The sequence below is a fragment of the Thunnus albacares genome, chromosome 22, assembly GCF_914725855.1.
Source record: "Thunnus albacares chromosome 22, fThuAlb1.1, whole genome shotgun sequence".
Taxonomy (NCBI): Eukaryota; Metazoa; Chordata; class Actinopteri; order Scombriformes; family Scombridae; genus Thunnus; species Thunnus albacares.
In genome coordinates, this window is record NC_058127.1 from 13451592 (window position 1) to 14028307 (window position 576716).

Sequence of the window (576716 nt, forward strand, 5' to 3'; positions counted from 1 at the left end):
CACTTGTAGAAAAACCTTAAAGCTTGCTTTCAAAATGAATAGAGAGAAAAGCCCTACTAAAAAAAAAAAAAAGCAATTTCAGGCAGCAAAACTGATAGATCTTTATTTTGGTGGATATATAGAAACGGTGTATAAAAACACAGACTACATGAATATGTACCAACATCATTTCTTCAGCAGTGCTCATTTGTCTTATTTTTTACAGGCAAGGCAGTAGATGACTGCACAAGATTTATATTGACCATACTTATTATGGTGAATTATGAATAGAATCCTATAAAATGTGGTAAAAACACAATCCTGGTTTTATAAAGATCTTGTATATTTAGTTGTAGTTTTTTGTTTGTTTGTTTCACAGAAATGTGCCCAAAGGTTTTAGTGGTACCACTAAAAATTCTGGGTCTCCATACAACATCTCAATATTAGCTCTGACACAATACATATTGATAATGCCTGGAATATTACAGATCCAGCTACCCTGATGCGTACGCAAAATTATTCTCTTTAATGGAAAAATTGGAACTACTTTCTATTGAATCTTCTGACATTTTGTACTGAGAATAATCTAGAATAAAGTATCAGGGAGATTACCTCTGGAGATGTTGCTGTTGAATTTTTTTAAATGTCATTTTTCAATGATATGAGTGCCAAAACAAAATGCCATTCACTTCCATTGTATTGGGTTGGAGGCAAAAACTAATCAAAACCAAAGCTATCATGGATAGATACCAAAATAGCTTTTTTGGCAATTTCAGCCAATCGTAACCTTTAACTAACATATCTGGTCTGCCTATTAGAAGTTCAGCTGTGTCGGTAAGTTTTAAATAAAGTAAAACTCACAAAATCAAATGTATACTATATGTTGCCATGGAAAATTCTCACATTTCTACAACATTCCCTCTCTCCATTTGGCTTCAAAGTCACACACCCCCGTCATGGAACCCTACATGCATGCATACCCACACCATCACATGCCCATACTCAGGGGAAAGCTCCTCATTATGGCCGGGGTGACATCTCCCCGCTGTGATGTCTGCAGATATTATCGACCTTCTCTATCTCATGGTAAAAACCTCTGTGCGGGGTAGTGACATGGGTCAGTGTCATGAGAGAGGGTGAATGTATAAGTGGATGGGATAGATTGAAGGATAGAAGGGGTGACTCCAAAGGCTACTAGCTGTCAAGACGGCGTTGCGTGGCCAACATTGTAATATCACATGTTTACACATGCCATACATACTATGCAGAACTTCACACTAGGCTTGCTGGAAAACGACTTCAGTTGCGGATTAGTTGTGACCACGCTCCTCACATCCCACTGTAGCTCTTACAAGAGTAATTACAGTTTTTTCAGTGCAACATCCTCTCTTAAGAAGATAAAAATTTAACAATCCATCTCATCCCAATCCTGTGCTTGACTTTGGACTGATACAAAAACATAAATCAAAGTGTATTACAGATGGGAGGGGTTTGGCAAACTTCACATCCAGACTTTTGTTGGTTAATAGGTTGCATTAAGCCCATCAAGTGGTGTGGTGCGTGATAAGCAGTCTCGTGGGCCCAGTAGGGGCCTGAAGAAGCTCTTGTAATGAATGGTTGGAGCACTGCTGATGCACGGCAATCATTAACAGCCTGATAATTACTCTGGATACCTCAGTGGATTGTGTATATGTGTGTGTGCGTGACGCAGATAGAGCCATTACGATGTGTGAGGCCTCAGAGAGAAAAAGATAAGCGCTAGGTTTGTGTGTATTTTGCTTTGCTGGTTAACATATTGAGTATGTGTGTGTGTGTGTGGCCTAGAAACGTCCTACTCTGGCTTGGTATTCATATTCATGCTTACAATTGCAAATATGAGCATATTCTCTGCTGCTTACTGCAGAAGTATTTGAGACTGTCTCTGGTAATGCTGCTGTTAAAACAAAACAACACTGGCCTGATTATGGAAGCATGATGGATGCTGGGTGTTTAGGGCTTCTGTAAGGAATGATAAAACGACCGGCAAACTCTTCATTTTCCCTTCATCTGACACAAAAAATGACATCAAAACAATACGGTGTCCACACTTTTAGCGGAAATTAAAGACGCTCAGTGGAATCTAATTTTGACAAAGTTGCGTAACGTGTATGAGCAAGACAAATGTTTGGATCACCTCATGCGTTGGTATTTGAATACTGACTCGATTACTCAGTGGGTTCATTATTGTTCACTTGCTTTTTTATATCACTGACCGAGTGATGTCTCTATGGAAACTCACCCATCACCCAGCATTAGTGACAGCACAGCATAATTGATAAATAAGAAAAAAAAAACCACACACACCCTGTTGATGCTCTCATGTAGCCTTCAAACAATTCTAAATGATGCAACAGACACCTTTCTCAGAGAAAACAAAACATTAAGCCCCTTAAGTACTCGACTGAAAACCCCTCTTTATTTATAGATGTATATTTAGAAAGCAAGTCATTCAGTCAGGTGTTTGTGTGTTTTCATGCTTTAAAGTTGAACTGAAATTTGAATTCTCCTCACTTTTTGTGTAATAAAATACAAACTATAATTATGACATATTTCTGGTGGCAGTGTCTAAGCTTCAAGCCTCTGGGTGGGCGTTTCCTGTCACAGCTGTCACACAGTTGACTGACATTTGAGGGCCAGTGTTGCTAGGTGACGCGCTGTCAACGTATGTGGTGCGCTCCTGACGGAAGTACGTCGTAACTCTATATATAAACATTGATATGGGACTGTTTCCCCCCCTTTTGTGAACAAGCACACACCAACCAAATTACCAGTATCAACACTCAACTCGACACTCATTCTATAAGTAACTGGGTATAGTTGGCTTTCTCCAGTAAGCTGATTTCTTAAATGTCATGTAAACAAGAAACCTGATTTCCCAAGCTACATTTCTCTTGAAGAATGCCGATTTCTCTGCCATGTATACAGGTAACCGGGTTTCTTGACTTTTTACAAGTAGGCATTTGCATAACAAAAGACTGCAGATCTATTCTGGTTTTGGGAGACACATTAACTAAGATCTGGCTTTGTATATTTTATCTCAGTCCAAGAAGCATAAACAATAGATTATAATATTGCACAGAACTCCATTCTCAATCACCTCAAGTTCATAACAACAATGCTGCAGTGCTTTTGTTTTATCATTTGAAGCGCCGATGTTTGGCCACTATCCAGAGTGGTGTTTCAGTGATTGAGAGCCCAAACAGTCCCGGCCTGCCCTGCCTAGTTTAGCCTACCAAGGGGTAATTGAATAGCGCAAGGCTGCAATAGCATTGGACTGGAGGAATGCTGAGCTGCAGGGGAATATGGAGAAGGTTTCAGCCAGCAGCAATTAAACAGAGAAATGATGCGTGAAATAGCAGGGAGGAGGGTTGGAGGGTGGGGGGTGTTAGTGAAGTGAGTGTAAAAGCGCAGAGACTGTCAAGCAAGAAATGTCTAAAATTTTGGAGAAACAGCAGAGGTGGAGAAAGAGAGAGATGATTAAAAAGATTAAAGTAGTGTAAGACAAAAGAAAGAGAAAGGGGAAGAAGTGACGGCTGAGACTTTAAAAGTAGCCACGCTGAGATGCCAACTCATGCAGAGTAAGCTCATTCTGTAGACAGTATATATCATGGATGACAGCACTTCTAAACATTGCGTCAAGATGTAAGATTTGAGACAATATCTGAAATCTGCTATCCCACAAGACCTTATAGTGAAATGGAAAAGTCAGCAAATGCCTTTCCTAAATGTCTGACAGAACCAAAAACTGCTTGAAGAACATTTCAGTTTAAAGGTTTTGAAGCTTTTAGTTTCTTACTAATCAACATTTCCTCAAAAGCTGACCTGCCTAGTTGCTGAGTACTGTACTTTTGTTGACCAGGGAAAATAATCCTCATAGAAACATGAACCAGCTTGCTCAGGTGATGTACAGCATTGTTTGCTTCTGTCCTTGCATCTCCATTTTCTACAGAAATCCTGAAATTAGTTTTGATGATCTGACATCAAACTCGATGTTTGAAACTTGATGTTTACAAATCATCCTCACTATTCTCATATGTGGACAAATGAGTTGAGGTGTAGTCATGCAGGATGTCATGAGGGAGGAAATGATCAGAAGAGATGCTATCGTATCAAGGAGGAGACATACAAGAGCATCCTGGATAACAGGTAATTGTTTCATGTGTTGTTTTGTTGTTTCGGTTTCTGACAGACGTTATATTTCGGGTTAGAATATGACAACCATCCATGCAGTCTGTCGGTTGACAGGTCCATCCTGGTTGGCTGCAACAGCACATGCAAATTTCATAGTAGAGTACAGGCAACCCTACATGATTATTGTCCATTAGAGGCTATATTCAGATGTTACAACAGCTGTGTGACTACTGTAGCCATGCGGTAATTAAATAAAAGCCATTAAATATACTTTTTTATATTCTGAATGACCAAATTAGAGGAATGTGCCAGTTTTTGAGTGGGCGTATTTGCAAAATAAATTTTCTGAAAGCCACTAAAAACTTCAAATATTTAGTAGTTCTCTATAATGTTAAATGTTCATGCCTAATTAATCAAAGTTAAAGTTTCCAAAAACAAAAAAACATGTTTTCAGAAAATGTGGCTAATCTGTGTGATCAGAACTGTGTGGGTGTGGTTTGATCAAACTTCACCGACAGTGCTAGCAACATAAGCCAACAACCCCACAACTGTCAATATATTTTGTTTCAAAACGGTGCATGGAAATCACATAAACCAAAAAAATCCAAAGATCTCTCATGTGAAATGACCAAAACTATTCCTGTTGGACCCCACAGCTCATAGCAAGAAGCTGATTTCAAAAATAACTTTTGAGGGCTTTTAATACTTGACACACACTACAGTAGCTTTTGTCTGGATGTCAGACTGTCGTGTTTAGAAAAAAATAAAATAATAATAAAAAAATAAAATAACGTCTTTTAACGACATCACATGGAAACTGAAATCTTACACCACATCACCCCTATATTTTTAAATTTCACACTCAAATACATGTCTGTACAGTAAAACGCAATGAATAAAGCAGACAAAATACACATTTTATTTGATAGGAAGGCAATTTTCTGTAATCAGAAAAAACACTTATCCTCCCTAAGATGGCGCTAAAGCGAGTGATTGCCATAGCAATTATTTCTGAGCCATGTTTATCAAAATCAAGTACCTGATTATGGATAGTGCTATTCTTTGTGTTCTGAAGAGCATCCGTCCTCCTTCGATGCTATTTTATAGTTTATAATGGCATCTGCATGAGTAGTCTAAAAAGAGAATGCTTCAGAGCTGAACTAAAATTTTATTTCATTTTGCATTGGAGACTTATTGTTTGCTAGAAGGTAATGTATTTACATGCATAATAACAGCCTCTTAGTCTAGTGTAGCTGACCTTGTGATTGAATCTTTTGTATTCCTATACAACCCAACACATGTACTTATTACAGGCCTTAATAGCAATTAAGCCCCCATTCAGCTTTTATCCCTCATTATGGAAGTTTTTCAAAAGTAGCTTAACCAAATTTTACGTTAAAGGCTCTTAAAAGTGGATTAATAGTGCAGGCTCTATTCAAAATACCATAGTTTCATGTGTCAGAATAAGACAAAAAGTACTCACTTCAGTCTGGTTGAGATTTTTGGAGTAGTCCGTTGCTCAGCTTTTGAGGCTTGAAGGTTGAGTGGTTGTGTTGTCAACTTTCAACTGACACCAGAGGTGCAAGGAAAGCCTAAGAGATGAGGAGCTTTTTTTGAAAGCAGGATGAAGTGATTTCTCACCTTTCCTGCATCTTTACACGCAAGCTTGTTAAGAGTTCATCCAAGCTCCTATCAGCAGCCACAGCTGGATATCTACTGAGAGTTTTCTCCACACACACACACACACTCACTCACACACACACACACACACACACATACACAAGGGCCAGGGATTCAGGGATTTGGGGCTTGATAGAGGAGAAGGTTTTAAAAGGCATAGTGTGGAGACTCTTGAAGTACACTCAAATGTCAGTGACCAGAGTGATGTTAAGGCCCTAGATGACTTCTGCATGGACTCACTGGCATACATGCTGTTGCTGAGCTGCCACCCATAAACGTGGCCTAATGAGAGGAGCTCCGAGCACCTGCAGTGTGAAGAATCATCCTAAAATTGCTCTTCCCCTTTCAAAATGTTACACGAGCGAGAGGTAACTTTAGCTCTAAATCATCTTCACACTTTTTTTCCACAAAGCTAAACCCAAAGGTTCAGTTTATGTGCATGTTTTCTGTCCACGCATGATCTTTCACACATACATTAATCCAATTTATGGACATTTCACTGTATGTGCCCACTGCATTTGATTGGACGCTGTTTGAATTTTATGTCACAGCTCCCCTTTCGGCGATTGTTTCAAAGAGAAATAAAACATGCAATAAAATAGAATAAAGGCTGAAACGGAGAGGTGTGGGATTACAGCAGATCCATGACCTCTGTGAGCAAGAGCTCTCCAGCTGCGCCACATACTCATCCAGCTACCCTCCTTCTCCCCCTCCATCTAATCCTGCCAGAGGAGTTTAATTTACTGCCCAGAGTTCCCTCACACAATTTCTTTAAAAGTACGTTTTATGAGACTGCAATTCCATTTCATAGGGGGCCCTGTACAGTAAATCCTATTTGCGAAGCGTCATATGCGGTCACATTAACATGACAAAAGTGCCAGTCTGCAGTCCTGTGCTTTGCTCTTGCCCATATTATCGCCTGCTGAAGCATTTTATAGGATACCAGAGTGCCAAGTCGTGTCCATCAGGAAAGTTGTAGTGGCTACTGCTGAGGCATTAGTGTCGATGGAATGGGAGATAAAAGTGCCTCAGCTACACAAACAGCAGCAGACACCTAATATGAATCAATAATATCTCAGCTCTCTCTTCCTTAAAACTATCTACAGCTTAAATGTTTTTTAAGCAAAGTTCAGTGGGATCAAGGCATCAAAGCACTGAAGAGATTGAAGAAAGTGCACATTTATACAGTGCTTTTGAAGTAAGTAACCTTAAGAAAAAGGTGGGCGTGTGTTGCAGACAGGTTCCTGCTATTTTCAATCAACGCAAATCTATAGTGCTTTGACATGGAGTGCGTTCTTTTGGTGTCAAATTTATTGTAAATGCACATTTTTCAACTTGTAAATTCATATTCACATCTTGCTTCTGCAAGTAACTGAAAGGAAATAATTATCTTGGACACTTGGACACTCCACACACAGGCAGACTTACAGTAACCAAGTAACAAGATGTCATGTCTCAACCAAATCTTTTGATACCACTCTCTGTTATTACCTTTAAACAGAATCCAGAAATTCTTTGTTGCAAAAGCTGCTTCACTGCTGATACAATCTCTACTTTTTCAATGGTTAACTCAGAGTTCAACCTTTCTCAGTGTAACTAACAAAGACTTATAAACTTTTTTCTTAAAGACACACAGTTTCAAAAGGGATTAACTATATAATCATAACTATTTGGGGAAAAGACATGCACAGCTTTTTTTTCCTTTTTTTCCTCCAGGTTCCAGACGGTGAGATGGGGAGTTGTGAGCCGGAGCCATATGGTCCTGTTTCAGCAGCTCATTTCTTGTCATTAATGAGCTGTGATTGATTGTTGGATCTTCAGTGCTGCTGTGTGTGGCACAGGTACTGGATGGAAGCTAAACAAAAGGTTTGAGAGTTAAGTGACCTCTGACCTTTTCATCAATATCGGATTTTTATCGTCCAATCCTCAAACTTAGACTATTACAGCAAATTGTTCTAAGATTAATCTAAAATTAAAAGATAAATACTTGGCTGATCATTTTGCTGTGTTCTTACACTTGTTTTTACATACTGTTTAAATCCTAAACAATAATTTTTGGCTGGACACACTTGTCTAGCAGGAGAACTATCTAAATGTGAATATCTATATTTATGCTCAAAATGATGCACAAAAGAAGACACTTTGTCAACAACTGTCTGGTGCATTTTATTACATTTTCTGCTATTGGCAGCCAGGAAGCACCATCAGCTCCAACTCTGATTTGTCTGACTACGCATTTGGTCAGTGCATTAGATACTGTGTGGACAGCAAACTATCCAATATAAATTGGAAGACATTTCTCTGCTGGCCACAAAGAAACACAGGTGGTTTTAACAGACACCTGCTATCCTTGTGAAAGTTTTACATAAAGTCCATTATGAATGATATTGAAAACTTGTCACATGTAGTGTGAAGAAATATTTGTATAAGTAATCAATCAGTAATAAACATGTACACCGATTCACAAAGTTCATATGTCATTCAATTTACTCTTGCATGCCATTACTTTGCACTCATTTAGCGGCTTAGTTAAAAAGAATGAAGAGACAAACACCGTACCTTAAGCCAGCAATCAAAAGTTCAAAAACTGCTGTCGATGCAAGTTTACAATGGTAACCTTCCAATGTGTGACAGTATTTACATAAAGGATTCAGGCTTGGTTGGAATATTAATTATTGATGTGAAGTGTAATGAATGATTTATAACCAAAGCAAATCAGAAGCTGCTGTCTCCCAGTGCCACCTGAGGGATATTATATATTTATAACTCAAGGACATGCTGTCATTGTTTAGGCCTACCTACTTACTCCTGGGTTACAGTGCAGCAAAGCTTTTGTTTCCCTCTCCATTGTAGTTTGCCTTCAAAGACCGTTGCTATTGGCTGTTCAGCAGAAAATGTACTCAGGAGACAACTTGTGGCCTTCCTTTTAAAGTGTGCTCTTGTAGGGTGCACACATACAAACTATAATGTCATCGCTCCTTTCCTGAGGCTGCACGTGACACCCGCTTTTCCTGAACCCTTTTATTCCGCAAAGAAATACAATTTGATGTTCACACATTCACTGATGACCTTTACTACTGAGAAGTGTGGAGTATATTTTTAAAAATTTATTTTCGTTTTCTCAACTCTCTCTACACATGCTTTAATGAGAAATTATTCTATTTTATCAGACAGGGAGTCAAGGACACATTTTGCTAGAGTTAATTTGCAGTGGAGGACAACATTCAAACCCAGCAAGGATAAACAGCCACACTGGTGAATAAAAAGATTCAACAGATAACAACAACACAGAATAAAGTGCCAGTCATAGTCCATTTGTATTAATCTCAATGAGAATGCTGCTGTGCTCGAGTATGCATTCAGCATAGTACCATTAATGCTGCATTTAGAAGCATAGCAATATGCAAAGTGGTTTCAATGAATGTGTTCTATTAACAGAGACAGTAAAACAAGGTAATATGTTGATGTGGACTGGCTGGAAATACATTTGCTTGCTTCAAAGTGACTCAGTCACCCATGGGAGTGGACTAAAATGATTGGGCCAAATTGATCGTCGCTCGGAATTAACCCCACTCTGATTGGTGCTATTGTAATTGGGGGTCAGGCAGGTTACTGTAATACATGACGTACAATTGATAATTAGGAGCCTTCCAATATGCAGAGTAAATTAATTCCTATGAATGAATTCCCACAATGAGCAGGTTCATAGGTTGTTAATCAGAATAGCCTCTTCCCATATGAGGCAAATGGCTGAAGTACACTTTCCACAGATGATTAACTCTAAACATAATTGTGTGTAAATCAAAAGAATCCACATTACTAAACTGTCATTCTCTATGTAAAGATTCCCAGCTTGTCTGATGAAAGATTTGTGTTGAATTATTCTTATTGGAATATGCCTTCTTTTGTTATTTTTAAGTTTATTTTAGACCCTGCACCCCATTGCACACTTTTGCTACTTTAACTCACTAATCAATACTACAGCAAGCAGCTCCATGAGCAGCTACTTTGTCAGAAATACAACAGAAGAACCTGAATCTGATTTCATGCTGCACACAGCTCAAGAAGTTTTCCACACAACAGCAGGGCACAGTGAAAGAAGTCGGTTACCTTGCTGAGGTGTGCAGTTGTGTGCAGCTGTCCCCTGCAGCTCCTCATTTAACAGTTTGCTGTGGCTGGTGCTCCCTGTTCCATTACACCCTTACAAAAATTAAATCTGATTGGCTGCTGAAAAATGTCAAAAATGGCCTTAGTGACAAATACAATATATATTTCCCATCCCTGCTTCACAATAAAAACCAGCCGGTGTTTCAGGCACTTGGATGCTTTTAATGTGAAGCAACAGCAGAAGAAAATGTTGGGTTCACATTAGTGGTAACTTAATATAGCTCTGATATAGCATTAAGAGAGTGATATAAATGAGATATCATTTAAATCAGAAACATAGGGTAACTTGCATGCCTGGTTTGAATGCCTCTGAATCCAGCATCGGAATGATCAACACTGCCACTACCAATGAGAACAGCAGAGAGGTTATTACTCAATGTAATGGGTTAAATGGCTAGACCCAAAATAGTATCAAAAACTAGGCCTGATTTTATGAAAATGTTAAAGATTATAACTATAAGTCTATGAATATTCCAAGCAGTAGCATGGCCCCATACAACAATTAGTCTCTGGGAATTTCCTCCCTCGCCTATTCAACAAGCTTGACTTTACTGTGAAGATTTGCCCGAATGATCTCTACCTCTGCCGTCTTAACAAAAGGATGCTGTACATTATCATACATATATTGGTTAAACTATGGCATGCTGTATGTTGAAAAGATGCCCACTTCACTTAGGCTATTCCACAAAGGCCCACTCATGCACTGCTGCCTGTGTATTATCCTCCTACTCCCTCACACCCACACATACAGCAGCCTATTGTCGAGTGCCATATTTTTTTTTCTTTTTTTTAAGGGTCCAGTTCTTAGTAAAGTTCAAGAAGAAAATCAACAGCTTTAGAGAGGAGTGGCATCGCTCCATCTCCACTACAATGCTTGTTTTGTGTATTTTTACCACTTGCATCTCTTAGCATACTGTACATTGAGGGTTTGTGCAACATCCATGTGCTGCAGCAAGTTGTTCTTCAATATTACACACCAGATGGCGTTAGCTTCTGGTGAGAAGAAAGCATGAAGATGACGCATCCAGAAATCAACCCATCAATCTCTTTCAGTAGATTTCTCTCCCATTCAAAAATTAATAATATTCCACCCTCACATAGTTACACAGTCAACTGTAATATTGCATGATTTTCAGCATACAGTGGAGTTCAAAGGCTTTGCATATTCGTGAGAATTATGCAAGCTAGTCCCTCTCATGGCTAAGCCTCTGTCTCATGATGGTGCTCGAACCTATTCTAAAGGATCCTGTCTGAAGTGGGGGCCATTTGAAGTGGCTTTGGCAGCTGCTGCAGCGAGGTACTCATTGCAGGAGATAGGCGGACCCATTGTTGAAGAGCTGGCCAACTGTTCTTGCTCCGTTTGTTTGGACATGCTGCGGACATGATTTGGCCCTTCACTCGGCTTCTCATTTCAGTCAGCTAACAGCATTTGTGTCTGTGGCAAAATGACAAGCCATTAAAGTGGATATGACAAAGAGATGTGTGAAGTGTGCACAAATAAAGTTTTAGGGGAAGAGTAACTGATGTGAGATGGTTACATCAAACTACATGTATATACCATTTATGCAAATAAATTGATGATCAAACAGGAATTATAATGGGGAGAGCTATGACTACAGCCTGTATGGTAACACCAGTTGTTGGACATTTATGAGCATATAAGAACTACAGTACAGTGTAGTTCCATGGTGGGGATCAACGTCTACTTAAACATACCGTATTGGTCCAGATATGGCTTTTTTCTGGAAATTAAATTTGAATAGGTGGGGATCGTATTATAATCGAGGACTAGACCTTTATGTATTCAGCACATATTCTTTATGCATAGAAAGAACACCTGTGTAACATTGACCCCCACAGGGAGTGTTGAATTATGGGTTGTTTATAGCCTTCATGTTGCTAGGCTAGGAAAAATTTTTAAGTCTGTTTATAGCACTGATAGTGTTAAAGGATAGGTTCACAATTTTTCAAGGCTGTCTTAAAACAATACTCAGGTGCCCATATGAACATTTAAACAAGATTTAAAAGATATTGACTTGATTTGACTCATTTGGACGATTGAAGTGTCATAAGCTTCAAATAACGTTTTAAATACATTTTTGCACAGAAGGAAGGCTTCTGGATTTTGTCCCTCATCACTTACATTGAAAGTGCATTATGAAGGGATCTCTTAAGAACAGAGGGAATGATTACAGCAAGAAAAATGTGTCAGTGTTCATTTAGACACCTGACTATCATTTAATGACAGACTTGAAAAATTGTGAACCAACCTTTTGTCCCGTTAAAAGTACAACCTGTGGGAGATTAGGTGGCTCATGTAATGGAAATAAGTTCCTGACAAGTGAAAATGAACTCAAAACAAAGTTTTTCAATTCTCGTGACACCTTTCACTCTCAACAATTGCACAAATTTACATCTACATTGAAAACGCACATTTATGTAATCTGATTATAGCAACGTCTGTATTCAATTCAAGATTAATGGTTGATTCTTTCTCCCGTCTTGTCATCCACAACTTCTTTCAGACATCAGTATGCGTCATTGGCTCCTTTCCGCCTTGCCCGCAGTTTCGTTTTTAATCTTAAAATGCAGTTTTAATTGCGATATGATGTGGTGCAGTAGACTGTAATTTTTTTGGTTAAATTTAATTTGGCAAGTCGATAAACAAATCCCGGACTGTCTCTGGATAGTCATGTCAGCAGGATTATTATGAGGAATTGTCAATTGATGCAATCAGAGAAATGGTTTTGGCCGCAACGTCATTATTGTCACATGTAAATATAACAAAATAAACACATTTGCATTGTAATGTGTCCAATACCTTTGATAATGTTCAACTGAAGTACCATTAGGCTTAGTATTGGCCTTCCTTTAGAAAACATTGTTTGGATTATCATGGTTTACAGAGCCTCTGTCTGCCCCCTTTCCCTGGCATATGTTATCTGCAGTCGCAGCTGCATGGCACCAAATACAGAATATCCCCCATCTGCTGATCCAGTCATGCACTCCTTTATTTCCATCCCTCTCATTCTCCAAAGCCCACCTGACGGACCCAGCAGAGGGGCTAACCTGCTATGAACATGGCTGCTTCACCGATTTGGCAAGAAACAAACCCTTTCCATTCCTGGAAGGGGATGCGCTGCACTGATGTGCCATGCAATCTGCGTGGACTGGCTGATGGTTGCACTTAGTTCCACTCTTTTTTGCCAACATGAACAGCCCCTACTGGAACTGCTTTAGATTATGTGCCAGTGTTTCCCACTATCCTTTCAATGGCCGTGAGGCTGTTTTGCCAAAATTGCAGTGCCTCTCTATGCCAATTAGTTGTTCTATTGTTGAGGTTGATTCTGTTGGAAGAGAGTGACACTTTGAAAGTATAAGTTACTGGCTGGATATTTCAAATATTTGCTTCTTTACATTAGCAACCGAGTCCTCTCAACTATAGTGTGAATACAAGCTGAGTGGGAGACACAGACAGATGGACAGACAGCAGCAAGAGACTCATTATCAATCAAAATCCTATGAAAGCCTCACACAAATATGCCATATCTTGTGCCATTTCTGAGATTGTTCTGAATATTTTTGCATTCACTTTCTCATCATTATGCCATAATTGTCTGAATATGCAAAACCCCCTTTATTTACTAATTGGTGAACACACAGCAACTGCTACCAAAAGGGGGATTTCGACACAATATCACTGATTAGCGGAGCTGCTGAGGTTTTACTTTTTGAAAATCATAATTTGCAATTATGCTGTATTGAAAAATTATAGTAGCTGTAAATATACACTCATCTTTGTGCAACACTTGAGTCATAAAACATATCAGATTTATTTGTTTGCTTTTGCATATGTTAAAAATAGAGCGCAACGGCAATTGTCCCATTTCATTTCTTAAAAATGAACTGTACAGCAAAATGTTACAACTTAAGCAAGATAAAAGAGCTGCTATTCCTGTTTGATTTAGTAACTTTGTTTCCCAGAAATAAATGCACAGCGTAGACAAAAAAAACTTGCTACACATGAAACTAAGGGAACACAGGGGACCTGTGGGGAAGAGGAAGTCATTGTGTTTTTGCCTGATTAATCAAGCCTGTATTCAGACTCTGTAACCAGCAAGACACTGTTCTATTAGCATTGTTTAAAAGGAAATAATGTACTCGGGGAGGAAGCGGGCACAAGGGTCAGAGGGGGGAAAGATAGAAAGGAGTGAGTGAGGAAGAAGAGCAAGAAGATAGTTAAAGGAGGAAGGTCCTGCATGTCTGCAGAGAAGCCAGAGCCTTTGGGGACCCAGTGTGTACAAGGCAGCAATTATACTTGATGAAGTGCCTCCCTCCGCAGCCCCCTTCAGCAGTCATTTCCCACTAGTGCGCACCACGCCAGAGCCACATACATCTTCCTGTTGCAAGAGATCTCATTAACGACCAGTAGATGGGACGTCACTTATCTTTATCAAACATATGCATAAGTGCCACCGTATGATTCTCTTCTTCCACTTTCCTCTCTCTCACTCTCTCTCTCCCACAGACTTAAGACGCATTGTCTTACAGGCAAATCAGTTTCATTTAGTAGCATAAAGGCAGATGGGAGGTTAGTCCACTGAAATGGAACAACTTTCTTCATTACTAAGCAAATGGCAGGGTTTTCTATTTCTCTGGTGAAGACGGGTGGTGGGGGGATCAATGACACTGTAATGGGCATAATTAGCACTATAAAGTCGAAGCGAGAGCCATGAGAATATGGAAATGAATGCTGATTTCAGTGTCATAAATTACTCCTTGAAGCACATTCCTATTACATATCCCAACAAACCTGTTAAGTAGGTTAAGTGTCCTTTATTCTGGAGACTGGGTTTTAGGTAGAGATGGATAAGTAATTCAGAATAGTGAATGGACTCTGATTGATGAACTTGAAACTGCGCCTTTTTCACTAAATAATAAGGGCCCCGCTGTGAGGTCGAGTCACTTACACTCACACACAAAATGCCTGTAAGACCACACGAGCAGGTGAAAGATAGTGAGACTGTATCTAACTGATGGCCAAATCAAATGAAACTTTTTTTTCCTTCCCTCAAAAACTACGTATGCAGAGAATTTTTAAAGTGGGCGACCTGCTTAAATTAAATTTCCATCCTCAAAAACGATCTACATCCTCATAAAAAGGTTATTCAACATGTTTGGAATAGTAATTAACATAAGCCAAAAGAGAAATGTCTGCCACGGCTTGCTCAGAAAGCCAAATGAAAGGAAGTGTGATGAGATGAGAGCTCGCCTCTACTTCCACGGATGGCAAGGTTCTTCGAAACACCTTTACACTCTTTTGATACCATTTTGCTTCTTTGGTTCGTACAATAAGGATATTTTCCCTCATTTACAAGATGTGGGCTCCTGCAGGCCATTAGTTTTTGCTGCCATTTTGAGCAGATTGTGAGCAGTTGTCCTGGATGATAAGAGTCTCAACTAGTATGTATCTACAATCTGCCATTACAAAGATCAACGCTGCTCAAAAGTAATTACACTTTGCTCACCTTTGCTCTTATTCAAGCATTGTGCAGTTGGTTTAACATTGCTAGGACAGAACTATTCAGAAGTCAGGAGGAACTAGCAACCAGATAGCATGTCCACATGCTATCTGCTTGTCAAGGAAGACATACTTAACTGTGAGATTATTAAAGCAACATTTCAACATTTTGGAAAACATGCTTTTTCATTTTGTGTTGGAGAGTTAGATGAGAAGATTGATACCACTCTCTTCTCTATCCATTAATATAAAGCTACAGTCAGCAGCCTTTAGCTTACTTTAGCACAAAGACTGGAAACAGATGGAAATCACTAGCATAGTTCTGTTTGAAGGTAACAAAATACGCCTACCAGTACCTTTGTTTTTGAATAGCTTCAATAAATGAGATATAATGTGTTACTTGTGAACTTGTGAGTTACTTGTGAGTTAGGCTAGCTGTTTCCCTTTGTTTCCAGTCCTTGTTCTAAACTAAGCTAACTGGCTGCTTGCTGGCTGTAGCCTAATATCTAACAGACACATGTCTGTCTGTTGTATTTCCCCCCCCCCAAAAACAGTACATTTTTCAACAGTGTAACGCAATGAATAATAAAGTTTCTTTTTGCAATATATTTCATTACATGTATCATTCTTAGCTCATTTATATTCAGATGCTCTGAAATAGTCTAGAATGGCATGACACAGGCCTCATGAAACGCTAGCAGGCTGTTTTTTTCCCCCACCAAACACCTCTATTCCCTGAGCAAACTAATCATACATCCTTCATCTCATCCTGTTACTACTCAGACCTTTTCTCCATCTGCCTGTCTCTCCTCTCCAGTTTTCATTCCGTCCACCTCTCTTCTCCTCTCTTGTCACTCACATGCTCCTACTACAAAGGTGCCTAGATGCCTCAAATCTCCAGCACTGATCTCCTCCAGCAAAAGGGTGACCCACGTGGGATCCGCCTCACTAATCATTGCCTGAAACCACTCTGGGCTCACAGGCCGAGAGATAAAGACAGCCGCAAGCTTTACTCGGCTTTAGCAGGCCTCAGCGGCTGTCTCTATCGGGACTGACAAGCAAGACTGTTTCTGAGGTGAAAAATTGCCGTCGGCCAGTCTACTGCGAGCTACCTTTCCATCTCACTATCCGAAAAGTTCCACCGCAATCTGTGGGACAAGCACAAAGGAATGTCACCTCTGAGCGGGTGTGACGCATGCTGCACAGCAGGTTAACATGGCACCGGGTTGTGTGCATAATAATTGTAGTTTCATGGTTTTTTAATGTTTATTATCATTATTATTTTTTCTTTTTTTTTCCTCCCCTGAAACTCTCAAGAGGTGTTTGTGTGATAAACGATGAACAGCAAGGCCTAGAGAGTGAGCTTCGCATGGTTGCACCGAATCCACAATTAGCCATTTCATTAGCATCCATTAACATTTCATTTTATTGTGTATATGGGAGCAACAGTAAAGGAGGTGAGGGCAGATGCTGCATTTTCTCAGTGACCCGTGAATACACATGAATGCACTCTGGTGGCACACTAATAGCAACTCCTGTTTATGCATATGATCACTTAACATAGCGAAGTGGGGTCTTTAACTGTTGACTAAGTTTCAGAAAAAGTTTAGAACATTGGGACAGGTAAACATGCACTGCGAGATGACTAGAAGCATACATGTGGGTGTGGCTGCATTTCAGCTTTCAATATATGAAGAATTATGCTCAAAAACTTTTAAATAAAACAAATAAACCCTATTCTTGACTAATGAACGACAGTGAAACAGTCACAGGTTTACTGAAACGAAATGAATCAACATTTTTGTCCTTTTTGCTTCGCTATGTCTAAATTGTAGACATCAACATCAAGTCATGTGTAAAATATTAAGATGGTATGCCACACAATCCTTTCAGTAGTTCCTGTGCCACCATTATTTTGCCGAAAAGTCAGCACTCCATGGTATCTTTTCAGTCCAGCATCAAACCTGATTTACATGAGTCTATCAAATCAAAACTATAAATGTATATGAAGTTATAGTATGTTTCACTGACCTTCACTACTAGGAAGTTGCCATGCAGTAACTATGCATAAAGTTGCATATTTTTGCAGGAATACAGAGATGTGTGTTTATGTGTGTGTTGCTGGTTTCAGGGTCTCTGCCTCTGACAGTCTGAAGACATTCAGCTACAGAGACGAGCATGAGGATCTATTAAAATCAGTGGAAGCTTGGTCATTACAAAGGTAAACGCTGACATTTCAGGCAGCGTGTTATTTTGACTGACTGCCTATTAGAGGGTGTAATGCGGCGCGCAAATGTATACTTCAAGCCTCAGTGCTTCAGCAATGGACAGGGAGAGCGGATGGCTCAATCTACTGGTCTTTATTTAGCAAGGTCGCTCAGGACATTAGTAGGTTCGGACACAGGCAATGCAACACCCCTCTGCCACACACACACACATACACACAGACACTATCAATGACAGTGTTGTCAGCAGAACTCTTTACCTCTGAAGAGGCAGGCACTATTAAGAGCCTGTCTCCATTTACAGTATATTGGTCCTCTTTATGGAAGATAGGAGTTATAAATCCGTTGTTATGGCTGTTGTCAGCCTCTACCTTAGGGAAAAGCTTTGCAGTCACAATTTCTGATCAGTGGTCCTTCCTTGCCACCTGACAGCATCTGTAGATCATGTGTTTTGAGAGTCAAAACCACCAAGTGTAAAACTTAAAATCATCACTACACCAGTGGAGGAAACATAAACTTTAATGTTTCAAACAGACAAATTTATTGGCTTCTCTGACCCATGATAAAACCAATCAGTTCGCTTGAAATGATACATCACTTGCAGTGAAGGATTACCATCAAATAATTGGCCTATCACCAGCCCCTGTAATTTTGAAAATGGGAGCTCTGCGTTTTTCAGTATCCATGTTTTGATAAACCTGCCAGTCGCCACCGAGTCCAAGCAATGGGTTCATGAGTTTCATAGCCTCTGAGGTTGAACTTTGTCTTTTTGAGTCACTGTAGCTTGCCGAGCAAACAGTTACCACTTTGTTTCCCACTGGGAGGAGAGGGCTATGTTTGTTCCTCACAAGTGTCACCCCTCGGGGGTGTCTTATAATTCTGGCCTGTTTCCCTATCCTGTCTTGCTTTTATAGCCGCGTTGTTCTATCGAGTGGTCGGTGGGTCACGGAGGGCTGGGCACACCCCTCATAAAGGTCCCTGTTCAGGAAAAATGGAGGACTTTTTTATGGATCTAATTGGAACTTGGCAGTGCGACCATGTGGGCTGCTGGTAGGGATTAGACTGGTGGCTCAGTTGGCTGACTCCTGATGGAACACTATGGACCCAACGCAGACGCTTCCCTTGTTACCCTGGAGGGAGAGGGACAGTGTGTGTATGTGTGTTGAGAGCATGGGGATGGGGAGGTGGTGGGAGGCTACAGCCCTGCTCCAAAGCGATTTGTCTCGGCCAAAAGGTTCCCTTGTCCTTCACAGATGGCTGGGCATGCACCCCCATTAGTGGTAGAGAAAGAAGAGCAAAAGGAACACTGAGGCAGAAGAGACACCTGTGTGTCTGCTTAACAAATAAACTCTTGCTGTGATCTATGTATGCGCTGGATTGGTTTTATACAGAATGTAATTTACACTCTATCACAGACAAAAACACATCATGGAATATATCCAATGCAGGATCTGGAGAGAAAACTTACTGAGGCAAGCAGAATCCCATGACTCCTTAGGAAGAATTAGCATTTTCAACCCATGGGGGGGAAATGACAGAGTAAAACAGACAGGAAAAGGAAGCTGGACAAGAAAGGGGAGATGCCAGAGAGTTGGGTGGGTGGAGTGGGGGGGATAGGGGGGTGATTTCTTCAGACTGCATTAGGCATTTTTGAAGTTCAATGTTACAGAAGGTTATGGAAGCCTTAAAATCCATCTTTCTCAGACTAAAAGAAAACGAAATGTAGTTTGGCAGTCATCAAAGTGTTTTATTTTCTCCCCTCTTTCTTTCTTTTTGCAGACACCGCAGGGTGGGTATTGAAGGGTTGAAGCATGTCAGTTTGGCACAGTTTCAATGATGTGTTATGTATTGGGGGAGCATTAGCTCATTGGGGTAAAGAGTTCAGAGTGTGTGAGGGGAGGCTGCAAGCAATTTCATGTGCATCTCTCCTCTTTCTCACCCACCAGCATTTATTTCAAAGTTGCCCTTAACCCCCACGGATGGATCTCTCCCTACAGCTCAGATGCTCTATACTTGTATCAGTATAGCTTTGCTGACTCTCTTGGCTAACATTTAAAGCAACTAACCTCAAAAACTCTGAATTGAGAAGCTGAAACAGCAAATAATTTTGCCTTTTCTCTAAATGGTTAAATCACTGGGAGGACCTCAACAATGAGCAAATGCATTGCTTTGTCAGATTAATGTAGAAACAAGATTGTGATAATGCTCGCTAATCATATCTTGTTTAATAATATGTAGGCTGAAGTCATTTAAATCACAAGCGCAGTATTAGCTAGAAATAATGCAATTAGACATTTTACTCTAATTATTCAGCCCTAACATTATAATTTTATCATTTCTCTATAATTTGACTGCATTTTACTTATGTCACTGTAAAATAAAAGTGGTAAAGTTGCTGAGGAGAAACTTCCCTCATGTCTATTTTTGCAATCTAAAAAGGGCTGGTGAACATTAACATCAGAATTGTGCACTTTGATGATAACCCTAATTCCTATTCACAGGCTGAAGAAAAATGTGCAATTTTAAAGACAAGGCGTCTTTTCTAAAGAATCCACGATTTAGCACTCAGGAGTTCACTATCTAGGGGAGCAACCAGGGTGCTGATTGGCTAAGAGTTGACAATTCTTGCACCTCAGGAAGTATAATTGGCATGGCACAAAGGCAATAAGACAGCATAATCATCACCATGCTGACCAGGGTAATTTGAACTGTCTCATGCTCTTGGATACAGACAGTCTTTGACACAACACTTCTCCTTAGCGATAATAATACATGTGGGATCATTCTCTATTATTTCCTTAAGAGGGAGTCTGGAAAAGGTGGTATCTAGAATGATTATATAGCCTCTAATATCCCAGGGTAGCAATGACAACAAGAATGTCAAGAGAGTCAGGTCAAATGTGATATACATTTGACCTGCTGCAGCACAAAGTACCATGATTATGACGCATTACAAAGGCTTTGGCAATCAAGTTATGACCTTAGCAAATGTGAAGTATTATCAATAACTGCCAGCTGCTGGTTAATTAGCCATGTAGTGACAAAACATCAGCTGGCTATATTAACTCCAAGACTCCTTTTTGTGGACTTGTGAGATAGGTTTACCACAGGTTGCCTCGGATACAGGCCCGAGAAGGGTAGAGCATGCTGTAAATGTCAACTGGTGTAATATTTGCTTTTTTTTAAGAATCAACAGGTAGAAATGTGAAAAATACTTGCTTATTGCTTGATATACTGGGTGCTGGTGTGTTGTAGTGCTGTCAAAGCTACTCACTAACATTATGACTACTGAGTGCATAAAAAGGAAACACATAGACAAAGAGAAAGTACACCGCTGACTGAAGGCCAGCAGCAGCACCTCTCATTCAAGAATCTGCGTGACATCAAAACCAGGAAGTGAGCAGGAAAGATCGCCAATGACCCCGCTTACACATCCAACTACCTCTTCCAGAAAATCCCCTTTGGGAAAATGGGACAGTTCTATCAGAAACTGTGCCACCCGTCACTTGGACAGTTTCTGCCTGAAAGCAGTCTCTGCTCAACAAGCCATCTACTTTAGTTCGCTGCATGAATTGGGAAACTGCTCCATATGCTTGACCTTATATCTAAAGAAGTGAATGACAGAGAGCCATGGGCAGTGATGGTCCTTAAGTAGATGATAATCGAGAGCTCCCCAGTGGGGCTTTTAAAGACCATCAGCACTGAACCATAGAGACCAAAGATGTACAATAGCAAATCACGGTTGACACCTCTTAACTGCACAGGTCAGAGCGGCTAATGGCCTTCCCAGAGAGCACTGCAACCACAAACAACCCATATAGCTAAGTTCACATTCTATCTTTGGAGCGCTTCAGCATGTGAGCATGGTTCGCTTTTTAGAATTGAGTGGGCCATTCCACTATTTACCGGTCAAGTCAAACAAATTTAATTGTGTTCTCTGAGCAGAGTGCTGTGACAGAAAGAGTACAAAGAAATACAATGTTGTGCAAAGAGAAAGCATGAAAAGAGAGAGTTTGGGGGGGTAAAGGGCAAAACATGGCAGCTTTTAAAAGGCAATTGGAAAGCCATTAGGCACTGACATGGGGAGAAAAGTGGGGTGCAGTAAAAGTTGCGTTGAGTGAGATGAAAGGTGGTGTGTACCTTTTATCCACAATTACTGTGCTTATCATGAAAGAGGCACAGTCACAGTTGCCCATAGTGGCAGTGACTCTTAGAAGTGAAGAAGTAAACAAGTGTGTCATTTGAGATGATACCGGTGAAATTCCATTTCAGACTAAATTTTCCTTGAAAACAATGAGATTAATTAGCTTCATAACTCAGACGGTGAAGGGAAAAGTAATGCTCACAGTGTATCATGATGTCAACAAATGTCATTACAGCAATGCTGAATGCTACTAAAAGTTATTAAAAGACTGGGGTTTCTATCAGATATCAATCCTGACCTCCTCCTGGCAGGTTTAAGAATGCCAAAGTGGTGGAAGAATAAAGACCAGAACAGATGGCGTGAGCATTGGCTGTGGGGACAAACTCACCACAGAAGAAAAAACACCAGTTGTAGAGATTGACTGTATTAACAATGCATTGCAGTCTGAATTAGCAATCACAAATGCTGATGTTGGAAGACTGGATTGTTTCCAATTGACACCTGGAAATGGTAATTGTGAGAGGAAGCCTGACACATCTAAAACAATAAATTAAGATTGGAATACAGTATACCTGATCAGTTTACCAAATCAAAGCAAATCAAATTGTTCATGAGATGGAAATCAGATTTACGTATTTGGTGTCAGCAGATATCTGTGGCCGTGTACACTGAACCTGATGCTTGTCAGGGCTTAAGATGATGAAAAAACAACTTTATACAGTACTAGTGATTTAACATCATTATTTTATTAAAGACACAAAGAAATACATGTAAACATATGTTTGATTACTCACTACAGACACCTCGACTGTTACTTCAACAAAGCTAGTTAAAGCATTCCTCATTCCAAGACCATTCTGTCATACATACTGTATATGTCCTCATCCATATATTTCTAGACCGTGCTAGAGTTGAGGGTGGCTACACTGCATGTCCTTGGAATATAAGATGAGCCTAGTGCACTTGTAGGAAACACACAGTAACATGGGAAGAGCATGTTTTTCCATCTCAGTAAGCTATGCAGCCTATAGACACCAGTAGGCCAAGAGAATCTACAAAATGTCTTCAATAATGCAACCTCAGACAGGACTGGGCTTAAAGCCAGATTCTTCTAGTGGCAAGGCAACAACAAATCACCTGTCTGAGTTGTCTGCTGTAAAATTTTGGTGTGTTTCAAACAGGTCTTCATGGATTTAAATATAAAAATCCTATGAAATGAATGAATCATTTTTATTTGAAGCAGCACCACAGTTTTTTGGGGGGTTTTTTTAGACATCCAGCAGAAATGTACAGTTAGTAACATTAGCATTTATGTGAAGTCATGTCTTTGGCTGCCTGATGAATAGTGCATGACTCACTCTACTTACAGCTCTGTTTTGGTCTTCAATAAAAATAGCATTTTTTTTGTCTTGCCTATTGTGTTAACTCAAACTACACATTCAGTAAACACTGCACTGTAATTCTAATAAAGTTTATTCACATTCTGGTAGTCATTTTTTTATTTGTGCAGCTTTAAATCAAACACCTTATTTTCAAGTTGGTACCTGCAAGATTGTTGCTGGAGGTCATCACCTCCATCTGACACTGCTGTAAGCAAAGCTCTGAGCCTCTAATGCATGCTTTCCCTGCAATTATCATTAGATTGCAGCCTCTGATACAATACTACCTCCATGAACATTACAATTTTTTCTATGTCTTGATGGATTATCCCCCAATGAAGTCTCAACCCTACCGCTCTAACGTGATCCCTACTGGTCAATACTGCTGCTATACAGAAATGTGTCTCAATTAACTTGGAGCTGGACTTACGATTCACCATCAGTGGACCTTCTAGCATCATTTATTTTATGTCTTTAATTACCATTTCACAAAGACCTATTAATTGAAACTACATCAGAACTGTAATCTAGTGTTCAATACTTTTAAGTAGGACAAAAATATCCACCTGAAACCAGTATTACTTTTAACGATTGACCCAACACATTCAGTTCTTTAACTTCAGCCCTACTGCTCAACACCCTGCTGTTATTAAGTCCACAAATCAGTGAAACACATTTGCAATTCCTCTACAACTGCTGTGTGTATGTGTGTGTATCTGGAGATGCTCCATGGCTGCACCACTTCTTCCTTTAGAAGTTAATTCAAATTAAGCAGAACTGCACCAAACCTTAAAGGCTGCTCAGCTGGCGGAAAAGGTTAGACAGTGGAAGAAATATCCCCACTGCAGTGACATTATGCTTAGAGAGAACACCCTGTATGTCCCTGGAGGTTTATCAGAACATTCAGAATGTACAGTATATATTTTGTGTGAGTGTTTGTTGGATTGTACCTTAATTTTTTTAATTTTTTTTTTTAGCTGCAAAAAAAGTCTTAGCTTATTCTGGTAATATTTTTCATATTTGTATATTTAACACATGCTGGAATAGAGATGCATTCTGTTTTATTTACAATTTAAGACAAACCAAAGCATGGATATATTATTAGTAATGATAGTTAATTAATTTCCTTCATTAATTCCATTACATGTATATTAGTTTGATCTGCATTTTTTTCAATTATCTTTGGGTGTGTGCTTCATTAATTTAATGTTACACCAAAATTTAATCAGAATTTATAACAGACGTAATGAAGTGTCTCCATTTCATTTAGGGCAAAAATTATGTTACATGTTTATTTGTCACAGGGACAGCGTGATCACTTCTTTTGTGACCCTTCAGATGATACAATGCTGTGTGGAGAAACACTGCACATTTCCTTGTTACAAAATACTGACATGAAGTCAGTAAATTAATAGCTCTCCAACACTAATTTCCTCAGCATTTCATATTCTCCTTTCAGACGAACTCCAATTAACAACTGCATAAAGGAATAATTGCCATTCTTTCTTTTTCTTTTTTTTTTTGTTTCCTTTAGTTAATTAACCAGCTCCTTGGGGCAACACAGAAGAATGTATTTGAAACTATTGCAAGTGTAGAGTTTTGAAAAGTTGCTTATACTTTCATGATGATGATATTAAATCTTGTCGTTAAGCTCCTTTTGGTGGATTTTTATTTGATCAGCTGGTCGTAATGAATCTAGGATTTCTGGTTTGCTGCTTCTCTTGATGTGAGTATGACTAGAGGCCTGGACCAGGGACACATCTGTGTAATATATCACTAAACTTTGAGCTTTTTTCTCAGGGTGTTTTCTTGAGTTTGCTTTCTTTTAAGCCTTTTTCAGACATGGAATACATAAAATTACTGGCTTCTACTGGTTAAAACTTTATTCAGGTATGACAGGATATTTATGAAAATATTGAATGAAAAAGTAACATATATGGAGGAAGAAAGCTGTCTGATTATTATTGTGGTTTTACTCAGTGTGTCATTAAACTGATTTTATTTTATTCGTGCATAACGGGTGATAATTAAGTGATAAATTCATTACAGTGCTGCCAGTACAAGACGTGCTTTTAATTTCTCTCTGTGCATGTTTAAACTTGCGCTGCTACAGCCTTTACAGTTCAGACTTGTGCCATGTTGGAAGTGTTGCAGAAATGTTACCAGTTCCAACCTTGTAATAAGTCATGAATCTAGAATGTGAAACCACACCAGACCACTTTCCCAAAAGAAGGTGGTGGTGGTTTATAGAAGGTCCGTGAACCTTGCTTGAAGAATTGTTTTCTAGGTTTGCTGCACGTTGAAGGTAGAGGAGTGTAGCTGATCAGTACATATTTTATCAGTGAGGACAAAAGGGAGATGCTAGGGGCAGGCTCGGACTGGCAATCTGGTAATTCTGGCAAATGCCAGATTGGTTGCCAGCAATATAGGGAAAAAAATTCAACCTGCTGGATGCAGCCCGCTTGATGTGGGAACTCTGATTGGAGGTTACATGGTCCCAATTGTCAATAGGCTACCAATACTGTAAAGCAGGTGCAGGAGGTGCTACCGTCATCCTCCCCCTACCCCTTCAAGTGGATGCATCCATCATTGTGGAAATGAGCGGGAAATAATCAAATCAAGACAGGAAGAGTGGAGTTTGAACTGACAATAACGCTAGCCTATACAAATAGATAAAGGTCCCAAACAGCGAAAAGGTGGAGTGGAGTCACACAAAATCCTGTTAGCATAAGCATGCCTAGCTGCAGTGATAACATTAACTGCTCACTGCCAAATGAAGAGGAGGAGGAAAGAGTCTGGACAGATGAGCAGGCTGATTCCAGTGGAGAGCAGGGGCAAGAAGAGGAGGTCGCTGCCAAGGATGAGCGAAAGGTGCATGACAACCTCCAGCAGGTGTCACTGCTAACGCTAGCTCATGTAGTGACAGTGGAGCTCCAGACCTGACCCTCTCCATTACGCAATTGGCATGTGAGCACAGGTTTTCAATTTTAAAATTCATCAAGAATAGATTATGGAGCACTACATCTTGAAGGATTCATGTTTATGGCTACAGAAAAAGACATTCTTATGGTTTTGGACACTAATGGAATAATCGACAGGGTGGCAGAGAAGAATGTACTGATGAGATGTCTTCTCACTGCCTAAGTTAAGATATGCTATTCTATTCTATTCGCTGCTTAAAGTCACGATGCAATGCTGATTTTTTTAAAATAATGTCAGCTGATAAGTCACAATTGGTCCTCTCCAATAGGGTACAGACATGCTGCTTGTCACAGCCTGACAATATCAGTGAACGAATGTTCAAATAGTTTTAGTAGCATGAAATCCTTACGTGTCCTGATGTGTGAATTGTATCAGATCAGCTGCAAACACATTGTTGGATGACTGACTATAAATAGCTCTCACATTTCCAGATCATCATAGGAAAGCTTTTGTCCAGTGTGAAAATTAGGTTTTGGCTTAAGATGACAGCATTGCATTTTTTCAAAGACTTCATTCATGATATATGATTATGTCATATTTGTTTTATTTGTGAAGTTATGGATAGTAGCATATGTGCGCTGAGGGTTGGGTTGCCCATATCAATTGTCAAATGTATAAAATCCTAAGTGAGCCACTTGTGGTAACAACTTTTCCTCAAGGCTATTCCTTGATTATTTATTTATTTATGACATTATTTTATGATGCCCTGTAAGTAGACCTGTTGTTAGGGTGTCAACTTGATATTGATTGCTTACCCCATATGTTATAAATAGCCTGATATTGCTTTGTGCAACTCATAAGTCTGTGTGTTGGGGAAAAGTGGGGCTGGTCCAGACAAAAATTGCTGGGCTCCGAATTTTGTTCCCAGTCCGACCCTGGCTAGGGGGCTTAACCCTCTATAGCAAATAATCTTGAGATGGCCAGAACCCAAGCCAGTCAGGTCAGACTGACATGAGAATGCCTTGAGAGACCAGATTACCAGCCTCCGATCCAGCATTTTGAAGAAAGAGCTGCAGCAGCAGGTGCGTAAAATCCCACGCCTGACCTTTATCTGACCTTTAACAATCGCTAAAGGAGACCAAGGAGCTGGGGAGAAAAGGATGGAGTGATGACTCTTAAGACCTGTTTCACCAAGTTGTCACTGTAACCCCCTGCTGACACATTGTCCCAAAGGAAAAGGCCAGACACGCACTGATCTAATAAAGTTGGCCACAGTGCTCGAGCGAGCCTTGCAGGAGGGATTAAAGGGGGTAAACATACAACTTGCCGGCCTCGTCCGCCTGCTGAGCAGACCTGCCTCTGACGCCCTGACTCCATCCACACTGGGATGATCAGGCCTGACTGCCTCCAGTGTGAATAGCCGGGGCAATTTTGACAGGATTACCTCCAGCATCAACAAAGCCTGCCTTCTTTAACCCAAAAGCCTTGCTACTGTTTACTGCACAAGTGGAGGGAATGACAAAGTGTGGACACTTAGGGTGGAGGACAGACCAGTCCCAACCTGCTTCATAAAACATTACAGTAAAGGGCTTGTTAAATATAACTTAGAGCCAGAAAGTTGCTAAAATTGTAAGCAGCACAGTTCGGTCACTCTTATATGCACTTTGTAATGTTTTTCTTTCTTTTGTTAGATTTTTTAGGATTTTACTATTGCAATATCCTAAGCACTGCCAAGAACTTTTGTAAAACTTCAGTAAATACTGTATACTGATGTGTGTTTAGAGGGTTTGAGTGTGAAGGATAGCCGAGAGCAAGTAAGAGCTTAAGAAAAATGAATCCTGCGCCCAAATGAGCAGAACGATAAGAACTATAGCTCCTTCATGTTGCAACTTAAAGACTACCTCTGGTGATGCAAGGAACCCGTCTAGACAGATAATACGTCTTTGCTTCTGCAAATCTTGAGTATACAAGCAACAGAGTGCTGGATAGCTCCCAAACTATGTTTTTTTTTTTTTTTTTACATATCGCCCAAGAAAAACAGCCAGAAAATGGATGCTGTGTTCCACTTCAGGTGAAGCCTCTATCTAATTTGGCAGCCAAAGCTGATAATGTAACCCCCCAGGAGAGGCCACGGGGATGGGTAAAATGGCAAGGAGACTCCATATTAATGGTTTTGGTGGGGATTAGATGGTAAGCATATGACAACAAGCAAAGAGAGAGTCTAAATGTTGACATACAACAAATAAATGACTTTTAGATATTTTGCTCAGGGTAAAGAAATAAAGCCACTATGTGTACAGAATTTTTATGTGATTAAATTTCAAATTATTCTGATGGTTTACAGTAAGTTGTTGTTTGTATTTACCAACTGTTCATGTCAAAGACCCCGAGTTGTATCCATGGAAGCTTTGGATAGTATTCAAGCATACACAGTCTGCCACAGTCTAACCTAGAAGTACATAAACTGATCAATGACATACCATAAATGAAGCCCAGTATACATGACATGTTGGATGTGTTGTCAACAACATCCCTGCTGTACATTTAACTTAAATCTTTGACTTTTGTGGTAAATGCTTAAGGACCTGCCATTTCAGTGCCACATGTTGGATAATTTTCCAAATATGGCCTATTACTCCTTCATGGGCATTGCCTTTTGTGATTGACAAGTTTATTAATTAGCTAGTTAGACTTGAGAGAAAAGTTGCTGATGGAGTTGTAGTGTTAAAAGAGTGCGACTGGAGTATGCCCAATGTCAACAAAACTTTTTTAAAAAGTACATTCCAAGCCTTTTATGAGAATAAAACTAATAATTATACGCAGGGCTCACATTCAAGATCTTACAGTGTGGGATGCTGCTCTGTCCTTGGCATCATTGTGAAATTCAGCATTAGGTTTTTCCAAATGTGTTGTGAATTGGCAGATATACAAATTTTTATGTTAAATAAACCAGGGAACACCTTCACACAGAGCTGTTATTACTGTAGCTTCAGGACGACAGATAACCAATAACAGCCTTTTGGGATTGCCAGATTACAAAGTAACACACACACTCTATTCACACAGACCAACATACAGGCCAGTAATTGTTGTGCCCATTGCAACCAAGGATCTAGGTTTGCCTCAAAATCTAAACTGTGGCAATTTTTATAGATAAGCTATCTGATATTTACTGTAACTTTAAATGTTTTGCATGGTTCCTTTAAATCGACACTTTATGTAGCATTTATATATTTACAATAATCTCCTCACTGAAGCTCCTGCAATTCTGTGCACCGGTTTGTCTTTACTTTACTGCAGCAATATGGATTATTCTGCCTCACTTCTCTTCAAAAGCAAGGCAACAGTGGCTCGGTGGTGCGGTGTGTCTTGAAAATCTGAACATGACCAAGAAGATGTCAAGTAATCCAGGGTTAACGTGCGCGGTCAGATGGAAATCCTGCTCAGATTGCAAAGCAGCATGGGTGTCCGTCCTCTTACTACACTGCCTGTCTGTAACATGAGACAAGCTGCCAAACACTGTAAGAGCACAGGTATACCAGGTCCATTATACCAACACAGCGGAGTCTGATTATAGATGACAGCTGGGTACAGGTAAGCGCACACTCTGCTGCACAGCTGTGGCTCTTAACCCTGTCTTACCATTTATTAGTTTGGAAATATCACGTGAAAGACACTGGTTACTTCAGGTCCATAGCAACTACACCTGGCAGCAGTTGTGAAGGATTAAAAAGCTTTTTTAAAGCTCTTAATATTTTCTAAAGAGTGAGAGGGAAAAAAACACCCTAGTCTCATATCAAAATGTTAAATAGCTAGGTTGGTCCACAGTGTAAAACCTATTAGTTTCACAATAACGGCTCTAAAATTGTTAAAATACCTACATTTTTTTGGCCTATTCCCTTCTATTGGCCTGCGTCCTGTGGCTGTACTAGATATTTGATATATCCAGTAGACATATCTTTTCATGACCTTATTTTACAACCCTACTTTGCAAACCGGAAAAACTACAACTGTGGTGCTAATTTGTATCAAGACGCTTGGTGCGACTCTAGGAGACTGTAGTCTTTCAAAAGTATTAGTTTGAGGAGTTTAAGGGGATGGTAAACATATTTGTGTAATCAGATTTTAAATATCTAATTGTTAAATGGGTGAAAATTAATTTTAACCATATTTTACCCATATTTGACAGTTGTTGACTATAATCACATGGTAGCTGAGGTCAAGAGCTCTCTAACAGTTGGTCCCATGTCTTTATCCCCTTTTGTTGCTGAATTATAAGCCTTCAAACACGCACCAAAGTCAAGGTTCAAAGGTCAGTATTTCAAAGTCGGAGCCATGTAGAATCTTCATACTGACATATGTTACTCTCCAAGTCGAGACCTTTTCAATGGTGTATTTCATTTATCTCTACAACGAAGTTTTAATTTTCTCATTTCATGGACACAAGCCATCCCAGGCCTAGTTTCAGAGAGCATTTTGAAGGCCAAATATATAAAGTTAAGCCTTTTGTTTTTTTCTTTTTTAGTGGAAATTGTGACCAAAATGAGTCACCTTCAGAGGTTACAATGCTGCTGACAATCTAGATCATTACTACAGGCTTGGAGGAAGGCCTGAAGTGTTTGGGTTAGGGTTAGGGTTAGGGCTGAAAAGACCAACCTGTTCTCTCCCAGGTTGTCAACCACCAATGCATACATAGGTTACTATTTACACAACCCTGAAGATTTTTCATATCTTTATGATTCTTGGTTTTGGGATTTTATGTCAGCATAACATACAGTAGCCCATTCAATCAGAATCTGTTTTATTTGCTAATGCAAGCATACAAAGAATGTGTCCTGGTGTTTGCTCCCAAAAAACGCAACACAGAAGAATAAAAATAGACAAAAGGTAATAATAATAATAATAATAATAATAATAATAATAATAATAATAATAATAATAATAATGAAAGAAAACAAAGTAATAATAAAATTAAACTGAAATTTTAAGATCTATTTACAAAATGGAATAGTAATAGTTTTGAAATGGGATATAAATGAAATATTGACTGTACAAAGGAAACATGGACTGTTCTATGGACAAAGAAATGAAGTGTATGAAATATATGAAGGTGCAGAGAGCAAATATTAAATGTGACAAATTTAATGTGGAACATGTGATGAAATATATGAAAGTGACTAGTACAGGGATTAAATGAGGGATGTGAAATGTAAAGTCCAGATTCTTAACTCCGTCTTTATCCCGTTTATATGGCCATGGTACAAGATTTGATGCGCGCTCACACACATACATACACATACACACACAACATTAGATGACGTGGCTCAATATTATTTGAGGAAGACTTGTATTCTTAGAAATATAAAATTAAATGAGCAACTTCACATTTTACAATGACAGGCTAAAAAAACGCCTTTTCTTAACAGAGATAGTGGCGTTTGGATTCAGGTTGCGGTGGATCGACAGCAATTTGAAAGAAGCCCGCTGACAGCAGACAATCCAAAACAGTAGCTGAACGCGCCACATCCACCCACTTCCTTAGCCCTCCACTATCAAAAACTGAAAGAAAACCATTTATTTCTCAGAATCAAAGGAGAAATAATGCAAACTGATGGCCAACAGAAAAGAACAGGCCAAAAAAAACCAGACATCATTGTGAAACTAATACATTTTGTGCTGTGGACCAACGTAGTTATTACACATTTTGATGTGAGACTGGGTTGGAAAAAAAGTCAATGACAGTTAATTACAATTAAGGGAATGAGTCTCCTCAATCTTCGCCAAACCTTTCTTTAGCCTTGGGGTGCTTCAGGGCTGTGACTCCATCACTGGAATGAGACACAAATAGGAGAATTGGGACAATAAAAAATCTCACAAAAGGCATCTGGATGCCTTCAGCACTGTTGTTTTACCTGAGCTCTGTGTGAACATTCATTCTTTTAAATGACCAGTTGTGTAACTGTGTTAAGCATGATGAATCATTCGCTGGGCAACTGCTTTGAGGCCTCTGAAAATGCATTTGCATCTCTCCTTACAACAAGAGAACATGTGCAGGCTCGCTGTTTTTTGTCAAGGACACACAGAGAAAACCAAATCCTGTTGCGGGTCTCAGACCTGTGAGATTTGTGGGCATCTCTGGACAGCAGGCCAAAATAACTGAAATATTTCTGGCTCGGGTGCTTAATAAATCTTTATGTGCTAGTTTTTATTAAGAGGCATCAAAGTAGGAGAAGAGGCAAACCTAAAGGGAATCCGAGCTGCCTTGGCCTGGGCTTCTGTTGGGATTTCCTTAGGTGGCTGGAACTCGCCGGAGGCATACACCTACATCCGCTGAAGCAAAGTCATAGGGAACAGCAGCGAGCGCTTGATGTTCCGAATGACTGGAGAGAACAAGAGCAACACAGAGTCGGCTATGCCAATACATCCATCATACTCCGGTACCCCCCTCTCCCCCAACCCGGACCAGGTTCATTGTTTACAGCCTCCCACAGTACTTGTGGAGTGTACTGATGTGAATTTGATGCAGAACTGCAGCCACTGTAGCAGAGCGAGCATATTAACTTAAATGCCTTTTTGCTGTTGCTAGTGTCACTAAATTTGCCAATTTAGCCTCTACTCTCTTTTTTGGGGGGAAAAAAATGCAAATAAGGGTTTAATTAATTAACAAACACGCCGCATATTTTATAACGTATTTTCAGACAGCTGCCCACCCCTTTTCCCTCCCATTGTATTTATCCTAGCAGAGATATTACTAGTTAATGAATATCTATTTTAGTCATACACACTTATATTGTCCCCATTACAGTGGTATTATTTCAAACTGCTCCAGTTGCCTATATGGGGCGTAAAAAAGAATGTCTAAGCCAATTTTCCATGGAAGAGGAGCCTCAAGAATGTGTCTCTGTTAGATAAGTTAATTACCTCATATCCTACGGCAACACACCAGCTTCCCCCTCCCCATACAGGAAGAATGAAAACAACACTCCTACATGATCAAGATGTACTATATGCTAATGCTAATTAACTCACCGCTATTATCTTCATCATGTTACATGCACCTGGTATGGGCTAATCACGGAGCCATCGCGTATATATGTTTCACCTTGGCGACATACATCACAGGCCTAATTTATTTCACAGCAGAGAGGATTGCGGATGGAGTTTTGTGTGAGGTAGGGTGTCTGTCTTTTTAAGCAGGAAGGCAGGTGTGTGTGTGTGTAAGTGTGTGTGCAAGGGGAGCGTTGTCAGCATTGTGTGTTCCACTAGTTCAAAAATAGAAACGAATTCCAGTATTTTCACATCCAAGTTAAGGAGTTTTCTTTTTGACTTATGAGCTTCGCTTGGCAGGGGTACAATAGGAGAGTGGAATAATTACAGTGATTGCATGAATAATTGTCATTTTCAAAATAACGTCTATTCTTCACACCGCTTAATGAATCGACTGGTTACCATGTCACATCGCATGTTAACTGCTGTTTGTTGTCTTCCACATGCTTAATGAAAACATTTACATGGCAACGATCGCGCATGCAGGAATAATGGATTAATAGGCATGTTTTGTGTTGCTGTTTTCCTGCAATAAGGGTTCATCTGAAAGCACTGAGTCATATTTTTTTTATTTGGAATAATTGATTCTTGAGTCATTGTGTCCCATGCAGAAAATAGTTTCATTGAAGACATCACGACTGGCTGCTTCTTGTATAGTGCCACTTTATGCATACCTTTCACAATGCCATGAATAGCGGATGTACTCTCAGCAGAAATGGGCGGTTTTGTCCACGAGGAGCACATATTTCTTCATGAGTGTGTTCTGAGTAAGTGAATGCCCCTTTCATGTCTTATATGTCATTGTGAATAGATTCTATGTTGTTTAGTCTGTAGCTACAATTTGTGTACAAAAAAAGCTTCCTGGGCAGGCTGAGTGGTTCCTTGGCTGCTGTACGAGGATGTACAGGATTATTAGTTTTATTTCATTCATCATGATGGGAAATTAAATAATGACTATTCACAGGTTTTACCCCTCTCACTTTTGAATGAAGACTGCTCTCTTGGACAAACCATTTATCAAATAAAATAACTTTCCTAGCAGGATCTTTATTTTGAATGGAGCCCAGGAGGCCCACAGAGAAAAAAAAATAATAATTTGAGCTCTTGATTTAATCATTCCTGCTCTAAAATTAATAATTGTGCCTCACTTTAATAAGTCATGCACATGGATTAATTCATTTGTGGCAAAACTAAGAAAAAGTTATCCTGTAGAGTACGTTTAAAGGTGCAGTGCATAGAATTTAGTGGCATCTAGCGGAATGGACTTGGCAGAAATTGAATATAATATTCATAATGTTGCTTTAATTCGTGTAAAATGACCTGAAAATAAGAATCGCTGTGTTTTTGTTAGCTTAGAATGAGCCCTTTATGTCTACATAGGGAGCAGATCCTCCTCCATGGAGCGTGCCATGTTGCACCGCCATGTTTCTACAGTAGCCCAGAACGGACAAACCAAACACTGGCTCTAGAAAGGTTGGGTTTTTTTGCATTTTTCCAGAGTTTCGCAGCCCCTATAGGTTCTCCTACACACTTGTAAGAGGGGGGATGGCGCTTACAAGCCAAAACCCAAGGTATAGCCTATGTGGCTATGTGGATTTTAGTCCAAAATGAAACCTAATTAAATCCAAGTGATTCATAGTGAGGGTGTACTCAGGACAAGAAAACAGCATGAGGTTGAATTCCCTTAAAATGAAATTATTAAATCAAGAACACAAATTACAAAATTGAACACAATTTTTTTTTCTCCAAATGCATCATTTAATACTTTTGAGCAACATTTGTTGAAAAAACAAGGACATTGCTGAGCCTTTTTAAAAATAAAACTTTATTTGTGACTCATTTTTAAAGATTTACATCTTAATAGAAGAATAATGGGCTTGTGGCTGAGTGCCACAGACAGGTAGGCAGTCAAAAAGTACTGAGAGACAGACTTAATGTCGGCTTTTGTGTTTTCATGGGATTTGTTGACAATAAGAGAAATGTGGCATAATGCCAAACTTATCCTTTACATATGGCAGCCTTTAACAGCACCAACCAAAGTGAAAAGAATGCATAAAATGTTTAAAAAATATATATATTAGAGATACTTGTTACTGATCATTAGGAAACACCTTGGCTGTGTTGTGGGAGTCTCTGTCATAAGTGTCTGAGTGTTGGACATAAGTACTGGGTGCAGATAGTGGCCCCTGGTTGTTATGGAAACAACCCTTTTTTTCATCATGATAAAATGTGGCCTCAACAGTGCTTTTTCAATTAAAAAAAAAAAAAAGAGAGGAGGAAAAAAGCTGAATAAAATAAATTAGTCCTTGACATGAAAAAGTTTGGCAACCCCTGGTCTGTGTTTGGACCAATTTTTTCACTGCAGCTTTCTATCAGCCTGTTTTATCACCAGAGAATCGGGCAGCACTACAGTAGCAGCACACAGACAAAATAAAAGGGTAGACTGACTTTCCGCTAGATACACTTTTGAAAATATAAGATAATCCTAATTCTATTTATTGAGTATTAGACTTATTTCTTAAGACATTACATTTAGAGTAGTTGCAAAGGCTGCAGTTAAAATGTCCCCGATTTGATGTTGATTTGTTTATGGATGCAGCGTGAGCTTGAGTAGCACATAATCCTGCATGTCAGCGCTGCTTTGCTTGAAGCTGTCTCACATGTTGTCAGTGTTATGCACTCCAGTCGCTCTGCAAATACACTAAGAACCCCCTCCACACACATACACACAAACACACGCACACATTCGTATACATGTTTACTTAAGTTACTTTTGGGGACATTACATAGACTTACATTCACTTCCTGGAGACTTACCCAAACCATAACCACTACTCGCCTAACCCTAACCCTAACATTAACCTAACCCTAACCCTAATCCCTAACCCCTAACCTTAACCACTGACCCAAAAATCAGCTTTTTCCCAGTTGGGGACATGGATTTTATCCCCAGTTGGACAAGCCGTCCCCAATTAACTGGTCTTTAGTCTGAAAGGTGTCCCTGAAAGTAGGCTAAGTCAGACCTCTCTCTCTCACACACACACACACACACACCTTTTCACACAAACAAGCTGCACACATAGCCTTCTGAGGTGAAAGTCAGCATGAGCCCCTGTACGAGGCGTGTTTTTTACTGGATTATCCCAACTCCACCTCGCCTCTAAAAAGCTTTAAATTGGGGGAAATGCTCCTCCTTTGCTTGATATCATGCTGGCTTAATGACTAATAAACCCTCTTGTTGGCGCTCAAAGTCAAAGGAGCGGCAACACAAGCAAACAAACAGCTCTAATAAACACCACTAAATGCAACCTTAAAAGTCACAAGTGCAAAAGCTTGAAGAACACAAAGGGCGCATGTTCATTTTTCTCTTAATTCCAAAAATGCTTCTCTATGAGGTCTTTCTGGAGTGAGACAGCTGTAAAGCAGCCTCTGCCTCTTTAATGTATCATTACCCCCCTCTGCTGGTTCAACAAGGAAACAAACCCAGTCAGATCCACGAGGGAAGTATATTTAAAACATCTTTGCCACCTCATTGTTATGACCCAACACATTCTGCCTTGGTGTTAAACAAGGAGAAACAGTATAACACTTGCTGTGGATTTTATTAGTCGAGCAGAGTACTGTGACTCATTTCCAAGTCAGGGGCTAGAGGAGTTGCTTCAGTATGCGATGTGCTCCTCTCACAGGATGAGTCCCCCTCTCGCTCTCTCTCTCTCTCTCTCTCCTCGCTCCCTCTCACTCTTTCATTCACATTTGAATTCATTAGCTCTGCTGCCATGTTGCCAAATGTGGTGAGGAATGTAAATTAATGTGACAGAACAGATATTAACAGACGTCTACTAATAACGTCAACTGATGTTATCAGGCAGAGCACAGTATTCAAAAACTCCCTTCTATTCCAGATGTCTCCCTCATCTCTTCCTGACTTACAGTTATTCTCTCCATCCACCATCTTCCCTCCATTGCCCCTTCCCCGTGGCTTCTCTATACCCTGTCACACATGGCCTCCTCCAGCCCATTACGCTTTGTTTTGTGTCATGCCCGTGGACGCCGGGGCGAGTGGTGTATGGATGATTTCAATCCATCTCAGGAACCCCATTCCTCCTCCATCCTTCCCTCTGTCTTTCTGTCAGACAGACACATCCTCTGTTTATCTCTATCTCCCCCTCAGTGCTCAATTCTCCACCTGTGCCAGTGCACCAGTGCTGATGGATGTAAAGTGAAATTGCTAACTTACTTTCCTCCACCCCTTTCTCACACAGAGCTTGACTAAAATATGCGATCTGTATCTGGATATCTTGTCTGAAGAATGAAAAACATTATAATGCAAGGTGTAAATGAATGCAGAGCGCTGCGTCTGGGGGTGGCCTGGCTTGCAATGTGATTGGATCCTCGCCAGGGCCTCATTTACACCTGGTATTAGCATGTGATCTGTATCTGGACAATGACACTTGAGCCACAGGCCTTTGCATTTACACATGGTATTAATACACACTCTCGCTATTAGCATTATCTCAAACATGCCTGCATCGTGATCAGATCTGAATATGCAGAATAGTTAGGTGGGACTGGCAGACTTCAGTCCCAGGTCAAGGGAAGCAATACCAAAATATTTGCAAAGGGACCTCCTCCAAATGTGGTCTGGCCAATCCATTTGCATTCCAATCAATCTGTGTGCATTTACACCTTATGTGTTTTTCCTCATCCGGATAGGGTATCCAGATAGTAATCACATGTTAATGCAAGGTGTAAATGTGATAAATAAGCTGATTCAAAGTCAACAAACTACACCTTTTCCTGCTATCTCAAGAGAGGCTGTCAAAAAGCTACAAACCCTTCTTTGGCAAATAAAATATAAGTTGAGCCCACACAGCAGCACCTTTTTCCTTTGACTTGGGGCAAACCGTGTTTGTTGACAAGTCTGCAAGCTCTCTCACAATGTGGGCAGATTTGACAGAACAAGCTTATTATAATAATCCAAAGGTCTGCCATCACATGTCATTATCCAGTTTAAGACCTCTTGTCAATTCCAGCTTTAAATGGAGTCTGAAAGATTCAGGTCCTTTTTCATGTAGCTTATATTTCACATGGTGAAAGGTCATGACGTTAAGGCGTGACGCGTACAGATACAGGAGCCTTGAATAGGAACTTGCTCACCTGCAGTCGCTGGGGAATGTTGTTAAATAATGAACAAGCTTGTGACTAATGAGTGACTCATGAATCTTCTCTGTGGAGGAACCTCATGGCCATTCGTCAGCACGATTCACATATGTACACCTCCACCTTCTCTTCCCTGTATCTTTCTCCTGCTTTTGTCATTGCACCCTGGCTGCTTTCAGCTGCATGTGTTAGCCATCTCCCGAGGGCTTTAACTTTATTCCTCTCCTCTTCTCTCAGCACCCTGCCTCTCCCCTGTCTCAGGAATCAGACACAGGTTTGCCACTGCTGAGGAAGCAACCGTGGTAATCCTCGGGCTCAACTTCAAAAAGAGCCTCTAAAGACTACACTCTCTACGGTTCTGGCAACTCAGCTTGCTACCTCTGCTTGGGGAGGGGGAGGAAAAAAAGAACGCCTCCCCTCTCACCTGCCTGTTTCTCCTCTTCCCAGATACTTTACTTCACTCAACTTGCTTCTTTATCAGCACTAAATGTTCCTCAGCTCAACTCCTCAACTCCCCTCGCAACAAATGCTCTCTTTCTCCCCTCCCTGCCCTTAACATATCTCTGCAAGGCAGGGAAGAGTGGGAGAGAAATGAAAACTGAAAGCAGGAATGAAATAATAGGATGGAGGGTGGAGTGGAGGACAATGTAAAGGAGAGGGATAGCGGAGGAAAAGACAGCTGGTGAATAGAGGAGAGAAAGAGAAAGAAGATGGAGAGTTCCCAATTCTACACTCTGTCTCGGAGGGGTAGCTGGCACATTGTCAGCAGATCTTTATACAGCTCTGCTATGCAGGAACAGCAGTAGAGCAAAGGAGACGATGGAGTTGCTTACAGCTGAAGTGGCTGTAAGCAATGGGTGTAACCATGCATTCTCAATACTGAGAAAACTCCAATCTGTCTCCCCAATACACAGTAGAAAATATGTTAAATATGTCCTCCTTTTATGAACCCTGTCAACAGATCTGTCTCTTGTTATTTCCTATTTATTTTCAAATTATTTCCAACATAAGCATAAGTGTGTGACCCCCCCCCCCCCCCCTCCCAAATGTACACTTGGTTGCACCCCTTGGTTAGCTAGCACACACAACTCCATTGTCTGATTTAGCTCATTGGTTGTTGCAATTAATGTTCAGTAAAGAAGCTCAGAATCTGATCTCCTGACGTTCAAAACCACCTCACGTCATTCTGTGCTGTGATGGTAATCTGATGGGTTGAGTGAAGGTGAACAAATGGAAGAAGTAATGTTACCTACAAAGCGGAGAAAGCAGGACTGAGAGCTGGACATGAGTTTTTTTTTGACAGTAAGTAACCAGATACCTAAATAGATAACGTTAGCTTAGTAAATAATAGGAATGTGCAGAGAGCCCAGTATTTGTATTTGTATCTGTATTTGTTGAGGCAGCAAAATGATTTATATTTAAATAAAAGTGGAAATAGGTGTTATTACACTTCTAATTTTAGGATATTAAAGTGTTAAAATAAATGTTCTTCAATAAACTATTTTCCAAAGTAGGGTTCCCGCAACAGGTCTCAAACCCCGATCTCCTAAACCACAGACAACTATGCTGACCACTCAACCAAAGCTCAGACACATAGACCTGCTGCTATTTTTACATCAATGACACAAAAATAGACAACAGAGCAGAACAGAGGAGAGACGGAGACAGCAAAATAATCTCACTACGCTACGAGTGCACGCTGTTATTTGATATGTTTTTTTTTTCATGAAAACAAATAATTTTTAAAATATTTGTACAAAATAAATATTCATTAAAACCCATTATTCGTACTTTTCCAAATACCATATTTGTATTAGGCTCTACCCCTAGTACATAAGGAAATAGCTAATGTTTCAGATAACTGTTACTACTGTACATTGTACACTGTTCTTTATACACTTACTATATAGCTAGCTAAATGGCATGATAACATTAAAGCAAATAAAACTAGTGATACAAGCAGAATATTCAATGTATCAAATTAAAATGATCAAGGTCAGTCATTTTTCTTCTGGTAAAATAATGATATCTCTGTGCAGGAAGCACAGAGAGACGGGAAGAGGGAGAGACATACTGAAAGCAGTGACCAGACAACCACATGCTCTGGAGATGCAGATGATCAGGTGAGAATTTGGAATGCGAGACTAAACAGCTTGATAACCTTAGTTTTAACCTAGGCCTACGTGTCAGCAGTAAATAAAAGTAGTAATGTCTATACCATGGTTATGCCCTTGCATTGTCCACCAATCCTTCCTGATTACAGATTTACATATTTGCTTCCACTTTTCAGGTGGTGCATGTTTACAGACGATTGTTTGAGTGCATAAAGAATTTGGTATTAGCAGTTGAACTTAAAACAAACATTGTTAAACAACACAAGGACACAGTTAGTCTCAAAATCCACTATAATTAAATTCAGTACACTTCCATATGTTGGCCTGAGCATATGTGGCAACCTTTTTTGGCTTGTTACACCTTAAAATGTAGTAATGTCTACTTGTGACCAGATTACTTGAGTGCAAAGTTGCAAGTGGAAGCTAAAAGAAGCAAATTCACTCTGGGCAGCATGAATTGAGGTATAGACATGTTCATGGAAGTTGAGCCAAAGATATCCCTTATCCTGAGTCTGCCACTGCATGAACGTAAAGAGACAAGTGGGGGAAAAAACAGAAAAATTGGAGTCCCTGTTGAGTTCTGAGACTAGTCAGAGTCTATGCTGACAAGCTTACGATGCCAGCTAGCTACAGATAAATCTGTGCAGTCGGTACATTGGCTGTTTGGGATGAATAAACATGACTTGCAAAAACACTCTCAAAGCTCTCAAATTCTGGTGAATGAGTTCGACTAGTACTACTACTACTAGAACTTGAACTGTAAACCCTGTATTGCTGTTTGTGAATGTGACAAAAGGATTAAGCACACAGACGAAGCAGATGAAGGTTGGACACTTAAAGTACCTTGATTCTGATAGCCACTTCTGTGGAGAAAACAGAACTCTTATTTGTTTAGAGGAAAACTCCACAAGGCACCTTTAACTCTAATAGATAGTCAAAAAAACAAACTTACAAATAGGTAACAGGAGAGTAGCCAGAGCAGGCAGTGCCATGTTTTGAACAGGATAACTAGAACAAGTAGAGGCAGGCTGGAACAAGGGAAACAGGAACAGGGATACAAAGCAGCTTGAACGTGATGTTAACACTGGTAACATTTGACATCTGGCAGAGGACTGGTGTTAGTGGGCTGGTATATATACTTGGTGGCTGATTAGGGGGAAATGAGAGGCAGGTGTGCTGATGAGTGTGGACGATCGGGTGACTGGAAAGGCAGGAAAGTCCATCTGGTGGACAGGTGGAGAATAGCAGGGACAGGAAAGCCCCATAGAAATGCAGGGGCCTGGGGGAAATGAGAATGTCTGAGGCTGAAGGCACAGACAGTGAGAGAGAATACCTTCTGGTGACAACAACAGGCTTTAGCAATAACTTTCTTAATTAAAGTCATAAAGGAAAATTTGAATTTGGCTTTGAATTTAGCGACCTTATGTGTTAACACAATCCACTCTACACAAAAAGCAACAATCAGAATGTCATTATGAAGTCAGTGTGATTTTCGGAAAGTTACACAAATTGATATAGCATCCTCAATCCCCAGACATAGAAATGTGTTGAAATTATGGTGACAATCAAGAAACTGTCATTTCCAAATAATGAAGTGTATTCCCAAATGATGTGACAATCACAAAAATGCCTGTCCATAAAGAGTACAATAATAAATACTGTAAAATGGCACCATGGAATCATGAACTGAATGAAAAGATCCATAAGTTCATCACACACTGCACATATTTACTGTTCATTTATGGGGAGCTATAAGAGCCTCCTGATCTCTGACATGTGATAGCTAATTTACTCTAGATCCTTCCATACCGCACAGCCTTCATGTTACTATTTTGTTGCTATTCTCTCATTCTCTGTGCTCATTTTGTGGATTTTACCCAGAGGTGCTGTATTGCTACGCCCGACTGCCAGAAAGTAAGTGCAACCCCACCCCTTCCCCCATCTCACAATAACCCATTGCCTACATGTCATTAACTAAATCTGTCCCCATAGATGGCATGCTCCAACAATATGTATTATGAATTATTTATGTCACTACACCCATCTTGCTTGCCTTTCTAAATAAAAAATAAAAAAAACATGAATTAAGTTGTTTCATTCTCTTGATGCCACAAAGCAGAGAGCCCTCTCTGAGTAGCCAGCTAGGTGTTTCTGCTCTTATTGTGAGACGGCAGCAACTTTAGAGGCGGAAGGACTCAGACAGGCGCTACTTAAACATTTAAAATGGAGGAGGCCCACTTCAAAGAAATGGCCTCGCACAATCAGTGTAGCCCTTTCCTTTTCAATTAGCACACAGTCTGCCAGGCTGGCATGCTCACCTAAGGGCTGGGCTAAGGCCGTGAAATATTGATGGCCCCTTCTCGGGAGTGAGTGGAACGCTTTGTGCTTCATTCCCCTGGGTAAATTTATGTGTTTAAGATTTTTGACGGCAGACAGCCAAGTGGGTGAAATGTTTGTGTAATCCGAGTAGGCGTTCAGTAACGCACTAGTAGTGGATTGCACAGAATTCAATCAAAAAAAACGCCTTAGCAAATACTAGTCTATTCTAACTCAGCAGCACATTAATCATTTACAACCACAACACAACAAATAACTCTTTGTTCAAATGAACTCCATGTCTCTCTATCGTTCTTTCCGGGCCTGAGAGTGATGCTTACTTATCTTACTTACTATTAGTGTTTTACAAATCCATCTACAGTATTTCACCTTTGGCTCTGGTGGTAAACTCAGAAAGGGCAACTTTTGCAGGAATCAAAGCCTTTTGCATGCAACTGCTAGTAAACAAGACCTCATTATTTTCAACTGTGTGATTCTGCAATCATCTGCATTTGTAATTGCACTGGTTCACGTGTTCAACAAATGAACAGCAGGTAACATCTGAAGGTGATAAACCTTAACACTTCTACAAAACTTAAAAACCTTTCGATTTTTATCTTCATTTTAGCAGGAAGGACAAAGTGCCATATTAGTTTGGGGTTGTGTTTTAGGGCTTTGTAATTAATTTTCCAAGATGATGTGCTCTGTAATTTATTTTGCTCCTCGCTAACAAATGAGTAAAGCTGGGTGTTTATTCATCTAGATGACAACCATGGAGCTTTTTCAGAGTTTGGGGCTTAAAGGAGAGGTAGGATGTAAATTAATTACCCAGAAAGAATCTCATGTACATCTTCAAACCACTTTGAATGAAAAATGTTTTGGCAAAACTAGTTTTGACTTGCTTTATGTCTCAAACTTCTCTCTCACTCTGTTTTACTAAAAACAGATACCTAACACATCCAGACCTATGACTTACGGTCTCAAAGAAGATTTCCCAAATAGACAAGGTGTGAACTTTGACATGCATGACATATCCGTGAAGACATCCTCACGTGGTGTGCGAGGGTGTGAAGCCAAAGACAGAGAGCGAGAAGAGTAGATTGGATTTGATATTAGCAAGGGCTCAGGTGAGTAGAAGGGTTATATACTTAGTCATACGATGACACAGGCCCTAATGGGGCAGAGAAGCGATGCGCTGATATCCTTAATTGATGGATTAGAAGCATATAATTCCCTGCAGAGAGGGGATGATCAAGACAACGGTGGAGAGGAAGAGAGAGCTCGAGTAAGCAGAGGGAGCGAGAGCTAGAACATGACCTGAGTGGTTAATTGAATAGGGAAATTCCCAGAATATTTTATTTAAATGAGGTTGGAGGAATAAATGAAGAGGAGAAGAAGGGAAGGGGAGATATATAGAAGAGGAGGATAGCGGTTTGGAACATGGATGTATTAAGGAGAACTGGATTCCTCTTTCAAAGGTGTTGCCCCCTTCATTCCTATGAAAGGTGCTAATTGAGCGTAGAAAAAGTCTTCGGTTTCCTTGCATTTACAAATTTTTGTGGGTTGGGTTGCTCTGAAAAATGTATTCAGTGTTAAACAGCCGCTCCTTTTCCAGTGATTGCATATGAGAAAAATGCTTTTTGGGCCAGTGGGTGTCACATGATGCAACCTGAAGTTCTACAATACACCAAAATCACCTAACAGCCCAGTGGTGTTCTTGGGGTCCGAGTTTGGAAGAGGAAACTAGCACCAAACGAGACTGTTTTAATGACACTGTTAATGACTATAAAGCAAATCAGTAGCTCAAGAGAGGTGGCTTGTCGTGAATGGATGGCTATATTGATGGATGATGGATGGGGTAAGGCAATGAAGAGAGGGCCTGGGAGAGGATAAACTCCAGCACACCGTTTATACATCAAGAGTGAAAGGTAGATCCACAGCAGAGACGTGGATGGATGGGTGGAGGAGAGAGGAGAGACCTCTAGAGGAAAGCAGCAGATCCCTGTCTAAAACTCCCCTTTCATCTGGCCCACACAGTGCCAGATCAATCCAAACGCCCGCCCATCATTAGGCATCAAAGGGTGGTAGGAGGAGGATCCTGTCTGCACACAACTAATCCCCTTTAAATGTGCCTTCTCAAGGAACAAAGCCGCCATTACATCCACAATGCATTTCTGGATGATCTCCACTTTTCTTGTGATGCTCCACGATCATCAAAGCAAGCGAGGTGGCAGAAAAGTTACAAAGGAAGACTTTGAAATTCAGACGTGATTTCCATGGCGACCACCTGGTAACTCAGGATAAGTAGTAGCGTCTTTCAACATGTTCGTTTACTGTAATTGTTCGCAAGTGAGCAGTGGCAGTGGTGGACTAAAGTTTAGAAAAGCAAGCTTGTGACCAGAAGGTCATTGGTTCAATCCCCAGACTGACAGGATAATTCTGGGTGGGGAAAGTGAAAAAGCAGCAATTTCCCCTCCCTCATTACCACCACTTAGGTGCTCTTGAGCAAGTCCCTGACCCCAACTGGTCGATCAGACTGTGGTTGTACTGGATAGCTTCCAGGTGTGAATATGTGCAACTGTGTGACTGTGATCAGGGTGTTCCTGTAAAAGAGGGGATTCCTCTCAGTGAAACTTCCCTGAATAAATAAAGGTTAAAAAAAAGTGAGCATCTCCAGAGAGACAAGTTCTGTGTTTGAATGTCTCCATTTTTAGCCCAGAACTATGGTTCACATTGATAAATGTTCTGACACCGACCTAGGGGACATGTAAAACAAAGGTCAGCTGCGTTCACTACGAGTAAAGTCATTTCCATTGCAACAGATGACAAATGGAGTAGGTTTCTTGCGTTATTGTCAAGAGATTCTGCTCTTCCCTTCAGTCCTTTCACTCTCTTTTCTGTACTCTGTGTGTGTCTCTTACTGTTCCTCCCTGAAATCCATGAATAAATAATTCAAGCCACAGATTTTTCATTTTACGACTGAATATGATATTTATCCCTTACCCGATCTTGCCACCCACCCACCTCTCTGAAGGAGCACATAAAACTGTCTCTTCACCTGAGACTCAAACAAGACTTTGTAAAAGCCCTCAACATTTTTTCTTCTTTCTTTCTCCAGGATCATCTCTTGAGTCCCCAAATGTTGTCTCAGCACCACTTGAGTTGCTTTGTTTTCTCTTAAGTATCCATCCTCTATTCCCCTCCTTCTTATCCCACCCTCTCATTCCTCCATTGCCCTCCTCTTCTGCATCGTGCTGTGAATCTGAGACAGTGACAAACTCCGACAAGAAAGCCAGCGATCTTGATACCTCTCTGCATCTCAATAATGGAGCAACTTGATATGAAACCCTTGTTATCAGGGCCCTCTTGGCTCACTGCGTGTTGCATCCCATCCGTCAATAGGGAAACAGAGGGAAAGAAGTAGGGAGACACAAGGCGGGAGGGGGCCATGGTTCTGTTATCACAGCAATGGGATTAATGGATATGTGGGGTTTAAATTAGCTTTCGATGACAGCAGAGGCCTCATCGTGTTTCTATCAGTTATCGACAGGTATCCCCCATTACTCAGTCTCTTTCTCTACGTCTCTCCCCTCCTTTACTTTCTCTCCCTCTCCCTGTAGCTGCAATTTATTCCTAAACCTCTTACCATTTCTGTCTGAACCCCCAACACATCAATCTTCTCCCCCTTCCTCACTCTTTGAATCCAATACTCCAGACAGCATGATGTCCAAATTAAATAATGTGATGGAATTCAATAAAAGTGCATAGCTTGGTGCAGTAAGTCAACTGCATAAATGGACTAAATGAGCATTTTCAGTGTTTGATAACTGAATAGGCAGTGCCTTTGAAGAGTCAGGGAAAACATACTAGGGCAGTGGTTCCCAACCTATTTTGTCTGACGTCACCCACATTCCTATCGGATGAGCTCAAGTACCCTAGTAGTAACTACTTTAACTGTTTATCCATTACTTTTAGCTAGCCACTTCAACTGTTCATCATTTACTTTAAACTCTTTATCAGTAACTTTCAGGTAACTATTTCAACTGTTTATCTATACCTTTTAGTCAAATATTTCAACAGCTTTTAGCTAACTAATTAGACTGGTCTGCTCACTTGCTAATAACCTTTCCATGTGTTGTACTAGGGCATAGCCAACAGTAAATGGCTTCCACAACAACTGCATAGACATACACCATCAGGTGCAGCACCATATTATTCAATTTTAAACTTTTTTACTAAAGATGGTCTAACAGTTCTAAGAGTGCTAGCTGTATCTTTTAGCAAAAGAGACTTTGTCAGAGATGTTTATTCACTACTCAATTTGGTTCAAAAGGCTTATTCATCTGAAAGGCTCATGGCAGCAGATGGGCTCGGAAGGAAGAAACACCACTATCAAAAAACTCTAGCAACACCCTAATTACTTCTCACTCTTGTCACTGTCAGTGTTTTACACTGAGAAACGGAGGAAGAGGCTTTAACATGGTAAAACCAAACTCCATTCAAGGGGAAAATAAAGACCCAAATACAGCCATTTTGCTGCTACAGACTTGGCTCTCAGTCACAGAGACTGCAAACTATGAGACATCCTCAGTCTTCATGGTGGGCCTGTGTTGATCAGCTCACTCCTGCTTTTGTGTGCTCTTTTCTTTATGCCCCACATCCTCTCTGTTGCGAAAGTCCCCTGTAGGTCTCTTATCCCTTGCGAATCCTATCAGTTCCAAAACACACGCGGGGTATTGCAATGCGTTTGGAAGTGGTTGATTCAATTTGCTTGTTTTGTGGAAAATAATGTGAGTAGGGTACAGCATTCAGACATCCATGTGGATTCACAGACATCTGCTGCTGATGAATAAGATACCCAAAAGCTTGACAGAATATGGAGAAAAAGTTACCTGTTGTGAGTAATTTACCGCTGTCGGTTACAATGTCAGCTTCGAGGACAAATAGCCTAATATTACAGAATAAAAAACATCTATATACATATTTAAATTATAGGAGGTGTTTATGAAAGTCTTTCACAGTAGAATGATACTTTAGCTTCCCACAGGATAGTCTGCTAAAGTAAAGACTAAATCAGAGTCACAGGGCTCCTATCTGACAACAGTGGATTCCTAGAAACAATATGTGTCATATCTTCATTGAAGAGTGTTTGCAGGCTTTCATGACTGCGCCACGGTTTGACATGTAATAGAGCTGAGTGCATGGCAGTGGAAGCCAGTGTTTGCTCTTTGTGATGTGTGTCTTGTTGTGGGAGCGGGGTGAGCTGCATCTTTACACATGGCTTCCCCTCAGTGAAGGCGAAATGAAGGGGAGCCCTCGGGGCAAACACAAAGACAGGAGGATCTGGAAGAGTCTTAGATGAGCATAAACACACAGAGACACACACACGTAAACAATGAGAATTTGAGGAAATGGCAAATTCTTATGCACACCCAGATGCACAATGATATACATTTTCAGCCCAAACACATGGGTAGCTAACCTGGATATACTGCATGTATGTATTTTTACCACAATTAATCTTTCAGTGTCAGTGTGTGCTTCAAGAAAAAAACTCATTCATCTTAATCTTGTTGCAGAGCATTCTGTAATGTAGATTATTTGATTATATATTTGTTTAATCGATCATAAATGAAAAAATCATTCACTATATTATATTTGTCAATATTAGCCATGTCTTAGAATTACAGTATTAGACACATTAGCACTTTGCATTGTGATGCCCAATCACAAAAAGCAATTAACAACTTGAAGTTTATGATACCTAATAAAGCAGTTACAAAGGCCAGTGAGTTTAATGCATCATTAAATCTCCAAATTAAATATAAAAAAACCCCAAATAGATTCTACCATTAAAGTAACAGATGGAATGACACTCATATACAGTGTATACATACATAAAAGTGGCCACACATAAGCAAGTAGCTCACTAACTGACTCAAAAACCTAAATGTCAGCTGATTAGAGTTGTCTGCATTGGTGTATCCTGCCATTTTAGAGAAAGAACACAGACTACATCAGACATAGATCCCTCCCTTTGTTATCTATTGTCCTCCAAGCAGAAAGTTGCAAGTAAATTATCCAAACTTTCTCCCATAGCAAACAGCAGAAAATGTATTTTATCACCTCCATCATTATTTTTGTTTGTGGATTTATTTCTCTCTGTCACCCCTTCATCCCCCTCTGCTGATGATTTGCTGCGATTTCAAGAGACAAAACATGGAAATTGCACCGAGGGGATCAGGAATTTACTTCTTGATAACATCTGTTACTAACTATTCCGCTCAGCATGCAGAATCAGTTGCCCCTGTAGACCCGTTTTCCCCCTTTATCTTATTTATTTAGAGAAAGGCTTATATTGTCTCATACACCACAAGGTGCACCTAGGAACCTCTGTGCATGGCTAAACGGGAACTTTTATAGCCGTCCCTACCCAGAATGGCAATTAGCTGCGGTAGACTGGGGAAAAACACAGAGCAGAGTTGGTATGCAGAGAGCTCTGCAAAGTTAATGGACTTTTAAATCGACACTGTGCGCCAAATTCCCTCATTAATGCCATCCCTGGTCCCTGCCTACGCGACTGTTTGATTTCAAAGGTCAACTTTCAAATATCAACATAGGAACGGTAAATAGAGTACAATTTTATGATGCATGCTCTGTGTGTTGAAAGTATGTGAAGTAAAGGAGTGGCAAAGTGAAGAGGCATCCTGCTGACAGGTTTTTATTCTCTATTTTACAACAGGGTGTGCATGCTAGTCATCAGCACTGCACTGCTTTACATTTGGAGGGTCCACACACACACTTTCATTATTGCTACTACAAAAATAAGGAGTGAGGTCCTTGCGTAAAGACATGCTGATAGTATTTTATGTCATCACTTTTTCAAATCCCCTTGCCAGATTCTTCTAGCTGATTTAAGGAGTTAGATTGGGTTGCCCTAACCCAAGTGTCAAACTAGTAACTTAAAGGTATTATTAAATGTGATTTAAAATCTTGCTAATTTACATAATTATTAACCAGCATTTTGATCAAGTTTAAGGTCAGATGTGTTGATCATTTCCCATTGGTTCCTTAACAATCTATATGGGTCATATATTAGCATTAACGTTGTTTCTGACGGTTGGTTCAGTTAGCTACTCACAAGTTACACCTTGCAGCTACTGGGAGGGAATATTTAGTAACGATTTACCTCTATGTAAGAACTAATTTGTGTGGTGCAACTTATTTTCATTTTGTAAAGCATACATCTGCACTTATTAACATTCATATTATAAGTGGGTTCAGTTTTAAATTAAACAGCTCTTGCAACCGGCACCAGAACTGTATTAAGTCCCAATTGTCTTCTCTAAATATTTGTGTCCAACTTTGATCTGTGTGGATCTATGTACCCACAAAAAGGCGTATTCTCAAACTACCTTAGGAATATCCTCTCAGCTTTGCTAAGGCAGCACGACCTCTATCCCCCAATACTGTGCATTTTTCTGGGATTGATAAGTATATATTGCTAAAACCTAAGTGGTAGAAAACATGTTTTCATACCATTATTTCATGTAACTTATTCATGAGCACAGTTTTTGTCTGTGAAAATTTAAAACATCTGCTCCTCTGAAAAGCTAAATTTTAGCATTCACAAGCCACAATGGTCCCAAACCAAATGATTTAGATATCCCACACGAGCCCCCAATTTGTCACTACCTGGCTCAAGGCTGGACAAAGGAGGGGAGACTACTCATGAGTTGTAACTAAAACATAGATTTACTCTGCATAACTAAAATATAAAGGAAACAAAACACAACCAGAACCAGACAGGGTGGAATCCAGAGGAGAGAGGGCAAGTGACTGACTGCCACCAGTGTGTATAGAGGCCAATCTGCCCAGGTGAGCTGAATTTCCCTGACATCCCAACTGCGCCCACCAGGCTCCTGCAGGGAGAGAAGGTCCCAGAGAAGGTCGTCACCCTGTGGTTCCACCACAAACTCTGAAACGAGAACAAAGTTAAAACTGGCATTCCACACTGGGTCATTAGGTTTTTAGTCCCTTTTATCCAAACAGTTGAAATATACACAATACCATAAACAAAGTACACTTCCCACCAATCTTTGACACAGAAAGACCATCTATACCACAAGTTTCACCATCTTGTCCAGCCTTAGACGTCTGCAACCTTGGTACTAGAGGAAGCATCTTTGAGACTAATGAGGAGACAATCAAGTTACAGTTGGCATAAGCAGGGGTAAAAGAAAGTTTCCCACCGCTATGCTCATGAATACAAGTAACTACATAAACTCAACCCTGATCTTCAGGCAGATACTGATGGGGCATATTTATTCACTGTAAACCAGTGGGTCCAGTAAGTACCTGCTATGCAGTTACTCCCAGCAGGCCATGGATGTTATCCCAAGCATATAGCCCTACCCACTTTCACTGCCACTTTAAGGGGTCAAGCTGAAACAAACTCACTACTAGAGCTTTTTACCAAAACCTGTTGGGAAAAGCTCCAGTAACACAACAGACAACTTAAACCAAAATGCACAATAGACAAGCACTTCAACCTAACACAAAACAAAAAAAGGGACAAATGACTAGAAATCTGCTCTCCCCCAAAAGAAAACAAAGCTCATGTATGATGCTCCCAAATTTGGTAACCAAGTTGGCCAAGTCTTAAGTCTTAAGAATTTCCAAAATCCACATGCCTACAAAAATTGCCAAACTCCCATCATCACATGAGGTAGCAAAACAAAAAGGAGGCCAAATTACCACAAAGGCTGAATTTCTTACCGAAATGGTTCATTTGATCCCAGACGAGCCCCTAGTTTGTCACATACTGGCTCAGGAATGTGAATGGGAGGCCATGCAAGAATTTGCTTAAAACAATAATGATGTTTGGAACAAAGTGAAAAAACCAAAAGAAGATGATACAGGGTGGATGTTGGCAGGAGGAGGGGGAAAAAGAGTGACCACATGGGCCAACTTTCATAGCTTGGCAGGCCCAGATGAACCTTATTACACTGACGATCCTCCATTGTCAGACAATATCCAGAGTGCAGCCTCTGAGACAGTGGGAGGGGCATTACAAGTTCAATATAAGATATCAAGCTGTGATGTGATGTCACTCAAAGGTAATTAAATGGTTGTTGAAACATAATTGCACAGAAACATATAGCAAAGTATCTGACACACATATCAATAGTGCCTTAAAGTGAGGCAAATTGTAAAATGATCTATGGAAGATCTAAGCCACCATGTCATTAGTACAAAATACAACAAATACTCTTTCTTTACAATGATGTTCATTTATAACCAAGAAATTTAAGGTAAGAAATGACAACCAGACCCAGGAGAAAGGTGTTTTTAAAGGCCCTGAAAGGTTAGCATCTTAATTTCACAGTTATTTCACACAAGAGATTTCTGTATTTGTGAGTTTATCTGTGCTACTTTAACTGGTTTAAAGTAGGAAGGAATCTTGTGTCCATGCATCAATCAGGTTTTATCCATATTTGAATTAAAATCTGATGACTGTTGATAGGTTGTTTGCTTATGTTGCCAGGCCACTGGCAATCAAATCTGATTTGATTGTGTTATAAACTCTTATTAAGTAGCTAATTTGGATGTGATAATTTAATTTTATAGCTAAATACTTTTGAAACCAGAAGTTTTCCAGGGCTTTGTTTTTTAATGAAAGCCCGGGACTGTTGATTTTGTATGAACAGTGTTTCCTAGATTTTTTAGATCTTATTTTACAACTGCCAGTTTATGAATATAAAGTGCAGTACAGAGGTGTTGCATTGAAGAACAAAGATTGAGTAATTTTTCTGTGGATTGAACTAGATCAAGAGGAAGCATAATCAGTAGTGAATATGAACAGATAGCTACTGGAAATGGGTTTATGTCTTTATCTTAATTCAGTCAATGTGGATGTAAAAAGCATACTGTGCTCGAAAGAAAAAGGAGAAATACATCAGTTACAGAGATTACATGAATGGTGCTGGTACAATAACAGAAAAGCTTGCCATGGAAGGCATCAAAGAGAAACAGTAGGAAAATGTCATGATGATGGATATCATGATGAGGACTGATCAGAGGTAGGGGCGAGTCACATGACTTGACTCAAGTCAGACTCGAGTCGCAAATTGGAGGACTTGAGACTTGCTTGACTAACAATGATAAAAGACTCGACTTGACTTAGATTTGGGAGAGATGACTCGAAAGGACTTAATTCTTTTTATTAAATATTTGCATTTTTCTAGATATTGAGAAGTTACATTTTTCATTTTTTCAGCTATCATGGAGGGGGCTAGTCCAAAAATAATCAAATTTGGATACAAGGATTATGTTGTTGACAGTGGTGTACAGGCCATTGGGCATACTGGTACAAGTCCCAGTGGGCTGCCGCATCTGCAGGCCGGTGTGCCATCAAAAATCTGTTTTTGGGGTGGTGGACCGTCAAAAAATACGAATTTACTGGTCCTCACTTTCTACCTGAAAGTCCCCCCCCGATTCAGTACACCCCTGGTTGTGCATGATGGTGGTAAGAAGAGTCAGTGACACGACCACCACAACATCCAACTTCATCCGTCACTACAAAACCCACAAAGAAAGGAACATAAATATGAAATGGGATGACTCTCCTGAAGGGGCTTAACATTGCGATATAAATTTTTTGTGTTGTACTTCTGTTTTCACTTTAGAGCTATAGGGCTATTTTATAATGTATAACTTCAGAGCCCCACTCTCCACTGTTGTTCATTTAGGAGGCTTGTTATTGATTGCCACAAAATGTCAAAGATCAGTAAGATTTATAAGGTGTAAACAGGCTGCATCAGTTTTTGTTAATGTTGAAAATAAAACAACTTTTCATAACCACTGTCTTTTAACTGATTTCAATGTAGAAACTGGGGTAGTTCATCAGAATTTGACTTGTGACTTGCTTGACCTGAGCAATGTCTTGACTCGTCTTGCTTGACTTATACCAGGGACTTGACTTGCTTGATTCTCATCCAAGTAGGTAGCTCCGGGTCTGAAAAGTGAAGCCAATGCGGAAGTGACTTAAACCTGCATCTTCTCTAGTGGCCAGCAGGGGGCAACTCCACTGGCTCCAAAAAAAAGTCTGATTGAGAAATGACCCTATTTCTCACTTGATTTATTACCTCAGTAAACTTTTTCCTAATGAATTTATGGCCTCAATCTCTAGTTGCAAATCTTCCTCAATACATCATGATGTTCATTTTGTAAATTATGGTCCTATTCAGAGTAAAATAGACAATAAAGCAGGGTATGTTTAAGGGTGTGGATATGCTGTGATTGACAAGTTGCTACCACGGTGACAACGTTGGTTAGGTAATGTAACTATGGTGTAACTTCAGATTCAGAGTATAGGCATAGCTGTAGCTGTTGCTACTTCAGTGTGTTTTCAGTTCATGAAGGTTAATTGTAACATTTTGGTCGCCTAAAAAGGTCTTGTTCAGCATTTGGTTGTACCGAAAGACACCTCTAAGGAGTCGGATGCTCAGTTTTTCTGGTAAGTACATATTGTTTTAATGGTTTTAAGCCTGTTTTTCGCAAGGGAAAATCAGCATTATCACAGTTGTCCATAGACTGTAAACGCATCATGCTAACCAAACTAGCAGCAAGCATTAGGGTCAGCTCCACCCTCTCGTCCAAATATGGTCACTTCTGACTCCAAAAATCTAAGATGATGAAGGTCAAAATGCAAACTCGAGGCTTCAAAACAGGAGTCCACAAACCAATTGGTGATGTCACGGTGGTTATGTCCATTATGATTTTTTACAGGCTATGTTCTCTCCACAGTAACTTGGGACTTGCTTGAAAGTTGAAGGTTAAGAGTTGAGATTTGCTTGTGACTTGCACATGTATGACTTACCCCCACCTCTGGGACTTATATACGGTCCCGGGTTTGCTCCACTGAGTATGGAGCTAGAAGGGAGAGTATGCTATAGTGAAAATCTTAACATCCAGCCTGATGTAAAGAGCTATGAGTTTTGACCCCATAACTTTGACAGACCAGGGAGCAAATAATGCCAGCAGCCATGGCAGCTAGACAAAGACGTGTATAGTATAATGGAAACACCACATAATTTTGGTGAGTGCACATAAAAAAAAATCCACACAGACACAGATCCATTAATCTGTCAGAGTGAAGATGTGCTATGGAAACATACCTCAGTATTGATTGCACTGATGTAGCTCGAGGTGCAGAGGGACACAAGAACAGAGTTAGCACAGTAAAAAGAATAAGAAATAGAGGAAGAGAGGGAAAAAAAGGCAAAGAATTTAAACATAGCCTCCAGCAAGCAGACTGTATCTGTCTATTTTAATTTGCTTTCCTAATTATCTGATTACTGCCTGTGCCCGTGGATTCATTCCCTCCTCTAAATATAGGCCCAGATTGTGCCAAAGCTCTGCTCACAAATTCTCTTTGATTGTTTGGTGGTGTCAACCTTCTACACAGTGAAGAGCCCCCTCCTCAATAAAAAATGGGTTTCTCCAAGATGTTTTTTAAAGCATTTGTTAATATGCCCGGAAGGCGGAAGAGTTTTCATCTCCTGTCCCACTTGAAAGGCCCTCATCAGACTTTCCAGATGTTTCCCTCTGCCCTTCCATCTACCCGCTTTGTTGTCAACAAAACAGCGAAAGTTTTGTCTCATTAATTATTGTTTGCTCTCCGCCTTTGTGTTGATGTGTCTCAAATGCCATGTTTGGTGCCCGTAATAGGGGTTGTGTTGTGCATTCGTCTGGGATGTGGGGACGTTAACGTGGAGGGAGAGTTAAATAAAAGAATGGAGATAGAGGGAGGAGGGAAGTGTCAGGGTGTGGTGAGAGAAGGAAATAAGGAGAGACAGAAAAAGAAAAAAGGGGGATATTAGGGATGCAACCTGCTGGTTATCGGGTTTAGGGTGACAGGGTGAGTGTGTAAGTGGCAGCTGTGAACGCTTGTCAAAGGAAATTTGGGTCAACATGCAGCCATCTCCCTGAGACATCACTGTGTCCATGAAAGGGAAATCCACACAGCTTAGATTATACGTTATGTGTCACATTCCTCTAAATGTTTGCCCTCGCTTATTGATTTCCTGTTCCTCACGCTTGATTGATAAGCCGCGCACATTCATCTATTAGTTTTGCTCCTTCGAAGCAACTACTCAAGATGAAAGGGACAGAATGCTTTTTTGCGTTGAGAGTCTGCATGTATGTGTGTGTGTGTGTGTGTGTGTGTGTCTGTGTGCTTGGAGGCAGCTGTCTGTCTACCATTGTCTAGACAGAATCATGTGCCTGCATACTGAGAGAGGAGGTGACATGCTGAAAGCTGCCTGGGTTGATAATTCTCACCGACACTCATTTGCTGCGACAGAGACCTAAAAGTTAGTTGCAGCAGAACTTAAAAAAAAAAAAAGAAAAAAAGAAAGTGGTTCAGGGATTTGAAGTGAAGATCAGCTTTTCAGCATAGAACACTCAACAAACATAACAGCAACGAGTTAAGGGGATTATGATTATAAGGCTTGCAAAGTATTCAATACAATACTATCAACTGTATGCATACCCTACTGTGTCTTCTTTGGATGTTTTCCACCATGCAAGGCAGAACTGATGTCATAAACTGCTCATTATTGACTGTATATAAAACCAGATACAGTAGAAAAACACTTTCAATGTTTCTGCATAAAAAGTCTGGCACACTTTTCCCACTGTAACTTCTCAATCCTCTGCATCTCCTCTTCCATCTTTAATGGAATCACCACACACATCATCCCCAATCAGCCCCCATAATGCCTTGCTGTCTGTATGCCCTCTGGTTATGGCTGTGCCACGCTATAATGGTTCCCCCCCTTATCTGACACACAGTTATGCAAATATTAGGTTCCACCCGAATATCTGGTGACAGGAGTTTCTCTCGCTCTCTCCCTTTTCCCCTGATTATGCAGTGATATGCAGGCTCGCTAGGCCTGGAATAGACTACTCGCGTATAATCATGATTAGTCATATCTCGTGTTCGCAGCGATGTAAAACCCATCACTGCCTGGTCTTTATTGTCGACGTGCGTGTTTCCATTTGTGTGCGAGATATACTGATGGACAGTAGCAGACAGACAGAAAATCCCTTTCATGCCGCTGGTTCAGATATTGAACATAACAGGCAATGCACTATGTTTGCTAATGATGACTTGTTGATGCTAATAAGCTCAACAGGCAGTCAGACATTTCTTCATTCTCCAGCTGATCAACCTCTCAACCAGAAAACTGAGATCACATTCAGGTAAAGTGATGAAAATTAAAGACACTGAACCAGAGCAGCACACACACACAACACACACTTGCAAATATAGATTGCCATGATGAGGGAAAACTAATCCTCAATCTTAACCCGTGGCTCAGTAGACTTTAACACAGTAAGCACAGTGTTTAAGCACAGTGACATGTCATGTCATGTCATGTCATAGAGACTGACAGAGATCCACATGAAAATTGAAGATAATGCCCCAAAAAAAGAAAATTCGCTCAAGATGTTGCAGCCAGCCTGTCAGAAGTGACATCAGTAACATCTAGATATAGTAACTGTAAATTACCTTGATTTCTAGTGCAAATTCCTGTATTATAAAATCATATATTTTACGAGGGGGCACAGTTTCACCGTGTTAATGTTCACACCAAACCAAGTTGTTACCAGTAATTATCTGCTTTGGCTTCTATGTTTATGAACAACCCCCCCCCATCTAGAACTATAATGAATGACACTTATTAACACTATACTGCATTTAACAGCAATACTCACTCTGATTTAGCTCTGAGTGTAGCAGGCAGAGAAATACGAATAAAAACATACAAAAAAAGCAACTTGTTAAAAAAATATACTATATTATTAAGGTTAATTAAACACATTTCTTGTGAAAATAGAATTTCACAATTTCTAAAGCCATCTATTTTGATTTGGTTATCATCATGAGATGACATTAATGAATGTGCCAGAAAACAGTGAGCTAAAACAGGCTAAAATATGCAGAGTCAGGTGAATATTCTATATGGTTTCATCACTACAAGCAAAACCTTTTACATTACTTTTCACTTACTTGATCAATGGTTAATATGAAAATATGAACTAGAAGAGTGCACTTAGTAGAGTGCAGATCTCCACCAGATGTGTCTGGGGGCATGTATAGTCTCAGTTTTCTTTAAGATGCATAGAATAGTGTAATGGTATCGTAACCCAGCGTCCTCCTGGGTTCGCCTAACCATATAAACTTAATAAGGTAACAATAAACGGCACAATAAGTCCAAACTTCTCAATTTAAACACTGTTATTTATTTAGAACATTTTGTAAATAAAACCCTTCTCTACCTGCATCTCCCCTCCCAAACAAAGAGTTGAATCTCACTCAATTTTCCCTCCTGGCTCCCTTACAGTCAAGATGGCAGCAAAGCTAACAAAAACAAAGATTTATTCATCTTGTATCATGATTAACTTTAGTGGATCATAACATATCAGGTATGGAATTAATTTTTAGGAGCTCCAGTTCAAAATGAGACCAAACTTTTCTATGGATGTCAGTTTTTGAGCTACGCCAAAGGCCAAAAATGTGGCCTACAACAGCCTTGATTTTAGCCTTTTGCTGCAGTTGTTGATCACTTGTGGCCCCTACCAGCTGGTTAAGAGGAGTGAGGAGTCAGCAGAATGTAACGTGTTATAAAATAGGTTTTTCAACAATTATGAATCACTGCCACCACAAGAGGTCCTTGAGCAAACAGTCAGAAATGTGTACAAAAAATATGAGGCTGATGGGTCCAGTAGTATGTGAGATTAGCTGCAGACAGAAACACGCACACACACACAACCAAACACATAATCTCCCCCAGGCTTATGCCTGGCAGATATAATTAGTGCAGGCTAGTATTCTTCTCAGAAGCCCTAACAAAAGTGGTTGTGTCTTGCTGACTGTAATCTTCCCTTAACTATGTTTTAAGAGTGAATACTTGAAAACACTGCTATTGAAAGTCATCCGAGTTTGACAGAAATCTACAGTTTTAGCTATTTAGATTGGAACATTAGGAGGCAGGCACAAGAGGTTCATGGCGAGATCAATAAGGAAACAAGATTGAAGCGATAGTCAACCTTTTAAAATAAGCAATCTGTGTTATGTTGCAGCCTTCCAGCCTATAACTGGATTTAGATGGTCAGGTAATGTGCTCATGCGACTTTGAGTTGGTCAGGTGAAGCGAAGATGTGGCTCGAGTCGGTCAGGTAATGGTGCCAAGCGAGGCTGTCGACAGCAAGGCTGAAGTGGGTAGGGGGAGAAGTACGTGAGAAGTAAAATAACAAGCAGCCTTTCTCTCTCTCTCACATACTTGCCCTGCTCTCTCTCCCTCACACACACACACACAAACTCCATCTCCCCGAGGGGTAGTGATCTGTGACTCCTCAATGTTCTGCGCACATCTGAAATGACAGTACACACAACACGGCAAGCGCTCCAGTCTGGGTTCCACATGATCACCCACAGCAGTACTGTACAGCAAACAAGATACAACTGCGCTGTGTACAGACAAGGAAACAGGCCAGGACTTCCACTGAATCCAGCTGTGTCAGACTGGGCCACACAGTATGTACAAATACATTTTGGGGTTTGTCGTAGGCCTGCTTTCAACGCAGATGCATGAACTTTCGCCTCAAAGAGCAATAAAATGCTCGTTAGAAAGATTATTCCTTTATTAGTTTACTTCTTTTCAGACGACATTCACGGCTCTACCTGAACTCTCCAAGATCCTTTTGACCGAAATATGACCCTAATTTCATGAATAAATTGGAAAAACAGACTCAGTTAAGTAAGTAGAGAATTGGGACATTTTGTTTTTAAACTGTCGTAGACATTTAAAGACGTACATGCTGGTAGATATACTGCAAGTATTTAATGATCAAGGGGGTTCATTTAAAAAGAATATGATTCTATCATATCATTATTTTAAAGAATGCAATAAATATATCTGTAGCATTTGGATCTTGGATAAAAACTGTAATTTATGTCAGGCATTTTATTTATCAGAGAAAATCAGTGTAATCCAAGGATTCTGGCATTGAGATCAATTTTTCATGGATCGCAACTTTGGCTTGGATCTGATGGTAAGCATAAATTTGTGTCAGAATGCTTTTATAAATGAGTCCCCATGATACTCATTACAATGTAACAGAAACACTGTGATGCCGAATGCTAAAGAGGGTGCGAATTTACTCTCCATTCTTGCTGATTATACGGAAGCTGCGGGGGGAAATTATTCTCCACAGATACGATCAAGTGTTTCATGAAACATGTGTTCTGTCTGCAGTTTCCCAATGTGTGTCCCAGATGTAAATGTGTACATTTATATCTCTATAATTCAGAACCTGAGACACCCCCCCCCCCCAACACTTATTATCAGCAGAGGAAGGAGCCGACCAGATTCAATTTGAGGAGAGGTGTTGGATCATGAAGGCATTTCAACCATTCTGGAAGAAATTTGATATCCGTCTGGAAGTCAGAACCCAGAACGGTGTTGTCAGAAAAAGTAAAATGTTACTTTATTTGCCATTCCAACTCCAATTTCATATCATTGCACAAACTTTTTTTTTTGATTCATTTTTTCTTATATATTTTTTTTTGCTTCATGCAAGTCTTACCTCCATTCACCACTTACCGCTAAATTCTCATGGATCTACTAAATTTCATCTTATGAAACTTAGACCAATTACAGTTTCAGAACATTTCCAGTGAAAGAAAAGGGCAAACGCAATACTTTCCTGTTGATATTTCATTGCTTTTTTTTCACTGCAGCTTCACTGGGTATCATTGTCTCTGTGAGCTGAACAGTGCATAGATGAAAGTGAATAATATTGACAGGGGTCTGTTTCATCTTGGTCATCAATAACGGAATTGTGTTATTCGATGTCCGGCTTGCATGCTGATAATAATTGCTGCCAATGCTTGTGCTGCTGCAATAAAGACAATATTGAATTTCCCCCACAAGTTTTTCCAAATTGATTTTTTCCCCATATCCAGAAGTAAGGGAAATGAAATAAAATCTCCCATACTTTCACCAGAAGTGGACTTCAGTTCTTTGTTTAATGTTTCCCCAGCTTTAGTTGCAAAGTTGACTTTACTTTTTCTTATCCAGGCTTTTCCCTCTTCACTTTTTTCCCTCCATTTACAAAGAATCAGCTATTACATGCTGGCTCTATAATTTATAGTCTGTCTCAGTTGTGCAGTTTTGCCAAAGCTCTTTTGTTAAAAAGCCAAAAAATTAATACATAAAAGGCTACCTTTGACCTGTGGGTTGTCTAAACAATGTGAGGTGCTTACTGGGCACAATTTTTATTTGACAGTTGCAATGGTGTAATTACAGGCCACAACTTGGAATGAAAAGAAAAAGAAGAAGGAAAAAGAGAAAAGCCCCCATTGCTCTTAAAGACATGCCTTTGTTCTTTTATTCCACTGATATTTTCCTCCAAGACTTTTTTTTTGCTCTGCCATATAATGAACAAGTTACCTCCTTCTGTAGACCTGTGACTAGACTCTCAGACTCCTAGACTCTGTGTTCTCTTGCACAGCTTTTTCTTAACACGCCATAACAATTATACAATGTATTAAAGGGCTGGTTTGATGTTTTGGAAAATACATGTACACGCTACCTCTTTCTGACTGAGAGTTGAGATGAGAAGATCAATACCACAATCATGTCTGTCTGTTAAATAAAAGCCTACCAGGAGTTGGTTAGCTAAGCATGAAGGCTGAAAACAGGAGGAAACGGCTAACCTGGCTGTGTCCAAAGGCAACAAACTCGGCCTACCAGCACATGTAAAGCTTGTTTAATCTGTAGAAAACAGTACAAAAGCAAAAGTGTAAAAAAGGGGGACTATTTTAAAATCTGTGTAAGTGTAAAAGCCGGTGCAGTGACTTCCTGGAGTCACTGTGCTCAGCCAAGAAACAGTCCTGCACGTAACCCCCCTTAAAATACACAAATTGTGGTTTTTGAATTTCAGGTTTTGTGCAGATTTAATAAACATGTTAATTAGTAAGCTTTAGAGGTGCTGGTAGGTGGATTTTGTTAGCTTTGGACAGAGCCAGACTAGCTGTTCCCCCCCTGAGTCTTTACGCTAAGCTAAACTAACCGGCTACTAGCTTTAGCATCATAGTTAGCATATAGATAGGAGTGGTTTATCTCTTGGCAAAAAAGGTGAATAAGCATTTTTTCAAGCGCTCATTTCCCAAAAATGTCAAACTATTCCTTTAAGCACTTGATGATTTTCTGTTATGGTGGAACTGTGTGGCTAGTTTTTTCTATTTTCATCCGATATCAGGCCTTTTAAATCACTCCTTTTACCTGCCTGCCTGTATTCTTTCTGTCAAAGTTTGCAAAAGGAATGGGTGGCAGGAGTTGGAGTGAAGCATCAGGTTGGCACCATGCCCGGGAAACAGCAAGAGGGAAACAGAGTAGCACACACAAACACACAAAAAAAATGGAGTGAGAAGAGAGGAGAACGAGTGAAAAATGTGATAGCAGTGAAGGTGCCGGGGGAGTCCGCTCATGCAAAATGAAAGCATAACAACAGGACAGAAAGCGAGGAAAGAAAGAAAGAGCGAGTGAGTGAGATGTGTTAAACTGCAGGAGTTTGTGTAGGAGTGATGGGAGACCCCGCGGGGGCCCGAGGTAATCTGCAGGTTTTGCGCGCTAGCTCTCCAGGACCTCGCAGGTGCGCTGCTGCGGAGATGTCACAGTTGTTGTTGTTTTTTTTTTTACACACACGCGCACACGCACACACACACACAAGCTCAAAAAGATGTACAGGCACACTGAGAATAAACATGTGGGAACAAAGTTTCACAACAGACTGTGACCCTGCGGTCAGCGCCTCATGCTGTCATATTAAAATTTACCTATTTCAATAAAGCCGAGCTACAAAAGCTTTTTTCCCTCCTTTCCTCCTCTGCTCCTCACATCCATTTTTTGTCTCTGGCTGTGTTGGCTAGTAATATTAATGAAATATCTTTGTAGCAATGTGGTGAGCAGAGACCTGTAAACACCATCTCTCATTAAGATAAAGAATACTGTACAGCCAGCATGCAGCAGCCAAATGTCCTTGGCTGTCTGTCTGTATGCAGGTTTCATCAGACGCTGCTATGTGAACTGTCTGTCTGTCTGTTTTTGTTTACCCCCATAGTCACACACACACACACACACACTTCACTTGCAATGTCTGACAAACTTAGATAGAAAAGACTAAAAATTTTATATAGTTTCCTGCACCTTGATGGGTCCCTCTTCCCTTTTTTTCTCTTGTCTCTTTCTATTGCTCTGAGAGAGATGAAAAACAATGAGATTTAATCATCCCATTCTCCTTTTGCAAACAATTAGATTATGGCTTTGTTTTCTTTCAATTTGATAAGGGAATCTGACACCATTCTTCCCCGCAATCCGCAGTCATACATTATGGAGACGGCGGAGCGTGCTTCTGTTAATAGGAATTGACAGGAGCTACTGCAGAAATAACAAGAGCAGACTTCTCCGTCGTCTCGGGCCCCACCCAAAACACTGCGCTTCCACACACACACACACACACACAGACATACACATGCACGCACACCACCGTCAATGCACTACAGCAGTGGGACATCCACAAGACATCCTCATCAATTATGAAGGAGCTCTGAGTACCATCCATTACACCCAATCAGCTGGAGAAATCACTGTTTTACCACCATTAGCATTCCTCTATTCATTAGGAAATCACATGCACACGCGCACAAACACACATCTGCACACACATGCAGACAGTACGCCCGATAAGCCAGGATGAATATGGAGGAACTAAACAGTTCTCAGAATGCAAGAGAAACCAGTTCCGGTCCCTAGTTTATTCATGACCTGAATAGCATGCCTGCACAAACAAGCCCCGACTAATGTTAATTAAGCAGAAAAGAGGCTCGTTAGAGAGGGAGAGAGAGAAAATGGATTAATCCAAGGACGGCTAGAAGGAAACCTTCGATTGGAGTCAGACGTTGGCGAACTTTGATGCGTCGATGAAAAGGCGAGGTTTGAAGAAACAAAAAGCTGAAATCGGATGACAGGAGGATTTAGTCTCAATAAACCACGGTGAGGGCAGCCAGATGAGCCACGCTAGACTCGCTACTATAAGTTTACTATAAGCTAAAGCTTCTCAAGCTAGGGCTCTGGACACCTGAATGGTGTTGCAAGACAAATCTGAGAAGATGGGATAGAAGCATTTACATAAAACATTTCTGCTACAAAAACCTCAGTCTAATTCATTTTCTTGTATAATACTGGTTAGTTTAACATTTTAGGGCTCTAAAAATAACAATTTTAACTTTGGTTGAACTGCTAACGACACGTTGACGTGGCTTTGTTTCATTTCAAGGTAACATTTTGAGTCTAAGTGTAAGCAAGACATGCTAAGGGGATATGGTCATATCTGGCTTGGGGCCCTTGGTTTCTTGAGTCTTGGTGAAATATGACTCTTGTCTAACATACATGTGCATGTAAATGTATTATCTCATGGCTGTTTGCCATTGGCTGTAATTCATAAGATAATATACATTGACCAATCACAGATCATTTCTTTGTTCCTTCTCGAACTATAAAAAGATTAGGTTTGCTTTTTGTTCGCTGAGACAAACGGATTCAAATCTTTGTGTGTTCTGATGCAGAAAAACTAGTCCACGCATTTGTTACTTCTAGGCTGGATTATTGCAATTCCTTATTATCAGGCTGCCCTAACAAGTCACTAAAGACTCTCCAGCTGGTCCAGCTGCACGTGTACTAACAAAAACTAGAAAAAGAGACCACATTTCTCCCATTTTAGCTTCGCGACATTGGCTTCCCATAAAATCTAGAATAGAATTTAAAATCTGTCTCCTAATTTACAAAGGCCTTAATGGTCAGGCACCATCATATCTTGAAGAGCTCATAGTACCGTATTATCCCACTAGAACACTGTGCTCCCAGAATGCAGGCTTACTGGTGGTTCCTACAGTCTTCAAAAGTAGAATGGGAAGCAGAGCCTTCAGCTATCAGGCTCCTCTCCTGTGGAACCATCTTTCAGATCGGTCAGTGCAGACACCCTCTCTACGTTTAAGAGTAGGCTTAAAACTTTCCTTTTTGATAAAGCTTCTAGTTGGGGCCAACCAGGCTCGCCTCGGATCAGCTCTTAGTTATGCTGCTATAGGCCTAGACTGCCAAGGGACTTCCCATGATGCACTGAGCTCCTCTCTCCTCCTCCTCCTCCTCCTCTCCATCTGTATGCATCCATGTACCATCAATGCATGTCACTAACTTGGCTTCTTCCCCGGAGTTTTTTGTGCTTTCTCATCTCGCAGGGAACCCTGGGATGCAGGCCGAGCCTTCGCAGTCCTGTTGGTGTCCTTCCCTGGCTATTGCTGCTGTTATTGTTATTATTATGATTGTTGTTATTCTGTCCCCCCTCCGTCCCCCCTCTTTCTTTCTCTCTCAACCCAACCAGTCAAAGCAGATGACCGCCCACCAAGAGCTGGGTTCTGCTTGAGGTTTCTACCCGTTAAAGGGGAGTTTATCCTTACCGCTGTCACCAAGTGCTTGCTCATGGGGGAATTGTTGGGTCTCCGTAAATTAAAGAGTACAGTCTAGACCTGCTCTATGTGAAAAGTGCCCTGAGATGAATTTTGTTGTGATTTGGCGCTATATAAATAAAAACTGATTGATTGATTGATTGATTGATTACTGTACAATAAGTTTTTTTTAATCTTCAACCCAGCAGTGTTTTGTGTATTATTTCATATGTGTGTTTAGTGTTTTCAGACAATTTCCATGACAAGACGGACTATGCTTTAGGTGAACTTTAGCCCCTGTACCAAACAGGTATGGTACACTGAATTAACCAACATTAGCCACCACTGACTACTGGTCATACCAGACCAAGTAAGTTTATATGTGTACTGTGTACTGAATTGAAAAAAGGTGTATATCATGTTGTTTATGGTTCAAGTATTCACTTGTAAGAGGAAGATTATGTCATTTCTTTTTTCAAAAGTTACATAGTCTCGCTTTAAGGAATAGGAACTGAAATGGGAACCACCTTAATAAAGCTTAAACAAGAGCAAGAGGAGATCAGTTTGGTGGTCTGAGAACACGAGCTCTGACCATTACCATTTTCCACTGTCTAATCCAATTCCCTCCAAGGCATCCTCATCAGATACCCGCTTGTAACTTGGTTAGGAAAACGGACGATCAATTAAAGAGGTGAGATCGACCTGAAGGTACAGCATCAATGGGGGAACAAAGACGGAAAGATACTGGACAGAGTTCATTCTGTTGCTGTTCTTGGAGCACAATTGAAGGTCCATCCACAGGTTTGCATGAACTCCTTCGGCGAGCTGTCGGGCTGCATTTTTGATGCGGCTGCATTTCGCTTCATTATGCATGCCATATTGAACCAAACCAATAGGTAATCAAGGTGAATCAAATATTCATTGGGACACATTTCGCTGGAGGCCACAGACCGACCCCAGACAGAGAAACAGGGACACATGAAAGCCAACAAATCTTGTCAGTGTATGGGAAGCAGTGCGTAGATTGAAGATATAGTTTAGCCTGGAAAACATGCTCTTAGAGGGCAATAGGCTCAGCAGGTGTAGAAACACATGGTATAGTTACACCGCAGTGCAAAAAGCAGTGATTTTAAAAAAGGTTTTTATAACTGCACTCAAGAGCAAAAGGAAAAAAAATAATTTACTATAACTACCTTTTCATCTGAGATACTGTTGTACTCATACTCTTTTTTTAGCAACTCTTTGCATCTCCTAGCAACAGTGAATATAACACTTTATGTTGCTCTGTCATGCTAGCCTCTGACAATGTGGCTGCTGTGAAGCCAGGTGTGCTTTCTTTTGCCAGAGCAAGATCTTTAATACAGATGTCCACCGGTCAGACAAGTCAAGGAAAGTGTCTTTCTGCTTAATGAGTCTGTGGTGGGTTGAAATAAAAAAAATAAAAAAAAACACAGTTGATGTCTATGAGCTGGAACAACTCTATCATCACTGCCTTTCTTTTCACCCATCCCTTTTGTCTCTATCCCTCTCAAACTATGTCTCACTAGAGCACTTGCCCCTAGACCCTTGGTCTATCTCGATCTCTTTTATATCCTCTAGTGGGAAATCAGCTGCACGCACGTAAACATGAGCCACACACTCATACACACGAGTGCCCGCGCATGCACACACACCATTTTGCAGCACCAATGGGCTGAAAGAAACTTCTATCAGCACAGCTTTGTCTTTCAGGTGATAATTAGCACTCATTGTTGTTGTTCTGCTAATCAGAAATCTCACACACCAATGAGGGTCATTATCTCGCCATCAGGAAAAAAAAGACCAGACCGGCTCAGAGAAGATGCAGAAAGATGTGTGTGTGTGTGTGTGTGTGTGTGATATGATACGAATTATGATAGAGTTCTCAGCCTTATCAAATAAAATGGGGAGATTGGATCTTTTTCAATCATTTGCATATAGACAGGCTTAATATCAATTATGAGATTGGATTCTGTGATTGTTTCATCCTCTGGCTAATTGCACCTTCAGACTTATTTCAGACACATTACTCGGAAATAGCTTTGAGCCTAGATACAGTGTGAAGAAAAAAAACAACAAGAAAATGTTCTGAAAATGGTGTAGTTCAAAGGGTTAAACAAGGTTTTATATACTCAGAAATACATTGAAAAGTTTAAAAGAAACCCAGCACCCTCCAACAGCCAAAATTAACACGTTTATTTTAAGTGACGAACTGCAATTTCAGATAATTAATTTTTAAGAAGTGAAATAAGAAGCTGGTTTTAAAGGCCCAATATGTAACTTTTCTGCATTAAAATATCTAAAGACGACTAGACAATGTTCAAACCAAGATAAATCTGTAATTTTAATATGTTTCATTTGGTCTCCCAACATCATATCCCCTTTGTGCATGCATAAGCGTTGCGGTTGTCACCAAAAGCTTCATAAATTAACTATTTATCCAGTTTTTAGCCACATTTTTACAACACTGTTATGTGGAGCAGAGCAGGTGGACACAAATGCAGGAGACTGTTGGCAGAGAAAAGCTTAAGAATAATGTCTTTATTCTAGGCTTGGGTACAGGCAAAGTAAAACTGAACAAATAGAGCAGAACAAGCAGAGCGAACCGAACGCAGGACCCAACAAAACCAAACTGAAAACCAGGACTTAAATACAAATTGAACTAATGAAACAACAAGGAACAGGTGGCAAGAAACAAGGGCAGACTGGGAGCTGATTGGCTGGGAAGGCACAGGGAGCAGGGCAGGGCTAATGAGACTGATGCAAGGCAGGTGTGGAGCACAGGAACACAGAAGGGAAATGCAGAGCAAACAGAAAACCAAAAACCCTAGAAAACACAATATAACCATGCACAAACCATCCCAGAACTCACATGAACACAAGTAAAATAAGTGCACAACGAGCACACAACAAAATAAAGTTCAGCATATACTGCTGTTGACAAAAACATGAATAATCAGTCTGCAAAAGAAGAGTGGCTTGCATATTAAGGCTGCATGAAACAACATAGATCGAACTAAAAGACAGCTGCAGCTCTGAATAACATAACTAGTGTTATAGTTCACTTGGGTATTTAGTTCCAACAAGAGTCAATATGGAAAGCAACAGTTTCTCAAGTGGTCCTTAAAAATAATCTGCAACCTCTTATCTATCCTTCTTCCCACTCAGTCAAGTCTTAAACAGGCAAAAAGCCTGAGGGCAGAACCGGACTGGATCCAGCCAGACTGGTGCAGTACCATAACAAATGCACTATTTATTTTAACTGAATGAAGGATTTTAGTCATCGGATGTCTGGCTCTTAATCTTTATGAGAGAAACAAGCTGAGTAAACGTTTGCGGCAGCTTGGCTTGCAGCCCCTCTGGATGTCCTGTGTCGGCCAAGCAGTACGGGAGAAACACTGATTTTAGACACCAAACTACTTTATTCAGTATTTTTACTCACCAGGTCTGTTTTGGAAAGGGGGATAATTCAGATCCCGGCAAAAACCTCCTGAGCGCTGAACACTGAAGGAATTCTAACCGGGAGAAGCTGACTGCAATTATGAAGACAACATTTCCCATGATCCCACGCTACTTCACGACATCATCAAAATCTGTCTTTTGTTATTGTTTTGAATGAGAGACCCCTAGCAGTAGAGAATTATATATTGTGCATTTAAAGCCATTATGTGAGATGAATTGGGCTAAAAGCAACATAGAGACAGCACTAATGTTCACCTGGATTTTATCATTTCTCTATAAACAAAAACACAAATAATTTAAAGGAATAATCACATTCTACACAATGGATAAAATTAATGTGTGAAGTGACAGTTCCCTCTGCCCTTCAGAATTTTGTAACATTTTTCATCTATTTTGTTTTTTTTTTAGCTAAGCTAACAGATAAAACCTAACTGATGAACATAGTGGAGCATTTAGCAACTAGAGTCAGATATTTAGGAGTTGGTGAAGATGAGACCACAGCTAAAAGTGGGTGAATATGGATGTATATTTATCAAGTGGCTAGAAACATGACTCCAAATGAATGCTAATGTCGCTCCGTGTATGCTGGATATGTAAATAGGCCACTGTTTGCTAACACAACAACTTTATAAGGTAATGTTATTTCAGTTTTGTGTTAATCCCCTTCCCCAAGTGGCCAAAAATCAATAATTACCCTTTCAGTCTCGCATTAAGAGATTTTTTTTAAATCACTTCAGCGCAGCAGAACAAGCTGTAAACACAAACATGGCGGTGTTAGCAAACAATTGTCCATACAGACTGTAAAATAAGCATTCATTTGTAGTCATGTTTTTGTTCACCCAGAGAATGTAAATCCAATATTGACTCTTTTTAGCTAATTTTTAGTCTTTACCAACATCCAGTGTCCAGGGAAATATCCAGCTCTTTAGTTGCTCTTTACTGCTCCACTGTGTTCACCATACTACTTATTGCTAGCTTTGTCAGTCTGGTACTGGGCAGGTAGCATACAGTGAGTTAAAGAAGCTAATAAGAGCAGTGAATCAAAACGATAAAGTAGCGGACAGTAAAAACAATGAGCTGAAAAATACTAAAATTCTCCGTAGTGAAATGCTTTGATAGGTTTGATTGATTTGTTCCATTTTTCATATAAAGATATTCATTTGCACAGTTTTAAGTAAGTAATCAAGAAAAATATATATTATCATACTGCTGAAAATGTTTAACACTGAAAATTGAAAATCAAAAATAGCTTACAGACAGCTATCTCATCTAAGCTGGTGTTCATGTGGACTCACTGATACCACCTAATTACTTTACTGAAATAATAATGAGATATCTGAACTCTGTGATTGGTGGCTTAGTGTGCATATAGGCAGTATGTCAAACATTAGGGATACCAAACACCAGCCAAGGACAGCTAAACTTCAGAGGACGACTACTCTGCCACTCTGTGGAAACTCTATGTATGCAAATGTTTAAACCCTTTCCATTTTGCAACTTCTGTACCCCCCTGTGTTGATAACCTAATTTAAACCAAACAATCTTGAGATGAAGGTTACTGTGGATGGACTGGCATTCTAGATTAGAAGGGGATAAATAAATAATGGACTCAGAATGAGGCAACAAATTATGCTAGTCTCCCCAATTCAAATCAATGGTGTCCAATCTATATCTGCGTCCTTGGGATGGTGTGGTTTGAAGAGCTGGGGGGCATGATGGTGCACAACAAATTGCTGACTGTCTTGTGTGGTTTGCTGCTGGTCACTCCAGAGAGCTGGCCGCTTGCTTTAATAGGGTGGTCAAGGTCCCACACATGAACAGAAAGCCAATACAAGGAATCTGGACACTGGGGTCAGGAGATCGTCCGGCATTATCCCGCTCTCGCTAAGGCACTTTCTTTTCTTTCTTGCTGCTACGTTAAACTCTCAAGTATGCAAGCTTGCTGTGTCCATTAGCCACATTTTTCTTACTTATTTCCATCTACCTTGTTCTCCTGCTTACACCTGCCCATTCCTGTGCTTGCTCCCTCAGTAGTGAGATACAGCAGCCCATTGGACGGCAGTACGCAGAGGTCGGCTCGGCCTCGCTTCTCATTCCACCTCTGGAGTGGATTACTAAATGGAAATGACCGCATGGTTCGCAGGTCCACCCTGATCAGCTCACAGCTCCTTCACTCTCTCTCTCCGGCTGTCTCAAACAGTCTGTTTTTCTTGAGGTGCTGAACCCTCACCGAGTCCCAAAGAACCTCATATGCAGCTTGTCAGCCTCTGGTTGTTTGAATCCACCAGCTGTGGTTTTATCAATATTAGAATCATTCTCCTATACTGCAGTGCACAATGTTCACAGTGGAGAGACAGGAGTTCTATGTGTGGAGATGAAACCTTAGGATTTTATCTTAAAGGGATACTCCGGAGATTTAGTATTGGACTTCCATGAAGTTGGGGGCCTTGCAAGAGAAAGATTTTAAAAAGAATGGTTGACAGCAATATAGTGGAGGACAAGATATCCTGACTTGTGGAATTTGATCAATGCATTGTTAAGTCAGCTGCTCCAACTGCTACCTGCTCCTGTGTCAAATGAAAACTGCATAGACGTGCATAGACATAGGATGGATACTTGATTGGTTAGGAAAACCTTCTCAAACAGAAAATGTCTAATAAGGAATAGTTTTTCGCTTTCTTGATAAGAGTAAGAAAAGAAGATTGATACCACTCTCATGTATGTACAGTAAATATGAAGCTATCGCCGGCAACAGGTTAGCTTAGCTTAGCACAAAGGCTGGAAACAGGAGGAAACAGGTAGTCTGACTCTGTCCAAAGGTAACAAATCCACCTACTAGCCCCTCTAAAACTCACTTATTACCACCTTATATTTAAATCACACACACAAAAAAACCAAAGTGTAAGGACAAACCCTTGGAGTGGTATGGAGGGTTATGTGTTTCTTGGCTGGGCGCAGTAACTTCCTGGAGTCTTGCTGCCGCTGTAAGGTTGCCAGGCAACCAGCAGAGACAGACATGAGAGTGGTATCAATCTTCTCATGTAACTCTTGGCAAGAAAACACATTTCCCAAAATGTCCCAAGAAATTTAACACAGTGATTCATAGGCTATAAAATAGGTGGAGTACCCCTTTAATACATATTTTTTTTGCAGAGTCGCACCTCTCTGTAAAAACATTTGTGCCTTGCTTCTTAATATTTTCAGTCTGTAAGACTGGAGCCACAAGTGATGTGTTATCACTTCATTTCCATGAGCAGGAACACTGCAGAAGCAGAGTGTGTTCATGTGTGTTTGGTGCACAGTCACTGAATTAGTCAGAGATATGCCTACAGTCATATGCAAAAAAAAAAAAAACGTTTGTCAATGTGAATATACTTCAGTTACAGGTCAGTTAAGTGACCACCCAAACAAATACAGTGTTATCACTACGGTGACCTCCTCCATCTAGCAAAATTCCTACAATTCCAATCATGCAAAAATATGAAAATGATCTACAGCCTTATTCTCTCACATGTTTAATTGGAATGTTTAACATTCCCTTCTTTATTAGCTCTGCAGTGACTTGCTCCCTCCCTCAACCAGGGGGGGAAAAAACTGATTGAGGTTTTAAAGACTCAATCCCAGTTGAATTGCAATTGCAGAGGCTTTTAATTAGATAAAGCTTGGCTGGTTTGAACATATACTTTACAGTCGTGTCAGGCTAAAAGGGTCCATGTGTCGTAAATATCACCCGAGACATTAATAGAATTGAGATTAGAGGGCAGAATGTGTGGATCAGCGCAAAAAGGCAGCCGGCAGTGGGACGACTTCATGCAGAGAGCTATTTATAGCTGTTAAAATGGACGGCTCCATTAATATAAGGCTTACCCTTTCTGGAAATGTAAATCATGAGGGCCATGGCTCGACGTGCATGTTATACAGCTGCAGTATGTCAGAGTTAACAGTATCGCGTCTCTGATTTACAGTGGCCTGGGATAAAGCAAAGAAGATTGCTTCATTTTTGTGCACTATCCTCATGGACATCTGGTGTGTTTAAAGTTAATGTGGCATCTTCAGTTTTTTCTTCCTACCCCTAAAAATGAGTAAGCATCTGAGATAAGGCATATGGCTGCAAAGGATATATATTTTAACTACACGCCTGTTTCAGAAAGTTAGTGTGAGGACGAGCTACTGCTTCTCGGCTGACTAGAATGTAGATGTCTAAAATGGTATTAGAGCCATGTTGAGACCTGTCACTTATCTGCTGTCTTTCATTTCTGCCCTTGATGTTTGTATTATTCACAGACAGGAGACAAAGCGAGCGAACACGAAAGACAGAGAGCGAGGGGGGGGGGGGGGATCGGATCGCAGTCTCAGTGGACACTTCCACAAGGCCAAGAGCTGATCAATAACCTCCACATTTCAAAACTGCATCGGATTAAGTCCAACATGCCTTGTTTTTAAAAACCACAGGCTCCGGGTTTAATTGAGAGGCATCTCACGTCGAATCAGAGGGCTCATGTCTGTTCTTTTGAAATAACTTGTCATTTTCTCTCTCTTTCTCAAGCATATCAGCTTGCTCCTTTTCTCTATAATCCCCCTCCGCTCTCTCTCTCTCTCACTGTCATCACTGACTGTGTGAACACTGCAGGTACTCTGCTGTACACCTCTGCATGCATGTACTGTAGGACTTGAAGCACACAGCTAAACCAGTGGTGGATGAAACATTTGGATGTTTTACTTAGCTTAAGTAAAAGACAAAACAGTACTTGGGTCATACCCATTTGCTTTCAAGGTTTAGCTCCTTAACTACAAATCATGTATTCAAATGTGTGTTGTAAAGTTTTAGAGGTTTAGTTTGAGGTAGCCATTGGTTTCCATTGATTTCTGTATAGTACATCAATTAGCAGCTCCATTAAAACTTTGAGTGATTTATTCCATCATAGTGGACATCAAGTCCACAGCTGCAACAATTAGTTGATTGGTCAATCCACAGAGAATTAATCACCAACTATTTTGACAATTAATTGTTTTGAGTCATTTTTTGACAAATTCTCTAATTCCAGCTTCTCGAATGTGAATACTTTCTGGTTTATTTAGTTTTCTATGACAGTAAACTGAATATCTTTGAGTTGTGGATTGTTGCTTGGGGCAAAACAAGACATTTGTGGACATCACCTTGTGCTTTGGGAAACAGTGACTGGGATTTTTCACCATTTTCTGACATTTTATAATCCAAACAACTAACTGATTAACTGAGAATACAATTGACAGATTAATCAATAATGAAAATAATTGTTAGCTGCAGCCCTAAGCAAGTCTGCATTAAATTTGGTCACAGTTAAATTATTGCTGCCTAGTACCTCAGTTTAAGTGCCGACTGATTCAAAAAGTACCTCATGATTATAATGTAACATAAAAGAATGCCTTGATTTTAATGATCAGATCAGATTCCACAACACAAGCAAGTTTCAGTGAAGCGTTACCTCAATTTCATATTATACAGCATTGAATGGATGCTAACAGATGCCTGGATAATATGACTGTGTATTGCTGCCACCATGACCAAAAAAAGAAGAAGAAAAATTTTTTTCAAATCAAATCAAATCAACTTTTCTTGCTTTAACACAATCCTTTTCATCTTATCACAACATCCTTTTCACATCATAATAAGATAGTTTCATGTTATAATGATATACTTTTCTCATTATTACTAGATACTAAATTATTATGCATTAACATACCACTTTATCTTATTATATCGCAAAATTTGTGGATCTTTTCCTTGTTTAACATCTTAACTTAACATCTTATAATGAGAAAAGCTTGTTTTTCAATGCAATGATACATTCATTTTGTGAAACTTTTGTGACATAAGATAAAGTGATATGTTGTTAAATCAAGTTCTTGTAAAAACTGAATAATTTATCTTGTAATGACAAGAAAATATCTCAGAATAACATGAAAAATATCTTGTTATAAGTAAGTCTTGTTAAAAGTTTCTCATTGTATTTTTTTGTCATGGTGGCAGCAATAAACCTCCGTAGAATAGTATGAACAATACATACACATTTCTAAAAAATAGTAGCATAGTTTACAAAATGGTTAATTCTGATGCAGAGTTTAACTGACATGCTGTCAATACACGAAAGCATGCAAAACCACTGGTACGGTCCTTTAAGTATCCCATTATTTCAAAGAGCTATATTATTAGTATGTACGCATTAAAATAACTGAAATGTAGAGGAACAGAAATAGGAAATATACAACTGAAATACTCAGCGGAGTTATGATGTTGGCACGTAATGTTCATGACTTTGCAGGGCTTTTTCTCTTACACCATATGGTGACCTTGGTACACTATAGGCCTCAGAGGGATGGCAAAAAATGCTGGGTTATTTAGACCTTGAGGACAACAAAGGTGAATATACATACAGTACAGATGGTATGTCACCAGTGCTGGTGAATCTAGGAAACTTTAAAAGGTGGTTTTGTGCAGAGTTTTTAAAAGACATGTTATGCTTACTACTCCCAAGCGAGTAATAATGCGATTCTAAAAGGAAATATACGTTTAATGCAGAACAAATGATTCAGAGTCAAAGGTACATATAGTATATTATCACAAATAAGAACCAAGAGGCTACTGTATACTGTATGTCTCCTGCCAATGGAAGAAAGGCTCCTTGGACTGAAATTGACTCTCAATAGGCCAATTATGTAAGAGCGTATTCATTTCTACCATTGCAATGAACACAGTATTATAATTAATATAGGCGAGAGAGGAAAACACATATTTGCACGGTGCAAACAAAGCCCTCATAAGCAATGCTCAGACCATGAATGCACAAATATGGCAGCTCTATGATTAGAATATAAGGACGTGAAACAAAGGACACGCAGCTGGTGTATGAGGCCTAATGAAAATACAATGTTAATATGAATTTTTCATGGAGGAACCTGTGTGACAATTGCCTACGTGTGCATTTTCCGACTGCTATACATTATTCAACAAGAGCGCACGACTTCAGTCGGGGAGTTTATTCTTACATTTCACTTGAGAAAAAAAGCAGAATTTGATGAAATCTATGAATAAAATGATGATATAATTATATATAAATAAGTTAAATATGGTAGATGGAGTCTGTTTCACGTTGAAATCCAGAATGGAGCTTAAGTTGCTCTATCTCTTCAATCTTGCAGATTCGTTTAAATAACACAACAGAGTGTACAGACAGTCCAAAGGAATATAAAATCCCCATACACTGAACAAATTTACCTGGTGAGAAAGGCCTAAACGACTGTATTATATAAACCTGCAGAGAGCAGATGCAATATTAAAATAGACTTAAAATACAGATAATGAGCTCCTAGCAAACAATCCAATCATAATGCATAATAAACCTTCACGTGATGACTGTAATTATCAACAAACAACACTGGTGTTTATCACTTTTTGGTTCACCACATGTAGGCTCCCATATTATCTTAATACCTATACTTCCACTGTAATTATCTGTATTTGTTTTGTATTTTGCTATAAAAAGAATAAAAAAAGACAATTTCCTTAAAAACAATTTTCTGTTGTTGTTGTTGTTGTTCCCACCAACTGCCTTACTGTGTGAAACACAGGAAAGGTAATTTTTAGCCAGAGTTTTTGGCTGTGAGAGCAATTTTCAATTTGCACTGCACTAGAGATACTGAAAAAACCAGTATACAGTTTTTCTCCAAAATGTATCAGTTTTTCAGTGAAATTCAGTAATAAATACATCGCATACCATGTCATGCTCGCTTAAGTTAGGCTAAATTTTGGCGAGGGAAAAACTGGCATGGCCATTTTCAAACTGGTCTCTTCATCTCTCACCTCAAGAAATCTGAATGAAAATGTGTTCTATAGGTACCCACAAGTCTCCCCTTTACAGACATGCCTACTTTATGCTAATCCCATGCAGTTTTTGGCAAAAACCATGCTTTTTGCATGCAGTATAAATGTGTTATTTTTACCTCTTCTAAAAATGGTGTATTTGAATATTTCTGCAAACTGGGGTCCCTAAACAGTCTTGGAATTGTATAAATTTGGTATGACTGGAAAGCTGAGACTCTTGTGGATTCAAGGAGCCCAATTGTATTCATGTGTGATGATGTTAGTCCCCATAGTAGCCATTTCATTGTAGTGAGACCATTTTTTGAAACTTGACCTCACTGTATAAAATTACCTATTGTGACCTCTAGGATAATCACAGCCTCATGAAACTGTACAACCACAAACTGGAGACCGCAGGCATTCAGAGAATATATGGATTTCCTTGGTATAGTGACAATAAGGGGGTTTCTAAGCAATTTCAAGAACAAAAGTGCTTGCCATCCAATTGCCGAAAAATGAAATTCTTACAGAAATCTCCAAAGGTTTGTGATACCAAATCACAGCATGAATTTTTCTATGTTGTTCCTCAAGGTCTTATGAGACATAATTGAGCATGGGAATGGTCATCATATACTTCCATCATAATGTTCTAAGCCCTTATACACTCTAAGCTTTCAAAATTTCAATAGGAATCTAACCAAACCACAATGGTTATTACAGATTTATGACTAGAAAAACATGACACACAGTGCTGAGCTGCATCTCAAATTAATCTCCAGGTTCCAGCTTTCACATGATGTATACTATTTCTATGTGGCATATACTGTTGACCTGCTATCTCCCCCTAAAGATCCACTGTCCCTCCCCCCGCCCCCAGAAAGGGGTCTATGGTAGGGGTGGGGGAGTGGGAATGGAAGAGGTTAAAAATCTGAGATGATAATTCAACATTTTAGTATTTATTTAAAAGCAGAATATGAAAACAGGAAAGCTAAAATCATGTTTCTGTTCAGGGTGGAACCAGTCCATTTATTTCTCAATGCCTGCTTCAAATCAACTGAGACATGTCTGAGCTGGATATTTGATGGTGTTTTTACGGCGGATATTCTTAGTCTTGCTGATATATTTCATCTAATATTACATATATTGTGAAACACAGTTTCTACTGCACTACATTCAAAGTGGGTATGAGGCAGCAGAAGAATTAAATGTCTGGTAAACAGTTTTTTCTTTAAGTAATAACCCTGAAAATATCTATCTAATATCTAATAAAAATCTATTACAGTGAATCTGATGACACCTGTGGTAACTTTTAAGTCACATGAAGTCCATTTTAAAAGAGCACATTTCAAATTTTTTCTAATGTCTGAGAAATATAAACAGATGATGTGTCCCAATTCCATGCTACATACATAACTGTATACAGTATATATTATGTACTAATAATTACAGTATACTGTTTTTGCAGTTATTATACAGAAAAGCAATATACTTTACCATTTTATACTTACAAGAAATGATGTAATACTTGCACCGTTCAACATCAATCAAACTGAGAAGGCTATTGCTAACATTTTTTTTTGTTTTCTGAGGTGTCCTGGAGCTGTTTCACCACCATCCACAATTACTTTGAATTTTTTGCAGCTGTAAGCATATCATCCATTTCCTTTGTGCGTTGTGGGAAAATAGTGGTCGTCAACAGCAAAAATTACAGGGTTTTTTTTGTATGCATGCTGTTTTGAGTGTCTTTTATTTAGTAATTTTTCCTGTGTGAGCACAATACAGACTCAAAACGTGATTAGAATTACTATGTAGTCTGAATTGAGGGGAAAGCTTAAACCAAAAAAATTTGAATCTAAACCTTTGGAGTTTATCAGAAAACACTGAACATGAAGGTGCAACGTGCACCATATGCAGCCTTTTAGTTAGATTGAACTGTGCAGGAAATTACACCTTAAAGCATTTTGCAATGTTTAATGTATTTATACTGTACATTTAAAAAAACATTTAGTGGCAGCCAGTGCAAAATTTTAAGTGGTGTGCCAAAGAATTATAAGCTTAAAAAAACCCTGATAGTAGCTCTACAGTTAAAAGTTACAATGTTAACTGCTACACAAAAATAATAATTACACATATATATATATATATATATATATATATATGTGTGTGTGTGTATATATATAATAATTACACATGATATTATCTGCCACTGCCAGCTGACACTGTATTTCGTGTATATGGAAACAGGAAAGTCTATGAGCCTATATTATTGGCTTGTGGACCCTAAACCAGACTTTTGTATTTGAGATGCATCATTTTCTTTATATTCCTGTACATGTCTATCTAAAGGTTGACTAAAATTTTGTAATTAAAAGAGTGTTGACCATAGTTCTATTCCTTTTCAAATTAACTGGAAACATAAAAGCATAAAGCAAGCAAGTTTGGAGTATTTCTGGAAACTTCTGAAGTTTGACAGCTTAACATATTCTAGGGGTTTAGAAGAGTGGCATATAAATCATGTTTTGTAGTGCTTGGTTCAGTGCCATGTCAAGCTGAGGTCTACATGACCTCCGATGTCTCCTGCACCTGTTTTCCACATCCCCTAGTGCATCAGCGTCTCTTTATATATCCAAGTTCAAAGGCAGTCTTTGGGCTATGATTCCCCCTCATGAAAGCAATGTACTTTGGCTCCATCTGCATTGTGTGGTCTTTCTTTGTCAGTCTCCACATCTTTGTCTCTCCACTCAGTGCTGTAATGTTTTTCCTATCGTTCAAACAGACTATTCTATGTACGTTTCTTTCTCCTTTCTTCTCCTCCTGTCAGTCATTGTTCTTGGCAGTGCGGCCAGTCTTATTTAGCACTGAGTTCAGTTCATTCATCAGACTAGGAGGCATTAAACCTTCCCCGCCCAGAATGGGTCTCCTGCCGGTGGTCTTACAGACACTCTGAGGAGGAAGAGGCAAAGCCTTGGGCTGTAAGTGTCTGGATAGGGACGGAGATGGGAGGCATTGAGGCTGGCCAGCGTCCACAGAAGTTCTTCTGCGTGGGACTTCGGGGGCCTTGAGCATTTCATTGTGCCTTGGGCAGTTGGCTGCGGTGTTTGTCTTTTGGTGGAGACTGGCATCCTTCACGGTCCTTGGGTTGCCATCATCAAGAGAAGTCCTTCTGTCTGTCAGCTATGGGAAAAATGGTAGATGAAGATGAATTGTAGTAAATTTTCAATACAACTACAAACCAAAGGGGCCAACTCTAATGCATTTTTCATTCGTTTCAGAAGGAGAATTGGCTCATATTTACATATGCACACATTGCTACTATTCAGTACACAAACAGACAGAACAAAAACTCCCCCTATCTTAGGATACTCAGGAAAACACTGCTTTAACTAAATGCTAACACTATAATAACATGTTTACAATGACAATAATAACATGCTGATATTTAGCAGGTATTGTTTACCACATAAGCCAAAATTTGCTAATTAGCACTTAACACAAAGTACAGTTGCGACTGATGGGTATGTCATTAGTTTTGCAAGTATTTGGCCATAAACCAAAGTTTTGGGGAAATTAAAATCTTGACCTGATGATGGTCTGTATCAAATTTTAAGGCAATTCATCCAATTGTTGTTGAGATATTTCAGTCTGGACAAAAATGGTGGATTGGCAAATTGACTGACGTTGCCGTATAAGCTAAGCTACTAGTGATGCTAAACATTTTTCACATCAACCTCAACGTGGTGATTCAATAATTCACCACGTTGTGATTCATAAAATTGAAATGGTTTTGGATCTTGGTGAAATATTTTATTAAAATCTTTGAGCTGAGGCACTTCCATTGTTAAATAAATGCAGCAGAAAAAAAATGTGTGAACAAAATGAAATAAGGAAGGTTTTGAGTGTAGTGAAAAACTAACTCTGAAATTCATTATCACTACTATTTTGAGATACAAGTACAATGTGAATATAACTAAACCAATCATGATGGTAGTTACTACAATGCTGCCCATTTGGAAACTAACAAGTATTATTTTTGAACTGACTACAGTGTCTACACCAGCTTTTTACAATTTGTGAAAAAAAAAAAATTTGAAGCCAAACATTTTGGAAAATACTAGTAAAAAAAATGATTCTCACCTGTTGGCTGTAATTGTGGTTTTGTGGTAGAATCGCCCCACCTTCGCTCACAGCTCCCCCTCTGGAGGATTTGTGAACTACAGCTTCTTTTGGGTTTACGCTCTTTGAACAGAGGTCAGAACCATACTGAAGACACACAGCCAACAGAAGAAATTAGTATTAAGGTAATGAAAAAACTGTTTCATTGTGGACAACAAAGCTTCATTGTCTTTATTTTGGACTGGTAAATCATCGATAGATCTTCCTCTGTAGATGTCAAAGTAATACACATAAACACACATCTTTAGACTTATATAGACGTGGACACACAGTAGATTAGGGGAACATGTAGTATACAATACTTTGATTTTATTTTGTGTTTCTACATTTTATTATTCACAGTTTCCACAGTTATATTTATCATGACTAAAAAATGCTTGGCAAAAGACTTGGCATCAGCATACAGGATGTATACGCTGATATAAATTGCTGTTTTTTGGCCAGACTAACACAACCGTCTTCAAAAATGAGGGAAAGTCAGAAGGTGACGATCGTCTGTTCCATCACAGCTGCCCGACTGTATTCTGATCTCCGGCTAAACTTTCTCTTTAACAATGTCTCCTTTCATATCACTATGACCCCCAGACCTATAGAACTGTCTTTCTTTAACAAATCCTTATTTCATCACTGCTAGGACCTGTCCTTGAACCTTTATACCCTCCTCCAACCCTCCAACACTCACCACCACCACTACCCTTTCCACCTTCCTTCAAAATGAGGTCCTCCATCGCTAGTTGCTATGGAAACTATCGGAGCACAATGCTCACTAACATGTAAGAGAAAGGAAATCAAGAAGACTGAAGTGTTCTCTGTCTACTTTCTCATCTACACTTTCTCTCTGCCCTTCCCACAAGTCCTGTGTCCTTCCCACAAGCCCCCCTGTTGGAAGCTGACAATCCTGATATTTAGCGGATTTGGGAGGAGAATCCTAATATTTTTAGCCGGCTCCAGTCTGCTATAGATTTAGTTGTTGCAGAGCTAAGAGCTTCTCCAAAGAGCAAAGAAAAGTCACTGAGCCCACTGAAATAAACACCTTGAAACACTTAGAAACAACAGACAAAAATTGGATTCCCCTTTAGATCAATCTCTCCCTGACAGTGTTGCCCTTTTTACTTGCTAACCCAAACTAAAGCACTAAAAGGCTTTTACAGTAAGCACCTGTGATAAACAACACTTCGCTGCAGACGGGTTCCCATAAAGGAAGCCGAGCAGAGGGCTAATACTAATGAAATGTGCTGAGCATACAATACAGGGCTGTGAAATTTCAAAGCCTCTGTTAGATCTTTCGATTCGGGATGAGTGTGATGTTCCAAGTTAGATTCATTTACTCGGAAATGAGGAGAAAATGGACGTGTGTTCTCAGCCTAATGAGAATCAAGATGCAATTTCACTAAGAGGACGGCAGCAATGAATGTGAGGGTAACAAAAAAATACAAAAATATGACACATCCATAGCTGTTCTCCCTGTGTTTTTTTCCCCCCCCTTGCATTATTTATGTCATATGTGCTGTGTCAGCGACTGACAGCGACAACACTTAGCTGTATCTGGGGGCTAAGTACCACAATGTGATTGTTACAGTCGCCTTGACCTTATTCTCACAGCTTTTCCACATAAAATGATTTATGTTATTGCTGAGTGACCTCGAAAACTTTACGGTTCTCCCCCTGTTTATGTTTTTCATCTGACTAAGAGCACAATGGAAATGGATGATTGGGAGAAATATGATTTATCATATCTCCTTGTTCTGATATATGGATTGTAAAAGATGATTTATTCCGGCTGTAATCAAGTGTATTTTTTCATCCAAATAAGGAAGGAAATGTTTGTCATGTTCACTGATATTTTTGGTTTGCAACACATTAAAAGGATAAGGACGCTTTTCCTGTAATCCCAGAGTCACTGCATGCTTGAGCTTCTATTCATCAAATTACTTCATTAAGCTTTTGCATGAGTAAGCTCCTCGCTCTTGCTCTAATGTCTCTGTTTCGCGTCACATTACCTTCATCCTGATGATGTCTGTCACCCAGCTGACCTGCGCCTCCCTGTTCTCGCAGCAGAAATGCCTGAGGAGGGAAAGCAGATCAGTGTCACGCCACCTTGCTATTTTCACACTCATTTTAACCAGATGACTGGATTCAGTGATTCGCAGTCGCTGGACACAGTTTCTTCTGAGGGGAGAGTTCAAGCTAATATGCATTGATCACTGTAAATAGACTTGATGATAGGTGGGCCGGCTGCCGTTACCTATGATTACATGAATCTGCATGTCTAAAGTATCCCTTTGCAGCAGTGATTAGTGCTTTCAGTAACAATCTAGCATGATGGTTTAAATAATACCTGTCATCTATTCAGGTTTGTACAGTATACTGTTTGGTTTTGAGTAGTTTCATGTATCTGCTAATGTGATCATGTACTGTGCTGTTCTACATGTAGCAAGATATTGTGATTCACTTTGTCACACAGTGTAGCACTGAAAGCTCTTGCCAAGCGATAAAGATTCAATTTTTCATTTTTATTTTTGACAGTATTAACACTGTTAACCTGAGGATGGCGCTAACCAAAGTTATTACAGTTCAACGTAAGGAGAACATGAACGTCTGTATCAATTTGATGGCAATTAGTTCTTGATGTTTCACTCCGAACTAAAAATGTCAAGTTGATGGTGTCACTAGAGAAAAACGCAAGTGTTAACCAAAGATATAAGGGTTCATCCTCTGGGGACCCTGAGTAACTGCATTCTACACACTTTCATGATAATACATCTAATAGTTGAGAAAGTTCAATCAAAGCAGTCGACCGACTAATCGACAGCCATCCTAAAATCAGAAACAAAACAGAAGGCACCAGCATCCTCTTGCACCTTCAGCTGAGTAATGTTTCTCCTACAACAGTATTGTCTGAATTGAAATATTCCCATACCATTCCTTTCATAAATATCTGATTTAAATAACTTCAAAGTATTAGCTTACAGTAATATCAGAAAGGATATAAGATTAGCTGCTATTTTGTGTCACAGAGTTGGATTTGACAAGGCAGCTCTTTATTTGTGACAGCAGATAATGGGTGGTCAGGAAGCTTCAAATGGAGATAAAATAAAATAGACAAAAACATCGTTTATTATTTAATATCCAAACACTCGACCAGACAGCAGCCTCTCACCATGTGACTGCACTGATGCTCCCACTACTAACTCACTTAGATCATTACAAAAGTTTACACTTGATTCTTTCTGTTTCAGAGATATTTTAAGTGGAAAGAGTAAAAGTCAATCATCTATTATTGAACTGGAGAACTTCTAGCACTCACCATTGTTGTTTATCAGCGTTGACTGTGAAGCCCCAACTGTTTGAACCAAAACGACACAGGTCAGATTTTGCTCCTGCAAACTTGCCATGTCCCACACATCCAACATCATTTGAAGACAGAGGTTATAAACATGTTTTTGTCAAAGCACACGTGGAATTTTAAAGTACGCAACTCAGGAACTTGGTGAGACCGTATTGTTAAAGATAGCGGCGGGTCAAAACCTTTTTCATTAAAATGCAAAGAGAAAAAAAAAAAGTTCACTACAACTGCTAAGGTGCTAAACAGTGGAATTAATTATGTTAATCAGTGCAGTTGCAGCCCACATGTTTATGCATGGGCAGACCTCAATATGCTCTGGGCCAAAGTGTACAATACACTGAGCACATGCTGCTCACCTATAAGCCTTAAAGTACAATTTGTTAAAAGAGATGCAAGAGATACTGAATCTCTAAAAATGTAGTCTCGGAAGTGGTAGAATTCATGAACAGAGCCTGCTGTATTATAATGATCCCACATGAATACAGCTAATTGTATGACACTACAATATAAATAGAGGTACCCTCTTCCCACACTCACAAAATGTACATATACAGTATATACTGTATGTGAGTTTATATGAATTAACCTGCACTGAAGCAGTATAAGGTGGAAAGACCACCTTCCTTGAGAATATACCTTAACCTGAAACCCCACACAGTTGTGGCTGAACAGGAGCAGAGAAGTGTGGGAAGAACAAAGCGAAAGAGGGGGCAGAGACAGAGAACCCGCAGCCTGGAGCACCACTCCTGTGAGTTGAGGCAGCCGATCCAACCCCGCAGTAGGCCGCTCACAGATAGACCTCTACCTAATGAGGTACTGGAGCGCCGCCTCTCCTAACCCTCTCACTATGACTCTCTCCGTTCTCCTCAGCACTCTGGCTTTATTTCTTTATTCACCATATCACTTCTTCCCACGGCCCACTCGACAGTATATCTATGATACCTCTCTGTATCATTCTTTCCTTCTGTCCCTCTTTCCTCTTTCTCTTCATCTCCCACTCCCTCTCTCTCTTATCCAATTTTTTTTCCTCCCCTTAAGGACTGCGTAATGCAGACAATCGCTTGCTGGACTCATTTTTCACGCTTCCCCTGACTCGAATTCTGACATGGGGAAAATTATGAGGAATTATAATTGGGTAATGTGAAATATAGGGTTTGGCTTCTAAAAAATTTCCTCTTTGTTTGACCAGTAAAGAGCTGCCGCCGCTTTGGCATGTGTCATAAATTATAATAATAGAAGACCATTAAAATAAAACAGTGGCAGCAATGTTTTCAATGCATGCGAGCAGAGTTTGATAATTTGTATTTGTTAAAATGCAATTACATTTAATCAATTTCATTACAGTGAAAAATAAGATGGGGTCAGTCATGGCTTTGGTGTCCCCTTGGTGTCGCAAAAACTTTGAGGGAAGAGGAAGGGCAATATATCTTTAGGGACAATATACACAAACTGTTGCGCATATGCACACAATTAAGGGAAAGCACACTCAAAAAGACAGTGGCAATGCTAAATAAACACTAGTTCATCTTAATAACACAGAGAGGTGGAATTCCCCTAAGAATGTGCAACAGTTGATTTGGCACTAATGAGTCACTTTGTGTTTGACCGCTGGAAAAATTACAGAAAAAGTGCTTAATGCAATATTTATTGCGCCACAAAATATGCTAGGAGGGAAAGGAAATTTACACAAATGATCACTGAAAGTGACATCATGGTTACTGACTGACCGCTGCGGCAGAGGCAGCTGTGTCTGTGATTTAACGTCTGGGAGAAGCAGGTGTGAAATTTGTGGCACCGTTGTTTTATCGGCTGCACACAGGAGAGAGATATCTGACAGGTTTGGACCTTCCTGTCATAAACATTTCAGTAATTTGACAATGAAAACCACTTCAGTGATGGCAACAAAGTATTTTGAAGTAAATGAATAAAAGCAGATAAATTGCACTTTGCAGGAGCTCAAAATAAAAAATAACAAAAATACATATTACAAGCTATTAGCCAATCATATATTTTCATATTTTTTTTATCGTTTACAGCAGTAAACTTGTCAAAAGAGATACAAATATGTGTTTTAATTAAAATGTGAGCATGAAGATTTAGGATTGACTTTGGAAAGAGTAGTTTTATATAAAAACCTTCCCTCAAAGTCCACTTCCTGGCTTCATCTAACTGTCTTCCTATGCAGATGTAGTGTTCTCATCTAATCTAAGGAATTTTTTTTAGTCACCAGCACATTTTCGCCACATTTTTCTTGCTTATAGCCTTCTTTTCTCACCATATGGAGAGTAATATCTTTAAAGTTTCCAAATATATGTTTTTACAGTGTATGTGAGTGCAGTTTACCTGGTTGGAGGTTTGATCTTTTTCTTCAGGCCCAAGAAACATTTTACAGACTTGAGCTGGATCACTTTCTCTGCTTTAGCGCTCTGCAAAACACGATTCATATTTTAGAGCAATAAATGAATGAAGGAATAAAAACAGCAAGAATCACATTAAATGAAACTAAAACAAAATAAATTGCCAACAAAACTACCCGCGCCATTTCCCAGTGTCGCAACCCCGACAATCAATTTGAATCATTACAAGAAAACCTCTCGTTCCAAGCAACGGAGAACAAACAGAGAAGAACAAAGTGAGCAAAATCAGAGTTATAGCTTGCCTTTGACACCTACACATCACAGCCTGACACCCATCCCCTGTTTCATCTGACATAATTTGCGCTAAATACAGACGTGGCAATAATTGTAGAGGCCAAAGAACATCAATTAAATTTCAGTAATACTTTAATTTCCTTTGCATTTACACAGTAATTAGCCGTATTCTTGTGCAACCTGGTATTAAGAAAAACCTTTCAGTGAAAGCACGCCCATCCCTCGCCCCCCCCACCCCCAACAGACACACATACACAGACACACAACCATCCCTCACCATTTTCCCCTCACCCCCAGTGCCAGAATTACTGCACCTCCATCAATTATTAACACTTCTTCACACTCCTTTATGAATCCCATGTTTCAACTGCGGAAATGTGCTGAGAAGCAAACCCCTCCAGGGAACTCGGGCCTGCTGGTCCTCTCTGAAGCACACACTGTATTCTTCCTTTTTTCAAAAGATAGTGGGAAGTCCGCTTCCATGAATATGTTTTATTTTCTTTAATTCGAAGATTTGGAACCCTGAGATGGACACGCCGCCGGGGAGATGAAGCCGAGAGAGTTCCGGTGGAGTTCGGTCTGTTTAGTTGCAGTCTCCTTTTAACAAATTTTTGTTTTCTCGAGCACTTCTACCGTTCTAACCTTTTGAATTCCTCAGTGGCGCTTTCTGTTCATCCAAAACTGTGTTTGAATGCAAAAACTCATGATGGAAAGTGTTTACAATAGATGTGGCAGAGGATTAATCCGGAAAGAAAAGTGTACCTACTTTGATATCTCTGTAGAGCAGCAACTGCTCCGCACGCAGCACAACGTATTTGTCCTGGAATTTGTGGCCTGACAGCAGTTTGCTGGATCCATCGTTGAACTTCAGATAGTCGCCTTTTATAAACTGCCTTTGGTCTGTGGTGAGACAGAATGACATCGATTAAATGCTGTAGGAACGTTCTCTTTCACCCGAAAATGGATGGACAAGTCCTTGAAAAAGTGCTGAAAGGTTTAGCACTTTGATATTTTATCAATAGAGTTTTGATTTTTTTTATCTGAAAAAAGTGAGATGTCCCATTCACCAACATTCACTGATTTCAGCTTTTCAAACGTGAGAGTTACTGATTTTATCTGTAAATTCACTGTAAATTTAAACACCACATCAGTGTCTTTGCAGGTTTTAGCTCCTTAACTACAAAATATGTATACGTAATAATTTTCCTGACTATTTTTGATTGCATGCTGTACATTTAGATTTTTGGATGTGTTTTTCCAACAGTTCCAGGCGGTTTCCATCCATTTCTTTGCAGTCTGAAAAAAGTAGCAGACTCTGGCTTGAATTGTGTAATCCATCACAGTGAACAACAAATCTGCAATTATTTTTGTCAAAGTTACATTATCACTGTGTGTTGAGGTCGTTAAAGGGGATCTACATCAATTTTTCAAATGACGTACTTTAAGGCAACGTCTGTTTGAAGTTTGAAAAGGAAAAAAAAAAAGATGGTTTTGACAAAACGGAAGAATCCATGGAATAAAAAAAGATTGATTTTGTTACTTAAAAATAAAAACTGCGCCCTTGTGAATCCGACAGTGTTATAGCCGTGCAGTGCTAAACTGATGGAGCATTCTTTTAAAGCACTGATTGATGAGAGTCCACCAGTAATGTAACTCACACACAAAATAATTCAGACCTGATGTTCACTGGTATGGATTAAACAACTCGAGCAAGTTTAGAGAGTCTGCTAGTTTGTTTTTTATGCTGTACAGAGAAGAAAACCAACGGACGCCTGGTATAGCAGAAAAAAAAAAGTTTTTAAAACTGAAAAAAACAAAAAAAAACCCAAACTGGTTTGCAAAATGTTTAGCTGTGGTATGTGACCCACTGGTGTGGTCCTTTAATATCTTGGGTTTTGGACTATTGGTTGCACAAAACAAATTATTTTAAGGAGTCACTTGGGCTCTGGGAAGGTGTAATGGGCCTCTTTGTTTTTACTGTTTTCTGATATTTCATAGAGTTAACAAATAATAAGAAATGTAATCAACAGATTAATTGATTGTGTAAATAATCATGAGATGCAGCTGTATGATGAAATAAAAATTAATGAATTTTACAGTAACAGTGCATGTGGGAAAAAGAAGATACACTCTCTGCAAGCTCTGCAATAAAGGGAACATTTTAATGGCATCGTGCCACCGTTTGCATACTATACCTTTCCCATCAGCCACTCTTTCGGCCCCTGCAAACTTCTTCATGACAAGAAAAGCAGAGCTAGGGCATTCCAGTGTGCTCCACTCCAGCACCTGCTCAAGAATCTTCTCACTGTGGTGCAACGGTCGCTCTGTTAAAGACCGCAGGGGTCAGAAAGAAGAGCAAGATCAGCAGCTACATCTAGGAGCAACGGTTAAACAGAAACTTCCAGTCTTACATAAACTCTAAATGCCTAAAACACAATCATTATGTTGTTGTTCTCCCGGTTTTCATCAGAGAGTAGTTCAAATTATCTCTAGCATATCAGGACATGATTATAAAAACACACCCATGTGCAAAATAGACCTATTATCTCTCCCTAATTGGTGAACAGGGTACATGCTATCAACCAAAAAAAAAAAAAAAACAAGTAGATAATTTGTGTACCACCGCCCCTGCTCTGATGCCTCCATCTACATTCTACAGTTTTTCATAACCGAAGGAGGTAAAAAGAGCCACAATGGCATAACTTATTCATAACAGTGGGCTTATCTTCTCTCTGGAATCTCTGTAGACCCAGGCCATGGAATTAGTTCCTCATTTCCCAAAAAATATTAGCTCCCCTTTTCTGCCTATTGTCCTCGATAACAGTGTTTATCTGTAGCTATCCTCCAAAATGACTAATTAACACACTTTATGGTTTTATGAGCAAAACCTGTCACGCTGCCGCCTTCAAAATAGCTTGACTGTTTACTCTTCCACAGACATATTGTCTTGGCATGGAAAATATGCTGAACCGTCAGCAAATATATTCAGTATTCAACACACCTTCATTTTTAGAAGAGGACGGCGTGTCCTCTGTAACTTTGTGAGGAGGAAAACAAACATAAGAGCGCGCTGTAAACTCTCAGTGAACTGATGAAAAAAGGTGCACAGGGACCGCCAGCTAAGCAACTTTGCGACAAAGCTCAACTCTGACTTCCTCTCGCCCGCCGCTTCCTGCCTGTGATCAAATGAAGCTGTGCAAGGCATGAGGTGGCGTCAATGCATATTAATGTAAGATGAGGTGGGTCAGCTCCCTAGGTCGAGCATGCAAGGGAGATAACGGTAATTTATGACATATGATGGTAAAAAATGATTAATTAATGTGCATATCATCAAACCCGACGATGCTTGGCTAATTTCTCAGTGTGGCTTCCATGTTCACAGACACTGGTTCATTAGAGAGATAGCATACTCTTCTAATCATGAGGTCCTCGGATGAGAGGAAGTGTGATCTTGCGCTGAATCAGAATAGCCATTTAAAACGGTGATTTGACGCATCAATCACTAATTGGATATACTGTGCGTGAGAATAAAAAGTTTAGACTGAAGACTTTGACTGCAGTGAGATGTTTGATTTGACAGCAGAGTTACCTTTGATTCAAGATATGAAACAGTGGTTAGTCTAAAGCCTGATCCAAAATCCTTTAAACTGATCTACAGATGACAGTTTGGTTCAGATCAGGCAACAGGAACCTGTCAAGGTATCATCTAATGGCAGAAAAAAAAAAAATCTCCATTTCTCCAATCTGTCCATGATTACAACTAATAGCCGTCAGTAATTCAGGTAAAGACTGGAGTGAAACATACAGACTTTAATAGAAAAAACAGATATAAGAATTCACTGATTGTGCAGAAATATATTGATATTAAGACACAGCTGCAATCTAAAATAGAAAAGGCATTCGTTTTCATAAAGATCAGCATATTTATAAGGCCTTTGTGAATCTAGCATTTAAATTAAAGAATAAATGAATTCTTGACCTTACTGTCTAACAAATAGGAAGAATGATTTTTTTGTGAAGATTTACTGAAGGTTGCTGTATAATTTTATTCAACTGGCTTCCACCGAGTGATAATTAGTGAACAAGCTTTTGGTGTCAGCTTGAACTATCTGAGGTTAAGAATAGCATGTTGCCTTTTGCAAGGAACCCAGGTATTGATTAAACTGCATCGCAGTGCAGATGAGTTCAGTGGGTTTAAGTTTACTGAAGAAGCACCTGTTCACCATGTCAGGAATGAATATACTGTAGCTCTTATTGAAGAAAGACGTAACCAAACTGTAATTAGACTTTAGTTGCAATAAGAAGATATTGGAATGAAACAAAGGGACGAAAAAACTCATTTAGGGTGAACATTTTGTTCAATTACATATTTCATTTTGTAGATCAGTGTGTTGATGTAGAGACGAGTCACGGTAAACTTATTCTTGAAAAAGTTGGTACCAGCCATGCCCCTTTAAAGTGATGTTTATTTAAACTTGCATTTGACTATAATTTGCAAGCAGTATAACCAAAGACTGAAGTTCCCGTCTCTGATTGTTAATTCAAATGGTTTTCAGAGGCATGATGAGGTAAAACTAATTATCCAGTATTGGAGAAATTGCAAGCAAAAATAAACAGAATTCGCTTATGAGAAATACTTTCATTCATCCATTCAAGAATTATCTTGCAAGCCCTTGAGCGGTCACGACCCCTTAAGTTGGGTCTTCAGGCCAACTCGCACTTCTGCAAATGAAAATAAGTGCAGCTCTTCATCCCATTAACCACGACTGTGACTGGTGGAGATAATTATACCTCACTGTTTGAAATGCAGTGTTTTCAACATGCTTAGGGAACTGAATGAGCGCTACGAGCTCAATCCTGCATACCTAGTTCTCCGTTCTCAATTACTTCAAAGGTGGTCCACAAGTCATCGGCGTTAAAGGTGATGTTCCTCATACTCAGCGCGCTTTCTGCGAGCTCCGTAGACCGCATGCTGGGAGAGACCTACCACAAACACAGCAAAGAGATAAATGCATACCTGGGCAAACAACAAAACAAATAAAAAAAAGAAACAGTCAAACAAAAAGAGCTTATCCTGCATATGAAAGCTCTGTGGATCAATACCAATATGCCTTCAACCGTTTCTCCCTTTGAAAAGTCATTCAAAATCTAACATGTAACATAGCCATGTACACTGATTAAATACTTGCTTCTTTGTGGGGTTATTAGCTGTACCTGAACAGGATTGAATAAAGCAATTGTGCTACCAGGCTCCACAGAGAGAAAGTGGAGTATTAAAGTCAAACTGTGCTTCTGAGCACTCCTCTTTAACCCCATCCCTATTCTACCACTGCTGACGACCTGTGAAAGGAGTCTGTAACCTACAGCGGCCTGCGTGCCTTGTAAAATGCAATTACTCACACAATTAAATCAGACGTTTCTTTGATTAGTTCGCATTTGATTTATTTCAGTGGCGGTAATCCCATCAGGTTAAACCACAAATGTCTCGGCCCTATTCTATCAACCTCTCCACCTCTCATTCTACAAACCCTCATCCCTCATTCTTTCTCCTGCTTCACCTGCCTTCATCCTTTCCCCCCTCATCCCTCCCTCTCTCTTATTCACCCCACCACCTCAGGACATATGAGAAAGCAGGCGTACATGCAAGTGCCCACATGCCGGCTGAAATTACAGATTACACATTAACACACATACACACACACACACACACATGCGTTTAGACCTTGATTAAACAGCAGTTCTCTGGTTTTCTCTTTTCCAGGTACACCTCGAAGATCAAGTCCCCAGCTGGAGAGAACTGGGGAGGGGAGAGAGAAACGAAGAAGAAAAAAATAGAGTGAGACAGAGAGATCTGTTGAATTACAAAAACAATACAGCTGGATTAATTGGCTTTTCTTCTAAATTCCTGCTCCAGTGTGGCATGAATCTAAATGGAGAAAAGTGAGAGAAACGGTTAGAGGATTTGTGGAAACCAAAGGTCGTTTTTGGAGCTAGAGGCAAAGTAACCCGGTAGCGTTAATGGAATGCAAAAACCTGGCTAAATAAAAAGCACATGTGTGAGACAAACCTGCAAAGGTGGAGGCGCAGGGTGCATGTTTCATCTACACTAAAACTGAAATGCTCTCTTCAGGTGTTAACTTAAAGTGTGTTGTCAGTTTAAAAATGTTTTGAAGACGCACCTAGAGAAATGTTCAGGGGTGATTATGGAAATAGAAAAATACTAAAAGCAACATGCTAAAATGAACCCAGTAGAGATGCCAAGAGACATGAGAGATATGGGTTCACTATAAGTCTTCTCTCAATCTTGTTTTTAATAAAAAGCATGCCGCATTGTAGAAAAGGAAATATTTTTATCCAACTCTAGAACCTTTAGAAACTGTTGCTTTTCTATAAATCAAATGTTGCATTTTTCTACTGCAAGGGCCTTGGTTTTTGTATTCCACTGTACTTACATTCATATAAGAAAGTTACAATAGCTAATGAATGTATGCAAATGAAATGTTACAGGTTTAATGCAACATGAGTTCCTTAAATTTCGAAGCCTTTGTGGCAGTCAAACTTTGAAGAAATAGTTAAACATTTTGCAAAATACCCTTATACGCTTTCTAACTGAGAGTTAGATGCCTTATGAAGCTACAAAAAAAAAATTACAAGAAAAATTACAAAAACCTACCATAGCATGTCTAAAACTAACTAATAAAAGATGCATCATTTGTTTAATCCATACACAAACAAAAATACAAAAACTACAAGTTGTGCTTTTATGGTGAGTTACGTGCTCTTTAACCACAAACTTGTTGGTCTTACATTTCTGTTTTGTACAGTACAACAAGATACAACCTGTTAATTAATGAGCTTTAAAGGTGTTGGTCAATTTATTTTGTTGTTTTGTTTGTAGAGAGTCAGGCTAGTTAGCTGTATCCCCCTGCTTCCAGTCTTTAAACTAGGCTATGCTAGCTGTCTCCTTGCTCTAGCTAGCTTAACGCAAAAACATGAGTAGGAACAATCTCTAGGGCTGTAGTCTCTGGTCAACTAGTCGATTAATTGGTCGATATGCTCTCCTCTGACTAAATTCTCATTGGTTGAATAATCTCTGTGTTACTTTCATAAAGAAAAAAGTGCTACATCAATAGCTAGCTAATACAGGATTAATCCATTATTTCCTGCAGCGGGAGGGACAGACTATTCAAAACACCCCCATTGTTTTCACAACTTTGAACTCACCCAACCTAATGGAGACTGCTTGGTCTAACTGTATTCAACATTTACTGAATGATTACTGAAAGTACTGAACATTTACTGAATCAGTGTGTCTCCTATAATTATCACGACAAGAACCCACGCCTGGCCAAAAAAATATTTTTTAACGCCAAAAATAACACCAAATATCCATTCATTCAGAAATCAATAGTGTTTGGGAGCCTCTGTACAGCGCTGTTTGGTACTTGGGTCTATGTCTGTGTCGTTAAGTTGTCAGTCCGGCAGTAAATGTACAGTACAGACTACAGTGTGTCACTTAATAAATGCTAAAAAGTCACGTCTGTTGTTTCCCCAAGTGCTGGAAAAGTGAAGGGGGTTAGCAACAATGGGTTAGCCTAACCTGAAGACGTGAAATAGAGAACAGAGAAACCAAGATTTTCTTTGGTTGACTACAGCCCTAACAATCTCATCATCTTCCTAAAATATAGAGTTATTCCTTTAAAAGACAATCATCTGTGATATACAAACCTCATTTTACAATATTTATATATTAAATATACATAAAAATATATTAAGAAACCAATGCTCAGGTTTCAGTGAATATGAGGACAGAGGTTGATTAATGGCAGTGAAAAACTATGTTTGCTATTTGCCTTTTTCCAACAGCAGCTCAACAGGTAGAAGACAAAGGAGAAAAAAAAATTATAATTTGAGTGAAATTAAAAGGAAGACTTTTAAGTGACCTTTGTGGCTGACATTCAAGAGGTCAAATTCCAAAAGTATTGCTCTTGTCAGTACAAATCATGACACCTTTCTCCAACCGTTGGAGCTAATCCTCACTGCATCCAATTAAAAACGGATTCTATTAGTGTGAAAATCCAGAGAAGTTAAGAGAGACTGTGAAAATGTAGCTTATTTCTAAAGAGACAGGGTCACAGTTAAGGCACCAAATCCGGATTTCTGGCAGTACGAGGGGAGTGGTAATCCATCTCTAGAAAATGAACAACTAAGTGAGCACGAAAAGGTTTCTTTTCCTTTGGCTATCTGGAAATTACAGTTACTTTTCCTTTGTTATTTTAATGTGCAGGTGACTGAGGTCCATTATTGGCTTGAGCTGAGAGAACTGTTGCATGATAAGAGAAGGAAGCCACTTCCGACTCAAATAGCCCTAAAATGACATACTGTAGAAATTACAGTCATTCAAACCAATGGAGCAAAAGCTGTAATTGTGAAAATGTCATATACAGATATGGGGCCATGTTGGTTTGCTCAGTACACTTTTTCTCCTTCCTTTTCATTGTTATGTGATGGGAGGAAGACTGCAGGCACACTTTACAAACAGCATTTGTTGAGTGAAAAAGAAAGAAAGAAAATAAAGATGTTGACAACTTGTAGCAAAAAAGCAACAAAAGGAAGTCTTAGGCCCAAATCAGACAAAGCACTTTCTGCAGGTTGCGAAACGTCAGATGCACCACACTGCTTTTTTTGTTGAAGGCTACAATTTTTAAAAAAAAGCGGTTTCTTTTTTGTTGTTGTTGCTAGACAACCACCGAATCACCTGTCCTTAGCCTAACTGTTTTTTGCTGTGACGTGAACTCACTCCAGGCCTGCTGTTTTCTGTTCGGATCATGGTATCTGTGGTTGGTAAAGTCATATAGCTCCAGGTATCCAGCAATAGCCACTACTAACTTAGTCTGTCCCACACCAGTCTGGTTATCTCCACTTGTTGTCGTCACCACTGCAGAAGGCCCGTCTCTCAACTCATGCAATTGGACAATGGGAAGAAAGGCAAATGATGTTGGGCTTTTCCACTCTGTGTTGAAGTTTTTTCAACTCGAGGCCTTCAGGGCGCTCCAGCAAAAACACAAGGCGCTCAGCAACGCAAAAGCAGTGAGCAAAAACCGTCACTCATTGAAAACAATAAAACAAAAAGCCACCCCGGCCTGATAAAAAGCGCTTTGTCTGATCAAGGCCTTAAATGGTCTAACAGCTGATGGGGAGATTTCTCAGCAACGAGTAAGAAAAACAGTAACGCTTTATTCAAAATGAAGGCATTTTTAATCTTCACCAAAGTCATACTCCCTGGACTGGCTCTGACTGTTAATGCAAGTATTGATTTTAAAGTGCCACTTCCAACTTACAAGACATGACATCGCCTTGCACCTCATTATATCACTGATTTACTGACTCCCTGAGTCCAAATAGTAAATGGACTGCATGTATATAGCACCTTTCTAGTCTGAAAGTGCTTTACATTACATTGTTCCCCAATTCACACACATATTCATACACTGATGGTAGAGGCTGCCATGCAAGGTGCCCACCAGGAGGAGTTTCTAATGCTCATTCACACACACTCGCACACACTGATGGGAGCAATTTGGGGTTCAGTATCTTGTCCAAGGACACTTCCACATGCGGACTGGAGGAGCCAGGGATCAAACTGCCGATCTTCCGATTAGTGAACCACCTGCTCTACCTCTGAGCCACAGCTGCCCAAATACATACTATCTACTTGCAGGCCTGCTTGTCATTCTCTGTCTTTAAAAGGAAACAGATGAGGTCAAAATCTTAACCTGCAAGGTCCGAGCCCTCTGAGACAAGCTTCCTGCAAATGTCAAAAGCACACCTTGTATTGGTATTCAAGTGCACACCACAGAGATTTTATTCAGCAAAGCCTACATCCTATGCCCTTAAGTCCTTTAACTTTTCCCTTTGTTTGGTAAGGTTTGGTAAGGTTTATACTGTAGGCTGAATAGTTATCTTAAACTGTTTTATCTTTAAATAACCACAGTCTTGAATGTGTGTTTTTAACCAAACTAGTGAGATTTGTTAGGGAGGTGTTTGTATTTAGTGCTAATTAGCAAATGTTAGCAGGCTAACATGCTAAACTTTGAATGCTATACATCAGTATGTGAGCATGTGTTAACATCCTGATAAACTGTGCCTAACTTACAGATGCTGCTAGCATGGTTGAAGTCTCATCAGACAAAAGTTTACGTAATTTTGCCCTGTGAGGGAAACTAACACCATTTTCAGAAGAAATAGCTTTAACATTCCTGAGTTTGTCGAGTAATTCATCTCTAAGAGACAAAAATCTAAAAGACGAATGTTCCCCTTCACTCAAAAATGTGTTTTTCTTCCTGTTCCTTCCCCTGTATTTTTGAGCTTCCCTGTGCAGAATGATGTATGTGCAGAGTTATACACTAGAAAGCTGTTTTCAGATTCATCTGCTGAGAGTGGAAAGTTTCTCTTTGCTCACTGAAAATCAGTGTTTAAGTCGTGCACCTACGAGTACGATTTGTGACATCACAGCTGGTTTGGGCCAGTATTCAACTTAAACAAGTGTGATGTAGAAGCTTAAACCTCCAGTACACACACTAAGAAACTGACTTTTCAGTGAAGTTTAGGAGACATCTTGTGTTCAGCAGTTGAACTTTTGAAATGAAAAATATTTTGCATTTTCATAGATTTTGGAATTTTTAATGAGGGAGAAGGAGTAGATGTCATTATAAGGATTTTAACAGGATAATTAAACGTTTTTTTGTAGAAAAAACGTATTAGACACAAATTATTATTCAAAGTAAAGCATTTTATATACATTTTAAAACAATGTCTGGAGTCTTTTAATATTTTCACAACCATCCAACATCATTTTCACAATTGTCTGTTATTGAAAATATGACGTCTAAAAGAAAATTTTGCTCTATTTTTACCTAGATCCTAAAAGGTATAATTTAAATCCTTTCCATTGTCCATTGAATAAAAGACCACTGAGATAGCTTTTTACATGATAGCTTATATAAACCTGAGCCACATACACTATAAATAAACTTGCATACATACATAACCACCGCAATAACAGCCTTTACAATCTGTGGGTGGAAAAATTACATTATTATTACCCTTTTTTTTCACATTTCTTCAGGTTGAGAGCTACTAAAAAGCAGCTGCATGAAATGAATAAATATAACAGATATTTTCAGGGTTTCAACTTTTAACTTTCACTTTGCTTTTCACTTCCAAATAAGTGGTTCAAATGATTGGGTTCAATCGTTCTGTAGCTTGTGGTCTCCACATCCGAGCAGCGAGTGAAATGTTAAACTATGAAAATGAGGGAGTCCTAAGTAAAAAGAAGTGATTAATGTAGCATTTAAATGATTTTAAGCATTTAAATTTTAAATCACCCCTGAAATAAGCTTATCCATTATCTCGACGCAGAAATCGTATACATGCTGGTTTGTAATTACACTAAAATGACTGCCCTTAATGAAAAAAATAATAACTTTCATGTTTTTCTGCCATATCATACCCAGGTAAAACCCGACAAGTTGAGTCTATAACCAAAATGTCGTCCCAATTTTCACCTCCGACAGCTTTATAATAGCACTGGCTTTCCACTGAGTAACCCTTATGCCCCACAGTGCCAGACGTGTTGTGAAAACCTACGGACAAGGTGGAGGGAAAGGGGAAAGAGCAGAGAGGAGCGGGCATAAACAACTTATTTCAGATTTCAACAACAGCAGCAGCATGTGATTTAATTTTTTTCCCCCCCAGTTATCTGAACCAAATGTTTTTCTAGGCTGAGGCATCCAGGCATAAAGTACCTGCCGTAAAGGTTAACAGGAACAAAGCCCTTTTTTCCTCACCCGCCTGCTCCTGCCTCCTCCGCCTTCCCCTTATCCCCTCCCTCATTTTAGCTAGAAAAACAGGAAACCTGCTCAAATGAAGCCCTGATTTGAGAGACCCTGACGCATGCCGGCGAATCAATACACACACACGCGGACAAACAAACAGAACACCCGTTGGGGATTGCTATTTGGGCTCTGCAGCTTGACTTACTGTGGTGTCCTTTTTGTCGTTCCAGCGTGTGATGAAACTATTCTCTCTCTCCATCTGTTGCACCTGGTCTTCATTGACCTGTTGGAAACACACACACACACACACACACACATACACACACACACACCTTAATTCGAAATCACTTGAAGAGAAACTTTTCAAGTACACTACTTTGTGAAAAACATGAGGTTGCTTCGTTGAACCATTTTGGATGGTATTCTTAATTTCAGCACTTAAATATCAATCATGGCTGACTAGATAAAACCAAGAAAAAGGTCATACGCAAAGTGTAGAACTGGGTCGTTCAGCTAACACTTCTAAAACTAATTTTCGAAGAAGGAAGTTGGCTGGGAGTGTTTGACACAGCTCAGCACCAAGTGAATACTCTTTTCTTTCACAAAAGCTCTGGGTGGGAAATTACATTTTTTATTCCAACTTTTTTTTTTTTTTTTTTTTTAACAGCATTATCATTTTCAGAGAACAATTTGCTTTGTTAGAGTTATACGAATGGCAGAGAAGATTGCGGGGGGAGAAAAAAAACCTCACAAACGCACGCTCGTCGTGTGTGTGTTTAGGCCTGATAATGGGCCCCGTCAACGACATCCAGCACAGAACTGGTGCTTTAATTAGCGAGACGCCTCACTCGTTTTATGTCACAGCGTGTGTATTCACTGCTATTGGGCTCATGATTGGTTGAGCTTAATGGCTATTTGTCATGCGAATGATGGCGTCCCAAACCGATTTGGAGTTAATGCTCCTCCTTTAACGTCAGAACAAGAGGGATCCAGGCGTTCCGCTGGGGAATTAGCAGTCGCTCGGTGCTGCGTATCCCATAAGCCAGGCGGCTCTCCAAGGGTAACACTGATCCCACACCCCTGCTCATCCGCACATCAGCAAAGTCAAGCCTATTGTGGAGATTTGGCAACAACAGTTCTGCTTCCCAGATGGCTGAAGTAACAGAGTGTGAATAAAGTCATGCCTGCAGCATGGTTTAGATATGCAATATGGTAATACGTGGATGTTTTATTTTTTTCATCTGTCATTGATTATTGGTGGGAGTGATTCTTAATCCAGTAGGCCTGCTACTACTGCACTACACCTGGGCTACAGTTGCTATCTAGCCGGGATCCATGATAAACACATCTGACAGTGACAAAGTGAAGCATAGTCATAGAGCTATAAAGTAAGTGGTGGTAAACACAGCTGGGAAGGAGTTTAGAGAACAATATGTATATTTTTCAATTATGGATGGTCATGGTGCAATATACATAATGTATACAATGCATAATTTATTGAGAAGCACACCATCGGTCACTTGTTTGCACTTTATTTAGTAATGAAATTTTGTTCAGTAGACCTTCACCGGTAAAATTCATTTACAATTCAAAAAGTAAATCTTTTAAAAGTGCACCCTACCAACTTCACATATAAATCTAGTCATTAAGAGTATTATTCATCCTGCGGAAACAGTTGTATGTCTTCTATTACTGCTCAGTCATAGGGGAATTTGTTTTTTTTCTTCCCCCCCATCGCTGTTATATTTTTATGCTATAAATATGGTTCCTCACATATGGAACAAAGTCATTAGCCTTGCTTCTTTTTGGCTCAAGCGAAAGATGTCCATTGTTATGTTTTGTTCTAGGTGACCTGTTTTCTGGAGATGTGTACACATAAAAAATTGTAAAAAACAATTTCTGATTTGTCATGAGTTGTAACCATGTAGGCTTTAATGTAGACAGACGGAATATCTATCTGTGATATCATTTTTCTGTTTTTACTCTATGGTTATATTTTTATTAATTATATAATGTGTGTTTATGCAATGAAAACCTGATGTTATGTAACTTACAGGTTGGAAGACCTATATCATGTAACCGTGCTCAGCTCAGCCCTTTGTTAACCTCCTCATTGTCTCCCAATGACTTCCTCTCCATTATCAACACATTCAAAGGGCAAAAAACAAACAAACGAAAAAAAAAAAAACAGAACATGTTTGACTCACACTGAAGAGCGTAATGTAGTTGTTGATGAGGTCATGGACCACGTTAATTTCCTGTGGGGTTTGTCCTCCAGTCTGGAACAGGCAGGAGGAGAACACAGAGGCCAGTTTTTCACTCGGCATCTGGTTGAGGTGGGAACACTGCTGAATCCTGAATCATCACAGGGAGAAACATATTTAGAAACCCAAATGTACCTACACACATTCAACAGCGCACACACAATAGTTCCTACCACACAGTATAGCATTGTACAACACCTATTTTAACACACACACACACACGTTAATGTGTGTGTCTAGAATTGTCCTCCATCAATATGCTAAGGAAATAAATGGAGGTGGCCATCGGGTATATTGTGATACAAATGTCCAAGAGAGAATGATAATGTTTTATGTAAATTAACCTCCCTCACACATTTGTATCAGAATGTACATGATGGCTAGAAACAAGCTGTCTGCAACAGATCTTGAACGCTCACTCCGGCCTACATTCTGTGATTAATGGCAGCTGATGCCTGCTTGGCCTTTCCTTTATTTTAGATTAGATTAGATTCAACTTAATTGTCACACCTTCAAGCGGGTAGCCCTGTTGTAATGGAGATGCAAATCCCTGCCACGCTGGGCTGACATAAAATGATGAAATTTAAGCTCCGATATCAGATTTTCAAACCAATTAATAGACATTAGTCTCTATCAGTATCATCAATACAGAACAGTATTCTGTATTGCTGATTTATTGAACATTTCCAGGTTTAATAGCGGACCACTACGTGCCGGTCAACATGCCGACCATAATCAACTGACATGTCAAACTCATTCACATCACATTCCTGAAAGAATTCAAATAAAACTAAATTATTATTTTTTTCTATAATTTATCTTGTCTTGAGTTTTCGTGAGATGTCTTTGTATAACATTTTAGCTTCCTACTTGAACCAGACAGCAGCAGCAGGAGGGCTATTAACAAAACAAAATATGTGGCCAGTAACACATGGCCACACATGGGGGATGCGCAAACTATTCATTCAACTATTCAAACAAACCCCCCCCCCCCCCCCCCCCCCCCCCCCCCCTTAACCCACTTATGGAAAAAGGGGAGAGATGGCATTAAATATTGAATATTTCTCCCCCTAATCTTCAAAGATTCATATTTGGATTGAATACACGTGACGTCAGAGCAAGACGGGATCAAGTCAGACACAAATCTAACCGCCAGGCATCGTATACTTTTATCAGCCAGAGAGACAGAAAACATTCAGTAACCAAATATTACAGATAGCCTACAATATGAACATTACGTAATTATTTGATTCTTGTCAGCATTATGAACTGAAATAAGAGAAAACTTTCGGTAACGAGTGGGACATGAAGATTCTCCTCTGATCAGACGTGAAGCCCCGACAGAATATTTGATAAAAGATGAAATGTCTATTTCTGCTGCAGTCTCTTTGCATTTCGAGTATTGATTGGTGTTTTACTTTATTCCTTTATTTATTTGCACATAACAAAATACATTTTTATAATAAAATATCTGATATGTACACATTGACATATATGTTACAAAAAAAATACTTTTACCTGCATATACTCAGCTATACATCCATTTAAAGTAAATAAACACCTCTGCAGGAGAGGCAGGAAGCTAAAAGCTGATAGCAAAACCTCTCCCAAAAACTCAAAACAAGATAAACAGCGTTACACTTTCCAGATGAGACACAGCTCATCTTGAATGAGCCAAATAGTTCTCACAAGGACAGGAATTACATCACTTGACTTCGCCTTCCTCGTTGCTCTTTTACCAGACAACGCACGGCTCCACGACCCAGACAGAATAGCGACCCCGCATGGTGTCTACATTGAAACCGGTTTTATCAGTGCATATTTCGGGCTGTGTGAATTTCATACATTTCATAATGACTTAAGCTGAAATAATAGGGGATGCATAACTCAGCAGCAACAATCAGTTCTGCCGAATAATGCATGCACTGCTTAACACTCAGTAATGACACTTCAAATCAAAGTTTGATAGGAATCAAATGGTTTTATCAGCACTTACTTTATTTGATCGACTTTGACACAGTGAATTTGACACCCCGCATTCATTTTTCCGCATTTAAAAACCTCATTTTAATATAACTGAAAATCCTATGCTTAAAAACACAAATCGACAAAGAACACAGAAGAATTCGCCCTAAGAAATATTGAATATTATTATTTAACTATTAAAACTTGACAGATGGTTGTGCTGTATGGTTGTAGACGGTATTGACTACCTACAGTAGAGAGACAGAGAGAAACTGCATCTGCACTGCTCACGTGTGCCACCTGGTGGTTGTTGATGTGCACTGCGGCTACTCCTGAATACATTATTTCACCTCCCCCCCTTCACATTACCGCGGTATTACTGCAGTAATCACGTCAATTGACACGAATAACATCTGTATCTCTTACTCTCTCAATCTCGCATGCCCACACATACTGTACACGCAGACACAAACACACACAGAAATGTTGGGCCTCGGTCCAAATTCAGCAAAGGGCCAATTAAGTCTTCTCCAAACAATCTACATCATTAACATAATGCAGCTAAATCACAACTATCCACTGCAGGTTTCTGTGGGGATGTTGTGTAATGTGAGCATCAGTGAATGAGACATCAAGACAGCAAAGTGTATCTTAATGCAACTAGAGGGGAGAGAACAAACAGGTTTGCAGTGTGAGGTAGCTGCAGGGAAGGAACCAAGCTGTGAAGCTAGATTTAGTGTGTGTGTGTGTGTTTGTATTCCCACATCATGCAGAACAGTGTATTATTGTTTCCAAATATCAGAGTCGTATTCACAAAACATTCTAAGGCTAAAAGTAGCTCATAAGTGGCCGAGTTAGTAGAAACCCCTAAAAACAAGGGTCATAACTTTAGGACTCCTACATTTCGGTGTAAGTGTAAGGCAAAAGGCATTTTAGTGCTAAAAGTAGCCCATGAGTCTGAGAGAAGTTCCAGCCAGCCCAGTGGACTCCTAAAGTTTTGGTCTAAGTGTAAGTCAGAAAGCATTTTAACACTAAAAATAGCTCCTAAGTCTGAGAGAAGTTAGAGGCAGCCTCCTAAAGACACTACAACCTGCTCATGATCAGTCAGATTCTGCAGGTAATGAGCCTCGTTGTGTCAGTATGATGGAAAAATACAACAATAACGAACTTTTAAAAGCCTATTTTGATGGCAGGTGAGTTAATAAGCTCACCGGAGATGACAGTTTGCACAACTCTCCACTACTCTTGACACTGAGATTAGAAAAAATACACTTTGCAGTACTGATGAACTTGAAATATCGCTGCCGTCTGTGAGAATTAATCCTTAAATGATAAATGTACTCTTCAGATCCACATTTGTTTGACAGTTCATTCAGTGTAAAGTAAATAACTGATGTCATGCATGGCAATAACGTCGATCCCGCCCCCTCGCTTAGCTCAGGAGTTCTCTCAGTCTTTCAGTAAAAAGTTGAGCTCAGCAGCTTTGTGATTAGTTCTTAAGACAGCTTGCACATTGTAACTTATTACTATGTTTATTCTTTTTTAACTTACATTGACTCTACACTGAGCAAATGACTGACTGAGAATAAATACGTTTATGAAACATATCCGGAAACTTGTGTTTTCGACATCAGCTGTGTGATTGCTAATTGCCAGAGTTTTAATAATAAGCCACTCAATCTGTCTTACTTGGAAAATGCCAACAAACGGTACAAACAATATGGGATTGATTTATCATTTTCAACCAAAGGACACTGTTTATTCAGTGACAAAATAGCTTTTTTCCTTCCAGCTTGTACTTTGAATGATCCACTCCACAGTATGTCTAATGAAATATGACGTTGCAAATTCAGCAATAAATGTTGTTTTGTCATCTTCATGTTGTGTTTTTGATGTTTTTAGTGGTTTAGACCAATCTTTCTATTGGAAAAATAAAGTTTGCTTTGACATTGACCTTGACTAGTACAAGCTGTATGTGCTCTAACTGTGTGTGTGTGTGTGTGTGTGTTTGTGTGTGTATACCTGTAAAGATGCTGGAGCAGAGCTTCAAGGGTTGACCTGTTTATCTTAGGCAAACTCTCTATGAAAGTGGAGTACTTTTTCACTCTCTGCTTCTCGTCCTTCTCATCTACAAAACCACACAGTTGAGAGAAATGCTTTCAAATAACGCCACACAAAAATGAAATGAGGGTAATGCTACACTGTAATTACTGAGCATTTAAATATTTGTTAGTTTATCATGGTGTAATTCTATTAACACGATATCCCATTGTTTAACATCAGCATATTTTTGCTTATCACGTCACTCCAATAAACTTCCCCAACTCCACCCTCCAGACACCTCACGTACCCAGAGCTGACACCCAGTATGGATAGAGCTCCTTGGTCAGCAGTGCATCTTCCGCCTGGGATAAGAAGTCCTTCAGTGTGCCCGCGACGTCCTCCAAATGGTGTTCCTTCTCTCGCAGCTTGACGTTACGGGCGTTGCGAGTGAACTCCTCCAGGAGGAGGGCCACTCGGCCGGGGTCTCCCGGCTTCTGGTAGACCCCCTCCTGGCACAAACCTGGATACAATGACAGAAGAAGGACATTATAGATGGATGATTAAATAAGGAAATTGGCTTTTTCCAAGATTGAAGACAATGAAATTGTTCAGCTCATCACTTTATGACTTCTGCTTTTTCTATTTTCTTTTTAAATAGTCACTGTCTGATGATGAATAGCCTCTGATGGGTAGTGTCTGCAACAGCAAATGACAGCAGGTAGATTTCTATATAACTAAATACAATTATAGGGTAATAACCAACCTCATGGATACTTTCAGTTGTGGGATTTAACAACATTATATAAGCACATTTGAATCTAAATTGCAGGTAGAATAAAATTGACGGTGTAAGGTATATTAACCTTCTGTAACACTTTACAGTTTCAGTTAGAGTTAACTTTTACGCCAGTCCCTCATTACATTGCATACTAGTTATAATGATACTGTAGAAGTCTCCATTTGCATTTATTATGCATTTCCAAGGCAAAAGGCACCATGTAATATAGATTTTGTGTGTGTGTGTGTGTGTGTGTGTGTGTATGTGTGTTTATGTTTTACAAATAACTTTGGACGGAGGAATCCCGCAGTGACAGTGCAGGGAAAAAAGTTGGACTGCATTTGCTACATTTCTAAAAATACAGCGAAAACAGAGATAATGTCACAGCATTATGCTCGACAACATTAGAAAGCATGAAATTCTCAGCACGACGCAGCATGCTGGATGAATCAGTTCCTCAAGGGGAAATCATAATAATAGTCATGCAGAACTTATTTTTTAAAACTTTTCACCCCTTAAATATAATGGGACTCACCATACTGAGTGACAAAAGCGATGCAACTGTCCACTATAATGGGGACACCGTTTTTCGTCAGCTGCTGGTCGCTGAGCGCATTGCCGTCCGTGCCTGCAGCCTGTGTGATGGCAGAGTGCCACAGTGTGAAGTCCATCTTGTTGAAGCCATGGATGTAAACTGTTCTATTTAAAAAAAAAAAAAAGGAGGAAAAAGATAATTATCAATGAAGCATTCCTTGATATAATTTTAAGTAACGATATTCATATTTCAAGACCCAAAGTTGTTCACAGTATTTGGAAAAGCACAGCTAAGTCATTAAATAAACAACCAACAAGATTAAAGGAATCTAAAAGCGCTTCTACAGAACACACATCTATAAACAACCGCCGTTTCTCCCGCGAGGTTTGATCAAAAACACACAAACGAACAGCAATTAACGCAGTAAGCACAAAGTCTTGTTGCATTACTCTAAAAGGGAGCCTCAAACTGTGGGCTTGTGTGAGGACTAAGATGTGTTACGTGCCATCTCATCTCTTCTCTCTAACCGAAGCAGGCAGTCTAGCAAGGCCTTAATTACCTTGGATGCACTTGGATTACAGTAAGTAAAGTGCATTTGGACTAACAAGACAAAGGATAACTAAAGCTAACAAACACTGTATAATGCATAGTGTTGCTGTATCGCAAATAAATTACCAATTAGCAAACCTTTTTTTTCCAAAGATTGACATACCTTCCGCCCTCCACCATCAGCAGAACTTGGATCTTGTCTTCACCCTCGGTATGTGTAGAGACAGCTGTGGGGGGAGGGAAAGGGCAACAAGTTGTAGAAAACGCAGGCTCCGAAAACTTTGTGCGTTCAAAGAGCAACATTTTTCTGCGCTAATGCAAAGTAATGTGTTGGTAACAGTTTAGATTTGGCATTTGCAGTTGTCAAAAGCATGAGCACTTAGAAGCTTTTGCCATGAAACGTGGATGTCGGTGCATTCATTACCTGCCACTGAAAGGTCTCAGTATTCATTTACTTTACAGGTCGATCATGGCAAATAATACATTGTACAATATGTCTAGACACATTTTGAGTAGTCTTTTCAAATGTGCAGACATACAATAGAAGAAAAAAAGAAGAAAAGCCAAATGTATCCCATTGGAGTTAATAGTGTTTCCTTGTTGTGATAGCAAACATGATTTCAGTTTTTGTGTCACTGACTTATTGAAGGGAGTGAAGTGGGGCATCAATACTGGTATCAATGGTCATCAAGCTTCACACAAGGTTGGTTTAAATGCAACTGAATAAAATGATACCAAGTTTGTACTTTACACACTTGCATACACACACACACACACAAAAAAAAATTCTGCCAGTCTTCATCTGTACAAGCAGTCTTTTGAAATATAAATAACAGTGAAAAGATACAGAGAAACTGGGCTAAGGGACTCGAAAAGCTCTGCCGTAATCTCTTCTGTGGGTTCAAACAGCTGCTTGGATCATGGCAACAATCACAGACAACAGAAAAAGTACAAAAAAAGATATGAGACTCTCTGCAGCCGCAAATCTCATAGCAACATCTGGCACTTTTATTGTTATCAAGTTCCCATTGGTTGTGCTCAAATAATGGATATATACTGTATATGAAAGAAATTTGAAAATAGCGAAGGAACCTGGAACCTTCACCTAAACAAACAGTTGATTTTATGAGCAAGCTAACTAGCTACCTCTCACTACTACCACTCATTTAATCAGCAGATTTCCCAAAACGCAGAACTATGTCTTTCATCCTAGCATTGCCAACTAACCAAACTATGGATCATTTGAGTAATGTTAAGAAATGCTGTCTTTGGACGATATTTTCTGTGTACTGTATGGATAATTTCCTAATCGTCGCAAAAGAACAACTCCCTTTCTATTTCTTTTACCAAATACTACAATCTCTGTATCTGCTTCATTTAATTAAAATTGATTTTGTGTGGGGAAGAAGTCTGGTAAAAGAGATTTCCGTGCTGTTTCTTCCTTTGAAAATCATTGCCAATGCAAAATATTACACGTGTTATTTTGTCTAACAAAATCTCCTTTGTTAGACTCCTAACAGGAGATTGTCTCCTTTGTATGGGCCTTTGTATGTTGAGCTAAACAGCTAAAACAATTAATCCCCCAAAAGTCTCTCTTAACAAAATAATCTTTTTTTTTTATTTCTTAAGCTTTTTATTTTGTTTGGCAGATTTTCAAGGGCACAGTATTTCATTCTGATCCAAACTACAAGAGAAGAAAGGAGAAAACTTTACAGATTGATATTGACTTGTGAGAGGTTTGTTAACAGTGTTATCAGGTAAATGCAAAACCACTTATCATCACAGCAATCCTCCTTTATCCTTCTTGCAGCTCAGTGGGAAATTTTTTATTACTTAATATGTTAGTGTGATAAGGAACTAAATCTGCGGCCTTGTTTCCTCTATAATTTGTACTGGGCGTCCTGTTAAAGAGATTTCCGTGCTGTTTCTTCCTTTGAAAATCATTGCCAATGCACATTTTCAGTAGGAACATTAAGGGGGATTATTACAAAGGATTTGCGGCCGTTTTTAGGCGCTAAACAGCCAAATTGGATTTGTTCTTATTTACTTAAGGACTGCATCGAGTTTTGGCGCTGGTGAAATGAAAGAAAAGTTGCATCGCTGAAGATTATGTGTTTTGTCTTCTGCAATATGCATTTTAATGTGGGCCTTTGGAGGTGCAACATCTGGCCGCCACAGTAGATTACCACACCACATACTGACCACTGCGGCAGAGTTAACTGCGTCTGAAACTCAACATCTGGAAAAAATGATTGAAGCAGCCAGTAATGCTTGTTAAGTAGGCCGTGATATTTCTCTGTTTACAGCAATTTATTTTCACATAAATGCATAAAACAAAGAAACGATCCTGGATTTGTTTATTAAAGAATTATGACAAAGGTATGCACTGATGAGACAATTACACAGTTGGAAAAAATAAACCTGTCAGTGCTCTCTGATAGACAAATTATGTAATAGTGACACTGTTTCTAAATTACTTCAAACAGATCTTTGGCATTTCAGTATTGCAACTTCTTGTTATCTATCAGTCAACATATATCTAATAAGCTAATATTGACCAATTATAATGGTTGGCCAATTTATCACTCAGGCTCTGATGCAAACTCCTATTAACTACATATACTTTATACTAAATATTATATATGTTATCCCCCAATATGTACTGTGTGGCTACAAACCGCACACCAAATAACAGCAGCATCCCCAGTTTGACTCCAGCCAGGGTCCTTTGTTGCATGTCACTGCCCATCTCTCTCGCCTAATTTCCTGTCTGGCTCTATACAATCAACTGTCAAATAAAGAGAAAAAAGCCCAAAAATAATCTTAACAAAAAAAAAGGTTGAAAGGACTTGTAACATTCAGAGTAGTACTGCGACACTGGATTGGTTTTATTAACTTAAATGTACTTGAATTTACTGTGCAGCTGTAGATTTTAACAGTACTGGAGGTAGGAAAATATTTGTATATATTGTATCAGAACTAGGTGTTGTACCTCAGTTAACCTTAAGTAACTTCCAGTTGAACATGAATCTTCAGTACCAGTTTGCTGTGATTGCAGTATCTTAGAAAATGAATGAAAAAAAAATCTAATTCTGCCTTTAAATGAACCTCAGTGTAGACACTGAAGTTTGACTTAATTTGACTACTAAATATGCTGGACTGCAGTCTTGTGTTGATGCCTATCTTAATTTTTAGATGATTGAGCAGAGCAATGGGATTAACATTTTTTCTCTATTTATCTACTGCCTTAAGAGAAATCTACTGAGAAAATTGCAGTGAATGAGTTCATAGTTAATGTGCTTATCTTGTTTGAAAACCTTTCATTTCAGAAAGTTCTGGGTGGGAAGGCTGATTTGTGAAATGTGACAGGTTAATGATTATCCAACTGTATCTGTCATTTTCTCCTCATTTTACTTTGGCGCTAGTTATTTGTGCGGCAGACATCTTGACACAAGACATCACAAAAAGATCAATCCTCTCTCGACTACACAGCTGAGCCCCCAGGAAGCCATTTTAAGAGGTAGTGCACTCCCGCTCTTCAGGGGATATGATATTTTTTTTTCTCTCTCTTTCACTTGTGAACTTATTTATTTATATAGCACTTTTTAAAAACAAAGTTACAAAGTGCCAAGAGAAATGAATACTGAACAATTGACAAAAATCAATAAAACAGTTTGAACAGAAAGCTTAAGACTTTAAAAAAAATAGTCCAAATATAGAACAAATGACAGAAAAAGCAAAAGATAAGCATCTTCACCTTACAGTAAGAAAACCCTTTAGTAAGTTTTGAGAAGTGATTTAGAAAATGATCAGAACTCGGCCAGCCTGAGGTAAAAAAAAAAAAAAAAAAAACAGGAACAGACTGCTTGCAATGAGTTCCTGATGCAGTTTGAAGTGCAGCATATTTGAAGCATGTAGCGATTTTAATTGAAAAGTGTATTTATTTAATCCCTCGCTGCTACACAGGGGCACCTTTCATGTGGCGGTGTCACTGTAGAGAAAATAACAGTTAATCCCATGTCACAGACTGTGATTCCTAAAGGGATCCTTTCAATGCTCCAGAACCTACCATCCCCCGACAAAACACAGTCCCTTCTGGCGCTGACGGCTCCCCAGCTGTGACAAATATGGTTGGAGAAAGCCGGGAATAAAAATGAACACCGCCGCTGTTCTTTATCCCGCCCCAGGTGAGAAGATGGGGCGGCACTTTGCGCGATTTGATCCACGTCGGGCTGTAAATGGATTAAAAAGATCCATTGATTTTCCCCTCCTTCTGTTCGCACATCACACTGGCGCAATCGATTGAAATATTCCAAATTCTTTATCATCTGCCGAGTGTGTGTGTGTGAACTTCTGAGCCTTCAGCCCCTACTGGCAGCTTCCTCCACTGACTGTCCTATAAAAATAACTGGTCCATGTTAGTGGGCAGTGGATACAGTACCATTATACTGTGAATATTTCAGATTTTTATAATGACGAAAGCAAACAACTGTCACATGACAATTTCATTTGAGCCATATTTTAATTGGTGTTTGCTTGAAGATGCTTGAAGATGACTAATAATGATCTTTACTGACCTCATATTAACAGAACATCTTCTCACATACAGGCCTGTGGCACCTTGTCACAATCCTGCAGTCTTGTCAAAGCATGGTCCGATAATGGACGAGTAAGCTACAGTAGCCAATTAGAGCAGAGATCCAACCAGAAGTGTGTAATGGTGTGAGAAGCTGAAATGTGTTCTGACATTGGCCGCTTGCATGCGTCGTCCAACATTATTAAGTAGTTATAAATGCGAGTAGTAGGAGGGTGTTATGGATTGGTAGTTATTTGGGGAATTACAGAGTGTATGTGAGAGTGATGCGTGAATTTTAAAAAGCCAGAAAGTTACTGTGAAAAGAGTTACTGCAGTTGACCGCTGACACTATTAACCACAAACAGATTTGGTCATTTCATGCTGTGCGGTTATAATGATCTGATTTATTGCCTATTAAAAGCTCCACTTATGCTATTTAGCAAGGGACATATAGCTGATGTAAACAGCATTTTGGGGGAAAAAAAAATTGCTGAGTCTGAGAAAACTACCCTGATGATGTTGGCAGTGTTATCTGGGCTTGGAAACAAATTTATAACAACAATCTTTTATTACAAACTGGGGGCAAGGAGTATGGAATATCTAGACATTTACAAGGCAGAGGTGGTCAAACTAAACAAGACTAATGGTTGCATTATGGGAAATGTAGTGTTTTTGGAGCTTACTCCCATACTAGGTACTAAAGATCAGGATATCTCTGGAACTGTTGGTTTGATTTTCTTTTTGTTAATCAATCTCATGTGAGTCTTCCAACTTGATGGAAGTACAATACAAAATTTGTGGGGTACCCATTTAAATATAAGTTGAAGGTGTTTCTTTTCTGTATTTACTGATGCGAGAGGTCCATCATGTTCAGTTCAGTATGGACTCAGCCACACCAGAATATACGGTGAGACAGTAAAATTATGAGCCAAAATAAATGATTTTCACTGAAATCTGATGTGAAAGTAAATTGTGGTTTTGCATGAAATTCAATTTTGGTTGTGACAGTTGTGACCTTTAAGGGGACAGAGAGAGCTGAGGAGTTCAAAGCGGAGGAAGCTCTGTCACTCTATCCTCTCTTGAAGTATGAACTACTCAATAAACGAGATGCAGTTTGCAGTCAGTCATAAGCGAGGAAGTACAGATACATCTCTTGCAAGAGTAGTAGAGGTCAATACGTCCCCAAGCTTCCAGAAACGTCTGTTTTTCCAGGGTGCACAAATAAATTTTCCTTCTTCCTAGGCATTATTAAATAGTGAGAAACAAAAATAATAATAATAATGCACATAAGCAGCAAGCTTACTGAGCTCATGCAGTTGTTTGAGTTGAAGGACTTCCTCCTCTCCTGCCTCTTCTCCTGAACTGAAGTGCAGGGCAGAGCCTTCCAGCGCGAACCAGCCCAGTCTCCAGTGGTACAGGTCGTGGCCTTCTTTGTAGTGGAGTTTGCCAATCAGCTCGCTGTCTCTCTGCACCAGTCCCTCCACTTTAGAAGGGATGAAGCACTGCGAGTCAGGCACATAAACAAAAAAAAAAAAAAAAAAAAAAAAAAAAAAAAGAGAGAGAGAACAGGAGTTGAATTAAGAACTTTCACAATTAACTGTGAAACTTTTTACTGTGGAGTGTCACCTCAAAAAAAAAAATTACAACACAGAACAGGTACAGATTTCTTCTTGAAACGATAAACCTTTGCTCAGTTTCTGGTCTCTGGCTGAATTATTTTCCAAGTACATTTCCCTCCCTCCTGCTCCGCTCTGTCTGGCCATTGATCTGCGATTCAAATTGAAATACGGAGGTGTGAAAAGCCTATGGTACAGATGGAGAGACATACGGGCTAATGCAGCTATACCTCCCACTATCTCTGACTGGGTCGACTGGGATTAAACAGATAAAAAAAAAGGGAATAGGAGACATATTTATGTAAGGTGTTATTACAAGATCCTGTCAGCATGTGGGGGAAGAGATAGCAAGACCACTTGTCTTACTGAAAGGAGCACAGGCAGCATGGGGCTCACTGAGGACAATGTGTGCCAGTGTGTGTGTGTGAATGTTGGAAAGTAGCAGAATGAATGAAGAAGTGCTATACGGATCTGCTGTAGTTCTGCTGTGGCGCATATTCACACAAGTTCCTTCTTTGTAACTTTAAGTGGAAAAACAAACTTATAAAAAGGAGGCAATGAAAATAAGTGTGCTTTTGTGTGTGTGTGTACTGTATGTAAAGTGTGTCACCTTTGTTAGCGCCTGGATCCAGTCGTGCTGCGTTTCCTGTGTTTCAGCTCCGACAATCAGTACTCGCTCTGTCTGCAGGTACAGCTCCACGGTAAACACAGCCCTGCCAGAGACACACAGCTCACTATGAAATATGTGGAATGGAAAAAAAAAAGTCCTCACGAGCATACACACACATACAGAAAGCAGGCAAAACTATGTACAGTTGTACACATTAAATTAAAAACATACATACAATACAACAAGACTAAGCAAGCCTAGTTTTATCTATCTATAGATAGACAGACAGACAGACAGACAGACAGACAGACAGACAGACAGACAGACAGACAGACAGACAGACAGACAGACAGATAGATAGATAGATAGATAGATAGATAGATAGATAGATAGATAGATAGATAGATAGATAGATAGATAGATAGATAGATAGATAGATAGATAGATAGATAGATAGATAGATAGATAGATAGATAGATAGATAGATAGATAGATAGATATCATCTTGGGGTTTGATCTGGTATTAACCTGCATCTCTCCTTTTTCTGCAGGTGATCATTAGTGTAACCTGGAACACCTGAGGGCCCCACGGTGTTTCCGGATTATTTAAGTCTGGCTGCAGCAGGCAGTTGGCTCTCCCTTTTCCCCTCTACCGACACCTGTTTGGTTTGGTTTAGTTATGTTGCCTTAGTTTTGTTATGTTTTACTTACTTGCACCTTACACTCACACACACACACATCTTACCCCCATGCACACCATACACCACTGACGCTATTAATATCCACACCTCATGCTCCAATTATATTTAGTTACTTTGTCTCCCTTTTTGTTGTGACTTCCTGAGCCGGGTCATAACACATGTAAATTACATCTGCATAGTCGAGCACTGATAAAAATGAGGCCTTTACAATCTGCAACCTACTGCTAAAAGAGAGGAACTGCTTATTTCTAACCTAATTGAAATTTAAGCTTTTTAGTCACTTCCTCAACATGAGTTTTAAAAGATAATTTTTCATCTTACCAGATACCCAGGTACTTATAACACAGGACTTTTTTTAATTTGAGCCCCAGATATTGTACTAATATTAAAACTAATAGTAAAAGGATTTTTCATTTGGGATCTGGTGAAGAGCGTTTAATCAGTCTTATCTGGATTTAGTACAAGCTAAAGATGAATCAGGACCTTTTGAATAGCTAAAAAAAATCTGACTTTAAGTCAGACAAAGCTTTGTAAATAGAGGGCACTGATGAGTAAATTACTGTGTCATCAGCATAATAATGAATAGAGCTGTTACTTACTAATGAGCCCCGGTCATTTACATACAATATAAATAGGATAGGACCAAGTACTGAGCCCTGTGGCACTCCTTTTGTAGCGTCAAGGAAACCAGATTGATGACCGTCCGCCACTATTGCTTGAGTTCTGCCAGTAAAACAATTGTGAAACCATTTACATGCACTTATGTCAAAATCAATTGACATAAGTCAATCCAAAAGAAGAGTATGGTCCACTGTGTCAAATGCTTTTGACAAATTAATGAACAGGGCAATACAACACTCCTTCTTATCCAGAGCACAAATGATATCATTTACTACCTTACATGCTACTGTCACAGTGCAATGTCCAGGTCTGAAACCAGACTGATGGGGGTTTAAAATGCAACGCTCAGATAGAAAGTGACGCATTTGATTATTGATGAGCTTTTCTAAGATTGTGGCTAAACATGACAGTTTGGAGATTGAGTGGTAGTTATTTGGATTACTGGTGTAACTTCCTTTATGCAGAGGCGGTGCATGTGCTGCTTTCCACACTTTAGGAATATTCCCGGATATAAGAGTTAATATATATATATATATATATATATATATATATATATATATATATATATATATGTGTGTGTGTGTGTGTGTGTGTGTGTGTGTTGAAGGAAAATGAAAATCAGCTTCCAAAAGCGAATGTGTCATCGTAACTGTATATTATCTGTAAAATATGTGAGATGCCAGTGTGTAGTCTGTGCTATTTTTACATTTAAAGGTGAGAATCTGAATTTTTCAAGTCTCTCTTAAAACAAAAGTAAGAACACTGAAATAGGTTTTGCTTGCTGTAATCATTCCTCCTGTTCATACTGACAATTAGAACATTCCTTCCAAATAAGCTCACAATCTGAGTGATAAGGCACAAAATTTACAGTCCTCATTTTGAGCAAAAATGAATTTAAACGTTTTTCTGAAGATAATATGAGGCTTCAACTGCCTGAGTTAGTCAAATGAAGTGGATATCTTCCACAGTTACAGGCTTTTTAGTAAAAAAAAAAAATCCCTCTTTGTGTCTGGACAGCTGCAGTGGAAGGATCATAACAGACAGAAGGAATTTAAGGACATTTCTTATGTGTGCATCAGTTGAATTTCAAGATTAGATTTGATGCTGTAATTGTATTAATCCCCAAACGAAAAATAGCCCATGACAAATACAGTGACACAAGAGATACGAGTCAGACAGGCACATCAGTCACACCAGACAACATAACGTGACAGACATACTGCCATATTCCAAGAAGACATAGGTGTAGCTCAGGAGTACGCTTGCCAAAAATTAAAAAAACAACTTAACACATACAAATAATCAGTAAATAAATGAAAGGTTGATCATAAGTAATGCACCGAAAAACTAAATCAATAACACCAGCAATACATATAAAATGACACTTATATTAGTGTTCAGCTGTGAAAACCTACTTATTTATACTTTACTTTATTTTAGTTTGACTTTCAGTTCAATTATTTCAGATATGTGAAATCACCGAGGGGTGAAATAATGTTTTATTTTATCCTGCAACAGTGAAACCGCAGCAACACTCTTCTGTCTGAAGTGTTTGCCATAAACATGCGCACACGAAAAAAATCCCTGTTAGAAACCAGACATCAGGTTTCATCAGCTCTGTGTAAAAAGACAATAACTTTGAAAGATATTCATTTGATTTGACTAATTTGGATGTCTGAAGCTTCATAGTAGCTTCAATTAATTTTCTAAATTTCTTCTTGATCCACTTTTGCACAGAGGAAGGGCTGTGGATTTCGTCCCCTATCAATTACATTGAAAGTGCATTAATGGCCTGTATGAACAGAAGGAATGATTACAGCAAGAAAACACATGTCAATGTTCATTTGGGCACCTGAATGTTGTTTTAGGACAGACTCGAAAAACTGTGAACCTGTATAATCCAAGTTTCCAAAGAACTGATTAAACAAATTTACAATAAATCATTCAATTCTAATAGAAGCCATGGAAAGGACACAGTGACACCAATCAGATGGATCAAAAAAACATTATTGGCTTTTCAGACGCCACACACACACACACACACAGTATTAAAGTAATGATTACATATTGTCAAATTTGACATGAAATGCATTCAAATGATTAGAACTGAGTTTGTGGAAAACTCTTTCTTGAGGCAGAGACTTCAGTCACCCATTTATTTTATCAGATGTTAAGAGTTTTGTCGCCTTGAATGGCGCCACATTTTAGACAATTACCAAGACAATTAATTATTTTCCTGCACAACCATTTTTAAACTGATGAGTAGCAGGCTGTGATATAAAGTATATATATAACTGATTATTTTGAATAAAATTAATTCATTTTTTTCATTGAATGAGAAGGATGCCTTGCATTTTTCAATACATCAGTCAGTAAGATTTCAATCAAGATTCCTGCTCCACTTCAAAGCACACTTTTTATTAAGTTCACCAGTTTTCTTGATAAATGTTAAATAGAACAGCAGAGTTTTTAAACTTGGAATATGATTTAAAAAAATCTATATTTTCCAAATATGTGAAGAAACACTTTTTTTTATTGATGTGCTGAAGCTTTGCTTACAGCACGCTGAAATGTATAGTAGTTCAGATGTTAAGATTTGACCTTGAAATTGTCAAGCAGCGAGCTTTTCAAACAATGTGTGTCAGTCCATCAGTGAGGAATGTGCACGCTTCTGGCCATGAAAATGTATGTATGTGTACATACTAAATACATAATCTTTCAACAACAAAAAAAAAGGAGCATGCATGCACTCTCACACTCATTCATTCACACGCATTTACAGGCAAAACCGTAGCTGTCAGAAGCAAAAAGGCAGCTATTAATCTTTGTTGGTCTTTCACCTTATGTCGTCTCTGCCTCCACCCTGCCCCTCTCCCTCTCTCCTTCTCTTTCTTTCTCTCTCTGCCACAGAGGTCAGAGTATCACTATCTTAATGGTTTGAACACACTACCAAGCGGTAGCTCCTTTTCCAATGGTATGCCACAGCGAGGGAAGCTCTAAATGCTACAGCGATGGGTGTTTAAGTTGGCGTGTCACAGGGGTCACGGCAGCACTGAGTCGCTCTCTTCTCACATGTGTCAGGGGAACAGGCGAGACACGGGTGTTTGTGTGCCCTTGCGTGACCCCGGCACCCCTTCCCCCTCTTCCCCTTCCCCTTCCTCCTCCTCCTCCTCCTCCTCTTCGCAGACAGGTGTGCAGGTGCTTGTTAGAGGAGGTCCCAGAGGGAGAGCGAAGGAGGAAGTGGTGAAGGATTGTGGCGATGCGCCGGCCAAATGGTATCGTAAAGAAAGGACAGGAGGAGAAGACAGAGGGATAAGAGATGAACTCTGCATCATGAGCGTCCCTGAGGGAGGGAGTAGCTGGGGAGAAAAAAAGAGAGAGAGAGAGAGAAAGCGAGCAAGGAAGACAGAGAGAGAAAGAGAGAGGTGTTGAAATAATGACGTGCAGAAGAACTCGAGATAAGAGACAGAACATATGGCCATGCTCACATACAATAGGAAACTTATTTGTACTGTGTGTGCCAGCAGTTTTAAAAAGTTTGTATCTCCTATGAACAACAAGTATTGTTATAGATTCTTTAGATTTGTCTTTTTCTTCTGTTCTTGTTTTCCTTCTTCTTTTCTGTTTTCTTATTTGTTTTCAACTTCTCACTCTTGCTCTTTCTTCTAATATGTTTATGTGCAGAAGTCAAATTAAAGCAATACAATAACCTGGTTACTGTATTGTGTGACTGGTTAGTGATATGATTTCTCCCCTCCTTACTATTGCAATTTTGAACCAAACCCGGCCTTTGTTAAGTCTATTGATGATGTATCTGATTTCTTTTCTGAGTATTTGTACTGATGGTGAGATGAGAGAACAGGCTCTGTAGTGAGAGAGCACGTACAGAGCCTATGTGTGCATCGGTTGAATTTCAAGAATAGAATTGATGCTGTAATTGTATTAATCCCCAAATGAAAAATAGCCCATGACAAATACAGTGACACAAGAGACATGAGTCAGACAGTCACATCAGTCACACCAGAAGACATAACATGACAGACATACTGCCATATTCCAAGAAGACAAATTAAAAAAACAACTGAAGTACAAATAATCAGTAACCACAGCAACAGTTTTCCTGTCTGCAGTCTTTGTCATAAACATGCCTACGTGTAAAAACCCTGTTAGTAACCAGACATTGGGTTTCATCAGCAGAAATCCTGCTGTGTTAACTTGATTCCACTTAGCCTTTCCCCCCGCTTAAAGGAAAACATTTCTTGTTTATAAGACGTTTAAGTAATCTGATTAATGCCGATGCCTGGCAGTAACCCGGTTACTTCCATGCATATAAAGACACTGTCTGCTGTCTGTTACCAGGCACCCCCGCAAGTGTCTTTTTTCTGATCACAGCCTGAAGTAACACAAAGAGAAAAAAAAAAAAAAGCAGTGGGTAAGATGTAAGCTACTGTATGAGTCTGTATCCTCTGTAATTAAAACTAAAACTACTGACATGAGCAAAATATAACCTCAGTGGATTTGATATAAACTGAAACACAGACAAATGGTTTAATTCTTGCAAATGTCATGAATAAGTTTTCATTTTTATTACAGAATATACTTATTTGAGAGTCGTTTTTGTTGTTGAGTAAAAGAAGGGAAAAACACTTTTCCTTGTGGAGAAGTCTGCTGCACAAAATTCACTTGTGGTTTAAACATGCATAGATATCTATATGTATTTATGCATTCTTTTATTTTGTCCTTAGGTTTTTCTGTGCTCTGAGAATGTCTTAATTCCCAAGCCCTTATATATACAGTATATACACATATACATCCCATCTTACTGGCAAAGTTAGCACCTACTAAAAGTCTTTTAAAAACTGCTATTTTTGTTGGTGTGTGTGTGTGTGTGTGTGTGAGAACGGCAGTGAGAAAGAGAGTGACGGAGAGAGCGATATGGTGCAAAAAGCAGCCGAAAAATGAAAAACAGGAAAAGAGCAGAGAGGGTTTGTTTCCAAGGTTTTTAGTTGAATTTGAAGGTCAGAACCGACTTGAAATATTCTTGTCGAAACAGGCAGATGAGTCAAAAAAAAAAAAAAAAAAAAAGTCCCTGGAAAAACCTCAACTTATCACCAGCCAACATACCCCCTCTGCATTAATTCCTTAGGAGTGGGGTTTGTAATATTCATACAACTTTAGCAAACGTATGTGTCGGGTCGCTGCTATAATTCACGGTGTCCTCTGCCATGGTGAAATTATCCGAATGCTGTGTTTAATGGAAACGACACCTACGGCCTCCTGTAGCGCGGCGATAGGCTGCTGGTGGGAGTGTGTCATCTACATACGTTAATATTCATGACAGTCAAGAGGTGAGGCGTCCCTGCTCTCTCCGCGCGCAGGCATGCTGGGAACAGTGAAAGTTGCATAAGTGAGAAGGAGTGAAGCAGACTTTCACATCGGGCCATTATGATGGCGGAGTATTAGCGACAGAGAAATAATAGCCTTTCTGGTGTGACGCCATGACCTGTAACTAGGATATTAGCTAAAAATGCTGCACGTCATTCTGGTATTGTAGAGTTTGTGCGCACACACTATAATCAGTGGAACCTGTCATCACTGTGCGTATGTGTCCAGCTCATTAGAAATGGCATTAGTTTTAGCTGGCCAGATGTGTTTCTAATAGTTGTATAAATAACATTTACAAATAAAAGCATTGTTCCCTCTTCATAACATCTGCTGCTGTCATTAAATACCTGGCTTACGCTTTAATCATAAGCCATTACCAGACTTCTCGCTCGGGATGATAAATTGGAAGCGCACACACATGAACACGCACGCACACACACACACATGAACGCACACATGGGCCGATCCAGTGGGATCGAGGAGAGGGTGAACGGGAACGGATCGAGACATCTGTTTCCTTTTTTTGTGAGTTTGTTACACTTCCAAGAGAAATAAAGAAAAGTTTGTTGTCAGAGCAACTTTTTAATAACTGAATCATAATCTGACGGAGGAGCAAGGGTGTTTAGGGGGCGGGTGGGGGGTGAGGAGGGTTGCCTCCTTAAAGTTGAACGGAGGCAGAGCAGTTAAAGCTGCGCCGTTTGCCTGCATCAAGTAAACAGGAAATATAGCATCCATAAAGCCCTGATAGGTTCTGTTAAACTGAATAATGTTCAAGTTAAGATTATGCTAATGAGACATATGACCAGAAAGAAAAACTATGTATGTATGTGTTGTTATGTCCTTTGTTGAAGTTCTGTAATATATGAAATACACATGCAGTAACTGTGTGTGTGTGTATGTGTGTGTGCACGCTCTGAGCAGGTTTAACAATCACATATAAATTATGATTTAGCTGAGGACATGCAATAAGGTGTTCAAAATGGGTTTAGGTGTACAGTATATGTGTATGGTTGGGTGCGCATAAGTGTGACAATGAATGCCCTATAACCTGGCTGAACTGCTACTAATGTGGATTCATGTGTAAATTAACACTTAATGCAGCAGGTTTAAAGGTCATGTTAAATTTTAGATATTGATATTAATATTTTAACAACAGTACTATGTCCAATTTTTGTGATTTTCAAGGTTTAACTTCAGTTCTATCGTACAAGATTTGAGCTCTCGAGCTTTAACCAAGCTAAATACTTTCAAAACTCTTTTAACTCCAAGTTTTAAAAAGGTTTTCATCAGACAATAAAATAGGCCATATGTGTGTGTGTTCATACCCTGCTCCAGTCATTGTCTCAGTGTTGCTGACTGCCAGGCTGACCACCTCGGTGATGTCCACCCTGCCGATGGCTGATGGGTTTCTCTCACTCTCATAGTAACTCAGGAAGCCGCCCTCCAATGTGCACCAACGACGTAGCATTTCTGAAACACACACACATGCACATAACCATGTAGTCACAAAAATAGACAGATGAATGTACTATAAGTTAGACCATATTCATATATTTTGTGTGACTAGTGTTTGTTTTTTTTTGATCTGGTGCCCCCATTGGTAGGATGAAAACAAACAAAAAGAAACCACACTAAACCAAACTAAAAGTACTTGTTTAGATATGGGTCCAGAACAGCGACAGTTAAATTTTGGCATTGAAAATTGTATTTGGCATTGAAAACAAAACCTGAACTGTAAAAGGAAACATTGGCATTCAAACACTTGTATTGGAAAAAGTTGTATTGGCACTGAAATGAGTATTGGCACTGAAAAAAGTTCCACTGGAAAATAAAACACAGGCATTTAAAAAATGACAATCTTAAAGTCTTTCATGTCTGTCGTTTTTCAGTGACAGTTTTTTTTTTTCAGTGTCACTGTTTATCAGTTTCAAATAACATTTTTTCAGGTGAGAAAGTAATCATGTAAATTCCCAATATGTGGTTAGTTTATCCGAATAACACCTGTAAATCTGCTGCTGAGTTTTCAGAGATGTGAGGAGCCGGGTGAGACCAGCCGGTCATCTCGTAGGAGCAGCCTGAGTCTTGCATCGTCATCTTGGGGAGAACATGATCTGATGAACAGATCTGTGCAGCTCTTTGGTAATTTACCGCTGGCTCTAATGTCTCTGCAGCATTTTAATATATAATATAATTCCTTTTGGAAGATAAATGTTGGTCTCACAGATGAAATCTAACAATTGTTGCTGCCGCATTAGTTTGTCTGAATGTAAAGTGAAGCTTCATATTTTTACCGGACAGAACAACAGTGCTGCCTCTGGGGCTCTATATGTACAGATATCACCACATTTCAATAACTATAAATGTATTCAAATGAGCAGATCAGTCTATATTAAATTTCGTTGGATTTTATTAAGCATCCTCCCCAGAATTTGCCAAGTCCTCAACACACCTACTTGACTGTACTGTGACAAAATAATCTCAGCTCAAAGCTCCACTAACTTTTTTTTCTCACAAAAAATAACCTCATTGACAGAGAGATGCAGTAAATTATGTTATTCAGTCTGTAATGTAGCTGTGATAAAAATCCTGTTGTAGCTTAATAAAATGAAACGAGACTTTTGGTGAACAGCAGCCACTTTGGCTACATAATGTTTCCCTTAATTTCCCAGGATTTTCAGTTACTTTGAAGACATCATCATTAGGCAACCGAAATGAAAGCAAGTGGAACAGGACCAAAACATGTCTCCTCTTGGGGTGTGTTTACTTCTTGTTTTACTTTTGTAATGAACTGAAATGCTAAAACATAGTGTAAGATACAGTAACACAAATAGAGAGGGGTCATCAAGACAACAAATTGACAGCAATGTCAGTTACACAACAACATCTATCTAATGTTTGCTTATATTAGCTAAGATAAGCTACCAAAAGCTAATGGCCATACCAGACCATGTAAGGCACAGTGTATTGAATTGAGCAAAAGTATGGTTTATTGCTTATAAATTTAACTTTGCATTTGTAGTAGTTCTTTCAAAAGTTACATAATCCTACATTAAGTAAATTGTATTAAGTATTAGTATTTGAAAATGTGCAATTTTGTAAATTGATCTGATGCTAACTTGAGATAATTTGTAGCTCCTTTCCTTATGCCTCCAGGACACATTAATACGTCCACTGCCACTGTTGGATTACAACTGTAAAACCATACATGTGCATACTGATAAAATTCAACAAATTGGCTATTGTTTGTGGAGTGAGAAAAAGAGATTAATTAGACCCTGCAATGTTAATGATTGCTTTGTGAACAATTAGCACCACTCCAACCCTATTAAACACAGCTAATGACTCTCTACAAGCTAAGACAGCACTACCAAGAAATCGTTTAAATGTTTGGAGATAAGGCACTCTGTGCATTCACACATGGATAGATGCATGGAGATGTGACGGTGTCATTGGCCTATTCATCTTGTTTAGGGTGCATTGTTTTTATCCAAATAAAAAAAAACAGACAAACGTGAAGAGATCACAACACCTGAAGACCAGGAGCCAACATCCTCCCAAAATCAACACCCACAATACAAGACTAACTAAAAACTAGAAATACCGCCAGTTGTATGTCTCTGCCAACCAGTCAGGCTGCAGTTTAAATCCATTTCTGTCCAGACTCATATAATACTTGTAGACTCTGAAGGAATTTAATAAAGTGTAAGTAAGTGTAATAAGTGTTTATTGTGGCGAAATGCGGAGGTCTTCATAATATTGACATGAATGATTCCAGTGAATATTTGCACATAGAGATTATTTGGATAAAAAATGTCATGACTTCATCATTTTATTTATATTAGACATTTGTGTGAAACTTTGTCATAATCAGCAAATGAATCCTTGACTTATGGCCAAAAACATGTTTTGTGAGGTCTCAGTGACCTTGACCTTTGACCACCAATTTCAATTTCCTTGAGTCCAAGTGGACATTTGTGCCAGATGTAATGAAATTCCCTCCAGGCGTTCCTGAGATATCGCGTTCACAAGAATGTGACGGATGTGAGGTCACAGTGACCCTGACCTTTGGCCACCAAAATCTAATCAGTTCATCCTGGAGTCCAAGTGGATGTTTGTACCAGATTTGAAGAAATTCCCTCAAGGCGTTCTTGAGATACTGCGTTCACAAGAATGGGAAGGACGGATGGACCCAGGAACATAATGCCTTTAGCCGTGGCTGTAGCCGGCACGGAGGCATTAAAACATCCTCCAATTACTAATACACACACTCTGAAAAGGACTGACAGACTATGGCCTTCATTTCCAAATCAAATAGAATGGGCAATAACCAACATCTTACTGTTGAAGGCCAAAAGATTTGGTTTGTATCCAAATCTTTTAGCCTTCAATCAGAGGGCCTATGTGAGGGGACATTCCTTCATATTTTTGTCTATCAGAGGACAACTGAGTCAACCGTACTGTATTTGTGAGGGCACAAAGACACTCATAAAGGGAGTAAGGAGAGTTAAGAGACTCCAAGTACCAAGCAGATTTCAATCAACAAACATGATCTCAGTGGAAAAGCTGGAAAACACACAACATTGTCTTTCATGACTGTCTGACTGTGCGATTTACATAGCCAATGAGCATGAAGTTCATGAAAACATACCTAATTTTGGATTTTCAGTCACCGTGCCATCTGCTTTTTTGTTCCACAACAAACACACACACACAAACAGCCCCCCCACCCCACCCACCCCCTGTCGCTTGCGACTCCAAAGTTTCCACTGTATTCATCTCATGAATATGCTAATTGTGCATTCCTCTGCCAACTGTGTGTGATGTTTCTGAAGGAACAGATATAGTTCCAATAAAAAAGGAAGTGTCTACAACTGGCTGTTAAAAGAAAAAGGATGTGATAAGCATAGGAAAGGAGGATGTCAGTTTTGCTCTATTCACCCTTGCACTGCCTCTCTGTACGGCTCTTTCTGACTTTTCCTTTGTCTTTTCCTTTTCTGTGTCAAAATAAACAATTTGGACACAATTCAGCAAACAGCTTTAAAATGGCAAAATGACTAATATCTACTTGCTCACTGTGGCATTTAAAAAAATACTGTTCCTCTGACCCCACTTTGCTTCCAGAAAAAAATTATTCCAGCAGCTGAAGAATCATCATTTCTATCTGAAACCAACCATGCATGTGGCAGGATTGTGTTTGTGTGGGAGAGAGGGAGAGAGAGAGAGAGAGAGAGAAACAGAGAGGGAGACAGATTACGGTATTTAAAGTCATTACCAATCCAATCTATCTGACAGGATGCACTGTTGTCTTGGTTACGGAAAAGATTGTAATGCACTTCACTTCCGTGCACAATGTGTCCCTGGATTGCTAGGGTTTTGCAGAAAATGTCACGTCCATCATTTTCCACCGGAGGATAGTTAAGCACTTGTTTGGCTGTAATTTCGCCGTCTTTCGCTCTGTCCCTCCTCTAAAAGGGTAATAACTGGATGGTTTAATTTGTAATATCTGAAACCCTCACACAATCATCTTCTTAAGAGGCGCACTTGATTTTCTAACTAGAGTCAATTGCTATCATAAGCTGCTAGAAAGCTGTAATGACATAATCTAGACATTTTGCTTCATAATGGTTCCTCTGGTTGCGGAGTCTATTAAGGAGTTTAAGTTGTGTGAACTGATGCAATGGCAAGTATAAACAGGTATTAGCTAGGAGGGCAGACAAATAAAACATATTTCTGCCACACATAATTACTTGTGTTTTATATACTGTATGTTCCTTTAACCTTTGCTCTTTTTTACCCATGACACAGGTATGGCTTTAAGGGTGGTTATGTGGTCAGTGAGTCTGTCCGTCAATCACTTTGATCCAGACTGAAATATCTCAACAACTATTCGACGGATTGTCATGAAATTTGATAGAGATATCTGTAAGTGTGTTTCCATCCAACAGTGTTTATGCACATCTACAATTTGAGCATTAAAAAAGTCTGAGTTTAAACACCAGACACTTTTTTAGAAAAAAGTTTTTACAATAAGGTAGAAACGTTGGGGTATCTACAAAAACAAACTGCAACAAAATGTAATGGAAACAACCAATAAATCATGACATACACGAAACGTAGTTCTCCACTGAAGAGACAAACAATGGCGGCAGAGGAAGAAATCAGATCTGTGTGGATCAGTGAGGATATTGTAGTGTCCCTTTGCTTTAAATAACAAACATAAATGCCATATTTCCATCATGTTTTCTACATGGTTTTCCATAATTTGAGGTTTGACTAGTACTATTTTAATTACATCATCTCATCACACCCTCTTCTGCAATGGTCTTAATACATCGGAAGTATAAAAGCAGCATTGATTGATATTGACTTTACCCACTTAGTCTTTATATCCATATGATTATTTGTCAAAAATCTCATTGTGTAAATATTTTGTGAAAGCACCAATAGTCACCCCTACAATATTGTTGTAATATCGATATTAAGGTATTTGGTCAAAAATATCATAATATTTGATTTTTGATATCGCCCAGTCCTACATCCTCCTGAGGCTTTTTCCATTTTTTCCTCCTTAAAGGGGTTTTGGGGAGGAGTTTTTCGCTTATCTGAATCGAGAGTCTAAGATAGAGGATGCTGTCTTGCTGTACAGACTGTAAAGCCCCTTGAGGCAAATTTGTGATATCAGGGTACATAAATAAAACTTGACTTGACACGTTGGCAAAAGTGGCATCCAGATCTTGTCTTGTTGATTAGACTACATCGAACAAAATTGTTTATCTACATTGTAGAAAGTGGGAAAAAATGTGATTTATTTCCTCTCCATTTCAAGGAGAAAGACACAAAAAATCCTGATGTGAATACAGGAAACAAATTGCTGCAGGATGGTGAGTCTAGACAGGGTGAACACATAAATGGACCCAATGCCAGACTATTCAGTTTCTGAACAATTATTCTAATAATGGTTAGCACATCCCCAGATACAGATGCACACAAAAGACCTAAACAAGTTGAAGAAACAGAGGGTTAAGGGGGGAGGAGGGGCCAAAAGGTGTAGCGAGACTACAAATGTTGGACAAATGGGTTTGAATTATGAATTAATATGGGGGATACATTGTATTAAGGAGAATGAAGTAAAGGCTGTGATGGCAGAAATGTGATATCTTACATGGAGGGCCTGAAAGTTAAAGATCTCAAACCAGGAAGAAAGTTTACAATCAACGATATAACACCAGTGATGTGTGACTGCCATTTCAGCACCATCATGACTGCAAAGAGTCCATGTGAAATAGCTGCAATGAGTATAACTAAGTTGAATGTGAGTATTATTCAGCTACATCGGAATTTGTGACACAAGTTAACTTCCTACGAAAGCAATGAATGCCTTTGAATCCCTTCAACACATTCCACCAGGAAACTGGCTTTATCAAAAACCTGCGCATCACCGAATCACAAGCATCCTTCTTCCTTCTTTGTTTGTGGTTCAGTATTTCCTTAGCGGGTGGGATACCGTTAGCTTCTACACAAGCAACGGCGCAATGGGGGGAACAATAGCGCTTGATTTACAATCAAGCAGCTGCGTCCATTGCCAGCTGTTCCCCACACACAGCAATGGCCCCCGTGGCCCAGCCGTTCTCCACGGGAGTCCGCAACCAGCCGCCAGAGACAACGCAAGCGGAAGCCAACCGTGGTACATGCCTCCACCAGCTAAATTGGGCCAATTAGTTTGTACGCCAAGAGTGTTCTGCGAATAGCATTTTCCAGAGGAAGAGAGACCTCCAAATCTACAATGTGGAATCTCTCTCTCTCTTTTTCTGTTTTTTTTCCCCTCACCTCCTCTCTCACTTGGAGCATTTACTGAATTTCACAAATTGCCTAAGTATGCCAGATGAGCAGGTTGATTAGACTAATCAAGTCATCAGTGTGCCAGTTAAACCTTCTTATTGTTCATCGACTGAATAGACCAAGTTATAGAATAAACATATTTACTTAAAAGTTTTGACTCTGATTGTGTCTCAACCTTTATTTTTAACTGAACTGCTGTAGATTTACCCAAAGTCCCCTTACACTTTTTATCGACTCTGCACAGACACCCATTTCAGTATGCATCGAAACAGCAGGCTGTGCCCCAATCCACTGAATCACCCTCCTCCCTCCCCTCACTCTCTCACCTCTCCCCCTTCTGCCAATCTTCTGCCTATCTTGCCATCAGACTAAAATATCTGTGATGAAGACATCTGCTGGACAGCTTGTCAGGGGGGCTGGAAATGGAAATTGAGAAACTGAATGGATCTGAACGATCTGTCTGTGCCAGAATTATAGCCCACTTCATTACAGGGAGGAATGGACAGATATGGCATAGATAAAGAAAAAAAAAACAAATATCTGCCATGTATTTCTGGCCTAAGCAACAGCACTCCTCCCTCATAGGCAAGCAGAGCCACAGTAATACAAACAACATCCAAAAAGCATATTCAGTTAAGACAAATTGTTTAAACGGGCTTTGTGTACTTCTCATAAAATATAAAACAGAATAACATAAATGTGTCTACTTAGAAATTCCAATCATTTAACATTCTTTTAAAACTATTTTTAATATAAACCATAAAGAAGATTTGGTTTATTATCAGAAACTTGACCCCAGCTTTGTAGCTGCAAGTAATTGAACTGTTCACATGGGTTCAGATTTGTGTCCTCAATTAAACTGTTAAGATAATTCTACTTCTCTTTCTGTATCTCTCTCCTCTCTCCACACTCCCTCCCTCTTCTCTCTCCAGCAGTTGTGAGTTACTGTTGCAGGCAAAAACAGAGCGCTGCTGATGAGGAAAAGACAAAACTAATCAGAAATTAGGGGTGCCATTTCCTTGCTGCCACTCACCATTTCAGACAGTAACTGCCTACTGTCTCTCTTTTCCTTCCAAGACTTGCACAAGCGCGGCACACAGAGATGCACACAGAGCATGTACACACTCTTAAATGTGAGAGTAGCATGAGTCACTCGTCTGCCCATTTAAAGGGGGGAAACTTCATTTACGCTGGAATCAACCGCGTAAACCGGAATAGAGCACAGCTCAACAGAACAGCAAAACAAGTAAAGTGGTGCCACACTGGAGAATAAACCAGTTCAACCTTGATTTCAGCACAAACAAAACAACAAGGAATATTGTTTTTCTAATCCTTATCTATATTCCCAGTGACATCTTGAATGAACACGCTGTTGCTAAATGCTAAGCAGCACAGTATCTTATTTTATTATGGTGGACCGGCATGATGATCGCCCATGCCACCTCTATCAAGGCCATTACCAAAATTGCGTGCCAAATTAATTCATGTCGTGCTCTGAATGTAGCTCCCATCAGTGAAAGCACAAAAGCCTATTGGAGTTGTCTACAAAAAAAAAAAAAGCTGAAGTTTAAGACGCAATGCCAGAGTGCTTTTATTAAGCCCTGAGCACAGCCTATGAATTATTAAGAGCTTGGGTGTATCTATAGACCATCAAACCATTAGCCTGGGAACGAAAGGCATCCTGGAGTACATTCAAAAATACCTCATCTCTCCATGTTCACAAAGTCCTGACAGCGCTTCCTTGTGATTGAAGAAGTTGGAATGCATTGAGTTTTAAACCCAACCCCTCTGAATTTTTCAACAGCTGCAGCTGCAGTTAAAGCGCCATTAAGGCACAAAAGCCAAACTTGTACGGCTCTCCATAATAGATGAAATAACAAGGTATTTATTGGCCGAAATATTACGAGCACTTATCTGTGGTGAGACGACTTTGGAATAGTGTGTTGTCTGTAAATGGTACAAAATGCACAAGAGTAGCTAAAATGGACCTCAACAAAATGGACACCTGTAGTGTCACTCAATCTCAAGCAAGAATTCTCTGTAAGTAACATGACTAACCACATATTGTCTTACCAATGGGCTTGCATCACTCATAGTGATGAAACCCATAGAGTTTAGTACAGATTTAATATAATTCCAGTTTATTACGACTTATGTCTTACTTTCCTAGTCTTGGTCATCATTTATCAGTAATAATAACATTGTACTCTCCAAATTTTGCTATGATCGAGGAACATTGCTGAAAACAAGTCAGGTGGGGCAAAGAACAGTCAGCCAATTATACATTTTTAAACAAACCAAAAAGGTAAACCAGTTTTATCTGGAAGACACAATAAAGGTGAACATTTAAATTTCAGGCATACTTACTTTACCTTTTACCTCCAAATAAAGTTGTACATAATAATCCACTCGTCTGACTGTTTGTGTTTCTTGACCCATCAGACTTAGTTGTAGCAATGTCAACTATCTCAGTTTCAACTTTGGTAAAATATGATTGTAATTGATAGCAATGATGGCCAAAAGTCTAAATTGTAATAAAGTGGTATGCGTTAACATGAGAAATGAAATGAAAATGATGTCCATCTGTACAAATAATGAGAATTTCAAGAGACATAGGTAAGAATTTCCCCCCATCTGGTCTTAAGGGGCAATTTCCCAGACCTCAGCCCTGTTCATTAGCTGGCATGTACAACCACCAATGAGAGCAGTGTGTGGAAATGTGCGGGGGTGATGGAAATGGAGATGGATGTCTTGCTCAAGCTGTAGGAGATTCAGCTTATTCAAGTGGCAGGTAGCTGCAAGCTGTCACCCCCACCCGCATACTGTCCCCCCCCTCCGTTTCTCCCTTATCCCCCATCCAACTCCTCCACCTTCCCAATAACCCCCCTTCCCCTGGGGCAGCATCCAAAGCCGGCTCCTTCTCCTAATTACCCATGGGCCCCAGAAACGCTCCAGCTGTTTGGAGAAGTGGGACCATTCCAGAGCAGGAGGTGCAGCAGCAACAGCAGCTGAGGAGTTGGGTGTGAAATGGTGCCTGATTAAAAGTTTTAAACTGCCTTGGAAGACAAAAGAAGGAGAAGTTTTGGAGGTAGCATCTCAAGTAGATTTAGAAAGGAGATGTACCAAAATAATTTTATTCTTATTTTTTTAATCTGGCCCTAAATTTCCTAGTAGTGCATTCACTGCTGGGAACATCCTTCTCTCTGACATGAACTCCCAGAGGACTGATGCAGAATGCATTTGAAAGACAGATTCATTGATCGTTTTGACTGGACTGTTTGGTGTACGGATTAAACGATTGGCAGTTTGACAAGTGACAGACTGACACTGATTGATCGATCAGCACTTAACTGGAGCAGACCTCTGACAAACACGCAGTTTAAATTGCTTACAAATGGATTGATGGATTGATTGGCCTTGCCAGGGGTTTGCAAAACGACAGTTACACTCACCATCTCTTCCGCGGCGGTCCAGCGCCGTCTTAGCAGGGCCAGAGGAGATGTAGAGGAAGCCATCCATGAAGAGCGAAGCATCGGACAGGGAGGCGTTCTCCGACCACTGCTCTAGTATGGGAAAATCTGCAAGGGGAAGAGACACAGTAGATGAGCAAGGGAACGGTTTTCCCCATGTAATAGCGGCGATGCACCGTTCTGATCCTTCATTTCCACTTCTGTGTCACCATTTTACCTCCGCCTACAGCTGTGCTATTCTATTTCTGATTTTCAGTTTCATTTCTATTGTCCTTGACCCTTAGCAAATCCAAGCATAAGCTAAAATGTGAAGCTCCCTCACAGTGCATTCAGAAACTATTCAGTATTATGTTGCAGCTTTGCTAAAATCGTTTAAATTAATTTTTTCTTTCATCAATCCACACTCATAATGACGAAATGAAACCAGGATTTTAGGAATTTTTGCAAATTTATTAAAAAGGAAAAACTGAAATATCACATTGAAGAAGTATTCAGACCCTTTACACAGTACTTAGTTGAAGCACATCTGGCAGTGATTACAGCTTTGAGCCTTCTTGGGTATGACGCAACAAGCTTTGCACACCTGGATGTGGAGATTTTCTGCCATTCTTCTCTGTGGATCCTCTCAAGCTCTGCCAGGTTGGATGGGGACCATCGGTGGACAGCCATTTTCAGGTCTCTCCAGAGATGTTTGATTGGGTTAAAGTCAGAGCTCTGGCTGGGCTGCTGAAGGACCTTCACAGAGTTGTCCCTAAGCAACTCCTGCATTGTCTTGGCTGCTTAGGGTCATTGTCCTGTTGGAAGCTGAACCTTCGGCCCAGTCTGAGGTCTTGAGAGCTCTGAACCAGGTTTTTCATTAAGGATATCTCTGTACTTTGCTCCATTCAGCTCTCCCTCAACCCCATCCCCTGCCACTGAAAAACACCCCCACAGCATGATGCTGCCACCACCATGCTTCATCGCTGGAATGGTATTGGGCAGGTAATGAGCGGTGCCTGGTTTCCTTCTGACATTACACTTTGAATTGAGGCCAAACAGTTCAATCTTGGTTTCATCAGACCAGAGAATCTTGTTTCTCACAGTCTGAGAGTCCTTAGGTGCTTTTTTGCAAACTCCAAGTGGGCTTTCCTATGTCTTTCACTGAGGAGAGACTTCCATCTGGCCACTCTGCCATAAAACCCAGATCAATAGAGTGTTTCTCCCATCTCCACACAGGATCTCTGGAGGTCAGCCAGAGTGACCATTGGTTTCCTGGTCACCTCTCTTACCAAAGCCCTTCTCCCTCGATTGCTCAGTTTGGCAGCCAGCTCTAGGAAGAGTCCAGATTGTTCCAAATTTCTTCGATTTAAAGGGAAACTTCTCTACCTAGACCCTATTTTCCCATCATTTTAGGTCTAAGTGACAACAATTTTTGAAATTGGTCCAGTAATGAGCGAGAGCACATCAGCCGGTGGCCGCGAAACGGGCAACATAACAAAATGTGAGAAAAAGTGAAGGGGTCTGAATACTTTATGCATTGTATATATCTTCAAAGCATAATGGGTATGCTTTAAGGAATGAATGAATTAAGTTTTAATGAATGTTGAAGTTATTAATATGATGATAAACACTACTACAAACACTACTTTTTGAAGCTGTTGTGATCAATATTTTTATATGAGTATGTGAGTGGGGTTTCTTGTAGTGATGAACCCACTGATAATTACCACCCAATTCTGCAGTTCTCCTCAGCTCTACAGACCTTTGTAGCAACTATCAGCTGACTATTGTGGTTTTACAGTCAGCAACTCATTCTGGTTCACTATAACTGCTCTTATTAGTGTCGTTTCCAGATGCAGTGAGCTGTTTTCAACAAAATCTCTGATGAACCCACTGTACATTACCTGTCCAGCATCAAATGACAAAAAACAAAGTTAGCAACTAGCTGGTGAACAAATTTCCTTCAGGTGTTCAAAACAAAGCTAAAAGGAGAGTGAATATTGAGCTTAAATTCATCAGGTGGACAGAAACACAACTCCAAATGAATGCTATAAAGTTGATATGTATTGGTTAGATGTGTAAATATGCACATCATGCTAATGCTAACAAGTTTGTTGTATCAACTTAAAGGGTGATAATATGTCAGTGTTGCTCTGAAACTCATTGGTTTAGTTTAAAAGCTCAGAATGATTCAGCGATGATTCCACAATTTGCAGCATTATGCCTGTATTACTGTAGTAACAACATGTATTATCTAGATATTATCTGTCAAGATGTCTGGCTTCCATCACATGTCAATCATCGCTGATATCCCATAAAATTGCCGCAAAAAATTGATTTGGATTTGGAATGTGGGAATGTGTTGAGATTAAGATACTGCTAATCCCAGATGTGATTCTATCTTTCTATCCAACTCTTAGAGGACAGACATTGTCCTTCAACCAGAAAACATGGAGTCATTGCCCAGAGTTGGTGCACTTTAACACTGTTGAAGTGTCCTATAAGAAGAAACTGAGACCCCACCAGCTCCATGATTGTAGGTACCAATACAGAAGCACAGTGTTATCTATATTTCCACTTGCAGCATAAAAGTAAGTAACTTTATTTATATGGCACCTTTCGAGAGCAGAGACATCACAAATGCTTCACAGAAGAAATAAAGCATAAAGATACATACAGACATAAAACACAATAAAAACAGAGTTAAATAGAAGATAGAAAAAGTACACAAAGGCAAGACTAAACAAAGGGGTCTTGAGCTGCATTTTAAAAGTGTCCACAGATCTTGAGACCAAAGGGAGATAGTTCTAAAGTTTAACCAACCTCAAAAGCACAGTCTCCTTCAGTTTTAAGCCTAGATCGAGGAACAACCAGCAAACCCTGAAACCCTCAAACATGATTATACCAACTGCTATTTATTTAGTCATGACTTTCTCACATGGTCATTCTCTTGCAAAGTCAAAGATAAGGTGTTCTGAGATTATTTCAAAGCACAAACCTCCATGCTCTGTATCTCTTAAAAATGAGCAAAGAGTTTTTTGCTCTGTCCTCTCTTCATCTTTGTCCATTTAAATTAGGAGCCTTCCTCACTCATGTTTTCCCCTTTTCTTCCAAACTCCCTCTTCTCATCCTTTCTTGGTCACTTTAAGAGCTCCCCACAGTCAACCTTATCGTTCTCAAATTCAATTAGCTTCAATTCTGGGGTTCAATTTTCTACCAGAGCTTTGGCAATATCTTTGAGATTTTATCTTCACTACCTCCAGCTCTCTCATCAAGCAAGGTAAAATAACTTTAATTGAAATTGAAGCGACATTTCCACCCATTACTGGAACCACCGACGCCTCATCTCAGGCCCACATATCATTCGACAGAGAAAAACAATCAGTTAATTTAACAAGACAGCTCACTCTGAATATTTTGACTGGACTCATTGTGTCAAACTAATTAATTGTGTTCATAGGCACATTAATAATCTTTGTATTACACTAAATTATTAAAAATACATTAAAAAATGGATCTAAAAAAGTTAAACAAAATGGATGGGCCTAAATGAAATGTTGTTTGGAGCCCTATCTTACAAAATGATTTCTGACATGAAAGTAAAGACCATTATGGATTATTTTAAAGCACCTGATAACGTCATATATACAGTATGTCTCTATAAATTTAAATATTTGTGATTAAAAGCTATCGATGAACTTGACTATGTGTAATTTACCACTTTTTATTGTGATTATATTTATTATCTATTTACTTGTGGGGATATAGGGCCTGTGGGGTGGGTTGAGGGGTATAATGAATGTGCAAAGATAAACAGTCTTACAAGACATGTTTGTATTTCTGTTGTAACTGAACTCTTAATGTAACTGAATATAAATAATATATCTATTAGTAGGTAAAGAGGTAATGATTCAAGTTAAAGTTACAGTAAAAACTCAAAAACTCAGCTATATGCTAATAAAAATACTACTACCAATGATAATAATATATTTATGTGGGCTTACTGTAAGAAGCTGATTTTAAAAATTTTGTCAGGGCCTTTCAAGAATAAGTCCAAATTAGATCATATGACCTGACCTTTATGAGTTCAAAGGTATAACAGTACATTCACGCATACAAAGTAGTAAGCAGTCTCTGGCCTGTCATGAATCTGTAGTCCTGTGTGTGTGTTGTGTTGACCATATTATTTACATACTCTGCTCCTACTAGACAGTTATTTTCCAATGTAGCCGGCATATTAATGAACCAACAATGTGGGCGATTTGTTTCCACACATCATCCTTCTTTTAACTGTCTCAGCAGCTCATTAAATACACATCGTAGAGAAACCGGAGACTGCAACGATCAGCTTTTCGTCCATTTTGTTTAAAGTGATTTCATGTAGCAGGGTGGAGTAGTAAACGACTCTGAGCTTCTGTTTCCACAGGAATCAAAATGAGCTAAGAGAACTGTCCACTTACAAATGTGTTTCTCTAACCAGTAAGTCAGCCTGTTGTGGTAAATTGCCATTGTAATTTGTTGTCAATGATAAAGCCCCAAAAAATAGTAAGTGGTAGCAACACCAAAGTAGTATTTGGTGTCTGGTAACACATCCATCATCATGTTAGACATTTGCTGTGACAAAATAGATCATCTTGAAAAATATCAACATTGGCAGTGTGTGTTCATTTTGTCATTTTTTATTCTTTCGATCCCATTTTTAAAATGTTGTTTAAACGATGCCAAAAATGTTGGCTTTGACAGTGTCTGCCACACGATGACAACAAACAAAAAATCATTTAAATTTTTCTGTCATATGCAAAGTTTTACCACTTTTTTGGGTCCAGTGATGAAGACAGAACTTGAAGAAATAACTTATACTACATGCACAACTGGTACCTTGCACCTTACTACTGTGATACATGATGTTTTTCTTGTAGAAGAGACCTTTATCTCAATTAGACTTCTTGAAAAAATAACAGGACACTGGACCATCAACATGGTTATTATAAATGAGGACTGTGACAAAATGAAAAACAGCCCAACAACCCATCAGCAGGCTAGCTACTACTATGTGGCAATCAAATCATGAACAAGATCTGGCATGATACATGCATTTTTATGTCCTGCAGCCATTTCTAACAAGTGCAGTATATTTTTGATGTGATCCAAAGGATGCAGAGCCAATCAGGAAGAGGGTGACATAAAGCCTGGGTGATGTTAGCAGCATCTGTAATTTTGCTATGAATGTAACACAGAGAATGTGTCCGCCAATAGCAGCATCATAAATACATGGAAACTGACATAGAATTTAATCAGCAAACTGCAGGGAAACGACACAAACACCATTTTCCAAGCACCCAGGTTAGGAGAATGTAAATAAGCCTGTGGCTTGATGCTGTATCAGTTGTAACAAGGCTCTCTCTTTGAGCCTTCTAAATAGTCCCTCTGGGCCCCTAAAGCTGGACTCTGCTAAGATGGGACTGTGATGTCTGTGGGGGCGGCAGTTGAGAAGTCTGGCCTGTGCTGATTGGCTCAGTCCCCAGTGAAGGGAGGTGACATGACAGAGTGCTCAATTAGCCATCTGGTCGCCCACGGCAACGGTCACAAAGTGGTCCCCGACAAGCAGTGGACAGTGGGGTAATCAGAGGGGCTCGCTCACACACACACATGCACACATAAAAACACACCAGGAGATGCGGCCACACATTGTAAATGCTACCATAATTGGCTACATGAACATATGCAAGACAAGCATTGATACAATGACAAGTCAGCTCATGGTGCAAAAAAAAAAAAAAAAAAGAGGGCAGAGGACTACATTTCCAAGTGTAAAAACATACACTTATTCACATGATTAGAGAAATGAAACTAATTTATTTAGTGAGATATATAGCCAGGGGGCAACACACATACCCACACTTTTTATCCACTAACACTTCTCTTCAAAATTAAAACCATCCACATAGAGACACTCCACCATGGGAAAGCCCTTTTAGTTTCCCGAACTCTCAGCAGCTCTCTGTGAACTCTTGACCCTCTAACAGTCCTGAGTACAGTATTCGTAAAAAAAAAACATAAACGTCAACTAGCACTGAAATAAACTGTCAGTGCCTTGCAATGTTGCTAACTACAGGCTGGAATGGAGACCCAAGAGAAAACAGGGCCTCTGTAGTAAATGTGTATATGTGTGTGCGCTGGTCTTTTTATTATCCACACATATACAGCCTACTGGATACATTTTTAATGTGCCGCTTGATTCGGAAATTCGAGGCGTCAGGGATGTATGTGTGTGTGTGTGTGTGTTAGGAGGACCATCATACTCGACTTCAAATGGTCGCTGATAGGATAGGACCAATTACTTGGGGACGGCTTTTCCAATTGGGGACAAAAACTGTGTCCCCAATCGAGAAAAAGCTGATTTTTGGGTCAGGGGTTAAGGTTAGGGTAAGTCTCCAGGAAATTAACACAAGTCTATGTAATGTCCCCAAAAGTGATCATGATCTGATAGAGAGAGCAAGAGAAAGGGAGGGGGAGACAAAGTGTCAGAGATATTGAGTTGGGGTGAAAAACTGAGATTTAAAACAGACATTTTATTCATATTGAAAATCTCATAGGAATACTACATAAAATATCTCTAAGGTCTGCACAATGCCAATATAGGACCAAGAAAAAGCAACAGATTATCAATTTTCTTTTTGAATCTATATTGTTAGAGTCCAGACTATGAGTGTATCAAAACTTATGAAGATCTGAAATTCCTAACCTATTGTTCTAGAGATGTATTCATGGAAAATCAAAAACCTTGGCAACCCCTTGTGACTAACCACTAAAAAAAGGATATTAAGAAAAACTTGGCTGGTTGGTGAACATGGTGGGACATTTAACTGCTAAAGAACCACATACATCCTTCAGGAGTTGGTGGAGACCAAAACAGGGCTCGAAGGAGAATGAAACAAACAAAAAAACAAACAAAACTTCAAATGAATGCTAACGTCTGCTGGAAGCCTAAATGGGTAACTGCTTGCTAACACGTTCATCATTATAATTTTATAAAGCCACTATACGTCAGTGTTGTGTTTACAGCTTTTTCAAGATTCAAGATGCAAAACATTTATTTGTCAAAAGCATAATTGTATATGTACAACAGCAATGAAATTAAATTGCAAGAACTCTGACATAAAGCCATATGGCAGTATAAAAATTAAATAAAAGAAGCTACATACAGGGAAAAATAACGGAATATCACAGAATATATATGTACATTTTAAAAGTAAGGTAAAAATAAAATAAGTAAGAAATATGGCAAGTTATAAACAATTTGCAGTGTGTAGGTGACAGTGGACAAAATGCAATTGCAAGTGGTAAGGTATCAAAGATACTGAGCTGCAAAAAGATGCAGAGAGCAAAACAGGTGCAGTATGTTGTGTAGATTGTAAGTGTTTATGGTCTGTATGGCCTGGGGGAAGAAGCTCCTTCTCAGCCTCTCAGTCTTGGCCATGATGGAGTGAAGATGCTTGCCAGAGGGCAGCTACTGAAACAGTTTGTGGTTGGAGTGGTGAATGTCCTTTATGATCCGGTTTGTCCTGGCCTGGTGTTGATGTCCTGGAGGCAGGGCAGTGGCGTCCTGGTGATGCATTAGGTGCTATGGATCACTCTGTGAAGGGCTTTCCTATCCTGAGAGCTGCAATTGCCGTACCAGGCAGTGATGTTTCCAGAGAGCACAGACCCTACTGTGGCGATGTAGAAATCCTTCAGTGCTGCAGAAGGATTTCTGCAGCACTGTGGAGATCTTGAATTTCCTCAGCTGTCTGACAAGATACAAACACTGTCTTGCCTTCTTTTTTTCTCTTCTTTCTCCTTTCTTTTTTGCACTTCCCCCAAGTGGCCAAAAAAATCTATTAATGCAGATTTTACTGTGATAAGTGATTCATGTCACTAATATGATCCTGGACATTGGTCAGTGTATAGATTGTTGAACATCTTTGTTAATTAGTTCATTTTCACTCTTGTGTCATGTAGCCCACCCTACATGGAATTACAACACAGTTTAACGTCAAGGACTTGTAGAAGGTGATCTAAACCTGGGTACCAGATGAATGCTACTAACTGTAGATACAACTGAAAACCAGTAACATCCTAGAGTATCAAAGAGTAGGGTTGGGAAGCAGTAATTTTATGTTTTCTCATTCCCACTGTGTGAAAAGAAGTGTTAGAATGGACTGTCAGATGTGTATTTTGTTTGTATGAATCAAAGCAGTGTTTGGCAGTAAATTGGCAGGTAGGCCAAGAGGCAGGTGGCACTCAGCTGATAATGTCCCGCACCTGCACCATTTAAGAACCAATTACCAACTTGTCTTTCTGTTCGGACAAGGACAAGTGGCACAAGAACACACAGTTACAAGTCCAAGGACAGACTTCTTTTGTGTGTTAATAACTCTGTGGTGTCCATCTAAGCCACAGACATCATCGGTATGCCTGTTAAAATGTAAAGCAAGATGTGAACATAGAACTGTCCAGTTACAAATGTGTTTATCTAACCAATAGGTCAACTTGCTGCAGTAAATTGCCATTGCAATTTGTTGTCAATGATACAGCCCCAAAAAATACTAAGTGGTAGCAACACAGATCAAAGTACAGGATCCGCAGTATTTGGTGTCTGGCAACATATCCATCACCATGTTAGACATTTACTGTGCCAAAATAGATCATCTTGAAGAATATCAACATTGGCAGTGTGTTCATTTTGTCATTTTTCATTTTTTCAATCACATTTTTAAAATTTTGTCTAAACTGTGCCAAAAACGTGTTTCTGACAGTGTCTGTTTGTCGCATGTTGACACCAAATGGAAAATCACTGAAATTTTTCTGTCATCTCCAAAGTTTTACAACTTTTTTGGGTCAAGTGATGAAAACAGAACTTGAAAAAGAACTTAACTTTATGCATATTTTTGATGGTTAATTTTTATTTATATGGCATACATGGCCTCGTGAGTGTAACATGTGGGAATACACTGGACATAAGTGATAGTCCTACCTAATACAAGAAACAACCACAGTAGAAGCCTTTGACTATAAGGGATAGAGCCATCATTGAAGCTGCCCACAGGGGTTTTGAGAATGCAAAGAGACACTGCCTTAGAGAGCTGCCATTGGCTTTTTTTTAATGGAATCTGGGATGGGGATATGTAAATGAACATGCTCCTACAGTATCCCAGGGTGCTTTGGGGCGAGCAGGTGTGGGCGGAAGAACAAGGTCCGTCGAGGCCCACATGCATGCGTTCACAGATACGCGGAGAGAAGGAGCTAATGAAGTGGCAATGCTCTGCCATCAGGACACAGTGGATGTCCTGATGGCAGAGCTGGTGGGATTGGAGCTACAAATGAGCCGCTGTGGAGGGAAGGGACGGTGCACAAGTTCAGAAAGGAGCGGGCTGACAGCTTTGTTTTGATACAGTATATCCAGGGGAAATGGAGGGTTTTCCTATTTTTTTTTTTGCAGACTGGGAGTGCGATTCACACTGTGAGGAGACACAACAGCAAGGTTTTCTGCCCACTTACAGCTACTCCAATTTAGACTTTAGTTGTTAGAAGTGAGAATTGTTGAGGGTGTCTGACGATTGTTTATTACTGGTTTATACCAGTCTACCACCATGGGGATAGTGAATTTGAGAAAGAAACATGTTTGTTAATATAGGTAGTTTCTTGTTTGCAGGACCATGTGGTGGTTTAATGAGGGCCTGAAGTACACCTTTGTTGTCTGGATGTCTTTATAAGAAAAACAAAGTAGGGGAAAAAACAAGCACGCAGCCACCACAGGTATGAACATAATGGCATGAAAGCAGACATCACTAGAAATGAAATACTTATATCTGTCTTAATGTTACCATACATGTGTCCAAACAGGCTGAAGTCTTTAAAACTCTGGGACAACTCTGAACTCTGTGTTGTCCTGGATATTGGATGCTGCAGTATGTGGCTCCTTTTTATTCTTCCCTCTATATTCCCTCTGTCTACACCACGCTACACAGTAGGGATGGTGTCATATGGGTATTGAATTGTTCCCAGATTCTGCCAGACATAACACTGCGCACAACAACTGAAAAGTTCAATTTCTGTTTAATCAAAATTTTTACAAGTCTTTCTGCAGACTCGGGGGAGCCACGTGCGCAAAAAACAATGCAGGCACCGCTTTCCACAGCTTTGTGTGATGTGACAACGTGTCCAGCAGTAGAAAAATGTCAAAGAGGGAATATAGACAGTATTTTGTACGGAGCCTTAATCTTTTCAGCATGCCATTGCTGACTACCGGTTCACTGTAGTTTCACAAACTACATTTTCAGATATGCACATTTGTTTTTTCTTCTACAAACAGCTTTTCAAGCACAAAAAAAGCATAGGGCTCTAAGAATGGTAGTGTTGCTTTGCTGGTTGGTCGGTTTAAAGCACTTTGGTCATGTGAGAGCCACAAAGGCGTTTTTTACTCGTGAATAAATATTTTTCTATATTGTCACCTTAAAGTAGTGTTGAAATATCTCACAAACTGGGTCAAACCTACCTGTGCAATCACTAAATACGCTATTATGCTTCACAACACGCTGTGAGGCATAATACAATACAGTATACATAGGAGATATTTTACACCTGGTATGTACAATGGGCCTTAACGGCTGTGCATGTTTATACAGCAGTGATTTCTTAAGAGAACATTGACCATTCGTGAGGACGATAATGATAAGCAGTTATTTCCAAACCAGACTGAATAGAGTTGACTTTGTTGAGACATTTATGAACCTGTTAATCTGCAAAAATCACGTGATCCAAGTATTACACAAATACAATAGACACAATGTTGATATTAGACTATTCTGCACAACAGTGAGAATTCTATTATCGGAATTGTTGATGTCTACAATTTCCACACATGGCAGGTACAGAGTGGTTAAGTTAAGATTACAATAAGGGAAAAATAGTGTTTGTGGCATATAAACTATGGTTAAGTTATGGTTAAGGTTAGGCGGTTAAAGTTAAAAGCCAACTCTGGTATCTAGGGCTGCTTCCTACATTGGCATTGAACATTGATACTGAACATAACTCATATGTCACAGAATTATCAAATATGAAAGTAATACTTACAGGGATACTGGGCTAGTGTTTCAAGATCTAAATAAATAACTATGGTTGCATGTTGTCAGTTTCACATACAGTATAAAGATATTTTTTCTTTTTCTGAAAACAAGATATCTTTTATGTGGCATCTGTCCTTTGGTTAACATCATGTGACATTTTTAGGAGTAGCTTCCTAATGACCACAGACTTACAGTTTCAACTTGCTGCACTGACTGTTGTCCCTGAGGCGAGATCTCCACTGCAGCCGAGGAACACTGTAAATCTGTCAGAGTGGCAGTTGGATCTTTGGTAACCTTCCTGACCGAGGTCCTTTCTTGCCTGCAGTAATTGGTCAGTTTAGTTGGACATCCAGCTCTACCGGAAGAGTCTGGTTACATCCATATTTGTTTGTTTATGACAACTTCCAGGCACATAATGAGCATATAGAAACTGCCTGTGTGCTACATATCACAGATGGACAATACCACACGTGTGAATGTGAGTGTGTCTATCTGTCCGTCTGTGTGTCTTCTAGCACACCTCCAAGTAATGGCCATCACCATGGCGACCAGGTGACCCATGCTAGCAATTAGGAGTCCCTAACAGGCTCGTTGGCGGCGAGTGTGCACAGATGCAGCACATACATTATGTAAAATACAGTCTCCAAGAAAGTCTCCCCCCGGTCCCAGCCAACGGCCTCTCTCGCTCCTTTAATCTAATACATTCTTATCATCAGCCCTGTGTGGAACCACACAAATAAAAAAAAAAAAAACACCCGTCATGAGGAAGTCGCTCGACACAGCACATCTGCGCTGTGCCTCCGATGCCGGGAACATGAGGTGGGTAATACAAAGGAGAGTCGGGGGAAAGTAAGAGAGAGAGAGAAAGAAAAATAAAAATAGAGAGAAAGAGAGACAGACAGAGTTTTAACTTGCTAGTTTCAAATTTGTGGGTTTTTCTTCCTTCATTTCCTATTCATGACAGTGGGGCGAAAAAAAAAAACCTCCCACTGTGCTTTTAAATGTGGCAGCATAGCAGTTTTAAACATGATTGGCTTGTTAAAATATAAAGACAATGGGCTGAATATATGTGGCGCCGACGGTTGTAAAAGTCCAACTCACACACCTAGTTTAAAGGCCTTTTCACAGATTTATGTGAGCGTGTGACCAGGAGAATATGTGAGTTATTCTGTTTCACAGCTGCTTACTGTGGTCCAGCACCTCACCTGGGTTGAACAATGAACGTGGAAAAGTTTCCCGTATTCTAACTAGAACTCTTTTCCTCTTCATTATTTAATGAATTACTATAAATGTGAAAAAATATACACAGATTCTCTGTGCAATACTCTGTTTGGAGAGTAGCGTATGTTTTAATAAGTTCAGGACTGACAAACCCACTGTGTGGAAACCAAAATGCTTCTATATCAGAGTTTATGGTTAACGTTAGCTACTCTTTCTTGCTCTTTATTTGGTTTTGAAGAAGTTTAAGCTCGAGCAACTACAGCCAAACCTATTTCTAGATATAGCGTTACATTTCCCAAGCTTAGTTAGTCCTCATTGTCTTTGACATGGATCTTCAGCTGGTGATGATGCTAATTTTTTTTCCCTGGGACATGTTGCTTCCTGCTGTCTGAAATCAGAGACCCATTCTCTCAAAAATGTATACAAATTTTTTAGTGGTAAATCTGCCACCATAAGCACAGTAAGCAGCATATGCCATGCAAAAATGAAAAGCTTGTCAGGCGTAGCAACAGTAACTAAGGGGGGCACCCAAAGTTGCTTACCAGATAGTTTGTTCTGGTGCAGGAACTCCATCTGCAGCCTCTGTCCAGCACGTTGGGCCAAGAGGTACGGGGTGGAACAGGTTGGATCCCCAGTGGCACACATAACATCTGCCCCGCTGAACACCAGCTCCATGGTCTGCAGGACGCCAGGCAACACCACAGCTGCACACAGTGCCTGTGCACACAGAGCAACAAGACACAAGAAGAGCAAATGAAGTGTTTCTCCACGCTGTGCCTTTTATTGGTTTCAGCACCATTTAAAAAAATCTTCACTAATGCATATTTAAGATTAAACTCTTCGTCATTTCGGCACTTTTGCACATCAGATTCTTATGGCTGATTTTTTTTTTTTGTGGTCACAAATCTTATTTATGTAAGTCCACTTGTCACTTAACATTTCCTGTTGTGATAGACACATAAAAGTCTGGATACATGCAGTCAAGGCTCATTGCATTTCTAAGTAGCTTTCTACGGCTGGATTAATACCTTTAAAAAAAATTCCACACATCCCAGACAATTAACCAGTGAAAATCCCTGGAAATGAGAGTATGGTCTCACTTCCAAGCGTAGGAGGAGCAGCTTGCTGTCGCTGTGTGTGTCTATGTGTGCATGCCAGGTTGATAGAGGACAAAGAGTCTATAAAACGGCGTCAGAAAACCATATAAAGTTTGGAATTGAGTTCCGCCTGCTGATCTCGAAAGAGAAGTTAAAATAAGATCAAACTCTAATACTCCCTGTGGGAATCATTAAATCTCTAATCCCCATGAAAAAGGAATATAGCAAATAAGAGCAGGACAAATGGGCCATATTAAATATAATGAAACTAGCAATTTCCAAGAAGAGAAGTGTGGGAATAAAGGCTTGAAAAACAGTGAACTGAGGAAAATAACAACAGTTGAGCATACTGAGGCTGTGAATAAAGTGTCTGAAAACATTCCAAATGTGCCAAATATATAACAACATAAAAATGAATAACAAAACATACCACGGATATGACAATTTAAAGAAATGAAGGATGTGAATAGTCCTGTACTGTTACATACATACAGTGTTGTCCATTTTAATATTAAATGATCACTTTGCCATTTGTCAATTTAGAAAAGCTTGAGGTAAAAACAAAAATGGCTACTTTTACATTAAAGTGCCCATAATCATATGATATATTAAATACACAAACATAATATCTTCGTATTTAAAAAAAAAGAAAAAAAAAGAGTATTACTCCTCAAAAAACACTCACTAAAAGTTGACAAAACTTCTAAAAACTACAACACACACTCAGACTTAAGATATTCTTTTTAAACTTAAAGTCGGGGAACTTGTGAGAGACAGACGGTCAAAGAACGGTTAAAACTGGCTCAGCAAAGTTGAGACATTCCGACTTTTAGTTCTTAATATGAGACGAGCTTAAAAAATGCTGGACCCTACAATTTCACTCATGCAACTCTTTCGTCAGACCTTTACCGTCTGTTGAATGCCCTCATCTTTCAAACTTCATGCCCCAGTTTATAACAAAAGTTCTCTCTCAGATATTTGAAGTCTCATACCTTACTCAAGACATTTTCTTAGAAGTTAGAAAGCTCCCTACAGAGCCGCAGAAGACGTTATTCGACTGTTTTCAGCCTTGGCTTTTGACTTGCAGGGAGCATATGTTCAGTTTTGGAACATACTGTAGATATCTGACATTATAAGAGTATTACAATAGCAAAAAATGACTGGGTTGTTTTTTTTCCACAAAAATCCAAATTTAGTAAAAGAGGAAGCATCTTGGGATGATCTAAGAAACCTATAACAAGCAAACAGCACCGCTACATCAGACTGTGATAGGCTGAAACATCTGTCAATCAAGCAAACACATCTCTAATACTTCTTAAATATCTCCATAATGGAAGAATAACCCTTAAAATTACCACTGAGACACATAGGAGGAGACTTCGATACAAGCTGAATGTTCTTGAGGCCAGCGTCAAGTGGCTATTCGAGGAACTGCTATTTAAGGCACCTGCGCGCTGGCATCTGTATTTAGTCATGGAGGCAGAAACTTTTGCTTCAATGAATTCACGATGTCGGATTGCTCCTTTAAGAGAATCAGGAAAACTTATTTATGTAGCGTCTCGCCATGCAGACGTGCTTTGTTAAAATTATTCACCTGTTTCACTCTGCATGCCGGCTTAGAGGATGGGGAGACAAAAGAGATAGATAGAATACAGTCTGACCCAGGAAAATATTTTCTCTGTTTGTCTCTTTCTATCAGACCGGTCAATTGATGTGACATTGTACACGATGACCCGCAACAAAGTGGATCAACAGAGGAGTCGAGTGGCAAATGGCGGGAATTTCTACGAGCAACCTTTCCTTTCATCCGACTTGGACCGAGTCAGTAAGCTGCATCGATCTGCCACAAACAAGCAAAATCCGTCTGAAAGTGAAGCGCGGAGAGGCTGCGCATATACACAAAGGCAAAACACACACACACACACACATAAAGTATCTGTCAATATAACCTGCCCACCCACACAAAAGGACCTGCGCTGAGATAAAGATGTTTAAACACATAGATTCGTTTATTTCTGTGAAAATCATTTCTCATCAAATGAAAACATCAGAATAATAAATGTGTGGAAAAGACAGGATTAGTTTATCCATCCCACTTCACTCACTCACTATCACGCACACACACACACATAAGACGGGGTCAGATTATGGCGAAATAGTCCCATGCAACCTGGCCTTATTCTGTATCGTCCCTGGAAATGACCTTCCGTGTCATAGCAATTACTGCAGCCACTAGAGGGTTTTGTGTATGTGTGTGTGTGCGTGTGTGTGTGTGTGTGAGTAATGATATAAGAAGGTCCTTTGACACCCCCCTCTGTAGGTCATGTGGCCTGCGGAGACTCTGTGGAGGTCACTGGGATATGAGCTTCTAATGGGGAACGTGGGACTGAGAAACGGCGGGATAGAAAGAGGGCATGAAACGGAGAAACATCTTAACAGAGTAAGCGCGCGTCGGTTGAGGTTTAGCAGACATATTAGCGCAGTCAGGTATAAATCACTTCACTACCTTTTTTTAAAAATTTTTTTTATCTCATTACTTCAATTGACACATTAAACGGTGATTTACTGTTATGTGTTGAATGAGTTTCATGACCCCTGGGTCCATAAAAACCTGTTAAAATGCCATTGCATGATTTCAAAAATGCATGAATGTCAATGAGGAAATTGCTCATATTATTGCCTTTGTTCTGGAGAAGACTCCCAGAGGAATAGGTTTTATATAGCTTTTCTTTTTTCGTACTTATGTTACAGTAAGTAACTGTGACACAGAACTGGAACAACTTGTCCAATGAGATTAAGCTCAGTGTCCTTGTTTATGTTGAAAATACTTTTTTAGGTGTTTTTTTTTTTACACATTTCTTATAATTCATTGCATTATGTGAAGATCTTGGAAGTGTTTTGAAGAGTGTTTATTATTTTAGCATGCAGACACACGATATGTCGAGTCATGCTGTGTATAATGGCTCTATGACACATTGATCCCTATCAAATCCGTTCAGCCCGTTTATAAAGGCAGACTTGACAGAGAGAAAGCAAACACTGCCTACCACTCCCACTCCTCCTCTTCTCTCTTTCTTTCTCGCTTTCTCTCATGCACGCACACACACACACACACACACATTTCTCTGGCCAGACCCTTTTAAGCAAGCACCCCCACCTCCCCCCCATGCATTTCTATGTCTGTCACAGTTCCTTTCCTATACCACCCTGCAAAAAACTCCCGCTATAACAGCAAATTCACACATCTCTAGAGGAGCAGCACACATGTTCACACGTATGTACACACTACACACTCCCATACACACACACACACACGCTCGCAAGAGACAGCAAAGCCGCAATAAAACCAACCCAAGCGTTTCTGTTGTGGATCCTAATCCACTTTTCCACTTAGCTAGCTGGTATATCTCTTCCTTACTTTCCCCTCTCATTCCCTCTTTCTCTATACATCTCCATTCCCCTCTCCTTCCTCCCCTTTTTTCTAGTCAAGAAAACAATACAAGGGGGCTGATCTGCGTAACTGCTGACGCAGGTGGAAACATAGCTGTTTGGAGGCTCAGTGCAGCATGCATTTAAGACCCTCTTTTTAGAGGCAGCCAAAAACACAGGCACTTATTTTGCTGCAGCAATAAAGCCCAACCACAAACTGGCAGGAAAGGCCTTAGTGCCATCCTGCTTACACTTGAGATCGATAAGACTTTGGCATCTTCAGACTTATAGTGCAGTTTTAGTGACTGTCAAAAGGTCAGGGAGATATGGGCTTTTTCAGGTTCAGTGGATTTAGCTAATGGAGTACGCCATGTACCATGTTTCTTGGAAGTAGAGATGAAGCCATTGTAGGTGCCCACTTATAACTGCATGCTTGGTGAACCTCTGCTGCACTTTGCTCCTTCCATAACAGAAAATTAGAACTAGAGACAGAAATACACATTCAATGTCTGAAATGGAGACATTTCTTGATGTTTTTCTTGAGCGGTGAGCAGAAGATAACAATGCTAACTCTGGTGAAAACCAGCTTCTCCAGTCGTGACAGTGTTGTGACAGTTTGCTAGTAGTCTAGATAACAAATCTAACAACAATATTGTTATTTGAGACATGCATTAGTGTGAGCCTATAATACGCAGCTAAATTTCATCTCCCAGTTGCTAGCATGATAGCAGATGTTTATAGTATTTTGGCTTCTGAGCATGTGTCTTCATGAAATGTGTACCTGGTTGAGCTGCTCCAAGTCATAAAAACCCTCCAGGACCTTCCGGTACTTTCTCTCCCTGTACTTCCTGCGGACGAACGTGGCACGCTGCTCCGCCGAAGCCCCGCTGTAGAGTTCCTCCTCCAAGGGAAGATTAGAGGCCCAGAAACTGTTAGCATTCCTGTTTCCCACCTCCAGGAAGAGCTGAGGGGTTAAGGAACATGCAGAGGGAACAAATACAGGTGAAAATCATTTGTAGCCCTGTTGTGTGTAGGAACTCACTTCTATTTGGCCAAAAGTCCATATTTTGTCCTACTTTTAGGGTTAGGAGTAAAAGCATTTTATCAACTTTCTAACTTTGGAAATAGCTCCTATCTAAGCTGATATTTAGAGGGGCTCCAGAGGTGTCTGAACCTGTTATGAGTTGGCAGGAAATGGCACATTCTGTGGGAGGGGAACTTATTAAAAGATACCATTCTGGTGAAAAATGTATTATGTTTTGACTGGCCTTGTGCAGGATGCAAAAGAGAACACCTGCTCTTTCCACAAACCCGAGGACCTCGCAACATTACAGCGACAAGAAAAAATTGGCTTTGAAACGGCGCATCAGAAAATGCACAGATTGAGTCATTTCCCCACCACTCACTTGATTCATTTGTTTAAAATCATCATCATCATCATGGATCTATATTTTCATGATGTTACCGTGTAAGCTTGATAAGTCAGTTACCTATTATTTATCTATATGCATAAAGCTTGCATGTCACAATATGGTGCTAATTGCATTCCCATTACTTAATATTTCAATCCACGACTATCAGAGAACTACAACATGTCATCATATTGTCAACATAGTGGCTGAAAGTGTTATGAGACATCACTCTCTTCTAGGAGTAGAAAGTCAGACGCTTGTAAAATAAAGGCTTGCACGGTCTTATATGTATATATAACATACCTCCACTAGCTCATTGCTCCAGATACTGCTGTCCAACTTCAAGCTCCGCACTTTGGAGATACTTGGGCCGAGGGAGCGGTGCTGCCCTGGCGCACAGGAAGACACAGACATTGACATGAGTACACATATACACAAACAAACATCTTTCTCAGAACCGATTAGATATATTTAAAAATGAATGGCTGTCAGGCTTTTAGTTCCTGAAAAGTTCACATGAAAAAAAAAAAAAAACACAATTAAGATGTACATATATGCACAAAAACACACACCGAATGTCAGTGATGGAATAAACAGTTACAAGATGGAGAAACAGAGCATGACTGCGAGCTCATTCTCTCACTCACAACAGACATATTTAGTCCCCTCAGCACTCCTAATTGCAAATGAAAGCACAGAACGAGGGCCATTAATTGCTAATGAATCATGAGTAATTCATTGTGTTTGTTGGTCGGCCTGTTTATTTGGGTGAACGAGAGGCTTCTGGGGTTGCTTATGGCCAAAGACAGAGCATACATGAATAATACATTAGACAGGAACACGCTGTATGTGTGAATGTGAATTATTGTCCTGTGTGTAACGGCAGATAATTTTAGATTTAGATTTGGCATGATCTCATTACTGTCTTCTGTACTCAAGTAGAGCAGCTGTGAGGGACACTGCGGGGCCGTGAGCTGTGAAAGGCCGCCTTGACACAGATCGTTGAATTATTCGTCACCTAAGATATGAAAAAGAGAAACTTAAGGGAGTCATTTTTGATAACTAGTGATTGTGGTTACTCTGCTCTACTCACTCTACTTACTTTGGGCATGCTGGTCTATGCAGGGCAGAACCTTAACATTGAGGTCCAAGTTTAAGAGATGGATTTTCTTCCTTGTTATATACTCCATACAACTGGTGTAAACGCTAGTTCCCAAAATGAGTTGTTGAGACACCAGGAAACATTAACTGACAGGTCTAATTGCTCCCAGATCGGATTTACAATCTGATATGCTGGACCATATCCTACTGTGGTCAGGCCTGATGTGATCAAATGGTGAATACATTACAGACAGGGACAAGGACAGTTCCTGCTTTCCTGCCATAACAATTCTGTACCCATATTCTTCTTGCCATGGGCACCTAGAGATAAAGTTGAAAACCGCAGTAACATAATCTTTAGCATAATGCTGTCCATGTCAGCGATACATGTCAGGGATTCCCTCGCACCGAGCTACATTCTTTAAGGTTATTTTAAATATTTTGTAGGAAAGCTTCTCATAAAAAGTGTCAAGTGTGGATGCATTTGTGTGGTGTTTCATTCTGGTAAGCCTGATCCCAAAAGTCACAATAAAACGACAGGAGTAATCACAAACGAGTGCAGCTTGACAAATAAAGGCCAAAGAGCAAGATTCTGTTGCTTATTCTTGTGAAAAATATTTCACTCTGGGTGCCTGCTACAGTGCTCCAGCCTCTCTCCATCCACTGAGCCGTACAGCACCACAGGACCATTTTCACTTTCGTAAGGGTAATGAAGCTGAAAAAACTGTGCATGCGCACCAGGTACATGGTGAGATCTTCACATATAAATAGCCTGTTGTAAATGTCTTCATCTTTCCTGTTGAACCAAAACAACACACAAAAGGGCATTTCTATCACAGCAGCTTTCACAAAAAAAAAAAAAAAAAAAAAAAGCCAAAGCCGCCGAGGATTTCAACCCCAATTAAAAACTTACCCAGTGACTCCAGCGACAGTTCATGGAGCACTTTCCCAACCCTCCTTATACTTGTGTGGCATTTTCCCCTCGCTCAATGGCGAGTCCAGAGGAATGAAACAAAGCAAAGCAATGAGCGCTGCATTTTTGTGTTACCATGGGAACTGTTGCCAGTGTCTACATGTTGCATCCTGGTTTTAAAGAGTTTATTGCAAATATGTGTGTGGAGAGGGGCCCTCCCAGTCTGTGAAGCAATGTCATCTCCTCTGGTTGGTGGGGGAAAGGGCAAAGGGAGAAAACTAAATCAAGTGTGTAGAAAAAGGGACAGCTTCAGTTATTGGGGACGTAAAATTACTGAGGAATGTTGGTTTGAGCAGTTAAGGGGCCAAGATAAGAGCTTACTTACGTCTACAATCGGCGTCTTTAAAGCTGCACTAATCAATATTTTATTTTAACAATGATTCAAATGACTGTGTGTAATGTGAAAGGGTCGCTCAGCTACAAACTCACAGATAATTATCACCTATGGAGCCTTTTAGATTCTTTCAGCTTGTTGTTTTGGTTTTAAGGCCCGCAGCTTCTCTGTTTGGTTCACTCTCTTTGCTCTCATCAACCTGTTTCCAGACATAGCAGCAGCTATTTTTTTAGCAAAGCTCTGATAAATCCACTGTACACTACTTCAGCGGCACTAAATGGCAGACAGTCAAAGTTAGCAACTAGCAAATGAACACAGTGGAGCATTTAGCAGCTAAAAAGCCAGATATTTCCCTCAGGAGTTAGTTGAGACCAAATCAGAGTTAAAAGAGTTATCTATTAATTCAAATATTGAAGGCTCACCATATTCAGTATTTCTTTTACTAAAAACTACCCTGATTTTTGAAACAAGCATATTCATTTAAACCGATTCCCCCCAGATTTTTGCTGATATGGTGCAAGAAGACACTGCAGTTTCAGTAAGCAAAGTCCTCTTGTGAAAACAGCAGCTCAGAACATGGGACTCTATTATCATTTTCTCCCCATTTTTCTCTTCACTTTCAATAAGAAACATTTTCACCCAGGTTTTTGTATTATTGGGTTTTTGATGAGATTCACCTATTTTTAATATTAAAAATACACACACATCGTTTTTTTTAATAAAAAGCAAACATAATGAACAGTCCTTCTAGTCTTTGCAAACAAAGACAAAATATTACAGTATGAAAGTGCTTCACATCAGAGAGTACAGACTATTAAAATTCATTCTGTCTTGCCACGAAAAGAGGAAAGCCAATCTGGGATCATTTTTACCATTAGCCTTCTCATTACTTCTTTCCTCTTCCTCTTGTTCAGCGTTTTTCTTTATTGTCCATGACATGAGAGCGCTAATTAAAAGCGTGAGCAGCCATTGGTATTCCAAATGGACCACCGCCTAATTTAAGAAGAGCACAGTGTGAGGACAGCTTCCTCGTTGCAGATATTCACCCCCTCTCTCTCTCCCAGCGTGTCGACAAAATGTAATATTAAACACCTCTGCAAATGAAATCATTTAAGGGTGTTTGAAAAGGGATGTTGGATATCTGATGCGTACCAATTACATGGGCTTTGCAGAGGTGAGGTGAAGAATTGCATTAAAACTTGTGACTCTCAGGGCCTGGAGAAAGAGGGAGAAGAGATAAAGGGGGGGGGGGGGGGGCAGGAATGTATTGGAGCATGCAAGAGAAAAAAAAAAAAACACACCAAGCAGATATCCCTCCACATCAAGCATGGCTGCTGCTTCCCTATAATCATGTTTAGCGGGTCAAGAAGCAGTTTGGGATCCCCCAAGTTCTTGCCCGTGGCCTAATCTCTGTTGTCATTTCATCTGAGCCATCCAGCATTGCCAAATAGATTAGAGAGAGTCCAGAGGCCAGACGCCAACTCCCATAAGTGGCTTATCACCTGAGCTCTTATTCCAAAAGAGCCTCTGGGTCAGAGTACATACTCACACAGGCACAAACATCTACCAGACCACACATAGAGATTGGAAATTGAGTACAAACATGCATGATCTTTTACTTCAGCATGTCTTTGAGTGTTTGTCAGAACTTTTGCTTTCAGCATGGCATTTTTTTTCTCTCTCTTTATCTAAATAAATATAACACTTCAACTTCACTCTTCTGCTCATTTCTGCTTGTACTATCCCTCCTTGCAAAATGAAACTGATCTGCAGAGCAAACAGTGCCGAATTTGTTAGCATCTTTTGTTGTGCAGTCCTGTTTTTATTAAAGAATAAAGTAGCACCCATTGCATTTGTTATAGATGCTTCGCCAGTGGGAAGCTAATGTGAAGCAGCAGCAGCAAGAAATGTTCGGTTTGCATCAGCAGTAACTTGATGAGGATGTGAAGCAGTCAACAAACTGTATAACAAGGCTAATATCTCAAAGTATGAGCAAAAACAGAGTGAAACTAAACTCCAAACCACAGAGTTTCACTTAGAAGTAGTGAGTCATAGTGACAGGATGGCCGCGGTCGGCCCTGCTACATACCAGTACCACAAGAGCATGGCTTGCTATCCCCGGCTATGAGGACCCAGAGGAAATGCATGTGTGTGGTACAGTGCTTTTAAAGCAGACTAACCCTAAATGCGGCTTAAAACACTGATTCAATACCTTTTTGGCTTGTGATCCTACTTGTGACTCCACATTACATATATCTATGAGCTACTCAACCAAGAAGTGATGTTCCCCTTTCACATTATTTCATTGCAGTATTCCTGAAGAAGCAAAACTCTCTGAAGAAAACATATATACAGAAAAATAAAGTTCATGTGGAAAATCAATGCTTCTCTTCCTTTTTCACATCTTGTTTATCCTATAGCGACCCCTCAGATTAACCTTCCAACACCTTCCCGGCCCCCTAGTTGGAAACCACTGCTTTAAGAAGTATCATATAAAGGTGTTTTGACATGCTGCTTGCTTCCATCCACACAACACTGCGTGTGGGCGCGTGGGTACATGCGGGGGGGTTATTCATCTGAATGTACTGTACTGTATGGAGGAGTATGTTTATCAGTGTGTTCGCCTGTACCCAGCATGCGTGTGTGATCTTCAGAGAGCAGAAGGAAACCAAGAGTAAAGCAGTTACACGTGTCCCTTACCTGCACACTTCTTACAGATGACCACGCCCAGATTGACGGACACCCACTCCGGCTGCGGGGCACGACAGTCGGCGCAGCTCCTGTTGGCCTCGTTGAACCAGATCTTCTCCGCCACTTCATAGTCGGACAGTGTCTCGGCGATCGATTCTTGGACCGCTTCAATCCACTCCTCCTTCTCCCCTTCTGACTCGGCCGTGAAGCTGAAACAATTGATTTTTTTTGGCCCCCCACCCCACCCCCAAACACATGCCTCACTGTTATTGATTTGATTTGAGAGAGCAATTAAACAGCATAGTATCGCTTGGCAGGGTTACAGGGGTGTGCAGTATTTGGAGTAGTTTTGGTGGGGGGGGGTTTGCTGGGTCTGTATGTGTGATTGCAATAGATTTGGTGAAATTGATAGGGAGGAGGGGAGGAGGGGGGCAATGGGGCAGGTAAATCAATCTGTCTCACCTTGCACCGCTAAAATCTATAAAGTGCTAATGCAGGATATTTTTTCAGGAAATTATGTCTATATTAGACTCCGGAAAAGTTGAGAAATGGAGATGGAAAAGTACTACGAACATAACCCATTTACAGCTTCAATATACATTTTCAAAATCGTGCTTAACACTCTTGTTCCATCAGGACACGCATCAAGAGCTCTGTCAATTTGAAAGTGAGAAAAAAAAAATACAGAAACAGAAGGTTTCATTCCATACATGTCTAAAACCGACCACATGAAGGTAATTTGCCCATTTTAAATCGGATTATAAAGTAGATAACAATAATAATAATTTGCAAGCAAATATCATTAACACTGAAACTTCATTTCAGCAATACATTACACAGCACTATAAGGTCAAAAATAATGGACACACATGTCCAGTTAAGCGAAATCTTAATAGAAATCTTTAGACCACAGCACACAATCAGTGCACATACATAAATACAAGAAACCAGATTCCATGTACTGTAGTAACGTGGTTATTGGAAATCTTTGTATTCATGCAACAGGTTAGTAATGAGATTTATTATAGGAATTCTGCTCAGAAATGACAAATAGCCTGGCCATACCTTCTGTTTTCACAAAATAGATACTTTTCAAACCCAAGTCCTCTTTAAATTCACAATATAAATCGCATGATGACATACTCCAGAGCTCGTAATGCCACTCCTGCAGAAACTGATCTTTTAACCTCTGCTCAACTGCCAGGTTCAGCCGTTTGATATGATCACACCTCTGATGCAACCAAAGGTAGGAGAAATCACATTCATCTAATATTTGCTGAACAGATGTAATCCATGGTGATACATATGTTCCAGTGATGTATGAGTTAAATAAACAATTAAACATTACCCTGCTAAGCTTAGTTTCCTTCACCTTCAACAAACTCATCCAGTAACCAATTATTCTCTTTTTAATTACAATACATAGTGGGTATCTTCCTAACTCCTCATATATCACATTTTGACATTTTAACTTCAGGAATTTCAGATGTAACCTCTCTAAAATGGCTGTCTTCTCTAAATCCCATACTTTGCATGCATACAACATAACTGGTGTCACAAGCCAAGCAAAAAGCTCTAGTCTAATATCTATTAGTAAATCCAACTTCCTACACTTACACAGTAAAGCAAACATAGCTCCAGAGGCCCATTTATACCAAGTTCCTTGATAGCAATTTTAAATTAACCATTGTAATTAAATACAATACCCAAGTATTTGAAATTATGTACAATTACTGACTACTCATCATCACAGAATAATTGAGACTTCTTAACATCAGTTTTGTGATGGCAAAATATTGTAACTTTAGTTTTACTACTGTTTATGCTCAACTTCCATTTTTCCTGCAAAAATAACATATTTTATCACATTTTGAAGTCCTTCTTTTCTTGTGGCCATAATGATAGTGTCATCTGCATACATTAACACCATGAGTTTACTATAACTATCTATCATGGCATCACTACATCTAGCCGACCTGCATCCATTTTGTACAAAATCTTCCTCAAGATCATTTAGCCTATAAATAATGCAAATAATAGTGGGGATAAGTTTTCACCCTGTCTGACCCCAGTCAAGCTAACAGAAAACTCACAGGACTTAATATGGTTATATATTTTCACAATGATATTAAACAATGTACCATTAATACCTGCTTTCTGCAATTTAAACCAGAGTGCGTCTCTCCATACCGTATCAAATGTTTTACTATAGTCAATGAAAGAACAGAACAGGCTCCTTTTCTTAAGGCAGAACAGTTCAAACAGCATGTTTAAGTACAAATATATAATCAGCTGTGGAGTACCCATTTCTATTTTATCCCCATCCCTCTTATAGATTGGAACAATCTATACAAGAACAAGACCAGTTACTCAGTTTTTTGGGATTAACCCTGAGCTCAGGATCGTGTTGAACAATTTAATATGAACAGGTAAGAAGATGCAAGCTGTACTCTTAATGTATTCATTCAAAACTTTATCTGTGCCAGCAGCATTACCACTCTTAAGGCTCTTTGCAATTTCCTCCTCTGTAAAATCAGCATTTAGTGCCCCAGTAGCAAATATATGATCACTACTGACCTCTGTTAACTCATCCCTTTGGGGTTCAATATCCGCCAGGCTTTTGAAGTGCTCATAGAAGTCTTTCAACTGGACAGGACATTCTTTATCCTTATTATTGTCAGCCAACATATCCCAGTATAGCTTTGGGTTTTTTACCTTCATTTTCCCAAGCTCACTGTTAAATTTCTTTCTATGAGCTCTCTGTGCCTTAATCAATTCTCTTTTATATTCTTTACTTTTAGTCCTTAGGTTTTCCCCGTTTTCCACATTTTTACATTTATTATGCATCCTCTTTGCTTTAAGATATGCCTGTCTTTTACATCAACATTCAAAATTAAACCATGCTGTTTTTTTCATTTCATTTCCACATCTTTCTGGGGAAAGTAACTCGCACTATTAATCATGACTGTGCATATTTCATCAGTTATTTCATCCACGGACATAACATCCCAATTATGTAACAGATTACCCTCATTGCTTAAATGTATATTTTCTACATACTCCTCTCTTTTCTCCTGTGCCATTTACCAATTTCTGTCCCGTCTTTCATCACAGAATCCTGTGTGCAGTCATGATGAGTCACTGGTTCCCCCTTGTAAACTTTACAGCTCCCACACAACACCAATTCAATAATACAGTGCTTATCTGTGAACAGGCAATTAAAATCATGCACATAATTCTTTTTCACTGTGCCTAATATAAAGGGGGAACCTATCATGTAGTCAATCACAGTATTTTTTTTTTATTTTTTAGCCCTATCATTTGTTAGCCTTCGCCCAGTAACTTAGCCCACACACTAAGCTGTACAATGCCAGTGGATGGCTGTTCAGTTGCAATGCTCAGGATGGTCTTCATACTATATGTCTGTCTGCTTTGGTTTAGAAGAAACACAGGCAATATTGCATTGATGTGTTAAATTGTTGTATATTTAGAGATTTCCATTCTGTTACAAGTAAATATCATTTTAGAACCCAGAGAAAGCATATGCCATATTTTGTGAAGAAGCACCAAACCTTGGTTACAACTGACAATTACTAACTGTACTTACGGGTACGTTCTTGTCAGCACCAGAGAGATGGGGTGCCTGACAGACCCACCTGAAACCCCTGACATGTCTGTATCAGCCTGGATTAAAAATATCTAGCACATTTAAAAATATTTCCATTATTGTAAATTTTTGGTCACTTTAGGAAAGTCATCAAATGTCAGACTATTATAATGAAATTAAGGTTGCTATTAAATATCAAATCTGACCCAAACAGTTATTCTGTTCTGTCAGAAATAAGTGTGCATGTTTTGGATTGATTGGTACTTTGTCCCCCTAATTTCTTTCTCTTTGTCTGTTCTCTTGTTCTGTCATTATAATCTTGCAGAATTTCTGTTACACCTGTTGATCAGATGACAAAGTACATTGTCTTTGAAGACTGCCTGCTTGACCTTTTCAAGAAATACTTGTTTTGCTTTGCCTGGGCTCAGTGCTCTCTAGTGAACAGGTGGAGAAGTCAGCCACATGTGGGCAGCATTCCAGCTGGGATCCTTCATGTGTCTGCAGCCTTTGCCTTTACAAGGTCATCATTTGCTCAAATAAACAAGGTAACCTTATTACAGGATTAGCAATCAAAACATGGACATTTTTACTTGCATGTTAATTACTACAGGACTTACTTTTTCTATCCATTTCGTATCACTAGAAGCACTAGACATTTTTAAAAAATATTTATCACACTGAATAATATTATAGCATCCTCTTTCCCTGACTTTTCATAAATATAGGCCCATTTTACATGCTGGTATGCTTAGGCTTTCAAAATCCCTTTTGGAAATAAAGTTTTAAGCTGTTACTGCTGTTATTTCTATGAAACTGCCTCCAGCCTCACCTCTGGCCAATTGAGACATTAACAGGATATCCAATGACTGAGATGTTTACAACATATTCAGCTATTAGGGGGAAAAGGGCAGGGGCAAGGGGATATTTGCAATTCGCTCAAATGCGCCTATCGTAGTTATAAATTTGACTACCACCACATCCAAAAATAGTCACAAATTGCTTTCAAATGGTTGCACTCTGGAGCCCTGTACTACCGCTATAACAATATGCTCAACTTCCTAGGTACTGAATGCACTGAGGATTAAAGTGATCTGTAAAACCAACTATTACAATTACCAGTGTTCCTTTATGCAGCTTACGATATACTGGTACTGAAAACAGGAGCAGAGGCTGCTCATACAGGAGGTAGCTGGAGATCGTGTGGACCTGGTGGGGACATGCGTGCTGACTCTCCAGGTACAGTCGTCATGCACAGTGTTCTCAGCACCATGTGTGTTCCTTTCATTATTCAATATTGTTTGTTTTGTAAGATAATGTATGACACCCTATATTGTCCTTGGCGCACAGAAAGAAAGACATAATCCTAGTGCCTACCTTGACTCCTTATCTTCTTGTAACTAAGAATCAATTCAGAAATCTTGGCGTAATCCTGGACTTATTACCATCTAAAAAATATTGCAAGAGCCGGAGGATTCATATCTAAGCATGACCTAGAAAGGCTTACCTATCCCTTTGTCTCCCCAAAAAAAAGCTCTTTGGAAACAATAACTTGTTCAAAAAGCTGCTGACAGAGTTCTCACAAAAACTAAGTGAAATCCTACACTGGTTACCAATCTATCAGAAAATTGATTTTAAAATTGTGCTACTTGTCTACAAATCCCTCTGTGGTTTAGGGCATAAATATATCTCTGACATCCTTGTGTCACATGAACCTTCAAGGACTCTCAGGTCATGTCGGATCCAGTCTGCTAGCTGTCAAGAGTTAGAATAAAACAATGGAGAAGCAGCGTTTTGTTAACATGCAGCACAGACTGGGAATAACCTCCCAGATGATATTAGGCATGCCAAAAAACTGATTACTTTTAAATCTAAACTTAAAACTTTAATGTTCTGTGCTGCCTGTTCTGCCACATAATGAGACTTTTGATGCACTACTTTTTTTAATTATACTTTTTTCTTTTAAATCTTTTCTATTTTTTATTATTCTGCAAACCACTTTGAATTGCTACTGTACTTTTCCACTCTAGATAAATTGTCAATTTATCAATGTAATCTGAAATTCATTCTATATGAAATGAAAGTCACTCAGGATTTTATGAAATCATCGGTGTGTGCGTGTGCGTGTGTGTGCAAGACAGAGAGAGAAGAGGTACAGACTGCAGTCCTGACTGCTCACATGTGCCACCTGGTGGTTGTGGGTGCAGACTGCAGCTAGAGGTGGTTACAGTTGCCTCTGTGTGCTTCCGTCCCTCCCTCCATCTCTCACTGCCGCAGTTTTACCGCGGCGCAGCACCATTAACACTGCAGCAATTGCACGAAGTGAAAGCAGAGACATCTGTATGTTATGATTTTATTACCTATATTTACTCAAATTAAATACTTATTTATTTTGGAAATAACTTAACTATTAATCATATTTCCATTTATGTGTTCAGGTGTTTCCAAGAAACTCGACGCCCTCGGCAAAGAACTAGACTGCAAAGCTGTGGTTGCATGGCGACCATCAATCATAAACCACATGTTCTGGATGGCCGCTTCATCACAGTCAAGTAACGAAATGGTTGCCAAGTGGACCTCGGTGGTCAACCATGTCCAGAACATTCATGTCCATGAGAGCAACGACTTTCCCGCTTGCCTGCAACCATCCCTCACTGGCAAGGCAGTGGCTGAAGCCAAGTATGTATAAAAGAAGCATAACATAGTCCTTTTTAGATATTATAAGCCTTTCTATGAGTTGTAGGTGAAACTCACTCACTCACTCACTCACTCACAGGATCACAGTTAGCTGTGGGTGCACTCTATTTGGATGTGCCAACTTGCACTGAATTCTCAATCTAGGCTATTATGCTACTTACAGTTTCTTTTCAAAAAGCCTATGGCAATATCCAAATATAGTAGCTTACAGTGTAAGCTGTGCCTGCCAGCAAATCGCCTAAATAACTACATATGCAATACATGTCAAACACAAATGTGTAGGCTATAGAACATGGGGATGTGCAAATGAAGAGTGGCGCTTCGCATCTATGACACTGTGTCCTTGTTGTTGAACATGTATATTCGTCTGTCAAATCAACTTCCCTTCTCAGCTGTGGACATAGCACACAAACAGGACTCGCATCACTCAACTCAAATAACTGTGATTAACAAAACCCCTAAATGTATTGCTAATTTATTGGATATTTGTTGTCCTTGATGGATGTCTTGTTTCAAGGGGACATATTGTAGAACGGGAGATTTCCATTCCTTTCCTGATTATAAAGCAGGTCTAGGTGCTATATAAATACTGTGAAAGTATAAGTACTCTCAGTCCACAGAGAAATGCACACAGCCTGTATTCAGAAACTGTGCCTTTATACGAGCCGTTTGGACTTTCGTAAGGTTGTGATGTCACAATTGTAAGCTCACCGTTTCCCCTACCGTTGCCAAAGGGACCCCCTGCCTCTCCTGAAAGAAACGAAATATGTTTATTTATGTTATTTACTTAATTTATGTGCACTCATTTCATTTCAGCTCAGTTTGGGAGTCTCTACTGCGTTTGCTATCATTTATGGTCACGCTAGTTTCTCTCCTCTCCTCTGCTCTCTGTGTTACCTGTGGTTGGCCTGGGTGTGCGTCACTCAGAAAACAGTCAGCCAATCAGAAGAGATGGGCGTTAAGCAGACACAAAACGGCCTGTTTCAGCCTGAGTGAGACAGAGGGGCTGCATCCGTGGCTTGTACAGCTGCAACTATGTGATTTTGACTATAAAAACATGCAATTAGTTGTACATAGACCACAGAAATGAAAATATTAAACTGGGAGAGGGCAATAATATGACCTCTTTAAGAAAGAGATTGCAGCAGGGATAGCCATTTTCACCATTGCAATTTTATCCTCTACACTGCAAAAGAGAAAATAATGTGCTTGTCTTTTCACAGAGCACAAAGGCATGCGAGAAGCTCTGCAGTATCATCCTCCAGAAAAGCCTTCTACAGGACATCAGTAAAATAAGCCCAAAGTAACCTCTAAACCTCTTCTATAAGCTTTGTTCTCAAGTTCTGTCCCAAGAATCTAGTCTACTCCTTCACTGGAATGCTTTGCAGATGTGCGAGTGTTTTTTCTGTTTGATCGCATTTGTACTTAGATTTATATTCAAAGAATCCTTGACCCTAGTAAACTTCAATTAGATATTTCACTGGGATTTCACTTTCAGACTCCTTCTCACTGCCATCCATTACAATGAGAATGCTGACAGGCCCCAGGCAACTGATGCAGATGGAAATCCATGCTTCCAGATTAGCTACAGCAAGTGAAAGAGAGGTGACTACAGTGTTAAGGTCTTAAAAGATAAGCCTACCTGCCGTGAGTCAGTAAATTTTATACTCAAAGGCATTGTTGTAGTTGTTATTACTAATACAACATTCATGTGATTTAGGTGTAACTGTTGAATAAAATATCTCTGCATCATCATAAACACACAGAGTACATCGACAACCTCTTTGAGCTACTGTTCAAGGACGCCCTGATGCCGCCTGGGTACCAGAACCTACAGGGTTCCTACCCCCCCCCCCCCCTTAGCTCTCAGTTTGAGACCTAGACAAAGATGATGCTGTGTCGGGATACATGACTCACTTTGCTTCAAGAACATAAAACAACAGTGAGTATGACAATGTGGTATTTATAACTTTTTCATAAGCATTTATGATGTGTTCATGATGAAAGTCATTTTACATAACTCACATAATTCAAAGTCATACAGTCCAACAACTGGAATTGGCAATCTACATAATTGTGTTCCGCTATATCTAATTGAGCGAAGGACCCGAAGAATGCTTTGGAAGCTTTAGAAGGCTGTGGATCATTACCAGTAACTGGAAAGGAATTTCTTCTTCCTCTTATGGTGATGAGAAGCCAAGTTGATTTTGGCAACATGAAGAGTACGGTGGAGGCTCAGTCTACATATAATGGTGTAACCAGCCTCCTGACCGAATCACATCATTTGGTTATTTTATGGTAAAGTGTTCAGTTGAAGCTAATCCTACACAAGTCACTGCAAAATTACATTTTGAATGGATTCTTCATGTTCCATCAGACTGTATGACAAGGACTGAATTTGCTGACCTTATCTGATGGGGAGATGGTCATAATTTTAATCCATTTTGAAATTTTAATTGATTGTCTCGTCTTTTAAGGTGTGTTTGACTGAGAAGCAGGACTGCAAATGACCTGAGAGAGGAAGTTGATGCTCTGAATTCCTGTTCTGAAAGGGTGACCCCATGATTTAGATGTGGAGGAGCTCAGCAAGCAAATATATGCCACCATCATAGTTGGTTACAGCCACTACCACCCAATGCACATACACTAACAGACAAAATATCTTTACATTTCTAACCAGACAACAAATTAAGCCAATCTACTCCACTCCACTGAGCCTTTCTCTTCACCTGATGGAAATAAGCAACTCATTTCTGACTTTGCATAGACTTTTGTTAATTGGTTTATTTTGAATAGAGTATACAGAGTAATTATAAAAAACATTCGACTTTAAAAAGTTTGATTTAGATGGAAGGAAACTTGAATCCTGTGTATGTGCCTGTGGGGTCTGGGTACTGGGTGAAGGACAACACATACAATGCATACATCAACTGTGTGATAACACTTTGGAGAGGGCCCTTTTATAATGTTTGAACATTAAAAAAAGGTCCATTAAGAAGTTGTTGTCCAAGTTTGACCAGCCTTTGTAGAGCCCTGACCTCAACCCCATCCAACACCTTTGGTTTGAACTGGAACGCCGACTGCGAGCAAGTTTGGCTGAATACGAGTAAATCCCTGAGAGGCTCAACAACACATGGGTGTGACATTCAAGTGTCCACATACTTTTGGCCTTATAGTGTATTTTGGAGGTGCAGGTTTAAATGATATCAAACCATGTGCATTTTGAATACAGAATTCAGGATCCTCCATACCCTGATCAGGTCACTGGGACTTTTTCATAACAGGAAAGAGTTAGGAAGTAATAAGTCACATTTAGAAACAGGTACAACTAGTACTCATAAATGCAAAATATAAAAACATTAAAAATCTAAGAATATTGCATACATATAAATGCCTGAACAGTTAAAGCTCCCAAATTGGATGTCTTTCAAGAGCCTTTATGTACATGTATCTGTGGCATCGCTGACACCACCTGTCTCTCAGTCTAGCTATGTCTCACTCATCACTTTTCCAGACTGAAGATATGAAAGACACACACACACACACGCATTTCCCAGGATATGTCTGGATATGTCTATTACAGCCTAATGAGCACTTATGAAGATACCTTGCAGGGATAGACGACACAAGTTTCTGAGGGAGAGGATGGTGTGTGTATTTTGAAGAAGTTGCTGCATGCTCTGTGTAAAAGTTGGCTAAACATATGATAACTGTATGTAACAAGCAATCTGTGCGCATGTGTGAGCTTAAGTTAAGACAGCGAGAACGACAGCGATGGCCAGATATATAAAACTGAGAGGAAAGACAGAAAGGAGAGACTCCTGATTTGACTGAAAGAACCACTTAGAAAGGAGAAATTGGACCACTGGTCTCCATGGCAACCTGACGACCAGTGTAAAGTAAGACTGAAGATGAGGGGGAAGGACACAGGGGTGGGGAGGGGGAGGCTTTCGCCAGTGGCAGAGGACGTGCACCAGCCCAGCCTCGCCCAAGCAACCCAGCAGAGATCGATAGGTTGATTGGGTTCAGCCGTTCTGTGCCCACCAGTCTCTGCCCTGGGCCCGTCTAAAGAGATGACTGCTCACATCGTCTGGTGAACTAAAACATGGCCTCCAAAACCACAGAGGGACAAAGAGAGGCAGGAGGCAGCATAAGAGTATACAGATGTTCCCAAGGTGCAGAGCTTTGGATATGAAGTGAAGGCTGGTCTCAGATGAGGCCGCAAAATAAACTATACTTTTACTGACCACAGGTGGTGAAGAGCAGAAAAAGAAAATAGTAATAAGTAATAAAAAAGAAAACTTGAATCAAACACCTACATCAAAGGAGACCTCTCACAATCCTTTGAAATGACTGTATAATGAAAGAAATGTAAGAGGTGGACTAGAAGTAAAATTACTATGTTTTACATGCTCACAATAATTAAATTGCTGCCTCTGTTCTGATTATAAATTTAGTTATGGCTAAGCTGTTTATAAGCAATATTTTTCGCTGAAATTACAACTTTCAGGGAGTCTTGTATATTGTTGAAATATGTCAATCACCCTCACAACCACAGGCTTCAGGCTTCAGTCATCTCCTTCCCTGCCACAAACTACAATCATAGAGCTCTTGTGTTATTCTACACTGCTCCTCTGTAATTATCTGGAAAGTTATTAAAGTTGAAAATAAACCAAGTGTAATGAGCAGTGTATTCCAAAAAGACGGGAAGAATTATTTTCTTGCTTTGTCATGTTGCAGAAATTATACATTTTTATTTAAAAATGTGTCTCTTAACTTTTAGTTTACACTGACCCACATGACCTTCATGGTGTAGAGTTGGTAATACTATGCAATCAATTTCAGGGTTCCCCACTGACGCAAGGACTTTGTATCAGTCCCCACTCATGAAAATGTATTTTATAATACATGTGTGGTGACAATTAAATCAGGTAATCCAATTTTGATGTGCAATGGCTTGATATTCTTTGAAAAAACAGTTTTAAAAATTCTCAGTTATAGTGAGCGCATTAAATCTTAAGTTTATTCCCACTGGTGTCCTTTATTGTGTTTGATGTTTAAGGCCTTTATGTTCTGCTACCCCACATACAGTACAACATGTGAGTGAGGAAATCTAATTCTTCTTCATGAATGATGAATGGGCATATGGCTCCCTTCTGCATGCATGCATAATGTACATAACGGTAAAAGTATAAAAAATATAAAGTGCTAATACTGTTAAATAGGAGTTTTTGTTGAAAAAAATGAAATTTAAATGTTAAATATAAGGGGCAGTTAATTAGTATAAGCTGAGGAGCATCATTGTTTCATTTAAAATGTAGGTGACACGACAACTAGTCATTCCCAAAAGTAGGTTGCTATGCTAAGGTTGTATGGTTGCTAACAAGAGGGTTACATGTGTAACCCAGGTTCTCTGAATAGTAGTATCTCTGCAGCCTACATTCCCTTATGTACAGAGCCAGAGAACGTGGGTTGCACATGTAACCATTTGTTTGTTCTATACAGCTGATTTTAAAAAGGTCAAATATATCTGAAATATCAAGACTTTGAAAGCCAGTCGCTAACACCTTCAAAGTAAATACTAAAAAAACGCATTGCAACAGCCAAAAATGAAAAATAAATTAGTTATTCCATGACAAAGTCATAAATAAGAGGTTAAATCAGTCACAATCACCACAAAAAATATACAAGATGTTGAGATAAGATGAAAACACTTTGAGGTAAAACTGGCAGATATTTCACAAAGATAAATCAATCAAGCAATTTATCTAAAGTGGGATTTAGCCTACTTAAAGTGGTATTTAAGAATGCATGAGAAGGTAAAAGATGAGTGAAGAAACAGAGTGTATTCAGTTACTATAGTGACTGAGCCCAAAATTGCTTGAAGGCTCAAAGTAAACTGCAAGTATTAAATCAGAGCAGAACAGTACTGTTTTACAGGAACATCTGTTGAAACACATAATAATCTAGCATTTGTTTGTCTGACCACCACACAACACAAGGTTGGACTCGGTTTTGGTTGGTTAAACCACACATGGCCTATTAACCAAGCCTCTAATGTCATGTGATGCAGTGCCTGGGAAGTAAAGAAATGCAGAGATCAAGAGGGTAAATAAAAACCAAAACACTATGAAAGGGAAGTTACAAGGTCAAACACTTATCCCTAGTGGTATCTATGCAGACACTTTTGATTTTATGTGTCAAGTTTTACCTATCCACCTCAGAGAATTGTGAGTGGATTTGAAAGCAATGCTTGTGTTTGTGCAGCTCAAAGCTCTGAAAAATAAAAACTGAACAGCTCAAAAGCAACCTGCCCTTCCAGAAACAATGCCTCCAACGCTCAGGATAATCCAAAGAAAAGACTTTTAATTAGGAAACATTTTTTTTTTGTCAAAAGGTAAAAAAAATAATTGTGAAAACTGTCCACGCTTTTCAATATACGCCAGGCAAACACCAAACAAACCAGGCAAACATGGATTTTCTGTAATATGCCCTTGAGCTACGCATTTATCTGTAGCTTTACTTTAGTAGAGAGAGCAAAAAAAAAAAAAAAAAAAAGTTTTTCTTTTCTGCAAACTTGAGTGTCTTTGCCTGGTAACATCTCTCCTCTCGGCCTAATTGTCATTCTCTCGACTCATAAAAGTCTGCTATTGTATCTACCACAGCGGACTGAACGCTCTGTCCATTTAATGGCAGCAAAACAATGGAAAAGCCAAAGTGAGTCTCCACAGCTTAAAGTGATTAGATGAGTTTCTCACTAATCCCCACCTTGAGCAGGTAGGAGAACGCTCCCAGGGCTACCAATCGATTTGATCCACACACGCACACACACATACACACACACACAATAAAACCCTTTCAGCAATTACCTCATCAAAACAATTCGGGAGACCTGAGCTCATTTTAATTCAGCCTCTTTTTTTGTTCCACACAAAATGGCAATTACGTCCAGCGTATTAACGAAGCTGCCAAACGATGGGACCATTAAGGGAGCTGACACAAACAGATCGATCGGACATACAACAGACAGGTAGAGGAATGGGGAGGGGGGGGGGGGATCTTTACACGAGGCGATGGGCAAAAAAGGGAAGGGGTAAAAAAAAAAAAAAAAAGAAGAGAAAATAGTGAACAAGCACACACAAACAAACAAGCCGTGCTTTGTCCAGGCAGCTGTGACAGTTGTATTCTAAATGGGCCATTACAGCACAAACAAGCAGTGTGCTCATTGATTGTAGGGCCTCAGGGACTGGAGTCACCTCAAAGGCTTTGTGCCCTACTGAGGAACACATACTGTAAAAAAAAAAAAAAAAAAGTCCAATGGGAGATTTCGTTAAAAAATCCTGATCGATAATTAGTGATTTTTGTAGCATGTAGCATGTATGCTGCGATGACTAATAAGTGTGTGTTTTGTGTGGTGGCTGTGCTGTTTGAGATTTGACAGAAGAAGATGGTGTTAGCTACTAAAATGCAGTCAGAGAGAAGTCAACAGAAGATCCTCTGTCTCTCATTAGAGCTGAGTCTTTACTCTTTGACATACTTGCTCATTTGTTTTCACAACTTGCTTCTCAAAGTAAAACCAGTTCAATATTTTGTATTAATGTGTTCTTTTATATTAAAAAAGTAAATAAAACTGGTTAAAATGAGTGTGAATTCCATTTAAAATGATTTACTGTATCATTAATTGTTTGTGACGTATGGTTATGGGATAGACACAGAAAAAAAGTGTTACTTTGTAGCCTTTTAGTTCGTATTCATTTCAATTTCAAACTAACTTTACAGCACTTTATGAATGAATCAAAAGATGTAAACATGAAGTCATATAGACTAAAAGGTTATTCGGTGATTGCACAGTTTTGGTGAGTGTCATCCTGTAAGTCATGCTGCACTTTTTACTTTTACTTTTTATTGTACCTTACAGTATGTGTTCATTTGTTTCTATTGGTGTCACAGCTCCCAAAAAAAAAACTGTATATGAGCATTTTTAGTCAAAAATACGACTGGACCTAATACGTCCAGTATAATACATAAAAGCCACTTGAGAACATTCGCCTTGAGTACACTTAGTGGTTGGCTCAAATCAAGGTCGGCTAACAATCCCATCACAAACAAACTGCTCCAGAGTTTGTTTGGGACCAGACTGAGACAACTTCCATAAAGAGTGTCAATAGGGAGTACAGATCTGTCCAAAAACAAACTAGAGTTTAATTCAACCAAACTAAACGAGACAGGTTTGAAAATGTCCCAAGGGTGCTTTCACACCTAACTCTATCCCTTAATGTGCTTTCATGAGACCAGCTGAAAAGGTAGGCCTCAGTCCGCTTGACTTTGGGGCAGGTTTTTTGGTGTGAAAACAAAACAGAACCACAGAACAACAGAGGATGTGCTACTCAAAAGCTAAACTACTATTAAATCCATTTGCTGATCATGAACTGTCAAGCAGATCTTGTGAGAACTCTATAACTGAATGGTAACATGTATGCGCATCAGCATGATGCAGGATGGTGGCAGCCACAAAAACCAATGAATGTTTCCTGGCAGTTCTGGTTCATCAAACCATCATGAACAAGAGCAGCACTAGCTACAGGGCAGCAATGTATTCTTTTGTTTCCTTGATCTGGACCAAATGTACCTGACTAGAGGTGTGACAACATCCTAAGCATGAATTATATATGACCTTCAAATCCCAAGAATTACATTGCTCCAATTGGTTCAAAATAATAAGCAGCAAGTTACATTCTTCTGTCTATAATTTGTTCTTTCATTGCTCACTTGACCTTTAATTTCTAAATAGATATGCAGCTGATTTTTCCTTTAAACAAGATAATACTTTAATATTTGCACATTTTACTGGAATAAAGACAGTAAAGAAAGGATGGCAGATAAGCAGGTTGTAGGTACAACGAAGAAATTAATAAAACAAATATTTTCTACATGGCTATGTCTCATTAAAATGCTCTGTCAAGCTTTTGAAAACATTACGGTTTGGATTAATTCTCCAATTCTCAGGAAAAACCACGGTTATGAAAAAGAAAAATAGGCCAATCTGATATGACCATGAATATTCTTTCAAGTATCATAAACTCTAATCGCACTATGAGACTCTTAATACCATACATGTATAAGAGAAGATTAACCAAAATGCTTGCCCTCACCTTTTAGCTGTGAATTGGATGCTTTATGAGATATGATTATTGAGATAAAAATACAGTGTAGCAAGAGGCTTAGTGTGTGTGTGAAGGACATTTCCAAAACTATATGGTTTAAATGAGATAATAATGCATGAGATTTGTTTTTGAAGAGAATATGAATGGAGTTTTGACATCCTGCTGCTTCCTACAGTAAGATTTTAAACAAATACGGGGGTGTACTACAATGTCAACCTGTTGAATACATCATTCTGAGGGACATGTATTCATGGAGAGATTCCTTCACTTAACATTCATCTTTTAGATGATGAAAAAAGCAATAAGAAAGACAGTGTATGTTAAGGTGAGAGCTGTGAGATCAAACAGACAGAGTGCACTTCTCTGTCTCTCGCACACATAAAAAGACACATCATGCATCACACGATGTAGCATGAACAGCTCTTTGTTGTGGCAGAGGGGGGCAAGACTAAACACACAGAGACAAAAGTGTACGTGCGGGCATATGCAAACGTACACGTTGTGCACAGCCTACTTATATGCATGCACAGAAGGAGCGCACATTTACCAGAAGTTCTTGAAGGGTGTGTTGATTTCAAAGCCCCTGCGGTCCACATCTCTAATATTGGCAGCAGTTAGTTCCACTTCAGCAATAGCCAGGCCCGCTTTGTAGTCCTGAAAGAACACAAACAATGAGATGGAGATCTGTAAAATTGATAATAATTAACTGTATGATAGTTACAGTGCAACTACTAAAAAAACATGAACAATAACCACTTTTTCTTATCATTACCACAGCACTTAAAGTTACTTGTTCTGCATTTTGTCAAATTAAAGCTTCTCTGTGTTAAGTATGACATTAGAGCCATGAAGCCTAGCTTTGCTTAAAAGCTGGAAAGTCTCTCCAACTCAACAGGCTGTTTGCCAGGACAGTTATAGCACACAGCTTCTCCTAAAACCAAAAACTTTTTAAAATTTTTGTTTGTGTGCAAATTATACAAATTTTATATATTGTATTAATTGATGAGCTAGGCACTGCTAGTATGTTTTTTTTTACTTTGGAGTGAGGCTAGCTGTTGCCTTAGCGCTAGCTAAGCTCATCACCTCCTTGCTCCAGCATATTTAATGTAGCATTAAAAGTGGTCTCAATCTTCACAACTTACTCTTGGCAAGAAAGCAAATAAACATATTAGGCAATATATCAAACTATTCTTTTTAAGTCAAAGGTACGAAAAACACAAACTTTGCATAAAAACTGGAAGCTAAGAGAAACAATTTGCTTGGCTTTCTCGAACCCTGGAAATAGTTATAGCTATAGTTCTTGTGAAACCAAAAAAAATTTTTAAATTTCTGTTTGTGTGTTAATTAAACAAATGAAATACAATGTGTTAATTAGCAAGCAGGCACTGCTTTTTTTTTTTTTTTTTTTTTTTACTTTGGAGTGAGGCTAACTGCCTTAGCTAGCTGAGCTCATCACCTCCTTGCTCTAGCACGCTTAGCGTAGCATGAAAGTGGTCTCAATCTTCACAACTTACCCTTGGCAAGAAAGCGAATAAACATATTAGGCAATATATCAAACTATTCTTTTTAAGTCAAAGATAAGACAAAACATTAACTGTTGCACTGTACTGGAACAGATACTGGCGCAGTTTTACTTACACTAAAACACTTTCATTCACTTATTATTCTGAGTCAGTTCCAGGTTTGGCTTGACTTTGAATGTATGCAGTTGTCTCTTGTTTTGATTGTATTTGGCTGTGCTGGAAAATAGACTTTTACCTTGCATTCTTTTTTCATATTTCCATCAGTTACAACCTAAATGGCTAAAAACATTTCCAACCAACCCTCGCCTTTGGCCCTGAGCTCTTAGTAGTGACTGAAAGAATGAGATCACAGATACAAGCAAGCAAAACGATTCTTCCATTATTTCCATTACCATTTCTTCTCATGGTTTCTGGACTTACTCTTAGGGACAGGCTAATGAATGAGCTCAGAATAGAAATACTGCTACGTCATGCTAAAATGTGCCAGTTAAGATGTCCCTTAAATCCCTTCCAGTGGGGGCATAACTGGAAGGAGACCCCAGGGCAGACACAGACACTGGGATTATACTGTATATCCCAACTGGCCTGGAAACACCTTAGGTTCGCGCTGGATGAGCTGGAGGAAGTAGCTAGGGAGAAGGGCATCTGGGAAGCTAATAATGCGACATAAACCCAGATAAGTGGCAGCAAAAATAGCACATTAACTCAGGTATAGGCTGTTCAATACTTCTCAATCTTTCATTTAAAAAATAAAGTGTTTTTAAGGTCCTTCAACAAATAACAAACACTAAGGGAGACCCACAATCACTGCAGGGACATTCTCATTCTCTTCTGCTCTCTTTCCTGTGGGCTGTTTTGTTTGGGGTTTTTTTTAGGAAATGGCACTGGATATAGAGTTAGACGTATGAGAGAGGTCTGCTGAAAATAGTTTGTGACAGACCAATAACACACCGCACAGTCATCGGCTTTCCCCCCCAATCTTACCAATGGTGTACAAACCGGGTCTGTGCGTGATGTGTGCATATGTGCAAGTGTTAAAGACAGGCAGAAAGGGAGGCTATAGGTAATGTGTGTTTTGTTGCGTGTGTAGCTGCGTGCAACAGCAAAACTCTGCGGAAAGGCAAAGGTGCATCTGGGGAATCCAAATAAACCCGAGCTTTCAGTCTACATGTTTTCTGAGGCCCATTTCAGAAATAGGGGTTAGATGCAGAGGCACCGTTTTCATAAGCTCCAGCGTAACTGTGCATCACACCGCGCCCCTCCCTTCTCCACTTCACCCTCAACACTCACAGCAGTTTAGACCATTTTCTATAGCCTAGAGCTCTGAGCTGAGAACAGAAAAAACAGACAGGAAAAACAGAATAAATGCACCTACACCCACACACATATAGGCACAACATCACCAAAGAAAAAAAACAAAAAAACATTAGAGTACACACTTTAGTCCACCACTCAGGTGCGCAGAGAGAAAGCCAGAAAACGTGAGTCAAAAGATGGAGGAGAGAAAGACAACGAGAACACAAAAGTAGGGGAAGGAGGGAGAATGTATAAGTGAAAGAAGGTGTTGGCAATCCTTGCTGACAGCGGGTGAGACAGCCGAGGGGTCAGCTGAGCAGTTGACAGCAAGGAGTATGTGTGTGTGCGTGTGTGTAGACGGAGCCAGAAGAAAACAGGACTTGAGCCAATACTCCTCAACAGCGAAATTAAAATGCTGTCTTAGCGAGCGCTAAATGCTGCCCAGACTGTGCCAGCTATGAAGCATGTGTGTTTCTGTTCTAACTGTTCACCAGCAAAAACCATTTACACTAATTACACCAAACAAAGAGAGGGAAGTGAATCGACACCGTCTTTGTTGATTAGGCGCTTTTGGGGAATACATGGCCTAACAGCGCAAAGGGGTGTGTGTGTGTGTGTACGTGGGGGAGAACGCTGCCACGTCTTTTGCAGAATTCATCAACTAATTAGCTACAAACTTCCCAATGCAGCCAAGTATTGCACAAGAAGGAAGTCACTTATATATCTACCGGATTTCCAACCTGATCTTTCAGCATTGTGTGGGCTGGTTCAATTGGGGCTAATGTTGTCAAAATCTTCATTTGACCATCATTAGCCCCAATTCAACTACTTCAAACAAATTTAGAGGGCTGCTATGAAAATCTCAAGCAATTTATTCTCTTTTCCTAGCAGTTCTGCACAATGATACTGAAAGGTCTGGGAGCGGAATAGAAACATAGCGACAGGCTAGTGTGGAGAACTCGGGTCCGATGAAGCGTTATGAGTAATTAAGACACACTGAGCTCAGAAGAGGAGAAGAGATAGACAGAGAGGGATAAGGAAAAGGAAAGGAGCGAGACAGCGTGAGTGAGACAAGTGAATTCACTGTACGGCCAGGTCCTAATTGAGCTAAAAGTTTTGATGTGAGGGCTCGAGAAGCCGCAGAAACTTGTCTCTCTATCCTATCAATTATAACGGCGTACAGTCATTGCTCTTTTAAGTTCAGTATGTTCTGAGGTTTGAAGACGCATGACGCGATAATGAGAGCGCGGGGGTGACGGAGTTTAAACCAACCGCATTCAAAGCTCGTTCTCTCTAACCATTCAGTTCAACCGAGTGTCTTAAGGAAACAGACGGCTGTAATTCAAACACAGAGGGACAAATGGTTTACATGTATTGCTGGAAAATTGCTGTTTCACACTGGGTGGATATATGGCAAGAGGAAGGCGTCTGTATGTGCACATACACGCATCGGCGTCCCCGCCTGTCTCGATGTATGTGCATGCAAGTGTGTGAGTGTGATGAGAGGGCAAAGCAGTCACCTACTGTATACCTAATGACCCTCATCCCTCTCAGGCAGCCAATTAGAGCGCTGGGTGTTAGCAGACGTCCAGCCCTCGCCACTCGTTACCTACCCAATATGTGCCGTGGCCTCCTGCCCTCTCCAATTAATTCACCAAGGATGGAGGGAAGGAGGGATGGAGAGATACGTAGAGGCATGGAGGAAGGAAAGGCATTAGAGATAAAAATAACTCATCCAATTACAACAGCCAAGGGGTAGGTGGCAATAATGGTGCTTATAGGGAGAGAGGGGAGAGGGCCCTTAGGCAAATGTCTCCACGCATGCGTGATTTTATGGCTACATTTTTTGGGGTATCGTTCAAATTTTATTGATTCCGATTCTGCTTATCAATTCAGGGTCTTATTGAGTCCCACTTTCAATTCCAATATGGTAAAAAAAAAAGAGGTTAAATGTTTAGATAACATAAATATCTTTATTCTTTATTGACTTTTATTGTTTCATTAAGTTAATTCAAAGTCTTTTTAACTGAACACTCACAAAGTAAATACACACAATAAAAACATATGATCCACAGTCAGTATACACACATATTCTTGTGGTTGCTGTGGTATTTGTACACTTCTGTGAAAAAGGACTGAAAAAGGTAGCAGTAGCATTCCTATTGTAGTACAGATTACAAGTTTTGGCACTGCCAATGTGAAACTGAGATAAACTATTTATGTTTGTCAGTCACCAAGGTCCTAAGAAACACTCCAGAAAAATAGGGCTATAGAAAAACATTGTGCTAGTTTTTCCTTGCTAGTGTATCCTTGCAATGAAACATGAAAAGCGCAAAATATGCAGCTATGCTGTGTGTTCCACTTGAAATACTAAAAGCAGCGAAATAATGAAACACTAAAGCAGCGTTAGAAATGGCTCCAAAAGTCCGTCTGAGCAATAGGGGCAAAATGCACCCAGCTGCAACCAGATAAACAAAGTCAATACATACAAACAGAGGGTATGTTAAAGATGTTTGTAACAATTAACTCAACAGTTCTTGTTAAGAAAAATCAGCATATCAGTCTTTTCCAGTAGTATGTGTGATCTTTTTGGGCAAATAGTGTGTCTCCAGCAGTGGAGAAAACCCTCTCACTAGGTGTTGAGGAGGCCTGCATGAACAAATATGAAAAGGCCACCTCTGATAGCAAAGGGTACATGGTTTTTTGATTGTCGGTGGCATCTCTCGGTACATCTTCAGCTCTCTGTCAGTCTGGTGCTGGATGGATGTGGTGCTGTTTGATAAGATTTTCATCTTCAGGTCGTCTTCAGCAGAAAAAAGCTCCTCCAGCGGAAAACATTATAGCCCTCTTGCAAGGAGGTGACTGCTCCTCTTAGTCCTCACTCTCCTCGATCATCTCTCTTTTTTGTCTTTCTCCTCTTCTGACTGCATTGTTACACCACCTTCTCCACAGTCATGGTCTGTTGGCTGCTCAGACTCAGTCAGCTTTACTGCCATCAACTTCTCCTTGACCCAGTCACAGACAGTGCTGTCCTCTACATTGTGTTTGAAATGTGGATCTAACGCAGTGGCCTTTTCAAGAAAGTTTCTGATGCTATCACTCTGGTAGTGCTTGGACAGGTTTATCCAGGCAGCCCGCTTAATGCCAGGATCAGACGATATTTTTGTCTTTCACGATGGTCACCATGTCAGGTTAGGCAATCACAGTGCCATAAATTCTGGCTGTGTCTTGGTCGGGAGACTGGCAACACTACAAGTATGACCCCGACCAATCCTCATTCACGACCTTGCGTGAGTTCATAGGTTGTCGGGGAGGAGGGTCAAGAAACTGTCAATTATGGCTACAGAAGCGCTACGTGTGGTGCTGGTGGTCTTGTTTTCCAAAAAGATAAAGAAAAGAAAGAAAAAACTATTGTGGAACCATTACTGGGTGTCATGAAGAGGACAGTATGGGCTGTGTGTATGTAAATAGAAGGTCTCCTAGAGAAAAATGATTGGGTTTTGGGATCTGTATACTCACTCGCTTTCACAATCACGACAACTGAAGTGCTCTCTGGTGCACATATGTAAACACCGACACAGAAAGTCAAAGCTGGTCCAGCGGTTGTCCGGTTGAGTTAAGCTGTATTTAGTGTCTCAGGCAGCAGGAAGAGCAGCCTGCCTTAAACAGCCTGCGGAGGAGGCAGAAATGAGCCGCTGCTCTCCCTGCTGTAAATGTGGCTCAACTCGGCCGGACAGCTTTGACATTCCGATGCCACAGAATAGACACTTTGTGCCCCAAGATTAAGTGTGTGCGCACAACAGCCTAGCTATATGAAATGTAGCTTTTTTATTGCCATATCCATGTTCAGTGACAGTGATAGCTACTATTTGTGCTCTATAGACTGGTCCTGTTTATGTACTTTCTGTTTCATCTTTCCCTCAATGATATAGTGTGCTGTCACTGTAAGATAATGGTCTTAGGAAATGCTTGTCCAGCTGTCACTGGTTAAGGCAACTTTGCTAACATCATATCATATATATATATATATATATATATATATACATATATATATATATATATATATATATATACATATATATATATATATATATATATATATATATATATATATATATATATATATATACATATATATATATATATATATATACATATATATATATATATATATATATATATATATATATATATATATATATATATATATATATATATATATATATATACACATATATATATATATATATATATATATATATATATATATATATATATATATATATATCACAAACATATAATGTTTGACTTTTCCGCCTTGTACCAGGCAGGAATCAGTTGATTGGTCAAACTATCTCTGGAGGGAGGAGTGTACTTTGGATTTAGGGCCTTGGTAATCTCCCTGCAAATAAAGATTCAACTTAACTAACTGTTACTATGCAAGTAGCCTACAATCATCATCATCAAACTTCTTTTGTTTGTTTTTTTTGCCTACCAAAATGATGGAAGTGCCGAGCAAAGGCTCACTTTGAATATTCTAGTCATGCATCCAATTATAATTTCTTTCAAAGCTTTCCAACCTCTTATTGTGTGAGTCAGTCACTCCACAGTGCCGAGCTGCTCTAAAAGAAGCCAGACAAATAGAGGCGGCCTCTACTTCTATCTCCAGTTCCATGTCCACTCAACCACTTAAGCTGCTCTAAAAGCATGCAGGGTAAGACCGTCTAGCGGAGGGGTAGGTGAGTTTAAAAGAGCATACACTCAATGGAGACAAAAGACTTCTGATTATTTTAAACATCAAGCAGTGAGACAGAGAGGCCAAGGAAAGCAAGGAGCCATGGACGATTATAGGATTAAAAATAGAGGCGGTAAAAGACAAATAATTCAGTTAAATACACAGAGGCAAAAGACAGGAATAGATAGAGGCACAACCTGAGCAATACATACACTTATATTTGGGTCTGAACAAAAAGCAACCTCATGTTCAGAGTGTAATATCTTAGGCAAAAACAAAAATATACACTGTGAAAATATTTCTTGCACTGAAGTAAGGACTCATCAGTCCACAATTTTGGACTGAGTGAAGTATCTCGACAACAATCTGAAATTTTGTGGGGACAGTGTCTCTTAATGACATTTCATAATGAATTTCCGTCCAGCTCTACCACCAGATCAAATTTTGACTTTGTCTGATCGGTTTGAGCCCAAATACTTGCATAATTCATGACATTTGCGTCAGCCCCAGCTGTAATTTGAGATCACTGCTAACGAGCAAATGTTAGTATGCTAATATGCTAAACTAAGATAATGAAAATTATCTCTGCAAAAAATCAGCCTGTTAAAATGGTCATTTTGAGTGTGTTAGCATGCTGACATTAGCATTTAGCTCAAAGCATCAGTGTGCTTAAGTAGAGCCTCTCAGAGCTGCTAACATGGCTGTAGGCTCTTGTCTTTGAATTATTGCTAGACTCTGCCACTCCCCTCATAATCGCCACCTTCATCCACTGCAAGACAGTAGAGCAGATTAACAACTTCAAATATCTTGGATTCACTTTAGATAATAAACTTAGCTTTGATCAGCACATCACTGATATCCATAAACGATTCCAGCCGAGACTCCACGTCATCTGCGAACACAGAGCACTTTCTGTTGCCCCTCATCTCCTGTTGTTGCTTTACACAAGCATAATCCAACCCATCCTGCTGTACTGTTCCCCTGGTTTCTTTACCATGTTAGCCATTTCCAACAAAAACAGATGTTATGTGTTTATGTATATCGGTATGTTTGCGGTGTGGCTATCTGTATGTTTCTGAGTGGGATATACAGGCTGTGAATACAAATTTCCTGCAGGACAGTAAAGACTATATCTTTCCATATCCATCTCACCTCTATGGAACATTTTAGCATCTTTCAGCTTATCGTTTTGTGTTTCCTGACACTCAAAATTACTGTTTTGGCTAAACTTCAGTTCCAGCGCCAATATGCAGCTGTTTTCACAGAAAACGTTCTGATAAACCCACGTATGCTACCCGCTAAGCACCAAACAACAGACAGACAAAGTTAGCAACTAGCTAATGAACACCAGTACCATTTAAAGATATATTTCGTCTTAAAAAGAATGCTAACGTTGCTCCATGTCTGCTGGATGGGTAAACAGAAAACTGTTAGCTAACACATTTGTCACATCAGCAATGTTGTGGCCAAAAAAGAAAAAAAAACTATCAATACAAGTATAAATGAACACACAACATTATTTAAGATTTCTGATAACTGTATCTTTTAGTTGTATCAAGTATGCAAAAAGAAACAAATGCATAATAAGAGGAGGTCCTTGGTGGAGGCAGACACACTCTTGTGTCACAAATTCTACAAAACAGCCTTGCAGTCTTGGGATAATGTTAATTGTTACAAAGAAGATCTTGAGAAGAGCAAATGAGAAGCAGTTTTAATTAAAGCAGAGATTAATTAAATCCTCAGCCTTGCCATTATTATATACATAGATTACCTTTTCCACCAGTGAAGGCTTTACTGTATGTGGAGCTTTTCTTAAGTAGGAATTAAAGTGAGAGAAGCTTTTTTGTTTCAGCTAATTGTGAACCAAGATTTCAAAACCTGGGTTCATCTAACTTAGTGGGAAACTACATTACATACAAGATGACACCAAGAAAAATGATCCATTCAACAACAAAAAAAAGAATCAATCAATCCCTCAGCTACTGGAGTGAACACAAACCAGAGAGCATTTGTGATGTATTTGATGATAAGACTTTAACAAGTTACTCTCGGTCTACTACTCTGCCTATGCAGCCCGTGGCAGGAAGAGTAAAGGTGTATGCGTGTGTGTGTCGGGCGTGAAGAACCAGTCGACACACTTAGTGCACTGTTTCTGACTTTCTTTACCTTGGTGTTTAAATGACCTTAAACACAGCTCCATCACAGGGCTTACGGTCCGTGAGAAATGGGGTAGGGGTGGTGAAGGAGGAGCTGGGAGGATGATGTTTCCAATAGCTCGTTCATCATGTTAGATTAAATACTCCACTCCACTGAACTTGAACGGGGCAACGGTCTACCTCCCTCCCTGCGCTCTTGCTCTCCATCACTCTCTCTCTTTCTTACAAACCACCAACGCTTGTTTCTCACTCATGCGACCCCTGCACTGAAAGCGCACCCCCCCATTCCCAATTTTGTTGTACTCTGTGCAATAAAGGAATTCTATTTTATCCCTTTCACTTCATCTTTCTTCTTCCCTCTCTCTTTGTTTCTGTCTCTTGTCTTTCACTTGCCGTCGTCTTTCCCTTTCTGTGAAATGCACTGCCGCTGCTGCTGCATTTATGCCGGGGATTTAGCTTGTAAGCTGAAATAATACAATTAATTTGTTCTCTCTGATTCTCTCTTTCCCTCCGTTTGTCCCGCTGTCTCAGATCAAGGAAGTGGAAATGTGCTGACATGCAGTGATACCCAAAAGAGAATTCTAGCAAAGATGTTTGTTCACGCTAATGAAGAAAATAATGAAAGGCAAACAACAAAACTACAAGAGCGAGTGAAACGAAATGAGAGCCAAGGGGGGATGGAAATGAGTTGAATGCCTGTAGCATTATCAAATATGCACACAAATACGTGTGAGGCACTTTAAGAAATAGTATCACTGCTACGAGGTATCTTTCCATCTCAGATAGGATATCTTGCTACCGGGACAGGAGTAGGCGGAGAGTACAGTCTCTCTACGTGAGCAGGGACTATCAGGGCTTAATTGGACTGACATCAAATAAGAAAGACTCAAGAGAAACTTATCTCTCCTTTATTCCATGGCTAAGAGAAGATGTGAGCTCACTTTATCAGAAAGAGTGTAGGCTATTAGCCTGTGAGGATATACTCAAAGTACACAACGAGACTAACAGGCTACTTCAAGGACTACGCTGACTTATTGAGCCCTTTGGTCATGTGAAAAGAGCCCCCCATGCATGAAGTAAAAATGCTAATACTTTACCAGTGTGTTTGAGGGGAACTAAACAGACATGGAGCTCAGTTTATGAGTCATCTAACCCAAACCCTAACCACACAGTACAGCCGGGAGGCAATTAGCTTAGCTTAGCTTAGAGGGGAACTGCTAGCCTTGCTCTGTCCAAAGTTTAAAGGCTCTATGAAACGGAAGTTAGAGCGTCTTTAGCTTCTGCACTGTGATGCATTTTCCAGTGAAACGGAATATTTAAGCGGTGTACAGTTTCAAAAGGGATTTAAGTCAAATCTTTCACATTTGATTGGACTGCTAAAAAAGTGGGCGTGGCTTTGAGTTTAACGCAATATGGAGCTGCAGTGAGAAATGGACCTTCAGAGGACTGTTGGCTCCACACACACCTCCTCACCTGTTGTTAGATAAGGAGGTGGATGAAGGAGAGATGAATAAATTAGTCCTCAGCCACATTGTTTTGGAAATTAAAACAAAGTTTTTTCCAACTGATATCAAAACATACATCTCTTCCTATCTCTCTCCATATTGCCCTGTAAGCTACTACGACCCAAAAGTGAAGGTGAAGTGTGGTTTTATATGACGGGTGTGGCTAGCTACTTGCCCAAAGTCACATTTGATTGGATGAACTTTTGTAAACACCCTTGAGTGCAGGATGAGTCACATCCTGCGATATGAGAGTGGTATTGATCTTCTCATCTACCTCTTGGCAAGAGCGTGACCCATACTAGGGACTGAAAGTCCTGATATTTCAACCCCTGCTGCTTTAATACCTAGAAAAAGTCCAGTTCATCAGAATACTGTATGTATCAGAATATATTCAGGACTTTGGTTCTAGAAAATAAAAAATAATAACATATATATGATAGTAGAAAGTGTTACTCAATATATAGCTATTAAGTGAGACCATTAGTACGTATTTAGGCAAATCCTATTTTTATAAATGCTTAATTAAAGTCTTGAATCACTGGAGGGAAATATAAGCTAAAATAAAAAATATTAATTAAAAGAACACTGAAAAAAACATTTGGAAAAAAGAAAACAACAAAGAGCACATTTTAGTCTTCTCAAAACAAGCTGGCTCTCTCTTCCTATAATGTATTCACTCATTAATGTGATAACTTGCGTGCAAATTTCAGAGATTTGGTAATGATGAGTTTAAACAAATGAAAAATGCCACAGTTTTTAAAGGGTCACACAAACAGCGTGTTGGAGCTTTAACACCCCCTCCCAGGCTCCAGTTCAGTCAGAGAAATACTGGTATAAATATTTTGTCCTGCCAATATTGTGAACCTTAAAAAAATGGAGTCAGTAATGTCATCTTTGAATAGTGAGTATCAACTTGTTTTTGAACAAACGGTTTTTTTGTCATCTCTTGCTACCTCTCCCTCTCTGTCTTGCTGTTCTGCACTAAGTATTTGCATAAAAATGCGACTGGACGAGGCGCTGCAGTTGGAGGATCCTTGCATACTAATAACATTGTGACACCTGTCTGCTTCTGACAGCTCACATTCACTCAGGTGAAACTGCAGTTGCACAGTCACAAGTGTGGGTTTCGGCTAGCGTCCACAAAAAATAACTGAATGCTGACAGCCATCGATAGGTGCCACACCCGCATATAGACAGACGGTCAATACTCAACTTTATGAATTTCAGCAGATAACACACTAGTCTTAGTGCAACTCTCTTTTGTCTCTTCACATCACTCTCCTTTGTTGTCTCTCTTTAAAAGTTTTACAGAGACTGCATTTCAAATTGTCACTCAAAATGAATTAGACTGCAATGAAAAACAAAACACAGACTATTCTTTAAGAGAAGAATAAGAAGTATTACAATTCTGCATATGCAAGTTACAATCTGTCAGTGGCAACAAACCTTCCCTTTGCTATATATCTATCCTCCAAAGTTTTGTCATCATGTCACTCATGTCTGTAACAGTCTGAGAAGATTAATGTTATGGCTACAAACTGCCTGAAACTAAAAGTCGATGCTCAAACTCAGAAATAAACTTGCACATCATGATTCCAGTAAAAACAAGGCACAGAACATGAACATAGATTGCCATTGTGAATCTGGAGTGTATTATAAATTAAGCATAACAAGATTAAAACACAAATATTGCATGGACAAAAAAATGTACCTATTTCTAGGGATCTAAAAGTCAAAAGATCTCGATTTGTTCTTTTGATTTTTACCATACGACTCAAAATTGTAAAATTTAGCGCCAGTGGAGGGGCAATGTCACCTAAATTGAAAGTTCATTTTCATTTCATTCACTTCATTTTTGCCCTACAGGTTACACTAGAGTGGCAATGATCTAACTATAAGGGCCCTTTTGATGACCATAAGAGAACCAAAAGGGATTACGGGTGAACCACAGTGGCACTTGGTCAACCATAAGAGCATTTCGGTGGTTGTGGCAGAAGTGACCCAACAGGGTACTGCCAAGCAGCATGCATGAATTGCAAGATGCAATTGCATCTGAAAAATAAAGAGCAATTTGCTGCAAAGAGCAAACAGGGGAAATGCAATTGCCGATGCTTATAGGTTTGCTGCCTGCCTGGAAAGGTGGCCACTTGGGAGACAAAGCAAATTTTTGTGTTTTTGCGCCTTGATGGGTGAATGAGTGAAAGGCCATTATTGAAGATCGTCCCAGTGTCATCTGCTATTAACTAGACTTGGATCACTAACTATACATTAACTATACACACATTCTTTTTCAATAAATTTTCCATATTTCTCTGCAGCCCAATCATTGTACATGAATGTCTGGTCAACAAAGTTGCAAAACAAAGTTGGCCACACCCAGTTGTTCCTGTGTGCCAACGTGTGCTTCTACCCACCAAAAATAGAGCACAATATATCTCAGGGAACCCTCCAGCATTTTCACACATATATATTTACTTTCAGCATTACACATTCATGAACACCTCCATCTCTTTCACATACATTTCCATCTCTGTCTCATCTGCTTCAAATAGGCTGTGATTATTATCTTCCTTTTTGAAACAGGAAGCTGTCATCCTGTAGAGAGGAAGTCCCGGTGGTGTTGGAAGTACCTGTTCTGTTTTGCAGAGCCTGACTTTACTCCCCGCCAGGGACACCAGCACTCTGCCTTTGTAACCGCGGAGCTCCAGCAAGCCTCGTTTGTTTGTGGAGGACTGGTGGGGGAGGCTTGAGCGCTTCTGGGAGCTGCAGGCAGGGGGGCGCATGGCCGTCTGAAGAGTTTCCATCCACTCCTGGCGCTCCCCTGTGGACACGTGCATGAGTGAGAGACAGAAACTGAGAAAAAAAAGACAGAGATGGTGCAGATGGATACAAGTATGAGAGTGTGAAAGAGAGTGAAAGCAAGAGGGAAAGAAATCAAGAAGAGCCAGAAAAAGGGAACTAGACAAAGAAAGATCAGGGCATCTTAGAGTCTTTGAATCACATATAGTGTTAATTCATCATTTTTGCATCCCCTCAGTGGGTTCCATGGACTCGTTGGCTGCTAGTCCTCCACTGCATACTGATATAGAAAATTCAAGTATAAAAGAAATGTAATTGAAACACACGATGAGCCACAATTGGTGAAAATTAACTTTGCCCCTGGAAAAGGAATATCCTGCAAAGCTGAGAAGTGCAAAGTCTAGCATTAGAGTTATAGATAGCTGCTTCTCTGAGATTTGCAAGCCTGAAGCAAGATGTGGTGACGGCAACTTGAGTCAAAGACAGCACCTTATTGAAGTATATAATAAAAAAAAAATAGAGCTTTTAATGAGACGCAGCCACACTTCTGTGAATCCACTAATTTGTCTCAACTTGGAAAACAGTGTATCAAAGTCACAGATAGGTGTGAATGCATTTTACAGAGCTGTTAAATTTCTGTTTGAAGGAGGATCACTTTGATTTCATGTATTAAAAATGTCAACTGTGTTGTTTGGTGGTTAGAACGACCAACTGTTACTGTTAGTTACTGTTGCTACGCCTGCAGCTTGCCGTTCTTGCACAGGCATGGTACATATGCAGTTTACTATGAAAACTGGCACATTTACTACTTGAAATTATTAGTAATTTTTGAAACTATGGGTATTCATTTCAGACAGAGCTAGACAAAATTAAGCTTCTCATTCTCATTCTAGCGGGCAACCATCAATTTTGTCGGCTGGAGTGACAAGTGTCCCTAGCATATTCAATAAGTTAGCTAGCTAGCTAATTAAGCTAACATTAACCTCATGAATTGGTTGAAAATGCTGTGTCCTGCTGAGTTTTTAATTAAGTTTCGGACTGACTAACTTTAAAATGAGAACCCTGTAAAGCAGTCATTTGCTGGCTACATACATGATATGGTGCTCAAAAATTGAAGCTAAAGCTGCGTATCAGGCACGAAAATGAGTTGCTGATCATGAAGAAGACACAGAAATAAAGAAATGGCATTCTTCTTGTATTTCAGTTTAAAGGTAGTCGTACTATAATTATGATAAGGAAAAATCATCAAACTATTATTTAACTCGGACCATGTTTGGCAGCTTTGCTCACATACTTGTTCAAATTTTCAAACCATATGTTTTCACTTTTAACATCAAGAGAAAAGACTTTTGAGGACCAAACAATGTTTTGGAAAATGCAGCACTATCACGGTTAACACACTGGCTGGAAAATATAAACCAAAATATAAATCAAAATCTCTTCTTCCAGGGAGACCTGGTCAAGACGGCAGCATAAGCAGTTTCACAACAATTTCACATGATAGAACACATAAAATACGTGAAAGCTAAACAAGAAAAAAAGAGTAAAAGAAGAGAAATTTATAGGCCATACCATCGATAACCATAACACAATCCATCTCAAGTCAGAGTTGTATAAAACAGCAACATGTTTTCTTTAGGGCAGTTTGAAAAAGACCTTTAAAGGTATTCAATGAAGGGAGTGTTTCTAAGGTAATGGTATTTTGCAGCTTGCTTGATGCCCAAGGTGCATAAAAGGAGAAAGCGATTTTACCAAGCTCTAAGTGCACCCTGGGGACAAGAATCTGATCAGAAGATCTCGTGCTATAGTTGCTGGTCTGATATGATAAAAGGCTGGAGTAGATAGTTCACCTAACAATGTCTTGACAATAAATAGCAACGCGTATTTTTCTCCTATGGTACAGAAAGGACCATCCTAAAGATTCATATAAAAATGAAATGGTGAGTGCGTGAGCCTGCACTTGTTGCAAAACGTAAAGCAGCGTGATATGTAGAGTCCAGTTTTTTAAGTAGGGATGAAGTTGCATGCATGTAAATCATATCACCATAATCTAACACAGATACAAATGAGCTTTTCACAATTTTCTTTCTGGCTTCAAATGGAAAGTATTTTTTTTAAAAGGAAAAAAGCCTAGTATAATCTATTAATGTGCACATTAAAGGCCAACTTTTCATCAAGCCATATGCCTAGGTATTTGTAGGAGGCGACTCTTTCTCTACATGTACCTTCTAATGTCAAGATAGTGGAATCAGCTGCTTTAGAGTGAGAACAAGTGAAGGTCATAAATTTTGTCTTTTTTTGATTTAGGACCAGTTTTAAAAGTGAGAACTGCATTGATTGAAAAGCATCCTCCAAGAGCTCTATGGCTTGATTCAAAGAGGGTGCCACCATATAAATGATTGTGTCATCAGCGTATAAATGTATCTTAGTTGGATTTATTCCATGACCTAAGTCATTTACAAAAATAGAAAATAAGATAGGGGCTAAAATAGATCCTTGAGTGACACCTTTGTTTGCTGTAAGTGAGGCTGAGGTATAATTTTCTACCGAGTCACACTGAGTTCTTCTGGATAGATAGTTCTTAAACCAATTCAGAGCCATTTCACTAAGGTATATACAGCTTAGTCTCTGCAATAGCAGTTCATGATATACAGAGTCAAACACTTTGGACAAATCAACAAATAGAGCCACACAATGCTGTTTACTATCTAACTATGATAGCTGCCATTATAAGAGATTCAAATACTCTGGACATAACAGACAGTTGAAGTTAGTTAATAATATGCTAATTCATGGCCTCAGAAGTAATGCTAGGTTACTACTGTAGGTAGTAAGCTAGTTATGGTTGGTGCCTAGTTATCGTTGCTAAAATACGATTGGGCAATCTTTGTTTAGAGGGAGGGATTTAGCAACTATTCTGTAACTGGCACTTCACAAAAACTGTCTGTCCTTGAGCAGGACACTGAATCTCTGACTTATTGTAAATAACCATGGATTACAGTACAGCTAAATGGCTCAAAATGCAGAACAATGCATCATGTTCCAACCAGGTTTATATTCAAACAATGTACACTCAAAAGGCCTCTCAGATATCTTCCTCTGCAACTTTTCAAACGGACATAAAAGAAGACACGAAGCCGGCTCTCTAAAGCCCATTTCCCTACCGCCCAAGACATTGTGCTATCAAAGCCTGCAAAGTGGAAACACCAGAGATACCAAAGGATTGTAAACACACACACACACACACACACACACACATCACAAGTCCACAACAGCACCCACTGTGGCAACTGTTCAATACAAGACAGAAAAAAAGAGTACAAGAAAAAGGAAATCAAAAAATCAGATATGAAATCTAAGCTATCAGTTGGGATTGACCTGCAAATTTAAGAAAAGGCAACAAAAATATCTCTTGTACTGCTTTTTTCTGAAAAAAAAAAAAATCATAAAGGAAGGAAGTTTTTTGAAAAGTAAATGCACTTCTATTCAAAACCTGAGTGGCAATAAACTCAATATCCAAAAACAAAAAAACAACAACTGACAGATTGACAGCCACTTCTCTGAAATATTCGAAGTGACAGAGTGATGGAGTCAGAACAGCAGAGCGAATGTGTGCAGTCGGACAGGGCAGGGCATCACATGCCCTTTTTTAGGAAAGGTATTTTTGGATACCAATGATTGTGACAAGTGGATGGTCACACTTTTTCTCTAATATATAATGAGTAAAGAATCTTTACTTGGTGTAATCACATCCGTTTCATTATCCATTATTACGCTTGTTATGTGCCAGTTCTTTTCTGAAGAGGAAAAATGCCGAAACACAAATCATGCCACTAAAATCAATTGTACTATTAGCTTTGTACTGTGGGCTGAGGAAGCATGAGGAAATGTTTGGATTAGGTTAACAAATTACACTCTTGAAGCATGCCAATTTAAGAGTAGAGAGAGTAATTGTTTTTGTGATACTCTATTGATCTTCTTGATGGAAATATGTGTCTATTCACTTTTCTTCCCACAGCTCATGTAAAGAACAGAAGGCTTGTAGCTGGTGGGGAATCAGCGCCTCGCTCAAATACACCTCAGGAGTGAATATGATCCAACAACAACTCAGTCCAGTGCTCTGGTACAGAAGAACACTGTTAGACATCTCACTACCTAGATGACTGAGATGAATCTACACAGATTTATCTTATAACTAATACATTTGAATGCAGGTCATATGTTACACAAATCCTTTAGAGATAACTAATTATCAGTGTCTATTCTTGACAAGCTTGTGGCATTAAAAAAGAAAGACAAAATGGTAAATGAAACATTTTCTAACAAGCCAGAGAGCTATTTTGTGATGATTACTTCCAGTTGCAGATGCTTGTGGTGGTAGATACCAATTTTACCCTAAACAAGCAAGGAAAATAATTACTGGACCAACATTATTTAAAGCCAGAAACTGGCTTAATAATGTGTTTGTGGCAAATGGGGACACTGCAGGTTTTCAAAATCCAAGCAGAGCTGCAACGATTTGTCAGTAATTCTAATGAAGCAAAAATGCCAAAAAAATTATCTGGGTTCAGCTCCTCTAATGTGAGGATTTGCTGCCTCTCTCTGTTGTATATCATTGAAAACCAAATATCTTTGGGGTTTTGACTGTTGGTCCTTATGTCACATAGGACATAAGGAATAAACAATGGACATTTTTCAGTATTTTCTGATCATGCATCTTTATCATCACAGGAGAAATAAAATGTTTTTCTTGCACCTCACAGAGTGTCCCTTCAATTTAAGGTGTGAACTATTGAGTGCACATGTAGATGCTACTCTCTTTGACCACAGGTGCTTGATAATTGGTGGCACATCATATCATTTTTAGTGTTGGTCTTATCTCTCTATTTGTGTCTGTTAGGGTCAACCGCATTTTGGGTCCGGCCTAATTATCCTCAGGTCTGTTTGGATCAGGTCTGACTGTCTTAAAAAATTAATTTATGCAAGGGTTCCTTCTCCAACTTGTCATGAATGAGTTAACATTAAAATGACTGCCAACTGAGCTTGCATTACACTCAGTGACCTGCCGGTGTGTCCTCAACAGGCTCTCTCTCTGTTGAGTGACAGAGGGAGGGTGGCGTTCTCAATGACATGTCAATCATTTTGCAGCCGCTGTCGACCTGACATTGTCTTAAACTGACCTTAATTAGCCTCTTGACTGTGACCTCCTGACCCTCCTGTAGCCTTTTTGCAGACGTGTGCCTCTCTTTGACCTTGCATGTGTATATGTACCAACATCTCCACTTCTGAAGAAAAGTTCCTCCTCCCTGGGCATTTCTTCACACTTTAACCCCCCTCCCTGAACCCCCAAAAACTGTATCCACTGCCTGGTCCTGATTTTAACTCTCCTGGTCTGGCTACCTCCCAGATTCTTATGAATTCACAAAGAGCTGGCATCAATAATGAATCACCTACTCAATTATTGACTCCTCTTTACATCACTAGGCTTTACTGTTCCGTTCCCACCGTGCTTTCTGAGTTCCATTACCTGTCCTGTGCTCACTTATTTGCCTGTTCATTTATTCAGGGCCTTCCTTTCTCCCTCTGCTCTCCCTCTTCGCCCAAGCTGTCAATCTGAGCGCAGGAGGGCGGGATGGAGCGAGGAAGGAGGTGGGAGGATTGCGAGAAACTTGAGAGAAACAGAGCAGATAGTGGCATGCACCTCCGCCTGTGTGTTATGGTAGCATGTGTGCATCTGAATGTGTCTTGCATATGTTTTGAGTATATGTTTTTGTTCATTTGTCTCGCACGTCAACCTTCAGCGAAGCTTGCCAAATTATCACTCGCTAAGAGATCCTGGATGTATAGACATGTATTTGAAAGACAATTCCACTTTACATGGAGAGAGAGACGGGGAGAGTGGCAGATAATCCTCATTGAAAGTGGATGAGATGAGAGCCAGGTCCACTCTGCGCTCGACAGTGATCTTACAGGACGCCCACACAGTCTCCATCAACAGGAATAAAAAAGAGAAAGAGAGAAAAATACATAAAGTAGAGAGATTGTGGCCATTTGCTTTGTCTTCTCTCCTTTCAATCATGTCATGCCAACATACAGTACATACATAAACATAATTCAATGTTTACATTCTGTATCATTCATCGTTCAAAATATGTTCGCTCATAATCGCTCAAATCATGATGAAAAATGTCTGTAGTTGTCCATGGAGCGATTTAACATTTTTCAGCTCATTGTTTTGGTTTTTTACAACCTGCAACTTTACAATTTTTATTCACTCTCACCACTCTCATCTGTGTTGCTTGTTGGCAACAAACTGGTGAAAGCAGTGGAGAATTTAGCAACTAAAGAGCCTGAGATATTCCTCTCAAGACATGGTGACAAAGATAGGGCAATAGAATGAAAGAAAAACAAAAGGGAAAAGTGAAATATGTCTTGTATAAACAACTTAAGCACCACTGTATGTCCTCTTGAGTTTTTATTTCTGCCATCATCCTCTCTCTGGTCTTTTAATTGTTCTTAAACTCTACATCTCTCTAACTCTTTCCTGTCATTTCAAACAAATCCAACATGTGTTATGAGCAGGGTTGTGGAAAGGCAATTGCCGAAGCATCGGAATACAAATCAACATTTTTTTCCCCCCACAATAAATCCCATCTTCTCTCTTGTAACATGTTTGTCTGCATCCCCTCCACACCTCTCCAACACTCTCCCCGTCTGTCTTGACTGCTTTCCATCACTCTCCTCCGTGTCTCTTCCTGCCAAACTCTCCTTCCTTCTTGCTTTCTTCTCCCCCCGTTGCTGCCACTACTCTCCACATCACTCCCTCCCTTCCTTCCTCCTCCCTTGCTCTCTTTTCTTTTTCCTCACTCCATCTCTGCCTCCCTCCCTGCCTGCCTGCCTGCCTGCCTGCCTGCCTTCCTTCCTCCTTCCATCTCCACTCTCTCAAGCTGACAGTACCTGAGGGAAGAGGCCACCTGCGGACCAAGTGGAGAATCAGCCGACAGCTGTGTGCACACTCTCTCCGGTGGCCTTCAATTATTCACTCACTTCTCCCCCCCTCCTTTTCCCCCTCTCCATCTTCACTCTGCCCTTTTCATCTCCCCCTGCCGTCTCTGCCTTTACCTCTCTGTTGCTTTTTCACACCGAGATTGCATGTCTGCTTCTCTCGTTCTACCCAGTCCTGTTATTCCCTCGTTTAATCCCTTCCTCCCCTTGTTGCGCCCATCCTGCGTTTTTTCTGTCCCTCTTCGATGCCTTTAACACTTTCACACACTCCTCTGACCATCACTCCATCATTTTCTCCCCCTCTCACCCTTACTGCATCAGCCCAGTGGCTCCTTAACTCCACTTCACTAACCTACTCCTTCTCTTTCCCTCTGTCTCCTCATGTCTCCCTCTTTCTCGTGTGTTTCCCCAAAGATTGATGACTCTCCGCTACAAGGCGAGTGGGCCTGTTTAAAGATGCATGAGGTGATGAGGCCAAGTTTTCTCCTTCTCTTTCCCTCTGCATCTCTCCGCCCGACCCTTCCTTCTGACGGCGGAGCCACCTCTGCGAGAGGCTTCCCACAGATCCGAGGCAGTTAGAGGCCACCTCCAAATCAGACAGCCTCCTCCACCACCCCTCCCCCCCCCCATCCACCTCCAGCTCTTGTCAGAACGGCTGAGTGTGACGTATGACGATCAGCTAGCCGACAGTGTGATAAATGATGCCGCTGAGCACCCGCGACTCATAAACGGACAAAAAAAGCTGGCAGTCATCGATATGATGATGCACTGAATCAACAGGGAGAGGAGAGATCACTGATGCTCAGTACTCAGTGTGGTGAAAAATAAATAAATTAATGAAAACAGTTTGAAGGGCAAGCTATTGGCTTTATTGTTTTTTTTAAACCTGTGGTGATGGTGAAATTGTTTGAAAAAGAGATCCAATTCAAATGTTTATATTTTAGCTCATAATAAAGAATACACATTTTATTTTCCCACCACACAATATACAGTAGTTATTGTGTTGTATGCCATCACAAACATGGCTGCTGACCTACACACAAGCATGAAATGAGGCCTTCATTTAGTGTATAAATAAGCTGATGAACTGTTATAGTATGTGACCTCAAGTGTTACACATAAATTATTTGGTTTAACACTTAAGAGATTACAGGTTTTTGGGGTCGCTCCTGTGGCTTTGGGGTTAAGTGGCCAACCATAAAACAGCAACGCCCCCAAGTTCAATACCCAGCTGGGGACCTTTGTTGCATATCTTCCTTCCTCATTTCTTGTCATCTCTCTACTGGCTCTATCTAATACAGGCATGAAATGCCCAAAACATAATTAAAAAACCAAGAGATTAAAGGTTTTCCCCCTATTTAGAATGGAGTAGAGGTATCATATAATAGAGGGAGCAGTTAAAACTAATTGAAAGTGCAACTGACCAAAACAGTATGCATGGGGGATAGTTATTACTACAGAGAAAAGACCATTACTGTTGCGTATTGCAAAATCATTTCCACAAAACAATGGCTGATTCTGAATTCTGGAACAATTCAGTGGGTCCGAGGTTATCAACCAAGCTTGTATCAAGTCCCTCTGCTGTCGTCTCAAATGGCAGAAAAAGATGTTGTGAATATTCAACACTAATTTCTGAAAATATGACTACAAACAAAATTAATGGCAGGTAAAGTATATTTTAAACCTATATATATGTGGAATTTTAAGTGACTGTTGTTGATGCTTGAGCACAAACACTGAAGTACTTTCAAAATGCTAGTTGATTGTTTCTAACAAGTCTTTTCATGTCTTCTTTGATCTAGCATACATAGCAGAGCTTTGCTAACCTTCAACTATTAGCTACAAAATAACTCCTACTTTAGTTAAAGCTGCACTAATCAATACTTTTATGTTCCCATTAGTAAATGATAAAAATAACTACATGTAATTTGAAAGGTGTCGCTCCTGGTGAGAATCCACAGAGAATTATTACCTGACGCTGCAGTTTTCTTTCAGCTTTCCAGAGCATTTTAATGTCTTTCAGCACATTGTTTTGATTTTTCAACCGGCGCTTTTGAATAACACTCAACCCCTTTTACTGCAGCCAGAGGCAGCTGTTTTCACCAGAGAGCTCTAATAAACCAACTGTACACTACCTTCCCAGCACCAAATGGCCAAGACAAAAAGTTACTAAAGTTACTAAAGGTTTAACTTTGTGGAGCCTTTAGTTGCTAGAGAGCCTGATATTTCCTTTAGGAGTTGGTGAAGACCAAAGCAGAACTAAAGGAGAGAGAGTGAATAGAATAATGAGTGAATATTGCACTTAAATTTATTGGGCAATTGGAAACAACTCGAAGTGAATGCTAATGTTGTTCCATAAATATGCAACTGACTGCTAGTACAGTATCTTTGCAATATCAACTTTATAAAGGTGATTATATGTCAGTGCTGTGTTTACAGCTCGTTGTGGTACCCCTAAGGGGCAAGAAAACAATTAATCCAGGTTTAAGCGTCAAATCAGTGTTACTTTTGTACTATCACAGCATGAACTGGCATGAACTTCTGTGACTGTAGCTTTCCAATATATTCTTTTATATAGCTGTGAACCTCAGATGGCACAATGCTTCTTTACATTAATAATAACACATGACAGACATTGATATGAATGGCCAAGAGTGAATAAGTGAACAAAGTACAGTCAGAATGTTTCTGACATGGTGTAGACCACTGAGTTTGTCCATAAAAGCAGCTCAAGCACTTGACCGTCAAGTGTCTTGCTCAACATTGTTTGAAGCGTGTCTTATTCAGACTTATACAGCTGGAATTTGAGGTATTTTTTCTGTTCACAAGCTTGCTTCTATGACAATTAGACCACCAGCTTACACTGACTAATGAGGCACAACATCTGGAGTGTTATTTCTAGTTGAGCATCAAGCATAAAATGACCAGCTGAACCTATCAGCGATAAGCAGATGCTCAATACCGATGATGAGTAGGTCAAATAATGATTATTCTATTTCTAGCTCAACAGATGTCAATATGTCAATAACTCTGACTGAGGTCTCAATGATCTGGTCAATAAACCTTTCAGTTTTACAATGTTCCTAATATCCACATTGTACCACACAATGAGTCATAACCATGCAAAACTCAATTTCTCTGATCTCAGTCGTTCAAATGAATCGGAGTGCGGCCAGCATCTGACCCCAGAAATGAACCCTTGATTAGTGAATCAGCAGTTTGACCTGAGCTGCCTAATAGACTGCCATCAAGCAGGCAGGAGGTAAGGTGCGGAAAGTGTCTCTTTCCCCTCTCATTAAGGCCGACACAGACAAAGCTTCCAGCTGAAATACGATAAGCAGAGACAACTCTTACTCCGTTTTGTCTGACAGAGGAGAAGAAGAGACACTGGAGGAAGGACTATTAAAAAGGACAGTTCCTGAGATTCGAGGTTTGCTCTTCTTTTTTTTACATATTCTATCATTTTAGACTGACTTAATAATGTAGCTTCAGACAGGGATATGAAGTCATTACTTTCACTGAGATCTCCCTGAGCATATTTATAAAGCATTTACTAGAAAATAATGAGGCAAAACAGTTCAACAGTTTGAGAAATACACTTACTTGCTTTCTATCTGAGAGTAAGATGAGAAGATCAATATCAATCTGTGTGGTAACTACTGAGCTGAAGTCAAGGCGTGTTTAGCCTAGCTTAGCACAAAGACAGCGGAAACAGCTAACCTAACACTGTTTACAGTTACAAAAAAATGTCTACAAACAACTCTAAATCTGTCTACACAATGTATCTTTTTTTAACTGTACATAGATATAAAGATTTTAGGGAGAGTTTTGTAATGGAGCTATTTTTTGACAAACTGTGCAGCATCTCTGGCTATTGTGCAAGTTGCTAAATATGGTCAATAAGCACAGGTTTTGGTTTCTGTACAAGCAGGATGGTAAAAGTTTGTGTTTCCCACTGTGTAACTTCCCCTAAAACCAAAAATTAGCTGTTTCATATGTCTGTTTATGTCCATGCTAAACACATGAGCTACATTATGTTAGCTAGCTAGTTTCAGAAGTGCTGGTGGGTGTATTTTTGGATGGAGCAGGGCTAGCTGTTTTAGTCCACTCTTCTTGTGCTAAGCTAGGCTAACTTCAGCTCTGTACTTAACGTACAAACATTAAATAGAGACTGTACAGATTAACCAAAGAAAATGTAACGTAACTGATCTTTAGAGGTGCTAATGGGTGGATTTGTTACTTTTGGACAGAGACAAGCTAGCTGTTCCCCACTGTTTCCAGTCTTTGTGCAAAGCTAAGCTAACAGGCTGGTGGAGGTACATTCATATTTATCGTACAAACATGAGAGTGGTATCAATCTCCTCATCTCATTCAGGGAAGGTAAGCAAATTTCACAAAATGTTCAACTTTTCCCTTCAACGGGGGAGCAGTGCAAAATCGAAATCAAAGATTAAATGAAATGGCAGAGAGAGAAATACATGTGGAGAAAGAGAGACAAGAAGAGAGAAAGAAGTGAGACAAAAGATCACCACAGAGACATTTAGAGAGAGTGAGGTAAGAATGAAAAAGAGACGGACAGGAAGGGAGGGGGGAGAGGGAAAGGACAGAAAGAGGCGGAGATAGAGGGGAGAGCGAGAGAGAAAAACAAGGCTAGACAGGGAATCGGATGGTCAGAGCGAGAGAGGCAGACTGACAAGCAGAAAGAACAGAGTTAGTAGCTGATAAGTGACTGAAAAATACAGATGAGGGAGAGGGAAACAGAAAAAATTAAAAGATGCACTTCTTCTACCTTCTCTATCAGCCCGGAAAATGAAGGTCCGAAGGGTGGTGACTACCTCAAACTTGTTGTCGCCCAATCCTCGCACCTGTCTGATGCCGCTGGCCAGGATCATACCTTTGGAATACATCTCCTAAACAGAGACACAAATAAACACACACTAAATAGGTATATAAACACAAGCAGACAGTCGCACAGCACCATGCATGCTAATAACGTTACTGAATTGCTGCTTATTCCTATTATCTGCATCTGTAGACCCACAATTACTTGACATGAGAGTGTCAACGCATTGTTTGCATCAATAGATGTGTAATTTTGTGCTGTATTACCGTCGGCTGGGATAGTCGTTCAGTTTGAAACACCACTGACAGACATCCTCATCAAACCAGAGCCATAACCCATCAATACAGTGTCAAATTTATTTGCAGTAATAGCTTCCCTGTTCCCTTTCAAGCAATAACTTTAATAAATGGCATAGAGCTGTTGGACGAGAAGCATTTGAATCAAATCAGGAAACTATATGTTTTCCTATGAGCCAGCGCAAATGACCATAACTCAAATTATGAACTTGAAATGGTCTGAAAAGTGAACCCAAATTGCATTAAAGAAGCACAAACAAGAATAACACACATCAGCGCTGTCGTCTGGGTGTAAGGAGATATCATAAAACAAATCTACAAGCTGAAAACAAACTTCTCAAATATTTAAAAGGAGACATGCTTGCTGTATTGGGGATTTGGGTAAAGCACAGGATGTGCTTGATGGGGTAATGTGGGATTTGGCTGTGTGTATTGTTTCATTACTTCCATGTTTTCCCCCAGCAGCTCTTGTGAAGGCATCCAAATAAGGAGGATGTTGCACTAGAGGCTTCATGACCCTCTTTACAGTCTCCCTTGACAATGGCAATTAAAGTACTGGGTCAATGTCAGTGTGAAAAAAAGAGAAATGGATGGCAACAAAAACAAATCAATCCTCAATATTATCACTTCTAAAGAAGCAAGGACGGAATAGAACCGGCGTCAAATCAGTATTCAGACCCCGATGTGACAAGTACGGCAGGGAAATGCCCTTAAAGTAGTTGGAAAAAGGCAAGAACATCTCAGATTATAATGTTCCTGCAATAGAGTGAACTGAGGGACAGTACATTACATACATATATACCTATAACTTTTATTTAAACAGGGAGGGCCATTGAGAGCAAGCTCTCTTTTACAAGGACACCCTGGATTATAGTACATATAAAAGCACATGAAAGTTACGGTATACATCAACAGCAAATCATATATAAGAATAATAGAAACCATAAAAGTACACATAAAAACAATAAAAGCACACAAAAATTACATATTATATCAATAGATTATATAACAAACAAGCCAAATACATCAACATCATCATCTAATTTTACAAACTTCTGCAGATTGTTCCACTTGTGCTGACCACAGTATTTAAAAGCCAGTTTCCCAATCTCAGTACTAACATGATGATTTTCAAGGACCAAATAGTCTTGGTACATAGTGCAGTGTGACAATGATCTATAGTTAAAAAGACATGTGAGATACCCAGGAAGTTTGCCAAGAAGTGCTTTGTAAATAAGTAGAATTCAGTACCGTTCTCCTCTCATTGCCAACCAATGCCACCCAAATTTCTTATATAGAATACAACAATACGCTCTGAAGCCATCCCCAGTTACGAACCAAACGGTGGAATGACAGACTGCATCGAGAGGTTTAAGAGTAGAGGTAGGAGAGTGCATATAAATTACATTGCCATAGTCCATAATGGATAAAAAGGTTGACTGAACAATTTGCTTTCTGCAATTCTGGGTAATACATGCCTTATTTCTATAAAAGAATGCCAGTTTTGCTTTTAAGGGCTTAGTCAGCTCATTAATATGTTTTTTTTTTTGAAGCACAGCTTGTCATCAAGCCAGAAACCAAGGTATTTATAAGAGGATATTCTTTCAATTGGTGTCCCATTCAGGGTAGTACTATTCACTTCAATGTGACTGTTGTCAGTTTTCAAGAAATAGACTAACAGTTCCACTAAAGTTACGCTTCTGCAGCAGCGTGAAAATCACTAGGTTATAAAAAAGACAAAAAGACTGCAGATGCATTGTCCATGTCGATAATGTCATTATTTTTGCAAAGCATGAAAAAAAAACCCAGACATGTCGATCTTCATAGGGGCTCGACCTGAATTTTGATTCTCTACAGTCCTGTGCACAACATAATAGCTTGTGGTGATTGCCATGCACAACGCTATGTTTGCTCTACTGTATCATCGCTGTCACCACCCTGCAAAAGACACAAGAGTGCGGAGTAAGCGAAGGACGGATGAATGGAGGAAGAAAAGGAAGTGAACTTCTGACACCCTCTCGCCATTCTTAATTAAGCCGCTGACCTTGCCATCCACAAAAAGCCTATTTCTAGAGACCATACAGCCAAAAATACCAGCCGGGACAGTCAGTTAGGGAGAGGGAGGGACGGATGGAGGGAGCGTGAAATGAAAAAAAAAAAGGAGAGAAATTAGGTTTGTGTGAAAGGCCAAGGAGAGGACTTGAGAGAAAGAAAATGGAAAGGAGCGTGGAAAGATACAATGGGGGAAAAAAAAAGAAAAAAAAAGATAATAACAGAGGAAGAAGCGACTGTGAAAATCCATAATCAAGAAGAGGAAGAGACGCGGCTGGAGGAGTGCGTTGCAGAAGAGGGAGGAGGAGGCAAAAAAAAAGGAGGCGTGTGGGAAAGAGAGACATCATGTAGAAATGAAGATGCCTAAGAGGGTCAGGGAGGGGTCCGTCTCATATTAAAGCAGCATGTTAACAATGGCAAGAAGTGGCTCAACCTAATTACCGACAGCCAACCTGTGCATTTCTCTCCCAGGGAGTTTCGCACCAATATCTCCCTCTTTCTGTCTCTAAATTTAGATAGAAGTTAAAGGAAGGTGAGGAAAGGAGAAACAAAGTGTGTGTGTGCAAGTGTGTGTGTGTGTGTGTGGATGAATTAGCTTGGTGGCTGATAATTATACCCCCAGTATGGGTTAACAGTAATTAATTGTTTTAATTCTAGTTTTGGGGTCATGAAGGAGAGAGTTGTTTAATTGTGAATTGTGCATCTGTAAATACTCTCACGGCAGAGTCGGCGGGGGAGATGATGAAAAGGAGCGGTCAGCGTTAAGGCGGCCGATTCAGACACAACACCGTGCGTTACAGCCGCCCCCGCACCCACCGAGACACACACACACACACACACACATAATGTTTATAGACTTATCTCGAGAGGATGGACTGCCAAGGAAGCAATGAGGCCTAACTATCTCTCTTTCTCCAATAACAGACACACCTGACTCAACTCCCTCAGCCAAAGATCTCCTCTACAGTACACTTATTCCCCTCGTTCTGACCTCCCTCCCTCCCACTCTCGACTCCCTCACTCCCACATTCTCTCGTTCGGGCTATCTCTCTACCGCTCCTTTTACCCTTCCAACATCTGTCAACCTGTGTCATTTCGCGGGGCGGTGTCGCTCTTTGTGTGTGTGTGTGTGTGTATTTGTGGAAACTGCTTAACTGTCTCTCTTCTTTTGAAAAAAAAAAAAAAAAACAACCCGGTAAACTTCAGGAAACAATTAAGGCAAAGCAATGGAGCTAAAGCCTACAATAATGGAGGTAGTGTGTGGAGAAAAGCAGGGAGGAGGGTAAAGAGGGTGGAAAGAGTTTTACCAGCATAAGGAGTTAAAGCTCTGGTGTTTCTATAGCATCTCGTTTTCAGTGGAGGCATGAGGACACCAACTGGTTATAGTGAAAAACTGCACTTGATATAAAAAAAAAAATGCTTGTGGGCAAAAATGCATCTCTGATCAGTGTTTTACCAAGTGAGGTGCCTTAAGGATTTTTAAAGATGATACTCCCAGGCAGAGATGTTTTCCAGTCTTTTGGGGCGAGTCTATCTCATGTGTCGAGTCCCTGGCGGTTCTCAGGTCAACTGCAGGTCTCTGAATGCTGAATATTACAACATTTCTTTTCAAACCTTTGTTGATAATGGGGGGGGGGGTTTATAGCATTTTTAGTTAAGACTCATTTGTTTCATTGCATAGGTCTTGTGATTAAATATTAAACAGTGTGCGGTCATGTGAGGCCTGCCTATCACGGTCTCATTTATTTTTTAATGTTCTAGGATTTAACAAGGTCAAAAATCTCTTTCAGGTCTTTAGGGAGTCTCACAGAAGTCAAGTCCAAGCCCAAACCATTTTTGGTGTCAGGTTTAAAACTTAAAGCTACATTCATTATTTGTTTTTGTGATTTTGGGTGGCGGTGCAACAAGCTGTAAAAGCAATATTGACAAACTGGCACCTTAAAAAGTTGATATAGCTAACATGTTAGCAAACACTGCCCAGTAGTTACACAACCAGCAAACACGGAGCAACATTAACATTCATTTAGAGTTGTGTTTGTGTCAATATTCACTCTCTTTTTAACTAGCTTTGCTCTAAACAAACTCCAGAGGGAAATATCTGGCTCTTTAGCTGCTAAGTGTTTACTAGCTAGTGGCTAGCTTTCTCTGTAAGGTGTGTGATTCTGGGAAGCTGGTGGTCATGGTTTTCACAGTTTCTTTTTGCTGAAAATAGAACCCTACTGTGGTTGGAACACTGATGATGAGGTGACAGTGAACCACAACAAAGGCATGGGCCATAAAACCAAAACAATGGGCTGAAAGGTGTTATAGAAACTATGCAGAGCTGAGAGGAACTGCAGAGTCATGTGATCATTCTCTGTGGGTTCATCACTACGAGTGAAGCCTTTCGCATAACACGTACGCATTTTATCTATTGTTAGCATAAGAATATTGATTAGGGCAGCTTTAAGGAATAATTATGTGATTGTTTTTCTCTAGGGAACAATTTAAAGTTGTAAATCTAGCCAAGAGTTGGCCCAGAGGTGAATTTGATGAATTTAATGTCTCTCTCTATATTAGATTACTGTGAGAACACCCAAACTGCTTAATCACAAACTTGAGATATATCTCTATTAGAATAAACCTTTTTTAAATGAAAAAATCTTGATTATTGAAATATGACAAGACGTGTTTACATTTTACATGTATGAAACCATTAAAAGAATTAAGTTAATGAGACCAAACATGAATCAAGGAGATGAAAAGCTTCTATATTTTTTTTTTTTTGTTACAGTAAGTGTCAGTGCAGGCATCTTGGGAAGACACGGGAGGGAGTAAGCAGAGGAGCTTTCAGGCTTGGCAAGAGAGAGATCTGCAGCATCAGACAGTCAGACAGACAATCAGGCAGACTGACACACTGAAAGACTGATCCTCGATCCTAAAACCTCATCACCCCTTTGGCCTCCTATCCAGCCTCATCCCCCTCCTCCTCCTCCTCCTCCATCCTCTCATCCCTTCATCCCTCACAGCCATCCTCCTCACTTCCTCCCCTCACTACCCTGAAGCCAGGCTTTGGACTGTTTTCACAAACACACACACACACACACGCGCGCACACACACACATCCACGCAGACACACACGACACCACATCAGGACCCCTAAAGACTACATCTCAGGCCCAAAGCGATCTCCCGAGTCAATCCCGGTGTTGACGAAATCAGGCGAAAGGGGTGATTGATGAGACGGATCGGATACGAACGCTGCAGAGAGGGAGAAGTGAGACTGAGGATCTCGCTACTCTCCCACGCCACCTTCACTACCCCGATGATGACATCACCGCGGCCAGAGACCTTCAAGCTGCGACTGTGATTAAGTGCGATTAGTTCTGTCTGGGGCTGACAGATCCCAGAGGATTTCAAACTACAAAAGAGTTTTTTTGGGGTGTTGAAAGTTTGAGAAAGAGAACAAGCATGGGAATGTTCCACTGTGTAGGTATTTTTTGTTTTTGTGTACGGGGGGGACACACCATGACAGACAGATCAAACTGTTCCCATATCTGTCCGAACTAAATCCTAGTGCACGCTTTTCCCAAAAACATTTTTAACATCTGCACAAAAAAAAAAAAATCCAGAATCACAGAGAGGAGAGTCCAAGATGTCTACAACTGGAATAATCTCATAATTAGATGAAATTATCAGTCAATTAATCGGTTTCAGTCATTTTTCAAGCAAAAACTTTCTCTGGTTCCTTATTTTCAAATGTGTTGACTGGTTGCTTTTTTCATCTCGTGCTATATTACTGAATTAGAGCTGAAAGTATTAGTTGATTAATCAATTAGTTGATCGACAGGTAATTAATCAGCGACTCTTCTCTGTATAATTGCTCACTGAATATCCTTGTCCTTGCAATGAGGATGTTTTCTCCCTACCAATGTCTGCGCTTTATTCTTGCACATATACATTGCACACACTTTTCTTTTTGTATTATATTCTTTATTTTATTGCACATTTTATTAGATTTTTTTAGTCTTATTCTATATATATTAATACAGCCTCTTGCTCAGCTGCTGTAACACGTGAATTTCCCCCACAGGGATCAATAAAGTGATATCTTTTCATGGGCTGTTATTCATCTTGAGCTTTAGGAGATTGTGATGCTCATTTTTTACAAATTTCAATCAATGGAGGAAATATTTGACAAACTAATCGACAGTGAAAGTAATCATAATCAGCCCTAATTAGTTGCTTAGTTTTTGTACCCTGTCATGTCAACATGACAGCAATATGGAAGAAAATGTCTTGCAGTGCGAGCAGTGCAGCGATCCTGCTAGTCTGCACTAGCTATAAAAGCACACACATACATGTCTCTGCACTGTGAGGGAAAGCAAACCACAGACTCATATTTCAATTTCTGACATAAAGTGGTGCTGAGAGACTTCCTGTCCGTCCGTGCAATCTTCTCCTACCCTCTCGTTCGCCCTGTGGAGGTGGCACTGTGCGGCGCACGGGGTGGTGCGGGGGCCTCAGCTGGCCGCACAAAGCAGGGATGACAGAGAGATTGTGCGCGACCTCTCCGCTCACCCGAAACATGATGAAGCCCTCTGCTTTCTCAGAGGGGAGAGTCACATTGGCAGGATGACTTTAAAAAAGTCTAAACAACAATCCCTGTTCTCTCTCTCTCTCTCTCTCTCACACACACACACACACACACACACACACACAAGGCAAACTTTCATCTTTCCAAAAACTGTCGTGCCTCCGCCGACAGTGACACAGGAGTAAAAAGTGCTGACTCGCTGGCCTCCCTGCCTAATCCCACTCCGCCGGCGATGGAGCGTGTCCTGATAAATAAAGCAACAAATGCAATGGAAAGAGAAAACGAGGGGGGGGAAAAAAAAGAGAGAGAGCGAGCACAGAGGGCTATAATTAGTAAGTGATTAACGAGCAGGCATCAGACAGGTCCCACATCATTGATTGTGATGTTGTGCAATGCTGCTGCAGCGAAAACGAGCCGGCCCTGGGAGGGGGCGCCGAGGTCACCGCTCACACACAAACAAACACACACACACACACACACACACACACGCACACAGAAATGTGTTTGTTCTCAGTGCGAGTTATATCCAACAGTCATTAGCAAGAACATGAAGGTGAAGCACATTATGTCAGATAGGTTATAGCCCCCTTGAGAGTCACTCGAGAACAAAGAATTCCACGCGTTAAAAGCGGTTTTGAAGTGTGTTCATATACTAATCATGTACACTTAACATTGCTGCAGACCATTTTTCAAATGCATGGAGTACAAGTTGAGATTTTTTAGAGGCAGCCATTGGTTTATATTCATTTCTGTGTGGTATAAAAATCAGTTAGCAGACTCTTATCAATCAAGCGTGTGTTCATTTTTATCAATGTTGCCTTATTGTTGCCAAATAGTTGCGTTTAAGTGCAGATTGATTCGAAATGTCTGCTGGTTATATTGCTGTGTTGAGCATTTTGGCATATTTTGTTAATTACATTTTTATTCCCCCAAACAAAAAAGGTATCAAAAAAGCATTATCCAGTGCTATGTATTTGAAATTCACTTAGACAGATTGTATGATGGAAGCCTTTTCAAGGCTCTGCTAATAGATTTTCATATCCAGTAGTATGAAATAGAGTGAAAGTCAATTGCTTATGGCTAGATTGCAAAAAGAGAGTGTTGAGCAGAACACTAGTTCGAAAGGACAAACCTGGTCATATAAAAGGACATCCAGCCATGGTGCATAAGCATGCATCTTGGCTGATAGCTTTTTTTTTTTTAGATTGTCTCAGTTGATGATCATTTAAATCTGCAGCCAAAACCAGTGTGTAAATACAGGCCCAATACAAAAAAAGCTTGTGGGAAAAAATAACAATGCTGTCTAGGCTACAAAGGTGGAAGTTAAAGTCCTGTCTTGCTTACATCTCCTCTCCAGATTTTGCTTTTTCAACCATCCATACTCTCCCCCCCCCATCCCACCCTTCTCTCTCCCCTCTCCGTCCCTCCTTTTTTTTCTGATGGTGAGGCAGGTAACGCGAAGTGAAATTTCAAACTCAGCTGTCAGACAGAAGGAGAATGAAGAAAAGGTACGGGGGAGGCAAAGAGAGGGATGAAAAGTAACTCAATACAGAAGAGTTTTAAAAGGATTTCTCTGACCATCTTTTGGTTAAAACGTCTTTGTCATCTGAAACCTCGGCTGACAGAGGCTTCTGGAAACTTCATACACAGAGTTTAAAAGGTGAAGATTTGATAACAGAATCTGATACTAAACTATGGGAAATACTAAAATATAGAAGATTTCTTTAAATTTAATTGTAAAGAATTAAATAAAACAATAAAAATGATGGAAAACAATATGTGCTGTGGTAATACAGCAGACTGTAATCGACAGCGACACAGTAATCAAAAAGGTACTTGCTGACCCCCATAGGAGGAGAAGTATAGATAAATCTCATTGCCTTCCATGGAACATTTAGGACTTATGATCTGACAGCGCCGGACTCTCCGTACTTTATAAATGTTCTGCACTTTAACACTTTATTATTTAATATATTTGTAAATTTTGTTGTGAGATTCAATAAAGGTCTTTAAAAACGCAAAGAGAGGGAGAAATGCTGAGGGAGGCAAAAAAAAAAAAAAAAGAGAGAGAGGAGAGACTTCCCACTCCCTACCCTTTCTCGGGGAACTGGTCAGGTGCCAACATCAATGTACTTTACTGTATGGCTGGGCGGGCACAGAAAGTGCTGGCCCGTCATGCATGGCGTAATGTCGCTCTGTCCTTGCCCTCGTTCTTTACCCTGCCAAGCTAATGATGATGATGATGACAATAAGAACGAGGAGGAGGAGGAAAAGAATGGAACACTTAGAACTTGGCTCGGCCGCTCGTGGTATAGGTTTCTGCGACGGAGGGAGGAAACTGACTTTGCTGGTGTGCATGTGGAGGCTGGGAGTGTATCAGCTGGGGGGGGGGGGGGATGTGTGAACATGTGCACGTGTGCAGGCTTTAGCGGCCGTTCATGTGTGTGTGTATATGTCACACTTACCTTGTCATTGTTGTAGTAAGCCAGACTCTTGCCGTCAAATCTCACCCACCTCCTTTGAAAAACACATTTTCTGCAAAGAAAGGTGAAAGGGTGAGGTGAAAATGTGTTTTTTTTTTTTTTTTTGCACTTCCAAATTCAATCCATCTGGCTCACTCGACCAAACTAAGCAAGTTATTGAGTGAAATAAACCACAGTAAAAGAAAAGAAAATCCAAAACTGCCAAGATAGTAAGCCAGTAACTAAATATGCTCTGAACAGGTACTCATATTTCATCAAGAGTGCCATTGATTCATTAATGTCAAGAGTTGTATCAACAGCTGTCAATTAGCATAATCAAAACAAATGGCCACTTTCAGTTTGAATATTCAACAGCCCAGGGGCAGCTTGCCAAACCTATGCAAATCAGGTGTTGAAGGAGAATATAAAAAGGAAGTAAATGATTGATAGTTCTGCCTTTGAGCAACAGTAAAACACGCAGCACCGAGAGACGGTGGAGAGAAAATGTGCTGTAGTTTTACCAGGAAAAGCCAAACTAAGTGGAAGTCGATTTATTGTGCATCTCAATACTGCGAGGCTATCTTCCTTTCCTTTCCTGTTAGATTGTGCTATGCATTATGAATAGATCTGCTTCAGGCTTCTGTATCCAATACCATTTATCAGTTTTAAATAATCATCAAAGATATAGAACATGTGGCGCAGCACAAGAGTGTCACAATCAAAATCAAAAGGGTCTGCCGGTAAACAGGAAACAGTGTCTCGTTGCAGTGTGGCTGGCGAGCAGTTTTGCCATTAGTCAGGCTGTGGTTTGTGGCATATTTTGTCATCTTGAGGTGAAAGGTTGATTAAAACAAAGATAACACTGAGTGAGAACAAACACTAACCTTAACAGGAAATGAATATGTATAACCAGCAATGCCAATGCAATGCAGAGCCGCAGTAAAACTGGCTGCCAAGAGCTCTACTGCAGAGGATTTCATGCAGATCCATGTATCATTACATCACATAAAGAATTTCTAATGTCTTATCATCTGAACTGAATCCAAAATGCAATCTAGTGCCTCTAATTGCATTTATCAGCTGGAGAAGTACTGTAACTTACCCTTGAGGCGACAGCTTGTCCAGCCAACCCACTTTGAGCACCTTGTGTTTGGGGGCTCCATAGAAGCATGCATACGGGGAAATATCGGGCAGTGCATTTATGCTCGCTCCCCTCAGAGCGTCTGCAGGCTCTGAGTAGAGGTCACACTCCACCATGATCAAGGAGCCTCCCTGAGAGACGGAGCCAGAGGCCGCTGCGCCAACAGCAAGAGCATTGGGGGTTACCGCGAAACCTTGGTCAAAACTTGCTTGCGGCAAAATGCTGGCACACTCAACTACTGTTGAGTATTCATCTTTGTAGGAGTCTGGGATAGTTGGAGCAGGAGGAGACTCTTTTTCCTTTGAATCTCTCTGTTTGAGAATCTTTCTTCTATACGGGCACAGATGATATTATGTGTTAGGTGACAATATATCTATCTATTAATGTACAATTTATGAATTTAAAGCAACTATAATCGATATTTTTACAATAGAAATGTATGTTGTGAGAATTTGTTATGTGAGAGGCGTCACTCGTAGTGATGAATCCAGACAGAATAACAACATGAAACTCGGCATGAAACAGCTAAAAGGCACAGTTAGCAACTAGCTGGTGAACACAGTAGAGCATTTAGCAGCTAAGACAATGAATGAAGTGTTCAGATTAACTGGTCTTTTGTTAAAAAACAAAAAAAAAACATGCAAAATACAGTACAATTGTCATTATTAATTGCACAATTTAGATTCTTATTTGTGGCCTTGAAGGAGTGGCACTTTCGAGAGTTAGATGAGAAGATACTCCTCTCATGTCTGTAAGCTAATTATGGAGCTAAAGCCAGGAGGCTGTTAACCTAGCATAGCCTAAAGACAACAACAACAACTTGTCATTTTTACATTTTTGTAGGTGGACAGATTAAACAAACAAGATATAACATGTTCATTAGTTAGCTTTAACTTTGGAGAGAGCCAGGCTAGCTGTTTCCCCCTGCTTCCTGTCTTAATATTAATGAGCTAATCACCTCATGGCTCTTTAGCTCCATAATTAGCATACAGACATCAGTGTGATATTTTTCTTCTTGTCAAGTTCTCATCAATAAACTGAAGAAGCAAATGTTGAGAACTTCCTTTAAGAAGGTCAACTGCTGTACATATCTGAGACAGGATAAAATTATTTCTACTTCTCTCTCAAAAACTGCATCTATTCTGTGATGCATCTATATTTTTAAGATGTGTGGAATATTCAATACTGGTCAATTTTAAAACATCACACTGACTTGCAAAGATGCATTAAAGCAGATTAAAATCATTCTGTGCCTGGAGTGGTGGCTGCAACCAGTACTTTTCTGCTTTCAGGATTGCATTCACTTAACCATGTGCTCTACTATACCGTGATACAATCTTATCAGCTTCCCACATGTTATACTGAGACTTAACAACACAAACATTGTCGTGCTCAGTAGTTCACTTTCTGAATGTCTGAATTTCTATTTATACCTCGAGAGTGTGGGACAGCGGTATTATATCAGCATACTTTACCTCTGTTTTTTCTGTTTTATCTTGTCTTTAAAACCCTTCTGTAACACTTCTTTACCGCCTTGGTCCTATAGAACACAGAAGAGATTAGCATCAGAAGAAAAGAACATGTCCATATTTCAGTCAGACATTGTTATCTTGTCGGTGCACTAAGCTATGTTAACTTTAGTGGCTAGGTGACATTTCTATTAACCTCAGGGGGCAAACTGAAACAAGCACATTTTCCACTCTGCTATGTGTCCATGGTGACAACATTAACACAGAGAGGGAAGTTTGGTGTACTGACTGTGGCTGCAACACCAGTGATAGTGTTAAAGATCTGAGAAATGTCTGTTCCTCTTTGGTAAGCTGCTACTCACTGTCCACTAGCGGGAGTGTATATGCTGTCTTACCGGAACACTTTCTGGTCTGTTGTACAGGAACGTTTCTCCATAGGGAGCAATAGGTGTCAAGGTTCTTTGAAGTGGAGCTAAAAAGGACACAGAGACAACACAATAGTGGTTTTGTCACGGCATTGAAAGTTGCAAAATACAGTGTGAAGGCCCTAAACGTGGTGAATGAAAGTAAAGAGCTTAACAGGATTGTTCCAGTTAAACTTTAAATCACTCAGATGTTATAGTGCTCTTTGATTAAACCAACTCATTGATCTGAATAAATGTGCCAACCCTTGATCCAAGCGAGCAGTAAACCAATTAAATTTTGTTTTAGCATGCCTATCTCTCTGCCTCTGCCTCTTCCCCTGCCCAACTGGGAGTATGATCCTCCGCAGTCTGTCTCAAACAGCCTGAGTCTCTGCCAAGGCCATTTCTCTGTCTTTGCTCTTACAGGGGCCGCGGTCTGTGGTCGGTGGAAGCAAGGAAGAAGAAGAGAGGAGAGATGCTGGCCAGACACTATTAGTCTGGAGACCCGAGGCCACCCTGCGTGGGCCACTGCCTGTCACTGTGAAAAATGACACCACCCTCTCCTGAGGATTGTGAGGGCCAGAAGACGCCGCCACGGGCTAGACACACACACATAGACACTGACGAGAAACAGAAACGCACTTAGAAAGTGGCGTCCAAAGATCGAAACACCCTCAGACACATAAAGATGCCTTGAGACAAACACAGACATAAAAGGATGGACAGTCAAATATGCACACAAAGACATAGACACACACACACTCGCGCCCATACAGACGTGAATGTACTCCTTTTTAAAGCTTTACAGGCTCCAACTCACACATCCACACAATACAGACCATTACAGAGGGGAGCAAAGGGCGTGTACTGAGCTTGGTAAGCTTTATGAAGGGGTCAGTTTACTTCATGATAGAATCCACTCCAACACAGCAGACCTCTCTACGGACAGGCTTGGTGGGCAGATAGCAACCATCAATCATCATCTATCAGCCGACCTTCAGGCCACTCGCGATTCTCTTCGAGGGCCGCTGGACGCTACTGTACTCAATTCCTGTCTGATTCCTTTTATTGTTCCCTCGCTGGCCGGGTCTCCAGATTCTGCTTTTGTCGACCAAGCTGCTTTCTTTATCTGCTCCTGACCAGACTCTCTCAAGTCGCAGTCTTGGAAGCCATCAGCTCAGGGTTAGTGAGGAGATTGATTTTGTTCTGAATGAAGCCTCCCCTCTTTTAAGTCAGGGAGTTACAGGTCAGTTTGTTTATTATTGCTTGTCTGTGTCACTCCGACACTGAGCATAGAGGAAGGAAAGAAAACAGCCACCATGTGAATTCAAATTAGTCACCAAACAATTTAGCATTTTAGTCACTAGTTTCCTGAATTCACCAGTGAATTGCTCAAGAATAATACATGAAAATATGCCAACTGAGCCATCATCTGATGAAGACTGTGAGATATTGTTATAAGCTCTAGAAAGTCTCTTTAAGGTGACCTTGACTTCAAATTTATTTTTTTGTACAAGACAACATCTCCACACAGCCAATACGTTGTATACATTTCAAAATTTGAGCAAATACTAATATAAAAAGTACTTTAAAGTAAAATCTCCATCAGCCTCAGCTGTACTTTGTGTTGACTGCTGATAAGCAAATATTAGACTCAAAATAAAATAAATAACTGCTTGATTAATCGACTGTGAAAACATTACTAATCGTTTAATCTATGAAATGATTTTTTTTTTTACTTTACTTCACGTTTTCATATTGTTTGTTTTGTCTGACCAACAGTCCAAAACCCAAAAGTTTTTACACTGATATAAAAGAGAGAAAAGCTGCAAATTCTCGCATTAAAGAAGCTGAAATACTAAAATACTTGAGTGTCAATAAAATCCTGAAATATTCTGATGTACAGGTGTGTGTTTCAGTTTGCATCTTTGCCTTAAAAGCCTGCAAAAGAAGGCTTTTAAGCATCCAAGCCAGCCTCCAATAACAAGTTTCAACTGGATGAAAGTCATTCTGTGAAACTGCACTGCACATTTTTTAAGTTTTGGATCTTATCTTGGAACAAACTCTTCAAATATGCTCGGGTAAAATGATATGTCAAATAATTCCTTGCTAGACCTTGCTGTGAAGGGAGATTTAGCTTGCTAGTCAAGCTCCCTGTTCCCTGCACTGGGACCATCTTGGCTCCCTCTCTTTGTCCGTCTCTCAGCCTGTTTTGCATCCATGTCCTCTTCCTTCCTCCCAACCCACTTCACTGTCTCGCCTTCCTCCCTTCTTCTCTCTAGTCCTTGTCTTGTTCCATACAGAGAGAAAGTTGGAAAAACAAGGCCTGCCAAGAGACTGCTTCAGTAAAGGTACACGGAACAAGGAAGGAAGGGGAAGCCAAAAAAGGAACGTGAGGGGAGTTCAAGTGTAGAAATCTGTTGATACACTGACTGTTGATGACAATGAGAGGGAACGCCACAATGTGGTCAGATGGTTCCAACAAGACTGACATGTTCACAGATGCTTCAACACAAATTCATGCACACTGTCGTCACAGACAAGCGCCATGTATTCCTAGGAGAACACATCTACCTCAGCACTGAAAGCAGCTCACGTACTGTCTTGTCAAATGGGACGTAAGGGTCGGCTGCGTCCAATAAATACAGGCAGGGAAGAAGATAAAAATTCAAAACATATTTGTACTGGTTGTACTACAAGCCTGTGTGTTGTTAGCAAAGTTAAACAACTTCTAAAAAACTTCTAAAAAGGCCAGCGACAGGAATACACACTAGGGTCTCGCTGAGGGACAAGATGTGAGAGAGCATATTCCCTGTGAGATGTACGCTTGAATCGGGGGCGATGCCATTTCCCACGACACCCCCCGCCCCACCCACACAATACCATCATCTCCTCTCCCTACTTTCATCCGGGCAAACAACAGGCACCGCTGACTCTACTGCCAAATGAAATATTCATGGCAGAGATGAAGCGGATGCAGCTGAAAGACTGTGTGTACCTTTCTGTATGCCGTTTGCACCGGTGGGACCTTCGAAGCCGGTTAGGTGTTCAGGGCTGGTTGTTTGCGCTGGTGTTGCGCTCCTGAGGAGGATGAAAAATCAATGGATTAGAACCACCAATGCAGCACGTGGGAAAACTACAGTAGGTAGCACCATGTAAACATAAAGGCCTTCAGAATAGAGATGTGGAACTCTGAAAGTTAGTTTCACAGTTCATAAGTTCAAAACTATATTGTATGAGGGTTGTTACTGTATGTGGGATGCGAAGTTGAATATGAAATGAAAGGCCACGAGTTCTCTATCACTGTAAATTTGAAAGCAAAGAGAGAAAGTCTTGTTTTCCTGTTCATTCATACACTGCAGCGTTCAAATCTAGCCTATAAGTCACACTTTATGCTTAAACTTAAAAAGTTAGATTAGAACATACTACTCTCATGGTGTTACAATTAATATAAAGGTACCGCTAGCAGCTAGCTCTGTCCAAAGGTAACAAAATCCTATTCCTTTCGAAGGAATGGTTAGAAATTTTGGGAAATATGCGTATTCGCTTTCTTGCTGAGAGTTAGATGAGAAGATTGATGCCACTCTAATGTCTCTATGGTAAATATGAAGCTACAGCTAGAAGACAATTAGCTTAGCTTAGCACAAAGAGTGGACGCATGGGGAAACAGCTAGCTTGACTGAGTCTGTAACTAACAAAACCTGCCTTGTTTTCGAGGTTTTACTAGGGGTTATGTGCCAGTCTGTTTTTTGGCCAGAACCAGTAACTTCCTAGAGACTGGCCAAGAAGTAGTTTGCCTCATAGCTCCGTGTAAATCAGCAAATTGCTGTTTAAACACAATAGCACTTGTATGGATTAAACAAAGGAGATAACATGTTAATTATTGAGCTTTAGAGGTGCTGGTAGGTGGACTTTGTTACCTACAGACCAAGCCAAGCAATCTTTGTGCTAAGCTAAGCTAACCATCTCTCAGCTGTAGTTTCATATCTACTGTACAGACATCATAGAGGTATCAGTCTTCTTGTCTAACTCTTGGCAGGAAAGCAAATAAACGTATTTCTCACATTTTCTATTGATTTAACTTTCACCGTCGTACCTGTCCTGCAGTGGTGGCATGGTCTGATTTGGGATCTCAGGGACAGGCCGGTGCCTCAGCCGGTAGGAGCGAGTGAGCCGTGGACCTTTAGCAACCTTAAAACTCGTATGCATCTCATAGATGGAGTTTTCTACCATCTCGCATTGAAAACCTCCTTGGTCTTCGCTAAGGGTTGGGTGGAGGACAGAGTCGGTACTAGACAGTGAGGGCTCTTCTGAGGAAACCTCCCAGTCTGAGGGGATTTCAGAAATGGAGATGGACTCACTGCTGCTGCTGCTACTGGAGGAAAACATGGAGGCAGGGACGCTGGTATGTTGAGACGTGGACTTTTGGATGTTCTGGGGATTACGTGGGGCTGGTAGAGGTGGGCGGACATTTCTCTTTGGGATGTCCTCAAATTCTGATCCCAGTCCTGCTCCTGGAGGCAAACTCTGACTTCCCTCCAAATCATACTCGCTCTTCTCATTTGACTGAGGGTGCTGACATGAAGTCCCCCTCTTTTTATCCGGCAGGAAAATATGTCTTGGGTGTAGCACGGGTTTCCTCTGGCCCCTGCCGTTCTCTATCCCTCCCTCTTCATCTTCCTCTCCTCCACTCTGCTGCGTCACACGTAGCGCTTCCAAACTGCGGAGGATGCGTCTACGATGGCCTGTTGGAAACACTCTGAGCTCCAGGAGGCGCTCATCTGTGAGGTCTTTGCAGTCTTCCAGAACATGGTAGCCTCTCTGCTGGAAATATGGGGTGTACTGGGACAGGCGGAGGGTGCATAGCCAGTCCTTGATCTCCTGGCTGGGCTCTGGAGGCTCCAACATGATTCTCTAGTCTCACATCTGCCACGTCAGGAAGAAGCTGATGAATGTAAGGAACTTCAGAGGATGTAGTGGTCCAGCTTTGAACTGTAGACACAGAAACAGAGAGGATTATTTGAACAGCTGAAAAATCCATTGAGGCAAAGCAATAATTTTAAATATCTGTTTTTCCTACAAATTAAAATTATCCAAAGTGGATATTAATTTTGTCTTGGAGGGAAGTTCTGCAGGTAATGAATTTAAGGGTTGAGTATTTACTTTAAATATTACTTTGATGGCTTTATTCAACATTGGCTGTGAAAACATGACCTCATTAAAGGAATAATTCAACATTATGGGAAATTATTTATTATTAATTATAAATTATTATAAATAATTTCCTTTCTTGCCAAGAGTAGATGACAAGATCAATACCACTCTAATGTCTGTCCGTTAAAAAGTTAAGCTTCAGCCTAAAGATTGTTAGCTTAGCTTAGCATAAAGACAGGAAGCAGGAAATTCACAGAACAGCATTTCTAACTAAAGCTTACAGATGAATATGGTATACCTAATTTGTTTAATGCAAAAACAAAGTGTAAAAATACCACGCTTTGAGCGCTAACTCCAGGAAGTCGCACATAATTCTCCGTTAAACCACAACCAAAAACACTTTGGTTTTTGTACGGATTAAACAAACCACACATAACGTGTTAATTAGTGAAACTTTAGTGGTGCTAGTAGGTGAATTTTAAGTTAAGCTAACAACTCCTGGCTGAACCTTCATATTTACCGTACACACACGAGAGTAAAATCAATCCTCTCATTGAACTCTTAACAAGAAATCAAATAAGAGAATTTCCTAAAATGTGAAATTATTCCTTTAACTTAACTCTTAACTACATTCAACAAGTGAAAAAACATGCCAGCCAACATACCCAGACTAAAATTTGCAACACTCCTGGATGAAACAGCAGGAAATAGCTATGAGGAAATAGTATACCACCATCATACAGTGGCTCTATGGTCAGGTTTTGGTTACTTTCCTTCATATCTGACATTTGAATCAAATAACACAACAAGTGAATCCCAACAGAAAGGCACACAATTGATGTGCAAACTGACATCTTTGTTCAAACCCCATTTTCTTCTTTTTTTTTGCAGCACTTACCCGCAGCACAGTTTTAAAATCCAACCTTTACATCGCAGCTCACTGCCTGACAACATACAATAAGCAACGTTCTGTAAGTCTGTTTCCTGATGCTTTCACACCATCTTTTTTACAGCAGTGATGAATTGTGTTGCAGAATTGTGCTCTCGCTTTCTTTGTATCTATCTACCCCTCACTCATACACCAACAGGAAAATACATTACCATCAACATCTTGTCATGTCCACTTCTCCTCTTTTGAGTTACAAACCTACAGCACATAGGGGACATGAAGTGTTACTTCTGCTTTCAAGTAAACACGGTCTTGCGGCATGTGCTTGTGTATATATTTGATTGCTTTACCACAGTATTCAAGTAGCTCACAGAATAAACAAGAACAGCATCTCTTCTGCTCTGAAATATTGTTGCTCAAAAATTGTTTTGCAAAAAGGAGCAGTATCCATGCACAAAATCATCATTGGGCTCATAAGTGTTCAGAGACCTTTTAAATCTTGTGAGAACACACATTACAACTGTTATATTGCATTGCTTTTTTTAGCACTGAGCATGCAGGGACAAAATGTCAGTATTAAGTCCTCATAATAAATGTCTATAGAGTCTATCAGACCAGCCCAGCTGTGTGTTGCAGCCTTAACATGCACGGACCTGTATTGGCTCACAGCCAGCACAGGCACACGCCAGTGCTTGCTGGCACATTTGACCTGGCCTGCTCCACATCTCAGCCTTTTAGCGTTTATACACCCACTCAAACAAACTGCACACAAAATACAAAACGGAGCGCACACATTCAGCAAACATTATTAAGGGCTGGATATAGGAATTACGATCCACAGCTACTGCCCGCTGTCAAAGCCCATAGAGTATCTAGATCAATAGCAGAGAGCAAAAAGAGAACTTCACAAGATAAACAGCAACACACAGACGTGAGAATATATATATATGGAACACTTTGTCTGCAGACATGCAGATACAAATACACTACTCACCGGCATACAATTGGACAACAACTGATCAAAGCACTCAAGTTATTGTATCCTCATTTCTATTATGTCTATATTAGAGTGCGGCTGTAAGCACAGGAAAGGTGTGTGTGTCTGCGTTACACCCAGCCAAGTGGCCTTCTACAACACCACAGGTATGGTTAAACAGTGCAAGGAGTGAGTCACAGCATGCACGCCCATGCACGCATGCACAACACACACACACACCTAACCTCATACTTCTGCTCATCACACTCAGCCAGGCAACTTTGTACAAAGTCCAATTTGTGTCCCCCTTCCTGGTTTGAAGGGGAAAAAAAAAATACCTGTGCATGTATGAGCAATTGAAATACCACTCAACAGTGGGTTCAACTTGAAAATTGTTGGTTGGTTGGTTGGAGTTGTGAGGATTCCTCTCACATATTTAATGAAGAATGTCACTTAGAAGTGGAGATAATAGAGATTTATAAAGTTATCACAAACCACATACTGTGCTGAGCTGATTGGTATCAGCTAGCACATGTGTGGAGATGTGCTCATATGTGTTTTTACACTCACAGGGGGAAAAAAAGTATTACACAACTATGAATGTAATGTAATAGAAGCCACTTACAAGTCTGAGTGACGCAGCTTCCTTCACCTTCTTGTAATACTTATTTTAACACGCCTAAATTACTGATAAATGATAGAAATCACTACTAAAATCACCTGTAAACAGTCCTAAATTTGACGCGTGACAAAGTAACCAGTTTGTTTCAGTCTCGTGCCCACTTTACGCGGCTTTTGATAAATAAATGACGTAACACGCTAACGTGCGTGCGGGCTGGAGGTTAGCAGAGCTTACCTTCAGGTTAAGGACAGTAGCAGACCTCAGGCATCATCCGCACACCTCTGCCGGGTCCAGTTTCTGTCATATTTTGCCGCTCACAGTCTCCGCTGGCTGTTTCACATTCTCAACTGGTCTGTTTCCGTTCCCTGTCTGTTCAAGCGCTGAGAGTAACTCCACGCCCATTTCAGCACAGAGCCAGGAGTGAAGTGTGTGTGCTTCACTACATGCTAAACACTCCAGATTGTAAAAATATTAATGTTCTGATGGATCTTGTTGCAAGTTACCAATAACACTCAGCAGGTCTTTGACCTCACAATGCCTGTTCCCAGAGTTTAAAAAGAAAGAAAAACGAAGTGTGCTTGTGTTTGCAGATGTGCACTTGTGATGTGTTTTCTGGGAACACTTACATGTCCCAGCTTGATCTAGAGGTTCCAGGCTACATATTCAGCTCAGGCAGGAATGCAGCAGACTGCCTGGCACACTTATTGAAGTGAGTCCTGAGGAATAAGAGCACATTTTCTTTCATTATGTTCATCCATCATCACTTATTTGATTAAATGATTACATGCAGTAAAACATTGAATTGTATGCTTCTGGTGATTAAGAAAAGGGGTTTGTGCTCCACACCTGGCATTTTACTGATATTGATGCACAAATATACACATAATATAACATTAATTAAAACAGAAAGTAAAAGGACAGGTCAAACACTATAATAGGTTTTATTGTTTTATGACAGGTGATTCATTGACTACCACTTATTACTGATGTACCACTACAACTGCTGCTACTACCACTACTATTACTACTACTACTGCTAATAATAATAGGTTTTAAAAATAAATATCATCAATAAATAAGAGTACACTTTACAAAAGACTACAGAAAATGTAATATCATGATGTTTTTTTAACTTTTCAGTTGATATCTTGAAAAATGAAAAAGATGTCATCCTTCAGTAGAAGTTATTTTCCATTTGAACTTCAAGTGCAAGTTTATTTCAGCTATTTTCAGTTAAAATGAAATATCATTTCTTAGCACCAGGGTATAAAAACATACAAAATGTCAGACAAAAACATAATATATCTGGGTAACACTTTATTTTACAGGTCCCTTAATTTTATACTGATTTGAGTCATTTGCAGGTATTAAACAGTTAATTTCTTAGGACATTTACAGAGAGATGGGTGCAATTTATAAGAAAAATAGGGGGGGAAACCCGAGTTGGTTGACTTGTAGTTTCATATGTAGTTTCTTTTTCTTTTTCCTTTTTCAACAATCTCCTAAAAGTAGCTGCTGTGTAACTGTTCATTCTTAGGACATTTCTTTAAAACGTTATGTTATTTGCTAGTATATGGGAAATGGACTCATTAAAGAACTTTAAGAAAGAATCTAATATGCCAATACTAATACAAACTAAGTATTTTCTGTCAGTTAAATTGTTAAGAGTCTAATTTAAGGTGCTAATTAACTACTAGAAAGCCAATTATAATGACAACATAACACATTTCCCCATTTTTTTCTTATAATTTGTACCAAACTGCACCACTCTTCTATAAATTCTCCTTGATATTAACTGTTAAATACCTGCAAATTACATTTAAAAACAGATAGTATAAATTAACTACTATCATTAGTATAATATTTCACATTGAAAAATATTCTTTTTGTAATATCTCATGTATTCATGTTGTGCCTTGTCCTTCACAAATGGACATTATTACTAATTATAAAATATTTTAAAAAAATAAAAACACAGAGCACAGTGTGCAGAATCAGCCACATGATGGTGACAGAGCGCTGCAGCTTCTAGGCTGCTGTGACTGTGATGTCAGAGCGAAAACGGGCCTTTTTCCACAGAACACATTTTGACATGTCACAGTAGGAGCAGCACAGGTCTAAATGATCAAATTAATGATGGCTGAATTCATTTCAATGCTTCAGTGTCAGTGTCACGTTGTCACATTGTCAAGGCTTATGGGACACATTGTTAATGTCATTAGTTACACCTGCTGCGGTTGTCTGACAATGACTGAAAATGTTTTGCTGTAACAAAGACAAAAGAAGACATTCAACCAAAGTGTTTTACTACCAACTACATAATCCATCAAAACAAGAAACATTTCTCATCTTCAAAAAAAATCAAATACACTGTGATTCATCACTGAATAACTGCCAGCTGTGTTTTTGAATGATTCAGGTGGTTGCAGCTGCAGATCTGACGTCTTCTCCTGTGTGACCAGCTGTAAAATGAGTGACAGAGAGAATAGAGGAGAGTGATGAGACGTCTGGAGGACAGCACTTTGTCTTCCTGTGAGTCTTTTTTTTTTTTTTCTGTATGGCTCCTCTTTTGTCCCTCCCTGCCACGCCTCCAGGGGTCGTCTTGGCAACATGTTTTACTGCTGGCAGCCATATAAATACGGCATTGGCTCCTGTAAACTAGGATAGCTGTGCACAGTAACACTCAATGCCAAGGACACGGCAAAGAATTCTAAAAAAAGGAGGCACACAGGGGAATGCAGTGCAATTCTAATGAATATTTGATATTATTCACTAAATTTTTGTGGAAGGAGTGAATATATTTCGCCATATGCAAGATGGACTGAAAATGGGGCAGAAAACAAGCCAGATTAAACTCTTCTGACCCTGATCTGATTGGCTTTTTCAGCTCAGCATGGATAATAATCTGCACCTGAATAAACAGATAGATGAGTGTCCTCATGGAGGAAGTAGGGAAGACAGTCTCCTCAACATGTTGACTGAAACTGTCCGGGGGCTTGAAGCTGTCAGACTCTCCAGAGATCATTATAATGGAGCAGTGAGTGGACGGAGACGCACAGGAGAGGAGACAGAGACAGGGAGTGATGAAGGGATATGCAGTCCAGCAAGGAAGGAGACAGAGAGTGAAGGGACGGAGAGAGGAAGGAGCGCTGATGAAGAACAGGAGGAGAAAGAGTGCAAGAAGAAAGTTCTTGCAGTGCTGAGGGAGTTGAGTGTTTTTCATTCAAACAGAGTGACAGCATGGAGAGAAGCTTTCAGAGAATGTGCCTGCATCCTCAACAAGTCTCCACCGGGGGGCGTCGATCTGCAACATCCATCTACAACAGGTGGGAGTTGATGTGTCTAATGCATGTCTTTCTCTGCTTTTTTTTAGAAGCTCAAAGGAACTAGAACATTTCAACGCCTTAGGATTATAAGGCTCTATCTTCATTCTGAGTGGTTTTGAGTTATTTAGGTTCAAAGTTTTTACATTCTAGTAAGGAAAACTGATACAGTGCAGTTCGCTTTCATTTGTCAAAATAATAGAAACCCATAATCTAAATATATCATATCAAAATCCTATCACATTTTTAAATGGGGTTTTCTTGATCAGGTGATTTTAAGATAGAACTTTCGAACTCTGAGAACTCAGTAAGAGAACTTTGTTTAGGACTATAAGGTTCTGTCTGCCAAGGCTTCACAGGAGGGAGACAAATCAGTCTTATTTTGTTTTAATACGCAAAATTGAACTGATAATACAGTTCATAAAGTTTTAGCAACAAAAAAATTCTAGACAATTAGAAAAAACATTTTTAAAGTGTTTCTCCATTCATTTGCTTATATTTCTTTTAATTGCTCTGCTTTTTTGTTTGTTTTTTGCTGCTGTCTCTGTCTATTGCTCTTCAATTCAGAACCTTTCTTGTCTTTTTCTTCTATCAAATTTACTTTACTTTTTTTTTTTACTTCTTTGACAAACTGGGGTCTCTGTCAGGGTCTAAGCTCTGAGTGTTTCTCTGTCATTACTGTGTCTGCTGCAGGACTCGAGTTGTAATGTTAAAGACACAAATCCAGTTAGCAGCAGGTAATTAGTTTTAGCATCAGCAACTAGGAGCTAGTAGCCTGAATGTATCTCATATTCTTACATATTAACATTTTAGTTTTCATTGATCATTTTTGAAGTAGTCAAAGTAACTTAAGTCACTGATAAGAATTGTAATTATTGGTAACAACTGTGCTAACTGTAATTAAACTCAGCAAGCTAGCTGACTAGCATGGTAAAAATCTGCTTCTCACTGAGTTCAGACAAGATTAAAAAAAACAACTCTTCAACCCGGTGTTTGTATCAATGTCATACATCATTATTTTGATAAAATAATCAATTTGGTGAAATGGTGAAACCATTGCAGAGAATGGTATCAAACTTCTCATCTAACTCTGGACAGTTTAAGTGTACACACTGAAAGTAGTTGAAGAGAAGGATTTTATTTAAAAATCTATTTGTAAAGTAAATGCCCTGTGAACAGTAAAGTATGAAACATAATTGACTTCATTATAAATTGTTTATTAGTGTATAAAATCAACAACAATATTGTGAATCAGCAATTGCTTTAGAGAGTAGATGAAGAATATAAATTAGCACTCAAAAATTGCAGTTTCCCATGTAAAACTTTTTTTTTTATATAGTTGTGATATGTTCTATATGTCTGTTTTGTCTAGATAAAACAGAAAGTAAAGTCACACTTTGCTCAGACTTCTTTGGCGATACTTTTCGGAGTATTGGTGAGGACGTAGAGAACATTATGGACAAACTGAACACAGTCATAACCAAGCTGGATGGCGAAATCCTCCAAATATGTGCAGAAGAGACCTTAACTATGGATGCAGCACTTGAGGAAAGTAAATACCCAGAAGATGGCAAAAATCACCTCAACTCCCACGAATCTGACTCGGGGTATAAACAGGATATTGAAGATGAAGGTGATCAAAGCCTTATAAGGCCATCACCAGACACTGACCTAACATCAGACTCCAACTTTGACAGTTTTGTCTGCAGTGATGAAGCAAAGACTGGGCAAAGACAAGAGGTCAAAAGTCAAGAGAGTGGTAATGTTTTGCTAGAGAGTCACACAGATTTCCTGGAGAAGACAAAGAAAGACACAAAAAGGATAGATGACAAGAGCAAAGAGGAGACAAACAATGAATGGATCACAGTAGGGTAAGTTGACTAAAATTATCATCCTTTTGATACAATTAACCTCTTAAAATAACAATAATATTTAATATTTCCCCATTTGTTCTAATCCACACCTCATGTTTTTTATGGGTGCATCTTTCTTTAAAATGGAAATATTCTAGATGTTGATATAACCACATATAATGACAGAAATACTTTTTTATATAATGTATTTTTAAGACTTCAGTGATTCCTTTCCCCTGCAAAAAAAAAAAAAAAAACGAAAAACTTTTCAGCATCTCACTCTTTATCTTGCATGAGGCCAGCTTGTGAGTCTGAACATGATTTGATTCCTTCCCCTCATTTCTCCTGCTCACTGATACAGAAGTAAACTCTCTGCACGATTTATCACAAGGTGCATGCGTTTTGACCCCCTGGCCTCCAAGTAACGGGCTATTTCATACAGTCAACACTGTCAGGTCAAAGCCCACATTTGCCCAACAGCTGAACAAATCTGGAAAATTGTGATGGAATGGAAAGACCAAGTCTGGGAGAAGCTGATATGGAAATGTGCACATTGCAGAATTTCAGATATTGTTAAGATGGTCTCACTTTTTGACAGAAATCTGTGCACAAATATAGTATATATGTTTATGTATGGTTTTAAATTATTTCTAGGCTCACTGGTCACCTGGAGGATGGTCAATCAGACGTACCAGAAGTATGCTTTATCAGAGCACCTATGGGTGTCGCTGAAGTCCTGAGGTGTGAGGTGGCTGATACCTTGAGCTGCCTGATGGTGACTGGCTCTGAGGAGCTGGTCAGCAGAGTGGTCAGGGTCAAGGTTCAACACAGCGGCAAAGTCCGCTTCCCTGTGACTGTGGTTCTGCCTTATTGCACACGTTACCGTGGCAGCTACAGGGATGTCGCCGTCAAGGTAGTCGATGGGGAGAGGAGGGCGAGCTACATCACTCCTGTAACAACAGAGGGCACATATGGAAGGCAGAGGGTAAAGTTCTTTATAAATCAAATGAATATTTGGGAGTAATAAAGACATTGACTAGAGGGAAGCCATCAACTATAAAAATGTTTCCATTTATTATATGTATGCATTCTCTTCAGTATGCCTTATTTTCTTTATTTAACCTTTATTTAACTAGGAAGTGTCCTCAGATACATTATTATGTCTTCAACAAGAAAGACCTGACCAAAATGTCATTGTTGAATTGTTAACATATATTCACATAAAATATTTACACATAGCACAATAACATAGGATCTGAGAGGCCTAATGTAGATAGCTTGACTATTTGAAACACTTACATTCATCATAAATCATGTCTTGGTGTGGGGTTTGAATGCCTGATCTAAAGGCAGTTTTTTGAATGGATTTTATGACTTAATTATTAAGAAGACAGATGCATACATCTGCAGGGTTAGGGTTAGAGTTAGAGTTGGAGTTAGGGTTAGATTTCACCATAATCCAGCACATTGAACAATTAATAAATGTATTACAGCAGGCTATAACATAGCTGGAAGGACATGCAATGACATTTTAATCATCAGCCTGCCCACAATGTGATATTTTAGCTATAGCTTTCTCTAACCCTTAACATGACGTTAACTGGTTATGTTAACACAAGACCCTACGTCCCTGGGTGGGCTCGAACCAACAGCCGAACGCGCTAACCGATTGCGCCACAGAGACTGCTCTGTTTTGTCACAGAGGGGGCGTGGCTTCGATTTTCAATCCCCACCCACCTCCATCGCTGTTTACCTGTAGAAGAGCAATATCACAGAAATTTGAATCGTGACATATTGAAGGAAAGGAGTTCTTTGAGAAATTTACAATGTAGCAGAAAGTCAAGACATCCCGATTTGTGGTTCAAAAAGCTAACAAAGCATTGTAAACAGAATCGCGTTCCTGATTGGCATCTACCAAATGAGTAACTTCTCTCCTTGTATGACAACCATATCGGTGCAATTACTCTTGGTAGCCATTTCATAACAAACCAAAGTAGCCATTGTCTAGGGAGTGAATATGAAGTAAACAATTAATAAATGGAGTATAACATAGATGGAAGGACATGCCATGACATTTTAATCATCAGCCTGCCCACAATGTGATATTTTAGCTACAGCTTTCTCTAACCCTTAACATGACGTTAGCTGGTTATGTTAACACGAGACCCTACGTCCCTGGGTGGGCTCGAACCACCAACCTTTCGGTTAACAGCCGAACGCGCTAACCGATTGCGCCACAGAGACTGCTCTGGTTTGTCACCGAGGGGGCGTGGCTTCGATTTTCAATCCCCACCCACCTGCTTCGCTGTTTACTTGTAGAAGAGCAATATCACAGAAATTTGAATCGTGGCATATTGAAGAAAAGGAGTTCTTTGAGAAATTTACAATGTAGCAGAAAGTCAAGACGTCCCGATTTGTGGTTCAACAAGCTAACAAAGCATCATCAACCTGCCCACAATGTGATATTTTACATACGGCGTTCTCTAACCCTTAACATGACCTTAGCTTGTTATCTAAAGACAAGAACCTACGTCCCTGGGTGGGCTTGAACCACCAACCTTTCGGTTAACAGCCGAACGCGCTAACCGATTGCGCCACAGAGACTGCTCTGTTTTGTCACAGAGGGGGCGTGGCTTCGATTTTTCAATCCCCACCCACCTGCATCTCTGTTTACCTGTAGAAGGGCAATATCACAGAAATTTGAATCGTGGCATATTGAAGAAAAGGCGTACTTTGAGAAATTTACAATGTAGCAGAGAGTCAAGACATCCCTATTTGTTGTTCAAAAACCTGACAAAGCATTGTAAACAGAATGGCGTTTCCGATTGGCATCTACCATACGAGGAACTTCTCTCCTTAGTATGACAACCATGTTGGTGCGATTACTCTTGGTAGCCATTCCTTAACAAACCACAGTAGCCATTGTCTAGGGAGTGAATATGAAGTAAACAATTAATAAATGGATTATAACAAGTTATAACATATCTGGAAGGACATGCCATGACATTTTAATCATCAGCCTGCCCACAATGTGATATTTTAGCTATAGCTTTCTCTAACCCTTAACATGACGTTAGCTGGTTATGTTAACACGAGACCCTACGTCCCTGGGTGGGCTCGAACCACCAACCTTTCGGTTAACAGCCGAACGCGCTAACCGATTGCGCCACAGAGACTGCTCTGGTTTGTCACTGAGGGGGCGTGGCTTCGATTTTCAATCCCCACCCACCTGCATAGCTGTTTACTTGTAGAAGAGCAATATCACAGAAATTTGAATCGTGGCATATTGAAGAAAAGGAGTTCTTTGAGAAATTTACAATGTAGCAGAAAGTCAAGACGTCCCGATTTGTGGTTCAACAAGCTAACAAAGCACTGTAAAAAGAATAGCGTTCCCGATTTGCATCTACCATACGAGGAACTTCTCTCCTTAGTATGACAACCATATGGTGCGATTACTCTTGGTAGCCATTTCTTAACAAACCACAGTAGCCATTGTCTAGGGAGTGAATATGAAGTAAACAATTAATAAATGGAGTATAACATAGCTGGAAGGACATGCCATGACATTTTAATCACCAGCCTGCCCACAATGTGATATTTTAGCTATAGCTTTCTCTAACCCTTAACATGATGTCAGCCGGTTATGTTAACACGAGACCCTACGTCCCTGGGTGGGCTCGAACCACCAACCTTTCGGTTAACAGCCGAACGCGCTAACCGATTGCGCCACAGAGACTGCTCTGTTTTGTCACAGAGGGGGTGTGGCTTCAATTTTCAATCCCCACCCACCTGCTTCGCTGTTTACCTGTAGAAGAGCAATATCACAGAAATTTGAATCGTGGCATATTGAAGAAAAGGAGTTCTTTGAGAAATTTACAATGTAGCAGAAAGTCAAGACGTCCCGATTTGTGGTTCAACAAGCTAACAAAGCACTGTAAACAGAATAGCGTTCCCGATTTGCATCTACCATACGAGGAACTTCTCTCCTTAGTATGACAACCATATGGTGCGATTACTCTTGGTAGCCATTTCTTAACAAACCACAGTAGCCATTGTCTAGGGAGTGAATATGAAGTAAACAATTAATAAACCCTCTCTCTAACCCTTAACATGACCTTAGCTTGTTATCTAAAGACAAGAACCTACGTCCCTGGGTGGGCTTGAACCACCAACCTTTCGGTTAACAGCCGAACGCGCTAACCGATTGCGCCACAGAGACTGCTCTGTTTTGTCAGAGGGGGCGTGGCTTCGATTTTCAATCCCCACCCACCTGTATCGCTGTTTACCTGTAGAAGGGCAATATCACAGAAGAAATTTGAATCATGGCATATTGAAGGAAAGGAGTACTTTGAGAAATTTACAATGTAGCATAAAGTCAAGACGTCCCGATTTGTGGTTCAACAAGCTAACAAAGCATCATCAACCTGTCCACAATGTGATATTTTACATACGGCGTTCTCTAACCCTTAACATGACCTTAGCTTGTTATCTGAAGACAAGAACCTACGTCCCTGGGTGGGCTTGAACCACCAACCTTTCGGTTAACAGCCGAACGCGCTAACCGATTGCGCCACAGAGACTGCTCTGTTTTGTCACAGAGGGGGCGTGGCTTCGATTTTTCAATCCCCACCCACCTGCATCTCTGTTTACCTGTAGAAGGGCAATATCACAGAAATTTGAATCGTGGCATATTGAAGAAAAGGCGTACTTTGAGAAATTTACAATGTAGCAGAGAGTCAAGACATCCCTATTTGTTGTTCAAAAACCTGACAAAGCATTGTAAACAGAATGGCGTTTCCGATTGGCATCTACCATACGAGGAACTTCTCTCCTTAGTATGACAACCATGTTGGTGCGATTACTCTTGGTAGCCATTCCTTAACAAACCACAGTAGCCATTGTCTAGGGAGTGAATATGAAGTAAACAATTAATAAATGGATTATAACAAGTTATAACATATCTGGAAGGACATGCCATGACATTTTAATCATCAGCCTGCCCACAATGTGATATTTTAGCTACAGCTTTCTCTAACCCTTAACATGACGTTAGCTGGTTATGTTAACACGAGACCCTACGTCCCTGGGTGGGCTCGAACCACCAACCTTTCGGTTAACAGCCGAACGCGCTAACCGATTGCGCCACAGAGACTGCTCTGGTTTGTCACAGAGGGGGCGTGGCTTCGATTTTCAATCCCCACCCACCTGCATAGCTGTTTACTTGTAGAAGAGCAATATCACAGAAATTTGAATCGTGGCATATTGAAGAAAAGGAGTTCTTTGAGAAATTTACAATGTAGCAGAAAGTCAAGACGTCCCGATTTGTGGTTCAACAAGCTAACAAAGCATTGTAAACAGAATGGCGTTCCCGATTTGCATCTACCATATAAGGAACTTCTCTCCTTAGTATGACAACCATATGGTGCGATTACTCTTGGTAGCCATTTCTTAACAAACCACAGTAGCCATTGTCTAGGGAGTGAATATGAAGTAAACAATTAATAAATGGAGTATAACATAGCTGGAAGGACATGCCATGACATTTTAATCACCAGCCTGCCCACAATGTGATATTTTAGCTATAGCTTTCTCTAACCCTTAACATGATGTCAGCCGGTTATGTTAACACGAGACCCTACGTCCCTGGGTGGGCTCGAACCACCAACCTTTCGGTTAACAGCCGAACGCGCTAACCGATTGCGCCACAGAGACTGCTCTGTTTTGTCACAGAGGGGGTGTGGCTTCAATTTTCAATCCCCACCCACCTGCTTCGCTGTTTACCTGTAGAAGAGCAATATCACAGAAATTTGAATCGTGGCATATTGAAGAAAAGGAGTTCTTTGAGAAATTTACAATGTAGCAGAAAGTCAAGACGTCCCGATTTGTGGTTCAACAAGCTAACAAAGCACTGTAAACAGAATAGCGTTCCCGATTTGCATCTACCATACGAGGAACTTCTCTCCTTAGTATGACAACCATATGGTGCGATTACTCTTGGTAGCCATTTCTTAACAAACCACAGTAGCCATTGTCTAGGGAGTGAATATGAAGTAAACAATTAATAAACCCTCTCTCTAACCCTTAACATGACCTTAGCTTGTTATCTAAAGACAAGAACCTACGTCCCTGGGTGGGCTTGAACCACCAACCTTTCGGTTAACAGCCGAACGCGCTAACCGATTGCGCCACAGAGACTGCTCTGTTTTGTCAGAGGGGGCGTGGCTTCGATTTTCAATCCCCACCCACCTGTATCGCTGTTTACCTGTAGAAGGGCAATATCACAGAAGAAATTTGAATCATGGCATATTGAAGGAAAGGAGTACTTTGAGAAATTTACAATGTAGCATAAAGTCAAGACGTCCCGATTTGTGGTTCAACAAGCTAACAAAGCATCATCAACCTGTCCACAATGTGATATTTTACATACGGCGTTCTCTAACCCTTAACATGACCTTAGCTTGTTATCTGAAGACAAGAACCTACGTCCCTGGGTGGGCTTGAACCACCAACCTTTCGGTTAACAGCCGAACGCGCTAACCGATTGCGCCACAGAGACTGCTCTGTTTTGTCACAGAGGGGGCGTGGCTTCGATTTTTCAATCCCCACCCACCTGCATCTCTGTTTACCTGTAGAAGGGCAATATCACAGAAATTTGAATCGTGGCATATTGAAGAAAAGGCGTACTTTGAGAAATTTACAATGTAGCAGAGAGTCAAGACATCCCTATTTGTTGTTCAAAAACCTGACAAAGCATTGTAAACAGAATGGCGTTTCCGATTGGCATCTACCATACGAGGAACTTCTCTCCTTAGTATGACAACCATGTTGGTGCGATTACTCTTGGTAGCCATTCCTTAACAAACCACAGTAGCCATTGTCTAGGGAGTGAATATGAAGTAAACAATTAATAAATGGATTATAACAAGTTATAACATATCTGGAAGGACATGCCATGACATTTTAATCATCAGCCTGCCCACAATGTGATATTTTAGCTACAGCTTTCTCTAACCCTTAACATGACGTTAGCTGGTTATGTTAACACGAGACCCTACGTCCCTGGGTGGGCTCGAACCACCAACCTTTCGGTTAACAGCCGAACGCGCTAACCGATTGCGCCACAGAGACTGCTCTGGTTTGTCACAGAGGGGGCGTGGCTTCGATTTTCAATCCCCACCCACCTGCATAGCTGTTTACTTGTAGAAGAGCAATATCACAGAAATTTGAATCGTGGCATATTGAAGAAAAGGAGTTCTTTGAGAAATTTACAATGTAGCAGAAAGTCAAGACGTCCCGATTTGTGGTTCAACAAGCTAACAAAGCATTGTAAACAGAATGGCGTTCCCGATTTGCATCTACCATATAAGGAACTTCTCTCCTTAGTATGACAACCATATGGTGCGATTACTCTTGGTAGCCATTTCTTAACAAACCACAGTAGCCATTGTCTAGGGAGTGAATATGAAGTAAACAATTAATAAATGGAGTATAACATAGCTGGAAGGACATGCCATGACATTTTAATCACCAGCCTGCCCACAATGTGATATTTTAGCTATAGCTTTCTCTAACCCTTAACATGATGTCAGCCGGTTATGTTAACACGAGACCCTACGTCCCTGGGTGGGCTCGAACCACCAACCTTTCGGTTAACAGCCGAACGCGCTAACCGATTGCGCCACAGAGACTGCTCTGTTTTGTCACAGAGGGGGTGTGGCTTCAATTTTCAATCCCCACCCACCTGCTTCGCTGTTTACCTGTAGAAGAGCAATATCACAGAAATTTGAATCGTGGCATATTGAAGAAAAGGAGTTCTTTGAGAAATTTACAATGTAGCAGAAAGTCAAGACGTCCCGATTTGTGGTTCAACAAGCTAACAAAGCACTGTAAACAGAATAGCGTTCCCGATTTGCATCTACCATACGAGGAACTTCTCTCCTTAGTATGACAACCATATGGTGCGATTACTCTTGGTAGCCATTTCTTAACAAACCACAGTAGCCATTGTCTAGGGAGTGAATATGAAGTAAACAATTAATAAACCCTCTCTCTAACCCTTAACATGACCTTAGCTTGTTATCTAAAGACAAGAACCTACGTCCCTGGGTGGGCTTGAACCACCAACCTTTCGGTTAACAGCCGAACGCGCTAACCGATTGCGCCACAGAGACTGCTCTGTTTTGTCAGAGGGGGCGTGGCTTCGATTTTCAATCCCCACCCACCTGTATCGCTGTTTACCTGTAGAAGGGCAATATCACAGAAGAAATTTGAATCATGGCATATTGAAGGAAAGGAGTACTTTGAGAAATTTACAATGTAGCATAAAGTCAAGACGTCCCGATTTGTGGTTCAACAAGCTAACAAAGCATCATCAACCTGTCCACAATGTGATATTTTACATACGGCGTTCTCTAACCCTTAACATGACCTTAGCTTGTTATCTGAAGACAAGAACCTACGTCCCTGGGTGGGCTTGAACCACCAACCTTTCGGTTAACAGCCGAACGCGCTAACCGATTGCGCCACAGAGACTGCTCTGTTTTGTCACAGAGGGGGCGTGGCTTCGATTTTTCAATCCCCACCCACCTGCATCTCTGTTTACCTGTAGAAGGGCAATATCACAGAAATTTGAATCGTGGCATATTGAAGAAAAGGCGTACTTTGAGAAATTTACAATGTAGCAGAGAGTCAAGACATCCCTATTTGTTGTTCAAAAACCTGACAAAGCATTGTAAACAGAATGGCGTTTCCGATTGGCATCTACCATACGAGGAACTTCTCTCCTTAGTATGACAACCATGTTGGTGCGATTACTCTTGGTAGCCATTCCTTAACAAACCACAGTAGCCATTGTCTAGGGAGTGAATATGAAGTAAACAATTAATAAATGGATTATAACAAGTTATAACATATCTGGAAGGACATGCCATGACATTTTAATCATCAGCCTGCCCACAATGTGATATTTTAGCTACAGCTTTCTCTAACCCTTAACATGACGTTAGCTGGTTATGTTAACACGAGACCCTACGTCCCTGGGTGGGCTCGAACCACCAACCTTTCGGTTAACAGCCGAACGCGCTAACCGATTGCGCCACAGAGACTGCTCTGGTTTGTCACAGAGGGGGCGTGGCTTCGATTTTCAATCCCCACCCACCTGCATAGCTGTTTACTTGTAGAAGAGCAATATCACAGAAATTTGAATCGTGGCATATTGAAGAAAAGGAGTTCTTTGAGAAATTTACAATGTAGCAGAAAGTCAAGACGTCCCGATTTGTGGTTCAACAAGCTAACAAAGCATTGTAAACAGAATGGCGTTCCCGATTTGCATCTACCATATAAGGAACTTCTCTCCTTAGTATGACAACCATATGGTGCGATTACTCTTGGTAGCCATTTCTTAACAAACCACAGTAGCCATTGTCTAGGGAGTGAATATGAAGTAAACAATTAATAAATGGAGTATAACATAGCTGGAAGGACATGCCATGACATTTTAATCACCAGCCTGCCCACAATGTGATATTTTAGCTATAGCTTTCTCTAACCCTTAACATGATGTCAGCCGGTTATGTTAACACGAGACCCTACGTCCCTGGGTGGGCTCGAACCACCAACCTTTCGGTTAACAGCCGAACGCGCTAACCGATTGCGCCACAGAGACTGCTCTGTTTTGTCACAGAGGGGGTGTGGCTTCAATTTTCAATCCCCACCCACCTGCTTCGCTGTTTACCTGTAGAAGAGCAATATCACAGAAATTTGAATCGTGGCATATTGAAGAAAAGGAGTTCTTTGAGAAATTTACAATGTAGCAGAAAGTCAAGACGTCCCGATTTGTGGTTCAACAAGCTAACAAAGCACTGTAAACAGAATAGCGTTCCCGATTTGCATCTACCATACGAGGAACTTCTCTCCTTAGTATGACAACCATATGGTGCGATTACTCTTGGTAGCCATTTCTTAACAAACCACAGTAGCCATTGTCTAGGGAGTGAATATGAAGTAAACAATTAATAAACCCTCTCTCTAACCCTTAACATGACCTTAGCTTGTTATCTAAAGACAAGAACCTACGTCCCTGGGTGGGCTTGAACCACCAACCTTTCGGTTAACAGCCGAACGCGCTAACCGATTGCGCCACAGAGACTGCTCTGTTTTGTCAGAGGGGGCGTGGCTTCGATTTTCAATCCCCACCCACCTGTATCGCTGTTTACCTGTAGAAGGGCAATATCACAGAAGAAATTTGAATCATGGCATATTGAAGGAAAGGAGTACTTTGAGAAATTTACAATGTAGCATAAAGTCAAGACGTCCCGATTTGTGGTTCAACAAGCTAACAAAGCATCATCAACCTGTCCACAATGTGATATTTTACATACGGCGTTCTCTAACCCTTAACATGACCTTAGCTTGTTATCTGAAGACAAGAACCTACGTCCCTGGGTGGGCTTGAACCACCAACCTTTCGGTTAACAGCCGAACGCGCTAACCGATTGCGCCACAGAGACTGCTCTGTTTTGTCACAGAGGGGGCGTGGCTTCGATTTTTCAATCCCCACCCACCTGCATCTCTGTTTACCTGTAGAAGGGCAATATCACAGAAATTTGAATCGTGGCATATTGAAGAAAAGGCGTACTTTGAGAAATTTACAATGTAGCAGAGAGTCAAGACATCCCTATTTGTTGTTCAAAAACCTGACAAAGCATTGTAAACAGAATGGCGTTTCCGATTGGCATCTACCATACGAGGAACTTCTCTCCTTAGTATGACAACCATGTTGGTGCGATTACTCTTGGTAGCCATTCCTTAACAAACCACAGTAGCCATTGTCTAGGGAGTGAATATGAAGTAAACAATTAATAAATGGATTATAACAAGTTATAACATATCTGGAAGGACATGCCATGACATTTTAATCATCAGCCTGCCCACAATGTGATATTTTAGCTACAGCTTTCTCTAACCCTTAACATGACGTTAGCTGGTTATGTTAACACGAGACCCTACGTCCCTGGGTGGGCTCGAACCACCAACCTTTCGGTTAACAGCCGAACGCGCTAACCGATTGCGCCACAGAGACTGCTCTGGTTTGTCACAGAGGGGGCGTGGCTTCGATTTTCAATCCCCACCCACCTGCATAGCTGTTTACTTGTAGAAGAGCAATATCACAGAAATTTGAATCGTGGCATATTGAAGAAAAGGAGTTCTTTGAGAAATTTACAATGTAGCAGAAAGTCAAGACGTCCCGATTTGTGGTTCAACAAGCTAACAAAGCATTGTAAACAGAATGGCGTTCCCGATTTGCATCTACCATATAAGGAACTTCTCTCCTTAGTATGACAACCATATGGTGCGATTACTCTTGGTAGCCATTTCTTAACAAACCACAGTAGCCATTGTCTAGGGAGTGAATATGAAGTAAACAATTAATAAATGGAGTATAACATAGCTGGAAGGACATGCCATGACATTTTAATCACCAGCCTGCCCACAATGTGATATTTTAGCTATAGCTTTCTCTAACCCTTAACATGATGTCAGCCGGTTATGTTAACACGAGACCCTACGTCCCTGGGTGGGCTCGAACCACCAACCTTTCGGTTAACAGCCGAACGCGCTAACCGATTGCGCCACAGAGACTGCTCTGTTTTGTCACAGAGGGGGTGTGGCTTCAATTTTCAATCCCCACCCACCTGCTTCGCTGTTTACCTGTAGAAGAGCAATATCACAGAAATTTGAATCGTGGCATATTGAAGAAAAGGAGTTCTTTGAGAAATTTACAATGTAGCAGAAAGTCAAGACGTCCCGATTTGTGGTTCAACAAGCTAACAAAGCACTGTAAACAGAATAGCGTTCCCGATTTGCATCTACCATACGAGGAACTTCTCTCCTTAGTATGACAACCATATGGTGCGATTACTCTTGGTAGCCATTTCTTAACAAACCACAGTAGCCATTGTCTAGGGAGTGAATATGAAGTAAACAATTAATAAACCCTCTCTCTAACCCTTAACATGACCTTAGCTTGTTATCTAAAGACAAGAACCTACGTCCCTGGGTGGGCTTGAACCACCAACCTTTCGGTTAACAGCCGAACGCGCTAACCGATTGCGCCACAGAGACTGCTCTGTTTTGTCAGAGGGGGCGTGGCTTCGATTTTCAATCCCCACCCACCTGTATCGCTGTTTACCTGTAGAAGGGCAATATCACAGAAGAAATTTGAATCATGGCATATTGAAGGAAAGGAGTACTTTGAGAAATTTACAATGTAGCATAAAGTCAAGACGTCCCGATTTGTGGTTCAACAAGCTAACAAAGCATCATCAACCTGTCCACAATGTGATATTTTACATACGGCGTTCTCTAACCCTTAACATGACCTTAGCTTGTTATCTGAAGACAAGAACCTACGTCCCTGGGTGGGCTTGAACCACCAACCTTTCGGTTAACAGCCGAACGCGCTAACCGATTGCGCCACAGAGACTGCTCTGTTTTGTCACAGAGGGGGCGTGGCTTCGATTTTTCAATCCCCACCCACCTGCATCTCTGTTTACCTGTAGAAGGGCAATATCACAGAAATTTGAATCGTGGCATATTGAAGAAAAGGCGTACTTTGAGAAATTTACAATGTAGCAGAGAGTCAAGACATCCCTATTTGTTGTTCAAAAACCTGACAAAGCATTGTAAACAGAATGGCGTTTCCGATTGGCATCTACCATACGAGGAACTTCTCTCCTTAGTATGACAACCATGTTGGTGCGATTACTCTTGGTAGCCATTCCTTAACAAACCACAGTAGCCATTGTCTAGGGAGTGAATATGAAGTAAACAATTAATAAATGGATTATAACAAGTTATAACATATCTGGAAGGACATGCCATGACATTTTAATCATCAGCCTGCCCACAATGTGATATTTTAGCTATAGCTTTCTCTAACCCTTAACATGACGTTAGCTGGTTATGTTAACACGAGACCCTACGTCCCTGGGTGGGCTCGAACCACCAACCTTTCGGTTAACAGCCGAACGCGCTAACCGATTGCGCCACAGAGACTGCTCTGGTTTGTCACAGAGGGGGCGTGGCTTCGATTTTCAATCCCCACCCACCTGCATAGCTGTTTACTTGTAGAAGAGCAATATCACAGAAATTTGAATCGTGGCATATTGAAGAAAAGGAGTTCTTTGAGAAATTTACAATGTAGCAGAAAGTCAAGACGTCCCGATTTGTGGTTCAACAAGCTAACAAAGCATTGTAAACAGAATGGCGTTCCCGATTTGCATCTACCATATAAGGAACTTCTCTCCTTAGTATGACAACCATATGGTGCGATTACTCTTGGTAGCCATTTCTTAACAAACCACAGTAGCCATTGTCTAGGGAGTGAATATGAAGTAAACAATTAATAAATGGAGTATAACATAGCTGGAAGGACATGCCATGACATTTTAATCACCAGCCTGCCCACAATGTGATATTTTAGCTATAGCTTTCTCTAACCCTTAACATGATGTCAGCCGGTTATGTTAACACGAGACCCTACGTCCCTGGGTGGGCTCGAACCACCAACCTTTCGGTTAACAGCCGAACGCGCTAACCGATTGCGCCACAGAGACTGCTCTGTTTTGTCACAGAGGGGGTGTGGCTTCAATTTTCAATCCCCACCCACCTGCTTCGCTGTTTACCTGTAGTAGGGCAATATCACAGAAATTTGAATCGTGGCATATTGAAGAAAAGGAGTTCTTTGAGAAATTTACAATGTAGCAGAAAGTCAAGACGTCCCGATTTGTGGTTCAACAAGCTAACAAAGCATTGTAAACAGAATGGCGTTCCCGATTTGCATCTACCATATAAGGAACTTCTCTCCTTAGTATGACAACCATATGGTGCGATTACTCTTGGTAGCCATTTCTTAACAAACCACAGTAGCCATTGTCTAGGGAGTGAATATGAAGTAAACAATTAATAAACCCTCTCTCTAACCCTTAACATGACCTTAGCTTGTTATCTAAAGACAAGAACCTACGTCCCTGGGTGGGCTTGAACCACCAACCTTTCGGTTAACAGCCGAACGCGCTAACCGATTGCGCCACAGAGACTGCTCTGTTTTGTCAGAGGGGGCGTGGCTTCGATTTTCAATCCCCACCCACCTGTATCGCTGTTTACCTGTAGAAGGGCAATATCACAGAAGAAATTTGAATCATGGCATATTGAAGGAAAGGAGTACTTTGAGAAATTTACAATGTAGCATAAAGTCAAGACGTCCCGATTTGTGGTTCAACAAGCTAACAAAGCATCATCAACCTGCCCACAATGTGATATTTTACATACGGCGTTCTCTAACCCTTAACATGACCTTAGCTTGTTATCTAAAGACAAGAACCTACGTCCCTGGGTGGGCTTGAACCACCAACCTTTCGGTTAACAGCCGAACGCACTAACCGATTGCGCCACAGAGACTGCTCTGTTTTGTCAGAGGGGGCGTGGCTTCGATTTTCAATCCCCACCCACCTGCATCTCTGTTTACCTGTAGAAGGGCAATATCACAGAAATTTGAATCGTGGCATATTGAAGAAAAGGCGTACTTTGAGAAATTTACAATGTAGCAGAGAGTCAAGACATCCCTATTTGTGGTTCAACAACCTGACAAAGCATTGTAAACAGAATGGCGTTCCTGATTGGCATCTACCATACGAGGAACTTCTCTCCTTAGTATGACAACCATGTTGGTGCGATTACTCTTGGTAGCCATTCCTTAACAAACCACAGTAGCCATTGTCTAGGGAGTGAATATGAAGTAAACAATTAATAAATGGATTATACCAAATTATAACATAGCTGGAAGGACATGCCATGACAATCATCAGCCTGCCCACAATGTGATATTTTAGCTATAGTGTTCTCTAACCCTTAGCATGATGTCAGCCGGTTATGTTAACACAAGACCCTACGTCCCTGGGTGGGCTCGAACCACCAACCTTTCGGTTAACAGCCGAACGCGCTAACCAATTGCGCCACAGAGACTGCTCTGTTTTGTCAGAGGGGGCGTGGCTTCGATTTTCAATCCCCACCCACCTGTATCGCTGTTTACCTGTAGAAGGGCAATATCACAGAAGAAATTTGAATCATGGCATATTGAAGGAAAGGAGTACTTTGAGAAATTTACAATGTAGCATAAAGTCAAGACGTCCCGATTTGTGGTTCAACAAGCTAACAAAGCATCATCAACCTGCCCACAATGTGATATTTTACATACGGCGTTCTCTAACCCTTAACATGACCTTAGCTTGTTATCTAAAGACAAGAACCTACGTCCCTGGGTGGGCTTGAACCACCAACCTTTCGGTTAACAGCCGAACGCGCTAACCGATTGCGCCACAGAGACTGCTCTGTTTTGTCAGAGGGGGCGTGGCTTCGATTTTCAATCCCCACCCACCTGCATCTCTGTTTACCTGTAGAAGGGCAATATCACAGAAATTTGAATCGTGGCATATTGAAGAAAAGGCGTACTTTGAGAAATTTACAATGTAGCAGAGAGTCAAGACATCCCTATTTGTGGTTCAACAACCTGACAAAGCATTGTAAACAGAATGGCATTCCTGATTGGCATCTACCATACGAGGAACTTCTCTCCTTAGTATGACAACCATGTTGGTGCGATTACTCTTGGTAGCCATTCCTTAACAAACCACAGTAGCCATTGTCTAGGGAGTGAATATGAAGTAAACAATTAATAAATGGATTATAACATATCTGGAAGGACATGCCATGACATTTTAATCATCAGCCTGCCCACAATGTGATATTTTAGCTATAGCTTTCTCTAACCCTTAACATGACGTTAGCTGGTTATGTTAACACGAGACCCTACGTCCCTGGGTGGGCTCGAACCACCAACCTTTCGGTTAACAGCCGAACGCGCTAACCGATTGCGCCACAGAGACTGCTCTGGTTTGTCACAGAGGGGGCGTGGCTTCGATTTTCAATCCCCACCCACCTGCATAGCTGTTTACTTGTAGAAGAGCAATATCACAGAAATTTGAATCGTGGCATATTGAAGAAAAGGAGTTCTTTGAGAAATTTACAATGTAGCAGAAAGTCAAGACGTCCCGATTTGTGGTTCAACAAGCTAACAAAGCATTGTAAACAGAATGGCGTTCCCGATTTGCATCTACCATATAAGGAACTTCTCTCCTTAGTATGACAACCATATGGTGCGATTACTCTTGGTAGCCATTTCTTAACAAACCACAGTAGCCATTGTCTAGGGAGTGAATATGAAGTAAACAATTAATAAACCCTCTCTCTAACCCTTAACATGACCTTAGCTTGTTATCTAAAGACAAGAACCTACGTCCCTGGGTGGGCTTGAACCACCAACCTTTCGGTTAACAGCCGAACGCGCTAACCGATTGCGCCACAGAGACTGCTCTGTTTTGTCAGAGGGGGCGTGGCTTCGATTTTCAATCCCCACCCACCTGTATCGCTGTTTACCTGTAGAAGGGCAATATCACAGAAGAAATTTGAATCATGGCATATTGAAGGAAAGGAGTACTTTGAGAAATTTACAATGTAGCATAAAGTCAAGACGTCCCGATTTGTGGTTCAACAAGCTAACAAAGCATCATCAACCTGCCCACAATGTGATATTTTACATACGGCGTTCTCTAACCCTTAACATGACCTTAGCTTGTTATCTAAAGACAAGAACCTACGTCCCTGGGTGGGCTCGAACCACCAACCTTTCGGTTAACAGCCGAACGCACTAACCGATTGCGCCACAGAGACTGCTCTGTTTTGTCACAGAGGGGGCGTGGCTTCGATTTTCAATCCCCACCCACCTGCATCTCTGTTTACCTGTAGAAGGGCAATATCACAGAAATTTGAATCGTGGCATATTGAAGAAAAGGAGTACTTTGAGAAATTTACAATGTAGCAGAGAGTCAAGACATCCCGATTTGTAGTTCAACAAGCTAACAAAGCATCATCAACATGCCCACAATGTGAAATTTTACATACAGCGTTTTCTAACCCTTAACATGACGTTAGCTAGTTATGTAAACACAAGAACCTACGTCCCTGGGTGGGCTTGAACCACCAACCTTTCGGTTAACAGCCGAACGCGCTAACCGATTGCGCCACAGAGACTGCTCTGTTTTGTCAGAGGGGGCGTGGCTTCGATTTTCAATCCCCACCCACCTGCATCTCTGTTTACCTGTAGAAGGGCAATATCACAGAAATTTGAATCGTGGCATATTGAAGAAAAGGCGTACTTTGAGAAATTTACAATGTAGCAGAGAGTCAAGACATCCCTATTTGTGGTTCAACAACCTGACAAAGCATTGTAAACAGAATGGCGTTCCTGATTGGCATCTACCATACGAGGAACTTCTCTCCTTAGTATGACAACCATGTTGGTGCGATTACTCTTGGTAGCCATTCCTTAACAAACCACAGTAGCCATTGTCTAGGGAGTGAATATGAAGTAAACAATTAATAAATGGATTATACCAAATTATAACATAGCTGGAAGGACATGCCATGACAATCATCAGCCTGCCCACAATGTGATATTTTAGCTATAGTGTTCTCTCACCCTTAGCATGATGTCAGCCGGTTATGTTAACACAAGACCCTACGTCCCTGGGTGGGCTCGAACCACCAACCTTTCGGTTAACAGCCGAACGCGCTAACCAATTGCGCCACAGAGACTGCTCTGTTTTGTCAGAGGGGGCGTGGCTTCGATTTTCAATCCCCACCCACCTGTATCGCTGTTTACTTGTAGAAGGGCAATATCACAGAAGAAATTTGAATCATGGCATATTGAAGGAAAGGAGTACTTTGAGAAATTTACAATGTAGCATAAAGTCAAGACGTCCCGATTTGTGGTTCAACAAGCTAACAAAGCATCATCAACCTGCCCACAATGTGAAATTTTACATACGGCGTTCTCTAACCCTTAACATGACCTTAGCTTGTTATCTAAAGACAAGAACCTACGTCCCTGGGTGGGCTTGAACCACCAACCTTTCGGTTAACAGCCGAACGCGCTAACCGATTGCGCCACAGAGACTGCTCTGGTTTGTCACAGAGGGGGCGTGGCTTCGATTTTTCAATCCCCACCCACCTGCATCTCTGTTTACCTGTAGTAGGGCAATATCACAGAAATTTGAATCGTGGCATATTGAAGAAAAGGCGTACTTTGAGAAATTTACAATGTAGCAGAGAGTCAAGACATCCCTATTTGTTGTTCAAAAACCTGACAAAGCATTGTAAACAGAATGGTGTTTCCGATTGGCATCTACCATACGAGGAACTTCTCTCCTTAGTATGACAACCATGTTGGTGCGATTACTCTTGGTAGCCATTCCTTAACAAACCACAGTAGCCATTGTCTAGGGAGTGAATATGAAGTAAACAATTAATAAATGGATTATAACAAGTTATAACATATCTGGAAGGACATGCCATGACATTTTAATCATCAGCCTGCCCACAATGTGATATTTTAGCTACAGCTTTCTCTAACCCTTAACATGACGTTAGCTGGTTATGTTAACACGAGACCCTACGTCCCTGGGTTTGCTCGAACCACCAACCTTTCGGTTAACAGCCAAACGCGCTAACCGATTGCGCCACAGAGACTGCTCTGGTTTGTCACAGAGGGGGCGTGGCTTCGATTTTCAATCCCCACCCACCTGCATAGCTGTTTACCTGTAGAAGGGCAATATATTAGAAATTTCAATCATAATATATTGAAGGAAAAGAGTTCTTTGAGAAATTTACAATGTAGCATAAAGTCAAGAGGTTTCGTGGGAACAACAGCTAACAAAGTAAAAGTTGTAAAAAAAATCGTGTTCCCGATTGGCGTCATACGAGGAACTTCTCTTCTGAGAGTGACATTATCGCTGTAACCATTTTAAAACAAATTACAGTAGCCATTGTCAATGCAGCGAAGATGAAGTAAAAAATTGAAAAATGGATCATAACACGCTATAATATAGTTGTAATGACATACAACAATATTTTAACCATCAACATTTTGGTTAACAGACAAATGCGCTAATAAATTTGCATACAAGACCTATAGCTGCTTATTATTTTCCTCTCATTCCACACAAGACAAAAATGTGGACTGAATATAGCATTTTTCTTGCTGCAAAGGGAAAGCATTCCTATAACTGAAATAAAAACTTATGCTTATTTACAAGGTTATCAATGTGAGTACGAAGGTTCATAATATCTATATATTTGTATGAAGCACCTTTTTCCAAAACATTTAAATCTATTGTTTGTAGGATAATTTTATCTATATTTTGTACTGAATTGGTGTGCTTTCTGGAGAAGGTTATAACTTGTTTTTTTCATTTAATTTTTAACTGTTTTTTTTAACATCGCATTTTAACTGTGCAATGTTGTCTCTTATCAATGGAAGCAATAGCGTCATTAACAACTGAGACTGCTGCAAATGTACTATGTCCTGACCTAAAACCAGATTGCAGTGAGGATATTGCTTTTTGCCAGAAACTCTTTTGTTTATGTGTTTATAAATGATTCAAATACTTTGGCTAAAACAGTTCAATTCATTTATGTTTTTGTTTTCCCTCAGGGCTCATTTGCAGAGGTGAGGGTGTACTCTCTGGGCCTGTTTGCAGTGGTTTCCTGTCTAAAGAGAGAAAGTTACACAGTTCCCAGACGGGGTTTGTCACATAAACTCCCCATGGATCCTCGCATCTGCCTTAACTACCTCCCAGGATCTTTCACTGCTCCCATAATGGCACAGTCCATGGTAAGAGAAAATGATTTCATTACTCACAGTCTTACCTTGTATTCAAACATTGCTTAGAAGTAATCACTGGGTTTTGGGGAGGTAACACATCTTTGCAAATTGGAGATCAGCCGTTTGAAAAATGACTCAGTGTACAAAATATTGAAATCATTTCCAACAAATGGGATAAAAACAAAGCCATATTAAGGGGAAAAGATGCATAAAAAGCAAAAGAGAGAGGGAGAAACAGACTGCTTAAAATTCACAGACCTGAGTTTTCACAGATATTTACTGTGAGGTAGAAAAATTAATAGCTGCGGTTGATATTTGATTTCACTTCTGAGACCAATCATCTGCGAACTAACTTCACCACAGCAGTTTGTTGCTTGATCATACACTAAAAACCAACAGCTCCCACTCCACTCGGCTCTCTTTGATACAACAGCACGCTGTCAGCAAAACAAAAGTGTGGAAAAAAGTATATTTTCACATCACACAACATCTCTGTCTAAACTGCTGCCTATATAATGCAGAACAGCTGTTTCCTTGTCTGCCTCAGATCCAGCCAGTAGATGCTGTCCTCTTGGCAGCAGTCAAGTCCAGAAGTGATGCCTATCACTCGGTGGTGTCTACCAGCCCGCTGCTCTACCTCACTCACCCGTCCTCTCAAGCACTGAGAAGGCCCCTCACACTCACCCTTCCTTGTCCCCCAAACCCTGACAAGAAGAGGGACACCAGGGGCCAAAGGGAGGAGACAGAGCATCACCACACTTGGCCTGTCAGTGGTAATGCAGTGTGGGATCAAGCTTCTTCCCACAGAATGAGGTACTGTGAGATGAAGCCTTAATAATACAAGTCAGAGCATCTGTGGCTAAATTTAGGAGACTACAACTACAACAGTGGTGGAATGTAACCAATTCATAATGTATTTTACTGTGATGTTTTTACTGTTTGTACTTTGTTATTGTTACATTTGTCTACCTTTGTCTTAGATTGAGCTAAGAGGAGTTCCTGTTACTATGTGACAGACGATAAAGTTTCTTGATCTTGAATCCTGAACTATGTACATTTACTCCAGTACTGTACTTAAGTGCAGTTTTGAGGTACTTGTACTTAAGTATTTCCATTTATCTACAGTATCTATATTTATCTGACAGCTATAGTCCCTAATTATTTTGCAGATTATTATTTCATACATGCATTGTTCAGTGAAGAAAATCTCTTATCAAGTCATTTTAGTCTGGAATAACAACATAATAAAAGTTTGACAATTTTTCATAAGGATATTCTGTTTTTAATGTGTCTATCAGGATGCTGGGCTCCTCTGTGCAGTCCTCTAAAGAGACGTCTACCGAGCTGCTGATTGTTCTGGGCTCAAGGGACAAACTGTGGAGCGTCTTGGAGAAAGTCACCATCAGGAATCAGCGTAATGGACTGGTGTCCTTTGAGCTGACAGAGAGCTTTGACAGGTTTGCAACATAATGTTTTTCTCCTTTTAAAATAAAAAATGTGCAAATTCAAACGACTGATCAGAATATTTGACGAGATAATTGAGAATAACAGGTTCAGCTATGTCTATGTGGTCCTTTAAACGCGACAGTCACTTCAAAGAAGACAGAAATAGAATAATAATGATGCATTGTAAAAAGAAAAAAAAAATCTAACAAGTAACCACTGCAGGGAGGCGAGGAAAATTGTAAAATGATGTGGTTTTCTGATCTTCTTAGAAGCCTTGCTGCAGAGTTCTGGACAAGTTAGATGCTGGGGGTCAAAACATTAAGAGTTACAGTCATTTAGACGAGCAGAGATCAAAGGCTGGATGCTTTGCTGCAGGTCAGAAAAAGACAGAGGTGTTCTCATTTTAGAAAGATTTATTGTCATTCAGCTGGAGAAGTTTGTAAGCCATCCAGCATTTATTGTCCTCAAGACAGTTACTGACTCCCCAATGGAACTAAAAAAGTCAAACTGTTCGATTGGTAATAAGTTAGTAATAAGTTGGCTCAAATTTAAATATACTCAATGTATGTGTTGCTGCAGCTTCCAGCCCAAACAGATCACAGAGCAAACTGCAATAGGGGGCAGAAACATCCAAAACAGGATTACAGACAGCGCAGACAACCCCAGGGTCAAATATGTAGGGTAACACTCGTTTGTAGCATCACTTGAGTCTGATCTAGAGCTGATTTGTCCAGTTTGTCCGCTCACTAGCAGTAAAATCTGAAAAAAAAAACACACAATGTAGCATTAAAAGAAGACCTGAAATAACACACTACACATGCATGAGTTGTGCTGTAATGCCAAAGTCTCTTACTATATCTCCTCGTGCCCGTGCCTCGCCACTGAAGCTGACCAGCCACTGTAGCCGATTGGAAGGATTGTAGGTTTTCAGCTCGCTGCCATCGCCTCTCATGCAAAGCGTCAGAATGTGCTGCCAGTTCGCACTGGAAAGGAGGATGTAATAAATCCTGCACCTGACCAAAGAACAGTAAAATGCTCTCAGGCATCACTGATTAAAAGAACTGAAAGCAAAACGGTTTCTATTTGATCACGTACCTTTTTGATGAGATGCAGTTAGCAGACTCTAGGAGAGTTTGCTTCTCGGGGGCCTCAGGAAACTGCAATAATCTCATAAAAATATGAGATCCTCGCTGTGTTGTTGTCATATCAAAGAGACTTTTAAGACTGGAACACATGCAGAACACAGTGAACTATAGTTGATGCAGAGAGGGATGGAATTTGCAGAAATGAAACTAAAAAGTAGTGATGTGTAGCTCTAACACCTCTCAGTGAAGTACAGCCTTTTCAGTTTTCGTTTCGCTATGGTCTTAGCCTGCAAGATACAGAAAAAAACCTTTCAAAACAGCAATTATGTTTGCTTTCAAGTAATCAAGTAATTTATTTTTTAAAACATTTTCATGATTTTACATCAGTCCAACATGCTTTTACAGGTTCCTCACAACATGTTTTTGATGTCTGTGGCCCATGAGCCTGATGAGTGTGTTTGACAGGCGCAGCAGGTTAGCAGGGTGCTGTGCCGCATCCACACACCAACTACCAGCCGTCACTGTCATCAGAAGTCCTCCAACCACGTACAGGATGTAGAAAACATCCCCCCTGGTCATAGACAGAGAGGAGAGGGAGAAAATTAGAGAATGAAGACTTGCATATTTACATATTTAAAGATAACTGTTCTTTTTTACTCACTTGCGGACAATTAGCTGTGGTGGAAAACTCAACATGAGGATGTTTGATGTGAGACCCTGCAGAAACAACTGTAGCTCTGGAGATGCTGGAGTAGAAAACACATTTATGTGACCCCTTTGTAACAATATGAGATTTTTATACGGTCATTCTTGTTTTTTTGTGTAGAATAAGGACAACAGTTTCATTAGCTTTTTGTCACATATTTTTCCTAACTGCACAGTTCAGTTCAATTTTAATTTGGCGCAGTTTATGACAGCATATTTTAACACCTTGTTTCCGTCTTAGTTTGTTATATCACCTCACGGAAATCGCACCTCTTTGCCTCTTTGGGAAAAAAACATTCATCATCTTTATCACAGCATTACTATTAGTTATAGACATAGAAACGACATAAGTACTGTTAAGTTAAATTCAAGTTTTTTTACTCACCACTCTTTTTTGCTCCACCACTCCGGGATTTTGCTGTTACAAGTACATGCCTTTCATGTTCACGTCTAAGGAACAGCGAGATAAGAAATGAAATGCGGAACGCTCCAACTAATAACCAGACTTACAGCCAGCTTTTCTTTACATAAGGGATTTAAGAAAGGCAGTATGGCTAAAGGGGAGTGTAAATGCCATGAATTCCTGGCTTTAACATTTCTGTGTCAGAACATAAGCACAGGTTAACGGTAAGAATGTTAAGTAATCTCTAACAGACAAAGAAAAAAGAAACATATTTGACATTTTCAGTATATCTGGTTGCTTTGATTAGCTTTCTGATTTAGCCACTGGTTTAAAAAATTAATTATGAATGTTAGATCTACTTTTGAGCTGTTCCTCTTATGAGGATGGATTCTCATTATTTCCCTCTTGTAAGTCTCTTCGACTTCCTTATCTAAAACAGCTGCAATGGGGAATAATATATATACAGTACAGTAGGTAATATGAGTTCTTAATTCTGTTTTAAGTATATTAAGTCTGTATCAGCCCCATGATAATCCATTCCTCCCTCTGTTCAACAACAATCTAATCTCTCCTCTGAGCTCAACTTCTTCAGTTTGCCTCTCTCACTCCTCTCCTCAGACTGCTGGTGGTTCGTCTCCTCTCCCCCATGCAGCCTTGCCATCTCACTTCCCTGGCAGAGGAGCTGGAGGAATCGGTCCGCTGCCACGCTGTCACCGTCGTCCTCCGGTGCCGACAAGACGAGCCCCACACAGTCCTGGTGGCTGCCCTGCCCAGCAGAGACCTCAGCTGGGAAATGTCCAAACTGCAGGCGCAGGGATACAGCGGCCTCCTGGAGACCTCTTCAGAGATCTGCATGTGCGAAGGAGACCAGCTTCTCCTCCGTTTTAGTGGAAACATCACCTCTACAGGTAGAGTGTGAGGTTGAATTATTGAAAAAGTTCCATATTATGGCCACACCCTGACAAAAAAATGAATTCAGCACAACTTACAGACATTTTTTGGGGGGGGATTTTGTGTGACAGCAAATGAGACAAATGAAACCAGGGCTGTTGTGGTTCATAACCTCTAAGCCATGCATATATATGTATTGTCTATGTATTCATTATCATTGCCTATTTACTGCAGTCTCTAGAACTACATGGTGTGTAAGTTGTGCTGACGGTGGTCCTCTGACTGAAACACTCACTTTTCTGCCACATTATTTCATCTTTTGTAAATTGATTGGTACTCAAACCTGACACTACCCTTTGAAAATCCTAGCCTCAAGCAAAATGTCTCACTGTTTCCCGCCGATTAAGACCCTGTGGTCAAAACCAGTCTTCGTTTTAACCAATACTTGCACCAAGTTTCATGGAATTATTGCATGTGAAACTGAGTAAGCGCTAGGCCTCTCTATTTTTCCTATTAAAAATTGATAGTTGCTTAATGACAGACATTGTATGCAAAGATGGCCAGGTTTGGTAGTGTCTCTGAGCATATGCTGCTGCTGCTGCTGCTGAACCTGCACCCTGGCCTCCATACGGAAGGAAAGTGGCAAAAACATGAATAGCATTTTCACAGAGTACATCCTCTTCCACCTCAGAGTTAATCTATTAGCAGGTTCCTCTTTGTCCGTATACAGTAAACCAAAATTTACTTTGCAAAGAATCAGTAAACTTTGACTCAAAAAAGCTATGGTATAATCTTCACTTAATTTTTGAATACATAATACAAACAACACTGGTTGTACACAGCGGCAGCACAAACAGTAATAAAACTGTTGCTGTTGCTGTTGGGGAATACCAGCCCGCGGTCAAAAATTCAGGTTTGTCTTCTTCCTGCGTGTCACCACATAACTGGATACCGCAGACCATATAATAAAGTGAATGAATTATATGTTTGCACAGGCAGCCAGCAGAAAGCTTGTGTGTTCTCAGGTGTGTTTACTCTACTGTCGTCCTTATTGTTTCATTGATGGTTGTATAGAAAGAAATATCCAACCTGTTGAACACCTGTTCCAACAACACGCTGGCAAAAAATTTATGACGGAATGTTATTTTAATTACAACCATTTTGTGACCATGTTCACAAAATACTTACAAAGAAAAAGTCTTGTGTTAAATATTCACTAATGAATAACAAATCACAAAATTATCAATATTCATGTTTTTCAATAGGAACTCAAACCAACCAACATGATGCCCTAAGCGAGCGGATCACTTTTCACAGTCAGCGGAAGAATCACCTTTTCCTTCATCTATCTGAAGTGGACCCGTTCGGCAACTATAGCTCCCCTCACTACAAGGGCACGGTCATGTTTTACAAGGTCGCCAGAGGTCAGCTGGAGTGGCGAGTTGACAAAGCTGTCCCAATGGACCCGAAGCTCCTGGGGGATCCTGTCTGTAAGCTGTCTCTGACTTTGCCCAAGGTGCTGCAGACTTCAGAGTAGAAGCACTCACATCATGCTTTGACTGTCACAATAAAAGAATATTCTGACATTTCAATGTGTCATTTCAGAAAGTGAGACGCATTAATCGGCCCATCACGGCGAGGGTTAAGTTGTGTGAGGAGACAGGTAGGTTGGACTCCTCATTTTCACTACTGTCACAGTCAGATTTATTTACTTTATGTTGAAAAAGTTTAGATTTATGTAGCTTTTGCACCTTTATTGTCAAATCTTACATTTAAATTCTCATTTGTTTCTTTAGTTATGCCAGACAAGCTGTTGTTGATGTTGAAAACATAAAAAGCATTGTATTCACTTCACCAGAAGACGAACCTTCACCTCTATCCTTTACCTCTTGCCCCTGCAGATTCCCTGTCAGACTCTCTTCTTCTCTGGCTGTCCGGTAAGCTTTCAGAGGAGGAAATAGCCCTGCTTGTGCTCTCCCTGCGCCTTCGTCGCAGCGCCACCCAGCTGGTGAAGCTCCGGGCTGGGGACAGCCTGTCCACCCAGGCCTTCCACGTCCTGGCCATGTGGAAGAGGGGGCTGCCTGCTGCTTCACACCAACCCAAGGCCTCTCAGCTGGCCCACTGTTTGGCCAAGAGCGGAAGGCCAGATCTGGCCCGAGAGCTGCTGCTACGACAGGCTGCAGCCACCAGGCAGGGCTTATTGAAATAAGGAAGCTTGAAAAATAGAATTCACACCGCTTTTTTTAATCAGCCAGGGTCAGAGCATGTGTGTCTGCTGTAAGAGTTACTGGCAGTGTTTCCACAAGGGGTCAGCATTGGACTGTGAGATTCTGTGCTCTCTTCTAGACATGGGTCAATTTACTGTATGTTGGTAACAATATATTGTATAATAACATTTATTTGGACATATTTGAAGCAAAAATAGCTGTAGATCATTACATAAGACAATGAGAGAGACATTCAGACAATCAAGGGCAAGTATTCACACTGAATCTGAATTCCATATTTTTTTTTTTACCTTAAAATCTCATTAATGTACCCATTAATAATGATGAAATGAAGGTATTTATTAATGGGTTTTTAAGAAGTAAAACACTCTTAAAATGGAACAAAAACCATGAAAACTACCACTTAATTTGTATATGTTAAAATGCCTTAATTTTCTAATTAAGGGGAAAATTAGGGGGTTGGTTTTCATGTTTGTTTGTTTTTTTTTTAAAACCAGGGCAAATTAAAGGTAAATTAATTAGGAGTAATTAATGGTATTTTAAGTATTATTTGTTTCATCGTGTTTAGAAAGTATATTTAGTGTAACCATTTGTGTTTAACACCTACCTCACATTATGTGTAATAATGCAATAAATGTTTTAACAACCTGGCTCCACACACACAAGTTAACTTTGATATCAAAAAAATAAATAAAAGTGTTGAGATAGTTGTACACATGACTAGTTTGCATGTACGTTGTGTAGCTGATACCCAAACACACACTTTAAAATGTGTGTTTTCACATTTGAAATCTGAAAATTTTGCAACCATTAATCTCCGACAGTGCCTTCATACTCTCACTTTATTTTGCAGTTAGTCTCCGCAGACAGGTGGGTGATTTACCAGACTAGTCAGCCATCTCTTTTCTCTGCATAAACAATCGCTGACACTGAGCTGTGACCTCTTTTCAGCTCTGTGACACCGGATCTTTAAGACTTGACAGCTTCTGTTGATGGTAACTGATTGGAGCACAAGGTGGACAACTAAACGGGCCTACCGGGTACAGGCCCATGGGCCCAAAGGCTCAGGGGGCCCCTAAGCCAGAACCGCTGCATGAAGTCGCTGTTATTAACGCTACATTTCTTGTCACATAGTCATTCATGTCAATAACAGAGTCCCAAAAGGCCTACTGAAAAACTGAAGGAATAGCCTAAACATTCACTTTGACACAAGAAAGAATGATCATGATACCTTTTAAGTGAGTATTTATCCCCTCAGTTCATCTAGAGATTGAGTACTCCATGTAATATTTTTTTTGGTGTATCAATTGTATGCTCCTTTAAATATGCTTTATTGTTAGGTCTTAACTGGGACAAGTGAGATTCCTTACATGAACGTAAAAAACTATTTTGAGAAGTTTATAGGCCTCCGCCCCTATTTATTACAGATATAATATTGTTAAACCTATTATCGTCATTTTTCAAGAAAAAGAAGCTTGTGTGGGCTACAATTGTCCATTCCCGTTAGATTAATGAGTATAGACTGGAGTATAGAGGGTGCTATTAAAGGTTGTGAACTGGAGACATGTCACAGGTGAGGTCACGATAAGGTCAATCTGTGCATGATCTTGACAACCATGCAATGTGGATCAACATTAAGTGAAGCAGCTAAACGAAAGCTAAGAAAAAGCAGCAAGGGAAGCATATATCTTACATCAAGTTCCTCACATTTCCATTTTTTTCAAAAACAAAATGAACGATGAGAATAACAACATTGCAAAGGCTCACAAGCCCACCATGGAGGTGGTGATGAGGAACAGCCAGTTAGCAGCACTGCTAATGCTGTACCACCGGGGCTACTGTTGGCAGGTGAGGAGGAGGAGCAGACAGCTGCTAAAGAAGAGGGCCAATGGCAAATGGTGTCACCTTCGCTGCCTGCTAGCATCATGGAGGGTCAGCTACAGCCTCCTGAAGAGATCAGGGTGAGGCTTAGTTTGAAGCTGTAACTGACCCAGTCACAATTTGACCTGTTCTTGGCAGAGCATATGAGAAATTTTGGACAGATGGGTAGGGGCAGTGTTTCATATTTATCCTCAACAATTTGTGAAGAATTCATAGAACTTATGGGAGAGAAAACTAAACAAGCAATTACATAGGAATGGCACAATACAAAGTATTTCTCTGTTAATAGTCATCTCAACCTCTGATTTATCACATGTAGACTAGTTCACCTTTATTTTCAGACTTGTGAGTAAAACAAGCCATGTAGTGGAACGCTTTCTAGGATTGAGCTCATCACTAGTCACACAGGGGAAAGCTTAGCAGACTGTGCTGTCTCAATGGTGCATGATCTTGGACTAGATTTGGCAAACTGCCATGGACAATCGTACGACAATGTGAGTAATATGGAAAATACAACGGATTGCAGGCATATCTAAAGAGGAGGAATCCATTGGTTCACTATGTCCCTTGTGCTGCCCATTCTTTAATTCTGGTCAGAGTCAACAGTATTGAAGACTGTAGCAATGCAGTTGGCAATTATTTTGACTTGTTGCAGTCTCTATATACGTTCACCTCTGCCTCCATGCATCGCTGGGGCACAGTATTTGGAGATTCCAATGTGTGCATCGATCTAACTCTTAAATCTCCCCACTACACGAGGGAGCTGCCATGCTGACTCAATGAAAGCACTGTGGCAAAATTACCAAAGGATACAAAAGAGGCTTAGGACTTTGTCAATGGATGACACAGAAAAAAGGGACACAAGGTCTGAAGCAGCTGCACTCTGTGCGCAATAGGAGAAGTTGGAGATGGCGTTCATGGCCAAGTTTTGGGATACTCTATTATCAAGATTTCAAGCAGCTAGTGCTATTTTGCAGCAAAGTGATATACGTAGCCCTTGATATTATACTGCAGTTATGGCACTCAAATCATTGTGTAATCTTGTGTCTGCACAGAGAGACCTTTTTGACAGTTTTGAGAGGGCCGCTCTGAGTGGCTTCAGCCAGACTTACAGACATGACAGCTATCGCAGAAAGAGATACAAGACCTTTGCTGATGAGACTGGAGAGCAGGATATTGAGCTTGATGGAGGCAAGTTTCAGGTAGAGACCTTCAATGTTGCCATCGACACGCTTACTCAGAGCCTCGGACACCATCTGGATGTCTACGGGCACCTGTGCAGTTCGTTCAGTGTGGTTTTCTGTGCACAATCTGAGTCCAATGCCTCAGTAATTGAGAAGGCCAAAGTTCTGACAGCTAAGGTGATGAACAAATTCAGCTCAGATCATTTATTAAGCCTGAAGATGATACAAACCCAAAAGGACTGCTCTGAATAATTCTCAATGGTGGCCTGCAATCTATGTTTCCAAATGTTTATGTCGTGCTTCGGCTATTTCTGACTCTGCTCGTCAGTAATCTCAAAGGGGAGCGGTCATTCTCTCTCCTGTCCAAGATTAAAAATGAATTGAGGACTAATATGACACAAAAACGCCTCAAATCAAATGGTGATTGAGAGCAAAATGAACAATATATTGGACTTTGATGATATTGTGGATGATTTTGCACGAGGCAGAGCCAAGAAAAAATGCATTGTATAAGGTAAGATTAATTCAGGATTATAGTCTTCTTGTGTTTGTTCTGTAATTTACTTGAGTATTTCCATTTTAAGCTAATTGCTACTTCCACTGAATTCCATTTCAGAGGGAAGTATTGTAGCCTACTTTTTTAACTCCACTACATGTAATTGCCACTTACTTAGCAGTTACATAAAAAACACAATACATTTATATAATATATTACTATTAATCTGGTCAGTAGTGTCTAAAAACTGACTCCAAAATTAGGCTACAAACTAACAACATTAAAATACTACATGTATTTGTTTGGGGAAAAAAAACACTCTAAAATGATCTTTTGTGCATGATGCACTTTGAGAGTATAATAATGTACTTGAGTAACATTTTGATTAAGGACTTTTACTTGTAATGGAGTATTTTTAGACTATGGTATTTCTACTTTTACTTAACTAAAGGATGTGAATACTTCCTCTACCTCTGTGAGCTAAGCTAACTGGCTGCTGGCTGTAACCTTACATTTTAATGCACAGACATAAGCGTTGTATCGCTCTCCTGTTTGATCTCTGAGCAAGAAAGCGACTAAACGTATATCTCAGAATGTCAAACTATCCCTTAAAAAGATGAGGTTCAAAAGCTCCAGAACAACTACTAAATACACCTTGTGGTGAAAGTATTTTCTTAACTGCTGTCGCCGAAGTCAAGGTTAAACTTTGAACCCTGGCTTTTACGTCAACATGGATGAGAAGTCTTTAAAGTGGTCTGAAAAAATGGAAATTTGAACATCTATGATTCCATGACAAGTGGGCAAACTCTATCTGCTGATGAAGATCATGTGCACTACTAAACAGACCCTGAGGGGAGATTGTTTTCTCAACTATTACTTACAGTCTAAAAATAAAAGTGTCAGTTGAAGTTGGTTATATTGCGCTACAGTAGGCCAGCACAAGTGCGTTCTGTCTTTTTAATGACATTCACTGGGGTTTTCTTTTACATCTGTCATCATAGCCTCAAGCTCCAGCTGTGTGACATTCTGCAGGCCCTGAGCTGAAGCGGGGGGGTAATGATAGATGCCATGTGTCCAGGTGGGGGGTAGGGGACTCCCCGCTGAAACAGAGGAGACCACCCGGTGCTGGAAATGGAGGGGACGGTTAATGAAGTATGAAATGGTAACAGGTGGAGCTGATGGATTAAACAGGATGATCGCTCCTGCTTCTTCTCTGTCACTCGCTGACAGAAACTGTCTCCTTCATTCATTAACCTTTTCTCTACCCTTTATATCCTGCTCTGCTATTGTGCCTCATTTCCTCACTTATGTGGGAGTATTGCTCTCATATTTCTCTTTTTAAACTCTGTACACCCTTTCTTTACCTTCTCGCTATTATCTCCCCACTTCTCTCTCTTTCTTCCCCCCTTCGGTGTGATTCTAAAAGGACACGTGTGGCATCGCTAGCATGATAGTTTTGTGCCTAGAGTGAGTGTGTGCCAGAGGGGGGTATCATTAGTCTGGAACAGGGCCATCAAACACACATACACACACACACACACACACACACACACACACACCGAGGGCCTTGGTAGAGGTAAATGTCACAGAGGGGGCTCCCACAGCGCCAGGAAATCGTTTCCTCTCTCATTTTTATCTCCCTTCTCTCCCCCTCTACATTATTGAAAAGGCCACGCAGCAAGCCACTCTAGGAGGTTGCCCGTCGTCCAGTGGGGGAGGATGCAGAGGGCTGATGAGGTGAAGATTTCCCACCGAGGGCCAGCATAAAGAGATTCTGATTAAAACCTCATCCCTTTCATCATCCGTTTCATCATGTTCTTCAGGAACGCAGGAATCTTAGGTGCCTTGATCAGTCACCACTCTCACTTTTAGCTGTCAAGGTAAAACAAGTCTGCTGTGATTGAGATGCAGAGACAGTCATGAATGAGCATATGCACTGTCACAGCTCATCCTGAGAGTTATCAGACCGTAGCGTTCACATCTGGGCAAAAAACACACTTCTTCTCTTTCACACTTGCACTCGTTTTATTTTCTGTAAATTGGCTTTTTGCATAAAAGTGAAAGGAACTGAAAGGACAAATTAGTTATGCAACCTTTCTGTTAGCTGTACGGCTGATTATTTTTGATTCAAGGCTGGTTTAATTACTCAGGCTCTTGTTTACTCATTTAGGCAATCATACACGCCATACTTCCTCAGAGTAATTTAGATCCAAGTGCAGCCGAATCTTCACAAAGATTAAATGTTGAAAATGCTGAAAAGAAACACAGATCACATATAATGTTTATTGGCCGCAGTTTCTAAGCAACACAAAGTTTTGACTACATAGAAATTAGGACTTATTGGGATCTTAACAGTCAACAAACACTTTCAATGAACCTTTTCTTCGAGAGCTAAATGAGCAGTTTAACTACTCTTGTGTCTGTATGGTAAGTATGAAGCTACCGGCAGCAATCAGTTAGCCTAGCTTAGCACAAAGACTCGAAACAGGGAGAAGCAGCTAGCCTGGCTCAGTCCAAAAATACCAGAATCTGTCAACCAGCACCTTTAAATGTCACTAATTAACATGATATATCTTATTTGTTTCATCTGCACAAAACCAAAGCATAAAAACGTCATGTTGTGGTTTCACAAAAAGTTATGTGCAAGACTATTTCCTGGCTGTGTGCACTTCTTGTTCTCATTTTACTCTCAGAGAGAAAGCCAGTAAGTATATTTCTCAAAAAGCACATTCCTTAAATGATCATATTTGTACAGGCACTATTCTTACTTATTCTAATAGTGAGTGTCATTTCATATCCAAAGAAATTCAGCTGAAGTAAGAAAATAACAGTTAAAAGTCAACATACATTACATGTACAGAGGTAGTGTCACACAAGCTTCTGTAGATGTATGAACAAATCTGTGTTAAATCAGAATGGAGATGCATTTCAACATGTAGCCTGGAAAATACTAGTTTTAGAGAACCCTGAGGTCCTGTGGGTGATTCGGGTCACTGTGCTGTAGTGAACACTGTGAGAAGTGAAAAATGGAGACAGCTCCCGTGTGGCTGCCCATTCATTCAAAAACACGGATGGATCGAATCTCCGGGGTGATTCTCTGATTCCAGCCCTGTGTGTGTGTGTGTGTGTATGTGTGGGAGGGAGAAATAGACAGACCTCTCAGGTGTACTGCTCACTGGTCCATGACAAACTCTTCATTTGTCCCTCATTTCTGCGGCAGACAAGGCAGCTGCGCTGGAGCCCATGACCTGACAGAGCCCGAGATGCATCACATTTCGAAAATGGTTAAAGCTACTCCAAATGACTAATTTTATATTAGCAATGGTCAGATGACCACATGTAATGTGAAAGTAATCACATGTAGTGACGAACCCACAGAGAATTATCAACTGATTCTGCAGTTCCCTTCAACTCCACAGAGAATTTTAGTATCTTTTAGCTAAATGTTTTGGCTTTACAGTCCACAACTTTACTGTCACCTCACTCTCACTGCTCTCATCGCTCTTATAAACCCACTGAATGCTATATTCCCAGCACCAAATAGCAGGCAGACAAAGTTAGCAGCTACCCTGTAGACATATTTAGCAGCTAAAAAGCTAGATATTTCCCTCAGGAGTCGGTGAAACCAGAGCTAAAAAAGAGAGTGAATTTGGACTTCAGTTTGTCAGCAGGGCACAAACATGACTCCAAATGCATGCTAATGTTCCTGTTTATGTAAATAAGCAATTGTTTGCTAGCAAGAAGGGTGAACATATGTCAGTGTTGTCTTTACAGCTCGTTTCTGCTGCCCCCAAGTGGCCAAAATTCTGTTATTGCAGGTTTAAGAAGAAATAATTGAACAGTTCTCTGTAATTTATAGTGTAAAGCATGATGGAGAGGCAGATAAATGGCCTGTGTGTTAATGTTTATGGTGCTGTGTGGGAAAAGAGCAATCACAGCTAAAGCTAAGGGTGAAGTAAAGTCTGATTTTTCTTTGCAGAACTTTTGTTCACAAGTTATGTTCGCAATCAGCTGCACCTTGATTTGAAATAAATGTTATATCTGAGGAAGCTGCTCCAGAGGTTTTTGTAAGGTTTAGATAGCGTTGAGTGAAGTTAGCTTAGTAAACGACAGATTTTTGAAATTTTCTGCAGAAGAGACTGCAAGACTGATTGCTCATGCAGCAATGTGTCACAAAAGTGTCTGAATGGGCTGCTAGAGCTTAAGATGGATTTATAAAGGATAGTCTTTGGTCCAAAATCCTACAGCAGTGTGCAGGTTTGTGTCTGATATGTTGTGCTCTTTGTCTGACACATGAAAAGTCTAAACTTACATACTTTTTATGTTCGTGCATCACACATGTACACAATCACACAAATGCAATTCCAGCCGCATCTATCTGTCCTTGTTGACCATCTTCCGATCAAATTAAATTGGTATTGTTTACTCTGGAAATCCTCCAAGATTGTGTGAGATGTTGTGAGATGGAGCAGGAGAGAAAAAAAGGTGAAAAAAGGATGGGATGACGGTGAGAAATGAAGGGAGCGGCAGCAGGGGTGAAGAGGTGTTAGGGGAGTGATGGAAGACTGAATAAACAGGGGAGAGGGGTTGAGAGGAGGAGGAGAGCCGACAAGAAGGTGCAACATGATGGGAGAGGGTAAAAACGTGAGGGAGAGGAGGTGTAGCAGCAGTGTGTCCACTGGTGTGTGAAACCAGCCTGACATCTTATGTGTGTATATATGTGTGTGTGTGTGTGTGTTTGTGCAAACGTGATCACAAGTTGAGGAGAGTCATGGAGACTGGCTCGATATCTCCTTCACATACACACATACGTAGATCACACAAAACACAAACACTTTCAGGGTTCGAAGGTCAAAAAGAGTGCATTACTCAGCCTCCCATGACATCTATATTTCACACATATGGAACACTGTACACCCATCCAAACATAACTAACACTTAAATGAACCTAAAACTACAAATCTGAAACTACAGACTGCCTGTGAGCAGCTACTGTACAACACATGCAAACTAAAGTCAGTTTGTAACCAAGCCTCACTTAAAAATTTCCCATTTTTATCACGAATCAGGCAAACTTGTTTTGTACAGAAACCTTAGCAACCTTGCATTTCCAATCTCAGCTTGTTTGAAAAGATGCACCTCATAGCAGCATCAGTATGTCTTTCCTACTGTACTCACTGAAGCCAGTCATTTTGCTTTGTCACTCTAAATCTCCTTTGTCTGTGGTGGTTTTAAGCTAACACACCCTGCAGCTCCAGACACTTGCATTTAATATAGGAACAAAATTTGATTCGATATAACTCTGAGGCTGCCACTTAAAAAATATGACATTTATTGAATAGCTTACAGTAATTCCTACATTTCTTGACTTGCCTGCCCTCCGAAAAGCTACATATCTGTTTACATTGCTAAAAACTTGGGATGGACACTCAAGATGGCAACTTGTACCTGCTTAGTTAGCTCATAAATAGACCTTAGAACAGAACTGACTCATTGTCTGGACTTCAGACTTGACTCTAAAGGTGTGTTCAGACAGAACACGAAGCAGATTTTTGTTTTGTGTCATTCGGAGTTTGACCGCTGGACTGTTTGTGTTTCTTTGCCTTCAACTGTACATAAGCTGTACTGACCATGTCTGTATGTTTGTGTTTGACTTAACTTCTAACTGAACTCAGAACTCACCAGAAACTCTGGTTCTTTCTGTTATTTCCCTCCAGTCTGTCTCTCTTTCCCTGTTGTCTCTGTACATTTATTAAAGCATATTCCCCAGGATATGGGCAACTTTTTGCTCAGGTTTAAACATTTTCAAGTCATTGGACAAGTCAATTTGTGCCTAAATACGGTCGTGAAAAAGGCATTATCATGCATATTGTGTTGCTATTTTGACACATTTTCTATATGTAGTTCACACACTAATAGAACCACTTTATCCAGCATCAGTCTTTTCATTTTCCTTCCGACCCAAGGCCATTCTCGACTAGACATTGCCCATTGTGTACAGAATATACAGTATGTATACATTATGACTCAATTTCACATACTTACCAAGGTCACCATCAAGGACCTCACCTGGATTATCATCAAGTTCATCATCTCCTACATACATGTAGATTCATCTGCACCATCACTTCATTATAAAAAGCAAAATGTCACTGCTAAGGTTTACAATAGTTTGGTCATTAATCAGTATTATCTGTTCTCTCCAGACGTCACATACAGGAGCTCTGTAGACCTAAGTAAACGTATAAGAACATCCCAGAGGACAAAGGACATGGTGGGTTCATCATTAGCACATGTACACATAGTAATTTGACATATTGTCATTGTAAAGATATTTATCATAGCAGCTTTAAGCCATGTGTCGAGGGCTGGTTTGTGTGTGGACACATGAAGACCTTTTTGAAGAAGATAAAATCTCTGGAAGAAGAAAATGAGAGATTGGCTAGATTGGCATGACAATGAAGACATTTCTCTGGAACTCACGCTCTTCTTACTGCTCTCTGATCTCCTGTCTTCACGTCTCCGCCGATGCGTCTCCCGTCGCCTCACCTGTCCATCATTGACTGATGTCCTGGTTATGTCCCATGAGGCAGGGCAGGAGATTCTGCATATTAAGAGGGAGGAAGGGATGGACTTAACAGAAGACATTGAGTCTCATATATGGTCTTTTCACTGTTTTGGAGCAATTTTCTGTATGCTTATCACTCTACTAGACACTCGATTAAAACTAAATCCTTGAAAACTGAGTGAAATGTCACCCTTTATACAGGACTTCTCCACAAAACAACAAGATTCAAACTTCAGTGCTGCAGTAGGTGACAGATGATGTTTTTGTAGTGTGGAGGTCTCATCTCCATCTCCCCTCAACTCTCTATGACTTTTTACTCTCCCCCAAGTTCCTCTTGCTGTATAACAACCAGCTGTCTTCTTTCCCTCCTAATTCCACCGATCCTCATTAGATGGATGCACTGCAAATAACCTCACAGTCAAATGGTCTCATTTCCTTCAACATGTGGCTCATGGAGCAGAGAGGATATGGAGTCACACATTCACATTTTAAACCAGTTGTGTGTGTATTTTGAAAGCCGATACCTTCCACAGTATGTTCTCTGTTACTGTGAAGATGACCCCAGTGGCACTCTACACACTATGATGCACATATGACGGGAGAGAAAAGAGAAGGGAAATAATAAGAGACAACAACGCTACTGCAGTGCGAGACAAACATGCCACGCTTCTTCCAGCAGACAATGATTCACCGTTTTCCATTGTTCCCCCAAACCACTGGAGGCAATAATGTGGCTTCCTGGTCACAGTGCAATATATCTAAACATCAGCATGGGTTTGACTGTGTTTATAAATGCTATATTCACACAACATTGAGCGAAATGGGACTGCAATGTTTGTGTATAAGCAATATTTATGCATCTGGTCGATTTAAGCCTTTGGTTACTATACTCTGTGGCAGAGTGAAGCGTTATGCAGCTAATAATATTTTAGCACCATGCAGCGGTCCTTTTAAAATCCCGGGTTCGCTCTGCCGAGGGCACTGATTTCTTGTTGCCATTTACATTACATGAGCATCTTGTTAGTCTCCCCACTGAAAGCCAGCCATCTGTCTGGTTGGCTGACCTCTCCCTGGCCTTTGATCTTTAGCCCTTGGTCAGCATTCAGCACAGCGGTTGCAAAGAAAGATAAAACTAGATTGCAAATATTCCCAGTGAGTGTTGCTGATGGACACATGGCCATGACTTGACGATATCTGCTATTCTGTCTGCAGTTGTTACATCTGCTGTGATATTTTCAAGAATTGGTGAGCTAAATATTAAAACCATGAATTACCAAAACTATAAAAATACTACAGAAAAGAAAGAAAAATAATGATATTTGATCTAGCACTGATCTGGTCTAACACTTTGAACACTGATCAACAGCAGTTTGTTTCCAAGTACCCGAGTTATTCCGTTAAGAGTGCTTAATATCTACAAGAAACACACCTTAATTCTTAAAAATAAATATATGCATCAGAAGTAGTACATTATATTGCTACAGCGTCAGTCGTCGTCAACTACAGATGACTTTGTGTAAGGGCTCGTCACACTAGCAGTTATCACTATGAAACTTTGGAGATGAATGCAGTCAAAATACGAAGAAACTTCAAGAAAAGCAACAAGAGGGAGTCCTCTTCTATGACTAACAGACATGAAATAGCTGTTGTTTATGTAGAAAAAGAGGCAGACATGGCAGTGATAGACTAATAATATGGAGAAACAGAATGACAATAGATCAAATTCAAACATTCAGTATAATCAGTTTTATACTGTATCTTATATCTGTGCATTAAAGTCCCCCTTCAGTCAAGAATCATTTTTTCTTCTTTTTCCTTCAGGTGGAGGTTTGATTTTCACTGTGCAAAATGGTGCATTTGCAGAGTTTGACAGGTGAAGGCTGTTTTCACATTCATCTGCTGAAAGTGGAAACTTTCTTTGTGCTCACAGAAAATCAGAGTTTAAGGTGTGTACTTACGAGCATGATTTGTGACATCACAACTAGTTAGGAGCCAGCTGTGGTCCAGTGTGCAATTTACACCAGTGTTAGATGGAAACTTGAAGTCTCCAGTGCTCATACACCGAGAATGGACTTTTCAGTGAAGTAGGAGACATTTTGTGTCCAGTAGGAAAACTTTAAAAATCAACAATATTTACATATTCAGAGATTCAGGATTTTCTGAATCTCTGAATATGAGAGGAGGAGGAAACGTCATCATTTTTAGGTGAGTAATTGAACTTTTTTGTGGAAAATCTATATCAGACACAAATTATTAGTCAAAGCAGAGTATTTTTATGTCTTAAAACACGTCTGGAGTGAGCTGCCAGGAGGCCATTAGCTTAGCTTAACATAAAGACCGGTAGCAGGGGGGAAACAGCTAGCCCTATACCAGCACCTCTAAAGTTCACCAATTAACACACCATATCTGGATTTTTGTTTTTTGTTTGTTTTTTAAATTTAGAAACAAATGAAATTGGTAGTTGCATTTTTTAACTAGCTCGTAGCATCTGCCTGCTTCCAGTGTTTAAGATAAGCTAAGCTAATCGCCCCCAGCAATGTACTTAGCGCAAAGACATTGAAAGTAGTATTGATCTTCTCATCCTACTCTTGGTAAGAAAGAAATTTCAAACTATTTCTTGTAATTATTGTTTAAGTGTAATCAGGTAAACTCTGAGGCAGAGTTTTTAGTGGGCATTAGCCTTTTTACAACTTGCTGGTGCTTTATGTTGCTGAAATGGCTCAATTTCTTGATAATTTCCTTCTTCTCTCAGTATAAATGCTTTGAAGAAGAGTTACTTGGGATGTCGTAATGTGAGTAGAAATGAAAATTATGCCTTACTGTAATAGTTATGGTAGTAGTTAGCTACATGCTCACTCTATGTGGTAGTTAACCGATATACTCTGTCACTTGGTGTGTTTGTGCTTGTGTATGGCGCGTGTAAACTGATGTGCATGTGTGAAGGTTTGCACAGCAATGTGTGTGTGTGTTTGTGAAACTAAATGCCACAGTTGAGACGTTAAGCTGCAGGCTATCGCGCAGCAAGCGTAGTAGTAGCAGAAGAACAACAGTAAATATTCACATCATAATCATCTTAATGAGCAGTGGCACCAGAGCAATTTAGAAGTGCTGTAAGGTCTCTCCCTACTCCTGTCTGATTATCCAACACTTTTTCCATATGGGTTTTTTTTGTGAATATGTGTGTCTACATACCATTTCTATGCCAAATCCCTAAGGTCTCATTTATCTTCTCAAAAGAGCATCAAAGCAGGTTTACAAATCTCTAAATGTGTGAAAAAAAGAGCAAAAGTACCCATGGACACATACCTAGAAATAGCACACACATCTAGTCTGATGATCATGAGTAAACTCGAAAAGGTCTCAAGGTCAAAGCTACCATATTATCATAATCTTAAACCCCTGTATGTTTGTCTGTGCATGTGTTGACATACTCTATACAGACAAGTACTGGATTTCATTGATTTTTCCAGTTTACATAGTGTGACGTCATTCCCATGCCTGAAATCCCAAATGAAAAAGAAGACATTCACATCCATCATTCACTGACTGATTCATCACCAGTAGTCCTGAAATTATAGCAATTAGTTTGCTTTTTTTCGTTGCGGCTGCAGGTTGGGATTCAGGGCCTCGTTACACCAAATTTGCAACACGCAAGCTGTGATTTGCAACTTGAGATCATTTCCTCTCCTTTTGATTTTGACACGTTTTCACCAATCAAAGCATACATGATAGTGTGAGAGCCATGTAGCACTCGCAAATTCACAGCACTTTTTAAACACTCATTTGTACAAGGTGATGCTGCCACAATTTGCGATCTGTGTGTAAGCGGTGCTTTTGTGAAACAACTCGGATCTTATTATTGTAGGTACCAGTTATGATACAAAGAAACAGCTGAATTCTCAGAACGTAGCGACATTGCTAAATCTGACAGAGCAAGACACACAAGCAATGAGACAATCACACAGGTTTTAAACAACTACAGACTTCCTGGTTCAACTTTGACCTACTGTGCATACCAAATTTGTGTGTGACCACAGTTTTCCTGTGCAATCAGGGATTATTGCCAACATTGCAGGTCTGTTCACATTGGGCTTTTCCTCTAAATAAAGTGGTCAATAACCTCGTCCAACTGCAGGCTTGTTTACAACCTGTCTGATTATCTGAATGATGAGTTTCTTGCCCTGTTCGACTTGTGCTGTGTTCTACGATCTCAACAATTAACTTGGCAAGTACAACATTATCATAACTGATACAAACAATGACCAAATCAACAACTACAACAACAAAAAAATAGATTCAAATTTTATCAAACTGGATTAGACCTTCTACAGTACTAGACAGTACCCCTTGAAAACATAACGATACATCTCAAGGGAAATATCCTGATATAATAAAATTTGACAACATTTTTATTATCATTTTATCTCCCGATTGTTTACTTGTTTGATCTTTTGGTCTATAAAATATCAGAAAATAGTGGGAGAAAAACAAGTCCAACATGATATCTTTAAATTGCTTTTTTGGTCCAACCAAACAGTCAAAACCCCCAATCATTTTTAGTTAACTGTTACATAAGACAAAGGAAAGCAGCACATCCTTACAACTGAGATGCTGGAACTAGAGAATATTAGGCATTTTTCCTTGAAAACCAAAATTGTTGCCAATCAATTTGCTGTGAATCAACTAAGTGGTTAATTAACTAATTGTTTCAGCTCTAAATCTGAATTATCTTAAAACTTTCCCTTACTTCCCTGATAGATCTATACAGGACACTTTAATGAAACTACAAACATGGAATCACTTTTAATTTAACTTTAATAGTTTTTTTTTGGCTTCACAGTGACCTATCATAATAGTTCTGAACAAGTGCCTGATTTACCTAAAAAATGAACCCAGCACCCTTTGGAAACGTCCCCGTTATGACTCGATATTGTACTCAGTAACCTCAGAATATCTCAATTAAATACCCTCTCACTGTCCAAGTATCTCTCAGCTGTACATGGAGCTGCTCCAAAAAGTGTCCCCTACCATTTCCCTTAAACAGGCTCGAGCATCGTGAAAACAAAATAAAGCGAACCTAAGACAGAGTTGATGTTGATTAAATGAGAAATATTGTATCTGCGGATTCTGTCTTACAGCTGTGAACCCATAAATAGTCCAGACAGCGAAAGAGTTAAAGGCATTTCCTCCTGAGGTCGGCCAGACGGATGATCAAGTTAACCGGCTTGATTGAGAAAAGTCATGTCTGCTTAGTGTCTCCTATAAGCACAGACATATGCTCCCTCATCTGCAATTGGCAGTGGTTTACCATCCTGAATATGTGTGTGTGTGCGTCTACAGTACATGTAGCATGGGGAGTTTAGCATTGCATTTACTCATGTGCACTGAGCAGACTTGCAAATTTCGCATTTGCTATCACACAAACTTTGTATGTGCGTGTCTATATTTGTGCGTATTTGAGTGCGATCTGGGGCTTTTTCAGAGTTGTGTGTATGAGAGACAGATAAAGAAGCAAATATCTGTTTCTGTACGCGTGTATGTGTGTGTGCTTGTGTTCTGGCAGCACCATTTGGCATTTCTCAAACAGCTGTCAGCTTCAGCCAAAGTGTTTCAGCTGACTGATCCTTAAACTGGGCCAATAAGTTCCCACACACAAAACCCCACATTCCTTGTGCATGGGCACTTTGGGTATATTGCTGCATCTATCTCAACACATCACTCTCCATCCTGCCATCCATTACTCTCTCCAACCATCCCTCCTTTTCACACTTTTGTATCTTTCCATCTTCTTTTCCCTCTCAATCTGTATTTTGCTCCTCTTGTGAAATGACTTAATGTGAAGCTAAAATAAATAAAGAATTGTTTCAAGCTCCTGTTTCTGCGATTTGTGTGTGTGTGTCCATGTACAGTATGTGATACTGGATTCTGTATGAATGAATTGTGTGAGTGTGAGCATGTAGGGGAATCTACAGTAGATATGACCCTGCATTTAAGTCTATGAGAGTGTGTGTGTGTGTGTGTGTGTGTGTGTGCTGGAGGCGAGAAGCATGGCTGAGCTGAACCTTACAGCATCTCCTCTGGTCCCACCCACCGCCCTCCAACTACCCCCCCCAAGGACGGCCAGCCCATTAGAGTAATTAACTAGAGAGGGGTTTGATGGGATGGAGGGAAAGAGAGAAAAGAAAGAAAGAGGGTTGGGATAGAGAGAAGGAGGCATGAGAGATAGAGAAAGTGGTTTCGAGTGAGAGAGGAAAGAGAGATTTGGGAGGGGAGGGAGGGAAGAAGAGGAGAGAGACGGGTGGGGGGGGGGGGTCTTTTTCTGCCGAGGCAGCAAGTGGGTGGGGGCCGTTGCCTTCCTGCTTGCCGTTAATCCCTGAGTGACTTTCACTGGCGTACAGTAAGCAGTGCGGCGCAGGCCAGAGCCCCCGCAAATTAATCTAGCAAAGAGCCTGGGATGTGGCCGCGCTGAACCCCCCGCTTTACAACAACCCCCCCCCTACCTCTCTTCTAAAAGACTTGGGAGAAAGGGAGGAGGAAGAGAGAGGAACTGAGAGACAAATGGTGGGAGAGAGAAAGAGAGAGAGGGAGAGAGAGAGAGAGAGAGAGAGAGAGATAAGCTGCGGCTGTATTGTCCAGTGAGTGGAGGAAAAATTTGGAGGATAGAAGGCAAAGGGGACAAATGAGCGGAGGAGGGAATGACAGGAGGTGGTGAGTAAGGAAGGAGGGGGGAGAAGGGGGGGGAGATAAGGAAGACAGTGGACTATTTAAAGCACAGCAAAGGATGACCGTGTGCCCTCGCTCCAGTGACATCACTCAGAGACATGATGATGTCACCGACTGTTGGGTGCTTTTCTGCCACTCCATCATGATGTCATTTTCCTCCAGCGTATAGGCCTGACATCATTGCAAGCAAACATGGGTGTTGCAACTTAAAGGTCCTGTACGATTCATTTTTTGTGAATTTGCCTCATGTTTTTTTTTTTAAATAAATGTAGTTTAGGTCATATTTCATAAAGGAAGAGTTCAACATTTTGGGAAATATGCTTATTTGCTTTCTCTCCAAGAGTGACATAAGAAGATCATGGAGTTTAGCCTAGCTTAGCAGGCAGGCAGAAACAGCTAGCCTGGCTCTGCTGAAAATGGAAAATGTAACTGTCCACAGCTCTAAAAGATTTATCTTGTGTCATAACAGAAATGTAAAAATACAAAAATCAGTGATTTTAGGTTGAGTTACATGTTGGAGCTATCCCCCTTTTATCTGGTTTTTACGCTAAGCAAAGCTAAACAGTTTTTGTTAAACCTGTATGAATTGATGGGTTTTTTTTATTGCAACAAGCTGTAATCACAACATTGACCTCATCACCACCTTATAAAGCTGATATAGCTAACGTACACACAGACAGAGATTGATATCAAGCTTTACTCTCAAAACATAAAGCAAAGTATTTTCCAAAGTCTTGAACTGTTCCTTTAAAGTGTAAACTATTCCTCTGCAAAATATTTATAATCCTGGTCCTTACAGGCAGCAGCAGCTCCTCTAGTTAAAATGATGTGAGAGTGGAAGCACTCCAAAGGGTGTGTCAAATTTTTTAAATGGCTAAATGGAAGATTTTAATCTGTTGTTTAGGGAGCATTGCCAACCAGGACGATCTGATGTGGGAAAAATCTGAAGGTTGCATCTTCTGAGGAAAGACGCAGCGGCTGCAGTGCTTTGTAGCTGCATCAGCTCACTAAAAGAGAGGGTGGGTGGTGCTGTCCGAGATGGAGTTCAGTTTAATCCTCATCCTCTCCTCTGCTGCTGCTGCTGCTGCTGCTGCCTCCAGGGTGTCCAGGCAGAACCAGCCCATTTTTCCCCCCTCTTCACCATTTGTTTATCCCACCTGCAGCCCCCATTTTAGCGCTGCCTCGCCACTGCGAAAAACAGCCACAACTAATTGATTGAGACCACACTGATGGGGATGGGGAATTGCCACGCAAGAACAGATTTTTACCATCTATCCTCTCATTCATTTCCTTCTCTCTTCATACTGTTTTCCCTCCTCTTCTGTCACAAATCCCTCTCTGTCACATTCTCTCCCATTGCCAGCCACAATTTTTTTTGTCTCCTTCCAATCCCTCCAATCAGCTCATATATCTTTATCAGTGGCAGCTGCTAGTCTTCCTTAGGGGGAGCGCAATAACCAAGCACCATATTGTTACAGCTAACCGCGGAACGATGATGAACGATGATAATGCTAAACAATCTCCCCAATATCCTCTTTCATTTAGTAAGCTGCCCCTGAGGCCAACAGGCGCTTATTGAGCTCTGTACTACAGCGTTCAGCCTCAGGGCCCCTGCACGCTTTGCCCACAGTGGGCTTGATTGACCTGATACCTCATGAGGATGCCAGGCAGCTCTCTCATTTGCGACTGCTGCTCGTTTATGCCTGTGCTGATTGCTGGGCCGAGAGTTGGCGGGGTGAGCGAGGGGGCGGTATCTGTTTTATCCGACTATGAGAGTAAATGTGGGAGCGCTATGAGCCGGATGGTGAGCAAATCACGCCGACAAATCACGCCAACAAATCATGCCCCCCCCCCCCCACTCCACATCTCAACTTCAAACCCAGCGCTTACACACACACAAACACAGTCGCCTGTGGGCTCATGTTGTCAAGCATTAAACTGGGCACATGTAAGAGATAGGCTGACCCAGAGCGAGGAGTGCACTGACCGAAAGGAAACACAGCATCACCATCACACCCATGTCAAATTGTGTTTCCTCTTCTATTACCTCTAGTTTTGCCTCCCTCATTAACTTTTATTTTCTTTTTCTTTTAAATCCTAAAAAATATATTTTGATGTTTTAATTAATTGATGTGAACTCTATGTAAGAAACACACTTGTTTTTGTACAAAATAAATGTAAAAATGTCTGGAATACAGTCTAAGCATAATTGCTGTGCAGATCTGAAAATGATTGATAGGACCTAAAAATAGATAAATGTCATTTGATGATCAAGGTGTGGGAGGCATGACAGTTATTTTGAATATGTTTTTTTTATGACCATGACCTTTTAGTTTGTTTTCATTTTCCTTTATTGTTTTCTGGGACTAGGAAGAGAGAGAAAAAAAGGCTGTCAGCTGCCTCCTTTGTGCCACAGATTTACATTTTGAATAGGTGGCAAACATGTTCTCATTAAACAGATAAACAAAATAACCCAAGGACAAAGGAAATTATTTACATATTGGCCTAAATTAATATGTAATTCTGTGTTTGCGTGTTCTTTATCTTCAGGACTGTTAAGACAGGTCACAACAGAGTAACTTTTTAAAATGAATACATTTTTGCTTTACATGTGCTATAAACATATAATTCAACAGCTGACAGTCCAGAAAACTGAGCTGTATAGTAAAGTCAGTAACTAAAATGGAAACAGCATATGATTTTTAATCTGTTTATGTAAACTATTAATAATTCCGCTCATCCACTTTCTTGCCAAGAGCTTGATGAAAAGATTGATACAACTCGTCAGTACAATAAATATGATGCTACTGTGAAAACAAATGGAAACAGCTAGCTCAGCATTGCTCAAAAGGTAATCTCCATGAACAGATAACTACAAATGAATGCAGAATCTGTAGGCAAGGGACAAGATTTTGGGATTGGAAGCATTCTGATTTCCGTTTCCATTCCAGCGATTTCTACAGGAACATACTTTGATTGCATGCAGGTAAGCAGTCCATGTGGGGAGCGAAAGAAGTGGAAAGCATTGGCCAAAATGTTGTCTGGATTTAAAACACCTACAAAAAGTATCAATGTTTGCTTGGTTTTCAACTGTTAACTGAGTGTAAACTGGCTACTTCAAACAATCTGGTTGTAAATGTCATCTCTCAACTCCAACCCCATTGTCGCATCTGAAGTTGCTAATCGGACTGTAAATATTGCCATTGCCCCCAGAGGCTAAAGTGTTATCAGTCTGTTAGCCAGTGGGTTCCGAGATTGGTGTGCCAGCTATCACAAAGGGAGTAGAAATTTCCAGGTAATTACAAAGACCAAGACTCAGAGTCAATTTTGACACAATCGATGGTTTTGTACAACAGAGTGGCTTTACACAATAACAATAGTCCAGGTGTCAACAGTTCCAACCGAGCTCCCCCAGCAAGCACTCAAGACTAATTACACACGAAAATTGTCTCCACAGAACCATTTAGCCACCACTGTCACCACAAGCTTCCAGTGCGACCAAGTCGAAAGATTGTCAAGTTCATTTGACTGGTAGCCAATCAAGAGCCCAGGAGCTGCTAATATTGTCATAGGTAAAATATATTGAAATATTCAACAAAATACAATATTGAAGAGGGTCTTCTGAATGTTTTCAGCACTAAGAAGGTGCTGAATGAGGACGCTGGATAGATTGGAGAAGAAAGAAAGGGGCCCTAGATGGTTTTGTGTGCTCTAATTGGCTCCTCTGGCTTTCACCTTCATAGGTCATTGAGTCTGTACAGAGACAGAGTATAGTGGTGTGGATGGCTGAGGCCAAAAGGTGATATGGTACTCTGTATGCTTTGTGCCTGTGTGTCTCTTCATATCTGTGGATATGTCTGTGTGTGTATGTGTGAAAGAGAGATTGTGAGTGCAATGCACATATGTGAGTTTCTTTTATTTAACTCTACTTTTGGCTTTCACCGTTAAGAAAAAGTGTGTATGAGAGAAAAAAAACAAAACAAATGGAAGCGGGAGGAAAGAAAAAAGCTCTGTAATTTGCTGGCTTCTTTACTAATTGAGCTACCACAGCACTTCTCAAGAGGCTGGTTGGCTAGGAGATTGGATGGATTGATACGGATACGCACGCACGCACACACACACGCACTCACAAGCACACACATACAGAGAAAAGAGAGGCACAGCTATGTACACACACACACACACACACACACACACACACACACACACACACACACACACACACAGATAGGAAATGCCTCAGACAAGCTTTCATCTGTTGTTTTCTTCGACAAATTCGATTAAGTTCTGCACAGGCAAAACAGAAGAGATGGTGCCTGCTCTTAAAAGCTTTGAGAAAGCCAGCATTGCCTCACCAAGTGCTGTTTTATAGTCCACAAGGATGCATCTCAATGAGATTTCACTCGCTGTCAGAGATACGTTTATTTCATATGTTTGACAGGTTTTTCTGTGCAATTCAAATGAAGGCTATTTTACACACAACAGCCCAACATCAAAAGGACCTTGAGGCGAAGAATGACTTCAAAAAGGTTACAACATGCACTCAGTCTCTACAGCATTCTTCCTATCTCCAGCTTCTGCTGCTTGAACACTGTGGTAGTGTGCAGGAATTAGTGAAATATTTAAACCACTAAAGAGAGCATGAGAGAGAGGGAGAGCAAGAGAGACCTCAAGCTTTACGCAAGCAAATAAATCTCTGTATTGTTGTTATTAATCCTGTGTCAAACAGGAAAGCTCCAACGTCATCCGGAGAGGCAAATAGGCGCTTTCCATCGCAGCTTTGCATCTCAATGTGGACGATCCCTACACACACACACACTCGCACACAGTGCTCCTCAGATTAGTACATCATTGAGGATTTTTAATGACACCCTCAGACGCTACCATACTTTTTTTATGATGACTAGGCACACATTTTATTTCATTGCCGTATAGAGTGGGTCTACATGATATATGCTGATGCTTTAATACTGTAAATGTAGGTTTGCTTTGTTGTGAAAAATACTGCCGTAATCACCCTTAATGTCCTGATACAAATCAAATTTGATGTTTATCCTGTCATGTATCTGCTAAAATCCAGCAAAAGAGAAATTAAAGCAAGCAAAACCTCACTTTGGAACCAAAAAACACATTATGCTTTGATTAGACAGTAAAAGGACTTGTCAGAAATATCAATCAATCAATTTATTTATATAGCGCCATATCACAACAGAAGTCATCTCAAGGCACGAAAAATATGTTTTTCTTATCATTAAGATTCACATTCTTGGGCTAATTTAGCTTTTAGCCGCTTGCATGAATGGCTTAGCATGCTAACACTGCAATGTAAAGGTGCAGTTGGACCCGTGAGAAAGCTGCTTTTTGTATGATGACTTAGCAAACATTTTAATCCTGTTTATACCTATACAAGGTCAACATAAATGTGTGCCATTCTCTACTATTTTATTCATGTTTCTCCTGACATCCATTTTATTGGTTTTATACAGAGACTGTATATAAAGATGGACGTCATGACAGCTCCCCAGAAGTGAAGCCAAAACATCTTGATTGCCCCCTGGTGGCTGGCTGCAGTATAGGTCACAAGTCCCGCCCCCTCCATGTTAGTGGATGGGACATGAGCCAAACTAAAAAAATCAAAGTACACGTCAAATACATTTTTCCCAAAGATGGTTTCTGTCATTTCAGGTAGTTCTTATCATGCTGATGTTTGTCCAAGTGCTCATTTTTCTTATAAGTTTGTTTTTAATTAGTTATTTGACAATATAGAAAGGGGGTCTGACATCATGATTGACAGCTGTGACAACCACTCTCAAACCTCTGTCAGGCCCACGGAACACACCCCCTCAGCCGTTCGGCAGGTCGTTATCCCGCTGCCCGACTCTACTGCGCAGACTATGGCTCCAAATGACGTCACACAAGCAAGATGGCAGCTCCCGGAAAGGAGATATTTTGACTTCACTTTTCCATAGCGGTAGGAAGTGGAGACGTGTCGTCCATATTTATATACAGTCCATGGTTTTATATAAATGATGAAAATTCATTCAGCGTTAAGTTTCACACAGTTTCACATTGTTTCACATTCTTGGGATAATTTAGCTTTTAGCCACTAGCATGATTAGCCCTAGATGCTAATTAAAACTGTGGAAAAGCCCAGTTGGAACCCTGAGAAATCAAGCTCCCACACATTTACAGAGCTTAATATCTGACTTAATTCCTCCAATTGAACAAATTGCTTGGCCAATGACTTCATATGAGAAGATTAGCAAACAGTCAATGAGGCATTGCGCTATTAGCCACAACAATGTGCTGTGTGTTGCATGATTGGAGAACATTAAGTTGACTGGAAAACAGTTTAAGAAGTAATTACAACTACTGGGCAGCAATTTGTCTCTGAATTAGCTGAATTGAAACTGAGCTCGTCAGACATTCAATAACAGTCAGTACAGTGAAATATTACAGCCAGAAAAAATAACTGAGTTGACCTTCATTAACGTCGCCACATGATTATCCCGGTTTCTAAATGGCCAATTCCCTCTTTTTGCATCCATTATACATTATTACATTTTACCCAAACTGATGATGCTACACACAGTGCAGGAGGTTGATGGCATGAGCACAGAGAAACAAACACTACTGCGCTTATGCCAATAGCTTTTTATTAATCATTTGAAATATTTAAGCTACTACACACCATTACCTTTCCCCTCTGGGTTGTGAATGACATTTAATATTGTCTGAGCATCATTTGGGGGAAATAATGTGAGTTTAACTAAGCCCAGGGGCCTTCTCAGACTATATTTGTGATGGCAGCTTGGCCTCAAGGCTAACAGTGGAAGCATTTCCCCAGAGGATGCTGGCAAACAGGAATGCTAACAAGCTAGGCCAGCACCAAGTGATGGATTTTTCCCAAAATGCATTGTTCTGTTCACTAGATTTTTAAATCAGATTCTCACTAAATAATTATTTTAGAAAGCATGATGAAATGAATATTGTCACTGGCATGACAATGTAGAAGAAGACTAGGATTATTATTCATCATTTTTTTCAGCCTTATTTGGCATGACAGAAATGCATGACCATCCCAGCAGTCCATGCATGTATCTCACATGCATGCCTGTGGTTAAGGGGCAGACGTCCATTGCTTGAATTCACAAACAGGCATAATTAGTGAGCTCTGCAGTGCCTTGTTCTCTCTCTGAACTGTGTTTTCTCCAGCAGCACAAACAAGGACCTTCTAATCATAGTCTCCTGTTGCCATGATGGGTTCACAGCGTCAAGAGGAAGTGCCTTTAAGCAATTAACAAGTGTAAACAAGTCAGATTGGCACATGTCAGGGGCAGCACCCTGTAGTGTGGCGGCTGTACCAAGGGACTGAAATCTCAGGCAGGATGAGGGTGTTGTTGAAACGGAGGTGTGCATGTATATATGGATGTATGCAATGTTTACCGTTTGAAAAAAGTGACAACTCATACAAAATGATTTTGGATTCAAACATATGGCTGTACTTATTAATAGATCACAGCTTAGTTTTTCTTTTCCAATGTCTTACAGCAAAGAAACAGACTGGAATGATGATGTCATCAAGTGACAAATCCTTGATCTGCTCCACTGACAATAAGTAACTCCCAGGACAATATGACAGCGCCCACTGTGATTTTACTGGAATTGAGACGTAGTTCACAGCTGGAAGACCAGCATTCAAATAAAACTAACTTGGATGGAATTTCTCAAACAAAAACTGTGCTAGTCACAAATTTCATGTCAGGCGACCAGCTGTAGATGAAGTCATCCATTCAAAAGTTGATGTGCTAGTTTCTAGGTTAGAGATAGACTTGTCTCTGCAGATATTGATTTTACTGTCCAAAATCACTGGAAAAACATGATGTAAATTCTGTTTAAGGGTAGATTGTTTCTTTGAAAGCAATGCTGAGATGTAAACTGTTGTGAAATGGCATAAATTAGAGTAATGAAAAGAGAAACACATTTGGCGTTGCCATTAGTCCTAGAATTCATGAATATAATAAGCAGTATTAATAAAGTTGGCAACATGATGTACCATGTGGGATTTCACTGGTACTGTATGCAGTTGTATGAAAGTGACAATGACAAAATCCGGTGTTAAAAACATCCACCAACCTAAATGTCAAAACAGGTCATTTGTCACTGTCATCCAAAAAGATCCATGTGAGCGTTTTCTGAACTGCCACCTCTATGATTAAGTCCAGGCTGAACTACTAACTGCTTGGTCAAGGTTAGTAAAAAGCTGTCATCATTGATAAAAACAGTACTGGGAAAAGATTGTGGTCGTGGCTTTAAGAAACTGTTGTTGACTGTTGTTCATATCAGAAATCTCACAATCACTTTGCTTCAAAAAAGGCTGATAAGGGTTAAATAATGAAACACAGCTTCTAGAGGATGAACTGAATAGTATAGTGATCATTAACAGAATTCCTTATTACAATCTGAGCATGGCTAACCCTTTAACACTTATCAAGGCTTATATGAAACATTTTCTTAAACTTAAAATAACTAGCTTACACACTGGACGTCACTCGTAATTTTTTCCCCACAATGCAGCTTTTCATCATTCTTCCATCACCGCACGTGCGATATCCCAGCAACAGGATTCTTATTAAAATTATATAACTTTTCTTTCCGGATAGAAGAAATTTGTAAAGATGGCTGCTGTAACGAACCCCTGGGAGCCATTAGGGGCTTGTGTTCAAAGTCAAAGGGATTAAAGGATGCTTTGTTGGACACATAAAAGGGAGAGGGAGGGAGTGAGAGAGAATCAGAACGAGGGAGAGATTTTCTCCTTCTGTCCTGCTCATCAACAACACGCTGTCTTCTCAGCTCCCTGTGTCTCTCATTTAGCGGCAGGCTGTTTGGATTCATGTTTGAAGCGCCACTGTCAGCTAATGGCTGATTGATTCATTACAGTCATCAAGTTGATGCAGCTAATGGATGTTTAAACATCACCGTCAGAACAGTTGTTCGCTCTCTCTCTCTCTCTGATGACTGGCTTTTAACCCTGCTTTCAAGTGTAGCTATATGGAATGCTTAAATACAGTTTGCCTTCCAACATGGTTGGACAACACATTGTACAAAGTAGTTCTTTTCAAGTATCCCCCCCACCATAAGCCCTGTAAGTACAGTAGGTGGTCCAAGTAGCTCTAATGCTGAGTTTAATTCATCCATCCATTTTCCACCACTTATCCGGGACTGGGTTGTGGTGGCTGCATTCAGACCAAAACAGCCCAGCAAATGCAATTTGAGTTGGAGCTACAGATTGATGCGTTTAAAGGTTTATCAGACAGCAAAACAACACACAGCGGTTTGTAATGCTCAACTCTGGAATGTTATCACGACTTTTATCTTTTGTCACATCACAAGATAAACAGCAGAAACATGGCGTTCACATGACAAAGGTCACCAGAAATACATATATGTGACTGGCCAATATAGAGCCTTGCTGGATGAGGTCATGCTGCGTTTCAGCAAAATTTGAACCAGGTAAAACTTTTTTGCCGGACGACACTACATTGTTTTGCTGAGCACTCTATGTTGCCACCCCCACTACGTCAATGCACTGCCTCTGTTCCAACGAATGGCAGGGTTGTGTTTTTTCACGCAGAGCTGCTGTCGGTCTGAATGCGGCCTAAGGTAACCCAGGATTCCCTCTCCACAGCAGCACCTTCCAGTTCCTCCTGGGGGACTCCAAGGCATTTCCAGGCTAGATGAGATCCCTGAAGCGTGTTGTGGGTTTCCTATAAGTTGGACATGCCTGGAACATCTTCAAAGGGAGGCATCCAGGAGGCATTCTCATCAGATGTCCAAACCACCTCAGCTGGCTCCTTTTGATGTGATGGAGCAGTGGCTCTACTCCGAGCTCCCTCTGGATGTTGGATCACCTTATCTCTAAGTTTGAGCCCAGGCACCCTGCGGAGGAAACTAATTCAGACGCTTGTATCCACCATCTTATTCTTTTGTCACTACCCAAAGCTCGTGACCATAGGTGAGAGTTGGAGTGTAGACCGACTGATAAATTATTCACCACAATGGTCCGGTTCAACACCCGCATTACCGCTGCTGCCGAACCAATCTGCCCTGTCAACCTCATGCTCCACCTTAACCTCACATGTGAACAAGACCTGGAGATACTTGAACTCCTTCACTTGAGGCAGTGTCTCACTCCCTAATGTTCCTTGACATAAAATCATCACTCTAGTACTACACATACCTTGACACTAAGAATAATTCTACAAACAAGGCAAGGAATCATCACGTCCTTTCTTGTCAATGGTAACAGTGTGAAAAGAGCTTGGAAGGGTATGGGTTCATCAGAAATACAGATGTAAACAGATTGAGACCAAAAAAAAAACAAAAAAAAATGATGGGATGCCAGTTGGTGTGACATATTGCGCCAAATGGAAGTAGTACATTTTCTGTCTCTGCTCAGTAAGCAGAGATGAAGTGCAGAGCTCTGCTGGGCTAATTTAGAGCCCAGTTGGGTCCCTCACCCACACATATCCACTTAGTATCCCCGAGTTGATAATCTCCCTGCCTCGAGTTCAAGGGGAAACCATGCAATCTTCTGACTGAGTGGATGTGTGTGATTATCTGTGTTAAATGTGTGTGGTAACTGCACATGGGGGCATATATATACGGTATATCCTCATGAGAGTACATATGTCATTCTGTGAGTGATTGTGTGTGTTTGTGTATTGTATATGGAGGAAAGTCACATTGCAGTATTTCAGCGAGAGCGTCTGCTGATGTATTGGCTTTGCCAAAGAATCCCCAGTGATCAAGTCCAATTCAGCAGCCCTGCCCTAATAAGCCTTGCACATCAAGGCTTTTCTCCCTTTTTCTCTCCGCCTCCCTCCCTCACTCTTATCCTTCCTCCTGCTTTTCCTTTGACTGCCACCCATTAGCCAACCCAGACCACACAATAGAACTCAATCACATCTGGCAATTTAAATTAGCCCTATTTTCTCTGTTTCTTGCGCTTCAAAACACCTCTCAACAGAATGGCCCCCGTGCTTCCGCTGCACCCAGATTATTTGGCTCCAATTTATCTGTGTGTGTGTGTGCGTGTGTCATTATTTCTGAATGCTACTCTGAACATAAGAATGGGAACAAAAGAGACTGGAGCCAAGCAATGACAGGGCCACACTCATTAGGCTTTCTAAAGATATTATAACAAAATTCCAGCACTGTTCTGTCTAGGGCAATTAGTTTTTGCATATTCACTGTATGCGTCGGTGATGACGGTGGTGTGCATATACATGAAGACGGAATGAATTAGACAGCTTGTCAATTAGAAAATCCCTCGCCACCTCTTTCATTGCTCATTCCTTTTGACTGGCTGGCAGCGGAAGCGGGCTGAAATACACACACACACACACGCACACACACACATACACGGATGCACACACACACACCAAAGCCTAATTAAGAGATAAATGCCATGTTGATACATTTTTTTCTGAGGTAAAAGAATCATGTGTGAGTGTTTGTGTGCGTTATGCCAGTGTTTGGAATTAACTGTCATGCAGGCTGCTTGTGTCCGTGTCCCAGCATGCATTTGGGTTGCGTGATGTAGGTTCTCTGGCAGCAGTGCTATGAGATAAACCCATTAGTCGTAACAAGCTGCCTGCACAGGGAAGGAGAGAAAAACTGCTTCAATAATAAAGCAAGTCACAGTGGTGCTCTACTGTCTGTACTACTGTTCGCACAAGCATATAAACGAACAAACACACTCGTGTGGTATATACCTTAGAGTTGCATATTGTAATCAAACTTTACCTTTATCTGTTGCTCTCATTTATACACAAGCACACAAGCACACACACACCCTCGCAAGGCCTTTCTTAAGAGAAAGCTTGGCAGACAGCTGAGAGCCTTGGACCTCGCTGTGACTGATTGGGAGAGTATACGACTCTGAAGGCAGTGACGCCTCTAACCCAGGGACAAATAAATCACCATGGTGAAGAGAAAGAGAAGCAGGGGAATAAGATAAGGAAGTCTCACTGTGAGGAACAACACTGCTCCGTGCACCAAAGAAATCAATTAGACTAATGCGCTGTACACATTAAAGGCTGCTTTGACATATAAAATGCTGTATAACAGGCATATTGTAGCTGTTCTACATACAGAATAGCACATGGTTACTGCACATACTCCTCATCCAAGTAAGCCATCAACTCTTTTTTTTTAAAGAAGTGCAATCTGTAACTTTGGATCCAGTAGGTTACTGGTAAATTTGCATAGTTGAACAGTTTGACATATAGATTAAATATTTGCATATTGTATGTTTCTCGTCTGATCATAATCGAGAGTTTGAGCCATTTTACCCAAATATTGCATGGTATCACCATGACTAGGGTCTGGGCAAAAGTTTGTTGCTGAGCCCCTATTGACCCCCATTATACATAGTAGTACTCTAGTCTAGACTTGATTAGTCGATTGACAAAAAATTAATTGGCAACTATTATATAAACAATTTCAAAGTCATTTTTTGAGTAAAAATGCCAAAAGATTCACTGGTAGCAGCTTCTTAAATGTGAAAAAGTGAATATTTGCTAGTTGCCCCAGTTTTCCATGATACAGTAGTACTATAAACTCAACATCTTTGGGCTTTTGAGTGTTGGTCAGACAAAGTTGAATGTGAATGAATGTTAACTTGGGCTTCAGGGAATAACAATCAGCATAGGGGCGAGCTTTACAACACACTCCGTGCGGTGGGTCACGCTCTTACTGAGCTAGATGAAGCTACAGTTAGCTCACCATTAACTAGGTAACATTAATGTAGCTCAGTTAAACAGCAACATTCAAGTAACAGCAAGAGAAAACATCACAGATGTGGTTTAGAGTCTGTGATTTCCCCAGGCGGAGCACGGAAACTCCACCATTTATGGTAACTGATGTTAGCTAAATAATTGATGTTAGCAAACTCAAGATAGATTTCCCTGCGTAAGTGAAATTTATGAGTCATTATGCTGATTTAATTCAATAGCTGGTTCCGGTTGGATCCGGTTCACAGTTAACAAAATACCTGGATTCACTAAGCTTAGATGCTAACAAATTTGTTAGAATCTGAGCTTAGTGAAGTTCTTAATGAACATTTTATTTCCTCACATGCGTTATTATCTACAAAAGCAATGTAAAAAACATTCAGGCAACATAAGCAGGCTTGTCATCTTTAGCCAGTGCTAACTGGGACTTTCAGTGGTTGAAGTAACACTACAAGTGCAAGTGGAAAGTGGTTTTGTAGTCCAACAAGAGCCAATAAAATGTTGTTGTTACCTAGTTTGTCCCTGATAAATTTGAGAGTAATAGCAGGTTTGAATCTTGTGTTCTTAATGTTGATGGTGCAACTACTTCTTTGTGTACACGGATTGAATAACAGATCTAAGGTGACAAAATTATGGAAGATGTAAACACTGATTCAGCAAATGTGACATTCTGAAGATGGAAAAAGTTTAAGTATTTCTTTAGAGTAGTTTGAGGGAAGAAAAATAGACAATGATAAATCAAGCTAAAGTCATTCTCTCTGTCTACCTGTGCCACCACCCCCCTTCCCTTCTTCTTCCTCATCCTCTCTTTCTTTGCTGTGTTTTTTTTTTATATCTGTGTCTTCCTCCTTCCCACTCTCCTTTTTCTCTCCATCTGCCTTTCCATCTCATTTGGTCAGTCAATCAATAATGCTGCAATAATTTGTCTCCATTTCCCACAGCCTATTCACATGTCAAAGAAGCAGGCTGCTGTCTTGAAATACACCGCCTAAAATAATCCAGGCCTCCCACTCACCCGCCGCCAATTAACTTAGCAAGTGGCTGCTGCTATAGGCTAATTAGTTTTGTTGCAAACACTACTCTAATGCAGCGATGAGTGAGTATTAGGATGTTCGTTAATTCACTTCTTTTTTTTTTTTTTTCAGGATTTAAGATAACTCTTCATCTTATCTTGTGGTTTTAGTGTGATGTACTGGTTTGTGAATTTGCCCGACATGTTGTTTACAATCTCTGTTCCAGCTAATGAGCCTACTGATGGCTAATTACATTTGTGTTTATTTTAGGATGGAGGCAATGTTGTCTCTCATCAAATAAACCCTCTTTCTCCACTTTTTTCACGCACACATACACACACAAGCTATTGTTTTACCATCCACAGCTCTTTTTTGCTTTACTTTGTGACGTCCGTGTTGATTAAGCAGCGTGCCGAGCAGCTGGGGGAGCGGCAGCGTTTGGGAGTGATAAAATCCCTTCAGGTGGAACCCTGTCAACACCTGCCATCTCCGCTCTGCTCTCAGCAGTTGCGGGCAGGCACCAAGCCGGGGCGGAGAGAGGAACAGCAAGCACAGCAGTGCAGTGCAACAGCACTTCTACCGTCTGGTGCACCCTGGACAGCTGAGTACCAAGGACAGGTCAAGCGTGTTGTGTATGTGTGAAGGTGTGTGTTCTCGACAGAGAAAAGGATGAAGCAAGGGAGGGTGTGTGCGCATCAGTTGGGTCGAAACTTCTCCTAGATTTTCTGAAGAGCAGATGTTTTCCCGCTCTTCAGATGGCCTGTACTTCAGTGTGAATCAGACATTTGGATTTCTGGCTCCTGGTTGACGCTTTTAGCTCCGTTCTCCTAGCATCCTCCTCCTTCACAACTCCCTCCCTTCAGTCTTCTTTTTGGAGAGCAAGTCATTTCCTGTCTTCTCGCTGGGGTTCCTTTGTGGCAGCCCCCCCCCCCCCCACCTTCAATAAATGATGGCCCCTTTCTCCCCGACAGACACTAACAGCTGCATATATATGGATCCAAATGAGGCTAGGCGAGCTTTTTTTTTTTATGGCTCTTTATGATATATTAATATTTATGCCTCTGCCAACCAAGATAACGATAGCGTTTGAATTTAGCGCTCGCAATTAACAAGTTCCAGCTGCTGCTCTTGGGGTTTGTGTGGATGGGTTGTGCATGTGTGAGTATGACTGTGTGTTTGTGTGTGCGTGTGTGCGTGCATAAGTGCTCAGATGAGAGAGCATGAAGAGGGGGAGTTAAATGTTCCATTTAAATGTTATGTCACGAACTAAAGGGCAGATTGAATCAATCTTGTTGAAGCACAATTAGAATTTTCCGACCGACCCTGTTACAAACATGATGCTACTTTTCTCGCTCATACACGCCAGAGACAATGACCTCAGTGAATGGAACAGATAACAACTCCTTCATATGGGTTCATGATCACCCTATTAATATTATGTTATCAAGAAGCAGCAGACTGATGGTTGGATTGAGTTAAATGCATTTTTAATAATCTTTCATCTTAGGAATTTATTGCATCCACCTTTTTCCATATTCCAATTTCCCTTCCTCTAATATAGCAATTATGCTCAGTAAATTTAGGGGTGAAATCTAAAAATAGAAATATGAAATTAAATAATGGTGTTATTTATATTCTGCTGTCAAGAGCCAAGAGCTTACCCTGCTTGATGTCATGGGGCTTTCCTTGTAGCTCTTATGTGTGTATGTGTGTGTGTGTGTGTATGTGTGTGTGTGCCTCATACACTCTGTGACATCTACCGAGTTGAATGGTCTTAGTCATCCCTGCCAGACATTGGGGGGGGGGGGGGGGGGCAAAAAGGACGGCGCATGACAGCAGCCATGACTCACTCCCACATATCTACTCGGCGGCAACTTGGAACATACAGACATGAGTGATGACATTGGTGGTGGCAGCCCAGTGGGGCGGACAAATCTGCTACCTATTTGTGTGTATATATGTGTTTGAAAATGGTGTGTGAATAGTGCCTTAAATGTATCCAAGACATTCCTAAGATATCTTTTACTGTGTTTATAGTGCAGCCTCACAGAAGCTGTAGACTCTCAAGCATGTTGATTTATTGTATACTAACTGCAGTAGAGATTAGTATATCATATATACTCTATACAGTTAGTATGTAGTATGGAATTGGGAAACAGCTTTTGTCTGTTACATTTGAGCTGAATGCTAATGTCAACATCACCCAGATTATTACAATTAAATCTGTACAAAAATCCTTCAAATTAAATGACAAAATAGGTTGTTGGTCCATGCACTCCAGACTTACAAATAGAAGCATTTTATGTCTTCATTTGTTTATGCCTTCCAAATCCAAATCTGACAAAAAATAAACATGTTTTACAATGTGACGGTGAATGTCTGGTTAGGTTTAGACACAAAAACAACTCAGTTAGGTTGAAAGAAAGGTCATGGTTTGGATTAAAATGACTACTTCCTCAAGGTTAGGAGACCTTTGTCGTCATGGTTACAATAACAACCTTGTGGGTAAGCTTAGGGGACGATTGTGTTCATATTTTTTTTTTAAGAAAACAGCATAGACTCGTCCAATGTTTTGCTGACCCATCCATCCACCCTGATCTCCTCCCGACTCTGTCGCTATATATTAACGTCATCTGATATCCACCTTTGCTCCTGTCATAATTACTATAGCAGCTAGTAAGCATCTGTCACACAAATATAATAAACAACTGATCTTCTTGTTTTTTTCTTGGAAGGGTACTCTCAAAATTTCATGGCAGTCGTTGAGATTTCACTCAAAACTAAATGTCAACCTCCTGGTGACGCCAAAGGAAAAGTCAGGGGATCATGAAAGTAATTTGGATACATTATCTGGGAACCATGAATATCTGTACAGACTTTTGTTACAATCCTTCCAGTAGAAGTGAAAGTTTTGACCTGCTAGGGGCATCACGAAAGACAGTAGGTTTCATTCTCTGGAGAACATGAATGTCTGTAAAAAAAAAAAAAACAACCCAAAAAACTGAATGGCAATCCATTCAATAGCTGTTGAGATATTTCAGTCTGGACTGAATCAGACTGAATCACCAAAGCGGTGGAGACAGCACCAACAGACACACCAACACTGTCCATTCCTGGAGCCATGCTGCTAGAATAGCTCAATAAATAAATAAAAAAAACTTATATTTTCATGCTATTTTTGTTTCAGTCCTTTTGTTTTTTTCCCCCTATCCTCTGTGAATAAGCATTGAAAATGTGAAATCATGCATTTGCAATAAATGTCCCTCAGAGCAGCGCGCAGACAAGATCGATACTGACAGGTCAGACAGATAGAAGGCATGCAGGTAAATTCCTCCCAAAGGAAAGGCAGTCACAACACAGATGGACCAATGAAGCATGAATCCTGCTATGACTCATAATATTAGCATAATCAATTCTAAACCTCTTTTGAACCCAAACACAAAAGCCAATAGATATCTATGAGAGTGCTTAAAAGTCAATTTTCTGCTGGCAGCTCTAACAACAACTAATAAAGCCATTTCTGGTCGCACACATAAAAATATAAGAGGAGGTTGACGGACAGTTACATGCTTTGTAATTCTTATCCAACTTTGCCACCTTCGATTTCTTGTTGAATTCTGCTTGGCTGACTTTTACAGCACTAATAAGGTATCCAATGTTCTCCAGAGCCTGAGCTTGACGTGTCTTTGTGATTGCCGGGCTATTCTTATAAATACCTGAGCATAATAAGAGCCCAGACTGCAGGCGAGTTAAGACATCCAGTCAGCTGGTGGAGGAGACAGTTGTAGCTGGTCGAGCCCAGCTGCTCATTAGTGAACTGGTCCGGTTATCCTTCCTGACAAGTCAGAGATGTCTAACCTCACCCTAGCATAGCATAATTCCAGATATTTCTCAACCAGTCAGGCACAGCAAAGAGCCATGGGAGCCACTGAAAGCCATGAATATTTCACAAAAACATCCCTGTGACTATTGCATTATTATTTCAATGTGTTTTAGGAGTGTTCTGGCATGTCTTCACTGTTTTGGAAAAAAGAAAAGTGATCCTTGAAAGAAAGAATCTTAAAGTCTTGTTCAAGTTTATGAAAAAGAAAAATTGCAACACTGGTCAGCAAGTTGATTTTAGTCGATATAGATGTCCAATGGACTCTGCCAAGGCTAAAAAAATGAGACATACAAGGGGAATAATCCAAAAAATGCCTGTCTCCTCTGTGTCAACAACCACATGTTGACGTCCCTGTCCTCCTACAGCATCCTCACACCTGCTTTCTCGACTCTCTCTCACATTTTCTCCAGCCGTCAGCTCGCATCATGCCAACACTGATATGCAGTTACATGTGAGAGGGCCACCGTAACACAAGCAAAAAAAAAATGGAACGGCTGGTATTTGGGTAAACAGTTCTCACCTTCACACTAAATTAGGTGAGATATCGTAAGGGTTTGACTTTTGCAGGTTGAGGACCAAGCAGCGAGTTCAAAAGTCACAACAGAGTAAATGTTTTTGCTTAAGTAAGGCTATGGCCAGGAACTCTGGGTACTGTTTTATTGAATTTTTGGCAGTTTTTTTACTGCATTTTTGGCCCTCCAGCCACTCTGGGGACAACACTGGCCATATGTATTTATAAACTGTGGAATGAACGGAGCAGGGCAAAACACCAAAAACTGGAAAGGTGATACTCTGTCAATTGCAGCCGCACATTAACAGGGTTGTACTTTAGCTGGGTTCAGTTGGAGACTTTGGCAGTAAAAGGCTCTGTTCTTTGAGGGAACGCTCAAAGAATCTGAGCAGCAACGAGGATCCCACCTTGAAAAGTCATCCCCACTTAACAAATATATGGACATTAAATCTTAGTTAAATTAACAATACCAAAAAAATATAGGATATAGAGAGGAGGTTGGACTGGTGTTTTTCAAGGACGTGTCGACGTGTCACTGTAGGAAAAGCACAGGTGTAAATATTAAAATTGATAGCTGAATTTCATTTAGCTGCTTTGATTTCAGGACACTTGAATAGAACAGAGCCATTGTTAATATTATCAGTAACACTGGTGCTTTTCCTACGACGACAATTCAAAATATCTGCAGTTAAAAAGGCCTATAGCTGCACTCTACACTTGCGTGAATATGATTAGCTAGTGCTAGTCAGCTGATAGCCGAATGAGCCAGTGATTGTGAAGCATTAATGAAAAGCTGATGCCAGTCTGTCTTCAGACTGAATAAATGCTACACTCCATTAATTGAATTCCTTTGAGTAACCTCTTGAAAGTGGAAATCAAACTGACATGCTTTGAAACATTCCCCCAAATCCATAATAATGTGTGTCCTTCAGCAACACTGCAAACCAAAACCTTAAAAATGTTTGTGATGGAACAGTAAAAATGGTGCATTTAACTACTGTGGTAATTGGATAAAGGAAAGCAGTTCAGGTAGATTAAGTTTTCATTACAACCACAAGATGCATTCACAAGCGTGATACAAGATGCTACTTTGCTGTAGGTTGAAACCACAGAAAGTCATCTGTAATGAAAATGTTATTTTCTACACAGTGGACATCGTTGACAAGCCTCAAAAATTTGAACAAAAAACTGTGGAGTGACATTGCTTGTGAATGAAGAACTGTAGTGTGACAGGATGTTATCTGGCAAAAGAAAAGTTTTGGAGAAGAGCTGCAGAAACTCTCCACAGGGAGTTTATTGGCTGGTTGTGGAAGAAGACCTATTGATGGGTACATTTCTCCCGCTCAGTCAGGGTAGGTCTCAACAGACAACTCATTATTTATTTTTCATTCAGAGGCCAGAGATAAAATGGCTGCCGGTCTGACACTGATGTATGAGCATCCCATTGAGGGGAAAATCTACTCTGCTGAACCTCTGAAACTCGACCCGAGCTAATAGGCAAAAATCTAATCGAAAGTGATTAAAAACAAAATTAATGAAACTGGAGGAAAAAAAAAACCCACAATGGCCTTTCCCATGTCAGGAAAGGATGGGTGACGAGGAAAACGCAGCAGATTTCACTCTCATTTGCTAATTGAGGAGATAAGGTAAATCATTCTCAGAGTCAGTGGAATAAACGGCCCTTTAAAAATCAATGGGAGTTACAAAGCGCCTGTGTGAATTTTTTTAGTCCTGGAGGACTGAATCAGCATCTCTTAGAGACGATTCTCATCCTGCAGTTTGCTTTGCTTTGCTTTACCTTTAGCCTTGTAAGACTGAACATTTTAATTGTGACAGTTAATAAATCTGCAAGGAAGCAGAGGGACATATGGAGCTTAAGTTGGCAACTATATCCCATCATTAGCGCCAGCAGCACTATAATACTTGCTATACTAGTTTGTTCATATAAAATCTAAAACCTGAAGCCCTCTGAGAACTTTTCTTGAGATATAAAAAGGATATTATATAAAAAGGAGAATCCATTATGACTGCAGGCTGACCAGTACATATGTTGAAACAAAGATTTTTGTGTTTTTTAAAAAATAATAGCAGCCAATATATCACTTTCAGGTTTTTTAAGTCTCATATATTGATGTCAGCATTAGCCTCAAAAACACAGTATTGGTTTGGCTATAATTTTAACTGTTGGTCGTGTTAGCATTTTTGCCACCACCTCCATTTTAACCATAACTGATCACTGGAGTTCCTTTTATACTGAGATGAAAACTGCATAGTCTATACCTTGTCTTTTTCTCTTTTCTCATTCAAAAATAACCATCTTCTTGTGTTTGCTACTACTTCTTTAGCAAGAGCTAAATCAAAGGTTAGCTACATCCTAACACTAAAGTGCCGGCGAATATGCATCTGCAAGGGGAGACCCAAATATTCTTGGAAGCCACTGATTGTACAGAAGTAGGGTGTAGTTATCAGATTTGCAGCCAGGTATGCCTACAGCTTGGTGAAACTACAATTGGGACTGAAAGGCAAATTTGCTTCCGTGGAAGAAATCCAGGAAGAATTGCAAGAGGCTAAGGACACAGTGACAAAAGATGACTACAGGAAATGTTTCCAGGAATGGGAGAAACGAAGGGTATTGCATCTAAAGGAGAGTACTTTGAAGGGGATTAGAAAAGGTACTACTGAAAGGTTTATAATGACTTTTGTTTTTACAATTTCTGGGAAATATTTTGGGTCCCCATTCATATATGGCAAGTAAGTCAGCCGGTTAAATTATGACAATCGAGATGGAAAAATTCCCATGTATATGACTTGCAAGCATTGACGTTATTGGACTTTATACTTAATACGGTTGGATAATTGCAGAGTTAGTCTTAAAATTAGTTAAAAATACTGTGCATTGACAATATAGTTCTATAGCCATTAAATTTGGGTTTAGTTACCTTGAATGTCAAGCCAGATATATTGGAGCTTTCAGAAAAATACAAGTTTTTCAGTTGTATTTACAACTTGGAGGTTGACATGGACATTATTTACAAGGCCACTGTGGTAACTACGATATAGCATGAATGTGACATATGCAATTACCTACAATAGCCACAGGGGATTTCCACATTTTTTGGTAAGCCAGTCAACATTATTCTTGCTGGGGTCTGTGTTTCCCATATGTCTATAAAAGATTGATGAATTATAGTCATAAGGGAAAAATATTTGAGAATAAGACCCAGGTTGGTTGAAAAAATACAAGAAAATCAAGCTGAGAACAAAATAAGGTTTCAGTAGGACCGTTTTTATTTGCTAAATCCTTGTCAGTTCTTCAGCAACTTGCTGTTCTTAGAAGAAATCGCTGTCTTTGTTTTTTTTCACTCTTGGTTTCAAAACAGTCAATAGGAAATCCCAATCTAATGTTCTAGTCAAAAGGTCCTCGGTGTGATTGTATTGGAGAGGAGGACAGGAAACCCTTAATGAGAGAGTGGGAGGAAGGCTTCTGAGATCATTTAATCATTGTTCCTTATACATCCACTTATCATGCCACAGCGAAACTAGCCTTAATGGCTCAGCTGCACAAGGCAGGATATTATTTCATACATAGGGGAATTAAATGAATGCATGGCAGAGTTCAGTCTCCGGGAGAAAAATAATGGGAATCTGCTCAGCTTAAAATATGGGATTAGTTAACCAGAAAAGTAGAAACACTATGTTTACCATAAACACTGTGATTTTTGTCTGCATTACAACCAATGACCATCAGGAGTGACATTACCGTGAAATGTCACGAATGCATTCACAACAGTTGTCAGACTCTCCCCAGTGAAGGGTTTAGATGAAGGTCACCCGTTGTTTCTCTAGCACTGTCATTATCTGACAGGGAGGGAGAGATAAGAGGTCGCTGATAATAAATGTTCTGCCATGATTGGAAATAATCTTGACAAGAGCCTCTCCTACGGTCCAGAAAAGTCCGTCAATGAAACAGGATTGAGTATGACATGTTTTTGTCTGTGCCAGCCTCATACAATATGGACACGCCACAATTTCAAATGAATCTGCGAGCAGCTCGGTCGATGAGGGATGATTTATGCAAGCGCATTAACCTCTGATGCCTCTCGCTGGGCATAACACTCTGAGGCAACCTTTACCTCAGAGTGAAGAAATGAAAGGGGTGATGTGTGGCTGTTACCACTTTTAAGAATGCTTTGAAGGCAGTCAGTTGGGAAAGACATACTGTCTTTTTTCAACACACAAACTACTACAATGCTGTTCTTAAGAACTCCAGTACATGGATTTGAAATGGTGCTAGAGGAAAGGTCAGGGGAGTAAAGTCAGTAGGGTTCATCCTCTGGGGGCCATGAATGTCTGTACAAAATTTCATGGCAATCCATCAATAGATTCAGTCTGGACCCAAGTGGTGAACCGACCGACACTGCCATCCCTAGAGCCACACTGCGGGCATGGCTATAAAGGGTGACAATTCCTGCACTGAACTGAACTATTAATCTGAACTGCTGAAAGTCAGCACTTTAGCCTCAGTCATTGTTTCATTTTAAACCCAATTGTTCTTGAATACAAAGCGAAATCAATAGAAAATGTGTCAATGTCCAAATACTTAGAGGCTTGACTGTATATTGTGGTTTGGTTCAATGAGCATTTCTTTTACAAGCTGTTCCACAAACCACTCTGAAGTTTGAATATCTGTTTCAGTGGACTGTTTGTGATTCAGGAAGTAGCCATTAAGAAGAAACCGGTGGGAGGGTCATGTTGCTCCCGTTGTGCAGCATGCATCATTGTCTCCATTTGTCTTGTTAGGTGTGGATTGTAAATTGAACATGACACATTGTTTGTGTGCCTTGAATTCAGGTTACACTAAGAGCACATTTTGTCAGGCACTCACATACAGCATGAACATGAAAGGAAACAATAACAGGCATAAATATCTGCAGTCATTTTACATAACCACCTCATTATCAGTCATATACAAGTCCTGTTTATGAGCTTTTTGCCAACAGATACAGGGAAAGGAGTATCATGCTTCACATAAGCTTAAACATATTTTGGTGTGAAATAAGTAAAGTTTGCAAATCAAAAATGGTAAAACATAGAAGGTAGCACTTGTAGCATCAGATCAGTGCAACGGATTATGTATATGGTCTTTTATGTATGGCTACCACAACTTAAAGTGCCCCACCATTCAATTTTTTTTTTGCTTATTGTTACTTCAGTTGGATGTTTAAACTTCATTGTGCAGAATAATGTATGAGTTTTACACTACAAAGATTATTAATTATTATTAATTCCATCATAATTATTGAAATGATGACTGAGCAATGCAGTAAAGCTGTGTTCCAATACAATATTTCACACCAATTCTAGGCAGGTTTTACATTTAGCATACTGTATTACTTTGTATTCACATTCACAAAATTAAGTATACTCAAAAGAGTAAGTATGCATACAAAATATGCTTTATTTTTGATTGTACGTTGTGATGGATACCACTGTCCTGCTGTACTGTATAAGACAGAGGGGACAAGAAGATGTGCACAGCTTAACAAAGTTAGAATAAATTACAAAAACAGGTACTATCACAGCTAATATTTAGTACATTTTGTATACTATTAGTTTGTAGTATGGAATTGGGAGACAGCATAAGATTTGTCCCAATACAGTCCATGAGTCATTATTTGATATTGTCAAATCTGCTTCCTCTTATCACAGGAAAATCTGTATAATGAAGCCTTTATCGACAGCAAGACAAGGTTTCAGGAAAAAAAAATGCTTACGGAGAGTGAGATGTGACACCATAATCAAGATTTTGTAGAGCTTGTCAGTCGTTTCTAAAGTTCATCCATCTTGTGTGAAGTTCAGGTCAAACGTTAGCATCTTCTATTACAGTCACTTTAGGTGGAATTATTTTGGTCTGTAGAGCAACTGCAGGAGAGGTCATTAATCTATGTTTTCTCCAAAATGGGGGAGCACAATCGATACTTTTTTATCTCATTGTGGCATGGACAGGGTAAAACATGCATCAAGACTTAGGCTTAGTGCAACAATATGCCTTGCTGGTGTGAGTTTAATGACTATATACAGACAAAAGTGGATAACCAAGTTTAAGAAACATGAGAAAAACTTCGGATGCCTTGGAGGTCTTGTGCATCAGAGCGAGAGCGAGAGAGAGAGAGAGATAGAGAGAGAGAGAGAGAGTGAGAGTACCGGGGCCAAAACTCAACGTCTGTGAATTAGAGGAGATGTGCTGGCAGTGCAGTCACCTTGGTGGTCTTTATACGTCCTCCGGGGACAATTCTGCAGAAAAACAAAAGAGGTATGCAAGTCGGAGCTGCCCTGGCTTCACAGATGCTCACCTTTGTCTGTCCTCCTACTCTTTTTGCAGGCTGTTAAGATGATTGCTGATGAGCAGCAGCTGTGCTGAATGGAACACAGGTGTGGGTCATTAGAGGAGATTATCAAATCCTACTCAGTACTACTGGCATTGTGTCTATGAGACAAAAAAGAGCCAAGAGAATATTTACAATTTGGGATAAGCCTGAGTATTTTTGGACAAGTGATCAATTAAGGCACAAAGGTTTTTTTTTGTTTTCTGGGATGATTTAATTAGTATAGCTTTGTGATAGCTACAGATGAAAACATTTTAGTGCCAGAGAGTGGCCCAGCAGAACTGATCCCTGCATCAGGTGGTCAGTCGCTAACTGTCCGTCAAGTTACATAAAATTGGATACTGCAACACAGCTAACATGATAGCAACGTTCATTTTTAACCTTCCAATCCTCTCTGTTCCCTTAAACATCTACAAGATTAAGAGGGTTTGCAATTGGTTAATGGTGTGAATTCATTTTTAAGTCCACAAAAGTTAATCTCTAAGTGAAAGCGATTTCAGACTGAACCTGGGTGTGATGTATTGTTCTTGCATTTTTCTTTAACCTGTAGTAATTGATTTTTGGCCACTTGGGAGCCCAAGATTGGTGGGACAAGCTGTAAGCACAACATTGACATACTGTATCATCACCACCAACTTTGTCTGTCAGCAATTTGGTGCCGTGCATGCAGGTTTATCAGAGCTCGCTTGCTGAAAATGATACTAATATGCACACTGAGACTGAACCATAACAGACATAAAACCAAAACAAATCGCTGAAAGAGACTGTAAAGCTCTGGCAAATTTAGGGGAACTGCAGAATCGGATGATGATTCTGTCTTTTTAAAGTGACACCTCTAATATTGTAAATCATAATTTAACCTTTTGTTCATAAACACATTGATTAGTGCAGCTTTAAGGTTCACAAACCACAGATGCATTATTCAGTTACATAATGATGTTTGCAAATTTCCTTTTTTAAACTTTGACAAAAGCCAAACTATAAACATAGTAAACATTTTACTTTTTTGTCACTTTTTATTGCCATTCGCAACTTAATCTATCCTCACTCTTTTATTGCCATTCATGTCGTTTTAAAATCACTCTTGAGCTGTTACATATTACATCTTATACATAATGGAAGAACCATTAAGGCACACAAACACACCCCGCCTTGTTGTTGCTGGCCTTGGTGCTGAACCTGCACTGCCGTCAGCTTCTGCTGGTAAACAACTGACAAACTCAGAGTAGATTAATGCCAAACTGGTGAGCAGCACTTTGCATGTAAAGCGAGTCTAAGTCAGAAAGCAGCACGGTCAAGTGGAAGTAAAATAAATTTCCAGGATGACCAGTCCCATTCTCCTCATCTTGACAAGGTAACTCTCAGCAACTAAGAGAGACGTCTCCTCTCTGCGTGCTCCTCCTCCAGATTCAGCCTCATCTTACACAAACATACATATGGGCCCACACCTCATTAGACAGACAGAGAGTGACATGACACGCAGCATTTCAGATGCTTTATTTGTATATATGTAAGCAGTCAGCACACCTGAAAACACATAATCTGTGCATGCATTTAAATGTGTGCAAATGTTTTGTTTTAAACATGAGCGCACACACACGCTGTTTCATACATTACTTTAAATCCAATTAGAATGTGTGATCCAGGAGAAGTCTTACCAGTGCACATACACACACTCACACACTGCACACACCAACCATTGTGCAACCAGCTGGAGTTTGTCGTTGCTCTTCTCCGAGCATTAATGTATTTCTCGCTCTCCTGCTCCGCGCGTCAAAGGATTACAGTCTCATTTGGAGTTGGCATTTTCCTCGTGTGCCACTGTCAGGGGACTGACTGTCTAAGCCACACTGCAATAAAATGTTAATCTTAGTAAGTTTTTTTCTTTTTCAGTTTTAAAATATTTTTCCCCCTATAATATGTGAAACATTGTCCTAGAGTACTGGGATGAGATAATTCTTCCTCTTTTAGATGCAGAAAGAATTTTTCTATTTAAAGAGTCAATTCATGAATCTTGAAACTGAAAATAAGACAGTAGATGCTCTTTAAAAAATTTGGATTTAAATGTGTAAAATTACTTTTTAGCGGAGATATTTTCTGGCAGTGCAGTTTTCCTCAGTTGCAAGACACACAGCTTAAAAACCCTCCTTTCCTTCCTTCCTTCCTGTCAACTTGAATGCACTAATCTCTACTTTCTAGTTTCCCTCTCTCGCCTCTCTTTCACACTCACATTTATTATCGAGTCTTTGATGTCTGACTATTCTTGCCGCTGTTTAAAAAAAAATTGGAACATTTGCTCTGTAAGTGTGGGAGAATGGAGAGACTGAAACACTGCAAAAGGTCTGAGCTGGCCAACTCACGATCAACCGTCCACCCTTAAAGATGTTATATTAGCACACATGCACACACATTCACAAACCACCACTCTTCTAAACAAGTCATACAGAGCAAATGAGAGCAAAGCGTCGCACTGATGGAAGCAATGAGCCGACAGAAGGGAGGGGAAGGAGATGGAGGGGGGTGAAAAGTGTGAAAGATGAAAGGCAAAATGTGAAGAGAAAAGAGACGAGGTGACATATTAACATAGAGCAAACGAGCATTTGCAACATTTTTAGGCTGTATTTTACTCTGTGTGGCTGCTGTCGCTTTCGAACACGCTCATTCCTTCTTTCATCGTCTCATTCTTTAATTCTCCTTCCACTTATCAGCAATCCCTCCATCTCTCCTTTTCTGTTCCCTCCCTCCCCATGCCCACGTTGCTGCCTAGTCATTGAGATTCATTCGTTTGGCCTGACAGCTTTGGCAGATACAGCACTTAGTCCTTATTGAGGAGGTAATTCATCTTTAATTCTACCAACCCCTGCTGCAAGTTAGTCCTGCCTAAGTGTCTGCACAATACCATCACACATAAGTAGACTTTTTGCACAGATAAAGAAGAATCTAACGTTAATTTAACACCTGCTTTTCCAAACTCAACACAAAAGACTGCTGATACTATTTCTTACATTGATTTCACATGCACATTATCTCTGCACACCAAAATTCGTATGTGCTTGCTCAGCCAATCAAGATCTCCCTTTTTAAATATTACTGGATTTGTGTATAAAAGGGTAGGAGACCTAATTCACACCATATTTTGTTGTGGAAGGAATGGGCCAAAACTACTGCCCATGACTGCAATATCAGACCCCTAAAATGACCTAAAGAATTGCATATATTTAAATTTATAGCTAAGGGGTGTGGCTAGTGTATGACCAATGGTGACATTTGCTGATGGAGGCTGTGAGATGCAGTTGAAAGCTCAAAACCAATTGGTGACACTGTCACTGAACATTGGTGACATTGTTAATATAAGAGGTTGTTCAAGTTTTACAGAGCTCCAAATGCTACAATTAAATGCTGTGTGGTGCACTTAAAAAAAAAAAAACTATAGGCTGGCACTACTGATAGCTCCAACCCTTCCGTATTTTTTTGTTAAATCACACCAGGGAGCATTTCAGAATGGCTTGTTCAAATGGTGAAATTTCATCAAAAAATTGTAACAGCACTCATATTATCCAAGTTTACCACAAGTCTAAACAATGCTTGGTTTCCAGATTAGACCTCTTGTGGAGAATTGCGTAAAAACTGTGATTGATTGACATCTCCCTAATTCACTCACTCCAGAAAGGCACAGCAAAAAACATCAGCATGTCTTCCTGAAATACGCAGTGCTGAAGTTTTGGTGACAAAATGACTACTCATGCAGCTAGTTAGTGAACTATTGTAGCCGGCGAGCTAATGGCTAACATTCTAACGTGTTAGCAGTCATTAAATTTACCTTGCGAGGCAGCTGGATTTGCGAGATCACGACATCACAAGATCACCCGAGAATCCATCTTGTTAGGCTTCAAGTCATGAGCTTGTGTCCGAACCACCAGTGATTTGGACCAATCAGCGTCCTGTGAGGATTTTTGCGTGATCTCACAAATCCAGCTGCCTCGCAAGGTAAGACAGTGATAGACAGATGGTTCATCCAATCACCTGCCTAGCATATTTTGAAAATACCTGCCCTTTTCCAGTTTCTTAGGACGATTTCTCAGATGGTTCTGTGTATTAAACCATCTGGCGCATAGGGTTATCATCAAATAGCTCTCTGATCTCCTTTCACCTCTGAAGAGGAAAAAAAGCTGTCCAAGCTACAGTAGCTATTGCAGTTGCTTAATGGGATAATACGCTCACACAGTTTATTCAAGAGACATATTTGACATCAACTCCTGTTTCATAACTATCTAAAATCATGGATTTTTTTGTAAATTAGGTTATACTCTAGTAGAGGAGAGTTAAATAAAACTGGACAGTGACGAACAGCTAAACTACAATAAATTCCTCCATTTTGAACCCTCAAACTCTTCATTCCCTCAAGTTCACCAAAGCTAGACTTGCGGAAGATTCGTACTGATTTACTTCTACTCTGTGAACTGGATCCACTGATTGTGGCAATTCCATTGAAATTAATTTTTACCACAAAATCTTGGTGGTTTAAATGCTGATGTGACTGGGCCTTTATGGCAGGACAACTTACTCCTTTACTATTTTTTATTAGCACAGACTTTTTAGTGTCCTCACGTATTTTCTAGCCTAGCTGTGCCCACATTCAACTTGATAAAAGATCTATAATCTGCCAGAAAAAATGAAAATGTGTGTGGGTGTTTAATATACTGTAATTACAATAAATTATTGTGTCACTACTGTAGCCAGAGAGCTAATGGCTAACATCTTTGTACTGTGCCGTTTACTCCCACCTGGAATTTTGGTCTCAGGATTGTACATCATTTTTATTGTGAGTAATGTTGAAAGCGTTATATTTCTTGCTCTCAGTAAGTTATAATATAAATATTTTAGCACAGACACCCAAGTGCCCAGAATTCAGAACGCTCTGTATGAGTGTGTTTTTCACACAAACCCACTAAATTGTTGCACATACAACAAATTATGACTGCAAACACCACAGCTAGCAATAAATAATCTATGCTAATATGTTCTCTCCATAGATTCCTACTGAGTGTTTTATGCCATTTGCAAACAATGCAAGACTCCATGCTGGTTAACACACAGAAACACAAATCGTCATGGCGAGACAGAATGGGCTGCACTGAATCCCCAGGCCACCTCACCGAAATACATCCAGACAAACTCCTCTCCTTACAAACACACATCCAGTACACACACGCACACATACATTAGCCCCACAGAAAAGAGAGGGATTCCCCAGACACACAATCACAGGCACGCGTGTGCATATACAAGCACACATACATCCGGTGCATGCGCAGACATCTACACATAGTCGCAATGCTTACACACACAACTGACCACAACATGCAAGCATCCGAGGAGATTTATTAACAGAACTGGACAGGAGGGAAGAAATCTGCCTTGCTAAAGGGCCTAATGACCTCATCTGTGGCCAGCAGCCGACATGACTGATAACGTCCAAGAACACACACTCAAACAGACGCACACACATCGCCGGGGGCTCGTCCTTTCCTGCCCTCTCCGACACTGTTCTCACTGTGTTGTAAGGATTTAATTTTACACCATGCTACATTGCACCCTGATTAGCAGTGAGCTGCACCTTCCTTGGATTAACAAAAAAAAAAAAAAAGAGAGAGAGGAGAAGTGCGTACACTGTCCGTTTCAATACACTGAGCTGGGACTAGTACAGTAGGGCTCTGTTTTCTTCAAATAACTGAAATACACTGCATCACACACAACAAATAAACCTAAAATCCACTGCAACATCACACACACACACACACACACACATGCTCTGTCTGTTTCTCTTTTTTCATTTTCTCAGCACCGCACAGCTCTAAACAGAACCACCTTAACTCCATAAGACAAAGACATGACAAAGACAAAGACAGGGAGGTAGAGAGATGGGCACGTAAGAACTGGATCAAAAGATGTATTGAGATTTTCAGAGAGATGAAAAACAGATCATTTCACCTCCTACTGGTGTTTCATTCTGACCTGTTCTCTCATATTCTCTGGATTTCTCTCTCTTTCTTTCATTCTCCTTTAACACTGGCTGGCTGGACCCTGTGTTGTGTTATGAGGCGTGTATGTGTGTGCGAAAGTGTGCTTGCGAGCATTTGTTTGCATGACATAAACCCTTGTGACAGGTCTGAGCATAGCCGACTGATGATGATACCAGCCGCACACACACACACACACACACCCCTTTCACAGCCTCCTGTCTCCCCCTTCATCTCTTTTGTTTCCCTCTCATTTAAGCCCAGGGTTTTCTCCTGCTCCTCTTTCAACTATTTTTCTCCTCTATGCTGCATTTGTCAAGGCTTTCACCATTTTCCGCTCTCAGACCGGGGCTCAGCTAGTTACCTTGTAGATACAGTAGATACAGTAGACAAGTTGTGTGGGTTTTTGTGCGAGCCTTCTTCGTGCAACATCATTAAATAGGCTAGATAAGCCAGATATGTGCTCTGCCTACCTGCCTCCAAGGCCGTTATTGTGTGTGTGTGCATGAGTGTGTGTGTCTGCAGCGAGACACCCCTTAAAGTGGATTTTCAACTAATACCCTACAACTTACTTCAACCCACCCTCTGGCTATTTTATTTTCTCTCCAATTTCTTGTGTTGTGGTGTACCAGCACGCTGTCTGGCCCCATGCTGTTTCCTGGATATTTCTCTCTCTTTTTGGGGGATTTTTCTTCTCATTTCTTGCGCCTGATCCATTAGCAGCCCTATAGCGTAAAGCTCCACCGGCTCAGCTCTCCAGGATTGGCTGGAAGAGATATCCATTTCTAGATGTAAATAAATCTGTTACTTCCCTGACAGCACAATTCATTAGCTCTCGCAGCAATCTGCCTGTTCACGCAGAGTGCTTTGACGCAGCGGCAAGTGTGTGTGCAGCAAAAGAGAGAGGGGGGGTTGGTGTTAGGAAAATGTGTCAGCTTGCTCTTTGGAGGTTTGGGTGTGATTACAGGAGGGAAATACTTTCGGGGGGGGTTAACAGTGAGTAACTGCAGTATTGCCCATTCTGTTACCTCATTGCTGGCTGTGTTTGCTTTATTATTAATTGAGTTGAATGATTTCTTGTTCTCTCTCAAACTGGTTGACTGACATGTTTTCAGGAGAGAGTATGTAACGACTCAGTTTGAAACATACTGGACGTGTGTGTGCTTGTATTGTACAGCACACACTTTTCATAATAGAGCAAATCCACTGCTTTGGTTTTTCCATTTTATAATTTTCTAAAGTACAAGACTCCTACTTGAACTGCATAGTTGTTACTAAGAGGAGGTCAAGGTGGATGGCTGGTCTTGTAAAGTGAAGGTTTTTTCCCCAAGAGACCAGAGTTTATGTCTAACAAGTCATCCAAATTAAAAGAGAGTCATTGGCCCCCAGACTGTAACACAAATGTTTTCTAATCTTACAATCCCATCTGTATGACTACATTTGACACTGCCTTGCAAATCTGTTATAAATCACTGTACATTTTCTGATCTGACACCGCTATGGTTAAGGTTTGGTTATGTTTAGGAAAATAATGACTTAACCACTTTGTTAAGGTTAAGGACCTATCATGGCCATGGCCAATGCTCCCGATGGATTAGAGTCCAATTCTACGGCTGCTAAAGGGCTTGTCACTTGCAACTAAATGTGTTGTTTCTCTTGCCAGGACCTTCACTTCATGTCCTGCACTTCACATATTGGTTTTGACTATAAAACACTTGGTTAGGGTCAAGGTTAAATGCTTTGTGTTGTCTAAACAAAATCATTAAAAAGTTAATCACGAGTTCAGTTTGAACATTTTGCGTAGGTAGTGAACAATTTGCAGATACGTGATGGTCATAAAAACATGGCCAAATAGAGTTCCTTCAAGATGAACTACTGTATATTAGCTAATGCAGTAAGTGTAAATGAAGTTCACATGCTAGCAAAGAGCGAAAGACAGTAGTTACATGCATACAAATTGTGTTTAGTTTTCTTTATAAAACATTTAAATTGAAGTGAAGGAGTAAAGTCACTGCTCTTTTTCTCTGAATTCTGGGTGAGTTGCATTGAATCCACATGGATCCATCTGCGAGGTCACCTTAATTTTATAGTTCACTATCAAAAGTATAACTAAGTCTGGCGTTTTAGCTACAGGCACTAAAATGTGTAAGGACATTGAACTTTTGACAGCTGCATTTATTTGTAACAGGCCCTCTATTTACAGAACCACCAAAATGAAATTTGATACATGTTCACCAAATGCCACACTGAGAAAAATTATTTTCTAAGCATTTAAATGTGTCACTAGGTTACTTCATGTCATCTAAAGAATAACAGGAGCAGTATTGAGTCCATGGGACATTGAACTGTAAGTACATTATAGACCTGTACTGCTTATAAGCATTATTCTTATATTGATCCCCAAACACTACACTTGCATTTTAATGAGTTAGATTATGTTTTAAGATTGTTCAGTTGCTGTTTTATCCTGTTAATAACTAACTTTTTTAGCATGACACTCTGTTTTGATGTAATATTCATAAATTGCTTGCATTTATTGGTGTCTGCAAACAGTATGATTATGTCTCCCAAGCTTATTTAGTCTTCTTGGTCTTTCTGCTTTCCCTCTAGTGATCAGATCGGCTCTAGTGATCGGTGAGTTGAAACCACCCAGTGAGAACACTTCCACCCTGTTAAAATCCACTTTGTCACCGTTTCCCTTGGAGAATCTAAGCACCTTATCAATGTGAACACTTTGCCGGAGAGCTACCTGATGTTTTACGTCAAAGCCCAAAAGAGTCTGTAGGAAACAGAAAACCTGTGTTTGGTAAGGAAGATATGATGTAGTAAGTAATGTTTAGGACTTTCTTATTCATACATTCAGGTGACTGGCTCCCTATACCTGACACCATGAAGAACAATTAACTTAATTTGCTAATTTTCTTTCTTGACATATGAAAGTCAGAGATTGATATCATACGAGAGTGGTATCAATCTTCTCATCTTACTCTTGTCAAAAAAAAAAGTGAACACACGTATTGCTTCATGAATAAATTAATTCACTCTGAAATTGTTTTTGTCATCTGACATTCAATTCTCTAAATACAACCTGACCGTTACACGCTGCCAAGCAGCCAGTGCTTCACTGATTTGGTCACATACGGCAGTCCAGAGAAATGGCAAACCTCATTCATAAAATCTGTAACAGATGCCATACATTCATTAACAGTTCTGAATGCTCCAACTGCTACTGTAGCCAATAGCATCTCTGCTAACAAGGTTTGCAGGGCACACTGTGAGTGACAGCCAGCTCAGGCTTTCAAAAGTGAGACTGAAGCTTTCACTGAGTAGCTGATGGCATCAGAGACAATTTGTACTGAGAATCATTCCTGACACACCACTTTTCAGTTTTCATAAACGCTCAAGATCTCAGTTGGGGTTCATTTTGTGTTGCCTATTTGCTAACAGTGCTGCTAACAACTAATAGCTCATAATAAAAGTGCAGTGACAGTGCTATTCATTTAACAGTGGTCTGGTATTGAGCCCAGATTCTCACTGTTGGTGGATGTGATTAAGGAAGGGAATTGTTTTTAGTTTTGAAGGAGATTTTATACAGTGAATTTCATTAGCATGATGTCATCTATTTTTGAATGAGCTGCTCGTTGCAGATGTCAAGGTTGTTGGAGTCATAAAACCTGTCTACTAAGTAAACTGTCCTGCTGAATTTACTTTGAAATCACACCCCTGAATCATTTGAGTAAACTGGCTGCTTTTAGGTGTTTTCAGTGCAACAGAACACAGTTACGACGCAGACCTTTTAACTTGCTTTTTGCTAACAAAGACCATGCCACTTATTGTATAGCATAGTTTATTGGAATGAAGGTTGGGGGTGGAGGCTTTGGATAAGGTCAAGATCAATGGGATAAACTGGGGGTCGAAAGAGAATTGATAATAGTTGTAAAGAGGAAAGAGCCATGGTGAGAAACTGTATTGTATCGTATCGTATCGTTACTGTATCAGGTTTTAGCATCTTTCAGCTCACTGTTTTGGTTTTTATCGTTTTGGTTCACTCTCACTGTTCTTATCAACCTTGTTTCCAGCTGTGGAAGGCAGCTGTTTTCAGTAAAAAATCTCTGATAAACCCACTGTACACCACCTGCCCAGCACCAAACAGCAGACAAAGTTAGCAACTAGCTGGTGAACACAGAAGGAGCATTAGTAGCAAAAGAGACAAGTTTTAGCGACCAAAACAGAGCTAAAAGGAGAGTGAATAATGGATTTACTGTACATTGACGTGAGCAGAACACAAGACTTCAAACTAATATTAATATTGTGTGTGCCAGATATGTGTTTAGGTAATGCTAAGGTTTGCTATATCAACTTTATAAAATATGTCAATACTGTGGGAAACAAAGGCAACCAAAAAATAAATTAATACAACTTTAACATCTTACCAGGCACACCCATTTTTGAGCACATTATGTACCCAAAATATAAGTTACTATTCTTCAACCTTTCATTTGAGAGGCAACTCTTTTAAATTTTACAACCAGAAAGTCAGAATGAGTAGTGATCCTGAACCAAAGTTACAGAGGCATAAGTGTCCCACAGTGTCATTTAACAGGTTAAAGGTGACTAAATATACATTTAAAATATATTTAAATATGCGTATGTTGAATTATGACTCATTTTCGTCCTCCAAAAATATTCTAATACTATTACCATGCAGATTAGCCACTGAAGCACATTACAGGTCACTAAATAGAAACCAATGGCAGGTTCATACTTGCTTTTAGCTTTAAGTCTCCTTCCAACAAGTACTGTGCCCTGTCATATCTTGTTGTGTCATTCTGCTATGTTAGCCTCTGCCCCCATTGCTGTCTTTATGTGCTGCTTAGGCAAATATAGACAGAGTGTGACGGCAATAGTGTCTCTCCCTTTGGTCCTGTGGTGTGTGTTTGTGTGTTGCAGGTCCTTGAATGGGTGGAGCTGAGGTGCCATTGAGCACTAACTGGGAACACCTGGCCAGTGTCCCAGAACTTCCGTAAACCCACTTGCCCTGATTGATGAATAAATTTCAGTTTATTATTGCTAAGTTTGGCGTGCATCTCCCTTTTTTGTTGTGGCCCACAAGTCGGTCATAACAAATAGGGGGCTTGTCCATTTAAAAAGTGCTAGGAATTTAGTTTGTTAGGTTTTGAGTGAATTTGATATTTTTGATCATTTTGATAGGTTCTTGAATTTGGTTTAGTTGAGTATTTTGTTTGTAAGACTGTTTAATTGACTGTGTGCATAGTAATGACTCTTTGCTTTCATGTGTAACTGAGGTCACCTGTTGGGGGATTTGCTCTTGTTGGAGTTATGTAATAAGCCTTATATGGTAAGTTTGTTGCGCTCTGGAGGATGCACCTGAGGTGTTTTTCTTGGTTTTCATGGTAGCAAAGACTTACTTTGCTCTGCGGTTGTTGTTTCTGGCTGTGGATATTGGCTGGAGCATGAGAAGGTAAGTGTTGATCCACTTGTGTGTGCATTATTTATGGTAGTGGGTCCCCTGGTAGTGGTGTCTCCCCTTTGGATTTTGTCTGCGCGGTTGTAGTGTTGGGGTATGGCGGTTAGAGCTTCCTTTCCCCCCTTCCCCTGAGGAGGGGTTGCCAGTGTTCTGGTCACCTCTCTCGGTCCAGTGGGCTTTGAGTGCATAAATACCCGCCGCCACTCCTCATGAAGACTAGGGGGGAGTTATGCAGTTAGATTTTTGGTTAGGTAGCCAGATAGAGGGGAAAATGAGGCATCTGGCCTCGCACTGGTGGGTCTTAACACGTTGCAGGCTCTTGTTCTCAGGTGTGATTGTGATTACTGTTTTGTAAATTATGGAGTAAACAGTGAAAACACTTGGCAAGGCACCAGCTGAGAGTTTTATTGAAGTTTACTGAAGTTTAATTTGTTTAAGATGAAGGTGTTGGGCACTATTGACACAGTAGAAGCTGCACAAAGAGTTGCTCTTGCTGTGCATGTACTTAGAGAAGGAGTAGAAAGTTGCAGTGGAAAAAATGTGGCAGGGTATGAAGATGGAGAAAGTGCTGTCATTGGAGAGTATGAGGCAAGAAATTGAACAGCAAAACTTGAAATATGGAAACAAAAACTGAATTTGATTCAGGAGGGGAAAGTTGCTGCTGATGTTTTACTTACTGACGATCCTCCTAGAGCAAGCAGTACCCTTGGAAATCCTGTTGAGTTGAGTTTGAGTGATTAAAGGTTAGTTCCTAGATTTAATGAGAGGGATCCTGAAACTTTTTTCTCAGTGTTTGAGTGGTTGGCTGACGAACGAGGATGGCCCGATTCCATGCACATGTTGATGTTGCAATGCGTGTTAACCAGCAGGGCTCAAGAGACTTATTCTTTTTTGAGTAGCGGTGATTGTTTGAAGAACAGCAACAGTTCAGGAGTTGGAAAAGAGGTGATAAGTCACATCTGGAGTTTGTGCATGATATATCTACCCATTTTGATGGTGTGCTGCAGTCAATGTTGATTCTCATGAGACTCTCATGAGACTAATTAGGTCATGAGACTCTGCATGACCTGATTATTCTGGAGCAATTCAAAAATTCGCAACCTGTAGCAATGAACACAAGGTTGAAACAGTAGCTGAAGCTGCCACATTGGCTAATGATTATGTTCTGACTCATGGTGGGGATAATTGGCATCCTAGTGTGCGGGGTGGCAGCGGACACGAGGAAAGTCACTCCCCTTTGGGTGTGTATGCGTCTAGTTGTCTAGCTGTCAAAACATGATGTGATGCTGACAAAATTTGTAATTATAATCATAAGCGAGGCCACTGGAAAAGTGATTATTATGCTCTTCGATCAAAGTCCAGACAAACTGGTGTTAACCCCAAACCGGCTATATTTGTTGCACCAGTCAGGTTTCCAGTCCTGAGCTGCAGTCTTACTTGCGGTTCATAACTGAGGGTCTTGTCTCTCTGGTAAGGAGTGATGAGAAGATTCATGTCAAAATCTTGTAATGTGGGTACTTTCGATTCATTCATTTCAGAGTCAGCCCTGCCATTTTCAGAAGACATGGGTTCTTTCATACCGGTACTGGGAATCGGGTTAAATGTTCTACGTGTACCTCTGCATAAAATAACATTGTGCTCTAATCTGTTCCACGGTGAGGTGGCAGTTGGCATGCACCCTGGCTCTGCCAATGGAAGCTTTTATAATGATTTTCGGTAATGATGTAGCGGGGAGTCAGGTGAGGGCTGAGGTTCCACCTCCAGGTATTGTTGCTTCAGTGCCCCGGTGAGCAGTGAGCTGGACAAGAATGCAACGGAATTTCTGGATGTGTTTAAGGTGTACGCTGTGATATGCCCAGTGAGCTGCACACAGTTGGATGACACCACTGAAAATGACAACATGCCACAGCAGTTTGATTTGACGTTTCCTGACATTCCTTGGTCTGTTTCTCAGAGTGAGCTGGTGAAGGAGCAGCGTGTTGACTTGTCTCTGAAGGATGTGATGGAGAGTGGTGTGATGGTGAGGTTAAAAACCATGCTCAGTGTTCCGAAGTGCCCTCAGAATGATGTGCTGATAAGAGAGCGGGTGCTTCAGGGGGAAAATATGGTTAGTGAGCCTGTTTACCAAGTTATTGTGCCTTTCAGGTTTTGCAGTATGGTGTTGCAAGATTCACGCGATGAGTCTGGCCATTTGGGTGTCAGGAAAATATATGACCACATCTTGAGGTATTTCTTTTGGTCCTGATTGAAAAGAGATGTTTCTGCTTACATAAAGTCATGCCACATAAGTAAACCTAACCAGAGACTAAGACCCACTCCATTGTGCCCAATACCAACTACAAGTCAGCCTTTTGAACATCTTATTATTAATTGGTTGGGCCCACTGCCTCCTCCTAAATCTGACACTAGTTACCTGTTGATGGTGATGTGCCAGAGCACAAGGTACCCAGCTGCATATCTGTTATGTGCGATCACACTCAGGTCTGTGGTGTGTGCTCTGTCACAATTTATGTACATCTTTGGTGTTCACAGTGTAGTTCAATCAGACCAGGGGGGTGAAACTTTTCATCTCACTTGTTTGCTCAGATTCTGAAACAATTGCACATTAAACATAATCAGACGTCTGTTTACCAGCCAGGGCACCTAGAGCGCTTCAATCGTACACTTAAGTCAATGTTGCATGCATATTGTACCCAAATTAATGGAGACTGGGAAGAGGGTTTGCCCTGGCTATTGCTGTCTTCTAGAGAGGTTATCCAGGAGAGCAAGGACCAGAACAACCTTTTGTTTGGCGCTTTTGCAGGACCATTGGAAAGAGGCACTCCCGCCACAAAACTTGATTGATTACATTCATGGCTTTAGGTCTAGGCTTTATAAAGCCCAGGAAGTGGACAAGATCAAGTTAGTGTCTGCACAGGGCAGAATGAAAAAACTTTATGATAGTCAGGTTGAGAGTCATGTTTTTCTCGCAGGAGATCGGGTGCTAGCTCTGTTGCCCATTGCAACCTCTCCATTTCAGAGTTCAGTGAAGTCTTCTGGCCCATATTCTGTTGAAAAGGTGTTGTCAGATCAGAAATATTTAATAGCTACTCCTAACCGTAGAGCCTCTACTCTACTCTAGCTCTGTCAGCTCTGTCCACTCCTGTGCGCATCAGTCAGTTAGTAAGGCCCTGACGAAGCTGTTCTTTATGGTCGTCTTAAAAATTGAGTCCTTGCAGAATCTGGATGATTTATTGGGTCATTTGAAGGTTTCCAAAAACGGTTAACTTGCTGACTTAATTAAACAATACCCATATTTGTTTGGCAATACGCCTATGTGCACACATTTGATTAAGCATGATATAGATGTTGGAGACTCTGAACTGATTAGCCAGAGGTTTTATCATGGTCATCCGCAGACAAGGAAATATCTTTATGCAGAGGTCATGTATATGCTTGATAATTGTATTGCAGAGCCATCGTCATCCAGTTGGGCATCAACTTGCCTGCTGGTACCTAGGGTCAGACAACACTCCAAGATTCTGTTCCGATATCCACAAGGTAAATGATGTTACAAAGCCAGACTCTCTTCCACTTCCATGTATGGAAGACTGTGTTGACCAAATGGGGTCTGCTAAGTTCATCAGTAGGTTTGACCTGCTGAAGGGCTATTGGCAAGTCCCTTTGTCTAAAAGAGTGCGAGAGGTTGCTGCATTCATTATGCCCACAGACTGGGAATAGTGCCCTAATGTGTATTCATTTGCTCTCTGTTTTGTTCCGTCTTCCTGTAGGCCTCTCTCTTTCCTCTTAAATAAGCTTTCATGTGTTGGAGTCTCCCTTTGGTCCCGTGGTGTATGTTTGTGTGTTGCAGATCTTTGGATGGGTGGAGCTGAGGTGCCATTGAGTACTAAATGGGAACACCTGGCCAGGATCCCAGAACTTAAACTTAAAGGCTCCAGTTTGGAGAATTTGGTGGCGTCTAGCGGTAAATTTGCAGATTGCAACCAACTGAATACCCCTCTCCTCATCCTCCCCTTCCAAGCATGGAGGAGAACCTTCAACGGCCACGAAATCCACGAGAAACGCGAAAGGCCCTCTCTAGAGCCAGTGTTTGATTTGTCCCTTTTGGGCTGCTGTAGAAACATGAGGTAGTTCAGGCAGTTCATCATGACAGGCAGGCATGATATAAATGGCTCATTCTAAGGTAACGAAAATACAACAATTCTTATTTTCATGTGATTATACACTAATAATTTGTTTTTTGTTACCCTTTTGTTTGTTTTTTTAAACTGACAACACGCACCTCACATTAGTCATCACATTCATACACTTTCAAACATCACAGACAATGATTTTCACACTTCATTGCATTTACTTTTGTTACTTACTTTAATAAATTTAAAGTTCGACGTGCGTCTCCCTCTTTTGTTGTGGCCCACGCGCCAATCATAACAAGAACCATTGCTTGTGTGAAATACAAAGCCACACAGTAAACCCCTGAGAAGGTGCATCCGCACTTTCCACACTGTTACATAATAGATGGCAAAGGAGAAAGGCAGCACAAAAGAAAGAGGGAGACTACTGTGATATGTGTGTGTGCGCGCGTGTGTGTTTGTGTGTGTGTGCGCGCGTGTGTTGCAGTGGAGGGAGGGACAGAGAGAAAACTAATTAGCACAGCACTTTAAGCATCACGGGCCACAGACTGCTGCAAGTGGGGACTGCCACAGACAATCCCAGTCAATTTTCCCACTCAGCGGAGAGAGCTGAGGCATGCTCTGACATTGTGTTTTATCTCAGCGGGCCTCTTCACTCATGTCAAGAGCTGGAGAGAGAGAGAGGAAGAAAGAGAAAGAGAAGGAGGCAAGGTTGTTGGTCAGAGAGTGAAAAAAGAAGAGGAATTAAGAAGAGAAAGAGCAAAATAGAGTAACAGCGCAAAAGGGAGGCAGCTTAGGAGCAAAATCCAGGAAGACAAAGACACAGGCAGAGAGGGAGATAAAGACGGAGCTGCAGGACGTGGACAGCAATATTTGAATAGTTGCATGTATAAAAGAAATGTTGTTGTCTTTAAATATGCAAATGATGTTTCAAAAGAAAGGCAGTGTCTCAAAAATATTGGTGGTCCACTGATAATACATCACTATATCTAACCAATGGCATTTGCAAAAATTTAAGTGGATGTAGCTTATTCTCAGGAGACAGGGATGTGTGACCTGGAAGCAGCTCAATTGTGGATATGTTTCTCAGGTTTGAAAATAATGACTGCCATTTGTGAGAATCATATGGATTTTGTGTTTAATGTTGCAATGCAGAGTTTGACTTACAACAGGGCTACTATGTGTATTTGATAAATACTGCACTGAAGCTCCTGAATATGTGGAATAAATACAGTGCATCACCCAACATGAAGACAATAGTCGCATGTAAGCTCTGTCCTGCAAGTGCTCATATGCCCCCTGTGTATGCACTTGTATCTAATCTGAATAAATCATTGTATGAGACAGTCTTTGCACCTTAACAGCTCTATTTTTATGGTCTGTCTACCATTCGCATAGATGCGCAATACACATCTACCTCGTCACACGCTGCAGTGTGCATCAGACCAAACAGTTGGTCCACTGCAAATCCTCATGAATATCTTAGGTGGAATATGTCACCATATTGGCTTTGTTTTGGCTAAAAACCAGCAAAATCTTCTAGCACTGTCACATCCAGCAAAGGATGTGACAGTGCTAGAAGATTAAATATTGTCAAGAATTGTGCATGTTTCTCCTCCTACCTCCTTTGTGGTCGGTATACAGTAGCTTTGCAAAAGGAGAATTAAAAAAATTGTGGAACAAATTAATGAAGTAGAATGTAATTCAATATTAGGAAGATCTTTAAATGATGCTGTTAAACATTAAATATTAAGTGTAACAATCCAAATGAAGTTTATTCATTATGCAATGATCTCTGTTTCATGGATTATATCTCCCCATGCATGCTCCTCTTTCATTCTCTTATTTCCAGACACTAATCACCGCACACACCCTGTGAAATGATCGCTCAGTCATTCTCTGCCATTCTCCATGTGGGGGCGAGCACAATAAATGAAAATACAGAAGGAGTGTTGGAGACTTAAGCAAAAACAAGAGTGCTTTCTCTGTTTCTCCCACCCCGATCTTGCTTTCACACACACACACAGACGCAGAATCTGTGGGAATTCATTAGCCAGCCACTGATTTATGCCGCACTGTTGTCAGCGCATAATTAGCAGTTGAGGATTGTTTATGATGGCTTTGCAAGTGGAGTGGAAAGTGTGCAGCGAGGAGTGTGGTCCAAGGTCAGGACAGGCTGAAGGAAGAAAGGAAGGAAGGACAGCAAGTGGGAAGGAATAAAGAAAGAAACAAACACAAACAAAACAATGAGAGCAGATAAAAAGGAGGCACATTTAAATACAAGCTTGAGTTCATAACGAGAAACCGGTTTGTTTTTACTCATGTCAACATTAGAAATCACACAATAAATGTATTTCCTCGTTAACACAAAAATATGATTTTGTAAAAGCTTGTTATGTTGAGATCGAGCAATAATTATATTGTGCTCACAAGGAAACAAGTAGTAATTATCCTCACTGGTCTCCTATAAGATCCTGATATGTGTACCAAGTTGTATAATTACAGCCCAAACCCAGCTAAGGTTACAGACCATCATAAGATGCACCATGCAGCAACACACCAATTAAAAAGTTTTAATTTTACAAATATTTGCATTGCTCCTTTGTCTTCATTTACCCAACAAAAACCTCTAGTGGCAGTATGATGTTTGTCAGGGTGGAACTCTAGTTGCAAAACCTGAAAGGAAGTTTGTTTTAAGGCAATATTTGTGCCTAAACCTAACCAAACCTTGAAGAAATAGTTCAACATTTAGGGAAATTAACTTTTTTCTGATATTCAAATGAGAAAATTAATACCACCTTCAAGTCTGTGCATTATCCAAGGAGCTGGTGCCAGGAGGCAATTGGCGTAGCTTAGCATAGACTGGAAACAGTAAATAGTTACAGCACTTAAAGAGGATTTATTATGCAAATTTGCAGGTCTATATTTTTAATCTGGGGCTCTACTGGAATAGTTTTGCATGATTCACAGTTCAAAGAACTCTTTATTTAACTCATACTGGCTTTTTATGCAGCCCCTCAGTTCAACCTCTGTCTGAAACAGGCCGTTTTAGCTCCTGTCCCTTTAAGGCCGCCCTCCTGATGAACCCACTCTGCTTGGCCCGCTCTCTGGAAGCTGTTCCTCAGCAGACATTAACAAACCATTCAACAAACTATAGTAGTAGGATTTCACTACTTTTTCTCATTCTTTACTCAAAATTTCAACTTCTTAAATACATCTGTACATGTTTGAGCTGAAATCCGATATATGAAATATGAGAGTGGACAATGCAAACAACAAATGGAAAAACCTTTGCAACAACCTTAGCAACAAAGGGCATGCGAGACAAGCCAATATCAGCTTGTCAGCAAGGTAAAAAAAAAAAAAGGACGTCACAAATAAAGCTCTCAGAGCAGGTTGATGCCCTAGCATTTGACTTGCAGGCAGCATTTCTACATAGGTAACCTCAAGTTGTAGAACTTTTACCATGTTTAACAAGGATATTCACCATCATAATAGTATATAAATAACAGAAAATCACAAAAGCATAATATGTCTCCTTTAATTCCCCCCTAAATCACATGCTGTCATCTTTACATCTCTGTGTACAAATTAGGCAAATAAGATGCAAGTTAATTTGTGAACAGGTGCTGAACAGGTGCTAGTAGGTGAATTTTTAAACTATTGGACACAGCCAGGGTAGATGCTTCCCTGTGCTTCCACTATTTACGCCAAGCTTCTTTTAACCATGGTGTGGTATGTCAGAAAATGTTAATATTGCCCATTTAAAAAAAAATAATCAATGAGAGATAACAAAGTTTGTCATTTAGCTTGGAGGACTCGGAGTTTTTGCATTTTTGGGCCGTAATTTGTTCATATTTTAAAAATGCCTTCAGAGAAACTGTGTCCTTGTTGTACCTTTGCATAATTTTATCTGATGTCAGTTTGAATGGACAAACTGCCATTGAGTTTTCTTCCCTTCTTCAAATTCTCTAATTAACTGTGACTGTATTATACATCAGATTGGGGCAGTTCATCGACCATGTAGTCATGGAACGGATTGGCTAGCAGTCTGTCCAATATTGCTATAGGCTACCATGTTTGGTGGAGAAAGGTCAGCGGATTGATATTCGCCCATGCTGAGCATCCTTTTTGTTTGTGAGCACACACACACATTCACTAACACACTTTTGGGACACAGAGCCAACAGCCATCATTATCCCTCTCTGTGCCTTTAACTTGCACACACACACACACACACACTTCAACACACACACACAGCGCAGAAAATCAAAAGGCATGTTCATCTCAGAAGGAGGCTGAATCAGTGTCTCATCTGATCACAGGTCAGCCGGCCTCCCTTCAGCAAAGCATGGCTCACAGTGTGTGCGTTTTATGTTTATGTGTGTGTATGTGTGTCAAATCAATACCCAGTTACAGACAGCTCAGCCCCACCCTGCCTCAGGGCCTGGGCTCCAGGGAACACACATACACACCTACACACAGTAAGAAAAAAAAAAAGAGTCTGAGCTTTTAACCACCACATATGAGTCTATCTCTGCATCTGGCGCAAAGAGAGAAAAAAGAGAAAGAAAGCAAAGATAGGGAATGGTAAGGCGGCTGTGGACAGTAACCTCATGAGAAACTCGTCAAATCATGTGACCAGAAACACAACAGGGAGAAGAGAGGGGGAAAAAAAAGGAGGGAGCGAGAGATTAAAAATGACAGATAAGGAGTCAGAGCGACAAGGACAAAGAGAAAGCAGAAAGAGGAAATATGCAGACTGCAGAAAAAATAAAGACCCAGCAAAAAATGTGAATTGATGGCCTTTGATTTTTTTTTTTTTTTTTTTTTGCTGTCCTTTCTCCTGCCGTAGCATAAATGACAATGTGTCATACAAGCCCAGCTGTGATTTTCCAAATCCCCCTTCACAGCTTTGTGACAGTGCGTGGAGGTGAGTCTCTTCTTGCTGTTGGAGTTCCCTGTAGCCGGCAGCAGTTTCTCCTCCGTTTGTGCTTTTTACAGTCTTCTTTTATTGGTAGCTTTCTGAAAGTGTGGAGTTAGTACGAGATGAAGGAAGAGGAAGAGAATGAGAGAGGGAGATTCCTTCAGGCGTACGCTGTGCTCCTAACGTCCTGCCAAGGTGTAAATTGAACTGAAAATGTGATTTGACTTTGATTAAAAACTTCTGCATTTCAATATTTCATGTCATTTTCAACCCTGCCCCGTTCAGCCTCAATGTTTCCCACTGAGAACTTAAAATTTCTTTCTATAAGGCTTTTTTGGTTTAAAAGAAATAAATCGACATAGGAAATAGGCTTATTCATTTTAATTTTGAGAGTTAGATGATAAGTTTGACCACTCTAATGTATGTATGGTCAATATGAAGCTATCACAGGGAGTTTGTTAGCTTAGCTTAGCACAAAGACTGGAAACAGGGTGAAACAGCTAGCCAGGCTCTGTCTGAAGAAAACAACATCAGCCTACCAGCACCTCTAAAGCTCACTAGGTAACATTTTATATCTTGTTTCTTTAGCTGTTTCCAGTCTTATGCTAAGCTAACGTGTCTCCTGGATGTAGCTACACATTAGCTTGTCTACTTGTACTGTAATCTTTAAAGACGTGCATAAGTAGTCGTCATTGGAACATTATTAAATCTTAGTAACCAAACTGACACAATACTCTTTCACTTCTGTTTAGTTTTGACTAATTGTTTGAGCAACGAGAAAAGCTTCAAATATAAAAACAAGAGTAAAGACAGGTCAACAAGTCAACTTCCCTCCAAAATAGGACATTATTTTCATTATGAATATTCCTGCAAGGATTACTACAAGTTAATCAGATTTTTAAAACCACATTTAAGGATCCCTTCAATAAAAATTACTTTACAGCTTCTGTGTTACAAGTCTTATCACAAAATATTCTGTCGCCTGGCAAAAAACTTCCTTTGTCTGCTGGAGAAATTAGAAAATGAAACAGTTCAGTGCTTAGCTCTTGTGCAAAGCATTTCGAACAATCTGGTCCAACTGAAATTTAACCGAAATGTTGTTCACACCTACAGCCAGTGTGGTCTTTAAGATAACATTATAATAATAGCTTACATAGCCCATGGTGGGCAACCAGAAGTAAACATGTTAGCAGATTAGCTTGCTAGCTCGGCTACCCCAGTCCATCACTTGACCCTCACTTTGCAGGTTGTTGCAGTCTGTCGAGTCTCCCCAAGAAATGAAGAAGTTTGGCACATGACATGTTACAAGATATAACATGTTAATTGGTAAGCTTTAGGGGTGCTGGCAGGCAGATTTGTTAACTTTCAACAGAGCCAGTTTAGCTTTTTTCCGCTACTATGCAGAATTAAGCTAACCAGCTGTAGCTTTGTATTTATTGGACAAATATGAGATTGGTATCTTGTCATCTAACTCTTGACAATAAAGTCAACAAGTGTATTTCCCAAATATCATATTTCTTTAAGCTGTAAATCATTTCACTTATATAAATGATGGTAGCTTCTACATATAGCCTATCTAAGCATGCATAATGCACACGTCACCGCCTTAACAATCAAAATCAGCACTCTCTTTTCATGTTCGATTCATTTGAGAGGAAACAAATGACCTCTTAAATGACTATTGATTGGATTTCCCTTTATCCTCTTTTTCTGGAATATTCCGAAGACCCCAAATGGCATTTCAGAAATTTCATTCATCAACAAACACCTTTTGATTCCACCCATGCGCAGCACAGCCTTACCTAATCAAAACGCAAACCACAGATGGATGAAGAGAAATAGATTAGAAAGTCAGTTTCTTCAACGCTCTGCTCAGAATTTATTGATTGCCTTCCCTTTCTGCCCCCCCTTGTTTCTTCCCTTCTCTCTCCCTTCCACTGAATTTTGTGAAACTGCTGTAATCACCGGCAATTTGCAGGGTGCCTCGCAGCTGGACTCTTGCCCACTGCTGACAGAGTGCGAGCATGTCGGTGTGTAAAGATACTGTATGTGTGTGTGTATGTGTGTGATGCAAGGTAGGCACAAAAATTACTTTCTGTGTGCATTTATAAGTGTTTATATGCATGTGTGTGCATATGTGTGTGTTGAAAAAGGTCTATTTTGGGAATATTGGGGACCATTTCAGTATTAGATTTGGTGTATAGGCTGATGTCCGGGGAGGGACAGGAAGAGATTTTTATAGACTGTTGATTACCTTGGGGGGTCCCTTGACTTAAATTGAGTTGGGGGCCAGACACACACACATACACACACACACACCCGGATACATTTTCAGCCCATACACCTTCAGCTCTGTTGGCTTCAAATCTCTTTCCTCATCCCAGGTTGTATTACTGTGCAATCATTGCATTACACTATTACTTAATCTTCACAGGATTTGAGTGAATCTATCTGTCTCACTAGAGATTAGATTGTGTTTATGATATACTTATGCATCAAAATATGCTATAATATGGTGAAAACATGTTTCATGTTTTTTCTTTCAGTCAGTTTTTCATTGATACACTTCAGAAAATGTAGGTTTCTTTCATTGGTTATGTAAAGATTACTTGTAGGTGGGGCCAAATGTACATTTATGCAAAACTTGCATTTTTTCAAAACTATCTCCAAACATTGACTTTGCTTTAGGCGTTTTTCAGAAATGCTTAAAATTGTTAAGTTGATAAAATAAATGCTATAAGTGCTATATGGGTGAGCAGAAAATCTTCACCCAAGCTTTTGAGCATTAACATATGGTATATTGAAAAAGACGCTAGCAAAAGCCGATGTGTAATCTAAATAAATACTAATACACAAGGACTGTAGCAAACGATCATGTGTTAGTTGCATTATTTATCAGTGCATGCTGTTTTGTGCATGCTGGATGTCGTTATGCTCCTTTGTAAATGTCAACTTTGTAAGATATGTTGTTTTACTCAATTTCTATCATGCCTCTGTCTGTTTTTGTCTATTTTAAAAACACAAATGCAAATACTGAAAATAATAATGCATCTAATTTCTAAAAGCAGAACCTTCAAGAACAACCACAGCACACTTGAGAGGAAAAGTGGGTGCTGCTGTTTGATTTCCCAATGCCCTTCCAGACCGCAGCTGTCAGCGTCGAGATTTTCAAAATGAGTCTGTCCTACAGCAGCTGGAAAATCCGCTGACATTAGATGTGAGAGGAAAAGTCCTAACGCAGCTCTGGTTACATTTTACATGAGACTGAGAGTAAGGCTGGCTGGAATGAAAAGTACATTAAATTTCCTGCTTTGCTTTTTCCATTTGATTGCACAAATTGGAAATGAAATTGACAAGAAATTCCATATCGCGGCATGTAATATCATGTAATTACGTAATGATCATTAAGAGACCATGGATTATTAAGCTTTTTATTGTCACGGATGTTGTTAGGAACACTGCCAAACATGATTGCATCCCATTAATTTTCAACTTGGTTTGTATCATATAATAGTCATAACTGCAGAGATGTGTTTCCCTTTGGGCGTCTGTCCTTCGATTATCGTTTTTATTATACATTTAAGAGCTGTACAAAATCATATTATCTACATGAGTTAGTCGATGCTTTACTGATATTCTGATGTTAGTTATTACAGAAAATACAGAGTTATTTAATTAAAGAGAAACAGCTCGTACATTCAGATAGAGTTCACAGTTTTCATTCACACGCACCCTTTTCACAACATGAAAGAATACAGTTAACTTCAGTTGCAGCGATGAGAGTCACCATGACAGCACAACCACTTAGACCCTGAACTCTCCTTGAGTAAAGAATGCGCCGACAATAAAAAGTTTATCCACAGACACTTGATGAGAAAAGGAGACACCTACATACCACCTAATCGCTTTCCCTCACCCACACACACACACACTCATACACACACACACACACAAAATGGATGAGTGCCATTCGTTCCAGGGAAACATCAATAGCCCTGACAGCTGATAGGTGTGATAATAATATCAGGACAGCTTGCCGCTATTTGCAATAGACTTACAGTAGCAATCATTAGGAAAAAGGGAGTTGTTATACAATGGGGAAGGACCACACAATCCTCTGACAGACAAAGAAAAAAGTGGCCAAGAAAATGTGTCTTTAATAAGCCCCAAGACCAATAAAAAAGAAAATAATCCTCATTTTCTGAGCGTTTATTTTTTTCACAACAATGGACATTCAACTCCCTGTCCATTTGTCATGCTTTCACTGAGGATAAGTCACCACAAGCTCTGTCCCATGAAGAGCAGAGGAGTGAATGGGAAGAGTAGAAATGCAAGGGCAAACATACAGTAGCAGCCGTTGGAATCCCTAATCTTCAACGATAGCAAAGAACCAAAACACACACACGCCTCCTTTTCATCTTTTTATACAATATCCCAAGACGCTACATGCGGTCACCCTGAACCCGGCTTTTTCACACCCTCTGATGGTTTCCCCCCCCCCAAGAGATGGAAAGGACATACTGTATGGGCACTACTCTCTGAAAGTCAATGAAGGAAATATTATAATTGCCTGGGGTGTGTTAGTCAATCAGACAAACTGTAGCAAAATACCTCTGGGAGGAGGACGACACACACATATTACCAAAGTCACAAAGAGAAACCACACTCTTGCTCGTGGTGTGCTTTCATGCTTTGTGTCGTCAAATCACCAGTCACCGTCACGTATCTACAGTCTGGAGCCCTCATGTCTGCACTTAAAGGCACTCCACATAGTCCCAGCAGAAACTGGATGCTTTTTAGACAGCTGATGGCAGGGCTGGCCATAATTTTTCTGCCATTTCACTTAGTTTAAAGTGAAACTGCTTTTTACACCAGACATCCGTTATTCATTGATATTCACTGAACTGAATGCGAGTTGACGTCGGTCTTGCTTTAGTGATGCATTTTTTAGATAAAGAGGAGAACAAGTTACTCGCAGCCGTATCGTTTAAAGCATCTTATTGCTTCTGTTGCCATGTCATCTCACTCTCTTCTTTTCATCCATTTTGTTCTCTTGTTAGGGATGTGACATCGACCCAATGGGGATGCTATAATTAAAGGTCAAGATTTATAAACTTGAAAGGCCATAGCATGACGATGTGATGAATTATTATTAATTCGCTGGTTAGTTTATTTAAAGGGGACATAACGTACTTTTTGTGATTTTCTATACTGATTTATATACTGTTATAATGTCGGATGTCTATGTTAAACATGGTCAAAGCTCCAAGACATGAGGTGAAAGTAACCAGAGTGGGCTCATTAGGAGGGAGGCCTTGAGGAGACAGGAGCTAAAACGGCCTGTTTCAGACAGAGGCTGAACCGAGGGGCTGCATAAAAGAGCCAGTATAAAATAAATAAGGAGTTTTTTTTTTTTTAACTGTAAATCATGCAAAGATATTCCAGTAGAGCCCTAGAATATAAATATAGACCTAGAAATGTGTGTGATATGTTCCCTTTAAATGTCTCGCATCCATATAGGCTTTCAAGACACTAGACACATTAAAAAAAATGTTCAATTTACATAACTGAAACGCCTAATTATGGAGGACACACTGTAGTCTGTCTTATACTGAGTGCCACACATTTTCTGCAAATCTTGCCACAATTATAATTTTCTCATTAAAAAAAACTCCACATCCAGCATTACCATCAGGATTCTTAAAATTGAATTATTTCAAATTAATTAATTTATTTTAGACTGTATCGTCCAATTTTAAGCCCTGGAAGGTCACCCTGACAGGTGGGGTTATAATGACTCCTATGTCTATCCATATCCTACAATCATTAAATTCAAGATCTACTTTGCAGGTCTTGAGCTTCGGATAATGGCTTCTATCAGATACCGGAAACCTCACTGCACACACACACACACACACACACACACATATACCACACGCTTACACACACTTTTCTTATGTATCACAAAGCTATTTTTAGATGCCTACAGATCTTCATTTAGTATCAGCCATGAGCTTAGATGGGCCATTTTTACAGAGATAATGTCCAGAGCCAAATGAATAATTGCGAAGCAGTCTGGTAACATGAGAGGGATCCGTTTCTAATTTTAGCGTATTTACTATGCCCTGTTTATGGTGTGAGCGTAAATGGATCTTTAAATAGAATAAACGTCAAGCTCAGTTTGAAAATAGGTGGTATTACTGCTCATACATCATGATGCTAAAGGCTTGAGTACATACATGCAGCCACACTCTGTAATCGGCAGAATTTTCTGATAGTCCCATCAATCAGAACAGACAGACTGCTGTTAGCTGAGGCTGTACTTTCACTTTACTGTGTGTGTGTGTGTGTGTGTGTGTGTGTGTGTGTGTGTGTGTGTGAGTGAGTGTGTGTAGGAGTCTCTCCCAGAGTGACAGGGTTCTCAACACAGCACAACGTTTAACGGAGGAAAAGCGAGGAGGGCTCATGACAGGTTGCAGCGGTCATGGTTTATTTGACAGGCGCTCCCCTCACAACCCCCCGTCAAATGACTGAGTGCCAGGACTGACGGCTGACATCGCGGTAGAAACTAAGAAACAGTCCAGCACAGGCGCCGACGCTGCCATTTCAGCAGGGGTCGGTCGGGTCGGTCGGGTCGGCCGAGCCACTGACGGTTGAGGTAGATGTTGCTGAAAAGGCACGAAACCTATACGTTTGTCCAGGAAATGCTTTTCTTATACAGGCTCTCTTCTGCAGGTTTTCTTCACCGTTCTTTCTGTGACAGGTGCATTAGCCAAGATGCACTTCCTTAGCTACCTACAAATGTGGTTCAAAGATCAAATTGTTGTTCAGACATAGTATTGGGTGAAACAAACATGCAGAGGATTTGATGAGGAGGCTTTCTGAGCCTTCTGGAGACTCCATGTGTATCCTTCATGTCTAACAAACATGTGCATTTCCTTCCTCATAAAACAAATTGTAACATATTTCCATACCTGCATTGTTTATAGTAAGCTAGCAGTATTCTTCTTTCTTGTGTTTTGCTTCACGTTTTTTGGTGCCACCAACCTGCCAACAAGTGGAATAGCATGAAACCACTGGCAGGATTGTTTATCATATCACCCACACGTTTGTGTATGTACATGTGTATCCTTATGAGTGAGCTAGTAAAGCAGGAGGTGCAGACAAAACTGGGGCCCACTCATCAAAACTTAATGCTCCACAACTCTGCAGGGTACGTTTAATTCAGTAATGCATTTAAGTTAAGAGAGGGCCTGATGACTCTCACCTATCTTCAAACACAGAAGCTAAATTTCTCGTCACCCTAAGATTAAATTACATTTTGAGTCATAATATGTGGTTTCTTTATTGTGTTTTGTGTTTACTGAACAATTGTGGGCAAAAAATTTATATGTCAGATCACAAAGCATAACAAAAGATGGGATACATTCTTTGCACATTCCCTCTGAGACAGTGGAGTCCATTATTGTGACTTAGAAAAGAGTCCAGCCAAACTCCTCCAGTTGGAGATTTCACTAATGACTGTACCACTGAAAGGGGTTATAATTCATACATTCCCAAGGCACAGAAAGAAGTTGCAAATATAATAATGAAGATATGAATTTATGCAAGTTGTTCATGCACCACTCACAAATGAAAATTAGTTTCACAGTATCAACATATTAATAAGTAATGAGTAAACAGCGTGCACGCACAGTTGTGTCTACATGCTTGCGTTTTAACATTAGTCATCGTTATATCGTGTTCTGCTTACATTGTTAGCCATCTATATCAGTGATGCCCAATCTGCTATTAAAAAAATCAATGAAATGCTGTATGTCTTGCCTATTTAAAAAAAAAAATGGATAAGGTGATCAAATTTGATACAAGAAATGTGTGCTGACATCTGTTTTGACATTAAAATGTTTCCAGAAATGCTGCAAATGCAATGAGAAAAAAGGGACAAATTAATTACTACATACTGCACTGCACAATATATATCCATCACCCACTGCAGTTTGTATATAGCGTGTCCTGTATAGCTAGATGGAATGAGGCTCATTTGGTTGCTCATATATAGAAGCATATATGTATGCTGCATGTACTTTAAGCGTTTCGTAATTCGATAATTTAAGCTGACAATGGATGACAATATATTTCCATTGGCTTAATCCTCCAGCACTACAATGCATGTGGAAATGTACAGTCAGATGTGCTAATGTGTGTGTGCTCCAGTGCTTTCAGCCCAGAGCAGAGTAGAGAGGCCAGCTGAAGATATGTTAAGCAACTCAGTATTGAATTTGAATATTTAACCAGCTTCCATTAAAGCACTGATTAATTTGAGGGCACTCCAGAAGTTACCAGAGCATGACAGAGAAAATGAGGAGGGAGGGACAGCAGGACAGAAGGAAAGAGAGTGTGTGTGTGTGTGGGTGGGTGGGTGTTGGACAACTAAGTACGCACATGTAGGTGAAGTAGGTTACCATTTGCTATGACCTGTACCCCCGTGATTACTGTTGCTGAGCCTGTCAGGCTTTCCATTCTCACATGGCACGGATAACAGTTTACAATGATAAGAAAGGTGGAATACCACTTGAAATTCATAGTAGTTTTTTAAACAACTGATCTTTGATTTCAGGTAGAGGTAGATAAAAGCAGGCTTCTCATTTCAACAAGCGTCTATTATTCCACCTGAAATGACAACTGCTGCCAGCAGATTGTTATCAGCTGTAGCTACCTAACTAAATTAGTTGAAAACACCATCCCCAGCTGACTTTTTAATCTTCCCAGCTGACTCAATTTTGTCAAGTGACTTAAATTTGTGCTTGATGGCTATATAGCTTGTATTGTGCTGAAACACTGAGGCAAAAAGTCTGCATCATAACCTGCTGATGATCCATGTAGAAGATCTGCAAATACAGAAAGAGCATTGTTGATGTATGTATTGCAGACACTGTATAGCTAGTTAGTCCAAGTAAAGAGCAGACCAGAGGCTAAAGAGGCTAAAAAAAAAAAAGTACCACGCTCCAAGCTCTTTATATACAAGTATCATGTTACTACAGCTTCATATATCTTCATACAGCTCCAGCTTTAGCAAATGGTCAATTTGTAAATGGTTCTTGTAATGTCACAAGTCTAGTAAATAACAGGAACAAGTTAATGTTGCACAGTGGCTTGAGACTCAAGTGTAGTCTGCGGGCAAAGTGAGCATGCATGACAACAGCAGCAATGTATGTAAGTACCCGACATGGCTCAGACGTCACACACCGACTCAACGACCCGCTCAAGGCTGACAAAGCATTGGTGTGGGGCCCAGTGCAGGAACAGAAGAACCCATGCTATCTTTTCATGATGTCAGCAAACGCACAATCATAAGTGCCGATGCCAGCAGCTATGGGTTGGGAGGTGTTCTCCTTCAGGACCACAATAGACAACTGCAGCCGGTTGCCTACTGTTTTTGCACCCTGACAGATGCCAAAAGCAGATGTGCACAGATGGAAAAGGAGTGCTTGGCTGTGGTCTGAGTATGTGAAAAGTTCTAAAAATACCTGTACAGCCTGAATAACTTCACTAACCAAACAGACCATATGCCATTGCTCCCACTTTTCATCGTTAAGGACATTGATGCAGTGCCACTTCGTTGTCAATGATTTCTCCTGAGATTAAATTCACCACAAAAGTTGAGTATGTCTCTGGCAAACTGCTTGTAGTAGCTGATACACTATCAAGACACCCTTCTGCAGCACTAAACCTGCAGACAACTGAACTGTCAGACAACATACTGGCCCTAAAAGAAGCCACACAGGCAGCACGGCTCATGATGTCAAGTTCACGTCTAGATGAAGTTAAAAAGCACACAAAGGATGACCTGAAGCTACAGGTGGTGATGCATTTTGTGAGTAATGGCTGAACAAAATATGCATCCAAAGTGCCAGACAGCATCAAGCCGTACTATACAGTGAAAGATTCTCTCACAACATGCCACAACTTGCTTCTCTATGGCAACACGATCGCCATTCTCAAACGCCTGAGGTCAGAGATAGTGGAATGACTTCACGATCATCACATGGGCATTATGAAGTGCTGCGAGTGTGCCAAACATAGCGTCTGGTGTCCAGGCATCGGCATAGCCCGGCAAAAGTGGATCGAACACCACAAACAAAACCTGCTCAAAATAGAGAGCTGTTCATAACGACCCCTTTGCCAGATAGACCCTGCAAGAGAGTGGCTGCTGATATCTGTAAAACGGACAAAAGAAACTACCTTGTGGTAGTCGATTACTTCTCCAGATATATTTAGCCTGCCACAGCCAGACACAATGGGCCTCACAGTGAGGTCTCACCTCATTATCATCTTTGCAAGGTAGGGTTGCCCCACTATCCTGGTGACCGATAATGGGCATCAGTTTCAACACTTTGCAAAGGCTTATGACTTTCACCATATCACAACAAGCCCACATTCCCCAAATCCCCAGTCAGATGGTGCAGCTGAAAGAGCCGTGAGAACTGCTAAACACATTTTGAAGCTCAGCTATAGAGCTACCCCCACCCAGGCAACAGGTTATAGTCCAGCCCAATTGATGCTAGGCCATCAGATACAGACTCCCATTCCCACACTCGAAGAAAAGCTTATTCCCCAGTGGCCTGACATCACCCTGGTGAAAGCAGCAGACTCCAGAGCCAAAGCTGCCTATAATCACCACTACGATAGACGTCACTCCAGCTGCCTGTTGCCTCTGCTCAAGCCAGGTGAATCTGTTGCTGTCAAACTTGCAACTGCCACTATTCTGCACAAATGCAACACCTAAAGATCCTACCTCATTCGCACCAATGATGGTGTTCTTCACGGGAACAGATGGCAACTGTGGCTACTGACCCCGCCACTTCCACAGCCTGAGCTTGAGGAGGGAAAGGAAACTGACATGACAAACAAGGTGGAAACAGACAGCGGTCAACAACAATAAGACAAAAGGACAACAACACAGACAACAGCTGTTGTCATCACATCAAGAGCCATCTCACTTGAAAGACGTCATAGTTAATGTGTAGAATGCTAATGAGACAGAATAATCCTCAGCATCTATGTGGGCAACCGGTAGACTACCTGGAAACCCTCGTTGGGGTCCATGTTATTGTTTTGAATAAGAAAAGAACTCACTCTGTTAGCAATGAAGCAATTTAAAATGTTCACAATGAAAAGAGTTAATATTGTTCAGCCCTGTTTAATGGCCTGTTATAGAGGAGTTCATTAGTTTAGTATTTGCTTTATTTTACATTGTCTAAATTTGATTTATTTGCATCTTTAGTTACTCAAAGGAGGGAAGGTGTAATGTAGTGAGTCTAGTAAATAATAGGGACTAGTTAACGCTGCGCAGTGGTTAGAGACTCAAGTGTTGGTGAGGGCAGTGTGAGCATGTGCAACAACAGCAGTGGCAATGCATGTATGTCCCTGACATGGCTCCTAATTAAAGCTTGGAAACTGAGAATACTCTCACAGTCTGCTCATTAAGCATTGCAGTTCTTGTACATTTAGCTCCTCTAAAATCATGTGACACTTAACAGTCACGTTTGCTTCTCTGTCAAACTATCTGTCACCTTCTCTGATGAAGCGAGGAGCCTTCTCATCAGCAGGGGGGAGGGGTGACTACTGATAGGAGGTAAGAAATCCCTGGTGAAGGCAGTATGGAAAACCCTGCTACCCAAGAAGAAAAGCTTGATTGTGGGGTAAATGTAACACCAGTGTGGGTTGCTGGTGTGTTGTCAACGTCCTTACAGACACTCATGGTCGGACATATGTTTAATCTGAATCTGTAGCAAGGGTACCAAGTAGTCTGGCTTTTAGTTTGCTATCTAATGCTTTCCAAAGGAAAAATGTTCTTTCTTTATCCATTTTCTCCAAGGTAAGCCTCACCTCGCAATTTTCAGTTACCAAGACACTCCACTCACACACAGCCCAACCACAGAGATGCAATGTAAAAGCGGCTCCCTTTGCATTGCTCAAGGGCACATTTACGATATGTTGATTATTCACTTCCTCCCACACAGGTTTCATACATATTCTCCATTCAGCAGAATGAGCAACATTCGAGTCACAAGCTTCCCTGACCTTTAAGCTTCCACTGCAGCCATTTAAAAGCAACGCGAGCTTTGAAATGCAAGGCGTAAACCTACCCTCACACCACCTGCCAATCATACGGCACATTACGACAGACAGATGTTCATTTAGCCAATTGGTTGTCTAGTGGCATGTACAGATGTTACCTACGCCCAGGAGATGCTTTGAGTGGCAGGTCCAGATGTTGGAAAAAGTGAATCAGCTGAAAAAACGTGCATGATGTTGCAGATAGGAAAGTATAAATGCACACATTAACATAATTTCAATATTAGTTACAGTAAACATGTAAGATTTTTTTTTTTAAAGTGGCAAATGCTGTAAAATAATGGTCACGGTCAACAGTTGACTACTTAATCTTTGACAACATGATCAGATTGCATCATTGAATTTATCCCTTTGCATTACATTGTGTCATTAGTAAACACTAATATTTTAAAGTATCCCAGTTAATCCATACAGACACATAAAACAATCCTATGACACCACACACATATGCACACAGTGGCTTCTCTTAGGAGAGATACCTGAGGCACCATGCCTTTCTCCACAGAAGACACATTGTCATGGCAACGGGCTGAAGCGGCAGCTAATGGTCTTCTTATCAATTCAATCCAAATGACTCTCAGGCAAAACAACGGCTGACTCCTCAACCTGTCGTACTACACAGGCAGAGGCAAATGCGGCTCAATCGTCCGCCTTAGTCCTTGAGATTTACACAAATGTGGTTTAAAGAGGGTGAACACACACATACTGTATGCACACACACACACACACACACAGCAAATGCAAAAACACCAAATGAATGCATAGAATCCACAATTTCACTGTGCAATACGATAAACATGTTCATATGAACGCTGTTTATACACACATACAAACACACTCCATCATGTTGGCAGGTTCATAAGGGGATTTCACTTTCATCTCCATCTCTACTGGACACACACACACACACACACACACACACACACACACACACACACACACAGGCACGCAACTGTGTCCCCGTGGAATCCATCTTCATTTGCTGTATTTGAGAGCAGCCCTGCGATTCAACTCTGCTCTCCTCCATAACTCATCCTTATGACTCCAGATGCTCCTCGCTGGTCTTAGCGGTGTGACACCCAGTGAAGTTCATCAGTGTGCAAATAAGATATTTGAGTGCAAGCAAATGTGCGCGCAGGTGATTTCTCCAGCTCAGTATGGTAGTAATTACGTTCATATCGGACGATGCCACAACTCACAGTTTGCATCCAATGCCAAAGATATTGTACAAAGTGAGCATTTTTAAACAATTGGTACGGGTTGCAATAAAAAAAAGAGTGTATGTAGGTTGTATTTTGAATGCATCTTTATTCATATTTGTAACTAAAACGCTGAAATGAGCTCAGTATCATTCTTATCTTTGAATTCCCTTTAATCTGCTAGTGCAACACACTCTGATTAATATTCCCCCATCTGCTTCCTACTAGTTTTTGGAAGCAAAGTACAGTTAATTATAAATACACTGTCATCTAAAGTACCACTTTGTTTGTTTGTGTGTGTGTGTTTGCATGTGTGTGTGCAACTATGCGTGTTTTGGGTGGTGTTTGCTTGTGTCTGAGGCAGGTGTACTGAGTGTGATTAATACTTTGACAGACGATAAAGCAGAGAAGCAAAATTAGATTAAAAAGACAATTAAATTTTTCAAGCTGTGTACCTCTGCTTTTTTTTTTTTTTTTGCAAATGGTACCAGCAGCACAATATACAATGTATGTGCAGTAATATAAAGCACATTAGGCCAGTGTTGAATGATGTATGGAAATTATGCAATATTTAACATTCTGAGCTAATATAAAAAGAGGATGGGAGCAGAGATGTATTTATATATAATTCAACGTACTGGGGCTAACAGTTCAGAAGGCCTATGATTTGCCGGGGGATTTGGCAAGCTATGCTAAGCTAAGCTAAGGCTAGACTGGGCTGCACTAAGCCGGCTGGTAATAAGAGATTTGGTAGAGAGTAATCTGTCGGTGTGCCAAACTGGCGCTATCCTGCGGGAGCTCATTAGCTTAGCATTCTGCCTCAGTGGTCCTGCCTTGAATGAATGGGAGCACAAAGACAGAAAGAAGCATTCGATGTGCTGCCTCCCACAGATCATTCTTCTGCCCATTTTTTTTCTTTCTAGCCTTTTTTCTATCCTTCCTTCCTTCGCTTTTCCATCTTACTCACTCGCTGGCTGCATCAGATGACACCTCTACATCACTTCGCTCTCAAAATGTTCTAGTCACTTCCCAGAGCCTCACTTTCAGATTCATCAAACATATATCTAAAGTCAGTAAATGAGCCAAGCAGCCTTTTCTCAAAAAATCCAAACCTGGCCCTCCACCAAAAAGATTCTCGCCTGACTGAAGCTACCTCACTCAACTTTCCCTCACTTTTTGTTTCACTTTAATGGTAACTCAAACAGGGGAAAGAAAAAGTTTAACCTGGCTTAACAGTTCTCTCCTTTTTGTCAAAGCTTTTGTGCACCATCTGCTTCTCCGTTACAATTAGCCCTCTCTGCCTGACAGCCAGCGAGACATTTTACATCTCTATTGTGCAGCAGCAGAGGTACACCTCCCCTCCCCGGCTACAAAAGACAGGTGAGCCAACAGTCAAGGATTCCCATTAATAGATGTGTGGAGGTGAGAGCCAGCTTCTCGCTGGAAACGAAGCTCTGCCGTGTCTCCGTGGTGCTCTTTGACAGCAATGACTCAGGCCCACCTGTGCAGTCTGATATATGAACTTTAAACCTGCAGTGTGGAACTTTTACATATAAATGAACATCCTTTACATTCAAGGCCTTGCCATACAAGTTCACACAATGCTGATTGATCCTATCACTGCCAGGAAAACCTTACTGTATTTCACAGTACAGAGAGTTTTTAAATCGGGTGTTTGTGGCGATAAAATAATTTAACCATGCGGCTCTTTTAGACTTTCCAAATGTTATCGGACCGAATGGATCAAATTCTGATAGTGAAATGAGTTATTTTGCAGGGGTTGTGTGACGCTCAAAACAATTTATCCCCTGTTTTACACCCACAACAGTAGCGACGGAGTAGGCTACGAAGCCTATGATGTGAGCACGTGTCAACAGTGTTTTTGTAATTATTCTCACTGCCAGATGGGGGAGACAAAAGTCTCTCACCCCAGCTTTAATTAGAGGCTTTTTAATTGAGATGCCACCTGTGTGAGTTGGGTTATTAAGAGGGGATTGCCTGTGCTGTCTTAATGATAAGTAATGAGAATGCATCCTCTGTGGAAATCAAGCCTCGCTCCCGCATCTGGAGCCAATCAGGTTGCCTGTTACAAGATGTGCTCTCTTTGACATATAGATTGTATAAAGAGCTTTCAGAATAATATTTCATGTTCATATGCACATGCATGCACAAAAAGTGCATATGTAGTCATGCTGGCAGTGCAGCGTGAGTGATACCGTGGGGGAAAAGAAAAGACACAAGAAAGACAGACGTGAAAAATTTAAACGCATGGAAATATCGGTTTTATGAGCCCCATTATTTAGCAGTTCTTGGAATGGAGCGTAACCGATCAAAGCCCTCACGCCTCCACTGTTGGGAATTTTCAGCGTTCCAGGAACGAAAGTTGTCACTGCATCCCTCTCATCAAAAAAGAAAAAAAGGCTTTTGATCATTTACAATCACAGGATGGCATGCATTATTCTGTGCCACACACACACGCACACACACATCATCCCTACTACATCAGGCAGCTAGATTATTAATCAAGAGATTTGCCATTTGTGAGTCACTTTTACATGCACCATGGGGAAATGGCTGGGCAATTTGTTCACAAACACACAGATGCACAAATATGTAACTACACACAGATGCAAAGCTTTCTTTGCATACCTATGAGTTTTCAACCAATTAAAAAGCAACCAGTTTCAAAATTACTGCAAATACAACATACTGTACATTACATAACAAGACTTATGTAGCTAAATGTACACTTAAAGCCCTTCCTTCACTAAGGTTTTGTGTATAACTGAGGAGAATGTTGTATGAATTACAGAATAGTACAGAGGGGACTAAATCCGATGAACAGAACCAGCCAGGATCAGCAACGGGAGGACCGGGGATCAGAGCCCAATCCCCTCTGACATACTTCACAAGCATTTCTGCCATTCCACTGATGCTGCTGCATGTTACACGCAATGAGAAGAAGGGAAAATTTGTCGAAGCTTTGTGAGGGGGAGGGGGGGGTGGGAGCAGAGGACACAAGAAAAGGCAGAAGCGAAGGAAAAGAAGGGGAAGACTTCCTGGCAGTTTTGAACAGGAGCCGAGTTACAGTGGAGGGACATGCACCCTAGAGGCGAGGATATCTTTGAAGTGCTGCTACATCAAAGCACACTCCCTTTCATACTCATTTTTAATCTTTCTCTATCCCCTACAGTCATCATTTCTTCTGTTTACCATTCTCCCTCAGTAAATGAAGAGGCTGATTGACATACGTAGAGAGGGCTTTGTCTACCTGGGGCTACCGGAAAGGTACACACCTGAGCCTGAAGCTATAGGTACTCGCACACTGCAGCTTGTCTAAAGGTGAACGTCTGACTTTCATTTTACATGTTTTAATTTTAAAATGTTTCAATAATGTTGTTAAGGTTAGTTAAGCTTCTGCTTCTATTGTTTTTCTTCTCACCATGAGATTCAGATTTAAGATTTTGAGAGAAATGTATCGACATGTTGAGATGAGGATGCAATTCCAACATGAACAGTTGGTGGTGGTATTGAGCTGTAAAAGGCAGCAAAGTGGAACTTAAGGAGAAGAAGACCTCCGAAAAACATTTATGAAAAATATGGTAAGAGAATGCATTTGCGTGTGTTTTTTTAGACTTTGAGGATACATACAGTGCCATAAGGCTTGGTGGTAAAAACTGAAATAGATATTCTGACACATTGAACGTTTAAAACATTTCAAAGACTGCATGTTTTTGTCTACTAAAGCATACATATCTGCTCTGTAAATCACTTGTCCTGTGTTCTCCTTTGGGGAAAAAAAATCATCAACCAAAAGAGATAAATGTAGGTTTTTAAATTTCATTTTATAATGGTGTCCAGAAGTTTTACATTATTTTGATTAAATACCTTTACATCATCCACCTATGTAGTTGGAGCAAATCAAATCTAATCTAATCAAAATGTAGCATAGGCTATTGTTCTATCATAGGCAGAACAGCCGGTCACACTGAGCCTGATAGCATCCTGCTACACAACACAAGAGCCACAGACGCTGAACAGCAACCCACATTAGCTTTCCTGTTAGTGTCCTTTTCAAATTTCAAAACATAAACACCTTGCACTTGTTCTGCACCTTAGCTTGTTGAACGAGCCACCAAACAAACTGGGGGAAAATGCACCGCTAACGTCAGTTAGCAGCTAGATAGTGAGCTGCTCAGCTGCAGCATATTAGACAGCATGTAAACGTACCTGCAAATATCACTTCAGACCCATTAGATGCTGGTTTGGTCATTGCTTTTCAAAATCCCTGTTGGCGACACTCTGTCTGTCTATGACTTGTAGCAGTTTGTTTACTTTATCTTTGTTCTGTATGGTAGCCTGCTAGCTAACGTCAATCAAACAAACCTTGCTCCCCCGCTTCCCCTCCCCAAGCTGGCTAAGACAAAAAGGAGCATTTCTGATATTTCCCCAAAGACCTTTTTCATTTTAATAATACACAATATATAATAAAACTGTTAACAATACATTTATAAAGACTTGTTGACATTATTGTGAATGCAAAGAGGGATAACTTAAAAAAATGGACCCAGAATGTACTGCAAAAATGTCATATTTATCTGACAAATATGGAAAAATGTTCACAGGAAATGATAACCCAAATATGTGGTGGGACATATATATACTGTACCTTTTAGCATTCAGCAATTGCCACAGTTTCAGATGCATAGGATGGGAACTGTGGCCAGTAAAAGGCCAAACTTTAACAGACACATCTGTCCAAGGATGTGAAAGAATTTTATGAACATGCACTATATTAAAAATGCACACCGAGAGATACATACAGAATAAAAGCTCTGTATAATCTTTTTTTCATAATCAGAATTTGTAGGGATTTAGCGTAAAGCTCTCCGCATGCTTGAAGCGAGAAATGATATACACTGTGATTCCTGTTATTATGACCTTTGACACTCATTTGAATTCCTGCAGGTTTCATATCAATCAGAAGCTTCATCTGTTCGGGCTCTTCAACCGGTGGATTGTGGAGCAGAGACGTGTACAGGGATGTTTACAGATGGGTAGAGGGAAATTATGAGACAGAACATCAAGAGCAATACACACACACAAAACCACACACATGACCACATCTATCACCCCCATGTGATTGGCCGTGAGTTGAATTCATATTATCTGGTTGCCTCTCACAGCCATCTCATAAACCAAGTTGATCTCTCTCACACACCACCTCTATCACCACATATCTATCCATCCATCTGGACTGGAAAAGAGTTGTAATTAAGGAGATTATTCATTTTTAAACCCATAGAACATTAATTCCAAGCTACCTTCCATCATTCCTTGCAACAAGTTTTATTTTTATTTTTGAAAAACAGTAGGGTTTATCTCATGTTTTGACAAAACTGTGACCCATATTATTTAACCTCAATTCCCAAGCAGAGACTTGGATCCAAAAGAGAACGTACAACAACTATAAATACTGCTTTTGTGTTTTAACTAAGCGACAGCAGCACTAGAAAGAGACAAAAAGAAACTGTTTTACTGCCGGATGAGAAATGACAGGAGGGAGCTCAAGCATGATGGACTCCAGTGGTGTTCTTTCTCCCTCTCCCTCCCCCCCTGTTCTTTTGTCTGTTTATTGGTAAAAATGCTCTACTGTAGCTACCTGTACACACATACATAGGATGATTTGCAAGCAGCTGTCACACAAAGGATGTATGGTGGTGGGGCGATATCCTCTCAAACGCGTCAGTGCAGAAGGCTTCTGTTGCCACATCTGTCACATTAGCAGGACAAACATGGAAGGAGATACCTGAAGAAAAAACCTGTCAATGCAGAAATACATCTACGCACCTTTGATATACTGTATGTCACAATTTAAACAGCTTACTTTCTTTCATCAGCCCTGCGAGTGAAAGATTCAATCATGTTTTATTTCTCCTCAGCTCAAGCAATGATTCAAGGACGATTCACTCAGATTAAATTGGCTTAATGGCAGTATAGTGTGCTACATGTATTTAACATGAATCAGCATGAATGCAACACCAGGGACAGCAGTTTTCAGAAGAAAAGCTCTAAAAACTCACTGTACACTACTTGCCTAGCTCCAAATGATAGACAGTTAAAGACTATCTGGTAAACAAAGTGGAGTATTTAGCAGCTAAAGACCAAAACAGAGCTAAAATGAGAATGAATTTTGGGCTTCTATTTCTCAGGTGGCCGTAAAGACATCTCTAAATAAATGCTAATGTTGCTCTGTGTTTGTTTGCAACTGTTTGCTAACATGTTAGCATAATCTGATAATATTTCAAGGTTAACAGTTAATATTAGCAATGCTAGCATATTTACTTTATCATAAATTGTAGTCTCGCAATACCAGACCTCAGAGATCTCCTCGTACATAAGTCTACGGTAGCTGCTTGAACAGCAGCGAGAACAGCCACTAACAAACCTACATCCCTTATATTTTGTCAAGGACACGCCTTAACGGACATGATGCTTTCCCTCCCATTCTCCTCTGTAGTGAACTGCATGTCACCGCCCCAGTATGAAGGGCCACCCTAAAGACTTTGGATTGGTTCTGTAATGCAGAAAAATTGAATTGTTTCCACCCAGTTTTAACAACGACACCTGGGAGATTGTCCTCAGTCTCTATGATTGAAGTGTTTAGAGGCTGACCTGTGAGTCTACTTAAATTGAAGAATCTGATATCTCAACACAGTTGTAAAGTTTGTAGTAAGTGATTGTGTTAGTAATGCTCTCTGTTCTTAGCTCATTTTAGCCACTAGTATTTTTATTTTTGCTTTCAGGATGGTTTGATTTTGATTTAGTTTTGTCTGGAGGTTTTTATGTGATCCTCTTGACCAGGTGTCCGTTGCAGAAGAGGTGACTGACCTCAAAGAGACCTTAATAGTTAAATGAAAGTTTAAAAAAGAAATTCCATTCATTCAAGGTCTTACAGTTGTACCTTGCAGCTCAATTGTCATCTCTTCATTCATTGTCTATAAAACAATAGCTGGTTTTGTATCCAAGTCACATTCATACAGCATACAGAAAGAGTAGTGCAAATACTGATTATGGAGCATGGATATAATTCATTCTCTAAATATGTGCAGTCCTCATGCTTCATACTGCATTGTTTGACGGCTTTTTATGTCTCTAACAAAACTTCTATGGGAGATTTTAGCACCAATAAACCTGGACTTTTTCTTTCTAAAAGTCATGCTTACAGCAGCTGACATGACTAATTATCACCAGATGGAGGGTCATATTTCCTGTCCTGACATCATATTAATCCCATGAGACAAGAACGCAGAGTTAGTAGGCTGCCTGTCATCATTAGATTAATGTGACAATAGGTTATGGCCATGCTGCTGTCATGGTTCTGCTCTGTTAGATCTCCACTAAGCTGGGAGAAAGATAAAGCAAATGCTGGAGAGTTTTAGGTTAATTTGTTGGTGTTTTTTTTTTTTTTTTTTCAGTGAACATTCAAAGACACACCATTTCTTCCACTTTTCAGGTCCAACAAGCTGTTTTGTTTTTGTCAGCATGATGGCAGGAACGTCAGGGGATCACACTTTCAGTTTCCACAAGACTAGATTTTCGAAATCACGAGGCATGTGACAGGATCTGCTCGCTCAACAGAACAGAAAGTTGTGACGATATGGATCCTTATATATTATGGATGATTTGTCTTTCACTGTTTGAACTGTCGCTTTCCATCTGTCGCTTTCTCCATGCGTGTGTTTATAATTTAACCCCCATGTGCTGCTCCTAATTACTTGTCCTTTTTTTTGGCAACATCCTTTTACTGTATCTCTCTCCATATTTTGCACACAATACCTGTATTTGCGTGACTGCTTTTCCTGAAGTAAATATAAGCAAGTCTGAGCCTTTACTGGATATGACATGTTAAAGCAGCCATATTTCTGATGCCATTTTGCACGTAAATAATGCAACATATGATGAAAGTATTTTCCCTCAATTGTTTGAGAGCTGCTGCAGAGGATGATATGACGGGAAACATGAAACATCATTTAGCTATAGGCTGACCTGACTTTTGCATCCAGACTCTATAGATTGATTAATAAGCAGTTGAATGCAATAGTTTATCTCTTATATAGAATAAAAATATTCTATGCAATTACAGGATTTTTTTGTGCTGCTAGTTAAAGAAAACTGGTTAATGAAGGACTCAGCAGAAAGCTTTGTGTTTTTATTTCTGCACTAGAAGATGTAGCCATTACTGTCATGCCTACGCTTCGCAGCCTGACAGTTTCAATTGTGGAGTGAGAAACAGCAACTACATTTTACATTATTTATGCTACATTTCCTGGTGGTTGCCTCACACACACACACACACACTCTTTTGTTATGTTTAAGTCAGTTTGCCACTTCCTTGCTACTTTTTGAACAAGCACTGTTTCACACTAATATACACACACACACATCCCTAAACTCTTGAGACTGATCTCAGGAACATAGAGAAAAAAAAGGGAAGTCTGTCCACTCTGCAGAGCATCTTGGTAAAGTGTGATCTAATGAGGAAATAGAGGAAGCTAGCCTTCCCCTCTCTGTGTCACTTTCACAATCATGAACAAGCTTCACCCAGCTCACTGGCGTAACAATTTCGCAGCACAACGCGGCCACTTAGACTGCAAAAAGAAATACAGCAGACCAAGACCAATTAGCACTGCTGTCGTGGATGTCATGCAGTTAAAACTCCTATGTAATGCAAGCAGGTGGAACGTTAACAGCTTTCTAACATAAGTGTAGTGGCCTATACAAACTCATAGTGTAGAAATATAGCATGAATGCCAAGTACTTGTTTTGGCATCTGTAAAGAATGGAGTTTTAGGTGCCAGGGCCATCTCAGCATGCATTGAACATGAGATTGATAGCATCATCCACTGTATCTATCTGAGGCTATAGCCATGCTGGCAAATCATCTGTTTTTCCAGTGATGTGCTTAAGGACACACAGGAATTCCTGTCATGAAAAGAGGTACAGAGTTAATGACTTGTGACCCTGTCATGGAAACAATTTTATCACCCATAAGCTCCTTTAATAATAATAATACCTCTACAGTTTAAGCTGTGTAAAGTCCAACTTGACTCACATCCTCTTTGCAGGCAAAAATTATGTCAATATGTTTTTAAAATGTATTGTTAGTAGTTTTGTATTATTAGAATAAAGAAAAGGGTCTCTTTGGAAATATCAGAAATGCTTCTTTTTCTCCCAGCCAGCTGGAGGGGGACATGTCGGACATTTATTTGATCGACATTAGTAAGCAGGCTGCTGGTGTTACACTGTACAGAACAAAGACAAAGTAAACAAACTGCTGTAGCCACACGTTATGAACAGACAGTGTGTCTGCTAACAGGGATTTTGAAGAGCAACAACCAAACAAGCATCTAACTGGGCCTAAGTGACGTTTGCAGGTTTAGCTGAGCATCTATCTAGCTCGCTATCTGATGTTAGCTGTTAACTGACGTTAGTTGTACACTTTTGAATGTTTGGTGGCTTACTCAACAAGCTAAGGCGCAGGACAAGATGTGTGCTCATGTTTGTAAGTTAGAAGGAGAGATTAGCAGGAAAAGCTATTGTGGGTTGTTGTCATTTGCACCAGAATAGGGGGGAGACTTTTGTCCCCCCACTTTCAGGTGTTATGGTAATAAAGTGGTAACATCTAAGCCAGACCTTTAAATCCAGTCATAATCAGAACACTGTCAGAGGACCGTGAGTCGCCTATTATTGCTGCCAGTTCAGACTAGTTTAAATAATTTGACCACCAAATACAACATTGGGCCCTATTTTTCGTGATAGTGCAATGACCAGCGCAAGCAGCACACGCACAGTTTGGTATTTTCCTTACCTTGAAATTTGCTTTACCCGTCTGTGCGGTATTGTGGTGCCCAGTGCTGCATGCACGGTGAACTGCTGGGAGGAGAAGCACAAATAGGCTGTGCAAAGCGAGTTCTTGGTGTTTTTGTGGAAAATGGGTCTTAAATGTCTCAGAACTATGTCTGTTTCTGGAGCAAAGTGACTCCACTGCCACTTGGTGATTTTATCAATAAATACTTGTAAATGTGCTACAATAAGAGATTAATGCTTGAAATATAAATAAGTTATTTCAATTAAACATTCTCCAACCAAAATCAGCACAGAAAATAAAATTTGATGTGATTAAAGCATCTGTATTGATTTGTAAATGAATGTGAGTGATTCTTACAGTATCTGTTGTCCACAGCTGCTTTACTGCTGTATGAAAAGTTTCTCCTTCAGTTCATTAAATCCCTGCAGCATCTGAAGGCAGCAGGACTGATATGGTTAATAAATCTGCAGCCTCTGAGAGGTGCCACGCCAGAGCGCAGTGCCGTTACGCACGGCAGTTCACTGGGTTTACCTTCATTAAATTGGCTGACAACGACACCAGGCCTCTGCAGAACAACACCTCTACACACATCAGACTGGTCTGTCGTAACTCCATATTCTATCTATCCTTTTTAATGAATGACATGTTGGGTTACCAGGGCTTATCATAGTCTCTTTTCCAACTTTCTTTTCAGCGAAAGTAGCGTCTCATGTTTTATTCTTGAGACACATTGCAGTGCAAACACTGTTGTATAACATTAATTACTAAACTATGACCATTTACGAGGTGAGATAGGCTGCATTAGAGATATGGCTGAAATAGCGTCGGTCTGATCATGACAAGTATGTCATCCAAAGCTGGATGTACCCCCACTTAAAAAACTCATTCCAGCGCCGTTGGTTGTTATTCAGAGTCTGTGGCTGTGTAGCAGGATGCTATCAGGCTCAGTGTGACCGTCTGCTCTGGAGAGCGACAGTTCAAACGGTGAAAGACAAATCAAAAACAAAACAATGCTACATTATTACTTCATTCAAGATTTGATTTGCTTTATCTTAATAAGGACTCCACCTATGTAAGCAGATGGTGGGATGGTATTTCATTGAACTAAAGCAAAACTAGAGGGCGCTATTGTGAAATCAAAGAATAGAAAATATAAAATTCTCCCTTTTAGTTTTAAATTTTTTCTCAAAGGACATCAAAGGACAAGTGATTTACAGAGCAGATGTGTAATCTGGAATACACAAAAAAGGCAGTTTAATTTCAGTTGGACTTTAAAGGCTCTGCACTCACACATACAGGTGTTTGGGTGTTATGATGGAAAGAACGAGGCCGCCAAACTCAAAGTGTTACCAAGCACAGGTGTTACTAATCTCATTAACCATGGCTCAGTTCTATTCAAGTGTCCCGGGAAGCCATGACAGTGTGACAGTGAGCCAGCACGCACAATACTGTGACCCTGAAACTGAAGCAGCTAAATGGAATTCAGCCATCATTCATTTTATTATTTCCACCTGTGCTTTTCCCACTATGACAAGTCAGAACGTCTTCTGTGAAAAAAACTCCTATTCAACTTGAAGAGTGTTACGTAATTTATGCATCCGCAGGGATATGGAAAGCACCCTCTATTAATTACACTCATAATCCACATTCCCTTGTTGATCATGCCTCTGGTGTAAGCCTTTTTGAAAATGTAAGCACATGCATGTTTGCTATTAAGTTTCAAGGGGTTCAGAATAGCTCACTTTTGTCTTGGGTGCTATAAAGCTGTGCCCAATATAATACCTTGAATATGATGGTAGTTAGAGGTGTTCAGAGAGAGGAGAAGGAATGACCACCCCGTGACTTTCTCTCCACAAGAGATCATTATAACACACAATAAAACCTCTGCACTGTGGACACATACAGTATGTGTGTATTCATGTGCACATTTATGATATTTGGGCAGCAGCCTAATAATGAGTAATGTGTAATACTGGTGAATATTCATGACTACAGCAAGATCAGCAGATTGAGTGGAGATGGACATTTTGGCAGCAATCGAATGATCCTATTTATTAGCTGAGCGTTATGTGCAAGAGTTTCTACGGGAGGTAAACTTCTGTGTTAAACTAACAAGCTTCAGCTCCTTCTCAAGTCCAAATTTACATTTAAATAGTCTGTAAGAGCTGAACATAACAGTTCAATCAAATGCTTTTCTCACTGCGGGTGTTCCTGTTTGTACACACACATGCATACTCTGCACATTTGTATGTATGTTGTGTGTGTGTGTGTGTGTGCTTGCATGGCTGTATGCTTTGTGTAAGTGTTTGCGCACATTCAGTACATGCATGTGTTGTGTATTCATGTGTTAAAGTCTGCATTGCAATCATTACACCTTCAGTCTCACCCACTTGAAAGAAAGAAAACATAGATTCAAATCAATTACGCACCAAAAGGTCAAAGTGGGAGCACAGACAAAACTGCTAATTGCTGAGCGATGAAAAGTGCCCCGGTTGATGTGGCCACAAATAGCCGAAAATAACTCTGCGGTCCTCACCTAGGCTTTGGTTTGGCACAAAGGAAGCTGAATTGCATCTCACCCTCCCAGTGACCAAATATAACTACAGTGTCTTGGCTGGTGCTTGTTGTGGTGGAGGATTCACACTTTGAGGGATGTTAGCAAGAAGAGGAGTAGGAGGAGATTTTTTACATGTTGTGCAAAAGTCTGTTAGATTTTGGCTTCAAACCTTTAATACTTTATATTTTGGCTTCAAGATATTTGGCTGATAATCTGAATAAAGATGAGTGAGCAAGTACTGTGGTGTTCAGTGTTGTCAAGAATACATCAGCAGCAAAAAGTACATGGAGACTAAATGTGTTGCTGTTGAAAAAAATGTCTCCATTAAAATGTTAGACAAGTTTTAACAAATTTTTATGTGTGAAAATATTCAACATGATGGGACAAGACTACGTTATTAATTGAGCACCAGTAACTCTGATACATCATGGCATACAACACCAGTCAAAAGTTTAGACATACTTTCAAGTGTGTCCAAACTTTTGACTGGTGCTGTATGTCATTGCTTTAAGATGCCATTTGTATTTTTGTTTTTTAATGGATGAATTTGTGCCATCTGATCCCTGAACCCTGAAGTGTTTTTATCAGCTGCTACGGTGACAGACAGATGGGTGACATGCAACAAGGGCTCTTGTCTGTCTCAAAAATAGGATGCTGTGGTTACATATATACTCCCTCTGTTTTTAATCCATGCCAGTGGCGTGGCTCTACTGATGAGATGACAACGTCAGTCATCTTTGGTCCAGACTGAAATATATTATAAAGAAACTGAGAATGAAGCCTACTGGCTTTGGTGGTCTTCTGACTTTTCATCTAGTGCCATCAGCAGGTTGTCATTTGTGGTTTTGAGTGAAATGTCTTGACAATAACTGGATGAATTGCCACAAATTTAGTGCAGGACATTTGATGGGTGGTTTTCATCTAACTCCGTCACATTTTTTAATTTGTCCCATACTTTAGTTTATGACCTGCAAAAACAAATAACATTCCCATCAGCCTCCGTTGTACTACTTTGTGTCTGGTGTTGATTAGAAAATGTTTGCATGCTAACACACTAAACTAAGATGGTGAACATGAAAGTTCCCCTCTCGTCAAAAACACTTTTTTCTTGTTCCATCAGTTGGATGTTTGAAGTAGGAGACACCTTGTGTCCAGCTGTTTAACTTCTGAAGTGAAATATATTTGTATATTGATAGATTCTGAAACTTTTAATGAGAGATAAGGAGTAAATGCCAATTTAAGGATTTTAAAGTTGTAATTATACTTATACTATATGATTTTGTGGAAAAACCATATCAGACACACAGAGTATTATATATATATGTATGTATGTATAAATATATATATATGTCTTAATACATGTCTCGGGGGGATCTTTAAACATCAAAACATTAGCATCGTCATTGTGGACATGTTAGCGTGCTTATGGTAGCATTTAGTTCAAAGTACAGCCTCATAGAGCAGCTAGTGTGGATTGCTCTTTATTTTTGGGGCTTCCTGGTGAAGTAGAGACATGTATTGTGAGTGGCAGCATGACATTAATCTACCTTAAATGAAGCTGACGCAAATACTGAAACTTCAAGGTGTAGCTCACTCCAAAAAAAGTCTCCATCAGCCCTTATTGCATCCATCTTTTTCAGTCCATCTTAGCTGAGTGCACAACTTTCATGCAAAATTGAAAATGTGCATAAAACGGATGAATGGAAACAATCTGCACCTTAAGATACAGTATGTGTTAGTCCAAATACAAATACATGCTGTATCTCTACACACATACTCAAAGTTATACTGTCCATATTGCCAGCTGACCATTGAGCCAGTTCTATGTATTGTACTCTCGCACTGTGAGATCCTGTTATGACACTATGTTGTCAATATTTTTTCCAAGAATATAAAGACAAGAGATTTATTTGGCATTTTATGTGCTTGTGACTTGATGATGTCACTGACACCTGTTTTGAAACCACTTTTGTATTTTCACTGATCCCATATTGGGGGGGTAGGAGGTTACTTGTCACCTCTTAATCCTGTGTTTTGCTGGTGAAAGAGTGGAAGAGCGGGGAAAACTGTTGTTGTAGAGCTCTGATTGGAATCCTGTCTTGGCTAATAGTAGGATTATGTCTGAGTCCCCCCTAAGCCAGCACTGCCGGGTTTTTATTCCGTTATAGCCTGGGTATCTCCTGGGTTTTGTCATGAGAGTAGTGTTATCGGATGTGTGAACGTAAACATTGTCTGGAGGAAATGTGGAGGAGGACAGATGCATTCACAGAAAAATACATAATGCACAAAGTGGCCGAATCATATGTATATATATATTTTTGGAGTTTTTTTTTTTTTTTACATGATCAAAGCAGTAAGAGCTGCTCCGGTTTATCAGTTGTGCAGATTTTTCACTCATGAATAAACCCAGTGATTTGCAAGGTGCCAAAGTTAATCTACTTTGCATAAAGAAATTGGTAAGCAGCATCTGTTCCTTCTACAAGCCTGAAATGGAAGTCAGGAAATCAGAAAATTACCTAATTATTCAGACACCACCGACAAACCTGAACATGTCAATGAAATTATAAAATTGAGCTCTTTCTTTTAGTCAAATAAAGTCATTTATATGTCACACTAGGCTTTGTGTATTATATTTTGAATGTAAAGAGCCCCAAATCACTTTTTTGCAAATGACTGATGATGATTTTACTATCACCTTATTTTTTACTGTCAACACCTTTTAAAACATGTTGTAATAAAATGGAAATTTATTTTAATTAAGTTTAGTTTTTTTTAGGGAAAAGGGAACATGTACATTTATAACAAATCCACCAACTTACTCTAAATGAAAGGATGATTGGTCATATCCTTTGTCCAAGTTTAAATTTCCCATTGATGATATAAAACTTAAAGGATAAGTTAAAGGATATATCTGCCAATTTTCTATGTTCGTTCTTTCTTTTTATTTTATTTGATAAGAACAATGCAATTTAACATAGTTTCAATACAGAGCATGAAACTGATGTGCTGTTCAGACAGTTTATAGCTATTGCTAATTTTCAACTCTTGTCCTCAGTTGGGCTTTACATACACAGTGTAATTAAAATATACAGCTTTCATCATCATAAAGGTTAGGGTTATTGTTCTTATTGTCAGCAAATCTCATTAGCAGAGTCAAACCAACAATGAATTGATCCTACTTACAAGTATTATGTGTGTATCCAAAGTCTGACGTATCTTATTCTTCTGTAGCCGTGGACCTCCATTGTTGTCCAAAAACTATTAAATACACATCAGTGAGACACACCGTTCCACTGGGTGACATGTGCTTTCACCCCAAAGATGGCGGTCATGGTTTGGCTCTGCATATGAGATTTGTTAACAATAAGAAAAATATAAACAATCAGCAGCCTTTAAAAGTACATGAAATTGAAAGCACATGGCCATGTGTTGTTTAATGTTCTTGATCTCTTAGTCAGCTAACTAGACAAAATTCAACTTCCATTTCAATTAAGGAGTTACTGTGGTGTTACCAATGAGTAGCAAGCAGAAATAGACATCCCCAACTGTCTTCCTTCACTCCTACTCCCCACTCTTCTCCAGCTGTTTTGCAGAAACAACCATCCATCACCAGCCATTTGTGAAGTTGGTGTGTGTGTGTGGAAGTGTGCCAAGTGAACAGCTATTGTCTGTCCTTTGTGTCTGCGTGTCCGCCAGGTGACACATCACATCTTGTCACCACAGTGACTCACACTAGCCTAGAGCGGTCCAGGGTTTTGGGTGGGTGGGTGGAGGAGTGGGGGGGGGAGACACCAGCACACACACATACCAATGAACCCAACTACTTTCAATTACTGTAAACATGCTGGAATGCAGACATGCTCAATCACTCACCCAAAGGTGTTTGAGGGGGCACCAAGTTGGAGAGAGATGCTAAATGATTCAGAGGGGGAAATTAGTGGACGGAGACCTTGTGACATGCAAGAGATCATACATCTTTACTGGCCCAGAATTTCCAGCAGCACCCCCTTGCTCATGCAAAAACACATTGCTCGTCCGCCACACCACATCATCATGCCAACAAGCTGTGTAAAGTGCATCCTTCCGTAAGACTGTGGTGCATTAATCCAGTGCAGGTGCACTCATGATTAACTGACTGGGGATTATGAGAGGGAGCGGAACAATCAAGTAAAGAAAGGTCATAACATTGTTGGGAACAAGGGCTCCGGTCCACAGCGCTCCACTTGAGCTTTTCCGGAGTTTGAATTTTGTTTCTGGTGTGAGCTGGTGGCCCTGCAGGCTGCCTTAAATGGGTCGGTGTGAGCCTGCAGAGCCCTAGAAATCATCGTCAAGACCTGCAGCAGAACAGTAAGTCACCCGGTGCCTAATTATTTATCTTACGTAAATAATGTGTTAAATTTGGCATTTGTAGTCATGTTAATGTGTCCTCTCTTGACTTTAGTTACATCCTTTGTCCGTATGATGGGGTAAGATGTGGATATTCTGTATTTAATGTAGTGCATGAAATGGAAAGTACTCTGCAAGATTTGTAGCTTCTTGCTATTGGCAGTGCACATTTCGCCCATGATGGTATTTATTGATTTGCAACAAGGAGAACTATTTGCCAACAGGGTCAGTGTCTCTCCGCTGTTGTCTATCATGCTTCATTCCATTACTTTAAAATGCTTTTGATGTATTCAAAACAAGTTTTCTTCTTTGCTTTGTATTAAAGCTCTTGAGTATGTGAGAAGACGGAGAGATGAGTGGGGCTGTAAAAAATGTATGTAAGCATCTGAGAGAGATGCTTATTTTCATCTGTAAGTCTCTAAAAATCCCAGTTGATATATTAGCCTGAGACCTTATGCATCTGCAGGCCTGATATTCTTCTTTTATACCATCATAACTTAAAAAGCATTAGTGCGAGAGGCTGAACTTAAGGTTCAGCCGACAGACACTCTTCATCAGATTCAGAGAAATGCTCTTGCTGCTGTCCGCGAAACACTGAGAGTGAGAGGTGGTGGTGGTGTGTGTGCGTGTGTGTGTGTGTGTGTGTGTGTGTGTGTGTGTGGTGGGGGGTGGGGGGGATATATGGTTCAGCGTTCCCCCCCCTCACAAGAACAGCACAGTAATCAATTCCGTTTAGTACAAATCCAATGCACTTAAACTTCCAGCGCGAATAACCAGAGGCTGCAGAGCAGAGGTACATTTATCGATAAAGCAATTCATTCAAACCCCTCCTCCTCTTCCTCCTCCTCCTCCTCCTCCTCCTGCTGCTGCTGATCCCCCCCATCCTTACAGGTAACGCGTTACACGTTACTTATACATTAAAAAGGACCGTTTCTCTACTTTGGGAGCAGAAGGATGCTTATTTTATCATTAAAGTTGAATAATCGCATAGGCAAGTGGAAATGGAGAAAGAGAATAGGAATAACTTTTAAGTGGATAATTCAACTTGACTACGTTTTACTGGGTGAAAGGTGAAAGACTCGTTACTTTGTTGGTCTGATGACACCACACCGCTGCTGCTGACTTCGCGGTCCAGCGCGATTTTAATAGGGGACTGGGTGAGCACCAGTCTTGTCTACCGGAGAGGAGAGAGAGAGAGAGAGAGAGAAAGAGCATCCACATCTCCACTGTCTCCTCCGTCAAATCAGACAGTCACAGTCAGAGCAAAGCCGGAACTTAATTTCACCTTCAACGTAAAAGCGTAACTTCTGGAGCATATAGCAAGGTGAGTAACCGGTAAAAAGATGCGTTTAATGATACAGAGGTGAATGTTTTTGTATGTTTATGACGGGGAATATTTTTGCTGATGATACTTTACTTTTACGTCCAAGCTTTTCGCATGCGTAAAAACGCTCCTTTATTTTAATTTATTTTGAAAAGACTTTCCGGTAGTCTCGCTTTTATTGTAGTTAGCTTCACACTCCACTCTCCATCTCTCAGAGCTCGGTCAGCTCGCAGAGACAACAGGATGCCAAGGGGAGCACTCCGACAAGCGGCGTCCGTCTTACCGTCTCCCGGCGTCGTCTCTCGGCCACAGCAGCGACTCTGATGGGCGTTTTTACTTTCCCTTTACCGTCCACGACGCTTGGATATTTTCGGAAGCCACGAAATGAAGCGAATGAATGTGAGCAACAAGAAAAAGTGTCCTTGTTGTTGTGCCTGTCTCCAGCATCACTAGTAGTCCAAGTCCTCTCTGGTGTGGATGCGGTGCCTCGGTGATTGTAGTTGTCTGTTTTCAGAGGATTTTGTGTAGAGTTCAGTAGTGGACTACCCAACTTTTCCCCCCCGCTGTTTTTGTTGTCTTTTTCGAGGTTTTCCGTCTTTGAAACAAAGATTTCAGGATAGACCAACTCCGGAAAACCAGCGACTTGACCATCTGCTCCCGGCGGAATAACCATTCTTAGCGGTTATTCGCCTTTACAAGCATCTTCTCTGGGGTGGGAATACGACTGATGCTTGCCTTGCTCGTCTATTCCAGTTTTGTATCGTCTCGTTCTGTTTGTCTTGTTTGTCCCCACAGTGGCATGAAAATTCATGAATGCGTCCAAGGACATGTATACAAATTACGCATGCACCATGACGGTAGTAGGCTGTGCGTAATCTCCTATTATTACATCCCCACTACATGAATGCAATAACAATAACACCTTCAATCTCATTCCTGTGTTTGGACAAGGTTTGGCAGATTCATCCTAACTTGACTGATGTGTGTGCGTGTGTGCGCGTGTGTGTGTATGTAGCATTGGGCGTTATGAGTATGGCAAGGTTGCCTATTGTCACGCTTAAACCTGGAATAAAATACAAAACTACATCTATTTTATATCATTTTAATTCAAAGCTAATTTCAAAGTGATATCTTAAGAAAAATAACCAGAGGAGCATTGTTATTAGCAAATGAAAAAGCTATTTAGATGCCTTTGCCACAATTAACGCCCCATGTGTGTGGATGGATCAGGGCAATCTGCGCGCAAACATGCACGTCTGTCCATGTGCCTGCGTGTGAGCCCCTGGCCGCGCTAACATACATGCCCCTTCTCTCTCTCTATCTGTGTGTGTGTGTGTGTGTACACAGCCACGCTGGAAGTCGCCCCCCATGTGGCCGTCGGGAGTGGGGAGCAGGCAGCCCTGCCCGCGGGAATCAGCGCTGCGCAGGGCGGCCATCAGTGGCAACATCCTCGCCCTGCCGCCGCACCATGTCCCCACCGGCCGCAGCGTCCGGGTCTACATCTGTGCCAACCCAGACGGTAAGCGTGACCCCCCCCCCCCCCCCATCCCCCTTCCCAAGCACACACACACACATCAAGCCTGCACCCTCTCAAATGACACAAGACATGGCTTTATTGCTGTGACTCATTACAGACTTTCAGGAGGTTTGTGTTAGATTTGCAGTGAAAATGAATGTCTAATGGTGCATATAAGAATGTAATTGAATTCTTAAAAAAATGGTGTTAAGTGAAATTCACCTACAAGTTCTGTTAAAATCATTTCAAGCATATTGAAGTACAAGGTTAATGCATCTGGATGTGATATTTTATTTTTAATTCTTTCTAAGCTTGTGATCTTTTGCAGTGTAGACTGAGTGTCAAGTCTATTTTGGAAGATAGCAGGACTCTCAGATTAAGGTGTAGTCTGTTCTCAAGGCATTAAGCTGTTAAGGATCCCTTTAACCTGGTGGACCTTAAATTAGGTTACATCAGGCCACATGACAACTTGACAAAAAACAAATCGGTGCAAGATCCATCCCGATAACACAACAAAACAACAGATTGCTTTCGACACAGAGTGCATGGTGTGAGCAGAGTGCAAGACAGTTGGGTCGTGAGGGAGACACCCAGTTGCAGCTCTGTATTTGAATATGCCCTCTGGGCAAGGGGGTAAAAATAGGCATGGTAAAACTGGAGTAAACAAGGCAAGGGAAGTAGAGTAGGCTATGAGATAGAGAGAGAGAGAGAGGGAGAGGGAGACAGAGACGGAGGGCATGCCAGGATTAAAAAAAGGGAGGTTGCTTTTGTCGATACATCACTGTCATTTCTTTGCCCTCACTGAGCAAATTGCTATGGATCAAATAAAAAGAAAAAAGAAAAAAAAAAAAAAAATGAACCGACCTAAGATTATTGCACTGTTATGGCCCGCACCAGACGGTGAAAAAGACAAAAAGTCTGGCATTGTTTAGCCACCTGTGGCTGCCTCAGTCATTCAAACCATCCCGTCACAGCACGAATTTAACGCTCCAATCTACACGTGGATGGAAAAACGACAAGGGGAGGGGGGGGGGGGTTATTCCAAGTAGTTCTTTTCACACCGTCGGCACAAACGGAAAGACAGACACGCATCTCAGCCTGAGCTGTGAAAAGAGCTTATTATGAACTGCTGTTTCCAGTGAAGCGAGATGCTGGTATCCAGCGTCACATCTGAATAATGAAGCCATACAGGTGCACTCTGTCGCACTTCAAACGGCGCACAGCTAAATCACCCCACAAGTTCACTTTCGTTTTTGGCATTTGTTTTGATCTGAGTTTTGGAGTTTTCTCTCTTTCACTCCAGTTGCATTTGTATAGCTTTCAAACAAATTCAGATTGTTCTCATATATTTTCATATCTTTTCTTGCCTATGTGACAAATCCACCCTGCTGGTACTACAGCATATGCATATAAAACAAAACAAAACAGTTATTTATAAATGTGACCCAGGTCTGCCCTCAGTCGTGCTGCAGCACCTGTTTCTCCACGTTCACCAGAGGGAGCTATCCATGCACTTTTTTAAACGGCATTCGCCTTACTGTATAACATGGTCAGATCAGACAGGCAATCAATAACAGTCAAATTCATCAAATCACATGTGGACAGTGTTTCACTAAGATAACTTCTCTTGGCTTCAGCAGCACCATTCTGCAATTTCCCCTTATATATATTTGTGGTTATAGGACACCATAAGCATCATTACACTGTATACTAGTGTTGCTTGTGATCCAAAAGCTGGCTTGTATCTGCAACTCAGGGCTCGGAAATTGAATGAATAACTCTCAAACTCTTTCCCAACATTCACTGTTCAGGTTCCACTGAGCACATATTCACCAATTTCTGTCAAATCTAAAAAAAGTGGAAGCAATGAATGAAGCAGAATGAGTTGCTGCAGGCCACACAAGATCACCAATGCTTTGACAAACTCCCCTACCCGGATAACAATTCAATAAATACATGTTGCGAATAACAGTGTAATGTCACCATTTGTGACACTGTGCTCTTGAAGGGTGAATAATGCTATCTTTAGTGATAATCACACCACCATAACAGTATAACTGCACTTTTTTTTTTTATTGTGTCTGTGCGACTGAGGGAACTCTCTGCTTTGATCTACAGCAAAGTAGAGTTTTATATGCTCTCTGGTTATAGTGCTGGCTCTGCTGAATATACTGACCCTAATGCCCTTAATCAAAAGCCACAGACAACTGCGCCACAGTCCCCGCTGCGCCGCCGTGTTTGTTTGTGTCGTCAATATAAGGGGCATGACACACAATTTCAACAATAATTCAAAAGTGCATTTCTTCTCTGAGATGGGTTTGATAGAAGAGAGTGGATTGAGATGTCAGCTCGGCATGCGGATACTGCAAAAGAGGACTCACTCCACAATTCAGTGATATAGAGTGTATTAAGGTATTCTAAAGTGTTTGCCAAAATGTAAGCCAAACAACTAATTTGAGTGGATTTACATCCTCCTTCCATGATGTTAATGAATCACTCAAGTTCTTGGCTTAGGTGGATGAATCTGTGTGTGTGTGTGTGTGTGTGTGTGTGTGTGTGTGGCCGCAGCTGATCAATTAAAAACCCAGCTATCTGTTCTTGCCAGTAGCCTGACGGCGGCAACAAACCAGAGAAAAGCCTAACATGATTTATTTTTGTGTATTTGTGCGCATTATGCAGCCTGTCTCATCTGTCAATATGGGAGTGCGCGTGTGTACGTGTGAGTTCATGGAGATCCGTATAAGCATATCAAGACAACTCCATTACCTTGTTTTAGTCACCTCGGGGGCTCTGGCGTCGGTTGTGTGTTACAGGCAGCTATTTGTATGCAAGCTATCGCTTAAGCTGTTTAAAGTTGATAAAGGCGCGAAGCCTTAGGGATGTGATGCATAAAATCATCTACCCTTCCAACGCACCACCGTCAAAGCTATAGCATGTGACCACAAGAGACCACTAATCACATCACACTTCACCACACACTTATTCCCATTGTTCTTATTTATTCTGTTGATGTTTTTTCCCCAGTTCGTGTTGTAGGTTTTCAGCTCAGATTTCCATTGTTTCGATGGACTCTTTCCTCAAAAATCTCTCTTTTGTCATCCACTTTTTTGAGTCTGGTGAAAGAGAACAAAGGAGAGAGTGGGAGGACAGAGGGAGAGATGACAGGTGGAGAGACTGAAGGGTGGTTTTTGTTTAATGAATTGGCTCTCGGGGGCCGGGGAGTGCCAGATTTTTGGACGAGCCCGTCCTCATTCTGCGGTATGTGAAGTTTATGACGCGTGCTAGTGAGCTTATTTCTCCCCTCTTGTGTTGTCCTCTTCCTCCTTGTCTCCGCTCTTCTCCTGGAGGGAACGAGGAAGCCTTCTCTGACTAGTTTGACAGCAGCTTTTAGTGACCTCTCGTTCTCTCTCTCTGTCTCTCTCTCTCTCCGAGTTTTCCAGAGTGCTGTGGAGCAATTCTGCACCCGCAGGACGTCGTTCTGACAAATTCAGCAGTTGCCCTTGCACGCTCGTCCAACTCCCTGGGTGTTCAAACCGTTTGATGGAACAAAAATGCAAAACTATTTCACCAGGGAACGATGGCGATGATAGCAAGCAGCCTGCTAGATACACCTGAGTGAATACACATACTGATTAGCCACTTGTGACCAACATACAGTAATTAACCTCTAGAAAACAAGTGTGGTTTGCAAATGGATTAACTAATGGGAATTTTATTTTATTAGCACATCATGAGCCCTGCTGAGACAGAGTTCGGGTGCTTAATACTGATAATTGAGATTGAGAATGAACACTTAAACACCAGTAATGTTTCATTCAATTTATTCTTCAAAGATGTATTAATTTCAGGAGCTTCTCAATGTCGATATAATGTGATGTTAAGATTCAAATCTGTCCAAACACCAGATTTCTCTTTAGTTTTGGGTGTTAAGTTGTCACTCTATTACTTGTGTTATATTTGTACATCTGTGTATCCATTTTGCTTCCAGTAATGCAGGGATTTATGGACTTACTGGGAGAAGTTTATTTTTTCCAAACTATAATCCATTTTCAGATCACACTTAATTGTAAAAACTTGAGTAACTGCACTGAAGACATTCAAATAAATTTCCCAAAACTAAGTAGCTATTTGACTTCAACAATTATATTAATATTTAACACGTCTCTCACACTTTAATTCTTCTTGAAATTTAACACTAATTCTCTTCATTTTCTAGATCTTCTATGTCATGGACACTGACAGAAATGAAATATTGCGTACAGAGGATGTATCATCTTAAAAGTGACAGTTTCCATGATTAAAAACTAGAGTGACTAAATAAAATGAAATGATATGGCTATGAGGTTCCTAGTGGGGCTTTATGAAATAGATGCTATAAACAGTGTAACTGAGAAAGTAAATGAGATTGATGGACTAAATATCTCTCCTAAAACTGCATATGATTACATATAAAAAGGAGCCTCAACGCCTTCCAAACTTGCTTATGTTATGAAAATAAGCAAAAACACCTTACCTCCTCATCCATGAACATGAAGCCTTATAATAACTCATGTAACTGCCTGACCAAACTAATGATGAAACTGGTCTGACCGTGGTGAGAGATTTGAATATAAACCCTTGTAAAGTACAAGATAACAAGCACACAGCGTCAATTGGTTACCTATTATATAGAGCAGAGCAGCTTCCTTGTTCTTGAAAATAAGTCATCATGGCTTATGGTAATTGAGATTTCAAATGCACAGCGAGTTTGTAAATGTAAATATGCCACTAGTGGCTTTTGAGGCAACAGCTGCCAGCACAGATGTTACACAATGAACTTACAGTACATTTTTACGTTGTGTACACCAACACCGGTTGTGTGTGCAACTGCCGTTATGGTTATTCAATCAAACGCAAATTAGTTAGAGAGACAGGGAATTCCCCTATTACTTCCATCCAGTCCCATATGAACATCTTTTACGGTACGTTGCAGTTTTCCTGCAGTGCTTAACTTCCAGTATGGGTGGTGGCACAATAACCTCCAGAGGCGTCTGACGTGGATTTCTTTCTCTCAGATTCAGTGGTATTCAAATAACCTGTAGGTCTCCATGTGCTCAGGAAATGTAGGAACATCTGGCCTTTATGGATGGCTGATTTACACAGCCGCAATTTGCCTTCAGCATCTTCCAGGTCATTCAATATTGATTTGCTCACTGACTGCGCGTTTGCATCATCGCAGGTCCAGATCTGCACATTAGAGGGTTTGTGAAGGACACTGAATTACATGAACTTAGGTTTTGAGTACAAGCCCTGTGTATCCTCAGTGAGAAACGTTTAGGTTCGATCTTGGTCTTGTGTGGTCTGTTTTGATGCAATGCGGCGATACATGACAAGAGAAGTGACAGAGGGGGTAACTCTGAAGCTGAGGAGCTAGGGGTGCAATTAAAAAGCATTTTCATTGTCAATTGATCTGTTGATTATTTTTGCAAATAATCAGTTAATCTTTTAGATTGTAAAATGCTGGAAAATCCAAGATGATGTCGGCAGTCTGTAACCCAAAGATATTCAATTTACAATATATAAAACTGAGAAAAATGACAGATCTTTATATTTGAGAAGAACTATAGATCTCTTTTTACTTGATAAATGACTGAAATGATGAATTCACTGGCGATAAACCAACCAACCAATCAATTAATCTACAAATCATTTAATCACTTATTTTAACTAATAACATCCTGACTTATAAAATATGTCTTTCTTTATGGATTGTAGTTACAAGTGGCATCTATACATGACATTCTTTTGTATCTTTGTTTTAGATTTAAAATAAGAGTGATGCATGTCCCTTCCTTTAAGAGTCAGTTCACCATAATTGCAGGGGTCACAAGCCCCCCCAAACCTGAAAGAGACATTGATCTAAATGACAAACAATTTCTAAAGAAGTGGACAAATTATTTTTATTTGGTGGAGTTTAATGCGACTGCTTCCTGTCTCACCTGCAAGGAGAAAGCTGCACAGGTTTTGAGATATAGGACTCAAAAATATCTGCTTCCACACAAAATCAGTGGTGACTAGAATTCTGTTTGTGCTGCTCAAAACATCGACACATTCTTAGTGTGTAGTGTGCATTATCCAGTGCAACAGCAATATCGGAGCCCATAGGACTATCTGTCTGACGACAATTTAGCCTCTGGGGGCAACGGCCAATATTTCAGGGGTTCCGGTGTAGCCAGCGGATATGCGGATAACAGATATCTGGGCCAAGACTTCCTCTCGTGTGCGCCAGTCATTGTTTGTTGTCCAGACGAAATATCAGCTAATCTCTATAAACAAATATATATATATGTGTGTGTGTGTGTATATGTAAAAGCTAATAAAAAGCTAAATCATCATCAAATGATAGCCGATGGGTTCTGAGATTTCATTTCAGCCAATGCGTTCCGTCGATTTTGCTTTCCATACGGACAGTTTACCTGCATGCGAACCAAAGCCTGCACAAACGTGGTTGGTCAATACTACTCGGACTACAAACGGAAACCAGAGCGTTTCTGGTACCAAAATCCTGTTGCCTACATATCCTGCATTCATGTGCAGATATCTGTCTATAGAGATTAGCGTAACAGAGACACTGTTTCTAAAATTGCTGCTAAATTTTTAAAAACGCTGTCAGCACCACAAAACAAATTCCATTTACCTCCATTGTATTGGTTGGATCTCCAAGGTGGATACCTCAAAACATGATGAACCAACCCTTTTAGCACCTCAGATACCTCACACATACACACCATAGCATCCATTTCAATATGGATGACCACTGTGTCACAGTGTTGTTCTATTTGCTAAGACACTTGTCTTGTGGACTCTCTCTCTCTGTTTTAATCAGAGATCTCTAAGTAGTTGTGCATACCAAGTGGCTCTGGAGTGTCAGTTGGTGTAGCTTGATGAGAGCAGAGTGATTGCTTTGTCAGAGCCTTGTTGATGAGACTCTGAGAGGGCAGCTGCAGAATGACCGCTGTCTAGAGGAATGAAGGACCAGCTGAAGCAATGTCAGTATAACTAACTTAATAGTGCAGTAATGGTTTAGCTTTTTGGCTTGTTAGCCATTGATACTGCAGTAGAGCTGAGACAACTAGTCGATATCCGAGTCATTTATCAAGCAAAAATACCAAACAATCCCTAGTTGCAGCTTTTCAAATGTGAGGATTTGCTGCTTTAGTGTGTTTTATATTGTGGTAAATTGAATATCTTGGACAAAAAGCAATATGAAGACGTCATCTTGGAATCTGGCAACTTCTGATGGGCGTTTTTCACTATTTTCACCAATTAAAGACTAAGCACTTAATGGGAAGAAGAGCCAGGAACATTTAGCTATATTTCTCTGTTCAATTGTCTGCCCATAAGTTCCCTAAAGGTCAAGGAGAGGAGCAGAGAAAAGAAAAGGAAGTAAGGGGAGAAGGAAAAAATAGAGAGCTGACAGGACATATCTCAAAAGGAAAGATAGATTGGTCGGCACTATTGAAATAAAAAGATTAGAAAATTGGAAGGAGGGACACAGAGACACACACAGAGAAACAGGGCGAATGTAACATCCAGTCTTTGTTCCTTTGCATGTGGGTGTGTACACAACAGAAACACATACGTCAGGCTGCCATAACTCATCATCATCCCACAAAAAAAGAGAGAGAAGGAAAAAATAAAGAGAGAGAGAGAGATAGAAAGAGAGAGAGGCGTCTTGCCGTTATCAGCACAATACAAACAACAACACAGTTTAGTCTGTCAGGTCACATCGAGACACAGTACAGCATGATGCATATTTGGATTCCTTTCTACCTTGCAACACTTCCCAAAACAAGTTTAATCTAAATTCCATAAAAGCTGCTATTTTTGCAGATAATATGCCACCTGTGTCACTGAAAGATATCCTACATTTATTGTACTGTAATATATCACTGATGGAACGAGATGAGAGCTCCACTGATGCAGCAACTGCCATTTATTTCATTTGCATACTATTATAGCCGTTCGGTTTTGATATGACATTTTGCTCCGGTAGCTGTGGGCGGATACATGTACGGTCACGGCCCAAAGCCTTACTAAATATAGATGAGGGAAAGATACGTCAGACTAAATTTGCGGGCTCCTCTACTCACGCCGCGTATGACACGGTTAGCGGCTGAGGGGCTGTTCACGCGCCGTCCGTCCACCGTGTGTGTGCTTTGTGCGCGCATATGTGTGCATGTGCAACCCAGCTACTTTGGTCACACGGTCCTCTCTGTTGGGCATGTTCTGTTTTTAACAATCCATCCACACCCTTCAGAGAAAGCGAGGGGAGAAAGAGACTGGGTCTGTCCAAATAAATTACAGTAACCATTTGGAAGACAGTGAAAAAGAGAGGAGAGGAAGAAAGAAAGTGGGACACAACAACAAGCCATGGGCATTCACTCTCTGACACTCCGACTGTCCAATATGATCACTGCCTTTGTAATGCTGCATAATCCCACATTCTTCAACAGTGTGTGTCAGTACTGGCTCTTCTAGATAAATGAGTGTGAAAAGGGGGGGCTTATTTAAAAATTACACATGTACACATGTACAGTACCAGTCAAAAGTTTGCACACACCTTCACATTCCCTTGAATAAGAAAATGTGTCTAAACTTGACTGGTACTGTACATTGATCTGGTGCTGACATTATTACTGGCATGAATAATATTAGAGTTGAAATGATTAGTCGATCAACAGAAAATTGATTTCATAGACAGTACATAAACATGGATGTAGTGAGGTGTGATGTCACCCACTAGTTGGCATTGGAGCCAGTTTGAAGCCCAGAGTTGCTCCTTATGTTCACCACCACGCTACCTCGGACTGAAGCTAATGCTAGCTCACCGGGAACACTTGGGCTAATGCTAGCTACTTTAGCTAAATTGTGCAAACAAGGAAGGTATAAGACGTAATCAAGTAACATTAAACTTGCTGAAATATTGTGACAATAGTCCGCCTCGTTGCGAGTCCAGAAGCTGGGAAGAGCAGCAGGTGGGAGTAAATCACAGCTGTCAATCAACACCCACACAGCAGACATTGAAAGCTACTATAAGTCTTCAAATTTTATTAGCAGAGCAATAATTTCCAAAGTGATCACCAGTGAACTTATTAGAGGTGCCTCTGCATTAGCTTCAGCCTCAAGCCGAGATGGCTGACGCTTGTTTCAGACCCTTTTGATAAAACATTTTTGAAAACATATGTGTAACTCATGTACATTGTTTTTCTTGCGTCATTCTTATTTGGTGACGTTTGGTCTCATGACTTTTGTTTACTTTGTCAGTCTTTTGGTTTGTTAGCTTAGGGGAAGTTATTTTTGAATAACTCATCATTCACCTGCTGTCCCAGTTATCAGTTTTCTCCTCTGTTGAATCAATGTACAAAAAAAGTCAAACTGAGGTATGTTTTTCCTACCTTGATCTCTGCTGAAGATGTACAAAGGTCAAAACATGGTGTTTTTCTAAAGAAGTGGTTCAATATTTTCAGAAATACATGGCTGTCACATGGCTTTCTTTCTAGGATTTACAGTCATGAGGAAGATAGAGGCCACTCTCATGTCTGCTAGGCTAGCCTTAATAAATACCTACAGCACATAACTCCTCACAAATCCACAAGTTGTTGTTTGCTGGTATAAAGGGCTTCAAAAGGTGTCAGTAGGAGTATTTTTGAATTTTGGAGAGAGCAAGACTATCTGTTTCCCCCTGCTTCATCTTTATGCTAAGCTAGGCTAATCACCCCCAGACTCTAGCTCCATACTCACACATGAGAGTGGTATCAAGCTTCTCATCTAACCCTTGGAAAACAGTTAAATAGGAATATTTCCCAAGAAGTTGAGCTATTTTTTATTTTTTTTTTTAAATCTCTCCCCTTTATTGAACAAGCCATGTAACTAATAAGGCTCATACCAGAATTTCCACTTTGCTCTTATTCACATGAGGATTAGAAGCTTTTCTTTTTAGAATAGAATACTTTAATACGCACTCTTTCTTTTGTTTCCAGACACGGAGGCGGAGAGGAACGCACTGAAAGAGCACGTCTACCCCAAACTACGAGACTTCTGCAGGGAGAACTATGGTATTGAATTCCAGGTAACTGGCTCACTTCCTTGTTTTTCTCTGCCTTCATGTTCCCTTTGATTTTCCTTCCTGTCTTACCTTCCTCCTGCTCCAGAGACCTGTAACTTTCAGAGCAGTAGTTTGCCAGTACTGACTGTTAAGTGCCTCCAAACCTACATCATGGCTTACAGAGCCTCGAGGGGCCCCCCAGAGTCGCATGCCGAGGTCCCTATCCCTTTAAGCGGACAGAAGGCCAGCAGAGATAAGGCTTCCATCGGTGAAGGCTGAAACAAATCTAGCTGTGGATAAGACAGCATGATGCAAGGGCTTTTCCTTTGTTGTTGTCTGAGAATTGCCGCATTCTCCCTGTGGTGTCCAGTGATCAAGATCATTTGCATTGCAAATCAACACCAGTGTACATGGAAAGATTGCTATCAGAGGTTTGTTTGTTTAACAAATCCAGAAGAGCCCTCGAGTCAGGGGGAGATTTCTGCCATAGATTGTTCCTGGAAGGATGTGAGAGGAGGTTTGTTTCTGATGAGGGACTTGTGACCCCTGAATTGTTTCGTAGGATGTATTCAGTGGAGTGTTTGCAGCTAATTCTCATTTCATGCTTAGAATGATCATGAAGAGCTCAAAGCATATGCTAAATGTGTACAAGACTTAATGCAATTCATCTGTGTGCACAACGACCGTCCCGTCCGGTGTTTTATAGGGTTTGGTGTCGTTCAAATTGCAGCAGGTTTTTCTTATTGACTCTTGTCCTTAAAGAATCCTTTTTCTAATTCTTGACATATTATTTGAGTAAGAAAAGAAACTACAATTCATTCCACGCAAAGCCACATTTATTTTCAGCAGACCAAAGCTGCTATTAAGAGGCAAATGTTATGAACTGCATGATTCATTATTTTGTGGTTCTTTCCGGTTTAAAGGAATCAGAAAAACGTTAGAGTCCATCACAAATCAGTACACATGAATTAAAACATGCAAACAGAGTTCAAAATTTAGTACATGCATGTGTTAGAGTAGAAATCTTTCACTGCTCATGATGCTAATGGCAGTCGAAAGTATTGACTTTTTGGTTAAATTTGTCCTGTCCAGAGGGTTTTTTTTATAGGAGTGACTGATTGAAGGACTTTGAATGAGTTATGAAGGAGGTGTGAAGGGTCCTGCGTGATGAGTTATTTTATGTCAAAGAAAGGTCAAATAAAGAAAAAATATTCTCTGTCAAGTTGAATTCTCTCTGTATTACTCCAGTTTATTCTCCAGTTGGACTTGGGGGGTAATGTGCTATTACGGGGGGCATAAAAACACTACAGTATTGTACCATGCAGCAGAAAATGCTGTGTCATTTAGATTGCCACACTTGCATTACAGGATTCTTCCACTATGATTACACCGAATCACTACTGTCTTTTGTGAGGCTTTGCCACACCTGTAAATGCTAGCCTCTGCCCATCATAGTGAAGTGATTACAATTGTCAAACCTCAGTCATCATGTTAGTCATTTCCTTTTGCGAATCTACGTCGCCATGTTTTCATAAAGAGACAAAAGACATCCACGGTATTGCTGCAAAGCGATACACATGCCCACCAAAGGTATTCACAACAATTTTAACACCTGATCAACTGTGTGTCTTGCACCTACAGCCAGTAACTTTGCATTAATTAACATATAATACAGGCATCACTTACTACATAAAGTCAAAGGGTCAAAACTGCATTGACCAGACAATAAGATAGCAAACATCTCTAGAAGACTTGTGTGTGATAGGCAAGCGTGACATAATGCAAGAAGATCCAGGCAGAGATGTTTTGGCTCCTGAACCTGTGGCCACGTGTCTGTCTGGTGATTCAGCTCGCTGTGACGAAGCGTGAGCTGAAATGATTATGCAGAAGGCCTGGGAGTTAATACTATGACTCACTTACTCTGCTCTCCCTCCCCCTCATCCTCCTCCTGTATCCAAACCCCCCTCCATTCCTCATCCCATCCTCACCCACGCCATGGCACCTTGGCTAAAAACCACAGTTTACTGGGGCTTGATGATAATTTGCACCAGGACATGTGAGTTTATATTATGTGTGAAATCGAATACGATTTTAGCATCAACGTATGGTATCTTGTAGCACGAGTCGATTCCTTTTCTAGCCGCATTCATTTTTCGCTTTGATTTGTAATGTATGTGCGATCACCCCCCCCCCCCTCCTCCCCTCCTCACCTCCTCTTCCCCCTTCACTAACACGCTCTGTCTCTCACACACATCCGCTGGCACACACTGACACACATATGCCAAGCTGATGAAACTCAATTCTCCCCGGTCCCTCATCACTTGACTCAGTTTCCTTTCAGAACGCTCCCTTAAGAGGATGGAGAGGGATTGCAGGAGATGGAGAGAGGGATAGAGGGAGGAAGAGGGCGCGGAAATCCAGCCCAGGGGGCTGAGGGCCGCGTCCTCATTCAGTCAACGCGCAGCAGCAGCAGTTGGGGGGTGGTGGGGGGGGATCATGCACCGTGATCCCCTTTTACCATTTCTCCCCTCTTTCTCTCTTTGATCACTCATATATGCTCACCTTTTTTTTTTTAAATACAAATTGCACAAAACAGACACAGATGCGGAGTGGAAACAGAGGAGTGACGCCAGAGATACACACAGGATCAGGGTCAGATGAGGCTTCAGCCCGTCTGTTAACACACTAGATTTCTGTTGGTCTGTGTGTGTTTGTGAGGTTTGGCCTGCTTCAGTTGAAGCAAAACATCCAGTCCTGGACCATTTGGCGTCATTGATTAGACACTGATAAGGAGATTTTATGCTTCTGAGTTGAGTTTTTGGCCACTCAAATAGACTTATCCGCCATCTGATTATGTGTTGGGACTCTCTAGCAATGAGAGGAGATTAGTCTGAAATTAGTTCTGAAGAAAATGTAGTAGAGCTCTTCACGGGTCCACTTTATTCAGTCTAATCCAGGCTGTACTGCCACCAATCTTGGGACTGTGTGTCAATAAGTCTAATAGCCAAATGGATGTGAGCGTACTGTCTGTCAGCTTTGAACACATCTTGCGTCATCACAGGAGAAGAGAAAAGAAAGCAGGAGAGTGTGAAATGTGAAGTTGAAGGGAGGATGACATGTGTTGCTACTGCTTTCAACCCGCTTCTTAATTGATGCTGCGTCATGCTGCTGCCAGTGTTTTTGATCTATCAGGGTCTGTTTGGGTCGAGTCTAATTATCCTCCGGTCTATGCAAAGGAGGTCTGATTGTCCTGAGGATTAGGTGTGGGGTTTGTTTTTTTTTCTGAAAATCTAATTATTTATGTTGGGTTCAACATTGTATTCCACGAGTCCATCTTAAATTGGGTCCGGGTCCTGTGGAAACCTCTATTGTGTAGTAATTAAGCCCTAATCACGTTTACTTTTCAGAATTTGATAGCTTGTGATTAGAAACCAAAAAAAACACATTTCTTGCATTTTAATCAGATGAAATACACAATTTAATGAAAAATCTTAAAGTGTAATTCTCTTCTTTACAGCCAGGAAACATAACTATGCAGAGGGTATGGTTTGCAAGTGGGAACACAGCACAGTTCAGTAAGCTGGTTTCTGGTGATTCACTGGTGATAAGACATCCAAGCATCTATCACAGCTGGGATAAATATTGCTGAAAAGGTTTCTAGATCTATAGATTACATATTACATTTGTTTGAAAAGGCATCTCGATGATCAAGTAGCAGCTTCTTCAGGGTTTGCTGGACGTATTTCTTGTGAAAAACTGTACATTCATTACCCATACACTGTTATTGTGTTAGTGAGATGCCGCTGCAGTAATAGCAGCTGTTTTTTTCCCCACCTACAACTGGGATTAGTTTACAGATTCCCTCCTCAGGCCCTTTTTTTTTTTATCATGGTGCACATGCTAGAAAGTTGATTTCTTGTCCAATACTGCTCTAAAATCCTTGTTCCTGTAATTTTAACTCAACTTGAATTTCTTAGACTCATAAATCATTGTGTTACAGTACAATCACTTCCTCCCACATCCAGAAGTTAAACTGAATCTCGGGGCTACAGGAAGCAGCTCCGTTAATAATGTGGTAGGACCTCGCTTTGGTTGCTAAACTCACTGACCGTCTCTCTCTCTCTCACACTCACACACACACACACACACACACACACACACACACACAGTGCAATTATAATAAAAGTTTCCTGGCCACAGAGTCTGTCCAACGGCTGTCACTCAGACATCCTCCAGAACTCTCGATACAAGCGGCAAAACGGGAGACGAGATGAGGGACATTTCACGAAGATTAAAAAAAAAAGCCTATTCACGTAGTCTATTATGCTTGCATTTTTTAAAGGACGGGAAATATGGCTGTCAATTTGGCTTTGTCAAAAAAAAAAAAAAACCTGCTCTTAGAATATGTCACCCACTTAAAAATGTAAAAGCTAATAATTTTTTTAGCTGTGCTTGCCAGCGACTTTTTGTAGAAGTCAGTTCCTCTCACAAGCTGTTAAGTAACTTCTACTTTGCGACACAAATGAAACATATGAAAGAAAAATGGAACAAAAAGTATTTCTGCTTTCCCCGTTTTAATGATAGAAAGTCTCACGTCTGACTAGATTTCTGCTACGTCTTCGTTTTTTTAATGAAAAACTTCAAAAAAGGAGGAACAAGTCAAAGCATGAACCCTGTTTATTCGCTGCTCTTCCATCTGTTTACCTGGCCGCCATCATTATTTTATTCGTCTGTCATTCTTTTCTCAGTCTGTTTCTTTCACTCTTTGGCAGCGGGCCACCATCTCCATTCACCGCCCTGCTCTGAAACTGTTGTTTTCTCTGTTGAGTCTCTACAGAAACATATCAACATGCCAGCTGCCGCCACAGGAATGATGCAGACAATCAACAAAGATAATCAAAAATCAAATATGAAATAAATCTGAGCCTGCAGTTGCATCTGTATTTGTATAAACCATGGGAGAAGTATTGATTCTGTAAAGAGGATGTCTTATTACCTCCGGCGTGACTGTTATATTTCCACCACTTTCAGTTTATCTCCTGTCAGCAGGATATCTTAGAAAATAAGAACATATTTCTCTGAAAATTGATGGACAGATAGACCTGGAAGAAACATGTCTAGGGGTTGGTTGAAATCACAAGGAAATGTGTTTTCGTAGATAGTTATAAAACTGACAGAGACCTCATTATAAAGTGTGAGAGGACGTTTACAAGATTAAAAATAAATCAAAAATATAAGAGATATTAATGCATTTTAGTGCAATTAAATTGCGAGTGAGCTCATCGGCTAATGAAGAGCAATGTCGTGTGTCCAAATGATAAACTGCACACAATGTCCAATTAAAGAAATTAATGGATTTACAGCAAGTGGTTCACCAAGTGCTACCAATATATATATATACACACCATTAGAGTTAATGTGTATGTTGTCAGGTTTATGCAGTCTCTAAAACACAGATTGATCTGAAAATGCAAACACATTTTTTTGCTGATTTTTCCAGGCAGCTGAGAGATGAGAATATGCAGAAGAAGCTGCGTGGACACTTCGACTTCACTTACAATATTTCATTTATCAATTTATGAACACTAGCAGGTATCCTGACTGTGCTGTCGAGGTATAAAACTGAATTTCTCACAGGCATTTCTTTCACTTGTTGTACAGTCTCTGAACACCCCTGTAGAGGTTTGTGCTGGCAGTCGACTCTCAACAAAGTTTCAGAAATATCTGCAAATTTACACCCAAAAAAGCACCAAAATTATTCTCCATCTCTGGAGGTGTGCACCAGCTGGCCAGCTGAAATTGCTGCTTTGTTTACCGCCCATCAACATTCCTGCATCGGTCAACACAGTTGTGATTAGATTCTCCTTGCGGGTTTACTTATCGGTTCCAAGTCGTGTCTGCTCCCATTTAGCTCTTATGCGCCTCCATCTGGCATCTACGCCATTAAACCGACAAACATCAGCTCACATTAAAAACGCTGATCCCAAAGCCTTTAAAAAAAAAAAAACACACCAGCCAGTCATACAGTCACTATCAAGACCCCTCTACCGTGCAAAATGTATCTCCCTGAGTCGTTTTACTACAGGCCTGCTCTCTCCTCTGCTGGCGCCTCCATCATACTCACAACCCACGTGATCTCATTACTTCATGTCTTTGACTGGCTCTTAACCTTAACTTGCTATGGTTGAGCTGCAAAGTCTGAAAAACTGTGCCGTAATTACCCCGGTGTGCCAGTGCTTGACAGATATTTCGAAGGCATGTGTGGGGAAATTTCCTCTCAGCGCTCGCTATTGACAACCTGAAATATTAGAGATCTCTAACATAGAAGTCTAAATCTCTACTTAACTTCCCACCATGTGATCCGACTGTGGAAATCTCATATTTGGCCACAGGTTCGGTGCTAAAACCTGCACTTTCCTCCGGCAGCGTTCATCAAGCATTCTTAAAGATTTACTGCATGTTCTTAATAAAAAAAAAATGCCCTGCAGTTGAGAGCTTAAGATATATTTATGTGAGCACAGAGTCTATTTTTACTGTTGGTTTTTTTTTTTTTTGCCTCAGAGTCTTTCTGTTGGTGGGGTTTTTCCGCCTTTTCTTCGCCTGATTTCATGCCCTTTCTTCCTGGGCATCTTGGGCATAATCCCAAAGTCTAATAGTCTAACATTCAATAAATAAAAAAAAGGCTTCTCCTGCACTTGACCTGCCATGTGCAAACACCTTCCAAGGGCGTTAGAAAGCTGCTTAGCAGAAGCTGCTTCGGCTCTTACGTAAGCAAAGGCACCCCCCCCCCTCTACTATAGTTTAAGGGGAAGAGTGGGGGAGAGAGGGAAAGTAATCAAAAGGAGAGGAACAGCAAAGATAGAGTTGGCATGAAAGAAAAAGAGAGAAGGAGGAGGGTGAAAAGACACAAGGAAACTGAAACACATCCAGCCAAATCCATTCCCACAGGAGTCATCTCTTCATCTAAATATGCTTCTTTTAAGAAAAAAAAAAACCTTAACTAATCCCCTGTTTAAACATTTTTCCTCTTAACTTCATGTGTCCTTGCCTATTTTGGATAAACATTCCTCGACTTTCTGTTTGCTCTCCCCTTTTCTCCTTCATCTATCTTCCCATTCCTCCATCCTCCAGTGAAGCGCGGTGGGTGATGGGGCAAATTTAATCAGCATATTCTCCCCACACACACGCACGCAGCGAATAGATATGACTAATGTCTTCATTTAGCTTTTAATTACCGTGTATCCTCCCAATCACCTGCTGAAAGCTAGTAGAAACCCATCGTAATCGGGGGGGGCGCTCATCTCACTTCATTCTCTCCTCCCTCCGGTCGTTGTCAACACAGGTCTCCCACACATGTGGGAAGTTAGAAGTAGATTAGTGACACTGATACACGGTGACTGATGTGCCAAGCAATGAGTTTTCTACAATAGGCCGACATGAGGGATGCTTGTCGTGTACGCACTAGTGAGTGGGAGAGTTTCTTTGCAGAGCCGTCAGTGGTTGAGGATGACAGAAGGGGCTTGCAACCAATCAGTGTAGTTGTTACATCCACGTTGTTTGCAGTAGCACAGAAACAATTTGTCTGTCATCAGGAAATGTATCACAAGTTATTTGTTAAGCAATGATGTCAAACATTCTCTGATTTTCTATTTTTCTCAGTTCTGTATCATTTTAAATTCAATATTTTCATTTTGACTGTTGTCAGACAAAACAAGCAATTTGATGGTGTCACTTAGGGCTCAGGGGAAATATCAATACAAAAATAATCAGCTAGAGCTGCAACTAATGATTATGTTCATTATTGATTCATCTGTCAGTTGTTTTCTTGATTAATTGATTAGTTGTTTGGTCTATAAAATGTCCAAAAATGGTGAAAAATGTCAATCACTGTTTCTCAGAACCTAAGGCGACGTCCTCAAACGTCTTGTTTTGTCCCGACTAACAGTCCACAACCCAAATACATTCAGTTTACTGTCATAGAAGACTAAATAAACCAGAAGATAATCACATTTGAGAAGATGGAATCAGAAAAATGACTCAAAACGATTCATTGCTTATCAAAATAGTTGGCGATTAATTTTCTGTCTGTTGACTACTCGACTAATCTTTGCGGTTCTATAATCAATAGATTAAATAGAAGTTTCCAACAAGGTCGCTGGGATTCTCCAAAAGGTTGCAACATAAATCTGAGGGGCTGTGACAAGGTCAATGTCTGCTACACATCACTCAGACTTTCTTCTAATCTTTGCTTTTTTCCCCCCTATCTGGTTAATTAGAACTCTAATCAATGTATTGTGAATAATCACCAACCTGAAAAGAGGGGTCACAAGTAGACATAGTTTTGTTACGAGTAAGTCGCAAGCCAAAAAAGGAAGGGAACCTTTAATTAAAGGGGATTAATTGATCATGAAAACAGTTGTTAGTTAGGATATAGGAGGAAATATGCAGCTAGCTGACAGCTGTATCCCTCCACAGCGTCACAGCTGCTCACAGGTGCACAGCAATAATCAAGCAGATGAGCTGAGGTGGAGTTCCAGCCCTCCCGCTGCTCCTTCCAATAATGGCACCGACAAAATCTCTCCCAGACTGTCAAAGTGAAGTCCCCTCACTCTCAGTTTCAGTGCCGTCCGGTCGCGCGGGGCTGCCAGTCACCGCTGCTGTTCCCTGCCACACTGCAGATGTGTCAGTCATCGTGCGGGGCTAAACTCATTTGAGCTAGCTAGTCTGGTGAGCAGCAGAGCATGAAGGAAGACAGCAGCCCTCCCCGCTGAATCACTTTGGCTTCACCTCATCCCCCCCCCCCCCCCCCCCCCCCCGCTCCATCCTTTACCTTTTACTTCTCGCTCACCGCCAGCAGAGAGAAAGACTAGCAGAACTGATAAACTAAAAGAGAGGAGAGAGAAGAGGGAAAAAATTCACAATAACACTAATTATTTGGGGACTGAAACCTCAGTCTCCAAGCAGCAAAGGCCATCAGGTATTATGTATCTTATTGTAACCCTGATGTCAGACCCCAGCCAGCAGATTGAAAGCTACCGGAGACCCAGGAAAGCCGGTGGGAGGGCTTGTTGTTCTCTTAGAAGAGCCCGAGCCAGCAGCAGCAGCAGCACCATTCGGGCCTCACACACACACACTCAGGCGTTTCCTCACCCTCCTCTACTTTGGTGGGAGATTCCCACTGTGGCGTGTTTACAGTTGGAATTGTCTGAACTGCCAAAACTTGTGACATATTGGTTGAGGGAGACCCCCACTGTTGTGTGTGACTATGTGTGTTTATCACTCCTCCCTGCTGGTCTGCAACACTGAGGGTGTTGTAGTGGTTTTCAGCAAAACAGAAGCGTAGTGCTAGTAGTAATGGCATTAGTTCAACTGAGATTTTAGAATTTAAGCCCACTGATCGTCTTTTGAGTTCTTTTGCCTTTGTTGAATTATACTTTGTTCTATTTGTATAACCACCAAACTTTGGTCTTCCTTGAATTCTCTTCAGTACAGTTCTAGTAGGTTCACTATATGCATGAAAACTGACCACCAGATTTCATGCACAGTCCTGTATTTGGTTGTAAAGAAACAAATGAAAATATGTTTGAAGGTTTTGCAATTTGCAGGCTGTTTCGCAGGAGTTCGAGTGCTCCAGCAACCCTCTTCTTTTAAAAGAAAATCTATCATTTGCTTTTATAAGTGGAAGAGGATGGTTGAACTATTTTATTCTGTTCTAAACCAGAAGTATTTCAACAAAGGACAACAAGAATGTTTTCCATTTAGAGCTGCACACGTTTAATTTGTCTTTCTGCTCTTACACAAACACAGTAACACCACATTTTGCTAATGTCCTTGTGTTCAGGTGGTGGATCTGTACTGGGGCGTAGACCCAGAGGAGTGGGACAGTCCAGAGCTGCAGCGACTCAGAATGAAGCTCCTGGAGGAATGTCTAAAGACGTCGGCTGGACCCTGTTTTGTTGTGAGTACTTAATACTGCTTAGACTACAGTCACAGGTTAAAATGTAACACACTCTGTCTCATTATATGGCTCTGATATGACATTAAGACCGGATTGTTGCCAGGTTATATGCTTTTGAAGATCTAACAGCAGTGTGAGACTACATAACTTGCTGAAAATATGAACTTGATGATGTTAATTTCTGTATTAGAAAGAAAGCAACGGAAGTGAAACAACTTCATAAACGTGTCACTAGATGCTCCGTCATCTCTGCTGTAGTGGGATCAATGATAAAGTATCTTGGCCAAGCATATGGTGAAGTACTGAAAACCCATGAAAAGCTAAAATTACACTTGTATGAATGAGTTATGTGAAAACCTCTGCAAGGAGGGAGAGAGTGGCATGACGCGTAATTACGGCTGACATTTTAGTGATCTTTTTTAGATAATTTTAGGCTACATCACATAAAAAGGAAGGGAAAAAAAAAAAAAAAAGTCAGGCACGAGGAAGGGAAAAGACGACGGGAAGAGAAATGGATGGTGAATTATTCAAATGGAACAGATCCGTTTCCAGAGGTTGAAATTGAGGTGAGAGATCACAGGGAGAGGTAATGCATTATGGGTAGGACAGGAGCCCTGGTCTCCAGAGAGCATAATCCCCCCCGTATTTCCCTCTGCTCCATCTTCTCCCACCCTGCATGCTTTGCTTCCTTCTGCTTCTCTCTTACACAAGTTGTTGTTTTTTTTTCTCTCACACACACACAAACAAACAAGCGCACTTCACTGCAAAAATGTTGCATCTTTACGATTCATTTCCAGTTTATTTCCAGTGGAGTGGTACTCCCTTTTCACATGTTTCAAGGAAATTCTTCATACACGTGAAACTGCTTCGGAAACACGCGCCGGTTTTAAAAATAAAAAGATATTTTCTGACTGAACTCACTTGGAGTAGATTTATTATATGATATTTGGCATTCTGGCTTCTACCTCATCACTCCATTCACGTTCATGACAATAAGCTCAGCGCAGCAGATTTTGAGGGGTGAAGGTCATAAACTCAACCCCCCCAAACACACCATAAAGACCCTGACACCAGTATGGACTCCACTATTTGTGGACCCATTCAATAAAAGACCGTTAGATGCAGTTGAAACCATCAGGAAAAGTTGAATTAAGATTGTTTTGTGAAAATGAAAGCGTCATAATGCTCAAGCAACCAAACGACAACCAAATGAAATCAGCTCCATCACCATGACAAATTCATTTTCCAGTAAACGCCAGTGGTAATTCTACACATAGACAGCAGCTGCATAGATCTACAGAGAAGCAATAAAACAGCCAGCAGCATCAGGAGAGCAGAGCTCATGTCGGTTAGCATAAGCAGCAAGAACGTGTACTTACCTCGGCTGAAGTGAGGCGGTAACTGTCACAAGCGGTGACATCGTAGATAGGAAAACCCCATGTCCGATTTAAACTTGAAATAGCATCTCTGGCCCAGAGCGGATATGACAAACAGCTGACGAACACAGTCAGGAAAGCAGTAGCATCGGGTCCGCAGCCCAAACGTATTTGTTTCCTCCATAAAACCATCCTGAAGTAATCAAAGGGTTAACAGGTGAGCTTCTTTATAAAATGCTACAGCAGCAGCAGCAAAGTTTGCATTTGAGCAGTTTGGTAACAAGGCAAAAGAGGAAGCTGTGCACAAACATTTTAAATAGCCCGCCCTCTTACAAAGGGTGCGTTTGATATATGTTGCAGTGTGTAGAGGACGTCATGTGAGTGGTTTGACTGCTTGAACTACAATAGTTCATGTGCACATAATATATGAGCTAAATGTAACATATGCAAATTGTTAGGAAGAATATTTCTCCATCCACTCTAGTTTGTGTCCAACCTCTTTCTCTCAAGTGTCCATAATATTACCACAATATAGGACTATTTGTTACAAATATTGCCTGGGTGTCTTGGCAATGACCTCTGTGTCTCTAACAGTCGGTTGCTGTTAATGTCGGCAGTCTTTGGAGATTTCCCTGCTGATTACTTTTTTTCTCATGCTAAAGTTTTCGATTCACTAGGGAAATTTCATATCATGGCTTCTAAAAGCCCGTTGAGACATCCCATGCGATATTGGTCCGTGCGGCGTGAGCTCAATCAGGCTAAACCGGGCTGAGATGATCAGATCTCAGCTGAAAAGAAGTGACACAGTCTCCCCCTTTTGTGCTGCTGCCTTGGTGTTTGATGCGGTGATGTACATGCTGCACTGATTCCATTCATTCCCATCAGCCTCGCCGCCTTCTGTCCCTGCTGCAATTTCACCATCTTAACCCCGGCTGACCCCGAGCAACACCACACAAACACACTGAGGGAAAGTAGACACACACACACACACAAAGACACCTACAACTCTTTTTCTTCCTCTGATCCGCGTTTCTCTTTTTTTTTCCCGCTCTCGCTTGCTTTCAAACCACACAGGCACATACAAACACAGCATCTTGACCCGAGGCATTTTCTCTGTCATGAGATTGAGAATCAGTCAGGGTATAGTCTTAACTCAGATTCTTTACACCCTCCTACACACCCACACGTTCAAGATATAAACACTATAGTGCACATCTTCCCCATCTGGCTGGTTAAATCTTTAATGGCATATTCTAGTAGCCCCGCTCTCTGCGGAGAATGTAGGTTTTTATGCCGAGGACCTCACAGTAGCTCCACAGGATGAAGTCCCATTCAGACTTGTCAAAGCCAGCTGCTACGGTCCCTGCAGCCCAGCTCCCCGTCACCACAGAGGCCAGCCAGCCCTGTTTCCAGGACTGGGGAGCTCCTGAGCGACGACGGCGGGCCCTTTGATCAGAGACTTGGATCCTCATTCATGACAGTTCTGGGTTGTCTGGGCCATCTCCGGAGTACCGTTGTTTATTTTTACGGGGTGGTAGACCTAGATATATATGTGAGCAGGGGGGGGAGACGTCAGCAGAATTTAGGGTCTCTTTGTTTTTGCACGTAGCGAACGCATTTGTTCAACATTTCGCTCTCTTTATTCTAATTTCTCTTAAAATTTCTTTCTCTTTGTCTCTTTCAAACACAATTTTTGGCATGCAAACATCTCACAGACATACCGTTACCGTCACCTTCACCCGCTCAGTCCACCTCAAACACAGCCGCCCCAGCCAACACACAGCACACACACATGACAGCAAGAGGAGACTTGCTGTCGTGTGTGTCCAGAGCCCGATGCATGGATCAGAAGACAGGTTGGAAATAGGGGAGGCATGATGTGTTTCTATCACAGAGAAAGAGTGAGCTGAAGAGCTGAGGGGAGGGGAGAAAGGGGGAGGACGGGAGCTCGAGGTGGGAATAACATCTTCCCTAGAAACACTACAGAGGAAACACAGAAAGAGGATTGACATGCGTAGGTTAGACATGCCATAAGAGAATCCCTGCAACGACTCCATTCGGCACATACATCTCTCCTCATTCATCTCCCTCTTTTACTCTACGAAAGTATCAAAATAAGCTTTGATATTACATTATTTCCATTATCAAGTTCTTTTGATTTGGTCCACATGTGTGTGACCATCAAGATTATTGTTGACAGACTTGTATTAGCTCATAAGACAGTCAGTCAACTGTGATATAACCAGCTTTTTCATCGGATATGTCATTCTCTCTTTATGAGTGCGAAATCAATCGCAGCAAGTGTCTTTCAGAGGGCACGGCTCAACACGAGACAGGTGGCAGTGCAGGGCTGTTAAACACACACACACACACGCATGAATATACACACACACACCACACCTGGGTGAGGGGGGCTTTTATCTAACCTGTCGATGCAATAAAGCCGGTTTCCATAGCGATAGCAGGGGTTGGCATGGTGATGGTGTCATTGACCCGGAGATTAAGCATGACAATGAGCCATGACTGTTTTTTTTTTTTTTTTTTTCTTCTTCTTCTTCTTCTTTCCTCTCCTCTCCTCTGCTCTCCAACAGTCTCAAATTCCCTCATGTAAAGACCACTAAAGCTTGATAAATGCCTCAAGGACGCATATCGGCGCACAGTATGTAGCCGCTCATCCAGTTTTGCGGCTTTTTTTTTTTTTTTCTTCTCGCCTGGCTATGTAGTTTACCGCATGTAAGAGGATAGTTGAGGATAATGTAGCTCTTATTTTCTCTTTCTGCTTCTCCCCCCCATTCACTTAACATGATGTAACTGCTAACATGATAGCCCAGACTGGGTGGTTTAACTCTCATCTTCAGTGGTAGTTGATCTACAAAGAGTAGTAGAAATGAACAAAAGCTATGATGTTGGAAATTCATCTTTCTCTGTATGCTTTTGCAAAAAGATTTAATTTATTTTTTCATTTTCATACCATACAACATATTAATTCTAAGCAGGTGCGGTATTTATGACAGTGTTCAACCTGGAGTCGGTATGCATACTAAATACTCAAAGAAAATAGAGGAGCTCCAAAAAAATCTTGGGGAAAAAAAAGAACATCTTTGTATCTTTGTGATGTTTAAAGGATAAGGCTTTAAAAACACCAAAACTTAAGTCAGTGTCTCAAAACTTGTGAACAAATTCTCAATTTCTCCCAATTTTTCAACTGAAAACATCATCTTTAAAAACAGGTCACGTATATATTGTTTCTTTTTTTTTTCTTTAAAAAAAAGGCTAAGTAATTGCCTAAGAGCTGGGCACTGTAGTTTTTTTGCAAACATTACTCAAGCAAGAGTAAATAATGCACTTTTAGGGACTATCTATATCAAGCTTTGGCTGCACAGGCAGTACTTGAGTGTAGGATAACTGAATTGACAATATGAAAAATATAGAAGATTGCCATCATTACCCTTTAATTTGCAATGTCATTAATGCATGTATTGCATCCTTTTATGTTAGGACAATAACTATTAACTACTGTCTGCAGTGTGGGCGTTGATTGACAGCTGTGATTGACAGTTCACTCACCTGCTGCTCTCCCCAAGTTTAATGTTGCTTGATTACGATATCTGCCCTGTTAGCACAATTTAGCTGAAGTAGCTAACATTAGCCCAAACGTGCACCGCAGTAAGCTAGCCTTAGCTTGGGTCCGAGGTGGCAAGACGTGTTTCTAGAGCGTGAAAGGCAACCCCCCGCCCTCCTTATTCTGAAGTTCCTGGCTCCAAATAGTTGGCGTTGACCATAAGCAGCAACTCTGGGCTTCAAACTGGCTCCAGTGCAAACCAGTGGATGGTGTCACACCTCGCTACATCCATCTTTATAGCCAGTCTATGCTTTAAACTCTGCTCTGTGAGTGAGACTGTATGTCTTTCTTTGATGAGATCGTTCCCTTCTTTTTAGAGTCATTTGTCCCTTGACTGTGCCAAAGCTTATGCAGCAAAATATCAGAACAGTTGACAGAGTGTTTCATTGATTGATTGACCATGCGAGTGATTGATTTGTTGATTCATACTGTAGCTGTGTACAATGTCTTAGTTGCCTCTCCCAACTGGCTCATCAGATAAAGTGCACTTAGCCAGAGTATAAAAAAACCATTCCAAGGATGAAAAACCAGAGGAGGGAGGGAGAGAGGGAGATCTACTTGGCTATTGTCACTTTAGCCTCCTGTGTTTCTTGCACCTGCGGCTGCTAAAGTGTAATAAGAACTACTGCAACCCTTCTGTCCCCTTTCAAAAGGCAGACACACATACTGTACACATGAACTCATACACACAAACACACACACACACACACACAGAAGAGTGAAGTTTTAGCTCGTCAGCTGTCATGCTGTAATCCACTTTAGATGGCCTCATTCCAGGCCCGCTCTCCGGCTAAGACAGGGGTGTTAAAACCAGCCGGCAAATATTTGGACACTTTTTACAGTTTGGCTCTGGTAAGTCGAGTAGGTGATGGAAGTGACAGTAGATTACACAGAAAGGTGGAGTGTGTGTGTTAATGTGTACGTGCATCTGAACACCCGATTTTGTCATTTTTGATAGGAAACACCGGGTAGTTTTTTATCCTAATCTCTATCTTACATACATACACACACACAACCACTCCATTCATCCTGCTGTATCACCGCGAGGCGAGCTGACAGAGACTTTGTCAGCAACTTGGAGAGTGGCTGTTCTGCCCCCCCCCCCCCCCCCCCCTCACTCTCTCTCTCTCACACACTAAATGTCTCTCTCTCAGCATTACTGTAGTTCAGCCCAGTGCCTCCATCGTCTTCTGACACATCACTGCAGCATTGTGAGTCATAGGCGGCCATCTAAAAGGCGGGCGGGTGGATGAGGTGACCGGCAGGGCGTCAGTCACAGCTTCCTAGAAGATCTAAGGTGTTTGTCGGCTGCTGCAGCTAAAATATGTCAGTTTGGCTTCATCATGAAAAACTTATATTGTTCAGGGTTCCTTAATCAACCTTCTCATATCACTTCCCATTAAGAAAATCTGTTAGATCACATTTATCCCAATGAGATTTCATTTCATGTAAGAAAAGTATGAGGAAAAAAACACAAATTATGCAGTTATAAATATTTCTTTTTGAAGTAACCCTGAGCTAAAACGTGCGCTCATCACCGGAAACAATTTGGGCTTGAATTCAGCTCGCAACCTGTTCTGTCAATCACAAGTGAAGATAGTGAGCAGCCTGCCCTACTTATCTATTAAACTCTTTATTTTGCCAGGAAGAGAGCAGAGAGAGTTGTACACAGGGGGAAACCCCTTACCTTCTTCTTTTTCTTTGTTACTTTTGTTGTTTCTGTATTTTAAATATGTTTGGCTCTTGTTCTCTGCTTAAATTAGCACTATTTTCTTATTAGGCTTCTTGCTTTATTGGACATCCTTGAACATTCCCATCACAAGGGGCGTTTGTGTGTGTTTTAATTTATAACAAAGCATCGGTTTTGTTTTATTGCAAATACTTAAATATTCAAGGGTCTCAGGATTATATTTTTATCCCTTCTACTGTTTTTTTTTGGCCTCTACACCCCTACAAATGCATTATGCAAGTGAGTTTGGATCCAAAATGTCCCATAATACCTAACCTTGCAAGTGACACCTCCTCCTCCAAACCAACTGATATTGTACATGGTAGCGTGTCTTCTAGATCCAAAAGATGCTGCAAAATGGTACCACATTTGTGCCACACAGACACATCCACTGTGTGGATGTAAATTAATTTACCAACAGGCATTTGCAGGAGAGTAGGCTGTCCTACAGACCACGCCACATGCCATCCTCTCATTCTGCTTGTTCTCTGCATCTGTTCCCACTGCGAATGCCAAGGGAACAAGGAGTCCAACACGGAGTGGCTTTGAAGCGTCATTGCCCTGAGCGCACCAACGTAGTTTTCCTGCTCAACGGAGCTCACAGTCGTTCGGCTTGTCCCTCACTCGCTCTGCGTCTTCGCCCCGAGGCTGTAGCCGCATGTGAGTTACAACACATGGAGTAAAGATCAGTTGGTCATGTAGTGGAAGGTTTCCAGTGATTTTTTTTTTTTTTTTCCTCTCCTCTCTCCTCCTATTGTCCTCCAATGTGACTGATAGAGCACATCAAGGGACCGTGCCAGGAAACGGCCCTGATCATTTCCGACGGTATCGAATCGGCTGTCACTCAAATGTGTGTGCAGAGCGGCCGAGGGGGGAAGAACGGAGAGTCACTGGAGCTTACAGTAGATATGCCATGTGGAGTGGGAGATAAAAGTGGGATGAAAAGGCCACTATTTAATTTGATGATGCCTAATTATGCAGCTACAGTGTTGAGCGTTCTGGTATCCGACTAAAAAGATTGCGGAGGTCGATCGCTGTTGGCTTTGGTGTGTAAGACTAATGGTGACGATGACGACGATGATGATGGAGGCAGTGGTGGTGCTGATAATAACGTTAACTTACAGCACATAATCACACTTAAATCACATTTCATAGTCATATTATTTCCACAAATCTGCATACCCACATTTGATTAGTACATTCATTTCCTTTCATTTAAAAACAGTCCCATCTGTTCTATACATAAAGCAAATCTGCTCATATTCTTAATACCACTGATTACTGAGCATTAAGAAATCTGGCTAAGGCTGTGTATTATACATAACTGTGTCATTCAAACATTTGCTGTGCAGCAGCAGAACAAATCTGCCTTTTCTTATTGAAAACAATGAATTATGAGTAGGACTGGGTATTGAACCTCAGTGCTTTTATGGTACCAACTGAAATGTCTCCATAGCACCAGGTAAGTAAAGCCAGCATCAAATGTAATCCTATTTAGTATCGTTTGATTGGATATTTCTTCATTTAAATGATGATTTTGCCAAAAGGTTCTTGTAGGGTTTGTGTGTGTTTAGACAACATTTAACATTTAAGAAGTTTAGCTTCTTTTGTCAAATGAAATAGAGAAAAAGATGTTTATTATTCTCAAAGTAAGATATTGAAAAAAAGTGTAATTGTGATAAATGGTATTTAACTTTAACAAGGTATCATATCAGCACTAAAATCAAAAGAACTTCAAACAATAACCAGCCCTAATTACAAGTGAAGTGAAGCTAAAATCAATTTTTTTCCCCTAATAAGTTTCTCTGATCCTTCATATCAAAGCTGTTTAATGAGATTATTCCCCCTTTTTCATCTTCCCTCAGTTTAACACTTTAATAGCTCTTCTCTGTCAGTTATATATGTTTTTTTGTGTCATGATATTAAAGGTTTTATATTTACATGATAGTTTGTGACGTATGGCAGGCAGATAGCGTTTTCATCGAACAAGCGCAGGTTTTTCAAACATGACTGATATTACGTGAGTAGAGAGGTGTGACGCTTTCTTATTTAAACTTTAAACTGTGATGTTAAAGCAATTTCCATCCGAGATAGAGCTGACAGCGTGCACCGCAGCGCACACAGAGCAAGGATTGCGGTGGCAGGTACATCCCTGATGTCACAAACTGGCTGGTAACCGTCCCCCCGCTGCACCGCAGTTGCGCCTGTGGCTCTGGAAATTGCTTTAAATAAGTTGCACCGTGTGCATCATTGACTCCACTATTCACCCTGCGCCACTGATCCAAAAAATAGAGCCCTAAAACAGTTTGGAAGATCACAATGATACACATCTCCTGTCTCTGTTTCTCACCTTCCCTGCCCTCTACCTTCCCCTGCCACCCCCCCACCCCCACACTCTTCCCTCCTCAGGGTCTGGTGGGAGAAAAATACGGCAGCATCCGAGTGCCGGGGGAGGTGGAATCAGCGGAGTTTGAGATGATCTTAGATGCTGCTGTGGAGGCGGGGCTGGACACACACATCTTGGAGGAGTGGTACTGCAGGGATGAAAACTCTGTGCCACCCGCATACTACCTCAAACCCAAAGCCCAGATGCTTAAGAACTACCAGAACTCTGTAAGTCCGACTAACCTGTTTTCTGAGCTATTCCCTTGTGTTATTTTACCCACATTGCCGTCATAACGTCACTTACAGGAGGTTTTAACTGCTAGTGTTGATAATGGATTCTTGTCCTTGAAGAACATATTTTCATATGCACATCAAGAACAGTAAACCAGCTTTGTTCGGAGTTTGTGAGGAGTCTTTTGAAGTCCTGTGCTTAAATGTTCACCCACAAAAAAAGAAAGAGTAAAAAGAAGTTTTAGTATATTTTCAAATGACCCCATAAAAGTGATTTAACAACATTTCTGTGAGCACAATTAATTTTAAATAAAACTGTTTAGCTTCTGAGTCCCACCTTCTTATCTTGTCCCAAACTTTATGGACGTAATGAAATATCTGGCTGAGTTTTCTTTAAAAACTGCATGATAATGCCGCCTTGAATTTCACTTAAGTCATAAAAAAAACAGTATATTATTGGCCAGGGAAGCACTTGAGGATTCTTTGAAGACGGTATAATCTCAAGAATCAATCGTGCCCGTAAAGTTGTGTATGCTTTATGTTGTCGAGCGATTCTGCATTCATTAAAACGCCTATTCCGAATCCTCTCATGAAGCACAAATGTGTTACTGTACATATCTGCACAGTGCTTAAAGATGAGATGATGTGATGAGAGTCCTCAGTCCAAACTGTAAAGTCAGACTGTCCTCTCTTTGCCCTCTATCCCGCTTAGATGGAGTCAAGCAGCGCAGCCAAGAGCAAGAATGACAAGGCCTGGAGGAATGTGTCGGAGGAGATCAAGAGGATCTTCCGAACGGCGGTGCTGCAGCTTCAAGAGAAAGGGACCATGAAGAGCGCTCAGGCCAAGAAATTCCTTTGTTCTGGTTAGTTTCAGGTCCACTTTTTTTATTTTTTCCTTTTTCATCTTTTCATGTCAAATCTTTTGACGGCTTCTTTTCAAGTGGGAATACTGTCTGGTGGGTAGCTCTCTTCTGTCTTTAGTAGAGATTACAAATCTGTTCTGTTACTTTTTTCATCAATAGTTGCCACAGTAAGCTATTTTTCTCCTAGAAAATCAAATAAATCATACCTTTTAATATACATTATGACAGATATTTGTAATAATGCATCACAGCGTGTGTCTGATTGGAATGACGTTTACTCGCTGGAGTTTTCCGCAGTGTTTTATAGCAGAGGAGAGCCACCTCGTCTGAAACATTAGAGGACGTTCATGCATTTTTTTTTCCAAAATGCCATTAACCTTTAGGGGAAAAAGAGCAAAGCAGCTGTATCACACAGGCTACAAATCTAATAACTGGATCTGTTGTTTCGACCGTCATCTTGTAACATTGATAACAAGAGATGAGATGCAATCAGGATCTGTCCGACTCTGCTCAGCAGATGACACTGATTGATCGATCACATCGTACATTCTCCTCACAGTAATTAATCCAAGCAGCGGAACACTCCAGTAGCCGGATAGGCACTGCGCATGTCACATAACCACAACGTCCCTGGTTTGATTCCAGCCCGGGACTTTTATTGCATCTCATACCCATCTCTCTCTCTACTCGTTTCCTGCTGCTTCTTCACTGCCCACCATCCGATAAAAGAAAAAAGCCAAAAAAAAAAAAAATCCAAGCAGCACATTGCAAAATCAGGTAGCACTGTTTTTCTAAAGGGCTTTTTTATTCAATGATTTTTATTATGTTTTGTGTATGTTTATATGCAATATTTTAAGGCTAATTATTGAGTTGCTTTGCTGTATGTTTTGTCAGCCATAAAAGCACAATTTTCCAATTAATATGGTTCTTAAAATAACTCAAAAAATACTAATTATGGATTCTGAGCTCTCCTGTTAAGTTTAAACATTAAAATCGAGAATTGAGTCAAGAACCTTAACAACGTTTCTCAATTTTTCATACATCTGCTATTGCAAAAGCTACAAGTGTAACTCTTAGACATTTAATGTGTTCAACATTAGCTCCTATCTGAAAAAGATTCTCCATCTGGGATTCTCCCAGTGATTACTGAACTGTTTGGACAGCACTGAACTAATCTTTCCAGACATCTCTTTCTTTTCTTAGACAATCATTGTTGGAAATGATCAGGATTCGATGACAAGCTATTGTTTTATAGGTCTGTGCCTGGTCCTGTTTTAAGAGTCCGGGCACAGCTTGTAGTGTTTTGCAGAATAATATAAAGCTAATTAAGTAAATGCAGTTCAAGTTGTATAATTTAATATGAAAAGTAAGCACTTCTTCTGTGTCAGGAAACTGCAGTTTTTGTGCATTTTAATTGAGCACATTGGGCTTTAAGCGGTGCTTGATTGTACTGTACGGAGGAAGTTGTGCCGTCTCCTGGAACTCCCAACTTTCCTTTCACACTTTTCTCTCTCCCGCCTAATTAGTAGGCTACCATGTGAGCAAAACTACACAGGAGATGCTGGCAGGATTTCAGTCAGCTGGCTCTTTGTGGGGGAGCCTGTGATACAGTTCAGTAGCGCCGGCTTATGTGATTTTATCAACTTTGTTTCTCTTTAAATAAGGCTCAAGAGAAATCTGTCTAATCTGAGGCTAAAGGCCTCTAAAAGCCGTTCAGATTTGCTCCCGAGAGAAATCTAAATCCTACATCTGTTAGACCGCTATCTTTGGAAGTTGTGCATTACAGTCCAGCGGTGGTCCTTATCGGCTGCTTAGAGAAACAATGGCGAGTTTTCACAAGTGAGAAATTAAGGAAGATTTCACCAGAAAAAAAAAAAATTACAATTCTTTTTTTTTTTCCCTCTCATTTCAGCCTTGGAGGATGAATTAGACTTTGCCCTTGGGAAACAAACTCCTGCCTTTCTCAGGAAATGTGTCTGCTACATTCGCAAGATTTCCAACTTTGACCGCTTCGCCAAACTCCCCGACATGGCCAAGTACATGGACACCGTGGTTAGCGCCGACCGTGTCATGCGCAACCAGGAAGCCTATGAACGCCTTCTGAAGGTACGGGACGAGTTCATCCCCACAGTGGTGGCTGCCTCCAACCTCCGTGTCTACTCTTCGGTCACTCACTGCGACATGAAGTTAGGCTACTCCCAAGAAGTGGAGAGCCACTACGTTGAAGGTCTGTGTAAACAGTTCTACGAGGACATGGTGGATATCATCCAAGCCACAGTCCAGCAGAACTTTGACACAGAGACTGACCCGCTGTACGATGAGATCCTGCAGCACCTGTCCCTCTGTAAAAACTACGCAGCGCTCTTCGAGTACAAGAGCGAGTCGCTGGATTACGTGCAGGAGTACGTTCTTCCGTCCAAGGGGAGCAGAATGAGCCCTCTGGTGGTGTACGGGGGACCCTGCACCGGAAAGACGCTGCTGCTAGCCGAAGTTGCTAAACAGGTGAGACATGAGAGAGGGAAGCGAGCGAGTTATAGTGTCATCTTTCTGCTTTTTAGTGATCCCCACCTATGTGTCTCTCTCACTTTGGTCCTCGCCCACTCTCACATTGTGTTCCCTCTTGTGCTCGTCTGTCGGTCTGATGTGAGCATGTGTCCATCTTTGTACAACAGAGTATGAGGGGGCGTGCAACTGTTCATCTCTTTTCACCAAACACTTCCTTGACCATCTGTGTGTCTGCCAAGACAGACCATCACCGTGCACATGGCTCTAATTTCCTGTGAAGCCATGCGGTGTGAGTGTATGTGTGTGTGTGTCTGTGTGTCCGTGTACATGTCCACATCTGCATATCAAATTGTAGGTGAGCATTTGTTTTTTTTTAACATTTGTGTGTGAATATGTGCAATGATGTTTTTGATGATGTTTCATTTGTGTGTGTCAGTATGCCCATGTGCCCTATTCTCTGTTCACTGTCTGGCTTTGTGTGCGCCATCTGGCTGCCCAGCTACATTAGTATCACGCCGTAACCCAAGATTACACAGCAGAGACCCACAGATCCACCCCTCCTATCAAACCTTTGTAATAGATGTCACATTCACACATTCTTATTTTAAGTGGCATTCAGGGTGTACACATACTTTATAAAATGATAAGAGACAAAATAGGCAAAACAGTGTTCAAGGATTAGCACTCAGAATGAAAGATTACAAGGGGAAACAACTTCAGGACAGACAACTGTAAAGGTACATACACACACCCACAGAGCAGAGCTCATTGATGAAGAGGAGAGGGGATGGAAAGGAAAAATTATATTATATATTAGTATTACTTTATATATTAGTAATGGATGAACAAATTCCATGATCATTCCAGCTTATAGTGCTACAAAAAGTCTGGATTTTAGTGCCATATCACCACATTTTTCCACCAGGGGAGTTCTTTCTTAGAGCATGTCCCGATTCCTCAAGTGAAAACAAGTTTTTGTAAATTGAAAAGGATAAATATGCTTTCTTAAATCATCAGAAAAGATGTTACACAGGATACACAGGATGGTGTTTATCTATTTTATCCGTTCAAAACTGACTAATAATTCTCCTAATTGAAAAGAAATAGCCTGTTAAAGCGAAAATGAATTAAATAATTCATTTAAATGGTTGTGGTTAACATTTTCAAATATTATGGAGTATTTTTGAACAATTACTGCCCACACAGATAAACTGACTGCTTAATCACACAATCGTATTACATTAATACACATGTGTGAGTGGGATGTGTTAGCTGTGTTGAAACTGCCCACATCATCATTTACTGAAAGGCTGAAGGAGAAGAACTGTGTCATAAAATACTATAATGTCTTGCTCCTGGTAATAAGCTTAAACATAATCAGATAGATGGAGTATAATTCAAATGTTGGGTGTCTCTCACAGCCATGTGGTCCTGTGTATTATCTTCAGCCATTTGTTGCTTATAACAAGTTTTTAGAAAATCATTTTAAGTCCTGTGTGGCTCCTGTGTTGAAGGAGGAAGTAATGTTATTAGATTTAAGCCAGACTAAAAGGTGCAAGAGTGTCCTGGGGCCTGTGTGCCTCTGTGCTGTAACTCTGTGCTGGAGTCCAGTGGGTGTGACTCACACCTGATCTGTTCGGTTTGATTCATCTGAACCCCGGAGGCATTTATAAAATGTCTTTACTCTTGAGCTCTGACCACAAAACTAAAAGGCTGACAGAAAATATGGTTCTCCTCTGAGTTGACTGAGCTGTTTGTTTACAGCACAGACCAATCACAGCTAATGTCATACAGCTATGTGTAAATTTAAAGGCTAAAGTGGACAAATTATTTTCATTAATCTTTTGATCATAGCGTCATTTTCCATTATCATGTAGTAGCCTTAGAGAAGTTATGCCCTTCTTCTGTTTCTAGTGTCTCAGTATCTCAAACAAAAGCCAGTTGTTATATGTACAAGAAGTATGTCTCGCACAAAAAATAAATCTAGTTATCTATAATTTGCACACATAGTAATGACCTGTGTGTGAAACATGCAAATTTTAAGATAATGAGCAAAAAAAAAAAGAAAAGATGTGAGGATTAAGCTTTTTTTTTTTTTTTACAATGTGTGTAATATCATAATTTGCCACGTGTTTCTGCTGGATTGGGATGTAAAGATACATGCACGTAGTAATGACTGGATGTTGGTTTTTGACAGCATGTCTGTATCACATCTTAAGTTGCATACTCACAGAAGCATGTGCAAAGACTGAAAATCCTTTTTACCACGAACAGGGAAGTGTAAAGAGTTAAGTAGATAGACTACGGTAGGAATTTGAACACACTGAATGCATAGCCTCGGGAACATGATTTCAGCTGACTATTAACGCCCCAACTGATAACGATAAACGATAAGTGTGTCTCCCCATTGAGAGAAAGAGAGAGAGAGACGCTGTGCACATTTACTCATGAGGCACAGCAGTGTAACTTCATTGATTATTTAAATCTCCTGACACACTGACAGGATCGGTCAGGATCTAATGTTAATTAACGTTCTCTGTTCTTCTACACATCTAAAAGCTCAGCTGTTACACAGTCCAGGTTCATACAGTGAAATTGTTTAGAGTAAAAGCAGCTGTCCTCCTGATAAATCCTGCTCCATCAGAGCTGTCTAAAAGGCTAAAAGTTTAATTCTGTTTCCCTTGGAGAGTTTCCTCTGTCCTGTCAACTTGATAACTGCAGTTTTCAGTTTTGCTGTTTAAATCCTGCTGTTTAAGTCCCACGATATTTGCTGCAGTGACATTACTGCTCGCATGGAAACGTTTACAATTACTGAAGGCAGCCTCTAATCATTAAAGTAAATCATTAAAGAAAACACTCATACATCACAAGAAATCACCTGGAAAGCTTGCAATGCTCGACATAATTTAAAAAGCAATACAGCCTATTAAAGGGACGGGTAAAGGTGGAGTGTCATGTCCACAGTAAGCAGTTCTGTCAGGCTGCCGGAGACAATTGTAACCAGCATGTGTCAACCGGGTCCATGAGCCACCGTGTCACGTCCGGTTCTTTTACCCACTCCATTATCTTTACGTGCAGGGTCTATTTTTGCCTGACTGGCTGGAACACACCAGAAAAAAAATTATTACCCCTGCTTTCCGTGGCTGTGACTAAATGTATATCTTGTGTGTGACATATAATTAAATGTCTTCAGTCTTCCATGATAACATTATTACAGTGAGCTCTAAATCCTGGACCCAAATGTTTTAAAAAAATACACACAACTATGTGTATTTAAAAAAAAGTATGAATACACAACTTTTCTTACGAACTTTTATTTCTAATAAGACCGATTGTTTGCTCAGTTGAGTCAGTAGAGCTTTGTAATGATAACAGGTTTGTGAAGATACATAACAGGTTTATATATCATCAGCCAAAGCACACTCAGTTGAAGAATAGGAATTATATACTGTATATCATATGATAAATGACACTACTTATTAAATAGGCAATTATAGCATAATATACAGCAATAATGGCTTCCCAACAGTACCATGGCTGCTTTGGCACAGTTAGAGAATATTGCCAATGTAAGAATTGGTCTTCAGAGACTCTGCTGAGTTTCCGGCCTATGATAATGGCTGGCATTTACTGTACACAAGAAGGTTAATTAAAGTTATGGCTTTCATTTATAGCTGATTGTAATAGTAGGAATTAAGCTGCGCAAAGGCATACAGATTCACAAAAACTCAGAGTGTTTCAGAGTTTGAATTTAACTTTTCATTAACAGTTGAAATTTATAAAATCGTATAACTCATAAAAATTATGTAGGATGGCAAAAAGATTGTATATCATTGATTCAAAAATGTTTTGAAACAGACACTCAACCACACAGACACACACACGTAAAACATATTCACAATTGTAAATACTCCACTGACACATGCTGTGTCTCTCTCTATTTCTCCCCATTTCTCACAAATACACACAGCTAAATGTGGAGTAGGCGTCATCACTGTTGCCCTGAAAGTGTCAAATAACATCTTAATGTCTCCGGAAATCTCAGCTGGGCCATTTAATGAATTCATGAATGAAATTATCATATCAATGAAGCTCCAAAGTTGGAGTAGTTCTCATTCATAGAATATTCTAATTGTATCATCATTCTCATGATGATACAATTATTCATATATGAATTGAAATAGATGTATTTGTGACATTGTCAATGTTTGAGGACGTTAAAATGAATATTATAAATGTTTATGCATTTTCTATGTCTCATAGGAGATATAAATTTGGTGTAGCACAGATACACTGTCATAATGTAAAAATAGAGTAAACCTCTCCTGCTTGCTGTGCTAATGAGCCCTTGCTCATACTGTTAGAATAACAATTTATCACTTTAGGGCTTTGATTATTCTAGTTGTTTGACTGTGGTTCTCTGATCAGACCTGGCAGAATACAAGTAATTTTTACTCACAATAAACAAAAACAATTTCCTGGGCCCCATGGAATTGAGATAAGATTTGTATTTCACAAATGTGTTAGGGTTTTTCAAATTGACTTTACAGTTTTACAGCCCTATGTGTTATTCTGATATTTAGAGAATCTGTCCATAAAAAAATGTATTCTAACAGCCTTCTCTCTCAATCCTGTTTTTCAGGCCTACACATGGCTGCAAAAAGAGATTGGCCCTGAAGCCGACCCAGTGGTCATTGTTCGTTTTATTGGCTCCAGCCAGCCCTCCACAGACCTACGCACCCTCCTCCAGAGCATCTGTGAACAGATTGCAATAAACTACCGCTGCCTGATTCACTTTTTGCCTAACAAGATCCAGGAAATGAGAGAGCTCCTGATCAACCTTCTAGGGGAATCATCCTTCCACAGGCCCCTAGTCATTGTCCTGGATGCGCTGGAGCAGCTTTCAGATGCTGATGAAGCTCGCAAACTGTGGTGGCTCCCCATACACCTGCCTCGGACAGTCCGCATTGTAGTCTCAACTTTGCCCAACAAACATGGCATCCTGCAGAAGCTCCGACACACCATCCATGATGAGGGGTATTATGTCGAATTAATCCAGAGGGACCGCAAGGTCTGCAGCCAAACATTAAAGCAGCAGTTGCTGGGTGTGAAGAGAAAGGTCACCTCAGGCCAACAGATCTATGTCAATGAGGCACTTGCCAAGTGTACATTGCCAATGTTTGTCAACCTCATCTACAGAGAGGTAGTTCACTGGAGGTCTCACAAAGATGTTGACGACAAATCCCTGTGCTCCACAGTACATGAAAGCATAGAACAGCTATTCTACTCAGTGGAGAATAAGTTGGGCCAACGATTTGTCTTCAGAGCATTGGGGTATATCACCATGGCCAAGGCAGGGTTAACTGAGGTCGAGCTTGAGGATATTCTATCCCTGGATAACATAGTTCTTGGTGATGTCATTGTGGCATCTTACCTGAAAAACCCCTTGAGGATCTCTTATGACCTGGTTGCAAGGCTCAAAGAGGAGCTGGAGGGTTATCTGGTTGAACGTCAGGTACGCAACGTCACCCTGATGGTCTGGGCCAACAGACACCTGCATCTCATTGCCCAGAAGCTGTATCTTAGCAACGAGGAGGATGTCCATCAAATGCACAGCCTGCTGGCAGAGTACTTCCTGGGCGCATGGTCAGGAGGCAGGAAGAAGATCTTTACTTACGATAACAACCATTTCACTTCCCTAAATATATCTCATCACAAAAACCCCCACCATCAGCAGTCCCATGAGAAAACATCTTCTGACAAGTACTCCTATGATAGGCAAACTCCTGAGCAGCCTTGGGTGTTCCAGTGCAACCTTTTGGAGCCTGACATTTTCTTTGTCAACCACAGGAAGATGACAGAGCTGGTGTACCACCTCACCAGGAGTGGACGCACTGATGACCTCATGTTTGGTGTCATCATGAACTTCAGCTGGCTGTACACAATGATCAAGATTGGCCAGTTTGAAAAGGCTTTAACAGACATTGACCTAGCTTACAGCTACACCCAAGAAAAAGAACTTAAGTTCCTGGCCACCACTCTCCGTAGTATCAAGGTAAAAGTGCTGAAGAACCCAGCATCACTCTCTGCAGAACTGCAGCAAAGGCTTCTGCCAGTTGTCACCTCCCTCCCCAAGCTCAGACACCTCCTCCTGGAGTGTGATAAAGATGGCCCAAAGTACTGCTCCATCGTTCCTCTCCACTCCTCTATGGATGTCACTTACAGTCCAGAGAGGCTTCCTCTGTGCTCAAGCTACATGCAGATTGTGGAGATCTTGCCCACTCTAGCCCCAAACATAGTCCTCGTAGCCCTGGAAGATGGGTCTGTCAGCACCTGGGATGTAGAGAGCAGACAACTTCTACGACAGATCGACACAGCCAGATCTGTTGTGCTGGGAATCAGGCTAACCACTGATGAGAAGTATCTGGTTGTGGCCACCACCAAAAATACGCTGCTTATCTATGATAATCACAAGTCCTGCCTTTTATCTGAGGTTGAAATCAAGGGGTCCAAGCAGGGTGGCGTCACTGGTGGGGTGGCCTTCATCAATGGTTTTACTTTGTCCACCCATCATGCTTTGGCTTGGCTTGAGGCAAGTAAAGATGTTAATGTAATTGACCTACTCTACGGCTGGCCTCTCTACCAGTTCCATTGCTGGTATGAGGTGACCTGTGTCCAGTGCTCTCCAGATGGGATGTATGCCTTCTGTGGCCAGTACCTCAACACTGCATCCATATTTCATCTGGGAAATGGTGACAAGTTGGCCACTGTAACCTCCGAGTTTTCTGGGGGGTTCGTCAAGTCCATTCTTGTTCTGGACACCCTTAACCAAATGGTGATGATTGACAATGAAGGCAGTCTATCAGTATGGAACACCAAAGAGATCACCAACCCGAGACTGATGGAGGATTATGATTGCAGAGGGGATGATAGTGAAGTGGTGGGCATTGAGTTATCTGAAGACCAGCGCTCTATTCTCATTTGCAAAGCCAGAAGTATCGAGGTTCTGGACACAAAAGTATGGAAAATGGTGGAGAAGTTCAAAGCCAAACGTACTGAACGCTTCGTGGCTGCTGTTCTATCCAAGAATGGACAAAGCATTGTGGCCTCCATGGAGAACACCTCCTCTATCTTTGTCTGGAGGAGGGACAGTGGACAGTGCATGGCTAGCCTGATTGAGATCTCAGGGGCTATCGTCAAACTCATTAAATCAGTCCACCACAATCTCCTCCTTTCTGTTGCCAGCAGTGGAGTGCTGTCTGTTTGGGACATTGATATCATCACAGCCATGTCCAATATTGACAAAACAGGTAAGAAGATCCAGACCTTGCAGCTGTCTGGCAGAGAGGATTACGTGTTTACCATGGATGGTTCAGAAGCTGTTCACAAGTGGAACTTCAGCACTGGCTTTATTGAGACAGTCTTCAAGCATGAGGGCATGGTGGAGAACTGTGTCCTAACCTCCTCAGGGGATCTCATGGTGACTTCAGATGACAAGTCCAGTCAGTACATCTGGCAAACTAACACTGGAGAAAACATCTTCCGCATCAATGGACAGAGAATCTCCCAGCTGCTAATCACCCACAATGACCAGTTTGTGGTGTCCCTCTGTGAGCAGAACGCCTCTAGAGTCTGGAGACTCGCCACTGGGCACAAGGTGTGTAACATTTTGGTCACCCTCCAGAGTGCACTCATCACCACAGCAAACACTTTTCTTGTGGGAACCTCCAAAAACAAGCTCCTGGCTGTCAGCCTTTGGTCAGGCAGTGTGTCCAAGAAGTTTGTCTGTGATGATGGTATTACCATTGTCAACTTCAAGCTCATTCCTGACTGTCCTGACTGTGTGGTGTTCATCACATCCACAGAGACTGTCTTCATCTGGAGTGTGGCAGATGAGTCAGTTTGCAGGCGTGTCCAGTTGCCAACCAACTTCCTCAAAAATCTAGAGGACTTCCAGATCTCCCCCAATGGGAAACTAGGAATTGTCTCCAAAGGTGATGAGAATATTAATGTCCTGGACCTTCATAGTGGGAAGCTGCGGCTTGTCCATGCTGCTGGTATAATCTGGCGTCAGAAATTATCAAGAGATGGACGTTATCTAGTATACGTCTGTTTCCGTAACTGTGATGAGGATGACGATGCCGGTGTTGTATCTAATCTGATCGTGATGCGCCTTGCTGATGGTAAGAGCATCGGCACATGCTCCTTGTACAAGACGCCCACCTTCTTGTCTCTCTCTCAGCGAGCACTAAACATCATCATTGGCTTTGAGGACGGTAGTATTGGCACTTACACAGTGGTGGACCGTGTAGATGCTGCCCTCAAGATAAAGATAGCCACCTCCAACAGCCGACAGATTGTCAACAATGCCTCGCAGAAGGTGCGGCCCAAATGTGGCAACCATTCCTTTAAGACCATCGCAGACTGCACTTGGAGGGAGTCAACAGAGGTCTTCTCCAGGGACAGCCCCATCAATGTGTCTGACTCCGGTGAAGGTGAGTCGACCACACCTACAAAAAAGACTGAACTGCTGCAGTGAGTGGGTCAGGATCAGGGAAGCGGGTGGAGTTAAGAAAGAAGGGTGGTGATAAGTGACAAAGTGTAGAATCTCTGGGGTTGCAGTTGATTCTTGTTTACAGCCACGTGATTCAGCTGCAGATGTCAGCCCTCTGGGTAGTTAATGGGCCGACCATTTTAACGCTGCACTCAAATTATGTATTACTTACTTCCAACTTATGATACCGTTTGTTTGTTTTACACACAAAGACTGTTAGAAAAATACAATGTTTTTGAAAAGAAGAAAAATGTTAATTCTGTGAGGTATTAGTTTGCCATTATGTGTCCTTTTGCATTTGAAGAACAAAGTTATAATTCAAATGTCTTGGTCAAACATTTTCAAAGCCATTCCAGTGATCTTAGCCACTTTCATTTTACATTTCCTTTATTTACATTGTGCACATTAAGCCATAATGTTGTTCTTTAAAAAAAAAAGAAGAGTATATTTATGTTTGTATTAACATCAGTTGGTACTGTACAAAAAGGAAGAACTATGAACATATGTACATATCTCTTTTTGGCTGCTGCAATTTGTGCAACTCCTTAAAAATGTTATGTTGTGCTTAATGCAATCAAAGTGAGTGCCTGGAATTTAAAATGTTCTTTATGTGCAGATTACAAGATTTATGAAAATGCAGGGAATTTGTAAACACAGTATACACACAGTTACATAATACTTGCATTGATGTTAAATCTAAACGATCAGTGTATTGAAATCCAGTCAACAACACGAGAGATTGATGGCATTGCTTTTGTAATGATGGTTATAGATTCTTGGAACAGTTCAATTTGATTTGGATTTACCTGCAGTTCCATCAGTTTGTGAGCTGCTTGTTTTAAGGGGAACACCACTATTGAGCATACAGTGTAGCATAGCACCATACACATTCACGCCTTAACCAGTGTACTTGCTTTAGGTTTAGTGGATTTTGTTCAAATGTTCCAGTAGAAAAACGGAGTGATTAGTCCAAACAGCTTGGCCATGTGAATATATTAGTAGGTGGAAGCACTTTACGAGTGGTTTGTGAGAAATTAGTAGATTTATTCATATGAAACATTGTATAAATTGTTTTAAGTGATCTAGAGTTGTCTTAAAACAGGTATTGGATTCACTTGCAAGCTACAGCTGACTAACTTGAAATGCTACAGTTTCTCTTAAAGCCTGGTGTCATTATAAAATAATAACAACTGACTGCAGAGATGGGGGATTTAGGAATGCACAGGCTTAAATAAGGGTCAGTAAGATCTTGTGAAATGATGTTCAGAGATCTTTTCAAAGCCTACGTTTGTATAAGCCTTTGTAAACCTGCATGACAAATTCAAGGTTGTGAATGTGTAGAATTTTTTTGTCAACAAAAAAAAAGAGAGACTGTTGAAATAAGATGTGTACACAAATTACATTAATGGTGATGTTCTGCAAAGAAAAAAACTGTGAACATCTTTTTAGATTCACATGTACTTTATTCTAGTCTGTGCTCAGATGTTCACAAAAGTGTGAACATCTGAGCATCTCATTGTTGATATAATTTTTGCACAAATGAGACTCAAACATTCTTTTTCTCTACAAAATCTTTTCTACACATTCACAAAATTGAATTTCTCATGCAGAGTGTTCACAAGTTTACAAGGGGTGATATATAAGCATAGGTTTTGAAAATGTTTTGACCTTCATGTGAGCCCGTACAGTAGAAATCTGACTCTGGTAACATCATGACAGGCTGAAATAAAAGCTGCAGTTCGCTGACAATCTAAAAGCATAAATAATTTGTTTGGGAATCTCTGAGGCTGTACCTTGCAGATACCGGGATAGCTTTTTTTAAGCATGTCTGTAATAACCCAAAACTTAATTTGAGTTCTGCGATTTGAGCTCTAATGAGACCAATCATCAAGAAAAACACACACTTTCACTTTGACATATACTTTTTAAGGGCTATTCCATCTTATTCTATGTTTACTAGTTTTGAACTGTTGAGATAACGGCCCTTAGATAATGTCAAACCGGGTAGCAGCATCAAGCTTTAAAATACTTTACTCCCTACAACTCAAGAGTTTCTAAATTGAAAAAAAAAAATTATATCATGTAATTGCCAAAGTCCCGATTATAGTTTGTGTTTCATTTTGTTGACATTTGTTTTTTGAGGCTTGTACTGTAATTATATTGTTACCAAATCGTTTCAGTGTTCTACTGTGATTATGTTTATGATAGAGAAAATGTGCTATCTTTGCTAAAAAACAAAAAAAAAAATGTTGAAAAAGAGTCATCCTATGATATATTGGAATGCCAGTTTAAGAGTATATTTGAATGTGTCCATATGGAAGCCAGTAAATGGTATTATTGTATGTTAAAGTAACTTGAATGACTTTTAATAACTTACATGTTTGCAACTCATAGTTGACATACTGGTAATGAATGTTTCTATGGTATTCTTTGTATTGTCAGGACTGACTTACCTGTTTAGAGATTTATATTTTCATAAATGTTGTACTTACATTTTGTTACAGAGTTGTTTAACTGGAATTCAAACAGAAAAGAAACTTATGTCTGAAGCAATATGAAACTAGTGTGTATGCATTGTTTGTATGAAACATTTTAATGTAATAAAATGGTTCACTTTTTGCCTCCAGTCCACCGCCTCCGGCTTGTCACTGTAATTAGAGGCTGCTATAAGACATTGCGATCATGTTTCCACATTTAGGCACAAAAGTGTTTTTTATTTACCGCCTTTGATTTCAGAGAAGACAATGACTGATGTGAATAAGCTACATTCTAATTGGCTACAAATAGCCTGATCCTGAAGCAGCAGTGGCTGTTAAGTTGCAGAGCATGCTGTGAAACAGGAAATTTCCTGTTTCACCTCATGCTCTGCAACTTAACTTGGTGTTTTTTTTTGTTTTGTTTCTCAGAGTGAGAAAACACTGACAGAGCTGACAGCCTCAAACACACACACACACACACACAAGCTGTAAAATGATTTGATAGGCCAGTAATTGCTCTTCCGCGCTTGATGCCGAATGCCTGACAAGCGTGGTGAATATTTCTCCAACACTGGCTGACATTGTCATTATAATTAGCCGATGCATGTGCAGTGCACCTGTACTGTACCCTGAGCCAATCACACACACACACACACACACACACACACACACACACACACACTCACACACACACAAACACACAAATTTGCAAGGTAAACACATCCAGGATGACGCTGTGATTGGCCAATAAAAGCCTGTTGCTTTGGGCTACCATTTTAATTTCCCAGCGGTGTCACTCTAAGCCAATCTGTGTGTATGTGTTGTGTGTGTGTGTGTGTGTATATGAGTGTGTGTCCTGTCTCCACGGCAACATCAGGTCCACAGCGGTGACAGGCTTGGCCACGCCTCTCATTGTAATGATGGTGAGCTCATGTCTGTTGGCTATCGGGGCTGCCTCCAGTCCTTATGACAACAAGGGCTTGACTATCGCTAGCACATTCCACCTGCAGCGCCGCACAGGCATATAATTACACCGCTTGTTTGTTGAACAGGAGGTCTCCACAGGTCACACAGTGTGCGTCTTTGTGTGTGTGTGTGTGTCCCGTACAGTAGGTACAGTATGACATTGCCTCTTATTTACTCAGGCTGGGAAAAAAGCCACTTCATTGTCAGCGGCATTTACTCTATAAGCTAGGGCCCTCCTTTTGTCATCCATGTATTTTTTTCTGACTGTAACCTGTATTTTCAGGTTATGGGGAAACCTGTGAGTCACCCATATTTCTCTCTCCCTTCATTCTCTGGCAGGCCAGATAAACCAACCACAGCTAAACACTTTAACCTCACTGGCAGCTGAAATTTAAGCAGAAGGAAAAACCCTGCACAGTAAAAGCTTTAAAAAAAAAAATCCACTGTTTTTACACTGTTTGACTAACTAAAAGCCTTCCTCCAAATATGGGATGTTTGCACAGGGAAATCACACCAATTTTTAGACAAAGCCAACATTTAACACTTTAGTTACAACAAATCCTATCATCAAAACATATCGGCTAAAGATCACCGCTCATTTCATCCCTTTTATCTTGTATTCTTCCCCTACATTTCCCCACGGCCTCAACGCTAGACCCCAGATAGGAAAGATAACTACCAACAAGCGCTGACCTAATTTTTCCTGAGCATGCTGGGAAGAGAGATACTGATACTGTATGTGGAGGCTTCCTTCTCCGTTTCTGTCGCTCAATTTTGATTTCAGGTGGAAAATTGGAGATCTCAGAGGAGCTGTTCGCCTCTGATAAGTTAAAGAGATTAGGGCGCCACTCCACTCCGAACCGCTGTGTTTGGGGTTTTTTGGAGAACGGAAGAGGAAATGGCGAGGGCACAGGTCGATGTTCAAAGAAAAATAGTTGGACGCAGTTAAAAAGCTCCTGTGCAAATGTTTGTCCCATGCAGGTCTTATCCTTGAGTCATCAATAGACTCCGTTTAGCCATTGACACAAATTTAAAGGTAAATAATGGTCCAGCTTTGACTCATACATACCAAAGTCCATTTTTTATTTGTCTGTTTACTGACATGTCACTGTTGATCAACAAGGATATTAATTTTTATTGTTTTATGGTATGAAATGACTTTTAAATTATAAAGTCTGAAGTCAAGCACACCTGAAATAAAGATTCAAATAATTTCCTGTTTCCTGTTGTAGTAGAAGATTAGGTCAAAACTACAAAGTCAACATACCAACCCGAGTAGTCTTTGTTTTTCTTACTGTAGTTGTATTCTTCACCTCAGAAACAGCAATTTAGACATAAATCTCACCAAAAGGTCCATTTAGTAGCCGTTCTGGAACTTTCAGTCGTATCACATGATCATCAGCAGATTGGGATGAACTTTGAATTTCAGCTTTTGAGCCAAAATGGACAAGAAGTCCTTAAAGTAGTAATAAAAATTAAAAATTTAACTATCAACATTTCTATGGCCGATTCATGTGACATAATCGAAAACTCCAGTACAGCTTGGTGAGATTGTTTTCTCAGAGTCTAACGGTAGATGTTTTGTCAACCATCGGTTTGTTGCATTTGTTTTCACCTGCTTGGAGAACAACAGGGTTTGATAAAACTGCACCAGGACAATTCAGATGCTGTTAGTCGGGCCTTACGTTACATAAAAGGACACTTAAACCTTTATGTGATTGGGTCAACTTTCAGTCATTCATAGCTTTGTTGTCTAATGTGCAAACAGAATCACGTGGTACATATTAGGTTGAATAAAAAAACAGTGGAAAAACAAACACAACATTGATCATGTAAAAAAAAATTGTAAATCAACTTTCATCTTCTCCTTCCTCCGTGTCAAAGTTGCGTTCTGGTCCTCTCACAAGAGCTTTCTTGCAGAAAAGGGAAATGTAAAAAAGGAGGAAGCAGCGGAGTGAAAACAGAGATGGGCCGTATCCTTGAAAGGGTCTAGAAAGGGTCTATTTTGCATCCGACGTGTCACATTGTTGTCATGTTTTGTGTCTTTGCCATCTTGTCAACTGCAGCCAAAGCAGGAAAATGTCTCCAGTGTTTTTCATTGATATTCTGAGTATTTTCTTTTCCAAAAGCCCGAGTCTGAGGACACCTCATACTGTAACTTCATCTTCACACATGAACAAGTCAATGAATGAGTCATGAAAAACTGTTAACACATAAAAACAAGGTAGCCACATTTTAACATCTCATTTGTTTTCATCCTGCTAATTTCAACTAGACAGCTGCAAGAGAAGTTATTAATCTCAGTCAAAGGAGTATGCCACTTGTTTGTTTAATAATTAATTTATGTTACTCCTACTGTCAAGAAAGCTCAAGGTCCAGTAATGTCAGAAACTGGCCAAAACTCTTTAACCTATTTCGATCAAAACAATTGTATATTTTGTAGCATTGTCATGAGACAGCACTAAGTAAATTTCAAATATGATTTTTGTTTTTGACCCCTCCAAGGACAAACTTACTTCTGTAAACACTGAAACCGGTTTTTCAGCTGTGTGTCACAGACTGTATCATGCTCACTCATTTTAATACATTTTCTGAAGTGTAAATGTTGGATTTATTCACACTCAGAAACATATAGTACCTTCTCTGGGCTGAAGCCAAGTTTTGTTAAGTGGGTAGCAAGTGCTAGGGGTGATTTCACTCTAATCGCATCCTAGTCATATGATCAACCATAGTAACTGTGAGGAGGCAGGTCAGGTTAAGCTGTGTCAAGTTAGACGCAGGTTCACAGCGTGAAACAGGAAGTCAGGTATATTAAAGCCCCATGTGGTATCTTGCATAGGACTTATAGGTGCTGGTGTAATGCTAAATATGGGTCTGGTGGTGGTTATTACTAGACAGACATTAAGAAACTGTATTTCACAAAAAACCCTCCATTGGTTTGATACTGAATCATGTTTATAGGATGGTTCCCAAAATGGTTTGCGACCTCCTAAAACAAACCAAGCTCTCATTACAGATTATGACAGTGAGCCATAATCATAACAGATTTTTTTTCCTCAGACTGTTACATGTTTCATTTAGATCAGAAAATGATCCTTTTAATCTACTTGTGACCCCTTAAATTTATCTTGGGAAACTCTGAGGGGCTCTGACCAGATTTGGTACCACCCTGCTAATTTTAAATTTATGTCAGCCTTAAAAGGTGTGTACAATCTTTTCTGCTAAGATAGCGACACAAGTTTAGTTAGAATTAGGGAGATTTGGGGAATTCAAAAAAAGTCTGTGGGATATTCATTTTTATATTTACTTTTATTAACTTCTTTAATGATTAATCCTTGATATTTTCTCTTTGGTAAAGCACTTTGCTTGAAGATAATTTCTAAATACAGTTGGATAAATTGTACATGTGGTAGTCATAGACTGTGAAAAAATATGGACATAGCCATCATGACGTCACCCATTGGTTTGTGGACTACTGTTTTGAAGCCTTGAGTTTGGCGAATTGACTGTCGCCATCTTGGATTTGACCATCACCATCTTTGATTTTTGGAGCCAGAAGTGCCCATATTTGGACGAGAGGGTGGAGCTGACCCTAGCACTAGCTTCTAGCTTGGTTAGCACCGGTTAGCATGGTACATTTGTAGTATATGGTTAATTGTGATAATGCTAATGCTAACTTTTGCTTGTGAGAAACAGGCTTAAAACCATTAAAACAAAATGTACTCACTGGAAAAACTGAACTGGCGATTCCTTAGAGGGTCTTTTGGTACTTACTGACAAGACTATTTTAGGTGACCAGAATGTTACAATTAAATTTCATGAATTATAAATGAAATACAATTGGACCTCTTTTGCAACCAGTGGAGTCGTCCCCTGTTGGCCATTAGAAAGCATGCAGGTCAGGTTTCAGGCACTTCCGCATTGACTTCACTTTTCAGACCGGGAGTCTGACCACTTGATGGTACTTCAGGTGTTCAGGGTTTATTGTGAAAATGATGACAGGAAGCAGCTGTGTAACACTGGGTGTAGCTTGACGGTGGTCCACTAGTTTCCCAGGCTCACTATCCATCAGCAGACTGCTGTTCAAACAGGAGACATGGGACTGTGGAGTCACCGAGGGGGGGAAAACTCTTCTCTGCGACTCACCACAACAACTCAAACCAAAGGGAGGAAGTCATTTCTAGCTGAAGATGTTTTACGGAGCCTATATTTCTAATTTCTACTCAGTAAAGGACCGGAAGAGAGACAACTTAAATGACAACTGAAGTTATCCGTGCTTTTTTGATACCTAGGGCAAAGTGCCACACCTTCGCTTAGCGCAACAGGTAGGTTGAAACAACACTTGGATACTTTGCTTTGCCTTTGTGACTCGCTTACATTAAAAATACTGCTCTAAATTAAGTTTATAGATCGTGAAAAGTGTTGTTGATACGTTATTAAACCTTTGATAAGATATCTTAGACGGAATAACAGGTGGAGGTTTAGTGTTGTCAGCCATATGGTGGCGAGAGCCTGCTTGGAAAAAAACAGTAATAACTTCAGGATATAACATAAATACAGAAAAATAAAACTATTAAAAGGGAGCCACAGTAAATAAAAATACTTTAAAGCATAATAAGACCTTTGTAACCTCGTTGTTTTGTAGCCAAGACAATATTTATGTCAGTTTTTATGCTTACTATGGATGCGAGTGTACACCTGTTGCACGCTGTTACACTATAAACACATGAATAAATAAGTAAATGTGCATATACATGTAAGTATAGGAAGGGCCATAGCTAAATACACCCCTAACCACTATCAGAAAAGAAGGCATTTAAATGTTTTATTTGGATTTTTTCAATGTTTTATTTGTTCAGTTGTTTTTCTATAAATATCTTTCTCCTCACCACAACGAACACAATTCTGGGAGAGAAATACTGAATCCTTGATATATTGTATTTTTTGTTGGACTAAAAGTAGTGAAATTTAAAAATATAGGAATCAGCTTATTAAAATACCCGCATTGTGTAAGTTTTTAATTGTAGAATCTCAGTCTGTAAGTATTAAATATGAATTGTGAATATTTTCTCAGTTGATTAATTGCTATGAAATGTAAAAAACAAACAAAAAAAAAAAATTTCAAAATTTTTGAGCAACAGTCAAGAATCCAGAATCCAAATGTATTCAATTTACAATCATATAAAACAGATAAAAAATAGAAAATAGTCACATTTAAGAAGTTTCTACAAGAAGATTTTGGCATTTTTGCTTGAAAAGTGACTCAAATGATTAATCAATTATCAAAATAGTTGCAACTTATCAGCTCCAGTTGAATGTAAACTTAATCCAGGTTGCTTAAACCCCTAAACATCCATGAATAATACTGCATACATGTCCTGAATAGTAGCATATATGTGTGTAAAAACAACAGAGCTTAAAATTTCTGTCTCACCCTGAACAGACTGCCCATGGGCAGGTGAGGTTAATGAGTGAATGGACGCTGTTATTGGGGACATTGGAGGAGAAGGAGGAGTGGTCTTGAATCAGTTAACCAGAACCCATGCACACGGCCTTGGGCTTTGTTTGCACATCAAACATGTGAACTGGGGGTCAGTCAAACTTTCTGTCTGAGCGCAAACCGGTCGTGACTGTTGTTTGTCATGTACAAAATTCTTTACAGTAGTTAACAGTTGTGTGCGAGCGGCTATTAATGTGTCTCTTAAAACCTCATGAAGTGTTGTGTTTTTTTAGCTGCGGGCGAGTGAGATTTACAGCATCATGACATTTACACAAGATACTATGCTGTGGCTTGTAAAATCTATTTTCTTACCTTCAATGGCTGACGCCACCCATGTGCTTAGTTCAGCTTATTAGACAAAACAAGCCATTAAAAGTACATGCAAATACTGTTTGCTCAGTGTGTAGTTTGCTTTGCACCAGGGCTGGTGACTAAACCTAAAACAGGATATAGACATGACAATGGAGCTCCGTGCTGTTATTTTCATTATGGTCTGATTGTACAGATGTACTGTTTTTAAGTTAAGGATGTGTTGTTGTGGAATAGTAAAGGAAACCATATTTCATTAAAAACTTATATCATTGTAATCAACAAAGGAGTACAAAAACTAAAGGAAGTCTTGAGTATAATAAAAAGCCTTTAATATTACATGGATCACACCAATGCATTAGATACACTGAGTATATATGTTCTTACAGTCAGGACTGAGGATGCCTTGGCTCTTTCCATCTTTTCTTCTTTGTATGTTTGAGGCCCTTGACTCCAAAAATCACCTTTGTTCATTTTTTTAAAAACACTGTTTTACTTTTTGTTCATAAAAGCAAAGACGGACTCCAGTTATTCCAATTTTTACAGGTAAATTTGTAACCTTTCGCACCAGATGGTGTGTTACACAGAACCATCGTTCCTTGGCAACTGCTTGGAAAAGGAGAGGCACTTTAAAAAAAATACTTGGCAGGTGATTGGATGAACCATCTGTCTATCATCTTCTTAATTTGCGAGGCAGCTGGTTTTGCAAGATCACAAAATCATGCAAGAATCCTCATAGGAAGCTGATTTGGTCCGAACCACTGGTGCTTCGGATACAAGTGCATAAAATGGATTCCTGCATGGTCTCATGATCTCACGAATCCAGCTGCCTCACAAGATAAGTAAATTTGTCAATAATTGACAAATAGAGACAATTTCCAAAGATTATAACAAATTAGTACCAGTGCCAAAAAAATGCTGGTTCATGTTTCACTAACACAAATGGTTGCCTGTTTACCTCCATTGAGACAGACTAACTAATTCAGTTTAGGACGAGATGGATGGATGGAAAATTTCAAGACGTCACCTTGCTTTTTTCTGATGTATTAACATCAATAGTTAATCCATTAATAAAATAGAAATAGATTTATTACTATATATGGAAAGAAAACAATGAATTCCACACACTGTTCATCACATATTTTCAATTTATTGACCATTTTTCGATCTTTAGACATCCATCAGATAAAAGTAGATATAAAATAATCAGTTGTAACTCTAAGAAAAGTTAGTCCACCTTTCCTTATGTAAATTCATATTATCCAACCAAAGATATGTGAAAATATCGTCCTTTAGGAAACAAACTATAGATACAGTGGTTGTTTGCATGGTACAGATCAACTTGGAGATGTAGTTTATTATTCACCCCGGCGTCACTGGTTCTATATCATTTAAAACCTTTACTGCTCTTTGGCTCGTTGGCTTGTAGACTTGTTTACTTACTAAAGTACAATTTGGAGCTCCTGGGTCAGGATCCACGTGTGAAAAAACAGCAGCAGGTCTGTTTGCAGTGCGAGAGCGCGAGTGAGGAGGGGAGCGCTATTGATAAGTGTGGGCTGTTAGGTAATAGAGAGGAGACAGGACTCGTTTTCATCAGACTGCTGCCCAAGGCCATCTGAAGATGATGTTTGGACACAACACATAATATTACACACACGGAAACACACACACTTAGCTGTATGATATCATCTGAAATCAGAGGAGGTATTTTGATATTTCAGACATTTCTTACTGGACCAGCAGATCACGACCAACAAATTAATGCTGCTGTAAATCATCTCTTAACAAGGGCTGACTTCATATAAATTGGTTGCCATGGGTACACTTGCCTAATTGCACCTGCCTTATTCAAATCAATCAAGTCAAGGTCAGCTCGTCAAGCACATTTGTCAAATCTAAAGTTGTAGAGTCCTTTTTTGTTGTTTTTGTTTCATAACAGATATTTAATGATTTCATTTCCACTTCCGCCTCCACACTGACAGCAGTAAAAAGTTTCTGACTGAAGCTCTTAGCCAATTTTAATTAGTGATTTTAAAACGGTTTTATTAATCTAAAACATTTTATAGCCACATTTTACAGACACATCTTTTCAGATGCAATGGATTTCATCCTAACAGATTTGGGTCTCATCTAATGGCTTTTAATATGGAACTTGCGCTGAAGTCCTGCAAGAATAACTGATACTGGGTGAGTCCAGATCCTTCTAGTGCTGTTTCACGTATTTGTAAGGTTCCTGTAATAATTAGACATAGGTCTGTCAAACGAAACAGGCACATATTATGCATCGATATTAATCATTTAATAAGGATCCGAAACAAAATCCCAGCTCCAGTATTGAGAAGAGCCATCTTAAACAGTCCTGAGTTAGAACTGGAGTTAAAACTGGAGCTGGGGTTTTGTTTGTTGTCTTATTAGACATTTGTTTTAAATTATTTTTTTTATCTCTTCTGCTGATTCAGATTTTATGTGTTAAGAATTCTGGTTACAATCTAGTGATCACAGTCAGCTTGATCTGAATTGTGCCCTCCAGATTATGACGTTTTAGCTGACCGAGGGATTGTGTTCATGATGGTGGCCTTGTTACTGTCTATAGGAAGCTTTTTCAAATGTAACCTAATAGCTTGTAATGATTTTTCTTCCTTTGAAGTGCTCCTTTTTGATGGAGCTTCCTGAATTTTTATCCAGTCTTGTTTTAATTTATGATAGCATTGTTCTTTGTGATGATTTTAATATTCACATTGATAAGTCCTCTACTGTCCTTGCTACTGATTTTTTAAATATCACTAAATCTTTTAACTTTCAACAACATTTGTCTCATACCAAACTCATAACTGTGGCCACACTCTAGACCTTGTCTTTAGTCTGGTCTGAGAATATCATCTATGGAAATCATGGACATGTTTGTATCTCATCACCAATGCATTGCTTTTAACTGTGAATTACAGGCTGCTAGTACTGTCTTGTCACGCCCTAAGTATACTCATGTCTTTAATGAGCATAGTGCCTCTAAATTCTGTTTAATTCCCCTGGCAATATGTTTCCTGATTTCTCCTACACCAATGATATGGTTAATTATTTTAATTCTCTGTGTTCCTCAACCTTAGATGCCATAACTCCTTTGAAGACTGGATCTAACTCAAAAACTAGAAAACAGCCCTGGTTAAATGACTCAAAGTTGTAAAAGGAAATGCAGAAAAGCAGAATGTGTATGGAAGAAATCAGGTGTCCAGGTCCATTTTGTGGCTATGAAAGAGTTATTACTCCTTTATAATAGGATGCTAAAAGATGCAAGAACATGCTATTTTTCTGAACTTATTTCTGCCCATCAGCACAACCCCAGATTTTTATCTTATCTTATAAGTTAGTAAACTCAGCCTCTCCTTGCACGTCTGCTAATTGTGATGCTGACTGTGAAAAGTTTTTATTGCACTTTGTTGGAAAGGTGGAGTCGATAAGACTTAGTATTGCCCCCAATTCTACCATTTTAGATGTTGAACACCTGCACCGGGAAACCGGGATGCTATCTTTCCCCTATTACTCTGCCTGAACTTCTAAAAATCATGTCTCATATGAGAGTATCCTCCAGCCCTCTTGACATAATTCCAACTAATTTTTTATTTGAAGAAGTGGAATGTATTGGGCCCCATTTGCTTTCTATTTTGAACAGCTTGCTATGTCCCAGGTTACTTTAAAACTGCTTGTGTTCAACTACTTCTAAAAAGAACATGGGCTTGATCCTACTCTCCTAGATAACCTTCGGCAGATTTCTTAACTGCCTTATAATTTCTAAGATTCTTGATGTGTTCAAATGTTTCAAAGCAGCTTCTTATCGCTGTGGAAAACCATAGTATCTTTGAAAAGTTTCAATCAGGTTTCCATCAGTATCACAGCACTGATACAGCCCTTCTCAAAGTCACTAAGGACCTTTTAAAAAATGCAGACACATGCATGTGTTTATTTCTTGTGCTGCTTGACTTAAGTGCAGAATTCAACACAATTGATCATGGCATTCTTTTACATAGACATAGAGGCACTGGGTGGGCATATCTGGTACTATTTAGACTGGTTCTCATCATTTGTCAAATAGGAAGTTTTGTGTCTCTGGCAACAACTTCTTGTTGTCATCTTCCCATATCAAGTATGGTGTGCCTCAAGGGTCAATTCTTGGACCAATTTTGTTCTCCCTATATATGCTCCTCTTGGGTGATCATCTGTAGACGTGGTATCTCTTTTTGTTATGCAGATGATACACCATTGTACCTCCCTGTTAAACTTACTGACCTCAGGATGCTGAGTTCTCTACAGGATTGCCTGATCGATATATAAAAAAAACTGTTGATAAATTTTCTTCAGCTCAATTCTAATAAAACAGAAATCTTTGTTATTGGGTCCCAGAATATCACCAAACAAATACTGCCATCTACTGGTTACATGTCACAACAGATAAAGCCTGTTGCAAGAAATCTTGGGGTACATCTCAAGTCTTGTATTTGATCTTTCCTCGCTCCTCGCTTCTCGCTCGAACCGGAAGTCGTTCCGGTACGCCATTTTGAAGGCTGTGTTATTCCTGTTCTGAGGAGCGAGGAGCGAGGAGCAAGGATGGATTCCTGAGGGGCCATGAGCAAGGATACAAGAGAGTAGCCTTCACAGAAGCCTTTTACTGACCGACATGCCTCCTTGGATTGGAAAGCAGTTATTGATCGGATGCTGCAGCTGATTGGACTGATCTGATACATCACAACATGCAGAGACAGATTACAGATAAAACTCAAATGTATCACTCCCTGTATTTTATTTGTTTGCTGATTCACCATCTCGTTAAAAATCTGTTTACTGTAGGTCTGATCAACAAAAGAACCATAAACAACTTTATTTATTAGAGAGATTTTTCTTTTCAAGATTCGTTAATTCCCCCATTAACTCTTATTATGGATAAAATTAAAGTCAGAGAGAGACTGTCTGTTAGCAAGAAACACATTTTAAACACATTTATATTTCACATAATTTATCACCATTTCCATTCAGTTACATGTGAGACTGAAAATCCCGGAGCATCGGATTTGATATGAGTTACATAATTCCACTTTCCCTGAAACATTTAGCCTAATAAATAATTTCCAGTGTTCAAAAGACACCCTAACCATATTCTGGGTTATTAAATAATGACTTCACAATCAGAATATTAATAAATACAGACACAAATAATGAATAAATAATACATTTACAACACATTCTGCCAGTAGAAATGGTTCTTGCGCCCCTGAGCAAGACACAGTACACAGTATAAATACAGAAAGCAGGTTTTTATTCATGTGCAGGTGTTTGTTAAACAGGTAACAGGCTGCAGAGAGAAAACAGCTGCTCTGGCAATGATTTCTTTGCGTCTTTATTAGTATTAGCACAGTGCACATGTGTGCAGACACAAACTCCATCAGAAGTCGCTACAGCTGTTAAAACCGACTGACAGCTGATCCAGCTGTGATCAGCTGCTGCTGTCATCAGAGAAGAACGTCGCTTCTCGTGACACTTCAGAGGAAAGGACATTTCATTTCTCTAAAAACATATTTCTTCATATCTTCTCTCCCTGCATGGTTTCCAAGACGCAAGTGAGGGAAACATGGATGCAATTAAGAGTCTTCAGATGTACTCCTAGTGTCCTGTGTGATAGCAGTTTATGTTTTGAGCAAAATATTACAAAGCTTGGCCAATCATGTTTTTATCACCTCAGAAAAATTGCAAAAATATATTAAAGTTTAGAGATGCAGAACTCAGCTGCCAGGCTTTTAACCAGAACTAAGATGTACGATCACATCACACCTGTTTTAGCCTCTTAACTTTGGCAACCTGTTTATGTTAGGATTAAATTTAAGATCTTATTGATTACCTTTAAGCTCTTCATGGCCTTTTAATCCCTTATGAAACTTTTCGTGGTTTGAAATCCTCAAGCAGACGTCTTCTGTCTCTTCCAGAGTCCAGGCTGAAAACTAAAGGGGATAGAGCCTTTGCCAGCCAAGGCTCTGGAACGACCTCCCCAAAGAAATAAGGCTGTAAGAGTCAGTGTCCTCTTTCAAGTCTCTTCTTAAAACCTTAAAACATACTTTTATCTGAAAGCATTTCCTAATTTTACCTGAGCTGCCTGCTTTTATGTGTTTATTTTTTTATAGCTTTTAGTTCATTTTAATTTCTCTGTTTTAAATGTGTGTGTTTTTTTTTGTAAAGCACTTTGTAACTGTGTTTTGAAAGGTGTTATAGAAATTAAAATAAAATATAAAATAAGTTTATTATTATTATTATTATTATTATTAACAGTAGTTCAGGGCTCTTTGTGTGAGCTGTAATTTAAAAAGTTAGACAGTAAACGTCACTCGGATGAATGGCTCGAGGTCTTTTATGGGAAGTGTTATCAGGCGTGGGAGGTTATCTCACCTACTGTACATGCAGGTTATTAAAAGCAGGATAAAGCAGCGGTGAGACAGCATAATTCTATTTTCTTTTTTTTTTGGTCGCTGCACCGACTTTAAAATAGTGTATTGACATTTCAGCTGGATTTTAAAAGTCTCAGAGCTGATAAGAGGCCTAAATTGACCACCTTATCAAATCCTGCAGTTCTCTTTCATTGGAGAAATGCAGAGGTTCACACCGGCAGCTGATGACTACACGGAAATGCTGTCAATTATTGCTTATTTTCCGTCATTGCTTGGGGACTACCTTTATGTTCCTGAACATGCTGTATGTGAGATAAAAGCCAGTTGCACCTAAATAACACGGGATTGAATGCAGATTACATTAAATTGACCCACAAATAAAGCTACATTAAGACCTTTGTTCTTATTTGTCATGCAGATGACATGAGATGTTAATTAATAGATTTCAAAATGACAGGTCTGAATGTGTATCTGCATATTTAGTTGCTATTAGCTTTGGGAACTAAATCTTGGTAGATGGAAGGAAAAAACTCATTTCTGACTAGTTGTTCATGATAGAGATGCCACATAGGGTTTTTACTCGCCCAAAATTTGCTGTTTTCAACTTCTCAAATGTGATGATTTAATGCTTTTCTTTGTCATATGTGATAGTAAACTGAATATTTTTGAATTTTTGACTGTTGGTCGGACAAAACAAGACATTTGAAGACATCACCTTTGACTCATGGAAATTGTAACAGTAATTTTTCTACCATTTTATAGACCAAACGATTAACCGAGAAAGTAATTGGCAGATTAATTGATCATGAAAATAATCATTAGTTGTAGCCCTAGACAAAGACAATCTGATTCCAATGTCGGTAAAATGTGACTTCAGTTGAAGCATACTGACCTTTTTATGTTGACCCTTTATAGGTTATTTCAAAAATAATTTGTTAAATCTTATATCTCACAATCAGCAACAACAGTCTGCTGTTTTTGGAAAACATGATGGGAAAATTTGCGGCATGAAGCAGCTGCTGAAATTTTGCTTGATACATTTTCTTACAGTGTAGAAACACAAAATTCAAAAAGAAATCATTAAGTATTCTGTTTTTGCTCAGGAAATAAGTTGGACAGCAATGATGGGCAGGTCTAGCGTTGAATCTTAACTTATAACTTAACTTAAACTTTAACTTACTTATTTTTCCAGAGCCCAAGCTGACATCTCTAAATGTTTTGTCTGACCAACAGTACAAAACCCCAAGATTCATTTTATAATGATATAAAACAGAAGACGCTGGAAGTAGCAAGTGTTTGGAGTTTTTGCCTCATAATCAGTTGGTTTTGATTGACTAATCAATTAATCCTTTCAGCTCTAGATTGATTCTCGAGAGTTCTGTTGGAGTGATATTTGTTTGTTTTTCTCTGCCTATTTTTTTTGTAATTTTTTAAAATATAGCACCAAACTGAAAGTTGCAGATCAAGTTGATTATGATTTTTTTCCCGATTCATTAAAGCATCTCTGGCTCCTAATAGCTTGTGAGGAAAGAGTGGGTTTAGAGCCTTTTGAATCGGGATGCAATTTTTAAGCGTTTTTCTTAGATAGTCGGCCATGTTAAAAAACTATTATTGATTAATCATTAACAATTGATGAATTTGATTAATCGTTATCAACAAAATACCCGTAATGTTGTCCAGTAAATATCTACCCAACATTTTCTGACAGTTACACCGCATGTCCCTCGTCTTTTTCGTTATCGGTTAATATAGTTTTTTATAGGTTGAATTATTAACTGCAATTAAACAGTTATCAATTAATCATTGACATCTTTACTTTTGAGAGAAGATTATTTATAAAAAGTTTAAAACATCAATGAGAATATTGGCGATGTGGGAAACTAGAGGAAGGGGATGAAGAACTTAATATAAGGACAATGAAAAGAACAATAATTTGGGATTTTATACTGTAAAGTTTATACTTTACACATAGTAGCACAGTGAGTTCCCTCCATATTTCTGCTGACATCGTCTCTGACAGCACATGATTTGAAAGTTCAAATTTGACAGATGTGACAAAACGCTGATGGAAAAAAAAGATAAAGACCAAGAAACAAGACAGAAAAAACAGACAAGCGAGATGGATGTCGGACCAGTTAGCCCACTTTCCCGTCACCACACCCTTCCCATGTCACCCACATGAACTTGATCTCCCTTCTCGCTGTCCCTTCAAACACACAAAACACATAACATACATACTCTAAACGGCCCAGGCTAGTTGTCAAGATTTAATTTATGGCTTTATAATGTAGTGTACGGCTTACATAAGCTGGCCTTTTCAGAGATCCATCATGTGACGGAGTGATGTAGCAACAGCAAACTCTTGTCTGTGAAAGACTCAGCCCCTTTGCTGAAAAGTTCACTAGGGACCCCCTGGACAAATATTCATATCTACACCTCCAGCAACGACTCTCTGATTGAGCATTTAATTACTGCCAGCGAATAGGCGTTATGGGATTTTAGTGGTCTACTAGCAGGGCTCTACTGTCATTCAAGCTCTCTATTTTTGTCTCTGACTAGTGCCCATTAAAAAACATGCCTGTTCGGAGCGGGCCAATTGCTTGGTCTCTGGTATTGCTGCTTGCAGCTTTCTCGAAAACCGCTCATCCAAACAACTTCACTTCATTTTAGATGGTAGTCCTTATCACTACGGGTGTAATCCCCCCCCTCCGACCACAATGTGGGTTTCAATGGCAGAGTGGCGCTGTTCGTGTTTCTGTTCGTTGACTCGGCGGGAAGTGAAGCAGCAGAAGCAATGATTCAAAGTTTATGACTAACTGTGCTGAAAACTTTACTGCTTGCAGCTTTCTCGAGAACTTCTCACTCGACACTGCACTTCCTCGGGACCTCAGCGACAAACCTGCCAAGTGTGAAGTCGATCGGATGAACGGTTGTCGAGAAAATGAGAACAGATATGCATACATACATACTGAGACTCCTTCTATTTTAGTTAGATGCTCATCTAGCTGTATTTAGTTTCATAATGTTGATATGTGCAGTGTTTGGACCAGCAACTCAAACCCACAGTTATACAAAAAACACTGTGGATAGATTTCAGTCGTCCAAGGGCACAACAAAAACAGCTGGTATCAGATATGCTAGACTGAGGGAAGACAAGATGTTCAAGGACATGACGGTGTGTTTTTGTGTTTTGCGGTGGTTTGAGAGACTGGAGATCAAATCACTACAGTGAATAGCACTTTTACAACAACAAATGTATTTGTATATTTCCATGTTACGCTTACATATGTAGCTCTATGGGTGATATAATGTCTTTTGGTTGGTCCAGACTGAAATGTGTCAACAACAAGCTGGATGGATTGTCATGAAATTTTGTATGCATCCTACTGATTTAGTGATCCACTGACTTTTCAATAGTTGCAGCATGAGGTTGCTGCCACTAGTGTAATATCTTGACAACTGTATGGATTGCTGTGACATTTGCTACAGATATTCAAGATGCCTAGAGGATAAATTCTAATGACTTTTCATCTTGCACTATCATCAGGCCAAAAGAGTTTTGATCTTGGAATCGTTCCCATTTCAAAATGGAAAAAAATACCTGTAGTTGTTAAGCTAAAAATGCTAAAAAACCTCTTATCAAGCATTATTTCACCTCTTACCATCGCTTTTGTTAGTTGAAATTAAAAAAACATAGCTGGTGTCAAATAATATCAGCTGAAGCCAATTAATGTTTATCCTGTAATACCTAAGATGAAAACTTTTGTCTGTTATCTATGTGCTCTCTGCAAGCTGGTATCTATATACAGCCAATAATTGTTTGTGTGAAAAAAGAAACATCACATTGCCTGATTTTTTTGTTGAAGACCAAAAAAATGGCGACAAATGGCTCACAAAAGTTATCTAGCATCGTTTTGCATCAATTTCAGGAGATTCTGTGAGTTAAATTTCCATGCATGTTGTATCATTATTTTATTATAAGAATAAGTAGGTTACACATGTTATTTCAGAATTCAACCAACATTTCAAATGCTCATTTTCAGCACAATAATATAATAATATGTTATTAGGCTCATTCAGCTTTCAGGAAAACAAGCAGTAGGGCTACATGACACAGCAAACGCCACATGTTTAACAAGTAAACAGTCATATAATAACTACATCAAGCAGAGTGCTTACCACCTCCACTAACCAACTCTGATTTAAACTGTGTGTCTCAATTATATCTTTGTTTAAAGTTAAACCTAATTAAGATTCAACAAGGGATTTGAAAGTATTCAGATTCACTAAAATACAATCAAACCTCAACTGTAATTGCAGACTTAAGCTGCTAATCATGTATCCATTCAAGAAAACCATTATGCAGTTTCACTAAATATAGAAGTGATCCAGTCTTAAAAAAGGTAATCATATTATCCACTGAGGAGATAAGGTACCCACTATCCTTTAAAATAGGACTTCATACATAATAGTTCTATCCTTTTCTAATTTTGCCCTCATTTCAAAGAGCAGGACTCTCTTTTTCAATTGTTAGATCATCCACTCTGGTAATGAAATCCTTCATTTAGTGTTATTATGAAAATAGCCACTCCACCTACGCACAGTGATTCCTTTTTGCAAACTAAATTCAAAACAGGTGAAATCGATTTCAACTGGACACTTTCCAGAGGACGCCTTATTTTAAGCCTTATCTTTCCGGATGAAATTTTCCACCAGCAGCAATCGTTCAAATGTGACCCCGACTGCCAATTCCATGGGTATCCCCTGGATTTCAATCCAGTCCACATTTAGGGGACACGATACAGCAATCTCACTTTTATTGCGCCTGTTTCTCCAAGATGAAATGTTTCAATTTCCTTTGAAGAAAACTCAGAAAGCGAAAAAATGGGAGCCCGGCCAAACTGCCAGCTCTGAAATATCTCTCCCCTTCAGTAATCGTCCTACGATCTTCCCCATCATAAAAAACAGGAGCAATATATGATATATTGAATGGCACAGGGAGCAGATAAAGCACTGTTATTGCCAGCCAACAATGGACAATATCTGAATGAATGATAGTCATTTGATGCACAGATTGAATTCTTGACCTCATTATGACTTTGGAAAGTCTCCAGGGGAACAACATGATTGGTCATTTGGATGTACTGATGTGAATCTGAGTCAGCTGGTTACTCTAATGTCTGTGGGAGGCTTCACAGGCAGAGAGAAAATGCTCATTACTGACAGGTTTGCTTGGCTCTCAGTTTGTCACAAATCTGCTTTAATACTTACTGTTACAATCTACCTTTTTCGTTCTAACCTTAAATACAACAATAACAAAATATGCAGCAATTATAGAGGTTAAAAAAAACACTAATTTAACAACGTAAAAATACCCCACTACAAGCAAAAGTCCTGCATTAAAAATTGTTATAGCAAAACATACGCAAGTTGCATCATTCAATTATTATTTATGCATCACTGTGTTTAGAGCTGCAACGATTAGTCTATTAATCAATTAGTCAGTTGACAGAAAATAAATCTGCAACTATTTTGCAGATATATATAATGAAATAAGCAATAATGCTATCATACATGATAGTGAACTAAATATCTTTAGATTTTGACTGTTGATCGGTGTCGATCGGATAAACAAGACATTTTAAGATGTCACCATTAGTTCTGAGAAATTCTCTGATATTTCATAGACAAAACAATAGATAATTGATAATGACAGTAAACATTAGTTGCAGCCCTAAATGTGCTCAGGATTTTAATGTCGTAGATGGTCAAGGAACTATTTTTTTTAACTATAGTACTATACTATTGATCCAACTCCACCCAGAGTTCCAGCTTTTACCTTCTGGTAGAAGATTGATGGTTCCCAAGAGCAGACTGAACCGTTGTGAACATTCATTCCTGCCTAATGTCCATTAAGCTTCTTAACACTAACAAGTAATGTAGATGTTGGTCCAGAGGGTTGTGCAATATGTCGCCATTATCAGTAGGTCTGTATGTGTTTATGTTTACAGGCAAACTGTTACATATGTGTACATACAAACTGTGTATGTGTACAGAAGCCATGGGCTGTTAAGATGGTGACTTTTTATTTATTTGTTTTTTCTTTTACAATGCAGTATGTATGACTTTATTTCATTTTCTGTGCAACCACAGGACAGAATTTCCCTAAAGGGACATTAAAGTATATCTTATCTTTTCTTATCTTATTACATAGTATAAATTATTACAATGCAAGCTTGGTTCCAGATCGCTGCACTATGACCCACATAGCTTTGGGTTGTGGTTTTGTTATTCTCAAATCATAATTTATTAAGAAATTAGTGCCAGTCGTCTGTGTCCATGCACGATGTATTTCAAGTAGATATGTAATAGGAAGAGCTAGGGATGGGTTACAATACATGTTTCCAGTTTGGATCTGGCTTCCAGTCGGCAAAATACACAGATTCGTTGAGCTCTGACCTCAACAGATCTTTTATCAAACCTTTCATCTCTCCTCCTATTTTTTTTTTCTTTTGAATTAGCAAAGAGCAATGAAGAAACACTCAGGTAGCAAGCAGGGGCGTTGGCTGGACTGTTGACCATCAGGGGCTGAGCCCAGATCCTTCTCTATCAAGAAACTTAAAACGTACTTCATTTTTTTCCTGTGCATGTGAGGGCTACACATTGGATTTGATTTTATAATCTGCACATGAATATTCCTGCCACTCGAATGAACCAAAACGAGTCATATCAGATACCTACTACCATTATTACTTGGCATACATGATGACCCATAATAAACACATAATACAGTGGCTGTTTCACGAATGAGAGTTGAAAACGGCGAACTACTCAAAGAAACTTTTATAATTTGGTTGGACCTACTTGATATACATCACAATATATATGATTACACAATATACTGTATATTACACCTGACACTGACCTACAGTGATGTGTATGATGTGTCTAGAGAAATAATTTAGCTGATCAAGGCAAATCAATTTGAAGAGAATCTTCCCTTTTATGAATATCACATCACTATTTTGAGTTTACCATGTTAATAATTCTCAATCAGGAACTCCAGTATTCGGAGCAAGTAGCTTGTGTTATTGTCAAATACATATTTAATGAGCATTTCATGTCTTTGTTTGTTCATTTTCAGGTTGTGACTATACGTTTTTATTTTGCAGCCTTGAAACTGCAGCATTTCTGCCTTCTCGGCCAAGAAAATCTAACAGAACCTTTGAGTTTCAGTTATTTGATAAATGCATCGCAAGGATTTTAAATTTGAGAAGCAGATTCATTGCTGGATGCAGATTTGATAAAATGCTTTTGAACCACAGCTCTAGCAAGAGCAAAAGAATTTAGCCAGTACATCGCATTAACCTTGCAAACTAAAGGTCAGTAATGAACGAAATGAAGAAAAATATTGCTTTTTGTCTCAACTTTACCAGTCGAGTCAGGTATTAAAGACGTAGGTATAGGTGGGGTTTTTGGTCTCACTTTTTAGTCTGATGCAGAACTTTGAAATACTTGTAGATGTACTTTACTAAAGATTAATCTTATAACACATAGTAGTGATGAGAATTCCTTCATGGTCACTGCACTAGCATGCAGATACCTGTTTTTTCCACTTTTCTATGTGTATCTAAAGCTATTTACTGTGCACACACAGTGTGTCAAAGATAACAGCTACATTTAGACACACTGGAGCTAGAACATATATCACCCCGCCTCATGTTTGTCTTGTCATTTTCCTCAAGCAGAGAGTTCTTTGACTTTGAATGCTAATGCTGCTAAGTTACCAGCTAGTTACTCATGGGCCTCTTTTGCTCGGAGGAGCATTGGTAGCTGCCAGGGCTAAGATGGCGCTCTGTCATTTTTCCCCTCCAGGACTAGTTCCCCTCTGACTGGGAGCTGTTTCTGCTGACCAGCAGCAGAATGGTTAGCCGGAGGCAGGTAACACTGCAATCACATTGTCAGCACTCAGTCAACCCAGAGCCAATTTTTGCCTTGCAAATTTGTAACCCGACTCCATTCCAATGCAAACCAGCTTTTTCCGACCCAGTCAGACAGCCGTCAGTTGGTCTGTCTGATAATGTCCTCTTACTGGATGTTACATGTCAGCCACAACACTCCAAAACACATGTGCACCTTACATACAAGAATATTTTATGTATTTCTTGTGGTACAAAATAAGAATGTCTTCAGTTTCTATCTTTTAAAACATCTGTTTAAGCACGCGTGAAATGGTTTCAGGAAAACTACACTTTTATGTAACTTCCATCACCTTCTCTTATGTATACAGTGGATTCATATGACAGACTTACGTAAGCTGGAAAGGGAGAGTGGACTACTGTAATACTCATCTAAAAAAAGCTTTACGATTTTTCAGCCTTTCCAAAGCTTGTTAAACTCCCATGATTTGAGACATGAGAGGGAAAGTCATGAGCTTGACTTGAGGGCTGAATATTCTTTTAAAAAAGATCATCTTGTGCCATCCTCTCTTTGACACTTGTTGGTTCGTGCTCATATTATTTCTTTGTTGTGGTTCTAGCAGAAAATTAGATTCACTGGTGTGATTACTAGACAATTTGATAAACTAGATAGAGCCAAATGCTGCCCTGCAAAACCCATCTTTTTTCATCCCTTATAAAGTATATTATGCTCACACATAATACACACTCTTTTGACCATCCTCTATGCACTGTGTGGCTTTTGCAGATGTTTTTATATAGAGAAAAAAACATTATTAAGTAGTAGTTTATTTAGTTGCATAATCAATTTGTATATCAGAATAGGATCTATGGGAAATATGGAACTAAGAGAATAGCCTGCCCATCATTACACTAAAACAACAGACGCAAGTCAACAATGCCTCTGAGGGATTAGACGGATGAGGAATCAGTAAATAAAGTGGTTTAATATTCAACAGCACTTTGGGTGCAGGGAAAATGAGGGCAATGAGCAGCTCAAAACCCACCTCATTCATCATCAACCGACTAACGTGAGCTTAAAGCTGCATTAATTGATTTTTGGCCACTTGGGGAACAAGCTGTAAACACACCATTGACATATTGTATTACAGTGAGTTGCCATGTTAGCAAACAGTAATTTATTTAGACATTGAGCTTACACAGAGAGACATTAACCTTCATTTGGAGTCTTGTTTCAGGCCACTTTTAGCTCTGCTTTGCTCTTAATCATCTCCTGAGAAAAAAATATCTGGCTCTTCAGCAGCTAACTACATCATTTTGTTTACCGGCTAGTCGCTAACTTTGTCTGCTATTTGGTGCTTTGCAAGTAGAATTTGTTTATCAGAGCTTTGCCACTGAAAACAGCTGCCTGTTGCATCTAGAAATGATCCCATTGAGAGCAGGGAGGGTGAATCAACATAGTAAAATTGCAGGCCGTAAAACTATAACAACATGCTGAAAGACACTGAAATGCTCTGTAGAGGTAACAGAAACTACATAGTCGATAATTTTCTGTTGGTTTTTCATACATGTGACCCCTTTCACATTATATGTGGTCATTTGATGCTTTGTTTATATAAAAAATATTGATTAGAGGAGCTTTAAGTATTTTGTTGGCTGGTGTAAGTTAAACAGCAACCAGCATGCGCCATTTACAGGAAGCCAGGAGAATCATGTTTTATGTGTGTAATATAAAAATTAGTTCAGAAATTAAATTATAATTAAAGCAGTTTTAATTTAAATGTGTTTACAATGCTCATATTACCCTTATTGGCCATTTTATTTAAGAAAAAAAGACTGTAGAGTGAGTAACTGGATTCACTTGAAGTAAGTTATTGCTTAATTACTCCACTGTCAAAATACTTAATAATCCAGGTACTGTCAATGTGTTTTAATATAGTCAGAACAAGGTGCCAACAAGGAACTAAACTTATTCATACTCATAATTAATTCATAAAAATTCAGTCAGAGACAGTTATGTCAAAAGGGTTTAGGACTATTCATTGCAACAAATAGATATGCAGATGTGTTTGGCAAGGAAGAGTCTGAGCTTTAGGAGCCTCCCCAAACGAATCCGGGCAGCCTGCACGACTCGGAGGCAAAGCACATTAAAAAGACCCCCAAGGGTACAGAGAGCAGAAAGCAGCAGACACATATCACCGAGATATGGAATATACATAATGCACAAGGCAAGAAATACCACCACTGCACAACAAGAAAACAGGAGGAGGAAGCTTGTGGCGGTGGAGGGAGAAATCAGCATATCCAGCAGCAGCAGCAGCAGCAGCATGAGCGATCAGAGGATTGAGAGTTGGAGTTTGTCAGACGATTATTGACCTGCTTGAATGTGACTAGTAATTTTAAAAGTCAGTTTATAGTGACTTCAGCTCTCTGCGAGGACTAATGCAGCGCTTCATTAATGTCCGCTGGGAAATTACGTCCTCTCTTGCTCCCCTCCTGGAAGATAAGGGACACTTCAGCTGGGGTGGGGGCGTGCTTGGCAGTGCAACAGTGTGTGAAACAGGGTCCTCTATTTAAAGTGCAGCCTGTTGAACCACTGGGCCTCTCTGCCACTCACCTCAGCCTCTGAATTACATTTGGCATGGCGGACCCTAGTGGCTTTTAGTAGCTGTGAATGTATTGGGAGGTTCCAGTGGAAATGTAGATTGACGTGTTGTGGGGATTTGTTTCAGCCAGATTCCTGTCAAGCCCACCTCAAATCACAAGCGTTCATTTGTATGAAGAAGACAGAGAATAGAGGGCTCTTAAAGACAAGAGGATGCTACTCTGACTTTGTACACCCACCTCTGGCTCACAGCAATAGTCCTTTAGGGGGATATGTCTTGGGATGGCAAAGTCATGCTTTGTTGCTTTCACACAAATAATACAGCCTTTCATGCAAAAAAATGTGACCCAGCTGCGATGGTCCTGTTCACAGGATTAGATTGATAGCCTTGTAAGGCAGCTTGCAGTGAGTTGAGTCCTTATTGTGTAACTCAGCAGGTCCTTTTCAGTTCTGTTTGCTTTTTTTAAATGGTTGCTAACACAAGGAGCATGCCGAGAGTGTATTCACTGGTCCCACATGCATTTTTCTTGCCAATCCCCCAAGCAAAGCCCACCTGGACCTCTTAGCTTGGTCCCTCAAGGACTTTGCACAAAGGACTTTGCACTCTTACATCATAGTTGCCTGGCCTTACACTGCATCTTGAACATTTTCAAAGGTAATGAATAGAAATGGTGAAAAATGATTGCAGGAGTCGTGGTACAATTCTTTCTTAAAGGTTGGAAATAGTCTGATATAGGTTATTCCTCTGCTATAGACCTTCACTGGTGCCAAACACTATTAAAGAACACACCAGTAAGCTGCACGGCTGCACTGGGTCACAGGTTCCTTGATGAACATCATATGTACTGGAACAAAAACACCTTCTCCAAACCTTGTACACGCTTCCATGCAACTGTCATAGGTATACAGTAGTTCAATTTACTTTTCACACTAAAATATATATGTTTTAGATTAGGTAAACAAAGCAGAGCTCAATATCTGGAAACTTCAGGTATGCAGATGGTTCAACAGATGGTTTAATCAGATATGCAGACCTCCATCCTGAATCAGAGCCTGATTGTATTCAATAAGTGGAGCATCAAGTGCAAAAGATCTCCTCTAGTGTAAACAATGCTCCTGCCTCTTAAACCACAGAATTAACATGCCAAAAAATGCTGTCATGCATGCATATGCATTGCATGCTTGTGCAGCTGCAATGATCAGTCGATTAGCACAAAATTAAGAGGCAACTATTTAGATAATCATTTCAGTCATTTTTCAAAGAAAAATGGCAAAAATTCTCTGGTTCCAGCTTCTTAAATGTGAGCATTTGCTGCTTTTTTTTGGCATATATAACAGTCAGTTTAATATCCTGAGATTCTGGACTGTTGGACGGACAAAACAAGCTAATTGAAGGCATCATAATGGGCTCTGGGCAACGGTTAATTGCACTTTTTAAACTATTTTTAACATTTCACAGACCAAATGGTTAATCGATTAATTGAAAAATCATTTTTAGTTGCAGCCCTACATGCCTGCATGCAGTAACAACATCAGCCCTAGGAAGTTGCTCATATATAGACATAAAACTGTTGGGAGGATATACTTAACAGATGATCATATGATTGTTTATAGTTGGTATTGTGGTTTTGTCCACCTCAATAAAAAATATGAATATGAAAATATGAATAAACGTCATAATGTGATTAATTGTCCATAATTCTGTCTTAAAAATCAAACTTTCATGGTTACAAATGCCAGGACATGTTAAATATTACCTGATTAAGACTTAATAAATCGACTTTTTGTTGCACTCTTTTCTCTTGAGATTGTTTTTGCTCCTTTCCAACGCACCTGATTTCATGTTTACACTATCTTGAAGCATAGAAATCCCAGGAATCCCAGAAAAAGAGTAAATACTGTATATTTAAAGATTGTCAGTAGGAACCAATGGGCTTGCGGCTGAGAGCACAGACGTGGCGGGGAAGTCGGAAAGTACTAAGAGACGAACTAACACATTGTTAGGTCTTTTTGTGGAGTTTGATAAGAAAAATATAAAATAATGCCAGAATTCTCTAATTAATACTCATGTTTTCAATGCGTATCCACGTCAATGTCACCCTGATAGAATTTTTACCCACAAATTGTACTTTTCAAGTCAGTTCTCATCGTTTTTCGACTCAAGACAAAAGTAAAGACCTACAGGGTCAAAGAGTTAAGGTTCAGACTAGAACCTGTTTGTCTCGTGGGCACACATCCTTCCTTTTATCCCTCAAAGAGATACTGTGTCCTCCACCTCTGTTGTTCTCTCTGTCTCCTTCGCTTGCAGACAAACCCATTCAAGACTCAGTGATTAATTATTTACCCAGGCAATGAAATGCCAAAGCCTAGAGAAACACACCACCAGGAGAGAAAAGGTCACTCTCATCCTGGACATAGATACACACTCTACAACACACACATCCAATCACACAACAGTGATGGATGGCAATAACATCTTTATCGGCGCTTCAGGCAGACAGAGTTTTCATCCTCGTGTCCAAACACCGTCGAGACCAAGGGCAAAGCAAAACTTGACTGATGAGGTAAAGCTCTCATTTAAAAACCACTCACATGTCAGAGGTGGTGAACTGTCCGATCAATAGCAGTCTCTGACTCTGTCAAAGCATATGTGTGTGTATGTCAGAGCAGTGGCTGCCGAGCTAACTGTAACCTTTCCTTGATGAGAGACGAGGAAAATGTCACCAACTGAAAACGACGTGCGCACATTTTCAGAGAGGTTTTTTTTCCACTTTAGATTTTGTCTGTGCTGTTCAAGAGAAGGGTGTTTGTGAGATTAATTGCTTTGTTAATGTCCCTCCACAGCTCCACTACACAGCTGGCCAAATGGGGTGCCAATGCTGCAGGATGATAAAAAGGTGAGAAGTGTTTCTGTCTCTGCAGTTGTTACCTCTTCTTGTTGTTGTGTTTTTTTTTTGTCTGGTGCCACTTCTCTTTTCTGTGTCGCACAATCTTTCTCGGGAATATTGGTTCTCATCCTTCTGTCTTACACACACTTGTTCTGAGATACTTCATTTATTTCAGTTCAGTCAAATTACAAAAAATAAATGACCAACAGTGACTCTCCCGCCACCTTCTCAGCTCAGATTGTTCTGTCCACACATTTATGCAGTTTTCATACTGTGTACTTTTTTAATAGCCATTCACATTAGATGTGTTTCCATCCATCTGTTTTTATTTTAGCACTGAATTTCTTTTAAAAAAAACACAAACTATTGCTTGGCTAAGGTGGAAAAGTCGGTGTATCAATAAAAGCCAAATGTGATAAATGTGAATTGTAACACATGAAGCATGTGACCTAAATGTTTGCGCTCCATTGAAGAGACGAAAAATAGTGGCAGACGAAATTATGTCTGAAATTAATGCTCCTAAAATTAATACATAAAAAAAACGGAAATGTCATATTTGTATCATGTTATTTTTTAACTGTTTGAGCTTTGACTGGCGCTTTTAATTCGTCATCTAAATGTTCCCACTTCTTCTTAAATAGTTTAATGGCCCCAACTGGGAAATAGCACCACCAGCTGTTTATCTTGATGAACCCACTCCAAATACTTGCAAAATGGCAGTGGACATAAACACACATTAATTAGATTTTTTCATTCTTTTTTATTTAATTCTGGAAATTCAGTTGGGAGATGTGTTAAATTTGGATGAAAACCTAGATACTGTCTCTTGTTTTTATGTCTGTAAAATTTGGTTTATAATTATATAAAACAGAGAAAAGCTGTAAATTATGACATTTTGACTTAAGACCCTAAGGCACCTTGAGTGGGAAAATGAAAAAAATCTCGTTATTACAATTGTAAAAGCCAAAAGTCACATGTAAATTAAGTACCTTCTTAAAGAATGTCGTGTCTCTGTTTTAAGAAATTTCTTCTTTCCTATCCACGTAATCATCGTCTGGAATCAATAAAAACCTGAATTGGAAATAAATCGGGTTTCTTTACTTAAGAACAATAAATGTTTTGTTTGCACAGTCAGTTAGCTCAATTATGCTATTTTCTTTTCTTTGACAAACTTCAAATTTAAATATAATTGGGTTTTTTGTGAGATGTCTTTCTAAACCCTTTCAGACTTTTTAAATCTTACAAGCACAATCCTTTTTTAGTTCTTCAGTACATTATGTTTTTTTGTGTCTCCTCTTAGTTGTTGTACATAACAGAAAAAGATACAGCGGGCGCCTGAATTGTCTCCCAGTGTTTTTGTATGAATTTAAGATACATTACAGCATTTGCTTGCCTTATCTACAGCATGTGTAATCATACCAAACCTCTGAGCATTGTGTAAAACCTCTCAGTAACAACCTCTCACTTTAGATCTCCTTATCTGCACGCACGTCCACTGTGCCAATTCAAATATCTCCTTGCCCACATAATGATTTCTTGTCTTGTTTCATGCAGATAGTGAGAGGTCCCTTTATAATATCTCTGCACTCCCAACCTCACGTGGGCTCTTTGTACAAACTGTGAGTCAATATGCCAATAGCCATCACCCTTGGTTACTGTATTTCTTTGCGGGACTATTCATTAAAAGCCTACAAGGCATCGTTGTCAGGGCCTGACATCGCTGTGCTTTTTGAGGTGCACACAGAGACAGAACGGGGCAGGGAAACGAGATTTTGATTGCGGATTAATGAAAGGGCACGCTGTGATTCGCATACCAGAGTTGTAATCCCCCCCCCTCTCTCTCCCACCCCTCCACACTGTTTCCTTTTTTTTTTTTCTTTCCCATGTCAAAGACACACATGTGAATGCTTGTGACACACACACATACCTCCCTAATTGTCTGGAGTGTCACATTTCTGGGCTTAGCGGTGTTTGGGGTTTGGTGGGGTGGGCCTAGAGGTTACTGGGTCAACAGTACGAGCTCAGTGTCGCAAGGCTGACACTCACACACTCCCAACAACCCTGCAGAAAACCTGTTACGCTAGGTGGGGCTTAATCCAGAATAACAATCCCATGTTTTAATTTATTTTGCTTGATAGACATGGTTTAATTGTGGGGTTTTTTAATCCAGGGGAAAAGGGGAAACAGAGAAGTTTTCAGATATTAGTTTTAGTTTTTTTTTTCCAGACACCCCTCCCATTATATACACAACCTCATTTTTAAAGTGAATCATACAATACGACCTAATACAATTCTGATTTAAATTTAAATACAAACACAGTTTCTGCATTTTCAACAGCAGTAGGATGGACTACAAAATTATTATTTTTTTAAATTCTGAGAAACAGTACAACATGTACCACTTTTTTTTTGTTTAATTTTAGTAAAAACTTTGGCTTCAATTAGTCGATTGACAGGAAAGTAATTGGTAATTGATTAATCATTTATTTCATTTAATCAAGAAAAAATGCTGCACGCTTTCTGGATTCAACTCGTCAGATGTGAAAATTTGCTGATTTTTGATCTTTGATCTTTTTGAACTGTTGATTAGACAAAACAAGAAAATTGAAGATTGTCAGTAGAACTTGTGATTGTTCATCTTTTTTGACATTTCAGAAACTAAACGAATAATCACTCATTTCAAAGAAAATCAGCAGATTAATCAGTAAGGACAATAATCAGTTGCAGCCCTAATTACAGCGTTACACTTTTCTAACACTGCTACTTTGCAATGGAAACTTGCATTCACTTAAGAGGACAATTTACCTGGCATTTAACAAAAAATAAAGATTAGGAGGTTCTTCACAAGTCTAATGACGTTGGTGGCATAAAATCCATAGGCACTGCTGCACCCTGCATTATATTTTAGAGCAGATATAATCAGCTTAAACCTCTGTAGCACGAGAAGTGTCTTAGCAGTGTGGTCACATACTGCAGGTGTGGCTAATCGTTTTATTAGCACCACAAGCTTGAAGGAGGCCACTCCTATGTATCTAAATCACACAATGTGGTGTAGTAAACAGCATCTTGTCTGATGCACCTTAGAATCAAAACATATACAAAGAATGTCTTCTTCCAGGATGGAGGTGCTCCCTGAAAAAAACATAAAAATCAACATAAACCAAGTCCCACAGAAAGGGAATCCCAATTGAAAGGGAAAGCAGGAACTCCCCAGAATCAACTGCAACAGCTTAAATGTAAAAATCCTACTTTGGTATTAAAATCTGATGCTCAACACCGGGGAGCTGCTGCTTTTCTCTTTCTGTGAGACTTTTTATGCCAGGAGCAATTTGCATCAGCTGTTTGATTTAGCACCGATAAACCACACTTTTCTAAAATTAAATGTACGTTTTCGTCTGCTTTGTTTCTCTGTCCAGTTCACCTAAAAGACAAAAACAAAGACTTGCAGCAACATGTCTGTTTGTTGGCGCTGCTCTTTTAGAAAACAGCTCGGAGATAGAAACGTGGGAGGCCCCCTGTTGTTGATGAAAATACTGTTTCATTTTCTCTCACAGCTTTTGTCCAGCTTTATGAGTTCTTGGTCTTTGTAAAAACACCTTGTGTCTCACTTTTTTTTTTTTTTTGAAAGCAAGCTTCAAATTTCACCTTGGCAGCCGGGACGCAGCGACAACGCTGCCCAGGAGCGAGAGAAATGGAAAACATTCATTTTCTTAGCTTTTCACTGTGAAGGGAGACGGAGGGAAGGGTGCAGGGTGAGAGAGAGGTGCTTAAGTCAGAGGGTGAGCGTGTGTGTGTGTGAGGATGTGACTCTACATGTGTGGGTGGGTGATATTTTTGTGTGTCTGCTCACCAGGAGAGGAGAAAGAACCATGTTTATTATCAAGATTCTTGTTAAGTATTAATACTGAACAATGTGAAGAAAAGCCAAAACAGAGCCAGGACAGGAAACAGGAGTGAAGAGGACAACATGAGGAGGAGGAGGAGAGTCGATAGATGGAAAAGCTCGAGGGAAGGCGCTCAAATGAAGGAGAAGTCAAGTGCAAAGGGATAGTAGATTAGTGAGTTGAAACTACATTAGAATGACGCTGAAGGGAGAGGTGAAGAGGAGGAGGAGGAGGTTCGTGCGGAGGGGGAGAGGCACCTGGAGAGGTGTTAGATGGAGGAGCTCTGCCGGGGTTACGAGGCTCGCAGGGTGGAGGAGAAAACAAATGAAAGGAAGAAGAGATGGGAGTAAAAAAAAACAAACATGAGGCTCTCGCAGCAGGCGATGTCTGACAGCCTGTTACACTTTCAACAAAATAAAGCCCCCCTGCCAACACTCCTAATACCTGTGGTGGTGTGAGTGAGAGGGTGTGATCTTGTACTCTTGAAAGAAAATCCACAAAAAACGGGGTATCAGACAGTCATTACAGCCTACAAGGGACTATTTAAGGTGTTGAGCTTAAATGAGCATTAATTAGTCTCTGACCTTTATCAACCTTTACCACCCAACGAGGAATTGGGACGGCATTGACAAGTCTCTGGCAGAGCGTACGGCAGGTCTGTAATTTACACAATAAAAAGACTCATTTCACAGAGAAGATGAGTAAGCAGATGAGGGTAGGGATTCGACGGGAAATGTCTGGTGAAGGACTGAACAGGAAATACATCCCATTCATGCAAAATCATCATGCATCAGCGCCGCTCGTCATTTGCTTAATCTGTTTGGGAATGAAAATAATTCTTCTGCCGGTTGCAGGTGAAAGTTCCTCTCTTCAGCATTTGTCAATCATCTTAATGAGATGAGGAACTCTGTGGCATAACTACAGCTCATTATTTTTGGTTTACCTTTCAAGAAGATTGAAAAAAATGTGAATTTATCTGTTTTTTTTTTTATTATAGTTGATTGTTTGTTGGATTGGATTCTTACAAAGAATCAGCAGCTCATTTGCATGTTCTCTCCATTTTTCTTTCACTTTACATCACCAGAAATATTTGATGTTGTGGCAGGAGGGCCTTATAAATGATGATCAGTAAGAAACAAGACACATAGATGTGTGAGGATGTAAAATCCAGGTGATAATTAGTTTAAAATGATCTACAGTGGCGTATTTTTCTGTTAAAGTCTGTAAAAACCAAAAATAATGAGCACTAGTTGCCTCTGGGCTAGCATCATTAGCTTGCTCCATTGAAAAAAGTAGTTATCATCTTACATGTTAGCATTATGCTGAATAAATTAGCATTTAATTGTAGTCTAATTGAATGCAATAGTTCAACGTTTTGGTAAATATGCATATTTGCTTTCTCTCAGAGAGTTAAGATTGATACCACTTTCATATAAACTCTCTGAGAGAAAGCAAATATGCATATTTACCAAAATGTTAAAACATTAATTTAGTTTTCCAGCCTTGTTGATTATGACTTCCTGTCTGTGTCCTGCAGGATGTGATTCAAAATCTCCTGAAAATCTTACGGAAACCAGTTTCAGGCTAAAGGGAGTTTCATGAATGGGCAGCAAGAGTCAAAGGTTAAAAGCTGAAAGTGATATTTTCATGTTAATATTGAAGCTTTAAGGTCAGAATAAGTGCAATCCGGGAAGATTCTGACGGTAATACAAACATCAGCGTTTGTGTGTGTTGTGTATCAGTGTCTGTTTCTGTCAGCTTCTGTTTGCCTACATGTCTTTTTTTCCCCTTGTGACTCGTCCCTCTCAAAGTTAGCAACACAAACAAAACAACATCTGAGAGTAAAAGTCTGTATTTTACAGTTTGAGCCAGACAGAAGTGTGCAGTCACAGTCTTGTGTGCACTTCCCTGTCCTCCTTCCAACAAACACTCTGCATAATATAACTGACATTCACATGAGCAGTGCAAACATAACCACAGCTAAGGCGAGATACAGTCTGTGTAAACATCAACTGATGCATGACTTAGATATAACTGTGGCATTTAGATCGGTGTATCGACTGCACAGTAAAGTGTTCTTGTTGCAGTTGGTGTACAGTGTGTGAGGGTGTTTTCATCGATTGACACGGGAACATCTGACTCCTGGAGCCCCGTCAGAAACAATCCACTGTCTGTCGTCAAACTGATGCAGGCTAGAAAGTCTCTGCAAGTTAGGAGGGCGCTGCAATTCATCTTTCTTTTTTTGTCTCTGGAGCAGTTTTGATTAAAAGTCATATTTGTGTTCAGTTAAAGGGAAAGCGGTATTTTCAATCTGGACCCTCTTTTCCCATCTTTTTGTGTCTCAGTGACTAATGGGGACAAACATTTTTTAAATTGGTCTCAGCCACTGACAGGCTCAGATTGTTATTATAAGTGTATGACATTTTTCTTTACCTTTGGCTTGATCCTGTCTGTTTGTTATTGTGTCTAACAAAGTCTCGCTCAAGGAGAAGTCTTGTTCTGAAGTCTCGCAAGAGTTGAGATGTTTGTCAGCTGAAGCTGCTCTCACTCAATACTGGACCAATTTCAAAAAATGTTGTCCCCATCAGTCACTTAGACACACAAAAAGATGGAAAAAGAGGGTCCAGGTTGAGGTCGATACTATATATGAGTTAGCATTTTCTGAAATGTCTAGGGTTGCACCTTTTACATTTAGCTTTTAAAATGTCAAAAAATAGTGGAAGAATTTCCAGAGCATAAGTTGACCTCCTCAAATTGCTTATGTTGTCTAATCAACAATCCAAAACCCAACAAGACTTAAGAGTCTACAATCATGCTAGCAGCTCTGCGAGGCTGTGCTTTGGCACTGTGGTGCTTTGAAATAAATGCTAACATGCCAATGTTAAGCACGTATAAAGTTTTCCATAATAAACATGTTTTCCATCATAGTTTAGCTGCCAATGTAGCTACTTTAAGCCATTACTGTTCATCATGAGGGGAACATGAATGTTTGTTTAAAGTTTCACGGCAATCCGTCCAATAGTTGTTGAGATATTTCACAAAAAAACCCAAAAAAGTCAACCTCATGGTGGCGCTAGAGGATAGGTCAGGGAATCATGAGAGTCAGTAAGATATATCTTTTTGCTGCTGTGAATGTTTGTACAGAATTTCATGGAAATCCATCCAATAGGTGTTGAGATATTTCAGTCTGGAAAGTGGTGAACCGACTGATGATGCCAACCATGCTACGCTGCTAAAGTGGCTAATTAGAGAATTAGAGAAAAGCAACAAATCCTTGTATTTGAGTATCTGGAAACAATAAATGTTGACATTTTTTCTTTATAAATGACTTAAAAATTCCAAAATTTGACAACTTGACTAACTGATTGGTCAACTTCAACGCCTGTAGTAACACTCTCCGTCTCTCTCACAGCTACATCTACGACCCCTCCGTGGCAGTGGATGTGAGGAAGACCGACTCTGCAGGCAGCTCGCTCTACCAGCCCCACTACCTCTCAGGCGGGGCCCCCGGCAACGACCCGCTCAGCAGCCACAACAAGCAGAAGCATGGCTTCCACAACCTGGGCTACAGCAAGTCCAGCGACAGCACCCTCAAACTAGAGGTGGACAACAACCACGTCAACCACAGTCTGCACGCCGCACCTTCACCTATGAGGGAGCACCACCAAGGCAGCACTCCACCTGCAGAGGTGTACATCATCCAGCCAGATGTTCTGGGGCCACGATGGATGATGCAGGATAAAAGCCCAAGCCCGGTGCCGGTTTACCCCAACATAGACGAGTATGCCAACCAGAGAAGCTACAGCAAACGGGGACACCGAGCGACAGAGAACGGGTGGGACAGCTCCATCACCGAGTGTGGGACCGGCAACGAAAGCCTGTCAGCAGACGAGATAGACGAGGGCGTAGGAGGGACACCGGAGTACCCGTGCGACACCGGAGACGAGGGGAGCGTCCTGTCGGTGGACATCCACACCAGCACCACTAGCCTGTCCTCAGCCGACACCAGAGACGACCACAGACCGCCAAAGACTCCGGACCTTTCCACCATTGAGAGCGGGATCTCTGTGACAAAGAGCGAGGACGAGGACGAGGAGGACGAGGAGGTGCAGAGCGTCACGGACTCGATGGTGGCGGAGGCCCTTGCCGCTCTGGAGGCCGCAACCGCCGGGGAGGACTTTGAGTGACACGTTGAGCTCTGCGTTTTCTCTTGTCACCTAGAAACTCAGACTTGAAACGCAACTCGACAGAGCGTTCAAAACCACAACGAGACTTTACCACAGTTCTGAATGAAGGAAAACTCTGTTTACAAAAAAAAAATAAGTACAGATTTATTTTTCAACTCGAACTCTATATATACTCGATATTTTTTTATTGTGGTCGCTCAGACAGAAGATAATGTCTGCCTTGTGAGTTAGGCAACATTTCCAAAGCTGCGAGGTTTGCATAAAGCCACAAAAGAAGAGACATCAGTGTGTAGACTGTGAATACTGCCTGCAGCCATATCAGCCTGTTAGCCCTTTTGAATATAGTGTATTTAACACTCCACAGTCCTAATAAAATAAATATGTGCTCATACACTGTTCTGCCATGTCACTACAGCCCTCACAGACATTAGCAATACACTACATGTTGCTTTTATCACATTTTTAGCCTCATTTTGGAACATAGCTAACATGCTAAATGTTAGCATAGAGTCAGATATTTCCTCTGTGCTTGCCACAGCTTGCTGTCTCTTCAGGAATCTTTCACTGAGCAGCCGAAAGAGGAAACGTCATTGCTTCTTTTTTTTTATATATATATATATGCTACCAATGTTTTTGTTTATATCTTGTCTTCTTCTCTTATTATTTATAATATCGTCACTCACTTCATATTTTGATTTATTGTGAATAGAAACTGAATGTTGTCGACCGGAGCAGATGAGAGTGAGGAAGCAGTTCTTATTTATCACATCTATTTGTATGTCAGTGCAGATTTCATCAAAATGAAACAATTAACATCATATTCACTTGGAAATTTAGGAAATTTGTTTACACCCTTTTCTGTGTCACGTGCACGTTCAAAATTTTCCTTTTTGAATCAATGAATCTAACTTTTTATGAATAAGAACGTTTGTCATGAGTTGGCATATCAGAAGATCTATGCACAGTTGAAATCCTGAGCAGGTTCCTAAACAATTAAATGGAAAAAAAGTTACCTGTGCATCTCACTGATATCGCCTTAGTTTCTGCAGTTTTCCATCCTCATCTGATCTTTGAGCTTAACAAGACCAGCTAAGGTCAAATCATTGGTGAATAAACCACTGAGGAGCCATCAGTTCACTCTACCAATTTAAAAAAAACTTTTTTTTTCCTTCTTTTAATTATAGGTCAGGATTTGTGTTTCTAGTCTGGCCTGTGACATTAGTTCAATCCGGAGCTCGCTTACGTGCCTTATAATGGACTAATTGAGGCTAGACGTTGCAGAAAAGAAATTGCAGATATGAACTTTTTGAAGAATGTGTTCATGCTAAAAAAAAAAAAGCTGTTTTTCTTAATGAAGTTATGAATTTGTTTCACTGCGACTTCCCTTTTTCAGTCATTGTTTGCCTGCCAAATCATTTCTACTTATTATATTTGTATTGTAAAATAAAGAAATGTACTTTAATAAATGTAATACTGAAGTACTTTGTGTACTTGTGTTGTAATTATTCTAGTGTGGATTTCAGAATAGATTTTAGGGGCTTACAGGACAATTATTAAGAGTTTTTGGGTGTATTTGTTAAGTTATCTGACACTGCTAGTGATTCGTTGCCCTGGAGGACACACTGTGCGAGTTTAAGAGAGAAAAATGCTTTTTTCCACAAGCATTTTTCATGTGTTAAAAGACTGTAGTAGACTTAATATTTACCCTTACAGTTATTACCATTTTTTGAGACCTGAGGATCTGTTTTGATGTTGCTTTACATGTCTTTACCAGCAGTTGGGCAAATTGTAAATATCAGTTGTTTTAGCTCTTTACCGCAGTATTTTTGTTGTTGTTGTTGTTGTGTTAAGATTTTCTTTGCTTCATCAGTTTTTTTTTTTCTGTCTTCTTTTTAAAAGAATATGTAAACAAGAGCAGTCTTTGAGTAGTAACGCCGCGAGAAACATTTTATCTTACTCCTCGTGTGTTGAGAAACAGTTCGATTGGGGATAGAGAGGTCACAGATAATGTTAGCGCTTTTAAATGTAAGATTTTGTTTATTTATTTGCACAAACAAGACACATAAACCCATTATGCAAGAAGTGAAAAAAAGGATTGTGCTGATGAGATTTTTAAAAAAAAACAACCCAAAAAGGCTTCTGTAGATATCTCAGCAAAAAACACATTGGTACAAAGTAACAGGAGAAAATAGAAAGAAAAGACAAGAATAAAGAAAGTAAAGTAAGTTTTCTGAAAGAAGAATAGTGATGTCAGTGCATTTAAATGTACTATATGTGACTTAACAAAGCTGTTCATTGCTGACACGTCTCAACACTTTCAACGTATTCTTAATTTGAATTAAGTCAGTAATGCAGTTCAATTAAAAGAATGAGAGATAAATGGTTACTAATGACAATATAAATGAATCATGTTTGATATTAATGGTATTTTCTGCTGTGTGCAGAGTTTTTTTTTGTGAGTCTGAATTTGTTTCTGAGACGACGACAACGTTGATCGAGATTCGGCGAGCCAGGATCCTCATCTAATCCCAGGAGTGCGGGAGTGAGTCTACTTCATCACACAACGCTGCTTCTGGAACAGATAAGCTCATGAGATCTCAGCAAACTTACACACTACCTGGTTAGCAACAACAACAGACTCACCACACACACACACACACACACACACACACACACACACACACACACACACACTCACTCTCTGGGGGAGAACGTTGAAGTTGAGCTGTGAATCAGAACGGCAGGATTTAAGGACAGTATTTTGCTGCAAAGGACGAATTCTCGGCTCAATTGTTTACTGTTTTTTTTGTTGCTTGTAATAAATTCCTCTTTCTTTTCCTTCGACCTGTGTGTCATTCGCTCTTGAGTCAAACTCAGAAGAGATTGTTCCACACATGACAATATATCTACACTCTCCTCCATGTGTTGTAAATCTATAAAATGTCAAAAAGCAAACAGAACTTCCTTAGAGATTCTGCGGCGCATCAAGTGCTTGTTTACAAATGCCGCTTCCTTCTTTCCCTCTTCACAAGCGATCACTGTGGGACTTAGGTGTTTAAAGCTCACCATCGCAGCAGTTAGAGCCTCGACGGGCGCCGGCCAGGGGGCCCCGGGGCCACAGCTAATGAACACCTCGGGGCTTTCTCTTGAGCCTCGAAGATCACACACACACACACACACACACATAAATACACATATATATACACAGAGCCTTGGAAACTTCCACAACAGCTGTGACTGAAAATACAACATCGGCTGACTGACTTAAGACTCCTCGCGGCAGGAGAGGCTGTTAGTGTGTCTGTCTCAGTGTCTCTCTCGACACAGGAGGTGGAACAGAGGCTGGAGATACTGAAATAGCCCCTTTCTTTGGAGCTTTAACTATTCATCTCACCCACCCCCTTTTCTATCTTCATCCTTCTTGCTCCTCACTGTAATTGCTCCTTCAATCATAGCGTGCTCCTTTTAAGCCTGAAACTTGCTAGTTGGACTTTTCCAGGCATCCTTTGTTTTCCTCTAGATGTTTTAATTTATTGATTTATGTGGAAACGTGTGAGTTTCGTACAGATTTTGCTCAAACAGCATTTGCAATTAGCTTGTTTTGAACTGCAAAAACTTAGCAGAATCTCTCACGTTTTTCTATTAAACCTCTCCACATGTACTACATCAAGTTTCACGCGTCACAGCAGCACACCACATGAAACCGATACTGGTTTTATGCATGTCGTCACACAATGGGAAAGACCACCAGCCTGAGGCCGCATCGAGGTCTGCATGTGTGAATACATTCACAGTCTGGCTGAAGCTGTGATCCAAAATGACTCCGAGCGAGCGAACAAAAAGGTACAGTACATGTCTCACTGAAGGGAGCTGTTGTTGCTGTTTTTATTTTTAGTTTTCCCCTCCCATGATGGACAAGATAACTTGCGGACACAGTGTGGCGGCTGTTTAGTCAGCAGCCTGCACGGTGGTGAAATCACAAGCTGAAGAACAAAAACAAGCTCAGTCTAGTGCTCCAACTTCTAAAAAAAAAAAAAAGAAGAGTGAAACCACACTGAAAACATCTCTGGCTTCACAAAATCTGAAGTAAAGATCTGTCAGTGTAAAGTTTTCCCTTGTTTTAGATGCAAATCAGCTTTTTTAGAAATTAAATCACACAACCTGCGATGCTGATTTCTGCACTTTTCTTTATGAAGTTGTGAATGTGCATCTGCAGCCGGTTGTTAAGAAATAACACCTGCACACCAACAAGAGTGTGTATGTGTGTGTGTATTTCGGTGTGATTGTCTTGCGAAATGAGAAAAGGAACATTTCCATATATCCATGGAGCGCGATGACAACAGGATCCGCCGCGGAGTTCCTGCTTAATAGAACCAGCGACTCATCTTTTCATCATTTCGCGGCGAAACAACAGAGCTGAGCCGGGCTTGTGCGTCACCAGATTACTTTGATCCTTTCAATCAGTTCGAGGATACACAGAAAGATGGATTATGTTGAGATAGATAAATAACAGCTGGGGCTTGATTATGCCACAAATGGAGAAGTATCAATTTTGACAAACTTTGCAGTAAGTCTTAAATTAAACAGAAAATAAGTTTTAAAAAATATGTGTTTTAGGTCAAGGAATATGTGCCTGATCACATCAATCTTGTGTCTCCAAAATGTGAATTTATCTGAAACTAAGTCAATCTTAAGTTTAACCTTGTTTTGGCAGATCTGCAGTGTTTTCTTGGCTTTGTGATGGGTTTTAGAGGGTGTTTTATGCACCTGTAAGGATTTGAAAACTGGTATTGACCGATGAAAGAGTACCTGATCCTTCAGCTTGTTAGAACGCATTCAAATGTGACAAAAACGTCACATGTATGAAAAAGGAGGAAATGAGAAGCGATACGTTTTAGGCCCCAGATTCACGTTGACCTACAACTTCGTCAAAGTCCTTAAAAACTTAAAATACAGGCTTTGCGTACTGTTTGTTCATGAGTACATGAGCATGCACATGAAACCTTTGTATATCCACTATTTGAGTTCAGGAAAACAGCCTTGTTTTGGCTGAATGACATCACGTTTTTGGTGACATGTTTTCAAGAGAATGTTGAGGTTATATTTTCCTTATTTTCAATGAATCCCACGAAAGAACCCGGTGCAACAATGCAATTTAGGTGTTTCAATTCAATTCAATTCTAATTTAGGTGTTTTTAATGGTTTTTTTGACACTTGAGAAGATCATTACACTCATGACACGATACTAAAGAGCAAGAAGACTAAAAATATCAAATCTTGAAAAAGGAAAACTCCTCACTTATTGGTCCAGCACATGTATTTAATCAAAAAAAAAAAACAAGTTTTCAGTGTTAAGACCCTCATCAGGGCAAATGTTTGACAAAAGCAAACGTCAGAGCTTATAATGATGTCAAATGGAGCACACCTGCACTTTTTCTCAGCAAGCACTCATGGGAAATGTAGTTCACAACTGAAGTTCCCAAGGTGAAAAAAAATGGAAAGAAATCAATACAGAAAGCAATCAAGACATTAATATGATATAAATACATGTAAGAAGTAGTCATCACAAGGTTTTTGTGATATATATGTGGAGTTTCTTGTGTATTTAAATGTTGCTACAGTGAACTACATTTCCCAGGTGTGCTTGCATGAAAAACCACAGGTGTGCTCAATTTCATGTGATTACAAGCTCAACATTTAACTTTTTAGGCAGGATCAATTCCTTGTTAGTTGTGGTCTTTTCATTGGAAAGAAAAATATCAATATCACCAGTTTTCTTCTTTAATTTTTCAACTAATTTGGATGCAAAAAAAAAAAACCACAAAAAAAGGGGACACACAAGATTTCACCTGACAGAAATGTGTTGCTAATTTGTGTGTGAGAGACAAAAAAAACCCAAACTGGAAGCGAATGAACCCTGACATCTCCGTCGTGAAAGCAGGAAATAGAGTACACCTTTCTGTTGACCATCATGTTTTCCATTACAACAAGTTACCTCTCAGCACCCTTCACTTTTACACTCCACTGTTGCTGTCATTCCAGTGACTCACGGTAATCAATTCCGCCTCACCCCGCCTCGAGATAACGGCACAAAAGTAGTTTTGCAACACGATAATTTGTGCCACAACCTGCTGTGAGCTGAATGTAGATGGAGTGTGTGTACGCCGGCCAATAAAGAGCGCTTGTGTGTCAGATTCCTTCATGTTGCTTTTATTGGGTCCATTAAGCAGCTGCCTGTAGAGAGTCCCCTGAGGTGTGTGCACTCGCTCAACATGTTTGTTTTTCTCAAGGCTTTGTTGGAGTTAATGATGTCACCCTTAATTGTGGTGCCGCACACACACTTCCTTGTCTCAGAGGTATAGGTAAGGAGGAATAATTTAAAGAAAAATCCCCTTTTGAAACTGTTATTCAGCAGATTCTTGAAATCTGCGTATAAATAACAAACCCATCAGAAGCTAGAAACATATAGTAGGTACCAAAAGTCTTTATGGAGCTGCAGTAACGGTTAAAATAGGGATTTTCCCTGAATTTATTTCCTGGTTTCCATCTGTTGACACTACACAAGCTGCATTTCAGGGTCAGCAGCCTGCTGTTCTTTTTAGTGCTTGTTGATTTAACCTCCAACAGCCCTGAAAACACCATTAAATTACAACACATTAAATAGTACTGACATGAAATGGTATTTTTCATCTTTAAAGGACCAGTGTGTGGACCTGAAAGCACTGCTACCCTCAGCTCATATCCCAGGTCGAACCACCTGGAGGTAACCACCAAGCCTTGTCACTCCCGCAGGGCTAACACCAAATGCCTTGACAGGAGCTTTCTTCACTCTGCTGTAACAACATGGAACAGCCTTCCACCTGCTGGTGCCGGAGACATCACGTCAAGTAGCGTTCATGTTTTCAAGAAGAGACTGAACAAACACCTCCTTAGCACGAGATCGCAATCCTATAGCTAAAGGACTTGCAAATGTATACAAATCAGCCTCATATATATTCCTGAGTAGCAGCAGATCGGTGATAGGCTCTCTGAGTGGTATTCATGAAGCTTATATCTGTATCTAGCAGTGAGGTTGCAGATTGAAACTGAATGAATACCACTCCCTTTCAAGCATGTAGAAGAAGCTAAAGCTTCAAAACTTGCAAAAAAAAAAGGCCCTCTCTAGAACCAGTGCTTGCTTTGTCCATTTTGGGCTACTGTAGAAACTTGGCGGTGCAACATGGCAGCCTCCATGGAAGAGGACCTGCTCCCCATGTAAACAACAACGATTCTTATTTTCAGGTGATTATACACTAATTAAAACATACTTATATTCCATTTCTGCCAAGTCTGTTTCGCTAGATGCCACAAGACAAATTCTACACACTGGACCTTTTATATGTGTGAGAGAGAAAGAGCTCCAAAATAATCTTCCTCCATGTTGGAATTGACCCAGCATTCCTGGAAGTTTGCTAATGTTTCACTCAGGTTAAATATTACATGTGTTTTGCTGGGAACTGTACCCAGTTCTCCTTCTCAAGCTGCTTTACATACAAGCTGTTTTCCAGCAGCCGTCCGTCCGTCTGTCCACATCTAAACCATGTGAGGAGGCTGGAATTAAAGACGGGTGAGCCATTTCAGAAGGTCACTGGTTCTGAAGTGTTAAACATTGACTAGACTTCCTCCTTCTGGTCCCTAATGTTTCCCTTCTTTTTTTTTTTCTTTGCCCCTTGAGCCAGGGCTCCATCGTCTTGGCTGATAGCCAGCGACGAAGATAAGATGTAGCACTTAGCCTGGCATCGGCATGGGAACCGTGTCGCCTGGAGGCCTGAATAATTCAGAGCCTGAGATAAATTTACTGCTTATGAAGTCATGCAAAAAAAAAGAGATAGAACAGACCTTTATTATTATCTATACAGTTTTTATGTGCGTATCTAATTTCCTTGTGGATTTTTTTTTTTTTTTTTTTGAGTCGCTTTAATGTAGTGTGAGAAACTTTGCACAAGCCGGCAACACCCTTTGTTTTAAGTAAACATACATACAGTACATGCAACAGGAGTCAATATTTGCACCAGGTTTTTTTCTGAAGCATGTCCTGCACCGTCAGCCGCATCAATCTGACAAGTTTAACACCCCTCGAAGCCGACCTGGGTGTTTATAAAAGGTAGGTTTGTTTTGAGCCTACAGCTATAGGTGTGGTGATGTCGCCTTGTGTGCTATCAGGGTTTTTTTCCACTGAATGTAAATGTTTTCTTCCTTGTCAACACTGAAAGCAGATCCTCCCCTCCAGCGCTGTCAGGTGACACCGGCAGCGTCGGCACGTCACTCAGAGGCCTTGTTTAACCACGTCCTGGCTGTTGTTCGGAGCAGTTAGGCATCTGTAAATAATTCAGTGAAGTAATGAATTGATTTGCAGATTTTGTGACACTTTTCTTCGGGTTTTCTAAGCTGCCTGTGAAGTGAAAAAGCTGTTTCCTGCACGAGTGAACCTGATGATATGAGCAGAGGGAGGTCAAGAGGAGACTAGTCAAGGATGGATAATCCTTAATCTTCTCCATCACATCTCCATTATCTGGAAATAATATGATAGAGAGCCAGAGGTCCTTGGACTACCTACTCGAGATGAATAAGAAAAATCATCTTTTCATTAAGAAAGTAGAAAGAGAGAAGGAACTGGGACGGTGTAGGGATGAAAGAGGGGAATGAGGAAGAATATGAAGACGAATGGTTCGCTTAGAAGAGGGAGGAGGGGGAGAGGTTAGCCTGCAGGTCAGTCTAATGTGCAGTACACTCATAAAAAAAAGAATTATTTATGGTTTGATATGTTAGTCATCTTTATTTCCTCTTTTTTTTTTTACATTAATTTCCTCTATTTTTTTTTTTTTTTACATTATACAACAATAAAAACACAGCAAACTGCCCCCCAAAAAATGAATAACAAAACATGTGCGTAATTCATTAAAAAGAGGCACAATGATGTGACATTCACAAACTCTATATCAACACTTAACATACGTAAAATGTGAAGTTTAGATCAGATGTTTTCGCTGATTTTGTCTCAGTCAGGGTTCAGTCTCAGAGGAAGACTGGCTTTAACTCTTCGCTCTGATGTCTGAACCAGCCTTGATGTTGCTCCCTCGGTTTTTTCTACGTGAGGAGAAAAGAGGTAGACGCTTCGCTGCACTCTCTGCTCTGGTTTAATTTGGTTAATCCTGACAAATTGGACCCCAATTACAGGTTTTATACCAAGAGTGTCAACAAGCATAAAAAAAACTCATCTGATTTGGCTGTTTATAGAATTATGGCTAATAAATTTATAACCTATTATGTTTCTCTGAAATCTGTATTTTTTAAACTCATGAATAGACTGATTATGTTAAAAGTAATGAAACTTGCATTACCGGAGGGGGAAATACAAAAATAATTTTACATCAGCGTGTGGCACACACATCTGCATCTCTCTCTCACATACAAACACACACACACACACACACAAGACCACATTTCTTGGAGGTAACATGAACGTGACTAAAAACGTTTTTTTTTTCTTCTCCGACATGTTAGTCGTTCAGTGAAATTTGCTCGCAACAACAAATGATTCTTGACACTGTAAACACGTCGTGAACAACAGCACATGATCACTGCCCTTCACATACACATGCTTAGAAATGAAAGGCACGTTTCATAAGTAAAAAAGTAAGGCTTACTTCCAGGTGGGCCGACTGATAGATAATCCATGACGGATTAAGTCTTTTTTTGTACAGTTATCTGCTCGTGAGCCTTCAAGCACAATGATGAATTTACAGGCAGCTTGTGGTAAAAAGATAAATCCAGACTAAGTTAAATAAGTAGCTTCATTTGGCTTTATCAGATAAATTAATCCATTCTATACGCACTGCAGGAAGCCAGTAGACACTTGACAAAATTAATATAAAATGAAAGAGTAAAAGCAATTTGCTCTGTGGTTCTTAGTCATATCCATGTTTTACATGTCATAAATCTTACTCAATATAATGTGATACATCTATAAATTATAGTTTTTATTAGCGATACATTTTAGCACAAGTCCACTCTAAGTGGCTGCAAAATATTTATTTTATCGATGAGTCAAATAGCTAAGTGTAATATGAAAGAGGTTGTTTTTTTTTGTAGTGATGAACTCACAAAGAATCATCTGACTATGCAGCTCTGGCAGCTCTACAGAACGTTTTAGCGTCTTTCAGCTTATTTTGGTTTTAAAGTCTACTGAACGTTTTGATTCACTCTCAGCTCTCGTGGTGTCGTTTCTCGCCGTAGCAGGCAGCTGTTTTCAGTAGGGGAAAAAGCTCTGATAAACCCACTGTACACTACCTGCTTAGCGCCACATGACAGATAAACAAAGTTAGCGGCTAGCTGGTGAACATAGAGGACCATTTAGCGGCTAAAGAGCCAGATGTTTCCATTAAGAGTTGGTGGAGAGCTGAACAAAGCTAAAAAGGAGATGGAATATCAGATTTACATTCAAGTAGACAAAAACACGACTCAAATTAAGTGCTAGTGTTGCTCCACGTCCGCTGGATGTGAAAACAGGCAACTGTTTGCTAACAATAATGTGTCAAAATTGCGTTCAAAGCTTGTTGTGCTGCCCCCGAGTGGCCAAAAAAGTTATTGCAGGTTTTTAAGGTTTGCATTTGACAAAATAACACTGTCACCAAGAGCTTTACAGCTAAAAAAAAAACATCTAAACATTAATGTTCGACCCTGAATACTGCATTTTCTTCTGTTTTTTTTTTTTTTTTTAAAGAAGTCCGATTGGAAGCTCAACAATGAGGAGCTGAATCATCAGTTGGAAAAAACACTGACCTTGCAACATGCTTAATCATCCTGACATCAGGAACACTGACTCCATGCTCACTCTGTCACAGGATAAGATTACCGCTGCTTTACTGTTTTATCACATCTACTGTCGCTACGGTCTACTTCCTGGATCTGTGGCCACTACGTCAGGTTGTTCCTTGTTCCTGTTTGTGAATGACAACCTACACCTTTTATCTCAGACTGGCTGTACCTGTTTTTTGAAGTCTAGTTTTATAAATTCACTGGCTGACGGCATGCAAAAACTCCTCTGTACCTCCACACACAACTTATTATATAATTATAATTATGTACAAACGTCAAGGGCCACATCTGCGTATTGAGTAATAAGACTTTAGTTCATTGGGAGAGCTCTGGTTCAAGCTCCCATGACGTCAAGCAGCTGCCCTTGAGCAAGGCACTAATGTAAATCTCTGTGTTTTTTTGGGGGGGGAGATGAAGTGTATCTCAAACAGACACACGTTCCCCGCTTCTGTTTGTAAAATAACTCTCTAGTGTGACTCTGTATTTCACCGTCGTCACCATCAGCAGCACGTTTTCGCTCCCCGTGGAGCGGGAATACGCAGGGACGATTCCCGGATTGAGTCTTCTCCTCCTCCTCCTCCTCTTCCTCTTCCTCTTCCTCCCTCCAGTGCTGATGTTTTAATGTTCTCATTTGGGTTTTTAAAAGTGTCCAGATATAGTTTTTCTTCTCTCTTTGGAAAGCTGCAAAAATGCAGGAATAAATGTTAGATACGAACATGTATGTGAGAAATGAAGACGTGATAAAAAGAGGACACGTTACCTGGATTTCTATCATTTCTCTTTGTCCAAGTTGTCCGTCTGTTCCTGGGAGGAAGGAAATAACATCAATTTAATACAGAAAATAATCATAAATCAACAGAGTCGATAATTTTCAGCCTGATTATGAGTGTACAACCATCATGGTTTGTTTTCATGGGCTGAAAGCATTTTTCTTCCTCTTACAGTCAATATGAGAAAGATAAAAGTCAATAAATGAACCAACAGTATGAAAAACGCTGATGTTAAATGTGTACTAAATTAATTCTTTCCATCGTCTCTGTGTGCAGTGTCTCTCCGCCCTAAAACAAACTCGGTCATGACATTAATTTACTCAAGGCAGGTGAGTCTAAACAAGCCCGTCCCAAAGTCTGAAGCAAATATGTTGAGACTTTAATCTCCTCTAGAACAAAGCCAGACTTTCAGGATCCGCTGGAGATTTTTTAGGATATCTAGAAAACTGTGAATGCTGTCAGGGTCAAGGGTGGTTTGCTGTAATAGTGATATGCTCCAGAAAGTAGCTCTCTTTTTACCCAAATTTAAATTCTCACGTCCAACTTGTCTTTTACATGTAATAGTTCCAGCTGTGCTGTAACTGGTGTAGTGAATACAGATAGAGAGCTATATTTTACAAACCAGAACTGACCTGCAAAACAACGTAGCTTCTCCATAGGTGAGTACATTTAAACTACAGTTTCTAAACATCTGTTGTTAATAATGTTGGTCTTGGTTTCCTTTTTCAACTTGTTATAGACATTCAAATGTATTTATTGTGAAGCAGTAAATGAACGGAGCAGAACAGAAAATTGAATGTGGATTTAATTCTGTCCTGTCAGAAACCATAATGTTGAAAATAATGAAATTGAGTGTGAACAAGCATGAAGATTAAATGTGATTATGAAGCATGCACCTCTGATGACTAATATTTATGTTGAATTAGTGCTCAATCACACGGGGCTCGCTTTGAAGCGGCAACAGATGCTTGTTTGCTTTCTGTGAGGTGGAAGGTTTTTGCAGTTTGTGTTCAATATTTCAGGCATTTTTGGCACAAAAGAAGCTGAAAAAGACGGGAGGGGAAATTTCAATGCTGTTAAACGGCATGAACAGGAAGACGTGCTTTCTTATAAACAATAAATGAAACACTGAGTAGAGACGAGTAGATGTTATCATGATCACCTGGTGCGTTGCGATTTCATGAGATGCTGTGATGTAAACAGCAGAGCTGGAGGATAATTAATGCTGCATTTGGATTGTTCAATAGCTCTTTATTATGATTTTTTTAAATATTTATTTAACTAATTTTGCTGACATCACATTAACCTCACTCTATGTACTACAATAAAAAAGCTTGAGTGGTGAAGAAACAGCACAACACACAGGTTACTGTGTACTGGAGTGTGTTCAGTGTTCATATTTCGTAATTGAAAAGTTTCTCTGTTTTCTTTACAGTTTCTATTTTCCTCATTTAGGTTTTTTGTCCTTGTTATGTTGAGCTACGTTCAGCTGGTTTGGGCCTTTCAATGTGAAAACTGGCTACTGTATACATACTGAAACTTCAGCATGTTTCTGTGTCTCCTACAGTTACACAGTTATACATCAAAACAGAGCTAAACGTAACAAAAACCCCCCCACGACATTCTCTATTTTCTACATATCTGATTATGATTATGACATCTATCTTTATGATATTTGTCAGTGTTCAGGGGGAGTTCTGCAGATGTCACCAACTGCTGTGAACACGCACATCATTAAAAGAGCGCAGACCAGCTGTGGCGCTTACATGCAGACACATACATAATTTTGCATATATAAGCAACAATTATTTATACACGGAGTGACAGCGGGGACCAATGGGATGAATACGTTTCCAGGACACCGACCTCCTGGGACTCAGACGTCGCCCGGCTCCTAGGCGCCGCTTCTGTCGGAGACGTCGGGACGCTCCCGTTGGAATCTGTTATTAGCAACGTCCGCCTCTCCCTGGCTGGTTTTTCACACTTTGTCACGCGGAACCTGAGAGGAAAAAATTAAAAAAAACAAACAAACACGCATTTAAAATGTTTTTGCGAGCTAGGAAGGTCTCACACATCATTAAAATCAACAAGATGACAAAGAAAAATACACACAGCGTGCAAGAAAGTTTAGAGACTAAAAGGGATCTCAGTGTGAATCGTTTTTCTAGGTCACAATATAATACAACTTTGCTGTTGAATTTTTCACTTTGTAGTAGTGTATTCATGTCATAAGCAATATAAAAAAAAACACAGACTGCTCCTTTAATAAAATGAAAATGTCAAAGCTCAGTTCATATTGCATTTGTGCCACAGCTGGCATCTGCTTCTACTTCTAATAATACACACACACACACCCTCCCTACGATTCTCACCAACCTAAACTTTACACCTCTCTCATCCACCCGCTCCCTCAAAGGCACGCACACACACACACACACACTTTCCAAAGCTTTAATTAAATCAGCGAATCAATATTCGTATCCAGGTCAAGCTGACCCTCTGCCTACACGGCCATTCATCTGGGTGTGCAAATGAAAAGCAGCGCCTCTGCATCCCAATCAGCTCGCAGCGGGACATTAAGGATGAGGAGAGCTCTCGCTGCGTGAGGAGGACGAGGATACGCACTTTGCCGGGGATCCGACTGAGAAATGCTCTCTTTACTTTAAACATCCAGGACATATTCTGCATTTAAAACTCCGTGCCTGGAGGCGTTATGTTTTGGGGTTGTACGTCCGTCCCCTTCTCTCGGGAACGCGATGTCTCAGGAACGCCTTGAGGGAGTTTCTTCAAATTTGGCACAAACGTCCACTCGGACTCAAGGATGAACTGATTAGAATTTGGTGGTTAAAGGTCACTGAGACCTCACACAACATGTTTTTGGCCATAACTCAAGTTTCACACAAATGATGAAGTGATGACATTTTATATCTAAATAGTCTCTAAGTAAAGACGGCATGTTTCTCACTGGAAATTATTCACTGAAATCATACTTGTCAATATAATTATGATCCATTTTGCCAGAAAATACACTTATACCTTTTGTTAAATTTCTTCAAAGTCTTCACTACAAATATTATATGAGTCTGGACAGACATGGATGTAACTGCAACTTGACTGGCAGAGGTGCAAGGTGGTGTTTCTACTTATGCCTTTAAAATATCACTTTCTAGTATCTGTGTGTAAGAGCATTGAGCGACTGCTTTGATGTGACGTTAGATGCTAAGACTTCTTTCTTAAGCTGGGAACAGACCTTAAGATAACTGACACCTACAACAATGTCAACCAACATTAGCAAATATTGAACGACTCAGTGAATCCCCACAATTCTACGAGAAGAGCAGTTTTCTTGCTTCAGTTTTACTGAAAGTACAAAAAGTACAAAAGCAGATGCTTCGTGTGCCCACAGGAAGGAGATTCATCAAATGAGGTGGAACGATAACATTTAGTCAAACAGTGAAGTTGCTCTCCTGAACTTTTTGTACTTTCAGTAGAATGTCATATTTCCTAAAAGTGAGCGCTCCTTCGTCAGTGCGCTGAGGAAGAATCTGTTTGAAATCCCTCAAAAACAGACCGCCTTGTCGGCTGATGTTCAAAGTTTCATGGAAAAGTCAAAAGAAACTGAGGAAAAATGCAAAGTTTTGATCCGATTGTGGATTGTGGAGAGATTTGATCAAAAAGGGAGTGTGACCTTGATTGATTTTAGTTTTTAGATTTTCAGACAGTTTAAAATAAATATCCTCCCTGCTGATGGAGGCGGTTTTGATTTCAGTAAAAATTAAACAATGTTGTAAATGATCTTAAAGAGAATGATGAAGTTCAAAATGATTCAACACCGAACGCAGACCGTCAACAACAACAACCTTGATTCAACTTGGTTCGATCGGCCTAAATCATAAATATAATCGACCCAAAAAAACTGAATGTGCATCTGCTTTTAAATCATTGTTTGTGCTTTTATAAGACTTCATTATTTTGTGTTTTTTGGAAACTTATATCTATTTATTCATGTATTTACTACCAGTCCTACATTTGTTTTTAGCTTTGTGATTAACAGTGTTTTTTCTTTCTTTCTCCTACTTATTATTTATGTATTTGTTGACCTGCTGAGAAACAGCAAAGTCTCGCAGAAAGCCGTTAGCCGCCACAAATTCCTCTGTTACTGTCGCTGTAAGCTCTCCCTCCTGTTTACTGTGCTTTTTAACAGAGGTCACTGCCGAGGAGCACTGCGCAGGTTAAGCACTGAAGCTCGACACAGTCTCAACCCTGCAGCATCTTTTTTTTCCCAGGCTTCACCACACACACACACACACACACACACACACACACACACACACACACACACACACACACACACACACACACACACACACACACACACACACACAGGCTGTCCTCTCGTGCGTTTTCCAGGTCGCTGGTCTGGTGTCAAAGTGCACAGCTGCAAACTTAACCTGTGTAATTAAGTGTGGATTTTTCAGCGGTGATTATTTAGAGTTAATGTTTGATTGTGAATGCTGTGTGTGTGTACTCATGCCTGACACACCTCTAGGGCAAACTGCTTTAATATTATTTATAGTTCACCTGGAGTTGCATGATGATGAAATCTTGCAAAAGCATTATAAAGCAGCACGAAGCTCTCTTGTTTTGTTCCTTTCTCTATGACTCAGACACACACTCATACACACAAACACACACACACACACACACCTGCCGACAGCCAGGACCGTGACCTCTCCGCAGTGGCTGCGGCGCTGCTCCGTCTTGCGGGGCGACGGCTTCCTCATCAGCGGCCATTTCTTCTGGCTGCAGCGGGTGCAGATGTTCTTGTTGCTGCCCATACCCCCGATGGTGTGCAGGTGGTTGCAGGTGTGCTTGGCGGCTCCCGGGGGCGCCCCCGGTGATACGGGAGTCAAGGGAGGGGTCGGGGTTCCGGGTGAGGTCGGGGTGAGGGGAGGACTGAGGAAGGAAAAACAGAAGTTAGTGATCCAGAAGGTGCAGGCAAAAATAATGCAAATCAGCTACTGATAAATGATTATACAACTAAGAGAGAAATGAACCAAGAAATATTTTATAGGTCAGCAGCATGTTTGAACATCCAAATATTAAATTATAGGTTGTCTTTTTTTTTTTTTAGATTAGCTGTCAGATGTGTGGCTTTGAGAATTGAAACCGTTCACAGACTAACAACTGACCTACATTCAGTCTCAAACATCTCATGGAGAGATTTCAAGCTCATTGAGTTCTGCAGTGCAGCCTGCAGAAACAACACATTAATATTTCCTTCTTCAACAGGGCGAAAACACTTTGAGAACAATCACTCTGAACAATGACGACGTTTAAAGTAATAATGGAGGCAATTCTCTGTACCAGCGCGCATCAGCTGAGGTGATCAATAGAGAATCAACTACCAGTACCTGCAGAAAGAAGGGTTATCACGACGAAAACTGCTTCTTTCCACATGCAGCGTACAGTATTTATCTCAGCGCTAACAGCGACTAATTGAGGCCAGCTTAATTGTCTGTTTGATCTTTTTTTTTTGGAGGGGAATTGTGTGTGTGTGTGTGTGTGCATGTGCTCTGACTCTGGAGAGCTACATTGTTTACACACGTAGGTAGAATAAACAGTTTCTGTACACTGATGTAAACATATCTTACACAACATGTATGCATATGTGTGTGTCAAGAGACATGCAGCATAAAAAGTTGGGCCTCTTTGATGTTTTTCCCCCATCGGGGTATCATAGAAGAAGAGATGGGAAGACGCGCTATACGGCCGAAACAATGTGCACGATTGCTGAACATCTCATTCCTTAACAGCTTCCGCTCTTCTGGGAAGGATTTCCACACGGTTTTTGGGGACCTGGCAGCAGGGATTTGCTCCCACTCAGCCTCAAGAGCATTAGAGAAGTCTGGAACTGATCGATAAAGCCTGCCTCACAGTTTTGGACCTCGCTTTGTACACTGAAGTACTGTCATGTCCAAAAGAGGAAAAAGGTTTCCCCAAACTGTTGCCTCACAGTTGGATGCGCACTGTTATCTACAACAGTGGTTCCCAAATTTCTTTTTTTTTGGCATTATTGGCGATGTTGAACTTAAAGTAAACACTGATTTAAGTTATGTATGATAAATAATTGATCTTTTTTTGTTTTGAAGTAACATTAGCCTACATTTTCGGATTATAAGGGGGGGAAAAAAGGTATTTTGATGGGACATATGAAGCTGCTGTTACGCGTCTTGATGCATGAGGAGATCAAAAGGTTCTGACTACAATGTCAAACCAGTGTTTGTCTTATTTTTCTTGCACAACAGGGATGAGAAAGTCAGCTGACACAGACATGACGATGGGAACAGCAACAATACACTGATGGTGAAGTTCTGTCTCGGTTCTTTCGACTTGCTCATGTTCAGTCATCATGTTGAGGGCTGAGATGTATATCAGCATTTCTTTAAGCTCCGTTTACACTGACTAATATTTATATGGCGGCTCTGACAGATGCTTAATCGTGCGTGGAAAACCAGCGAATGTGAGCTGTTATTTCAACACTCGTAATGGTTTTTAATATGATTATTTTTGTGTTGATTGCTTATATTTCCTCAGTTTTGATGTTTAAAATAAATATAAGAATGTTATTTAAAATGTTAAAGGATAGACTGTAAAAATACAGTCTATAGTACAACATAATGTTACTTGTTAGCTTGTTTTATTGAGGTAAAAAGGTTGAAAAATGAGCAATAAAAAAGGCTGCAACTCTGGCCAGTTGGATAACCACTGCTTTAAAATGTGACCGTCTGTGGTAACTATTAGACTTCACTTAATTGGAGCTAAGACATGTCGTCCAAACCACAGAAAAACAAAAAAAAAGTAGGTGGACGGGAGCATCCACATACTTTTGGCCATGTGGTATTAACAATGGGCCTCATGCTAGAACCAAATGCACAAACAGATTCATTCTTCTCTTTTAAGAACATCTGTGACGTTCATCAATCTTCTCGTACTTAGAATTTTCTCTCAGGCACAAATGAAATTTATGAGCAGTCCAGTCCTGTCATACGTGTCATGAATAGATCATCTCTGCCGATCTTCACTGGGGAGAAACACTTGTTTGACTTCCGATTATAATGTCCTAATCTGCATTAATTTGGAGTGTAAATATGATACTCAAATTAACAAAAAATTAATATATTAGTAAAACAAACGTGCACATGCTAATTCAGATTCTGTTTACCATGTTTTCATCATCATGGCTGCCAATTTACTTGAAAGGTTTTTTTTTAGATTTTATGACTTTTAGTGGCATATTTTGGTGCAGCAACTTCTACATTCCAGTAGTTTCTAGGAAACTTCTTTCACTCTGACAGCTGCCTCTGTGTCTCTCTGCAGGTCTCTGTCCAGTATCATCATCTGTTGCAGCTGACAGTGTAACATCACCTGCAGACTATAATATTCTCTCCTGTTATATCTCTGTGACTGTCACATCCCTTGACCGCCTCCCCTCACATAGCGCTTTGCTTTAGAAAGACGTTTTTTTAGCATCTAACTTCACATCAAAGCATTCCCTCTTTATTTCTGTCACAGCGCAGAGCTGCTCTGATGACACGTCAGCATGGTTTCGTATTTTCTGATTGTTTCGGGTCTCCTACTGTCACTCCTAAATTTGTTATGCGTTTGTCTTCTGATTTCTCAAAGCTCTCTCTCTCTCTCTCTTTCTTTTCTCTGTGAGGTTTGCTTGTACGAGTCTTCGAAGTCGGATTCAACAGACTCTTGGAAGTCGCGCTGTGTTTTTACTCTCTGGGAATTTTTTTTGTGAATGAAACTCGCCCACAAACGGAGCAGAACATAAAACCTTATATGGCAATTTCAGGGGCGTGGATTACGCTAATGATCACATCTCACGAACGCTCACCTCAGTGCTGAAACGAACCGTTAACGACAAGTTCAGGCGGTTAAGAGAGTTTGTAGAATCCGACTTGGAACACTCGTACAGAGAAAAGTAAGAGTGATTCAAGATAATTACATGAAAATGTTCTTGCATGAGACCCAGTGTGTATACACATGTATACACACGTGAAGAAAACAAAACAAAAAATCTTGCATTTGTGTGGATTCCTGGCTAACAGCAGTAGGAAACATGAAACAGGAGGAGGAAAAAACATGACAAAGGGGAGATAAACTGATGTGAACAGGGCATGTTGTGCAGAGCAGACAGGGGACTGAGGGATGGCGGGGAGGTTGAAGCTCGAGTACTGATGTGGGGGGGGGGGGAGCAGCACTGAGGAGAGAGGAAGTTAAGTACCAAATCTGGAGAGGCAGATAGCGAGCCCTGGCCACACTACAGTCACTCTCTCCATCCCTCTCTCCTTTTCCTCCCTCTATTTCTGCCTGTCTGTCTGTCTCCCTCCCCTGTAAGTGTCCCATAAATTACCCCCACCCGATACCACTCTCTTCCCCCTCTATTCCACCATCTCTAAGTGATCCACTGGCAGACTGCCCGACCTGGCTGAGAGAGAGAGAGAGAGAAAGATATGGAGAGTAACAGCAAGAGAAAAAGGAGTACTACAGAGAGCAATTTGAACAAAGGCTGAAAATGAACAAAAAGTGGAGAGAAATGGGGGAGGAGGGGGTGGTGGGGGGGCAGGGGAGAGAGAAAAAACAAGGGGGTGGAAAAATATGTGGAAAAATAGATTTGGAGAGAGAACTGAAGAAGCGAGACACATGAAAGTGATGCTGGGGAAATGTGTGCGGTTGCAGATTTCCGCTGATTTTTCCAGGACACCCAATGTGACTGAGCAGAATACCTCAATACTTGTACCTAATCCTTGGCGCAGAGGAACGGCTCTCCTACCGTTTATTTTCACCCTTTCTTCCATAAAAGGAGAACATCCACCTTCTCTTTATCTCCCCTTTTTCTCCCTCAGCGATATGTACTGTGGCGCGACAAGTAAAAAATGACAGGAGTAGAGACAGAGAGAGAGAGAGAGGAAAACATACTCCGCTAACTCGATTTACTTACACTCCCCCCTTTCTGTCACAGGCATCCCTCCCTCTCCTATCTGTCTATCTGCCTAACTCCCCTCTCCTCTTATCTCAGCGGCAAAAGCGGCACCACGCTCGCTCATTTACTCTGCTAGTCGCTCCGTACAGATGAACGGCGGGGTGAAGAGAGCGGAGACGTCTGATCTTAAGGCAGCTCGCGCCGCCGGCTCCCGTTCTAGCGACGCCGGGGTCATTTCAAAGTGACACGCAGGCCGACTTAGATTTGAGACGTGAATGTCAAGCTTTCTGTTCTTGTGAGGCACATATGCGGTTTACAGTGACAGCGGTGGCAGATTTACCATTTGATTTTTTAGTCGTTTTTGGGTCCTTGAGTTCAGACAAAGGAAGAGAAAAGCAGGCTCCTCATTTTTAACTGATGTCCACTGATTTACTGAGTGAGATGAAAAGTATCGCTATCAGATTTTATCAGTTGATTAAGCTAATGTAGGTTGTCTCATACTGACTTTATCATGACTTTATGGCTGCTTAGCTAACATACTTGGCAAGATTTATGCTTTATTGTTCAGATTTTAAAACAGTATGTATTCACTTTTAACATTACCATTAATTACCATTAACATTTTGGCTTTTAGGATGAGGACTAACCAGTGTGTCGGGCAAACGTAACATGTATGTAAACTTCCCTGTAACCTGTAACCCTACAAACTGATGGAACATGAAATGCTCCTTGGCCTAGGCAAGTAATGCTTGATTACTACTGTACGTAGGGTTGTAGTAAGCTGGTTAACAAACAGAATGCTAACATTTGCAGCTTACATTAGAGCAGACAAACACAGTATTTAATCCATTCCTTTCATTTTGTCTCTTTTGTTTTGGACAAAAGAGACAAGAGAGATTGGACAAAGGCTGGACAGGGGACTGGTTAAGCAAATGGTCAGTTATTTTCATTATCATTTAGACTATCAATTATATTTTTCATTACTAAATACATATCTTGGTCTACAAGTGTCACAAATTCTACAAATTACCATCCCAAATTCCCAGACCACAAGTCCATAATGCTCTATATCAACAGTCCAAAGCCCAAAAGATAAATTAAAAGTGATAAAGTGATTATAAATAGCAAAAAAGCATCAAGTCCTCACACTTGAGAAGCTTAAACCAGCAATTGTTTGGCATTTTTGCTTGATAAATGACTGCAACAATTGAGAAATTACCAAAATTGTCAAAGATCAATTTATAGTTTAATTCAGTAATTGTCTCAGTACTAATGCAGGCTACTGTATTTATTAAGAGTCTATAATTTAAATATTGACAGTTTCTTTGCCCAGCTCTCCCCCCATTAAGTGGAGTCACACTGTGAATTCTGGCTTAGGATCCAATAAGGAAACATGCCAAAAAAAAACTGTGCTTGATATGCTTTAATAATCCCACAATACAGTAACATGGGGCTCAGTGGCATTTTAGGAACGGCCCCCAGCTGCTTGCCCTCAATCAAACCTCGCCAATCTGGAAAAGTATCAGAAGAGAAATGTGGCCTGATTGCCTTGTCTGTTCATTTCCTGCTGGCTACTCTCTGTCCAGTCACTTTCATAGTGAGGCTACCAGGCTTTCAAGGAGGCTTATGGCGCCATCTGGTGGCCGACCTCCGCTCTAGTCGGTGTTCAGGCACATGATGGGGGAACTTACCCGTCAGAATCAATGCTGTTTTCATGAACCATGGCTTTCAGGGCGTCCGAATTTGCTGGAGGAAAAAAAAAAAAAATGAGAGGGAGAGAAAGTTGCACATTACTACACATAGAAGAAAGGAAGAGAGAGAGGGAGAGATAAAAGCGGTGTTGGGAATTAGCGAGGAGAACGCTCCAGTGACTTCAAAAGCACAGCGTTTATTGAAAGATGGCTCCAACAGATTAACTCCTTAACACAATTAAACGGCACATCACATGCAATCACTGAACACAATTGCTGGTGCAAAACAACCTCAAAGGAATGAGCCATACAAGTGAAAAGTCAAAAAAAACTCCAGAATATGATTCTGGAAAGTTATATTTCTGTCTAACGATGTTATTATTGACTAATAAGAGGTCAGGAGTTTGGCCCTTGGAGATAAACGTGTTTTGATTTTCTCATATTGCACATGAACAACAACTTCTGCTCACGTACAAAGTAGCATCAACACAGCGCCAACAGCTCAGATATAGATTTACATAATTTGCTCCCGGAGACGGCTTTCCCTAAGGCCTGGCCCTGATGCATTCACTGACTTCACCGGGAGGAGCAGAAGCTTACGCAGATAAAAGCACACTGTGTGCACTGATAGAGAGACTCTGTGTATACCTTGGGAAACGGGGCAGATGTACCGAGCTGCGCTGAGACACAGCCAGATGACTCACATGTAGGTGAACGCGTAGGAGTTGCATGTTTTGATTCTGTGTAAACGTACGAGGACGTCTGACTCAAACCACTGACCTCTTTATCACCCTGGATCATCCTCGTATCACCGAACACCGCAGGGTATTTTACAACAACCTCCTTGGTGACTGCTGGTTATTTTAAGCCTTTAAGTATTACGAACTTCCTTTTGCTTCAGTCACTTTATAGTGTTTACACAAAGCTACTGTGGCACGGGGTGAAAAAATGCAAGACTGTCATCATAAGAAGATCAAATTACAAAAGGTTTTAGTTTTTGGCAAAAGTTTGGTGTCTTTAAAAGGAAAATGTGACCTTAAATGCCAGTTTTAAGAGAACAGCTATTTGTAAAGTGACTTCAATTTCTTGTATTTTTGCATCTACCTGGTCGGCATAAATAATGCGCCGTCACACAGACATTTCCAGTGTATTATAGCTACGATGAAACCTGAATGCAGGAACATTTTGACAGCTTTCAATCTTAATGGTTTTGATTTTAATCTGCAAGAACTGAAGTGCTTCTTTACAGCCACAAGACACAGTGTGTAGTGTTTTGAATATGGATGCGCTGTAACGTCTTCCTGTCATCTTTGAGAAATGTCTTTTCTAGTAGAGAAGAGAAAAGTGAAAGGTATTATATTCTTGGAAACATTTTTGATTAAATATTTTACCCTCCAGGTGGACTTAATTTTAAAGTTTGTTGTGTAATGATGCTACGTTTGCCTCCAACGAGTGTGAATGTGGCAGCGCCGTGATGCCCTTATTTGTGGATGATCTGTAGATGGCAGTCTCTGTCTGTTCAGCCCTGGAAACTACTAGTCATGCTGAGTTCTTCTTCTGTTTACCGCACAAACTGTTAAACAAACAATTACAGAAACTGCTGCTGCTGCTGCTGGAAATGGAAAAAAATCACACATGACTTCCTGTGTTCCAGTTATTAATACACAATGAAATGTGCCAAGAGTTCGGTGAGCGAGGCTGAGATGTTGTCAACAGGGAATTTACCGTACGTATATGAAAATGTGTCAGAATATTAATGCAATGCTGATACAATCCTGAAGCCCACACCAGACATAGTGACACCGTGAGTCGCAGTGGACGGTTTACAACACCGTCTGTCCAACTCTACAAACACTGTTACAACGAGAGCACTGATGAGTCACCTCACAGTTTACCTCTTGAGGGTGGACAAGGAAAAATCTACTTGCAACACTGGACAATGATGTCCAGTCTCTGAGGAAGGACGGCGAATACGTTGCTTTCTTTTCACATGTTAGTCATTTGTGTCAGATATGAGGGAGTGGAAATTTGCAGATACAAATCCTAAATAATAGACTGTTCTGATTAGCCAGTGAGTACAATTTTAGGGTAATACTACTACTTTGATGTTATTTTTCATATATTTTCAGAAAGTGTTTCAATTTGAGCATGAAGAGTTGGTTAATTAAGTGCTTAGCTTGTGTCATGAGTCAAATTTAATCTAGAATCTACAGTAAAACACTTGTTTAAGAGCCTGAAATGATCTAAATGGAAACAGATTGAAGCTACAGACTATCAATGTGTCATTATACACTTTACAGTATTGACAGCAACTGAAACAGCAATTCCTCTACTTCGCTAAAATATCTCCTCTATCTTTTTACCTCAAGACAGAAGCTACATTCTCAGATTTCAATAGAAACTCCGCTGCCATGGGAGGTTTATCAGCACTGAGGTAAATAACCTCCAGTTCTCAGGACAGGTATGAGTGTAAATATGAATCAAGCTAATTGATTTTGACACAATAGTAGCCTTATCTCTCCTGTTACCACTTTTTTTTTTTTTTTTGCAGCTTAGATAAATTGCTTGTTAGTAATGTCATGACGCTATTTAATTTACGGGCATAAGACAGTCAACTAATAACTAAACCACTCCTGAGACTGAGAAACAACAATCAAACAAACATATTGTAAAACCTTTCTTTTAAATTCGTCTGCAGTGGCCCATTTGTGATGAAACTCCACGAAGATCCTCATTCACGAGCCAAAACCTTTCCCAGAAGAGTCCCTCAAACACATGTACACTACCACAGTTACACAGGAACATACACACCTTCTTCCTGAATAGTGTGACAATAACAAAACAATAGTGGAGTGACTTCACAGAAGGAGGGCTGATAAATGCTGGACTTGACTTGTGGTAAAAACCCCTCGAAAGTCACATGTTGGGAAGCCTTGAGTATTAAATGTAAGAAATGTTATGTTTTACTTTATCTACTGCCTCGGCATAGTCATGAAAACTATCTATGACAGCCATGTATTAGGTGTAATCAGCAGTTTTTAAAAGGTGGGAAAAGCACATTTAGTTTGTTTGTCGTTTAATATGTCAGGTACGTACCTTCATTTTTCATGATATAGTGAACAATCTGTCCAACTGTGTCGTTGTTGTCACTGAAGGTGTCATTCAGGTCTGGAAAAACAAAAACACACACAGAAATATTTCCATTACAAATTATGTGACGGCAAAGTTAAACATGACGGGGAAGTAGAGTCAAAACAAGAGAAGTCGACTATACAGCCTGAGATCCTGAGTGTAGATATACTTCTAAAAGGTGACGACCTCCAGTCTGCCAGCAAACAGTCTTCGGGCATGGCCTGAGGGCCTCGACAGCCAGAGACTGCTGACATCTTAAATGCTAAACATGATTCTTATAAATCCTCATTTAAGAGCACTTGTTAATATCATAACTTGAAGACATGACTCCCCTAGGTTTGGCTGTTTAGCTGGAGCAGGAATGCAAATGATGAGGTTTAATGCAAACCCATGCATGGTTACTCTGTTCCTCTATTACTTGAAACCTGAGCTTAACATTTCATTGATATGATATTAATATAATAATAAAGAAGATATGATCCCATCACTTTTCATCTAGCGCCACCACCAGGTCAAAGATTTAATAATAATTAACAGATTAATCAATAATCAAGATAATTGTTAGTTGCGGCCCTACTGTACATGCTAAAAATCAGTGTATTAGCATTGTCACTGTGAGCATGTTAGCATTCTGACATTAGCATCTTAGCTGCAGCCTCTTGTTTTAGTCTTAAAGGCAGCTTTACAGTTACAACTTATTAGACTATTCTGGCAGAACTCAATCGATTAGTCAATCAAAAGAAAATTAAACTATTTTGATAATCTATTCATCGTTTCAGTCATTTTTCAAGCAAAAAATGCCAGATGTTCTTTGATTCCACATTTTTAAATGTGATGATTTGGTGTTTTTCTCTGTCATATTTGACAATAAATTGAATATATTAACATTTTGGACTGTTTGTCAGACAAAACAAGCAAACTGAAGACATCACTGAAGGCTCTGAGAAACAGTGAACACCATCTCTTCACTATTTTTCAACATTTCTATCCACTAAACACATAATTGAGAAAATAATTCGCAAATAATCATTAGTTGCAGCCCTAAAATATGCAATCATATGGTACCTTTCTACCTTCAACATTGTGGACCAAATAGAAATAGAAAACACCCCTGTGAGGCACTTCCTGGAGTTTCCTGTTGATTGCTTCCTGTGTTTTTTTCCCTCCCTTCTGATAAACATAATACTTTTTCAGCAATTTAGATGGAATACCCCGGTATGTCATAATCGCCTATATATAGTAACATCTCACAGACCTGCTCACTTTAAAGGGTGCTGCTCACAACTTGTAAAAGACACAAGCAGCTGGAAGGTTATGAGAGAAAGAGAGAGAGAGAAACTGGAAACCTGATCATTGTGAAACCAGAGAGGACTGAATCGACTGAATGAGTGCAGTCAGAACACAGGAGCGATGTTTTTTTTTTCCCCCCTGTACTCTTTTGTTTCGATGTGTGATAGAGAAAGGGTTGGGCTCTTTGAGAAAAGGCACACGCAGAGAAACACAAAGGCAGCAAGGGGAAAAAACCCTAATGGACTTACAACTATTGTTGCTGCTTCTGGCAGCGAGCTCACATTTACTCCTCGAGAGAAACCGGATTTACTCCTCTCCTTTTCCAATATGAGAACACCTAATGCCTCCACTTAACAAATGGGGTTATAATAAACAAGATTCAATTTGGGCAACATTGGAAATAGTGGAGGCCTGATGTGCCAGTTAGGAAAACTGACAAAGGTTTCTAGTGTATGATCACAGATAAGTGAGAGAAACATTCAGCACGGATTCTGTTCAAACTTGGCAGCAAAGTGTAAACAGTTCACTCTTTCGTAACCAATTCTCATGCCAGTGACATACCCCGAGTGCAAACAGTGATGCCAGAAGTTTCATAGCTGCACACAAGAAGTGCTAAAGCTAGAGGAGAGAGCACTAACCTCCCCTTCTTCACTCTTTTTGTCTTGTCATGACACGTACTATACCAGAAAAAAAAAAGTGGCACGACAGGTACAGAGAGAGAGAGAGTGGAGTAAACTGGGTTTCACTTTCTTGCACGGTGAAGTTCAGTGTCGACCAGAAAACTCTTCATCTCACACACACACACGCACACACACAATGCTAATAACAATTAAGCATTATCTGCAGCTATCATGAAGAGCCGAGGGAAATTAAAACAGGCTCTTTGCAGAATTTTTTTTTTTTTTTTTTTTTGGCTGCACCTCGATTAACACACCCCTAGTTGAGTCAGAACATGAGGGATGTGAATGCCAAATGTCTTCCTGGTTGCTACTGGCTGCCACTTCTTAAAAAGACAGGCACCTTTTTTTAATATAGGAATATGGCAAAGATAAGGTCAAATTGCTGTCAATATCACCACTTTTTGTCTTATTTTCTTGATTTTACAAACAAGTTTTCTGAAGATTCCTCCATCAGTGCAAACATTAAAGTGTATAACTTCACAAAATACACAGCATGATTGTCTATTCCTTATATAATCTCTCTCTTATGTTTGTTTGTTGCTTTCGGCATAGAGGAGCAGTGACAGCTCCTGGTCTTAGGCAAAGAAAGGAGCCATTCACATCAGGTCTATTCTTATCATCACCCGTCCCCACCTACAGTGCAGCACCTGGCACACACCACCTCATTAGATTTAGGAATGTAGTACAAGCCTGTAAGTAATACAGGGCAGGTGAGAGCATCTTGTGACTCTATTGCCTGATGGCTGACCTTGAATTGCACTATCACATGTGCATGACAAGAAAATAGGAAACCCTGTTCAGGCAAGTGACTAATCTGGAATCCACAGCTAAAGAAATCGGCTTCTTCTGCATTTATTTTTCCACTGACTGTAACGCAACAGCATCACGACTGCGGGGAAAATGTGGCTCGATGTTGAATATTAGTTAATGTTTTACCAGAGTGGAATTTTTCAATTCATGAGACGAGGTTGAAATACTGCTAATGTGCGTTAAAAGCGAAAAAGCTAAGCAGAACGTGTGTGAGTGACATTTGTTGTGTCTTTAAAGTTTACTTAAAAAAAACATGTGATCATCTTAACCTAATGATACATGCGTATATTTAGTTTTGAATCGTTTTCCACTGAATTTAATCCAGTTTTCCTGTGAAAACTCAATGTACTCAGAAGTTCACGGGAGGCAGGGAAAACTTTATAAAGCCTGGTCCATTACCAAGTTGATGCTGTATTCCTAACTGCAACGAACACATTATTACCCGCTATCTCATGTACACACATTAAACACATGACACACGGTCAACAGCTTGTTTTAATCATAACTTGTTCTACATCTTAGTGCCACATTTTTTAATCCCACGCGCATTAAAACTATCAGCTGTCACATATAACAAACATATATGTTCCTGCATTCCAGCACTTAACCTTAGCAAAGTTCACCTATAATAATCTTCAAAATATACTTAGATAGCTGTAAATAAACCGCTGCATGAACTTCAATAATACTATTAAAACATATATAACATGTGATTACAACATGAACAGTTTAAATACCACTATGTGCCTATGTGGCTCTTACAATTTGCATTTTAATGATTTAATTTAAGTCAACAGGCAACAGTAAAAGTTGCTAAAAGGTGCTAAGTACAAAGTCTCATGGCCTGTATGAACTTATCTAATCTGACATGTGTCGGTAAAGCCTTTTCTTTAAAGAAAAAAGCCATGCAACGGAAAAAATGCCGCAAGAGGACAGAGGCTATACGAAAATGTTATCTGGAAATTCAGGCGTTTTACCAGTTTACAGTTTCTTAACTGTCAAACTAATTTCTCTTCTCCTGCCACTTGGTTTAATATGTTGAGCAGTAATCTTGGGTGTATGCTGCATATTGATAATGGATGCTGTAAAAACAATAAGTACATAATGTGGATGCAATAAAAACTTGAAGCTAATCCGAATACCGTCGGACACTTCACTAGGAGTTTATTTAGATCCTGCCTATTCCATATCCCGCCCAGAAACAACATCTGGGTGGCGCAGAGGCTATTTTAATATTTTAATTGTAATACTACTTTATAAAAAATATTTGTTAATTGCAATGTTATTGTGTATCCTAAATAGTTATAGCCCTGCAGCCATGGTCTAAAATCCATAAGCAGTCAGGAAACAAAACCAACATGAGACACCTATTCTCCTGCCTGTCACTACAGGATCTGAGTCAATCAGGGATGTGAGTCACATATGCGCAAGCGGGTTCGCCATCTTGGACAGCTAGCAGCTAGGTATGGCAACACCACTTTGACACATCACAGGCACCCGCCCCACTCCACCGCGCCCCGTCGATGTACATCCGCTAAAAGTGCTCAGATTGTTATTATAAGTGTCTGATGACATTATGGAAAGGACCATACAGAGAAATAAAATGTTTTTCCTCACCTTTCACTTGATTCGGTCTGTTTGTTATTGTGTCTGACCGAGTCTCGCTCGAGGAGAAGTCTCGTTCTGGAAAGTGAGTTGTTGCAGGAAGACAATGGTGGGAACGTGAGTGAGTTTGTCATGGCTGAATATTTAGCCGTCTTCCTGCTACGACTAAACTCTTATGAGATTTCCAAGCGAGACTTCTCCTTGAGCGAGACTTGGTTCTTTATTCCTCTGTATGGATCCTTTAAATAATGTTGTCAGACAGTTACAATAACAATCTGAGCCTGTCAGTGGCAAAAATAAGCACTTTTAGTGGACGTACATGTAGATACTGGTAGAGAGAGAGAGTATGTTATTTTTTCTGTTTTTGCACTTTGTGATGTACCTGACTCAGATATACGTGACCAAAATTAAAAATAAACATTGCTATTTTTACTACATTCATTTGCATTTGTTTATAATTTTGTCATAACCAAAAAAAAAAAAAAAAGTTTTTAAATAGGTTGCTGAAAATGTCTGACCCATCTACGTTTCCTGGTTTTAAAATCTGACCTAATTTGTAATTTAATAGCCCTGATTTAGATGATTGGACAAAGACAGGAAAAGGATTTCTACCAGACAGCGACAAATTTCCAAACGTCTGCACTGTCACATTCATTTCAACACTTCAAAAGAGTGTTTGAAACTGCCTCCGCTCCCCTCCCCTTTCCTTACCTCCGCCCAGCTCAAGATCCCTCTCTACTTCTTCGCACTCCTTCTCGCCCTCATCCTCGGCCTCGGTGGTGCACCGATAGCCTTTCCTCTTCAGTATGTGGCAGATCACCACCCCTAGCAGGCCCAGGAGGAAAAAAACCGGCACCAGCACAAAGGCGGTGTAGTCTGTGTTGGCCCCTCCTCGTCCGTCTTTTCCAGGGACTGTATTCTGACTCGCTGGAGGACAGAGAGGGAGAAAGACGAAAGAGATAAACACACAGTACACAGTAATACTTCTAATTAGCTAAAGTTTAATAATGTCATACTTCATTGTGGGCACAACACGCAGAAAACAAAACAAACGGATCGTCATTACAACGCCCTTCATGGTAACCTGATATCAACAGAGAGTCTGAGGGTTCGCTTGAGGCCCGGGCAGGGCAGCTGAGGGGATTTAAATGCTATGAGCTGCGGCATGACAGAGATTTCATGTTCCCCTTCCTGGATCAAATGAATCTGCTGCTGTCTCTGCCCTCTAACTGCTCAGTCTGGTGCAAGCGGTCGCCTCCATTCACAGATTTGCGGACCCATTTGGTGTAAGAGGTGGATGTGAGATGTGAGATATACAGTGTAAAGCTGGGAAGTACAGTACAGTACTATGGGAGCGTCTGTATGTACCAGGGTTAGTATTTGTATTTGTTTTTCATGTAACTGACTGCAACAAAAAGAGCACAAACACCATAAACTTACCACTCTATCTTGTGCTCTCCCACTCCCATCTGCCCACCCACCCACCCACACACCGGACTTTAGACCCATTAGGGTGCCACAAGACTCTTGGGAGGGCTGCTTGGAGAGGTTTTACAGCTGAAACTGACAGTTATTTTCATTACAGATTCATTTGTCAGTTATTTTCTTGATTGATCAATTAATCGTTTAGTCTAAGAAATGTCAAAAAGTAGTGAAAACGCCCATCACAACATCCTAGAAGCCAAAGTAACATCTTTGTATTTCATTTAATATCATGTATGTGGGACTGCAACTAGTGATTATTTTCATCATCTATTAATCTGTTGATTATTTTCTCGATTAATCAATTAGTTGTTTGGTCTATAAAATCACTGTTACCCAAAGCCTACGATGCAACCTGAAATGTCTTGTTTTGTCTCATCAGCCCACACTCAAAGATATTCAGTTTACTATCATAAAATACTAAAGAAACTAGAAAATGTTTACATTTGAGAAGCTGGAATCGGAGAATTTGGACATTTTTCTCTTAAAAATGACTCAAAACGATTAAATCGATTATCAACATAGTTGGCGATTAATTTAATAGTTGACTACTAATCGATTAATCGACTAATCATTGCAGCTCTAGTGCTGACAAACCTCCGACGGCAGCAGAGTTGCCAGTAGATATGTTTTAGTGAAGTAGTTGGAATCGCTGTTTCAGTCGCTGTAAAAACTGTAATGTAGCCTATAATTGGTAGCTTGAGTCTGTTTCAAGTTAGACTATTTAAAGCCCTTAAAAAGGTTTCCTGGGAGGTTTCCATGCTGTAACAAGTGACTCACTGTAGATTAAACACTGGAACTCTCAAATATTTGGCATTTTTGCTTGAATAATGACTGAAACAATTCATCGAAGATATTCTAATTCAATTCAATTCAATTCATGAAAATAGTTGAAGATTAACTGTCTTTTGATTGATTAATCAATTAACTGAGTTCCAGCTCTACATGTTCTTAAAAAATCTCGGGAATTTCAAGCCATAATTCTGTCACAGACTTTCCAGTTACACGACTGAATGATCTTATATTACGTTCCACATATTGGGCTAACTGTCTTGAAACTGACCAGGTCGTAGGTCAAAGGGTAGCCCGTGACCTGTGGTCAGCTATAGGCGAAAGCTCCCCTGGCTCCTGCTGTTGGCGCACCACATGAGGCATTCCAGCACAACACACAAACGGGCTTTTGTCTGTTTTCCTGTTCAAAAAAGTGTGTGTCTGTGTGTGAGGGAGAGAGTCAGAGAGAGTCAGCGAGAGGCCGAAAGACAGAGACCGACTGACATAGGAGGTAACGGTTTGGACAGAATCTCAATCACTACCAGATTAAATCAAACCCTCATGCCGTTTGAAATGTACTACAGCACTGTGGTGTTTAAGTGTGTATCTGCATACCTAACCATGAGCCTCCTGATGCATACAGGCATGTGTGCCCTTCCATTGTCCCAGTTCCCTGGTGCATCAGACTGCGCACACTCATAAAGACCATTGTCTGCTCAGTGACCGTCCTGTGACCGCTTTGTGTCCATGTGCTTATATCTAGAGATGACGCTGGTGACGACCACGCTAGTAAGCTGTCCTGGCACGGTCCCACGCCTCCGAAGACAGGATGTGTTGAGGATGTGATTCTCTGAATGATTCACAATTAATCATGGGCCAATTAAAGGATTGTATTCAAAGCATTAAAAAGAACTGGAGAACAGCAACTGGCAAAGTCCTTGAGGAGGATTTAGAGTTGCGTCACAAATCTCATAGCAACCACAACTGATGCCAAGATGAGTGCCATGATGCAGGTCGTCAGAGGGAGGGATAAACATTGGTTAAAGTCTCCCTCCACTCAAAAATATGTTTTCCTTCTTGTTCCTACAGTTGGATGTTTGAGCTTCACTGTGCAGAATGACGTACATGTAGTTTGACACTAGAAGGATGTTTTCACATTCATCTGCTGACAGTGGAAAGTTTCTCTGAGCTCACTGAAGATCATATTTTAAGGGACGGACCTACAAGCAGGATTTGTGACATCACAACTAGTTTGGAAGCCAATCCTGGTCCAGTATGCAACAGCAGAAATGAAACAATATTTGCATGTTCATAGATTCAGGATTTTAAGATTCAGGAGAATCAAACAAGTACTGAGAAGCATACTTACTGGGAAACATATTCCTACAAGGAAAATATATCAAGTCTTTACAGTGAGCAGCATCATCTACATCTCAAATCCAACTGAATACTTTAACCATTTCAGAACTGCACAGGACCTCCAAACGATGATAAAGTCACCCAAACGGTCAATACCTTTCTCTCTTATAAAAAGGTGTTCACCCTCCGGAGGAGCAAAAGTATTTCTGTCTACAGTGTCAAATCCTTCAATTGAAACATTCTTTGGAGCTGAGCCCAGGCTGAATAGGTCAGCATTACCGTTCTGTGAGTTTAATTTCCTGCACTTTTATGAAGATTTACCCTGGGAGCGCTTTTGTCTGCTTGAAGGTTATCAATGTCTTTTCGGCAACGGCCTCTTTCACAAAAGTGATGTAAAAATCAATCTCGAGGGGCAATAATTTGTGCTCAGAACAAAATAACCTCAACAACCTGAACTGTCTGACAATTTAGCAGTTTGTTCTGCCTTTTCTGTTCACACTTTCCCCTCCCCCCCGTCTTCCCTTGTCCACCTCTTCTCCTTGAACACTGCTAGTGTGTGCTGGAACATCTGCATCTTGAACTTCTCTCTACTCTTGTTATCACCCAGATTGATCTATACTGTGCATGGAAATCACCCCAAAAGACAAACGCAGTTCCAAAGTGCAGTTTAGGAAAAGAGGATGTTAACATTCCTCTCTGCTGATATCAGCACAAAAACCTCATGACACCAGGAAGCATGTCTGAGTGTACTAACCTAAATAATATTTCCAGTTTTATTTCAGTTTCCAGATACATTCAAGATAATTTGAGAGTCCAAATCTAGATAAAATAATACCAGTCTGAGTAAAATCTTTTAAAACAGGGAATCAGAAATGCCTGCTAACCTTTTCTTATAAGTAACTGACCTCTCCGCTATAAACAGTCATCTGTCATCTGACACTTAACCAGCTGCATTATTGTCTTCCATTACCTAATCTTAGGAAAGAGAGAGAAAGGAAATGGAAACAGTTCAAATTCTCCACACTGATCACTGTTGTTGCAATCTAGCAATAACCTCTACTTCCTATTTTATAAGCTTATCTATCACCATAACTCTGCACTGAATACTAATGGCGTAAAAAGGCCCCATCTGTTTGTGGCTTACCAATCTTTCCGCATTCAGGAAATCACATGTAGCTAGAAAAGCAAATCTAAGACTCGCTTACTCACTCACTTACTTATTTACTTACAGACGGGTGACAAATTAATGGAAAAACCTGAATAAATGAGTGGAGAAACATAACAAATGCAAATGCCTCTACACAGGTGCATTGCATGGTACAATTAAGCAATTAACATCCAATCATGCTCTGTTGCATGTATAAAAATTCTGAGCAGGCCCAGTTGATTCTGATTTTGTATCAAGATGGCAAGAGGAAAAGATCTGATTGGTATTGAAAGAGGGTTTATTATTGTGGCAGGAGCGTCAGTCACAAAGACAGCTCAACTGGCTGGTGTATCAATAGGAACAACAAGAGATTTATGGGAAAGACATCAGCAAATAGGGTTGGAAGTTGTGGTCGACAGCGCACATTAGATGACCGTGATGCTCGTGCATTAATGTGATATGTAAGGAAAAACAGAAGAGCAACTCTTCCTCAGGTGACTGAGAATGTCAATGCAGGATGTGATTAGACTGTCAGCAAGAACAGTCAGTTGACAATTACATAGGGAGAGATGTTATAGCAGGGAAGTGCATAAACCTCTCATTACAAAGATGAATGCACATTTGAGAGTTCAGTGGTACAAAAACCATTGACACTGGTCTACAGAGATGTGGAAAAAGTGATATGGTCAGATGAGTCATCCTTCACCAGTGCGTATGTGGCGTTCCCCAAGAGAACAGAACAGGCCTGAATATTTGACCCCTACAGTGAGGGGATCTGGTGGCTCTGTTATGCTGTGGGGGGCATTTTGCTGGCATGGTTTGGGTCCACTTGTCCCCTCGGAAGAAAGAGTCACTGCAAATCAATAAAAAGTTGTTCTGAGTGATCACCTTTGTCCTATGATGAAACATTTCTCTCCTGATGGGAGTGGCGTCTTCCAGGATGACAAGGCCACCATCCATAGGGCACGAGAAGTCACTGAATGCTTTGATGAGTAAGAAAATGATGTGAATCATATGCTATGGCCTTCACAGTCACCAGGTCTCAACCCAATTGAACACCTACAGGGGATTTTGGGCTGCTTGTTAGACAGTGCTCTCCACCACCATCATCAAAACACCAAATGAGGGAATGTCTCTTGGAAGAATTATGTTCATCCCACCAGTAGAGTCCAGAGACTTGTAGAATCAATGTCAAGGCGCAATGAAGCTGTTCTGGCAGCATGTGGTTACGCAACACCTTATTAATACACTTTATGTTGGTTTTTCTTTCTCTTTCTGGTACTTACTCAGAGCAGGGTGCAAAATTAACTTTTTTGTCCACTGACTAAATGGCTAGTCATCATAAAAATTTAACCCACCACACAATGGATTACCATTGTTTTTCTGTCTGGTGAGTGAAGCCACTGGAATATTTTACCTGCATTCGACTGGTGGCTGCTGCTAATTTTGCTCCCTGCTTACTGACCATACCTGTTTGCTTTGGATCTCTTTAGCCCGAGTGCAAATATCTTTCTGGAAAAATGTGATGTGTTGAACATCCAAATTGCACCACCCACCAACAGGTCAAATTCCTTTCTACAAATGTCTGCTGTGAGGTAATTACAAGTATGTGATAAATAGACAGGGAGGAGGTTGCAGTTACCCCAAACTCCCACATCTCCTGACAGCATTAACTGCTCATCTTCACCCAGCATACTTCTTAAAGGGGACATATCATGTTTATAGTGCATTTCACTTATTTGTATACTCTTATAATGTCTGATGTCTAAGTTAAACATGGTCAAAGTTAAAAAAGTTGAGGTGAATGTGAATGGGCTTCAGTTTGCTCTGAGCACTTTGTTTGCGATGTTATCTCTACTTCCTCATCCAAATGACATAAGATTGTTTGTGCACGCCCACAAACAACGACCGTCCTTTCTGTTGTCTTTGTTGCTAAGGTTGTGCAACAGGTTGTTCACATTGTCCAATTGCATATTTCAGATCAGATGTAAGCTCAAACATGTGCTAATGTATTCAAGAAGTTTCCATTTCAAGTAAAGAATGAGAAAAAGAAGTGAAATCCGACTACTACTATTTGTTTACGTAGCCTCCTGAACCAAGTTTGCCGAGATGCAGCTTCCAGAAGCTAACCAATCAGAACAGAGTGGGCTCATCGGGAGGGGGGGCTCAAAGAGACAAGAGCTAAAACGGTAAATAATGCAAAGATATTCCAGTAGGGCCCCAGAATATATAGACCTGGAAATGTGCATTATACATGCCCTTTAAATGCAATTCCACACAATGCTCCCAGACAAGTACGTTAATTTTTAATCATTTCGGAGATCGAAAAAATATTTGGCTTCCCTATCTCGTGACCCCTCACATTTATCTTAGGGGGGGGGTGTCAAATAGAAGTGTGTTCACACTCTGTATGCGATAGCATTACATGAGGTGGTGAAAACACACAGACACACTACATTAATGTATTTTTAATTCCAAACCAACACACGGGATAACAAGGTCTAATTGAATGAGCATGAAGATTCAGCCCTGGCCTTTTGTGGGCTACAGACCCCCAATGACTCTTCATGGAAAATGGAAACAGACCCAGAATTTTTAAAGATTATGAAGAAAACCAAAAAGCCGGGCATTGGCAAGAGTACTAAAAGCAGAACACTAGCTTGAGTATTCCTTGATGTAAAGACGATAGTGCTCGTCTTTGACACATAAATAGTCCTAGAGACTCTTTATAAGAGCTTCAACGGGCTGTGTAAAGCATTCATCAAGATATTTACCCAGAAAAGTCAATAAAAGTCTGATTAATAACAAGTCAAGGATCCTATTCAAATATACACTTCATTTTGTATTCAAAACATTTTCTGTGTTCCTCTAAACACACCCTGGAACTTAGTTTATTTATGTACTTAAAAGCAACATTTTGGAGATATAATTTAAAGTTTATAACATACTTGATACAGTTCCTAAATGTGTTTTTGACAGACACTGTTCTCCAAAATGTATCTTCTCAAACATTATAGTTACTTCTTATACTGTAATGTCATAGAGTATCCTTTGGCTGCTGGTTTAATGCAAATCACTGAACCTCACTGCCATCATCTTACAGATAGTGGTGCCAAATTGGTTTAACAAGTAACTAGAAAGTTAACGTCTGTCCTCTGAACAAAGTCATGAGGTTTTCAGATTAGGTTTTGAATGTTTAATACAGAAAATGACACAAATTGGGATCATGGGAAAAGTGCACTTTTGCACTGCAGCACTTTTTAAGGACAATTCTTAAAATGTAAACCTCAGACCTTGAGAAACTAGCTAGTATACAGAATATAAAGTTCTTTATTACATTAAGACAAAACTTCATGTTGACTTAAGCTTTATTAGGGCTATAATAAATTAACTGGGATGGGCTGATGCTCCTAATTTCTGCAGCGGTGATGGAAGAAGTATTCAGGTCCTTTACTTAAGTAAAAGTACTACTGTCACACTGTGAAAATACTCCACTACAAGTAAAAGTCCTACATTCAAAATCTACTGAAGTAAAAGTATGTATTATCAGCAAAATTTACTTAAAAATATCAAAAGTAAAAGTACACACTACACAGGAAATGCTCCCTGTCAGTGTCTTCCAATTATATATCATGTTTTTGGATCAATATTACTGCTGTATTAATGTGCATTTTACTGCTGTAGTTATTTGAGGTTGTGCTAATTCTAACTACTTTATATACTGTTGATTAGTTTAACCTACAGTAATGCATCATAATCAATAAGAGCATCATATTTGTAGCGTCGCTGTCCTGTGAGAACCACATATCTCTAAAAGGTCAACAAGCTCAGAAAAAAACAGTCAGGTTTTCAGCTTTGTGAGAATGCATTTTCCAGCTAAATAGTTTATTTATCTTAAGAAGTAGAAGAATTTTCTCAACCCATGAAAGGAGCATTTAATCCTTACAATTTAGAGATACATGGCTTTCACTAGACAGGAAGGGTATGAAAATGTACAATGTGAAAAGCTGTCAGACAAATGTAGTGAAGTAAAAAGTACAATAAATACCTCTGAGATGTAGTGAAATGGAAGTATAAAGTTGCATAAAATGGAAATACTCAAGTAAAGTACAAGGACCTCGAATTTGTACCTAAGTACAGTACTTTAGTAAATGTACCTTCGATACATCTCGGTACACTGTACGAGTTAGAGAAAACTAAAATTAAGTTTTTTTCAGGGTTTGATAACATTAGTCATTCAACGCCTCTATAACGAGGGGCTAACGTGTAAAGTGGTGAATATTACGTTCACAATGATATTTTCAAAGCAGCCTTTCAATTTTCTTCTATATTACAGTCTTTAATGGATGCTCACTTTTTCCTTCGCTTTACATTAGCTGCATCGTATCTTTGAGTTCGCCTGGATACGTGTCCAGTATCCTCCCTAAACTTTGCCTCCAGTTGACCCCATGACTTACACACTAGCTTCTTACGGGATGTACATCAAGCTTTTCTAGAAAGGAGATGAGAAACTGTGACATATCGACGACACTTGACTAAAGCTGCACCTTTTCTAATTTCCACGCAGAAGAGGAGAAGCTCGGAAACTTACGCGTTACGATGGCTGAATCGGCCATTGATGGGTAGGACAGCGGCGAGCCGGCGGGCTGGTAGTGTAGTAGTGACAGGCGGCCGTTGGGCGCTGTGGTCACCGCCAACCGTGGTCACTATAATAAGATAAAAGGAGGGACAAACACCGCAAACATCAACGTTGTTTCCTGATTCTCAAACAGCGGATACGCCCTGTTCTTAAAGGGGAACCCCCCACTCCATCCCTCAAAAAGCAGCGCGTTATTCTTTTTCCCGCTGCATTCTGTGAAGACCCGCCCCTACTCTGTCTCTGATTGGCTCTGACTTTGATTTTCTTGCCTCATGCCTAAATTTAACCAATCTGACCAACGAAGACAATGAGCACTAGCCAATCAGAGACAGAGGAGGGCGGGTCTTCGCGGAATGCGGGTGGGAAAACATACACCGTCGATTGAGTAAGATGAGTCACGTAGTAAGACTTCCGTCTTCGTTAGCCGTTGCTTAAAAAATGCGGTTTTCAGTAGTTCAGATTGTTTCATATGCTTGTAGTTTATGTAGTCATTGTAGTTTTGACATTTGAGACTTCTGTATTGATTATTTTAAATAAAATCCACAGGTGTGCGGTAAAGTAGACGTTTAACCTGTTTCCTTCAACTAAACAAAGATGGCGACCATAACATCACAAAATAGAAATATTGATGGAGCCATAACAGGGCCAACTTTTATTTCAACTAATTTGTTAAATGTTAACCTTAAGTAATTTAAAGTGGGTCTCATCTCTCTCACGTCTCTCATCTTACATCCTTTCCTCGTCCCTTTCGTTCTTTTCAGAGGGTTCACAAAGGTTGAATTTTGCCACTTCTCCAACAACGTGGAAAAAAGTGTTCTTGCTGCTTTTTAAAAGAAACTGTAGCAAGGTTCAAATCAGAATACATAGATGACAGTCAAAAAGGTAAGTGGGCTGCAAGATAATGTTAATTCAAAGTCCAAAACAGATCTGTTCCATTATCCAAAAACTGATGAATAACCACTTAGAGTGTGAATTGCATGAAAAGCATTAAACCTGGCAACTCAGAGAAACCAGCCCGAAATACAATCTGGTCATAAAACAAACATAGTCATTCTTAATTGGATGAAGGCGAAAGTATTTCAGATTTCATTTCAATTCTGTATGCTCTTCCAATTGAGCACATGTATGACAAACTAGGCAGTAAAATGTCTGGCCAAAGGTCCAATGCAATGAGTAACAGTATCTCAAGTAGTCCTTTAATATAATCTGCAACATATCTTATCTGTCCTTCCACCCAGTCTAGTTCAATAAACAGGGAAAAAGTCTGAGTGTGTGTGTGTGTTTTTTTATGTCATCCATAAATGATTTAAACTGAAACATGTTTCTCACATCCGTTCCCTGCTGCAGGAGAGCCAGTTGGAGTACCAGTGAGAGTGAAGTGCTGAGGAGTCATCACAGTAGTGCTCATTCTTGAGCCAAAGTGAGTAATACGTCAGACTAAGTGGTTTCTTCCACTCCATTTCCCGTCTACTATCTTCGCCTGCTGTCTCTTCTTCCTCAATCTCATTTCTGTCAACGGTGTGCTGATCCTCCAGTGAAAGAGATTCAGATTCACCCGCTCCTTCAGCCTTGAGGAGCTGCACAGCCTGATCGTTCTACTAAGGGAGCTGTTGGTGGATCCTGACTCCAGCATCGCCAAACAGGTAAAGAGGATGTTTAGTAAAGGAAATGCACACTTTTTTTGTTTGTTTTACAGCTTTATTTGATATTTAAGTGGACCTCATCACATTGTGAATAACATTTCTTATTTTTCTCACAATGACAAATGTTTTTTCTGGATATCAACTGATCTTAGACCCAAGAACAAAAGATTTTAAGAAAACAAACACAGAAATCAGTCTGTTAAACATACACTAAGTGCTGTGAAATGAAATGTATCTGTGTGTGTAGCTGATTGTTGGTAACTTTTTTTTTTTTGGACAATGGCTCTATTCCCTGGTGAGCATTGTGAGCCATTCGGGCTCTACAGCTCACTCTGGTAAGTGTTTGGTTGGCTTACGTATTACGACACACAAATCAGCAAGACCACCGGTGCATCGGTCTGTCACCAGAGAAGAAGAACATGTGTACATGCTGTTCTACGAAAAGCAGGTAAGAGAACAGTTCTATTCATATCCAAAAAAGTGTATTTCATGTGTTGGTTTCTTTTTTGAAGATGCTGATAGACAGTCATGTTCTTAACAACTTTCTCATAGAGCAGGAAAGAAAAATATAGCATTGTTAAAACAAACTAACACTTCACTTATGTATGTGTGTGTTTTGCCTTATCAGCAATAGGCAAGTCTCATGGTTGGAGCACAAAGAAGAAGAAGAAGAAAGGGCCAGCCCAGTGCCTTTAAACAACTTTTTATTTTTTATTTTTGTTGCTGTTAAGAAAATATTTTTTAAAACACTGACACACTCAAATCAAGAAGTATAAATGTACTTTATGCATTAAATATGTCTTATACACCAATCTCATTTATGTGACTTATATATAACAAGTACTTATATACTTTATTTACGTAAAAGTAGAAATACCAACCTTTAAAAACACTGCATTACCAGTAAAAGTCCAGCACACAAAATTTTACTTAGATAAAAGTTCAGAAGTAATATCAGCAAAATGAACTTAAGTATTAAAAGTAAAAGTTTTATAGTATTGGATATATTGTATTATTGACACATTAACGTGTAAGCAGCATTTTTACATTTCGGCTGGTTGAGCTGGAGTACTTTTTTTTAACTGCTTTATACAGTGTTTTTATCTATAACACTTCAGAGTATACAGTATATTTTTCATGAACCTATTTAATCTGCAAACTGTAGCTGTCAAATGAGGTGGAGTAAGAAGTACAATGTTTTCCTCTGAAATGTTGTGGAGTAGAAGAACAGTTACATAAAATGAAAGTACCCTTAACATTGTACTTCAGAAATAGTTACTTGAGGAAATGTTGTGTTCTGAAAATGGCAGAATAAATGTGATAATCATCCTTCCTACTAGGACTGGAGGTACTATTGTTGCACTTTATGTTGGTATGAATCCATATTTGAAGTTCTATGACTTGAAGTACTATTGCAGTATTTTGTTGAATTCTTGTGTGCAAATCTTGTCAGTTTGATTGTTTTTCCTGTTCAAAATGCCACGTCAATGTCCCTCAGGATTATGTAAAAGTTATTTTTGAATAAGTTATTTCTTGTTGTTGTTGTAAGTACAATTGTATTTATTATTACATGTACTTATTTAACATACTTATTATCTTCTTTATGAAATTCAAGTTCAATTGAAAAGCAGTTGTTGGAGAGTGATGGGTGTGGGTGGGGCTCCAACCTAAAGCTTGTACTGTGGTTTTACTGTATGTTTTGTTGTTTCATTGTTTTATGTTGTGAATAAAATATTTTTCACCTGAAAACTCTTCTGTGAACAACTCAACGATTGAGCCCCTTGACCCTTTTAGCACTTTGTTGATGCACTTCTTTCTTGTTGTTTATGCTATTTCTTATACACTTGTCTAGTTCCAGTTGTTTCTTACTTTAATAATTATATTTGAACAAATAAAACAAAACCTTCTGTCTAGCTCTCTTTCTCATTGCACTTGCACCTGGTCAGCTAATCACTAATTGGACAGATTATCTGCCCCAACGTCACAAACAGAAAATCAACCAAAATGCATACTTAACCACCGTAAGGTTGAGCCCAGATGATTTAAGGTGAAACTCAAATAAAACTATAGCTACAAATTAAACAAGTTTGTATTCTCTTGCTTGTATAACCTGGCTTTAATTTAAATTAACGGATCAACTGTAAATTTGATTAAAACCATCAATATACATACCAAAAACATTACTATACACATCTGCTTTCTTGACATGAAATATTCTCCATACAGTATGTTCTTAGATATTAAAGATAATAAAACCTTTACGTAGGAAAAGCACAGTTGTAATTAATGATGCTAAGTAACAACAGCAATATTAATATGAGCAAGTGTCTTACTGTTACAGAACAAATCCATCATTAATGTTAATAGTTACACCTGTGATTTAACTGCCATGATGTCATAATGTCAGCAATGGAAAAGGTTATTTTTTCTAATGACACAGAGAGAAGCAAATAAGGATTAAAAAATACTTGAATAAGCAATTACAAATGAGATTCTGCCCAACAGGTGACTAAGAAAGATAATATTGGGCAAACCCACGGTGCTTATTGTTGAACTTGATAGAAAATTAAAGAACTTGATAGAAAAATGGCTCAGCAACAGCTAGTTTTAAGCACTTGTTTAAATGCTACAGAGACAAAGCGTTATAGTATGATGTGAATAGTTTTCTTCTTGTCAGTCTAATAGTAGTTTCAGTTGTGATTACACAGACTGATTATATTACTCCAGTATGTCAGTGTTTTCCCTCCTATGGCACCAAATGTATGCAATGCTGCCCTCTACTGGACATATCCATGTAGTTTGAATATCCCATTCTTATAGTGGCTGATCCACATCACACTGCTTGTAGAATGCAAATGTTTGTATGTGCAAAGTTAAGTATGACATTTATCCATCCTACATACTGAATTGTATGCACTAACAAGTGGATGAAGAATGTGATTCTAGATTTTGTGACTAATAGGTAACTTCTTTGTAAGTAGCATATTACTAGTGCAATGGTCAGGGAAGGATTTTGAATTAGTTTTAATTTTTCGCATGTCATCCACTGTTCAAAGCATTTGGATGTGATATATACTTTTAAAACATGCATAAGGGTTTTCCCTGAGTCAGAGCAGCATATGTCAGTATTGCACTGAATGGTTTGAAACATATCACATTGTCACCTATTCCAAAATTGTGGCTGAATTGAAAGAGCATACCTAATTTCTTTGAATTAGGTTTACTCAAAGTGGTAAACATGACAGCACAGTGAACTGGTCTGAATGTCTGCAGCAACGGACACAAGCACCTGCCAGTAGCTGGAACCAATCACATGAACCAGATCTTTGGCCAGATGGCCGCTCAACCAATAAAAGGCTGCGTATCAACGAAAATAACCAACTAGTGAGACATAAACGCCTTTTATATCATATATCAATATTTTGTATTGTATTATATATTTTTTTCTTGTCAAAATGCATTATGTTATAATAAATTTGTTCCTAATAAACACTAAAGTGTAATATTGTAGAAATATACAATTACACATTGGCATGTGCCCGCGTACTGCCCTACATCTGCTCTGTTTACAGCCACTCAACAGCCACCCCGCCTGCCGCGTGCCTTCGAAGGCAAGGAGAACAAATGACGTCACAGTACAGAGAGCACGTTGAAATGTGCATGCCGGGGCCTTCCCGTTGCCATAAATACAAGGCAAAAGCGCAGCAGAAACAGCCCTGTGTTGTTCTGTGCGTCGGTCAATAGATACAAACGTAACTTTTCAAAATGTGCATTGTCCACAGTAACCTCGTCATATAATTTTGCAAGGTCAGTGTTATATATAGGGGGAAGTAAATGTCATCATTTTTGTCAGTTAACTCATGACAAAAACCAACTGATATGTATAACTTTGTATAAATCTTCAGCTGTGATGTTTGAAGAACATGATACCTAAATGTATGATTAGTTATAAAATTATAGTAGTTAATGGAAAATGGAATAACATTCATTTGTAAACTTAGTAAATAAAAAATAGTTAAAGTAAATAAAAAAAGTATATATAACTATAAGAATCAGGTTTATTGCCAAGTAGGTTTGCACATGCAAGGTGTTTGGTGTTGTGGTGCATAACAGTCAAAAATATACACAAAATTAAGTAGTCCTAAATAACGAAAAAGAAAGAAAGAACTTACAATAAAAATGTAAAATATATTCCACAGGTTTAAATTTTAAATGAAAGAGAATGAGACGAAATGTACAAAATATTGACCAGGAATAAACAGTATATGCAGTGTGTAATTGAAGATAATAATAATAATAATAATAATAATAATAACAATAAGAAGAAGAAGAAGAAGAAGAAGAAGGAAGAAGAAGAAGAAGAGGAAGAAAAGTTGCGTTAATGTAACGCACCATGTTATATACAACAGTTGTAGACAAATGTTGTGGGATAAAAGCCCTGTTTTCATACCCTTATCGTGTTTAAATACATGTATGTAGGTAGAATTTGGCCTCTGCGAAAATAGAATAACATTACCCACCAACACCAACAACAAACTATCATTGCGACGTTAATATTGGTATTACGGTCAAGCCAAGCAGGGTACATGGAGTGTGCGCGCGGACGACGCCCTCTCATGTCCCAGTGTGTTTAGAACTGAACTCAGGACCAGACACTCAGCAACGTGACTACCAAGCCCCCGTGCAGCTCGCCCCGCCCCTCTCAGCCAATGAAAACCGTTCGGGGCGGGCCTGAGGCGGGGTCAATGTCTCCTGCCGTCCAATCAGAGCGGCGTATTCAATATTACTTGCCAGACCATGCACTTGCACGTGTGTTCCTGCGTGTAAACTACTGTTGGGGGCGAGCAAATATGTCTGGAGAGAATAGACTGACTAGGAGCGACAGTCAGTGCTACCAGGATTTATACTGTCTTCTTCAGACTTCTTCAGACCTGTGCGCATTTCATCGTGGAATATCTAAACTATTGATGTCGTTTTTGAAGCCTATCTAAGGTAAACTGATGGGGTTTGGGCTGTAGTTAGTCGTGTTTTTGACCGTTGCTGTATAGCTAACGTTAGCGTGCTAGCATGCTATCAGTATACCAGTGTACAAAATATAGACATGATTTGACTTAACTGCCATATATTGTAGCCAAAGTATGTTGTTTAATATCAGCTTTAGGCTATTCAAAATGCTGACAATTTACGGATGAAACTTGAAACTATTCTGATTTAGCCTTTTATGTGTAAGAAGAAGAATCCGGCACGACCACTGAAAGAGAGATCCCTGAGACCCCTAGTTGGCATCTATCCAAATTTCAAGACCTATTTTTCGCAAATTAAGTGATCTTGTCATTTGTGTGTGTGTGTGTGTGTGTGTGTGTGTGTGTGTGTGTGTGTTAGGTGGGTGAGGGGGGGGGGGGGGGGACGTTGCACAATGTGGTATCAGGGCTGAAATGCCCCACTGTGATAGGTCTGTACCATACAGTACTTGCTTGCCAACGGTGACGTTAAACATAGTCAGTTTTTACTAATTGCAACCACCCTTTGCTTTTGTCAGCAGCAAACTCGTGATCATGAGTCTGTTATCAGCAATCCCTTTTTTTATGTACTGTTATGACATGCATTGATTGCCTCGCACACACAGAAAAAAATCTTTCCTTATTGGCCTTCTGGGACCAGTAAAGGGTTAATACAATATTAGTTGCAATTTTGCAAAATCTGATCAATCTTCACCCTACTGCTGATGTTTTGTAGTTATTTTGCTGTAATGCAGCAACAGCTTTAATGTTTAATGTATATATTGTCATTACATCGGTGTAAACTGTACATCTGATTTAAAGGGACTTCCAGTTTTGCTCCACTAGAGGCCTAATTGTTGAAGGCTGGTTTTTCTAGGTGGAGGAACAGACATCACTAAAGCCTTGTTTTCTGTGGATAGACTTTTACTTTCATATTCTGTATTTTCCTTGTGATCTATAGTATAATTGTGGATAAGCATAGTTGTGTGCTACTTATAAGTGCATTTATTTGTACAGAAAGCATGCCTCTAGCCAATCAAATGATGTCATGTGATTGACAGTTGTTACAAACCACTCATGTGTATGCATTGTGCTGCTACACATCACCTACACAGGCTGCACGCAGATCCCACAGCACAAAAATCCCTCATCACTAAGCTATAGCAAGACCTGCGTAGTACATCTAGTAATGAATGAGCTATACTTAAGGCGTATGCATGTTCAACTTGTGAACACAATGAATGTAGATCCTTTTATAAGAATGTACACATAACCACCTCTGTAGCTCTCACCAGACTTTATGCTTTACTATAGATGTCCTATTAATTGTATTGAATACACGGCCATTAATAACAGACTATAGAAGCTGCAGAGATGTTCAGTATCAAACTCTGCAGGTTACAGGAGCTTATTCTCGCAGATCTCCTTTCCTAGTAACTACCTATGCGAGCAGCTTAGCAGCTCCTAAACATCCCAAAAAAGTTTAGAGGCATGTGTCAAGTTGCAAATAGAGGATTAAAAGAAAGAAAGTGTAAAGTAACCTCCCTGCACTTGTGTGACCTGTTAGTCCCAGAGGGAAGTGTGAGTGAACACCATAAACTCAACAAATCAGCTGGAGAAACAGCAGAGAATACTTTGCTGCACAGTGATACTTAGAAGTGAGAACAAGTGACTCACCAGCAGTACTTAGTCTGAACACTGATGCAGAATAACAGCAACACAGTGTTCCTGCTTCAGCAATAAGAGTCTTGTTTGTGTCTCTACTGGCCACTAGCGCTGCAACTAACAATTATTTTCATGATCAATCAAACTGTTGATTATTTTCTCGATTAATGGATAAGTTGTTTGGTCCTTAAAATGTCAGAAAATGGTGAAAAATGTTGTTTTCAGTTTAGAAAATAACATTTTAAGAGGATGTTTAAATATTTTAATGAAAATAATTACTATGATGAAGTAAGAAATGTTGACAGGTCAACAGTTCTGCAGGAGGAAGATCCTGATTTGACTTTAGATGTTTTTACTAACTTGTCAATGCCAATTATTGACAAACATGCCCCTGTAAGAAAGCAAATTGTGAGAAATGTTAAGAAAAATACATGGTGCAAAGACAGTGAGCCAAGGCAGAGGCAACCAAATCAGGTCATGCAATACAATATTGTAAATTAAGGAATTATGTAACAAAATTGAACAAAACGAAAAAAAAAATTACAAAATAGAAGTAAGGATGCTAAATTAGACAGTAGAAAAATATGGAATGAATTAATGGGAAGAAGAGTTAATAAGCAAAACACCATTGTTTTGGAAGCAGATGGAAAAGTTCTTACTAAACTAATGGATATTGCTAATTATTTAAGTTATTATTTCAGCAATAAAATTAATAAAAGACAGAATAAATAGTAATAAATCATGTAAATTTAACTTTGAGATGGTTAGTATTGGTACAAAAGAGAGTTATGAGGAGGAAGTAAGGATGGTTTGATAAGCTTGTTGTGAAGCCAGTGAAACCTGCAGTAAAATTGATTGCGCCACCTATGTCTTGGTTAAGTAGTACAACATGTTCTAACAAGTTAAGATTGTATTTGTTTACATAAGGAGTAGTGTAGAACAGTATGACTTTTTGTTTTTTCTGTTCTTGAAGATGTGATTGGATGTAGAGAGCTGTCCATCTCACTTTGATTTGTGATTTAGTGGATGAGTTACTAAGTGATTTCTTTTCTCAGTTATTTAAGAGATGACATTATTATACAGAGCTTAGACAGGCTTTGAGTTGGTGTCGGTTGTTGTGTGTCTTAGTGGGTGTGTTATGTATTGTGAGTATGAATGTTACGGATGTTTATTGACGTATTTCTGTTATTGAAGTATTGTTTAGGGACCTCAGGAAGAGTAGTCACTGCTGCAATACTGTGGCCAATGGGAATCTGAATAAACAAACAAACAAAACTGCCATAGAAGACTAAAGAAACCAGAAAATATTCACATTTGAGAAGCTGGAATCAGAGAATTAAGACATTTTTTCTTCAAAAAAACTGAGTCAAAACAGTTAATCAATCATCCAAACTGGCTGGCGATGAACTTAATAGTTGGCAGCTGATCGATTAATCGACTCATGGTTGCAGCTCTACCGGCCACATAAAGTCACACAGCGTCTCCTACTAAGTCTCTGTTCCACTTCAAAGTAGTTTAGTTGGACTAAGTTGCATGAAAATGGTGAAAACAAATAGCTTAAGACAGAAGGACAGAGAGGGAGAGAGATTTGGAGCGAGCAGATAGATAGTCAGAGGAGTGTATGTGTGCGTGTGTTTGTGTATTCATTGTTCTCAGATAACAATAAAACAGTCAGGGCCACCTAACTTACCACAGGCTGCCAGAAAATAGCTGAGCGGTGGCTCTTAAAATGCCTGAGGTGGTACTTGTTCTGATTAACGAGAGCTGTCTTGCAAATTCAAAAATGATTAATCCCAGGTTTTGCTGTAAACTGTCATCTGCTGACTGTTGAACTGTTTCTCATTTAGTTTCTCTTTCTTTTCTTTTTTTTTTTTTCCACCAGTTACAACTTGTTCTAGAGTTTGTTCAGCTCAGCTCCAGTATGTGCACAACTCCAAGTCCGAATATTCTCTTACTACTGTGATTTAATAAGATAATGAGCTATTAAGTGTTTCAAAGCGTCAGTTGAAAGTGTATTAAGACTGTTACACTTGGATATGATTTGCTGGGAGGCTTCCCTGATTGCATTCATTATTGAAACTGATTTATGTACCGTAGATGTTATTAAATATGTTTCACATTTCTCCCGCTTAGAATAGAAAAGTTGGCTTCCTCTAAAATAGTGGATCATGTTTTTGTTTTTTTACATCTGACTTTTGATAGCTAATGTCGAGCAATATAAATATCATTTCAGTCTGGATTGAGGCTGATATTAATAGCTTATGTGTTATACCAGATTTGTAAACTTAAGTGAACCTTTAAGCTCGGCTTTGGGTTTTAGGTACGCATGAAAAAGGCTTTTCAAGAGCATTATGTGTCAGTAACTTGATATATTTACTATTGAAAGAGGACAGGATTTGATACAGGAGAGGATTAGGCAAAAGCATAAACAGTTATTTAAGGATCAGTTAAAGTGATAGATGCAATTTGATACGATGGAAGGGATTGCTTAAAAATCCACACTAGTTTTACCGGTTTAAGTAAGGTATGGTTATAGTTTATGGTCTTATTGTGTTGTCATTATTACAGTAATCATACTAGACAGAGAAAGATGCTCCTCCTCTTCCTCCTCCACCACACACTGTGAATACGACACATCAGCATGTCGGTAAAAAAGCATGTAATGTAGTGGGCGTAGATGATGGAGAAAGCCATGATTTGTTGATAGAGACAGAGGAAATGAGCGTGGGACATTTCCTCCATCAAAGAGATTTTGATGAAGGTGCGGTCTGTGCTGCTGGTACATTCATAAGATATCTGTGTTGTCCCAGATAGAGTTTTGGCTCATGCAAAGTTCTTAATTTTTATTTGCACGTGTCATTACGACATACAACAACTGATTAAGGACTATTTTTGCGTGGTTGGGTCACGTCAGGCAAAACAACGCACATCAACTAATGAGTCTCATACCTCGGCGGAGAACTAAACAAGGCTACTACAGCTACATAAAGTCAAACAAGGAAAGTTGGCAGATATGTGTACTATGGGCATTATGTCAGTGTGGAAATAAGGTCAAAATTCAGCAAACTGTTCCCAGAAAAGGATACTATATTCCAGGAGGAACAAATAATGGGATTGCAACACTTTGACCAATTTTTGTTATTGCTTCACACTGTCGCTGGACCACATTATCATGCATTAGTAATGATCCAACTGGGTTATTATAAACACACTTTTCACAGTTTTTCATTGTAGAAAGTCCTGCAACTGCTCTATATTTATTTGATCTGTTCTTAAACTGTTTAAAAGTCCTTAAAGTGAAAAAGTCAGAAGTAAAAAAGAAGCATTTTCTGTTGAGCCGCTCATGCTTCTTGTCATGAAGGGTCAGAAGTTTAACCTTTTTTCCATTGGCACCTTAGGCCGCACCAAATCAAACCATGCAGCGCTGATTTTTTGCCAGGTTCAAACGCGCCCGGTCACGCCCAAGGTGGACTACCTCCAAAGTCGGGTCAAAGCACGCCCGACCCACCTCCTAGCTGGTCAGATGGGCTTCATTATCACTCAGGGACAAGTCCAGCCCTCCCCTAACTTGAATGGGATAAAATGATTTACGATGAGGCTCTTTTAGACTTTCCAAATGTTTTTGGACCGCATGGGTGGGAAACAGTGGTTTAGAATGACCCCTGTGGGAATTGAACTCTCAACCGTGGTGGACTTTGTGTAACCAGGGGTTTTTTCCCCCCACTGAGACATCCAACACTTCTCTGCTTCAACTTTTAATTTTACAAACTCAGTTTTTACAGTAATTGCAATAAATAATATTACATTAGGACTAAATTATATTGTTTCACAAGTTATTTAAATGGTGTAATATATAGTCTTATATATTTTATCTAAAGAAATACAATAAAAGGTTGATTTTGTTTAAAGTACTGACTTCATTTTTTTTTGTACGGGCATTCCTACTATGCTGGGAAATCATGTGGCCACGGTGTACTTTTTGTTTCTTTAACTCAGACAAAGCGCGTGTCTCATACATGTACATAATGTGCAGTTCCCACTCCGCCCAAAGACACTGATCCTGAATCAGATCGCGCATCTGTCCATGACGTTGCATATTCAAAAAAGAGGAGCTCTGAGGCGGAGCTGAGACCAGTGATTGCTGGAGCCCCCATGTCGCAGGCAGTACAGCCTCTGCGAGGGCGTGCGCTCCCATTGGTCGAGGGAGCCAGCCAATCAGAAGCCGGCAAGGCCTGCGGAAAACACAGCCGCGTACACGTGCCGAATGTACACAGGAAAGCAAAGCGGGACAGAACTGCTGTGCTGTGCTGTGCAAGCATCGTAACACACTACACAATGACAGTGAGGAGAGGCGTGCAGTCGCTCTACGGATGTTCATACCGGTGAGGGAAGTTTAACCGCACCGCTTTAAATATGCTTGAATTATATTAAAAGCTCGCAGCGTCTTGTCACGGAGCGGTACGGAGCGTTTTCTTTCATCCGAGAGGACAAGTTGACACATGTTCACGCATGGAGCCACGCCACAGCTTCCCACAGACAGCCGTCCATCTGTAGCCTCCATTGCAGTAGGGAAGTGTCTTAATGTTGCCAGTTGGTGTTGGTGACTGTCATTCTGTGTAAGCAGCATCTTTCTAGTGTCGAATAAGTTCAAAATATGTTTGTGTGAAAGCTGTAGTACAGTGACTGTAACTGTTATTTATCTGATGTACCTGAGTATGGTGTCTATTGTAGCGCATATTCTACTGATGTGATTGTAGTTTAATTGTTTTTAACTTGAAGGAAACTTTTTATCTTCTTAACAATGAAAGGAAATCCTTTTTTTGTAGCCAATTCGTGTTTGAACTTTTACACAGAAGAAAAAAAAAAACGTGGCCTGTCATCTCATTACAATATTCATAAAGTCTGTCACTGTTCAGTTACGCTGACAGTTACCATGACGTTCATTATGTGTGTGGCATCAACCAGATGTCATTGTTTTTCTGTCATCTCTAGCTAATGGAAGAGGTTTGTTCTTGCTGATAAGTCTTACATTTTAGAAAGGTCATAAGACTGATGGATATTATGCTTTTGTGTGTCCGGCCAAATTGGCATCGCCCTGCATTCTCCAAAGGTGCACCTGTTTAATTAAAGTTTAATTCACAGTATGACTAAAGATTTGATAGACCATTTGAGTTGTCAGTTCTACATTATGAACAAATGTACAGTTAAGGTATCTGAACAGTTTAAAAGCATTTTGTGTTGCTCAGCTTGTGTGTTGCAATGATGACATTCAGCAATCCACACATAGTCATAAAGGTTGAAGTAGTTGAATGACACTATGTGTTAAATTTACTTTAGTGTAGTTTAAATAATATTTATAATGGTGGGGTTTTTTCGCACCTACATATTTGGTAATATGCAACAAAACTAAAAACACGATGGCTGCTAGTTTAGCTATACAGACAAATAACACTATCTGGTAAAGTGACCAAATATGTTTTCTTCTGTTATTTTTTGATATCTTAACTTTATTTGGCTAGATTATGCTAGTCAGTAATACATATTGCTAAAAAAAAAAAAAAAAAAAAAAAAAAAAAAGACCACTCTGTTGCAGACTGAGAGGAGTGAGAGTTGATTCTTGGGTAGGTCAGTGTCCTCTGGCTCTGAATTGGATTCTGGAAGCTATACAAGTCCAATAAAGTTCAATAAAGCTGCTAGACACAGCATCTATTTTTCAGGCTGTAGTGGTATTTGACACTTGAGACAAGCTGCACCTCTCCCGGGATTGGGCCTTCAGCGGACACGCCCCCCCCCCCTAGCGTTTCAGAGCAGAGAATACTGCTTATTTTTTTCCACGATTTTGAAACCTAATTTTATATACTTGTCGATTTATCTATTTTTTAATCTGTCAAATATGGTTGGATGGTTAATAACACATGTTTCTGTGGTGTGACCACCTCAGAACACATTTATTAGTGCTTGACATGGACTTTAACCACTGGCTATTAAACAGTACATGTGAAGTACTTTTAATAGTAATAATAGTACACTTTATTACATAATAATAGACCTACTTCCTGTTATAACTTTCGATCATGTCATTCATGTACTCCTGGACAGTGATCAGCTGACCTATTATTGATTAATACACTGTAATTATTTGTTTGGAATTGTTCCAAGCTTCATAAATACAGTGTTTTATATTAGATGAACGCTTCTTCCTCATTATCATCATAGTGAGCAGATCTGTGGCATTTCACTGGCTGTAATGCTGTATGACTTTGCCAAATTCAGTGATGTCTTTGTTGATAGTTTTGTTGCTCAGCTCATGTGAGCATGTGATTTATCTAGCCTCAGTACATAGTGTGTTTTTCCGCTTTTGAAGAGGAATGGGATTTTGACAGTAGACATAAATTCTGTTTTTGGTTCTCTTTTCTAATTTAGTCATTGCTATTTGTTCATCTATCTTTGTGGCGCTTAAGCCGCAAGCCCTCCACTGTTAGTGCCTCTTCCAGTGCACGTGGAGTTGTTTCACCAGTTGAACGTTCCAACCAGTTCATACCAAAACACATTTATCATAGTATCTCCCTTTACCAAAATACACAATGAGGTACTTGAGATAAGACTGATCTGTTACAGAAGTAATCATTTATTTTTGGAAATCGCTTCTTGGTGAGTCACGTGTTGCCGAATTGAAAAATGTACTTTAAAGCATATTCAAAAAGGGTGTTATGTATCATCTAATAGTCTGAAAGTCATTTTACATATTCTTTCACACTCTAAGGCAGACAAAATCTTGCATAATCAGAAATCGGTCTTGCTGAGTGCATTTCCTGTGAATAATTTGAGAGGGTGGGCGGCACGGTGGCTCAGCGGTGAGCACTGTTACCTCACAATCTTTGGTTCAAAGTCGAGCCGGCTGACTCGGGCCTCGCTGTGTGGCGTTTGCATCATCCCCTCATGTCTGTGGGAGTTTCATCCAGGTGTTCTGATTTCTATCTACAGTCCAAAGACATGCATGTTGGGTAAAACTCTAAATTTGCCCTCAGGGTGCCTTGTGACATTGAAAGGGAAGCGGCACAGAAAATGTATTGAATAGCAAAAGGGCCACTGTAGTTGGCTTAGCATGTTGTTGGGTGGACAAGGACACCACATCCAGGTATTGTAGTAGCCTGTAGCCACAGTTCAGCACCACCTCCACCCACTCGCCTTGTGTCTTTGCAATCAACCCGTGGAAGTATGCATGGATGCCAGCCTGCCTGGACACCCACTCACGCCCTGCTTGCATATTTACAAATCACAATTGCTCCTTCTCCCGCCCAGTTCAGCCGTAGCGCACACTGTTTGTCATGTGCAAGTGTGCATCATCCATCTGACCTGACATAATGCTGATTAACATTTCACGCTTTGGCGAGAGGGGCAGCTTATAGTCGCAACGAGGCAGCGTCACATGAATTCATTGAATACCTGCGATTGTCCACCACTTCTTCTTCTCCTTGCGTTCGTTTTAAAAGTTATTTTTTGTGTCATGAGTAACATTTGCCATCAGCTGTCCGCACCTCTTATCCTCTTGTCAGGTCTAATGAGCTGTCTCCAGCTGGTGGCTGCGCTGAAGCTGCCCAGTCAGCCGTATTGGGTTGTTGCGTCAAGACAGGAAGCTGATGTATGTCTGAACTGTCAGTACAGGGCCATAGCTAAACCTGTCCTGACCAAATTCTGCACCAAAAGCATCACTGCACACCTAAAGAGGCGGGTAAAGCGGGGTTATGGGCCATCTGAGTGTATAAAATTGAAAGGATTGACGACTAAAGACTAGCCTGTGCCGTCTTCTGGTTGCGTCTGCAGGGTTTTAAAGGATTATGGGGTGTCTCACTTGCCCAGGGAATAAATAGCACTAGACTTTTACTTGCGTAGGTGGTGGCCATATATATACTTTGTGATACTATTCAGAAGCAAAGCCCAGTTTACAACAGATCTCAGATGGTGAGCTTTGTTCTCTCCACCTGGCGTACTGTTTGTTTTGAATGTCCTCTGCGTAAAATGGGGTTAAGCTATGACGACTAACAAATGTCCTATTTAATTCAGGCATTAGCGCATGTTCACTTGTTCTATATTGAGATGCATGCATACGCATTTGTTGCATGCAAATAGGCGCAAGAGATTATTGTTATTCTGTTATCAAGATGTGAAGACAGATAATCTGGGTAAAAGGCTTACAGTTGGGCCCTTAACAACTACTCGTATTCTGACAAACATGCATCCAGCACCAGGAGACAGTGAAAACATTTCATGGCCATATTTGAATCTTGCTTGGAGGCCAGTAGGATAAACAGATGATAAGCGCTTATTTTCTTTTGTTGTTTTTTTTTTTTTTTCCTCTCTTTTCATAGCCGTCGTCCTTGGGAGATGCTGGCTAGACCGAGCTTTTAGTCATCCTCCAGCCAATATTAATGCTTCTCTTTCTCTGTCCATCTCTCTCATCTTAGGTGGCCTCAGCACCTAGAGCAACACATCCCAGAAGAGACGAGAAGACCAGACACACAGTGAAAATGACTCTTTTTCGCTCACACTAGAGCTGTTTTTCTCACTCTCCCTCACAATCTCTCATCCCATCTGTCGGAGTACACATGCCAAGGCTGTTTCATAAGTAGACATTCATCTCTCGTCTGCAATATTTTGAGTGACACTTTCTCTCACGATCATTAAAAGATTACTTTCTTTTGGACAGGAAGCCTTTGCCTTTTGGTCGTTTGCGAGATTTTTACGGTCATATAAAAATCGGCACTTAAAAAACCCTCAGAGGGGTTTACAACCCCAAACTTTTTTTAATTTAGCAGCTTCAGAGGAAGCAATGGATTTTCTCTCCTTAGTTCTTTCAACATCAGCTAGCATCATGATTCACCGCTACGTACATAGTAGTCCCACTTAAATTACAGTTGTTCCTATTTTTTCGCCTCATCGGACACCTTAAATCAAGCTCTGCCAGCCTCATCCTACTCTAGTATGAGTTATGACAACTCTAAATCAGTGGCCAGCAGCAACGCTCGGGGGCGAGTGGCAAGGGCCGGCGAGAAAGACAATGACCAGGAAGCTGTGTCCGAAGGGTTAAACTCGCCAAAAAGCAGCAACAGCAGCAGCAACAGCAGCAGCAGCAGCAGCGGCGGTCAGCCCAGTGCCAATGTCAGCACTCAGGAGCAAGGAAGTGGAGTCGGAGGAGGCTCCTCTCCCAGCGGAGGGTCGGGATCTGGAGGGATGTCCAGCGACCGAAGGGGCCTCAACTCCGACGACATGGACGGCCTCTCCAGCGGGAACGACTCCGGGGAGAGGGAGAGCGAAGGCGGGATGGAGAGGGACAGCGGCTCACGCGGGCGTCAGTCTGTACACAGCTCCCACAGCTCGTCCAATGGCAAGGACTCCGGCATGATGCTGGAAACCACGGAGAGCAACAAGAGGTAAGAGAAGTTACTCTTCTACTTTGATTGGACTTAAAGGGATATTCTGTTTTTGCCTGCGCCAAACAGATGTCATGTTGTAACATATTGCTCGCTTTAACAGTAAAATCTGATTTGATAGAGCTGTACAGTGTTCACTCAGTTGAATTGAATTCAGCTGTTTTGAATTCCTCTGTCATAATAACATTATAAAGTGTGGTACTCAAAGTACTTACACATGCAGAAAATTACTGTATTTGTTCTGGTCAGTCATGCACGTGTCAATACAGAAGCTCATTCTCTCGTCTCTCCTCGCCCAGCTCCAACTCCCAGAGTCTCTCACCTCCTAGCGGCTCCCTGGCCTACAGCTTGCTGTTGACCAGCTCAGAGCGCGACCCTCCCTCCACCTCGGGCTGCAGCAGCGACCAGTCGGCAAGGGTCCAGACCCAGAAAGAGCTAATGAAGGCCATCAAGGAGCTGAAACTCCGCCTGCCATCCGAGCGCAAGTCCAAGGGCCACTCCAGCACTCTAAATGCACTTAAATACGCCCTCCAGTGTGTCAGACAAGTCCGAGGTGAGGGGGTGTTCCTGTAGTTTTTAAATAATAAGTGAGCCCTGTCTGAGAAAGTGGCAGCGCATATGTGACACATACAGTATATAGATCTCCTTTTTTTTTTCTCTGAGTGTTTGTTTACTTGTTCTGTGTACATAATGTTCACTTCAGTATGTAATTTCATCCATTCCTGTATCCACACCCTGACCCCTTTCCAGCCAACAAGGAGTACTATCACCAGTGGAGTGTGGAGGAGTGCCACGGCTGCAGTCTGGACTTGTCTGCCTTCACAATTGAGGAGCTTGACAACATCACCTCAGAATACACCCTCAAAAACACTGTAAGTTCACTATATATCACTGAAGAGCTACTCTAAAGCAGTGGTGGTTTTCACATACTGATTACATGGACTTAAGTCTCATAAAACTTGTGAATATTTTTTTAATAGTACCTCACACTTTTTGCAGTTTGTGAGCCATGGACATTATTGTTTTATAACTTTTTCTTTTACACCACATATATAAAATTAAATGAAAGGAAAGCGACAGAAACAGCCCTCTTCACCTTGCTTCAATTCAGCGACAAAAATTGATGTCATCGAGCTGCAAAACACAACAGTGCCCCAAAGAAAAGATCTCATCGGCAGGTTTTTGGAGAAGTTGAAGCACGTCTCACTAAATTCCTCCGACCTGACCTCGTCTTCTCCTCTTGTGTTTTTTTTTCCAGGACACATTCTCCATGGCCGTGTCATTCTTGTCAGGGAAAGTCGTGTACGTATCACCCCAAGGCTCGTCCGTGCTGCGCTGTAAGCCCGAGTGTCTCCAGGGGACCATGTTTTCGGAGCTTTTGGCGCCTCAGGACGTCAGCACTTTCTACAGCGGCACGGCACCCTGCCGTCTGCCGCTCTGGGCGTCCTGCATCGGTTCTGGTGAGCTGAGGCAGATTATTGTTATTTCTAACACAAAATATTGATTGTTATTGAATGTCAAACGTCTTTAAACTATTTGCTGACTTTTTCTCCAACTCTGTCTCCCCTCCACCCCCCCCAGCCTCTCCTCCAGTTGACTGCACTCAGGAGAAGTCCATGTTCTGTCGAATCAGCGCAGACCGGACGCAGGGCGGCGAGATGCGCTACTACCCCTTCCGCCTCACACCCTACCAGCTCACTATCAGAGATTCAGACACTTCTGAGGCACAGCCCTGCTGCCTGCTCATCGCCGAGAAGGTCCACTCTGGATACGAGGGTATGTAAATGATGCCGTAAGGGTTCAGCTTTAAAAAAATTGCACGTACAATATCAGGTTTTTTACAATATAAGGAAGTGATTTGGAGCTACTTCTGGTCTTGAACTGAGCAGAGGAAAGACATGATGAAACTGCATACAGTGTTTTTATTGTGGCTGTGAAGCAATCATAATCTTATGTCAGGCTAACCCAAGGATCACAGCTACAGAAGGTGTCATACTGCACACTTAAAACTCTAATGCAATTGAAATGATCTCTGCATGTGGGACCATAAAGGTGACAAGCAACAGACTGCGTCTCACTGATTAGGTTTTGGATGCCATATTCCTCTGAATATGGATAATTGCACAGATGCCAAATGATTGGATGCATTTCAGAATTGCAGATTAACCCTTAGCATATATACGGAATGCGTACTTTTTCACTACTTATTTCTCGCATTTTACTACTCATCCTGTGCCCTGAAACATGCTTTTCATCTGTTGTATCTGTGCCCTCTGTACCCGTCAGCTCCTCGGATCCCTCCAGACAAGAGGATCTTCACCACCAGTCACACTCCCAGCTGCCTTTTCCAGGAAGTCGACGAGAGGTCAGTTACCCACCTGCATTGCCTTCTGGCCATAGTGTTTTTGAAATGAGGAACTGATGATCATATGGATGAATAGCAGCAGATGAGGGACAGTCAGAGCAACGGCAGTTGCATAACACGAAAACTACCTGGAATTTAGATAATTAATTCAGTGTTTCTTTTGCGTTTGTCAACATTTTTGCTACAGTTGAGTACAACCCAAGTGTAATAATAAAATCCCATGCCCTCATATTAGCACAGCTTGTTCATTAAAACCACTTTTGCTGTTTTAACGGTGTGTTAATATGATGTGTGTGCAGGGCAGTGCCGTTGTTGGGCTACCTGCCTCAAGACTTGGTGGGAACCCCCACCCTGCTCTACATCCACCCTGAAGACAGGCCCACCATGGTGGCTATACACGAGAAAAGTGAGTCTATTGACCTTTTGAGCTCTGTCTGCACATAATTAATAATCACGTAGCTTATATACTTATCAATTATTTGTTTTCTTTTATTTCTCCATTATCTTGTGTATTATATGTTTCCATTTTGTTAAACTATTGAGTCAGAGCTCCACATCTTCCATTTATGGGGGAGATGGATTCATTCATTAATGTAATATGTTATAAGTCAGTGTTACTCATGGAACAGTATTTTAATATCTTCCAAATAAATGATATCATGCATGATCTCACCCTCATATAACGTGTGTTTTGTTGTCTTCTCTTCAGTCTTTCAGTTTGCAGGGCAGCCGTTTGAATATGCGCCGCTGAGGATGTGTGCCCGCAGTGGGGAATACCTGACCATTGACACCAGCTGGTCTTCCTTTGTCAACCCCTGGAGCCGGAAGGTGGCGTTTATTGTTGGGCGCCACAAAGTCAGAACGTAAGATTATTTGTTGGTCAGAAATATGTAATGCTACCAGGACAGTCAGTCAGAAATATCTGCATTTTAAAAAGGCATACAAAAGGAAGAGAAGGAGTCTGTTTCAAATATATATATATTTAAAGTATTACAATTCGTGGCCCTCTGCCGTTCTCCCCGTCTCCAGGAGCCCACTGAATGAGGACGTGTTCACGGCACCGCAGGGCTGCGTGAGTCGCGTCACCACCCCGGACATCGTGCAGCTGAGCGAGCGGATCCACCGGCTCCTGGTGCAGCCCGTGCACAGCGGCGGCTCTCAGGGCTACAGCTCGCTCGGGTCCAGCGGCTCACGAGGCTCTCGCCGCTCACACCAGCAGCACCTCAGTGCCTCAGCCGCCTCCTCCAGCGACAGCAATGGCCCCGCCATGGATAAAGCTGCCGCCGCAGTCGCTTTGCACAAGCCCGTGAGTCTGAGCAACCAGTAGTTTGACGTTTTAGTCTCCAATGAAGTTTTTAAATAGGCTATTGAGAGACAAACAACATCATAAGAAATGTACTTTTTCCATAAAACACAACATAATTGATCATTTTCTCATGGTTACACACACTGTCAGATATTCAGCTGATTCAACATGAGGATAATGACAGATTAGATTCACAGCCATGCCATGTTTTAGTTAACCGAGTGTGACGCTTTGGTTGTTCCAGATGACGTTCCAGCAGATCTGCAAAGATGTTCACATGGTCAAGACTAACGGGCAACAGGTCTTCATCGAGTCCCGTAACCGGCCACTACCCAGAAAAAACACCAGCACAGGTAATGTTAAAAAGGACAGTTAACAGACATCCTGGTTATTTCATATTTATATACAAGTCGATTTTTATCTCGGGTAAAATAAGTTGTGTTCTTACTGTTTTCTTTTCTGTTACTCTATCTCTTTATTCATCATTCAGGCACAACAACCAGCCTCCGAGCCATCAACAGTGACCCAATCAGAGGTCTGATAGTTGATATGACCAAACCTCCCGAAGCCCTGGTCCCTCCACCGCTTGTACAGAAGGAGCCCCCCACTGGCTACTCATACCAGCAGATCAACTGTCTGGACAGCATCATAAGGTGTGTTTACCGTTCAAGTATGTGTGAATATAAGTAGTCAAAACCTAAATCCATACACTTTTTTATTCATTTTGCTAATTCAACACTCTTGACTCCACCCAGGTACTTGGAGAGCTGTAACATTCCTAACACGGTTAAAAGGAAATGTGGCTCGTCCTCCTGCACTGCGTCCTCCACATCTGATGATGACAAACAGCAGGAAGCCAATGGAAACACCAAAGGTATTTTTAAATTATGTCTTCAAACCAGTTTGGGTTGTTTTGTAATTTATTATGTAGATAATATTGTAGCTCAGGGGGGTGGACAAAAACCTAACAGTAGAATAAGTCCCTGTTGTATTGTCCAAGTCTGGTTTAGAAATGTATGTACAGTTATACAAGGATCACAGAATTTAGGTCTTTAAAAGCCTCTTTCACACATAGTTCCAGTTAATTACTGGGATAACCTTTCAGGCATCACTGGTGATATTCACTATTTACACCTGCAGCTACACTCAGAAACATCTCCGTGTTGTGCCTTTTCACACATGCCATGGCAATGCCTGAATAGATAGGGCAAGGGACAGTCCAGCAGATGGCGGTAATGCTACATTTATGGATGCCAACCACCATAAAACTCAACAGTAGCAGAAAGGGCACAGCCGGATGTGTGTGTAAGCAGCGGTGGACATTATTTTCAGGAACACGGTTAGCGAAAAGCTGTTTTCTTGAAAAAAAAAAGCAAACAAAAGAACTTGTGTTGCTTGTTAGTTATCAAATCACCTGTGAAAGCATTTGCAAGGCAACCGTAAAGAAGTCGCAGATTCAAATAGTCATCAGTGGAGTCTTGTGATTGGTTCACTTGCTCCACGCGAAAACGTCTTTTGTGAGATGGATGTAACCCTTTATGTGCCTGTCCCTGCAATGTTATCACAACACAGTACAAGCATTTTCCCTGAAATGTTACTATGTCTTGAGGTTGGAGACGGAAGAGATTTCCATGCAGGAAATATTCCTGAACATTTCAGGGATAGATAGCATGTGTGAAAGGGGCTGCACTCTGCTTTAAGTTTATATTATGACAGTGTTTAAGCTTTGTTTGTTTTTCTGTATGTACTTGCTAACAAAAAAAAAATCCTCATTTTTTTTGTTGTTGGATTGTATTTCTCTGTGCTGAAGTTGTGTGCAGCGTTCTTGATGTGTATCACAGGAGACCTTTTGGGGTTTTTTGCTTCTACAGGCGGTTCAGTTAGCCTGGTAGGGGAGCCTCCCCCTCTGCCACCACTGACCATGGCCACCAAGGCAGAGAGTGTAGCTTCAGTCACTTCCCAGTGTAGCTTCAGCAGCACCATTGTGCATGTGGGAGACAAGAAGCCTCCTGAGTCAGGTGGGAATCATCAACACTGACACCGCCTCAGTGGCGGAAAGTAACCACGCACATTTACTCAAGTACTGTAGTTAAGTACAATTTTGAGGTACTTGTACTGTACTTGAGTATTTCAATCTTATGCCACTTTATACTTCTGCTCCACTACATAACAGAGGGAAATATTGGGCAACAAACATCAGTTTATAAAATGTTGCTACCCAACGGTATATGAAGCAGTTCAAATTAGCTCTACCTTGACTAACCACAGCATTGAAGTACCACTTACATATTCATGTGTCAATAAGAACCCATCAATAATAATGATCCAATAATCTGATAATGTAACACTAACAGGGGCCATTCTGCATAATGACTACTACTACTAGTATTTTATTGCTAATACTTCTGTACTTTTAACATTTTGAATGCAGGACTTTGATTTATCTGAATACTTGTTCCTGCACCATCTTGAATTTAATGGCCTTCAATATGGTTTAATTGGCTAAAGTTTTAGATTTTTCTTTGTACCCATCCTTTTTATGTTGTTACACACCCTTTATATTGTAATCTACTGTTTTCTGATTTTACCTCTCTGGCTTTTTAAATCTGCCTAAAAGAGGATTTATTGCTTTCAAAGTCTTGAAAAATGAACTTGTAGTAACCTGTAGCCCCACACACATAATCTGATTTCTGCCTTTGTTTCTTTCCAGAAATATTATGGCTGTCATCTCTTTTGCAGTTGAGCCTTAACATGTTTTTCTACTGTTTACACTTTTTTTTCCCTGTTCTATGCTGTTCCAACAACATTGATTTCCTCTAATACCCCAACATGCTTCTTCTTAATCACAGACATCGTCATGGAGGAGGCTCCTACCACTCCTACACTTGCTCCGCCTATCACTACTCCAACTCCTCCCGCCAGAGGCCTGACGCCTCCCACTAACACCTCCATTACCCCTCCTTCTCCTCCTCCTCCTCTTCCTCCCCCTCCCCCTCCTCCTCCTCCGCCCCCACACTCTCAAGCCACTCAACCGGAGAGGGACAGCTGGAGAAGTGGAAGTGGAGGAGCAGCAGCAGGAGGAGGAGGTGGAGGCCGGCGGGGTCTGACAAAGGAGGTACTCTCCGCCCACACCCAGCAGGAGGAGCAGGCGTTCCTCCACCGCTTTAAGGACCTCAGCAAGCTGCGCGTGTTTGATCAGACGGCGTCTTCGACTGTGCGCTGCCACACACAAGCTGCCAACCCTCTGTCACGAGGTAGGGGCACACTACTCTCACCAGTCAAACACACACACACACACACACACACACACACACACAGTACTGTATATGCACGTGTGAAAGCAGAGTTTATAAATATGCACAAGTAGAGAGGCTTTCATATAGTGGTTTATCATTTGTACAATATATTTAATAATCAGAACAACTTTCATGACAAGTCAATCAGCTTAATACATAGAGGTCAGTATCTTTGGGTTTTGGACTGTCGGTCAACATGCAATTTGAAGACGAATCACTTGTAGTACTTCACATTTTCTAGATTAAAATGATTAATCAGTTATTGCAAAAATAATAAATAGTCTAATTGATAACAAAATGGTTCAGGGATAATATGACCTGCAAGAGACCAGAGTGTATTCTGCAACAGAATGATGACTAAATGTTTTTGCAGTTCACCATGATTTATCTTAATGGGGCCCTCATTGATCTAGTTTTTTATGTAGGTCTTGAAACTATGGATATGACAGAAGCAAAATTATTGCTGTTTAACTCTAAAATCCTTGTTGTTTAGCTTAACTCATTGTCTCCGTGTTTTTCTCAGGTGTGCGTTGTTCTCGCGACTACCCAGCTGCAGGAGGCACCTCCGGCCACAGACGTGGTCGTGGGGGTAAGAGGCTCAAGCACCAGGAGTCATCTGACCAGCACAGTTCCCTGGGCCTAAACGGGGGCCGCAGAGACCCCAGACACGGCACAGCTCCCGGACCCCTCAACATGCCTCCAGGGCCCCTCAACATGCCTCTCGGACCCCCCACTAGCTCCTCCTCCTGGCCGTCTGTGTGCTCCCAGGCCAGCATTCCCGCTCCCCCTTTCGCTCCCGGTATGCTTCCGATCTACCCCGTCTACCCACCGCTCACGCAGCCCTTACCTGTCCCAGATCCATCACGTTTCCCACCTACCCAGATGGTGCCTCCCATGATGGCCCTCGTTCTGCCCAACTACATGTTCCCCCAGATGGGAGCGCCCATTTCTCAGCCAGGCGCCAACCCCGGACACTTCTACAATCCTAACTTTACTTACCCTGGCGCCACCCCAGCCGTTGTCCCCACTGCTGTTTCCAACCCAATGTCCATTCCAGGCATGGGTGCCCCGTCTCGTAGCAGCACCCCCCAGTCCTACAGTCAGACACCTGCTGACCGCGAGGGGGCAGAGTCCCCCCTCTTCCAGTCCCGATGCTCCTCCCCTCTCAACTTGTTGCAGCTGGAGGAGTCTCCCAGCAACCGGTTAGAGGTCGCCACGGCCCTGGCTGCTTCACAGCAAGCCCCACCTTCTGTGCAGGGTGGTGCAGCCGGGGGACAGAGCTCACCCAATCAGAGGAGCTCTGATGATAACTCCAAGGAGAATGAGAATGTAAGTTCACAGATGCTCAGGATATGATGTAATGTTTTCATAGCTATTGTACATGATTAAAAATGCTAAAGGAAGAATTTAAATTTTAAACCAGATGGCCTCCTTCCTTCAGGAAGGCTCAGGTCTTTTATCAACAAACACTAATTGACCTTGCAATCCTGTAAAGCTTCTCTTACCCACTGACTATAAGAAAACACTAACAGCTTAGTCAGTAGTACATGCAATGTCATCACATCCTGTTTTCGGTCTCATTTCATCCTTAGTGTTGGCGTCACCACTTGTCAGTGGCATGGTCATAATGGTGTAAATACTGGCAATTATAAGTTAATTTCCTGTGACTCATTTTACGACCAAGGACCTCGCTTGAGAAATGAGAATACTAATCCAATTTTAGTTGATACCCCTCTGGACTTCCTGAACTGCAGAGCTCTTGGATTAATCCACATGAAAGTGAGAAGCTTGGTACCAAAACTGGACCCCATTAGAATCTGAGTCCAACAAACCAGTCCAGATATTTGAATTCTAACAGAAACCTGGTTGTCTGATTAAAAATAAAGATGCTCATTTCTTCACCTACTTGGCCAGACACCAGAAATCCAGAAAAGTCGACCCTGATAGATATAATCCTAATGAACAAACTACATAAATTCACAGCCAATAGTGGACTTAAGTGATCATTGTCCAATTTTCTGCATTACAGATTCCAGACAAGAAAGGTTCCACCACATATTATTATAAAGAGACTACAACATTTTGCTGAGCAGACTTTTCCTTGTGATTTATTTCTCAGTGATATCACAAGGTTATGTGCTATTCCTGACCCTGAGTCAGCCCTGAGCCATTTCACAGATGTTTTTAACTCCTTAGCAAATAAATATGACTCCCTTTTAAGAAATACAGGGTAAAAATAGATTGAATCCTTGGTTTGCACCTGAAATCTCAGAGGTGTTAAAGTTAAGGGATGTTGCAAGAGCAAAAGTACAAGGCTCAAAGTCCTCTATGGATTGGCAGATCTTTAGACAGTTGAGAAACAAATGTGGGCAGGGCTGATTGAAATGCTAAGTCATGTTATTTTGTCGATAGTCAAGCACCTTTCTCTAGATTTTGTCCTTGTCTCAGAAAAAAAGAACAAATCTGTGACATGTTTAATAGTCATTTTATTCCTTCTGGTCACCTGTTCGAAAATCCAAATCTATCTACAATTGCGTCAGTCGAGGATAGGAGGAGTTGTAATAGAAATAACCCTTTTGGTGAAAGATTTTCCCTTAGACAGTTATCTGTCAAGAAGGTATTTGATGCCTTGGCTATCTATCTAAAATTTACAGCCTTTAACATTTTTTGTATGCCATATATCTCTTTTCTCCATTAGGGTGAAACTAATGAGTCCAACCAGGATGCCATGTCCACGTCCAGCGACTTGCTGGATATGTTGCTGCAGGAAGACTCCCGCTCAGGCACTGGCTCCGCTGCTTCTGGATCAGGATCCTCAGGCACGAGGTCCTCGGGTTCTGGTTCCGGCTCCAATGGCTGCAGCTCCTCTGGTACCAGCGGCACCAGTACGTAGACTAATGACTTTCAGTCCATCCTCAATGGAATTTTGTTCTTTCAAGTAGTGAAATTAAATGTTTTTTTGGCCATGTGAAGTTAGGTAATAAGTGTCAAAATACAAATTTACTAGAAAGAAATCACCTTCTATTTCTTGTTATAAATACAGACAAATCAAACCTTAATTTCCTTCACTTAAACATTGCTTTAAATGCATAAAATCTATGTAAATGTGATTGTTCAATATTGTTTGCAAAATTCATGTTTTGGTGCACACATTGCCCAAACAGACTCAGCATCAAAATGACTAATTACAAAAAAAAATCTCTCATAATCAAATCTTTCCTTTCACTTCTTTGTGTCCATTCAGGCAGCAGCCAGGGCAGCCACACCAGCAAATACTTTGGTAGTATTGACTCGCTGGAGAACGACCATTCCCGCAAACAGCCAGCAGGGGGCAGCAGCAGCACCGGGGGAGACGGAGGTGAGGAGCAGTTTATCAAGTGCGTCCTCCAGGACCCCATCTGGCTGCTCATGGCCAACACAGATGACAAGGTCATGATGACATATCAACTGCCTGTCAGGTAAGACACGGGGCAAAATGTATCCAAACAACACAGCAGTAGACTTATTGTTACTTAATAGTCTCACTTATTAGACAGAGAGCTGTTTCTTTTATTTGTTTTGTTTTTTGTTAAGAGGTACGGTTTATTTTTTAATGCTTGAATACACTTGGCCAATGTTACACTGTACTTTGCTAATTAAAAACTAGTATTAAAGTTTAAAATAAGTACCAGAATTTTGAAAATATACAAATACAAAATTTGATGATCTTAATTTGATCTTGCACTCTTGAAAATGAATATTGAACTGTGATGTCACACTACTACTGTGTGTATGTTGCAGGAAATGGCCCCATGAAATTAATGTGTTGTGTTATTACATCAGCAATTATAATAATAATAATAATAATAATAATAATAATAATAATAATAATAATAATAATAATAATAATAATAATAGCCTTTTTGTTGGTGTAACAGCCATCTGTTTATTGTAGATTCTCAATTTCTGCTCATTAAATCACAGAAGTTGGGCGTCAACAACAAGCTTCAGTTTATAAAATGAACAATCTCTTGAGAATTTATACAAAACAGAAAAAAATAGGCCTAATTAAAGAACCTCGGACCAGAGCTACCATGTTCATACCTGCCATCCAGCATGCACCAGCTGCCAGTCAAGGCATATTCTGACAAAACTAGCTGACTGTCAAGAAAAGACAGCAGGTTTACAGTGACCCACCTTCCTTGTGCTTGTATAACAGAGACATGGAGACGGTGCTGCGTGAGGATCGTGAGGCCCTCAGGAATATGCAGAAACAACAGCCTCGCTTCACAGAGGAGCAGAAGAGGGAGCTCAGCCAGGTGCACCCTTGGATCCGCACAGGACGTCTGCCCCGAGCCATCAACATCTCTGTGAGTACACTGCGCCCATCCCCGAAATTCTGTTGAGACTTTGACAGCTAACATGAGTAAATACACCCAACATGTAGAAACAACGGGAGATCATTCGTTTCTTTATGCTTTCCAGGGCTGCACAGGCTGCAAGTCTCCACCCTCCGTGCCTCCCGCCGCCCCGTTCGACGTGGAGATCCACGAGATGGAACTGTGCAGTGTGCTCAAGTCTCAAGAAGAAAGTGCCAGTAAGGCCAAGAAAAACCTATCCGAGACAGCCATGGACGAAGCCCAGCCGGAGGACGAAGATGAGGAGGAGGAGGTCCAAGAGAAAGAAACCAAAACACAAGACAGCAACCAAGACATGACAACAGAGGAGCAGAGAGTGACCTCAGAGTCTGCGGAAGAAAAGGCGGCGGGGGCTCAGCCGCCCGAGTCTGACATGACTCACTAAGCAGGTGGCCAAAGATAAAGAAGAATAATGTTTATCGGGACCTTTCTACATTGATATGCAGGATATGTGCACCTGCCAGGACTGTATGTGCCCTTAACATCATTACACAGGATGTAAGATGTTGAAATGGCCTCTGCTGGGACTTAAAGGTGCATATTAATCGAGACAACTGCCATTTACTGTTTGACAGGTCAGGCGGCACACTTTGCCGAAAATAAATCTTCATCGAGTCTGACTTTGATGACAGCACACCAGGCATGTTGTATGACTGCATACGAGATGCCTTGGAAACCACAGGATGTGCACACTCAGTTTTAGAGAGTGAGGTAGTATTTTGTTTCCCCCCCCCCCCCCCCCTCAGCTGTTCTTGTAGTTCTCGGCATATTTATTTAAAGTTGTAAAATAATCAGAGAGGACTAAGGTGAATGTGTTACAAAAAGGCGCCTTTACATAAAGATGGATGTGCTTCACCACAGTGTCCTCCTTGACGTTTTCATCTCTCCTGTTCAGGATTGAGCTCGCGAGGAAAGAAGGGAGCTTATCCGCTCACCTCTGACTTTTCTTCTCTTGTTGAATGTTTCCCAGGTTGTGGGATCCTGCTCCCACTTAGGTCCTGTTTTCTCTCAAAGACTGAATTTAGGTTTTGTCATGGAAACCTTGCTCCGACTACAGAAAAAGCAGCGTTCACCCAACAGATAAAATGTACAGTGAAAGCCAGGTTGACTTTATTTTGTAAACATTGTGTATATTTTTATACTTTCATCTACTGCAAATAGAGAGGATAAATGCCCAAAAGAGTGTCTGTACTATAAAAAGAAAGATATGTGACAAAGTCCAGGATTAAAATCTTATTTGTTTTACATTTGCGGCAAAAATAACAATCAAATCACAGTCTCTGTAGCTGTGTAACACTGCAATCTAGTTTATTCACATGAGCGATGTACAGTTTAAATCGTAGGGCAGCGTGGCAATCGCCAGGAGACGGACCTGGACTTTAAGGTCTCGCCTTGGCCGGGCATTAGTTTGTGCATTCGTGTGGTCACCCCAGAGTGATAAATGAACAATGCCCCTCTGAGAAGTTATTCTCTCACAAACATCACAAGACAGTATTTCCCAAACTGCCAGCACCCTAAGGAGCTGTAAAGCCCTTCAGTTGAGGGAGAGCTTTTGTGTTGCCAGTGCTTGCTCATGGTGGTAAAGTGAATTTTTTAAAAAGAGGTGGACGTAGCTCTCTAAAAAACGTCTTGAGAGTTCAGAGAGTGTTTACTATCTTCTCTTTTCCTCTCTGTCCCTTTCTCTTCCTCTCTGTGGCACTGTTCTGGTCATGTGATATCCTATGCTTTATGGCGTCAGTGGTGTCTGCGACAGTTTCTTAATATTTTTGTGAAATTCTTTGTACAAGAAACACAATAAAATGACTTGAAAGTCCTTTAAATGTGAAGTCTGTTTGTCCCTTTCAGCTACGCAGTTAGATTTATGATTATATCTCTTTGCAGTCTATTTTTGTTGGTGGGTGTTTTTTTGCAACAGTTGGCCTGGATACACAGGAGTGTCCAGAATGAACTGGAAGCAAAGAGCAGATCGGGGCAGACGAACCACAGTCTCCTTCTATTCAACTGTGGTTTCTACCCAGAGTGGTCACCACAGCTTAAAAAAGACAAAGGCATGCCTTCGTTTAGACACGTTTTAACACAAAGCAGCAACATTGACTTCATTGCACATAATTATAACAATGACGATGATTGTGATGTTCTGTATGTTTGTAATTTTGTTCCAGACAGCTGATGTTAATAGACTAGCTTGAAACGTCATTTAAAAAAAAGGTTAAATTATGTGCATTGAATCAACTTTTTACAATAATGATGGGCCTTTCTATGCCAAACACATTATATTTTGCTGTAGAATTCAACATATTTCAAGTAATCCATATTTACTTTTAAGAGCCCTATGCCCTGATTTCTTTTTTTTTTTCTTTTTTTTTTTTTAAGCCTACTGTATTTTTCATTCTTTCCTGCATTTAAAGTGAACCAACTACTTAATTTCCACTGTGGTGAATTCTGTGGAAAGGAATTTAATCTTCATAATTAACTTTAATTTGCTCCAGCAGAGTAAATTGTGTTCAAGATAAGATTCTACATATAACAGCTCTGTGAGATTGCATTTATAAAAGCTAAATGCTAACATCAGCATTCTAACATGTGCACAATGACAATGCTAACATACTGATGTTTAGCTGCTGAGGCTAACATTATTTGGTTTATGACTAAATACCTTCAAATTTAAGTATTTGATAAATTGTGACTTTTTAGAATTAATGATTGCTCAAGATAAACAAAGTTGGGGACAAAGAACATAACAGCTCAACATCAGCGTGTGTGCACAAGCAACACATTGCAAACCTGATATGAATTATTAATGTGACAAGTCACTAACACCATCAAAATGTTACCAAGAGCAGCCATTTGTTCTCATTTACTGACATTCCTACATTACATTATATTAATTTTAGCTGTTATTTTGGTTATTATTGGTATACATTTTTGGGACCTGAAAGAATTCACAAAAAGTGCCAGAGTCTTTCCACTTTTATAAAAATTTTGACCTAACAATCAATCACTCTGATTATCTCCAGACTTTTTAGAGGAAAAAGTCTGGAGATAATCAGAGTGATTACAATTTATCCTGAGGAGAATATGAATGTCTGAAGCAAATTTCCCAGCAGTATATCCACTAGTGTTAGAGATTTCACTCAAATAACAAATATGTAAACCTCAGTGTGTGGCAAAGTCAGAGGGTCACCAAAGTGAAGTTGCCAGTATGCTTCTTCAGAACTCCTTTGCAGATGGTTGAATAACTTCGGAAATCCCCTTTTTGATGCCGGATTAGAGGGGCTGCATCCAAATACTAACTTTCCGAAACATCCAGCACAGTAGTGTAGGCAGAAATCACAGTCTGGGTGGGCACAGAGAAAATCAGGTGGGCCTAGCCCGTCCAAGACCAGTCATGCTTAATAAGATCTGAAATACATCTGTTCACTAAAATAAGTCATTACAACTATACTTGCCTGAATGCACCACAGTTTAATCATACAAGCCTTATACATCATCACAGGTAATGTTACAGGCATCAAGACGAACATTAATAGCATCATAGCCTGGCACAGCAGCCACATTTTCACACACAGCTGACAGATGCAACAGCATCATTAATCAAGTGTATAGATAGAGGGACACCAGCACCAACGTGCTCAGTAACATTAAAAATAACACCTGAACATAGCTTGGCACGGCTTTTCCTTATTCAGAACTTTGTGAAACAGTATAACAATGCACTAGCAATGGCAAGTATTGGTGTTTGAGAGATACCTATGCCTGGCTTCAATCTTGGGGTGCACATACAAGGTAAGGTTTATCATTACATTGCTTGTCCCCTTCCAGAGCAGGGTCATACCCCACTCTTTGCCAAGATCTATTTCCACGATCCTGACCATGAGTTGCAGTACTGTCACGACCACACCTCAAACAGCAGTCTAAATGAAGAATTTTTGCTGAAAGCACAAGAGGCCATTCCCTAGTGCAACCCATACATGCAACAATTCAAGTCAGCCATTGAGCATGCAGCCCAGAATGACAGCACCAATGAGCCCAAATATGTACAGTTTGTACACGGTGCCAAAACCTTCATCATGGCACCTTGAACCTTCCATAAAAAGATACTGACATGGCTGTCATTGCTCCAGGAGTAACAACAACAACAACAACAGAGCAGTTTGGAAAGCTGGCTGTCACTCTTCACCTCAGAGGAGGAATATTTCAGATGATCAAACGCCATGCATCCAGCATATGACCCATTATCATTATCACCACTGTGGTATGCCAAGGAGTTCCAGGATGTGATGGCCTTGGTCCGAGTCAAGGGAAAACCTGACTTCTTCTTGACCTTCACCTGTAATCCCAAGTGGCTGGAAATCACAGGATTGCTTTTTGAGGGTCAGCCAGCCAGAGACCAGACATATCACTCGAGTGTTCCACATAAAGTTGGAAGCACTCCTCACAGACCTCCTCAAACATGATATCTTGGGGCATGTAGATGCCTACATGATGGTAAAGGAAATGCAAAAGTGCCATCTTCCACATATCCACATGCTCTTGACCATGGTACCCCATGACAAACCCAGGACCTCAGCAGATACTGATCACCTGGCCGATATTCCTAACAAAGACACAAATCCGCAAGTACATCGCATTGTCACATCATACATGATTCATGGTCCTTTTGGGGAATGGAACAATGCCAGCCCCTGCATGGCACACAGGAAGTGTGCAAAGGACGATCCCAAAAATCTTTGAGAGAAGATTAGCTTCTCTGAAGACTCCTATCCTCTCTACAGGAGACAGGCAGAAACAGCACTTGGTGCTCCCATCATTAAGACCATCAGAGGTGGCGTCAGCATATCAACAATGCATGGGTTTGCCTTACAATCCATATATTCTACTCTGGTACAATGCTCACATTAACTTTGAGACACATTAACCTTAACCTTGTGTGTGCGCTATCACCACTGTGAAGTACCTGTACAAATACCTTGAAAAGGGACCAGATCAGGGCCTGGTCAGACTGGATGTGCCAGATGAGTAGACACAAGAGGCATTGCGACATGATGAGGTGACACAATATGAATCAGAGTGGTACATCACTGCATCTGAGGGATACTGGCGCATCTATGACTTCCTCATTCAACGCAAGCAGCTGCTAATGGAGATGCTTGCAATTCATCTGGAGGATGAGCAGGTGATCAAATTCAATGACAAAGGCACTGCCCAGAACCTGGTGGCCTCAGGGCCTCTCAGTCTTTTTCGAAGCCATGACTCTACATCCACACATGCACCATGTTGTGTATCCAGATGTCTTTCAACACTCCACCTACATGTGGAAGAGATTTCAGTTGTGGAGGAAAAGACTGAGTTCTCAGGATGACTGGATGGCTGACACAGTTGGGCAACTTCCCATGATTGCCTTCCACCCTCGTACTGCTGAGCTGTACCATGTGCCTGGACCAACATGCTTCCAGGACCTCCTGGCAATTGGGTCATAGAGACCTATCTGGCAGCCTGCATTGCGCATGGCATTGTTGACAATGACCAGGGGGTGGATTCTGTTATGGAGGAGGCTGCAAACATCGCAAACCGGTAGTGCATAAGGTATTTGCCAACATGCTCATGTTCGCTCTCAGAGGGGAACACTTGCAGTTCTGGGAAAGGCACAAGTATGTGCTGTGCAGGCCTTCATGCATGTAGCAGGTGTGACTGAGCCAGATGACATTATTGTGACTCAAGTGCTGCTCGAGCTGAAGGACCATGTTGAGAGGCACGGCTTTATGCTGAGCGAGAACTCTGGCCTCCCTGGGCCTGATCCAGTTCACATCAAGCCTTGCATTCCCTGCGTTATCCAACACGAGACAGAGCACAACATACCAGAGCTTGAGGCTCACGTTGCTGAGACAGAGGACCTTCTCAATGATGAGCAGCATGTAGTTGTCAAGATAGTAATGGAGAGTGTGGAACAGGGACCTGGCAAGATGATTGCAGTTGATACAAGTGGTGGGACTGGGAAAACATTCACATCATCTCACATCCTTTACAAGTCTAAGCACATGGCAAAGTAGCCTTTACAACAGCTGCAAGTGGCATTGCAGTAACCATCCTGCTTAAAGGAACCACCTTTCATAGTAGGACCAATTGCCCTCTCATTCTCGCTGACGAGTCCACTTGCAACGTGGGCAAAGATGACAGCACTGTGGCACTCATCAGAATGACACATGTCATGGTGGAGGATGAAGTGTCAATGATGGATTGCTGTACGTTAGAAGCAGCAGATTGTACATTCCAGTGGCTGATGGGTTCAGCCACTGGAATGGTGGTTGGTGGCATCACAATGGTATTCAGCAGTGACTGGTGGTAGATTCTTATTGTGCAACATAGTAGATAGTAGAGAGGTGCTTGAGGAGCTGATACCTGTGGAGGAATGTCGAGATTCTTTGTCTTACTGAAAACATGAGGATCACTCAGGCTGCTAGAAAGCAACAAGATGAAGCAGGTTTTGCCAAATTCCTGTCGGACCTTGGCAAGGGAAAGATTTCATGTGATTCCAGAGGTTATGATTTACAGTCCGCATGAACAGGACAAAATCATTGACAGAAGAAACCTGGACTCCACTGATCCTCTGGAAGTTTGCACATGCCTATATTTTCACATTTGGTACTATTTTCTTTAAATTGTAAAGTGCCATTACATTTTGTTACACTGGCATTAAAATGTCTTAGAAAGTCTTAACTTGCTGCTACCTGTAGACACCCTGTTATATGGAGCATTTAAACATCATGTGTAAATAAGGATGTATATAGTTAGGTTTTCTTATAGTTATTGTGTATGATAAAATTTTTAATTTACTGTATTTGTGATCTAAAAAAACCCAATAAAAACCGACTCGTGGTGTAATCCAGGTGCACGTCCTGGCAAGAGTTTGTTGGTTGTTTGCCAGATCACAGATTTAGTGTAATCAGTTAGTGTGATAACAACAGTAATTAGCCAACTTAGTAACATGTTTGATTTGTCTTCTCCTTTATGTACTTGGTGTTGGTTAGTGGTGATTCACATTTTAGCTCTTTTGCTGATGGAGATGTGAACATGCCAGAGGGTCAGCAGTGCTTAGGTTTTATAGCCACACCTGGAGGAGATGCAACAGTGTTGCATTTGCATCACCTCAAGTCGCACTATTGGAGTATGTAAAATCTGTGGCTTATCCATACACATTACATGGGACTTTGACTCCACTGAGGCAATAAAATGTTCGTGTTAGCTTTTGCATCCAAATGACGCAACTATGTCATGATGGGTGTATTACTCATGACCCAAGGTGTGCAGTGTCAAGTGTAAAGTTGTTTGGATGAGTGGAAAGCTGTAAATCAGCAATTGGCCCCTTCCAAACAGGCACATTTTGAACAGGCACTGCACTAGTAATTGAAATAGGCAATCGGCTGCTGCCGTCTGAAATTGTAAATTAGCTTACTTTTGCTGATTACAACAGGAGATGACAGGGCTTGGTGTTGAACACTGAAATTATGTCAATATAGTTTAATGCTTCAGTCACTTCTCTTTCAAAGGAGAGCAGGGACAAAGTTCAGTCTGTATATCATCAGTGTGTTGCTGCTGCTGAAAGGAAAAGGGCTAAATTAGCAGCCACTACTACTACTTACTACTGCACTTGTTGTAGAGAAACTGGCACAGGAGTAGATGACTGGGTTGAGAATGATGCCTGAACTTGAGCTGAATTCTTTTCCTCCTGCTCCTCATGATGTCTTATTTATGACAAACTTAAAGAAACTGCTCTGTTTCGCCATGGTTTTTATCTTAACCTACATTAAAAGCAACTAGCTAGCAGACTAGGTGTTTGTTCTTCTGTGCAATGCGTGGGCTGTACGCTGAGTCAAAGAGGAGGGGCTGCTCGCAATCTGGCATATGTGAAATGCACCGCCACTCAAAAAATCTGACCTAACATCATCATCATCATCATATGGTAAACAAGTAGTAAGACACAAGAATTGTTTCATTTTTATTGGTTGCAAAGTCACATTTGAAAGAGTCTTCATTGACCGCTATTCACTGGATGATCCAGCAAAAAAGGAAGCCTTCTGATTAGGGCCCAGGCCCACATACAGCTATGTGCCAGATCCCACATTCACACCCACCCCATACTGTGACGTGCTGGTGGTGCCAGAAGAAAAGTTAGGGGATACCCAAAAGTCAGTAGGTTTCATCCTCTGGGCACCATGCATATCTGCTAAATTTCATGGTAGTCCATCAAGTAGTTGTTAAGACATTTTACAAAAAGCCTAAAATGTCTGCCTGTTGGTGGCACTAGATGAAAAGTCAGGGGATCTCCAACTATCTTCATCCCTGTGGGACCCTGAATGTCTGTACAAAATTTCATGGTAATCCATCAAATAGTTGTTTAGATATTTTAGTCTGGATCAAAGTTGTGAACAGACCAAAACTGCTAACATGGAGAGAAGAAAAAACCCAGCTACTAGCTACTGGTGCAGTGAAGTGGTCATTATACACACACATGCAACAGTAGCACTCTGTCCATCAGCCCTCACACCTGGAGAAACATATATTTTTCATATATTCCATGACCTGTTAAAAAACAACAACACAGACCAGGAACATAAGCACACTGTGTAGTTTCACTGTACGTACATTATGTTTGGCCATGGGTGAGTGTACAATGTAATTAATGTTTTTTCCTGTTAACCCATGTCAAATAGCCCTCTGTCCTCTCAATATCACATTCATCCACCTTTTCCTTTCTTCTCCTTCCCTCCATAACACACCACCTTCTCACCCATCACTTCCTTCCTCTTCCTCTCTCCCTCCCTCCCATCCCCTCCCCTCCCCTCTTCTCCTCTCCCCTCCCCTCCCCTCCCCATTTGAACCTTGCGTCTCTCCACGCCTCTAACTCTGCTTCTCCCTCCTTCCTCCTGCCTCCTCTTGTCCTCTCCCGTCTTTCCTTATCTTGGAGGATAGCAGGATGGAGGACAGGGTGTTGACTCTGTGTCTTCTTGTCATTTTGACACTGGGATGGATCGAGGCTCAGAGTCAGACCAACTACACCAGGTAAGCTAAGGTGTGTGTAAGAGAGTTTTTTGTATGTGTGTCAGTGTCCCTCTTGTGCATCTGTTTTCTTTTCTACATCCTGCATGTGCACATGTGGCATGTGTGAGTGAGTGTGTGAGTGTCTCCTGGTTACAGTATTGTGATTACTGAGAGTGCAGTAGAAATAGAAGTTTACAGTGGTAAGATGTGGTTGGCATCCCATAAACACACAAACAGGCAGTTCAGACACAAAATGACAGCATGCTGTAGTGATTTTACTGGGCAAATGTACAGTAGATCATCCTCATGTCTGATGTTTTTGTGAAAAAATTACAATAAATTCAGAGTTTTATGCTCCAGCTCCACATTTTTTGAGCTTCTTACTTTATGGAATGCCATTTGAGTAAATGACGTCTTGGAAATTTTTTTCTAAGACGTTATTTGCTCAAAAGGCCTTCCATATGATCTTGATGTTTGCACAGCTATAGCTACTTCCACACACAGGGTGTAAATTGAACATGAGAGACAAACAAATGCCTGTGGGCCGCTCAGCTCCAGAGGGTCAGAAGGGAGGGACTACACCGCCACTGGGATATTTTGGCCAAAATGTGGCCTTACAGTACCGCAGGAGACATACAACAAATGCCTGCAGGACATGAAAGAGAAAAAAGGGGACTATAAATGGTTGATCACAGAAACACAGCCCTCACACTGTAAAATTCATTTTTGGCTTTCCCAGCTCCCAAAGAAACTGGCACAAAAACAACAAAAATTGAGCCACAGTTAAGTTTGAAGACAAAATACAGCAGCAGTGTAAAGAGAGGAAACACGCTGACCAGATGCCAGAGCAGCCAACATCTAAATTAACGAGCCTGGGGCCGGCGAATGCTACAAAATTAAAAGTTGAGGCTGGCCCAGCTTTGATGTGTGTTTATCTGTGTGTGAAATAGTGGGTGTGTGTGTCGCCACACTCCACGTGTGATTGGGCTGTTGTGCAAGCGTTTTGAAGGTGCCTGTCTGCTAAAGTAAAGTATGTGTTACGTCTACCGACAACTTTCTTGTGGTGCAGTGGATGTGGAGAAAGCTCACAGCACATATACTGTATATTAACAGTCTTCCTGGCTTAATTTGACTGAGTTTTATGAAAAAACACAAACCAGGAGAGTTCACAGGGAACCTCCCCGGACTCAGAGAACAGAGGCAGACTGTGCCGCTGTGGTTTGCAGCGTGTATGTAAACGTGTGCAGGGGCACAGCCTCAATATATAGGCGGTATGGCTGCATTTCCTTCCAGTGCAGCAGGTTAAAGTTAAAAGTTGAACTGCAGTTAATGGCATTTGTGTGATACTCATTTTCCTTTCTCTTTCAGGCCCGTCTTCCTCTGTGGAGGTCATCTGGTCACAGATTCGGGCATCGTGGCCAGCGAAGGCTTCCCCAGTCACTATAAACCTAACAGTAAATGTACCTGGTACATCACCGTGAGTCATTTTAAAAATCACTACACATTTATACTGAACCCAAACTGATGTTTACCCAGAGTGGCTGCTGCAATACACGACAGCATCATCACGTCTCTCCAGATTGACAGTTTCATTGCATGAATGATGGTTCATTTGAGAGTTCTTGAAAATGCTTTGTTGACTGTGATTTGAAAATAAATATCATAAAATCCAATCAGTCATTTTCAATTAGTGTAAACAGGCATTAATGTCATTTTTAAAGAACTTGCTCACGCATGGTAAACCTACACATTATGTTGCCTGATTAGATCTATTCAAGACTGTGTCGGTGTGTACAGACAGTGATTGAGATCTCCCTAGCTTAGCTTTACTGCACCTATTGGGGCAAATAAATTACACCTTTATCATTCTTATTAGTATATGGAGTCCGTTGACCACATGTAATTTACATTGTAGCACCTATCACCTTCAGAATGAGTGAAAACAGGGCCTTTTGAGAGATACTACTGTACATACACTGTACAGTATAGTTCACTGTTACCTTGCACCATTGTATTTGAGTGTCTGAATTCTCTAATTTATATCATGCACATTAAAAACAAAAAAAAGGGTGTCCAGGGCATGCTCAGTATTTTCTGCTAATAATCCCACAATGTAATATGTTGCATTTTGTAGCCGTTGAGTGGTTCTTCTGCCGCCAAAATGACCATGATTCATTAGTGTCCAAAATCTCATTTACTGCTCACTATAGAGTAAACTATTAAGTGTTGATCATATACAGAGTAGTGAATGAGTGAACAAGGAAGTGATTTCAGACACAGCCTAAATGCATAGTAGTGTTAAAGCAATTCTATGTAACTTTTGCTGAACAGTGACCACTGTGGCCAAAACTGGTAATTAAAAAGGAGAAAAGCACAAAATTAACTCAGCGATCCTAGTTACAAGTACGTCACACAGCAGCTATCATATCAAAAGTCTGCTAACATAGTTAGCAGTCTGCCACTATAAGCTACTGGTCATACCAGAACAAGTAAGGATATAGCTGCAAAAGCCCTGCACGCACTGAGTTGAGAAATGGTGCATTTCACTGCTTTGGTGTTCAACTTTTCAGTTGTAAAACAATGAATGTGATATTTTTTTTCATTCAGTTATATCGTGTCCATTAAAGTTTTTTTCATGCATGCCTATAGTGATAAATAGTTTGTCGGACTTTAGTGGGTATGTGGGCTGGATTTTGTATTTTGTTAGTTGAGTATTATATTCAGTTCCATTTTACCTTTACATATTTCTACATATTTGTAGGAAAATGTGCAAAAAAAGTGCAATTTCTTGACAAAAATTGTAATTTAACAATAATAACTTAAGTTAAAGAAAAAAAAATACATGCAGTCTCACAGCAAGCTGCCACCCACTCTTCTACTGCCATTGACCAGTAACTGGCCTTTTATCATCTCAGCTGCACTTAACTGGAACGTACCATCTTCTCAGGTAACATAGGGTGAGCTAGACTGACTCAAAGCTTTCATAGAGTGCAGAATAAAAAAATAAAACATTAATTTAAGATCGCTATGCTTACTGCTTAGAGTCACAATATATTTATTGACACACATGCACACCGCTGAGTGCACGAACTTTAACAGAATGTCATTTATTGTGATACACGTTTACCCTTCCTTTCATTACTTGACAGTTCCCAGACACTCACTGCTTAGAGGACCTAATGCAGCACACCTGCTTTCATGCTTTCACTTATTGGCAGCATCGTTAATGTGATTTGTGACACCTGTGCTTTTCCTACTACGAAAAGTCAAAATTACGAGCCTGCTGTGAAAAAGGCCTTTTATTGTATACATGAAGTTAAATATTCAAACCAAGATTCCATGTTATTTTACGGTTGCGCCATTGCATCGAATGGAAATATTCTAGATGTCTCCAGATTTCACCAATATTCAGCCTGGCATGTTTCGTATCTTTGGAAACTCTACTAAAATGTTGTATTGCAATAAGATCGGTAATATTATAATCTTTGGTCATATGAGGCTTAAACTGCTAAACATCCCACATCATTTGATCCCTTGTCTTTCTACAATAAAGTAGAATACATTATATTTACTCCTATAAAGCTATTTTTCTAGCACTCTAAAACCGAAAAACATTACCTATTTTCCCCTCCAGGTCCCAGAGGGTCATGTGGTCATGCTGTCTTTCCGCCTCTTCGACATGGAGGCTGACCCCACCTGTCGCTACGACTACCTGGACGTCTACAACGGTCATTCCCGCTTGGTGCAGAAGCTGGGCCGTTTCTGTGGGACATTCCGGCCTGGAGCCCTCATCTCCACCTCCAACACCATGATGTTAGAGATGGTGTCAGATGACGCCACAGGAGGAAGAGGCTTTCTGGCTGCCTTCAGTGCAGGGAAGCCACATGTGGAAGGTGTGGACATGTCATCTCACAATAGAAACACACTAGTGAGGCTTCAGCTACATGTTTAATCTTTGTTTCTAGTGAGACATGGTAGCATGGTAGTTGTCTCAGCTGGTTTTACATATTTTGACTGGTGGTAATTTGTTTATTGCTCACTAAGGGTTACACACAATCTTCTCTGGGATGAACAAATTGCCACAGTCTGTTGGCACAGGTTTATGAAATCTACAGGGATCCCAAAGAAAACCTGAGATTTCTCCATAATCACACCAGAAAGCTAAAAACAAAGCCGTTGGTGTCATTTTACAGTATCACAGGAGACGTCCTGTGAAGACTTCCTTTCCTTGTTTGAAAAAGGTTGAAGTCTGGCGTATTACTGTTTCATTTCCTCTTTTTGTCCTCTTTTTTCTGTTATTCCCACAGAGAATCAGTTCTGTGGAGGACGGCTGACCAAAGCACAGGGCTCTGTCAAGACACCCAACTGGCCTAACTCTGATTATCCAGCAGGCATCAGCTGCTCCTGGCACATCTCCGTAGAGCCGAGCAATGTAAGCCAATCATATTGCACTTTTTTTTGTCTTTTAACACAGAATGACACCTCAGAATTTCAGTATGAATATAATACATTTAGGTTTATTGATCATCCATTATAAAACATCAAATCATCATCCAACTTTTGCTGAAGTTGAGAAGATCAGCAGAGACTTACTGTTTCCCAGGTGCTAAGAAGGCTGTCATCCTGGACAAGATCCCATGCCTCCTGGCCAAACACCCAAGCGCTCATAATGTTATCATCCATGTAGGCTGCAATGATGTTTCCAACCAGACTTCTGAAATTTTAAAACAGGATTTTAGCAGGCTCCTTCACTCATTTAATGACTGTGGCAAGTATATTTTTATCTCTGGACCCATCCCTCCACTTGGTCAAGGCATTGGCCATTTTAGCCAGATCCTTAGCCTCCAGCAGACTGGGTGCACATACTTTAATGCACAGCATATTTTATACAGTCTGACCATCCCCTGCCACATGTCCAGACAGCCAAGATGGCTGGTCACTTCCAGCCTCTAAATGTATGCCCACGTCTTCCCCACACCACTGCCATCACCTCATCCAGGCATAGACTCACTAGCTCCTCCTTGTGCCCAGATGCTCTCAATTCACATAATTCCAATAATTCCAATCAGAGATCACAGTATAGGACAAGATTACATAGAAATCCAAAAAATATTACTACTGTACCTTGCCAAATTCAACTACCGCCAATTATTATAAATCCAACTCCTACTTTTGGCCACTCTGTTAACTTCGGTCTGCTCAATATAAGGTCCCTCTCCAACAAATCTTTATTTACCAGGATTTCATCATCTCTAACAAAATTGACTTTTTTATATCAGAAACCTGGCGTCATGCTGGTGACTGTGTCCCCCTGATAGAATCACCCCCCCAACTTCTCCTTTTTCAACTGTCCCAAGTTATCTGGTAGAGAGGGAGAATTTTCAGTTGTTTATAAAAACAACTTCATTGCTTATCTCCTTGGGTGACCTTTTATCCTCTGAGTCATTGTGTTTCACTATTAGAGGGAACCTAAAAACTGTGCATTTTAATCTACAGACCACCTAAATTTGTGTCTGACTTTCTTCAACAGTTCTCTGAACTCCTCTCTAAAACATTGTTTAATCTTTTAACTTGTCACAGGGCCTACTCACAACGAGGGCCACACCCTTGATCTTGTCCTTTCACATGGTATTTCAATAGACAATATACTATGCAAAAATGTTAGTGTCTCTGACTACAAATGCATAATGTTCATATCTGTGGTCCAAATTAATCTGTCTAATAATAAACCAAACCCTTTATGCTCTCACATTTTTAATACTTCCTCTGCCGCCAAATTTACAGATGCTCTCCTGTCTTCCTCAGTTGGCCCAAGTCAAGATATTGATACAGTCCTAATTAATTTTAATAATACTTGTGCTCAGATCTTGGACCAAATTGTACCATTTAAGCAGAAAAAAACCCTCTAAATTTTCCCTGCTATGGATAACTGATCACATACGTGCCCTAAAGAGGGACTGTCATAGGGCAGAGCGGAAGTGGAAAGCCTCTAAACTAACAGTGCACCTTGACATTTTAAGAGACTCTGAGAAATTTTAATATAGAGGTTAAAAATGCTTGAGCACAGTATTTTTCGGACCTTATCGAAAAGAACCGACACAACTCCAGGACTTTGTTCAATGTAATTAGCCATGCCACAGAGGCTCCTCCAAGTATATGTATAGTAGTCCAAGTATATGGACTCCTCCCCTGAGAAATATGAAGAATTTTTAACCTTCTTCATCCACAAAGTAGCTAGCATCAGAGTGAACATTCCCCCTCCTGCACAGGACACAACAGTTTCTTTTAAAACTACTGAACTCTTAGAGTCCTTTGACACAATATCTATTGATACTCTCACAGAGTTAATAAAATGAAGCCCTCTATGTGTGCTCTCGACATCCTGTCTGTGAGATTTCTAAAAGAAGTATATGGATCTGTCAGCCCATATGTTCTTTTCATAATTAACATGTCACTATTGACGGGTTATGTCCCTGCTTATTTCAAAAATGCAATTGTTCAACCCCTTCTGAAAAAAACCCTCTTTAGACCCTAACTCCCTAGATAATTTTAGACCAATTTCCAAACTGCCCTTTCTCTCCAAGGTTCTAGAAAAAGTTGTTGCTTAACAACTGACTGCTTTTTTAAACAGAAATGGACTCCTTGAGACATTCCAGTCGGGATTTAGGGAAAACCACAGCACAGAGACTACACTCCTTAAAGTGATGACTGATCTGCTGGTTGCCTCTGATGCTGGGGGGATCTCCAGCACTGGGCTGGCATGTCTGGTTCAGTTTTTTGTTCAGTTTTAAAGTTGTTTTATTCTTCTTTACGCGACAGATTTTTTTAGTGTAAACATTGGCATGTCACTGTCATCCTCTGACCTGTGGGGTACCTCAGGGGTCTGTCCTTGGACCTTTCCTGTTCTCTCTCTACATGTTACCCCTGGGTCATGTCATTCACAGGCATAATATGAGCTTCCATTCATATGCAGATGACACTCAGTTGTACCTCTCTTTTAACCCCAATGATTTTTTAAATCAAATTAATACACCTAACGACTTCATCTTGACCTCAAATGCTGGATGGCCCAGAACATCCTGCAGCTAAATATTGATCAGACTAGGGTAATTATTATTGGCCCTGGCACAGCTAATCCTCAGCTGTCAAAACATCTGGGTGCTGTCCAAGAATTAACCCAAAACTGCAAAAACTTGGTGTCACCTTTGATAACCACCTCAGCTTGAATAGGCATGTTAACACAGTCTTGTTTTTTGCAGCTCAGGAGACTCTCCAAGATTACTTCAATTTTATCCAGTAAAAAGTCGCACATGTTTTTAATTCCTCTCATTTGGACTATTGTAACTCTCTCTACACGTCTGAGACAACAGAGTCTACATAAATTACATCTTGTCCAAAATGCAGCAGCCAGACTCCTCACCAAAACCAAAAAAAGAGAGCACATTACTCCTATTTTAGCTTCTAAGTATATCTCAGATCTTCTTACATCATACGTGCCCGGTCATAACCTCAGCTGAGGTTCTCAGCCAAGGCTCTGCTAGCCATTCCACAATGTCGGCTGAGAACCAAGGGTGACCGAGCCTTTTCAGTTAGCGCCGAAACTCTCTGGAACAACCACCCTGAGAATATCAGACTGGCAAGCTCCTTATTCTCTTTTAAATCCCTCTTAAAGACATATTTTTTTATAAGTGTGCTTTCTCAGGACTTGTGGTCTGAACTCACTTTAACTTTATATTTCACTTCTTAAAACCTATTATTATACAAAGTCATTCTCTTGATTCTTAATTATGTTCCAAACACAAAAAATATTGTAAAGGTGGATTTCTAATCTAAATGCACTCATAAATCATAAGCAACAAAAAAATAGATTAAAATATTTTTATGTGTTATTGACTCTGAATGCAAGAACAACCTAATAGTAAAAATGACAATAAATTGTCTTAAGAGACCTTTTGTCAACAAAAAACATGAGTTTATTTTTCATGAATGGTTAACTTATAGTAAGGAATAAAGTGATGCTTCAAAGCACATTGCCTATATATTTTGTATTATTTTAACAAACATTCCATTCAAATGGACAGATTTTTTTGAAAAAATCTTGAGTAAAAGCTATAAATCTTTCATATGATATAGATTAAAATGTGCCTCACGCTTCCTCCTCGCCTCATGGTTGGCCATGCTTGCTGAAAAATGTGGTGTGGCTCAACTGCAGTCCACTTTAGATGATGTGGAACACTGTGATTGGCTTATAGATATTCAATCAAATAAGTTGATGCATTTGGGTGGGGTGTTATAATGTTTAATTTTACTTATTTTACTCTCCCTCATATGTAGCTCTTTTTGCTCCTTTACTTCCTTCCCAATGTTTTCAAATGTGCTATATAAAAAAAGTGTATTATTATTATTATTATTATTATTATTATTATTATTATTATTATTATTATTATTTCTCCCACTTTCTGAATGTTGAAATGTTATAAAGGGATGGCTTAAATTGCTAATGGTTGATTGAAATGTTACGTGGGCTTGCTGAAAAAAGTATAAAAAAATCAGTTTTCATAACATATAGCAGTAAAGTATGATGTTTGCCAGTCACCACTGGCTGGCACCATGTGAGTTGTGTGTGTCTTCTAGCAATGCCTGCTCTCAGATGTTGGTCAACCATGGCAGTGGGAAACGCCCACTCAGAGGCTTTAAGTTATGATGGTGTTTCTACAAATACGTAGGAAAAAAATTGTTGAAAAAAGATACACATTAGCTGCAATAATGTCATGGTTTATATTTCCTTACATAAAAAGTGAGAAAAATTCAAATTCCAGTTTGAAATTTCAGCTAGATGTTTTAAATAGAGGAGTAGGAGAAACGAAAATAGTAGTGAAGGGGCCCATGACCAGGTGTGTGTGTGTGTGCATGTGTGTGTTTGTGACGAAGTTCAAATGAAAGAGTTCATTGAGAGCCTGCAGGCGTGTTCATGTGTGCCAAGAGATTGAATGTAAGGAAGGAAGCGAGGGCTAAGAGAGGGAGTAAATGCCCTTCTGTATTTCAGAAGTCGGGCCTTCACCTCCTCCACCACCTCCACCTACGTCTGCACTGTACAAGATTCATGAAAATTAGTCTGAAATAAACATGTACCAGCTCACATCCTTCATGCCGTGTCAAAAATTTCATAGTTTGTGTTGGCGTGTCTGTGTGCGTGTCGCCACCTCTTCCCCAGGTGATCGAGGTGAAGTTTCAGAAGCTGGACTTGGAGCCTGACACATACTGTCGCTACGACTACGTGGCATTGTTTAATGGGGGAGAGACTGACGACTCAAGGAGGATTGGGAAATTCTGCGGAGACAGGTCACCGGGGTAAGATTCCTGATCAGAAATGGATGGTAAAAGAGGCAAAACACATACTAAGAATTGCTTTTCAAAGACATGACGAGGCGGCTGTGGCTCAGGGGGTATAGCGGGTCGTCCACTTGTCTGAAGGTTGGTGGTCGGATCCTCGTTTGCTTGTTGATGCATCCTTGGGCAATATACTGAACCCCAAATGTATGAGTGTGTGTGTGTGTGTGTGTGTGTGAGAATGGGTGAGTAAGCATTTGAAACATTGTAAAAGTGCTTTGGATTAAAAAAAGCACAATATTGCTCCTGATGAACAGCTTCTGCCATCAGTGTGTGAATAGGTGAATGTTGGTATGTGTTGTAAAGCACTTTGAGTCGTTGGTAGTCTAGAAAAGCGCTATATAAATGCAGTCCATTTACCATTTACATGGCATGCAGCCGAGCTCTGCCAAAGTTCATCTGCTTTCACACATATTTTTCCCCTTTCCTGTCCTCCTCTTCGTTTTCTCTGTCTACTTTCCTCATCTCTTACATAGAACTATAGTGACCCATGGGAACGAGCTCCTTGTCCAGTTCGTCTCCGACCTCAGCGTGACCTCAGATGGCTTCATGGCCTTCTACACGAGTGTGCCCCGTGGGTCTCGGACGCCCACCGCCGGAGGGGACTTCATCTACGGACCTCAGACCACCTCTGCACCACAAAAACCAGCCAAGAAGCCAAGCAAACCAACCCCAAAACCTAGGCCTGGCGTCTTGCCTAAACCCACCGCAAAACCAGCCAAAAAACCACTGGTGAAGATACCTTTGAAACCTCCACCACGCAAACCCACCGCCAAGCCTGCAGTTAAACCTACAGCTAAACCCAAACCAGCTAAACCCACACCTAAAGCACCTGTGAAAAAGCCTTCACCTAAACCCGGAGTTAAACCTACACGCAAACCCAAGTTTATTAAGCCAACGCTAAAACCAGGCATCAAGGCTAAACCCACACGGAAGCCTGCACTGAAGACAAAACCCACCGTAAAACCTGGCGTCAAACCCGTAAAGCCTACACCCAAGAGTAAAGTTAAACCAACAACCAAACCCAAGATGAAGCCTAAACCGACGCCTAAATCTGGAGTGAGCAAGACAGTGACGAAGAAGCCCGGCGTGAGTAAGAAACGTGAGTGAAATTAACTGATTGGAATTAACAATTTGCTGTGTATCTCTGTGTATGCATATGTACACCTGTATTAGGAAGCAAGTTTATGTGCTTATCGTGTGTTTGTTGCTGTGTGTGTGTGTTTCCTACAGCTTTACCACTGAACCCACTGTGTACACAAGCCTGTAAGAGGAAAGGAACTCTGCAGTCCAGCTTCTGCCCTCATGACTTTGGTGAGCCACAACATCAGCTGCCATCTGTTCCTCACAAAACATCCTCCACCATCTCTGTCTTTTCCAAAATGCCACTTATTTTACCAGTTTTGTACTTGTTTTCTCTCTGAAAAAAAACTTTTCTTATGATTTTGATGTTAGTTTTCCTGGAAATGGGGCTTAATTTGAAAAATGTTTTTCCCAGATCACCTTTGACCTGACTACATCAGCATAACAGGAATATTTATATTTACAGTAATTCTTTAAAGATAGCCAAAAATCTGTGAAGTTTGACAAATTTTATTATAATAATAATAATTGGTTAAATAAATAAAATGCCTAAACATCTTCCTTTTATACTCTTTTCGTCCTCCATAATCTGATTGTCTCTCTTACATTTCCCTCTTTCTTTCAGTGATTACGGGTAAACTTACATCTTTGACGACTGGTCCGAGGGGCTCAGCGACAGCCGAGGTGGCACTAATCAAGGCCTATAAGACAGGACGACTGAACATCACTAAGTCAGGACCCATCATGTCGGTCAAACTGGCCTCCACCTGCAAGAAATGTCCTGGGCTAATCAAAGGTACAATACAACTACCTGTAATTGTCCTTCTCTGCAGCTCTCACACACATGAACACAAGGCTGGATGTCAAACCTCAATACTTTTTCAGCACTGACTGAAATCTGCCTCGAATAGAAAATATAGATATTAGAAATTTTTTTTAGTAATTTAAAAAAGGTCATTTAACACAACACCTGGCCCCATAACATGCATAAAAATCCATCCAGTTTCTTTGGTAGCAACAGTCAATATGACCAGAACATTTAAGAAGGATTGACAATATTTGGTTTGCTGATTTTTGCTGACAGTTTTTGTTGTTGTTGTTTTCCAGGCCGGAGCTATGTGTTGATGGGAAAAGTCGATGCACAGGGCAACGGCCTTCTCAGCCCCTCCAGCTTCACTCTCCTCTATAAGCCCATCCACGCCAAAGCACTGGCCAACCTGGCAGGCAAATCATGCTGACATCACAGCCCTGTCCACCAATCAGATTGTCTGTCAGTCTGAAAACATGTAACTTTACATAAAGAATGAAAATATTATTAAGTAATATACAAACATATTTTTTTTTTTACATAATAAAAAACTAATAATGTTTTTAAAGGATAAACATACATGATTGAGTATTATATTTTGTATGTAAGTGTTAATATTTCTGTGATAAAACATGCACATCAATAAACTGTGATGCTGGTGTTTGAGGTGATTTTAAATAATTTGCATCAATTATCCTCCATAAAAATCACATCTTAAACTCTGGATAAAATGTGTATAAGGCAGACATGAAAACAAAGATCAATATTTGTTTGAGTTCTTTTTGAGTTTGAGTTGTTTGAGTCCAAATTTATTTATGCCTGCAACAGCATTGGTGCATAAACATCCTGCTTTTGTTCCTTATAACAGCAACAGCATAAGAGGACCAGACCTAACAGGACGTAGGTCAAGGTGGTGCTGCAGAAAGCGAACAGGTAGAGTGTCTTGTTGCAGTAGGAATCAGCTTGTGTTGTGTTCTTGTTGTAGTTGGGTTCGTAGATGGAGTAGATCGCGATAATACCTGCAGAAAAAAAGAATATACATCTCACAGATAGTATTGTGGCACATTTATTAGCAAAGTTTCCTTTTGGCTTTTAACTAATGACATATTAAGAGCTTTCAGTCCTTTTGCAGGAAGTCACTGGTCACTAGTCGCTCATTTTGTCTGGTTTTTGGTTCTGAGAAGGTAGTGTATAATGAGTTTCTTAATTTTTTCTGAAAGCAGCTGCCTGCTGCTGCTGAACACTGGGTTTGACTGACTAAAAAGAGACACAGCTCTCCTGCTTGTGTTAGTGTATTGGTTAGTCTCAAGTCTTTTGTCTTACCAGCAATGAACCAGCAAAAGAAGAAGACGGCGGTCACGCAGTAACAGACCACATTGTACATGTCACACTCATTGCACCAGTAGATGAAGAAGAAGATGGCTACAAATCCTTGCAGATAGATGGGGATAAAAGGCTGCCTTGGACAGTCATCTTGGTACTGTCCTCCTGTGTTACACAAAGACAAAGATAATGTGTCTCATCAAGTAATTATAATTGTAACGTTACTCTATTTTATTGATTTTTTGATTGAAGTTTCTTTCTTGTCACAGAATAAACAATGATTTAAACAACATGAATACACCTTTATGACAGTAAATGCTTCAGTCACTTACCTACTGCCATCTGAGCAAGAACAAAGATAAACATCAACCCAAAACATACTGAGGAGAGACAGTAAGAATATGTTACAGTGACCAATGACAATATAGGGGCTGTAGATGCTAAATTAATTCAACTATGGCTGTAAGTTTGCAAGAATTTTGCACATCTCTCTCTCTCTCACCTGTTTTCACAGTTGGATGTTCAATGGTGTGTTTACTTTCACTCTTTGGCATCATTAGTACTGATAAACTGAACCTTCAGAAAGACAAAGAGAACAGAGGTAGATACATCAGCTGTTTACAGTTTTTCTCTGTTGTATACACACAAAAAAAATTGAACTATGCACACAATTCTGAAAACCTGAAGCTAATTTATAAACAACAAGACTCCAGACTGCTAAACTAAGCACAATCCCATTGTTTTCACTCAAATAGAAATTCTAAATCACATTTTTGCAAAAGTCTGAGCACAAATCACATTATTTAGCACACTCTGTTCAGTTGGAAAACACTGGCCTTCAAAACGCTACGCCCTAATTACCAGTTGATCTCACTCACTTCTCACGTGTTCAAATCAAAACACTTCAATCATGTGTCAGAGCATAAAAGCCTCAGGTGACCCCTACTGTGTTGGGGAAAAAATGGAGTAGCATGAAGAACAGAGAGAAAAACTAAGAGTGAGAGCAAGAAGAGGAGGAGGAGGAAGAGGAGGAGGAGGAAGGCAAGCCAATATTTCCAATGAAATCCATGCAATTTTGGTTGACCATGTACTCAGTCACGGCCTAACAATGACCAAAGCAAGTCCAGCTGAATTTGAGCTAGAGATGAGAATAAGTAACCACTTCAGTAGTCTTCTATACTCTCTACAGTAATTACAGTAATGTAACTTTATGGTTTCTATGGATATCTACAGTGCTTAGAGAAACATATAGTACATTTATGAAATATGTGTAGGCTATACTGTATATACTTTTCACAGAATAGAAAGATGACCCGCAAGATGTGGCAGAGGCTGGAAATTTACTGATGAGCAAGAGGCAATTTGGCTGATAATGACATTATACTGGAGCAAATTAAAGACAAGAAATTGTCTTACAAGACAATGTCCTCATCCCAAACACTGACCAGGCCAGCCTATCCACAATAGATGTCCTGAAGAGACATGAGCTTTGAATGAAACAGATATATCACATAATGTTTGAGAGCAACTCTTACAGGGTGAAGGAGCTGTGGTCAGTTACAGAAGGTTACTGTAAGTGACCACAGCCTTTAAGTACTTGTGTACTTTGTGTAGACATGTCACTATGCACCTCAGTGTTCCTGTATGTAGGCCTATTGTCTGATATGGTCATTTTCTCTTTTTGATGCTGCTCCACATCAATACATATTCATTGATGAGGCAGAGTTCAACCTGAGCAGGACCAGCCGGCGGGGGAGGAACATCATTAGCAGCCGTGCCACCGTCAATGTCCCTGGCCTGCATGGGGGAAATGTGACTGTGTGCAGCCATTGGTCACGATGGGGTCGTCCATCACCATGCCCAACTTGGTCACTTCAACATGGCCTGTCTGCTAACCTTCCTTGATGCACTCAGCAATATCCTCAACCCCCTACAGGAAGAGGGACCAGAGCAGCCCAACTACGTTGTCATTTGGGATAATGTGCGTTTTGACCACATTGTTCTGATCCACAACTGGTTCACTAACAACCCACATTTTTCAGTTCTCTATGTCTCACCATATTCCCCCATTTCTAAATCCCACCAAAGAATTCTTTTCAGCATGGCGGGGGAAGGTATGCGACCGCAAACCCCATGAGTGTGTGATGCAACTCCAGGCAGTGGAGGAGGCGTGGGACAACATCCACACAGACGCCAGGGGTGGATCCACCACGCCAGCCACTTTTTCCCCCACTGCTTGGCCAGGGAGAACATCACAGCCGATGTAGATGAGGTCTGATTTACATGTAGATCTGTTTCACCACATTTTATATTTTTATTTTTTGTGGGCCTACGAAAAAACTTTATTTTGCAGTCATTTCAGTCAGCTGAACATTTTACTGTATTACAGTAACAATATTAATTTTTGTATTTGACACTGATTTCATCATTACATCCCCAGAGAGAGTGTGTAGTGTTTCTCATTTTACTTATCAGTGAAATTACTGTGAGTTTTGCCAAAATACGTAACATTTGTGCATTCACAGAACTCTAACAATGTTGCAGTATCAACTACAAGTTTACAATATGACTCTGGGAAGCTGCGTTGTGAGTTGGCATATAAACTTAAGAAGCAAACTTGTAAATCCTACATCACTAAATTAAAAGACAATGCTACTCAAATCATTGCTGAGAAAGAGGAGACATTCACAAAATTTTATGAAAATTTACATAAGGACAAATTAGGAAAAATCAATACAACAAAAATGGAAATGTATCCAGGAAAACTTAAACTAAAACAAGTCTCTTTACATCAGAACACATCCCTCACAATAACATTATCAATAGATAAAGTATCAAGACAAATACAAAAACTTTAAAAGGGTAAGACTCCAGGAGACAATGGATATACAAATGAATTTTACCATTACTGACACCAATCCTACATAAAGTCTATAATTTTGCATTAGTTTTGGGAACATGAGCACTGACCTGGAACTCATCAGTAATCACAGTCATCCCTAAAGAAGGCAAAGATTTAACTCAGTGCTCATTATACAGGCCAGTATCGCTATTAAACACAGATCAAAAAATATTATCTTCAATAATAACAGAGTTAAAAAGAAATAATTCCAAATATAATAAATAGAGACCAGTGGGGTTTTGTTTTTAACAGGTATTTAGCTGATAATATAAGGTGTACTTTAAATATAATTGATCACTGTCAAAAAAATAAAAAAAGATTTGCTTTTGCTAACAATCGATGTAGAAAAAGCATTTGATAGTGTACTTTGGCCCTTTATTTTTAATACAGCAAAAGCTTTTGATTTTCATCACAAATTTATGTCATGGTTATAATTAATGCAAAAATCCTGGAGCACAAGTGAAGGTCAACGGTGGATCAGTAAACTGTGATGCTGGTGTTTGAGGTGATTTAAATATATTACATCCATTATCCTCCATAGTAAGATATGACATGTATTAAATGTAAAAGTAAAATGTATATCAGGCATGTAAAAACTGATATTATCTGAATATTTTTGTGTGTTCTTTTATTTCAATCCAAGTTTTATATCCCTGCATCAGTACTTCTGCTAAAGCCCGAAATTTGAGACCTGACTTGGCCTTCAGTACTTGACACTTGACTCAGAGACTTGAGACTGGAGTTAGACTTGCATTTCGCCTTGAATACTTGAGACTTGACTTGGAATTTGACCGGAAATCGTAAAAACAGCTCTGGTTTGTGTATCATCCTGATTTTGTGGCTTACAACAGCAAAAGGAGCAAATGATCACACCTAATAGGACATAGATCAAGTTGGTGCTCCAGAAAGCAAACAGGTAGAGTGTCTTGTTGCAGTAGGAATCTGCTCTTCTTTTCTTGTAGTTGGGTTCGTAGATGGAGTAGATTGCGATACTACCTACAGAAAAAAGAATATACATCTCAGATAGTACTGTGGCACATTTAGTAGCAAAGCTTCCTTTTGGTGTCATAATTACAGATCTTCGCTTCAAACTAATGGCATGTTAATAAAAGTGTTCAGTTCTTTTGCAGGAATATTGTAATGATTGTGTTATATAGAGGCATCATATAGAGGCATTAGTAGAACATCTAGTGGCCTGTAAATGTTATTACAGCACACTCACTTTCTAACTGCAATATGTCTAATAAAGCTTCAATATCATGACTTTTCACTAAAAACAACAACAACCAGTGACTATACTTTCATTAAACAAAAATAAAGGAGTATTTTTTATGTGCAACATAGACATTGGTGTTTCAGCTCACAACTTTATGTAAAGCTGTATTCATTCATTTTGGCCACCTGGGGGCAGAAGAAATCCACAACAAGTTGACAACAGCCTTGACATAAAGGCATGTTGCCTTATGAAGTTGTTATGGTTAGATCTGTTTTCTTCTTACACTTCCAGCAAACACGGAGCAACTTTAGCCTTCATTTTGATTCATTTTTGTAGCCTTTGACAAAGACCAATATTCAAAGACCAACTTTAGCTCTGTTTTGTCTTGCTTGAGTGATTTTTGACTCTTTACCAGCTAGTTGCTTTCTTTGTTTGGCATTTGCTGCTGGTCAGGTAGTGTATAATGAGTTTAATTTTATTGAATGTTCTGAAATGTGTCTGAAATGCTGCCTGCTGCTGCTGGACTCTGGGCTTGACTGACTTAAACAAATTGATTAGTGGAGCTCTACCTGCTTGTGTTAGTGTATTGGTTAGTTTATTAACACAAGTCTTTCAGATTACCAGCAATGAACCAGCAAAACAAGAATGGAACAATCATGCAGGAACAATCAACTTTGCACATGTTGCACCAGCAGAGGAGGATGATGGAGAAAGAGACAAATCCTAACAAATAGACGGGGATGAAGGGCTGCCTTGGACATTCATTTCGGTACACTGCTCCTGTGGGACACAAACATAAAGAGAAGTATAATTTAACTTGCCTCACTAAGTAATGATGATTGTACTCTATTTTATTGATTTAAAAAAAATTCTTTCCACCACAGAATACAGATTTAGATAACATAAACATACCTTTATGACAGTAAATTCATCAGTCACTTACCAACTACCGTCTGACCAATGACCAAGATAAACAAAACCAAGACACATACTGAGGAAAGACAGACAGAATATGTTTAAGTGACTAATGACATTGTATTAGGGGCTGTAGATGTTTCAAAATTCAAAGATGACTGCAAGTGTGCAAGAATTTTGCACATCTCTGTCTCTCTTGCATCTTCTTTACCTATCACAACAGGTCTGTCACTCTCTGGCATTATTAGTTCCGACAAACTGAACCTTAAGAAAGACAAAGAGAACAGAGACACATACATTAGCTGTTTAATATAACTGATGATAAACAGTGTAAACAAGAGACGAGTCTAAAAGTTGCCTGCAGGCTAAAATGGACTATGGAAGCCCTGAGAGGCAAGTGACAAAAAAAAAAGTCTGATCTAAATTGTTTTCTCTCCTGAGTTTATGACTTAAGAACAGGGGGAAAAAAAGTTTTTGCCAGGATAAGCTCCTTTCTAAGTCCCTTAATTCTTTTTCATCTGTGAAACAGGTGGAAAAAAATTTTGGCAGGTGAAAAAAAGTTTTTTTTTGGTCAGGATCATTTTTCTGTTTGTTGTTGTAATACTCATTTTGGCCACAAGAGTTTGAAGTGCACCACTACCCCATGTTTGAAATAGGACTAAAACCATTCATGTTTTCTTCCAGGTGAGCTTTAATTTCTCCATGTACTCTAAACACAAGGTACAAATATTGTGTGTTAGCAAGTTATGTAACATTACCGTCATGTCTTTCTTTTGTCACCTGGAAGAAATACTGGAGCTCTATTCCCTTAATGTCTGGAGGAAAAGAGAATTGAAATGTGTTTAATTCTTTTAAAAGCTGTTAACCTTTTATTTTTGTTAAATTCCATTTTCTGCTCAATATTGTCTCACTGCAAATGTTTCACTTTGGATGTGAACAACATCTGCTATTATGCAGATAACGAGGCAATGTTTGTCGTGTCAACTATTATCTGAGTGATGGGCAAGATGCAGAAAACCACCTTACAGTCAAAAGACAGACAGGACATACTTTTAAGTCAACACTAACTTACATGCAGCCACTGTGAACACAAGCACATCACTATCTCTCGCCTACTACAGCGGTTGAGGGTTGATGTCAGCAGATGCCTCGAAATGTGTCACTCTGACTTTATCAGTAATGGTGGGTCTAGCCTGCAGAGGGGAGATATGTGTCAAATCATACTAGCTGCAAAAGTTGAGTCTGGAAACTGAAAGTAGGAAAAGACAAGTACAAAATAGCTCCTCCAATAATCCACATATACTGAAGCCTACTTCATTGAAACTGATGAATAGTTTCATGTTAGTTTTTGCAAAAGAGGTTGAGACCAAACAAGCTCAAGAAAGAACAGTTCCATTTTTTTTATTAGCAAAAAAGGCATTTAAATGCAACAGGTACAGTAAATTAACAGTTCCAAAATATATTTTGAGTTTTAGGGGAAAAAGACAATCAGACATGTACCTTTCATGGGTCAAACTGGCTGCAGCTCCTCGATGACAGCTGAAAAAAAGAGTGAAAAGCTTCCAGACAAGAACCCGTTAATATGCGTTGCTGAATTATAATATCTGTAGGTCACAGACAGATCACTGTACACGTGAAGTGTGTGTGTCCCTTCCTCTTTATCCAGGAAGGCTTTTTCACCTTAACTGTTTTTTTTTTTTAAATCTTTTTTTTTTTTTGCTTTATATTCCATGTTATATGTTTTTAATGCTGTCGCACCTTGACATTCACTGTGAATTAAAAGTGCAGTACAAATTAAATGTATTTATTTATTTAATTTTTTATTTTAGTTCAACTTCAACAACTTTTTGAAGCTTAATTTCTGTTCCTTTCCATTACAGTGGTGGGAATGAGGATGAGCAGCAGATTAATGATTTTTGTATTTTTAAATTGTTATATTTGTACTTTTACTGAAGTAAAGGATGTAGATACTTCGTCCACCACTGTGACCAATAGTGTACCAAACTTCAAAGTTGAAAAGGATGAAAGTCTGGAAACAAAACCATGGAAATTTCAGAATAGTATAAACCTTCATCTTTTTAAGGAGGGTTTATTTTTTATGTACTCCCTAACTCTATAACATCTTATAATATAATTTCCTCCTCTGTCTGTAAATAGTTCAATTTATGGGTGACATGTGTCTCTGCCCCCCAGTGGGAACTACCGTTGGTGCTCGAGGTCCTAGTGAGTGATTTATGTCTGATGTTAAAACAAAACTGTCTTTTCTTGTGGCTCCACATGGCTCCACCTTTTCTTGCTTTTCATTTAGTTGATACAAAAGTCTTCAAAATTTTTAATAAATTTTTAGTAGTGTTCTTGTGATGGGTTTTTTAAGCAGTAAACATTTTCATTCAACTCAAACTGTTCCTTCCATATCATACATCTCTTCAACAATGCCTAACCACTGCCTTAGAGTACAAGGATTCGCTTTGCACAATTTTGCATACATCATTGCAAAATGTCCCCGTTTTCTGCACAGTCTCCTTCATGATGATGTGTAGATTAAAATCTGCTTTTAGTCTGAAGAGAAATTTAACTACATTTTTCCAAAACATTCTTCCTATATCCTGGTGTTAGTGGTTTTATGTTGTAGCTTACATATATTGAACCAGTCATCTTTAGATATTTTCATCTTCACCAAAATTTCAACCATCTTCTGTCTCTTTCAGTCAACAGTTTTGAGCAGTAACAATTATTCAGTGTGAGGCAGGAAGTCTCATAAAATTGAGCCTCAAAATATGTATCAAACATTTAGTAAAATTCATTGGGCTGGCTACCTTCTGCACCAACAAACACACACAGGGTGTGTTCACATTCATATGCTGCCTAAAGAAGCCTGTGAAGCTGTGACTTTTAGAGGACCGAGGTCTAGATTATTGCATGTTCCTGCCTCTGGTCTCTCAAAGAGACATATTACATGTACAAGATTGATTCCAAACAGAATATATCAACCTAAAGGAGTTTGTGTGCAGCTGTGAAATTGTAAAAACATGTGGGTTGTTACTATTGGATCTCTAGAGACTCTAGAGACTTAAGGTGGACATCTAGTGGCCTCTATATGTTACTACAATGTATTTATTCTCCAACTGATTAACCTTAATAGAAAGAGCCTGGTAAACAGGACCCTGGTAGTATACTGTGTGTTACAGGCGTGTGGGCTTGAGGGTGTGTGTTAGTCTTGATTTCCTCATTCAAGATCTCTTTTTGATGCTTGATTTCTATTCCCTTTTCGTTACAGTGATAAAAAAAAATTAGGATCAGCAGTGGAATGAAAAGAGAAATGAAAAGAGATGAGTCTAAGGGTGATATGTTCTTCATTAGACAAAAAAACAAACATTTGTACTGTAGCAAACTTCCATGAAAGTCGAGGGCAATTTTTATGTTGGGTTGTTGTTGTTGTTTTTGTTGGTTTGTTTTAATAGCAAGACGTTGATATTATAGAATGACCCAAAAAACTTCAAAAAAGGACAGTTTAAAAATCTTTAAAAATTTAAAAATTAACTTAAACATACAAACTTAAATACAGTATGAAATGCTCAGAAATATACAAAACATTCTGCACTGGTGAAAATGATAAAAAAAAAAAAATTAATTAAAATACAACATGAGACAGTATATCAGACAGATATACTGTTATATCTGTCTGCTCTGACAGTTATGGTGGCTGTTAGCTAACGTTAGCAAACTGTGTCTTTGTGCTACGCTAAGCAGCTGCTGGCTATGGCCTTATATTTACCGTAGAGACATGAGTGTTATCATTCTTCTCATTTAACTCTTGGCAAGATAGTAAATGAGCACTTTTTTAAAATCCGTTTTCTGCTCAATATTGTGTCACTGTAAATGTTTTCTTGCCTTGGAGCCAAAACATCAGTTGCCATCTGGTCTTCACAAAATGTCCTCCACTATCTCTACCTTTTCCAAAATGCCACTCATTTCATCACTTTGTTCTTGTTTTCTCTCTGTAAAAACATTCTTTTATTATTATGATTTGATATTAGTTTTCCTTAATTTGAAAAACAAGATTTCCTGGATCATCATAAACACAACAGTCAGTAGTTTAAGAAGGACTGACAATATTTAATTTGTTGATTGTTGCTGACAGTTTCTGTTGTTGTTGTTCTTTTCCAGGCCGGAATTCTGTGTTGATGGGAAAAATCGATGCACAAGGCAACGGCCTTCTCAGCCCCTCCAGCTTCACTCTCCTCTATAAGCCCATCCACGCCAAAGCACTGGCCAACCTGTCACGAAAACCATGCTGACATCACAGCCCTGTCCACCAATCGGATTGTCTGTCAGTCTGAAAACATGTAACTTTACATAAAGAATGAAAATATTATGTTTTTTTCTAATGATGGGAAAAATGAACCAGACTTAACAACCGTATTTGGGGAATGATCTTTTATTAAACATCAAATATATGTAGGCACATAAGTAACAATTAACAAATTTCGGATGCTTTATAATACTTAATCTGTGAGCTGAATGAAAATTATTAAAGCAGTCAGAAATATGTCTAAACAATTGGTAGTCATTACATTAATCAGTATAAAGTCTGAATAAACTTCAATCAATAATCTAATCAATAAATCAAATTAATCCCATCAATAAAGCATTCAAACTCTGGAGCTGATCAATGAATGCATCAATCTAGATTCACATCTTTGCAATTATCAATAGTTCAAACAATGCCAAAATCTGTGCTGATCAAATATACGGCATAATTGGTCCCAGTAGGAAAAGGTGACTAAATACCAGATTGTGAATCCTTTTGTTGAACTTGTATACATGACTCTTAATCTTCTATGGCAATGTTTAAATTTAGCAGGAGCTTTAGCAATTACATTTTTTAATAGGAAAAATACAACATAAAGAATTATATTTTGTATATAAATTATAATATTTCTGTGCTAAGAAAAATACAGATCATTAGACTGTGATGCTGGTGATTTAAATATCTTGTGTTTATTATCCTCCATGGTGAAATATGATGTGTATAAAATGTTAAAGTAAAATGTCCAAATTTTTATATCCCTGCATCAGTGTTTGTGTCAGAGCTGGAGATCTGAGACATGTCTTGGCCTTAAAGACTTGAGACTTTACTTGGAGACTTGAGACTTCATTTGAACTTGGACCGGCAGACATATAAGCAGCTCTGGTTTGTTTATCGTTCTTCTGCTCTAGTTGCTTACAGCAGCAATAGGAGGAAAGAAGTAATCTATCACACCTATAAGAAAAAACCCAGCTAATATGACATAGGTCATGGTGGTGCTCCAGACAGCGTACAGGTAGAGTGTCTTGTTGCAGTAGGAATCTGCTGTTGTGTTCTTGAAGTTGGGTTCGTAGATGGAGTAGATCTTGATACTACCTAAAGGAAAAGAATACACATCTCACAGATCGTATTCAACGCAAGTGGAATAAGCCAGAGAAAACACCTTCAATATGATGAGTTCTACCTAAAGACAAGGTGTACTTTTCGTTTGCAACATTGAGACATTGATTTTCAGCCCACCACCTTGTGTATCTTTTATTTAAAGCTGCATTGATTAATTTTTGGCCACTTAAGGGCAGAAGAAATCCACATCAAACTGATAAAACAATAGTCCTGACATACAGTACAGGTTTGTTGCCTTATAAACAGTCAGAATTAAACTTGGTATTCTGACTTTAAACTCCTCTTCTGTAGGATAGATTCACTGCTTATACATTCCCACAGTATGTTGTTAATCCACAATTGCTGTAATTAACAACATGGAAGTTAAAGTTCTGCTTCATGCACATGTCAGATTTTTCAAAAGGAAAGTTTTTTACATTTCCAGAGAGTGAATGAAGGAATTAAGACAGATAAGACAGAAGCGAGGAAGATTTGCTGGATGTAACAATAATAGAAAAACAAGGTGACAGTAAAGAAGATGCAACTGATTGGAGATTGATTGGTTTTAGATGGAAAGAGAAACACAGATAAGCAGCCCAGGTTATCAGATGATGGAGAGATATGAACAAACTGAAAGCAAGAAGGCAGAAAAACTGGTAAGGTAACTTTTATCTGGATGAATTATCGTTCTGGTTCATACTTTAAAGGCACAATCTGTTCTTCAAATGTTAACTAAAGGACAGCTCCTCTATCCTGACACACATAAAGAGCTTTACTCAGTAAAAACGAATATGTATGTATATAATGTATTAATTGTTCTATGAACAAAGTTTGTGTTTAAAATTGACATGAAAGATTTTCACAATACATGTTACAGGAAAATAAATATATAATAACCCATATTATGGTAATGTGCTAATGTGCTTAAACCAACTATCTGCTGTTTGCCATTTTGCAACCTCACCTCAGATTCTGAACCTCTGTCCTGCTTTCAGCTTATTGATTTGGGCGACAACTTTTCCTACAACTAAGAAAATGGTGGTTCGTGACAAAGACACATCAATACTCAAACCTATATCTAGAAATATCTGTGTCTTCATCTGTGTCTGTAACTTTCACGTGGTTCTTCTTTAGAAAGGACCTGACGTCTTCATTCAATAAAATGCCGTCATGTCTATCTAATGATCACAATTTACGCCTGAAATTTATATACAGTATCAACTGACTGATGTTTATACACGTTTGCATAGCGGTAGGGACGCGTCATCCATCTTTATACCATACCATGGATTTATTAAGAGAACTGGATACGGAGCTGCTGCTCAGCCTTGCTATTCCTCCCAGTGGCCACTTGCGGTATTGCAGTGAAAAAATCCCCTGCGGCCCAAAAAGCATTTTCCCCAAAGACCACCTTTATAAAAGAGATGTTTATAAAACTGTTGACAAGACACCTCTAACTGCCAATAAGGTCAATTATTACAATTTGGATTAGGAATTATTAATCCATGAAGGTTTTATATTTGTAAACTTTTCCTTGAGCCTAGAAAATCAATTTTAAAATCTGTAACGTCATCCCAATGTAAAGTCTATGGGCCGAGGTGGGACCAGCGGGTGAAACTCTACTGTGCATATTCAGTGGGTCGCACACCCAGAAGTAAATCCAGAAGCTAGAAACTTTTTTGGCTCATGCACCAGGTGAGCAATTCTAAATTGATTGAATGCCATTGAGGTGCCATCTGTGAGTCTGGTATCGGGTTCTTACAATACATCCATGGTCCATACCCACACGTATATGCCCATGCTCTCTTCACCAGCTAGTCGCTGACTTTGTCTGTCTCTGCATTTCATGCTGGGCAGGTAGTGTATAATGAGTTTAATTTTTATAAAACAGGTGCCCACTGCTGCTGGAAATGGACTAAAAAGAGACATCCTGCTAATTGTCAATTCTCTCACTGTAAGCAACATCTTTCACATTCCCCAGTTATTTGACTCATTGTTAAAATCTAACTGCTTGTGTTAGTGTGTTGATTGATCTGTAACTCGAGTCTTTCAGCTTACCAGCGATGACCCAGCAAATGAAGAAGACAGCGGTCACACGTAAATAGACGTACAAGTTTGACCGGAAGAGGATTAGCAGGATCACGGCTCCAAATAAATGTCCCCACAAATAGATGGGGATGAAGGGCTCCTTTGGACAGGCATTTACATAGACTGCTGCTGTGGGACACAAAGACAAACATAAGAGTACAATTTAAGCTTTCTCATCAACCAATGATGTTTTACTTTTATTGATTTAAAAACTTCTTTCCCACCACATAATACTGATTTAAATAACAAATGCACCTTTAGGGTAGTAAATGCATCAGTCACTTACCAACTAGTGTATGAGCAATAACAATCACAACCGTGACACATACTGAAAACAGAAAGACAGAATATGTTTGAGTGACTAATAACAAGACAGGCAATAGACTATGACAATGCATATGTTGCAAAACGATTTCAGTTTTACACATCAATATCTCACCTATTACTTTTGGAAGTGAGAAGTTGCTTTGAAGTCCGTAAATGCCAGGCATTATTAGTTCTGATAAATCTAATCTTCAGAAAGGAAGACAAAGAGAACAGATACATCAGTTGTTTACACCATTTGTCAGGTAAATTAAAAGAGATGAGTGTAAGGGTGATTAATTAATGTATAATATATAAAATGTGTGTGTGTTTATATAAAAACAAAATGTGCTGTTCATTAGACAAAAAACAAACAACTGTACTGTGGCAAACTTCCGTGAAAGTCAGGGTCAGTTTTTATGTTGATTTTTGTTTTGTTTTAGTAGCTAGAGGTTGATATTCGTAACATTACAGTTTAACACAATGACCCAAAAAGCTCAAAGGAGAGTTTGAAAATCTTAGCAGAAAATAAACATTAAAATACAAACTTAAATACAATATGAAATGCTCAGAAAAATACAAGACATTCTGCACATGTGAAAATGATAATTAAATTAAAATAGAACATGACAGTGTATCAGAGAGATTATATCATACCTGTTTGTGCGTCTGATGATGATCTCCTACTCGAATGGAAAGAAAAAGCTTTTGTTGCAGGCATGTAGGCATGTGGGTGTGCGCAAGTCTTGACTTCCTGGTTTAATGTCTTGAATCTGTCTTTGATTCTGGATTTCACTTCCCTTTCCAAAAAATTAGTGGAGCAGAGCCATAGAGTCAACAAAGCAATAAAAACAATTAATAATAATAATAATAATAATAATAACAATAATAATTGGTAAAATAAATTAAAAATGCCTAAACATCTTCCTTTTATACTCTTTTCATCCTCCATATTCTGATTGTCTTTCTTATATTTCCCTCTCTCTTTCAGTGATTACGGGTAAACTTGCATCTTTGACGACTGGTCCGAGGGGCTCAGCAACAGTTGAGGTGTCCCTGATTAATCCCTATAAGTCAGGGTGACTGAACATCACCAAATCAGGACTCATTATATCAATCAAACTGACCTCCATATGCAAGAAATGCTCCGGGCTAACCAACGGTACAATGTAAGTGTAATTGTCCTTCTCTGCAGCTCTCACACACATGAACACAAGGTTGGATATCAAACCTCAATACTTTTTCAGCACTGACTGAAATATGCCTATAGCAACAGTATATTATATTATTATATAATATGTATTATATTATAGTATTAACTATTATATTTTGTATGTAAGTTATGATACTTCTGTGATAAAACATCAATAAACTGTGATGCTGGTGTTTGAGGTGATTTTAAATAATTTGCATCAATTATCCTCCATAAAAATCACATCTTAAACTCTGGATAAAATGTGTATCAGGCAGACATGAAAACACAGATCAATATTCTTGTGAGTTCTTTTATTTCAATCCAAATTTATTTATGCCTGCAACAGCGTTTGTGTATCATCATCCTGCTTTTGTTGCTTACAACAGCAACAGTATAAAAGGACCAGACCTAACAGGACGTAGGTCAAGGTGGTGCTGCAGAAAGCAAACAGGTAGAGTGTCTTGTTGCAGTAGGAATCAGCTTGTGTTGTGTTCTTGTTGTAGTTGGGTTCGTAGATGGAGTAGATCGCGATACTACCTGAAGAAAAAAAGAATATACATCTTACAGATAGTATTGTGGCACATTTACTAGCAAAGTTTCCTTTTGGCTTTTAACTAATGACATATTAAAAGCTTTCAGTCCCTTTACAGGAAGTCTCTAGTCGCTGAGCAGGTAGTGTATACTGAGTTTCTTAAGTTTACTGAAAGCAGCTGCCTGCTGCTGCTGAACACTGGGTTTGACTGACTAAAAAGAGACACATTGATTAGTGGAACTCTACCTGCTTGTGTTAATGTATTGGTTAGTGTCAAGTCTTTTGTCTTACCAGCAATGAACCAGCAAAAGAAGAAGGCAGCAGTCACGCAGTAACAGACCACATTGCACATGTCACATTTGTTGCACAACCACAAGAGGAAGAAGATGGCTACAAATCCTTGCAAATAGATGGGGATAAAAGGCTGCCTTGGACAGTCATCTTGGTTCTGTCCTCCTGTGGGACACAAAGACAAAGATAACGTGTCTCATCAAGTAATTATAATTGTAGTTTCTTTCTTGTCACAGAATAAACAATGATTTAAACAGCATGAATACACCTTTATGACAGTAAATGCTTCAGTCACTTACCAACTGTCACCTGAGCAGTGACCAAGACAATCATAATCAGCACGCTACATACTGGAGGAGAGACAGGCAGAATGTGTTACAGTGACCAATGACAATATAGGGGCTGTAGATGTTAAATTAATTCAACTATGACTGCAAGTGTGCAAGAATTTTGCACATCTCTGTGTCTCACCTACTGTCACAGCTGGAAGTTCAGTGTGTTGAGGTCTGACACTCTCTGGCATTTTACCGATAAATCGAACTTACAGAAAGACAAAGAAAACAGAGACAGATACATCAGCTGTTTAATATACTTGATGATAAAAAGTGTAGACAAAAGATGGGTCTAAAAGTTTCCTGAAGGGTAAAATGTGCTCTTCATTTAAACAAACCCCCAACAAAAAAAAACTGAAATAGGAAGACTGAATTATTCACACATACTGTTGCAAACCTCAGTTGAAGTCAGAAGCAGGTTTTGTTTTTTTAATCATGTAGTTTCTTTTGGTTTTAGAAGAGATTGAGATAATATCAGTGACATACAGTAAATCTAAAATAAGCATCCAAAAAGCTCAAACAGTTTCTACAAGACAAGAGGAAATTTTTCTTAGCAGAAAACATAATACACAGCACAGAATACACAAAACATGAAAATTAGTAATTAAAAACACAGCACATATGACAGTATAACAGACAGATTATATCATACCTGTTTGTGCATCTGATGGATGAACCTCCTGCTCAAACAGAAAGAAGAAGAAAGACTTTTGCACAAGAACTTGGTAATATACTGTATGTGTTGTGGGTGTGTTGGCATGAGGGTGTGAGAAAGTCTCGACTTCCTCATTAAATATCTCTTTTTGATGCTTGATTTCTGTTCCCTTTTCAATAAATTTATAAAAATTAGGATCAGTGGTGGACAGCTAAGATTCAAATAATTCTGTAATAAATTAGAGGAGACAGTTTAAGATTTTTATAAATACCATTAGTACGCCTTCAATGTTAATAAGTTAAGCACATTTCTAAGGTTAAGTCTTTAAAGTGAGAATATGTAACTTTTGTAAGAAGAAATGACACATCTTCCTCATAGAAATAAAAAACTGATTTCACAAGCAATAAAATGCAACTTATTGAACTTGTTCAGTTCAATACACTCACTTTATGATACATACAGCCTTAACTTGGTCCACTATGACCGTTAGCTAGTGGTTGCTGTTAGCTAATGTTAGCAAACTTTATATTGCTGCAAATGATCGAGTCATTTCAGTGACTTTTTTTTTAACTCGTCTTTACTTGTGCAACTGTTTCACTGCATTTGTTATCATGTCAAACATTTTAATGGATTTATAAAAAAAAAGAAAAAAGAAAAGAAAAGTATGCCAAACACTTTGTGCTAATTTGTGAGTTTGTGTAACATAATCACCACATGACCACAATGGCTGCCATTCAGAAAAAGTAGTCTGGCTTTAAATCCCCCCTTCCCCCACCCCCCCCAAAAAAAAAAAAAAAAAAAAAAAAGATGTTTTAAAAATCTTTCATCCTTCTTGGGATTTTTAAGATTTTTTTTTGTTTTGTTTATTTGTTTGGTGTTGTTTTCCATTGGTGTAAACCACTGATGTATCTATTTTGTTGCAGAAGTAGACTCCTTTATATTTAAAATCTGGTACAATTAATTAAAGGTCTTTCCTCCAAAAAAGCCTCAAAGTCTTTATGCTAAACTAAGCTAACCGGCTGCTGGCTGTAGCTTCATATTAACTGTCCAATCATTAGAGTCTTATCAATCTGCTCATCTAACTCTTGGCAAGATCGTGAATAAAACACATTTCCCAAAATGTCAAACTATTCCTTTAATATCTGGAGGAAGATAATTTAAATTTGTTTTTTCTGTAAGTCATTAACCTTTTTCTTTTGTTAAATACCATTTTCTGCTCAGTATTGTCTCACTGTAAATGTTTTTGCCTTGATGCGAATATCATCTGTTATTATGCAGACAACGAGGCAATGTTTGGGGTGTAAAAAGGAGACAGCAAGACAACAGTGTGGTGTTTGTTGACCAGTATCTTGTGTATCTGCATGTTTGTTCATGTTTGTTCATATTTCCTGCCAGGATGGCTGGAAATGGAAACCGCACAGAACTTTCCAGGTCTTTATCAGCGGCTTTCACTTCATATAGTGGCAACCCATCTTGCTTGGTGGTAGATGTTTTATTTTTGCCTTGTCATCATGGTTCCCACGCTTCTGGTTTGGTAAAAGAAAGCCTGCGTAATGATTTATTAAGGGAATGAATAGAGTGAGATGAGCAATTTTAGCTCTAAGAAGAGTTCATTTTCATCCCTTTTCACCAACTTTATCAGAAAGGCACTTAACTGTACATTTTGTGGTAAAAACGTTTTTTAAAACCACACACTTGGCTAATATTTTCTTACTCAACAGAAATACAATTCTCATTTCAACATTTAAGTTCACACATTCCACTTTCAATCTCAACTGTTCATATTTCTCTTTTTAATTGATTTCTTTGCTTCTTTCTGAGCCCAAATTTGATTAATTGTAATTCGTAAAAGAATCCAAATGTCCAAACACAAGTTATACATCTACTCTCTTCCTCATTCACTCATATTTCCTCTCCTGAATTCTCACTTTTTCAGTAATTATGTGTAAAGTAACATGGCGACAGTTGGCATTTCCCTCATTAGGGCCTTTCATCAAGTCAGTCACTGAGACCTTTGTAAGATTTCTGAACCCAGATTTGTTTATTTGTTTGGTGTTGTTTTTCCATTGGTGTAAACCACTGATGTATCTATTTTGTTGCAGAAGTAGGCTCCTTTATATTTAAAATCTGGTACAATTAATTAAGGTCTTTCCTCCAAAAAAGCCTCAAAGAGGACTTTGTTGCCTTCAGACAGAGGCAGACTGGCTGTTTCCCCTTTTTTCCCGTCTTTATGCTAAACTAAGCTAACCGGCTGCTGGCTGTAGCTTCATATTAACTGTCCAATCATTAGAGTCTTATCAATCTGCTCATCTAACTCTTGGCAAGATCGTGAATAAAACACATTTCCCAAAATGTCAAACTATTCCTTTAATATCTGGAGGAAGATAATTTAAATTTGTTTTTTCTGTAAGTCATTAACCTTTTTCTTTTGTTAAATACCATTTTCTGCTCAGTATTGTCTCACTGTAAATGTTTTTGCCTTGATGCGAATATCATCTGTTATTATGCAGACAACGAGGCAATGTTTGGGGTGTAAAAAGGAGACAGCAAGACAACAGTGTGGTGTTTGTTGACCAGTATCTTGTGTATCTGCATGTTTGTTCATGTTTGTTCATATTTCCTGCCAGGATGGCTGGAAATGGAAACCGCACAGAACTTTCCAGGTCTTTATCAGCAGCTTTCACTTCATATAGTGGCAACCCATCTTGCTTGGTGGTAGATGTTTTATTTTTGCCTTGTCATCATGGTTCCCACGCTTCTGGTTTGGGAAAAGAAAGCCTGCGTAATGATTTATTAAGGGAATGAATATAGTGAGATGAGCAATTTTAGCTCTCAGAAGAGTTAATTTTCATCCCTTTTCACCAACTTTATCAGAAAGGCACTTAACTGTACATTTTGTAGTAAAAACGTTTTTTAAAACCACACACTTGGCTAATATTTTCTTACTCAACAGAAATACAATTCTCATTTCAACATTTAAGCTCACACATTCCACTTTCAATCTCAACTGTTCATATTTCTCTTTTTAATTGATTTCTTTGCTTCTTTCTGAGCCCAAATTTGATTAATTGTAATTCGTAAAAGAATCCAAATGTCCAAACACAAGTTATACATCTACACTCTTCCTCATTCATTCATATTTCCTCTCCTGAATTCTCACTTTTTCAGTAATTATGTGTAAAGTAACATGGCGACAGTTGACGTTTCCCTCAATAAGGCCTTTCGTCAAGTCAGTCACTGAGACCTTTGTAAGATTTCTGAACCCAGATGTGAGGATCCAATTGCAAGACTCAGACACAGAGCAGTTGGAGTAAAAAGGGAGTTTATTTGGTCGATTTTCAAAGAGGAGATCGATAACAGGCAGGCAATGAGAGAGGGTAAACCAAACCAAACCAAACCAAACCAAACAAAAAACTGGCCATCAAAAACAAAGAAAAGGAAGGATGAGTCATTAACAGGCAGGTAGCAAAGACTGAGGGGAAAAAAGCTGATTTATACTAGGTGACTAATGAGGGAATGAGGAGCAGGTGCACAGGCAGGTGTTGGAATCGGGTGGGTGGAGATGGCAGGAACACACTGATGGCTAACATTTGCTAATTAGCAGTAAATACAAAGTATAGATGACATGAATGACATAAATGTACAAAATGGATAGAAATCCACCCAACAGTTGTGGACCACATAACTTTATGATAGAAAATATTAAAATATTCAAACACATATTTTTGTGGTAGTAAAAATACTATTGTATAATAAAATTTCAAAATAAGTAAAAAAGAAAAATACAAAAAAAGTACTGTAGTAGTATTGTAGTATTGTATTTTGTATGTAAATTATAATATGTCTGTGATAAAAGGTGGATATCAAATAAACCATGCGGTACTGGTGCTTGAATTTATTATCACAGAAAGCCATTTTACATTATTATGTCCTGTAGGAAAGCTTCTGTGGTTTCAAAGGTAAAATATGTATGATATTAAATCCACACTGCACCACCACTTTTAATAACTTTGCAACTGGTTAGGAAGGTGACGGGGGCAACAGTAGCAGCAGCAAATGAACAGACCTAATGGGATGTAGGTCATGTTGGCGGTCCAGAAGGCAAACAGGTAGAGTGTTTTGCAGTAAGGATCCACATCTGTCATTGTCTTATTGATGTTGGGTTCATAGATCGAGTATATCCACACATTACCTAAAGACAAAAAAGTCAAAAAGTACACTGTGTTTGTATATGAAGGGCTGTTACACTTCTGTTCTTCTCACATATGGATGTTTCACCTTTACAGATCTTGGATTTAAAGCTGCACTAATCAATCATTTTATATTAACAATGTTGTGTAATGTGAAAAGGATCGCTCATTGTCAAAACCCTACAGAGAATTATGACCAGCTACAGCTCTCTTCAGCTCTACAAAGTGTTGGGTCCATAGAGCGTGTATGTTTCAGTATGTTTTCATCTGGGTACAGATGAAAACATACAGCAGAAAGTGGCTTTTTGGCTTCATGCGCAACTGAGTAACTTTCATAGGAATGAATGGGGACCTGCCTCTGACGCTGTATCCAATTCTCTTTATACATCCATGTCCTAGACTGAAAAAAAATAATGGACGTAGCTACTGTGACGTCACCCACTGGTTTGTGGACTCCCATTTTGAAGCCTTGAGTTTGGCATTTTGACTGTTGCCATCTTGTATTTTTGGAGCGAGAAGTGACAATATTTGGACAAGAGGGTGGAGCTGACCATAACACTAGCTGCTAGCTTGGTTAGCACGGTGCATTCATAGTCTATGGTTAACTGTGCAAATGCTAATGCTAATGCTAATGGCTAGCGAAAAACAGGCTTAAAATTAAATGTACTTACCGGAAAAACTGAACAGCTGACTCCTTAGAGGGTCTTTTACTACAACCAAACGCTGAACAAGACTTTTAGGCGAACAAAATGTTATAATTAACTTTCATGAACCGAAAACACACTGAAATAGTGATAGCTACACCAATACTCCTATCTTAATCTGGGGTTATGATACGTAACGTATGTAACCAATGTTGTCACCGTGGTAGCGGCTTGTCAATCACAAGGTAGCCATGCTCTAAAGCATACCCTGCTTTATCATCTATTTTACTCTAAATGGGACCATAATTTACAAAATGAACATCATACTGTATTGAAGAAGACTTGAAACTAGTTATAAAGATCATAAATTAATTGGGAAAATGTTTACTGAGGTAACAAATCAAGTGAGAAGAAAGGTCATTTTCTTATAGACTTCTATAAAAATGGACTTCTTTTTGCAACCATTGGAGTTGCCCCCTGCTGGCCATTAGAAAGAATGCAGGTTTAAGGCACTTCCGCACTGGCTTCACTTTCCAGAACTGGAGCTTGCTGCTTGGTCCCACTATAAGCCTGAAGAGAACGCTTTGATCTTGTGGGGATGAACAACCAAGTATTCATTCAGTGAACAATGAGCAATACTGGTGTTTTAGATGCTTTATCTATTAGGTGCTTTACATATAATGTATTTATCTTAAATTTTATCGCTCCTTGTGGTGCAGTGGTCAGTAACTGCTTGGCTCTGTGAACTTACTGGTTATGAACCAGCACAAGAAGAGGAGAATGCTCAAGCCACTAAAGGCTAAGCTCGAGGCTGTGAACTGGTTGGAGCAGGGCAGGAAGGAGATCCCTAACAACAGCAGATGGAAGACTCCCATTACCTCCAAGTAGATGGGGAAGAAGTGCTGCTTCGGGCAGTCATTTTGGTACAATGCTCCTGTTAGACAAATGGACAAAGATTAGGAGTCATTTATTATTGTCCTTGACCCCAGTGACTCACTGGTGGGCCACTCCTTATAAAGTCATACAAACATTGTTCAAACCCACAGAACTTTATTTTAAACTGTAGTTTCTAAAAATACCAATTATATCAGGCAGAACGTGGGGGAAATGGGTATAAAATTATGCACAAAATATCTCAAATATTTCACTTAGAATCAATGGCACAGTCATAAAGAACAGTATAGACATCATAAAGCTTTGACGAAAATAATAAGTTGACACAAGCTGAATATGTATAATGCTGTAAGACAATGTGGAATAACATATTTAAAAAAAAGATACTTAAGAGGAATAAATAAAGAGAAACCTGAATGTTAAAGGATAAGTCAAGCAATGCTTAATATTTTTTTATTGTCAACAAAGAAAAAAAACAACCAACAATTAATTGATCCCACTAACAAGTGTTGCCTGTGTAGCTTAAGTGTGATATCTTATTCGCCTGTGTCACAGACTTAAATTGTCCAAAAATAATTTTAAACACATTATTGAGTCACACAGTTGCACTGGGTAACATCCTGCTGCTGTAAATTCTAGAGCACCAAATGTGTATTAATCCGCTGCTGAAAGTAGTCCCCAAAAATTGCACTATTCACTTCTGTTTGAGTAGCTTTTTAAAAAAAAAACTTTAGTGCCCACCTGTTTTAGGAAGTTACTGAGCCTTTTTTAAACATGGAAACTATATATTTGTGACCCATTTCAAAAGATTTATGTCTTCAATAGGAAAGAATAACCTATAGACAGGTTGGGAAGTCAGAAAGTATTGAGAGATGGACTAACATTTTCTGTTTTTGTGGTGGTGGGATTTGTCGACAATGAGAAAAATATAGAATAAAGCGAGTCTTATCTTTTAAGGGGTTAAAATAATATAGATACAATCTGAATGTACATTCATAAAAGTAAGGACACTAGTCACTCACCAACTGTTATCTCAGCAATGGGCAAGATGCAGAGAATCACCTTTGAACATACTGTCGACAGACAGACAGAACATATTTTAAAGTCAACACTGTCCTACGTGCCACTGTGAAAAACAAGCATACATGACTTTTGCACATCATTATCACTCACCTACGATGGCTGTTGAGGGTTGATGTCTGCAGATGCCTTGAGATGTGTCTCTCTCTGACATTATTAGCAATGTGAGTCTAACCTACAGAGGGGAGAAACATGTCAGATCATACAAGCTGCAAGCGCTGAGTCTGAAAACTGCTGAAAGTTGCTATAGGGGTGCCATTTCCTGAGAAGTGTTCTTCATCAAGCAAAAGGCAAATACAAAATATACCCTCCCACAAACCACACATACTGAAGTCTACTTCCTTGAAACTGATGAATAGTTTCATGTTAGTTTTTGCAACAAAGGCTGAGACCAAACAAGCTCAAGAAAGAACAGTTTTGACAGGAAGAAGGGTGTTTGAAAGCTTTTTTTTTTTTTTTTTTTTTTAGCAGAAAAGGCATTTAAATGCAACATGTACAGTAAATTAACAGTACAAAAATATATTTTGAGTTTTCAGAACAAATTCAGACATGTTGTACCTTTCATGGGTCAAATGGGCTACAGCTCCTCAATGACAGCTGAAAAATAGAGTGAAAAGCTTCCAGACAAGAACCTGTTAATATGTGTTGCTGAATTATGACAAAATGCATTGGAATAATGATCATTTTTTGATTTGTACTTTCATGGGAGTCATTTATTTCTTTTTCACTGTTTTTGCTCTGTGTCACCTTAAAATATTTTGTTGTCTTATATGGGATCAACACCCGCTATTATGTGACTGATACATAAATAACAGATTCAACTCTGGGGTAGTGTTGTCATGTCTTGTTTGTGTATTGTTTTACATGGTTATTAAAATCTGCCCGCTGGTTAGAATCACCTGGCTGGTTTGATGAGCACATCAGGTTAACAGGAATCCTCTCACAGCCGATCAACAAGTTTATAGGAAGATCAAACTCTTATTTGATAATTATAGGTCAAAAGGATATGAACTTTAGGAACAAAGTCAAAGTGCTTCCCAATTGTTAAAACATTAAAATCACTTTGATGCTGTTTGGAGTTTTGATCTTAAGAAGTCCTATTCTTGTATTAACCCACAGCAGACAAATGTTCATGGTGGATGTATTCTCCTCCACTTAATGACATTAGTATATGCCTTTAATGGACATGAATTGATTGTCCATGTAAATATATTTTTACATTTCTCTTCTGTCAGTATGATTCTGTGTTTTAGTCTTAGGGCACAAATTAATATTCTTTCACTGCTAAGAAATGTTAAAGTATGTTTTTCCCTTAATTTTTGTAGTTTAATATTTAGAACGTCATATGGCCCTAGTAATTTGAACATGTTAACCTAAATGTTTCTAAATGCTTGAGGAGAAAGCCATCAAAATAATAAAAAAAAGGCCACCTGCATGCAAGTTTTGTGATTTCACCGGGTCAATGTTATAAGCAAACTTTAAAGGAGAAATGCAGTAAAAGTAAAGTAAATGTAAAAGAAGTGTGATGTACGATGTGTTTTGTGAGCGATACCTCTGAACAAACTCCAGTGTTGTTGCTGCCTCCACCTGATATTCTATATTAAACACATAGAAACTGGCGAACAAGACAGCCAAGACAGTTACGAAATCCAGCATGGGAGGTGAATGTGGGGTTACGACACAGCCCTCTGTGGACAGCATCCACTTATTCGCAGACCACACAGTATCTCCTGCAATAATCAAAAATAAAACAGCAATTCAATTACAATATAGTAACATCTGCAGACTGTCTTCACTTTTGTCCTGTGCTTAATAAAAAGGGACCTCATGACATCTTTGAAATGATACTTTAATTAGAAAGCAGAGCTTCTTTAAGAGTTACTGGACTGTATTTGCTATGTCCACTTAACTGTATTTATCTTCAAAAGACTACTTCTATTGAAAGAGAGTTTTACCTAGCACATGAGCCTCGGGGTGGTGGGAAAGGAGAACTGGGCCTCGGCATCGGCAGGAGTTGTAGTCACCTCAGTTTTACAATTTAGATGAACAAAGGCACAGAAAAACACTCCAAGCAATTAGTCTGTAACTTTTAGTTTTTACTTCTAAGGTTTAAGGGTAATTTCCTTTTTTCAGTCTGGTCTCAATATGATCATCTGTCAATAATGTGCAGGCCGACAAGCAATACATTAAAAACATGAATGCATATTTTAGGCCCTTGGTTAGAGTGAAGACGAATGCAAATACAATATATATACAATGTATATACAAACCTTTTTGATTGCAAGATAAAGAGCATTTATTACAAATACCTACCTAAATAATACCTTCACAATAAACAGTGAGATTGCAATTATTCATTTTCTCTATTTGATCAGCCTTTAAAAGCACTGTCATCTGATAAACCCAAGATGGCGCCAATGTGTCTATTCTACAAGATGAAAAAATGAACTGTGAGGAGGTTGAACTGCTGCACTTTTGCCAGGGCCAAGTGGACAAACAAGGGCCAACAAATAAGTACCCTTTACAACAGGAGTTCTAGAGGGCAAATAGTGGCAAAAAACTTACATCAGCTTACATTCAGTCTGGAGTAAAGTTCAACACCAGTGAGAGTGGTGAAGTGGGAGAGTAAGAACTTCCAAGACAGGAGAAATGATGACTTATGTCCAGAATGCTGGGGGGTGGGTTTGCATTTATGTCCTCTAGCTGTTTTGTATATGTGATTGTCATTAGCTCCTTTACTCTCCCTCTCTCAGTTGCCCTTAGCCCCTCTTGACTGAATATATCCACCATCTCTTTTCTCTTCTGTTCAAGTGATGCTGATGTTTCCCCCTCTGGATACTCCTGTGGCTGCCAACTAATACATCCATAACTGTCAATTCTAGCACATTTGGCAGCTGACGGCTGGTGATCATCACTTGTCTGAGAGTTAGAGCTTCCTCTCCTGGAAATTGTCCAACCAAAAGGTGTTCTCACACGGAATGGTTATTTGACTGGAAACAGTTGGTATAGACGAAGGTCAGACACCCAACTGTGGAGGTGGAGCCGTGGGACACACACTCACACAGCGACAGCAACACAGAATAGACACACACACAACTTTGTCCAGGTTTTAAATAATGCAATAGATTTAAACACTTTTTTATGACTGATGTGTGGTTTTCAATGGAATTTATGATCTATAATCATTGATCATGATCAACCATAACTGAACATAATTGTTTTCCAAAAAAGAGTCCTGAGAACAAGAAACATTCATAAGACAGGAACACAATCAGCAGACAGAAATAACATAACTACACTATAAACAAGGAATTAATAAAAACAGTTACCAGAATGCTGCGACCTAGAAATATTTGGGACACCAAATTTCATGGAGACGTTACAGATGAAGAATATACTGGAAAATACATTCTAATTTTTTGTCCATTATTCAGATATTTTGATTATTATTTTTGCTTTATTTCATTATTGTCTATACAAAAGGAATTTATTTATTTTGGTTGTGAGGTTGACACCTGAAATGAACCTGCATGGTAGCAGGCAAAAATATTAAATTTCGGGTTGACTTTTGGGACTATTATTTCTCTTATAAAGCAGGCTGTATTTCCAAATCTTCTAAAATTGAGTGTTGGGTAAATTCATGCTGTGAGAGCAAGGAGCGCTGCCATGGGTGTAATGTTTACATCAGGGACCAGCTGTTAGCGCTCCGCAGCACCACCCTGCTGCCCGTGGAGAGACACGACCGCTGCACTGCACGGATTCATGCCAGCGCGCTCGGACAGGACGATGTTGTTGCTACATGTTGCGACACGTTGCTACATGTTGCTACATGCCCATCCTGCGTTACCTGTTGCATCCCCAGAGTATCCATAGGTGCGAAAAATGGTAAGCCACACCTGCTAGTGGGCATGTTTTATATAAAAGATGCTGTTACATGATGCGTTTTAGTCATTTCGACAGTATTGTGTTTTTCTGGCTTGACCGCTGCTCGTACAACCCTCTTTGCTACGCTTTTGAGTGAACATTTGGATACCTCGATCAAGAATGGTCCTTCCAAACGGTAAGCAGTCTACAATTATACTTAATATTATTATTATTATTATTATTATATAATATAATATATAATAAAAAAATAATATTGTTGAGTGGTCATTCAAATTGTATTACACTTTTTTAAACAACATTGCTCCAGCTCATATTGATGTGGAAGGTTAGTGTTTTAACACTTTACATTTTCCGTAGAAGACCTTTTTTTAGACGTAAAAGTAAATGTTTGTAGCCTAATTTATCTAATTTTATATCTACTGTTAGTGTCTTCTACCAATGGTGTAGAAATGCGCGCGCAAAATAGAGAGGTTGTGCGTCAGCTAAACTCCGCTTCAGGAGTAAGTAATCCTTGTTAAAGTGGGAAACTATTTCTTACTTAATACATCTACCTGCTACACTGAAACACTGCATGTGTTTGTATAGTTCTAGAGGCTCTGCATGAGCCTCAGCATAAGAGATCTCTGTCGCTAAAGGTGATCAGGGAGCAGAGGGCAGAGAAAAGAAGGCTCAACAAAGCAGTCCAGACAAGCACGGACACAGGGTATGTACAAAAAACAATTGTGGATGGTTTATCCAAATTTACTGTTATTTTATATGTATATAAAATGTGTATTTTTCTAACTTTGTACCCGTCGTTCTGTAAGTCGTGAGTTACAACCTGCGCCCATGGATGAGATAGAAGCATCTACACGTTTCCTGGAGGAGCTGATAGCAAAACTCCTCAAGGAGGAGGAGATAGCAACACCTGCACAGCCATTGATCAACCACCAAGGTGAAGTCCAAGCCTTTTTTTTATAAGGTGTATTAATAAATGAATGGACCAGTGAATCTGTTACTGGGATATCGCCTGGCGGCTTGCAGGATTTGCTGGATAATACTGTAGAGACTCACACAGCCGCTGTCAGTGTTCCTCTAGAGCTTGGCGCAATTGATTTTAATGGGGTTGTAGAGAGACACACTAGTGTCCCTGTGTCTGATATAGCAGGTGATACATTTGATTTTGCTGAGGTAGGTGACCGTATGCCCACAGTGTTTATGTGGCTCAGGCAGGAAGATACTTTATTGGATCAGTCAGGTCTTCAGGAGTTGACCTAGGTTGATTTGAATGTGCTTTATGAGATCTGCCTGAATTCTGGTCGTTTACTTGCTGCTGATCAGCGAGATAACTCGTCACAAGCACAGGCCGGTGAGCAGGAGTCACCACACTAGTTGATAATGGATAGATTTGACCAAATTGATGCCAGACTTAGCCAACAAGAGACAACAGTGGGAAATTCCATTAAATCAAACAACAATTACAAAAACATTTTATTAGATAACCTAAAAAAAACTTGGAGATACATTTACAAAATTCATTACACATATAAACCAAATATACACCATATTAGACAGTTTCAGTAGTAAAGAGGAATCTCGTCAGCAGCAGTAGCTTGGCTCATAAAAATCAGTCACTAATTTAAACCATGGCCCCACCTAATAAAATTTTTAAATATAGTGATGGCTCTGGCTGGGCGGTTGTTAACAATAATAACCCAGTAGAGGATCGGCATGCGCAGCCAAATATGGATTTTTTTTTCAACTTTGAAGCGTTTGAACAGTGGTCTGAAGACATGAAAGAGAAACTTAATGCTCTACACAGCCGAGTGCTGTGCATGAGTAAGCGTGAAGCTGGTCCTGCCATTACATCTGATAACTCATACTTGTTAAAGTGAGAAACTATTTGTCATTTAATACATCTACCTGCTACACTGAAACACTACATGTGTTTTTATAGTTCCAGAGGCTCTGCATGAGCCTAAGCGTAAGAGATCTCTGTCGCTAAAGGTGATCAGGGAGCAGAGGGCAGAGAAAAGAAGGCTCAACAAAGCAGTCCAGACAAGCGCGGACACAGGGTATGTACAAAAAACAATTGTGGATGGTTTATCAAAATTAACTGTTATTTTATATGTATATAAAATGTGTATTTTTCTAACTTTGTATGTGTAGGTCTGTGAGTTGTGAGTTACAACCTGCGCCTGTGGATGAGAAACGTGTAGATGCTTCATCTAGATGAGTATTTTGTTCATTTATATTTTGTTGTTGTGAACAAAATACTCCACAAGGAGTAGGAGGAGATAGCGATATCTGCACAGCCGTTGATCAACCACCAAGGTGAAGTCCAAGCCTTTTTTTATAAGGTGTATTAATAAATGAATGGACCAGTGAATCTGTTACTGGGGTATTGACTGGCGGCTTGCAGGATTTGCTGGATAACACTATAGAGACTCACACAGCTGCCAACAGTGTCCCTCTAGAGCATGACGCAATTGATTTTAATGGGGTTGTAGAGACTCACACTAGTGTCCCTGTGTCTGATGTAGCCGCTGCTACATTTGATTTTGCTGAGGTAGGTAACCATATGCCCACAGTGCTCATGAGGCTCAGGCAGGAGGATACTTTATTAGATCAGTCAGGTCTTCAGGAGTTGACCGAGGTTGATGCTTTATGAGATCTGCCTGAATTCTGCTGCTGATCAACGAGACAACTTGTCGTAAGCACAGGCCGGTGAGCAGGAGTCACCGCGCTGGTTGATAACGGATAGATTTGACCGAATTGATGCCAGACTTAGCCAACAGGAGACAACAGTTGAAAGTGCCATTAAATCAAACCACGATTACAAAAACATCTTATTAGATAACTTAAAAAAACTGGGAGATACATTTACAAAATTCATTACACATACAAACCAGATATGCACCATATTAGTCAGTTTTAGAAGTCGGGAGGAATCTTGTCAGCAACAGTAGTTTATGTCATAAAAATCAGTCACTAATTTATCATGGCTTTGTACAGTGGAGGTCTGGTGGAGGACAGATTCAGGTTAGGGACATACCAGCTTTTAATGCCATAGAATTGCGCCAGTGTGTCGATTTTAGAGACATTGGAGTGGATAATCCAGAGCAGGTGCCTGTTAGGGTCAGAGAGAGGCTGGCTGGTGTTATTGATCAGGTACTAGAGACCTCACAGAGGGCCATCCCTGGCCAGTGACGTACAGACCGTTGTAACGACTACAATATGGACCTGTTTATGGAGGAAATGGCTCAGGTTTACAGAGTAATGACACTTCTACATCGGATGATGAATTGGAGTTTCTTGTTATGGTTGCACAGAATAGAAGTGGTGGTGCTCGTCTTAAGTTGGGTAGCGTGCCATATGATGAGATTTTGTCTAAGAAAGTGCGGTTTCTGTACAGTTCTAACAATGGTGTTGCAGACAACAACCTGTGTTTCTGTTTATTCCTTGTACACTCTGCCGATGCTGCCATGTCTGACTAAGAAAAAACTGGATTACACAGCTGCACAACGCTGTAGGGCTTGACCACATGCAACGTTATCATTCACTGATGTCACCAAATTTGAAAAGTACTTCTTTTGATTCTTTTTAATTCTTGTATTATGATCAACTCTTTTTTATTCATGCATGTTACTAGTTTTATTATTACTATTTTTTGTCAACAACAACATATTTATGTGTTTGTGTGAATAAAAAAGGTGTTTTACAAACACAATCTCATCATTTGTGTCTCATATCGATCATGGAAAGCACATTGCAAAAACCCTATTATGATCCGGCTCATCCGAGGGGGTCTCGGAAGTGTGAATAAGCTTTGCCATGCAGTCAGGGAGTCTGCAGGGGTGACACCCACGTTACCGGTTGTAAATCGTTTTTTATTGGGACAGGATGCGTATACACTCCATGCCAAAGCAGCTAAACATGTTGTGGTGATACAGGACTGAGATGGTGTTAATACAAATGAGAGCACACATCAGATCCAGAAATAATCTCAGTCCTTCTGAAATTCTATTTTTGTCAGACCAATGACCATAGGTAATGTTTCATGGTGAAAGATGCAAATTGACCAACAAGCAACGTCAAGGACATTCCATAAAAACTCAGATCTTTAGATGTCACAGACCAAATCTGAAGTCACTCTGGTTAGGTCTCTAGGAGGAGTTTGTTCAAGTACAATGCCTGTTAATGGCAAAAACTGTGCAAAAAGTGCACAGTAAATTCAAAATGGCTGAAGGGTTTTGCTCCAAGAGGCTCTTTGTAAGTCTGGACATGATACATGTGCCTACCAAATTTGGTATATCTAGGTGAAACCTAAATGTGGGGGATTCAACTTTGAAATTTAATAGGGGGCGCTATCAAGCCATTTTACTACACCAATGCCCAAGACCCATAAAACATAAATGTTCACCACTCCTGACACGTGGAAAGTTTCATGATTTTTTGAGCCCCTCAAAAAAAAGTGATTCACTTGGACAAAAAAAACAATAATTCCTTGCATTACTATGGGGCCCTCACACTACTCAGTACTCAGGCCTTAATAAATAATGGTGTGATGGAAAAGCAAAACTGTGAAAGACTGTCCATCAGTCAGATGAATCATCCTGAACTTCTGTGAATCCAAAGAAGTTAAAAGAAAACTAACAAATATGCCATCATTGAATCAGGAATAAAAAAAAGTCCTCAGCTAATATACAGTACATGTATATTAGTTTCTCACTACAAGTGAAGTCAGTGACTTTCAATATACTGTTTTTCACTCTTTGACCTTCCTGCGTTTTTCTAACCACATCCAGTGTTGTTGTTCTCTCTCAGCAGCTGCAGATGGACAGGAAGAGAAACTAAATGAGACCTGAAAAGTGACTGAGTGTTTTCAACTTTTCAAACATTACATTTGTCTGAAGAGACCCTTTCACATTGTCACTACAAAACATTTTGTCCTTTAATTTTTAAATGTTAAATCTCTGTTGAGCTGTTCTGGAAAAAAAAAGTTGTGTATTCATGCACCACTTATTCAGGTGGTATTTTAAAATTACACAAGTTAATGCTACTGCAGAGTATAATATTCTTTGGAAATCAAAAACATTTAATATTAATTTTGATGAATGTATTACATTCATGAAGAGAAGTAAGATCAATGGATGCAACATCCTAGCAGTCTGAAAATTGAAAAGACAGATTTGTATTTATTACGATTATACAAATCAAAGATACAGTCTTCACTTAGTGGAAAAATGACAGAATGAAGAAATCTTCAAACAAATACAGTAACAATGTTTATAAAGATTATTGCTTTGCTTCCTCTGTTTCTCTAGATTTCTTCTTTGTCTGAGTTTCTCAGAGCTTTGCAGAGCATGTTGTCAAGTGTGACTTCCTTTCCAACTAAACCACAGAGGAAGTTCAAGCTTGTTTTCGAGGAGCTAGTTCTGCGCGGATTACTGGTAATTACGTGACAATACATACATGTTTGAATCCTAATGTGCATACGTTGTCATGTATTCAGTTTTCAGAGTGAGGCACCACAGCTTCTCTCCACCAAACAAATATACAGTTCTGAAAGTCTAAAATATAATGTTAGAGTAACTTGTGTTGTATACGTTTTATTCTACTATTTTGGGTCTGTTTTGTTTTGTGTTTTGAAGTTCTTTATTTTGGGAATTTAATATTGAAAAAGCTGCACATGTGGAGGGTACCTACTTTTGTCTAACTCAGGCTATTGAACCTCAGCCTATGTTGAATTTAACAATGCATTTTTTCACGAAACAGGGACTGAGTATTTGACTCCCATCACTTACATTTAAGCCTGGCAGTACTTCAGGGCAAGTATGAACAGGGGGAACAATTACAGAGACCAATAACTATTTCAATATACATATGGGCTTGTGAGTTTTCTGTTAAGAATTACTGTCACATCAGATGTTTGATGTGATGAAACTGCACCATTTTAACCACGAATTTTGAGTTGTCCCAAAATGCAATGTGACACTGGAAGAGAATAAAGGTAATCTCCAAAGTTGGACATGTGAGATTTTCACTCGACAGCAACAATGAGAGTCATTGCTGTGAAATCCGTAACAGTACAGGTCTAATCTTCATTGTGAGTAGCTACAACCTTTAAACACTGCTTCCATGTTAACACATCAGTAATTTCACACATTTTTTAAAAATAACTTTTGACATTTAGATTAACTTTAACAGTCCTTTCTCTATGGTATGAAGTTTATTATTAACATATGCAGTAAAATATTGAATTAAAGTATATGTATATGTGAGGTATAGTATTTCTTCTGCCACTGTTGAAGTATGAAATTGTATTCAGTAAGTATTTCCTACTCTTATCTTTAAGTTTCACTTTTGAAGGTATGTGGTTTTGACTTTTAAAGTCAAAGGAGTCCTATAAAGGAGTTCCTATAAAAGGTTCGTATAAAAATACAATCACACTTTCAAATGTATGAAAAATAACATTTTTAAGTCCAATTTAAATAGACTATAATGATATAATGCCTCATAAATAACATCAATACTGACAGATAAATGTGTTCAGGCCTGGACTCTTATCAAACATGAGAAATTTGGGGCAGATTGGACAGTGTAAAGTTGAGTAAACTTCCTGTTTAATGCCCCAAACATGTTTTGGGGAAAAACTGACCACCATGCCACGCCATGCCAAGGGCATTCCATGAAAACTAAAAAGCTTCACAATTTAACATTGCAAAGGTCTTTAGATGACACCGACCAAATTTGATGTCACTCGGGTTAAATCTCTAGGAGGGGTTTGTTAAAATACAACATCTGCAAATGGCAAAAACTGTGAAAAAATTGCAAAGTAAATTCAAAATGGCTGACTTCCTGTTGGACTTAAGTATGGCTCCAAGAGGCTTTTTTTGTGCGTCTGGACATGGTACATGTACCTACTAAATTTCGTTCATTGTCAAACTTAAAGGTGGGGGCTTTGACTTTGAAATTTTCTAGGGGGTGCCCTTAAGTCATTTTGCCACACCCAAGCCCAAGACCCATATCAGACAAGTAAATACACCACTTCTGATGTGTGCCCAGTTTCCGAGTTTTCAAGTATCCCTAGCCCCTCAAATGCAGTTTCCTGTTTCCAATAATGTATCACCATGGCAATGGATTTTGATAAAAACTCAAAAGCTTCTCCATTTAGCATCATCAATGTCATACAACATGGCTGACCATATTTTAGGTGGACGCGGTTAACCTGCTAGGAGTTCTGGTGAATGTCACTGGGTCCACTCAAAGAAAGGAAATCAAGGGCTACTATCTCCAGGGAGTAAGATACCTCAACAGGTTTGAGTGAGGCTCGTGGTTCAGCCCTTTCTCTCTGTAGGCTTCAGACAATACACCCAGCTTGAAACCCCCGTATCTCCTTTTCCATGCCTGGCCAATAAATGGCATTCTCTTTTGCTTGGTGTGTCATATTTTAAACTATTCCTCTGCCTCCTTTAGTGATAATGGTACGTGTAAAAATATAGTTTATTTGCAGTGTTGGAGGCGAGGCTTAATGAATTGGAAGCGCGGCTCTGCACCATGGAAAACCAATCATTAGCTAATGTAGTTAGCCAGCCCCCAGTAGCCAGTGCGGGCTGACCTAGTGTAACTCCTACTCCCCCGGTAGTTCCTGAGCAGCCGGGAAGCCAGGGTGGCTGGGTGACTGTCAGACGGACGCATAAAGGCAATAACTGGCCACAGCCTTACACACATTGCAAAAAAGGAAATGTCTAGTTAGGGCCACTTGTCATGTTTCAGATGTCTACAAGTTGTCAGGAGTTTTCTTCTGTGCTCTCCCATTAATCATCACATGACCCCTCAGATTTATTTTATGAGACTTTGGAGGGGAGAGGACCTCAAAGTTGGAAACCACTGGACTGAAGTAGTTAAAACTAGCCTGAGCAGCCACAACAGTTAAACATTTACACACTGATGTGTCACTGTTAAGAATCTAGTAATGTTTATAATAATATATCAAAGGGCCATTTTTCTGCAGAATGACTATTTTACTTTTGACATTTTAAGTGCATTTAGCTGCTCATACTTTAGATTTTGAATGCAGGCGTATTTTTAAATTGTAAAGGATGTTGATACTTCTATGTCTGTAACCAATTATGTACCAAACTCCATGTGAAAGTCTGGAAATTGTAGCAGTGGAAATTTCTTATTATAGTATGGATATTTATCTTTTCAAGTAGTTTTTTAAAAATTTATTCCTTAACTCAATAACATCTTATGAATGAATGTTATTTTGAATTAATGAGTGTTTTTTTTCATGTCATACCATTTAATATGGTCCATCCCACATAAGATTATATGACACACACTAATACAGCATGTCAATGACATCTTATACTTGCCTTTAATGGGATAAATATATACTGTTATGAAATTGTCTGTAGATTATGAGTTACTGTCACTGAGATAACAAAGATAACAGTGTCTGGTTTGTTTGTCTTCTTAGTCCCTTAATCTTATTTTTCTCCACCTCTGTGTCAGCTGGGTTGTCTACACATGATATTGCACAAAGAACATCTGTGGTGTGTGTGTGTGTTTCAAATCAGCACTCTGTTTTAAGATTTCTCTGCTTAGCAGAAACACAGTTTCCATTTTTACACAATTCCCATGAAACACATTTGTGAATGATTGTTTCCCTCTTCATGTAGTCCTTACTGTTTACATTTCCATTCATTGCTTTTTTCTGAACCAAACCAATCAACAAATAAATGTCACACTCCCTTGTCAGAGCACATTATTTAAAATCACACAGGAAGAAGCATCCATACGCAATGGATTGTCTGTTGCATTTGAAAGCCATCCATCAGTAAACCAAACTCTTTATGTAGTCCTTATTACCGGTAATGTATCCCATCTTCATGTTTCCTCCTAAGAGTTTTCTCTTATAGAATAATTTTTTGATGAATAAATATGCTTCAAAAAACATAAGTTCTCCGTATATCTTTAGATAAAATAATCATTTTGTCAACAGCAATCTGGGCTCAGATCAGTCTGCCTTGCAAAATTACATTTCACAAGTAACATAGTTTCATCTTTCCTTTCTTACAGTTTAAATTTCCTGTTATAAAATCAACCAACAATCCTATATGTTTGTTGGGTCGCTGCCTTTTAATCACGACAACACAGGAGGCTTATGCAAACAGATAAACAGACAAACAAAATCATGGGACTTAACAGGATGTAGAAAAGGTTGATGGACCAGAAGGCCAACAGGTAGACCGTCTTGTCACAGTAGAGTTCCACGCTGGTTGTTGTCTTATTGTAACTGGGTTCATAGATGGAGTAAATCCACACATTACCTGGGGAAAGAGGAGAAAGAGGCCCAAGCACATTAATACTTCTCACAAAAGTAAACATATTTTTCAATCATATAACAAGTAGAACATGGTGGCACAAAGGTGTTAAATATGGAGTCCTGTAAATGTTACTGCACTGCATTTATTCACCAATAAGCATGAGCATTTTTGGGGGCAGCAAAACAAGCTGGAGCAACATAAGCATCCATCTGGAGTTGTGTTTCTGACCATCCAGTGAATGTAAGTCCAAAATTTACCAATCTTTTAGCTCAGTTTTGGTCTCCACCAATTCCTGAGGCAATTAGTAATTATCAAACTTCTTTGTCATAAGCAGCTTCCAATTGTGTCCGGAAAAGATGTTGATGAGAACTGTGAGAGTGAACCAAAACAATTAAATTGCCTTAAATTTAAAAAAAAACCCTAAAATTAACTGAAAAGACACTAAAAGGCTCAGTAGGACTAAGGGAAACTGTAGTCAAGTGATAATTCTCTGTGGGCTTGAGCCCTATCACATTATTCTTTTCCGCAGATTTAAATAACACTAAACACCAGCAAAAAGTGTTTTTCAAAAATTGCAAAATTGTGTACAGTAAGTTGACATATTATTGCCTTGACATGGCTATAATATTAGCAAACAGTCATCTTTACACATCTAGCAGATGAGCGTTGGCCATAAAACTAAAACAATCTGCTAAAAAAAGGCTCAAATCTATGTAGGGATGGAGAGTTGGGTGATAAATTTTCTTTGACTGCAAGCAACACATTTTCACATTAATTAAAGCCATTAATTGGAACATTAATATCTTGAGTTGGTGCATTGATTGCAGTCTTTGAGCTTACCAGCAATGAACAAGGACAAGAAGAATAAAATCAGCATGCTTTGCCAGATGTGCCTGATGAAGCTGTCGCTATTGCCGCTACTGCAGGCCAGATTGTAGACCATGAGCAGCAGCAGGGCTGCTCCCATTACCATTAAATAGATGGGGATGTAGGGCTCCCGTGGGCAGTCATCTTTGTACACTGCTCCTGTGAGACACAAGGACAAAATCTATTAATCATTTCACTGGTTGTAATTTGAATCAACAATTATGGTTGTTTGATATTTCAAAAGTCAGAAAAAATAATTTAAAAAATACAATTTTAATACACCTTCATGACAGTAAATGCACAGTCACTTACCTACTGCTATCTGAGGAACAGTAATGATGCACGTAATCACCAGCAAACATACTGCGGCAAGACAGACAATATTTTCAAGTCAATAATGACACCTGCAGCAGCTGCAGATGATGTGAGGACGACAAATGTGCAAGTATGACCTTAGCTCATCACTATCTCTCACCTTTTTTTTTATTATCAAGTGTGCTGAGGTCTGGCTCATACTCTGGCATTGTCAGTAATGATCAGGCTACAGATGGAAACAGATACAGGACATCAGCAGCTTGTTTTTTCCAGGTACAAACAACTGGAAGAACAACAATTTCACAAGTGCTCTTCATCATAATATAGTGATAAAATGACACTACTAATGTACATAGCCTACTGTAGTCTATAAAGCTGCAACAATTAGATGATTTATCAATTAGTCAATCGACAGAACATCTGCTACAATTTTGATAATCAAATATTGAGCAATATTTATGCAAAAATATTTAAAAATTCACTCGTTCCAGCCTCCACTGATTTACTGTTTTACCACTCCTCCATGATAAAAAAAAAAAAAACTGCTTATCTTTGGGTTTTGGACTGTTGAGTGGAAAAAGTAACCATGTCCTCGGGAACTTGTGATGGGCATTTTTCACAATTTGCTGACATTTTATAGACCACACAAATAATCAATTAATCAAGAAAACAATCAGTAGATTAATCAACAATTAAATTCATTAGTTGCAAACCTACTAGTCTACTTCCCTTTCAGTAAAGGACAAAATGTATGTCATATTTCTACTTTCAGCAGCAACAGTATCAGCAAGAATACTAACAGTAACATAAATCTAATAAAATAACCACCAACAGTTTCTACAGGGAGAGGGTGGTTTGATTATTCTTTCTTATGCACAATAAACTCATATTTGATTTTAAACTAATAATTAAATATATTTACCTTGCTGTGTGTCAGATGAGCTGCACTTCGTCTCTGGTGGCTGGAAGGGAAAGTGAAAGCCTTTTCCAGAGACTGTTATGTATCCATTTATAGGTTGCAGGCAGTTCATCGTTCACGTATTCTTATGAGGTTTGTCGTTGTGGGTCTCAACTTCCTCTCTGAGTGCTTTTTTATTTTTTTGTAGATTGATGCTTGGTTCTTGTTCCCTCTCTATTTAAAGTGTCTAGTAATGAGTGGTGAGTCAGAAACTATGATAATTATTATTAGTTACAGCAATGCCTCTCTCCTGGGTGCCAGCTGATGCAGGGCAAATTACAGAAATCCAAAGTATTTCAGTGCACACCAGAAAACAAACAAACAAACAAACAAACAAACAAAAATGTGTGAAACGTGTAGTTTGCTCCTTTTGTTTGTTGTGTTTGCTCCATTTTTAAAAATGGTATCTCCTAATAAAATAATGTCTGTGAGCTCCTTATTGCATGTTCCTGCCCCTCTCAAAGAGACATATTACATGTACAAGATTGATTCCAAACAGAATATCAAACTAAACGAGTTTGAAATTTTCTAGGGGGCGCCCTTGAGTCATTTTGTCACACCCAAGCCCAAGACCCATGTCAGACAAGTAAATACACCACTTCTGATGTGTGCCCAGTTTCCTGGGTTTTCAATTATCCCTAGCCCCTCAAATACAGTTTCCTGTTTCCAATAATGTATCACCATGGCAATGGATTTTGATAAAAACTCAAAAGCTTCTCCATTTAGCATCATCAATGTCATACAACATGGCTGACCAAATTTTAAGTGGACGCGGTTAACCTGCTAGGAGTTCTGGTGAGTGTCACTGGGTCCACTCAAAGAAAGGAAATCAAGGGCTACTATCTCCAGGGAGTAAGATACCTCAACAGGTTTGAGTGAGGCTCGTGGTTCAGCCCTTTCTCTCTGTAGGCTCCAGACAATACACCCAGCTTGAAACCCCCATATCTCCTTTTCCATGCCTGTCCAAGAAATAGCACCTTAGGTTGGTCAGGGTCCGTTACACTCCAAGTGATGTCATGAAGGCTGTGGCTTCTTTGAAGATTTTGAATGCAGGACTTTTACATGTAAAGATGCATTTTAAATTGTAAAGGATGTTGATACCTCTATGTCTGTGACCAATTATGTACCAAACTCCATGTGAAAGTCTGGAAATTGTAGCAGTGGAAATTTCTTAATAGTATTGATATTTCTCTTTTTTAAAGGAGTTTTTTATTTATTCCCTAACTCAATAACATCTTATGAATGAATGATGCTTTTGAATGAATGACTGATTTTTTTAATTTCATACCATTAAAAATGATCCATCCCATATAAGATAATATGACACGCAATAATACAGCATATCAATAACATCTTCTAATATTAGATGTATAAATGTATACTGTTATGAAATTGTCGTGTGGATTATGAGGTACTGTCACTGTTTGGGGTGTAGAAAAGAGATAATACAGATAACAGTGTCTGGTTTGTTTGTTGAAATGGGTTGGTGAAGTGGGTTTCATTGTTTTTTTTAAATCAGCACACTGTTTTAAGATCTCTCTGCTTAGCAGAAACACAGTTACCATTTTTACACAATTCCGATGAAGCATGTTTGTGAATGATTGTTTCCCTCTTCATTAAGTCCTTACTGTTTACATTTCAATTCATTGCTTCTTTCTGAACCAAACCAATCAACAAATAAACGTCACACTCCCTTTTCAGAGCACATTATTTAAAATCACACAGGAAGAAGCATCCATACGCAATGGATTGTCTGTTGCATTTGACTGCCATCCATCAACAAACCAAACTCTTTGTGTAATCCTTATTACCGGTAATGTATCCCATCTTCAGGTTTCCTCTAAGAAGTTTTTTTCTAAGAAGAGTTCTTTGTATATCTTTTGACAAAACAGTCATTTTTTTGACAGCAATCTTGGCTCAGATCAGTCTGCCTTGCAAAATTACATTTCACAAGTAACAGTTTCCTCTCTTTCCCTTCTTACAGTTTAAATTCCCATTTTCTGAACTTACACAAGTGACGACTAATGAATCAAAAAGCCTAATTATGTTTTATTCTTCTGACCTTGTAGTATTTTTGTGATAAGAGATGAATAACAAAAAAAACATGTAACGCTGGTGCTTGAGGTTATTTTAATCTCCAGAATGTGCATCAGATACACATGAAAACACAGATTAATATACTTTTCATTACTGTTATAAAATCAACCAACAATCCTATATGTTTGTTGGGTCGCTGCCTTTTAATCACCACAACACAGGAGGCCTATGCACTAAATAGACAAAAGAAACAAAAGACAATACAAGACAAAAAACCAAACAGGATGTAGATCAGGTTGGTGGTCCAGAAGGCTAACTGGTAGACTGTCTTGTCACAGTAGAGTTTCATGCCGGTTGTTGTCTTATCATAGTTGGGTTCATAGATGGAGTAAATCCACACATTACCTGAAGAAAAAGAGGCCCAAGCAAATTAATACTTCTCACAAAATTAAACATATTTTCCCATCATATAACAAGTACAACAGCAAAAAGAATTGCAAGGATTACAGCAGACATGGAGCATCATAAGCATCCATCTGGAGTCATGTTTATGACCATCCAGTGAATGTAGGTCCAAAATTTACTAATCTTTTAGCTTAGTTTTGGTCTCCACCAACCCCTGAGGCAAATAGTAACTGCATTCCAAATGATGTTGATGAGAGCTGTGAGAGTGAACCAAAACAATAAAATTGCCCTAAAACCCCCCAAAATTAGCTGAAAGACACTAAAACGCTCAGTAGAACTGAGGGAAACTGTAGTCAGGTGATCATTCTCTGTGGGCTCGACCCCTGTCACATCACTCTTTACTGCAGCTTTAAATAACAACACTAAATATCAGCAAAAAGTATGCAAAATTGAGACATTGGAATTTCAGCTCACAACTATCTAATGTACAACAGGCTGACAGTTGTCTTTACACATCTAGCAGATGAGCGTTAGCCATAAAACTAAAACAATCTGCTAAAAAAAGGTTCAAATATATGTAGGGATGGAGAGTTGGGTGATAAATTTTCAGTAACTGCAAGCAACACATTCTCACATTAAACAGAGCCATTTGTCAATATAAACATAAGGATAAGTGGAGCATTAATTTCTTGAGTCAGCATATTGATTGTGCTTTGGTTGCAGTCTTTGTTCTTACCAGCGATGAACCAGCAGAAGAGGAAGAGAGAGACCAGGCCGCTGCAGACCTTGCCGAGACTTCCAGAGCTGGCATTGCAAGCCACAGTGGAGAACAAGGACAGCAGGGTGATGATTCCCATTACCATTAAATAGATGGGAATGTAGGGCTGCTGTGGACAGTCATTTTTGTACATAGCTCCTGTGAGACAGAAGGACAAAATCTGTCAATCATTATACTTCATTTCACTGGTGGTGATTTCAGTCAACAATTATGGTTGTCCAATATTTCAAAAGTCAGAATTTTATTACACCTTCCTGACAGTCACTTACCTACTGCTAGCTGAGCAATGGACATGATGGACATAATCACCAGTAAACATACTGCAGGGAAAAAAGACAATATTTTCAGGTCAACAATGACACCTGCAGCAGCTACAGACAATGTGAGGACAAGTGTGCAAGGATGACCTTAGCTTATCACCATTTCTCACCTCGGGCTGATATTGAAAGATTAGCATCCAACATTAGGCTGTTGATGTCTATGCCACGCTCTGGCATTGTCAGTAATGATCAGTCTACAGACGGAAACAGATACAGGACATTAGCAGCTTGTTTTTTCCAGGTACAAACAACTGGAAGTACGACATTTCACAAGAAGTGTTCTTCATCATAATATAGTGATAAAATAACACTACTAATGCATATAGCCTACTGTAGTCTATAAAGCTGCAACAATTAATTGATTAATCGATTAGTCGATCGACAGAAAATTAAACTGCAACCCTACTAGTCTACTTCCCTTTAAGTAAAGGACAAAATTTATGTCATATTTCTACTTTCAACAGCAACAGTATCAGCAAGAATACTAACAGTAACATAAGTCTAATAAACTAATATATGATTTTAAACTAATAATTAAATATATTTACCTTTCTGTGTGTCAGATGAGCTGCACTTCGTCTCTGGTGGCTGAAAGGGAAAGTGAAAGCCCTGAGAGACTGTTTTGTATCTGTTTAAAGGTTAGCAACAGCTCATCGTTGACGTGTTCTTATGAGGTTTGTCAGCTGTATCATCATGTGCCTCAACTTCCTACTTGAACGCTTTTTTTATTTTTATTCTTTTATTTTTTAAAATTGTTTTCTGTTCCTTTTCTATTAAAAGTGTCTGGTAATGAGTAGTGAGTCACAAACTATAATATAATAAATATAATATAATTATTAGTTATAGTATAGTTAATAAGTATAATGATTTGGCATTTATCTTCATTACTTCAAATGAGGCACAGGTTTGGAATCGTCTTGGACTCCTTATTATGCTTTTAGTGTTCAGGAATATAAAGTTCTGAGATCTCTCTTGTGTGTAGAAATGCAACTTATCCACTGCTACCTTTATGTTGTTTTTTGTCTTGTGCTACAACTGAATCTTTCTGGTTAAATATTTCAACAGAAGTTAATTCAACTTTTCATTGATGTTAAATGTCACTTTTTTTTTTCTAAATATCCATAAAGGGAACATTGACTTATATTAATCAGGAATAAGGCTGTAATGAGTTGAGTCAATGGGGTATTAAATCTATAATATACTTCCTAGTCAAAAAAATGAAGATATCCTGTGCATAGCAATGCCAGCTGATGCAGGGCAAATTACAGAAAATCAAAAAAGTATTTCAGCGCACACCAGGATACTAAGATAGACATTATTTTATTAGGAGATTACATTAAAAAAAAAAAAAAAAACATTGCTTCATCAGATTCGCTCTGTGACAGAACAAATCTGATGAAGCAATGTGCGAAACACGTAGTTTGCTTCTTTTTTTTTTTTAATGTAATCTAACAAAATAGTGTCTATCCTAGTATCCTGCGCTGAGATATTTTTTTGATTCGTGCCTCACTTAAAAAATGTTGCACTTATGTTAAAGGACAAAAATGTCTATTTTAAAAAACTGCCAGAAAATATATATCAATATAATTTTCCACTTTCAGAGTTATATCTTTAACCAACTTCAGTCCTGATCATTACCAAATATTAATTTTCAGAATTTAAACACTTAGTTTGTTTATATAATGCCACTGTTGATTTTTATGAAAAATAACAAAAAAATAAAGTATTTTCTGTTTACACTGTATACTAGATGCTGCTTCACAGTCTGGGAAATATCAATGATTAGCAACAACACTGACTTTGATGCTTTATTATTTTTTATGCAGTGTCAGATTTAAAAAAAAAAAAAAAAAACACACTTGTTACCTTAGAGGAAAAAATGTCACCTTCCTAAAACTACTATAAAAATACTATATATTAATTTTATTTTCCACTCTCAACAGTTTGTATATAAATGGATCCTAGGAGGCACAATCAGTGCAGGAGGACCTGTGTTATTGGGGGTCCTCCAGCACCTGTTGACGGGACACCACTAGGTTGAGTGACCTCCTACATAGTGGTGTTCACAGATGCACCCCTGACGGGGGTGGCGCCTGCCTTGGGAGAGCGATACGTGATGTGTGGCTTTCAGGGGAAAACCGACACATCAATCTCCTCAAAGTTCAGGTTCTTATCATGTGTGGCCATGTCTGATCCGCAGCCCTGTTAAGATGGTGGAGAACCTGTTGTTGTGGTCTTTAGATAGCCTCCTGCCCTCCACATTCTGGCTCTGGAAAACTGGGGTGCCAACCTCATGTTGAGAGGCAACCTTCTGGTAGACAACTGGGGGCTGCACCCCTGAGGTGGTCCAGCATATTTGGAACACATTTGAGAAAGCAGAAGTGGACGTGTTTGCCAGACAGAACAACACCCACTGCCCACTCTGGTTCTCCTTGATGCCGCAAGACGATCCACCCCTGGGGGTTGACGCATTTGCACACGTGCTGTGGCCAAGGAGGCTGCTTTATGCTTTTCCCCCTCTTCGTCTCATTCTCCCTCTGCTGGAGAGTGAGACAAGAGCGGCTGTAGGTCATCCTGATAGCCCCTGACCGCAGTACGGCACCATGGTACAAAGATAACCCAGGTATTGGCAGCCCAGCCCTGGTCCACGCCCCAAGTCTGAAGTGCCCTGTCCATCAGGACTTGTGAAAAAGCTGGTGTGAGTGTCAGCTGTGGTACACCTGCAAATTTAAGTGGGCGATTGTGTACATGTGATTGGAGGAGAGTATTACCCATAAAGTCCAGTAGAGGGCTCCACCTGTGTTTGTAGAACTAGGGTTACAATATTGTAACCTTTGTTCTTGACTTTATACCAATAATGAATGAAATAACCAAAGATTTGGAGCCATTTCAGACAATGTTGACAGGATTGTTTTATGTTTTATTATCTAACATTATTGTCAGACATTATTTACTCTAATCTAACTTCTAAAATATTGTGCAATTATGTCTAATATTAAAACAAAGCTTTCCTGTGTCGTCTTCTCCACACATGGCCCTGCCTTTTCTTACTTTTCATTTTGTTGATACAAAAGTCTTCTAATTTTTGTATACAATTTTAGTTGTGTTCTTGTGATGGGTTTTATAAGCACTAAACATTTTCTCTTTCTTGCTGCCTTTTAATCACCATGACACAGGAGGCCTATGCAACAGAGACAAAATCATAAGACCTAACAGGATGTAGGTAATGTTGGTGGTCCAGAAGGCAAACAAGTAGAGCGTCTTGTCACAGTAGGGTTCCATGCCGGTTGTTGTCTTATTGTAGTTGGGTTCATAGATGGAGTAAATCCACACATTACCTGAAGAAAAAGAGGCCCAAGCAAATTAATACTTCTCACAAAAGTAAACATATTTTCACATCATATAACGAGTACAACATGGTGGCACAAGGGTAAAGCATCTGTGTGTTAAATCTAGAGGCCTGTAAATGTTACTGCACTGCATTTATTCACCAATAAGCACAAGAAGAGAAGAGAGCTCTAATATCACAAAAAGAATTGCTTATTTACAGCAGACATGGAGCAACATAAGCATCCATTTGGAGTTGTGTTTATGACCATCTAGTGAATGTAGGTCCAAAATTTACTAATGTTTTAGCTTAGTTTTGGTCTCCACCAACCCTTGAGGTAAATGGTAACTGCATTCCAACTGCGTCTGGAAACGATGTTGATGAGAGCTGTGAGAGTGAATCAAAACAATAAAATTGCCCTAAAATCCCCCAAAATTAGCTGAAAGACACTAAAACGCTCAGTAGAACTGAGGGAAACTGTAGTCAAGTGATAATTCTCTGTGGGCTCGACCCCTGTCACATCACTCTTTACTGCAGCTTTAAATAACAACACTAAATACCAGCAAAAAGTTGATTGAGTCCAATTGAGACATTGGAATTTCAGCTCACAACTACCTAATGTACAACAAGCTGACATATTATTGCCTTGACATGGCTTCTATGTTAGCAAACAGTCACCTTTTATAGCGTTAGCCATAAAACTAAAACAATCTCCTAAGAAAAAAGGTTCAAATATATGTAGGGATGGAGAGTTGGGTGATAAATTTTCGGTAACTGCAAGCAACACATTCTCACATTAAACAGAGCCATTTGTCAATATAAACATAAGGATAAGTGGAGCATTAATTTCTTGAGTCAGCACATTGATTGTGCATTGGTTGCAGTCTTTGTGCTTACCAGCGATGAACCAGCAGCAGAGGAAGAGAGAGACCAGGCAGCTCAGGCCGCTGCAGACCGTGTAGAGACTTCCAAAGGTGAAATTGCTAGCCATGGTGCAGAACGAGGACAGCAGGGTGATGATTCCTATTACCATTAAATAGATGGGGATGTAGGGCTGCTGTGGACAGTCATTTTTGTACATAGCTCCTGTGAGACAGAAAGACAAAATCTGTTAATCATTGTACTTCATTTCACTGGTGGTGATTTCAATCAACAATTATGGTTGTCCAATATTTCAAAAGTCAAAATTGATAATTTTTTGACATTTTAAAAGTCAGAAAAAAATAATTTAAAAAATACCAATTTTAATGCACCTTCATGACAGTAAATGCACAGTCACTTACCTACTGCTAGCTGAACAGTGGGTATGATGCACATAATCACCAAGGAACCTACTGCAGGAAGACAGACAATATTTTCAGGTCAACAATGACACCTGCAGCAGCTGCAGATGATGTGAGGATGACAAATGTGCAAGAATGACCTTAGCTCATCACTATTTCTCACCTTGTATTAGTTTTGGAGGTTTAGCATGTCTGCTGATGTTTGTGTCACCCCAAAACATTGTCAGTAATGATCAGTCTACAGACGGAAACAGATACAGGACATCAGCAGCTTGTTTTTTCCAGGTACAAACAACTGGAAGAACAACATTTCACAAGAAGTGCTCTTCATCATAATATAGTGGTGAAATAACACTACTAATGCACATAGCCTACTGTAGTCTATAAAGCTGCAACAATTAGTTGATAAATTGATCTGCTACAATTTTGATAATCTAACAATCATTCGAGCAATATCTATGCAAAAATTCACTGGTTCCAGCTTCCCAAATATTAATATTTATGGTTTTAACATTCCTCTGTGATAATAAACTGCTTACCTTTGGGTTTTGGACTGTTGAGTGGAAAAAAGTAACCATGTCCTCTGGGAACTTGTGATGGGCATTTTTCACAATTTGTTGACATTTTACAAACCACACAAATAATTAATAGAGAAAACAATCGGTACATTAATGAACAATGAAAATCATTAGTTGCAACCCTAGTAGTCTACTTCCCTTCAAGTAAAGGATAAAATCCATGTTGTTGTTTTTTTTTCTTTTAGCACCAACACCAGTATCAGCAACAATACTCACTGTAACATAATATAATATAACACATCTAATAAAATAACCAATAACAGTTTCTACAGGGAGAGGGTGGTTTGATTATTCTGTCTCATGCACAATAAACTAATATTTGATTTTAAACTAATAATTAAATATATTTACCTTGCTGTGTGTCAGATGGGCTGCGCCTCGTCTCTGGCAGCTGGAAGGGAAAGTGAAAGCCTTTTCGAGAGACTGTTATGCTGGAACACAACAATTTATCGGTTGCAGACAGTTTATCGTTCACGTGTTCTTGTGAGGTGTGTCGTTGTCAGCCTCAACTACCTAGTTGGGTGGCTTTTTTTAGATTGATACTTCCCTGTCTATTACAAGTGTCTTGAAACTTGAATAATTTGGTATTTATCTTTATTACTTCAAATGAGACACAGTTTGGGAATTTTCATGGACTCCTTATTATTCTTTTAGTGTTCAGAAATATACATTTCTGAGGTCTCTCCGATGTGTGGAAATGCAACTTATGCTACCTTTTATATGTTGTTATTGGTCTTGTCCTACAACTGAATCTTTCTGGTAAAATATTTCAAAAGAGTTAATTCAACTTTTCATTACATTAAATGTCTGTTTTCCTTTCTAAATATCCACAAAGGGAACATCAAGCTAAATTAACCAGAAATTAAGCTTTAGTTTCTTTTGTTGCTTGCAAGAAGATGCATCATACTACAATGAGTTGAGTCAATAGGGTATTTATTAAATCTATAATATCCTTCCTCTAGCCCTTGTGCCTCACTTTAAAAATGTTGCACTGATGTTAAAGGGAAAAAATGTCACACTTTCACTGAGTTAAATCTTTAACCAACTTCAGTCCTGATTATCACTACCAAATATTCATTCATTTTCAGAATTTTGACCCTTTAAATGCCAGTTTGTTTACATAATGCCACTTGTGATTTTTATGAAAAAAAAAAGAATTATTTTCTGTATACACTGTATACTAAATGCTAGGGAGGAACTTAGGGGAAAGAGCGTCACATTGGTTTAGAAAGAAACACATCCTGCATGACATAGCATCACAGAAAAGCAGATCTGTCTCTGGTTGTGCTCACTGGTGGCGTTATCTTTTGTACCAGCTAGTGCAGCTCGTCTCTCTGGCTAATGGTGATAAAGAGCTGCTGTTGGTCATCCTGATAGCCCTTGACCACAGTACGGCACCATGGTACACAGAGATAACCCAGATATTGGCAGCCCAGCCCTGGTCCATCCACCAAGTCTGGGGAACCCTGTCCGAGGAGGTGGACTCAATAGGCACGCTGTGGCTCAGGAGGTAGAGAGGGTTGTCCACTAATCAAAAGATCAATGGTTTGATCCCTAGCTCTTCCAGTCCGCATGTCAAAGTGTCCTTGGGCAGGATACTAAAACCCAAATTGCTCTCAAAGGCTGCACCGTGAGTGTGTGTGTATGTATTAGATTAGGTCTCCTGATGATCACCTCGCATGGCAGCCTCTGCCATCAGTGTATGAATGGGTGAATGTTTACACCCAGTGGAAAGTGCTTTGAGTGGTTGGAAGACGAGAAAGGCACTGTACAAATGCAGTCCATTTACATTTGGCCAACCTCTCCAGGCTTGGCTCCTGAGATGGGCAGGCTGATGCAGGCTGGACTGTCTGCACAGGTGACACAGACCATTCAGGCGGCGAGAGCAGCATCCACCATTGCTTGCTACAAAGAAAAGTGGTTGGGATTCAAAGACTGGTTGTGAGGAAAGGAGACTAGTCCCCCTGACATGTGCAGTTGGAGAGGTTCTCGCCTCTCCACAGTATCTGGTGGAAAAGGGGCTGTCTCATGCCACTGTTAAAGTGTATGCAGCATCTATTTCCTCCTGTCATGAGGGTTTTGGCGACAGACCTGTTGTCGCCCAACCCCTTGTGAAAAAGTTTCTTACAGGGGGTTAGGAGACAACACCTGTTGACACTTGTCTCCACCCCCCAGTGGGAACTACCATTGATGCTCAAGGTCTTGGTGATTCCTATGAGCCTCTGGAGCACTCCTCTCTGAAGGTGCTGTCATTCAAGAGAGCTTTGTCGCTTGCGCTGAATTCAGCTAAGAGAGTGAGTGAGCTGTGCACCCTGACGGTTCCCCCAGCTGTTGTGGTGACCACAGCAGTGTTACTCTCAGACTGGACCCCTCCTTTGTTCCCAAGAACATAAGGATTTCATTTCTGTCGAAAGCTATTCAGCTAGAACCATTTTGTCTTCCACCCTATGGGCACATCAGGGAGGCAAAATTGTCTATTGTGCCCAGTATGTGCGTTGGCATGTTATGTTGAACAAACAGCCCCCGTTTGGTGCACTGAACAGCTGTTCTGTGCTATGGAGAGGTGTGGCCAGTCAAGCCCTATCCAAGAAGTGCCTAGCTAGTTGGCTTTGTGAATGCATCTCCCAGGCCTAAAGGCAAGCGGGTAAGGAACTCTCCACTACAGTCCTAGCCCATTCCACATGTAGTATACCAGCATTGCAGGTCTTATTCAGTGAGGTGTCTTGGTCTAAGCCTGATCTGTTTATTAGGTTCTATTGCTTGGACAAGACGGGCTCCTTTTCAAGGTTTGTGCTTGCAGGGGCAACTCAGGACTTGTGAAAAGCTGGTGTGAGTGTCAGCTGTAGTACATTCATCAGGGTCCACCTACTGTGCCTATAAAGTCCAGTTGAGGGCAGAGTCTGTGTGAGATGGAGCAAAGGTTACGATATTGTAACCCTAGTTCTATAAGCACAGGTGAAGCCCTCTATCTGTGGACCTTGCCACTCCTACACCATCAGCTGAAGTGGTTTAGGGATGAGAGCAGCAGTGAAGCACATGTAAGTGGGAGATTGTGTGCGCATCTGCTTGGAGGAGAGTATTACCTATAGAGTCCAGTGAAGGGTTCTGCCTGTGATTATAGAACTAGGGTTACACCTTTGTTCTTGACTATACCAGTAAAGAATGAAATAACCAAAGATTTGGAGCCATTTAAATGTTGACAGGATTGTTTTATGTTAAGAGTAATTATCTAACATTATTGTCAGATATTTACTCTAATCTAATTCTAACAAGCTGTCCTTTCTTGTGTCATCTTCTCCACACATGGCTCCACCTTCTCTGTGTGTTCTTGTGATTGGTTTTATAAGCACTACATCTTTGCTCAAACTGTTCTTTCCATATCATGCCCAGCCACTTTGCACAATTTTGCATAAATCTTTGCAAAATTTCACCATTTTCTGCACAGTCTCCAGCACAGTGATGTGGTGATTAAAATCTGCTTTTAGTCTGAAGAGAAATTTAACTGTATTTTTCCAAAACGTTCTTTCTATATCCTGAAGTTAGTGTTTTTATGTTGTAGCTTACATATATTGTACCAGTCATCTTTAGATATTTTCATCTTCACCAACATTTCAACCATCTTCTGTCTCTTTCAATCAACAGTTTTGAGTAGTAACAATAATTCAATGTGAGGCAGGAAGTCTCATAAAATTGAGCCTCAAAATATGTACCAAACATTTAGTAAAATTCATTGGGCTGGCTACTATCCAAACCAAAACACACACACACACACACACACAAACACACACGTGGTGTTCAAATTCATATGCTGCCTATAATGAAGGGTGAAGCCTGTGAAGCTGTGACTTTTAGAAGACCGAGGTCTAGATTATTGCATGTTCCTGCCTCTGGTCTCTCAAAGAGACATATTACATGTACAAGATTGATTCCAAACAGAATATATCAACCTAAAGGAGTTTGTGTGCAGCTGCGGAATTGTAAAAACATGTAGGTTGCTAGTATTGGTTGTATCTCTAGACTCTAGAGACTTAAGGTGGACATCTAGTGGCCTCTATATGTTACTACAGTGTATTTATTCTCCAACTGATGAACCTTAATAGGAGTCAGGTAAACAACAACCTGGTAATGTACTGTATATGTTGCGTGTGAGCATGAGGGTGTGTGTTAGTCTCACCTTCCTCATTCAATATCTCTTTTTGATGCTTGATTTGTGTTCCCTTTTCATTACAGTGATAAAAAAAAATTGGATCAGTGATCATAAAAAGAGATTAAAAGAGACAAGTCTGAGGGTGACATTAAACAAAAAAACAAAAATTTTACTGTAGCAAACTTCCAAGAAAGTCAAGGGCGGGTTGGTGGGGTTTTTTTAGGAGCAAGAGTTTCAAATAACATAATGACCCAATAAAAAACTCAAAAAAGGACAGTTTGTGGGCATGTGGGCATGAGGTTCCTTGTTTAATGTCATTTTCATGCTGGATTTCTAATCTCTTTCCATTACAGTGATAAAAATGAGGATTAGTAAAGGAAAGCCAAAGACTCAAATACAATGTATTTGTTTTGTTTTTTACCTATATACTATAAACCACAAGGACAATGCAACATGCAAACCATATGTGTGGAAGAGCAGGTGATCACACTTTTGATAGGGAACTGTTTCTCTGTGTGATAATGACTGAAATGTGTGATCTTGGAGGTGTTGTTATATTGTGCACAGTTACCACTGCGATACTTTCCACGGAGAGGGCTGAGAGGTGTCTGAATGGGTTGTGCAGGTCTATTCTTATGCACAGAATTTGCATGCACCAAAAATCTCCATCAATTTATGGTCATGTCAACAAGAGGGGCGAGATGAGGGGGAGGTGATCTTTAAAGTTAGTAGCTAGTTCTGGATCTGATTATAGAATGTGGCAGTGCCATTTAAAAACTGACTTAACATGTAAGTTGGGAGAATATGTAGTCATGCATGTGACAGAACTTCTTATTTTCATGGCTGGTACTTAAAAGTTCAGTGCGAGATTTTTGGAGTGCTATGTTGTATGCTTAGGATATCCTTATTGAACAAATCGTGATTACATTAACAAGATGGGCTGGCAAAGACTGAGGGGGAAAACGCTGATTTATAGGCTACTAGGTGACTAATGAGGGAATGAGGAGCAGGTGCACAGACAGGTGTGGGGATCAGGTGGGTGGAGTTAGCAGGAACACACTGAGGGCTAACATTTGCTAATTAGCAGTAAACGCAAAGTACAGCTGACATGAATGACATAAATGTACAAAATGTAATAGAAATCCACTCAACAATTGTTGAGATATTTCAGTCTGGACCACTTATTACTTTATGATAGAAAATATTATAATATCCAAACACATATTTTTGTGGTAGTAAAAATACTGTCGTGTAGTAAAATTTAAAAATTGTAAAAAAAAGAAAAATACAAAGAAATTACAGTATTTTATATGCAAATTATAAATAAACCATGTGGTGCTGGTGCTTGAGGTAATTTTGTAGGAAAGCTGCTGCGGCTTCAAAGGTAAAATATGTATGATATTAAATCCACACTGCACCTCCACTGTGATCTTCTCTATACGTTTTTTAATTAACTTTGCATCTAATTAGGAAGGTGACGGGGGCAACAGTAGCAGCAGCAAATGAACAGACCTATTGGGATGTAGGTCATGTTGGCGGTCCAGAAGGCAAACAGGTAGAGTGTTTTGCAGTAAGGATCTACATCTTTGTGTCACCTTGTCTTCTTGTAGTTGGGTTCATAGATCAAGTTGATCCACACATTACCTAAAGACAAAGAAACCAAAAGTACACTGTGTTTGTATATGAAGGGCTGTTAGACTTCTGTTCTTCTCTCATACGGATGTTTCACCTTTACAGATCTTGGATTTGAAACTACACTAATCAATATTTTTATATTAACAATGGCTCAAATGTGTAATGTAAAAGGGATCGCTGACTGTCACAAACCAAGACATCCCGATACTCCAATACTACAAATAATTAGCGAGTGTGTGTAGCTTGAGATACATGCAACACCTTCAGCAGCCAGCTCATTGCAGCCCCAATCAGATGTATCTTGCCCCCTAACTCTTTTATTTATTTGTCTCTAGATGTCGTCGTTGGGGTCAGCGTGGCCACACAGTAAGAAGCAGACAAGGACGTCACAGCCACACAACAGGAACAAACCCAAGAGGATGTAGACCAAGGTGGTGGTCCAGAAGGCAAACAAGTAGAGCGTCTTGTTGCAGTAGGGATCCACACTTGTGTTCTTGTTGTAATTGGGCTGATAAATAGAGTAGATCCACACATTACCTAGAAGAAAAAAAATACACTCTGTGTTTCAGTAATTCCACATCTAAAATTACAATTCTAAAAATACCCCCCCCCCCCTCCCCAAACACACAAACACACACACAGAGTCCAGAGCAGACAGAATGAAACAGACTTTAGGTTATACTTTATACTTTACTCGAATTGACTACGACTGCTCACTGCCATAAGTGCAAAAAAAATTTGGCAGTAAGGGAAACAATACAAGTAATTTATCAAATAACTGCTGAACAAGCAGAGCATCAGTGCTGTGTTTGCCATTTTTGTAGCTTTTTTTTTTCGCTACATTTTTATAGAGTCCCACACTCACACCCTGCACATTGTTATTTTCTGGGGGCCACACACCCACTGCCCAATGGTTGCAGCCCAGAAATACAGCAAAATAAAAAGAAAATACAGACAGAGTTATCTGAGTGATGAGCAAGATGCAGAGAATCACCTTTGAACATACTGTTGACAGACAGAACATATTTGAAAGTCAACACTGACCTATGTGCCGCCACTGTGAACACAAGCATACATGACTTTTGCACGTCACTATCACTCACCTACTGCTGTAGAGGGATGACGTCTGCAGATGTCTTGAAATGTGTCTCTGACATTATTAGTAATGGTGAGTTGAACCTACAGAGGGAGAAACATGTCAGATCATACAAGCTGCAAAAGTTGAGTCTGAAAACAGGAAGTTGCTTTTTTTTTTTTTTTTTTTAGCAGAAAATGTATTTAAACTCAATAATAACAGTAAATTAACAGTATCAAAATATGTTTTGAGAAAAAATCAGACATGTTATACCTTTATGTGTGTCAAATGGGCTGCAGCTCATGAATGATGAAGATAAAGTGAAAAGTTTCCAGACAAGAACCTGTTTAAGCTGCAGTGTGGGACTTTTGTCTCCCTCTTCTGGAATTTTGAGTAATTACAAAAACACTGTCTATGGTTTCAATGTCTGCATAGGGTCTGCATCCCCCTCCCCTATTTTTAGCCTTTTTTCCACCACAGAAATGTACTTCCAGCAGTTCTGGTGCACCAGCATGAGAAAGTTGCCACAGACTTCAGATTTAAAAACTCTGTGTGGGGGAGAACGGGGTAAATCGAGACAGTGGGCAAAATGAGCTGCCCCCTTTATTTAGGTAACCATAAACAAAAGTAATCATGTGACCACAAATTAAGAAAGTATATTTCACATTACTCAATCCATCTTGGACTCAAGCACATGGAGAGAGTGGTAAGGAAAACAGAGCAAAAAAAATTATTTTGTCATGCCAAGTGAATTCATGGCATTAATAAAGTTATCAGACTTGTATCTTAATTAAAATAGAGAAGCTTTGGGCATTATTACATGATAATTTAAGTCAAGGTAAGCTACAAAACAAGGTCACAACATCCTATGAATTAATGATTTTTTTTTCGTGTCATACCATTAAAAACAGTCCAACCCACATAAGATTACATGACATGCAATAATACAGCATATCAATAACATCTCCTAATATTTTCTTGCCTTTTAATGGTATACATGTGTACTGTTATTTAATCGTCATATAGATTATGAGATACTGTCACTATCTGGGGTGTAGAAAAGAGATAACACAGATAACAGTGTCTGGTTTGTTTGTCCTCTTAGTCCATTAATCTTATTTTCTCCATCTCTGTGTCAACTGGGTTGTCTGTTCGAGATATATATTTTTTCAAATCAGCACTCTGTTTGAAGATCTCTCTGCTTAGTAGTAGTTAGTATTTTTGGGATAAGAGATGAATAATAAAAACATGTGACACTGGTACTTGAGGTGATTTTAATATCTCCAGAATGTACATCAGACATCTTTGAAAACAAAGATTAATATACTTTACATTACTGTTATTAAATCCACCAACAATCCTAAACGTTTGTTGGGTTGCTGTCTTCTAAAAGGAGGAATGTGCAACAGCCAGACAAAATCAAGAGACCTGACAGGATGTAGGTGAGGTTGGTGGACCAGACGGCAAACATGTAGAGCGTCTTGTTGCAGTAGGGTTCCACACTGGTCGTTGTCTTATTGTAGTTGGGTTCGTAGATGGAGTAAATCCACACATTACCTTGAGAAAAAGAGGCCCAAGCAAATTCATACTTCTAACAGAGGTAAATGTGTTTTCCCATCATATAACAAGTACAACACAGTGGAACAAGAGTGAAGCATCTGTGTGCTAAATCTAGAGGCCTGTAAATGTTACTGCACTGCATTTATTCACCAATAAGCATGATAGGAAAATTTAATATCATTATTTCTCTTTAAACTTACATTAATAGGTCAGTGCATTGATTATGCATTGGTTGCAGTCTTTGAGCTTACCAGTGATGAACCAGCAGAAGAAAAAGACAGAGACCAGGCAGCTCCAGAGCTTGCTTTGATTTCCAAAGCCGGCGAAGCAGGGCAGGATGGCGAGCACAGACAGCAGCAGGGGGATGACTCCCATTACCATTAAGTAGATGGGGATGTAGGGCTGTCGTGGACACTCATATTGGTACATAGCTCCTGTGAGACACAAGGACAAAATCTGTTAATCATTGTACTTAATTTTACTGGTGATGATTTCAATAACCAATTATGGTCATCTGATATTACAAAAGTCAGGAAAAAATAATTTTAAAAAAATACAATTTTAATACACCCTCATGACAGTAAATGCACAGTCACTTACCTACTGCTAGCTGAACAACAGGCATGATGCACATAATCACTGAGGCACATACTGCGGGAAGATAGACAATATTTTCAGGTCAACAATGACACCTGCAGCAGCTGCAGATGATGTGAGGATGTGAGGACCTTAGTTCATCACTGTTTCTCACCTAGTATCACTATTGGAGTTTTAGCAAGGCACTTGGTGTATTTGCCACTCTCTGGCATTGTCAGTAATGATCAGTCTACAGACAGAAAGAGATACAGGACATCAGCAGCTTGTTTTTTCCAGGTACAAACAACTGGAAGTACAATATTTCACAAGAAGTGCTCTTCATCATAATATAGTGGTGAAATAACACTACTAATGCACATAGCCTACTGTAGTCTACAAAGCTGCAACAATTAGTTGATAAATTGATCTGCTACAATTTTGATAATCTAACAATCATTCGAGCAATATCTATGCAAAAATTCACTGGTTCCAGCTTCCCAAATATTAATATTTATGGTTTTAACATTCCTCTGTGATAATAAACTGCTTATCTTTGGGTTTTGGACTATTGAGTGGAAAAAAGTAACCATGTCCTCTGGGAACTTGTGATGGGCATTTTTCACAATTTGTTGACAATTTATAGACCACACAAATAATCAATTAATAGAGAAAACAATCAGTAGATAAATCAACAATGAAAATCATTAGTTGCCACCCTGCTAGTCTACTTCCCTTTAAGTAAAGGACAAATTTTATGGTGTTTTTCTACTTTTAGCAACAGCAGCAACAGGATCAGCAAGAATACTAACGGTAACATAAATCTAGTAAAATAACCAATAACAGTTTCTACAGGGAGAGGATGGTTTGATCATTCTTTCTTAAGCACAATAAACTAATATTTGATTTTAAACTATTAATCAAATATGTTTACCTTGCTGCGTATCAGATGATCTGCACCTCGTCTCTGGTTGCTGGAAGGGAAAGTGAAAGCCCATTCGAGAGACTGTTATGTATCTATTAAAAGGTTTCAGAGAGCTCATCGTTCACAAGTTCTTGTAAGGTTTGTCATTGTAGGTCTCAATTTCCTAGTTGAGTGTCTTTTTTTAGATTGCTCTTTCTATTATAAGTGTCTGGTAATGGGAGGCAGTGAGTCAGAAACTTGAATTTGAATTTGGTATTTATCTTTATTACTTCAAATGTGACACAGGTTTGGAATTTTCATGGACTCCTTATTATACTTTTAGTGTTCAGAAATATAAATTTCTGAGGTCTCTCCGATGTTTAGAAATACAATTTATACACTGCTACCTTTATGTGTGTTTTTTTTGTCTTGTCCTACAACTGAATCTTTCTTGACAAACATTTCAACATAAGTTAATTAAACTTTTCATTGACATTAAATGTCTCTTTTTTTCTTTCTAAATATCCATAAAGGGAACATCGACTTAAATTAATCAGAAATTCAGCTTTATTTTCTAAGTTTCTTTTGATGCTTGCAAGAGGATGTATCATACTGCAATAAGTTGAGTCAATAGGGTATTTATTGAATCTACATCATTCCTCTAGAGCTTGTGCCTCACTTTAAAAAAGTTGCACTGATGTTGTTTAAGGAAAAAAATGTCCGTGTCAAAAAAAAACTGCCATAAAACTATATTAATATAATTTTCCACTTAAACTGAGTTAAATGTTTAACCAACTTCAGTCCTGATCATAATTACCAAATACTCATTCATTTTCAGAATTTCAACCCTTTAAATGCCGGTTTTTGACATGATGCTACTATGTTTATAAATGAAAAAATATATATATTTTTCAGATAAATATCTGGCAACTGTGTTCAAAAATGACGAACAGTTTGTAAATGCAGGTTCAACAGTTTGTATATAAATGTAATAACATCCAAATATGTTTGTCATGAAAATTATATATGATATATATAGATATATGTGGATTTCTATTACATATATTTAAAACAAATATTTGTGTGTTAATTAGAAATATATTTGTGAACCTTAATTTTTATGTGGATATTTTGTTACATTTATATACAACGATAAATATTTTTGTGTGCATTCAAAAATACTTTTGTGGACAGAGTCATTTATATATATAAATCCAAAAATACATTTGTGAATCCTTCCAAGTGCATTCATGAATTATGAGACTGATCTTTCTATCTATATATACACACACACACACACACACACACACACACACACACACATACATATTTTTGCCCTGGCAAACATGCAAACATGAGAAAATTGTTCAGTCTGGTAGAAAATAGTAATAACTACAATTTTGAAGCCAGTGCTCTAGATTGAAAGCGTGATATAAGAGAATGCATGATTTTATGCTGTAATGGCCATAGAATTTCCAAAATTGATAAGAAGAGTCCACACCCTCGTCAAAATTTATGCCGAATGCTTTAACACAGCCAAAATGATCAAAAAACTGCAAATTAAATATTCAAAAATGGCCCTAGTGCTAGAGACGTCTTCAGTCCCTGTGAAGATAAAGAAGTGACATGGAATAATTCTTTCTCTTTTAATTGATTCTTCAGGTGGAAATTACAAAATCTCTGATAGTATATTCCAAGGTTCTTGGTAAATAATATATCATCTTAACATTTAGAGTAAATCAGTTACAGCAGTGAAACTCCTCTGATACAGTTTGATCTGGAAACTAAGTTCAGTATATGTTGTGATTAAACCATAAACAGTGGAAAACTAAAAGGAAACCATCAAAAAGTTGGTTTCCTCAGAGAACAAACCCCCTGCTTTATGTATCATATAGTATTTTACACAAGTTTATGGAGTATAAAACATTATTGTCTGGTGCCTGACAGGCACGATGCGGACTTTGATTGGTTAAATGACCGTTGAAACAAATTATATACAAACAGGTATCAGTGTAAAAAAGATATAATAATAAGGGAAAATGAATTTGCACAGTACACACATTTTATAATTTTATCGTATCTGGAAATAGTTCAATTACTGGCTCAGCATGTAAACAGTAGATCTCATACATATACATATATATCTTTTGGAAAGGCACTATTAATTTATTAATTACCTACAAACAGAATGTACTGCAGCATCTGCAGAGGTAGAAAAGGTTCAGCAGTGAGAAAAGATTCATCTACACCATTTTAGAGTTAAGTATGTATCTATTGGTCCACCCACAAGAACGCTGTGTGATTAGAAATACCACTACAATGCATGATAGGTGTTAAAATAAGAAAAATTATGTGTTGCAAATTTTGTGCTGCAAATAATGACCCATTAACATTAACTAGAGACAACAAAGGGTTCATCCAGTAAATAAAGTGCACTCTTAATCTACTTTAACTGTTTTACTACTTGCTGATGTTTAAGTGATAAAATGAGGAGTACTACAAGTAATCCTCATTGCAGCCCCATCAGATGCATCTTGCCCCCTCACTCTTTTATTTATTTGTCTCTAGATGTTGTCGTCCGGGTCGGCACGGCCACACAGTAAGAAGCAAACAAGGACGCAACAGCCACACAACAGGAACAAACCCAAGAGGATGTAGACCAAGGTGGTGGTCCAGAAGGCAAATAGGTAGAGCGTCTTGTCACAGTAGGGATCCACACTTGTTGTGTTCTTGTTGTAGTTGGGCTGATAAATAGAGTAGATCCACACATTACCTAGAAGAAAAAAAATACACTTTGTGTTTTTTTATGACAGTTTCAGTAATTCCACATCTAAAATTACAATTCTTGACTTTATACCAATAATGAAAGAAATAATCAAAGATTTGGAGCATTTCAGACAATGTTGGCAGGATTGTTTGATGTTAAGAGTAATTATCTAATATGATTGTCAGATATTATTTAGTCTAATCTAACTTCTAACATTTTGTGCAATTATGTCTAATGTTAAAGCAAAGCTGTCCTTTCTTGTGTTATCTTCTCTACACATGGCTCCACCTTTTCTTGCTTTTGGTTTTGTTGATACAAAAGTCTTCTCATTTTTTAAATACAATTTTAGTAGTGTTCTTGTGATGGGTTTTATAAGCACTAAACATTTTCTCAAACTGTTCTTTCCATATCATACATCTCTTCAACAATGCTCAGCCACTGCCTTAGAGTACAAGGATTCACTTTGCACAATTTTGCATCATCATTGCAAAATGTTTCCATTTTCTGCACAGTCTCCAGCACAGTGATGTGGTGATTAAAATCTGCTTTTAGTCTGAGGAGAAATTTAACTTTACTTTTCCAAAACATTTTTCTATTGCATGGAGTTAGTGAATGTATGTTGTAGCTTACACACTATATTGTGCCAGCATCTTCGGTGTCCTTCAAATCAACAGTTTTGAGCAGTAACAATTATTCAGGACATCTCGTAAAATTAAGCCTCAAAATATGTATCAAATGTTTAATTAAATTGGGCTGACTACATTCTGCACCAACAAACACACACACGGTGTGTTCACATTCATATGCTGCCTAAAATAAAGGGTGAAGTTAGTAAAGCTGTGACTTTTAGAGGATCGAGGGCGAGATTATTGCATGTTCCTGCCCCTAGTCTCTCAGAGAGACATATTACATTTACGAGATTGATTCCAAACAGAATATGTCAACCTAAAGGAGTTTGTGTGCAGCTGTGGAATTGTAAAAAACGTGGTTTGACAAGATTGGACCTCTAGAGACTCTAAAGACATAAGGTGGACATCTAGTGGCCTCTACCTGTTACTGCAGTGTGTTTATTCACCATCTGGTGAACTTTAATGGAATTTTAGTTTAAAGGAGAGTCAATTTCCTCTATCTTAGTATGACCCGAGTTCTCATTTCAACAGCATCCTCGGCAAAGATCTGACTGCATAACAGAAATACCTTTCCTCTTTCTACTTAGTTTCTATATTTCCACGTTTCTTTGTCTTTTAATTGATTCTTCAGGTGGGAATTACAAATCTCTTTGACAGTATGTTCCAAGATTCATGGTAAATAATATATCATCTCATACCATGGTCTGGTTGAATACTCTTCTCTGACTGGCAGGCAGGTGTGCATTAAAACCTTTAAATGCACACATAGTTCGGCTCTTGTTCATGTATGCCCACAAGCAGCTTTCCATTGGTCGCCTTTGTTGCTAAGGTTGTTGTTAAGGCTGTTCCATGGGTTGTTTATGTCATCCATTTGCATATTTCGGATCGGATTCAGGCTTTTTGTATTTGAGAGGCTGACATTTTGATTAAAGAACGAGAAAAAGAAGTGAAATCCAACTACTAATGTTTGTTTATGTAGCCTCCAGAGCCACTGGACGTCTCCTGAGACGCAGTTTCCGGAAGTTGGCCAGTGAAAACACAGTGGGAGGGGGGCCATAAAGGCGACAGGAGCTAAAACAGCCTGTTTCAGACAGAGGCTGAACTGAGGGGCTGCATAAAGAGCCAGTATAAGATAAATAAGGAGTTTTTTTTAACTGTAAATCATGCAAAGATATTCCAGTAGAGCCCCAGAATATGAATATAGACCTGGAAATGTGCATGATGCGTCCCCTTTACCAAATTTGAACGGTCGTCACCTGTTGACCACAACTATGTTTGAGGTGTCCCGATACAGAAGTTAAACAAATGACTACCAGCCAGAGACAATCAGAAACACGAATTCCTCTTGGCCATGGTGAGAACCATCCTTTGTCATGCTTCCTGTCACTTGCCTTATTTGTCAGCCTACCATGGTTTAAACTTACCAGCGATGAACCAGCAGAAGATGAAGAAAGAAGTCAAAGAGTTCCAGATTGTGCAGAGTCGGCTGAGGGGGTTAGCGGTGCCATCTTTGGGCTCCTGAGCGCAGGGCAGGCAGGAGAGTACCGACAGGATCAGGCCAAATACTCCCACCACTATCAAATAGATGGGAATGTAGTGTTGCCGCGGGCAGTCATTCAGGTGTATTGCACCTGTTGGACACAGATGGATGACAATTTTATGAGACTTTCTTGGTTGGTCATTTAGCGTTTTCACAAAATTCAAGAATTTATTTAACCAGAAGTACAGAAAAAATTGGACTTTCTGACATCTCAAAATCATAACAATTCAGTGAACAAAATGTCTGTAAACTTTAATCATAGCACGCCCATCTGTCACTCACCGATTGCAATCTGAGCAATGGGCATGATGCAGAAAACCAGTTTTGAACATGCTGCAAGAAGGAAGAATATATTTAAACAAAAGCACACACACGCTTTTATCTGACAACAATTAAACTATGACACAAGTGTGTATGACTCTGACCGTCAGAACATCTCACCTAGTATCGGTGTTGGGGGTTGAGGAGGACTGCGCATGCGTTGAATAAGCCCAGCGTTTGACATTATCAGCAATTAAGACTCTAACCTACAGAGGAAGATAAAGAAATCACTGGCTAATATTGGCCATGTTTTTAAAAAGTAAAAATATCTGCACACTGAAAGCTGACTGTGATTTTTTTGTCTTTATCAGATAAGAAACAAGAGGGGAAAAAAACACAGCAAAGCAACAAAGCAAGAAAAAGAATTACTAGGTTTTACTTTCACTCTTCTTCCCAACTCAAGAAGTAACATTTCTTATTGGAAAGACATTGGAAAATTTGCAAATGATGTGTTTGAAATTTGTAGTTAAAAGTAAAATATGTTTGTTTTCATGCTGTAAAAATAATAAAAAGATTTAGCACTGTGGTGGATTTGAATGACATTTCAATCTGAAGTGTATATTTTTGACTGCTTCGACACCACAACACAAGAGGCAAATTACTTGTATGTGAAAACCTACTTGGCACTAAACCTGGTTCTGCACTTTAATGTAGGGCTGCAATTTCAGTATTGATTAATCAATTAATCACTTAGTCTATAAAATGTCTGAAAATAGTGAAACATGCATAATTAATTTATGCCCTGGACACCAAGATGACATCTTCAAATAGATGATTTTGTCCAACCAAAACCACAAAACCTTGAAATATCTAATTTACATTGATACAAAACAGAGAAAAGCAGCAAATCTTCACATTTGAGAAGCTTAAACCAGTGAGTATTTGGGATTTTTGCTCGATTTTTGCTCGACACGCCATGCAGATACCTGTCTCTTTTTGTAAGCAGTAAATGAGTCCATTTTGAATTTGTATTTGACTTAGTAATGTAATTTTCAAATGCATGTAGTTTGTCTTATAAACCGGTTTGAAGCTTTTAGGGGAAGTACAAAGAGCATGTAAGAGTTGTGTTTTAGTTGGGTTAAGACAAAGCATTCAAACAGCTGTACAAACATGTGACTGTTGGAGTGATTAAATCATGAGTTAGTGGGTTCAGTTGACCACAACTACCCAAATTTAATTTAGGCTCCCATGCAGTAACTATTTGAGTGTCTAGCACCAACAGCAAATATAATTACATGGGCTATAGTGACTTGAACTGCACACAGTGTGGATTTATGCTCACACACTACAGTTCTTTAACATGACTGATTATGAGGAGAGACTATTCTCTGAATTACAGCCAAGAGGTTTGACTGCATTCCCAGCAGAGCCAGTTTGACCAATATTACAGGAACAGCAGCAGCAGGAAACAACCTATTACAACACATAAACAGACAGCAGAAATTAAGGAAATGGGGGGAAATATTCAGAGAAATTGGTTCGTTTAACTCCCGCTTTATTATCACGATAAATTAAGAATAAAATCCTACGACAGGAAGCCTAAAAAAAACTACTCGGTGCACTTCCTCACTAAAAACAGGGCGAGGTAAGTCCTTTAGAAGTGACAGGCTAAGCAAATACAACCAAATCAGACCAGATAAGGTTAAAACACGGCCTCGCCTTTTATTTGAAAGTTGGCTGAATGTTCAGCGCCGCGCCCCGGTAACACACTGACATAAAGTTGACTTCTGCTCCTCGGAAATGAGTTTATTCTCCAAATACAACCGCACAGTCTCCGGTAACCGTCAACACAATCTATTTATGCGTGAAATCTCTGTTTCCCGTCTTATTCTTTGACTCTTACCTTTTCTGTGGGTCTGTTTACCTCCTCCCGGTGTGCTGCTGGGACTCTTGACAGCCGCGCCTTGTGGGATGCCAAACCTCCTCGGGAGCGCGCAGACACACAGTGAGAGGAGGCGTTCATGCGGTCAGCTGATTGTAAAAATGACTCATGCCATACCAGACTCCTGCACGAGGCCAAAAATGTTTTATTTCTAAATAAATTCTAAATAAAAACAAAATAGCATCAGGATGTGTCTGTCGTCCAAAGCACATTTCGTTAATTTAAAGGGGACATATCACGCACATTTCAACGTCTATATTTTTGGTCTGGGGCTCAACTGGAACATATTTGCAGGATTAACAGTTTTAAAAAAATTCTTATTTATCTTATACTAGCCGTTTATGCGGCCCCTAAGCTCAGCCTCTGTCTGAAACAGGTTGTCTTAGCTCCTGTCTCTTTAAGTGCACAATAGGCTATGTAATTTTCTGCCATGAGGGGTCTCTCAATCAAAACAATAACAAAAGACAGAGGATGTGTTCCGATACCCATATTATCATACTATTAAATATGCCAGAAAAAGATTTAGCCTAATATGTCCCAATACATAGGATGTCAAATGCAGTATGCCAAAAGTACCAGGGGGTACTACATCCGGTCACATTTTGCAGTATGCAAGCCACCATGTTTTTCTGGCTATTCTGACCCACAAGCCTCTGCACAGCGGAAGATACGTCACATCAACTGAGCTGCTGAAAGAGAACAGACCAATGACAGCACATTGGCAGAGCAACAACAGAAGCCGCAATGTCTGTACTGCAGCTGCCTTTTAATGCTTTGTACTTTTGTACCTTATGTACTTAATAAGGGCAGCTGCGGTACGTACTAAGTATGCCAGAGAGAAGGAACGCAGCAAGAGTTTGTTGACGTAGCGTGGGATTATGGGAGTTGTTGTCTCCATTGTTAAACAGCCACCATTGCCGTCATTGCAGTCAGTTTGTCCCGGTTAGGATTCCTTTAGTGTTAATCATTCTGCGGTTTTTTATCAGGAGCTGAATTATCCTCCTCTCCAAAACAAATGTACATGATGATTAAAACCAGTAAAAACACAGAATAAAGCAGTTTCACACTAAATATCAATGTTTCTCTGACTTTGTTCAGTGGACACAGGATGTCCAGAGAGGCTACGAACGTTTGCTGCGGACGTTTGCTCAGCTTGTCTCTGATAACTTAAGATCTAGATGTCCGATGACTAAAATCCTTCATCTGGTTAAAAGATATAGTTAAAAACAATCAAGATCTAATTGTATTTTAAAAATGTGGCTTAAAACTGGATAAAAGGTCAATTTATGACAGATACTGAAGGACAACCACAATGCTGACACATGCGCAAAAGAGAAATGACACCATTGACAGGCGACCAAATGACTGAGTTACGTATTGGGCCTTTAAGGCTGCTCTCCTGAGGAGTCCACTCTGTTCT

The 576716-nt window shown here is 40.0% G+C and overlaps 15 protein-coding genes, 7 long non-coding RNA genes and 2 other non-coding genes across 62 annotated transcripts; 11 read left to right on the plus strand and 13 right to left on the minus strand.

The window, feature by feature from the left end:
- Nucleotides 1-77714: 77714 nt before the first annotated feature.
- Nucleotides 77715-217068, minus strand: arap2 (ArfGAP with RhoGAP domain, ankyrin repeat and PH domain 2). Of its 4 annotated transcripts, none has more exons than XM_044341055.1 (34): nt 216627-217068; nt 215007-215052; nt 212848-213743; nt 211750-211832; nt 208743-208819; nt 208354-208418; nt 206840-207208; nt 205741-205810; nt 196298-196418; nt 184335-184525; nt 171037-171143; nt 155034-155233; nt 150229-150314; nt 149295-149477; nt 144530-144704; nt 131662-131787; nt 121696-121840; nt 113664-113766; nt 112741-112939; nt 107025-107088; nt 106313-106476; nt 105307-105519; nt 104979-105084; nt 100935-101082; nt 98933-99010; nt 92613-92687; nt 91756-91873; nt 89086-89214; nt 87657-87790; nt 86583-86665; nt 84201-84236; nt 82894-82957; nt 80855-80980; nt 77715-79894 (listed from the first exon to the last, which is right to left on the minus strand). In XM_044341055.1, exons 3-34 carry the CDS (start codon nt 213657-213659, stop codon nt 79538-79540), a joined length of 5007 nt encoding a protein of 1668 aa, XP_044196990.1. In that variant the 5' UTR covers nt 213660-213743; nt 215007-215052; nt 216627-217068; the 3' UTR covers nt 77715-79537. The 4 variants fall into 4 exon arrangements, with proteins under 4 accessions (XP_044196990.1, XP_044196991.1, XP_044196989.1 ...); XM_044341056.1 differs by lacking the exon at nt 216627-217068 and adding an exon at nt 216396-216550; XM_044341054.1 differs by lacking the exon at nt 215007-215052.
- On the plus strand, nt 155141-166325 carry LOC122973489. 7 transcript variants are annotated; one of them, XR_006400038.1, is made up of 7 exons: nt 155141-159867; nt 160770-160968; nt 161067-161307; nt 162549-162628; nt 162824-162930; nt 163092-163267; nt 163803-166325. It is a non-coding gene; the product is annotated as an uncharacterized LOC122973489 (long non-coding RNA). The 7 variants fall into 7 exon arrangements; XR_006400040.1 differs by having other exon boundaries at nt 155141-159176; nt 159766-160968; XR_006400039.1 differs by having other exon boundaries at nt 155141-157453; nt 159060-160968.
- Nucleotides 194665-202291, plus strand: LOC122973490. The gene is made up of 2 exons (XR_006400044.1): nt 194665-194938; nt 201473-202291. It is a non-coding gene; the product is annotated as an uncharacterized LOC122973490 (long non-coding RNA).
- A 1768-nt stretch (nt 217069-218836) lies between the features above and the next one.
- On the plus strand, nt 218837-248842 carry dthd1 (death domain containing 1). Of its 2 annotated transcripts, XM_044340822.1 has the most exons (11): nt 218837-218924; nt 219280-219718; nt 221088-221586; nt 222223-222553; nt 241178-241357; nt 241875-242161; nt 242647-242805; nt 245606-245895; nt 247144-247394; nt 247484-247541; nt 247780-248842. In XM_044340822.1, the coding sequence occupies exons 2-11, from the start codon at nt 219286-219288 to the stop codon at nt 248085-248087; spliced, it is 2796 nt and encodes a 931-aa protein (XP_044196757.1). In that variant the 5' UTR covers nt 218837-218924; nt 219280-219285; the 3' UTR covers nt 248088-248842. The 2 variants fall into 2 exon arrangements, with proteins under 2 accessions (XP_044196757.1, XP_044196758.1); XM_044340823.1 differs by having other exon boundaries at nt 218850-219718; nt 241896-242161.
- On the minus strand, nt 236519-236592 carry trnan-guu. The gene has a single exon. It is a non-coding gene; the product is annotated as a tRNA-Asn (tRNA).
- trnan-guu lies at nt 239207-239280 on the minus strand. Its single transcript has one exon. It is a non-coding gene; the product is annotated as a tRNA-Asn (tRNA).
- On the minus strand, nt 243193-364905 carry LOC122973373. 3 transcript variants are annotated; one of them, XM_044340825.1, is made up of 9 exons: nt 364532-364905; nt 258151-258271; nt 244970-245034; nt 244541-244625; nt 244294-244450; nt 244117-244166; nt 243890-244018; nt 243648-243807; nt 243193-243553 (listed from the first exon to the last, which is right to left on the minus strand). In XM_044340825.1, exons 4-9 carry the CDS (start codon nt 244573-244575, stop codon nt 243353-243355), a joined length of 732 nt encoding a protein of 243 aa, XP_044196760.1. In that variant the 5' UTR covers nt 244576-244625; nt 244970-245034; nt 258151-258271; nt 364532-364905; the 3' UTR covers nt 243193-243352. The 3 variants fall into 3 exon arrangements, with proteins under 3 accessions (XP_044196760.1, XP_044196759.1, XP_044196761.1); XM_044340824.1 differs by lacking the exon at nt 364532-364905 and adding an exon at nt 289423-289737; XM_044340826.1 differs by lacking the exons at nt 258151-258271; nt 364532-364905 and adding an exon at nt 245594-245678.
- Nucleotides 270888-274897, plus strand: LOC122973374. The gene is made up of 3 exons (XR_006400003.1): nt 270888-270929; nt 272177-272369; nt 272510-274897. It is a non-coding gene; the product is annotated as an uncharacterized LOC122973374 (long non-coding RNA).
- Nucleotides 303584-306538, plus strand: LOC122973376. Its single transcript, XR_006400006.1, has 2 exons — nt 303584-304596; nt 304907-306538. It is a non-coding gene; the product is annotated as an uncharacterized LOC122973376 (long non-coding RNA).
- On the plus strand, nt 326276-330035 carry LOC122973375. Of its 2 annotated transcripts, none has more exons than XR_006400004.1 (3): nt 326276-326795; nt 326902-327055; nt 328422-330035. It is a non-coding gene; the product is annotated as an uncharacterized LOC122973375 (long non-coding RNA). The 2 variants fall into 2 exon arrangements; XR_006400005.1 differs by having other exon boundaries at nt 326908-327055.
- On the plus strand, nt 341808-387043 carry LOC122973371 (NACHT and WD repeat domain-containing protein 2). 2 transcript variants are annotated; one of them, XM_044340820.1, is made up of 8 exons: nt 341808-341990; nt 342939-343110; nt 353130-353218; nt 363036-363152; nt 372289-372492; nt 373208-373358; nt 375271-375860; nt 380506-387043. In XM_044340820.1, exons 1-8 carry the CDS (start codon nt 341976-341978, stop codon nt 384400-384402), a joined length of 5235 nt encoding a protein of 1744 aa, XP_044196755.1. In that variant the 5' UTR covers nt 341808-341975; the 3' UTR covers nt 384403-387043. The 2 variants fall into 2 exon arrangements, with proteins under 2 accessions (XP_044196755.1, XP_044196756.1); XM_044340821.1 differs by lacking the exon at nt 341808-341990 and adding an exon at nt 342000-342303.
- A 4877-nt stretch (nt 387044-391920) lies between these two features.
- zgc:194930 (uncharacterized protein LOC557813 homolog) lies at nt 391921-421968 on the plus strand. The gene is made up of 3 exons (XM_044341376.1): nt 391921-392185; nt 413463-413515; nt 420803-421968. The coding sequence occupies exons 2-3, from the start codon at nt 413484-413486 to the stop codon at nt 421575-421577; spliced, it is 807 nt and encodes a 268-aa protein (XP_044197311.1). The 5' UTR covers nt 391921-392185; nt 413463-413483; the 3' UTR covers nt 421578-421968.
- Nucleotides 421969-430365: 8397 nt separating this feature from the next.
- On the minus strand, nt 430366-461016 carry rell1 (RELT like 1). Its single transcript, XM_044341395.1, has 8 exons — nt 460755-461016; nt 452116-452331; nt 446984-447055; nt 443888-443942; nt 437912-438160; nt 435071-435203; nt 433195-433238; nt 430366-433115 (listed from the first exon to the last, which is right to left on the minus strand). The coding sequence occupies exons 1-7, from the start codon at nt 460777-460779 to the stop codon at nt 433206-433208; spliced, it is 783 nt and encodes a 260-aa protein (XP_044197330.1). The 5' UTR covers nt 460780-461016; the 3' UTR covers nt 430366-433115; nt 433195-433205.
- Nucleotides 461017-461193: 177 nt separating this feature from the next.
- On the plus strand, nt 461194-464358 carry LOC122973686. Of its 2 annotated transcripts, XR_006400106.1 has the most exons (5): nt 461194-461348; nt 461564-461684; nt 462150-462222; nt 462338-462893; nt 463074-464358. It is a non-coding gene; the product is annotated as an uncharacterized LOC122973686 (long non-coding RNA). The 2 variants fall into 2 exon arrangements; XR_006400105.1 differs by having other exon boundaries at nt 461194-461684.
- Nucleotides 464359-467258: 2900 nt separating this feature from the next.
- per1b (period circadian clock 1b) lies at nt 467259-491725 on the plus strand. Of its 4 annotated transcripts, none has more exons than XM_044340745.1 (20): nt 467259-467437; nt 477576-478541; nt 478841-479094; nt 479292-479413; nt 479800-480001; nt 480123-480317; nt 480828-480906; nt 481206-481312; nt 481616-481769; nt 481936-482212; nt 482457-482565; nt 482703-482865; nt 482968-483086; nt 484084-484230; nt 485062-485466; nt 486032-486837; nt 488207-488393; nt 488753-488966; nt 489707-489857; nt 489973-491725. In XM_044340745.1, exons 2-20 carry the CDS (start codon nt 478093-478095, stop codon nt 490288-490290), a joined length of 4458 nt encoding a protein of 1485 aa, XP_044196680.1. In that variant the 5' UTR covers nt 467259-467437; nt 477576-478092; the 3' UTR covers nt 490291-491725. The 4 variants fall into 4 exon arrangements, with proteins under 4 accessions (XP_044196680.1, XP_044196683.1, XP_044196681.1 ...); XM_044340746.1 differs by lacking the exon at nt 467259-467437 and adding an exon at nt 473390-473492; XM_044340747.1 differs by lacking the exon at nt 467259-467437 and adding an exon at nt 473523-473726.
- Nucleotides 491726-498833: 7108 nt separating this feature from the next.
- Nucleotides 498834-510896, plus strand: pcolceb (procollagen C-endopeptidase enhancer b). Of its 2 annotated transcripts, XM_044340518.1 has the most exons (9): nt 498834-498965; nt 500313-500421; nt 502579-502837; nt 503252-503376; nt 508159-508295; nt 508811-509436; nt 509568-509648; nt 510043-510213; nt 510525-510896. In XM_044340518.1, exons 1-9 carry the CDS (start codon nt 498880-498882, stop codon nt 510653-510655), a joined length of 1725 nt encoding a protein of 574 aa, XP_044196453.1. In that variant the 5' UTR covers nt 498834-498879; the 3' UTR covers nt 510656-510896. The 2 variants fall into 2 exon arrangements, with proteins under 2 accessions (XP_044196453.1, XP_044196454.1); XM_044340519.1 differs by lacking the exons at nt 498834-498965; nt 500313-500421 and adding an exon at nt 502195-502414.
- On the minus strand, nt 499199-502638 carry LOC122973189. Its single transcript, XR_006399907.1, has 2 exons — nt 502563-502638; nt 499199-499590 (listed from the first exon to the last, which is right to left on the minus strand). It is a non-coding gene; the product is annotated as an uncharacterized LOC122973189 (long non-coding RNA).
- Nucleotides 510897-511021: 125 nt separating the features above from the next.
- Nucleotides 511022-528141, minus strand: LOC122974432 (transmembrane protein 272-like). Of its 8 annotated transcripts, XM_044342465.1 has the most exons (10): nt 527834-528141; nt 527385-527412; nt 526872-526940; nt 526700-526750; nt 526401-526565; nt 525986-526114; nt 524519-525182; nt 524366-524407; nt 524050-524208; nt 520254-521985 (listed from the first exon to the last, which is right to left on the minus strand). In XM_044342465.1, exons 1-7 carry the CDS (start codon nt 527843-527845, stop codon nt 525175-525177), a joined length of 462 nt encoding a protein of 153 aa, XP_044198400.1. In that variant the 5' UTR covers nt 527846-528141; the 3' UTR covers nt 520254-521985; nt 524050-524208; nt 524366-524407; nt 524519-525174. The 8 variants fall into 8 exon arrangements, with proteins under 8 accessions (XP_044198396.1, XP_044198402.1, XP_044198398.1 ...); XM_044342461.1 differs by lacking the exons at nt 520254-521985; nt 524050-524208; nt 524366-524407; ... (1 more) ...; nt 525986-526114; nt 526401-526565 and adding exons at nt 511022-511244; nt 511549-511713; XM_044342460.1 differs by lacking the exons at nt 520254-521985; nt 524050-524208; nt 524366-524407; nt 524519-525182 and having other exon boundaries at nt 525872-526114.
- Nucleotides 514229-518327, minus strand: LOC122974435 (transmembrane protein 272-like). Its single transcript, XM_044342468.1, has 6 exons — nt 518082-518327; nt 517654-517774; nt 516793-516845; nt 516610-516657; nt 516288-516446; nt 514229-515446 (listed from the first exon to the last, which is right to left on the minus strand). Coding segments are annotated over exons 2-6 (516 nt in total). The 5' UTR covers nt 517656-517774; nt 518082-518327; the 3' UTR covers nt 514229-515192.
- Nucleotides 528142-530692: 2551 nt separating the features above from the next.
- On the minus strand, nt 530693-537128 carry LOC122973453 (transmembrane protein 272-like). 10 transcript variants are annotated; one of them, XR_006400023.1, is made up of 8 exons: nt 536771-537128; nt 536151-536219; nt 535748-535925; nt 534754-535134; nt 534289-534370; nt 534138-534188; nt 532973-533155; nt 530693-531579 (listed from the first exon to the last, which is right to left on the minus strand). XR_006400023.1 is itself a non-coding variant. In XM_044340994.1 (7 exons), the coding sequence occupies exons 4-7, from the start codon at nt 534347-534349 to the stop codon at nt 531389-531391; spliced, it is 486 nt and encodes a 161-aa protein (XP_044196929.1). In that variant the 5' UTR covers nt 534350-534365; nt 534754-534792; nt 535748-535925; nt 536151-537128; the 3' UTR covers nt 530693-531388. The 10 variants fall into 10 exon arrangements, 8 of the variants coding, with proteins under 8 accessions (XP_044196929.1, XP_044196927.1, XP_044196931.1 ...); XR_006400022.1 differs by having other exon boundaries at nt 536761-537128; XM_044340994.1 differs by having other exon boundaries at nt 534289-534365; nt 534754-534792; nt 536151-537128.
- A 10050-nt stretch (nt 537129-547178) lies between these two features.
- On the minus strand, nt 547179-551341 carry LOC122973455 (transmembrane protein 272-like). The gene is made up of 5 exons (XM_044340998.1): nt 549499-551341; nt 548737-548802; nt 548574-548624; nt 548235-548420; nt 547179-547397 (listed from the first exon to the last, which is right to left on the minus strand). Exons 2-5 carry the CDS (start codon nt 548783-548785, stop codon nt 547207-547209), a joined length of 477 nt encoding a protein of 158 aa, XP_044196933.1. The 5' UTR covers nt 548786-548802; nt 549499-551341; the 3' UTR covers nt 547179-547206.
- A 304-nt stretch (nt 551342-551645) lies between these two features.
- On the minus strand, nt 551646-556063 carry LOC122973456 (transmembrane protein 272-like). 2 transcript variants are annotated; one of them, XM_044340999.1, is made up of 5 exons: nt 553623-556063; nt 553185-553268; nt 553024-553074; nt 552713-552892; nt 551646-551976 (listed from the first exon to the last, which is right to left on the minus strand). In XM_044340999.1, exons 2-5 carry the CDS (start codon nt 553249-553251, stop codon nt 551798-551800), a joined length of 477 nt encoding a protein of 158 aa, XP_044196934.1. In that variant the 5' UTR covers nt 553252-553268; nt 553623-556063; the 3' UTR covers nt 551646-551797. The 2 variants fall into 2 exon arrangements, with proteins under 2 accessions (XP_044196934.1, XP_044196935.1); XM_044341000.1 differs by lacking the exon at nt 553623-556063 and having other exon boundaries at nt 553185-553595.
- Nucleotides 556064-563295: 7232 nt separating this feature from the next.
- Nucleotides 563296-568313, minus strand: LOC122973452 (transmembrane protein 272-like). 3 transcript variants are annotated; one of them, XR_006400021.1, is made up of 8 exons: nt 568188-568313; nt 567432-567506; nt 567281-567331; nt 566932-567114; nt 566549-566677; nt 565149-565224; nt 564457-564582; nt 563296-564054 (listed from the first exon to the last, which is right to left on the minus strand). XR_006400021.1 is itself a non-coding variant. In XM_044340988.1 (7 exons), the coding sequence occupies exons 2-6, from the start codon at nt 567487-567489 to the stop codon at nt 565205-565207; spliced, it is 441 nt and encodes a 146-aa protein (XP_044196923.1). In that variant the 5' UTR covers nt 567490-567506; nt 568188-568302; the 3' UTR covers nt 563296-564582; nt 565149-565204. The 3 variants fall into 3 exon arrangements, 2 of the variants coding, with proteins under 2 accessions (XP_044196923.1, XP_044196922.1); XM_044340988.1 differs by having other exon boundaries at nt 563296-564582; nt 568188-568302; XM_044340987.1 differs by lacking the exons at nt 563296-564054; nt 564457-564582; nt 565149-565224 and having other exon boundaries at nt 566378-566677; nt 568188-568300.
- Nucleotides 568314-569789: 1476 nt separating this feature from the next.
- On the minus strand, nt 569790-575373 carry LOC122973451 (transmembrane protein 272-like). The gene is made up of 5 exons (XM_044340986.1): nt 575258-575373; nt 573535-573620; nt 573376-573426; nt 572978-573184; nt 569790-570930 (listed from the first exon to the last, which is right to left on the minus strand). The coding sequence occupies exons 2-5, from the start codon at nt 573596-573598 to the stop codon at nt 570722-570724; spliced, it is 531 nt and encodes a 176-aa protein (XP_044196921.1). The 5' UTR covers nt 573599-573620; nt 575258-575373; the 3' UTR covers nt 569790-570721.
- Nucleotides 575374-576716: the final 1343 nt, after the last annotated feature.

Coding starts and splice junctions, on each gene's coding strand:
- arap2 (XM_044341054.1), bottom strand. CDS start 213,659: ATGTTGGAGCCTCCAGAGCCCAGCCAGGAGATCAAGGACTGGCTATGC. Junction 131,788..144,529: donor GCACCAGAACAAACTATCTG/GTAAGCAACTTT, acceptor TTCCCCTTGCAG/ATTTTCCCATACTAGAGCAG. Junction 121,841..131,661: donor GGACCGCCGCGGAAGAGATG/GTGAGTGTAACT, acceptor TGTGTGTTTCAG/AAATGCTACGTCGTTGGTGC.
- dthd1 (XM_044340822.1), top strand. CDS start 219,286: ATGGATAATAATCTGCACCTGAATAAACAGATAGATGAGTGTCCTCAT. Junction 242,162..242,646: donor GCTTCTTCCCACAGAATGAG/GTACTGTGAGAT, acceptor TGTGTCTATCAG/GATGCTGGGCTCCTCTGTGC. Junction 247,395..247,483: donor TGTCTCTGACTTTGCCCAAG/GTGCTGCAGACT, acceptor GTGTCATTTCAG/AAAGTGAGACGCATTAATCG.
- LOC122973373 (XM_044340825.1), bottom strand. CDS start 244,575: ATGTTGAGTTTTCCACCACAGCTAATTGTCCGCAA. Junction 244,451..244,540: donor CCACAGCTAATTGTCCGCAA/GTGAGTAAAAAA, acceptor GTCTATGACCAG/GGGGGATGTTTTCTACATCC. Junction 244,019..244,116: donor AGGCTGTACTTCACTGAGAG/GTGTTAGAGCTA, acceptor CATGTGTTCCAG/TCTTAAAAGTCTCTTTGATA.
- LOC122973371 (XM_044340820.1), top strand. Junction 353,219..363,035: donor ACTATGGTATTGAATTCCAG/GTAACTGGCTCA, acceptor CCTTGTGTTCAG/GTGGTGGATCTGTACTGGGG. Junction 373,359..375,270: donor CAAGAAATTCCTTTGTTCTG/GTTAGTTTCAGG, acceptor CTCTCATTTCAG/CCTTGGAGGATGAATTAGAC.
- zgc:194930 (XM_044341376.1), top strand. CDS start 413,484: ATGGGGTGCCAATGCTGCAGGATGATAAAAAG. Junction 413,516..420,802: donor TGCTGCAGGATGATAAAAAG/GTGAGAAGTGTT, acceptor TCTCTCTCACAG/CTACATCTACGACCCCTCCG.
- rell1 (XM_044341395.1), bottom strand. CDS start 460,779: ATGGCCGATTCAGCCATCGTAACGC. Junction 452,332..460,754: donor CGATTCAGCCATCGTAACGC/GTAAGTTTCCGA, acceptor TCTGTCCTCCAG/CGAGTCAGAATACAGTCCCT. Junction 447,056..452,115: donor GGATCTTGAGCTGGGCGGAG/GTAAGGAAAGGG, acceptor TTGTTTTTCCAG/ACCTGAATGACACCTTCAGT.
- per1b (XM_044340745.1), top strand. CDS start 478,093: ATGAGTTATGACAACTCTAAATCAGTGGCCAGCAGCAACGCTCGGGGG. Junction 480,907..481,205: donor TTCCAGGAAGTCGACGAGAG/GTCAGTTACCCA, acceptor ATGTGTGTGCAG/GGCAGTGCCGTTGTTGGGCT. Junction 482,213..482,456: donor CAGTCGCTTTGCACAAGCCC/GTGAGTCTGAGC, acceptor TGGTTGTTCCAG/ATGACGTTCCAGCAGATCTG.
- pcolceb (XM_044340518.1), top strand. CDS start 498,880: ATGGAGGACAGGGTGTTGACTCTGTGTCTTCTTGTCATTTTGACACTG. Junction 503,377..508,158: donor TCTCCGTAGAGCCGAGCAAT/GTAAGCCAATCA, acceptor CCTCTTCCCCAG/GTGATCGAGGTGAAGTTTCA. Junction 508,296..508,810: donor TGCGGAGACAGGTCACCGGG/GTAAGATTCCTG, acceptor TCTCTTACATAG/AACTATAGTGACCCATGGGA.
- LOC122974435 (XM_044342468.1), bottom strand. Junction 516,658..516,792: donor TGACAGACCTGTTGTGATAG/GTAAAGAAGATG, acceptor GTCTTTCCTCAG/TATGTGTCTTGGTTTTGTTT. Junction 516,447..516,609: donor CATTGGTCAGACGGTAGTTG/GTAAGTGACTGA, acceptor TGTGTCCCACAG/GAGCAGTGTACCGAAATGAA.
- LOC122974432 (XM_044342461.1), bottom strand. Junction 526,751..526,871: donor ACTTCCAGCTGTGACAGTAG/GTGAGACACAGA, acceptor TCTCTCCTCCAG/TATGTAGCGTGCTGATTATG. Junction 511,245..511,548: donor CTTTTGCTGGTTCATTGCTG/GTAAGACAAAAG, acceptor TTTTTTCTGCAG/GTATTATCGCGATCTACTCC.
- LOC122973453 (XM_044340994.1), bottom strand. CDS start 534,349: ATGTCAGAGAGAGACACATCTCAAGGCATCTGCAGACATCAACCCTCA. Junction 534,189..534,288: donor ACCCTCAACAGCCATCGTAG/GTGAGTGATAAT, acceptor GTCTGTCGACAG/TATGTTCAAAGGTGATTCTC. Junction 533,156..534,137: donor CATTGCTGAGATAACAGTTG/GTGAGTGACTAG, acceptor TTTGTCTAACAG/GAGCATTGTACCAAAATGAC.
- LOC122973455 (XM_044340998.1), bottom strand. CDS start 548,785: ATGCCAGAGTATGAGCCAGACCTCAGCACACTTGATAATAAAAAAAAA. Junction 548,625..548,736: donor ACTTGATAATAAAAAAAAAG/GTGAGAGATAGT, acceptor GTCTTGCCGCAG/TATGTTTGCTGGTGATTACG. Junction 548,421..548,573: donor TGTTCCTCAGATAGCAGTAG/GTAAGTGACTGT, acceptor TGTGTCTCACAG/GAGCAGTGTACAAAGATGAC.
- LOC122973456 (XM_044340999.1), bottom strand. CDS start 553,251: ATGCCAGAGCGTGGCATAGACATCAACAGCCTAATGTTGGATGCTAAT. Junction 552,893..553,023: donor CATTGCTCAGCTAGCAGTAG/GTAAGTGACTGT, acceptor TCTGTCTCACAG/GAGCTATGTACAAAAATGAC. Junction 551,977..552,712: donor CTTCTGCTGGTTCATCGCTG/GTAAGAACAAAG, acceptor CTTTTTCTTCAG/GTAATGTGTGGATTTACTCC.
- LOC122973452 (XM_044340987.1), bottom strand. CDS start 567,489: ATGCCAGAGAGTGGCAAATACACCAAGTGCCTTGCTAAAACTCCAATA. Junction 567,115..567,280: donor TGTTGTTCAGCTAGCAGTAG/GTAAGTGACTGT, acceptor TGTGTCTCACAG/GAGCTATGTACCAATATGAG. Junction 566,678..566,931: donor CTTCTGCTGGTTCATCACTG/GTAAGCTCAAAG, acceptor CTTTTTCTCAAG/GTAATGTGTGGATTTACTCC.
- LOC122973451 (XM_044340986.1), bottom strand. CDS start 573,598: ATGTCAAACGCTGGGCTTATTCAACGCATGCGCAGTCCTCCTCAACCC. Junction 573,185..573,375: donor CATTGCTCAGATTGCAATCG/GTGAGTGACAGA, acceptor TGTGTCCAACAG/GTGCAATACACCTGAATGAC. Junction 570,931..572,977: donor CTTCTGCTGGTTCATCGCTG/GTAAGTTTAAAC, acceptor TTTTTCTTCTAG/GTAATGTGTGGATCTACTCT.